The sequence below is a fragment of the Vulpes lagopus genome, chromosome 3 (genome assembly GCF_018345385.1).
Source record: "Vulpes lagopus strain Blue_001 chromosome 3, ASM1834538v1, whole genome shotgun sequence".
In the NCBI taxonomy this organism is placed as follows: Eukaryota; Metazoa; Chordata; class Mammalia; order Carnivora; family Canidae; genus Vulpes; species Vulpes lagopus.
In genome coordinates, this window is record NC_054826.1 from 17,799,809 (window position 1) to 18,299,856 (window position 500,048).

At 42.9% G+C, this 500,048-nt stretch overlaps 2 protein-coding genes, 3 long non-coding RNA genes and 1 other non-coding gene across 11 annotated transcripts; 3 read left to right on the forward strand and 3 right to left on the reverse strand.

Moving 5' to 3' along the window:
- The first annotated feature begins 3,797 nt into the window (after positions 1 to 3,797).
- Positions 3,798 to 187,255, forward strand: EGFLAM (EGF like, fibronectin type III and laminin G domains). The gene is made up of 23 exons (XM_041750439.1): positions 3,798 to 4,538; positions 70,349 to 70,458; positions 71,506 to 71,589; positions 74,466 to 74,492; positions 83,105 to 83,222; positions 84,466 to 84,601; positions 103,276 to 103,442; positions 133,024 to 133,139; positions 133,721 to 134,039; positions 134,700 to 134,800; positions 135,909 to 136,009; positions 138,218 to 138,362; positions 141,674 to 141,863; positions 149,870 to 149,995; positions 151,375 to 151,618; positions 154,923 to 155,034; positions 160,315 to 160,431; positions 163,216 to 163,396; positions 171,481 to 171,559; positions 174,939 to 175,082; positions 181,662 to 181,745; positions 185,171 to 185,274; positions 186,083 to 187,255. Exons 1-23 carry the CDS (start codon positions 4,442 to 4,444, stop codon positions 186,235 to 186,237), a joined length of 3,057 nt encoding a protein of 1,018 aa, XP_041606373.1. The 5' UTR covers positions 3,798 to 4,441; the 3' UTR covers positions 186,238 to 187,255.
- Positions 187,256 to 196,342: 9,087 nt separating this feature from the next.
- LIFR (LIF receptor subunit alpha) lies at positions 196,343 to 434,938 on the reverse strand. Of its 4 annotated transcripts, XM_041748761.1 has the most exons (25): positions 434,753 to 434,938; positions 424,345 to 424,437; positions 369,585 to 369,650; positions 346,060 to 346,172; positions 308,889 to 309,061; positions 307,707 to 307,876; positions 250,557 to 250,717; positions 248,586 to 248,700; positions 245,677 to 245,816; positions 239,712 to 239,875; positions 233,882 to 234,056; positions 232,425 to 232,679; positions 227,821 to 227,950; positions 226,601 to 226,770; positions 224,597 to 224,742; positions 223,081 to 223,243; positions 220,493 to 220,563; positions 217,151 to 217,364; positions 214,810 to 214,989; positions 211,796 to 211,897; positions 210,940 to 211,107; positions 206,916 to 207,077; positions 205,699 to 205,792; positions 203,972 to 204,050; positions 196,343 to 203,587 (listed from the first exon to the last, which is right to left on the reverse strand). In XM_041748761.1, the coding sequence occupies exons 7-25, from the start codon at positions 250,696 to 250,698 to the stop codon at positions 202,964 to 202,966; spliced, it is 3,294 nt and encodes a 1,097-aa protein (XP_041604695.1). In that variant the 5' UTR covers positions 250,699 to 250,717; positions 307,707 to 307,876; positions 308,889 to 309,061; positions 346,060 to 346,172; positions 369,585 to 369,650; positions 424,345 to 424,437; positions 434,753 to 434,938; the 3' UTR covers positions 196,343 to 202,963. The 4 variants fall into 4 exon arrangements, with proteins under 4 accessions (XP_041604695.1, XP_041604698.1, XP_041604694.1 ...); XM_041748764.1 differs by lacking the exons at positions 307,707 to 307,876; positions 308,889 to 309,061; XM_041748760.1 differs by lacking the exons at positions 307,707 to 307,876; positions 308,889 to 309,061; positions 346,060 to 346,172; ... (1 more) ...; positions 424,345 to 424,437; positions 434,753 to 434,938 and adding an exon at positions 274,537 to 274,819.
- LOC121488572 lies at positions 219,468 to 219,659 on the reverse strand. Its single transcript, XR_005987184.1, has one exon. It is a non-coding gene; the product is annotated as a U2 spliceosomal RNA (small nuclear RNA).
- On the forward strand, positions 384,403 to 393,950 carry LOC121487248. Its single transcript, XR_005986809.1, has 3 exons — positions 384,403 to 384,591; positions 389,551 to 389,634; positions 392,890 to 393,950. It is a non-coding gene; the product is annotated as an uncharacterized LOC121487248 (long non-coding RNA).
- Positions 411,536 to 455,455, forward strand: LOC121487247. 3 transcript variants are annotated; one of them, XR_005986807.1, is made up of 7 exons: positions 411,536 to 411,707; positions 413,772 to 413,871; positions 436,839 to 436,951; positions 437,412 to 437,619; positions 440,246 to 440,314; positions 451,524 to 453,128; positions 453,534 to 455,455. It is a non-coding gene; the product is annotated as an uncharacterized LOC121487247 (long non-coding RNA). The 3 variants fall into 3 exon arrangements; XR_005986806.1 differs by having other exon boundaries at positions 436,839 to 436,947; XR_005986808.1 differs by lacking the exon at positions 436,839 to 436,951.
- A 9,368-nt stretch (positions 455,456 to 464,823) lies between these two features.
- On the reverse strand, positions 464,824 to 468,769 carry LOC121487246. Its single transcript, XR_005986805.1, has 3 exons — positions 468,635 to 468,769; positions 468,497 to 468,551; positions 464,824 to 465,037 (listed from the first exon to the last, which is right to left on the reverse strand). It is a non-coding gene; the product is annotated as an uncharacterized LOC121487246 (long non-coding RNA).
- Between the last annotated feature and the right edge of the window lie 31,279 nt (positions 468,770 to 500,048).

Sequence of the window (500,048 nt, forward strand, 5' to 3'; positions counted from 1 at the left end):
TCACATTTCTCTATGGCTTCTAGGAGTGCAAATTTGAATATTCTCCTAGGGAGGAAATTTGGCCAAATCATCAAAATGAAAAGGCAAATTTACCATTCTTCTGAGCAATGCACAGTCTAGAAGTGTACCCCACAGTCTGTTATGAGATGTGCAAACTGTTATTCAAGGTCATGTCCAGCAGTATGGTCCATAATGACACAATAAGAAACAACAAAGAAGGAACAAATAAATTGCACACCACACCACAGAATATTATTCAGCAGTCAGTAAGATGGAGGCAGATCTCTATTTGCTGATGTGGGCAGATTTTTGGGTTGAAAAGCATGTACAAGGTTCTCCTGTTTGTGTTAAGTATATATGTATGTGTTTGCTTGTGTGTTCATAGAATATCTCTGGAAGGACACACAAGAAAACGGATAACAGCGGTTGCTTCTGGGAGAGACAGGGGTGAAACATATTTGTCACTATACACTCTGCCTGATGCAAATTTCAAAGTTTATATGTACATATAACTTCCTTCAAAAAAAAATAATAAATCCAAGGCCAAGTCTTGACTGCTGGCTTTTCTGCACTCTCACATAGGGACCTCTTCAACATTCTGTCATTGGTAACTTTGCCTTTACTTTCAGCTAAACACCTTCAAAATCCATTCCACGAAACAAAGGTCAGTCTCTTCTATGATGTTGAGCAAAACAGGCAGGTCACTCTTCCCCTGGTGACCTTATTAATTGAGTTTAGACCTCCGGTGAATGTGAACAGATTTTTAAAAATGAAACATTCAAAGTCTCTGGCCTCTTTGTTTCCCCTCCTCCCGGGAAAGAAGTGAAAGGCAAGTGTCCATTTATCTTTAGTCAGATTTATAAGTGTTATAAACTGGTTATCAAATTGGTACGAGAAGGAACCTTGGGGGATGTGATTTGACTCTCAAAGGAAGGAAGGAAGTTCAGTCTAAGGTATGCCCTAGATTTGTAACAAGCAGATCTCTGGAAGTAAGTGCTTATCTCAGTGGGCTGAGGATCCAGAGCATTTGGAGGTGAACTCAAAAGTAAAATATAATAACATAATTGAAGGTAATCCCATAAGGAAGAAACAAGAGGTGCCTGTGAAGAAACTAAGCCAGCTTTCCAAATCACCTACAGCCATCTGCGGAAGATCGAAGGGAAGCCCAGGGCCAGAGATGAAGAGGTGATATGGGCACAGGTCAAGGATGTGCAAGAAGAATGAATCTTGGGCTTGCAAAATTTGCAATGGACAGTTTGTTCCAGTCTTTTAGAAGGCACGTTTAGAGCAAAAAAATGGCTTGGATTAGATGGTGCAATTCATCAGATGATAAAGACAAAGCAAAATCTGGAAGTTATTGATTTCATCCAGCCCCTTCATTTTATCAAGATATACTTGAAAAGAGCCTGAGATTGGGATCCCTGGGTGGCACAGTGGTTTGGCGCCTGCCTTTGGCCCAGGGCACGATCCTGGAGACCCGGGATCAAATCCCATGTCGGGCTCCCGGTGCATGGAGCCTGCTTCTCCCTCTGCCTGTGTCTCTGCCTCTCTCTCTCTTTGTGTTTGTGACTATCATAAATAAATAAAAATTAAAAAAAAAAAGAGCCTGAGATTAAACACCAAGATTTTGGTTTTTTGTTTTTTTAAAGATTTTATTTATTTGTTCATTAGAGACAGAGAGAGAGAGAGGCAGAGACACAGGCAGAGGGAGAAGCAGGCTCCATGCAGGGAGCCTGACGCAGGTCTCGAACCAGGGTCTCCAGGATCACACCCTGGGCTGAGGGCGGCGCTAAACCCAGGAGCCACCCGGGCTGCCCAACACCAAGATTTTGTGATCCTTGGTCCACTTCTGTGTCTGCTCTCCCTCTGTCTCCTTAAAAGCCTGGACTCTGGAACCAGACCACCTGGACTCAGTCGAAGCTCTGTCTCTTGGGAGCTGCATGATTTTCTTTGAGAATCATGCAGTTAAAATAACTTGAAAATGTAAGTTACTTAACTTTTTCATGTTTTAGTTGCCTCATCTGTTGAATGGAAGTAATACTAATAACAATACCTACCTGGTCTGGTTGTTATTGGGATTCTAAATAAAGCATTTCAGAGAGGGTCTGGTACATAGTAGGTGTTAATATAATTGCCAGCCATTATAGCAGGTATTATTACTTCCAGCTTTTACATCAGGGAGCATTATTTTTAAGTGGGGAAGAGCAGAACCAACACGGAAGGTATCTTCATGGTAACACTTGCTTGGTTCTGGCTGCTACCTTAGATCGGATACAAAATGCCACTTTCTCCTGGGGCAGCTGGGTGGCTAGTCAGTTGAGCGGTGGATTCTTGGTTTGGGCTCAAGTCACAGTCTCAGGATCCTGGGATGGAGCCCACCCTCTGGCTCTGTGCTCTGTGGAGAGTCTGCTTGAAATTCTCTCTCCCTCTGCCACCCCCCCTGCTCATGCTCTCTCTTTCAATTAAATAAATTGTTAAAAAATAACTTTTTCATAAAAGGAGCTATCCAACAACTTCTGGGCTGGTGGTAAGATAGGATCTCTTTGTTCCAGGTGGAGGTTAAACCCAGGTGAATGATCTGCCAGAGGTGCTGAAGGTAGTTTTCTGTGTGAAATGGAGGTAGGAAGGGACCAGATGCCTTCTGGGGGTCCTGAGGGTCCCAAGGGTCTATGATTCTGCTACTTTGAGACTAGCAGTCCTGGGGGCAGTCACATAGCCTGGCTTCCAAACACGGCTTTGGTATCCCCTTGGAAGTGAAGAGAACCATCTGTTCAACTTGTCTACTCTAGCTCCGTGTAAAAGGACAAGCTCTGGTGTCACAGCTAAGAGTTGCAGATACTCCAGCTGGAGTGGACTTGGATTTATCATGGGCAATTGCACACCTAAGAACCCAGATACTAAGGGACCATATTCTCAAGCTTTGCTAACAAACAAGGTTAAGGGGCTCAGTACAAACCCTCTAGCCAGGGCTTACTTCATTCCTAAAAAGAGGAGGAGAAATCTTGGGGAGGTCGGGAGCGGGAGAGATGTCAGTGAACCTCGTTCCCTCCCGCTCTCCCAGAGGTTAACAAGGAAGGGCCAGGAACCTCAGCTGGGCTGCGCGGTGGGGCGGTTGCAAGGTCCTCCCAGCCAGCCAGCGCTGGCTCCCTCTGCGGGGCACTTCCTAGGGCCTTTGATCTTTCCCCAGGAGCCGGCCAAGCCTGTGTTGCCTTCTAGGTTTTTCTCTCTTGGTTTATTTATTGTATCCGCTTTCTCTTCTCGCCGGCTTGAAAATCAGCACGAATCCCGGGTCTCCCTTCTCTAAGCGCCACCAGGACACCCGACCAAAGGCGTATTTTACGGAGTCTTAGGGCAGTAAATCCAGAGGAGAAGAGAGCTGACCCGGGAACCCAGAGCCCGGAATCAGTGGCCAGGACCTCGCACCTGCACCCCACCTGGCCCCCAATCCCAGCTCAGCGGGGGTGGGGGGGCGAGGTGCCGGGTCCGGGTCTGGTCTTCTCCACCCGCCAGGGGGCTTGATGTCCCCGACGCCGCGTAACCTGGACTTTCATCTCTTCCCCCTGGAGGGTCTCAAGTTGCCTTCCTCTGCAGGGCGGGGTCCCCGCTCCCCCGCGTCGGGGCCCTAATCTCCACCCCGCGTTTCTAGAGGAGTGGCGGGGCCTCTGCTCTCCATCTGCGCGCCTTAAATCCCATTTATCTTCTTAGCGCCCCAGACTCGGCCGGCCCCGCCCCCTCTTCCTCTTATCCTCCCCCGCTTGCCAACCGCAGACGCCCTCCCTCCGCCCAAGTGCGCTGGACAGACCCGGGCGACCTTTGGAGGTGTCAGGAAAAAGTCCCCAAGCTGGGTGGAGGTGACCTGGGCGGGGGGCGCGGCTGGAGGCGGGTGGAGCCGGGGGAGGGGGCAGCGCCGCAGGATTCCGGGCTCAGGACCACCGCAGAGGGTCCTGGACTGTCTCCCCTGACTCGCGCCCTGCGCCTCTCAGTGGCTGAGGTCGGGCCCCTCCAGCGTCCCCATCTGGGTCGCCAGCGGGGAGGGCTGAGCCGGGGGTCGCTGGAGCGCGATGAGCGGGCCGGCAGCCCCAGAGGTGGGCGAGGAGTCCGCGGTCGCCGGGCCTGCCCCCCTCACTCCCACGCGATTGTAATTCCATCCCCGGGCGGGTCAAGCCTCCCTCCCTCCCACGGCCAGCCGGGCCCTCCCCGTCGGCTTCCTTCGCCGCCCCCGCCTCCCCCCACCTCCAAGACGCCGCGGCTCCAGGACGACTTCACTCCCGGCGGCTGCCCTGCCTCGGCGCGCTCCCCGGGGGTCCTGGGCCAGCGCCCTCAGCCCTGCGCCTCCGCTCCCGGCTCGCGGGGACCCGCGGGGCCGCGCCCCCTCCCCCGGGAGACGCCCTTTCCCCGCGCGCCCGGGACTTGGTGAAACTTTGCAGGCGCCCGCGGTGCAATGGATTTGATCCGAGGCGTCCTGCTCCGGCTCTTGCTCCTGGCTTCCAGCCTCGGACCCCGCGCAGCGTCGCTCCGAGCGGCTCTCCGAAAGCCAGGTAAGGCGCCGGCGCGCGGGGGTCCCCAGGCCCCGAGCGCCCGGCCCGGTCCCCGCGGGGCGCCCAGCCGGCGGCGCACCGCCCCTCGCGCGCCCGCGGCAGGGTGACTGGGCTCCTCCTTGCCCGAGCGGAGAGCAGACGCGAACCTCGCCCTGCCCCCAGCTCAGGCGGTTCCAGGGACGTTTGTTTGTTAAAAAGAATAATCCCTTTTCCAGACACAGTAGAGGTGGAGGGCTGCGCGCTTGACCGCGGAGAGCGGAGAGTAGGGCCCGCGTCATGCGGTCTCAATCACTGAGGACTGCAACCGTGCGGAAGACCTCGAGCAGCTCCCCCGGCGTCTCCAAACATCTTTATTGAATTCATATTGTCCAGAGCCCAGCCATTTCCTGTCGAGTGAAGATTTGCCTGGAGGTCCCCGTGCCCATCCCTGGTCCTGCCTCGGCGGCTGTAGGGATGTGGCTCCGGCTCTTCAGGGTGGATGCTCTCCACTCTGGGGCCATTTTCGCCCACGGGGGTGCCCTGGAGGTGAATTTCACTCGTGTCTGTCTTTGCTGGGCCATTTAAACAAAGATGTGCCGTGTAGGCTTATTACAAAGAATTGGGGAGCCCTGGAAACACAGTCCGTTGCATTTCCTCTAGGTACACAGGTAAAAGTTGTTGATGTATTTTTGTCTACTTTGATTTGGTCTGGGCTGTGACCTTATTCAAAGCATAGTGTTCTAAACAATGAAGTTCTAAACGTCGTTGCCCCAGTAGTGCTTTTCATCCTACTTTGCTGAGACTGGTATTTTGAATTCTGGAAAAATCTGTGTTTTTCCTGTTTTCTGGTTTTGTTTTTTAATTTACTTTGTAAGCGAGGTTGTCTTATGGGATTAATTACGTCTTACGAACAATGGAAAACAATACGACTTTATTTGAACGCAGTCTGCAAAACTCTGCAGAAAGTACAGTTTATCTTCACAAATAGCGATTCTAAAAGAAAGAGACGAACCAGGGGAAATTTATCAGAGGGTGAGGAAAATAATCTTGGCAGGTTCCCATATGGATGCTTAAATATTTTCACTGCTCAAGGATACCTTCATTTGGAAATATGACTTGTTGCTTTCCAGCTCTGGGGGACACACTCACTCTTCAAGCTGTATCTGTTGCTACCTGACTTGAAATTTAGTCATTATCATAATCTGCAACACACTTAAATTATGAGCTGTTCTATAGCCACTGTTCAGTTCGTTTTGGAGATGATAGCAGCACTCCAAGGAAATATTCTATTAAATTGTTTCTCTTACATGCATGCATAGACACATCTTCAAGGATTTCAGTGAAGGGCTTCTTTCTAACTTTTCCTCCGTAAGAGAAGCACATCATGATCAATTGTATTTTGTGGGTTTATTCACATAAAATCATTTAGTCAGAATTTTTGAATGATGCCTGGTTGTATCTACAGTTCCTAAACTTAAGCAGTGTATGTAATATTCTTTTAAGGATAGATTTCAATCCATTTTAAAAAAGCATTTCACAAAAGCCTACTGTATAAAACTGCTCATATGGTTCACCATATTTCCTTTTTTATTTTTTGTAGCTTCCCTCCTAAAAATACTTTCGACCTGGTTCATTCAGGGTCTCATTCTGATACTCATGCCATGAAATGCCATCTTGGCCTCTTTGGTTTTATCTGAAGCATGGATAGGGTTTTGATAGTGGAAACTCTACCTTTTAAATATTTTGGCATATTAAGTACATCACATTTGAGGTGGAAGGGGTGTTTGGACTAGGTTCAGTCTAGAAGAGCTTTTCATTACTTTATAATTTTATCCAGACACTGGTTTTTAGGTTGGAAAGCTGCTCAGATTAAAATGACAGCTACTTCATAAACTTCAGGGGGAAAATTTCCTCCTGGGCTCATTTACATCCTTTGGAAAGACTAGTTTTTGATCCGGAAAATTGGTCCAGATTAAAAACTGAATGTGCCCTGCTTGGCTCTGATGTGAATGGCAACCAGCTAATTTATAATCTTCCCTAGACACCAGCAAATCCTGCTAGGATCCATATAGGAGTTTCTTTGTACCTCGTTTTCTCTAGAAATTGGTTTGTGAACAATATTTGAAGGTAGTTTGGCCACCATGTAGGCGTACTGGAACAGTCCTGTTTTCTTTGGATGATCCTATGTGTCTCCTAACACTCCTAAAAGATGGAGGAGTCTTGGATTCAAAATCAGCCTGAAAATTCCCCATCCCCACCTAGCTCTGGTGGGAAAAAAAAAACCAGCAGCTTCAATGGTGAGTTTAATTTGGGTCCGAAATAGGCAACCTTTCCCTCCACCCCAAGACAGTTCATCTTCTGCCATTGAGCATTAATAAAGAATCCTCTGCATTCGTTGAGACTAACAGGAAATGACAGCTCTTAAGTCAAATTAAATAATAATAACGAACTCTAATTAAGTACTTGCTACACTGCCCTAAAAACTTGGCACATACTGATATTTAATCAACCCAGCAGCTCTTTGAGATGGGTACTATTATTACCCCTGTTTAACTGAAGATGAAATTGTGACTCTGAGAGATTAAATATCTCCTCCAAGGTCACATAACTAGTAAGTGGTGGAATGGGATTCGGTCCATGATATTCAGGACCAGGAAGGGAGTCCTTAGTGGTCCTATTAGCAGACCTGTCCTGGAGGGCATCTCCCTCCTGGCTGAGCAGGGGAGCTCCCGTGGAAGAGCCAGGTGGAGGGCATTATCCCTGCTGCTGTGTGTGCAGAGCCTGTTCCATGCCGTTAAATGTTGGTACAGGAGATCGTGCCCAGGTCTTCAAAGATAACAGAGTGTGAATGATACTGAGATGGAGTTCTGGAAGCCATTGTCTACTGACCTCATCTATAAGAATTAGGGGGTGTAACCTTATAGGTTGATGAACCGCTTCCTTTCTCTTGTTGAACTCCTGGGTGCTAAGTCTAGTGAAGGCCAGAGGATCCATCCAAGTACCTGGAGGTAGAAAAAGAGGCTTCTGAAAATAGGTAGGGTAGAGGACACCATCATCACCCGGGGTCTTCATGGCATGGAAACATCGCATATCCTTCGTTCCTTTTCAGATTACAAATTAGAATCAGAGACCTGGAAGGAAGTGAAAAGGCCTCATCTGACAACGGAGCTGAGGGCGATTAAGAGACTTGTCCTACTTAACATCAGAGCTAGTACCCAGGCCCTCCTGAGTGGTTACTTCTCCCTTATTCAGATCTCCCCAGGAAGCAGGGGAAAGACTGCCATGTGTCTGATGAAGCAGGAAACTGGAAGCAGGAATCCAGACACACGTGCTGGAACCAGCACACTTCCAGCCACACACACGCTCCCCAGGCAGATTGGTAACTTCGTGGTGTTCCTTCACTCTCTGGCACAGAGAGAGGGGCTGGAGGACAGCATGAGGGCCCTGCCTTCCCTCCTGTCTTTCCAGTTTGCGTGGGGGCTGTGAGACCAGGCCAGGTCAGGGTTGGGAACTGTAGGTCTTCCCTAGAAGAGCTGGGATTCCACAACCATCTTTAGGGAGATGTAAGTTTCTAATCTTTTCCTTTCCACTCCCTCAGCACTTCCTTACCCATAAAACTGGACTAGGAGGAAGATCCAGAGAAACCCAGATAGAAAAAACAGAAGTCTGGAAGAGCAGAGTTAGCTGGCGGGCAGTGTATCTTGCTCGTTGATGGTGGTGAATCCATGAGCCTCTAGGTGGCCTCTGCTGTTGCTATAGTAAGGCTCATTGGCCCTCCTGTTCTGCTTCCTATGTGGCAACCCGAACAACGTGCTGGTCACAAGGGCCTTGGTTATGTCCTCACAGCTCTCATGTACATCCTCTTCCCAAAGCATGTATTTTGGGGGGCTCATCTCTTTTGTATGTGCCTCCTTCTCCCTTTCCAACCCGAAGTACTACAACACGATCCAGATTGTCTTGCTTCTTGGGGAACACTGGAGCTCATAAAGGCCATACATATATCCCTCCATGAGGGCCATATATATATATATATCCCCAGCACCTAACTACTGGTGTCCATGCAGTCCAAACAATGTAGCAGAAATATTTTCTCTGCTCCATTTCATCAGCTCTCCAACCTTCCTGTTTGTTTCTATAGCGTATCTAATCCCTAAAAGAAGCCTCCCTCTCCTCTCTCTCTCTCTCTCTCTGTCTCCTTGGATTCTCTGTGAGGTAGAAGGACAGAGAGGTCATGGTCGGGGGTAAATGTTGTATAACATGAGGCAGTACTTGTTTCTCAGAATTCTTTCTCATGGAAGAGTGACTTGGCCAGCAAGGAGCTGAGTGGTGGTTTTTTTTTTTTTTTTTTTTTTTGCTTTGTGTTTCTTACCCTGAGCCCAAGGACTTTAATAACCTTAGAATTCTTTTGGGAGTAGTTGTCCATCTGTCTAGCTCAAAGTGACCCAGTCCTGCAGAGCTAGATGTCTGGAAGACAGAGACTCTGGTGTCTGAGAGACTACAGTGGGACCTCAACTTTCACAGGGTGGTCCTGTGGATATCCTGCATCTTCCCACCTCACCCACTCAGCCAGCAAGATGGGTTTCTCCCAATCGATTCAATGAATGATGTGATGTTATGGTTGCAGCAGAAAAGCTCTGGAGCTGGTCAGGACTCTTGCCACTTATTTTGGTCACAGCATGTCAAACTGCAGATATTGGAAGTGTTCCTGCTATTTTCAGGGATAGAAAAGAGGAAAAGATACTAGAGAGCCTAAATGGCCATTTGTAGCTGAAATCCCCAAGCCCAGCTTTGATTCCACTCCCCTTTTGAAGAAAGACCCGAGTCTGGCTTCAGCCTCCTGAAATGAACTGAAATATGTTTGCCTCTTAGACAACCCCCCCCCCACACACACCAATCTCACATGGTTGGGGGAGGGGATGGGGGAGCTGGGGACACAGGTGAAAGTCAAGTAAAATAGCTGCCAGCAGAGGACACACTTTTCAGAGCTGGTTCAGAGCAGATCTGACTACAGGGGATCTCAGGCCTCTGACCCAGGCAAGTAATTCCTGAACTTTCAAGGGGATGAAAGTTCTTGGAGTATGTCATAGGCGTACCTGCCTTTTTAATAAGAACTCAGGGACTTGATGAGGTGATTTGCAGTCTACACTTTGACCAAAGAGAGTTTAGGCTCCTGTCAGCCTCCCTCTCCTCCCGACCTTCTCAGATACTCTGTGGGACACCTACAGTCTTCCCTTGCTTCCTTCGTCCACACCACGTGGGGTGGGCAACAGCAACTCATAGCTCTGGAACTGTATTGTAATGTTAGGCTCCCCAGGTCTTCCAAAGGTTGGAATTGGGACCTGTGATCTTCTGAAGGTGGCTGAATGACACCTCTTCTGGGCAAGCCCTTCTCCTCCTCCACTCCACCCCCCCCCCCCCCACCACCCTGCCCAACCTGTTCATTGAGAGATGGCCGCACAAAGGAGGGAAAGCCTGCAGCAGCACTAACAGGCAGCCTCGTGGAACTGTGTAAAACCAATCCTCCGCCCTCATTTCCCTCAGACCCACTCTACCCTCCCACCCCCCATCTGTTCATTCAGCCTCCAAGTCTGGTTTCTTCTTGGGTGAGAGCACAGACTTTAATATTTGACAGATTTGGGTTCAAGTTCTGACACTGTTTTTATTTAGTGCCTTGATGATGTAAGGCAAGTTATGTTAGCTCTGTGGTCTCCACGTCCTCATCTGTAAAAATGGGATGAGGAAAGAACCTGCCATGTAAGGTTGCCACAGGATTAAGTGGGGCAAGACATGTGCCAAAGTATTTAGTTAGTTAGTTTTGTTTTTTAAAAAATATTTATTTGAAGAGCGACAACAAGTGGGGAGGGGTTAGAGGGAGAGAGAGAAGCAGACTCCCCACTGAGCAGGGAGCCCAATATGGGGCTCAATTGCAGGACGCAGGAATCATGATCTGAGCCAAAGGCAGACACTAACCTGACCGAGCCACCCAGGCACCCCTGACATGTACCAAAGCCATTTCAAAGGCACAGAAGCCTGAGGCTGGAAAGCAATGTTTATGGAACTGGGATTGTTTAATCTAGACAGAAGAAAATAACAGTGAATATGCGTGACTGAAAGGATATGTTCCAGACATGACAAAAAACACAGACACTTAGGATTTTGTGTTCCTTTTCCATACATATTAATGTATAATTAATAACGTGATTTAATTTGTACAGAGTCATAAAAGTTTTCAGGTAAATTAATTGGCAAGTCAGAAGGACACTCTGGTTGACCACATGCCTTGATTTTTGGTTTGAAAAATGTGGTTTCCACTTGCTGGAATGGATTCCCTGGGGAAAGAGTACCCCCAAAGGTGGTGGACAATTTTTGCCTGGTAATAGTCTTGGGGAGGTTTTGCAGGGTGTGGTGGTGGAAGGGGAGCAGCTGTTCCTGAAAGCGAATTACCCAGACTGATGCATGACTGGGAGTCGGTGGAAATCTCCGTGAAGCTTGAGAGCTAAGAAATGATTCAGGTTTGATTGATCAGTATATTGGAGTAATTGATGAGCCACTACCAGTGACGTGGAATGTTAGAGGCCATTGGCTCTTCTTTCCTTAAGGATTCTTGCATTTCCTCAGCTGTGAAACCCCCCACTTGTCCCAGATAACCCCACCAGCTTATTTTAAGAATCAAAGGAAATAAAGCAGGCTAGTGCTTGAAAGAGCTGAAGCACTACACAAAGATAGGATATTATCATTCAACAGTAATCATGGTGACTACTATTACCATAACCAACCCGACCAACCAAGAATATGCCTCCTGAAGCTTTCATCTCATTCCCAGTCCCTTCCTCCTCACTCCCCTAAAGACACTTGAAGATTCTTTCTTCCTCTGACTCCGCAAATCCCGAGCAATTTAAATCTTAACACTTGTGTTTGCTGACAGGGCACCCAAGATCCCGAATCAGATTTAATGCAATGTTAATGCTATTTATTTTTCTTGGTGCAATAAGTTTATATTAGCCAGTTAATGGTTTACATTGTGCAAAAGGAGTTGTATCAGCAGGCACTTTTCTGTAACATCTGGGCAATTGGAAACATAATACTTAAATACAACCTGAGTTTAGAGCCTTCCTTGGACAGATGGCTAATTTTATCGATCTAATTTTACACTTAGGAATAGGTCCCATGATCCTTTGCTCGTAATTCTTAGAGTGAGCAGAGAAATAAATAAAATGGATGATGGCTGTGAATTAGATGCCTGTTATATTGCTTGTAATTTATTTTTAAAATACTTCAGTATAAACAGTCATTGTGTAAATTACTTTAGTCTCTACCCTAAGGGTACTCAATTAACACTCGAAGTAATCCAGCATAGAAGGTGCCATTCCTGTGTACGAGTTTATATCCATTTTAATCTCTCAGTAACTGTGCCATAGCAGTGGTCAAATATTATGAGCTTTATCTCTGTGCTAGCCAGAAATCCACATTCCAGAGCTAGTTAGCTACCCGTTGAATGTACACTGTAAAGTCCACTCTGAGAGGTGGCTTGGAAAATAAATGAAAATAAATGTTAGCATACATCCAGGCTAGATGGTTTTTAATTAGCAGAAGCGCTGTTAGAAATAAAGTTTTCATTGGTGAGATATGTGAGTAATATCCCTCTATTTTGGTGTAGACAAAGAATAAGAACCAGTGAATCCAACAGTCAAGCTGCTTTGGAGTTAGGCTCAAGCTCCACTCACTTCTGCATTTTGATCAATAGTGGACTCATTTGCCTGTTCCCCCTAACTGATTTGCTGTCTCTGCCATTAGAATATTGATGTATCGGCCTCAGCAAGGTCTGGCTGCTATAACAAACAACTCCAAATCTAAGGAGCTTGACATGAAATTTATTTTTCATTGATTCTAAGTCAGAGTGAATATTCCTTGTTGGGCAGCTCTCTTAGACTGCTCTCCTTCAAATGATGACTTGAAAGCTTGAGTCATTCTTTGCAACCTCTATCTTGTAATACCATCCTCTTTAAAATGGGCTTCCAAGATGTCATGGAAGATAAAGAGAAAGAAAGCTAGCATGAGAAATTTTTCTTTGCTGGGCCAGAACATGGTCACATGGGCCCAACCTAATGGTCAGGAGGCCAGGAAACGTAGTTTGCTTATGTACACAGGAAGAAAGTGACCAGATGTGGTGGGTAGTTTCTGATGGAGTGCTTTGGAATTCCTAAACCCATAGACAAGGGATGTTAAAAGAGTAAGTTTATGAGAATTTTTGTGACCTTTGCCAATGAATATTTGTGTGAGTGCAGAATTTGGTCTAGAATTTGCATTCATTATAGTGTACAACCTGGTTGAAAAGCAGATAGTTGCCACCTCTTCATGTGTTGGAAACAATCATAATTTAACAAAAGATCCTGAAAACTGAGCAGTCAAATTGACTTAGATTGGTTTGCAGCAGGATGCAAAAATATGTATATGATTATGTGAATACATGCTATCTGTTGCTACTTATTTGCTCCATTTAACAAAAAGGTAAAATTAATCCCTTTTAAAAAGTAAAATAACTATCCAGTTGGTTAGATAGAGTGAATTCCTAAGGCGCATCAGCTAGAACTCCAGTTATTTTCCCTATAGTTTTCTGGAAGCTCCTTCTATTTGTGTCCCATAACAAAAAGGACTATTCATGGTAGGATAATATATTCAGTGAGATATGCCTCTTAAAATATAAAAATCAGTTTTTAGACACCACAGCCTGCTTTGATAGGGGCTGAAGATGGTGTGGACTGATCCCAACAAAAGTAAATTGATACATTGGGTTAAACCACTGTATATCTCAAAACACCTTCATAGAAATTATCTCATTTGATCTTGTAACCCTCACCCTACTGGGAAGTCAGGAGCAGATGACTTAGCAAAGAGGAAGTAGGCAGAGCCAGGACATGAACCTAAGTTGTCCAATCCCTAGCCCTTGTTGTTTCCCATCAATCCAGAGGTGTTCCTGTGGCTAATGGCTAAGATCATGATCACTGCCACATACCTGAGTCTAGCATTGTGGGCGGGAGGAAACTTACCAACAAGATTTGCCACTCTTTACTTATGGAGGCTCCATGCCTGTCGTAGGACACTACGTAGAATGAACTGGTACTGCTTTCATTCATACGCATGGCTGGTTAGTGTGCATTTTGCAAAGTACATGTCAACTGAGGGGCTGTTTGCAATTGAGAAGCAACTGTAGTTGCTGGAGGACAGCTCCAGAATCCCCCTAGATGTCTCCTATAGAAAGAAGACCCTTTTGGAGTCCCAGGGACCACCCAGAGGACTCATCAGGGCCTTGAAACTTTCCATTCCTCTACTATTTAGCCATCTTCTTTAGTGGCAAATGAGGTTTGCTAGACCTTCAGTTTGGCAAATTTAAGGTTTATCATTCAAGTCTCAAGGCTTTCTGTTGGTTTCCTAAACATCTCTTTGATATTCTAGGAGTTCCTAATTAGTACAGTTAAACAAATACATCATTAATTTGAAAAAAAGAAGCATTCTGCTGATAGCTACTTGAAAGTAATTGATGGGCTCTGGTCACAATCTACACACATAACACACATCTCTTTAACTTGGAGGAATTGTAGCAAGAATCCAATAAACAGAACTGGGTTTGAATCTTAGTTTGAAAATTTATGGCTGTCTGACCCCAGATAGAATACTTAATCTCTTTATGCCTTAGATTTCCCTCTGAAAGTTAAGACTTGTAATACTTATCACATAGATTTTGTGTGATAAATAAATGAGATAATATGATTTCCAGAAATGCACCTAGGAAAGCACTTAAACATTTGGTAATAATTGTACTCCAAAGCTAGTCTATATTAATTAGATTCATTACGGTTTATAGAGTTTATATAGTGGTAGAGATGGTAGCTTTTTCATACTTGAAATAGTCTCAAATATAGACAACATTGACACAAATGTATAATTGAGTTTAGGTTCCCATGAAAATGGAATTGAAAATAATTTCATTTCCTTAATTTTATATTATAGATTTTTGGAGTTTATATTGTTAGATGGTGACTTTTGGTATCTAGATTGGCCATAAAGTTCATGTTATTGATGAAAGATCTGGAATCAGCCTTAGAGTTTAATAAAAATAGCCAAAATTCATTTGTGTAAAACTAAGAAGAAAGAATCAAGATCATATATCAAGATTATATATAGCCACTGTAGTAGTAACAGATTTTCCTGTATCAGCTGTATGGTTCCTTACCCAAAAGGAGGTTATTTGCAGTCAGAATATAAAGAAATTTCCTTAGCTCCCTTCTTTACTGTGGTATTAAGAGCATAAATATAAAAGGTGCTATTTCTATGATGTGTATTCTCTCCCCATTTTGAGTCAACCATACTCTCCGTTGGAATAATCTTCCTAAAATGCAGTTCTAATCCTGTCGCTCTTGTGTTTAATATTCTTTTATGGCTCCTGCTGCCTTCCCAGCTCTAAAGCTGAGCTTCCCAGGTCTGTCACAATATGGCTCCAACTTACTTTTCCTGTCTTCTCACTGAATACACAACCTGTATTCCAACCAAACTAGATTATTTGCTATTCCGTAGACTGCCTCTTCACTTTCCCAATATGAGTCTGTGGGCATGTTGACCTGCCCCCTTGGAATATCCTTCCCTCATCTCTGGCCCAGGGAAATGCAATGACCCTTCAAAGCATGGCTCAATTGCCCCCTGTTCTGTGAAGTCTTCATGTGCCCTCCCGGCCAGGAGCCCCATTTGTGATTTCTCCCATTCTCCCTTGTATTGTGTTATTGGTTTGCCTGACTCATGCCTTCGATTAGATTTGTAGCTTTGTCAAGGAAAGCACTATGACGTCTTCACCTGTGGGTCCCCTCCATTGCCTGGTGGAGTGGTTTGCATGCAGCTGACCTTCCCTAGGCAGCTATGGAATGGAAAGTGATGGCCTTGTTGTGGGCAAATATGTTTTAAGATCATATGATTAATTTGATTCTGCTCCCAGCTCCCGAATTCATTTCCTCCCTCCAGCACAATACAGGAAAGGTGTTGCTTCGATGTGCCAACACTTTTGCTCCACCTGAGCAGACATTTGAAAACCCACACTGTGGTGTGATTTAGAGAAGGAAATCTCTCAGGACTCAGGCCGCAGCAGTATTGTAATTTACGTCCTACGTACGTGCTACCAAAGGCTATTGGAATTGTAGGTTTATAAGGAGCGTCCGATCGAGTCCATACTGTGAAATGTGTCATTTTCAATATGTGAAGAACACATAGGGTTTGAAGTAACATGCAGGGTTGCCTCAGATCTGTGTTTTATCATGTCTTGGGAGGTTATGAAGCAAAGGCAGTAATACCCTTTACTCGTACATCAAAAGATAGTGGGGGAGGAGGAGTTAACAGTCTAATGTTCAATTCCCCTCCTTCCCCCATCTGTCTTTAAAACCAAAGGAAAATGAGGCTGTGTGGGCAATGGCACTGGCCATATGATTGAAAAGGTCAGGTTGCATAAGAAGGGATGAAGCCAGTCCCTCTCTCGTAATGAGATCTGACTGTGAGGTCGGGAGGAAAACAGTACTCAAGTTCTCCGACATTCCTCCTCAGTTTTATTGCGCTGACCCCTGGCTTGCTTACAAAGATCAATTCTGTAATCCCTGGAAGGTAAAGCAACCACAAGCTGGAGTGTTTGCAAAGGTTTCTCCAGTCTTTGTTTTGTACGGACTGGCATTCTTGATGAAATGAATGTCCTGGGCAACCCAACTGAAAGCAACCAGTTGACTGACTCACTCACCGATTGACTGTATATATTACATCTATAATATGTATCTGTGTATATAGAGAGAAGAGCTGAAAATAAGCTGCATTATAATAGCAATTAAAATTGAACTCAGTAAATGATTTGCTGCTGAAATATTTAGGGACAAGTGTCCTGATGTTACTTTGAAATACATAAAAAATAGATTTCCTGATGGATGGAGACAGGGCTAGGTACATATACAACACATGATAAAGCAAGTAGTAAAATGCCAGTGATAGAACCCATGTGGAGAGTAGATGTGCGTTTACTCTAAAACCCTTTTACTTTTTGTATGTTTGAATATTTTCATAATAAAGGGATGGAAATGGTGAACTGAGTATTAAGGAAGCACATGAAATGACTGCAAAGTTTTACCTGTGAAGGCCGAGATTCCAACATCTTCAGCTCTGTACCACCTGCCCATAGGGTTTTCTTACCTTTGTCCTGCACCTCACCCCATACTTACTCCCTCTCTTCTCTGCCCTGCACCTTGCCTCCTTGGCCGCCTTGCGGGATCACTCAGATTGCTGTGCCCTTGGCTTCTTGTGGGTTCAGCCAATGGGAGACTGGAAGGTCAAAGGGAGCAGAGGAGAGGAGCTGGTGTATTCCTTCCCTGATTCCTCCTGCTTTACTACTGTCTTTCTCTATGATCTCTGCTCCTGCCCTTCCAAGGCTTCCAACTCAGGCCTACTCCAGTAACATAATCTGGTTGCTCTTTCTGCCCTGGGGGTAGTGGCAACATCTTACCAGTGCTGATCTCTGGATTGCCTTCAATATCCCTCACTGTCCCTTAAAGCAGCTCATACCTCTGTAAGAAGTCTTTTAATTAAAACCTTTTTTAATTAAGTAAATTCTTCTTCCTGCTGGGACCTTGATTGATACCTTTGGTGCTACTACCTTGTAATACATGGCCTATTTCTACAATTTTCCTCCTTCCGCATAACTATAAGGTTTTGATTTATGTTTACCTTGCGTTCAGGACTCTCTGAGGATCAGGTCTGATATAGCTTAAAGATGCCGGTTGTAAATTCATGACAAGAACAACAGGAACCTTGAGCTTTTGACGATGAGCTTGTTCTCTGGGCCCAGATCTGCTGGCCGCTTAGGATAAGAGCACATTGAGACCAACCTATCCACCGCTGTGTAGAGTTGAGAAATGATCTCAGTGATATCCAGGACTCCTAATAGAAGTCCTGGAAACCCAGAACTTTCTAGAACACATATCAAATGAAGGGAAGATAGTTCTTCATTTCTTGAGAAAGTCACCGTGAACCAAAACTAAGCCCTTGTAACTCCATGAATTTGACCTCAAGGGAAGAGGCCATGGGAAGCTCGGACTTTCTCCCACTTCAGTTAGGTTTGTTGCTTTTTTTTTTTTGGGCTTTTGATATTTTTTTAGACTCCATTCTGATTCCTTGGCTATGAATATCTTAGAGATGAACTCTTAGATTAGAGTTGAAAATGCTTATTATTCAAATTTAAAGGACTTAATTAGGTTACATCCATTGTCTCGGTTTGGATTCCCCAGTAACAGACTAAAACAAATTTGAATAAAAATAGTTTATTTGAGAGATAAACTGAACAAAACATAAACAGAAAATGGGAGCTTAGGGGAGTGAGACAGGGAGTTCACTGAGAAGGCAGGCAGTGCCTGAAGGTTTTCTTGTTGAGTGGGTTACACACTGTGGATGATAGAGCTTAATCTCAGGAGAAACCCAAGGCAATGTTACAGAACACGTGGTTCAGAGCTGTCCTCCCTGAGGGAGGTGAAGGAGTGGGGATGTTCACACCAATTTTATAGTCACTGGGGAAGGGCAGCTGCCAGGAGGGCGCTCATTCCCCCAACACTTCCAGCCTGCCAGGCTGGTGGGCAGAGCAGATTTCTGTGTCTTCTGAGAAACTCTCTGGCAAAAAGTTGCAGAGATTGGGAGCTGGACGTGGGCTGGCCAGCTCTGACGTGGTGAGGCTGGAGGAATTATGGTGGATACTAACAATTCTTCTACACCCATAACTGATGAATTTTATTTGGAAACTCATGACTGACACCCCCTTCCCTGCCCCCCACAAGAGGTTCATATACATTATGAGAAAGCAGGAGATGTTTAAAAACTCAAAATCTTAGCCCTAATCTGTACTATGATTTTTGGGAGGCAGGGAGGGGGCATCTCTACACTGCTATATAAAATATAGGCTTATGATTCAATCAGTTCTTCAGTTGGAAGTATTCAGGAAGGGTGACTGCACTTCGTTTTTAGATCAGAGAACACCCCCCCCCCATAACCACCAATAAAAACAAAAACAAGAAAAACCCCAAAAAACAAAACAAAACCTATGCTAATTGAGAAGGCAAAAGGAGTTAGAGTCTTCATTGCTTCTGGGTGTGCTCTGTTGTTTAGAATTTGCTTCTAGGTTGTTGATTGTTACAATGGGGATAAATCCTCTTTTACCTTCAAAGGCATGCATTGTGCCTTCACAAAACGTAGCAATTGCTAACATTTATATAGTGCTTGCTAGATACTAAGCACTGACTGGCATCATAGAAACCCTGACTTTTAGCACAAGAAGGGACCAACGTCTAACCCTGTCTAGTGAAGATAAGTCACTTGCATAGGGTCATGCATCTCGTTAGTGGCAGAATGAGCACTAGGACCCAAATCTTTTGACCTGTGGCACAAGGCTTTGTCTGCTAGACCCACCGCCTCCATGACCACAGGGGTAGGCAGAGACTCATGTACAACTTCTGTTTCCATTGACTATCTCTTACTTCCCTTCAAAAGTGGTTTTGCTTGTATGTTTAGAGGTAATGAGCCCTCAAGTCATGCTTAAGACAGTGCCATATCCAGAAAAACAAATGACCTGTAAAAAGTTTGCTCCTGCTTGTCAAGTCATGGCCCAAGCTGCCTTCTTGGCTCCTCCTGGTTAGCTCCAAACTATAGTATCTGTGAAAGGCGCCCTTTTCTAAGCCACTGGGACCCACAGGGAGGTAGATAGGGGTATCAAGGCAGAGAAAAGAGTAACTTTGTACGGGATCAGAATGTCCATCTGGAATTGTCTTCGTAGCATGCTCTTGAGTGAATCCTTCCAGGAGGCACCCTGAGGGGGAAATTGAGGAGAAATTTGTGTCATGAAACAGTGTCAGTGGCTTAATCACTTGGCTTGTCTCTCATTATTGGGGATAACCTTGAGGAATTAATCCATGATGGCAAAATTCCAGAACATCTTTAGAAAACACAGTTACCGTCATACCTTGTAGAGCACTGCCTAGTCAAGAATTGATCCTTAAGAACCAGATTAGAAAACTTTTTCTGTAAAGGATTAAATAGTAAATATTTAGGGTTGTTGTTGTTGTTGGGTCTATATTGCAACTACCCAGCCTGGTATTATAAAGCAAATATAGCCATAGGCAATATATAGAGAAATGTATGTGACTGTGTTTTAACAAAGCTTTATTTATAAAACAAGTGAGGGCCATATCATACTGGAATTCTGGTCAGCTCTAAGCCTTCAAGTAGTAGAGGTCAGCAGCTCTGCTGCTGTCTTTTGTATACTCCCCCTATGGTGTCTTTATTCATTAACATTGTCTTTTGTTGCTGAAAGTGTATTGTTTTCTGGCAGATAACTTGATTCAATCCCAAACACCAACAAAGATGGGGCTATTATAGTGCTTAAAACATATGCTGGCTGTTAGAGCAAGCTGAGGGCAGTTAGCCTCAGATGGGTGTGGGGGTCTTACTCTGATTGTAAGTAATCCTGAGACAATTGAGTTATCAACCAATAGATTTTCCAGTCTTTTAGAGTTGCAGCAATGTTGCTTAGAATCACCTTTATTGAGTTAGCCCAAAGCGGTCAATCTAGCTTTTACAAAAACAACTTTTTCTTGTACTTATTTTTTTTTAAGATTTATTTATTTATTTGTTCATGATAGACATAGAGAGAGAGAGAGAGAGAGAGGCAGACAGAGACAGAGGCAGAGGGAGAAGCAGGCTGCATGCCAGGAACCTGACACGGGACTCGATCCTGAGACTCCAGGATCACGCCCTGGGCCAAAGGCAGGGGCTAAACCGCTGAGCCACCCAGGGATCCCCTTTCTTGTACTTGTATTTCATCCATTGACAAAAGGAAAGATCATGTGATCAAAATAACAACTGGGAACCCTTATAGCTGAGTCCTGGTAAGCACACCACTCAGCTGCGGCGGGGCGGGGGGGGGGGGGGGGGGGGGGGGGGGGGGGGGGGCGGGAACCTTTCGGGACCCAAGCCTGTCCAAGGCACAGGCAGCAGTCAGCAGCAGTATGCTTTGCAGAGGGAATGGACTCCAGAAATAACTTACGTACACTTTCTTTTGCTCACAGTTCTTTAAAAAGTTGTTGGTATTGGTTTGTTAAATCCTGCCCTCTTGTTCACACTCATATTTTGCACAGGTAATTTCTTCACAGTAGGCTGTACACAAGCTTCTGCCAAACCCTGATGAAATTATCAACTAACTTTGGCTTGGTGGTGTTCAAATCAATGAAATTGTTTTCAGTGAATAACCTTTCAATTGTTCATAAAACCTGTGTCTTCTGTAATGACACACAAACGTAAAAGAAATATAGTGATTGGTAAACTATTTCATAATTTTAATTTTTAAAAGATTTAAAAATTTTTATTTATTATTATTTTTTAAGATTTTATTTATTCATGAGAGATAGAGAGAGAGAGAGAGGCAGAGACACAGGCAGAGGGAGAAGCAGGGAGCCCAATGTGGAACTAGATCCTAGGAATTCGGGATCACGCCCTGGGCCAAAGGCAGGCACTCAACTGAGGAGCCACTCAGGCATCATTAAAATTTATTTATTTTAGAGAGAGAGATAGAGCACAAGCAGGGGAGAGGGTCAGAAGGAGAGGGAGAACCACTAGCCAGGAGCCTGATGATGGGCTCAATCCCAGGACCCCCAGGGATCATGATCTGATCCCAAAGTAGATGGTTAACCGACTGAGCCACCCAAGTACCCCTATTTCATGATTTTTAAAAAGCTTTAACATTGATATAGCTTTACTACATGCCAACTATTATTTCAAGTGCTTAGAAATAATTACACTTTTATTCCTTTTAACATCCCTTTGAGGTAGATCTTACTCCATGACCATCTTCCCAACGAGGAGACTAAGGCAAGAGGAAGTAGAGTAGCTGATCTGGAATTTGAACCAAACCAAGGCTGGGCTAGAGCTTTTCTTGCCATTTTCTTCTGTTCCTCCAGGGCAATTTGCAAAACTCTTGTCATATTGTTAGTATTGCTACCGGTGGTAGATTTTGGAGTCAAAGTAATTTTTCAATCCTGCCTCCTACATCTGTGACTTTGGTCAAGTTTCTTAATCTTTGTGAACTGTTTTTGTTTGTTCGTTTGTTTGTTTGTTTTTTTCATGTGTAAAATGGGGATAAATCATTTACATTTTGGAGTTTCATGAGTTAGGTTCTAGGATGTGTTCGATGTGCCTAGTACAGAGCCTAATTTGCCGTAGGTTTAGTGAAGATTTCCTTTATGCATGTGAACAACCAGATCCTACATTTTCTGACTCAGATTAGCAGGCTTTGCACTTTATCACACATTGCCATTTAATAACCCACAAGGCAAAGAAGCCACCTAGTCAGAGTGGACGCCCAACCAATCAGAAAGCAATGGATCAGTGCTCCGAGTTGAGACTTGGAAGTGAGTATCTTTCATGCCCTGAATGGGGACAATGACAAATGAATGTGCTTTTGCTAATCACTTATTTATGATTACATATTCATTTATTCATTCACCAATTGTTTATTTAGCAAGTACCATATGCCAGGTATTGTGCTAACTGCTGGGAATAAAGTGAATAAGAAATATAATAATTTCTCTAAAACTCATTAACGCTTTGCAAAATTCCAAAGATATAATGATTCCTGTTGGAAATAGAAATTACTTAGTTTGTAATTTAACTCTATGAGATTTAAATCATCTGATTACAGATTACAGAACTAATTATAAAGCTGAAAGGTACATTATGAACTGCTTTTTCAGTGTAACTTCTTAATATAGAGCTTTATTAATGTATTTTTACATATATAAATGAAAATTCAGTGCACAGGTCTGCAGTTTAAAAAAACCTGTTAAAGATAAAAGGGCTTAAATATATGATAAGGCTGTTTTATTGTATTACCCAATTTTCCTGACATCCTCTGGCAGTTTCAGTATAATTAGTAAAATAGCTGTAACTATTGTGAAGGAAAGATGGTCATTTTTAAAACTGGAAAATGGAAAAAACGTATTGCTGGGAAAGAAAGGATCTCCAGTTTGATATTATCTATTATGCATATTTTTATTCTCAATTTCCGGTTAAATAGAAAGCTCTTATCTCACAATTGTACTTTAACTAAAAAACCAAAACAAAACAACCCCCCAAAAAACCCTAAATAATTTTATAAAGTTTTATAATATCAAAGAATCTTGAGTAGTCTATATTTAAGGTTTGACAGTGGGCTTTTGAGTTCTTGAGACTTTGGTTCATAGATTGAGAAAATACAGGACTTCTATTCATTCTTGGGGAGAAAGTGGTGTTCTCCAGTTACATAGTGAAGCTGAGGACAACTCGAGTGCTAATTTTTGTTGTGGTAAAACGGTCTCCCACTATAAGAAGGAAAAAGATGACAAATATTTGCTTTACTTTCCTAATGAGTTACATACTTCAGTTGTCTAGACAATATTAAATTAACTTCATTGTTGAGCAACTCCTCATCTGGTTGCGTAGACCAGATGTGTGCTATTTCTTCAGTACTGGGGCAGTTTTGCTCAGTAAGAAGAGCACCAGGTCAGAAGGCAGGGGCCCCCAGGTACAAGCTATCCCACTGTTCTGTCCTATGATTGGATCCATGATCACCACGCATTCCATGACTGTAACTTTAGGGAAACCCCATGTGGTCCACCTCATTATTAACCCCCAATCCCAGGAGTCCCCTGTGGGGAGAGGGGATAGCAAGCTATCAGTGATAAGAAGTAGAACCCCTTTAAACTCATGCCTCATCCAAACCACTTTTCTTCTGGATTGCCTTTTTCTTCTATGGCACTATCTTCCTCTCAGTGTTCCAAACTTGTATCTCTGGAGCCATCTTTAATTCTTTTTCTCTCCTCCCTTACTTGCAGATTCTTCTTCTTTTTTTTTTTTTTTTTTAATTTTTATTTATTTATGATAGTCACACAGAGAGAGAGAGAGGCAGAGACACAGGCAGAGGGAGAAGCAGGCTCCATGCACCGGGAGCCTGATGTGGGATTCGATCCCGGGTCTCCAGGATCGCGCCCTGGGCCAAAGACAAGCGCCAAACCGCTGCGCCACCCAGGGATCCCTGCAGATTCTTCTTGCTTGGGAATTACTCCTTCATTTCCCTCCCTTGCATTCCAGTTTCTAGGTCTTATTTCCTTTTTCCTGGACGCCTGCTATAGACTTCAAATTACCTTGCCTCAGTCTTTCTGCCTTCTTCCCAGTTGTATCAGTCAGGGTGACTTAGGTTAGGCAGCCATAACAAATAATCAGAAAATCCCAGGAGCTTAAAATAAAATTCGTTTGGCGTTTATGTGACATGGTCATCATAGATTGCGGCGGGGTGGTGGGGGGCTGCTCTCCGCAGCATCTTCACTCTGCGACCCAAGCTCTACTATCTATTTAGAATTCCATCATTTCTGTTTAAATATTCTGATGCAGCAGGAAGAGGGTCCTGGAGGACCTCATAGTGACAACTGTTCAGTGTGCCATACTAGCTTTCACTCGCTGTCCCTGGCCACAGGTAGTCACATGGCAGAGATGTATAGCCCTTTCAAGTGCTTGCAACAAGTGGAGAAATGGACATTGAGGAGCATTTGGGGGCTTCACTATTCTATCCTACAGTGAAGGCCAGAATCCTACACTGAAGGTCAGATCCTCCAATAAAGGCCAGGGACTTGAAGGAAGGCCATGGGTGATCTCTAAAAGCACTTCTTTATTTTTTTAAAAGATTTTATTTATTTATTCATGAGAGACACACAGAGAGAGGCAGACATATAGGCAGAGGGAGAAGCAGGCTGCATGCCAGGAACCTGACACGGGACTCGATCCTGAGACTCCAGGATCACGCCCTGGGCCAAAGGCAGGGGCTAAACCGCTGAGCCACCCAGGGATCCCCCTTTCTTGTACTTGTATTTCATCCATTGACAAAAGGAAAGATCATGTGATCAAAATAACAACTGGGAACCCCTTATAGCTGAGTCCTGGTAAGCACACCACTCAGCTGCGGCGGGGGGGGGGGGGGGGGGGGGGGGGGGGGGGGGGGGGCCCCGGGCCCGGGGGGGGGGGGGGGGGGGGGGGGGGCGGGAACCTTTCGGGACCCAAGCCTGTCCAAGGCACAGGCAGCAGTCAGCAGCAGTATGCTTTGCAGAGGGAATGGACTCCAGAAATAACTTACGTACACTTTCTTTTGCTCACAGTTCTTTAAAAAGTTGTTGGTATTGGTTTGTTAAATCCTGCCCTCTTGTTCACACTCATATTTTGCACAGGTAATTTCTTCACAGTAGGCTGTACACAAGCTTCTGCCAAACCCTGATGAAATTATCAACTAACTTTGGCTTGGTGGTGTTCAAATCAATGAAATTGTTTTCAGTGAATAACCTTTCAATTGTTCATAAAACCTGTGTCTTCTGTAATGACACACAAACGTAAAAGAAATATAGTGATTGGTAAACTATTTCATAATTTTAATTTTTAAAAGATTTAAAAATTTTTATTTATTATTATTTTTTAAGATTTTATTTATTCATGAGAGATAGAGAGAGAGAGAGAGGCAGAGACACAGGCAGAGGGAGAAGCAGGGAGCCCAATGTGGAACTAGATCCTAGGAATTCGGGATCACGCCCTGGGCCAAAGGCAGGCACTCAACTGAGGAGCCACTCAGGCATCATTAAAATTTATTTATTTTAGAGAGAGAGATAGAGCACAAGCAGGGGAGAGGGTCAGAAGGAGAGGGAGAACCACTAGCCAGGAGCCTGATGATGGGCTCAATCCCAGGACCCCCAGGGATCATGATCTGATCCCAAAGTAGATGGTTAACCGACTGAGCCACCCAAGTACCCCTATTTCATGATTTTTAAAAAGCTTTAACATTGATATAGCTTTACTACATGCCAACTATTATTTCAAGTGCTTAGAAATAATTACACTTTTATTCCTTTTAACATCCCTTTGAGGTAGATCTTACTCCATGACCATCTTCCCAACGAGGAGACTAAGGCAAGAGGAAGTAGAGTAGCTGATCTGGAATTTGAACCAAACCAAGGCTGGGCTAGAGCTTTTCTTGCCATTTTCTTCTGTTCCTCCAGGGCAATTTGCAGAACTCTTGTCATATTGTTAGTATTGCTACCGGTGGTAGATTTTGGAGTCAAAGTAATTTTTCAATCCTGCCTCCTACATCTGTGACTTTGGTCAAGTTTCTTAATCTTTGTGAACTGTTTTTGTTTGTTCGTTTGTTTGTTTGTTTTTTTCATGTGTAAAATGGGGATAAATCATTTACATTTTGGAGTTTCATGAGTTAGGTTCTAGGATGTGTTCGATGTGCCTAGTACAGAGCCTAATTTGCCGTAGGTTTAGTGAAGATTTCCTTTATGCATGTGAACAACCAGATCCTACATTTTCTGACTCAGATTAGCAGGCTTTGCACTTTATCACACATTGCCATTTACTAACCCACAAGGCAAAGAAGCCACCTAGTCAGAGTGGACGCCCAACCAATCAGAAAGCAATGGATCAGTGCTCCGAGTTGAGACTTGGAAGTGAGTATCTTTCATGCCCTGAATGGGGACAATGACAAATGAATGCGCTTTTGCTAATCACTTATTTATGATTACATATTCATTTATTCATTCACCAATTGTTTATTTAGCAAGTACCATATGCCAGGTATTGTGCTAACTGCTGGGAATAAAGTGAATAAGAAATATAATAATTTCTCTAAAACTCATTAACGCTTTGCAAAATTCCAAAGATATAATGATTCCTGTTGGAAATAGAAATTACTTAGTTTGTAATTTAACTCTATGAGATTTAAATCATCTGATTACAGATTACAGAACTAATTATAAAGCTGAAAGGTACATTATGAACTGCTTTTTCAGTGTAACTTCTTAATATAGAGCTTTATTAATGTATTTTTACATATATAAATGAAAATTCAGTGCACAGGTCTGCAGTTTAAAAAAACCTGTTAAAGATAAAAGGGCTTAAATATATGATAAGGCTGTTTTATTGTATTACCCAATTTTCCTGACATCCTCTGGCAGTTTCAGTATAATTAGTAAAATAGCTGTAACTATTGTGAAGGAAAGATGGTCATTTTTAAAACTGGAAAATGGAAAAAACGTATTGCTGGGAAAGAAAGGATCTCCAGTTTGATATTATCTATTATGCATATTTTTATTCTCAATTTCCGGTTAAATAGAAAGCTCTTATCTCACAATTGTACTTTAACTAAAAAACCAAAACAAAACAACCCCCCAAAAAACCCTAAATAATTTTATAAAGTTTTATAATATCAAAGAATCTTGAGTAGTCTATATTTAAGGTTTGACAGTGGGCTTTTGAGTTCTTGAGACTTTGGTTCATAGATTGAGAAAATACAGGACTTCTATTCATTCTTGGGGAGAAAGTGGTGTTCTCCAGTTACATAGTGAAGCTGAGGACAACTCGAGTGCTAATTTTTGTTGTGGTAAAACGGTCTCCCACTATAAGAAGGAAAAAGATGACAAATATTTGCTTTACTTTCCTAATGAGTTACATACTTCAGTTGTCTAGACAATATTAAATTAACTTCATTGTTGAGCAACTCCTCATCTGGTTGCGTAGACCAGATGTGTGCTATTTCTTCAGTACTGGGGCAGTTTTGCTCAGTAAGAAGAGCACCAGGTCAGAAGGCAGGGGCCCCCAGGTACAAGCTATCCCACTGTTCTGTCCTATGATTGGATCCATGATCACCACGCATTCCATGACTGTAACTTTAGGGAAACCCCATGTGGTCCACCTCATTATTAACCCCCAATCCCAGGAGTCCCCTGTGGGGAGAGGGGATAGCAAGCTATCAGTGATAAGAAGTAGAACCCCTTTAAACTCATGCCTCATCCAAACCACTTTTCTTCTGGATTGCCTTTTTCTTCTATGGCACTATCTTCCTCTCAGTGTTCCAAACTTGTATCTCTGGAGCCATCTTTAATTCTTTTTCTCTCCTCCCTTACTTGCAGATTCTTCTTCTTTTTTTTTTTTTTTTTTAATTTTTATTTATTTATGATAGTCACACAGAGAGAGAGAGAGAGGCAGAGAGACACAGGCAGAGGGAGAAGCAGGCTCCATGCACCGGGAGCCTGATGTGGGATTCGATCCCGGGTCTCCAGGATCGCGCCCTGGGCCAAAGACAAGCGCCAAACCGCTGCGCCACCCAGGGATCCCTGCAGATTCTTCTTGCTTGGGAATTACTCCTTCATTTCCCTCCCTTGCATTCCAGTTTCTAGGTCTTATTTCCTTTTTCCTGGACGCCTGCTATAGACTTCAAATTACCTTGCCTCAGTCTTTCTGCCTTCTTCCCAGTTGTATCAGTCAGGGTGACTTAGGTTAGGCAGCCATAACAAATAATCAGAAAATCCCAGGAGCTTAAAATAAAATTCGTTTGGCGTTTATGTGACATGGTCATCATAGATTGCGGCGGGGTGGTGGGGGGCTGCTCTCCGCAGCATCTTCACTCTGTGACCCAAGCTCTACTATCTATTTAGAATTCCATCATTTCTGTTTAAATATTCTGATGCAGCAGGAAGAGGGTCCTGGAGGACCTCATAGTGACAACTGTTCAGTGTGCCATACTAGCTTTCACTCGCTGTCCCTGGCCACAGGTAGTCACATGGCAGAAATGTATAGCCCTTTCAAGTGCTTGCAACAAGTGGAGAAATGGACATTGAGGAGCATTTGGGGGCTTCACTATTCTATCCTACAGTGAAGGCCAGAATCCTACACTGAAGGTCAGATCCTCCAATAAAGGCCAGGGACTTGAAGGAAGGCCATGGGTGATCTCTAAAAGCACTTCTTTATTTTTTTAAAAGATTTTATTTATTTATTCATGAGAGACACACAGAGAGAGGCAGACATATAGGCAGAGGGAGAAGCAGGCTCCCTGCATGGGAGGCCTGATGCAGGACTTGATCCCAGGACCCCAGGATCATGCCCTGAGCCAAAGGCAATTGCTCAACCACTGAGCCACCCAGGTGCCCTCAAAGCACTCCTTTAAATAAAACCTTTCAGTGGTTCCCACTCCCTGTCTCTAGCAGATGGCCCACAATTCGGGGAGCTCTAACATTTATTGAATAACCAATCTTTATGGAGCTCCAACTAGGCATCATCTTCCCGGTATCTCCCCAGCAACTCCAAGGCAGCCATTATTATCCACATTGGACAGAAGAAACAGGATGAAAGAATGCCCTACTTTGGATTGCTCCAAATTCAGCCCACGTGGTGGGGCCGCAGAGCCGGGAAGCCCGGGGAGGGAGGGAGGGGGCTGTAGGCCCCGGAGGGAGGAGTGTGAGCAGGTGCCCCTGGGCGGGGCGGGCCCTCCACCGAGACTGGGCTGGTTTCCCACCGGCTCCCGCAGGCCTGTGTTGGGAGCTGCTCTGGAGATGGGCCCGCGTGGCCTCGAGCCGGCACAGGCTCTCGGCCCTCTGCAGAGCCGGGCGAGCGGTGGCCTTGCTAGAGCCGCGCTGACGACCCCAGGGCCGCAGGCACCGGCGGCCGCCGCCCGGAGCCGGGAAGCCACTTGCCCAAGGGATGCGGTGGGCGCACTGACACCCAGGGCCCGTTCCAGAACCCGCTGGTGGCACCGACCCCTGGCTGCTCCGCGGCGCGGGAGATGGACCCGCGCTTTGGCCACGCGGCGCCTGATCACTCCGCAAACCGTCTCCCGCCTTTTCCTCCCCGGCCCCCGGCCCCTTGCTCACGCCGTCCCTTGCACGGGGGTCTCTGCTCTGCGCCGCCCCGACGCCGCCGCTGCCCCCTTGACCCCGCGGCCTTGCCTGGCAGGGGCGGGGGGGCGCGGGCCTCTCTGCGGTGGCCGGTGGCCGTGGCCGGGGAGGGCTCCCCCATGCAGGGGTCTGGGCGCGGCGGGGTCCGGTAAGCGGGGCCGTGCGCGCAGTTGGCTGCGGGCCCCAAAGCGGGTGTCGGCGCACACACGCCCTCCCCGTCGGTGACCCCGCTGAAGGTCACGGCGAAGCCTGGATGTTGGGAGGTCTCTACTTTTTTTTTAAATTTTATTTATTCATTCATGAGACACACACACAGAGAGGCAGAGACACAGGCAGAGGGAGAAGCGGGCTCCACGCAGGGAGCCCGACGTGGGACTCGATCCCGCGTCTCCAGGGTCCCGCCCCTGGGCTGCAGGCGGGTGCTAAACCGCTGCGCCACCCGGGCTGCCCCGGAGGTCTCTATTGTGAGGCAGGCCGCGTCCGCTTCTCCAGGCCCGGGCTGCGGGGTTGCCGTGCGGCTGCCACGCGGGAGCCTGTGGCGCGCTGCCCTCCACGCGAGTGCCTGGACACGCACCTGGCGCTGTTCCCGCCAGAAATGGGAGTGGAGCGAGGATGACCTGCCTCATTCGGGTGACGTGACAGCAGAATGCAGCTCAGCTCAAGGTGACGCTCCAAACCGCACCCTGAGGATGACAGAACTGGGGAAGGGGAGAGGAGTCTGCAGGAGCTTCACCTTGGTGTTTGGAGTTGCCCCTGGACCGGCTGGGGGCAGGGGGGGGCGTGTAGCCTGCAGGAGGGAAGTCCACCAGGCTGTCCCCTCAGAGACACACTCCCTGGTACTGAACCATGGCTCTCAGACAGCCACCGCCCGCCGCAGTGACAAGGGATCAGCGCAGGGACGGCCCTGACCGCATCTGCGGTGTCCCTTTCCTCGGTTGTGCACCCATGAGGTTTTGGGACATGGCTAATCCCAACCCCTCCTTGTTAATATTGGCACTCAGTTTTGAAAGGCTTAGTTGAAAAAGGAACTGCTGGTCACAGGTGGTGAGATTTAGTCTAACAAAGAGAGATGACCCTCATCCTTCTCCCCCACAGATGCAAAAACAGATTGCAATCTTTGTCACATCCTTAAAAAAAAAAAAAAAAAGACATTAAAACGGTAGCAAATAATTTGCCTTAACGATTCATGTACAGCAACTTCTTAAACTGATTTATGTAGGGGACGAAAAAAATGCATTTTCTTTTATCCGTGTTAAATAAGTGGCCTCTCGATTTCATTAACTGCCCCTTTGTTCTTGTGCGGCTGAGTAAGAGTGTTTTAGTAAGAATGGCTTTGTTGTGTTTCATGCGTTTGTCTCAACTGCTTCAATAGGAAGTCTACAGGGCAAACATTGAAAAAAATAGCAGCAGCTCAGTCATGAGTACTTGCAAACACAAGTCAACTACAAGTTTGCTCCTACATCCCAGATTCTGACATCTGTCCCATTTTTAAATCACTCACGTCTCTCCATTTGCTCTTCTACACTATCCGCAGTCAATGAGTTGGTAAGTATCCCTTTATCAAAATCACACAGAGATCCCAGATATACTAAGGGGTCGTGCATGGGTGTACACGTGTAGGCAATTGAAGTACACTTTGCAAAGGTACCTGTTGATATTTTGAGAGTTTTTGGATATACACGTGTTAGCAGGATGGCCAGGGCTGGGAGGATGAGCAGTGATTCATCAAGGAGAACTTTCTGGAAGAATCATGTTTTACGCCCATGTTAGAAGGCAAGGACATAATACTCTAGCGAGTCATGTGAGCATTTATAATTATTGTACTTGGTGAGATGCTGGGTATTTCTATGGAGACCATTAAAAATTCGTGAAAAAATATCAATGCCTGCCCTCTGCTTCTTCCTCTCATTATGGAACATAAGACAGAGAGTTGCCCTTGTGAAAAGCAGCTCCACTGGAAATCTTTCCTGTTGTTGTTGTTTTTTTTAGGTTGCAGCTTTTATTTGTCTTTGAGCCTCTGACTCTGTATGTTTTACTCAGAAGAGTGCGAACTGCTATTGACTGAGAACTTTTTGTTCTCAGGCATTTTGTCTTTAACCTTTTAATTTGTGTAGCGTTCCAAACTCTGAAGACCCTTGGCTTTCTACTTACTCTGGGTTGTATCGCAGTTGTTGTCAGCTGTGGTGTGGTGGGACTGCAAGCTCGTTCTGCTTGCCATGTGACAGCCCAGTAAGTCGAGAGGCGAGATGTTGGGGCAAGGAAAGAGACTTTATTTGGAAAGCCAGCAAACTGAGGAGGTGATGGACTATTATCCCAAAGAACCATCTTCCCCAGGATAAAATGTGAGCTTCTCTTGTATTAGGAAGGGGGAAGAGTGGGAGGGATTGGAGTCAAAAGGTGACCAATGGTCTGTAGACATCTGAGAAAGGCTTTGGCCGGTTGATCTTTGCCTCCAAGAATCTGGTTCTGTTGTTTCTGTAAATCTTAAGCACAGCATAGTCATTTCTGTCCCTACTTCCTTATCTCCTTGAGTGAGGTTGGTGTCAGGTAAAAAAGCAGGTTTTTGGAAGTCTCAGCTGTAAGCAAAATTCCTTCTATGATTAACATGCCTACGTGCAGGGTGAAGCAGAAGTTTCTAAGCTATAGGTCACAGCAGCAAAGGAAATAAAAGCAACATGGAGTCAGATGTGCTACGCTTCTCTCTGTTACTGAAAGAACAAGAGATTTGAATCAGAAGAACTGGGCTTGAGTCCTGACCCTTTGTCAGTCTCAGTTGTGTCACTTTAGATAAGACCTTCAACCTCTCTGAACTTCCATTTCCTTGATTGTGGAATAAGTTAAATAAGGATGACAGCACTTGTTGCCCACAGAATTACAGTAAGGATTAAGTTTCATCATATGAATTAAATTTTGTCTTTTTTATTTTAATCATCAGTGCTATAATGTACTGGCTCTGTATGGAGACTTGGCTGCCAAGAATTTCTCCTTTAATGTCTCTTCCATGCCTGAAATACTTTAATTGTAAACAGTTAACCACACAGAAAACATTCTTCCTTAGCAGTTGCCCTCTACCAGTCCTGGAAAGTGTCTCTGTATGTGGTTCTTCAAGATATGAACAATGGAGCGGACATTCTGTGGGGCTACTTCCTGTAAGGTCAGTGCCTGATGTCAAAATTGCACCAGGAGTCAACATTATTTGAGTCTTTATTATTATTATTCACTAAGTACAGTGAATACGCTTTGATGTCTACACATGTGACTCTCATTTAGGGAGCTGCTTGTAGGAAAAGTATTTCTCTTTAAACTGAAATCACACTCTGTGGGTTTGATACTCACACTGGGAGATGCATGTGGAAATTGAGAAGTATTAAGGACAAATAGATCCAAGACTCTCATCTCACACTCGCTCCAGGTGAGCACTCGACGAGCGCCCTTTATATTGATGTTTCTTTTTCTTCTTTTTTCTCTATTACCCTGCCAGCTATTACTGGGTAGCAAACCACTCCAAAACTCAATGACTTCTAAGAGCCATCATTTATTCTCATGCGTGTCTCTGCAGGTTGGCTGGGGACAGACTGATCTCGGCTGGACTCGGCCGGGCAGTGCTGTTTCAAGGTACAGGTTTCTCTGGGCTTGATTCCTTGTAACAAGTTAGGCTCAGGTCTGCTCCATATGTGTCTGTTCCAAGCTGCGGGAGCTGTCATAGCAATGACAGAGGCACAAGAGGCAAACCCAAGTGCACAAAAAACACTTCAGGCCTCTCCCTGCTTCATGTCTGTTAACATCTCATTGGTCAAAGCAAACAATACAACTAGGCTTAAAGACAAGGAATGGATAAGGATATATGCCTTACGTACCATGAAGCCAAAGTGGGTCATATAGCCAAGCCCAATGCCAAAGGGGGCTGGGAAGCACAGTCTGTGTTGGACTAAGGAGGTTACATATTTTTGGTCAATAATCTAATCTACTCCTATTGTCAAGTGCATTCGTTGAGCTCCTGTAAGAAAAACATATATTTGTGTGGTACGGCTCTACAGTATAAACACAGGAGGTCCAGTGCCCCTTCACAGTGGCCATCCTGAAGTGACACATAAAGAATGATGCTCATAAGATGATACTCCCCTACAGAGTCATTTCCACTGTTTAAAAAAAAAAAAAAAGATAATAAAGACCCCAGATTTTACAAGTTTGTCTTGGTTCTAGCTGTAATTCTACTTTTCTTCTCCCTTTCAAGAAAGTGCATCTCCCTTGACTTATTTTTTAAAAGCAAATAATTCTTAAACTTTGGTATTTTAGGTACAATTAGTAATCGCTTGTGATGAAGCTCACACAGATGGCAGCATGTCACAGCTAAGAACTACAACTAGATTCCATTAGCCACTAACCAGTGTGTTTGGAGGGTTGACCACACAACAAAGTTCATGGAATGTTGTAATGACTTAGGCTTTTTTAATTCACTTTTTATCAGTTTTTACTTGGAAGGGAAAGCAGTTTTGTGGTAGTAACCAAGACACAGAGAGGCCCATGTCTGATCTTTTAGTAAATGAGTGTTTTAATGTAATATATATATGAAAAATTTCAAAAATATATGCCTGACAAATAAGGACAAGCTGCCTAAAGTGAGATGACCAACAGCTGTAAGCAAACATTCATTTTCTTCTTCTAGGTGTATTGTAGAAGAGTCCCAATATTTCATCAAGTAGAAAAAGTTAGAAAATAATCAATGACAAATAGAAACTGAACTGATTTTTTTTTTAAATGTAGACTACAACTGAGCGATGTATACTGAATTGAACTTTGCACTGAGATATGCCTTTCCCCCGGCCCCAAACAATAAATAAGATTGTGGTGATGATTATCAGACAACTGCGAAAAGCTACTTTCCACGGTTCTAGTAGGAAAAAACTGCTCATGTAAAGCAAAATGTATTCCATTGCTAAGGAAACCTCCTGCTTCTATTGATAATGGAGTGAGAGGCCATAATAATTCCGTACTATCTACATTGCAAAGGCAAGTCTCACGTAGGCAGTACAAGCAGCAATTCTGAAACAGAGAGGATTGTTTGTTATATATTTAGGGTTAGTGCTACTATTTAAACTACAAAATACAATCAGAAGCAAGCCCAAGAATAACTGTTAAGACAGTCTGGTAAGTTTACAAGTCTACTTACTGGGGATCCCTGGGTGGCTCAGTGGTTTAGTGCCTGCCTTCAGCCCAGGGCCTGATCCTGGAGACCCAGGATCGAGTTCTATGTTGGGCTCCCTGCATGGAGCCTGCTTCTCCCTCTGCCTGTGTCTCTGCCTCTCTCTCTCTCTCTCTTTCTCTCTGTCTCTCATGAATAAATAAATAAAATCTTAAAAACAAAAAACAAAAAACAAGTCTACTTACTTCTGGTTACACCACGCACTCCTGGCCCTGCAATGCTTTAGAAATGATGTGTGGACAAGAATGTAGTATCCATGGGGCTTGATAGGGTCAGGATCAAAAGCAGAGTGGTGTCCACACAGTCCCTTTATGGAAGAAGTCCAGGTCAAAAGAGAGAAGGAAAGTCTATTGACTCTTACTGTTTTAACAATTCTAAACCAAACTAAGGAATTGCTCTAGAGGAGGCACATGTTAATTTTTGATGATGATGATGATGGAATCAACTTGCTGAATGCTTGCCCTACTGAGTTGAAAAGTTTGCATTCCAAAAGAGGGCAGTTTAACTACAAATACACTCTCTTTCATCTAGACTCAGTGTACACACCTGCCTCCTACTTAAAGGGAATGGCATCTTCTTTACAGAAGACTTCCAACCAACCGATGTTGAAGGAATGAGAGAAATAGAAAATCACTTTTAGGCAAATGCTGCAATAAGAAGCAATACAGGCAAGATCCGTCAATTCGTAGGCAAAGTTTGAAGAGAAGAAGGATAACTCATAGTAACAAAGCATCTCCCCACCCAAAGATATTTATTAATTACAAAGAGAAAAATAGTAACTCCACAGTGGAAAGGGTTGGCAGAAACCACCACATCCAAGTGGCCAAAGTTCACATCAACCACCAGTAATAAGATGTATTTATTCTGTGCTCCTTGATTGCATGCACTGAGAAGGGCATCCCTTCTGTGACCTTCTTGCCCACAATGTACATCTTCAATGTCATCATGAGAAAAATTAGAAAGCCAAATGGAGGGATATTCCACAAGACAACTGACAAGTACTCTTCAAAAGTGTCAAAGTCATGAAAGAAAGGGAAGGATTTAGGAGTTGTTGCAGATTGGAGGAGATTAAGGAGACAAAATTTAATTAATTATTTTTTCAAAAGATATTATTCATTTATTCATGAGAGAGAGAGAGAGAGAGAGAGAGAGAGAGAGAGAGGCAGAGACATAGGCAGAGGGAGAAGCATGCTCCAGGCAGAGAGCCTGACGTGGGACTCAATCCCGGGTCTCCAGGATCACGCCCTGGGCCAAAGGTGGTGCTAAACCACTGAGCCACCTGGGCTGCCCAAAAGAGACAAAATTTAATGCAGTAAGGGATCCTGGATTGGATCCTGAAACAGAAAAAGGACATTAGTGGAAAACTGGCAAAATATGAATAAGCAGTATAGTTTAGTTAATAGTCTAGAGCCGATGGTAATTTCCTTGTGCTAGGGAAGCTTGGTGAAGAGTATACAGGAGCTTTACAAATTGCCTGTAATTCTAAATTTGATAAATAAATAAAGGGCTTAGAAAAATACAGAAAATAATGGTATAGGTTAAATTAATAAGGGCTGTGGACCTTATTGTTTCATTTAGGAGTCAACCTTCTACCAAATAAAGACTATTATCATCTCTTAGTTACTTATCTGAGAACACAGATATTTCTAGAATTTTTAAAATATCTAATCTTGGGGCACCTGGGTGGCTCAGTCAGCTAAGCATCTGCCTTAGGCTCAGGTCATGATCTCAGGGTCCTGGGATGGAGGACCACATCAGGCTCCCTGCTCAGTGGGGAGTCTGTTTCTCCTTCTGCCCCTCCCCTCCCTTATGCTCTCTCTCTCTCTCTCAAATAAATAAATAAACTTAAGAAGATAAAATATCCCTTGGCAATGAATTTAAAATTACAGTTTTGTTTTAGCATTTGTCAGTTTGATATGTTACTCCTTTTGATGCTGCCCTGTGGATTTTGGACTTTTTCTAAAGACTAGACTATATGAACAATAAACCACATCAGAAGTGGATGGGAATCTCTTCAGAACATGTCTGTTCTAACCTAAATTTGCTTGACTCATTGAGCCTGTCCTGACTCTGTACTACTTACCTGGTCTTTTAAAGATTTTTTTTTTTAATTTTTATTTATTTATGATAGTCATAGAGAGAGAGAGAGAGGCAGAGAGAGAAGCAGGCTCCATGCACCGGGAGCCTGATGTGGGATTCGATCCTGGGTCTCCAGGATCGCGCCCTGGGCCAAAGGCAGGCGCCAAACCGCTGCGCCACCCAGGGATCCCTAATTACCTGGTCTTTAAAGTCACACTTCTCAGGCAAAAAAAGCCAGCAAGAGCCATTCTTTAGTAAGTGTGATTGGAGCCAAAGGGTTGCACTTACTGTTCTTGGGCTCACTATCCAAATAACAGCATCAGAAGGTGTTCCAATAATTTCTGGGCCTTGAAAACCTCCCACCAAAGGTTCAAGAGTTATTTCTCAGCACCTGGTCCCGGGTTCTAGGAGGATACTGCCAGTAGCTGAGGTCCATGCTCCATCATGTCTAAAAACAATGTCCATCTGGTGCATTCTGTCTGGATCTGCTGTCATTCAGCCCAAATCCACACCAACTGTAGATGACACCATCGGGAGAGTGGCCTCTAGGAAACTGAAGTCCTCGAGGGTTTGTGAAGATTCAGGCAGAAGACATCTCCAAGCTTGACGATATAGGTAATAGAGGAGCTATGGTCTGCTTAGAGAAGGAGGGGAATGATTTTCTAATATTGTTCTAAGAACCTTTCCTGGTGGTACATCTCTCTTTGGTGTCCTCTTTTTTTTTCCTTCTGTACAGCCGTTGGCATTATTGAAGCCTTCAGTTTTAATTGACTATGACTCCAGCTGTATCTGAGCAATGTTGGAGTCATCTTTAGAGATAATTTCCCAACCACTCACTTCCAGGGCTTTTCGATTAGGGAGATGTAAAACATCCCAGCTTCTTGTACCTTCTCTGCTGCTCCCTGCCAGCATGGCGCTCTGCAAGTAGATAACTTGCTCAGTCCCGATGAGTCCATGCCATCACAATTCCCCGACTCTGGACCATCTCTGGGGTTATATAGGTCACTTAAAAAAGCTCATGTGTTATCCCCAAATACCTGAAACTAATATTGCACTGTATGTTAACTGGCTGGAATTTTAATTAAAAAGGGGGAGTTTGTGTGCTAGGGTTTTAAGATGGTATTAAGTTCTCTACTATATACTGAATACAACTATTTTCAATACTAATGAATATGAAAGCTAAAATTTCTATTAAATTACAAAAAATATAAAATATAAATATTTTACCAATATTAGTTAAAATTGTTCAACATTTATTATATCTAAGTATTGGTTTGTTTCTTGCCTTGTAGGAGCTAATTTAATCCTTATACAATACTAGATGTAGGTTCAGCTATTATCTCCATGTGACAGTTGAGAAAACTGAGGCACAGAAAGGTTAAAGGAATTCCCCCCCAGGCACCTGAGTGACTCATTCCCTCAAGCTCTGACTTGAGTTCAGCTAGGGTCATGATCTCAGGGTCCTGGGATGGAACCTGCTTTGGACCCTGTGCTCAGTGGAGAATCTCTTGGAGATTGTCTCTGTCTGCCCCTCCCTCTGCTCTCTCTCTAAAATAAATAAATGAATCTTTTAAAAAAGAAATTCCTCTCAGTAATTATAGCTAGTGAGTAGTAGCAGCAGACTGTGAACCCAGGAGAAAGATTTTCTCCTGGCCACCTGTCCCTGGGCTATGGCTTATATTTTGCAGCACAAAAGTAAAGATGTGTGTGCCTGTTCAGGTGCCCAATACTATGACAAAAATAATTCTTTTTCTACAGTGTTCCCATGCCCACTTATTATTCTTTACTTATAAAGCATCTGTGTACCATGTGGCTTACATAAAGAAGTGATAGCCCAGTGAGATGGAACATAATTCAGGACACTATGACAAATGAGCCTTAGGTATGGCATTGAATTCTGATGGCCAATCTCCTAGCAAGGTGGTACACAGAATTCACTTTGCATGCATTTATTGAACACCTGCTGCGTGCCACCCACTCTTTGAAGTACATGGGATGCCTGAATGAATAGAAGCAGACACTGAGCTCTACCACCATGGAGATTATGTTCTAGAAGGGACAGACAATAAATAATAACCTGGAAAAGTATATAAATTAGTAGTGCTAGAGGAAACAAGAAATACTGGAGAGAAAGAAGGATAAGGGGTGCCTGGCAGGGACAGAGATGGGCCACAGTTTCAAATAGAGTGTCAGGCTGGTCTCGTTGGGGAAGGTTGAAAAGTTAAAGGAGGCAAGGGAGTTAGCAATATAAAGTACAGTCAGTAAAAACATCCTAAGGTGGGGGTGTGCCTGAAATGTTCCAGAAACATTGGGATCCCAGGGTGGCTGGAGCTGAGTGTTAAGAGGCGAGGGAGCAGAGCTGGAGTGGGGGTCAGATCATGCAAGGTCTCAAGAGTCCGGTTTTTACTGAGTAAATGAGGAACCAAGGCGGCGTTTTTGAGCAGAGAAATAAACCTGGTTGGATTTTTCTTTCTCTAAAAGAAAAAACCAGATCTTTAAATTTTATTTTATTTAGATTCAATTTATATACATGCCATTTCCTCTGTGTACTGTGTTTTTTCCCTTTACCTGCATACCTATGATAAGGTTTAATTTATAACTTAGATTAATAGCAACATCTGATTAAAAATAGAACAGTGAGAACAATATACTGTAATGAAAGTTATGGGACCGTGGTCTCTCTTGTTCTCTCAAAATCTCTCATTGTCCTGTACTCACCCTTCTTCTTGTGATACTGTGAGTTGTTCAAACTCCCACATGATGAGATGAAGTGATGGGAATGGAAGGCGGGCACAGTGCACTTCGGGACAGTAAATTCAGTTAGTTTTGGGGGGCAGGTCACATCCAACCTGCCCATTACCTTAATGAATGATGGGCACCCAAGCGCTGCTGCAGCACGGAAGGCCACCGCCGGGCCTAACGCCGGACCTAACGCAGCATCAGGCGGGAGCGAGGGCTGGCTCCCAGGAGCCACAGTGGGGACTGCCAAGTGGCTGCCTCTGCTCAGAGCCCTGAGGGCTGCTTAGGCCTTGAGGAGGGCACCGAGCATGGACACTAGATGGTTTTTCAACCCCAGAATGAAAGTTGATTCTGATCTTTTAAAGTGCTTAAACAGATTTAAATGATTTTTTTTTTTTTTTAAGATTTTATTTATTTATCCATGAGGGACAGAGAGAGAGAGAGTGGGGGCAGAGACACAGGCAGAGGGAGAAGCAGGCTCCCTGCAGGGAGCCCGATGTGGGACTCAATCCTGGGTCTCCAGGATTAGGCCCTGGGCCGAAGGCAGCGCTAAACCGCTGAGCCACCTGGGCTGCCCGATTTCAATGATCTTCTGCAAAGGCTTTTAGGCTTTTCTAGCTCTTTTTTCTCCACATCCCCAAAGGGCATCATCGTTCTTCTTTGCATTTATTTAAGGCCTTGTCTTGCTTTGAGGGTGCTTTGTTCAGAACAGGAGAGTGGTTAAGAGCTACGGGATCTGGAGTCCCACAGTGGAGTTCAAATCCTGCTGCACTGATGAGCTGGGCAGCTTTGTACCATGGTTTCCTTATCTGTGAAATGGGGATGATAATGCCTGTTAAACGGATTATTGTGAAGATTACATCCATTATACTTAGTAATTTACTGAGTTAAATCACTCAGACCCTGTGTGACACACAAGGACTCAAAAAGTATCTGTTATAATTATTCTTTAGTTATTTTCATAAGAGGCTATCTCCACTCCCCCCACCCACCCAGTAAGATTTTCAGTCTTTTTTGCTGTCTTCTTCTTTGCTGTTTCTTTCTTCCCTAGGAATCTCTTTGAATGTTATACTTCAAACTACTATAAAAAAAAAAAAAAGGGAAGAGTGTGTCTTTTTATTCTAGTGCCTCAGCATACATATTTGGGCCATTATCATCTACCCTTCTAGCCTGAAATTGTAGGCAATTTTCAAACATAATGTAAAGTTGCAAATGCGGTGACATTGACCTTCCTTAAGATCTCAATCCTGCATAAGGGTCTGACATGCCACTATTTAAACCATTCTGGCTAATAAGCTCATTCCTCTCACCGAGATCTGTTCATGTGTGAAAGCTCCTGAAGAGTGATGGTCTCAGAGTGGCACTCTGTCTGTGCCAGAAAGCCTTGTGCTGGGGCCAGCCCAGGGGGGACTGCTTCCGGAGGTGGCCAGATGCAGGATCACCAGCTCCCCTTGTTTGGTCTCTGACCAGTTCCCCTTGCCTTTCTCTCTCCCACTTGGGACTTTGGATTGGTCACTACTGACATTTTGTATGCAGCAGCCACCTGTTCTGGTGTGTGTGTGTGTGTGTGTGTGTGTGTCTTGTTTGTTTTAATGCAAGCAAGAATGGAAACAAAGACATCTACAAAACATTATAACATTTGTACACTCCACTCCCCGCCGAGATCTTTATCAGATGGTGAATGTGGAGGAAAGTTGGCAAGCCTAGGATTGCAAAGGCTGAGAAAGGAAAGGAATGCAAAACAGGCTGAGAAGCAGCCGGATGACTAGTGAGGGTCTTGGGCAATCGACACACTGAGAAGCAGGAAAAAGGGGCCACAGAGGGAAAAGAAAAAAGTATGGGAACTGTATGCACTAGTTATTTGTGCTGGTGTTAGAAACAAGATTGAGGGGGGAGTGGGTTCCAGAATCAGATTGCCTGAGTTCACATTCACCATCCTTTCTTGCCAGGCCTGTAACTAGGGTCACTTAACATTCTCAGAGCCTCAGTTTTCTCATTTATCAAAAGTGGCTCATTAGGTTGTTACAATGAATAAATCCAACAATCACTGTGTAGTTACCAGCCCTGGCTCTGGAATCAGTCTGTCTTGATTCAGATCTTGGCTCCATCCATCCCAGGCTGACCAGCTGCGTGATTTTGGAAAAGTTGCTCTACCTCTCTGTGCATCATTTCTTACCTGTAAAATAGGGATAATAATAATAACACCGAATGACAGGATAACATATGGGATGAGTCAGAGCACATCCAGCTTAGATGCTGTACTGCTGCCTTCAGTCGTAGGCGCTTCTGCCTTGATTTTGTAAGGTCTTAGCATGGCACTTGACACAGCACTCAGGTATTATTATTAACTCTTAAGATGCTTATTTTACTCTCATAAAAGTAATACTTGCTCTTTAGGGAAAACTCACATATAGGGGAAATAGAAATTCATTACTTTGAGCCAACTGTAGTGAACTTTTGCTGAATTTTTCTCAGGGCTTTGCTCTGCATAATTTTGTATTATGTATGCATTCATTTTGTAGACTGCCTTGTTTACATAACGTCATACCAGAAACATTTCTCCCTGTTATTAAAAACTTCGTAAGCATCATTTTAATGATAGACCATCAATCACATATATGTTACTGTGATTTACTTAAACATTCTTGCCTGAAGGCATGCCGTCTTTAAGTTGTCAGTATTATAAATATATTGAGATAAACGTGTGTGTATAAACCCTTTCAGAGATTATTTCTTTAGGAGAGAGTATGAGAAATACTAATACCGGGGCATATTAATATATATTTAAGAGTTCTCCTACATTGCCCAATTAATTTCCAAAAAGAGTTACACCAAGTAAGACTATGATCAAAATTATAAAAACACACCTTTGAAAAACTAACTGGGTTGTATCATTTAAAAAAATTTATTTCAATTTATAGGTAAGCAGTGGCTCTCAGGGTTGCAATAAGTTGTTCTTTATTTACTCATGAGTCTTGAATATTTTTTCTGGGTATGTGTTTAAACTTTATCTTTTTTAGAAACTTGTCTGTGTATCTTCTTTATCCGTTTTTCTCTATGAACCATAAAATGCTGCTGTTGTATTTTGTACAAGTTCCTTATATATTAAATGATATTAATCTTTTTTTCTGTCTGTAAATATTTGTACTAGGCTGTATTTGAACTCTGGTTGTTGTTTTGACAGGAAGAAATGTTTGAAAGTTTTTTGTTGTATGTTCCTTTATTTTGTGGATGATTTCTTATTAACAAAAACGTAAAAGTAAATATGCTGGGAGTGAATGGTGAGAATCTTCTTGTTTTATGGCTTTACAAATATAAATATCTCTAATTCTTTAATCCATCTGGAGTTAAAGTTGTATTGGTGTGTGGCGTGAATTAAGGCTAGAAATTGATTTTCTCTTCTAATTTGCTAACCAACTGTCCTAATGACATCTGTTGAATAATTCTTCCATTCCCCATTGATCCAAGATGCCTTTCTTATCATAAATTAAGTTTTATACATTCTAAGGCTATCTGTTCTGTTTTATTGATTTGCCTGTCCATTTCTATGCCAATACTATGGTGTTTTAATTATAGTTGAAGGGTGTTTTTAAGTCCACTATTTCAAGAGTGAGCCCGGCAGAGCCAGAACAATGATGTGAATGTGAGAATATGGGCAGTAGATAGTTATAAATGCCCAATAGTTTTGCTCTCCTTGCCTACCTTTGGGCCTTGAACCAGTCAGAGAGTAATTGGTGTTTATTGAAGGGAGATACTCAAGGATGCAAATGGGATGTAGATGTCTCCCAGGTACTAGCTCCCCCGGACAGGGCCTAGATGGGTACCACGCTCATTTGCCTCTACCTCTGCTGTTTCTGTGATCCACATGAATCCCTACTTTTCCACCAAGGGACAGCATCTTTCTTCACATCTTGGTAGAATGCTGTCATTCATCCATAGAGGTAATCTGTTGACTAGTTGACCATAAGAAGGCCATGTGACTAGTTCTGATCAATGAAGGTGAGTGAGAGTGACATGTGTCACTACAAGGAAGTTTGAAGAGCCAGCACATGTTTCACTAGGCTCTGGATAGAGGCTACTCTGTGAGCCTGGGCCCCACCATGGGGATGGCAGGAACAGAGTTGCAGCCAACCCTCAGCAATTTTGTAGAAAGAATGGTAAAAAAATATGTATATCTTGTTGTAAGCTATTGTGTTTTGGAAGTCATTTATGATAGCAGCATGACCTAGTATATACTGACAGATTGCAAGAGTCAAAATGTTTAACAATTGATATGACATGCACATTGGCTATTCAAAATGGATACCAGCCAGGACACCATAGAGGTGCACCCAGCATGACTGCTATCCTTGTACTTCATTTGAGTCTTATCATCCCATCTCTTTAAGGGGACTTTGCATATCTCAAATCTCATTTCCTGGGTATTGATTTTCTGACTTGGATTTTATAGTCTTTAGTGATCCTAGCCCCTCTCCCCAATAACCTGCGGCATGATCTGCTGTGCTGCATAGCAGATGACTATTCATATTTCATTGCTTCACTTCTGTTTATCTTCTCTCCTCATTGATATCATAAGTCCTGACAGGCATGGTCAAATTGTATGCAACTTCTGTCCTTTCAAAGGTTATAGCACCATACTGGACCTTCCCTCGTTCATCCCACAAATACGTACTCAAAGCGTTTTATGTTTCCAAAGTCCATGTGTGAGATGCTCTTATTATATTTTCTTAATTGATCGTAGCAGCTTATTACTCCTAACTGAACAGACCTGCGCAGATGATCTGGAACTAAGAGCTTTAGAGGAAAGAAAGGGTATTAGCACCGTCCCCAACAAGAGGGAGTACAGTAAGTCTAATGATGGAAGGGCTTGATATTTGAAGTCCCACTGACCTGGATTGCTAGCTGCCGCTTAGGAGGTGTGTGATTAGGGGCACGTTATTTTATTTCTCTCAGCCTCAGTTTTCCCATCTGTTGACTGGGTTTCTTTGTGAAGATTAGATGAGAAAATACATGTAAAATGTTTAAACACAGAATCTGGTCCTTAAGGAAGTTCTTTTTATTTTATTTTATGATTAGCTTAGCCCAGATGTCTTCAATATGATCTTTGCCAGCAATTACTGGCAGATTACAAATCTGTTTGTTGCTATCACCATTCCCAGGATTATTCCATCATGGGATCCAGGGAGTAAATTGCAAATATCCATTTTGGAGTCAGAGAAGCCTGGAGTCAAATCCTGGCTACTCTGCCTTCTATGATCTTGAATATGTCAATAAATTGTTCTGTTTCTTCGTTTTAAAAATGGGTATAACAACACCTACCTTGCAGAGTTGTCAAAAGAATTATAAAGAGTAACTTACATAATGTCGGGCCAATCATGTGCAGCCGAGAGTTGCAGAAGTCTGGAATCCAGCTGGGGATCACTTTGTTAATCTTGAGTTTGGCAGTTGCCTGTGGGCAGAAATGTCACCCTCTTTCTAGGCCTCTTCCCCAGCCTGGGGATCTGTGTCTGCCAGGAAGGGAAATTTTTTTCCTATTTGCCTGAAGTGTCCTATGGAGTAGAGTCTGTGGTAGAAAGGACTCTGCTTGTAAAATGCTGAAGAGTGCCAGGCTTAGAGATGGTGGTCAGTAAATTACAGCCATTATCATCCTTTGCACATTCGTGTGCCAAAATTCTGAACCTACCTGTCTTTAAAGTTTCCAGTGTTTTGGGGAAAGGTATGCAGTTGGTTTCTTTCCCATTTTTAAATGACTCATAATCTCTATTCCCTGAAGGACAAGTCATTTTAACTTTAAGCCTTTTGCGATTCCGTACATGCTTCTGCAGCCCATTGATCATTAAGCTTCATGTTCTGCTAACCCAGTGGCTGCACCAGGAAGAGTCTGGTTTGGCAAAATGCCTTTGCTGCCATCCTGAAAATTGCAGAGGCCAGATTCTGGCCCAGCACAAGGGAAAGGAGAAAGCTGCTTCCTAAGGCAGGTGTAGCCTAGATACCCCTCAACAGATGTACTGACATATGGTGCAGAGCCAGTGTTGGCGGGAGGAGCCTGGAAAGAAACCCAATCCAAAGAATGTGAGAAAGAGTGGTGAATTATAGGGATGATACCAGCTTTCTGTGGTTGATTTTTCAGGGCTCAGGACAGTTGTGCTCCAGGAGAGAGCCTGGCCTGTGAAACGGGCCCTGCCAGACAGAAAGGGATCTCCTGCTGGGATTATGATGAAAAAAAGGAAGGATCTGCAGCTTTTTTCCTTCAGTAATTTTATGTTTGCATTAATTTTAGATTTATAGAAGAATTCTGGCAATACTAGCTTCTAAACGTCTCTCACTCAGCTTTCCCTGATGTTAACATCTTACATTGCCGTAGTCCATTTATCAAAACTGATATTAACATCAGCATAATGCTATTAACGGAAGTATAGTCCTTTTTTTTAAAAAAAAAAAGATTTTATTTATTTATCCATGAGAGACAGAGAGAGAGAGAGAGGCAGAGACCCAGGCAGAGGGAGAAGCAGGCTCCATGCAGGGAGCCCGATGTGGGACTCGATTCCGGGACTATAGAATCACGCCCTGGGCTGAAGGCAGGTGCTAAACTGCTGAGACACCCAGGGATCCCTGAAAGCATAGTCCTTATTCAAATTTTATCAATTTTTCGACTGTCGTTCTTTCTATTCTAGAATCTAATCAAGGGTACCACATTGCATTTTGTTGTATCTCCTTAGTCTCATTCAATCTGTGGCAGATTCTGTCTTTTTCTTTCATGACCTTGACACTGTCGAAGAGTATTGGTCAATTACTTTGTAGACTGTCATCCTGATTCGGGTTTGTCTGATATTTTTTGATGACTAGACCAGGGGCTGTGCATTTTGGGCAGGAATACCAGAAAGGTGAAGTGTCCTTCACATCCAGTCAGATCAGGGGACAGATGATACCCACATGTCTTCTCACTGGTAATGTTAACCTTGATCACTTGGCAAAAGGGGCATCTGCCATCTTTCTTTATGATAAAGCTACCATTTCTCCCTTTTGTCCTTCATTTATTAGAAGTAGGTCACTAAATGCAGCCCACACTCAAGGGAGGGAAGGTCAGCTCCACCTTCTGGACGAAGAATATCAAACAATTTGTGGACATGTGTTAAAACCACCACAGTAACTGGTAACTGTCCTTTGAAGCTATGCAAATGTTCTCTTATGTGAAAGCTTCCCCTATAAAAGCCTGCATTCACCCATGGATTTTGCTGGCAGCATCAGGTCACTGTGGTGTTCTAATAGCAATTCTTTTTCCTCATAAGGACGCTTATTGTAGTTACAGTAACCTAAAAAGGTCACACGTCTAGCTGTGAGCCAGAGGAATTATGGAGAAGGCTGCCTTCTGTGAGAACTGGTCATTTTCTTAAGGTCATCTGAGAGAACTATAGAAGAGGGTGGTTACAGACTTTATAATTCCTAGCCCTCAGGCGCCTGGGTGGCTCAGTCGGTTAAGTGTCTGCCTCTGGCTTAGGTCATGATCCTGGAGTCAAGTCCTGCATCAGGCTCCCTGCTCAGCGGGGAGTCTGCTGCTTCCTCTACCACCATCCCACCCCCCGCCGCTTGTGCGATCTCGCTCTCTCTTTCTCAAATAAATAAATAAAAGCATTTTTAAAAATCCCTAGCCCTTATAAAGATCTCCTACATGGCATGGCTTTAGGCTCATGAAATGGGCAGAATTAATATTAGGAGCAAAGAGGGGCGCCTGGGTGGCTCAGTGGTTGAGTGTCTGGCTTTGGCTCAGAGCATGATCTTGGGTCCCAAGATCGAGTCCTGCATCGGGCTCTCTGCATGGAGCTTGCTTCTCCCTCTGCCTGTGTCTCTGCCTCTCTTTGTGTGTCTCTCATGAATAAATAAATAAAATCTTAAAAAAAATAATATTAGGAGCAAATATCACCTTGGCCCTTCCCCAGTGTTCCTTCCATGCCTTCTTTGGAAAGATTACCCAATTTTCTGCAGCAGACTCCTGACCCCCAGGGGTCTCTGGAATGACACATTCCCTCTAGACCTCAGATTGGAGCCTGAGCTAAGTCTCCAGTGTGTCTCTGGCCTGGAGCAAATGGCCTCTGGTCCCAAACAAGACAGAGGTCTAATGTTGGAGAGATGATCCACTCTTGCTGCCATGATTTTTTTTTTTTTTTAAATTCTAGCGGTCCTGTAGTATTTCAGGCATCTGGAAGAGCAAATTGAGGTTTTGTGGTTATTTGGGGACAGTAGCACAGGTTTGATAGAAGGCTGAACTAAGGTCATGGCAGTAGTGCTAGAAGGAAGATAAGAATTTATTCAGGCATTTAGTCCATCAAATACCAAATATTTATGGAATGTCTACTGTATTCCAGAGACTATTGTAGGTGTCAAGAATAAAGGGTGAACACAAAGGTCCCTGCTCTCAGGGAGTCTACATTCTGTGGGCTGTTGAGGGGTAGGGTAGCATCAGGGTTGTATCTGGAAAGTCAGAGAGAAGCAGTTAAAAGTGCTGCACATTTTTGAACCACGGACAACATGAGAGAGATCTGAAGGCTGAAGATGATAGTTTTATTCTGGAATATTTGGAGTTTGGAGTGTTTGTGGGCCATCAAGGCTGAGGAGCTCACTTAGATATGAAAAGATCCATTTGGCAGAAGCCTGGGGACACTATGAGAATGGATGAGAGGCCCTGCAAGAATTGGACTCACAGTGGGCTCAGCCAAGGGCAGGTGTGCATCAGGAGTGCCCAGAGAGTTTCTTCAAACCCCATGCCACAGTGTTCTTGGCCCGGGTGTTGAGAGTTAGAAATATCTTGTAAAGGCAGCCTCCCTAAACCAGGGGTGTCCTCTTCAGGGAGTGTGATGTATGTTAAAGCAACAAGAAGGGTTGAGAGTTACTGGTACAACCTGGTAAGAGGCCTGGGCCAAACTGAGAGTCCCTACAGCTTCCTGAGATTTAGAAGTACAAGCTTTCAAGCATCTGGCAAGAGATTCAGTACATCAAAGTCTTAGTGTCAGCTCTTCTTTTAGTGTGCTGTGACCTTGCACAAGACACTGAACTCCTCCAGGTTTTAATTTCTCCATTATTAAACTCTGAGGTTCGGCCACACTGGTGGTTCTCATACTGTGGTTTAGGAACCCCCCCATCCCCACCCCTATTGATCTATTGAATCAGCAGCTCCAGGCAGGGCCATCAATCTGTTGCTATAATCTTTCAGGTGATTTTGATGATGCACAAAGTTTGAGAATCACTGAATTAGATGAATTTGAAACTCCCTTCTAGCTTAAAAGCTTCTATACTATATTCTTGTTCACATGCTTTTGTCAAGTGTAATAGCCTATGCTGCTTTGTCCTCCCTCCGTTTTTGAATGATCTTAACATTTAATCATTAATGAATCATTGTTGAATGGTTTAAAAAAGATTTCTGCTTGGGGCAGGGAGGATGTGTTTGTATGCATATGTGTATATCTGTGTGCACATGTATATGTGTGTGCATACGTGTATATGTGTGCATGTGTATATGTATGTGCCTGTGTATGCACAAGTGTGTATCTGTGTGCACATGTATATGTATGTGTATATATGTGCACACGTGCACATACACATATGTGTGTGTGCATGTATATGTGTGTGCATATGTGTGCATATGTGCATGCATGTGTGTGGCAACAGGAGGCTCGTGAATGGAGACTTAAGGGCCTCCTGCTTGCTTTCCTGGATGCCACAGTGCAAGTGAGCTGTGTCAGGGAAAGCAAAATCCACAATGGGCGAGCTCCCACACTCAGTGGCACTCAAGAGCTGTGTTTTGCCTCAGCCTTCTCTGACACATCTGGAGCTAGGGGTAGGACCTGGAAGTGGTGGAATAATCATTCCACTAAGTTGCCAGCTCTGTGGTGCTAGTGATGTGTTTTCAGAATAGTGTTGTTGGGGTCCAGAGCCAGTGGCTATGAAAGAATTCTTTAGATGTCCTTGGTGCAAAGGGGGTTTTATTAAAGCATCAGGACAGCACCCTTGGGCAGAAGGAACTGCTGCCTCTAGACTGTGAGGAGCAACTGATTATGTACTGTGGGGCTGGGGGAAGTAAAGACAAAGGGAAGTTTCCAAAAGGATTTTCATATGCCCAGGAAGACTGGCTGGGATCCTTGGAGGCCTGGCTATTGTCAAGCTAAGGTAGTTTTTCCGCCTAGCAAGGCATTAACATGCAGCCAGTTGGAAATTTCCTGGAGGAAAGTTCTACTCTGCCTGCCTCAAGTATTTGTCAATGGGCTGCAGATAATAAGGACAGTTAATTTTATCTACATTTCCTTCTGCCTTTGTTTCCTATATTATTACCCCCTAACAATTTTGACCTTTAAATCTTTAAGGTTGTTGGGGTGGAAGGTCTTCTTCTGTAGCTTCTTCCTGCTGAATAGGGGCATAGAGATGTCCCTACCTATGGGTCAACATGGGTCAGTTGGGGAATTTATATATATGATTTACCAGAGGCAGAGGCCACCAATCCAAGATAGACAACATATATGAACCTGCTTGAGTAGAAAGGATCATCTGTTAGCTGGAAGTTACGGCAGTGAAGGAGTCTTGGCACCAGGCAGGGAGACACCAGAAAAGACAACAAAATAAGATTAGTATTATAATGAAAAAGAGAAGCCCAATAAAAACAGCCTTTAACAGTTGACCAAAAATTTCTTCCAGTCCAAGAGTTTAACCAATCACTAAAGGAAAACGAGAGATTGTTTAAAGCGCCAATTTGAATATTTATATCTGTTAGCCATCCTGTTACATTTTTGTGATATCTGGAATATATATACAATATTCTGTTTTTATGCTAGTAATTCTTTCACCTTGCACAGCAGTTCAAAATCTAATGCCATTAAAATATTTAATGCCATTTTGAGAGTTATTTAAGGCCTTAACGGCGTAGCAAGTGGTATTAACCATCATATCCTCTTTTGTTTACAAAGCAATCAGGTAATTCATAAGAGGTACCTCTTATGAAAATAAAAAATAAATAAAAAAAAAGAAAAGAAAAATGATAGGTTAAGCGTTGGAGCAAATTACAAACAGTGTCTTGAGTCTCAAGTGTTTAAAATCTAATACCTACAAATATGTGTTGTTGAAACATTTTCTTTCTGTAATAACCCTCATTTTTATCAAAGATAGCCAAATCAAGACTAATTTGTTTGTAGAACAAGTCTAATTTTAACAGACCTGACCTAACGATTTACATAAGCTCAGCAAGAATAGGGAATGATCATACAGATTTTTTAGAATTGGGTCTGGAACTTTTATAAGAAATCTAGATTGAACTTTTAGTAGACTCTTTAGGCAAGAAACCAAGCCAAGTGTTTGCCATCAGACATGTCTATGATACCTGTAGATTTGGGTGAATTCCATTTCACAAGGTCCCCAAAGTATCCTGAGGTTCCTGCACCTGCCAGGAAGTGACATTCTTCACTCACTGGTAAGGCTGCTGGGAACTCTGTAAGCAAGGTATCAGGCCAAACGTTTCCAAGGCTGTATTGGCTTCAGGCTTCATAAAGTCAACCTTAGGTCTTAAAGCTGTTTGGTCACATCTGAGTCTATGCATATGTCTCTCAAATAGGACATTCCAGTTAAAGCCTTAATAAAATAACCAATATTTCCAACGGTGTCCTGTTACAAGGAGAACAGATTTTTATTGAACTTATGCAAATGACTATGATTGCCAAGGAAGAAAGAATCTTAGGGAGATCTTTTGAATTTCAGGTGGCAAGAAAAGTTAAAAGCTTCAATTTGTTCACAGAGGAATACTTTATCATTATTTCTGTATATCATTGAGGTCTTAAGAGAAAGTTTGCTTAATCTGGAAGTGCAAACATTAGAGAACCAGCAGTGTTTCAAACAAGAGTCTCAAAAACTATAATCATCCTCACTTTAGTTAGTTCTGGCAATTCTTACCCATTTTAGTTTTAGGATTTTAGTGATATTAAAAACTTGAATTTGTCAAAATCCCTTTTTATGAATCTCCTTGAAGATGAAACACGTTTTACAAGAGAATACAGCAATGGCTATAAATGACAAAAGACTAAAAAATGGACATGGTTAAAGATGTGATAAGAGGTTAGAATATAGCTGGCAAGGAAACCTGGTTATTTCTGTGACACATAACACTTCAATAATCAGAATATTAAGTAATGGCCTTATGCCAAAACATATTAAAACTTTAGGAACTGCCTATCATCTCTAGAATAGTACCTAAGCAATACAACGTAAGGCTAATTATTTAACAGTGTTTCCAGAGTAATTTAACATACCAAGTAGAAAGGCCTGAATGAGTCAAAAAGACTTAATTTACAATTTAAATCTTAAGAAGTTTGTTTAAAAAACCTCAGAAAGTTATAAAACACATGCCTGAATAGGATTACATATCATTACAAAATGTAATTATTATTTAGCCAAGGTAACAATAAGAGATTCCAAAGGCAAATATGTAGGGTTATATAGTTGTTAGCAAAATTTAGCTCCTTTAATACTGAGAAGTTGTAACTAAGTAATCAAAGACCTGATAAAGACAAAACCTAGAAACTAGTTTTCTGGGCAGACAAAAGAGAAAAAATTAAAACCTTTGTTTTAAAAAAAAAAAACAAACCTTTGTTTACATTTTCTTATCAAGTGCAAACCAAGAGTTCAAGAAAACTTCATCCCTTGAACAGAGAGAAAAGCAGAATTTCGATCATGCCACTGTACTTTTAAAATCCATTCTTTTTAACTTCAGCCCTGACTGCATATAAAATTCCTTTCCAATGATTTCCCTTCGTAAACCTTTTACACAGAGCTCTTCCCTTATTTCCATCAGTCTTAATTACATTTAGCCGAATTTTAAATCTTAGAAACCTTAGTCTCCAGTGAAAACTAAGTAGTAACCAAGCGTGAACTATTACACCAGAATTCTTTCAATAGCAAATTTATTAATCTAGTAAGCACCGAGAAGGTTTACCAACACACTGAAATATCCTTACTTTCTTTGCCATAAGAAGTCAAAAGTGCAATTCAGTACTTCAGTGAATCAATGCTTCAGTATTTTATCTCATTTGGAAAAGGCCTAGATGTCCAGTGAATTCAATCTCATTTATTATCTAAGCAAAACCTTAAAGTTTCAGGTTACTGAAGGCTTTGGAAGCTATCTTAACAATTCCCCCTGAAAACTTGAGACAGACAAAATTAACCATCATTTTAAGTCATCTTTTGGCTGACAAATTGCAACGGAGTTAACACGGGCTTATCTGACCTTTAGGAAATGTTGGTACAAAGTTTTAATTAGTTTAAATACTGAATTATGTTCCACCTGGGGCCACTTAAAAGTCAATTTGTTCCCCATTATCAGTTTTTACCTGGGGCACCGGTGTCGAATTCTGAAGTGGGTGGTGGGTCTACAGCCATACCACCCTGAACAAGACCGATCTCATCTGAAGTGGGTGGTGGTAAGACCAGGGGGTGCTCTTGACTCCTTGACAGCAAGGGGAGGAGTAGAAGCAAGGGTGTTGGAGCAAGGAGGATGGGCTCAGAAGCCAGTTATGCAGGTGGCACCCAAGGTGGTACAGAAACAGGAGGGGGAGGGGAAGGCAGAGGCGGTGAGGTGCTGCCAGAAGGCAGAGAGAAGGTTCCTGGCTCTAAAACTTGTCAGCTCAGATGAGCAGATGCCATGTTTTTTCCCCTTAAATCTTGTTATCTGAATTGTTTCCAATGGGTTAAAAGGCATCCCAAGGGGCTGAAGAGAGAAGGTCCATTACCAAGAAAAGTCCATTACCCCTCCTCTCCTACCCCCTGACACCCAGGTGGCATCCCAGGTGCAGGATATGTCAGAGGTTCCTGGTGTCAAAGCCACCAGAGGCATCCCTAGAATTAAATCACTCTCTGCCTGCTGTAAAGGCCCCTGTAGGAGGGAGACCTGCCCCCGCACCACTCCTGCCCCCTTGTCCATCGCATTCTAGAGGACAATGGGTGCTGGAGTTTTGCCTTGCTCTGAAGGCCCCGCGTGAAGGCCACACCCTGCCTTGGCTGCCCTTGCTGTGCCCTTGCCCCCTTGTCCATCGTATTCTGGAGGACGATGGGTGCTGGAGTTTTGCCTTGCTCTGAAGGCCCTACTGTGAAGGCCCACAAAGAACCCACCATTTTTAACCCATGGAAAACATTAGATAAGTTTTACAAGAGGAAATTACCCACATTTGTAACTTAGTAGAGGACATTGATGGAAAATATTAGAGATAGAAATCTATTATGGCCTAAACCACATTCCAACACATGTAGTATTTAAAGGAAACTTCTCTAGGAAACAGTCCCCAACTGGGTTTTAATGCAGTCAGGTAGTGGTTTCGGCTGGCTCCCGTTGGAGGTCTTGAGGCCAGAAGTGGCTAGACCAGGGATGTGAAGGGGATCACATTAGACCAATGAGGAGGAAATCTCACACAGGAGTCTTAACAGGATCTGCAGCCATGCTAGTCACTTAGGTGGCTGTCCTGGTGCCCAAGACAGACAACCTTGTATAAGGACAAGAATAAGAGAAGGCATCAAGTTTCTGGGTCTTATTATCATTCTGCCCAAAATGTCCTTCCAGCCACAGGCAGGCTTTCTCCCCCATAGAGTAGCCACAGGCTAGAGGCTCACAGTCTGACCAATTGACATGAAAGTGTTGCAGTGAGACCGCACTCCTTGCAGAGCCGCTGAAATGGGAGTAAAGGGAAGGGGATGTGGAGAGGGGAGGGGAGGGGAGAGGAGAGGAGAGGAGAGGACTTCCCAAGTCTGCATCATGGCTCAGAGTCCAGTTGAAAATATTCAAGCTCCACATAAGGGTGTCAAATGCTATGCTTTTGGAGTAGTGTTATTAGGGTCCAGAGCCCACAGCCAAGAAGGAGTTCTTGAGATGTCCTTGGTCCAAAAGGGGTTTTATTAAAGCATCAGGACAGCACCCTTGGGCAGAAGGAGCTGCTGCCTCCAGACTGTGAGGAGCAACTGATTATGTACTGTGGGGCTGGGGGAAGTAAAGACAAAGGGAAGTTTCCAAAAGGATTTTCATATGCCCAGGAAGACTGGCTGGGATCCTTGGAGGCCTGGCTGTTGTCAAGCTAAGGTAGTTTTTCCGCCTAGCAAGGCATTAACATGCAGACAGTTGGGAATTTCCTGGAGGAAAGTCCTACTCTGCCTGCCTCAAGTATTTGTCAATGGGCTGCAGATAATAAGGACAGTTAATTTTATCTACATTTCCTTCTGCCTCTGTTTCGCACATCACTAGCACTCTCTTTGGCATCTCTGCATTTCTGGCATCTGTGTTCCCTTAGGCTTGTTGACTGATTCTTAACAGGAGCTGCAGCTAGGGGCCCTCAGCCCACATTTCCTCGTCAGAAGTCACCAGCTGGGCCAGAAGGAGTCCTTTGCGGGATCCCCTCACAATCCAGCTGAGCCCAGATTATGAAGCTGTGTGATGCTCAGAGGCAGGCCTGTCCCTAATGCTAGTGAACCAAGCACAGAAGTCAAGTACCCTTTGTATAAAAACTTACAATTCATTGACTAAGCCAGCAAACTATTAGATACAGTATTTTCTCTCCTTTACAATGACCTGGAAGACCACATTCAGATTTAGATTTCTTAGACTCCTTAAATTTCCACTTTGAAAAGAGACAATGTGGAGAGAACTGACCTCCAGAATCTTGGTGTGGTGCGCCTCTCGCTCTGTCCTTCCATCAGGGGTGCTCCCATGCACACATGCAGACACCTAGCCAACAACCCTAGCTCTGTCCACCACCTGTCCTGGCAGACTGCAATCCAGTGGCCATACCTCTCACCTGAGGTATACACACCAGCAGCATGGTCCACCCTCAGAAGGAAAAGAAGAGGCCACTGGGGATCAGGAAAATCTGGGTGGGGAATCCAGGGTCTTGGGCACTCAAGGAGTGGTCTACACGTGGCGGGGTCCTGGCTCTCATAGGCATGTGGCACCACATTCCAGCCAAAGAGTATGGTATGGCCAAGTGAGGGCCATAATGGGACTTCTAAAAGGGGACCCATGTTTGTGTGGGTATAAGGGAACAGCCATGAACAGCTCTGAGTGATCCTCTTCCCTCTCCCCTTCACTATTCTGCAGATAACCCCATGTAGATACATAGGGGACGTATCATCTAATGTCAAGGTGTGAGAGACATTAGAAATCATCTAATTGAGCCCACTTACTCTTTGGAATTATACCCTGGAGTAAAAAGTTACACCCTGAAATTACTCCCAAATTACATTTGGGAATTACACTGTGTGGAACGGTGGAGTATATTCTGGAATTATGCGCTGCAATGGCGGGTTTCAAAGGGAAGCACGATTGTGATGTGAACAGAACTGCCCCACAGAGAGAAGCTGGCAGGGCTTTAGAAAACACTTCATGCTGCTCCTCAGTGTCTGAGAATGTCTTGAATCCCTGGGTAACTAGAACAAACACTGTTCTGTCTTAAACTCACATTTTTACTGCTGCCTTGCAGGCATCACCTTAGAAGAGGCTCTAGTGGCAGATTTTGGTTATATATTCATAGTACTGCTTTGGTAATAAGAGTTGAGCAAGCTTCAAAAAGATGGAAATAAGGATTTTTTTCCCCCTTGTTCAGAATTTCCTGATTATTTTTAGTTAGTCCGGGCACTTTCCATTGCAGCAAGTGAATATAACTTGGTTCATTCCATGAAAATCAAATAACGAAAAAGCTAGCAATGTGTTTCTGTCACAGATGATATTTTTGTTTGCGTTTTGAAGTGTTTTTATGAATTGGATTACAAAACTAACTGAATCGGAGATGAACTTGGCTCAGGAAGTTGGAGTATTTTATGAAATAAAATTACCATGAGAAATTGACCTAATTATTCAGAAGTTTCTAATGCAAAAACCTAATGCAGTTTTGAAAGCTCTCCAAAGAAGAAAGCCCAAGAATACAGCTCCCTTGTGGCAAAGCAACACTCTTTATTTATTTATCTCTTAAGAAGTATAGCTTTTAGCTCACAAGAACACAGCTTCAGGATATATTGTATAAATGCATTATACTAGTTTTCAAGGCTACGGTTCTTCAAAACTAGTTTTCTATCGTGTAATACATTTCCCCCATCATTCTAACCATTGTTGGTTAAATAGAAGTGCAATTTTCATGTGTAACTGCTTAAATCTTTTGTGCACATGTAAGTGGACCACTGTTTCGATTTTTTTTTTAATATTGAAGAAGTGGTAGTATGTTTTTAGTTCATAATAGAGAAAATCCCAGAAGACCTGTGTTGTAACCATTATCAAAACTTTCTGCTTCATTAGGAGTTTTTGGAGTGTAGCTTGGGCTTGACTTGCCCTGTTCAAAGATTGGCCTTTCTCCTGATGTAAGGAAAGTCTCCTTAGTTTTACTCACTTAGCTGGAAGAGATTTAGAGAGATACTTTGGCGCTCATCCCAGTTAGGACCACACTCCACCATCTCCTTATCTCTGAGGCTGATGCCAGGCCATGTGTCAGGACTTCCCCATGGTTTCTATGGCCCTTCCAGATCCCCCACCTCGCCTTGTCTGGAATCTATTTCCAGGGCAAAGGAAGCTCTCCTGGGTGGCTTTCTCTCGCTTTTAACTTGCTCCCTCTACATATACTCCAATCATCTACAATCTCAAACAATGTGCTAGCTCTGCAAATACAGCTTCGGACAGCCCGCAGCTGGAGACCTGCCCTACCCTCAAGGACACTTCAAACAAATACAGAGAGAATAAAGCTGTGCTCACAAAGCAAATGTGCCTCTGGTGTTTCCTTCCAGCAGATGGCCATTCATACATTCCTCCTACACATGTTTTAGAGCCACCAGTCCTATGACCCCAACACCCTTCATGTTGCATTCCACTGCTTTGCAGAAAGAAAGTTTCACTTAGTTACTAATACATATTCTTCAGAGGAGAATAAATACTGTTTAAGCTGTGAGAAGGAAAGTATACCCCTTAGGATCTGGAAAGACAAGAGAAACCACCAGGGAAGCCTTGACCAAATGGCAAATAGGTTCCACTGCACGCACAGCTCTGAGCAGTTGGTAGTGCTGCTCTGGGCACTGGGTTGAGGATTCCAAGGTCTCCATGAACAGGAGAAAATTGATACCACGGGATAAATTTGATGCTGAAAGTGACTTCCAGGTTTTTGGAAGTCATGGTAGATGGTGATGGCATTTATCAGGATGGGGATTACTGATGCAACTCAGGGTTTTTGTTTTTGTTTGTTTGTTTAAAGATTTTATACATTTATTTGAGAGAGAGGGGGGAGAGAGAGAGAGAGCTCATGCACTAGTGGGGGTGGAGGGGCAGAGGGAGAGAGAGAAGCAGACTCCTGAGCAAGGAGCCTGATGCAGGGCTTGATCCCAGGACCCCGGGATCATAACCTGAGCCAAAAGCAGACGCTTAACCTACTGAGTCACCCAGGTCCCCCACAGCTCAGGTTTAAGAGAAAAATAAGGAACTCAGGTTTGACACGTTAAATTTGAGAGGCCCACGTGACACCTGGGTCCACTTGGCGGTTATGTACATAGACTTGCCCCCTGAAAGAGAGGGCTGGGCTGGAGGAACAGATTGGGGAGCTCCCAACATCTTTGGTAGTCACCGGCAGAGATGAGGGCACCCAGGAGGAGAGCGTATTGGGCGCTGAGAAGAGGTTGGACAGAATCACCAGAAACACTTCTAGGAGGAAGAGCCATTCTACCTTGTTACTCACCATTTCTGCCTCCTGACCGCTTGATAAGATTTTACATTGGCACACTCTAGATTTCAGTTTCTTCATCTATAAAGTGGGAATAATTTCTCCTTCCTGTATCCCGTATTGTCATGGAGATCAGTTGATTTGTGGTGAAATCAGTTTAACCAGCAGGATAAAAGGAAAGAGCTAGAAGACAGCAATGATGAAATTTTGGAAACTGAAATGCCCATGGACAAATGGCAATGGATTTAGAAACCAAAGAACAGAGGGACGCCTGGCTGGCTCAGTTGATCAAGTGTCTGACTCTTGATTTTGGCTCAGGTCATGATCTTAGGGTCATGAAATTCTCTCTCCCTCTCTCCTTCTCCCTCTGGCCCTCTCCCTGGCTTGTGCTCTTGTGCTCTCTCTATCTGAAAGAAAAAAAAAAAAAAAAAAGAACTGTGATTGCCCAGTTAGCAGTGAGGGGAAGATGACCAGAAACTGGCTACTATTTGAGGGATGCTTTAAAGTTTACAAGAGTTTTCTCCTGCATCTCTGTTTCTTTCTCCTTCCTTAGATCTCTCTTTCATTTTAAAGAATAAATGTTCAAGGGGGAAAGATATGGGTACCTTGTATGAATAAACGGCAATTTCTCCATTATCTTACTGATGGACAGTTAGGTTGTTTCTGGTAAAAATAAAGAAATATGCAGATAGGGGTGCCTGGGTGGCTCTGTTGGTTGAGCGTCTGTCTTCGGCTCAGTCATGGTCCCGGGATACTGGGATCGAGCCCTGTATTGGGTTTTTTACTCAGTGGGAGGCCTGCTTCTCCCTCTGCTCCTCACCCTGCTTTGCTCTCTTTCTCTATCAAATAAGTAAATAAAATCTTTTTAAAAATGTGCAGATAAAATAAAAGTATGTAAACCTCCATGGGGATAAAGCACAGTAACACCAAATGGTTGTTATCTCTGGAAGAGAAGAAGGAAGAGGAAAGGAATGGTGAATGGAGATTTAACTATTTTATTCCCTGCCCCCAGGTTTATTTATTTATTTTGGCTTTATTGCGATATAAGTGACATATAACATCATATAAGTTTAAGTGTACAGTGTGATAATTTGATATCCTTTTGTGACATACATGTTGAGAAATGATCACCACAGTAAGGGTAGCTGACACATTGATCATCTCAGTAGGAACTTTAAACACTTACTCTCTTAGCAACTTTCAAGTATTGTAAACTGTAGTCACCAGGCTGTATGTTCGATCTTCAGACCTTATTCATCTCATAACTGGAAGTTTGTATACTTGGGCAACCTTCACACATTCTCCTTCCCATCCTACCCCATCCACTGTGACAACACCAAAACTCTGTTTCTGTGAGTTTGACTTTTTTTAGATTCCACATAAAAATGAAATAATGCAGTATTTGCTTTTTTCTGACTTATTTCACTTAGTATAATGCCCTTCGTTTATCCATGTTGTCACGAATGGCAAGATTTCCTTCTTTTTTATAGATAAATAATATTCCATTGTTCAGTGGTGTGAGTGTGTGTGTGTGTGTGTGTGTGTGTGTGTGTGTGTGACATCTGTATCCATTCATCCATCAACAGACATTAGTTGTTTCTATGTCTTGGCCATTATAAATGATGCTGAAATGAACGCAGGGGAGCAAGTATCTCTTTGAGCTCCTATTTTTATTTCCTTCAGATACCCAGTCATGGTAGCTCTATTTTTAGTTGTTTGTGGACCTCTATATTTCCATAGTGGCTGTGCCAAGTTACATGCCCACCAGCAGGGCACAGGAGAAGTCCCTTTTTTTCCATTCTCACCAACACTTGTTATCTCTTGTCTTTTTGGTCATAGCCACTCTAACAGGTGTGAGGTTGTACATCATTGTGGTTTTGATTTGCATTTCACTGTTGATAAGTGATGTTGAGCACCTTTTCATGTATCTGTTGGCTGTGCATTTGCGTATCTTCTCAGGAAAAAATGTCTTTCCTTGGAAAATTTCAAGTTCTTTGCCCCCCCCCCTTTTTTGATGTACTGTTTTTTTTTTTTTTTGCTATTGAATGGTAAGAGTTCCTTAAGTATTTTGAATAATAACCCTTTATCAAATACATAGTTTGCAAATATTTTTCCCATTAACTAAAATGTTAGTTATTTTGAAAAAGGAAAAACAAAATCTTCTCATCAATATGCAAGGACACATGCGTGTATATAAAGGGAGCATGCTCAGAGCACTGGGCCTTCCCACCAGCTCTAGTTGAGAATCTTCATGAGGATGTGAAACCCAGGACCCTGGTTATGCATCTTTCCCTCCTCTGTTAGACATTGTAAAACCTGGCTCTGGCCATCCTCCAGTCTATGTCCTGTGACGCCCCATGGCTATGCCCCTCTAACTTCCACTGCTGTGAGATCTAATTTAGAATCAGAGCTGCCTTAGAGAATTCAGGGAATAGAGAGCAAAAAAAAAAATGGAAAATCCTATTCTAGAATACAGCCAGCCACTAAGGTGGGGAGGAGCAAGAGAACAGAGTAGCCTGTTCTGTGTCCTTTATAAACCAGGTCACCTCGATAGCACTACTGTCACTACCAGTTGACAGTACTGTGCGGCATTGTTCATGGCAGCAATAGCCTCCTTCCTGGGCACTTTCATTTTACTGCGATGATTGACTTATGATACAGGAATGGTATTTTATGCAGATACATTTCCTTTGGTTGTTAAGAGCTAATGGATCTGCTTTGTTAATTGCAAACTATTTTTAGCCTTACATTAAATGGAGAGACAGAATGTGTCTATGAGGTGACAAAGCCTGCCTTAACCCAACTAATACAAGCTTCAGGAAGCAGTGCTTTGTGGATTTCCGTTAGCACACCCGCATCCATACAATGTTTGGTCTTTGACTATAAAAATACTTTTCAGAGTAGCTTTCTAAAATTGTAAAAAATGATATACTAGCATTCTGTGAAGCTTATCAAATAGAAGAAAACAGAAGGGAAAAACATCATCCTTAATCTCTGCCACCTTAATGTAACAATTGCCTTTACTCTTGCCTTCAAGTAATTTTTCAAATGAATATTTCCTTATAAATCTAGTAATAGTATCAGTGGCAATTAGGTATGCTTTTTATTTAACACTACATCATAATTGTTGCTGCACAAGCCTCACTTTTAAAATAGACCTTTTTAAAAATATATATTTTATTTATTTATTCATGAGAGGCAGAGATATAGGCAGAGGGAGAAGCAGGCTTCCTACGGGGAGTCCGATGCGGGACTTGATCCTAGACCTTAGGATCACTCCCTGCACCAAAGGCAGATGCTGAACAGCTGAGCCACCCAGGCGTCCCTTAAAATGGACTTTTATTTCTGAAATAAATTCAGATTTACAGTTAGTTGCAAAGATAATAGAATTCCTGCCCATCTTTCACCCAGTTTCTCCTCATAGTCATGTCTTCCATAACCATGGCACATTAGTCAAGTCCAAAAAATTAACTAGTGATAGTACTAATAGTACTGTGTTATCAACTGAACTACGGACTCTTCGGGTATCACTCGTTTTTCCACTAATATCCTTCTCTGTTCTAGATCCAATCCAAGATACCACAGTGTGTTTGGTCAAATCTCATTGTTAATGTCTGTATTATGGTCTACCCATGTAATATACCACTATTGGCCTATCACCTGCATCTAAGTTATCTAGAGTGTTTCTATTTTTTTCTGTATCACAAGATCACAGACGGAGCATCTTCATGTGAGCAGCCTTCTCTTCTTTTAAGGTTCTTTTCCTCACAACAGACTGTAACCACACTTCTGAGAGGCCAAGGAAAGGAACGTATTTATGGCTCCGGATATTATTGCATATTGCCAAATTGTCTTCCAAAATGCCTGTGCTCATTTACACTGTCATAAGTAATTTTTTGTGAGTAGCACATTCATGTATTCTTGTCAGCATTAGTTACTATCACTTACACATTTTGGCTAATTTAATAGGTAAAAATGACATCTCAATTTTTAAAAATTGTATTTATTTGATAACTAGCAATTTGAATATTTTACCATGCATGTTTACCAGCTATACTTTCTCTTTTCTGAGTTGTCTCTTCATATTTTATTTATTAGGGTCTAAATAAATTTTTTATCAATATGTATGAGTTTTATAATAAAGACAGCCCTTGGCCTGTCATTTTGCTGCAATGATTTATCCTCCGATCTGTTGTTTTGATTTTTCTTTTGCGATTTTTGAAGAGCATGGTGAAAGTTTTATGATGCAGAATTCATCACTTTTCTTTTGATTTATTTTCTTTACCTTTTTTAAGGTTAGAAAGGTTTCTCCACAAAAACAAAAATCGGATTTTAAAATCCAATTCTCTTCTGTATAATTTGATTTTGCATCTTTAGCCATTTGATTCATCTGGAATATTTTTGGTATTTGGCCCAAATGTCCGACCTGGCTGCCTCTTGCTCACCAGCTGCAGATGACCACACCTCTTTCATCATTGACACTAAAAGCCATCTTTGTGTTCCCAAATGAGAGAATGACATACACCCTCTCCCCTGTGTTACCCAAAGCAGAATCCTTGGAGCTTTCCTGACTCTCTCCTCTCCTTCACCCTTCCATATCCACTCAACTATAATGCCCTCATGGTTCTATTATGTGGTTCTTCCTCCCACTTTTTTGAGGAAGCGTATATACTGCTCCCTCTGCTTGGAACAATTTTCCACCCCTACTTTGCCTCATTCCTACTAGCCTGGCAGGTAGGGCCAGGTATATCCTTGCTATGTGCCACAAAAGTGCCCCATATTGCCCTTTACGTTTGTCACACCCAATTGTAGTGTCCTGCTAACTTGCTTGTAGTGGTCCTCTGTCTCTTGTATCCTTAATGTAGTCTCACTGACTAACCCAGTGCCTGATATGTTTAAGAGCTCAATACATATTTATTAGATATGTGAAAGATCTAATAAATGAATGAATGTGACAGTACAATAGAAGTCATACCTAACTGTGTCCCATCACGGCTTGATTAGAATATTTTCCTGCAGAATATGAAAGTAAAGGGGATAGCATATTGCAATTCATGCCTTTTATGGTACGAACATGTCATGGACACTGTAGCTTTGGCTTGTTCAACATCAATTTTTTCTCCTTCTAGGCACCATTACTATAATGCAAAGGCTGGAAAAATTAAAATGATCTTTTTCAGACTGCCTTGCAGCCAGTATTCTGGATATAAATTAGGTCCCACCAGTGAGATGCATTCTTGGGACAAATGGAAAGCAGGAGTGGGATGAAGGCCACTTTCCTGGGGCTATTTCTCCTCCTAAGTGAGGGTATCAAAACATGAGAACTCATCCTTCCAAGGTTCACCATCACTTCTGTGGGTGTCTGAAGGCAGTGTCAATCTCATGGCAGGATTGAATATGAAGGCAGAGACTTCTTAGTTTTGAGTCACCTCTATAGCTAGTTTCTCTCTTTCTCTTGTCTATATATCTATCTTTAAAATAGAGTGAAGGGAGAGTCATGAATTCCATTCCACTGACCTTCTCACCAATTTTGTAACCACGCTTCTGCTCAAAATACTTAGAGTGTTTTCTGTTTTCTGTACTGAACCATGGCTGTTACGTGAGGACACAAGGACTGGTGTCCCACTTACTGACCCAAGTAGCCCACCTTGGTCAGTTGTGATTTTTCCCAAAGTAAATGGAGAAAGTTCTATTCCTAGGATTTAGGGTGAAGTTGTGTTTATTGGTTATTCTACGGTTCTGTGAGGGTCTGATAAATCATTTCTACTATCTTCCCCCCACTTCCTACTCCCCAGTCTCCTTTGAGATTTTGTTAGCATAAACCTCTTAACTTGGTGATATAACTACCAGTAGTGGATAATTACACAGCTAGACCCAAAAATAAAAATACACAGAGAAAATATAAGTGAATGATTAAGATAGTAACATAGTAAGAGTTCTTTTAAATCAATAAGAAAAAAATCAACCCAGTTGAAAAATGCACAAACACATAATTAGAGGATTAAAAATAGCCGAGGAAGATATTAAGGTAGTCAACTTTTTTCTTACCAAATTAGCAAAGACTTGGTATCCCTGGGTGGTACAGTCAGTTGAGTGTTGAGTGTTAAGTGTGTGCCTCTTGGTTTCAGGTCAGGTCACCACCCTGAGATCAATCCCTATGTTGGGCTCCACACTCAGCATGGAGTCTACTTGAGTTTCTCTCTCCCTTTGCTTTTCCACTCATGCTTTCTCTCTCAAATAAATAAATAAAGCTTTAAAAACTTAGGAAAGACTTTTAAGTAATACTCGGATCTGGTAAAGATGTATTACTTCTATTGGGCTTTCTCATACACCTCCGTAAGTTTCTAAATTGGTTAATCTTCTTAGATGTTAGTTTGGATATACTTATAAAAAGTCCTTAAAATATCCATTCTCTAGGATCCATAGTTCTCAACTGGAAGCAGTTTTGCCCCCAGGAGACATTTAGCAATGTCTGGAGATTATTTTTGGTTTTCACAACTATGGTTGAGGGGTGCTACTGGCATCTAGTGAGCTGAGACCACGGATGCTGTTCAACATCCTGCAATGTATGGAAGAAGTCCTACAAAAAACCATCTAGCGCAAAAGGTCAACAATGTTGATATTGCGAAATTCTGTCTTAGATACAAGAATTTGGCTTTAAGAATTTTTCCAAATGAAAGAATCAAATATATTTAAAGATTCATGTATTTAATCCCTTTTGGAGAGCAATAAGTCAGTAACTATTAAAACTTAAAATGTACATACTCATAATTTAAAAAATTTTAATTCCAGTATAATTAGCATACAGTGTATATCAGTTTCAATTGAATAGTTTAGTGATCCCAAAATTCTATATATTACTCAGTGCTCATCCTGGTAAGTGTACTCTTAATACCCTTCATATGTCATCCCCCTAACCCACCTCCTCTCTGGTAACCACCAGTTTGTTCACTAAGATTGTTTTTTGTTTGTCTCTTTCTTTCTTTGTTCATTCATTTTGTTTCTTAAATTCCACATATGAGTGAAATCATATGGTATTTGTCTTTTTCTTTTTTTTTTTTTTTTAAAATCTTTTGGGAGCTTTGGAGAAGCTAGATTTTGAATTTTTTTATTTATTTATGATAGTCACACAGAGAGAGAGAGAGAGAGGCAGAGATACAGGCAGAGGGAGAAGCAGGCTCCATGCACCGGGAGCCTGACGTGGGATTCGATCCCGGGTCTCCAGGATCGCGCCCTGGGCCAAAGGCAGGCGCCAAACCGCTGCGCCACCCAGGGATCCCTATTTGTCTTTTTCTGACTGACTTATCTCAATTAGCAGTATATCCTCTAGATCACCCACGTTGCTACAATTGGAAAGATTTCATCATCTTTATGGCTGAGTGATATTTTTTTGTGTGTGTGTCTTTACATACCACATCTTCTTATCTATTCACCTATTGATGGATACTTGGGCTGCTTCCATAATTTGGCTATTGTAAGTAATGCTGCAACAAACATAGGGATGTATATACCTTTAGAATTAGTGTCTTCATATTCTTTGGGTAAGTACCCAATAGCCCAGTAGGGGGGCTTCTGTATCATATGTAATTGTTATTTTAGTATTTTGAGGTATGTCTATACTGTTTTCCACAGTGGCTACACCACCAGACTGCTTCCCATCAGCAGTGCATGAGAGGATTTCTTTCTCTCCAAATCCTCACCGATTCTTGTTGTCTCTTGTGTTTGTGATTTTAGCCATTCTGACAGATGTGAGATGATATTTCATTGTAGTTTTGATTTTAATTTCCCTGATGATGAGTGATGTTGAGCTTTTCATGTGTCTGTTGGCCATCTTTATGCCATCTTTGAAGATACGTCTGTTCATGTCTTCTGTCTGTTTTTATTTTATTTTTTTTTTATTTTTTATTTTTTTCTGTCTGTTTTTAAATTGGATTATTTGTGTTGTATAAGTTCTTTATGCGTTTTGGATACTAGCCCTTTGTCAGATATGTCATTTGCAATATCTTCTCCCTTTCGGTAGGTTACCTTTTAGTTTTATTGATTGTTTACTTTGCTGCATAGAAGCTTTTTTATTTTGATGTAGTCTCAATAGTTTATTTTTGCTTCTGTTTCCCTTGCTTCAGAAGACATGTCTACAAAAATGTTGCTATGGCCAATGTCAGAGAAATTACTGCCTATGCTCTTTTCTAGGATTTTTATGGTTTCACATCTCACCTTTAGGCCCTTAATCCATTTTGAGGTTTGAGGTATGTGTGTGTATGGTGTTAGACAATGGTCTAGTTTCCTTCTTTTGCATGTAGCTTTCCAGTTTTCCCAACACCATTTATTGAAGACACTGTCTTTTCACCATTGCCTATTCTTGCCTCTTTTGGTGAAGACTATTTGACCATATAATAATGGGTTTATTTCTGGGTTCTGTATTCTGTTCTATTGATCTATATGTCTAGTAATATATCTTAAAATCCGGGATTGTGTTACCTCCAGTATGTTCTTTTCTTTCAAGATTACTTTGGCTACTCAGGGTCTTTGTGGTTCCATACATATTTTAGGATTTTTTGTTCTAGTTCTGTGAAAAATGCTGTTGGTATTTTGAGTAAGATTGCATTAAATCTGCAGACTGCTTTGGGTAGTATGGATATTTTAACAATATTTATTCTTCCAATCCATGAGCATGGAATATATTTCCATTTTTTTGTGTCATTGTCAGTTTCTTTCTTCAATGTTTTATAGTTTTCAGAGTATAGATCTTTTACCTCCTTGGTTAAGTTTATTCCTAGGTATGTTGTTACTTTGGGTGCAATTGTAAATGGGGTTGTTTTTCTTAATTTCTCTTTCTACTACTTTGTTATTCATGTATAGAAATGTAATGGATTTCTGTATATTAATTTTGTATCCTGTGACCTTACTAAATTCAGTTATCAGTAGTTTTTTGATGGAGTCTTTAGGGTTTCTTATATGTAGTATCATGTCATCTGTAAATAGTGAAACTTTTACTTCTTTCTTACCAATTTGGATGCCTTTTATTTTTTTCTTGTCTATTGATTGCTAGGGCTTCTAGTATTATGTTGAATAAAAGTGGTGACAGTGAACGTTCTTGTCTTGTTCCTGATCTTAGGGGGAAAGCTCTCAGTTTTTTGCCATTGACTGTGATGTTAGCCATGAGTTTTTAATATATGACCTTTATTATGTTGAGGTATATTCCCTCTAAGCCTGCTTTCCTGAGGGTTTTTATCATGAATGGATGTAGTACTTTGTCAAATGCTTTTTCTACAATTATTGAAATGGTCATATGGTTTTTATCCTTTCCCTTGTTGATGTGATATATTATGTTGATTGATTTGTGGATATCAAACTACCCTTGTATCCCAGAAATAAATCTCTTTTGATAGTGGTGAATGATTTTTATTCTACTGTTGGATGGTTCACTAACATTTTGTTAAAGATTTTTATTTCTATGTTCATCAGAGATATTGGCCTTTAGTTCTCTTTTCTTGTAGTGCCTTTATCTGGTTTTGGTATCAGGGTAATGCTGGCTTCATAGAGTGAATTTGGAAGCTTTCTTTCCTCTTCTGTTCGTTTGGAACAGTTTGAGAAAAAAAACATTTACTCTTCTTTAATTATTTGGTAAAATACACCTGTGAAGCTGTCTGGTCCTGGACTTTTGTTTCTTGGGGATTTTTTGATTACTTATTCAATTTCATTGCTGGTAATCCATTCTTTCAAATTTTGCATTCTTCCCGATTCAATTTTGGGAAGTTATATGTTTCTGGGAATTTATGTGTTTCTTCTAGGTTGGCAATTTGTTGAGATATAATTTTTTATAAAATTCTCTTATAATCCTTAGTACTTCTGTGGTGTCAGTTGTCATTTCTCTTCTTTCATTTGTGATTTTGAGTCCTCTCTGTCCCTCTCCCCCCCCCCCCCCTTCTCTTTCTTATGGGTCTGGCTTTATCAGTTTTGTTGATCTTTTCAAAGAACCAGCTCCTCATTTCATTGATCTGTTCTATTGGTTTTGTTTTGTTTTAGTTTCTATTCATTTATTTCTGTTTTAATGTTTATTATTTCCTTCCTTCTACTTTTTTGAGTTTTGTTTGCTCTTTTTTTTTTCCTAGCTCCTTTAGGTGTGAGGTTAGGTTATTTATTTAAGATTTTTCTTGTTTCTTGGGGTAGGCCTGTATTGCTATAAACTTCCCTCTTAAAAAAGCTTTGCTGCATATGAAAGATTTGGGACCATTGTGTTTTCATTTTCATTTGTCTCCATGCATTTTTTTAATTTCCTCTTTGATTTTTTTTGGTTAACTCATTCATTGTTCGGTAGCATGTTATTTAACCTCCATATATTTGTGATCTTTCAGATTTTTTCCTTATGGTTGATGTCTATTGTCAAACTGTTGTGGTTAGAAAAGATGATGGAATGACTTCAGTCTTTCTGAATTTGTTGAGACTTGTTTTGTGGGCTAATCTGTGATCTATTCTGGAGATGTTCCGTGTGCACTTGAAAATAATGTGTATTTCATTGTTTTAGGATAGATGTATCTATAATTGTTGATAGGTATCCATCCCTGAAATCCTCAGACATGGGAACAAACAGGCACATAAACAAATGTTCTTCTCAGCATTATTTTTAACAGTGAAATTTGTATCAGTCAGCTGATACAGTTAATGTACATGTGTGTTCTGCATAGCAGAGTATTTGGGCTTCCCACCTCCCACTGCGCTTTTCTCGGATCTCATTACCCTCTAAGGAGCCTTTAGTACTATAGATAGGAGGGATAGAAGTACTATTCCTAAGACTCCCTTCATCCTGTCAGTTCCCAGTTTGGAAAGCAGAAAAAAACTGATTATTCCTTTCTGACCCCTTGGTTGAGTCAAGAAGGAGTCACATTACAGAAGTTTGGCCAGCCAGATGGGACTTTAGATCTTGAACCAAGGCAGAGACAGCAAGTAGTTGAAGATCAAATCCCTGAGTGATAACAGTGGTGGTCGTGGTATTGTCTGTGGGCAGAGAAGTGTGGCTGCTGCCTCCTAGACTGGCAGTCCTTGCCAAGTGACAGCACTGAGCCTCTATTACTTGGGCCACCAGAAAGGCTTTGGTTTCTGTTATTAAAAACACAAGTGGGAGGCCCTAGCAGCAGTCTAATAAATAGACGCATTAGACCTCTGTGAGTTACAGACAAAGTACCTGAACTGATATGCTGGAGAATTATACACAGTTGTTAAAAAGAAGGATCATCAGGACATACTAGCAGGTGGAAAATCAGGATGAAGAACACTCATCCACTCAAGCTCTTTCATTTATTAGTATCTGTGCTCTCAACTGGACATACCTGGGTTCTGCCCTCATGGAACATTATTTAAAATAGCAGAATACTGGAAATAATTTAAATGTCTAACAATAGTGGAATGAGAAATACTGTAAATTGTGGCATATGCATTACAGCGGTCCCCCACGTGTCTATGGTTTCAATGTCAGCAATTTCAGTTACCCACTGTCAAACGGTCTGTAAGCAGATGATTCCCCTTCTGACACATCATCAGAAGATCGGTAGTAGCCTAACACGATGTGTGGTCAATCATGAGGGAGTATCAGACAAACTCAAATAAACATTCTATAAATAAATGACTATTCTCTTCCAAAATGCAAGCTCATGAAAGAGGAACTGATCAGATTAAAGGAGACTAAAGAGATGACAACCTAATGCAATGCATAAACTTGGATGGGATTCTAGTGCAGGAGAAAAATAGAAACAAAGGACATTATGGAATAATTGACTGTAGACTATGGATCAGAAACTAGTATTGTCTCAATATGGCTGATATAGACAATGTCCTTGTTTTTGGAAATACATACTGAACACCGAGAAAATGTAGAGATGAAAGAGCATAATGTCTATAATAAGTGAATTATGTAAACAGACACAGCTATACAACATACCTATAAAACATATATATGTTACTAAGTAAAAAGAAAGGCAAATCATCATCTTCCTTTAATACATTCCAAGCTCCTAGAGTCAAGTCAGAAGTGTTTGGTCTGTGCTACCCCCACTCTTCCTTTGTCAGCCGCCGGGGTGTTAGAAGTTACAGAAGGGACAGAGGGAAATAGCTGGGCGGATTTCCCTACCATTGCCACATCGGGAGGGGATAGCAGAGTTCCAGTGAAGTCAGCTGATACAGGTGTGGGATGCCAGAGAGGTGTCTACATTTCTGTCCTGTGGCCTCATCTTGAAGTATGCTGTGCATCTGCAAGTATACTCATGGTGGATGCGTGCAGCCTCTAACACGGTCTTTTTTGCTTTGGGGCAGGCAAGGTGGGGCCTCCTCTCGATATCACGCTGTCCTCATTGAACTGCACAGCTTTCAGCATCCAGTGGAAAATGCCAAGGCATCCCAAGAGCCCCATCATTGGGTATACTGTGAGTACCGGGGCACAGGGATTTCCATAGTGGGTATTGTTGGGGTAACTGCACACCCTTCCCACCCTTGCTCCTCCTCTATATGGCCTCCTTCTATCAACACTCCCCTATTAACAACTGCCTCAGTGTCCTTACATAAAACCAGAGGAAGTGTTTCCCTGTTGTAAGGGTATTTGTCAGTGCCTAGAATCTATAGAGTCCTGACTCTGTTCAGGGATGGGAAAATAGAAACTAAGCGGAAGATGTGGGTCCTGCTATCTGGTTGCCCACAGTCAAGTTCGGAGGCTGAAGCAGGCACATGGGAAGTAATAGAGTCACTGTGGAATGCTGTCAACAGGTACAAAATACTGTAAAATCTGAATTAAAGTAAAGACATGGATGGCAGAGTGAGGGAGGGAACAGAGAATGTGCTCCTACCTTTCAGGAGGAGTTCCTTTCAGTTCACCAAAATGTCTCATTTGTACAGGGTTTTTCAAAATTAGTCAGCTTTTAGGAGTTAGGAGATTTCAGATAAATACTTGGAGTTCTAAGGTCTCTGGGAATAATATCCAGAGAGCGGGCCACACGGGGTCCACATTCCTATGGCCGAGCCTGCTGGAGGGGGGCTGCCCATTTTAAATGGGACAGAAGCCTCCCCCACCCCGACTCCCCATTACACCCAGATCTCTAACTACTACTCCTACTGCCTCCCTTTCACCAAAAATAGGCCCTCATCCTATTGTCTTCTGAAGGCAGAGAAATGTGTTTCTGAACTCATATTACTTATCAAAAGTGGGATGATGGAAGATTACCTGAGAAAGTCCTGGTTTGGGGAAAAATAGGAGCTTGGTCCAGCCCCCTCCTTCCCACTTCACTGATGCAGATCCTCCTCCTGGGCCTCCTCCTGAGTTTGCAAGCCCTGCCAGGTAGAGCTGATGTTTGCAGTGGAGCTGGTGTTGGCCAGCCTCGAACCCCCTGTGGCTGTGAGTGGAGCTAGAACCACAGGCCCCTGACCTAGTAGAGAAGTGCTGGCCCTGCTCTCAGCCTGGATGCTTCCCTCTTTTCCAGGTCTTCTTCTCTGAGGTCGGCATGGACAAATACCTGCAGGAGCAATCCCACAGCGTGTCGCTTAGCCAGGACAGCCTGGCCATGGTGAGTCTCTGCATCGTGGCAGCCCCTCAGATGCACACTGGGGCTTGGCATTTCAGCCAGATGCAGAAGGATTTCCAATCCTGTGTGTGTGTGCATGTGCGTGTGTGCAGCTGTGGATGGAATACTAATGTTTGCAGAATTCTCTGGAATTTACACGTGCCTTTTGTGCACATTCCCTTATCACACGCCTCTCCCTCTCCAGGAAGGCAGCCTTGTGAAGAAAGAGTTCTGGTGTAAGCACTTCCATCCCGGGCTCAACCCACCCCATTCATCAGGCCACAGAGCAGCCACCTTATAGCTGCCTGCTGTTTCACCTCCCCCCCCCTTTTTTCCTTCAAGAAGTTCAATTCCAACTTTTTAAAAAATCCCAATAAAGCTTTATAAAGAAAGATGACACATTTGTATCTTCCTAACCACCTGGAGACACAGCGCAGGAGAAAATGATGTCATTTGAAATATATATTCACACGGTCCAAGTTGTTTATTTTTCCTGCCGAGCTCGGCACCCTGTCCTTCTACTAACCAATTGTTGCCTGTCCGTCTTTTTTTTTTTCCTGTCAAGGTCTATCTGGGTGATTTTTTTCTGCCTTAGGCATGTTCTGGTTCCTTTCCTCCACTCTCCTCCTCCTTCCCCATTCTACTGCAGTTATCCTATAGCTAAAGCCTTTTGAATTGCTCTGCAAGCGGTTAGCACCAGTGCCTAGAACGCCGCTGAAACGGGGTGGCGGTGGCAGTGGCGGTGGCGGTGGCAGTGACCGTGCTTCCAAGTCCTACATAAGAGCCTGCTAGGCACAGCGCCAAGAAACCCGTTTGTCAGCCGGGAGAAGTAGCGATCACTTGCTGGGCATCTGTTACCTGTCAGGCACTATTCCTCTGCTTTACCTTTGTTTTTCCATCTCATCTTCACAACTATCCTATGACCTCATTCTATGGACAAGGATGCTGGCCTCAGACGGGTGAAATCACTGTCCCTACATTGCACATTATTGAGTAACAGAGTCAACTGTAGACCCAGTGCACACTGACTTCTGAACCCTGCCCTGGCTATTTTTACCCAAGCTCTTCACAAAGCAGAGATCGATGCACATCTGCAGCTTGCATGTATGCTTTTAATCTCAGACTTTTGCTCCAGCTGCCCTTGTTTGCCCCAGAAGTCCTCAGCCCCAACCTCTATGGCTTACTTCATCCTAAAAGGAGAGATTGACTTAGCCCACGTAGGAAGCCACTAATTGAAGTTCTGTCTCACCTCGGCAGCATGGGAACTTTCAGTGAGTTCCTGGACCCCACCAGGGAGCCAGCAGTGTCCCCAGCCGCCAGCCTCCTGTCCTGCAGGGAGTATGGCTCACTGCTCTGCCTGCAGCACAGCCCAGGCAGCGAGGGCACAGTGCAGATGGCAGGTGTCTCGGAGTCCCGACAGTGCCTCTGGAACCCAGATGCAGCCCCACCACATGGACCTGGGCTGAACACTGGCATCTCTGGGGAGGGCACTGCAGTGCAAACATGAAGCAAAGGGCCAGGAGGGAAATAGGCACCCTGGGCTTCCAGGCACCCTTTCTGCACCTACAGGTTGGGTAACTTTGACCAGTCACCTAACCTGGCCAAGTCTTACCTTTCTCCCATGAGAGGGGTATAATAATTATACTGTGGTGAGTTCCAAATAAAATGGTGTGTGTACAAGCCTTTGGTTTTAAAATGTAAAGAAGCCAGGTAGATGTTGGTGACCATTCCTCATGATCATTGCCTTTATGTTAAATATATTCTTTATGTTAACTACATCCAGGCATCAGAGTAGGCTAGCAAATTATACCTGGCTGATTTCAACAAGCTTTCTTCGTTGCTCCTTTATGCCCAGCATAGGAGAGCTTATTCTCGGGGAGCTTTCAATCTTACTGGGAAAATCACATTCTTGCTGATAAACAGCTGGAAGACCAGATGTCGTTAACATGCTGCTTAATAGGCAGACTGAAGTTTTGAAGAGGGGGAGATCAGTGTAAGAACAAATGGTGGAACCAGGGGTTGAGAATTGAAGCAGGGGCAGTTTCTGGAAAGGCAGAGGAGAGGGAGGGGCAGTGAAATCGAAAGGAATGGTGTGAGCCAAGAGGACAAGCATGCACGTGTGTGTACGAGCTTGTGTGTTCCGGTGGGGAGGTTTGGGGGGGGGCGTTCAGAGCATCCGGAATGGAGGGAGGAAATACTGTTTAAACCTAACGGGAGTGAGTCGGGAGGAAGGGAGGGGTCTGGTATAACAGGGTGGGTTCTGGGTTCAGAGACTTGCTTGCAGATGGCTGTATTACAGCAAGCTAGGCCCACTGGACTTAGTTCCCTCATGGACAAAACAGGGACCCGAATAGTATCTCTATTACAGGTAGTATCTGTGGGGTTTCCAAACGGTGTGCCAGGGTGCTCCAGGGCTCTGCAGCAAACTCACAGGGGGCACTGCGGAATGTTGCAGCTTTTCAAAGGAAAGGGTAACAAGTGTGTGAACTACTACTTCCAGGTTGTTTGGGTATAACTACTGAAAAAATGGAACGCTTAGGCGTTTCTTTGGCATTAGAAGTGCTGTAAAAATATTCCAGAGACAGCAAAGGTGCCGTGACAGAGACAGTTTGGGCACCTGTCCTGTATCATATCAGCCTAAAGCATGAGGCTGCTGCCATCATTAAATGGGGTTGTGGATGTGGAACCCTCAGCATCACCAATGGCAAGGAACAAGAACTGAGTGAGTGTCAGCAGAACTCAGGCAGGACACTGTGAGTTTGCTGCCCATGGCTGTCTGTAGAAGATTGGGGGCTGGGGTGGGGGCTATTGTCCGGGTTCATTTTTTGACCTCTAAGTTTTCCTTTCTTTCATGTTTTTTTTTCCCCCCTCCTCTGCAGGGACAATCTGATCATCCAGTGATTTTTGTAAGTATGCTTCAGATTCTGGGGGTCTCTTTTCATTGAAATGTTGATTTTCCCGCATCTTGCTCATAATGATTAAGGCCTAAGGGAGAGTGCTTCATTCTGGAGTAAGCAGTGACCATAGAGCATAGCAGATGAATTTTTAATCATTTAGAAAGAAGTTGCTTTTATTCTCTCCTGTGCTGCTTCGTCTCACATGGCAGAGTAAGGTTAAGAAGAGCATTTTTAAAGGCTGAAGTAATTTAAGCTCCGTTCCCAAACTAGGTGAAAAAGACTGAAGAGGAAAGAATTTATTTAAACGAATGAGTACCACTGCTGGGGTGGTTCCCCTCACCCTCCTCTTCCTCTCCTGTCCTCACTTCCTCTAACAATTCCAGACCTTCCCTATAAGGCAGGACCAACTCACCTTAAACTGCTTGACTTGCTGGATTCAACCCCAGTAGAAGATGGGGTTGACCACTGGTTGTATCCTTTAGTGATCTGCCTGTATGGAGGCTTCTGATTTGGTTAGCACTTGACACTTAGATTTTTTTTTTTTTCTTAGAAGAATAACCTGTAGGTTTAAACCTGTAAAAATAAGTAGTAAAGCCAACCCGGGCAATTTGGTCATATTTTAGTGTTGGAGATAGAAGCAAGTGCTTCAGCTGGTGGGCTCCATACACTTTCTGATCATTCATACTATCAGCTTCTGATGAAAAAATATTTGACTACATACCTATACATGTATATTTACGTACTTATAAGTTATACATATGCTACTCTACTGATATGTTGTGTAGTTTATGAAGTTCCACAGAATCTTAAAGGAGGAGATAAAATAGAAAATAGAAATAGAACGTTCTTTTCTTCTGGCATCTCAGAGGATTGTCTTGCTCATCTAGGGGGATGCACCATCACCCTGCTATGGAGTCTGCTGTTCTGGTTGACCCAAAACAGTGATTGCACTTGTGTCTTCCCCAAAGTTAGAGAGAGAGAAAATGTAGGCAGGAATCATGAGACTTGCATGGAGTCCCAGGTCTGCCATCACAGCCACGGTCATCTTGGACAAGGTTACAGAGCCCCTTTGAATCTCTGTTTGACTGTAAAATGAAGGGGTGACCTAGTAATGGTTCCCAACTGGGGGTTCCTTTGTTTCCTATGGGGCATATGGACATTGAATGGACATTTTCGTGGACAAGCTTCAGGGATGCTGCTTTCCCTGCAGTACATAGGACAGACCCATACAAGGAAGATTTGTGCAGCCTCACAGCCAATGCTGCCTTCCTGTGCAACTCTGAAAGATACTTTCTAGCCTTCTGTAACTACTCAGGGAATAGAATCCCCTCAACTCTTCCCTCCCCTCTGACCTGCACAGCTTTCCTCAGGGCCATTGAAAAAAGTGTGTTTGGAAGATAGTACTTCTCTGTTTCTTTGATGCCTTTCATGTAATGATGATGTTAGATGTTCCCAACCAAGGCCCAGTCTCAACTTGTAGAATCAACTGTGTAGTCAAATCCAAGGTTATTAGCTACCAACAAGGTCATTTTAGAGGACTCATAGAATTTTGGTGTTGAAACTTTGGCCCAGAGAAGTTAAGTGGCATCTCCAAAATCACAAAGCTATTTGGCAGCAAAAACTGGGTCTCCTGGCTCCTGGTCCAGTGTGCTCCCACTTTATGCTTGCTTTCAGCTCTGCTCACTGGATGCCCTTATGGTATAGTAGCTCCCTGTTTGGACTAGCAAGCAAGACAACACCTAACTTCATTTCTGGAGACAAATGACCTGGGTTTCCAGCAGTAAGAGAAAAGTATGGCATGGAAGAGGATAAAGGTGGAATCTGAAATCAGGGTCAGAGATTTAAGTTTAGAGTTATTCCACATGGTTTTATTGTTGCAAAGAGGTATTCAGTTAAGAGTAGTTTCAGCTTTTTAGGGGCTCCTTGTATGTAGCTATCCAGATTGTTTTTGTACATTGGGTCATATATTAATTAGAATAAAAGTCTAACAGTCCAAACTGCCAAGATAATAGTGATCCTAACAAAATGTTCATTCATGTTTCCTTCCTGATATAACCTGTTTGGTTATAACCATTTTTGGTGGCTTCTCTCTGTCAGAAACCCAGAATTCTTCCGTCTCATTGCTCTGCCAACCATTCTGGTTTACTTTCCCATTGTCCAAATTGGCTCACTGGCACATCCACATTCTAGCCAATAGATTTGGAAAAGAGAAAAGAGAACAAGGATGGCCCTTTCTATTAAGGGATAACTCAGAAATTGCCCTCAGCATTTTAACTCAAATTCTACTGGACAGATTTTGGCCACATGGCCACAGTTAGATCAAGGGATGCTGGAAAATGTAGTCTGTGAGTGGTGATGGCCCAACTAATATACAAGGGTTCTATTATAAGAAAGGAGAGGGGCAGCCTGGGTGGCTCAGCAGTTTAGTGCCTGCCTTCAGCTCAGGGTGTGATCCTGGAGACCAGGGATCAAGTCCCATGTTGGGCTCCCTGCATGGAGCCTGCTTCTCCCTTCTGTCTGTGTCTCTGCCTCTCTCTCTCTCTCTCTCTCTCTCTTTCTCTCTCTCTCTCGAATAAATAAATAAATAAAATCTTAAAAAAAAAAAAGAAAGGAGAGAATAGATATGGGGGACAGTCATCCCTGTCATAGACTGTGAATGGAGGAATGAGACCCGTACAGCAGATGTGGAAAAGGCAGTTGGACATCTGAAAAACAAGGTGCTAGCCTAAAAATTTGATATGCTGTGTTTGAGAGTTGGGCAACTAGAAGCATATTATGTTATCATGTGTCTGATGAGGGAAACCAGACCCATCGTTGTGTTACACATGGCGTTGAGCTTTCTTCTTGGACTTAGTGAACTAACTAGCCTTGCTTTTTCTCTGCTATAGATGTAAATTCTCTGATCACATGCCAACCAGTGAGGGTATTGAGAAGACAAAGGGGGCAGATTTGGGGGGTTTTCATTTTAGAAAGGGCTAGGCAAACACAAAGCAGCATTATTTTGCAGCAAACCATCCAGCTTTGCCTCCTCATCCCCCCAAAAAAGGTGTGAGAAGGGCCCAATGGAGACTGTTGAATTTACTCTGGACTCTTCATAAAAGCAATTTCTCTCACTATTTCTCACCATCTTGTGTAGAAACAAAAGCCAAGAGAGAAGCATTTAGACTTGTTCTCAAACTTCCACCAGGTAACAAAATGCTGAGTTTTTTAATTTCAAAAAGAACATATACACTGCCTTGTCTAGTTTGATGAAAGTAATTATAGAACATTTAAAGATGGAAATAGAAGGTTTGTGGAATTATATGGTATTTTTAAGAATAATCCAAGGGTTATCATTAGTCACAATATAGTGAGAGATTACATTTGGGAGGATTGATGTCAGAGGAAGAAGTGTTGGTTAAATTATTGAGTGCAGTTCCCCTATCCATGGCCCCAGCTCCTCCATGCCCTTGACCCTCACTTCCTTATGCCTGTTAATCAGCTGGTCAAAACAGGAAAAGACTGGAAATAATTGGCTTCTGGGAGGGTCACCTTTTACCTATCTACCTATCAGAATATACCTGGGCTAAAGGCAGTGCTGATCTTCCATATCTAATAAAGAATTAGTGTTTTTAGTTTAGTTTTGTTTTTTACTTTTTTTTTTTAAAGGTTTTATTTATTCATGAGAGACATAGAGAGAGAGAAGCAGAGACATAGGCAGAGGGATAAGCAGGCTCCATGCAAGGAGCCCAATGCGGGACTCAATCCTGGATCTGGGGATCATGCTCTGAGCCAAAGGCAGATGCCCAAGCGCTGAGCCACCTGGGGCATCCCAAGAATTAGTTCTTTAATCTACATAAGCAACTTTGGCAAGTCTAATGTCTCTTGGTTTTCAGTGATAACTTCTAAATTTTCAGTACATAAACTTCCATGTTTGTGGATAAAATAATAATCTGGTCTTTAGTGTTTATGATAAGTGTCTATTGATTTAAATATTATTTATTATTTTATTTAATATTTTCTGTAACCTGTATTATCAAATTAGAACTTGGGCTTTGGAGTCAAACAAAGCAGATTTCAAATCTCCATTTTGTTACTTAATAAGTTTATGTTCTTGAGCAAATCATTAACCTTTCAGGGATTCTGTTTTCTCCTCTGTAAGTAAAGTAGGAGTGATATCTACCGAATAGGACTGAGGGAAGAATTAAATCAGACTATGTGTTCCTGGAACAAAGAAAACACACAATCCATGGTAATAGTAGCTGTATTTGGGATTGGCTTATAGCTAATATCTATAATAATCTATAATCATAGCACTCCTCCCATAGGTCATCCAGCATAAGGACTTCACAGGGGGAAAAGATCCTAAAGCAAAGGGCTGTGAGGGCATTGGTTTGAAAGTGTATTTTTGCTCTCATGGGAAGAGCTGGGGCATGGCTGCTGGGAGAGAAGTGAGAAGCCTTATATCCACCTGCTACCTCCAGTCTCTTCATATCCGACTTGATATGGAATGAGAGGACAGATAGTGGAACTGGGATGCACAGATGGAGGGAGTTAGGGCAGGCAGGGGGCTGCCATATGTTCAGCCAAGACCCCTTGTACAGCTGCATGGAGGATAGAGTGGGGCAGAGAGGAAAGGAGGGGAGGATTGGAGACAGACCCCTTCAGGGAGGCTGTAGAAATGGCGAGGTAAGGATTCAGAGGAAGTGGAGGAAGGCAGCAGGTATGAAAGGCACATGGAGATGGCTGGAGGGAGGTGAGTAAGAGAAAGTCAGCCTGTCTTTGGAGTTGCCAACCCCAGGGCCTGGGACAAGGGTGCTGAGGCTGTTAACCAAGATGGAGGGGTCAGCAGTAGAAGCTAGTTCTTGACGAGGTCACCTGCTTCTGTTGGACACCTTGATTTGATTTCTTTCTTTCACTCATTCACTTTGGTTCCTTCATTTATTCATTCATCAAAGAGCATTGCTTGAGCATTTGCTACCTGTCTGGTAATACTTTACTAAGCTTTCAGTTGCCAGAGGAGTAAGAACTTGCTCCTGCCCTCAAGTGGGTGGGGAGAAGGTGACAAATAGACAATTAAAATCTAAGGTGAGTGGTGCTAAGATGGAGGTTCACCAAGGACACCAGGGAAGCATAGAGGAGGAGCGCCTCCCCAGACTGGAGGCTGGGGGTCAGAGAAGTGAGGTAATGTCTCAGCTGAATTGAGTCATGAAGGATGAGCAGGGGGTGAGCCAGGCAAGTGTGGGAGAAAAGGGCATTTCATGGAGACAGAGCAGCAGGTTCAAAGGCCCAGAGGCAAGGAATTGAATGGTATAGATTTGAGCCCTGCCAAGTTCTTAAGTATGACTGGAATATAGAATGCAAGGAAAGGAGGGGACATGAGATGATGCTGAAAGGATAGACAGGGGGCTGCAACTATGCTATTCTAAGGGGATTTTATTTATTTTTTAAGATTTTATTTATTTATTCATGAGAGACACACACAGAGAGAGGCAGAGACATAGGCAGAGGGAGAAGCAGGCTCCATGTAGAGAGTCTGATGTGGGACTCAATCCTGGGACCCCAGGATCACACCCTGAGCCAAAGGCAGACACTGAACCACTGAGCCATCCAGGCATCCCTCTAAGGAGATTGTAAAATGGGAAGTGACATGCTCATATTTGAGGTTTAGGAAGATAAAATCACTGTAGCAGGTGAAGTCTACACTGGTGGTGTAGGCAGCATGGGTGGCAGGGAGAATCGGAATATTGGAAATCACTGTCATAATTATGAGGACTTGGACTTGTGTTTATGAGGACAAGATGGCCTAAACAGATTCAAGTGACACAAAAGAGTCCTGGTGATGGACTTGGTAACTGGCTGAATGGTGGTTAGAGAGGAGGGATGAACACAGAGAAGAAAGTGTCAAGAATTTGTGGTTTGGGTAACGAGAGAGCAAACACAAGAGGAGAAGCAATTTCTTATTTTGTTTTTAGTAGCAGGAGGAGAAGCGATTAGTTGAGCTTTGGTTATGTGGAACAGTAGGGGCTTGGTAGAGAAGTTCTAGAGGCAGTTGCAAACCCACATCTAGATGTCAAGAGGCAGGTCAGAGCTGAGAGGCAGATTTGGGAGGTGTCAAGTGAAGGTGGTGCTCGAAGCTAAGAAAGTAGTAGATGAGCTTACTCAAGCAAGACTACAGAGTGAGAGGGTAAGATGGCAAAGGATGACTCCCTGAGAAAAACCAACACCAGTGGGGCAAGCAGAGAATGGGGAATGCATGGAGGATATTGAGAAGGAGCAATGAGAGAAGTAGGAGACCAAGGAGGAGCAGAGTCATGGCTTCTAAGGGAACCAAGAGATTTAGGAAGCAAGGGTAGGCAACGGTATTGAAAGATACACAAAGTCAAGTACGGAGAGTCATTCCCATTGGATTTACTACAAAACTGTGTGGTAATTTTGGTAAGAACAGCTCAGTAGGTTTGTAGCACAGAGAGGCCTGGTGGGGGGTGAATAAGAGGTGAGGAAGTGGAGGCAGCTCCTTTAAGAAAGTTGCCCCTGTGGAGAGGGAGTGGGCACATGGGTGCCAGGGGAATAGTGACCATTCTTAAGGTGGGAGAGACTTGAGCAGCATAAATACTCACATCACACCAGAACTGGGTAGGTGGGGGAGGGAGGGGGTTACAGGAGAAGGCGGGCAATAGATGGAATTCAGAGCACAGGGGATCAGGGGATGAACCAGGCCCTGGACCAGGCATTTGTACACCTGGATGCCCATTAGCCTCAGCTGAGAGCTTTATACTAACACCAGGGCCCTGCCTTCCATGGATCCTTTTTTTTTTTTAAATGATTTTATTTATTTATTCATGAGAGACATAGGGAGAGAGGCAGAGACACAGGCAGAGGGAGAAGCAGGTTCCCTACAGGGATCCCCGGACCCCGGGATCATACCCTGAGCCAAAGGTAGACACTCAACCACTGAACCACCTAGGCGCCCCATGGATTCTGATGGAAGTAGCCTGGAGTGGAGCCCAGGTGCTGGTATTTCCTAGTGATTCTAACGTGCACTCAGGTTAAGGACTACTGTCATGAGTATTCCACAACTCTTTGTTGAATCCTTTTAAAAAGTTTTTTCTTGGGATCCCTGGGTGGCGCAGCGGTTTGGCGCCTGCCTTTGGCCCAGGGCGCGATCCTGGAGACCCGGGATCGAATCCCACATCGGGCTCCCGGTGCATGGAGCCTGCTTCTCCCTCCGCCTGTGTCTCTGCCTCTCTCTCTCTCTCTCTGTGTGACTATCATAAATAAATAAAAAATTAAAAAAAAAAAAATAAAAAAAAATAAAAAGTTTTTTCTTGATCAGCGGGTGAATTGTCCTTAGCAACAATGAATGTCTGATCATCTGCAGAGGAGGTCATGAAGAGATATGAGACAGGATCCTTGCTCTCCAGTGGCTCACCATGCCGTAGGAGAAAGAGACATAATTTGTAGTATATAAAAGTACTAAATTAGTGGCACAACAGTTGGTGGGGTAAGATCAGGTCTGCGTGGTCAGGTGTCTTGGGGAAGGTTTGGACCTCAGAGGAGTGGGAGAACCGAGGTAAGGCAGGGACGAGGAGGGGCCTCCTACATTCAAGATGGTAATCATTACAACCCATTTCTTGACGATATCCTCGGTACCAGGTACTTTACACACGTTATCCCAGGTATGATAGCTCTGCGAGATAGTCATACATCAACTCCATTTTACAGAAGAGGAAGCTGAGGCTTGGGGGTTGATATCAAGGCCACAACTAGCACTCAGTGGCAGAATCAGGATTCAGGCCCAGGATTGGTTGATTCCAGAGCCTGTGTCTTTTCCATGGTAGTGTGCTGGAATTGATGGGACCCAGACTCCCATGTACTATTTAGCACCATAACCCCATGGGCATGTTGCTTTTGCCAAAGCCTCAAGCGGAGCAAGTCTTCTTCAGCTGGGGTCTTCTGGTCAGGGACATCTGTGCGGTGAAGTTCATATATATCCTTCGTCAATGTGGAGTCCGGGGACCAGTAGCAGCAGTTGGAAACTTCTCAGAAATGCAAATCCTCTGGCCCCTTCCCAGATGTACTGAATCAGAAACCCTGGGGGCCAGGGAGGAGGGACAGTGGGTGGGGAGCGGGGAGGGCAGGCCCTGCAATGTAAGAAGCCCTCCTGGTGATTCTGATGCAGTTTAAAATTTGAGAACCAAAGTTTGAGTCCCTACATTATTGGTACAAATCAAGACCTCAGTTTACTGTTGTGGCTAGTCTCTGAGCATCTGTGACCTGCAAATGGAGAGAACGAACCCGTGGATTCCAACCCTGGAAAAGATTGTTACTTGAATTTTAGCAGCTCAGTACTCTGATCAAAGAACTCAAACGTTAAAAGCAAGATCTGATAGGGCGACTGAGGCTTAGTTCTAGAACAGTGGATAGATTCCTATAAAGGGTAATTCTCTAGTTGGAGGGAATATGTGATGGTGTTTTCCTCTTTGCAAATTTTAAAACTTGGGCAATCCTAGAGAAGCCAGTATAATCTCTATCCAAGCAGCTTCACAGGAGCCTCGAGATGCAACCCTTATGGAAATTGTCTGGTTCTGCTCTAAAAGAACTTCTGGTCATTGACACATTTCCTGTTTGGTTATTGACAGGAGGAAGTGATTGGAGATTTGAAGCCAGGCACTGAATATCGAGTGACCATAGCAGCTTACAGCCAGACTGTCAAAGGGCGGCTTAGCTCTCCTCAGTATGTTACCACTTTGCCCCAAGGTAAAACAGGTTCAATTCACTCAGAGTAGAAAAGCAATGGGTGCTGTTCATTCATTCCTGCACTTGGTATATATCAGTGAGGACCTGCTACTATGTGGTAGGCTCTGGTGGGGAACAAAAACAGGCACAGCCTTTGCCCTCCTGGAACTTAATGGGGTGGGTCAAGATATTACCTCCTTAGTGTGTAGTCACAGACTGTGGTAAATGCTATATGTTGCTGTAAGAACATGTAAAGGGAGACACCATGTAGGGGTGAGGTAAGAATTCTCTGGAGAGATGCCGACTTGTGAAGGTCTGACCAGTAAGTGGGAATCAGGAAGGGGAAGGGGAATGGGAGAAGACCTGTCATAGGCAGAGGGAACCCAACAGAAGCTCATTGAGGTGGCACTGTGCTGGACACTAAGGCACAAAGGTGGCTCCATCATCATTACTCACAAGCTCATCGTGGAGGGAGAAGCAAATGGTAGGTGAGTAGCTCCAGGACGTCCGTGGTCTTCACAGTGGGCTCTGGGCTCGGGAGCACTTGGAAGGGAGCACCTCCTCCACCCCAAGGCTCAGGGAGGGTTTTAGAAAAGTCCATACTTTGGGCCCAAACTTTGAAAACTACATAGGATTCTGCTAGAACAAGACGGCAGGGGAAATGTTTCTGGCATAAGCAATATTATAAATAAAGAGTGGGAGATGTGAAAGTCTGAATGTGAAAATAATAACAGCAGGTTCCTTGGGGTGATAGGATTGTGGGTGACTCTTCTATCTTTACACATGAGGGCATGTCCCAAATGTCCTACCATTGGTATGCATTCTGATGTTGGGGCAACACACACACGCACACACACACACATACACAAAAATTGGACATAAGTGACAGTAATGCTACGCATTTGATTTTCCTTGCAGGTGTCAATTCTGACATGCAAACAGAGATGAAAGGTTGCTAGGAGGTGGGAGTGTAGTTGAGGGTTTTAACACACCATTGTGTGCTCCAGGGCCAATGGTGTGCTCATAATTTAGTTGGATTTTTAGTCAAGGGGTTGGGGAAAGAAGGGAAGACCAGCTCTCGTTATCTCAAACCTTACATGGTGAAACCAGTTGTGATTATTTTTTAATGTTTGTTTGGTTTGAATTTTGAGGCTGTTCTGAACACAGATGTTTAGGCTGTAGGAAGCACCCGGGCTCTTTGTATATTAAAAGTTTCCAACAGCAAAGACCATAGCCAACTCTAGGTGTCCACTCTCCCGCCTAGATTCCTGCCTGCCTCCAACAGCACCCCAGCAGCCGCACATCACTGTGGTCTCTGATTCTGAGGTGGCCCTATCTTGGAAACCTGGAAAGAGTGAAGGAAGCTCTCCCATTCAGTACTATTCTGTGGAATTCATTAGGTAAGTTTGTGTGTCACGTTCAAGAGCTATGTGTATCGACCTCAGGTACTCCAAGCACAACAGAATACTACATGGCAAGTGGTCTCCACTGCATGTGTATTTAAGAGATGACAAAAGAGGGGCACCTGCGTGGCTCAGTCGGTCAAGCATCTGCCTTTGGCTTAGGTCATGACCCCAGGGTCCTGGGATAGAGTCCTACATCAGGCACCCTGTTCAGTGGGGAATCTGCTCTCTTTCTCTCTTCTTCTGCCTCTCCTGCTGCTCATGCTCTCTCTCTCTCACAAATAAATAAATAAAATCTTAAAAAGAGATGACAAAAGCTTGAAGACCTATATTTATACTCTGTCCCTGAGCCAGCACCTGTCCCATGCCTATTCAGAGCCGAGTCATCTGGTAAACCCAGCACTCACCTTAACCACATCCTCATCACTCCTCCACCATCAGGACTATCCTAGGCTTTGAGAACTCCTGAGGCATCAATTGCCAACAAGCCTGCTTGCATTTCAAGTTTGAAGCGTGCCTCCTTGGCTTTGGAACATTATACTTGAAGTAAATATTTGATGATGATTTTTCTAGAGGGAGAGGGAACACAAGTATAAGTCATTATTTGTCCCACATCCTTATTGCTGTGGGGCAGATCTCTTGGTTTGGTTTCCACTTTTTTCTCTCATCTACCCCACCAGTTCTCATTATTCGGCTTATCAGAGGGTAGAAGAGTGATGAGGAATTCTTGCTTAAGCTTCGATACGAAAACATGGATTCTCAATGCTGCTATGTAATTGTAAGCAAAAATAAATAAACAAAACAAAAACGATGCCCACATGCCCCTGCCCACATACACACATACACACACACAGCCAAGCAAGAGGAATTCCCAATCGAAGCCCCTTCCTCTGAGCTCTAGTGGTGGTTGGAGTACGAACCGAAGAGCTGGCTCATGCATGTGATGTCTGTGGAATTAGTGTTCTCTACGTTAACGGTGGTGGGGTCTCTCTGAAGTCTGCTGCTTCGTGGATTCAGCAAGAAACTAGTCCAGCACCTCATTCCTGAGGCTCTCTGAAGCTGGGGCCCAGTGGTTTTGCCAAGGTTTTGATGAACTCTGCTCTGTGGCTTGACTTCCTTGCCTATTCCTCCGGAGTGGAAAATAGATTCTTGTTTCTTCAGAGAAGTACTGTGCAGAGTGTCTCAAATGCTTGAGTACGGGAGCTCGTTTCAGGCAGGACGTGTTTGACTTGCAAGTGGCAGAAGGCTGGAGGGTGAGGCGGTCATGTAGTGGCTCCTGTGACTCTAAAGTCCAGGGCAAATCTCGATTCAGGGAAGATCTCATCAGTGCCAAAGTAGCCATTTGTCTCCATCCATCTCTGTGTTCTGCTTCCCCTTTATTGACTTCATTTTCATGCTTTTCTGGTGTGGTATCAAGATGGCCAGTTGGCACCAAAAACTTGCCATCCACTCGTGTAACTCCCCACTGGAAAAGGGTGGCCATTTCTCCGTGAACCCATTGGAGTCTCAGTGTGTACTCTAAGGGGCCAGGCTTGGGTTCCTCCCTCTTCTCTGAACCAATCACTGTGGGCGGGGAGGGGGCTACACTTACTGACCTGGCATTTGTCATTTTCTGAGCTCTGGAACTAAGGACTGGTGCATCTTTCACACCTGAAGTACATGTATTGAGAGAGTTTGGAAGGATTGGTTCCTCAGAGGAAACCTATGGCGCTATTGATGAAAAAAGGAAAGAACAGATGCTGGGAAAATTAAGGGGAAAAAAAAAAAAAAGATGCCCACTGCAAAGCTCCAGACCGATGTTCATCATTGAGGATAATCTACAAACCTGCTGTTTAACAAACTTGGTAGGCAAAGCTGGAGTGTGCCTGGAATGGAAAAGATTCTAATTCTGGTTCTGGTAGTAGTTAAACACGAGACACTGCAAGTCCTGAAACTTCGGCTTGCTCATCCATAAAACTCAGAGTGAAGCTTAATTTGTCTAACTCACTTGTCTGGTGCCAGCAAAGCAAAATGTAATGCTTTCAAATTTGGGGAAATACAAAATTTTTCATGGTAGCCCAACAGACCGTCTGTGTAACCCCCAGCAAAGATGATGATTATCATTTATTTTTAGTCTTGTGCTAAAATGTGTATTTTTAAAATTGGTTTTAACTCTGGCCTGTTGGCAAAAGGTAGAAATTACAGTTTCTTAACCTGTGTGCACTACCGAAAGGGGAAGATGAAAGGGACTCATTGGGTTTAGAACCAGAAGAACAGGAAGAGCTGTGCATCTATGCCTGCCGACTGTGAGGCCCTGTGCTAGTCACTTCCTGTCCAGAAACCTCAGGGCTTCTCAGAGTTCGGGGTCCCCCACAGGATGGCCTGATACAGGGGCTTCAGTGCAAGTAGGTTATTTTATTTAGAAGCAGGTATGAGAAGGTGGGAGAGCGAGACAGGGAAAGAGAACGTATAACTATGTCCCTGAAGTCAGTCTATAGGCAGCAGAGGCTTCTCTGGGGGCTCAATTCCTCTGAGCTCTCCCTGAAGTGTGCAGAATTGCTTTCACATTTGCCTATCAAAAGGACAGATGCCATTTACTCACTGGCTCCTGTTCTCTTCTGCTGATTGAGGGTTTTTTTTAAATTTTATTTTAAAGATTTTATTTATTTAAGAGAGAGGCAGAGACACAGGCAGAGGGAGAAGCAGGCTCCCTGCCAGGAGCCCGATGTGGAACTCGAACTCAGGACCCCGGGATCATGACCTGAGCTAAAGGGAGATGCTCAGCCACTAAGCCATCCAGGCGCCCCTGATTTGAGGGTTTCCTTCAGGGATATACCTTCCCACTCTCCTAGGGTCTCCTGGCATGTAGATGAAGGACAAAGGTCCCAGGATAGAAGGTGGTGTGATAGGAACAACATGTGACAACATGTGCTTGAGGTTGGGTGCTGGTCCACAAGGCAAATCTGAGCTCCTGTGAAACTTTCCACACTGTAGCTGCTGCTGAAATCAGAAGTGGGGCAGAGGGTGGTGATGTGGCCCCCACGGGCATTGAGCACCAGCCCTTATCTGCAACATACGGGTGATAACCTTCCAGCCTCAACTGTGTGGCCAGGAGGATCAACATAGGAGAAAGAGCTTCACGGATGTTGAAACCTCCAAAGTGGAAGGTATATCTGGGTGTTATGTGCCTCCATTTAATAATTCTACTACTTCACCAAGAAAAATGCCTTTTAACATTCAGAACAGTCTCCTACATTTGAGGGCTCAGGTCCCAGATTTTTATGTGTCGACATTTAAAACTTCTATATCATCCGAACAAACTGTTAATTTTTAAAAATCCATTAATCTTGACAAATGTAACTTTACAAGTGTTCTAGAAAGTGAACTTTGAAATGTAGAGCTCTTGGACATCTTGGAGTTCCAAATGGAGCATGGTGGGATGGGGAGAGCTGCCCCCCTGTTTCCAGGCCCCGCACTAGGAACTCTGCCAGTTATCTCCTCCAGGACATGTAACTTTGGGCAAATGATTTTACCTCAGCACCTCCATGGCCTGGTCTGTAACAGCAAGTGCTGGAACCCTCACTGCAGAGTTGTTGGCTGTAGTCTTTACAAAGTGTTTGTGTATCTTAGGCACTTAATGTCTGTTTCCTTCCCTCCACATCAGTAATTCCCTTTTACAAAGGAAGAAATTGGAGGCTCAGGATCCCTGGGTGGCTCAGCGGTTTAGCGCCTGCCTTCGGCCCAGGGCGTAATCCTGGAGTCCCGGGATCGAGTCCCATGTCGGGCTCCCTGCATGGAGCCTGCTTCTCCCTCTGCCTGTGTCTCTGCCTCTCTCTCTCTCTCTCTCTCTCTCTCTCTCTCTCTCTCTGTCTCTAATGAATAAATAAATAAAATCTTAAAAAAAAAAAAAAAGAAATTGGAGGCTCCATTGCTTAATTTGCTTTGCCAAGGTCAGATGACTGGCTGGCGACAGAATCAAAATCAGAAGTCTCCTGACTTCCAGCCCAGTTTTTTTTTCTTGTAGAAAGACTTTTTTGATAAAATTAATCTTTTATTAATCAAATATTTTTTCAGAGGTTGAGTATTCATTTAATTTTATTTTTTAAAATTTTATTTAAATTCAGTTTACCAACATATAGTATAACACCCAGTGCTCATCCCATCAAGTGCCCTCCTTAGTGCCTGTCACGCAGTCACCCCATACCCCCCACCTGCCTTCCCTTCTGCAACCCTTTGGTCCCCAGAGTTAGGAGTCTCTCGTGGTTTGTCTTCCTTTCTAATTTTTTGCCACTCAGTATCCCCCCTTCCCTTATGATCCCTTTCACGATTTCTTACATTCTACATATGAGTGCTCTTTTTATGAAACCCTACATCCCTTTCATGTCTGTGATCCAACTCCTGAGATGGACGCAGAGACTCTGCCCTGCTGGTAAGGACAAGCGAAGCCTCCTCTTAGACTGCTATTTGCTGTTGTCCCAGAATAAAAGCTTTCACAGCTTGTTGTAGTATTTAATGTTTGGCTGCAGAAGAAATCCCTACATTCATTTGTAAACGTCTCAGAGCCTATCCCATTCCAGATGAGTGCTCGAGGATATGTTTAGAGAGAGCTTTCTTAGCTCTAAATCAGAGACTGCAATTAGTGTGAAAGGCTTTATGGGGGCTTTAGTTATTTTTCTATTTTCCCCACAAAGGTCTGCTTAATATTAAATTGCTGTTGCCCAGATGCTTCCTGTGTACACAAACACCTGTGACAGGTCTTTGTGTGAGCCTAACGTTTCTTGTTATATCCAAGAGGCAGGCCTTTGGCAAGCCAAGGCTAGGAAATGGTAGAAATCCGTTTACCGTGGGAAGTTACCCTCAGATTTCATCAGGTGAAGTTCTCCTGTAAGTCCTGTTTCTGGAAGATGAGCTTTCTTTTCCCTCTCTGGGCCTTGATAGGCGCTTATACATCAGTTATTCTTCTTATTCAATGAGGATGATGATATCAAAGGCATCATTAAGAAATTATCTAAAAATGGGATGCCTGGGTGGCTCAGGGACTGAGCATCTGCCTTCAGCTTGGGTTGTGATCCCGGGGTCCTGGGATCTAGTCCCACATTGGGTCCCTGCAGGGAACCTGCTTCTCCCTCTCCCTATGTCTCTGCCTCTCTGTGTCTTTCATGAATAAATAAATAAATAATTTTTAAAAAATAGTCTAAAAATCTTTTTAACTGACTGATAGATTGACCTGAAAAATTTTTACTAGACCAGAGTATGGGGGGGGGGTGGGGGGTGGGTACTGACTGCTTATTTGCTAGTTTTGGTGATATTTCAGCAAATTTCTGTTTCTAATCCAGCTTCTGTCCCTTCAAAATGAAGGATACCCCTTGGGTGACCACCCTAAGGGGTGCTCTCAGTGACTTGGTCTGGCTCAGGGAGAATGAAGCTTTAGATGAGCATAATCTTCTCACCTCCCCGAAAGTTGGCCTGGGGGCTATTTATTCGCTTCCTCGATAAGAGTAGATTTTTTTATTTTTAATCAGTATAGAAAAGATTTGAAGAGGCAGATTCTAAGTAAACCTAGAGGCTGTAGCATATTTTGCAGTGTTTTAAAAACTTTGACCTGCTTTTCTAAAACAGAAAAGCCATGCATTTGAAATGAAAGAGAATATTTTTTTCTATAGTGATACCGAAAATTTCTTTGGGGGCAGCAATGCTTACAGTTTATGAAAATAAGAACCCAGCATAAATATAGCTACCTATGATTTGAAATATTTTGGCTATAAATATCTGAGAAACTTTTCTCCTTCTGCCTAAGAATTTCCCCAGGGTAAGTGCCTTTCTCATAAGCAAAAAAATATATACTATGGTAGCAATGAAAACCAAAGGCCTGGAAAAATATTCCTTCCCTCTGATGTTCCAGTTTGGGTGCCTTGCTCCATATATGCTATCTCTCAGGTTGGTTAAAGGTGAAAAATAGTTTTCATTTAACTTAAGTATAGTTTTTCTGTAAGTGTGACCTGATGGGTTAAAATTGCTGGAGCTTTGCATTGACAATTACGGGAAAGGGTAGATTAAAGTTTTCAGTGGCTGGGTTTTAAGTTTCTATTCAAATTCCAGTTTGTTAACATAAAGGTAATATTCTTTTCAGGTGTATAATATACTGATTCAACACTACCATACAACACTTGGTGCTCATCACAAGAAGTGCACTCCTTAATCCCAATCACCCATTTAACCCAGCCTTCCCACCCACCTCCCCTCTGGCAACTATCAGTTCTCTATTGTTAAGAATCTGTTTTGTGGTCCACTTCTCTCCCTCTCTTTTTTCCCCTCTGTTCATTTGTTTTGTTTCTTAAATTCTACCTATGAGTGACAGTGGCTGTTTTAATAAAAAGTCCACCACTGGCTTATTTAGTGTACATGTGAAAGTTTAAAATATTTCTGTGTGTGTATTAAGGACACTGGTCAAGAATTACTGATCTCAACCTCGGCCCAAGACAGTTATACTAATAAATGAGAAAAAGCATTGCTTCTTCTCTTTTCTCTTTCATACCTTTCTGCTTAAATAATTCCCTGGTCCCTTGCAGATGCCTTCCATAATAAGACTTGCAAAATTCATCTTCACACAGCACTGCTTCTAAGCCAATTGCAATGTCTACCTATTGGTTTCGCTTGAGAATCTTAAGGTCATACACACTTGGGTGGGTTTTTAAAATTATTTCACAAATTGATATTTTTGTCAAAGTCATCTGTCTTTCCATCCCATCAGAAACTCTTCCTTAATCTGCAAGTAACGGGTGAATTTAATTAGTTTGCTCCCAGGAAGTTACCTTGTAAAGGCTGTTACTAAAATGAAGATGAAATCTGGGATTTGGAATAGAAGCTGAATGGATTATGGATTTTCCTTGAATAGTTTAAGGGATGATGTGATTTGCCTCATGGTCAAGGTCACAGCCTGTGAAGGTCAAAGCTTCTCATTTTGAATTGAGACCTCAGAGAACAAACTGATGGTTACCAGAGGGGAGGTGGGTCGGGGGGGATGGGTGAAATGAGTGATGGGGATTTAGGCATGCACCTGTTGTGATGAGCCCCGGGCGCTGTATGGAACTGGTGGATCACTCACTATGTTGTGTACCTGAAACTAATATAACACCATATGGTAACTATACTGAAATTAAAACTAAAATCAAAACATAATAAAAAAACAATTGAGACTTATAGTCCAACTCTTGGTTTCATCTTTCAAGTTAGAGTTGTTCAAATGTGGAATCAGAAGACACAGCTCAGAGCTGGCCTCTGAACCTGGGCATAAATTGCTCAATTCCAATTCTTAGCTTCCTTATGTATAAAATAAGACTGGACCATCTGCCCTCTAAGTCCCAGTGACTCTGATTGCTGTTCTCATAATAAAGGTGAGGCAGAGTGAACTGGTGGTTTAATGCACAGGCTCTGGAGCTAGCTCCCTGCTCCATCCCTTCCCCCCACCACTTCTAAGCTATGTCATCTTAGGTGGATTATATAGCTTCTCTTTGTCTCAGAAAAAATGAGGATAACGATTCATTTACCTCATGGAGTTGTGAGATTAAATGAGTTGATGCAACAAAATGCATAGAACAGCTCCTGGCACCAAAATGCTCAGTCAGTATGAACCATTGCTATTGTGGCTTTGGTGATAGATCTCTTCTGCCTTCATCTAGAGCCATGTTCTTTCCTGGCTAGAAGTCTTTATGTTTGCTCTTCTCTGCCAGGATATTTCTACCTCTTTACCTAGCTAACTTTTACTCATCCTTCTGGACCCCTGCTGAAATACCTCCTCCTCCAGGAAGCCTTCCTTGAACCTCTTCCCCCCTCCCCAGATGAGTTTAGGCACACCTACAACATTTACTTGCGACACTTAGCACACTTGTAGTTAGTGACATGTCCAAGATCTGTCTTCCTCGCCAGGACATGAGGGCAACATCTTGACTTGCTTCCTTTTGTGAATATAGTACCTAGCCTGGGACAAACACACCACACATCACATAAGTGCTGATGAACATTTGGACAGAGCAGTCATAGGATCAAATTTAGAGAATACCCAAACTAGCTGGACCCTTACACAAGCTCTTCGAGCTCTCTGAGCCCTACTTCCATCCACTATAAAGTATGGATGATGACAGTGGCTACACCAGGAGGCTTGGCAAGATGAAAAGCTGTCTGTACGGCACTTAGTGAGGTAGCTTATGGAGGACTTTTTTATGTTGGTTCCTTTCCCTACCCTGAGCTACTTAGAAATGGAAATGTGTTAGCACATGAGCCTGGGAGGTGGTGGGTTAGGGGTGGGTTGGTCAATGAATCCTTTACCACTAATCTCAGGAAGCCACAGCAGTAACCAATCTACCTTACCAACTGCAGAGGTATAAGCCAGGCAAAACCCAACATGGATCTGCACATACATCTCCCTCCTCTCCCCCCTGATCCCAAGTTATTTATTGCTTTTGTTTCTGTATCATAAAAGGAATATTGGTATATGGCAAAGCTTCAAATAATACAAAATATAAAACTAACTTGGAAGTTCTCATTGTTATTTCATATTGAGTAATAACTTGTGTTTTGGAGCTCTTCATAGTATGTAAGTGAACTGCCAACTTTTTCATAGCATTTTACTCAAATTTATAGCAATAATTAGGCAAATGGCTGCAATATTTAACAGTGATGTAGCCCTGTGTTGGTTTTCCTTCCCCTGAAAGTACAGAGCTTAAAATATTTAAAGAATTTTTCTTATACAATTAATTAATTTCGGGGGGGTGGGGAGGTGGGGGAAAAATCTTCCTTTCCTTTCAAGTAAGCATTTAGGAAGTTGTGCTGTTGAAGTATAAGCCTTCCTGGGACGCCTGGGTGGCTCAGCGTTTGAGCGTCTGCCTTTCATGATCCCAGGGTCCCAGGATTGAGTCCCACGTTGAGCTCCTTGCGTGGAGCCTGCCTCTCCCTCTGCCTGTGTCTTTGCCTCTTTCTGTGTGTCTCTCATGAATAAATAAATAAAATCTTAAAAAAAAAAGTATAAGTCTTTCCTTATCACCACCACCAGAATTATAAATAAGCAAGAACGGGCTTGCTTTGATGTCAGCTGAGATTTCATATTAATAAGTGGTGCTTCACAAAAAAAATTTCCTTTTTATCTTTAGTTTCCAAATCAAAGATCTTAGAACCACCTTCCAGACTGGTAGCTGATCCTAGACATCCTGGTAGCCAGCAGGTTCATCCACTTAGGCTCAAATGGAAGGGTGATTCTGAATGTTTTTGCAGAAGTCTGACCTACAGTTCTACAGATTGATCCCTTAAAGATTCCATCCTTCCTACCCTGACCTATCCTGATGTAATCCCTGGTCAGATTGATGGGACCTCACATAAATTGAATTCTTGTGTAACAGCATTGGAAGCCATTTGTAAACTGTAAATGAAAGTGTACTCTCCAGTTGCGCTGCCTGGGACAAATTGCCAGCTGAGTTTATCATTACCCCATTCTATCCATCTGTTTGTCATTTGGTTGGTTTGAACCAATTCATAAATAAAGAAGGAAGGCTGAAAGCTAAAGGTCAAACGCATCTTTTTTTTTTTAAACTGTAACTACTTAGTGGTTTTGGACTTTCCTCCTCAATTCATTTTAGTCTAGAGCAAATCCTGCACAAAATCAGTCTGTAAAATTAACAGAGAGTCAGAGGCTCCTCTGAGTATGAGGTTTTTACCCCACTTGTGTTCACCCTGGATAATCTGCAGAATTGTGTCTCTTCCTTTAGAGCAGGGTGTTTAACCTGCTGTCTGTAGATTCCCAAAGGGTCCATGGATAGAATTCAAGGGGTCCTTGGACTTTGGTTGGATAGAAATTACATTCTTAGTTTATCTACTGAAATTTAATGTTCCCTTTAAATATGAATGCAGTCAACAAACCATAGTAGTATTAGCAATTTCTGTGACTGTCACTAATAAAATCACAGATGTGTTCTTATCTCAGTATAACTCTTGTACATATATCAAAACACTGGTAGTGCTTATCACTACTTTGAAATAATTATAGTTTTTTAAAAAAGATTTTATGTATTTATTGATGAGAGACACATAGAGAGAGGCAGAGACACAGGCAGAGGGAGAAGCAGGCTCCCCGCAGGGAGCCTGCTCTAGGACTTGATCCCAGGACCCCAGGATCACAACCTGAGGCAAAGGCAGATGCTCAACCAGTGAGCCAGCCAGGTGCCCTGAAATAATTATAGTTATTAAATCCATTGCTCAGTGTTGTTACTTAATGTATAAACAAAGGTGTGTGTGTATATATATATATATATATATATATATAAAATCATAATCATAGTTTTTTATTGTTTACATAATTGCTTTCAATATAATCAGTGTCGTTTCAATCCTAAGTATTTTATTTGATGAATTTAAAAGTATTCTGAGAAGGGTTCATAAGTCTTCCTCAGATGGTTGAAGTTGCACGAAGTTAAAGACTATTGTCTCTGATCAGGGGTTGGCAAACTTTCCACAGGGTCAGATTAGTAAATATTTTGTGCTTTCCCCAGCTATGTGGTCTCTGTCTCAACTACTCAATTCTGCCATTAGAGCAAGAAAGCAATCATAGACAATACCTAAACAAATGGTCATGATTGTGTCCCCAAAATCTTTACTTAGAAAAATCGGCAGCAGGCTGAAGTTTTCCACTCCCTGTTTTAGGATGTCATGTTATTCTTCAGGTCAAATTTTGAAGCTATTTCAATTTCATCTTAGCCAACCTTTATCAGATACCTACTGTCTTCATGTGATCACCCAAACAGGCACATATTGAGTATCTTCTATATGCAATGCATGTACAGGAGAATTAGGGGTCAAACAGCTCTGTCCCTGTTTGCACAATGCAGTGGGGGAAAGCAGAGACAGGACTAGTTCCAAGTGATGAATGTTGCAGGCAAGAGTGGGGGACCAGGAGCCTACAGGAATACCAGCCTGACATCTCGTGCAGTTTTGAAGGGGTCTAGGAAGACTTCTTACAGGAGCCAAGAAGGACACACTGGTGATAACGGGGCAAAGGGGAGGGAAAAACAGCATGAAAAGAGTCAAGCTACAAGAAGCTACTTGAGTGATGACTTGGAGGCAAGAAGAAATGTTCCTGGAATTACTTAGAAAATCTGAAGCTTTGTGAGGCAACAGACAAGGCTAGATGGGTAAATAAGAGTCAGAGCAAGAAAGGCATAATAACAGAGTCCCTGTCCTGCCTGCAGGGAATAGGGAGCTATGGAGAGTGGTAAGCAAGAGAGAGTGGTAAGCAGGAGAGAGACAGTATTTGTATTTTTGAAAGATCATGCAGCCGTTCCCAGGAATGCAGAGATGAATAAGACCATCAGCATGCCTAATGAGCTCACAGCCTAGTAAGAGAGACAAATATAAAATAACATTAGAAGGTGCTAGAATCGGTGTGATGTTAGAATCAGATTCAAGGCATGGGAGAGTCCTGAGCAGAGTCTTCCTAGTTGTGTTTTCTGAGATGATGCTTAGAAGGAATAGCATGAAGAAAAGTATTTAGGAAAGGAGCCTCCAAATAATCTAAGGCTCTCCCCAAAACAGAAAGCTGTGGAATGATAGGTCTGATACTGAGGCCACACATATCTCTGGTGTACTATAATTAGGCTTTGGGTCCACTCCCTCTCAGACCAGTTGAGTGGCCTCTACTGTCAAGGCCATTCTGGATGTTCTGCTGAATCCCCTGGAGGACTGTTTGCTGCACCAACAAATTCCATTCTCCAAAGTATTTCCCTAGCAGGATTTAACCATTCTTAGCCCAATTTCCTAGTTAATGTCCGAAGCATGCTTGAGCTTCACTCCTCAGCCCAGCTCCAACTTTCTAGGGAAAGGGGTCTCAAACTGTGAGTAGTTACTCATTAGAAGGTCATGAGACCAGTTGAGGGATCCTGAATGAGTTTTTCGAAAGTGAAATAGAACAGAAGAGAAAATATCAGAGGGCATCACACATAGTAAAACTAGGAATTATTTTATGAGACATATGTTTCAGTTGTGTGTGTGCATAATGTGTATGCGTGGTATGTACCTGTGTCACAATGTCCAACCAAAAAACAGTGCCTGAGGAACATGATGTATCTAGAACGTATTTGGAGTTGAACAGACTTTTGCCACTTTGGGGACATTTGATGACCCTGTAAGCCATAGATTTTTCTCTCCATGGCTGACAAAATTTGCTTTCTTCATTATCTGAACTTTATAGTTGAAAGCTCCAACTTAAGTATTCTAGGAAAAGAAAACTTCTAGTCCAGTATTTTTCAAATTATGGGTCACAGTACTTCAGCGAGTGGTGAGATTGATTTAGTGAGCTCTTAACTAGGAAAAGGAAGGAAGGAAGGGAGGAAGAGAGGAAGGAAGGAAGGAGGGAGGGAGGGAGGGAAGGCGGGAGGAAGGGAGGGAGGAGAGGGAGGGAGAGGAAGAAAGAAAAAGAGAAAGAAAGAAAGAAAGAAAGAAAGAAAGAAAGAAAGAAAGAAAGAAAGAAAGAAAGAAAGAAGAAAGAAAGAAAGAAAGAAAGAAAGAAAGAAAGAAAGAAAGAAAGAGGCAAAGTGAATAGAGTAAGGATAAATATTTTTCCTTGAGAGTGTTTTTCAGTTTAGTTCGCATATATAAGCCATATACATACATACATATATTATAGGTGTATTGGGTTACTTGCATAATCGTACTTATCACTGTTAGTCTAGATCAGAGTTACTGAACAAAGTCCAACCTGCGGTCCTATTCAGAAAGTCTCTGTTCCATCCCTGATTGATGGCCCTTCAATTTCTGCTTCAGTACAGCCATTGATGCAGAGCTTGACCCTTCTGAGGCAGCTGGCTTCATTGTCGACCATTCCTAAGTGCCATTAAAGATTTTCCTTAATGTTAAGGGACTAGTGCTGCCATTGGCTTCTCTGTAAGGAACAATTGGGCCTTCTAATCCAATATGGACACGTGTCTTTGCCATCTTCATTTGGCACACATGTAAAGACACTGTCCTATGCTCAGTATCTTGAGCCAGGCAATACCAGCCCTTTGAACTCTGCCTCAAATGGAGAGGATTCCAGAGCACCTCCTGCTGAGTGATCAACCTAGAAAGCCATGTCTCTTCAGGGTGTGGGCATGGGACCATTCAACAGCAGCTTGTCCAGAGATTTCATACTGAGTGTGTGACCAATTTTCAAAGTCCAGTTTTATGCCCCCTGCCTTCCCGATAGATTTTTGCCACACCTGGTTTTCACTGTCTTTATATCTGGGCTGTTGGCTTTATTAAAAAAAAAAACCCCACTAATATAAGATTTTGCATCTATCATTGGAGTTGGAGCTTTGCCCTGGTGTTTCTGTATATGGAGATCATTTTGAATTTATTCTATCATGCATCTTATTTGTAAGGCCACTTCCCAGGCAACTATTTGCATTTCCTAAAATTCCTCTGGTTATTTTAGATTTTCTTTTCACTTTTACTGAGGTATGATTGACAAATAAAAATTGTATTTATTTAGGTTATATACGATGTGATTTTTAAAATCACATAGTTACCTTTGTGTGTGTGTGCACATGCACACACATATGTGTGGTGAGAACACTTAAGACCTACTCTCTTGGCAAATTTCAAGAATAACATATGGTATTACTAACTATAATCACCATACTACACATCAGATCCTCAGAACTATTCATCTTAAAGCTGACAGTGTGTACTCTTTGACCAACCTCTTGTATTTCCCATACCCTCCAGTCCTTGCCAATCAGCACTCAACTCTCTGGTTCTTTGAGTTCAACCTTTTTAGATTCCATATGTAAAAGTGAAGTCATACAGTATTTGTCTTTCTCTGCCTGATTTCACTTAGTATAATGTCCTCATTTTATCTGTGTTCCTGCAGAATTTTCTTCTTTCTCATGGCTGAATAATATTTCATTATATATAATTAAATACACACACACACACACACACACACACGCACTCTCACACATACCACATCAAAGGCAATTATGTTTTCGTGGTTCAGCTTTATCAAGTCTTTCAAAAACATCTAACATAGCTATCACGTCTATTTTTTACTCATATTTCACAAGTTTATCTAATATTACATTAAATAACATAATTATTATACCAAACACAAAAGTCGTAAGTAGGTTTGGGAATGAACACAACTGACTCTTGACAAGCCAGTAGCTGAATTAGTGGGAACAAATGAAGATCGTTGGTTAATTTGACAAGCGGGTTAAGTGGAGGTTGATAAGGAAAGCTTTGTGTGTGATATGCACAGAGGTGCCATATATTCATTTACCTACTTATGGCTAATGTTTTTATACATTATACCCATCTTTTATATAGATTCATTGTTATTCATTTCCAGGACCTGTATTATTTACTGTCTTTGGATATCCCATACTATATTTTACATGTAGCTAGTGCTTAATATGGGCAGATCATCCAGAGAGCTGATGCTACTCTTGTTTCTCCTCCACCCAAAGATACTCTATTCCTTTTCAGTTATCAAAACCCAAATATATTTGAAATCTAATTAGGTTTTTCCTGGTCTCATAGACCAGCATTCCAGTTCACACTGACCCATTCAAATACAGTTAACTCTTGAACAACATGGGTTTGAACTGTGTAGATACACTTATACATGGATTCTTTTTTGATAAATACAATATTGTAAATGTATTTCCTTTTTTATTTTCTTAATAAGGTTATCTATTCTCTAACCTACTGTATTATAAAAATACAGAATATGATACTATGTAACAATTAAAATACGTGGTAATTGACTTTATACTCTTTTTTTTAAGATTTTATTTATTTATGCATGAGATACATAGAGAGAGAGAGAGAAAGAGGCAGAGTCACAGGCAGAGGGAGAAGAAGGCTCCATGCAGGGAGCCCAACATGGGAATCGATCCCGGGTCTCCAGGATCCCATCCTGGGCTGAAGGCGGCACTAAACCGCTGAGCCACTGGGGCTGCCCAACTTTATACTCTTGATAAGATCAACAGTAGGCTGTTAAGTTTTGTGGGAGTCAAGAGTTATACATGGCTTTTTGGCTGCACAGGGATGTCAGCATGTTGTTCAGTAGTCAGCTGTATAATACTTGAAATATGCTATCTTTCACTGACTTCCCACTGATCCTTAGATATATTATCTCCCAGTTAGATTATAAACTCCCTAAGAATGGAAATGTGTTTACAGTTCCTTGGAGCCTCCTAGAACATAGCTTCTGTGATGGGTGCCCTGTTGACAATCAATCACATACCAGTTAACTAGCCCAAGGCAGCCTCCTGCTGGGTTTGATGGTACCAAGAAAAATGATTGTTCACATAAGATTGAAGTGGGCAATAGACAAGGTAGTGAAAATGCCACAAGAAAGGGAATAAGACAGGAAGATATACCACCCAGTGGTTCTATGGATAAATGACCTTTTTTTAGTGTTCAGATGGGTAGAGAGAGACACCGGACCAGGTCAGTGACTCTTAAAGCTTTTGGGATCATGATTATCTTTGAAAATCTGATAAAAAGCTAAGATCACTTTACTTGGGAAACTGAAATGATGCTCACACATAAAACCTTGCATGTAATTTCTGAGAGCTCTCAGACATCTGGACGAGTTGATCTGTAAAGATATCTGATAAACAGGCTGGATTCTAACATTGCCAGTGGTGCAGCTCTTTCCCACCAAAATGAACCAGGGAGTCTTCATTACTTGAGTAAGCTACTTAGGTTTTGAGTAGCTGGCACTGACGGCATCATATCTGCCCCATCAGACCTCCGCAGCTGAAACACCTTCCAAAGGCATTTCATCTCCTGGTATGCAGGGTGCCCAAGCCAACCCTATCCCGTATTTGGAAAAGCACTAACAGTGCCCACCCTGCTGGTGGCTGCCCATTTTTACCTGGGACGGCAGCACATTTCTTAGTTTACTGCTCCCACCATGCCTTCCTGTTGAGGGGGAAATTGGCAGGCCAATGTTGCTATGAGGATTTGACTGGCAACTGTAGTCAGAACAGAATGATTTTCTTCAGTGGAGAAAGATAAAGCTATTGTGTGTGACCTAAGACAACCCTTTTGCCTAGTTATCTCTCTCTCCCAACCTCACCTTTGCACTTTTGTACCTCAAGAGACTCTAAAAACATTTAAATGTGAAACCCGTGACAAAATCAGAGGCAAAATGCTAAAGGTTTTGAACTGGTATTCAATCCGCATGAGCTTGGCTCTCTCACTTGATATCATGACTTAAATGTTAATGATTTCAATCTCTTATTCCCTGAAAATATAGCTTTCTTCCCTGCATCAAACGAACAAGTAAATATAATCCCTTTTTTGTATGTGTGTGTGGGTTCGGGGTGGTGCTGTAATTTCTACATGAAGATTGTTGCAAATATATGCAGGTAGTCCTGGCTAGACAATGGCATGGTCTGAGAACAGTTTCGTGTCATTTCCTCTATAAATGCCACAGGAAAGCTTAGCAAAGGAGAACAGGAGAGTATTATCTAAAGATCACACACATCTTTTCTGTCAACTCTTAGGTATCCCCGGTGACTTTCCTCTGTGACGTGATTTGTTCTAATTTGAGTTTGGAAATGTGTTTCCGTCCAGTCACTGAGATTTTCTCTTTGATGACAAAGTTAGTTCACACAAGAAGTCCATCTTTAGGGAAAGGATATCAAGAAAGAGAAATGAGCCCTGCTTCCTCCAGTGAGCACACCCTGTGACAGCTGCTTCTCCAAACAGATGAATTCTTAGGGGACATGGGCTCCACAGACTACTTGTCTGCCTGGGGAACTTGAGGAAACATCATGGATTAGGCTTAAGGACTCCACTTGGCTTTTAATTCCCATCCATGAGAAACTAAGCAAGCATATATTCGAGAAATCCATATATCATACAGGTATCTCCTTTCGGCAAAATAGATCTCTATTTCCTTGCCTGATAAGTTGTTCATAAAGGATAAATATCACTCTTTTTTTTTTTTTGTTTTTTGTTTTTGTTTGTTTGTTTTTTTGCTCTCTGCCTTCCTCTAAATATCTGTGAGCAGGGGCATTTAGCAACTGAACAACTGAGAAGTGGTCAGGAAGCAAGCTAATGGATGGAGCATAGCCTCCCTGACCGTGGTTGCCCCAAGTTTTCATCCAGTATCAAGGATCTTCTTAATCCAACCTTTCCTCATCAACCTGAGTTGGCCTCACCATTTATCAGCAGTATGAACTCGGGCAAGTTACTTACTTGCTTAATGCCTCAGTTTCCTCTGTAAAAACAAGGGGAGAAGGATGTTTAATATTAACATCTCCTTCAGAGATACTGTGAACAAGCTTGGTACTTTACAAGCACTTGATGAAATGGTAATTATTATTAGCTGTTAATACAGAATATCCATTTAGGCCCTTCATACCATCCCCCAGCCGTACACAACCATCTCTAAGTTTCGTCTTGCAATTCTTACTTCCCGGGATGCTTTTCTCCCCACTCCCTACCCCATGACACACTGGGACTCCTCTATTTAGAGCATCACTATCCGGTAGAAATACAATGCAAGTCGTATGTGAAATTTGAAGTTTTCTACTAGTGGCATTAAAAAGGCCCTAAGAACAAAGTGAAATTAATTTTAATAACATATTTTAACCCTCTGAATCCAAAATATTGTCGTGTCAACATATGATCAGTGAGATATTTTGCATTCTTTCTTTCCCTCGAAAATCCAATGTATGTTTTACGCTTGCGGCGCATCTCAGTTCAGATTAACCATATTTCAGGAGATGACTAGCCACAGGGGCCAGTGCGACCGACCGCCTTGGAGCACACAGGTATAGAGTAGTAAGCAGATGACCCAGAGGTGTCTACTAGCTCTGTGATGTGGGTAAGTCCCTTAAATAATGGCCAGAATCTGCTGAGTGTTTATAATATGCCAGGCACTATGCTGAGGATAGAGATTCATTTAATCTTCATGATAGTCCTCTTAGATAAGGACTTTTATTCCTTAAAGAAGTTAAATAGCAGCTAGTAAGTAGTTAAAGGTAGGATTTATGCGGCGCTGTCCAATCCTGGTTTGTATCCTTACCCTCTGCTGATTGCCTCCCAGGTGGGAGCTCTAAGTGAGGGTCTGCATTCTCTATAGGGTTCTTAGAAGAACACATGAAAAGTCAGCAAGCTGGCACAGCTGTACAATTTTGTTAAGAGCAAGAATGGCCACAAACAGAATCTTCTTGGGTTTTCCCATGGCAGTTCATGCAATTAGTCACCCTATAAAACTTACATTTGTTTACTTTGTGAACAGATTGTGAATAGATGGAATCTATGCTCTCCTGACCTCTGGGAGTGGGGACTGTTAGGGGAAGGCTTGTTTATGAAACATCTGGAAGGCAAAGTCCTGGAAAAGAAACTCCTATGTGGGGATCTTTCCACCATAGTCAAGCCCATGCCGAGGGAAAGCAGATGATCTTTAAACACCACTTAAAACTGACCCTAAAAATGATCTACTTGCTTTTATTGGCAGACACCTAAAAATTATGACCTATGATTTAAAATCAAGATGACTCTGAGATGGGAAAAGTTAACTCGTTTTTATGAGTATTGCTTCTAGAGTGTGAATGCTGTTACTTTCCATAGGCAGCAAGCTTCCCTTCCCTTTTGCTCCTCCTGAATTACTGCTTCTTGTTTTGTTTTGTGTTTTTTTGTCCATAAAGACCGGATTTTGACAAGAGTTGGACCTTAATCCAAGAGCGGATCCAGATGGACTCCATGGTTATCAAGGGTCTCGATCCAAATACCAACTATCAGTTTGCCGTGAGGGCCGTGAATCGCCACGGCTCCAGCCCCCGCAGCCAGCGCAGCCACACCATCAGGACCTCCTGTGAGTACCACAGCCCCTTTGAAGGACAGACGTAGGCTGCTTGGCTGAGGTCGCCTTGCCAGGACTCACTTGACAAGAGTTTCTTAGTGCCCTGTAGTAGGACAGCCTGGCCTGGGGTTATCCTCAGCTTTTCCTGCCGTGCTTTTCCCAGCACTTTGGAAGCTCGAGGCTTTCCATGGGGACACAGGCTGTTTCTATATACAGGAGGTCAGCAGAAGGTTTATTTCTGCACCATCCTTGGGGAGTTGGAGGTCAGCGTTTTCACAATTACAGAACAAACCATATATCAAGATGATTTGCAGCCTCCCCCTACCTCCTGCCCTTTGCATCTTTTGAGAAAATGGGTTCATCTTAGAATCATAGGAGAAAGCAGTAATGCTCCCCGACTCTTCAGGGTTAGTGTTCACCTGCGTAACCAAAGACACTCAAGTGAAATCAGGCCCACTGAATGATGGGCAGAGAGAATCAAATCTCTGGTGCACTGACATGTAGCTGGGGGTCATCCAATGGCAGAAGTTCCTCCTGGTGGGCTGCGGGAAGCCTGGGCCACTGTCTATTAAACCCCCCAGGGATTTTGTGAGAAGTCAGATTCTGATGATGGTCTAGGGTTTAAGAAGTTCCCACATGATTCAAGCAAGAACTGCACTTGCTTTGACCACCTTGCCCACCTGGCTTAGGAATCTCTGTCTTTTGGAAATGGGGGGCATATTGCCATAAACTTAGAATAGAATGCTCTAGGGGGGAGACCTCAGAGCTGGGATGTTGGCACTTTTTTGTTTGAAAATTGTGTAATATTTTCAGTTTTAACAACAAATGCTTCCAGGTTCCTGTGTCTAAAGATCCCTGCCGCCACCCTGGGTCCTCTTTACCTTAGAGAGGAACTCTCAGAAAAGAAGCCTACCTTATTTTGTTTTTCTTTCCCTTCTCCTACGTTCATCTGTTTTGTTTCTTAAATTCCACATATGAGTAAAATCACGTGGTATTTGTCTTTCTCTGCCTGACTTATTTCACTTAGCCTTATACCCTCTAGTTCCACCCATGTTGCTGCAAACGGCAAGATTTCATTCTGTTGCTGGCTGAGTAATATTCCATTCTTCTTTATCCATTCATTTGTGGATGGACAAGTGGGCTCTTCCCACATTTTGGCTATTGTAGGCATCGTAGACATTGCTGCTATAAGCATTGGGATGCATGTGTCCACATGTCCTTCACTATGTTTGTATCCTTTGGATAAATATTATTAGTGCAATTGCTGGATCATAGAGTAGCTCTATTTTTAACTTTTTGAGGAGCTTCCATACTATTTTTCACAGTGGCTGTACTAGTTTGCAATCCTACCAGCTGTGTAAGAGGGTTCCCCTTTCTCCACATCCTTGCCAATATCTGGTATTTCATAAGATGAAATCAGAAAGGGAAACAAATCATAAGAGACTTTTAGCTCTAGAAAATAAACTGAGGGTTGCTAGAGGAGAGGTAGGTGGGGGCATAGGGTAAATGGGTGGTGGGCATTAAGGAGGGCACATGATGTAATGAGCACTGGGTATTATATGCAACTAATGAATCACTAAATTCTACCTCTGAAAATAATAATATACTGTATGTTAATTAAATGGATTTTAAATAAAAAAGAAAAGAAAGCCTACCAAACACTGCCAGTTAGGTAGTGCTTCTATTGGCCAATGCAGAGCCCTATTTATATTGGTTAGGCAATCTGAATAAGCTCCTCACACATGGTGACTTCCAAGGCCATAGCTGTTTGCAGGGGTGCAGATTTACCACATTCCCCAAGTCCTAGGAATTTTGGCTTTTCTGAAAACAATCCTTACCCAAACCTTGAATTTCAGAGCTTCTTCTTTTAAATTGAATTGATGAGGGTTATGGGGCTCTGGTGAGGCCACCCCCCACACATATGTACACACACACACAAATATATACTTGTACCCACACAAACATAGGCATATACCCCACATGCATAGACCTATACACACACACACACACACACACACACACACACACACACACACATGCACATTCATAGTTAAACAGTAACTATGATCACCCAGCAATTGTTTCATTCTTCTTCTTTAGGATTTAGAAGCTAAAACTCCCCAGTCATATGACAAAGGATGAAGCTCCTTTCCAGAGAAATGTTAATGATTCTATTTCAAGTCCAGGAAGGTCTCCTTCCACTTTTGCTAGATGAGATCTGTGGTATAATCTTTGGTTAAGCTTTGGCCAAAATTGGGGCGGCAGTGGCTGGGGCAGCCCCCAGGATCTGAAACATGCTGTTTGTCTTTTTACATTATGGGCTGAGTGGTTGCTCTGTGTGGTGTGCCTCCCACCCTACTCGCTTCCCCAGAGTCTAGCTCCTCTGTGCTTATTTCCTCTGTGCCTTCCTATCACCTTCTCCACATAGACAAGGAAGTAGAAGGATGAGATGTGACAACTTGTGCTGGCCCTGGGTGTGGGTGTGGAGACTGAGTCCCAGGAGGAGGGCAGATGTTGGGACATCTCTAACTTTTTTTTTCTTTTTTAAACGGAAACACTGGTCTGAGTTTGCAGTTACCGATAATTATTTCCCCACTGGTGGGTGGCAGCTTTGTGAATTAAGTGGGATGAGGCATGTGAAATTGCTTCACCATATGTAACGTTGCATATGATCCATCTCCCCTGTGAACTAACACTGTATCATTGCAAAGTAATTATGTGTAGGGGAGGTAGCTGATTCAGTGAAAACTCTCAACTATGAAATATTCTTAAATAAATAAAATTTAACTGTGTTTTACATGTATATAGTGGCTCAAATCAGGAAAACAGAAATAGAATTGATGAGGGGGCTGGTTTCATGAATGCATAAGAATGTGCTGTAATTGGTATTTCAGTTGGGAGTTCTTTTCTCGTGATTGCTTCCAATATGTTAAGAAACCTTGTATTCCACTACATTCACGCTTCTTATTCTGCTATTACTTTAGATTATTAGTTTCCCAGCCCATTTTCCATATATAAAATAACCTAATTACCAAATAGCATTTATCTGAAATATAATAAATTCTCAATATCAAGGCTACTGTTGCAACAACCTCCTATGAGCCAGGCACTGTGCTGAGGGCATTACTTAGGAAATACCATGTCAATTCTTCTTCTTCTTTTTTTTTTTTAATATTTATTTATTTGAGAGAGAGAGAGAGAGAGAATGCACAGGGGGAGGGTCAGAGAGAGAGAGAGAGGAAAAAAAAAAACCCAAGCAGACTCTGCGCTGAGCATGGAGCCTGGTGCAGAGCTTGATTTCACAACCCCGAGATCACAACCTGAGTCAAACCAAGAGTGGGCACTTAACAGACTGAGCCACGCAGGCGCCCCTCCATGTTAATTCTCACAGAAACCCTGTGCTGGAGCAATAGTATCCTTTTTTTATATATTTTTAAAAATTGAGTCTTTGAAAGCTTTGCAGTCAGCTAAGTTTGAGTTCAAATCCTACCTTACAATTAACCATTCATTTCTCCACTTCAAAGTCCATCCCACAGGGATGTTTTCTTGGTGTAGTAACTGCTTCCTCAACAATGAGCTTCAGAACAGAATGTTCACATTGACCACCAAGGTAGAGAGGGCCCAACGGGATTCCTCGAGATCCCACCCTGGACACCACCATGGGCAGGGCCCCTCTGTTCCTTATTTTAGGTCTACACCCACCTCCTTTCATAAGGAAAGAGAACATCTCAGCTCCACTGACAGGGCATTGACTTCCCCTGACCTGTTAATGCCAGACCCTATTAGCAGCTTAACTGCTGACCAGGGCCAGTGGTGGATCTCAGTTGCTAGTGTGTATGGTTAATCAGAGCCGACCCGGTGATTTTTGGACTTGGTGCTCACCCGGAGTGAGGAAAGGTTTGATGGCTTCTCTGAAGTGGTGCCCCGTGTGCCCAATGCCCACATCTCACCTCAGCTCCACCAAATTACAAGTGGGATGGGAAGAAAATATTAAGATGTTTCAGCGGCAAGATTCTAATGAGAAATAGAATCACTTTGGTGACCTTGAATAACAATGATGCTACCCTGTATTTACTGCCAACCTCTTGCTAGTGACTTTGCACACATATCAGATCCTATTTCCCCTGAGGAAATACAAAAGTAAAGGTCATGGTTTGCCACTCCTTACCCCATCCTGCTCATTTTTTTTTCTTTGAGAAAGAAATGCCAACATTATATTTGCCTTATTGCACTGTGGCATTCTTTTTTCCCCTGTGATTGATCTCAGAAATTAGCTGGGTGGAGCAGGGGGCTCTGTGGGGCCTCAGGGCACAGGTCCACTCATGTGGTTTTGTAGGACATGTGTTCACCCCGTCTGGTGGCCGCTTATTTGCTGGGATCCAAGCTTAGTGTGATTGAGAAGGCTGGAAAGAGTAAAAGAGGGCACGCACGAGTTGGAAATAGTAGAAATGGTGGAAGTAAAAAGCCAAAATTTGTGTTTGTTTGTTTGTTTTCCGAAAGACAAATGATGTGGAATGAAAAAGAACTCACACCTTTGACCAACTATAGGGTTACACAATTTGGTCCGAACACCCCCAGCCACTTCATTTCTCCTGTTCTATCTTTGTTATTTAGGCAGAGAAAGAACCAAGAAATTCTTTTCTGAAGTGTCCTTAGTATTGTCAGGGTCTTCTAAACAGAAGGTGCTATTTTGTTCCTCACCAAAGCCACCTTGCTCTTCCCTGCCTTGGGGCTTTTGCACCCATTGTTTCCCCTGCCTGGAACTCTCTTTTCCAGATCTTTCCATGACCGCCGCTTGCACCCCTGCTAGCTCAGATGTCACTTCCTCACAGACTTCACTGAAGTCCACCCTCCTTTACCTGAACCCCATTCCTGCTTTAAATTCCCCAGAGCATGCTCACTGCCTGAAATAAAATGGTGCATGCTCACCATTTTATTATCTGCATCCCTTCTGCAGGATAGGCTTCAGAGTGGAGTTGGAATGTCCTGCTCAGGGCTGTGCTCCCAACACTCTGCACAAAGTAGATGCTCAGTAAATATTTATGGAGTTGGTGATTGACTTCTTAACTCTTGTGAGTTAAGACAAGAGCTCATGACTACTTTGGAGGCTGGAAACTTTCTCCTGCTACTGTCTGGGGAATTCAAAGAGAAGATGGAAGGAGAAAGGTAGTCTAGAAACCCACCAGTTTTCCCCACTGGCAAGGTTCACAGGAAAAGTCCAACTTCAGAATTGCAATGTGTCACAAAAAAGAAAAAGTAGAATAAAAAAGGGAAGGAAGGGGCCCCTGGGTGACTTAGTAGGTTAAACATCTGCCTTCCACTCAGGTCGTGATCCCAGGGTCCAGGATCGAGTCCCGCATCAGACTCCCTGCTCAGCGAGGACTCTGCTTCTCCCTCTCCTCCCTGTTTGTGTTCTCTCTCACCATCTATGTCTCTCTCTCTTTCTCTCAAATAAATAAATAAATAAAATATTAAAAGAGAGAGAGAGAGGGAGGGAGGGAGGGAGGGAGAGAGGAAGGAAAGAAGGGAGCAAACTGGGGGTTTAAGTTCAAGACAGTTAAGGATGGAAAAGGGGCCTTTGCAAGAGAATCTCGTGATCAAAAGAGCACAATTTGCTGATAAGGGGGTGAGAGAGGGAGAGACATTTTCTGACCAAGCCCATGTCTACTCCTGTTTTCTTTCTTGTTATTTAGAATTAGCTGCTGTTAACATTTCTATGCTCAATTCAAGTGCATTTTCCCTTTGGTTCTAGCAAGTCTAATCATGGGCCTAGACCTTCAGAGATGGCATAGGAAGGTGTGAGATGCTGGTGTGGGTTTGGTTGCCGATGTGGGTTTGGTTTCCACCAAATGCCCCCCCACCTCCCAGCCCATTTTCTACAACCGTTGCAGAAACACTCTCTTCTACTGAGCTGAGACAACCCATCCTGATCCAAATCAATCAAATTTCTACAGTAGAGTTGATTTCATGATGTTCTCTATCCCCTCCCCCCCTGCCCCGGCCACCCCCTTCTTGTCTCTATCTTCCTGCTTACTGGGACATTGCAGCTGGTGTGGGTTGTGTATCTGTTTATATACCCTTATCATGCGAATGTCTGTGAGTGAATCTAATTTTGCCCAGTTTTGCTCTGAGGTTTGGATCCTTCCTGACTGTCTCCCCAGAGACCTGCTTAGCCTGCAAGAGTTCCTCAGTGCATGTTGTTACACACCTAGCCACAAGTAGAGTTCCTTTATCCCCAGTCACTAGTAAGGGCTCCTATTTGGTGGCAATGCCTTGAATTGGCTGCAGCAGTGAGTGGAGGGGGAGCGAGTGGGGAACAGAAGGCAGTGATGTGAACCAGGGATGGGTAAGAAGCAGACAGGAAGGGACTAGAGCAGCTTCTCCCCAAATCCCCATAACTTATATGTATAGCCAACTGCCTCTTTTGGTCAGTGCCTATGAAAAATCCTCACCAACTCTTGAAAAGTTCCTCACTGCCTCCAAATACTGTAACTTTAGGTGGAGCAGAATCCGTTAGGCATGCCTGGACCTGATGACAGGAGAATGATTCTCTTATTACGTTGCTGTGGGAATTCAGGAAAGTCACTTAATCTTTCTGGGCCTCAGCGTTCTCATCTCTAAAATGGGTACAGTAATGTCTGAGATAGAGAATATTTTCTACTTCTAAAGATCATGCTGAGGAAACACGTGTGAAACAGGGATTATGACCTCTACCCACTTTTCTTTTTTTTTTTTCCTAAAGATTTTATTTATTTATTCATTCATGAGACACACACAGAAAGAGAGAGAGAGAGAGAGGCAGAGACACAGGCAGAGAGAGAAGCAGGCTCCATGCAGGGAGCCTGATGTGGGGCTGGATCCCAGGACTCCAGGATCATGCCCTGGGTCAAAGGCAGGCGCTCAACTGCTGAGCCACCCAGGTGTCCCTCTGCCCACTTTTCAAGGTGAAGGAGACATCAATAAGTATTTCCTCCATGCATAGTTATGGGAGGATGGTGGAACTGACCTCCGGTGACCGCCAGTCGGTCTATCGCTTTTCCTTTATGACTCCACACCCTGAGCTCTGCTCTTGAGCCTTGAGGATATTAGAATGTCAAATTTCAGAAACAAATGGTCAAGGACAAAAACTGCCCTGACGTAAGTGGAAGAATAGAAGAGACTACAAGAATTAGGTCAAGCAGAATCATTAGGATGGATTTGGTTGGTTGGTTGGTTGGTTGGTTTTAAAAGATTGCAGATTTAGAAGATATTAGATAATTAAAACTACAAGGGAAAATGAATTTTGCTAACAAAATTTCTTCTCTCTCTCTCTCTCTCTCACCACTCAAGCACATCTTGAATTCAGGGAAAAAAGAGAGAAAAAAAAAAGAAAAGAAAAAAAGAAGGAAAGAGAAAAGAGAGACCTCACAGTTATAAATACTGTACCTCTAATTTTTGTTTGCTTGTTTTTAACCTCCCCAAAGTTAACCATTTACTTAGACAGGGATCGGCAGATATTTCTGTAAAGGGCAGGGTAGAAAATATCTTGGAATTTCTGAGTTCACTTCTGCTATTGTAGTGTGAAAGCAGCCATAGACAATAAAATAAAATAAAATATGTGTGATTGTGTTCCAATAAAACTTCATCAACGGGCATGGGAAATTGAATTTCATATCATTTTCCCATGTCGCAAGGTATTTTTTAAACTTGTTTTCAACCATTGAAGGAAGGAGAAACCACTTGACTCATGTACTATTTAAAAGGATTAAAGAAGATAATTTAGGTGATACACAAAAACTTTAACACTTCATGAAATGTGCAGTCTCCGTTCTCAAGATTCCAGAGAACTGCAAAATGGGATGATAAGCAGGAAGCATCTGCAGGGTAAAGAATGAGCAGCAGGAGGAGAAAAATAGAAAATGAATTGGGAAAAAAAGCTCTATACTTATATTGGGATAAGTATAGAGCTCAGAGTTGGCTTGGGCATTTGGGATTGGCTGGCTCAATTTCTGGTCATGAGGAGCATTTACAGGGACACAAAGAAAACCTATGTTCTGTTTGCTGATGCGATACCCCTGGCAGAAGCAGAAGCAGCTCCATCTTGGGCCTAGAAATTTATTTCACGGGTATAAAGACAGGTAACTGGACTAGATTTGGCCTGAGGGTCATAGTTTGCTGACCTCTCTGGTATCTTACTGGGGTTCCCCCACCCCAGATTTCAGGAGATTGTCCGGTAAACTTGGGGAATCTACTTGGTAGCAATTACATCACACTTGGAAAGAATCGATTAGTGCATACAAATGAAATTGTCTCCTTGATGGAAATTGAATTTTCACCTGAAATTTAATTTTAATTTTAATTTCAATTGTCACATAAAACTTCAGAAAGAAATGAGAGCCCCAGAGAGCCTACAACCTAGGTGCATTTGGACAGGTTTGCGCTGGTCTCCAGGAACAGTGAGAAAGCTGAGGATGGTTGTTCTGCTGGGCATCATGCCTGGAACTTGAGTTAGGCCTGTAAATTGGTGAGCTTCATGGATTTGTAAATCTTTGGAATGTAAGACAGAAAAAGAGAACAGGAAGAAGAACAAATCATTTGTTTCCCTCCTAGCCTAGGTAAATCTGCATTTTAAGTGTGCAGTTTGTGCATAAACATAACCTCAAATGCGATTTTACATTCAGGTGCCCTCCACAGTAATTGCCCTATTGATTTGCTAATACCTCGATGCATGTAAATCCGAGTAGGGCTCATTTGCACAACTTTATTGGTTCTAAAGGGAATGATTCACTTTGCTGTTTAAATACCTGCTACCTATTAATTGTTCTTCAGAGGCCTCTGTACATCTCATATTACCATACATTTACTTATAATCACTACTCGGATATTTTATCCCCGCTGGCTAGCTAAGGAAGAAAGACTAAAACAAATGATAAGAAAAATATAATTTTCCAAAGAAGAGGCGCTCGTGATGCTCTAGTTTCAACCGAAGCATCTGTTGAACCGGTCAGCTGCTCTTTCATGGCCACATTGTGAGCAAGGGTATACTACTTAGTGCACTCCGGCTCAATGTCTCAGTGGATTTTGAAACATTAATATATTGAAGTAATATGCAAATGTTCTTTACTATTTTTCCTTTTATTTCTTCCTATTTCCTTATTACTCATTTTGTCCTTTCTTTTATACTCCTTATATCATGGTTCATCTTTTCCATTATCTCCTTTGGAGGGCATCTTGCTTTTACACAAAAAAGCAAGATCCCCCTCCCCCCCTCCTCACCATCATCTCTTAGCATCTAAATCTATGAATCACTGAGGTTCTTGCATGAGAGAGGAGGACCACAGTGGTGGTTTAGCACAGAGAGAGGAGGCCCATGAAATCAGATGGACTCCGGGACAGACATGGAGGAGGGACAGAGTGCACACTGGCTGAGTCTGATGGAGCTCTTCTGATTATGCAACCAGATATGAAACAAAGATGCACAAGTAAGAAGGAACCATGGGAGCAACCATGGGATTTTTGTAATGATCATAGGTGTCAGCAGGAAACAGAGGCACTTACACTTAGTTAATTTGAAGTGAGTTTAGCGAAGGAACCTTTTGCAAAAGTTTGGGTAGATGTAAGGAAAGCAAAAGCAAGCAATTGCCAGCACCTGGAGACAGACAGGGACAGCCATCCGGCAAGAGCTGTGACCTTCAGACTTGTGTCGGTGACAACCTAGTAGACTGGAAGTTGGAGGACAGAGATTGCTGACTGCTGACTCCTCTCCTTCCTGCTTGCACTCTCCTGCTGACGCTCCAGATGGTCACATCACCGCTGGAAGCCCCATGGGTCAGCCTCCCAGGGCCCAGAGGTGGGGGGGTGCCTAGTGGACAGGAGGAGGGGAAGATGCTGGGGGATAGAAGAAAGGAATCCACAAAGAGAAGTAACAGTATCATTTCATATAATAAGAGATTGGGGCCTTTTAACATGGATCCCAAAAATATGGGATTATGTTTCGGTCTTTCACTCTTACTGATCGAGAACAGGAACCTTATCGCATTCATCTTTGCCTTTTTAGCATCTGCCTTAAACAAGGGAGGTTGACAGGTCTCATAGCCAAACTTTGGTTGACTGAAAGTTTTATAAACTCAGAGTGGACGAGGACTAATTCTTCATTTGGCTGATGAGGAAATGGAGGCCCAGAATGACTCAACAGTCTTCTCAAGGTCACTTAGCTGCAGATCCTGGATAAGAGTGCAGTTTGGTGATGACCTTGTTTTCAACTTGGTTCCCAAAGTTTGTGGGATTTCTTTTTCCTAAAGAATCAGTTCCCCCAAGTTATTTTTACAACATACCCATTTGCTCTTTCAAAAAATACTTAGTGCCATGGTGGCGAGGCACTGTTTCGAATACTGGGGTTTCAGCAGTGAACAAAACTGACAAAAAGAGTCCCTGACCTTGCAGAGCTTACATTTTAGTCAGGGCAGACAGGCAATGAGCAGATCAGTTTAAAAATGTACATACTGTGTCAGATGGGAATAAGGGCTAGCAAAATGCAAAACAGACAAGGGGATGGGCAGTCAGAGAAAGCCTCCTGAGAAGGTGACATTTGAGGAAGAAAGATGGGGTGAGTTTTCTGGGTACATGTACCTAGGGGCAATAGATCAGTTGATCTGTCTACCTATTGTCTATCTAATCTATCCATCAATCCACCTGGGAGAAGAATGTTCTAAGCAAATTCAGAGGCTTATGCAGGAGCATCCTGGGATGTTCAGGGAAGAACAAAGGAGGCCTGTGTGGCTGGATTAGGAGTATTTGGGGGAGAGGTCTGAAGGAGATGAGGTAACAAGGAAAGTGAAGTCATGGTAATAGTTGATTAGGATGTTGGAGGCCCTTGGACGTTGCTTTTACTGGAGAGGAGATGAGAAGACTGGGAGGGTTGGGGGCTTGACCAGAGGAATGAAAAGATCTCACTTAGGTTTCAGTGAAAGCACAGGTACCAGTATGGGAAGAGGCCAGAAGAAGAGCAGTGAGACCAACCAGGGAAACCATTGCAATAATGTCAAGGCAGAAATTGCTTTTTTTGTTGTCTTTAAGTAGAAAAAGTAATCCACACTTAATTAGAAAAAAAACATTCAAACAACATTAAAAGTGGAAAAAATCCAACTGAAAATTATATTTAATCTCAGCATCTAGGCATGGCAGCTATTAACATAGTAGTCTATAATCTTGGAGGATTTTTTAAAATCCAATGCTGAGATCAGAGTACATATAACTTTTCTGTGTAACAAAATGCTAGGCACATCTTTAAATGTCAACAAATACAGATCTACATCATTAATAACTATAGTATATTCCATTGGAAAGCTCTACCACATTATTTAATTCTTAATTGATAGACACTTAGATTGTTTCACTATTATATACAAAGCAGGGCCTCCCACTAATGCCCTTACTTAGCTTTCAGCTTGTCTACGTTTATATTTCCCCTCTGACATCTCTGTACAACAGAGTGGGTCAGGACTGTTATCCCTTCCTTATACTTATTCATGGATAGACTCATGTGTGCAGCCAATTGGTAATATGGACGGCATATGAAACCCAACTATTAGTATTTTGATAAGTAATGTACATAGTAAAGCACATTGTTCACACACACTTTTAAGACAAAACTATGTTTCAAAAGAAAAAATCAAAAAAGAAAAAAGAAAAAATCATCTGCCTCAAAGCTCAGGTCTCATACTGGAATTTTTATTTCCAGCTTTTCGTTCCTACCTGTATGTTAAGCTACAGATCCGTCAGGGAATGTGGATTATTAGCGCAGCTATCTTACTCAAACCCCCGTGTCTACCATACTTAAAAATGTAAATGTATGTCTCTTTTGCTCCCATCAGTAGCCCTGATCATCTGGTCATAAAGGAATCGCAAAGGCCAGACGTCCGAAGGATCACAAACACTGGGGGGTGACCAACAATTGCTCCTGGGGAGGAAGTAGGAAGCCTCGCCCCCAGATGGCGGTAGTTCCCAAGCCACCCAGCAGATGGCGGTAGTTCATAGACTTTCACAGATGGAAGAGCCTTTGGGATCAGTTTGGCATCACCAGATGTGGTTGAGAAGGGGAACCCAGGGAAGTTCCCTCACTTGCCTCACGTGACTGACTTCTTCCCCAGTTAACTAGTCCCAACCTAAAGGGGAGAGGGCAGCTAATTTTAGATTGTAGTTTCAGCAATAGAAACAAAAGTTCGCAAGCACAAACTGAAATCTCTGCAGAGATCTGAGGGCTTTAGGACATCCTGCTTGTAACCCATGCTGAGTCTTCATGGTACCAAGAACCCAGAGAGTGAATTTCTAAAATAAAATGAATGAAAGGCCGTCCAGTACAGAAAGAATTAGAACAATGAAAGTTAAAAGAGCGAAGGTTTAAAAAAAAAAAAAAAAAGGCTATGTGCAACTGGAAGTTAGGCCTTTTTTGGTTTTGTTTTTTGCTCTTTGCTTCAGACATTATCACCACTGGTAATTATGTTAAGTTGGAAAATGTCTTGAGGATGCCCGAGAAAGTATTTCGTTTCTGAATCTACAGCAATTATTTCACTTGTGTAAATGTTCTTTTGCCAATTCATGTTTAAAATGTATATGTATTGCCTATAATATACTGGGGTCTAGCAGCCAACAGGATAGGTGATCCCTGCCCTCATGGAGCCTATATGTTCGAGAGTCAGTCTCCAAAAGTAAGTAGATAATAAAATTAGTCTTCATTATATTACATAAGTAATATGTCTTTAATGATGAGTCTTAAGAGGAAGAGAGACAGAGTAAGAGGGCAGAGAGAAAGGAGGGAACTGCTCTTTGGGATGGGCTGTCAAAAAGGATTTGAGCAGCATCCTTCTCTCTGTGTGGAGGGAGCTGCAAATGTGCAGATCCTTGGGTGAGGGCAGGCTTGGGATACTCTAGGAGCTGTAAGGAGGCTCTCGTGGCAGGGACATGGTAAGTGACAAAAATGATAGTAAACGAGATTAGAAAGACAGTCAGAGGCCAGTGGTCAAACACTGTAGGTCCAGTGAAGACTCTGGGTTTTATTCTAAGTTAGGTGCAAAGACCTTGAAGTATTTTGAGCGGCAGAGTGATATGATGTGATCTACATTTTAAACAGAATCATTGTGGCTATGGAATGGAAACCAACGAGACAGGAAGGGAGACCGACGGAGAGGCAATTCTGTATTGCTTTAAGGAAAAGAAAAAAGTAGAGAGCCAAACCAAGTCATGGAGTTTGGGAACTAGCAGGTAGTTTAAGGACATAGCCAAACTTGCGCAATTTTCCGATCAGGAACTGAAGCGTCACCAGATTATGTGACTAATTCTAGGTCACAGTTAGTGGCTGTAAGTATTAGATTCATGGCACTTCTGGTCAGTTCTCTTTTCATTTCCTACCCACTTCTCTGCTGCAAAGACCCCACTTGCATGCATGGTCAGGCCCTTCTACGGAAGGGTAGTGTCACTTCTTGCCACATACACTTATTTCCTGTATTTCCTATGTACTTGTAGCTTCTTTTCAGAGCAAGGGGACTGTTGCTTCCATGGTCCCAGTGGAAACCCTGCACGTGAGGTTCCTGACATCCTTCTTTCACTGCAAGGCTCTACTTCTTTCAGCTAACAGTACTGGGATTCTTTCTCAGCCCTCTTGTTGCTTCCAAAAACACCTCCTGACCCCGAACACTTTCTGTGTCCTGCTGTGCACTGCTCTGTCTAGCCACATTAGTGAAAATCTTGTGGTTAGACTGATGATGTTCCGTGCAGTAAGAGAGTGGCCTGTTGGGACCTGGTTGTAAACCTGATAGAGGTTAAGGAACTTTGCAGATTGGTATCCTCAGACCTTCCATTTCAGTAAGTGCCTCCAGGATCTCTGCTTCCGATCTGTCTTATGCATTTCGTAAAGGCTGCCTGAATGCCTGAATTATTTGGGGGCACCTTAGAGTGGTAGTTCTCAAATGGGGTAATTTTGCCTCCTAGGGGGCAGGTAGCAGTGCCTGAGGGGCATTTTTGGCTGTCACAGCTCTGGTAGGTGCTACTGGCATCTGGTGGGTAGAAGCCAGGGATGCTGCTAAGTATCCTACGATGCCCAGGATGGGCATCCACAGCAGTGATCTATCCTGAAATGTCAATAGTGCTAAGGTTGAGGAACTCAACTTGAAGATAAAAATAAAATTAGAAAATCTAACCTTTGCTCAAAATAAAATGGCAATCAGACTGGAAAATTAACCAGCATTCAAAAAATCAACTAGAGTGAAATATTTCTCAATTTTTTTTGGACTGCCTCCCACAGTAAGAATATGCAATTTGCACTGCAGCCCGACACACACCACACACAAATGTACGTATAAATACGTGTGTGTGCAACTGTCTCCCAGAACAATACCCACTCATGCTGAATGCAGAGCTTTATATTTTTATACTATTTGGTTCCATTTTAAAAAATGTGGCCATGCCCACTGAATTATTTTTACTGTTCACTGTGATTGAGATCTGTAGTTTGAATAGTACTGAACAAAACGTGTAAGAAAATTGAACACAGCTTCATATAAATAAAAATTAGCAATGAAAGGCATGAAGCAGGAGGTGTATTCTAGTATAGAAGTCACCAAAAGTATCAGCCATTCATTTCACAAGTAGTTATTTTTACCAAACTGTTTTCAAAGAGAATTAAACTGGCTCTTGCCTTCCTGGGGTTCCTGATCTAGTCTGGTGACCAGACTGTCATTCAACTAACTGCCTATACAGTGATGTGCAATATACCGAGAGCACTCCGTAGCTTGGAGAGGGGGACAGTGATTGATTTTGTGCATCAGAAAGCTGGGAAGTGGATTGACAAAGGTCTCCCAGTGAGGTGACATTAGGAATGGCTGAGTGGGATTTCTCCAAAGGGACAGGGGATGAGGAACAAGAGAATCCAGGTAGAAGGTTTTCTGGGCTGGGTGTTGAGGGAGATCTCTGAGGATGTGCTTGAGGCCAAAGGATATAGAGGTGCAACGCCAGAACACAGCAAGCCACCCTGGACCCCCGCTCTAGGCTAATATAAAACCACCCGCATTATTAGCATGTTATACTCCTGCTCTTCCTGTTCACAGGATAGATGCCACACTCCTTAACCTGACGTTCACGATCTTTCGTAACCTAGCCCCAGCCAGCCTTTCTGGCCTTACTGCTCCTGGCTTCATAGCAGGAGCCCCCCACCCCAGCAGATGGATGGTATATTGTCTGTACCCACTGTGGCCAGAAGCCTGTGTGCTCTTCCATCCTCGTCTTTTCTTGCTCAGCAAATTCCAACCAGATGGTAATTTCTCAAGGTGTAGGTTTCAAACATGGAAAAAGGAAATCCTTCCATGGAAAGCATTGCCAGGATTCCATTTGTTATCCAGACAGTGAATTCTCAGCACTACCATTTCATCATTTTCTCTCTGATGGAGGTCGGTTTTGTGATGCTTCAGTGCTTGCAAACCCTCAGCTGAACCCCTGGCCTCCCCTCACTCTCTATGTGGGTTTAATCAATATGCCAATATCTATTTGAAAGTGAGAACAAATTACTCTTGTTTCCATTTATTTTGAAAAAAAAAAAAAAAAAGTTTCTTAGGCACAGCTTAATCCATGACCCAGAGAGAGTTCGGCTTGCTCCTGTCCCAGACTCCCCACGGGGTTTTCAATCAATTGTTGGACAGGATTGTGGGTCAGAGTAAGGACGTAAGCCAGACTCTCTCCTCTGATTTAAGACTGGCTCTACTCCTATGATGATATTCATAATGTAGAAGTTGTTTTCATCATGACAGCGCACCCTCCCTAGCTTAATTACCACCAGTGGTCTTTTCTATAGCTCATCATTAAGGGCTACTGTCTGCTAGAGCCCTGCAAGCTTTTGGAATGTGAGTTCACCCAAGACATTTGAATGTAGTTTTAAATCACTTGTATTTCACCAATGCACAAAAATTATTTGAGGAACTGTGCAATATATGCACACACATTCACACACCATAATTAAAAATAAGTGTGGTAAGATGAACAGAAATCAAACCAGAAATACAAATATAATCACACGAGGCAAAACAGTCACTTAAGTCTTGGGTGTCGCCAAACTCTAAACTCCTTATTAGCAAAGACAAGAAGAAAATCAAGGCCTTAGAGAATTCTTTGTATCTCACTAAAGGATGTAAACCTGCTTTTCAGTGAAAATAAAGGGTATTTCAAAAATAGTTCAGACACTCTCTGAAGGTAGTTAACATCCTTTGCCTTCCTAACTTGCCTATACTAATACACTATCGATAAGTCTCCTTCCCCAACTTGTCTGCACAGAAATCACCGTCCTGGTTCCTATGACTTTTCCTTCTGCTTTAGGAATCTTACTGGCTTGTATCTAGGTCTGGGTCTTTTCATTTTAGCAATGATATTAGCTTTTTTTAAAAAAAAAATATTTATTTATTTATTCATGAGAGACAGAGAGAGAGAGAGAGAGAGGCAGAGACACAGGCGGAGGGAGAAGCAGGCTCCATGCAGGGAGCCCGATGTGGGACTTGATCCCGGGTCTCCAGGATCACACCCTGGGCCCAAGGTGGCACTAAACCTCTGAGCCACCTAGGTTGCCCCAATATTAGCTCTTTTGAACTGTAGTCTATTTTTTTTTCCAGATCAGATGTTTTATTTTTATGTCTTTGATTCATAAGACATTTGAAATGTTTCCATCATTCTGGTAAAGACTAAAGAAGCATCCGTGACCTTGGTTTGGATCTTGTCCTCTACATTCACGTCCTTATGTAGTATTTTCTCATCTTTCTGGGGACATTTCTCAGGTTCACCCCCATGTCACTGACCGAAGTTACTACAATGTAATTTTTGGTCCTTGCTGTCTTAGATGTGGATTTTCATCCTCCTAATAAAATTCTGGCTTGGTTACATTGCTTATTTTTTATTATGAACAATTTCAAACATAGTAAAAAATGTCAGGAATATCTCTATATCCATGACCCAACTTTGTCAAATCTTAACAGTTGCCATATTTTATTCAGTGTTAGAAAAAGAAAACATCCCTGTCCTCTGCACCCTGTACCCTCCCCACCCCATCCTCCTGCCTTTTCTTTGGAGGTGTTTGCATTTAGTGTTATGGTTTCCCTACACGTTAAGTCATTATGCTAACATGTATATGTTTATTTACGAATGATATGGTATTGTCTTGAATGTTTCTACACTTCTTATAAATGCAATGCAAGTACCCTTTGGTGATGAGTTTTTCTCCCCAACATTATGTTTTGACTCTCACGCCAGTTGAAGTATAAAGCTCTAGTTCATGCAGCTTCACTGCTGTATAGTGTTCTACCAGATAAATACACTTAGTAATATGTGTTGCATAGATCTTCCACTAGCCTGTGACTTATCTTTCACTTCCCTTACAGTATCAATTAATGAACAGAATTATTTCATTCAATGTAGTTAAATATCTCAGTTTTTTCTCTTATGATTTATGCTTTCTGTGTTTTTTTTAACTACTTCCTCTTTCCAAGATCATTAAGCAAAATTTTGTTTTACCCTAAAAATTTGAAAATTTTGCTTTTCACATTTAGGGTCTCAATCTACCTGAAATTTACTTTTAGGCATAAAGAAGGAAGAGCCTAACTTAATATATATATATATATTTTTTTTCATATAGATAATCAGTTGCCCCAGTACCAATCGTTGAATCATTAATCCTTTCTCCTATTGATTTGTAATGGCATCTTTCTGCATATCAGATCTCCACACATTTGTAAGTCTGTTTCTGAGTTCCACTATAGTCTATTTCCTTAGTCTTTAGACTATGGTCTATTTCCCTAGGTCAATACTGTCTTAATTTCTGCCGCTTTGTAGAATTTTGATACTTGGTAGGTAATTCTACTTGACCTTGTTCTTCTTCAAAATTACCCTGTCTTTTCTTGTCCTGTCACTCTTCAATATAAATTTTAGAATCAGTTTTTCAATTCTATAAAAAACTCGATTGGGAGTTTACAAATCAGAATTACATTGAATTCTGTTTTGAATGTATAAATTAATTCTGGAGGAATTGGCATCTTCGTGATATGGACAGCCAGTTCATGGCTGTGTTATATCTCATCCATTTATTTGGATCTTTCCAAAACCTTTTCGTGAGCTTTTGTTATACTTACTCTCCAGGCTCGTATACTTGAAAGGCTATTTTACATTAGTTTAATCTGTGGAATTTTTTTTCTTTCTTTTTTTATTTTTGTGGTCACAATTTCCTTTTCATGCAGTTTTCCTTTGTACTTTTGAAAAGAACGTATGTTCTCTTATTTTGGTGTCTAGGGTTCTATATATGTCCACTTGATCAACCTATTTAATATTGTTGTTCAACTTCTATATTGTCAGCTTGATCTATTAGTTACTGAGAGAGACACATTAAAATTTCCCGCTATATATCCCTACCTATACGTCTCTCAATCTTCTTCTTGATATATATGTGAGGTTGTAATATTAGGTACATATAAGCTTAGAATCATCTTATATTCCTGGTAGCTCCTTTAATCATTATTTAGCAACCATTTTTAACATTAACGATGCTGCTTCTCTTTTCTCTTAAAGTTTATGTTGTCTAATGATAATACACATACACTAGCTTCCTTTTAGCTATTGCTAGAAACACCTCTTACATTATTTTTTACTTTTGATCTGTCAGTGTCTTATGGTGTAGGTACTTTCTAGAAACAATATACAGCTTAACTTATAAAAATCCAGTCTGACAAGCACTGTCCTTTAAATGGCAAGTTGTTTGTTTTTACAGTTATTGTAATTGTTAACATATTCTATTTATTTCTACCATCTTATTTTGTGTTATTTACTCTGCTTCTTTTTTCTTTTTCTTCTGCTTTTTTTTTTTGTTTTGTTTTGTTTTGTTTTGGTGACAGGGAGGAATCTTTGGTGCTTCTTTCCTGTTTTCTATACAATTGACAATATTTTCTTAGCCCCCCTTTCTCCTCTCTTGGAGTGAATTATACATTCTTTATTTACCATCCTTAGGTTGTTAACTTTCAAACTTTTATCAGGGTGCTTGGGTAGCTCAGTTGATTAAGCATCAGACTTTTGGGTTCAGCTCAGGTCATACACTCAGGGTGGTGCAATCAAGCCCTGCACTGAGCATCCACTCAGCAGGGAGTCTGCTTGATACTCTCTCTCTCTCTCTCTCTGACCTTCTCCTCCAGCCTCCGCCCCCCTATGCTCACTCTCTCTCTAGAACAAATAAATAAGATCTTAAAAGAAAAATATTTTATAGTCTAAAGTTAATCAACATTTATTACCCTCATCACAAACAATAAAACCTTAGCAGCCTCAATTTAAGTCAATTCTTTTTTTTTTAAGATTTTATTTATTTCTTCATGAGAGATACAGAGAGAGAGGCAGAGACCTAGGTAGAGGGAGAAGCAGGCTCCATGCAGGGAGCTCAATGCAGGACTCGATCCCAGGACCCCAGGATCATGACTTGAGCCAAAGGCAGACGTTCAACCACTGAGCAGCCCAGGTGCCCTCTAAGTCAGTTCTTTCTTGTCTTACACGTTATTTCTTAGTATTTTTGTCCCACCTTGTTTAGTAGCCACAAGTTAGACATTTTTTTTTACAGTAATGCACATTTAGGTTTATCAAAATGTTTATCAGTTTCTCTGTCCAATACATTTTTCATCTTATTCTTTCCTTCTTCTTCCTGAAGCATACTTTTCAGTAAATCCCTGATGGTCTGTTAGTGATAAACTCTCTCCAACTTTGTGATCCAGTCCTGGTTTCATTCTAATTGTTGAAAAACCCTTTAATCAAATATAGAATTTTGTGATGGTAATGATTTATCCTAGCATCGTGTCTCAAACTGGAGAGGGGGGATGAGAAAGTATAATTGTATTTGGTTGAAACCATCTGGTTATCACAATACTTAAAAGAGATGGTTTAAACCATCTGGTTATCACACATCACAGTTGATACCCAAATCTGAAGCCACTTTAAAAAAGACCACAGAGGCCGGTTTGGATGGCTCAGTGGTTTAGCGCCCACTTAAGCCCAGGACATGATCATGGAGACCTGGGATCTAGTCCCATGTCAGGTTCCCTGCATGGAACCTGCTTCTCCCTCTGCCTGTGGCTCTGCCTTTCTCTCTCTGTGTGTCTCTCATGAAGAAATAAATAAAATATTAAAAAAATAAAAAAGACCACAGAGAGTCCACGGTGACGGTCCACAGCCACAGTGGTGCTCCCATGTGCAGAGCATCAGTCATCCCACCGTGTGGGTGTGGGCGTGTCTCCCTCCCCACTGGACTGTGAGCCCTCAGCAAGCTTCCTGTCTTCTTTCTCATCTTGCTCTACCTCCTGAGCCTCAAATGCAGTGTATGAACTCAGCCCTGTTTTGTACTGACCCACTGGAGATCACGCTATATATGTCAGTTTTGTGTTTGCCACCCAGTCTCTGCTATAGGATCCAACTTTCAATCCCCGCTTTTCTAGATCATTCTCATGAGCACACAAACATGTATGCTATATTCATAAAAAAGACTCCCATGACCCCAAATGCCTCCCCCTCCCATCCTGTTTCTCTGCTTTCCTTCAAGCTAGAGTTATTATGTTTTCTACACTCATTGTTAACCAGTTTTTTTTTTTACCTCTATGCACTGTTCATCTGACTCCAACCTGCTTCTACCCCCAGTGCTTATGTGGGGAGGGCCAATGACCTCCATTTTTCCAAACATAATGTCATCCCATGAACATATCACATGCCATCATATTTAAAATACTTTAAAAAGTAATGAACATTTATAATACATCTGACTAATTTTTAAATTTCTAATACAACTACAAAATTGAATAACTCAAATGCTTGATATAGATTGCCAAATTATCCCACGGAAAGAGAGAGAGAGAGAGAGAGATCTCACTTTTTAAGCCATATCCTCCTGACACAATGGACAATAGTTTTCTCTGCTGCTGAACTCCCAGTGAAAATAACTGGCTGCACAGTTAGAACATTGGCATTGACCAGATTAGAACTGGAGTCCTTCAAAAAACATTTAGCTTGTGTTTACCATGTGCAGAGTATACTTAAGCTTTGGCCCTTAAAGAGAACATTCAGTCATTCAGTCATCCTCTTATCTAATAAATCAGCATTGAGTGCCTGTTGTAAACATAATACTGAAATCTTAATGCCAGTCACCATTTCAGCTGTTCAGAAATGTCCTCATTGCCTACCTAAATAATACACTGCCCACTCCACCTCAAGTCCTGAGGTATCACCATAGAATGGTGTCAGTGAATTGTTATTCATTATTCTTTGAAGTTACAAAGATTCCAAGTCTGAAATCTCTAGCACAGCATGATGAAAATATGGCCTTGGGTTTTCCTGCTGTGTTTACAGCCACCTCTTGCATTATGCTTTGGCTATGTATCTCCTCCATCAGCAGGTAACAAAAAAGTAGGTGCCTAACACCTTGGTTTCTGGCCATTTGCTTAACTTTCCATAGCCCCATTATCTTAAGAAAGGGAGGCTCTGAGGGAGAAAGATATAGTGGCTTGTACTTGGTTGACTGGTTTATATTCTTCAAAAGGCAATACCCCACAGAGTTATGCACAGTTGGCATGTCCTATGCATGTGTATGCCGAAGATAAAGGAGTAGGAGAAGCATTGAGGTGAGGGCTCTAGAAATCACTTGGCACCTGGGGTATCATCCTGAGCTAGAGTCAGATGAGAGTTTCAGGAAGCAGGAGCAGAAAAGAGCAAACACATCTGCCTCTGGCTGGTACTTAGAGCAGCTCTCTCCCAACACCCCACTCCTACCACTATAGAAACACACCCTGGATTAGTTAGATCTATTCAGATTGGAGGAAAACATTCAGGCAGACAATTTGGGGGAAAGGAAGGAAAAAGGGAATGCATTCAGCATCCTTGTAGACGCTCTGAGTCCCTGTGCTGCCGAGGCTGAAGTTAAGCAGGCTAATTTTCTGCAGAACCAGGAGTCTCTCCCAGTAACCTTCAGGATCACAAGGGAGCTCTGTGCCCCCACCCTTCAGCATGCACACGGTTGGTAGATACACTTCTTGGGGAGAGGGTCTAATTGTGTCATTTGACTCCCATTCATTTCAGTTAGGAATGCACTGAACTTCTAGCCATCACAACCACCCTCACTGCCAAAGACAATATAGTAGAAAGGAAAGTTCCAAAAGCCTTCTACTTACATCTTACCAACCCAGACTACCTCACGGCCACCTCTAGATGCAAAAGAGGTTCAGAAGTCCAACGTTTAGCTCGTGTAGCACCTACAGAGAAGAGGTAAGGGAGGAAGGATTAAGGTTGAAATATCCGCCTTGCCTTCTGATGTGAAGCCCGTCTTTTGGTAGATATTCACACAGGCCTCTCAGAGGTGCTTGGTCTGGATATGATTGTCTTAGGCTCAGGCATAGATCCTGGTTCCATCATTTTTGGCCAGGGTGGCAGGACTGACTTCATTTAAAGCAGATAGCCCAAGCCAAAGCAACTTAATGCCAAAGAGCTGCTTGGAAGACTCACCCCAGAAGGGGCACAGGGTATGGATTATTTTCCAGGCAAGGTCTCTGGAATGCTTTCTTTAAGATCTTGGAAAGAATTGTTGATAGCTTTTAAACCCTTTCTATGGGTCCTTTTGTGCCTAAAGTTTTGCTATTTAAGAATCCAGATGAATGCTGCCTATATTTTTTTATGCCTAAATTATTTTTATTATGCCTAAATATTTCATATATTTTTATTATGCCTAAATTATTTCAAAAGTTTACTCTTTTTATTTCTTATACATTTTATAAATTTCTACAATGTTCCTGGGAGTGAGTAAGGTTTTGGTGTTATAGTAGAAACCAATAGAGACGATATTACCTTCTTTAAGGTATTTTCAATCTATTGAAAGAGTCACTGTTATGAAATCATTCCACAAATAAATATATAATTACAAGTTTAAAATGCTATAAAAGGAAAAAGAGAAAAAAAAATGCTATAAAAGAGGAGAGAACCATAAGAATATATAGGAAGGGAACCTGACCTTATCTGGGATGAGAAAACATCCCCAAGAGGGTGATTTTGAGCAGAGATATAAGAATTAAAAAGGCAAAAGATGGGCAATGAGGGATAAGATTTCCAAGCCTAGGGAATGTGCATGTGCAAGGACCCTGAGGCAAGAGAAAGCATGATGTACCTCCCAAATGGAAAGAAGAACCAATGTTTTTTCTGGCTGGAGCAGGATAAGAAGGAATAAATTGGTATGAGATGGGGCTTGAACTGGCAGTAACACAGAGTCTCTAAAGGGACAAAGGCAACAGGTCTGACCTGCCATTTTTCTGTCCAGCCAACCAAATCTTGAATATTTGCACTGGAGGAGATGACCCAGTTTCAATGACACATTGCCTCATGGGGGATGCTTTCCTTTCAACCATTCTTGTTCTGGTGAATTGAGGTTCTGAGGATGCCCACTTAAAAACACTTATCCTCTTTTTCCATTTTCTGAACCAACTGAGAAATAAGACAACAGAGTCAGCAGATAAAGAATCAAATTGCTATCGTTATTTCTGAAATTTTCTAGCACAAGGCTGGGCAGAGAAGACTGGGCGGAGAAGGTAGCTTACTCTAAGGTACAAAGTGGGTTTGAGAACTCCCCTCTGCCTAGGGAAGAGCCCACTTGAAGCAGAGTTTGCATTTGCAGAGAAGTCCCACCTGCCCAGGTCACTGCTTTCCATTTTTCTAGGTTGAGAAGGGAGGTAGGAGGGACCAAATTTGCCCCCAACTCCTCCTCCCTCCCCCAGGTCCTTTGATGGATTGGCTTCAGAACCATGGACCAAATACTGCCACCTGGAGCTAGGTTACTGTCTCTACCCCTGTAGGGAGGCAGAGGGGTTAGACAAGAATTCAACATTATTTTGGGAAACTCTCTGCATGATTACAACTTCAGGAGTGGAGAATATCTTTTCCTCTCTCATCCATTGCCAAGAGCTGTTAAGAGAAGGGACTCACATACCCTGGTCCTTATGAGTGAAGATGAATTCTGATAAATGATATCCTATCTTCTAGGAAGCTAATAATATTGAACACAAAGCCACAGTCCCCAAAGCATGTAACTTCCTTGCTGAACTAACTCCTTTTTTTTTCCTTTTTATCCACATAAATAAAATTCCCCAGCTGTATCTTTTTCAAACCTTGCTTGAAGTAACAGATGCCAACAATATGTCTAAATCAAAAGTGTAAACTTTAGGGTCACAGAATGTTAGTGCTGGAAAGGATCCTGTAGGTCATCAAATCTAATCCCATTCCTTGTTTTATTAGAAAACATGAGACCCAGAGAGATAAGTGTCTTGTCCAGGGTCACATAGTCGTCTGTGTGCCTCTTGTAATTATTTGGATTCCGTGACCAGGGGTATTTCCAACTACACCATGTTGATACATCAGAGAAACTCACTATTTGTAAAATGCTTGTGATGCTTTTATAAAAATAAATATACAGGGGCTCCTGGGTGGCTCAGTCGGTTAAGCAGCTGACTCTTGATTTTGGCTCAGGTCATGATCTCAGGGTCCTGGGATTGAGCCTTGAGTCAGGCTCTGCGCTCAACAGGGAGTCTGCTTCAGGATTTTCTCTCTCCCTGTGCTCTCTCCCCACCCTCAAATAAACGAATCTTTAAAAAATAAACATACAGGTTTTTGCAAAATAAGTCACCTGTAATTTGTTAGTAGTCATTTGTATTTTGTGTATTACTTTTTTCTTGTAGTGGAATAACCCTTGAACTTCTTTTGCATTCAGTGGTTTGACTTTTCTGGTTCTAAGTAAATGCCTTCTTTTTAATGTGTTCTTTTCCTAATTAACAACATGCCAAGTAGAAAGAGATAAGTCATGCACTTTAATTATAATACCCCAGGCTACTGAGAGAATTCTTATCACTCTCTCAGACTGCGCATTCTGTGTTCACTGAGAAATGGCATTGGTAGAAACTATATGTAAGCCATGGTTTTGAACTCTGAGGTGGAGAATTTTATTCCATGTTTCTTCCAGGCATGCTGTACTCCTTCCCTTCCTATTAAAAATGACAAGTAATGGGCAGCCTGGGTGGCTCAGAGGTTGAGCACCGCCTTCAGCCCAGGGCCTGATCCTGGAGATCCGGAATCGAGTCCCATGTCAGGCTCCCTGCATGGAGCCTGCTTCTCCCTCTGCCTGTGTCTCTGCCTCTCTCTCTCTCTCTCTCTCTCTCATGAATAAATAAATAAAATCTTAAAAAAAAAAAAAAGACAAGTAACTACTACCCAGGTTATTATAAGGGATAGGGAATTTAAGTAGCTGTAACCAGTAGTGGAAGCACCATTGGGAGCCCAGAATTCTGAATCAGCTATGCCACCAATGAACTGTTTTTGGGCAAGTCACATCGACTCTCTGAGCCTCAATTTTTCTCTGAGTCTCAGTTCACCTGTCTATAAAATGGACTTGTTGCGCCAGCTGCTCTCTCAAGTTTCCCTATAGAAGTAAAATTTATTTGACTCTGAGTCCTTGTGATTCTGTATTCCTTTCTTCATTCTTATCTCACACCATTCATTTTCCCAAACCAAGCAGTAGCCTCTGGCTTCAAAGAGATATATGATTTCCTGTCAAAACAGAGCAGTTGTTATAAATACCAAAGGACTTTATCCAGTGAATAATATATGCCTTATTCTACTCATTAGGAAGAACAGAGAATCTGGCATCATTTCCATTTTCATCATGATAACCATTTCATAGCTGCCACAACACATCCGTGGTCCTTTTCTCTAAGGACTTTTCTTCAAGACAGACTTCCTAGGTGGACTAAAGGGCAGGAGGAGACCTGGCTGCCTACACCCAACCACAGTGTCTTTATGTCCTTCCAGCTGAAGTATCTTAGATAGTTGGCACCAAAAAGTTCATGATAGGGTGTTATGGATACTGAACTAGGGGTCATATGATCCAATTCTGGACCTAGATCTTCTAATGAGATGCAAGACCTTGATCTCAAGTCACTTGTCTTCTGTGACCTCAGTTTGCACGTGTATGAAATGGGAAGTTTGGGCTTGATGGTGTCTAAGGTCTCCTTCAACTTTAAAGTATGTGTGTTACTTAGATGGACTTAAAGGGATGATAGAAAGGGATCTCAAGAAATTTAGAATTATCGCTCCTGCCTTCAAGGGACTCACAACTGTGTTGGGAAACACAAGGAGAGCATTCCAGGGCCAGGAGTCCAGAGGAAATAATATTTTAACATCTGTTGATTTTATCAAGCTATGACAGTTTATTCTAAGCTCATATTCAGGGGCATGTATCCACTAGGATATGGAGTAGTATCCAACAGGTCTTGGCAGTTCCATCTTTTGTGGAGTCACCATCTTTTTTCTAGAAGTGTCTGATCTCTTTTTAAAATATCACTTGATTTTGACCTTTTGATGATACACATTCAGCTCTGTCTCCACAGGATGCATGCAATTGGAAGGATGTGTAAGCTGTGTGAGTAGAATAAAGGAGAGGAAGAAAAGATGACAATGTGGAAAGAAGCGATAATCAGTCTTGGGATCAGAAAATACAAGATGTATAAGAAGACAACTGGTTGACCAGTTTGGTCATTAGGACTTTTGAAGCAGGGAAAAAAAAATGCTAAAAATACAATTTGAAGTCAGATTGTAAGTAGTATGATGTAGTCAAAAGAGAGACCAAAGAGAAGTTCTAGCTCTGCCATTTGCCATCTGCATGCCTTTAAGCAAGTTATTTAATCTTTCTGAGTTTATTTCTCCACATGGTAGAATGGAGATAATAATACCGATGACACAGGAATTTTTGAGGACTAATAGAAACAATGTATGAAAAGTTCCTGGCACAGGAAAAATGGTCAATAAGTGTTAATTTTCTAAATCCCAGGCTCTTTCCACCTCCACAGTGGCTTCTTCTCTGACAGGCAATTGGGAAAGTAGCAACCAGACAGACCCTGGCTTGGAGTTAGTCTTGGCCTGTTACAGAATCTTTGATCTTAGTCAAATCATTTAACCTTTCTGAGCTTCAATTTATTTACCTGCAGAGTGAAATTAACCATACTTACTTTGCAGGATTATTGTAAAGTCTAGAAATGTATTATGTTATGCACAGCCATATCTGTTAATTGTGAAGAGATAGTAGGATTCCATAAATGATGGTGATGGGGGAAAGGAGGAGGAGAAAGAGGAGTTACCAATGAGATCCTTGAACTCTTGACCAAGAGCCTAGGATTTATCTTGTAGGTAGTGGTAGTCTTTGAAAGTTTTTATTTTTCAAATAGGGTATCATAAGATGAAATGAAGAGAATCTTGACTTTGACGAGTCAATACAAGAATGGCGAGAGTGGGCCCAGGGCTGAGAGAACACCTTGGAGGTGGGAAGACCTGGAGATAAAACCCAGCTCTTTTCATGTATGTGCTGTAAAGTTCTTTTATTGCGAAATGGAGTCTTTCCTCCTTAATCTGACGATTGTGAATATACGAGAGAGCCAGACCTAGAAACAGCGAGTGAGAAATGGACCCAGAGAAAGAGGGAGAGTTGAGGAGAGAGGTAGAAAGATACAGATATGGAGAGACAAGAGAGAGGAAAGCTGCGTTCAAGGGCTTCCTGGCTTTTTGTGGGAAGACATCTGGCACCCAGCTGTGCTGGCTGGATGCAGGTGGCTTAAGAGAACTTGCATCCAGGTATAAAACTGGAATCAACAGGCTTGAATTTTCAGCTGACAGGTGGGCTATCTTAAATAAAACTGTGAAGAGTTGAAATGAGGGTGGTGAGAACAGCTCCTTCCCTGGTGGCTCCAGATTACCTGCTCACCAGTTTCTCTCTTCCTGGTCCAGAGGAGATTTCTGGTCAACTGTGCGCCCACCGAGAAGGCTTCCCACGCCCTCTTTCTGTCATGTCTTTCAACTCTGTTTTCAATCTGCTCACTTTTTTTTTTTTTATTTTTGCTTAAAGGAGAGTGAGTTTGCTTTTGTGAGAAAGGTGCTTATTTGGCTTAGCTTATTCTGAAAGCAGAACATCTTTAAATTCAGTTTATTTTTTTCTTATCTTTCTCCCCCTCCTGCCTTCTCCTCACTTCTCCTCCAACCAGTCATCCAAACACTGAGTGTGTGATGGGCATTGGCAACCTACAAAAGTCCATTTCTATTGCCAGAGTTGTTTCTGCTACAAGGGCTGGTGCCCGGTGTGTCCTGTTTAGAGAATGCAGTTGGTACCTATGCCCAAACCAACTGGGAGGAAATGGGGGGTTATAGAGCAGCACTTTGAAAGCCTCACATACCCTGGTGAGTGTTTTTTGTGCCCATCTCCTAATGGACAACATCATGTATTATCTCCTAAGAGTTTTCCTCAGCCCACCTTCCAGTTCTCAAAGATCCCATTGTCCTGCTAACGTAGATGGAAATGGTGGCACCCAAGATAACCATGTAGGGGCCCATTGTTCTGGGTGTAGGAGTGTTTACTGTAGTGCAGTGTCTCTTTCTTGCTTCAAAGAATTTGTAATGAAATATTTCATACATGAAGGGTTCATATAAAAATCACATGAACACTCACAGGTATCCAGCACCTGTCTTAAGAAATAGACTGTGATAGCCCCTCAAAGAGCTCTGGGTCCCACAGCTCATTCATATCTGTCTTCTAACTTCCCCCAGATATTTTGTCATGGTCTTAGTTTTCTTATGAGTTAAAAAATATATATATATATTGTATATATATTTATATTACTATATAATATATAGTAATATATATTTGTATTAATTAACATATTTATCCTACATATACATATTTAGAACTATATGTATATTTACATATATACATATTTAGTTCTATATAGTTATACACATGTAACTATACATATTTCTCTCTAGATAATATGTTAAATTTTGCTTGCTGTTGAATTTTATATAAATGGTATCAAACTGGATACGTTCTCTTGCCACTTGCATTTTTTACATGGAATAATGTGAGATTAAGCCATGTTAATGCATTAAATGCTCATTCATTTATTTCCCCTGCAATATAGCATTCCATTCCATAGATATAGTGTAATTCACTTATCTATTCTCTGTTGACAGATATTTAGGGTGTTGCTTGTTATAATAGCCAATTTGAAATGTTTTTTACCATTGTAAATTCTGAGGCTATGAATGTGTTTTGCACATGTACTGGTTCACATGTGGGAGAATTTCTCCAGATTTTGTAAGTTGGGGTGACATTGCTGGGTCAAAAGGTGTGAACATTATCTACTTATTTCCAAGTATTCTTGCAAAGTGATTGTACACATCTAACACCAGTGTATAAAGAGTCGCCACGGATCCCATCCTTGGTCATATTCTTTTATTGCCCACATTTTACATTTTTGACAGTTTTGTCAGTATAAAATGGCAGCTCTTTCTGGCATTGATTGGCATTTCCTTGGTACTTATGAGATGAAACATTTTTAAATTTTTTGGTCATTGAGACTTCCTCTCTTGTGTTGAATTCTTTGTGTTTCCAGTACATCCCGATCTGTTTGACAGAACTCTGTATATGGCTCAGTTAGGATAGAAAGGGCAAGGCAGGCATATGGTGACTGTGTGTGCTCTTTTCTCTGTGAAGGCCCTGAGGAAGGAGGAAGTGGCCGCTATGGACCTTGTTATATCCCCAACATGGGCGTTGGTGTGGATGATGAGGGATTTGAAGATGACTTAGATTCGGATATTTCCTTTGAGGAGGTAACAACAATCTCTGCTTGTAAAACCTGGGTGTTTTTGTTTTCATGCTGAACAAGGCAGTTTAACCAATGGACCATGAACATTTTACTTAAACTTATTTAAATTGGCCCATTAGCTCTTAACACAAATTTTCTCTATTAGGCTCCAGGTGCTCATAAATTAGTAGTAACTAGGTACCAACCATGCTAATGTTCTATAGCCAGCCCCTGCCTGCTGACTTCACAATCTGGCAGAAACATATTTAGTAAAATGTATGAAGTCAAGTATTAGAAGGAAATGAACAATTCCTTGACAAAGTAACACATCTTTGTGATATTATAATAGTAAAGATCATGCAATATCAGCTTTACCACTGATTTCCTAAATAGCACAGGGCAAAGCACTTAAAATCCTTGAGCTTAAGGTTCTTATCCACAAACTGGGATCAGTACTATCCGCTCCATTTACATCCATCCTAGGGTTTTGAGAAATAACAAAAGCGACCATATTTTTAAGTATTAGACATCAATCAACCATAAATAAGGCTGTCTGAACACTGTCCTCTGTGTTAATTCTGAACCATTTCTCTTCTATGGCTGTAGGTGGAACCACTTTATGCTACTCAAAGAGGAAATAGGAAATTTTTTGTGGAATCCAAGATGGCACCCAAGTCAAACCCAAAGACTGCTTCTAGGCTTGTCGGCCCTACGCTAGCATCTCTCCCAACAGCTACAGTGGTTCCCCAGCCCACTCCATTGGAGAGGAAAGGAAAGAATGATGTGGCTATAACGCCAAGGCTCTTTGACATGTCTTGTGATGAAACTCTCTGCTCTGCTGATAGCTTTTGTGCCAATGACTACACCTGGGGGGGCTCACGGTGCCATTGCAACCTGGGCAAAGGTGGTGCAACCTGCTCAGAAGGTAGGCCTTCGATGAGGGGAACATGATGAGGGGTTGGCCCCAGTGGGAGCCAAAGGGCAGTTTTGTGCTCCACACATTGTTCCTTCTAGCCCTTTTCCAAGATAAGCAACTTTTCCATGTATTCATAATTGAATTAGCTATCCAGGAAAAATGTAAGACCACTTCCATTGCTTCTAGTTGAATAGCAACCCAGTTTCTATGTGTGCCACACATGTAGTACTTTTGGAGAAATTAATAAGTCACCCTAGTGGCACCTTGGAGAGGTGGACTTTACTTGGATCACATCTCTCCTGTAAAAGTGCAGCTGAAAACATGTACATGAAGGTTAAGAAAGATAATAATTGAACCAACTCACATTATACAAATGTACAGCTGGAAGCTAGGTGTCAGTGGTCTTGAAAACATTGATTTCTTTTTAGAGTAGCAAGTTAACAATCTCTAGTTTCTCCCTAAGAATTTCAGAAGCTCAAAGTTCCCAAGAATGACAATCGTAGATGTAAAAAAAAAAAAAAAAAAAAAAGAGAGAGAAGGTAATAAGCCAGGTTTAACAGATATTCAGAGTTTTCACTTAAGGACATCCAGGCAATGGCATATATTGCTTTTTGCATTTGAAGAAGTAAGGAAATAGTGTTCTTTCATGTTGTCTTTTTCTTTTTTCAGATATTGCTATACAGTATCCTCAGTTCTTTGGCCACTCCTATGTAATCTTTGAACCTCTGAAGAACTCCTATCAGGCATTTCAAATTACTCTTGAATTTAGGGTAAGAAGGATTAGTTGTTTGAATGCCTAGCTGAAGGACACCTTAGCACAGCTTTGTGCCATATCAAACGGGGTGGGCTGGGAGCGCAGGAAGCACGGAGGTAAATTTAGCAAAGGTAAGTATGACACAGAGTCTGTCCTTAAACTGGCTCACAGGATAATAAGAACAGTGGGCGCATTCACACATTCGAGGGTGCCAGTGAGTGGAGGGTGGGTTCTGTTCACTACTGAATGATGGAAATGGCTGGCTGGCCAGTGAGAGCATGTAGGCCCAGCCCTGCACCTCACCATTGTGATTCCTCACGGACCAGAATCTCAGAGGCAAAATGCCTTCCCCATTCCAAAATCCCTCTTAAAGGGAACTCAAATGGCTGTCCTCCTTGCTATGACTGTAACTGAACAAATAGACTGCTATAAACCACGCTGGCACGTAGTGAGGGCCCAGTGGATGCTCTCTGATCTGAGTCAACTGCAGATCAGAATTCAGTCAGTGACTTCAGCTTTACTTTGGGCATCTCAGACAATACCACGAGGTTTGAAGATCTGGAAGCGAGTCCCCTTGAGGTCATGGTCACAGTGTTGAGTGTCCAAAAGCTGATCTGTCCCAGTCTAGGGCAGCCAACATATGGGTGAAGACCAGACTAGTCAGTCTATCAGCAGGGTTGGGTATTTTATTGTCCTAACTGAAGGAAAGGAGCAAATTTGCATGCTTCTCCAGAGGGAGGGGAATAAAAAGAGTTAAAAAAAAAAAAAAAAAGAATGCTCTTTGGTGAAAATAGAATTTGATGGACACACAAACAGCCTCTCTGTGACTGTGGTCTCTGTGCACATGATTTTCCTGAGGCTCTGCTGGTAGACCCATGAAGCCAAGGGAAGAGCAGGCCAAAGGCAGAGCCAGCTTTCTCTAACCTGCCTGCCATTCCTCACACTGTGTTTATCACTGCCATTTGTTTAGGGGAAAGGAAATGAGAATTGGTACCTGGGAATTAATTGGAATCCATGTGCTTGCCCCTTTGTAAATAGGACCACAGAGAGAATGCTCGTGTTGCATAGTCATGAGTGTTTCCAGGTGATGCTCACTGTCCATGTGGCTTTTGTTTATACAATAGGCAGAGGCAGAGGATGGCTTATTGCTCTACTGTGGAGAGAATGAATACGGGAGGGGCGACTTCATGTCTCTGGCCATTATCCGACGCTCACTCCAATTCAGGTAACTCCCACCAAAACCTTATGGAATTTTAATACCATCCTACATTGTGTTTACATTTTTACAGTGTGAGTAAGACATAAATGGGATGGATTCTTGTAGATAAAGGAACGGTGTATTTAAGGTGACCATGGAGCTGTTTATTAAATAGTGTTATATCAGGATTGCGAGTTGCCCTTGAAACTTGAGTTTTGGAATCTTGTAATTAACCATCCGTTTAATCAACAGGAAATGTTTCTTGAGCACCTGCAGTATATCAGGCACTATTGTAGGTTCTGTGAATGTACCAGTGAGCCAAAGCCATCCAGTCCCTTTGCTCCTGGGGCTTGAGTAGATGTGATGGGAAGGAGGCTGTGATCTTCTTGTCTCTTATGGCAAATAGGACTGACAGCCATGGAGAGCAAAAAGGAGCCGACAACCTCCTGAGGGTTCCCAGAGGCTTAAAGCCCATCCTTGTCTTCCCCCTGGGCCATGGCAGGCTGGCACTCCTCCTCAGCCCTGGTCTTTTCTCTCCCAAGATACCTTACAAGCTGCCTTTAGTTTGTGTGCAGTTTTTTGGGGACAGAATTTTGTGGAGGCGTGAGTGTTTTAAAGATCCTTGTGGAGGTGTCCATAGCCCCTCTTGGAGAATGACCAATGAGGATCAACCTTGTCTTTGTCCCTAGTGCACTGGTTAAGGTCCTGATGGCACCATTCCTCTGCAGCCTGACCTGCAAGTGATGTAACCTCTCTGAGCCAGCATTTCCTCCCAGGAGCCTTGTGAGGATGCAATGAATTAATACATAAATGTGCTTAGAGTGGTGCCCAGCCCATAGCAAGCACTCAGTAAGCATTAACCTGATCGTCTTCGGATGATTCCAGCACAAAAATTACTTTAGGTTAAGCTGGAGAAGACTGTTGGACATCCCACTTGGGGCAGACAGTGGTCTGCCATCCTTTGCTAAATGCCTTGATTCATGGGCCTTTGATGCTGGGCCAGGGTCTTGGGCAGTGGTTCTCACACTCGGAGGATCTGAGAGACTCACAGTAGCTTGGGCACTCTTTTGCTGGGAGCCGCTCTCCAGCTCCACAACTCCTATGGGGTGATTCTGTATCCCCCTCTATATAAGCTACTCTGCAACACCTCCCTACTCCATCCCTCTCCACCTGCGATCCTGGAGACACAGAATCCACGAGAAGGAGCTGTAGTTAGCACAAGTCCTGGGTGTGTGTCTTTCCCCGCTGGCCATCTCAGGACCTATGCGGAAGTGACAGGGTGTCTGTCTGGAAGTTGACCAGAAAAGGTCAGAGTTCTAGATGTAAGGCATGACTAGTGACTAGTGGGTACCCTGCGCCATAGGGAAATTGGAGGAAAAACAAAACAAAACAAAACAAAACCAAAACCAAGAATAAAGCAATCGTCTGCGAATGTTCCCCCTCCGCTCACACCTGCCCCCCAAGTTGGGGCCTCCTGTGGAAACCACACCTGCCTTTGGGCTCAGCTGAACACAGATGGCAGTGCCAGCCAGCTTGCCAGAATGAGTGTGAAGACTTGTGTTTTTTACGTGTTATTAATATCGCTGAGCCTGTCATTTGTGAGTTGGGGGAAGTCCCCAGAGAAATACGTGGAAGCAGAATGACTCAAGTTCTCAATTCACTGTACCTTGGATCCACTTGAAGCACCTGGCAGTCACAGAGAAGGCCGAGGTTGGGGGAGATATTAGTTGCCCATCATTTTTGAAGCTTCAGAGAAAATCAGGTTGAGGGGCGTCTATGTGGCTCAGTAGCTGAGCATCTACCTTCGGCTCAGGTTGTGATCCCAGGTGTCCTGGAATCAAGTCCCACATCAGGTTCCCTGCAAGGAGCCTGCTTCTCCTTCTACCTGTGTCTCCCCCCTCTCTCTAGGTGATAGATAGATAGATAGATAGATAGATAGATAGATAGATGAAAATCAGGTTGAAGAAGACCCCACATCTCCACATTTGAAGGGTCTATGGGCAAAATTAAAGAAAACTAGACTGAGATTGGCCCAGAGAGCAGGTGTCCAGCTCTTTCACGTAGAGATTTAAACAGTTCTCGATATTCATAAACGCAGCTCTTGATATTCATAAACATAACTGAACAGATTGGCTCTCAAAGAAGCCATCACCCCAGAAGTGGTGTCCACAGGGTCTGAAAACACGATGAGCTGGTTGAGCCTTTTCCTCCTTTTCCTTCCTTTCCTCCCCACAGGTTTAACTGTGGAACCGGGGTTGCCATCCTCATAAGTGAAACCAAAATCCGACTAGGGAGCTGGCACACCGTGATGCTCTACAGAGATGGGCTGAACGGGCTGCTGCAGCTGAACAACGGCACCCCAGTGACTGGCAAGTCCCAGGTGAGTGCCAGCTCCTCGCCCGGCCCACCGCCCCCCCCATGCACCATCAGCAGCCCCCCGCACAGGACAGACCTGTAGGGCTTGAGCTCCACTGGGCTGGGCTGGTTTTCATGGTGAACCCAGGCAACCAAGCTCTGAGGTGCCCCTGCTGGATTTTAGCATTCCAGGTGGGCTTTCAGGGCACACATCCATCCACAGCTACATGAGAAGAATCAAATTTGCAAGCATCATCATTGGGAGAGGAGGGGAAGGGGTGTGCACAGAAACATGCACTTGGCCTTGTGCTCAGGGGCATGTTCTTTTTTCCACAAGGACATCGAAGCCGGGGCTAGAAGGAGGCCTGTATTGTAAGAATAGAAGCCATTATTAGTGCCAAACACAAAGCTTGCTTTTACGGCAGGGGTGTTGCAATTATGGCTTTAGAAAATAGTCCCAAAAAGTTCATTTGGTTGAATATGCAGGAATGATCCTTTCATCTACCATTTTGGGGAGCCATGATTATAGGAAGCGGCAAGACAATTTAACTGGTGGGCTACTCAGTAAACCATCTAGGTATTCACATATTGGTCATACTCTAGGCAATTTTAGGTCCACGTTTAGAACAACAGTTTGGATTAGCAACCTGCCAAGGAACTGAGTCTGTAATTATAATCAGGCAGGTGTCTGTATTCTCTGAGGAAAAAATGTAGGAAGAAAGCCTTTGTGTGTATGTGTGCGGCTTCCTCCCTACCTGGACTTTTCACTATGTTTTATTGACAAGACATGTCTCACAAAGGGCCATGGCTTGTTGATTCCCAGTTGGGCCCCAGTGGCTTCAAAGGAACAAGAATCCAAATATAGTGAATATGAATCCAGGGAGGTCACTTATGCATATGTGCATGTATTTCTAAGGAAAAAAAGACAGGATAAATGAACTATAGAATCACATAAATGCCAGAACAATAGCCCTAATATAATTAAATTTGATAGGAATAAAGAAGCTTTGAACTTGGATCCCAAATACTGATGGTGAATATAGGATGGAGAAGCTGTAATAGAAGCAATACATATGAAAATGTCTTATGGTTTAAAGCAAGGAAATCCAATAGAGGTTAATAAGCAGAGCCATGTGGTAACAACAAACTAAAGAAATTGTAAGCTGCATTAATAGAGGCATAGCATCTAGAAAAATGGAGGTGATAATCCTATTATATTGTGGTAGCTCTGGATATAGCTTCCAGTGTTCTAATGGTGACTCAGATCCTCTAAGAGGCTTGCATTCAGATCTGTGAATGCACCCTAAGAGGACCACAGACAAATTGCAGCATGTTTAGACAGCAGCCATTGAAACAGGAAACTGACTTGAAATCCTTAGAATGGTTGATAGAAGGAGCATTGTTTAGTTTGGAGGAAAGAAAAGAAGATGAAGGTGTAGATGATGCCTTTTTATCATGGACTCAGAAAGAGAGTTTTATGGAAGAAGGACTTACTCTGTGGACCATCAAGGTGAAGTTGAATGGGGGGAGCCTAAGAAAGTACTTTTAACTCCACTTAATCATACAAAGGTGTACAAACGTGCAATAAACTACCTCTATCTCAGGAGTTGGTTCCCTGTCCTTGGGGGTGTTCAAAGCATGTTACCAAAACCTTTTGGTAGGGAAGTCAATGAGAGCTTGGACTCCATGAGTTTTTTTTTTTTTTTTCTCCATGAGTTTTTGTATCTTTTCCAAACCTAAGGATCAATACTTTTAATGAATATAAGAATTGATTGCAAGAGGCATATAATTTTATGGATTCTCAGGACAACATTTGCCTCTCTACGACCAGGACTTGCTAGTGAGCCATATACGCAGTACAGCAGCTGTGGAATGTTTAGTAAACTGTCTTGGGAGATAGTGATTCTGATTCTTAAATAATGGTTTACAAAGTTTTTCAGGGTCTGGCTTCAGCCTGATTCTGTAGGGAAACTGCAGTATAAGTTACACCTCAGAGTGATCCCAACCCAAAGCAAGGGAACTGGACTTTCACACTTCGGCACCCATCAAAAACTGTTAAGTGCAGTCCTGGGGGAAGGCAAACTCCAAGGCACTTCTCATTCTTTGCATAGCAGGTAAAGTAGGTTCCAGAACCCAGAGCAACCCTCGTCAGAGGACAGTAAAGGCCAGGCTTTACCAGACTATTGCCTGGGATGTTGTAAAGGATGCTCAGAGGAACCACCTACCCTTATGATGCACATAATGGTCCAGGAAAGGAAAAAAGGATTGGGTTTTCAGGCCCTTGCTGTGGTCCTGGATCAGGGAACAGAGGGGAGATGATCCAGCAGTGAATTCTGAGGACAGGGCGCTCAATTCATGTAACGAAAGCAGTATGCCCAGTGACTGGCAAACAATCCTTAAAATCCACTGTAAGCACTTTAAAGCTGCCCAGCTCATATTCAATCTATTATTTATAAATGATTCTTACCTATTCATTAGAAAAGATAAAGTAATCATTAGACGTTCTATTTGTTGGCAACAAAAGTATAAAAGATAAAGATTACATTTTAGTGGCTTACATTCCGGACTTTTTATAAATTCTGGTGCCATGCTTTTCCCCCAGTCCCCTTTAATCCAAATGAATGCAGTATTTCTGTAATAAAAAGCAACAACAACAACAACAACACATGACCAGTCACCTTAATTTTGTTCCACCTAATGTTCAAGTCTGTATTTTGTAACCTTAAAACCTGCAATCCAGATTGTGGTTTTCTCTAAGATTAGAAATGTCCCTACCTACCTGTAGGTACACACACATACACACAAGTTGTATCCATGAGCAAATTTCAAAATATTTTGCAACACTGTGTGACCATCCTGCCCCCCACCCCCAAACACAGTATTTCTCGCAGGACCTAGTATGAGGGCGACTAGGAGAGTGAAAGGTAAGTGTTAGCGCACATATATACAAAATTAGCATTATCACCTTTTGAGACACACAAGAGCCCTATGATTCATCCAAGGTACACAGTAAGTTGGTGTCAGGACTGGAAAGAGAAAGTTTTTTTTGGATGCCCAGCACCGTGCCCTGCCTGTTGGGTTGCTCTTGGCTCTGACCTACCTTCCTTTCCCTTCTAGGCGTTTCAAAACCATTCCTTCTCCAAACACAGCCCTCACTGGGTTTCCTACGGTAACTGTGGGTTTACTTTTCCAGTAGGGCAATGTTGTAAACATAAACACAGATGGAGGAAGGCAGTGGGGCTGTAAAGTGCATCTTAACCATGTCCCTCATTAAAATCTGCCGTGTTTTGGCTTTTGATTTTGGTTAGTGAGTTACGGTTTTCATCTTTCTTAAAGGGCCAGTACAGTAAAGTTACCTTCCGCACGCCCCTCTATCTTGGTGGGGCTCCCAATGCATACTGGCTGGTCAGATCAACAGGAACAAACAGAGGCTTTCAAGGCTGTGTGCAGTCGCTCACCATTAATGGGAAGAGAATCGACATGAGGCCCTGGCCCCTGGGAGGAGCATTCAGTGGGGCCGACGTGGGTAAGTGGTTGCCCAGTGGGCCAGGGTACTCTTGTGGGATGGCCTTTCTGGTGGGGGCCAGGGAGGTGAGCAGTGTCATGGATTGTAACCCTAGGCCACTGGGTTAATGCAGAACTTCAGGAGGGAGGTGGGCCCAAGCGGTGAGGTTGGTGCTTTGCAGACATGATGACCTGAGCCTGAAGAGCAAGGCATGGTAAACAATATGGCGCACCAAACCCTTGGTTGTGTCCTGCTGCCCTTGGCCTTCTTCATGAAGCATGGCATGGTCTTATCCGACAAAGCAACAAGCAATTCACCCTTCCTCACGTGGTCCAGCAGAAAAGCTAACACAGTAATGTAAGAAGAGCCTTCACAGGCTCTCTGCTTCCAAGAGGAATGGCCAAATTCTAATTTTTAACCACTGTGTCCAACACTTTCTCCTGTGCCCTCCCTTAATTCCTTGCACTAGCTCTCGGAAGTAGCGATTATTATTATTTCTTCATGTATAAAATATGAAGAAACTGGAGCTTGTAAAAATAAAATAGAACTATCCAAAAGAGCAGACAGAGCTAGGACTTTTTTTTCTATTTTGTTTCTTATTAAGACTTTATTTTTTCAGCAGTTTAAGGTTCACAAAAAAAATTGAGGGAAAGGTACGGAGTTTTCCCATATCCCCTCTGCTCCCACATGCACAGCCTCCCCTGTTACCAGCATGCCACTTGGGTGGTATTTTGTTACAACTGATGAACCTGCACTGACTCATCACTATCACCCAAAGTCCACAGTTCCTATTATAGTTCACTCATGGCGTTGTGCATTCTACGGGTTTGGACAAACCAGTAAAATATACCCATCATTACGGTGTTGTACAGAATGGTTTTGCTCTTCTAAAAACCCTCTGTGCTCTGCTCATTTTTCCTTCTCCTCTCTCCCCACCCCCAACCTCTGGCAACCACTACTTTTTAAATATTCTCTATGATTTTCCCTTTTCCAGAATGTCATGTAGTTGGAGTCATATAGTAAGTAGCGTTCTCAGATTGGATTCTTTCAGTTGGTGACCTACATCCAAGTTTCATTCACGCCTTTTCATGGCTTGATGGCTCATTTCTTCTTGGTGCTGGGTGATATTCCATCATCTATATATACTGCTGGCATGTCTATCATGCCTACTGAAGGGCATCTTGGTTGCCTCCAAGTTTTGGCAATTAGGACTAGAACTGCTATAAACATCAGTGTGTGTGCAGGTTTTTTGGGTGGACGTGAATTTTCAACTTCTTTGGGTAAATACCAACAAGGAGAGCGACTGTTGGGTCACATAGTAAGAGTATGTTTAGCTTTGTGACGAACTGCCAAACTGTCTTCCAGAGTAGCTGTACCATTTTGCATTCCCACCTGGAATGCTTGAGGGTTCCTGTTGCTCCACACTTTGGTTGGCATTTGGTGCTGTCAGAGTTCTGGATTCTAACAGATGTGTAGTGGTATCTCATTGTTGCGATTTACATTCCCTTAATGACATACTATGTGGGGCCTCTTTTCATGTATTTATTTACCATCGGTATATCTTTTTTGCTGAAGTATGTCAAGGTCTTTAGCCGATTTTTAAAATCAGATTGTTTTCTTTTGGTTCAACTTTAAGAAAAAAAAATATATATATTGTCCTATATATATATATATAACAATAGTCCTTTATCAGATGTGTCTTTTACAAATATTTTCTCCCAATCTGTGGCTTATCCTTTCATTCCCTTGAGAATTGCCTTTCATAGATTAGAAATGTTTAATTTTAATGAAATTGAGCTTATTTAATTTCTCTCAAGGGTTGTGCCTTGGGTGTTGTCTCTGAAAAGTCATTGCCTTACCTAAGGTCATCTAGGTTTTTATCCACACTACCTTCTAGAAGTTTCATAGTTTTGTGTTTCACATTTAGATCTGTGATCTACTTATTTGAGTTAACTTTTGCAAAGGGTATAAGGTCTGCGTCTAGATTTTTTTCTTTTTTGCATGTGGATGTCCAGTTGTTCCAGCATATTTTTTTTTGGAAAGACTAGGATTGTTTTTAAAGCAATAAAGACATTTATTCCATCACTGAAAGCAGATAGATAATTCTAAGATTGATTCAGTGATCATTTTAATCTATTAGGGCTGCCACAACAAAATACCACAGATTGGGTGGTTTTAAGAATATTATTTTTCACAGTTCTGGAAGCTGGAACTCCAGGTTTGGTTTCTTCCAAGGCCTTCCTCCTTGGCTTGTAGATGGCCATCCTTTGGCTGTGTCCTCAGGTGGCCTTTTGTCTGTGCCTATATCCCTGATGTCTTCCTCTTCTTATAAGGTCACTGGTCAGATTGGATTATGTCCCACCCTTAAGACTTCATTTAACCTTAATTACCTTCTCAAAGGCCCTGTCTCCAAATACAGTCATATTGGGGGTTAAGGCTTCAACCTATGAATTTGTTTAGTAACTTCCTCATCAGATTACTTTGTTCAGAGGAGTTGTGGTGGATATAAAGTACTAAGAATAAAACCTTACACATAGCAAACATGTTGCAAATATTTCTTGTTATTAATATTATTATTCTCATTCTGACTCTACCCATCAAGCAGAGTATAAGTTCTTTTTTTTTTTTTCTCTTCCTTGACCTAACAGGGAAACAGCCCCAAAGGACAGATCTATAGTCTCGAGGCTGCATGGTAACCTCTGACAGGTAGTTAAGACATAGTGAAGTTGAGCGAGGACCAATTTCTGGCAGCGTTTTAAAATCCTCACATGGTATAAAACCAGCCTCTCCATCCATTGCACAGATGGCACGAGGCAGGCCTACCTTGCTGGCTCTGGGCTCCCCTGAAGCAATTCTTGGATTATTTGATGACTAGGAGCCCTCTAAGGAACCTTAATGGCAGGCATCAGTCACTTTGCCTTATTTTCATTTTTTTTTTTCCCCATTTTTCACCCTGGCAGACTAGAAAGGGCTGCTGTTCTCCCTCAGCCTCCATACTAGCCTTCCTCTGAGTCAGTCCTTCAGAAATTCAAGTGCTTTTAAATTAAATGCAATGCCACCTTGGGGAAGACGGGCTCCTACAAAGAGCAGTGACTTCCTGGTAGAGATGCAGGCTTCCAGAAGAAGGTAATGATAGTAGCAGAGTCATGGTTCCTCTGTCTGGGCCCTCTGACTTGGCACTGCTGTAGGCAACCACAGCGTTTTCTCTGTCCTCCTCCCTACCTCCCCTAAGCCTGCCACCACTCCTTGGAAGGGCCTTTCATTCCTCAAGCCTTCCACGTCTTCTCCTTCATTAGATTATTCCTAGTGATTGGCCTCTCTCTAAACTCATATTCTAGACTAGTCAGCAATCTCAGCAAAACTTTGCATGCTCTGGCCTAGACTTTTCTGTTATCATTCCCACCCACATTCTCAAACCTAAGCCACCAGCACACCTTTTTTTCCAATCCTGTCTTGGATCTTCACATCCCGCTGGGTTAATATGACAAAGCCAGGTTCCTAAGTTATGTGAGAGTTGGGAGGTCTGAGGTGTCCATGGATCTCACCATGGGCTTATCACTCTTTTAGTCATTCTTTCCCTCAAGATACTTCTTAAAAAAAAAAAAAAGATTTTATTTTTATTTATTCATGAGAAACATGGAGAGAGAGGCAGAGACATAGGCAGAGGGAGAAGCAGGCTCCCTGCGGGGAGCCCGATGCGGGACTCGATCTTGGGACCCCGGGATCACACCCTGAGCCAAAGGCAGAAGCTCAACCACTGAGCCACCCAGGTGCCCCAAGGTACTTCTTTAAGCATCTGCTTAATGACAATCATGATGCTGGGTGCTGGGGATAAAGTAATGAATAAGAAAGACAAGATCCCTGGCTCAGCCCTCCTGTAGCTGCCCCAAGGAGAGACCAAATTGATCAAACAATCACACAAGTAAATGTAAAATCACAATTTGGTGTAAGTGTTACAAAGGAGAAGTGACAGCACAATAACAGTGTGTTAAAGGGAATTTTCTGAGCTGGAGGTCCGGGAAGGCATTCCAAGGATATAATGTGAAGTTGCTATCTGAAGCATTTTTCTTTTAAGGCAGATAAGAGAGGGAAGAACATTCCGGGCAGAGGAAATGGCTTTCCCAGTGGGAGTCTAAGGGGGAGGTGGGTACTATGATGTAGTCTGTGTTTTGAAAAGATCCCTCTGGCCGCGGACAGCTTATTGGAAGCAACATTCAGGATGCACATGTCAATTGGCTGGGAGGCCGGGACGATAGTCGAGATCAGAGAATGGTGGTTTGCTCCATGCTGGTGGTGGTAGCAGCGGTGTGGACTGAGTTGACAGATCCTCAGAAGGGGAAACAGAAAGGCCTCAGTTATGGATTGGGAGACAAGGTTCCTCACTGTCCACATGTCCTGGATGTATTTCACCCCATGATATTCCAGCTTCACTTCTCTCCTGCCCTCACTTCATTGTCTTGTGTAAACACAAGTTGGCATCTGGTAGGTTCAATATCAACAAAAGTTATTTTATATATTGATGAGGTCGGGCCAGTGCGCTAGGCACATGACCTTGCAAACCAGCTTCTTTTCTCCCATTTTCAGAGTTGAAAGTTTTCCTGCTTTCTAAAACTAACCTTTTAATCTCCACTCTGCACCCATCCTTCCCTATATCCCTGGACCTTGCTACCAGGATTATCAATTCAGTAACCCAAGGGTTCTTAACCTTTTGTGTGCCATGAGTTTCTCTGGCAGTCTGGTGAAGCCGACGAACTCTTCTAAGAATGATGTTTTTATTATTTTTTTGAGGTTTTTGTTTTGTTTTGTTTTGTTTTGAGAGAGACCACAGCCGGGGGGTTGGACAGAGGGAGAGAGAGAATCCTAAGCAGGCTCTATGCCCCCATTGCAGAACCCGACTCAGGGCTCCATCTCATGACCCTGAGATCATGACGTGAGCCAAAATCAAGAGTTGGATGCTTGACCCACTGAGCCACTCAGACACCCTAAGATTTTATTTTTAAATAATCTCTCCACCTAACATGGGGCTCAAACTTGATCCTGAGATCAAGAGTCACATGTCCTACCAACTGAGCCAGCCAGGCACCCCTCAAAATGAATATTTTTAAATGCAGAGAGTAAGATCCATGATAGGAAACACTGAATTTGAAATAAAGCTGCACAATGTTTTTTAAGTTTTGTTATTGTAGTCATGTCTGGGTTTCTTTATAAAGCATTAAAGAACAGGATTATTTAATGGTGAGTGCAATAGCTACCGTGGTTTCAAGGTAGTAATTAGCATAAACAGACATTTTGAGATATCTGCCACAAATGGAACGTGATGTGACAGTTACTTGGGTCTATTGCTCACAGGCCACAAGAACTGCTAGTCCTTAGAGGTTTGCTGCTGAAGGAAACAGTTCTAATTGGGAGTGAGGGAAAATAAAGATGAATGTGTTTCCCACCTAACTTCATGGACACCCCCCCACACTCTGGCCTATTCACACTTGCCTCAGATACCCCCTAACCCACCCCTACTAACCCCCCCCCCCAACCAGTGCTGCCCTTCACACAGTCCTGCTACCCTCCTAGCTTAGAAAGCTTGCTCTGTTCTCTCTAGACCCAACTCTAGCAGGCCCCCGTGTGAATTCCTGTAGTGGGGCTTCTGCCTTCCACTGACAGCAAAATAGCTCTCCTAAAACCATGCATGGCCATCTCTTTACAAAACCCGCAGCTTGGGACACCTGGGTGGCTCAGCGGTTGAGCGCCTGCCTTTCACCCAGGGTGGGATCCTGGAGTCCCGAGATCGAGTCCTGTGTTGGGCTCCTGCATGGAACCTGCTTCTCCCATGGAACCTGATTCTCCCTCTGCCTGTGTCTTTGCCTCTCTCTGTGTGTCTCTTATGAATAATAATAATAAATAAGTAAAATCTTAAAAAAAAAAATAAAACAAAAAACACAGCTTGTCTCCCTGGGCTTCTCAGCAGCATTAACCCAGACCCCTCCCTGAGCTCCCGACAACCAGCCCTGGTCCTCCGAGCCCTCGGGCCTCTTGTCCCTTTGTCTTCTCTGCTGGCTCCTCACCCTCCGCTGCTTCCCTGGGAGTTCCAGGGGGCCCTATCCCCGGGCCCTATCTCCGCCCTCTCTCAGGAAGCCCCATTGGTAGCATCAGGGTCACCCTGTGTCAGGGTCGCCCCGTGTCGCCACTGCCCCACCTGTGTGCAGGGGGCTGGGCCAGGGGCTGAGCGGGGCAGGTTTCCTCGTCCCCATAGGCTTAGGCCTGGAGCCAGCGAGGCCCGCCTGTGCCGCCGAGCAGCCACTTCCCGCCGCTGTCACCCAGCCGAGCTAGGACCCCCGAGGCTGAGCTAGCGTCTGCCTCGCTTCCACCTTCCAGAAGGAACCGGCTACTTCTGCCTTCCCCGTGTCCCCACTTTCTGTCCTGTTCCTCTGCTACCACCCTGCCGGCCGGGAGCCCTCCCCCTGGGATTTCGTCCCCTTTTCCCTGCCTCCGCCTGTGGGCACCGCAGCTGCAGAATCGGCCCAGACATGCTTCCACGAGGAAACACCCCCCCGCCCTACTCCCACCTCTTCAAATATAGTCACAACACAAATATATAAAGTAATATTTTCCCATGTACATCTAAAATAACCTGAGGACCCCACGTCCTCCTATGGGAGGAGTCCCAGCCCCCGAGATCCGTGGGGCGCAGGGGCTGTGGGTTCAGCTCCCGTGGGTCTAGGTGAGCCTCCCCCCGGAGCTGGGACGCTGGCCGTGTGCTCAGGCCATGGCTGCAGACCCCTCACTCCACCTGAACTTCCGAGAGCCCCGCTGGAATTCGCCAAGGCCAGCCCACACCCCGGCTGCAGCCACGAGCCTTCTGGAAGGGCTTGAGTGGAACCCCGGGGTGGGGGCCCTGAGGTCAGCCTCCTGGCCTGGGTGCACACCTCTTCCCAGTGAGGCTGAGCATGGAAGCAGACTGCATCAGCTCCACACACGCAGAGGGCAGAGGAGGAAAGGTGAAGAGGCTTGCCCTGCCCAGATGACAGCACCAGACCAAGGGGGGGGCTTCATGTCCCAGGGGTGGAGGGTGGGCTTCCAGCTCAGGCGGGCACAGCATCACCGCCTGCAGGGCACAGAGCCGAATCCTCAATCAGAGATGTGCCCTTTGCCTCCATCCAGGGAAGAAGTGTTTTGTACTGACCTACGTTATTCTGGGCCAGGTAGTGGCCCTCCTATTTCTTATATACAAAGAGAAAAAGAAGACCGAAGAAACAAAAGAAAAGCCACATAGGAGAAGTCCATGTTTCCTCTTCATCTGATGAACTTGACAATGTTAAAATACACTCTGTATGGGCCCCTCTGATACGTGTTTGGTAAAGAGAATGGACCCATTTGGTGTTGAATCTCTCACTACTTTCTGCTCCAGGCCACCTTCCTGTCTCCCGTAAGATGGTAACTTTGGAGGTAGAACTAGGGATTCTGGAAGGCACATGCTGAGATATTATGGAGCCCCCTCTCCCCTCCCTGCCCCAGAAAAGAGTGGACAGTTCAGGCCAGATGATACGTTAGACATGGCACCAGTGCCTACCTTATTGCCTCAGCTCTGAATCCACAGGGTGGCAGAACTTATGGTAATTGGGGCCATACAAACTAGAACGCTTTTAACAGAAATACCATATTGACGTTGGAAGAATTGAAACACATTCTTGTGGGAATGAGAGAGAGATGAATTAAAGCAAAAACAACTCATTCATCCTCATCAGTGGTCATAAAACTCTCCAACAGTTTAGTATTTGATTTATTGTGTCCACCCTGTTTTAAAGATTCTGTGGCTCTTCATAAAGAACAGGCCAAAATCAAATTAAAATGAAAGGTATGTTCCACTTATCCTGAAAGCTCTTTTGCAGTTGTGCAGGGGTACAAATTAACAGGAGTGGGAACTGAACTGCATTTATTCGGAGCTCTGAGCTGTTGACATGATCAGCATCATCGCCTGATGATCGCCTGGCTCACATGATGGATCGGTTTTGTAATTCCTGTTCCGTATTTAGGGGAATGCAGCAGTGGACTCTGTGACGAAGCCTCGTGTATCAATGGTGGCACCTGCATGGCAGTCGACGCCGACTCCTACATTTGCCTCTGTCCCCTTGGATTTAAAGGGCGACACTGTGAAAATGGTGAGAAAGAAGCAAGTTGATTGCGATTTCTGTCTGCACTGTTAATTCATGTTGATGTAATTTTTTTTTTTATGTTGATGTAATTTTTTATGAATGTGCTTTTAGCAAAATCCCATACATTTTTATGGGACTAAAATTCATGCATTGCTGGGAGGCATGAGAGACTTTTAAAAAATATTTTATTTATTTATTTGAGAGAGAGAGAGCGTGTGTGCTCATGAGTGGGAGGGGCAGAGGCAGAAGGAGAAGCAGACCCCCTGCTGAGCAGGGAGCCCCAACGCAGAACTGGATTCCAGGACTCTGAGATCATGACCTGAGCTGAGGTCAGATGCTTAACCAACTGAGCCACCCAGGTGCCCCTCCTCTTTTAAATCAGGTTGGAATGTCTATGAGTGTCAAAGTGTCAAACCAACCAAAGATATATTCATTTTAGGATGCTCTTGGGCCAGGCTTTGGGGGCAGCTCTTCTTGGCCCTCAAAGAACCTTGGAAAGCTTCTATGTGTATGGTCTGTACCAGACTGAATTTGGAGCATTTGCAGCTCTTGCACCTTAGAATATCTGACAGTTTCAGAGAATAGGTTGGGAGGATATACACAGAATCATTAACAAAGGGATGGGACATAAGTCGTCTTGTTTCTTTGTCTTTATACTGTTCTAGTGAATTATTCCACTTCTCGATACTGTCTGCATTTGTCGCAATACATCTATATACCAACATGTGTATATATACCTGTAAACACACGTACATACACAAACACATAGAATAATGGAAAGTTTTAAAGATTTAAAAGACTTTGGAAAACCATGCCGAGTTGCACATGTTTTAACTTTTCTACCAGTGATTCAAATTTGGACCTAAGACACCATCCTGGGAGAAATTTTTTTTTTTTAATACTCTACATAATCCCAAACAAATCTTATTTTACCTAAAAGAGGGCATATGATTTCCACTAAGCCAAAGCTGTAACATACCATGTCATATTTTGTAGCCTAACATAATAAAGGTTGAACCTTGCTCGCATCACGCATCACTGCAGGTCAGTAGGGGGGCGGGGAGGTGGCCTCGGAATGTAGTCATTCAGGCTCCCGCCTTCTAGTGGCTCTGCCAGGACCTTAGAATCGGCACCCCTTGCTTCCTGCATGCCACTAGCAGTTGAGGGACAAGAGGGCTCATGGAAGATGGAAGGGAGTTTTAGGGGTCAGACCTGGAGTGCTGTATAATACTCCCAACCCACATTTCACTGACCGGAATTCGGTTACACCAGCCAACCAACAGAGGGCCGCTGGGAGACGTAGTTTAGCTCGGTGCCCAGGAGGAAGAGAGCGTGGCTATTTCTGCCATAATTAGGGATTTCTAATAACATGCTTCTTTCCTCAGCTTTCACCCTGACCATTCCTCAATTCAGAGAGTCCCTGAGATCCTTTGCTGCAATGCCCTGGCCCCTGGAACCCCAGCATTACCTTTCCTTTACGGAGTTTGAGATCACATTTCGGCCTGACTCGGGTGACGGCGTCCTCCTGTACAGCTATGACACAGGCAGCAAAGACTTCCTGTCCATCAACATGGCAGGGGGCCACGTGGAGTTCCGCTTCGACTGTGGCTCTGGGACCGGTATTCTCAGGTAAGCACTAAGACCTTTAGGGGACCCCCTCACCCCAAAAGCTAAACAGCAGTCACTTTGGAAAAAACATAACTTTGTCCTAGTAGCTTGCACCCTTCCTATCTCCCTTCCCCAATGGTCTTTCCTGAAATTTGTCCTGGTGTTTACAGATGACGTGCTTCCTTATGGATCATGCTTTCCTCCTGGCAAGATTTCCTTTTCTCAAATAACTACTATAGCACGTAGTGATTCTCTGCTTCAGCCTATGGCCAACGGGCTGGCTTCAGACGTGAGGCCACACAGTGCCGTCGGGAGAAACTCAATGAATTGTAATTAATCAGCACCTGCTCAGAGCAACACTTGGTGGGCACTCAACAAATACATGATGACGAATAAAGAAGTATTAACAGAAACTGAATGAACAGAAATGTCCTTGGACATTTCCAGAGGTCCTTGGTGACCTCACTTTCCATTTTCACTGTCCCCTTGCAGTGTTCGTTTGATGGTAACAGTTATTTAGCAAGTCTCCTACCATTCTCCATTTAAGAGAATGACAAGGAATCACCCATCGCAGAGACTCATCCCTGACCCCTATGCTCAGGAAGGCTGTGTGATGAGTAGTTTCAATAGGGTGGCAGTGAATAGGTGCTTCTGAAAGTACTTGCTCATAGCTGCAGAACTGACTGCGAGTCATCAAACCTTTCCTCCTGTTATCTAGCTTGTTCTATTAATTTACTTAGCGGATCGACGGTTCCCATACAGTGTGTCACTGTTTTTATGGTTCCCTCAGAGCCTGTGGATGGTTGGTACAGATGTTCTTATTTGTTTATGCCTCTCTCTCCTTACTCTCCTCCTCCCATGGTGGATTTCACCTTCAAGCCAGAGGCCCTGCCAATTGATCTAATGCAGACACGGTCCTCGTTCCCACATTTGGAGAATTCTCTTTTGAAACTCACTACCATGTTTCGCTCCATGGTGCCCCTCAGCAGGAAATGAGTTGGTGCTGGTTGTTTTAAAGGAAATTGTGTGCTGCATTCAATCATAATTCATACTGCTAGACTGTCATTTTTAGGAAGAGCGTGCGGGAGAGATGTTAGGACCATACATCACCCCTTCACTGCTGGTCATTTTTCATGGCTGATGGGAAATGCCTACTGCTTTAGTTTTCAACAGTTCTTTTTTTTTTTTTTTAATGTTTCATTTAATTTATTCATGGGAGACACATAGAGACAGAGACATAGACAGAGGGAGAAGCAGGCTCCCTGTTGGGAGCCGGATGTGGAACTTGATCCCAGGACCCTGGGCAGAGCCGAAGGCAGATGCTCAACCACTGAGCCACCCAGGCACCCTAGGTTTCAACAGTTCTTAAAAAGGACAGTTTATTTTTGTCCTGTAGCTGAATTCCTGCACATCAGTGATGTGCTTCCTACCTTGGGGCATGGACAAACATTTTTGTACCTCTGGTTATGCAAAAACATTCTAGGTCTCAAGACAACTTTGGTTGGTCTTTAATTGACTCAATTTACATATGATTATGCAAAACAGTCTAAGGAATTCCTGTAGAACTGTTAGTCAAATGGAGAAGGGAAGACACCTTGAATATCACCTTGTGTTTTCAGATGGCCTCCTCCTGGGTAAGGAGTGATCAGAGAGCATGAGGGGAGGGTCAGGGCTCATCATCCCTCCTCCTGGACAGATTGCCCCCTCCCCATCCCCCCAGCCTCTCATCCTGTACCTCCACAATGGCAGCTCCAACTGCAGGGTGGGGCACAGCCACAGAGGACCTTGGTGTCCAGCATTTCTCTCCTTTATAATTCTGTGCCTATTTGAGACAAAGGGTGGTTTTAATTTTATTTATTTTTTTAACATGAGTTACTGTTCCCTGCCTGGCAGGAAAGCACCTGGAGAAAGGATTCTCTGTATGGGTTGTGATGAAAAGGAAGCCAATGCTCAGTGTCTAAGGGACAAAGAAAGCACCCCTGTCCCATTCCCTCTCCAGTGTAACCTGAGGACAGTGATTACTGCTGGTGTTTCAGGCGCCCCTTTGCAAGATGTTTATTTTGAAAACCATTTCAAAGACCTCGCGCTTGATGAAGAACATTCAGTGAAAGCCCAAGCCAAAGGAAGTTGTGGAATTGGCCAAATCATTTTAACTTTAGGAAGAGGATAAGGTGGTCAAATTCATTACGAGCTTGATTCAAAAATCGAGGCAATTGAAATGAGCTCGTGATGGCTGAGATCAATCTGAGCGTGCTGAGGACGGCAGGTATTGACAGAGAATGACCTCTGCAGGACAAGAACGCCACCAAGGCGCTGTTACTTATCATGAAGATGGGGATGCTGTAAGAGCGCCTCTGGTTTCTTTATTGCATATCGATTTAGCCAAGGTGATTAAATTCTAATTGCTAAGGACAAATCACAAAAGCATTTGCCAGAGCAAAAAAATCAAGTGAGGGGGTGGAGACCTTTCAATAATTGTGCCCATTGGTATTCCTGACAGTTTTCTAAAGATGATCCAGGATCAAAAAATAATTAGGAGGTTCAGTGGAGGCCAGGAACTAGACACTGTTAGAAATACAAATGCAATAATTATACTCTTCTTGCATACCTCACTATCCAAAGTAATGTGTAGAACTCCTACGGGTAACATTTTAAACATCAAGCCCTTCCACCTTGAATTAATAATCGAATTTTTAAAGTGCCTTTAATCCTTTTCACAATATCTTACAATATGGAATCCTCCCGCCCAATATTTTATTATGAGAAATTTCAAACCTATAGAGAAGTTGGAAGAACTATCCAGTAAACATCCTTATACCCTCTCATCTGTCATTTACAATTAATATTTTGCTATTTTTGCTTTATCACATGCCAAGTTATCCTTATATCCATCCATCTGTCCAACTATTCATCCTTCCATCCATCCTATTTTTAATGCATTTCAAAAGATGCTGCAAACATCAATACACCAAAGAAACTGTGTTTTACACCATAACCCAGGTAATTTCCTCTTTTTCAAAGCTTACATGCCACTATGATCACATCTCACCCTCCTGTCATCTCTCATCTAGAAAACCAGGCTCATCTTAGCCACATTTCAGCCTTGTTATAAGGAATAAATAAAATAATAATTGCAATGTTCCTACCATAAGGGAGTCCAATAAATGGAGCTAGAACTGTGTTTACTAAGCAGGAATGATTGTTTTCTTTTGACCAGATGAAACCAGGTTTCTAAGGTTGGCGTCAGTTGCATCAGAGCAGATTCATGAATGTTATCCATAACACCAATGATGCTAACCTATGTTCAGTTTCCTTCCTTCAACAGGAGTGAAGATCCCCTCACCCTAGGCCACTGGCATGAGCTGCATGTGTCTCGCACAGCAAAGAATGGTATCTTACAAGTGGATAAGCAGAAGGTCGTGGAAGCAATGGCAGAGGTAAGAAGGACACACGTTAGTGTGAACTGAGTTACTGTTTTCTTCCTGTCCTGCTGAGAAAAGCAGCAGTATAGTGGTTGAGTACATGGTCTGTAGTGCCAGACTGGCTCCCTTTAAAACCCAAGCTCCCCACTGGGCAAGTTACTTAACTTTTCCTATTTCTCAGCTGTGAATGGGGTAATAAGTAGAGGACTCATAGAGTTGTTGAAAGTATTAAGTGAGCTCATACAAGTAATGCATTTAAAAAATTCCTTGCCACCCCTACCATCAATCCCTGCCTTTGTTTAAGTCAGTGTATAATGTAGTAGGTCAGGACACAGACTTGGAGGTCAGGCCAGTGGTGTGCGGATCACACATCTGACAACACAGCTCTGGGACACTTGAGTGACTCAGTTGGTTAAGTGTCTACCTTTAGCTCAGGTCATGATCTCAGAGTCCTGGAATTGAGTCCCGTGTCAGTGCTCCGTGCTCTGCTTCTCCCTCTCATTCTGCCCCCTCTTATGCTCTCTCTCTCTCAAATAAATAAATACAATCTTTAAATTAAAAAAAGAAAGAAAGAAAAGAACACAGGTCTGATACCAGGATCCTGGGTTCCATCTAGCACCATTATTTAGCAGTAGTGTGAACTCAAATGGGTCACCTGACCTCCAAGTGTGTGTTTTCTCATCTATAAAATGGGGATAATGGTGATGATAATAGTGCCTACTTCATAGTGACTGCATAGAGCTGTGCAAATTAGAAGAACTATATATGTAAAACACAATAGTACCTGGCATATGGTCAACACTATGTAGCTTTACTTGTTACTTGTTAAGAAAGTACTCTCATGACCTCAAGAGCACAGAATTTCTACTCAAGTTTATAACTTTCATCCATGATTTTGTGTCTGAGGTCATGTTCAAAGCAGATAACATTTTTAAGAAGACATGAGAGAGATTTGTTTTAAATTATAACCTATTAGGATTCTTTACACACAAAAAGTTTAGTCTCCCCAAAACAGAGGGAACTTTAGATTTTCTGCTATTTTAATTCCCAACAGTCTTTGTTCTGTACATCACCAGATTTAAAGAGTACATTAATGAATGTGGGCATTCTGATAAGAAAATAGATTGGTAGGAGGCAGCCCGGGTGGCTCAGTGGTTTAGCGCCGCCTTCAGCCTAGGGTGTGATCCTGGGGATCTGGGATCGAGTCCCACATCAGGCTCCCTGCATGGAGCCTGCTTCTCCCTCTGCCCATGTCTCTGCCCCTCTCTCTCTCTCTCTCTCTCTTTGTCTCTCATGAATAAATAAATAAAATCTAAAAAAAAAAAAAAGAAAAGACAAAGGAAAATAGATTGATAGAAAAAAGAAAAGGAAGAAAAAGAAATTTTGTGTGAGGAAAGAGGTATTTGGTTGAAGAAATGAAAAGGAAGAACACACACACAAAAAAAAAAAAAAAAAAAAAAGGAAGAACACGTATGTCCAGAGGCCAGCATCAGGGATGGCAGTGGTGGGAGGTCTTGTCAGAACCAAGGACCTCCTCAGGATTAGAAGAATTCAAAACTGGGTTCTGCTTCAAGAGGTGAGCACCCTTCAAACCTACAAAATAATCTGTATGTATTTGTGGAAAGAAAGAGGGAAGGAGGGAGGGAAGGAAGAAAAACAGGGAGGAAGGAAGGAAAGAAGGAACGAATGAATGAACGAAGGAAGGAACGAAGGAAGGAAGATGGATGAAGGAAAATGGATTTTAAAGGGAGAACAGGAGTCACTTCTGGTATGATCCAGAAAATTCTAGGAGCCGACTTTAGTCCAAGATAGAATTAAAAGCTCACAAACATTGTCTAACAGGAATAAAAGTACAGAATGGGAATATTTGTGGATAGTGGGGTTAAGGCCTTTGATTATAAGTAAGGAACTCTTCAGGGCATGGTATTTACCATGGGGATTTACCGTGGGATTTACCATTGGGATTCTACAGTGAAGAGACAACACTAAGGTAGAGACCACACCTCAGGATTTCTATTGCTACCATATCAGAGAATGAGAATTAAACCAATACGGTAGAACCAGTGTCTCCCTGTTGGCTTTTGGAACAGACTGGAGTGCAACTCCCACGTGGAAAGCAATGGAAACATGTGGGTAAAGGTGTAGCTATTTTGGGTATGTGTGATGTGGTTTTATGTTGTTTGGAGGCAACTCTGAGACAGGAATGGAAGGCCCCAGGCTTGACCTCAGTGACTGAGCCTTACTCACATCTTCCCCCAGGGGTTTCTGCTCCCCAGCTGCCCATACCATGGCCAGAAGCCTGGCCGACCCTCTTGGGTATAGAGCAGTGCTATTAGCAATAGCGGTCTTAGGACTTAGAGGCAGGTGGAGTGAGACAGCACTTCGGGGGGTTAACCCAGAACATAGCCCCTTAGGTGTCCCCACTAAAGCCGAACCCAACCCTGGGTCGCTAGGCTGAGAAATACCAACAGTGCAGGGTTGAGACTATGCCAGCCTTGAAGGGATGTGTTTCTAAAGGCTCCAGAAACCCCCGACCAGTGGCTTTGCTCAGGTTTTCCAACCACTTCCAGCTAAAAAGAAGTGGCAGATCTGGACACAAAGCCTCATTTTGGTGGAGTCTGTTTGCTTTTCTCTTGCGGTTCCCCGTGGGTGGGGCAGCTGCAGCCCTGCCTCTTGTCAACAGGGGGAAGGTGGAGGAGGATCTTGATGAGCAACCAAAAGGAAGCAGCTCTCACCCCATGAGGCCAGGTCCTGTTCGCCAGATACCAAACTGTAACTCAAAGGGTTTTCAAAACAGCCTGTTTCTCTGAAATCCCTTTTGACCCTGCAACCTTCCTCCTTTCCTCTTATTATCTTATCTTAACTTTTGGATAAGAACTAAGAGGAGCCCGTGATGGGTGCCTGTGGGTGTGCGGTGACAGCTCTGGCCTGGGGCAGTATTCCATGCAGCCACTAGAATTCCTCAAAGCCCTTCTTTGATGAGTGCCGCCTCCCCGCAACCCCTGTCCAGTTAAATAAGAACTCTAGAAGCTGCTTAAAAGGTTCCTGACAGAAGGCAATGCTGTCTGTATTGCAGTCAAGACCTCCTGGCCATTACCTAGCCAGACCTGGCCCCTGCGAGCGCTCCCTGAGATGTTGCACCTCCCTCTCTGCCCTCTCTGCCTCCCCTTCTCTACTCTGACCTGACCCCAAATCCGTTCCTGTCCCTCTCACCAATGATCTGCCTAAAAAACAGATAGGGCTATCTTCTCTCTGCTTAAAACTCAATGCCTTTTGGATATGGGGCAAGTTTCTATGCCTGCAGGACCTGGTCCCTCCTTGCCTCTACCCTATACCTATTATTTCCCCTCAAGCCCTGACTTTGGCCAGTTTCTTCAATTCTGACTCTTCCTTGACCACCTCCTCAACTCTCTGTGTCTAGAGTAGGATATGGGACATCCCCACCCCTGCCCCCACCTGCCCCAAGTGCATCCAGAGTCACCTGAACAGTCCTTGCTGAGTGAATCCCATCTGCCCATGTAAGCCTCTGTAGGGCAGAGACTGGTCTTCCTTATTTCCTGTTGTTTGTCCAGCATTTAGAGCCTGGGAAACAGTGATGTCCAGTAATATTTGCTAAATTAATGACTAAATGCTGCTACTATTTATTTTCTTTTTACCCTTAAGTCAGAGGAAACATGACTTAGGCTACCTCAAGAGTGGTCATCACAGAGCTCCCAAATGTCAATTTATCTCTATTTGTTATCTTAGGGCATTTTAACCTTTTGCTTACGGCTCATGTCTGAAGGAGTTTTGACATGAAATATTACACATAGCTTGTGTCTAGCCCACGCACGAAAGTTTAAGCTGTTGAAATAACCAGTAACAGGGAAAGCCTTTGGGGATCTTCTCAGAATTTGGAAAATAGAAGAATTTCTCTACCCATTCCTTAGTTGATAACAAGGAAGGCCTCCCACTCACCATGCCTTCCTTCTCTCTTGGCCTAAAGAGATTCCATCTTTACCACTGCTGAACAAAACAATAGCTGGTCAGACAGGAATGCCGATTATACAACTGTGGGCAAAGTGCTCGGTAAGCAGGATCTCAGCCTCTAAGAGAGGCTAGACTGTGCTAAAGTCAATCACAAACAGCTCCAAAACATCAGCAGCAACAATAAGGGCTTATTTCTCACCTACATTACGTGTCCATCAGTGGTCAGGTGCAGCTTCTTTTTTTAAAGATTTTATTTATTCATTTGAGAGAGAGAGAGAGTGGGGGGGGGGCACAGGCAGAGAGGGTGAGACTCTTAAGCAGACTCCCCCGAGCAATGCAGGGCTCACCCCCAAGATCATGACCTGAGACAAAACTGAGAGAGTCGGATGCTTAACTGACTGAGCCACCCAGGTGCCCCTGGTCAGGTGCAGCTTTAATCTGACACCGAGGCTGAAGGAACAGGGAGAGAGGAAGAGGGCACCCTGAGCCACTTTCTGGCCCTGAAAACTTCTGCACACAAGTGATTCATTTCTCTTCTGCTCATGTTTTATTGACTGAAGCAAGTCACCTGGTCCCACTCAAGGTCAACAGGTTGGGGGCACCTGGGTGGCTCAGTCTCCTTTGGCTCAAGTCATGATCTCCAGGTCCTGGTATCCAGCCCGTATCAGGCTTCCTGCTCAGTGGGGATTAGGCTCCTCTTTCTCTCTCTCTCCCCCTATAGGCCTCCCCCACTGCTCGCTTTCTCTTTCTTAAATAAATAAATAAAATCTTTAAAATTAAAAAAAAAAAAAAAAGATCCACAGACTGGAGGTGATCTTCCTGCAGAGAGAGGGGTACTTCTGGGGAAGCACTGAATGATGGCGGATAGTAATGCAGTCTACCACATTCACCAGGACACATCTATGTGGTACATATTATGGTTCCCATTTTATAGATGATGAAACGGAGTCTCAGAGAGGTTAATATGTTTACAAACATGCAAACCAGGTGGTAAGTGGCAATGCCAAACAATGTGAAAATCCAGCCAGCCTGTTGTGGTGGGAGTCTCTACCATTTGGTAGTCTTAACTATCTTTAAAAAAAAAAAAAAAAGAAAAAGAAAAAGGTTTTATTTATTTATTCACAAGAGACACACAGAGAGAGAGCCAGAGGCATAGGCAGAGGGAGAAGGAGGCTCCCCTTGGGGAGCCTGATGTAACACTTGATCCCAGGACCCCTGGGATCACAACCAGAGCCTAAGGCAGACGCTCAACCACTGAACCACCCAGATGCTCCTTAAGTATCTTTTCCGAAGCTATACCATGTTTTGTTTTTAATCTGTTGCCAGGGAGGCTTCACACAGATTAGGTGCAACACAGACATCTTTATTGGCGGAGTCCCCAATTATGATGATGTGAAGAAGAACTCAGGCATCCTGAAGCCATTCACCGGGAGCATCCAGAAGGTACAGGCTTCACATTTGCATGTTTATGTGACCTTGACTACAGATGATGGAATTGCGAACTGTGTTCCGTGTAATCTGATGCGTCCAAAAAAGAAGCCCTGGAGAAAGTTTTAACATTTTTTTAAGATTTTCTTTTTTAATGCTAACAACATAGCTTTCCAACCCCACTTTCTTATAATGTCTGCTCCTGGGCCTCTGTCCAGCAGACATTCCATGAATGCAACTCAATGGAGATGAATCTTTAGAGCATATCCACCAAAGGATCCAGGCATCGCTGAGGGAGGGACCAGGCATCAGGTAGTTGCAGATGTTTCTACCCCAGGGAAGGAGGCGAATGGAGTCTCCTAGCAACTCTTGGCTCTGTGCTTCTCTTTGGGGTTACTTTGAAGTCTGCTCAAGTCAAGAGCCAACCCTCATTCCTATCTGCACCCCCATCCCCACCCCCATGATTTAGCAGTTGTCATTCATCAATCACATAACCAAGCTCTTAAGAGCAGACATGAAGGAATCCTTCTATAGAAGGTTCAGAAAAAATCCTTCAGCTAGTAAAAGATACAGGGCATTGACCTCACCCATATTTGTCTGTTATTCCTTCTGGTGGGGCTGCCTGTGGCCTCTCCAGTTATGATAATATATTTTGTCTGTAACAGACATGCAGGCTGACTCATCAAACCAGATTTCCAGGACCTCCAAGCACAGGGAGAAAAGGGATTTGAAGAAAAGCATATTCGATTCCTGGATATTAGCATCCTCTCGTTTTCCTTTAGCAACCGATGGTGGGCAGTGGGCCACCGATCCTTTCTAGTCTTGGGACGAAGCAGGAGGGAGGCTAACATGAAGGCAGGCCAGTGAAAGGAGGTCCTATTATGATTTGCACATCCGGGCACTCTGAAGGGCCCCGTGGGGGCTCTGTCCTTCTCTCATATCCCAGTGTGGGTCCCAGGAAAGGGGCCTAGTCAATACTTGCTGACTCTAATGTGTTCCCCTGTGTTGCTGAACCGCGATGTCAGTGAGCCCTCAGCTCTGCCCATTGTCCCCCGTCAGTGGGGTTGGCCATGTTTAGTCATGTGCTTGAAATTCTGACTAGAAAGCCAGCCAAGATACGGAAGGGCCTCACGCCCTCCCCCCCACCCTTGTCAGGCTTTGCCCCTCCCCACTTCACAGAGCACACATAACCCTTTCCTCCACACCTCCTGGGAGGGCCACCCTCCCCTCTCAGAGGCTGCGTCACTGGCTGTGTCATGTCCTGCCGTGGACGGTAGCATCTTGGCTTGTCTCAGACACATATGACTCAGTTTCACAGGCTTTCCCTCGGAGTGTGGAAGGGGATGAGGGTAGAAGGACTTTGGCTACGGCTCTCGCAGCTTGCAAGATTCAGGACTAGAAAAAAGTGTCCTCCCAACACTCCCGACACCCTCCAAGGACTTAGGCAAGCCTGTAGAACCAAGCATTAGTGGCAGGAAGGACCCTGGCTAACCTCTTAGGGACCCCCTGCAGGGCAGCAGTCTTTCTGAGAGGTGTTCTGTCCCCACGTTCTTTTTTTTTTTAACATCTGTTTTTATTTAAATTCAGTTTGCCAACCTATAGCATAACACCCAGTGCTCATCCCATCAAATGCCCTCCTCAGTGCCCGTCACCCAGTTACCCCAACCCCCCGCCCACCTCCCCTTCCTCAACCCTTTGTTTCCCAGAGTCAGGAGTCTCTCGTGGTTTGTCTCCCTCTGTAATTTTTCCCCACTTTCCCTTATAATCCCTTTCACTTTTTCTTATATTCCACATCTGAGTGAAACCATATGATGATTGTCCTCCTCCGATTGACTTATTTCAAACAACATAATACCCTCCAGTTCCATTCATGTCAAAGCAAATGGTGGGTATTCATCTCTTCTGTTGGCTGAGCAATAGTCCATTGTGTCCCCAGGTTCTGCAAAGCCTGCGTGACACGGAAACACCAACAGCTCACAATAAACACACTCTCCAAGTCAAGGGCTGAACATGTTGGATCCATTTATTTGGGGCTGGAAGGCCCAGTAACTTCTCCCTATAATTCATCATTTTTGCTAGAGCCCCCCTGCAGGGAAAAGGAAGTGAAGGCAAAGGAGCTTGCTGGTCCCAGTGAATATGCATGGCAGGGCTAAGAATGTGATCTGAGTCCCCCCCCCCCTTTTTTTTAAATGGTGGGGTGGGGAATGTGGAGAGGAAGGGAATCCAAGAGTGTCAGGGAGGGAGGGTAGAGGAGTGGGTGGGACAAGTGGGGAGACCCAGTGGATGGAGCTGTAGACTACCCCAGGCCATTGGCCAGGAGAACACAGCAGTACCTTATAGAAGCTGCTCCCAGCCCCATTGCCACCAGGAGCCCGCAGCCCCCTTTGGTGCCTGCCTGTATGAGACTTTGTTTTGTATTCTTCCCTAGTTGGCTTTATAGCAGCACCTCTCAACCTTAGCTGCACCTTAGAATCACTTGGAAAGCTTTTAAAAGTTGCTGCTGACTGGATACCACCCTCTGAGAATCTGATTGAACAGACCTGGGTAGGACCTGGGCATGAGCACCTTCTTGAAGTTGCTGAGGCCATGCTAATGGGCAGCCAGGGTGGGAATCCTAACTTTGTATTTCTCAAGACTTCTTTAAAACCTCCTGGAATCTTCCAGAGCCAGAGGATGCTTTCTCCTCTGCAGCTTCTCCCAAGGGCCACAGGTAACTACCTAGTGCAGGTCAGGGTACCCAGGGAAGCTGCAGCAGAGGGCAAAGCTGTTCTGAACGTCTTGACCTTCTCTGCCCTGAAGATCATCCTGAACGACCGCACCATCCATCTGAGGCACGACTTCACGTGGGGCGTGAATGTGGAAAATGCGGCCCACCCCTGCGCGGAGGGCCCCTGCGCACACGGGGGCAGCTGCCGGCCCAGGAAGGAGGGCTACGAGTGCGACTGCCCCTTGGGCTTCGAGGGGCTGCACTGCCAGAAAGGTATGCAGGGTGGGGTGGGGGTGCGGGTGGGAGTGGGGAGCACCAGGGCAGACTCTTCCGAAGGGGCTGGGAACCCCGGCCAATGATTCTGAGCAATGCTTTCAGGAACGTGTTAGGTGGTATGTGCCATGGTTAATGAAAGAAGAATTAAAATGAATTAAAATACTGAAATACCCCTGTAGCAGTAGAGAAATGGCTTCTTCCCTGAGAATCCTCTGATGGTCTAGCAATCAGAAGGTTTCTCTTCTTTGCTTTTTGTTTTTTAAGATTTTATTTATTTATTCATGAGAGACATGCAGAGAGAGGCAGAGACATAGGCAGAAGGAGAAGCAGACTCCCTTTGAGGAGCCTGATACAGGACTCGATCCCAGGACCCAGGGATCACACCCTGAGCCAAAGGCAGATGCTCAACTGCCCAGGTGCCCCCCAGAAGGTTAAATAATAGTGGGGGGGCGGTTCTGGGACCCTCTGTCTCTGATCCATGCCCAGAGCCTATCCTGATAGTTGGGTGCCTGGGCTTTGTGGGCTGATAACTATTTTGACCCTTACCTGTGAACAATCTAAGGAGAAATCTGAGAAATCTTGCCCAATACAGAAAAATATAAATTCTACTAAAGTACAAGTAACCGCCTGTAAAGTGCTGTTTTTCATGCTATTTCCTCTGTACCTGGGTTTCCTCATCTGTAAAATGAGAATAATCATGCAATAGCGTCTATCACAGGGGGTTGTAGCATAGATTAAATGAGGTGACACATATTCCCGAGAAAGATGCCCGGTAAGTACTCAACCAGTATTCATACTCACCATTATTGTTATTGGTGAGAAAAAGAAAATCCACTACAGGTCCTGTGAGCTACTCAGCTTCCAACCTGCCCATGTCTGAAAGATAGAGCAGGTCACAGGCCACAAGTCCCTGCTGGAGGGAACTTTCCACACCTGCCCTAGGGAGGCATTGGCCACAGACCTGGTGTCTAGAAGTGGCCTACCAGCATATGGTCATCATGTTGGGCCATTGGATCTTCATGTTCAAACATCAGTATGGCCTACCCTATCTGGGAACTAATAAAAAAAAAAAAAAAAAGCATCGGGCCAAAGGAAATAAGGCAGTGAGCCTAAGTGAAGCAATGTGCTCTCTCTCTTTCCTATTTGTTTCCAGGTTCCTGATCTCTATCAGAGTTAGCTTAGGGGAAGATCACAGGTTACACATGGATACTGTGGTATATGGAATTGTAGGACAGGTTGTTGTGCAACAGTCTTGGGAAATATGAATGCTAATTTGCTAGTTGGAAGCCTGAGTAGTATATTTAAATGGATTTTGAAAACTGCATGGCAAATTATGTGAAATCTATTTATTAACATAGCTCACCATAGTGATGAACCTCCAAAGAAGACTAATTGATCCATTTCTGAAAGATCCTGATTACAATTCTAACAAGCAAATTGTTGTTTAGCTAATAGCATGTACTTGCAGAGATTTAGTTCAAGAGTAGCCCATTTATTCAGAAAATTGAGTTTGGATTTATCCCTTAGTGTTTGAATTTCCTGCGTCTCCATTTTTACCACAGGCAATACCAGTTGGCTCCTGCCTTAAATGCTTACATTAATGGTCAGTATATAAAGCCCAGGCTTAAATGAACATTAGCTTTGAGAATTAAAAGAGGAAGGACAGGATAATTTATGAGCTTGTTAACCCTCGATTTCTGCTCCTGAACATTGGCCATAACAGGTATAAAGTGCTCACATTTATAGCTTTGTAACTGTAGGTGCAGATTCAGTGAGAAGCAAGCATCACCGGCATGAGGAGTCAGATCTCCGGGAAGGGCCTGGGCCTTCTGGCAAGATCCAAGGGGATGGACAGTGACCAGGGGAGCTGGGGGGCATTTAGGCCTTTTTTTCTGCAACATGTGAGGCTCCAACCCAGAGTAAAACTCAGGCCGACTATCAGCTCCCCTCGTGTTGTATCAGTATTTCCTTATGCTTTCAAATGAAGATAGTACTTCTGCCAAAATGGCAGCTGTTGCCAGTCCTAGGAAGGCTTATGTATGGGGGGCATGGCCCATATCACGTCATTTCTTCTCCTGTTATATGGCTTGAGAGGATTAATGGGAGTCTGGGTGCAGGTTAGGGGCATCCAGGACAATTTTTTCCAGGCCCTAGTGGGCACACGGTGGTGTGCAGTTGCCATATAGACTGCTGTGATATCGGGGTGAGCACCTAGCCCTGAGTAAGGATTGGAAAGAGAAGGGAGAGAGATGGGCAGCTCTACTATTCCACAGAGATGCAAAACATTCTAAAAGTTTGGTTAGATTCTTCCAGAGAGAGACCAGGAATGCTCAGAGGCCATCCTTGGTTGTCAGAATGAATCCTGACAGGTAGACGGGAGTCTTGTCTGATCCGGCAAGGTGACCCATAGCTTCATATATTTCAAAGTTTGGATTTTTTCCTTCTCCCTGATAACCAGATCATGTTTCAAAAGCAAGAACCGATTCTTAGTATCCCCTCCAGAAGTTAAACTGGTCCTTTTACATTGCGTAACACATTGCAGAAGTCACCAGCGCCAGGCTTCATTCAATCCATACCACCTTCTCCTTCAGGAATTTAGCTTCAGGGATCCTCAGTGAGTCTGGTTTTCTCTAACCTGGTCAGGGAGTTTGTGGCATGCAGGAGATTTCCACTAGAGCCCTCGTTGGGAGATTGGCACCTGTTCTCACCTCTTGGTGGCACGGGAGGGTTAGAACCAGAAACTCGTGCAAATCCTGGAGCGGTCTAGACACCCAGGCCATCACAGTGGTTTGGGGACCCCACCACCACCACTGTCCCTGCAAGGCTGAGCCCACACAGAAGCAGGCATGGAGCTCCCACTGAGCCCCTCACTGCTCCCCGGACACTGCGGGCTCCCTGTAGCACTAGCAGCTACAGAAAACTGAGCCTTTCCATCCCAACCTGGGGAACCCACCAGGACAGGAGAAACCAGAAGTTCTTCTGACTCCCAGCCTTCTTCTAACTTCAGGTGCCTACAGAAATCATAAGGCCTGACTTTGCACCCCATGCAGCACCCCAATACCGAGAACTCCCCTTCTCATCTCACCAAGGCCTCCCTCCTCTGAAATGGCATGCCCTATCTTTAGAGATTTCTCTTCTTTCTCTTTATTCTCATCCACATTTACTCATCTGTGTCCAGTCCCTCACAGGTTCTTGTATCTAAGTAAGTTACTAGTAAGTTAAAGCAGAATTTCACGAAGCTCATGTACAAAATTAGGTTCTGAGGAATATTAATGAGTGTTTGGGGCCCACATACAAAGACAGACGACATACACTCACATACACAAAATGGGTGGAGCTCTGTGGTGGGATAAGCTTGGGTAATCCTGAGTATCCCCAGTTAAACAGCTCTGTCTCCTGGGGAACTTCTTAGCACCTTGGTTATGACCTGAGTGTCCAAGACAAGGGTACAAGGTGCAGCTGGTTCCCCCTGGGCTTCTCCTAGCCAATAGCATGCAGGCCTTTTGGGAAAGAACTCTAGGTCCTGGTCCTCCCTTCCCTTCCCTGCATTACTAAAAAGTTTGGACTCCGGGCGCACAGCACCCTTCAGGCCGCTAGATGGGGCTGTGTCTCTGCCGCAGGTCGAGTCGCTCCGCACTCCCAGCGGACCATGAACCAGGCTTGGGCACACACTTAGCAATCCTGCAGGATCGGATCTCGGCTCATCATTATGCATCCACCACAAACACAATTATTTCGAGCATTTTATAATGTATTTAGTAAATTCACAGCACATTGTTAGGTCTGATTTAGGTGGTTTTACTTTTTCTGGTCCCAGTGTATGAAACAATAGCTTCAGGAAACATAGGCCATAATTTAACAGAGATTAATATATACAAACAAATTATTTTTTAAATTTTTTTAAAAAGGTTTTATTTATTTATTCAGGAGAGATACAGAGTGAGAGAGAGAGAGAGAGAGAGGCAGAGACACACGCAAGGGGAGAAGCAGGCTCCATGCAGGGAGCCTGATGCGGGACTCGATCCCGGGACCCAGGGTCACGCCCTGAGCTAAAGAGACGCTCAACCACTGAGCCACCCAGGCGTCTCTAAAAACACAAATGAATAAAACATATCCATTATGCATACCACAGGGCATGTTTATTTCTTAGGACATTGTATCATCAAACAATGGAAAAATGTGGGGGTATCCAGCCTGGATGTTGATCTTGAGAGGGTTGAAGGCTGGTCCTGGAGAGAAAGATCCTGTGTTGTTGTTACTCTGGCTAGAGAGTCAGCGTCATGTAACCAAGAATTCTGGACCACGTAGAACTGTCCAGCAAAGGAGGGTGCTACCCTGTGGATGCAGGCACTGCCTTGGGCGGGGCGGCCATCCATCAGCACATTGGAAAAGTCAGATTCCAGCCCCCGGGTCCTTCCTTCACTGTGGTCCTGTGACTGTGTGAAAGAGCCAGCGCTCTCGTCAACTCTTTATAGTCTGTTGGGAATTTCAAGTCCCTCAAGTGGAAAATTTGCTTTGCCTGGCTTGGAAGCTGCTATTCATTGGGGTATTTGTATGTGTGTGTCGGCAGATGGCACAGGCTTTTAGAGATAAATGTGAAGATGTGACAAAAACACTTTTCGACCAGTGCCTTTGCCGCAGAAGAAAAGATAATGTAGAAAAAAAAATGAGATTCGGATAAAATATCATCATGTTTACAATATCTTAACAAACTACAAAGGGCCAGGAGGGGCCAGATGGTCACTTCCAGCTCTAGTGTTTTAGGACAGGATTAATATTTCTCCATCCAGACGGCCTACAGTGAGTGTATTTTCACCACCTTGTCTTCAGTCGTGCCATTCCTGGAGCAGTTGACTGCCCTTTGTTAACCACAAAAGAAGCAGGGCTCTGGAATCTTGCGAAGAGTGGGTGGGGTGGGAACTGGGGGGATATTTTTCCACTACAGAGAGAAAAGAGGCAGCTGGCTGGCTTATCATTCCTCTTTCCCATGTAGCCTAGAGGCAAGAAAAGTAATAATCCTTGACGAGGTAAGTAACTCTTTAGCAAAGGACTGTTAAGAGCCCATGGGGATTATTAGTTCAAGGTCAGGGGCGCCAAGGAGTGTCAGATGACTTCCAAATCTTCGTCCCTACCCCAGCCCCCAGTATTAGGTGGAGACTTAGGGAAGGGAGCTGGGTGACTTGGTGCTGAGAAAGATTCCCCTGGGAGGGGGGGGCAGTGGACTCAAATTCATGTTCCCCTGAGAGGACCAGCTGGGCCCTCGACAGGGCTCTTGGAGCAAAACAAGGCTGGTTTCCAGTGATCCCCAACCAAGGTACCTGGGATTTTACGATGACTGTGGAATTCTGACTTTCCCTGTTCTGTTCCATGCTGGCACGTGGCAGAGTGTGGGAACTATTGCCTCAATAGTAAGTACAGAACATCCCAGAGACCCTGGGAAAGCGCTCTGGGCTCATGCCTGGGCGGGCTCCGGCTGGGCCATGGGCACCGACAGGCAGCTCCATGCAGAGGGTAGGGGGGTTAAGTGGTGGGGACCTTGGCCACTCCACTGGGGAGGCGGGCATCATCCCTCTGAGCCCAGCAGCCCCACCACCCTGCTCGTCTAGAAACAGGGTGACCTCGGGCGAGGGATGTGCCTGAACCTCAGAGCTAGGGCCTCAGCTGGGACGAGGCTCCCACAGACCCCTCTGAGGCTCTCTGTGTGCACAGCTGACCACATGTGACAAGCACATCTGATTTCAGGGAGTCCGGGGGAACGAAGGCTGTTGGCCACAGGCCCACGGCCATGGCCAATAACAGCAGGGGGACAGGCCCTGCTTGTGCATCTCGGCCTGGGGGTGAGCCAAAGCCAGTGGGGGAGCCTTGGCTATGTTTAGCTCTGGGAATGTCTCCTCTGACGGCTTGGATATCCTCTGCTTTTCCCCCCCTGGGTGCTCGTGTCCTGAATTAGGGGCCTGCATCCCCCCCAACCCCCAAGCTCCCTTCCACCTCTTCCTCTCTCACTGTCCTCTGGGTCCTCCCTTCCCTGCCTCGCTTCCCCACCCCCTCTCCTTCCCCCACCTGAAGGCTCCCCTGCCCTGAGCCTGGCTCTCCTTTTTTTTCTTGCCTCCTCCTTCCCCCTCTTCCTGTTCGTTTTCCTCCTCAGCTCCTGCTGTTGTATATCCCACTCTTTCTTTTTCCTCTCTCTGCCTCCTTGCCTTTTCTATCCCTCTTCCTCTTACCCACTTTAAGCAGAAGGGTTACCCCCCTTATCTGCAGGGTAAGCACCCCCAGCCCCCGGTGGATGCCTGAAACCACAGCCAGTCAGGGATCCATATGTTCTATGTCCCCCCCCGCCCCCCTGTACGTACTTACGTACAATAAAGCCTAGTGTCTAAGTTAGGCCCAGTAAGAGATGAACAACAAGAACGGATAATAGAACACTTCGAACAACATATGGAATCAAAGCTATGTGACTGTGGTCTCTCGCTCTCAAAATCTCTTATTGGACTGTGCTCCCCCTTCTTGTGATGCTGTGAGATAAAATAAATGCCCATTCGATGCGCTGAAGTGAGGTGAATGACGCAGGCTCGGTGACCTAGCGTTAGGCTCCTGTTGACTTTCTGAAGATAGGATCATCTGCCTCTGGACCACCCAGCCGCTCAAAGAGTGGATAAGCAAACTGGCGAATAAGTGGGGGCTGCTGTACCAGAGCCCTTCTGGGTTCCAGTAGGCCGTCTGGGCTGGCAGCGCCCTGTCCAGAGCTGTGCCACGTCAGAGAGCACGTAAACAATGTCTCCAGAGTTACCTCAGAAATTAATAAAGGTTCATTTCTCTTCCTTCCTTCCTTCCTTCCTTCCTTCCTTCCTTCCTTCCTTCCTTCCTTCCTTTTTTTTTTTTTTAATTTTAATTTTTATTTTTTACGTAAAGATTTTGGGAACCTGCCATGGGTGACCTGCTAACAGAGGAAGTTATACTTGTGGTCACTGGGTTTCGGGTTTGCTGTTGCCTCGCTCCTTCCTCTCTGTCTCTCTCTTTCTCTTTTCATGTTAGAAGTTAAGTTTAAACTCTCCAACTGTTCATATATTAAGTAGTTATAAATTTTCTGTCTTGGGTGTAGAGTCAGCTCCATGTCTCCTTTGCATCAACCACATATTTTTGTGAAACTCCTAACTGGTTTTATAAGGTGGCTTACTCTCTCTCGTTTTGCACATTTCTTTGAAAAGGAGATTCTTTTTACCTTAATTTCCTTAAACCGTCACTTCTATGTCTTTTCAAAGAAGAGAAAGATATTGCTTTGGGGAAAAGGGTGATTCCTTGGGAAGACAGAGGGGTGAGAAATTAGGAAGAAGGAAATATGGTTCTAAGATATTGGAAAATAAAAGGTGGGCTGAGGGCCAGAATTAAGAGCCTGTCTGGTTTAGGGTCTTTTACCCTCTTCTTAGCTGTATGATCTTAGTCAAATCCTTGATGATTCCTGTGCATTGTCTTCCTCTTATGTGAAATGGAAATAACCAGCCCTCTTCCATATTCCCTGCTGCTTCACGAGAAGGTGGTGAAGACCCTGTAAAACATGACATTGGAAGGGCATTTGTAAAAAATTGGTCAAAGCCTTATCCCGCCTACTTCACCAGTCCGTTGAGGTCATGGCTGAAGCAGTTGGAGTCCTGGGGCAGATTGGCTTCAGTTAAGGAAATCCTGGTGGGCTTTGTTTGGGGATTGTTTTCCCTGCCTCCCTAGGAGAACATCTAGGGCTATCCCCAGCTGTTCCCCATATGGCTCAAGACCTGCTCTTTGGCTTCCAAGAATAATTGGGCACTGTTCAAGTTTCAACATACTGCAAGGACTTCTCAGGAGTGCCGAGGCCAATAACAGTGACAGCCAGCCCCAGGGAGGCGACCACAGGGAGACACCAACCCCAGGCCATGACAGGCAGCTCCGAACCTGGCCAAATGCATGTGTAGCCAAGAGGAAGAGGCTGACAAGTTGTTAAATGTCCCATTTCCAGGAGCTGGCTTCCTTTGTATTTTCCTGCCCTGTGGTTGACGGCTGGGTCAAGAAAGCCATATACCATGTAACCTCCATTGTCTGTTCTATCACAGCCATCACAGAAGCCATCGAGATCCCGCAGTTTATCGGCCGCAGCTACCTGACATATGACAACCCAGATATCCTCAAGAGGTAATACGTTACAGCATGCACCTTCCTTATCTCTGTGGGGGTAGGTTTCTCAAAGTCTTTGCCAGGACTTTTCCTTATCTTACTTGCCAGAAGATAGTTCTCAAAGAAGGCCTTTTAGCCATGGCCTCGGGGAGGGAGGAAACACAAACTAGACATAGAAACTAGAATAAAACAAACAAAAAACAAACTAAACTTGAAAAATGCTGCCTTTCAAACAGCCCCATTACAAACAACCCAAACCCTTTCTGGTCAAAGGGCCTGGAGAGAGGAGCATGCTCAGCCCCAGGATTTCTAATATTGGGGTTTTGAGAAGCAGTGAGAACCTGACACTCCTGGAGCCAGGGTTATGAGTGTGATTCCCCAGGCAGGGCAGTTAGCTACGTGCTGTTCTATGACCACAGTGTGCAGCTCTGCCTGGAGCTGGCAGCAGAAGTGCCCCGGTGTCCCTGCAAGCACTCGGTCCTCAAGTCCCTGTGCTACACCTTCGGTCTTCTCGCCGAAGATCTGCTCTTCTCCTCAGGCTCTGGCCAGTTCAGTGAGGGCTTCTCAGCTCTCCTCACATGATGAACGTGATACAAGGAGATGCCCACGTCCCCGCCCTGGCTCTTCACGCCTGGTGGCAGCAGCTCCGGCCCAGCTCTGGAGTCCAAGCTCCTGATTTGGAATAGCATGTTTACATGACGAGGAAAGGCTGGCCCTAGGCACTAGTGAAGCTCATCTTTGGTGCTTTCAGTTTGCCTGTCTCTTTCTTTTTCCTCCTCTAATTCTTTGTAGTTTATAGGGTGCCGTCCTCCACCCTGTCACCAGCACCATCATTCTAGAATTATCCTTCCTCTTCAAGCTGACTGCATCTTAACAGACTAATGCAAAGCTTGAAGCTAAAGGCACCCAGTTCTTAGGGTAGAGTTTGGGAGCTTTTCAAGGGTCAAAATAGTCAAGAGACTTTTCTGGGGTCTTGGATGTAGCTGGTAACTCTGAACACACACCAGATAAACATGCTTTGTTTTGTTTGTTTGTTTGTTTGTTTGTTTAATTTCATGTTGTATTTATCTAGGTTGTTGTGACAGAGGGCCTTAGGCAAAATAGTTTCCCAGCCCAGAGAGAGTTTCTCCCTTCTTAAGCCCTTTCTCCCGAAAGATGCAAGGGCATTCAATCCCCAGAAAACAAGGCATTGTGAAAGGGGCCCAAGTCTTTAGCCCTCTGGGGCTTAGTAAGAGGCACCAAGTGGCTGTGGGGAGTAGAGGGGTTTGGGGAGAATAGGGGGTGCAGGGTCCCAAACCAAAGCAATTGTGTTGTGTATGTGTGTGTATGCATGTAAGTCCACATCAGGATCTGTTTCCATTGGATGCCTTTGGCTGCATGTAACAGAAAATTCAACTCAAAATGTCTTAAACGTGAAAGGTACTTATTATATCATGTAATAAGCAGTCCAGACGTAGACTGGTTCCTGGGTTGATTAATTCAGAGATTTAACTGTATCCTCAAACACCTAAGTCTCTTGCATCTTTCTGCCTTGTTAACCTCAGGTTATTCTCCAGGGGGCACTCCTCTTTGTGGTTGTCTATAAGATGCTCATAAAATTGCTATATATCAGGGCAATATCCAGGGGAAGTAAGAATTTCTTTCTCATGCAACTCTTTCTTAAAGGAAAAGAATCGTTCCTAGAATCCTTCTGATAAATTTCCTCTATCTCATTGGACAGTATTGGTCACATGCTCACCCCTAAACCAATCACTGCAAGAGGAATGGAACCGTGATGGTTGGCTTATTCTAATCCATGTATCCAGAGCAAGTGAGGGAAAATAGGAACTCAGAGTAAAAGATGGAAAACAGCAGGTCTCTAGGGAGTAGGCCAGGGCTGGATTCTCTGCACCTGGCCTGGTGGCAAAGTCACCATTATGGACGCTGCTCCTCCCTGCCTCACTCCGAGGCCCTGCATCGGGAAGGTCAACGTGATCTCTTCCTGTCTAGGTCAGGCCCTGGGGAGCCTGGACAAAAGTCCCCTCCACTGTTTGCTATAGATCATCCCCGAGCTATGATGGTTCAAGTTAACAATTTTCAGCATGACAATGGTGCAAAAGTGATGTGCATTCCATAGAAACCATACTTTGAATTTTTATCTTCTCCCAGGCTGATGATTATGATATGATCCTCTCTCACGGGGTTGGGCAGTAGCAATGGCTACAGCCACACCATCACGAGGGTGCCCTTACCACCATTCTGTTCCCGTAAACTTATTCTGTTTTTCACTTTCGGTATGGTACTCAATAAGTGACATGAGATAGTCAACACTTTACTATAAAATAGGCTTAGTTTTAGATGATTCTTCTCTAGTGTAGGCTAATGGAAATGTTCTGAGCACATTTAAGGTAGCCTGGGCTAAGGTACGATGTTCAGTAGGGTAGGTATACTAAATGCATTCTTGACTTAGGATATTTTCAACTTATGATGGGTTTGTTGAGGTGTAACCCCACAATAAGTCGAAGAGGGTCTGTAGTGAATATACAATACAGCTCCTGAGCAGGTATATGAGACAGAGAGGGATGGTACAAGGGATAGGAAAATAGAAAAGGAGACTTTCCCAGTAGTGTCATATTAGGAACAATACTATATTAGGTTTAGCCTTATGTCACCTTTTATTTAAAGACTTCATGCTTGGTCTTCTCCTTATATTAGATGAAACCCTGGTAACCTCAGAGAGACTAGATTTCTCAACTATTCTGTACCTAAGAACTGATAAGAACATGTAAGCATGTGGTCCTATCACCAGCCATGGCTGTGAGGGCAGGAGCTGACCTGTCTGAGCACAGCTTCCTGTTCCTCTCCACCCTGCCTCCACTCCAACAGCTCTCAGGATCATTGTCCCAACAAGCCACCTTCCTTGTCTGACACTCTTCCCCCTGTCCAGTCACTCCTCCTCTTCCCTCAAGGACAGTCACTGCCAGAGTGGGTCATCCACAGCCATGATTATAGCCCAGAGAGCTGCCAACTTGAACCTCTTGGCAATTAAGAAACTCACTTTCTGTTGGGGAATGAGAAACACTATTCCAAGGCCCCTTGAGGATGGGACAGGGAAGAGGGAAGACGGAGGTGTGTATTGGTGGTATAGCCTTGATGCTGGCTGGCATTGGCCAGAGTCTGGCAAAGCTGTGGCTCATCAAAATGCCCTCTCGTGGAGTTTACCACATGTGGGGAGGAGGACGTTGCTGTAAAATGAGCAACCCAGAATTTTAGGCCCATAGTGCAGCTTGTGGTGGTGATGCCATTTTTAATTTCCTGATAGTACGTTTCAGAAATGCCAGGTTACCCTTACACCTGGCTCCTCGGTGTATTCAGAATGGACGTTGATTTGTTGCAATTATTTGTATATTTTCCCCAGGGTATCTGGATCAAGATCAAATGCATTCATGAGGTTTAAGACAACTGCCAAAGATGGTCTGTTGATGTGGAGAGGAGACAGCCCCATGAGACCCAACAGTGACTTCATTTCCTTGGGCCTTCGAGATGGAGTCCTGGTGTTCAGGTAACCCCTCGCCGGTTGTCTTCAGCACCACCTTGTGATTTTTCTCAGGCAGTGCCAAACAGAGTGATGCCAAAGTAACAGCATACACTGCTGGAACTGACTGTTGGTCCAGGCTTATTTGAGGCTCCTGGTATTTCTTTCCAGCATCCATCTTCTAAAACACCGGTGGGCAGATTTTAGCCTTAGGGCCATATCTAGCCCATCACCCACTTTTGCAAATGAAGTTTTATTGAAATTCTCCTGTTCTCACTTATTTATATATTATCCCATTACTTTCATGCTACAGTGACACATTTGGATAGTTTCAATAGGGACTATATGGCAAGACCTAAAATATTTCTCATCTGGCCCTTTACAGAAAATTTTTTGGCCCTTGTTCTAGTATGTTGCTGTCATATCTCCCCACTTGCAAATTAGGCTGTGGTAGAAAGAGGACTCTGATAATGCTGAGCATGGATGTGAGCTGAGCCCTCAGCTCAAACTGGCTCAGCAGATGTGACCATCTGAGGTCAGAGACCTGGCCATAAAATTCTGACCCTGCTCAGCTGTGCAGCCCTGGGAAGGAGAATGCCCATCTTCTAATCTCCCCGTGCGAAGCACAGATTCGCACGTCAGTGGATCAACCCAGGATTCAGATTTTTTAAGTGTTTCTTGGGTGATGCTGATAAGGCAGTCCCGGAAGTTCCTACCTCTTTTGAGTGCCATGAGACTATTCTCAAATTTGTCAAATGGAAGCTATGAAGTAGCTAGAGGATTACCTAGACCACTTCTGCCCACCACAAAGGGTGGGAGCTGGCTTTCCCCAGGGCAGGCACTGGCTTGTGTGATATGAGAAAGCCTCTGTAGAGTTTGTGATGATACATCCTCATTTGAGGTTAGAAATAACTTGCCCAGACCCATGTTTCTCGAAGCACAGTCCCTGGACCACTAGCATCAGTGTCACCTGGGAACTTGTTAGAAATGCAAATTCTCAGGCTCCATCCTTGACCTACTTACTGAACCAGAGTAACTATAGGGGTGGGGCCCAACCATCTGTCTTCACTGTTTCTCCAGGTGATTCGGTGTCCCCTAAGGTTTGAACCCCTGCCTGGTCCCGAGATCCTCTCTCTGCTATGGGGTGGGTAGGAGTTTCTCTGGTTTTTCCTTCTTTCATTCTCCCTCTGGTGACTGGCACAAATGCACTAAGTGATATGGAATCAGTTGGAATTAAAAGAAAGATGATTGGCCTGTGGAGAAGATGAAGATTTAATTCTGGGGCTTCTGTGGATCATGCACAGGGATTACTGACAGCCCGAGTAGAATAATGTCAGTCTTAGCAGTTTGAATAAAAGGCATTTTGGGAGGCACTGCGCCTCGCCCCACGTCATGCTTGCCCCTGTACAGCAGAGCGTGCGGGGGAGGCCCTCCCGGGATTGTCGGGGACTCGGGAGACAGCGTGCGGCTGAAGGCTCGAGGCTGGGAGCTGGCCGGTGGGAGCCGCTCCCCCGTCTCGGCCCCCTCCCCCTTGGCCCTGAGGTCACACACAGAGCTCTTCACACCCCAGTTTCAGGCTGGCTGCCGCCGAGCCATTTTCTTGTGGTTTTCCTGTGGTTAACCTCACCAAGGCCTCAAGTACTTGATTGTGCCCAGAAAGGGAACTGAAACAGTAGCTCAGCCGTGGGTGGGAGGCCCAGCTTCCCCCTAAGCCGCCAGCTCAAACCTTGTCACCAGCCCCCCCCCACCGGCCCGACAGGGACAGGGGAGCTCTGCTCGGGCGCCCAGCTCCGGCTGCCTCGCAGCTGGCCACCCCCTGCTTCCCTCACCCCGGACACCCTCTGATGGCCCCCCTGCATCCCAGACGTTCTGCTTGTGTTAGCGGTTCTCCCTCCGGATTCTGAAGATGGGCCCCGCGTGTTTCTTGTAGCCTGGAGCCGGGGCTGTGTTCCCTGAGAAGGGCGCCAGCTCTGCCCCGCCGAGGCACACGGCTGCTGCTGGCGAGGCCCTGCCCCGGGTCCCCGGGCCTGGAGCTGCCGAGCTGCCACCCCACGTCCACTTCCTTCCTCCGGGCAGTGACTTCCCACACCCATTCACCCAGCACAGATGGAGGAAGTGCTGCGGGAGGCGGGCGTGGAAGGGGATGAGAGCGCGGGCCAGTGGTTTGAAAATGTCAGTGGACTGAGTCAGCCCGGGAGCTGGGCTCCGAGGTAGGTCCCTGGGACCGCCCTCAGAGGCTCTGAGGGACCAGGTCCTGCTGGGGGCCAGGATCCGACTGGAAACAAGCAGGAACCATGCCCTAAGAAACAGGGTCTGCAGTGGTCAAGGGCCTGGGCTTCAGAGTCAGACGTGTGCCATTCCGTGTGCCACGGCCAGGCGACCTCCCCAAGCTACCCCATCTCTCTGTCAAAGCCAGAAGCAAACAGGTGTGAGGATCACATGAGTTAATTCACATAAAGGACTTAGTGCAGGGTCTAGCTGTTAGTGGTAATGATTATTTAAATTCTTATCTTTGAGCAAATGTTTTCTGGGTTTCTTTGTGCGAGATTAAATAGAAGACAGGGAATCTAAGGGTTCAGCTAAAAGTGTACTTTTTGGTTGTTTTGTTTCATTACATTTTATGATTGTGTATGGGACACAAAGTGAACAGGTGAACAGGTTTGTGAAAACCACCTGATTGATAGTCTTTCCCACTATTTCCATGTGACCCTGATAACATTTTCATGCAACAGAGAAAAGGAAGAGATCTGACATTAGCAAAATGCTCTGTGCTACAGTTCAAAGGGGGTAAGACTAAGTTGGTGTGTCACCATGTGGAGGCAGCCACTGGTTTCCAGAAGGCCTTACATGGTGGCTTTTCCCAGAAGCCCACCTTGGTACTCAGCCCCATAGCTTCCCGTGCACAGCAAGTTGAGCAGGTAAATTTGGATCAGAGTAACCAAGTCATGCTAACCAGATTTACAAGGCATTGATAGAGCAGCCAGACATGCACTCATTTGTTCATTCATTCATTCATTCATTATGTTTCTACCTTTTTTTCTTTTTTTTTTAAGATTTCATTTATTTATCAGACACACACACACACACACACACACACACACACACACACACAGGGGCAGAGAGACATAGGCAGAGGGAGAAGCAGGCTCCATGCAGGGAGCCTGATGTGGGACTCGATCCCAGGACTCCAGGATCACACCCCAGGCTAAAGGCAGCGCTAAACTGCTGAGCCACCGGGGCTGCCCTCTACCTATTTTTAAAAAGATTTTATTTATTTATTCATGAGAGACACACACACAGAGAGAGGCAGAGACATGGGCAGAGGGAAAAGCAGGCTCCCTGCAGGGAATCTGATATGGGACTTGATCCCAGGACCCCAGGATCACAACCTGAGCCAAAGGCAGACACTCAACCACTGAGCCATCCACGTGCCCCATGTTTCCACCTTTTTTAAAACTGAGGTTATAACTTACATGAAGTGCATAAATATGAGGTGTACAGCTTGATAAATTTGAAAAATTTTTAAACGTGTAGATACCTGTGTAACCACCACCCAGAATAAGATAGAAAACATTTCCCACACCTAAGAGAACTCCCTCATGCCCTCTCCCAAAGCAAATAACCACTATTCTTGGTCTTTTATTATTGTAAAAAAAATCCAAAGAGATAGTCCAGGGTAACAGGGCGTCTGGGGAAACAGGAGGTTACTTGGAAGGTCCGAGAGAGTGGTGGGGGGTGTTGGAAAGTCAGGCCATGGAAATGGGAGTTCCCGCCCCAGCCTCCACCTCACAATGAGGGCTGGATTCCTGTCTGCTAGGTTCAGTGTTGACTCCCTTGAGCACATTCTGGCTCTTTGCATAAACAGGAGCGTTATCAGGTTGGAGAGCAGAAGAAAGCCTGTCTTTTATCCAAACACAGGTGAAAGGTTTCCATTCACCGAATTACAGTCACATTCCAGCCTAGTGTCCCTGAGATTATAACCAAGTCCCTTTGATTCTGAGATCTGGGTGTTCCTGACCTTTTTAGTTACAGATTTACAGCCTGTTGGTTCACTCTCACACATGACTACTCTTCCAAGAGAGGCTTGATGAATTTAACTCTTGGTGGCAACTTTCTGCTTACTGCAGGTTCCTCCAGGTGTATTGTCAGTGTGGACTCTAAGCCACTTCAAGGACTGCATATATGTAGGGTGGTGGGGTTATTTGTTTGGATCTTATGTGCTGTGCTCTTTTATGTAATATTCCCTACAGTCCTTTAGGGAAGGAATCATTACCCCATTTCACAGATGAGGAAACAGTCTCAGAGAAATGGGGCAAATGGCCAAGGTCAAAGAGCTAGAAATTGGCAAGACTGGGAATCCAGGCAGGCCAGTCCAATCCAAGTGCCCATGCTTGGCGACCCTGAGTCGCCTTTCATAAAAGCCACACCTGGTAAGTCAGCTCAGTTTCTGCCAACCAGCTCTCAGCCTTACTTCATACTCATTCATTTCTTCAAGAGGTCATTTGGCCACTAAATAATGAGATCTGAAAGTCCCACCTCCAGTCTGCTGCATACAAGGAGACTCCGAATGTGGAAAATTCATTAGGAAGCAGTAAACTTTTCAGGATCAGCGTGACAGCTGATCTCCCAGCTTGTCAGGTCACCCAAGTTGTGTGCTTGGCTCAGTGTCGATGGTCTGGGTGACTCCTTGGAGCCTCCATGATTACAGGAGGGACCCATAGGGCATTCCCTGGGGAAAGCCAAGGGCTTTCTATTTTTGCTCTTTTTCTCAGAGCGAGTGCATGGAAGAGCTCAGTAACTAAGCCAGGTTTCCTTTCAATGTTCCTGTTTCTTGGCCAGTGAAGTAATGGACAGACATGTCCTCTTACAAGATGAGGAGAGAGGTGCCCTGGTGGAACACATTTTCTTTGAAAAGCATGATCACATAGGCTTTATTACATTATCAAGGGGAGGGCTAGGCAGTTGGCCCAGTGCCCAGCCCGGAGTAGTCACTCACGAAATATTTGTTGAATTGAATTAAATTATAATTATTAAATGAGCACTGGACTAAGAGGAATAGTTCTCTCTGGTAAACAACATGTGCACATCTTCTGGTACCCTTAGGGTAGGCCAGGGCATCTGGAAACTGAAATAGGAAATACGAAGCTACCGAGTGGACCTGATATCAGAGTCAAGCGAGGAGGGAGGAACAGATAAGGCACCAAGTTACGTCCTACACATTCGCTTCGGGGTTTTAGGCAGATTGTCCTGATCTCTCTGGGGCTCAGCCCACTCTGCCTTGTTCTGTTTTGTTCTGTTTTTCAGAAAGTGAAAACACATGTATTAGTTTCTGAGAGCTGCCATAACAAATTACCACAAGTTGGATGACTTAAAACAATAGAATTGTCTTCCCTCACGGTTCTGGAGGAGAGAAGTCCAGCACACAGGTGTTGGCAGGATTGGTTCCTTTGGGGGCCTCTCAGGGAGAATGTTCTTTTTTTCTTTTTTTTTTTGTTTTGTTTTGTTTAAGATTTTATTTATTCATGAGAGACACAGAGAAAGGGGCAGAGACACAGGCAGAGGGAGAAGCAGGCTCTCTGCGGGGAGCCTGGTGTGGGACTGGATCCCAGGACCCCGGGATCACAACCTGAGCCAATGGCAGATGCTCAACCACTGAGCCACCCAGGCGCCCGTGAGGGAGAATGTTCTATCCCTTTCTCCCAGGTAGAGTGGTTGCTGGCAATTCTTGGTGTGTCTTGGCTTCTAGATGCATCATTCCAATCTCTGCCTGCATCTTCCTGAGGCATTCTTCCTTACACGTCTCTGTGTCCAAAAATGTTCTCTTGTTCTAAGGAATATTGGATTTAGGGCTGCCCTAACCCAGGATGACTTTGTCTTAACTAATTACATCTGCAAAGATCCTCTTTCCAAATAAGGTCCTGTTCTGAGGTTCTGACCATTAATTTGGGGGGGGGGCAGTATCTGAGGTTCTGAGTGAGCATTAAGTGGGGGGGGGGCAGTATTTAAGCTAGTACAACATGATACAAGTGATGAAGCCCTTCCTGTCCTGATACTACAGTGTTGATGCTTCTGTATGTGGGGCCAACACAAACAAACGAACCCTTGAGGACGTTGTGCTAAATGAAGTAAGCCGTTCACAAAGGGACAAACACTGTATGAGTCTACCTAGATGGGGTATCTAGAATAGTCAAGGCCACAGAGAGAGAAGATAGAACAGTGGCTGCCAAGGTTGGGGAAAGGGTGAGTGCGGAGCTTTAGTTTCAGGGGTGCAGAGTTCCAGGTTTGCAAGATAAAACCAGTTGTGAACATTGCTTGCACAACAATGTGAACGTACTCAACACTAACCAAACTTATCCTTGAAAAGGGTTGAAAAGGTAAATGTTTACTACGTTTAGAATTAAAAGAAAACATTTTTTTTTTTTTTTGGATCATCCATGGCCTAGCCTGGAAACTCTAATGCTTATTATAACATTGTTTTGTTTTGTATTAAGGAAACTCTAGTCTGAGTTCCAAGGAATTTTTGCAGTGAGAATCGTTTGTGGTTGCCCGGCTGTCTGTACTTCAGCACCTTATTCTGTCTGTCTGTTTCTTCTCTCCTGCCATTAGCTATAACCTGGGCAGCGGCATGGCATCCATCATGGTTAATGGCTCCTTCAATGATGGTCGGTGGCACCGAGTCAAGGCTGTTAGGTGAGTCCCCACCACAGGGGGAGACAGAGCCAGAGCTCAGCAAGGGGTGGATGTGCCTTCCAAGTCCCTGTGGCCCCCATGTCCGGTTCCCCAACCTCGCCTGGCATCCTACTACTTCCGACCCCAGTCATTCAGGGCATTCTGTTCCTAACTTACCCCTTGCCTTTCCCTAACACTGACAGGCCAGACAGGCTGGACTCCCAAGTCTTCACTCATTAGAGGACTTTCAGAAAAATAACTTCTTGATAACCGAACTGGATCTAGATCTAGTGAGATCTAGATATCTCTAGTGGGATAAGACTTCAGGGCTTCTGGACTTTGAGGAATGTTTTCTTTTTTTTTTTTTTTTTTTAATTTTTTTTTTTTTTTTATTTATGATAGTCACAGAGAGAGAGAGAGAGAGAGAGAGAGAGAGGCAGAGGCAGAGACACAGGCAGAGGGAGAAGCAGGCTCCATGCACCGGGAGCCCGATGTGGGATTCGATCCCGGGTCTCCAGGATCGCGCCCTGGGCCAAAGGCAGGCGCCAAACCGCTGCGCCACCCAGGGATCCCTGAGGAATGTTTTAAATCTCATTGTGGAAGCAATTGCCCACTTTTTTCTTTTTTTTGACATTATATTACCTGAGCTTTAGAAGCTGTGTGTGCCCTGCCTCAGTTACATATCTCCCCGCTCACAGAGGTCACTACCTTGACTTCTGATTAACTTTGGGTGAATCATTCCTTTATTTTTTTTTTAAGATTTTATTTTATTCATTCATGAGACACACACACACACACACACACACACACACACACACAGAGAGAGAGAGAGAGAGAGAGAGAGAGAGAGGCAGAGACACAGGCAGAGTGAGAAGCAGGCTCCATGCAGGGAGCCTGATACAGGGTTCAATCCTGGGACCCCAGAGTCACGCCCTGGGCCAAAGTCAGACGCTCAACCACTGAGCCAACCAGGTGTCCCTCATTCCTTTAAAATTAGTTTTACTACCTGTGTCCATAGTCTTAACAGTATATTCTGAGAAACCAAATAGCAGGCCCAAGCTTAGCTCTATAAAAAAAAGGTTAGTCTTGCCACATTAGATGAAGGTTCCAGAAGATGAGCTGAATAGAGTCTGTGTTTCTTCCCTGAACATTTACCATAGCCCTTCCCGGGAATGTCAGTAGGTGAGGTCATGAGTGTGGCTGAGGAAACATGGGGCTACCATGGTCACTGTCCTCCTCAGCTCACACATAGGCTGTGGAGGGAGTAGCCTGGCTGGACTCCACTCTCCTGCCCATTACTTATTACATTAGAAGCTGATACAATGTTTTCTTAAGCCTAAGATGCCGTTAATTATATGACATATCCTCATTTCAGACATAGAAAAAAATGAAAAATTCTTAGATGAATTAAAGTGGGAAAAAATGGAATTTTTTAGAGTAATGGTTGGGAGGGGGGGTAGCATGGGAAAGGCAGGTCAGGCGAGGCAAGCTGGGGGGCCGGAACTGCCCATCCCAGCATTCAGGCATGAGATTCTGAAAAAGCGTATCCAAAGTGAGGAGGCAGTGTATGGTCTCGAGGGTGAGGACAGAACAGAATTACCTGTGAAGTTAGTTATTAGAAGAGTTGTTACCAAGACATGAGACCTGGCCAACCAGATTTATATTATCATATCCCCCAAGAAAGGGTAGAGCCATAAACCTTTGGAAGGTGAAGGAGGAGCTAAAAGTGGGAAGATTGGTTTTAAAAAACTTACTTGAATTTACTTGAGGAGTTAGAACTCAAGCCCCTCTTCTACCTCATATAGCGGGCACATTGCCCTTTCACTACCCAGGGGAAAATAATGAAAGGCAGTTTTCTGGAGAAAGTAAAATAAGGGTCTGAACTGGTGGCGCTGTATAGTGTATCAACTATACAAACTAAGGCTGGGGACTGTGAACAAGCTCATATTTTGAATGTTACAAACCCCTTGATTCTTCCCCTGGTGAGATTCCAGGATGCTGGGACCCAGGCCTATACCCCACAGTAAGGAAAGTAGAAAATTCAGGTGTCCCCCAAGAAAATGATGGAGCCAAATCCCAGCACTATGAAGCCCCAGTCAACGGAACCCATCCTGCACACAGAGCTCCCAATCTGCCATTTAGTGCTTTTTCTCTTTTTTTTTTTTTTAAGATTTTATTTATTTATTTTAGAGAGAGTATGATCAGGTGGAGGAGGGGCAGAGGGAGAGAGAGAGAGAGAGTCTCAAGCAGACTCCTTGCTGAGGGAGGAGTCTCTTGCTCAGTCTCATGACCCTGATAAGATCATGGTCTGAGCCAAAATCAAGAGTCAGACGCTTAACCAGCTGAACCACCCAGGCGCCCGATGCTTTTTCCCTTCACTTAACCATGAAGTGGCAGTCAGGAATCCCTAGGCATTTGAAAAGAGTCTCCAGTATAAAAGATGGATGTCAGAACAAATCAATGTAACAAAGCAATTCGAAGGAAACAGACTTGAATGAAAAAATGAACATATTACTATTGTCAGAGAGATAAGAGAGGCTAGAAACCCAAGAAACAAGAACAGTTTGCTATAAAAAAAAAAGACTATGAGCAGATCAGTAATGAGCTGCTAAAAATAAATAAGTAAATAAATAAATAAAAAGTGCAGCCTGAGTTGGTTCAGCCCTCCAAGAGCTATACAAACAGGTGGTTTTTTTGAAGAAGATCCCTGGTACTGGATAGTTTTGGAGACCAGCTTAGAAAATGGCAAGGCCCTTGCTGCAGATGAACACCCCCACTCCATTGTCCTCACCGTCACTTTTGGGCGACTCTGTGGGTCCTTTAGAGACTTCTCAGCCATTCTTTGTCCTCCCGTAGAGTAATCCTCTACCTACAAAACCTGCTTCATTGGCTTCCCATTTTATTTTGCACACCATTCGGACTCACCGTGTGTCACATTACCACCATTCCTTCCCTTATAGTTCTTCTCTGGTTCCCTTTGGGAGAAATGCGCTTCACCATCTGCTTCTGGCCACTCTGCTGCCACCTCCAGAATTCTCTCTGCCTGGCCTGTACCAACCCCCTGTTATTTTCTCTCTTTGGCATTTCCACTTCCTGTTCGTGTTACCCTCCTCCTTCCCCTGACCTACCCAGCCTTTGAAGCTCATCTCAGAATCTCCTTTGCAGCTTTCCCCGACCCCCTCACCTTCTCCTGTGTTCCACGGCATGCTGGCATTCCTCTGTTGCAGAGTGGTGACACGCTGTTGTTATTTACAATTTGATTTTTTTTTTTGTTCACCTCGGGAAACCGTAAACTCCTGAGGGATAAGAACTTTTTTTCTTCTTTCATTTCTTGTACTTCCATCATTTAAGATAGTGCCTGGCACAGAGGTAGGTACAGTTGAATACAGTTTTATTAAAATGAGTGAATAATTGAGTGAAGCTCCCAAAAATGATGGTTTCTACAGGGATGGCCAATCCGGAAAGATAACTGTGGATGACTATGGGGCCAGAACAGGCAAATCACCTGGCATGATGAGGCAGCTCAACATCAATGGAGCTCTCTATGTGGGTAAGTGACCTCTGACCGAATCTAAATTACACCAGTGCCTTCTCATTAATCCTCCATTTGTCTTGGTGGGGTTCCCCACCAAAGCGGTGCACTTCACTGGATCAAATACTTGGAAGTTGGGAAGCTTGCCAGATAATTCTATTCTTCCATTTTCTGAACTTGTGACTCAGGGCTGAGGGGGCAGGAAGCACTTAGATGCTTTTGTGCTTTGGACTGACCCACCAGGAAAACCATGCTTTTCTTGTTTATAGAACAAGAACCTGCTTAATATAGCTCCAAAAGTGTTCTCTGAGGAAGGAGAGGATCTTTCTTGTCCCCTCTCAAAATTAGGATGAGTAGTATTTCTGTAAATAGTGTAGAACCTGCTACTGCAGATGCATAAATGTGAAAATACATCTCTATCCAAATGATATTTCCTACAAGTGAACCTGACTGAAAGCTCTCACTCTCAGTGTATTTCTTTCAGTTTAAGATGACATCATGCTTTAACTGCATGCTACTTCTTGTTGACATTATATAAGGTTTCAAAATTTACCAGATGCTATTTGGTTTTAAGTGGTCAATAGGGTCATAAATCACATGTGAGGGGGTATTTGTAGCCTCTGGTTGTGGGTCAGATTGATACAAGTCAACCTGCTCCTTCCAGGGTAATTATGAGACACATGCCATGTACTGAGAGCAGTTGGAGAGCTTCACAGCCCTCACTCCTCCTGTCAGCCAAGGGGCACCTTGGTCAGAAGACACTCAAGTGTCCTAAAGAGACCTGCTTCCCTTTGGCTCACCCCATCTCCTTCTTGCTTCCTGGCAGGTGGAATGAAGGAAATCGCTCTGCACACTAACAGGCAATACATGCGAGGCCTTGTGGGCTGTATTTCTCATTTCACCCTGTCCACCGATTACCACATCTCCCTCGTGGAAGACGCCGTGGATGGGAAAAACATCAATACTTGTGGAGCCAAGTAACACCAGCTGGCCTTGCCCAAGGGACATAGCCTTCTATGCCGAGAATCCCAGGGGCCCCGAGACCCTGCCTGACGCCATACACAGAGGCACGGGGACCAGGTGTGTTTCTTCTCATCAAGGAGAAAGTACCTCCTGATGAGAAACTAGAACCAAGACAGGAGTCCCTGTGTGGCCTTTCCTGCTGACTCTCTGTGGGCCAAACCCAACGGAATACTCTGTGTAGGAAGCATCAAACTTTGTCCATTGAATGTGTAGGGGCTGCCAGAGATCACACATCGATGCAAATTCCAGAGCCTATCTGCTGTAGCTCAATGACTGTGTTGTGATTCATAGTGCATAAAAAAAAAAAAGAAAGGAAAAAAAAATAGAGACCCAAAGGGCGGTATTAAAATACTTCCCTCCTTCCCTGACTCATGACACTCTTACTGACAGCAGAATAACTATTTGACCTTGAACCTTGAATTTCTCACCTTGGCCCATGAATTATTAATCCCTTCCACTCCTCAGTGGCTGGTTCAATGTGCTCTGACTGTTCGAGGAAAATAAGGTTGGGGGACAGCCGTGGAGTCACAGTAATAATGCCACCCCCCCCATGTTGATCTTTAATGAAAAATCCCTACTTTTTATAATGCAAATCTAAGAAAGTGGGCACCATGATTTTGTAGCTGTCTTTTTGTATGTGTATATTTTTATAGCTGCAGATTGTCCACACCGTATACTTTTGCAAGTTTGTGCGGACAACTCTGAATTCTTTGCACATTTCCTAAAAATTTTCCCCCCAAAGAGACTTGTTCGGGCCCTTTGCGGCATCCGTTGGAGTGGGATGGTTATCTTGGGGTGCACACCTTGGGGAAGCTGACTATTCTCTTACGGAAAATGTGGATGGCTCACGGAGATGAACATGAAGCTTCCAAAATAAGCAGATTAACGGGCACGTGTTACTGAGGAGGGTCACTGTCATTTTTAAGAGAGGGGGAACGTCTGTAGTGAACTTGAATAAAGGAGATGAAGAAGGCTAGAGCTCATTCATTCAGTCTTTTATTCACGGTGGGGGGGGGGGGTAGGTGTGTACTGGTCCTCGCAGAAGCCGCGTCCACAAATGGGCACCGATACACTTGGTCATGAACGGTGGACATGATCCCTGCGAGGACAGTGTCACACTTGGTGATTCCAAGGCTGTTCCGGGGCAGAGGGTGCCCTCAGCATCTGAGCTGCTGGGCAGGAACCAGAGGAGCGAGGCTGCCTCCTCGGAGCCTGGGCTGCGATCCCGCAGACAGCTGGCTCGGTGGCCGAGCCCCAGGACGGGACTTGCTGAGGGGGAGGTGAGATGGGTGCTGTCCCCAAAGAGGAGGGAAATACGATCTGACTCCATCAGAGCCTATAATTAGTCCGTCATGACTTGCCTCTCGTGTGTGCAGCTTGTGTTCAGTGAGGACTTTGAGCTTTGGGCGAAGCACAGAGGCGGGCGACCTGAGATCTCTGGAAGATGAGTAAGTGGACTAGAGACGGTCACTGGTGCTTCCGCCTGTGCTCCTGCCTCTGGGACCCCCGGTGGGCAGGATCCCCCCTCCCGGAGGACCACATGGTAGCAAGCGGGGTGTTCTGTGTTTGCTTCTTTTGCTGTTCTCCGGTTTAGTCAGTTGCCAGACCTTCCCGCTGGCGTTCAGCTTCGAAAATAGAGTCACCGTATTGCTGCGTGTGTTCCTCTTGCCTTCAGTCTGTTCCCTGCACGGTTCCCGGAATTCCTCGTGGACTTGCACTTCTTTGCACAGTTCTCTTGTGCCAGTTCCCTGGCCCAGCATTTTACGTTTCTTAATCCAACAGATCTGTATTCTCTGTCCCCTTCAGGGAAATCGAGAAGGTTCTGCCCCACGACGTCTCAGGAAACGGGTTTTACCGCCTCCCAGGCCGCCTTTCCCTTGGCGACTGCTAGGAGCCACGCTCCCCAAGATAGAGTGGAGGCACGCTCCTAGCCCAGGTGGAATCCCTCGCCTCTAGCCCACCCCCCCAAATATAGAAATAAAAAACCACCCCAAAAAAATAAAACATTGCAATGTTAGCAAAATATGCAGCTGTGCTAAAGCCAGAGGAGTTGTGCTGTAGATGAGCCGGTGGTCCCTGCAGGTGTCATCCAGAGAAAACTGCGGTGACCCGGGGATTGGGACCTGGGGGTGTGTGTGGGAGCAGAGGAGAGAATCGTGGGCTGCACCTCCCGCCCCCGCTGGGTGGGACCAGAAGGGGTTAGGAAGGGGGATGCCACGGTGGCCTGGGGGCAGCAGAGTAGGGTGACCCCCGAGCAGCGGAGCCCTTGGGGGCTCGGGGTCAGAGAAGACGGTAGGAGACGGTGTATCCCATGCCAGGAGCCGGGCTCTTCACCCTCTCGTGGGACAAAACCCCGGGGACACGGGATGGGGTGGTCGAGGGGATCGGACATCGTTGCTCTGAAGCTGAGGGGTTAGGGCCTGGGCTCGGTGGCGGGGGCGCTGAGGTGAGCGCAGGCTGACGCTGGGACCCCTAGGTCCCCCTCCAGGTCTGTCACCTGGCGCCACAAACCCTGCCCGCCAGCCGGCGTCCGGGGCCAACCGCACGGAGGGTTCATCGCTCACGGGCCCTGAGCCTACAGCTCGCAGCTCCGCTGGGCTCGGCCGGGCTCGACCCGACGGCTCTGGCCTCAGCTGGGCCCATCCACGTGTGCGGCCTCAGCGGGCACAGTGAGGGGACTTGAGTCCGGCCAGGGGACCGGCTGGCGCCTTCTCTCCAGAGGAGCACAGCCTCGAGTGAGGGCAAGGGCTCCGACAGCCGAGGCTGGGAAGTGCCGCGCGTCCCCGCCGCCTCCGGGAGCAAGTGCACAGACGGAAGAGACAGGAGCCTGCACCTCTGCAGGGAGCCACGAGGCCGAGGTCACTCCAGGAAGGGCCTGGGGCCGCGGGGCCGAGCAAGCCGGGCCGGGCCGCACGGGTCACAGGCTGTCAAGAGAAGTGGTGGGGTCGGGGCGAGGGGCCCCCACTCCGGCTGCGGCCCCGGTGGTGCAGAGACCCATCCACCTGCCTCCTGGCACCTGGCAGCCGCGCTGTGATTCCGAGGACGGGGCCTCGCAGCCCCTGCGTGGTGGCTCCGCGGGGAACATGGAGGAAGCCGCCGGGCCTTGGGCTCAGAGGAGGGCTGAGCGCGGGGGCTGGGCACGAGCCTGTCCCGGGGCCCGAGGACCTTCTGTCCCACTGTCAGGGTCTGAGACGATCCTCCTGACTCCAAGTGTCCCCAGCAAGGATGGCGGGGTGGGGGGGGGCAGGCGAGGGCGGGGGTGTTCTTGCCTCTGCTACTCGACCTGATGTCCCCACACCCGCATGTTTCCCCTGAGCCCGGCTGCGCGGTTTGTTTCCGGAAGGCCCGCGGGGCTTGGTGGCCCCCACGCTGTCCCCGAAGTCCTCTGGAGGGCCGCCCTGCTCCCCTACCCTCTTGTTTGCTTTTCCCTTCCGGCCCCAGTGCTGTTCCAGCCTCCGGCCTGTGCCAACCCAGACAGGCCCCGGGGTGCCCTCCCCCCCCCACCCCCCCACCCCCCCCCCACCCCCCCCCACCCCCCCACCCCCCCCCCCCCCCCCCCCGCCGCCTCGGCTGCACCACCCACCTCAGCCTCTCTCCGCCTCGCGAGCCGGCCTCCTCCCTGAGTGGGAGGAAGGATCTCGGAAATGTGCCCGGAGCTGGCAGGCCCAGTGCTTTCCACTTGGAGGAAATGCTGCATTTTTCACCTTTAACCCAGAAAAATATGGTTCTCAGAAAGCTTGTTTTGAGCACTGAGAGTTCCCAAAGGAAGAGGACTAGGGAGCGGGGGCGGCCCCCGGCCCCCTCGGCCCCCGCCACCCCCTGCCCCGGCAGGCTGCGCTCCTGGGAGGGAAGCACCAGGGCCAGGGCGGCCGGCGAGGCCCAGCTGCCGGGGGCAATAGAGGCAGAGGACTCCAGCTCCACGCACAGAGACCATTCGTCATTGAGGCCAGAGGCCTGGACAAAGCATCAGCCGCTCCCCGTTCCCTTTACTGCCTCCTCCAGCTCGGCCGGTCCGGCCACACACGGTAGCTGCCCTGCGGGGCGGGGGGTCACGGGGGCGCCCAGACCCTCCGCTGAGAAGGGGGTGTGACGAGCGGACCAAAGGCACGAAAGGCTCAGAATCAGAATCCCCAACAAGGGCTTGGCAGGGCCGTCACCCCCTCCCAGGTGGCTTTTCCCTGACGGAGGATGTGGGTCACTCAGCGGCCCCCTTTCCAGGTGTTGGAAGCCTGGGTGCGCGGCGGCTGTGGGTGCCAGGCCAGCCCGGAGCCGGCGGTGGCCGTTCCAGCGCACAGGGGGCCTGGCTCCTGGGATCGCCCCGGGAGTAGCCCCACTCCAGCCTCACGTTCGCGGGTCGTCCTAGTACCAGCCCCCCCTGAGGACGGCCAGGCCAGGTGTGCGGCCGCTTGGCCGGGACGCCCCGCGGTCCCAGCACGAGGACGCAGCCCTGATGGAGCTTGCCAGCTTGTCCCCCGGCCTGCCGCCAGCCACGACCGGCGCGAGGGCCCCAGGATCGCGGGGTGGCCTGCTGGGGCTCTCTCAGGTCGCTGGGGGGCCGCCGGGCCTGGGGGCGGGGGTGTGGGCCGAGGCCAGGCCCGGCGTCCGCTCGCCAGCTCCTCGTCGCAGCTCCACGTCTGCCTTCCTCCAAAGTTCTCTTCTCCTGAGGACTCTGGGGGGGATAACGCTGGAAGGGGGGACGGGAGCCATTCGGTCGGAGTGGGGTTCGGGGAGCCGCAGCGCCGCGAGGTCTGGGTGTGAAGTGTTTTCCCTTCTCTCCCCCCCCCCCCCACAAGCCACCTCCAGCACTCGGGGGCGTCACCAACTGCTCCCAAGCAGCGGAGTGCCCTGGCCCTGGCAGCCGCCCCTCCCCTTGCGGCCCTGCGGAGCCCGAGCCGTCGCGGGTCCCAGGGAGCGCTGGTCTTTTCCTGGAAGGACGCAGGAGGACACTGGTCTCGGTGTTTGGGATGAGGTGGCTGCTTTCCACTTGCCTTTGTCTCGCAGACCTGCTCGAGCTGCAGGTGGTTTACAGGGGCCCGGAAATCTCTAAGCATGTGGTCAGGGGGTGAGGGGGGCCCGTGGGGGGGGTCCGAGTGGCCTACCTCCGAGCAAGGGCCCGGCCTGGCGACGGCCGCAGCTCTGCTTTAGCTCAAAGAGGACGGGATTGGAATGTCTCTGAGAAGGAAGGCCAGGGGAGCTCAAGAAATTTGCTCAAATAGCTTCATTTAGCAACAAAAGTTAACAGGCACCAGGCCAGGGGCTGAGGGGCCAAAAGCCCTGTTAGGACATGGGCTTCTGGAAGGCAGAGGCCGGTGAGGGGCTATCAGACGGAGAGAGTTGGGGAGAAGGGTGTGGATGCGAGGCTGCCGCTTGGTGACCTGGACCCCGGCTGCACATGTCCCGTGTTCCCGCTGAACTTCAGCTCCCAGCGGGGAGAGCGTGGGTATGACAAGGGGGCGTCGTCAAGTTGAGCAGAAAATGCACCCACTGGTTGCCCTGGCCGCATTTCTACCCCCCACGGATGAAGGAAGCGGAGTGATCGCTGGTCTGGACCCTCAAACAGGGTTGGGGAGGTGAAGCGATTGGCCAAGTGTTGGGGTCTTAGTCACTGTGACGCGATTGCCTCTGGACTGGCAGCCTGAAGCCCTCGGGGTTTGCTCAGGGGCTTTGGGGCTGTGAGGGCGGAATGAGGCCACATGACCTGGGGCCTCACAAGCATTGCTTTAGCGGCCCCCCTCACAGGCACGTGCCAACACGCATTGGCTTGGAGAACATTCACTGAGGGTTCGCTACGTGGGGGCCAAGCCCTGGATGGGACACGGGCAAGAAGACGAAGGATGGAGAAGACCCAGCTCCTCCGGTCAGCGTCGGCCGGGGCTGCGGCCTCATCCGGCAGGCTCACCGGCCACCTGCTCCCGCAAAGCCGCAGGAGACCCCTTCCCCAAGGCCCAGCGCTCCTGTGACAGCTCTGGTTAGGTGTAGGCCCACCCTAGATAATCGTGCTTTTTGTGAACACAAGTCATTGATGAGTAGCCTACTCATGGGAGGGACATCTTGTCTCATTCCTGGGTTGGGCTCCCACTCCAGGGGGTGGGATGGAAGCAGGCCTCGGAGGCTGAGAATCTCGGGGACCAGCTTAGAATTGTGCCTCCTACAACCCATCAACCCTAACTCCCCCGCTGTGCCACGTCCACACAGTACTTCACCGGAACCCGGAGCTATTTTCCTCAGACATTTTAGGTCTGTGCTCTCCCCTTCATGCCACAGTCGGCCACTGCCCTACCCTACAGGTCAAACCCAGACTCCCTGGGTAAAGGAACTTCTATTCCCAGAGCACATCAAAATCTTTCAAAATCCCTATTCCTGAAAAGTTGTGTTTCCCTTGGGTCCAGGGACCCTTACCAATGACCAAGGACTCATGATGTTGGTGGGGGTGCCCTGAGGAATGGGGGAACCCGAGCCAGGCAGCTGCCTTTTCCAAAGGCCACCCAGCAGGAGCCCCATCATCTTAGAGGAAGTGGCACGTAAGCAGAACTCTGCAATAGGTTGGCACCTTCATTAGTCAGTTGGCGGTAAAAGACCACATTTTATGGCTTAGAAAAGTCGACTGGGGAGTGCTTGACTGTAGTGTGCCCGTGGCGCCCAGTGTGAAGCTCGAGTGTTGGTTTCTAGTGCCAACCAAATCAATGCCAAGCATCTTTGCTGGCTTCCAGAGCCATCCACTATTTAATGCAAGGTATCAACAGTTTTTATAAATGAGCAAGCACAAAGGAATTCAATAAGGAAATTTAAATAATATATCCATACACTAGAGTCTAATGTGTTCATGAAAGAGCAATGCCATGTAAATCCTACTGATATGAAAAGATTTTCAAAATAAGTTAAATAAAAGAATCCGGTTTGAAAACAATATACAGTGCGACCCTCACAGACACGCACACGCGCATATGAAAATGCATCACGTTATGTACACATATTCACAGAGGAAAAGTGTCTGAAAGGATACAAGGCCAAAATGTTAGAAATAGCTACTGTCGGGCAGCCCCGGTGGCCCAGTGGTTTAGCGCCGCCTCAGCCTGGGGTGTGATCCTGGAGATCTGGGATCAAATCCCACGTCAGGCTCCCTGCATAGAGCCTGCTTCTCCCTCGGCCTGTGTCTCTGCCTCTTTGTCTCTCATGAATAAATAAATAAAATCTTTAAAAAAAAAAAAAAGGAGCTACTGTCGTACAAGATAGTATGATTTTTTTCCCCTTTTACTTATTTTCTAGATTTTCTTTAGTGAGCCTGTCGTGAATATTGTTTTGTTCGCTCGGAATCTCCCTTCCCTTCTTTCCGGGGACTGGTCCTCCTCCAACTTGGAACGTGCAGTTTTTGTAAAAGTGGCCCGTGAACAAGGCCTCTGTCCGGCCACGCGAGCACCCAGGGACGGACACGAGGCCCAGCAGGCCCCCGGCGTCCCCACCGGGGGCCTCTGCCCTACCTGATGGGGAGGCCACGGGCTGGGAGGAGCCCTCTAATCCGAGAGAAGGCAGTTTGGGGTGCAGAGAAGATCTGTGTCAGCCCCGGAGGGCAGTGGGGGGGCTGCGGCCCAGTGTGAACTTTCCAGGACTTACCTGCCCCCCAAGCCCACGTCTGAGACATGAGGCCAGGCTTGTCTTCTGGGAAAGCCGATACCATCCTAGGCTGAGGAGGGGAGGCGAAGCCTGGACGGCACAGAGGGCCTAGCTGTGCAGCTGGTCACTTAGGGGGGGGTCCCCAGAACCCAACCTGGAGAACGACATAGGTGTCGAAGCAGGAGATGCTGGGGTGGCAGCAGGGGGCTCTAGCGGGGGTCCCGGCTGCCGTTGTCAATGAGCAGTGGGGAGGAGAGCGGGTCTCCGGGGGGCACAGGGGTGACCAGGGCTGGGCGCCTGTGCCCTCGCCGCGGACCCTCCTGCCCGCCCGGGGCCTGCACCCCAACGAGGCCCCGGCCTGCCCTGGGCGCCACCAGGGCCCCCGCGGGTCACTGTCCACCAACATGGCTCGGACTCCCCGGAACCCCGGGAAGCAGGCACTCGAAGTCCAGTTATTCCCGGAGCCGCTGTGCCCATGTGCCACCCTGTGGTGGAGAGGCGCTTGGGGGGGCCCCGGCCAGGGCCACCGGCGGGAAGGGGCTCGGCTCAGGGAGGCCCGGCGCCCGGAGGGGACCCTTGGAACTGCAGGCCCGAGGCTGGGGGAGGCTCCCTGGAGGGCGGGTGGGCAGCGGCGGGTCCCCTCGGGGCCACGGGGGTGGCGGTCGCGCAGGCCCTGCCAGGGGCTGGTGCAGGGCTGCCGGCTTTCCTGGGGCTTCGGGAGGCCAGAGGTCAGCCCCTTGTGTCCTGGACTCGCTCTGGAATCCCCCCAAGAGCTGGGCAAGGGGAGGCGGCCCGGCCCCACGGTTCAGGGCAGAGGAGAGCCAGGGCTCGGCTGGCCCCCGCCGGAGGACATGAAAAGCGCCACCAAGGGGGACAGAAAATTCAACTCCAGGCCCTTGGTGAGGGGCGCTGCGGATGGGCCACCTGGGAGCGGGGGTGCAGGTGCCTGGCTGCCACGCGACCCGCCGAGACGAGGGCCCGGCTCCAGGCCTGGGTGTTGTCTGCCCAGAGGCTGCGTCTAGGCCGCGGCGGGCAGACAGAGGGACACAGAGCGACAGAGCTGGGCCCGCACACTGCTGCCCCCCTCGGGGAGGCGGAGGCCTCGGGGAGGCGGAGGGGGCCGCAGCCGCAACCCCGCACACTCCACCCGCACTCACTGAACACGACTTCCACCTCCCAGTTTTTATCAAAATCATCCTCAACGGCTTTTCTTGTCTCTTTAATCTGAGACTAATCGCTCTGGGACAAAAATCCGCTCCGATTTGATCCCAAATCAGCTCAAGACATCTCCTGTTACATCAACTCCCTGCTTCTCAGAGACTGAGGAAATACTTTTAATTCGGTTTTTCCATTAGTCACTCCAGGCGAAGGGTAATGGATCAAATTTACAGGCCATTCAGAACCAATTCTCACACAGCTCTTCTGTAAAGACCTGGAGCCTGTGGACGAGCGTCAGTGACGTTGAATACTACACGTTAAAAAAAGTGCATCCAGCTGATACATAGACCATTCCTGTCCTTTTGACCTTTTCAAAGTCCTTAGGGCTGATGTTATACATCTTGGCCCAAGAATCCACCATCTGGGAAACAAGTTATGCACGGACATCTCCCCGAAGGACAGGCCGTACGTACGTGCTCTACTAGGACTTGAACACGGACGCGTGTTTCACAACTAATTCACGACTGGCCCATAGTTTCTTCAGGCTGAGTTGTAGCCCATTCATATTCTAGTCCTTACTCTGGGTAAAAGCACAGGCTACCTAGGTAGGACTAGAGACTTCTTTCTCTCCCTTATGAAGAGAAGTCATTTAAGATCACTTTCTACTTTAAAATTACTATTTTGCTGAATCAGTGACTGTATTTCCAAACTCCGTGACTTTAAGTTAAACTAATTTTGATCTATTCTTAGAATCTTCAGAAATGTCAGGTCGTTTTCAGAGGAAAAAAATTACAAAACCATACTTTCAGGACCAGTATTCATTTTTTGTTTTATGATGTTGGATTCCCACTTCTGATTATTTTTATGCTAAGTTCTCTTATACACAGAATACAGATTTAGTGGAACATATGGAAGAGTATGTCAGTGGCATGCCAACGTATTAAAATATTAAAAATTTAGGGGCACGTGAGTGGCTCAGTGGTTGAGCATCTATCTGCCTTTGGCTCAGGTCATGACCCCAGGGTCCTGGGATCGAGTCCCACATTGAGCTCCCCACAGGGAGCCTGCTTCTCCCTCTTCCTATGTCTCTGCCTCTGTGTCTCTCTCATGAATAAATAAAAATAAAATCCTTAAAAAAAATTTAAAAATGTAGTTACAACCCTATGTGATTGTCTCATAAACCCTGTTAATTCTAATGAGAAGTAACAGAAGTATTAATAACAAAACAGAGGCTACTTTTTCCTAAGTGCTTAAAACAGAAAACAAACAACAGTAATGCCCAAATCCGTCAGTATAAGTTGTAAGAAAATATATTTATTTTTCCATGACAATACTATGATAAAATTGTTAAATACATGCATTTTAAAAACAAACATAAGTAACATCTTTAGAATTAAACAGCCAAGCACACTACTTTTACGTTTAAGGTGTCTTAGTAATAGGTTACTTATATTCTATGTTCTTGATATAACCATGTTCTCCAAAAGATATGGAAATTAAATTCTGAAATTATATGATATAAAATGTTCAAATTTTCCATTCTAACAGCAACGTAATCTCCAAATTTTCGTAAGGCAGAAAATACTTCAGTTGTCATCTCTGTTAAGTTGTTTTATTTCATATTAAACTTGGAATTCTGTGAATCAAACTGAATTACACAAATATACTGCAACCTATAGTTTGCTTCCTACTACAAGTGTATTTAAAGGTTTCCTTATACGATTAAGCAGGATTTTAGGTACAGAACATCACAAATGATAATTCGGGTTAAAAAAAAAAAGTCTGTAGTGGTAACATTTCAAGAAACAGGAAAGGGAACCGTTTGGGATGTGCAGTTTCTCCCTACCTTTCAGCTACATTTGCACACACCTGACCAAACAAAAATTAGTAAACAGTTATACTAGTATTTATATAAAAAAAAACTGAAAATATTTAACATATAACAACTCCTTTAAAAAGACACTCATTCTACAGACAACCTTATAAAAGACAAAAACTTCTATCTGTTCACAGTATGTGTAATTTGTAAACAGTAATTCACTATAATGCAATTTTGAGAGTAAAAAAATGGCAATTTCCTAAACATAAAGACAACCTCTGACTTATGGCCAACTAATGAGAAGAAAAGGCAACAGGTTCTTTTTGGGATAGTTGAGTATTTTTAAGTGATTTTCAACCTCTGGACATACTTTTAAGGTGGTACCATCTCCAATTTTGGATGTCTTTATCCAGGCCAATATTTTTCAAGCAATTCTGAATTGAAATATATTTAAGAAAAAGTCATGCTTTTTGAGAAAATAATAGGAAAGCACAAATGCTAAGGTAGTACAGAATACTTCCCCTTCCACAACAAAAGGAATAGGAGTTTCTTATTGTGTTTTGTCTTTAACTATTCATAACATATTCACATTTTTCCAAACCATTATTTTGGAAAGAAATTAAATAGAAGGGTATATCATAAATAATGGGGAAAAGTTTTGGAATCAAATTAGGGGCTGAATATTTGAGAAAAAATTTTTATGAAAATTATTTAGTATTGTTGTCTATGATCGATCACAAAAATACTAACGTTAAACCTAAGCTAACTTGTCCATGTTCCAATTTTATTGAAACGTACTGAATGTGGTACTGAAAACTGTATTACCACCTAGAAATCTTACCAATCTCTTATAATGGGATGTTTAGGAGAAACAGCAAGTTCAGAAGTTCAAAGTTACCCATTTTTAAAATGGTGTAATTCTGAAGGGAGGTACATTTTAGATGTGTAAGGAAATTCAATACATTTAAATAAGCCATCCAACCAAGCATACAAAATATTTTTGGCTTCAGGGCAGCATAAGGTCTATGTTGTTAGTTGTTTGGCTTTTTAAAGTTCTGATTGGCTATTGCAAAGGAAATCTTAGAAATTATATGTCAATACAATACATATTAATTTCCTTATCAATTAAATATTCATTTCCCCAATTCACATCTAAAAACACATAGTTTTTAGGGTGTTCGGTTATAGCAACCAAAAAGTAATGTAAGTTATTACTGTTTTGTATGTGGTTAAATATTCAATCAGTGATAGCTTACTTGAGAGATTTTTATTTTATTGTTTCTATGGTTCTTCAGCTGGGCACTTGTACATAAAAACATTCAGGTTTCTCTCTTAAAACACTACTTTTAATTTTTACAAAAATGTTGCACAGAATTCGTCTTGCATAGGTAACCTCGGCCTACAACTTGAACACTTATGATCCAAAATATTAACATTCTTCATATAGGGAGAAACAAGCACTACTCGTCATTTAAAATAACAGAAATCTGTCATAACTCAGTATCATAATTGTAAGAATTTGAATATATTCTAAATCAAATCACATTCCATGGAATTTTACCACACACAATAAAGCCTGACATATCAATAACTGAATGTTTTCCTTAATCCTCCATACAGGCATTAAAAATAGCTCATTTGTATTATAATTGGCATGAATATAATCATGTAATAGTTAAGACAAAGGCACAAGTTGAAAAGAAATAAAAATCTCACCACCCCATCAAAATAAAGAGGTTTAAATATTAATAGCCCTGGTACATAATCCATGAAGACGTAACTAGACCGAATTCAAACCAAGTGACTTGCAATGATATTCTAAGGTCATGTCAAAGGATGCATTTCCAGTAAGTTAGAAAATCATTTCCTTCTGTGAAAAATTTTCTTCTGGAGATAAAAGGTAAGATGGGCATGGTACCATAGAATTTTGTTTCAGCGGGAAATACCAGTTTAAAATAAATGCTTTGAAGAAATAGTTTTTAGCAAGAGAATGAATGAGTCCTTTTATTAAATAGTTAAGCTCACACATCAATGTATTATTGTTGGTTTGCTAGAACAATGCTGGTTGGTACAAACAGGTCCCAAGTTCTATACCCATCAAATAAAAAAGACACTATGGATACTCACAGTGAGGGAGTAATACGGTATCTTGGGATGCTTTTGCCTGAGTCTTTTTCCCAAGTTTTCACTCAAACTGGAGCTACTTCTCGAGGAGATTTGAATCTTTCAGTCTCAGATCTACATGCACTAGGCCCTGGTATATACCACCCTTATGAAAACCGTTCAATCTGCACATTCTGGAGTGGGACTCAGAAACAGTTACTCACTGAACTTCTACCATGTAGCTAGTCATCTTTGTAATGAGCTAATGATCTCACATTTGACTTTTGAGATGCCTAACTTTAGACTTTCAAAATAAGAAAAAGGCATTTTAAAAAAGGTATGCACATTTTAGATGGTTCAAAACAGAAAACAGTAAAAATTACTTTAAATAGGAAAAAAAAAAGTCTTATCAGATTATGTGCCTAAGCAGTAGAAAAACTTGAGATAACATTTTCTGCATTTTGATATGTTAGGGAGTAGTTTAATTTCAAAACCATGAAACACGGGTTTCAAATTCCTTTTGGAAGAAAATATTTCCTGGTCTCCACTAACCTACATCTAGTTATTCAAATGCAGACAGGACTGCAATGTTCTCTATACATGGGCCGTATGGAGACAGTTAAGAAATTACAGGACTAATGGTTTCCAAGGAGAATACAAGCTGCAGGAAGTTTTAACAATGTGACTCTTGCCACAGTTTCTGAGCGCAACAGTACTAGATGTTCTCTACCTGCAGTCCTTCAGATCCATGAGCCGTGAAAGTAATGCTGGTATGGAAAACGAGGCCGATCCTTTCGCCCTTAACCTTTTCCATGAATGGCTGCTTCAAAGTCTAAGCTGTAGGAACACAGCACCCGTACCACCTAAGCACGCAAACACACAACCATCCAGATACCCAGGGCCAGTCTCAAATCCAGGCTTCTGTGGATTCAACACAGTGATGATTTCAACTGTATATGGGCACTAATCCATGCAGGACATAATGTACAAGCTCTACCTAATGTCAAAATTCTAGCTAAGTCTTCTAAACATACTTTTATACTAAATATTGTTTATCTAGGAGGGCCGCTCACAAGAGCAACCACCAGAATCTCCACTCCTCACAAGGGAAGCTCGATCTGAAATTGGCTTATGAGATATATGAAAATGTGTCCTAATATGAGGGCATTATTAGAGTGGGGGCATAACTGAGTTCAGATACTTAGAATTTCTAACCAATGGCTAGGCTTTAGTTGAGGAAAGAGGGATTTCCCAATTATTTTCCTAGTCAGGAGGGGCTGAAGGGAACACATCTAGCCTTTAGCCTTCCCTCCCCCCACCACCCCAGGAAGAGGGGTTAAAATGATTGGACACAGCATGACCACTACAAGCCTGCTTTTCACACCTGAGCCTAGTCCCAGCATTGGCAGACAGTGCACATTTACGAGGGTCTCCAGTGCCACAAATGAACGGATGTGTGACCAAGGACGGTGTCTTCTCTCCTGGTGTTCAGGCGGCCCCCACATGCCCAGATAGGCCAGCAGGGGCGGAGGAGGGAAGTGAGAGGTAATGGCTTCGCAATTGCACAGTGGGTCTGGCTGTCTTCAATTTAGAGGGTAAAGACAAAGCAACTTGCTTTGGCCTCAGACCTAAGCCACATGCTTCTAGGCATACAGCAAGTTAAAAAGAGCTTGCCCAGACTAAGTGTTACTCGGCTTCCCACTCACCTAGTGATCACTGTGTGCGGAATTCCAGGGGGGAGGGGAGAGGGGAGTAAGCAGCACTCTGAACGTTTTTCATGCAAGAATAGCAGTGAAGTCTTGGAGAAAGAACTGGAGAGCCAATGATATTCACTGTGAGCCAAACAAATGAGTCATCATCTAGGTTAGAAAGGGCCCCGATCCGCATCGCCGCAGCTGCAATGCATATATACTGATGACAGAGCTCAAACAATTTCTCCTGGCCTTTTCCCATTCTCAGTTTAGTGTAGTTCAGACCAATACCCTTTGACCTTAGCCAACACCTATCCTAAAGAGATGAAGTACAGGATCCACCAGTTTCAATGGGAGACGAGGCAGGAGTTGGGAGCAGGAGGGGCATGGAAATGACAAGCTTCAGCAGGGAATGAAGGCAGCCCCAGGTCTGAGTGTCTGGGGTGCAAACGAAGGAAAGGAGCCCGAGAGGATAGATAAGAAGAGCAGACTGTCAGGGACTGCTCTCGTTGGAGACATTTTTCATTGCTGAAAATCTCCAGGAGCTAGACAGGGTTTTAATATATACTGTATGTGTATAAAATTGGTTCTGTTTCATTCCACCTGTCCATATGTCATGGAGCTCAAGAATTTAGGTGAACTCTAGCAACTGATCAGGATTGTGAGAGCGCCCAAATGGATTCTACTCCTTGTCATCCTGTGGCTTTTTATCATGACGTGGGTTTTTTTTTTTTTATTTTATAAAGAAACACTAAGACCTAGAAGAAAAGATATGCAATCCATTATCATCACAGAACCTCAGAGTTAAAAAAAAAAAAAAAAAACAAGCAGGCACATCTCGATGTATTCGGATATTTCCATTTTTTTCTAGTACTTTGCCTTACCTGTCAAAAGACAGAATACATAGATGACCTGGGGGTTGGGCAAATATAAGATACGCTTCTTAGTTTTTCATTCTGCTTTTCCAAAAACCACATTCACTCTAGGCATCACTCATGAAAAGCAAGGGTGGGCAGGGGAGGCTGCAAAGACACGCGGTCGTGGACAACTCGCACAGCAACTGCTACACCCTCACCACGGTGCGCCCGTGGAGCAAACAGACACCGAGGCGGGCCCTATGAAACAGCCCTTGAGGACTGTTCTGGTAAGGAAGCATGATCTTTTCAGTTGCATATTTAAAATTTTGAGGACTGGATCAAATAGTCTAGACTGATGATCATCTCATAGGAGAAATTGCCAAACTGCCTGATGAGGAACCTTTGCTACATGGAGTCAAAGATCATCACTGCCTGGGTGACTGGGGTTCCAGGGCATGCGGTTCTCGGGAGGTGATGAAGCCGGTCAGGACCGTGCAAAGAGCTAATGCAGCGAGTCTGCTCAGGAATCACCTCAAATTGTAAATCACTGTAATTATGTTTATCAGAAATATTAAGTTTGCTCCTACACTTATAAAACTGACACGGTGTCACACAAAAAACCAGATTTCAAACAAAAAAAACTAGGTCTACAGTCTTTAAAAATTTGCCCTTAAATCTTAGGGCAACCAACCGCACTAAGGGAAGCTAGCATGCAAGCCACAAAATAAGGGAAAGGTTTGTAAAACCTCCCAAAGCAAGACGACAGGATTCTAATTTGGGCTGGTCAGTGTCACGCTCATTTTCAAAGTTTGTACCCCTGAGAAAACTCTTTGATAACCATGATACAGTAGGCACAGAAATCAGCACACTTTATCAAACAAAACACTACAACAGCTGTCACTACATTAAAAATTATATTAATTTTGTGTAAGTGCCGCGGATAGAGGAGAATAATGTTGAAAGTTTTGAAATCTGTGCTTGGTTTTCCTCTAGCATGGAGCAAGTGTCAGGCAAATAAACATCGTCTGTTGCTTTTTGACATTTTTCTCCTGTGCCTGTAAATCGGCTTGCAATTTCATCCAGTACCCATAGGAGAAAACCATGAGCAGAACAGAACACGTTGCTGGGGGATTTGGTTTGCGTGGATGGGCTAGACGGTATCGGCCATGAAGTGCTTCCTGAAGGCAGAACACGTGCGAATTCTTTGGCTCCCATCACAGATCGCTCCAAAACTTGAGTTGCAGGGACTGAATTTCTGGGTTACTCTGCTCTGGCTGTGAGACTACGTTAAAAGCACATGAACACTTTGAGTGTGACTTGCGCGCGGTGAGGCCCCCTCGCTAACAATACTTCACAGGATCCCTCCAAGATGCCCTGTGCTGGCACGGCAGCGCCAGAACCCAGAGCTCACTGAGATGGCAGACTGAAGTGACAAGGTGACTCTGTTAGTCGTTTGGTTTGTTCTGAAAGAAGTTTGTAAAGGACCACCCTCCCCCACTGGATTTCGGAGAGTCTTCATCTTTAGGAGGAATCAGAAACTGTCGGGAGTTAATGGAGCAGGGGCTTCCAAAGGAGACAATTTCACTGTTGCTGTCCGTGGACCTGGGGGAGTCTGGAGATACTAAGTTCCAAGTGTTGACATTTGCCTGAGGTCTGTAACCCGCAGCTCTATCTAGGTCGTCCTCTGCAGCGAGGTCTTCTACAGTAGAAGTGACGGGGAGGTGCATTTGTGGCTTGTAGCCGGCCCCCCCGACAGGGTCATTCTCTTGTTCTTCCTCTGGTTTCGCTTGAGGCTGGTACATAGACTGGATGTCAATGTAAACGACTTGAGAGGCTCCCCCGGCCTCATCCGCGCCGGGGTTCGGTGTTTCCTCCTCAATGACAGGGGGGCAGTAGGACACCACCACGTGGTTCTCAGCTTCCGCATCAGAGCTCTCTTCCGGACGCTCAGCTATGGGAGAGATTATTTCTGTGTCTTCTATTTTCGGAACTGCCGATCGAGTCTCCAGAACCTCAACGTTATTTGGGGTACAAGGATTCATTTCCAATGTTTTGAGAGCACTGTTTCCCTAGAAATAAAGGATAAAACAATGATTAAGAAGAGTGCTAAAAGCCGCCGCATCAATGCCCTTCCTACAAAAGGGGCATTATCTTCAATAGTTTTCGCACAGCTACTTATAAAAATGTGTCTCTACTATTCTGCAGTGCATACTAGAACATAGTTCCTTTTTTACATATCAATATGTTCCTTGCTATTAATAGCAGTGGAAAAAAAAGAGCATGGTGAAAACAAGTTAAAATGCATAACTGTAGAAGTTCAGCAGATGTTAAAGCATTGCTCTTTGCTTCACACATTTTACACTGGATGATATTTGCATGCTAAAAACTTTTCACAAAAGACAAAAAAAATGAAGCCAGTACTAAAAGATAAATGTAAGAAAATAAAGGATTACCTCACAGACACTCTTTTGAAACTGTAAAGCTTTACAATTTTCTGGATTTGGAATATCAGGGTAGAAGGTTTCTTTAATCCTTTAAAGAAAGATGATTAAGTACATTTAATAATTAAGATTATCAATTAGACAACAAATAAATTAGAAAATCATTGGGCTTATTCTGACATTTCATATGATGCTTTAATGAACATCTGAGATAAAAATGTAAGATCTAAGTTTTTAGTGTGATCATTCACTGACCTTTCTGTACATAATGCACTGAGGGGCTCCTACTTGAAAACTATGAGCAGTATCTCTATTTCTAGAACCACAATATCTTCTGTATCTCATGAAAATGGAAAGCAAAGGATTAAAGTGGTGATTGTGCTCTCAAGTCAAAAGTAAAACAGAGGTACTGTTCATCTAAGCAAATGTCCACAGTGCAAATGGATTACTACACAGGGCCCAGTACTTCGGGAGTGTATTTGTATCATGCAGTTCTCTTCTGCTCGTAACAGGTTCCAGACTATTAGGGAAAAAGGCTACTAATGATGAGCAAAAATGAGATGCAAACAAAAAGATTTGCTCGGTCCCAAATCATATGTATAGTTGTTAAAAAGAATTTTAGTATTTGAAATTCCTGCAGGAAAAAACCCAACTTTGTTAATACAAGTCTGACACGCCCTAGCTTCTAAACTCTCATTTTATCTTCTGTATTAAAATCATTTTTAAAATGTGATTTTTGGTAATGAGAATATGGTCATCAAGACAGCATGTTCTGTAATTCTTAACTAATACTATGTTAACTTATAAGCCAGAATTACTAGAATACATTCTCTTCTTTGCCAGAAAGGATGGCCTTTTTAGTGCCAGTGAGGGCCATCTAGGCATGAACACAGCCATCTGCCCAGCCCAGCCCAACTCCTGCCAGCTGGCCATGAGGTCTTCTCTCCCACTGAGTCCCGGCTCACCTCACCTCTCCTCTCCTCATCTCACCTCATGCCTCTCTAGCTTCACTCAGACCACGGTTCTTTTCGCTTCCTCCTGATGACCAAGCTCTTTCTAATTTCTGGGTCCTCAGGAGCTATTCATCTCTTCCTCTGTGAGAAAGAGCTATTCAACACACTTTCTCCTCTCTTTACCCTTTGGGACTCTGCTCTAATGGAACTCTTGTAGGGAGGCTGTGGTCAGCCACCTCCAGTGACATAGTTCCCCTGTGATTCCCCTCGTGGTGCACAGTGACCTTCCTAGTACACATATACTTATGAGCCTGTATTTACTAGATGATTACAGGTTTAATGTCCACCTTTCCCCAAGGTGCTTTAAGTCTATAAGGATCATGCTTATTTAGTTCACCACTATATCACTCTTCACATGGGAAGAGTCATTCATATTTGTTGAACAAACGAATAAATGACAATATTTTCTCAATAGGTCACCAGGACAAGTGTAATCCTAATCAGTAACCTTGCATATAGCTATTGCCATATTTATGCCTGTAGGTAATTTTAGTATATCTGCTATTACTTTAAATTATCAGTAAACACAGTAGGAAAAAGTTTACCTCTTATTCATTTAAAAACATTTAAACGATTCTTGCTTAATATTAAATCCAATATTAATATAAATCTAATAATTCAGACTAAACCAACATTTTTTACCAACCAAGTACTTATTTCTTAACACAAAATAATCATGCTCTTAAGAACACAACAGCAAGGGTAAATGGATGTAGGTACCATTACCATTCTCGTTTCCGATAGCAAAGGATACTTGTTACCACTCCCACAATGACAGCCACGGCCACAGGAATGAGAATGGCAATAATTAATCCCACAGCTGAAAAGAGAATATTGGATATATTCATATCACTATTTTAAGCAGGACATACAGAATACATTTGTATTAGAAGATACTTAAGTTGGTAGATTATTTAAAGAAAAGAAGTCCTAACTGCTCCAAGGACACTGAAAAACTATTAAAATGTGACCTTCAAAAGCATTTTAATAATTTTTACACTAATACTTAAATTCCTTAGAACAGGACAGAGCGCTACTAACACACGAGGCCAGGTTCTTCTCCCCGGTGTGTGGGGGTATCAGATGTACTATAGGAAGTTTAGCCATATCTCTGAGCTTCTACCCACTAGATCTCAGGAACACCCACAGTTCTGAGATCCAAAACTATCACCGGACATTGCCATGTGTCCCCTAGGAGGCAAAATTGCCCCAGCTGACACCGCACCCTCACGGTGCTTCACTGAAGTGTATGTGTGAAGTCTTTCTTGGGGCTAGAGACTATGCTGCCATCCGACCCAGGCTCCTCACTGGGGACAGTCAAGCCCGTCTTCCCCGTTCTCCATCTCAAATTTGTGAATGCTGGGGTTCACAGGTTTTTAAAGGATATTTCTTTCACTCTTCCCTGGATAGGTTAAAAATCACATTTAGAACAGTCACGGCAAAAAAAAAAAAAAAAACCTAAAATGGAGGTTTTCTGGGTGGCTCAGTGGGTTGAACGTCTGACTCTTGGTTTTGGCTCAGGTCATGGTGTTGGGGTTGTGAGAGCGGACCCCACTTTGGGCTCCCAGATCAGTGAGGAGTCTGCTGGAGATTCTCTCTTCCTCTCCCCCCTTGCTTGTGCATGTACTCTCTCACATAAATAAAATGTTTTAAAAAAATGTTTAAGTGGGTCAGCTTTATATAGATTCAACATGAATTTAGAACTCCAAGACTTAGGATGTATCGTTCATGCATTAATTTAAGTAGTCTTAGGAAATAGCTTCAAATAACTGACAAGAATAAATATGAAGTCATCCTGTGGCCTTTTAACATTGCTTGACACTCACTATAAATATGCACAATACATGAAATCTTTAAAAAAGGATTCCTACATAAACAAAACTTGCTGGAAACACTATGCGTTTAAGTACAGAAAGCACCTCAACAGGCAGTGATTAACTTACAATTCTCCTTTGTCACCACAAACATGCTCTTCTCCGGGCCCATCCCGCCGTCTGTATAGGCTCGTAAGACCAGATGGTAACTTGTTTTACCCTGAAGGTCAGCAATTCTCAGGGTCTTCTGGGATAGGTCAGTAATGTTCTTCACCTTTATGTCGGACCGACCTATTTGTAAAGTGAAGACCATCATTACTGACCTCTACGCCACTTTAAACACCTAATTACTCATGCCTGTTCTACCCATATCCCTTTCATGTGAGTCGCTGCTGGCCGCCCTCAGCGTCAGGGCCAGGACCTGCGGGGTCAGCCAGACCCAGGTTCAAGTTCTACCTCTGCCACTTAGCAGCCACATGGGCTGGACCTGTTATTTAAACTACTGTGAACTTGAGTTTCTCTAACCTCTGAAACAGATGATCACGACTTACCTGCCAGAGTGGTGTGAAGTTTTCATATATTCTCTAGAATAATCCTGGCATATAGCAGATAATCAATACAAGTCTCTTCTTTACCTAAGGGCATGAAACGCACCACAACCTCCTGGGGAGGGGGTCGCTGTGCCTGCATCCAGAGAGAAGCGCACACCTCATTACAGTGCTCTCTCCAAACCACTAGGGAAGAGAGGCAGTGCACCGGAGTTCTCAAATGAACCGCTAGCGAGGAAGCCTTTGAATCATTTCCAAAGAAGTATGAGAATTGTTTAAACCGTTGTTTTATAGTTTTAATCAAAATAATGGAAGACAACAGTTTGAAAAAATGAACTAAATGGCCAAGAACAAAAAGTAGCAGTTCCGTGCCGGCACCTTCCCCTGCCACCTACAGTCACTGCAACATCACGTTATTGGTTTCTTTGGGTATTTACTTAAGTATTTTGGAATAAACTCACACTGGCAGTACTTTGATTTAAAATTTTTAGACATTATGTATGCATGTTCTACAAAGAAGGTGAAGCTTTAGTGTTTTCAGACCCCCTCGCCCTCCCATCCCACATCATTCACACAGACACACTAAAACGTTTGGGAAATTCAGCGTTTATGTTACTATGATCACATAAATATGGATTCCTGCTAGACAAATTGCTTAGTCTGCTCAGACTTCCTTATTTTTCTGTTGTTTTAATTATGCTTTTTCCTCATTCCCTTAATGTACCAATTCCTAATTCCTCCCACAAATTTCTGTGAACATTCAGTGCAATTTTCTACATGGCCCAATGCAACAAAATCCAAGTGCCCAGTGCTATGACTGGCCACCCAACCCCTGCCCACGTCTCCCAGGGGCGTCCTCCCCAGGGAGGTATCTGCTCCAGACCAAGGCCTCCCTGGCTCCCGCCCTCCTGGACCGCCCTTGCCCTGCTTGTTTCCTCAGGCTGAACCACGGTTCTGAACCACCACCTGAGAAGGGGACACGGGGAAGGAAGTATCTGTAGCTCTACGGGCCTGAAATCTGAAAATACTCTCATACTGCTCTCACACTGGCTGCCACCAATGAGTACAGACTTCTAGGGAGAAAAGAATTTTCAGTACCTTGAAGACACAGCTGTGCTACCTCTGGCCTCTGCTGTGCTGTTGAGAAGTCCGAGGCCACTTTCATGTCCGAGGCCTCGCACCTGAGTGACTTTTCTGTCTGTAGGACTTGTTCTTTATGTATCAGGTGCTGAGAAATTCATGACAATCTACCTCAGTGTAGATTTTTCTTCTATTTATCTCATTGTGTAGTTGATGGGTGTTTTCCTCTGTGTATCCTGGTCTTCTAGTTCTGGGAAATGTTCTTAAGCTCTTTCTTTGGTTATTTTCTTTTATCCTCCCACCCCCACCCCGAAACTCCTATAAAGCGTGACGGCTCAAGTCTCTGATGCTCAACTTCCTCATTTTTACCAAGTCTTCTCCTCTGCATCTAACTGGAGAAAGAATTTCTCTCTCATTCAATTTCTCCATCTTCTATTTATTTATTTTTTTAAGACTTTTAAAAAAATTTTTTATTTATTTATGATAGTCAAAGAGAGAGAGAGAGAGAGAGAGAGAGGCAGAGACATAGGCAGAGGGAGAAGCAGGCTCCATGCACCGGGAGCCCGATGTGGGATTCAATCCCGGGTCTCCAGGATCGTGCCCGGGGCCAAAGGCAGGCACCAAACTGCTGCGCCACCCAGGGATCCCCTCTCCATCTTCTATTTAATTCTTTAGACTTTTCTTTGATCACATTTCTAATTCTCCTGAGTTCTTACCTATCTTTTGACTGTTCTTTTTTATAACATCAGGTCTTTTCCATAAATACAGTGTAACTCAACTATGCGAGGATAGTTTGGTTTGAAATTTGTTTCCTTACACTGAATCTGTTTTCTCTAATTTCTTCTGGTTTCTGTCCTCCTGTTAGAATCTTCCTCAACCAGCGGTTATCCTGGCTGCTAGTCATGGCTAGAAGTGAACCACGGGAAGGTCACTGTGAATGGGTAGAGCTTTCTGGTTGGTGGGCTTTCCTGCTCACTGGGGCCCTAATACCAGCACTTTTTGTGTCTTTCCTCAGGAACCATTGCCTTTTTCTAAAGAAAGATCCTCTAATCTCATCAGGGAAACAGGGCCAGCTGAAGATGTCCTATTTGCCCCTTATAAGACAAAGGAGGCTCAGGGAAAGTCACGTTCACTCTGGTGTCCCTCTCGCTGGAGGCTGTCTGGTTCAACTTCTCCAAAGAATGATCCTCTCGTCTTCAGGCAGGGGAGAGCGCATTCACGCTGGCTGCATGAAGTTGGCATAGGACCCCCATGGGGATTCTAATCACTCCTTAAACACTTAGAGGCAGCTCTCAATGTTCAGCCCATGTCCATCCTAACATCTGCCCCCAAACCTCGCCTAAGGATGAGTCAGATTACTTCTCCCTGAAGCCTGAACATCTACCTGGATTTCACCATCCTTCATCCTCCAGGTCATCTGTCCCACTCCCATCAGCCCCAAAATGTCCAAATCTGGTAATATACTCTTGCCTGTCTGGTTCTCTTTTTGTGGCATCATGCTCCCCCCCTCTTCTTTAACTTTAGTGACTATTTTATCACATCTAAATGGAAGTCTAAGTGCTCAATTTTAACTGGTACAAGTGTAAAATTTCTGAACATTTAAAAAAAATTTCACTAGACTCTGGATATTTGTAGAATTTTACACTTAGGGTTTTTCTCACTCACAGGCAATTGTGAAGGTTCAGGAAAGCAGACCTTAGTGGTGTGGGGGAGGTGCACATTTAATGCAGCTGCTCTGAGAAGTAACTTAGCTAATGCCTGCTCGGTATCTCCATGCAGCACTGTTGTTCTGGACTTGTTGGACAGGCATTAAATAATTAAAATGTTTTTTTCTGAGGAGAGGTCATTAAGGGAAATGAAAGCTCTCAAACTGAAAAGATGGCATGCTTGTGTTATGTGGCTATGAATAGGAAACATCTGACTCCCAACAGAAATATAATTTAGGGAGAAGCCAAACTCTATAAACATTTCTGTATTTGTAAATCTGAAAATTCTCTAAGGTCTTTGGACATATACGCTTACCAACTGTCAAGGATTGACTGTACTTTTAAAGATCTAATGGATATACATGTCCCTAGTCAAGTCAATTAAGCTTGCCAGCTCATTAAGGCCCTAACTGTGTGGACGGCTCTTTTTCAGTTGTTAACAGTGGAGGCTCTGGAGCCATTCTTGGGTTCCTGAGCTTGTCTCCTCCATTATTAGAATTACAGGAAGCCTTTTTTTTTTTTAATAACCTATATAAGATGCTACGTTATACATCATTCAAAATTACTAAGAGATAGTCTCTTTCCTATGGGGCTTATAATCAAAGTCTGAAGAATAATTTAAATGAAAGACTGCACATGCCATTTATCACATAGTAAAATCCTAAAATTCTCACATTCATATATATTCATTTACCAATTTTTCAGTTTTGGAAACCAGTATTATATTATTCACTAACATGTTTTTTCCTTTTTTTTTTTTTTTTAATGGTTAATGAGAACTTCTAGGAAATGCTATTCTCACTGTAGTAAGTTACTTACCTGACTCCAAACCCCTTATCTTAGAGGTGTCTCTCTCTCCTTTTTCAAAGTAAAATAAATATCCTCTTAAAAAGCCTCTGAGCTCTTCCACAGGAATATCTTCCCATTTTACTAATATTGAATCTGCAGATGTATCCTCAACAGTAAAATTTGGTGCCACAATTGGAGCTGTAATAGGAAAAACATCCATAGCTAAAGGAGAGTTCACTGATACAGAGTAAGACATTAACATTTAATGAGATTTCTATCTTCAAAAATAATTAAATCTAAAATTAAGACTTTATTCTCTATTAAGTCACACTTTCAGAGAGCTATCACAGGCGTTGCTCCAGTGAAGCTTGCATGCAAATGACTAGAGGCACACAGGGAACTTACAACATAAACACACTGCATTAATGTTGAAATTAATGTTTTTTTAAACGTGTTTAAGTGCAAATAAGTCTTTTGACATCAAAATTAAGATTTAATTTTCTCAATCACAAGAGTAAAACTGTGAAATATTAAAGATATGAAGATTAGGCAATCACAATTTTAAATTTATCATACAAATTATTTTTCCTTCCTTGAACTAAACACCTTAATCTATTTTTAGAATTCAATCTTGATGGGACGCCTGGTGGCTCAGTGGTTAAGCATCTGCCTTCAGCTCAGGGCGTGATCCTGGAGTCCGAGGATCCAGTCCCACATCGGGCTCCCTGCATGGAGCCTGCTTCTCCCTCTGCCTATGTCTGCCTTTCTCTCTCTGTGTCTCATGAATAAATTAATAAAATCTTAAAAAAAAAAATTCAATCTTGCAATTGTTGAATTTCTAATTTCTCACGTTACCCTGGACTCTAAGACTTCCCCATTAACTTACCCAGTTCTTCTATATATCCGATTATAGAACGTAATAACTGATATCCTTCATTCCTGCACCCATACAGGAAAAAACTGTATCTTACACCTGGTCGAAACTGATCTACAGGATAAACACAATTAACTTTCATAAGTACACATTACTATGAGCATCTATTTTATAAACATCAAACTTACAATCACTTACTCTGAAATTTACAAAGCTAATTTTAAACAGATGTTTTCTTATCATAAAAAATACTGATATTCAAAACTGATAAATATTCAGAATGAAAAATGACTAAAGGAAAATTACACAAACTCACTTCTGTTGTAATGAATTGTATTATATAACATGATATGACCTTGAAGGGAGGAACAGTGATCAAGGTTTTCATCTTGTTTCTTAAAATCAAGCAACGATGACTTCCCAGATTTGGGCCAGGATCAGTTTACTAGGTAATCCCAGGTCCGCACCAAGCCTCTGTGTGGAAAGCCCTTCCTTCCCTAGCCAGTGTAATCTCCTACTTTGCTCCATAAAGCAAAAAAACTAACATTTCCACTCTACCTTGCTGCTTCAAGGTATGCTGAGTCATAGCATCTGTTTCTCTTTATAGCATTGCTATTTCGTGCCCTTGAGTTAACTTCACAAGGCACACAAGAGAAGCATCTTAACTTTACTTCAAAGAGCCCCTCTGGTACATCCTTGATACAATGCGAAGTGTGAGATGTTGGGAACACAGAGGTGGACATAGTGTGGTCCACGGCCTAGAAAGGCTGGCAGAGTGGTGGGGAGACAGATGAACCAGGGTAACCAAGACACAGTGTGCCTGACTGGAGGGACCTATCCTAGGCTGGGGCACCTTTACTGTGGGACCAAATGGGTCTAAGAATATCACAAAAAGCCATCAGGAAGCGACATTTGAAGAGGGCCTTGAGGAGCTCACCAGTGGTGGTCTAGGAAAAAGATCCCGCTTGGGGGAGCTAGGGCAGTCTGTGGGATTGTATCTAATTTGTGGAAAGCAACTATTCTGGTGTGGTCAGAGCACGAGTTCTCCAATTCTGTGCCCACAGAGCACCAGCGGTTCTACAAGCCCAAAAGTGAGATGGCCAACCTCTAAAATCATTATGAAACTTTTTTCTTTGGGGGTCAGGAGTGCCTGAGGTTATTTTAATCTGCCTGTATGTTGGTAAATCTGTACCCAGGGTTATGTTACAATGATGTAGATCAGTATTCTATAGAGTTCTGCTGCCTTAATAAAATAAAGAGCCCAAGTGGGAATTATGGCATTAGTTCCATGTTTTGAGATCATAAAATAGGACAATTGAATGAATCGATGACTAGGTTGAGAAAGGAAGGAGAGAAGTGCCTCCTGTGGCCATACACTGTCCCAGAGGCAGTAAATAAAAGAGACAATGACTGGCCTCCTGAGGCTCTGAACTGCTTTGAATCTGAATTCTAGTGCTGTCACACACTAGTTCTGTGACCTTGGGCAAATCATCTGACTTCTCTGAGCCTTTGTTTTTTCAAGTGTGGGGCCTTTGCTCATCTGTCTGGCAGGTCTTAGCTTAAAACTTATGTCCCCAAGACACTCTATCTAAGGAGACCCCTCTTCACACCAAGCCTGCCCCTGGGCCACCCTGATTATTCTCAAAGCCCAGGTGAGAAAGGTGGAAGAGAGAGGAGAATTCATATGGCACACGCTAGGACAGCCTAAGGCTCAGGCAGCTACAAGTGGAGGTGCAGGAGAGGAGGGTAGGGTGTGCGGGCACTCTGATAAGGGAGGTGGGTTCTAGGAAATGATAAAGGGAACCACCAAGTATTTCAAGTAGGACTGGCAAATAATCTAAACCCACTTGGGAGTAATCTAGTGGATGGGACTCATCTTCCCCATCTGATGGTAACAAAAGCAAGTGGGTAGCACCGGTTCCTAGGAGAGAAGTATTAGCAGTTGCTTGCTCTCCTGAGCTTCACCTCCACGTGAGGGAGAACCATGACCGTGGGATGACCTTGAGAAGCATCACCAAGGCTGCAGGTTCCAGAATTCCCAAGGGTAGAGGCACAAAACACTCATCAGCTACTCAGAAGGAACAACGATGGTTGATGGTCGAAAGAGGGCTGTAGTATCCCAGGACAAGGCTGTCTTAGCCTGCGGGTTACTACATACTCTTCAGGGCTGAACTGCAGGCTGCTCCTACCCAAAGCAGCTCGCCTTAGGGGACTCCTGGCTCCTTATAGCCAGGCACTGGGGGGTGCCCCCTGCCCCATGGATGGCCCCTGTCCTGCATCAGTGGTGATGGGGGTAAGGCGTCTGTCCTTGGCTCTGCCTAGCCCCAGTGAACCTGCGCTCCGGCCAGCAAAGGCAAAGGACCAGGGGTGAGACCACGCTGCCTAGGGCTCTGTGGTCGGCTTTCTTCAGGAGCATTCCTCCACATTGTTGTACCTGTGACCCAAATCTGCAGAGCTACTTGACATTCCACTGTACAGATACACTGTAATTTACTCATTCTCCTATTTGCTATGGGGGTTTTCAATTTTTGTGATTGTAAATCACACTATGGTAAACGTTCTTAGATGCAATCCTGTGTTGCTGATTATTTCTTAGGATAAATTCCTAGACAAGCAACTACTAGACCAAAAGATATGAACCCTTTCACACACATACTGCTACAAAGCACCTTCCAGAAAAGTCACCAATTCACACCCGCCCTAGTGATAAGGGGGAAGTGATCACTCATACCCAGTCACACCATGTATTGCTCTTTTAAAAATATTTTTTAACAGGGCTCCTGGATGGCTCAGTCAGTTGGGCGTCTGCCTTCAGCTCCAGTCATGATCCTGGCTGGGGTCCCAGATCCAGCCCTCCATCAGGCTCCCTGTCCAGCAGGAAGTCTGCTTCTCCCTCTCCCTTTACTCCTGCCCCCTCTCATGCTCGCATGCACATGTGTACACTCACTCACTCTGATTCACTCTAATAAAAAAATCTTAGAAACAAATGTTTTTAACTTTCACCAAGAGGTATGAGTTCATCTTACCAGATTCTATTACAGCTTCAGTGCTGTTTGAGGGGACTTTTTTCCAGTCCATAAGGCAGGGTTCAGATCGAGATGAGTTACACCATTTAATAACATAGTCACAGGTCATATTGGGATCGTAATTCCAAGTGAGGAGAATCCCATTTCCCATTCCGACAGCCTGCTCTACTTTGAGATCATCTACAACAAGAAAGCAGTACATTTTACTTGTATTAAAAACAATAATATAAGATAAATCTCATAAAAATGGACAGGAGTTAGAAAAATATCATTGGACAGAAATTTTAAAATCATGCTCAAACTAGATAAGCCTCTAGCAAAGTTTAGAAGTGTTGCTGTTATTTTTGTTGTAAAAAAAGTAATTACCTGTACATACAGGAAAACTCAGAAGCTCTAAACAGTAATAAAAGAGCACGTAGGTTAGGTGGTAATATGCTGCAGGCCGGGCTGTGAAGGTCAGGGCCATGAGGGATGGGGCTGAGGGCATGTGGGCACGAGAGAGGGTAGCAGTGCAGGGGCAGGCGTGCCTGCACCACAGGCAGGTGCAGAGCTCAAGTGGACAGTCCAGACCTCCTCTCCTTGTCCACTATGATGTGAGCTCTGTGAGAGCAGATGGGGGCTTATGCCTGCAACCCCAGCCCTGGGCCAGGACCTACAGAGTAGGAACATGGAACATGTGGTGAACAGGCTTCTGGAGATGAGGTGAGGAATGGGGAATCTGCTGAAATGCAGTGTGATCTGAAGCCGTGCGGCAGAATGGCCAGTGGGGGCACAGGGAGGGAAAACCCAACACAGGGCAGAGGGGTGAGGTGTAAGAGGTTGGCGCGAACGGGGCTGTGCCCAGGTCTGTTTTCCTCATCCTCGTCAGATCTCGGTCTTGGGATGAGGGGGGCCCAAGGCTGGGGGTAGGACTGTGTAGGTTAGGCCCAGAAGGAGAGGGAATTTCCCACAGTAACAGGAGAAAAGAAGTTATTTCTATAACCAATTTCTATTCAAGGGTTCAGTAAAAAGCTGCAGAACGGTTTTTGGAGAAAAAAGTTGTATTCATAAAGCAACTACTACCTAACACAAGACAACAATTTGGCTTAGAATTCAGAGGACACTGGACACGAGAGTGTTCAGGCTCAATGTGATTAAAACTCCACACCATAAACCTGCTGAGGCCCAGGGCCTCCGTCTCAGGAAATCGTCAAGGAACAATGATTCTGTGGCTTCCGCAGCTGTCTAGGAGCTGATGCTAGGCCATTGTTAGTTCCGTAAATCACTACCTTCTGAAGGACACAAGGAATACGGTTCTTGAATTAAAAGACAACATGGCTATTGCCTATCAGTATGAAGCAATGAAATACAGAATCTAAATCAGAAGGTATCTTCTTAAGGGTGTTCACACCGCTCTTCTCTCTCTTTCCTTTTCTTTCTGCTGTCACACCTCTGCCTGAAGACCCCTCCTCTCTGTGTGTGCTGCTGTCTGGGCTCTGCGCTCCGTGTCTCTAAAATGTAAGGTGCCCCCACCCCCACCCCAAGTCCCTGACAGTTGACAGAAACTAAAACAAAGAACCAGCTAAGTAAGAAGCTGCCTCCATTGGGAGTTGAAAAAATACTTGGAGGACTCTAACTGGACCAACTTTTCTTCCTTTAGGAGTGTGTGGTCATAGACAGGAGCCCCATATTGGGGTGGGACAGCAAGGTGGGGGAACAGGAAATGAGCTGGAAGAGGAATTAACTGAGAAAAGAGAGAGAAGTGGCTATGGATGAAGTATTTGGGATTACTGGTAATCCCTAATATTTAAAGGAAGGCACTAAGTTAATTTTAAAATTTCACCACAGTGACTCTTTTGAAACTTGTATTAAAGATCTAACTTAGACTTTAGGAATAACTTCTTATCAATAAAGGATTCCTATTAATAAGGAATGTCTTACCAACAAAGCTGCCATTCAAAAAAGTACTTTTTCCTCCCTGGCAGTTTGTAAAACAGCCCAGCTGTTACAGCATCAGCTCCCATGGTCTTGGAAGATATATGAAAACGGTACTTAAATAAATGGTTGAAACATTTCTTACTAAGAGTAACGTCCACCACATAGCTCTCCAACATTACACACTAACATAATTGGATACACTAATTATTTTATCCATCAGTGCAGATGTTTGGAGTCAACCCTAAGGACTAATGACTGCTGTCTCTCAATGAATTCTGGACATTAATCTGCTTGTTCCTCTGTATGTATCAGCAGCAGCAGAAGGTAGGAGAAGAAAGCTGACATTATAAGAGCAAGTGATAACCTTTAAAATGTTTCACTTTAATTTCCTGTTCTTATATCCTACATTATTTTAAGTACTCACCATTTGGAATTTCCATACTAGCTATTTTAGAAGGTGGCGATGAGCCAACAGAATTTTTTGCCACCACACTGATGATGTAGTCATTTTTATCAAGCTGAAGTTCCGCCTTGTGTTGAGGATCAGGGATCTCAGAAAGGGACTGTGTCTCCTCATCTAGTGAACATGATACATTATAGGAAAGTATTTTCCCATTAGCTTCATTAATGGGTAAAGGCTATGAAAAACAGAAAAATAAATTCTGTCAAGAAACCTGCAAAACTGGCTGTGTGATGAGCAAAGACCATGAAGTCTAAACCAGACACTACATTAATCATGACAAGGTAATGTCAGAATAGATGGGAGTTGTTTTTTTTTTTAAATTTTTTTTTTTTTTTTTTTAATTTATTTATTATAGTCAGAGAGAGAGAGAGAGAGAGAAAGAGAGAGGCAGAGACACAGGCAGAGGGAGAAGCAGGCTCCATGCGCCGGGAGCCTGACGTGGGATTCGATCCCGGGTCTCCAGGATCGCGCCCTGGGCCAAAGGCAGGCGCCAAACCGCTGCGCCACCCAGGGATCCCTAGATGGGAGTTGTTAACGGTGTAAAACACAGATTTAAAAGGCACCAAGAAAAAAAATAAAAAATAAAAAAATAAAATGCATGAAGACCAGGATAAATCAGAAGCGTGATACAAAAGAAAAACTGTACTTACCATAAGCAGTAAGATCACACAGAAATTTAAAAATTAAGTAACTATAAACTAGTATTTAGCCTCACATTTTTCAGAAGCAAACAAAAAAGTAACAAGAATCACTGCCCTACCAAACAAAGCATAAAAAATTACAGAATGGGTGGGGCGGGGGGCGGGCTGGCTCAGTCAGTGGAACATGTGACTCTTCATGTCAGAGTCATGAGTGTGAGCCCCGTGTTGGTAGTGTAGAAATTACTTAAATAAATAAAACTTAAAAAAATTACGGCGTCACAGTTTTTAAAAAATATTTATTCTTTTCTCGAAATAGTCCATGCCCATTACCAGAAAGTTTGGAAATTATACACAAGTTAAAAAAAACCCTGTAAAATGCTCCCATATTCTTGTCTCTTAAATACGCTTTCATTTTGATATTTTTTTCAAGTTGGTTTTCTAAGATGTAGATGTTTTTTGTTAACATTATTTGTTTTTATTTTTTATTTTTTATTTTTTATTTTTTTTTTATTTTTTTATGATAGTCACAGAGAGAGAGGCAGAGACACAGGCAGAGGGAGAAGCAGGCTCATGCACCGGGAGCCTGATGTGGGATTCGATCTCGGGTCTCCAGGATCGCGCCCTGGGCCAAAGGCAGGCGCCAAACCGCTGCGCCACCCAGGGATCCCTGTTAACATTATTTGAATCATACTATATACCATTTTATCTTTTTTCACTTTTCTAATTATAATATACTTGTCCCTGATACATATATTTTAATGGCTTTATATTTTAAGTAGTATTTTTACTAGTTTTTACTTGAATATTCCTTAAATAATGAAATTTAAGTTGTTTCCAATTTCTCACAATGCTAAAATAATATTTTGGTGTATCTTTTACTGCCAATTTTTTTTTCCTTTTTCATAGTTAGGATTAATCCTTTCATGTGGATTTCCAAATGGAAATTACTGGGTATTAGGAAACATTCAAACTTTTTCATTTGTGTAGCTAAACTGCCTTTTAAGACTATTGTTCCAATTTATACGACAAGGCACGGGACCCTCTGATCCTGACTGACCTTGATATTAATACTCTGCTGAAAACACTGCTCCATCACAGGTCCCCAGTGACTCTCTGATGGCCTGTTCCATTGGACCCATTATCATTTTACGGGTTTGAGGGCTTCATTTGATGTTGCTGACAGCTCACTCCTTCACGGAGCCCCCTCTCTTGGCTTCTGCTTTACCTATCTCTTCTGGTCTTCCTGTCCCTCTAACCTTCCCACTCTCATCTACTGGATCCTCCTCCTTTGCTAGTCCGTTATATGCTGCTATCACCTACGAGTCCATTCTTGGCCTCTTTCCACCCTGCATGCTCTCCCCGAGTGATCCCATTTATATGCTACTCAAAGCTATGTCTTTAACTCTGACTTCTCCCCTCAACTCCAGAGCCTTACATCAAACTACCACCTATTAGACTCTATTTGGATACCCCAGTGGCACATATTTTTAAAATACACTGAAAACAATTCAACCCTAAACAACTTCATTTTCCACCCAAATATGCTCCTCCTTGGCAAATGGCAGAACCACCAACCTCATCACTTCAGTGTTTTTAATCTTTGGTTAGGCATTCATCTAGTTTGAACAACATCCCAAACTTTCTCTACAATGAAGTAATAGTACTGCAACACCCGGTTGACAGGTGGAGTGGAGAGAATAAGCTCCTATCCTATGTCCTAATTCCAAAAATCCATGTAATATATTGTCTCTGGATAGAGGATGTATCAGGTATTAAATTGTTAAGAACAGATACTACACTTGATCTTAGCCAAAAGGCTGACAAGTGATACACTGAAGTGGCTGCAATATTGTCACTACACTATCATGAAATCTGACAGACAACTGTGAGTAGCCAGCAGATTTTCTAATCAAGATTAAGAGGGGTACACAGTCATACACAGACCATCACAAAGCAAGAGAACTTACAATGAACTTGCACATAGACTTTACTCAAAGCTGTACTGATGTCAAATTTTTGTAAAAATAATGTTTTGCTTTGTAATAACCGAATTCACTATTTTAAAAGATCCAATTATGATTGCTCTTATAAATCTGATGTAGAAAACAACTGTTTTTGATCCCTGCAAATCAGATAAAGAATACAGAAACAAAATGTTCTAGTAAGAGAAAAACTAGTGAAAACATAATGCAATTTATATTATATCTAAAGATTTTACAAAACCATGCAAACCTTTTTAAGTGGCATATAATAATGCCATTAGGGAAAACAAATTACATTATGAGATACGTAAAAAGTTTCTTATTCACTGAAGAAAAAAAATGTAACATCAACACTACTGAGATTCTAACTTGTAGCTTCTTCCTGTGTTTCTGATTAAAGTGAGAGAGATGGAATTCATGAAATCCTCAGGTCCTTTACAGGTCTCATGAAATCAAACTAAAGAACGCTCAGATCTGACAAAGAAGATTCCTAGCAAACTGACTATGGTGAATCAGGAGTTAATGAGTCTGGGGGGTTGTAGGAGCCAAATTAGATTCTCAGCAGTACTCGAAGAGCCCAGTATAGGAAACAGGGGCTCCTTGATAACCCAAGTACTATATATAAATTAGTTTAGCACAATACTGTTACTTAAATATTTAGGGAAAAAGCAGATATTTACCTTCCAATAGATGATTAAATTTTTCCCATCAGAACTCCACTCTCTCCAAGTATCTGGTCCCTTTGAAGGAACTAGGAAAGAGATTTAAAAGTTAGCATTTGAAGATGTGTATTGTATGTCAGTTGATAATATCAATAATTGACATAGTGGTGCTTAAAACTTTTTTTTCTAGGTTTTTGGAATTCTCCATAAAAATATGAGGCAGTTCAGTGGCTTCCACTTAGAAAAGAAACAATGAAAAATTGAGGTCTCAATGTCTGGAAAACATAAGGCCCCTTAGAATGGATTAAAATCACCCTTCAGGCTCTAAGGGATACTCTGGTGCTGCCCCATTTCACATCCTCCTACCTCCGCTTGCTTAAGTGGGCTCTGGCCAAATAAGGGCGCCCTGGCACTCTTCCAACATGCTGAGAACACCTGCCTCAGGCATCCTGTGCTTTCTGAGACCTCTCCCTGTCTGCAGAAACTCTCCTCCCCTGGATTACCCATGCAGGTACCTCACCTTCTCCAGATCTCAGCTCCAATGGTGCCTTACTAGCGAGGTCTTTTCTAGCTACCCTATTTAAAATTGCAATCCCTCCTCCCCTGTCACCTTCTTTCCCTAGTTCTCCTTCTAGGCTTTCTTTCTCCATGGCACTATCCAACATATTACTTTTAAACATTTATTTCTAAACCTCTATCCTATAAACTCCATGAGCAGAGACTATTTTATTCAGTGCTATATCCCAGGTGATTACTACAGTTCCTGACACACGGTGGGTACTCAAGTACTTGTTTTTAAGATTTGAGAGAGAGAGCGAGAGCGAGAGCGAGAGCCCACGCACACGAATGGTGTAGTGGGGAAAGGGAGAGATTCTTCAAGCAGACCCCTCCGCTGAGCGGGGAACCTGCTGTGGGGCTCAATCCCATGACTCATGAGATCATGACCTGAGATGAAACCAAGAGTTGGTTACTCAACTGACTGAGCCACCCAAGCACCCCTCAGTAAGTATTTGTTAAGTGAATTAATGCTATCATCTCAATGAGGTATAAATAAAATGCTTTCTCTTGGCAACAACAGCTCCTCAACTGAAGGCAAAAGCTTCTGTGGTAGCTAGTCGCCAAATGACCGACGATGATATTGGTCACACCTCCTGTGTGTGGCTCCCTCCCACTCCATATCAGCATTGGCCTGTGTGACCAATAGGGCATGACAGAGGTGATGGTATCTCTCTTCTGAAGCTAGGTCATAAAAGACATTGTGGAGGCTGCCATGTTCTCTCTCTCCTCGTAAGTGTGGGAGGAGCTAGCTGCCATGTCAGGAGGCCACCCTGCAGCACTATGGAGAGGACTGCGTGGTGAGGAACAGTTACTGTGAGCCATCTTGAAAACAGATTCTCTAGCCCTGGGCAAGCCTGTAGTCCCCATCCATGTCCACACTGTGGCCTCATGAGAGACTGTAAGCCAGAGCTACTCAGCTAAGCTGCTTCTCAATTTATGACCCATACCCACTGTGAGGTAATAAATGTTTACTGTTTTAGGCCACTGAATTTTAGGGTAATTTGTCAGGTAGCAATGGATAACTAATATACTCCCCCTTTCTGGATTTTTTTTTTTTTTTACATATTATCACAAAGCTCCTGTCATCTCTTGAAGATGGATGTGGAGAGGCAAAAATCTGGATTAACATCTATCATTTTTTGTTTTATTGTTCATAAATCTTTTGGAAGAATTTTTTTAAAGACTTCTTTATTAGAGAGAGAGGTAGAGAGTGCATACTTCAGCTGTGGGAGGGACAAAAGGAGAGGGAGAGAAGGAGGGAATCCTCAAGCATATTTCCTGCTGACCGTGGAGCCTGACATGGGGCTTGATCCCACAACCCCAAGATCACAACCTGAGCTGAAAACAAGCACAGATGCCTAACCACCTCTAGAAGAAGTTTTATATTCCCTATATTATCTAATACAAATAAAGCTTTTGCTATCTTTGGCTGAATGACTCCTAAAAATTATACCTATTTCTAAGTTTTTTGTTTTTGATTTTTAAAGCTGACATATGATTAAGGATAGAATCTCATTCCATCTTTGGAAATGATCATATTCAGAAAACCAGTTACCTAATTTTGTATCTATTTTAACCTCTGTGTACCGTAGAAAATGAAGCTCAGGACCTCTGGCCTCATCCATTTCTCAGGCCTTGGTCATAAATAAAAATTCCAACAAATTCTCTTCATTAATAATTGTCTTCAGTAAAGAGGCAATTTAAACAGAGTTTTAACACTAGGAAAGGAGGAAAGTGTCAGAAAAATTGTCCATAATCTTACCACAGTTTTGAATTTGTTTCCTCTGCATCATTTTAAGACAGCTGCAAATACACTGCTGATAGGGCCCAGTCTTTCCACACAACACAGGCTAAGCAGCTGACTGTATTACCACAAACCTTAGAGCCACCATTTAAGATATCTAGATGATACTATCAGATATTATTACATAATTACACAATTCAAGTCGCCTCTTTTACTCACTTTGCTGACATTTTCTTTAAAAATAAGCTGCCAAATTTCAGGATCCATAGCAATAATCAGCTTATAAATCATCTAGTTAACTTACTGGCTTCTGTGGTTAAATATTTTTTTTCATTGCTCCATTTGCTCCATTTCCAGAAAGTTTCAGTAGAACAGCGAATCCGGAAAGTATATATAGTATATGGATTCAACTTGTCCACGGCTACAAGGTAACTTGAATTTTCTACTCCTTTGATTGTGACATTCCGCTATTAGAAAGCAAATAAATATCTGTATGCATGTATATGTAATGTCATGTAAGAATCCACATATATATATACACATACTTTTTTTGATAAAAAAGCCACCCGAATTTATAACAAATTGACCAAATATCCACATGAGTTTGCCTTTATAAAACTGTCTTTAAAAAAAAAAAAACAAAAAAACTGTCTTTACAATTCATCCACCAAAAATATTTTAATTTTTACATAAATACCAAATCAGTGAATTTATGCTCTGTAGTAACAATAAACAAAACCTAGGTGTCATTTAAATCTAAATACTGGATCTAAGTAACAATGATTAAGTAAATTATGCAGAGAGGATGATATAATCTTGACCATTGGTCAATGGCTAATGGTAATACAACAAGGCTTAAATACACTTTAGTAATCTAAGGTGTCCTTGAGGATTAAATATGTCATCAGCTATATTTGGAAGCTTCTTTGAGATAGACTCGTCTTATGCATTTTTTTAATAGGGCACTTAGAACCTCTAGTATGGTGCTAAACACGTAGAATATTCAACAAATTCTTATTTAAATTAAATTAAAATAAAGCAATTTAAACAAATTTGAGGAACTGCATGCCTCAAGAAATCCTCTGAGCTCCCAATTACTAATTACGAAGGAGATTTTTGGTTATATTTTGGCAATTCACTGATTTTCCAGCAATCATCAGTAAGTTTCCAAATGAATGTTTTCATTACAGTATCTTTTACTTTGGATTTACTACAAATCACAAGGTGGCATGGTACAAGAGTCAAGCTAGGTATCTAAAATGTATTAAAAAGTCATGTTCTGACTTAGAATGATCACATTTTGACTTAGAACTTGCTCCTTTTGTGCACTAGGCAGTTTTAAAAACCGCATCTTCTCTGGTGCTTATCAGTCCATGAACTGATGATGCTGAAGGTTATGGCAAAAACCATTCATTCACTTACAAATTTACTGAGCACCAGCCATGTTCCAGGTACTATACTAGATCTGGAAACATTATGAGGAGTAAAAGTCAAAATCATGTTCTAAAATATCCAGTATTACAACTGTTTTCAAGTGCTAAATATAATGTTATTACATTGACACATAGTGTCTCAGTTCTTAGTAAATTTCTATAATAAATCATCTGAGAGCTTATGCATATTAATTTACTTTTTGAAAACTATTTTATCCAAAAGGAGGTTTTTTTTTTTTTTTTTTAAACAGGCTCCATGCACCAGGAGCCCTATGTGGGATTCGATCCCGGGTCTCCGGGATCGCGCCCTGGGCCAAAGGCAGGCGCCAAACCGTTGCGCCACCCAGGGATCCCCCAAAAGGAGGTTTATAGAAAAATCTTACTCACCAATTCTTGTACTGAGTTAGTTTTATTAATTTCAATTTGACATAAAAGTTTAATCTTTGCAAAGTTGCCTGGTAAATGCCAGGAAAGCATAACAGCTGTTGAATTAATGTCCTTCACTTTGATTGAAGTAGGAATACGAGGATAAACTGTAAATATAATTTGTAAAGAGTACTTTAAAAGCTACTTTCTAAAATAAATAAATAAATAAATAAATAAATAAATAAATAAATAAATACTACTTTCTAATATGACAAACGACAATTTAAAAAAACCCCAAAACTAAGAGAGGTATCATTAGTACTGACCAACAATATTTCATTCAGTACCTGTGGCATTCACAAACCTCACTTTTACTGCTAATATCATGACAACAGTTTTTATAGACCAACCACACTCAAGGTTCCTATATTGGCATCAGGAATACTAAAAGGTAGTAGGATCATAATCTCTACCCTTAAGGAACCCCTAATTTATCTAGAGAGTGACAAAAAAAACAAAAAGAGAAAACTAACAAGAGTATATATGCTGACTTTGAAATGTCTGGTACAGATATTAGTGACTAAAGGAAAGTCTTATGGTGAAGATGGGACTTAAGATGAGCTTTGAAGAAGAATCTGACTAAAACTGGCACAATGGATGCAGAAAAAAATTTGAGGTTGGGGTCTTGGCAAGAACAAAGGTACAACAGTGAAACACACTGCACATGATACTGATGATAGTGCATGACAACTGGAGTGGGAACAAAGAATCGTGAAAATAGGTTGAAAGGCAGAGGGCAGACAGACAAATACACACAAACACCACCAGTCAAGTATAACATGTAGCTGTTCTGACCTTAGGAAAACCAGGAAATAACAAAAATGATGAGAAGGAATAATTAATAGACATGTGTACTTACGTTTCCAAATAAGGCAACAAGATCATCTACTAACCACTTGCCAGTCTCTTAACACATTTGCTTTAAGCCTTTCTACAAGAAGGCTGCTATGCCAGTCCTCTGTGTGCTACAGAGCATGCTATGGAGTTGTACAGTGGGATGCCCACAGGAATGAATGCTGGGAAGATGGATCATATCTTATTTCTATTTTGAGCTATATATTAATAGGGCTGGTAAAAATCCCAGAATCATCAGCAATAAAAGGGAACAAACCACTTACTGATATATACAGCAATCTGGATGGATCTCAAGACATTACCCTTAGTAAAAAATACCAATCTCCAAAAGGTTATGTACTATAGGATTCCATTTATGCTACACTTCAAAATGACAAAACACAGAGATGAAGAACAGAGTGAATGATGCCGGGGAACAGGGATACAAGAGTGTGGGGTTGGGAGGGTGAGTGGCAGAGGTGTGGGGAGTTTTGCTAATCGGGCAGCAAGAGGAAGTTCCTTTGTGGAAACAGAACAGTTCTGTATCTTGACTGTGTTGGAGGTTCCATGAATCTATATGCGGATTCAACAGCACAGAAGCACATACATGTTCACACACCTCTAAATGCACACAGAAACTTGCAAAACCTGAGCAAAGTTAGTAGTACAGTTCACTGGTCTGGTTTACTGTATTGTATTAGCCAACTGCCTCATTTGGAAATTGTACTGTAGTTATTAATAAAATGCTGCAAGTGGGGAAAGCTGGGTGAAGATGTCACAGGGCTTTATCATATTTGAACCACTTTTGACTCTATGATTATTTTAAAATAAAAAGATTTTAAAAAAATAAAAAGCTTTTAAAAATTAAGCAAAAAATTTTTCAAAAGTCAAAATCCATTAGATAAAGCCAATTAAAGTTTCTATGTAACAACTAATTCAAATTTTTATCTAAATTCAATAAAATGGTGAAACCTGAAATCAAATATTTTAAAGATTTTTAAATAAAATTTGTAAAATTAACTATGAAGAAAATTATTTTTAAAAAAACCCTAGAAGCACTTTTCATTAATTTTAAAATATTTTACCACTTCTGAAACTGTTTTTAAGAAACTGGTTTATGCAGCAGCTTACCTTTTTCAGTTATGTTAATCAAAATAGTTGATTCTGATCGACCCAGAGGATTGCGAGCATTCAAAGTAAAATTATAGATTTCTTGATTTGGACGCATTTGAAAGAATAACTGATAGCTTTCATTTGTTGGTGCTTCAACTCTTTTAAATCTAACATATTTCCCTGAAAAACTATGAAAAGAGAGCAACAATAAATATATATATACATATATATATATTTTTTAAGATTTTATTTATTTATTCATGAGAGACACAGAGAGAGAGAGAAGCAGAGACACCAGGTAGAGAGAGAGGAGCAGGCTCCATGCAGGGAGTCCAATGTGGGACTCGATCCCGGGACTCCAGGATCACACCCTGGGCCAAAGTCAGGCACTAAACCGCTAAGACACCCAGGCATTCCAGCAACAATAAATATTAAAATAATTTCAAAGTGCAAGACATAAATACTTCATGAAAAAAATGAATGTGTAAATTTCTAATAATCTTTTTAAAAGTTTTTTATTTTTTTTAAACTTATTTAAACTTTTTTTTTAAACTTATTTATTCATGAGAAACACACAGAGAGAGGCAGAGATATAGGCAGAGGGAGAAGCAGGCTCCCTGTGGCGAAGCCAGTGCGGACTCCATCCCAGGATGCTGGGATCTCGCCCTGAGCCAAAGGCAGACGCTCAACCACTGAGCCACCCAGATGGCCCAAAGTTTCTATTTCTAAGTCTAGATGTACTACATACCTGGTGAAGAAAATGTATGTGATACAGAAAATAGAGGAAAATAATCAGCCATAAGCCTACTATCTAGAAATAGTTTGTTCATATTGGAGGGTTCTTCTAGGATTTTTAAAAAGGCATACGAGGGCAGCCTGGGTGGCTCAGCAGTTTAGCGCCTGCCTTTGGCCCATGGCCTGATCCTGGAGACCCAGGTTCGAGTGCCACGTCGGGCTCCCTGCATGGAGCTTGCTTCTCCCTCTGCCTGTGTCTCTGCCTCTCTCTCTCTCTCTGTCTCTCATGAATGAATAAAAAAATCTTAAAAAAAAAAAAAAGGCATACGAATCTAGTTTGTGTGCATATTCATTTGCAGTATTCACATTTATCCAATTTTATACAGCATATTAGGTTTTATATCTTACTCATAACATAAATTAGATAACTCCATTTCCCTCTGTCATTTAATACCCTCCATTGTACCCCTTGCTGTTTGACACATTTCCCTGGTGACTTTTACCTTTCAAATAAAGTATAACTTGTATTGCGAGGGCCCACCAATGCGGTTGGTCTTCCTGGATTCCAAGTACAGACAATCTCTTTTAAATCGTATGTCTCACAATTCACTTTTTGAGGAATATCAGGTGGATCTAATAGGAAAAAAATGTAGTTACTTATGGATTACATATATTTTCCCTGAAAACATGTTTTATAAAAGTAAATTATATTTATACAATTTCCTTTAGAAGTGAAAAAACTCATTGTTTACGTTTTACCTTTTGAACAATGCAGGAATTGCCATGCTTTCTGTAGCATGTTTTTCTGGAGTTCGTATTTTGTTAGAAATGATGGATTAAAATATACTGCAGAATGACTACTCACTCATTTGCAAGCTCCCCAACAGCAACCTGAAGACATTTCTCCCCCTTAAATCCTACGAAATCTCTCAAAGGAAGCTGTATCCAACAAATTAGAAAAACCTACTGGGTTCAGGTATTATTATCTATCATGTATATACTGTGATTTGAAAAGTGGTACCAACTCAGATTAAAGGTCAACGCAAGCCATGTTACAAGTTTCAGAGTTCTTAAAAAAGTTACAATGACTATTATTCACAAAGTATCTCTTGGTAAAATTCTGCATCTTCCTATGTTCAAAGTGACTACTGCTCTTCTGTTTTTGTTCTTTATAGAACATTCCCTCTGGCTTTGCAGGGGCATAACTAGAAAAAAGTAAATATTTGCGTGTGTCTTAGACCTTTAATAATGGAAAATTCTGCAGTTGGACACTACTAATTATAGAAATCGATATTTCTGTATTCATGTTTAATCAAGTATACACAAACTGGTGTTCTCTGTCATATTTATCCAAACTATCTTTCACTAAGTTTTTAAAAAACAATTAGATAATTATCTACTTGTTGAAAAATTCTGTAAAATAATTGTTTTTTAAAAACAGTTCTTAGACTGTCTTAAGAGACTTAAAAGGACATAGAAAATTTCACATACCTTCTCGAGATAGAAAAATGTCTGTTAATGGCATTTTAGGTATTAAGAGGAATCATGAGTATTTAAAGTCTAACAGCTCCATTATCAGACTAACACTGACATACTTGTTTTGAAAATTGTTTCATTTTTTTTTTTTAAGATTTTATTTGTTTATCTGAGAGAGAGAAATAGAAACAGAGTATATGAGCAGTGGGGTAGGAGGAAGAGGGAGAAGAGAAGCAGGCTCCTCGCTCAATGTGGGGCTGGATCCTAGGACCCTGGGATCGTGACCTGAGCTGAAGGCAGATGCCCAACTGACTGAACCACCCAGGCACCCTGAAAATTGTTTTAAATCTAAGGCTAAACTTTCAGTCATTTTATTAAAATCACATACCAAATTTTTTAGTATACTTAAAATGTTGATTATCTTAGTATTTGGCAGATATGTTAAGTTGAATAGTTAAAATCCAAGTAACAGAAGCACATTAGAAAGAAGTGGAAGCAAAGATGGAGGAGGAAGAACATGAGAAGGCAGTATTTGAAAGGTAATGTACTGTCTTCTCGAAGAAAATAACTTACAAAGGAATTAACTGAAGCTGGATAAAAATTAGGTATAAATCAATTGCATTACCATAAAATAGAAAATGCAATTTAAAAAACCAAGCCATTTTTATGAAAATATTTTCAAATGAGAAAGTATAAAATTTGACATGTGGCATATTTATATGCTCTAATTCTATGTCATGGTATAGTATATTGAAATTCTTAAGTATGATGAAAGATTAATATTTAGGTCAATTTTAAATGCTAAAGTGGTACTACCTATGAAAATAACAGTGATTATTCAATGCATGGTGTTTATAAAAGATTCTGCTTTAACTGAATTAGCTCATGCATAAACACTGACAAGTACTGGTAAATAACTATTCTGTCTGCTGGATAACAAATGCATTTGCAATTATAATAATAAACTGAAGAGGGAAAAAGGCCATTTTTACTAGTATCAAACATCAAACTCTTAGGAACAAATTCACTAAAAGATATAGAAGACCTCCTATCACTAAAATAAATCAAAGATGACATAACTAAATGAAAAGATATACCACTTCCTGGTTTGGATAACTCAATATAGTGAGAATGAAAAGTCTCCTAAACTGGTCTCCTAAATTGATAAATCTAATGTAACTCCAATCAAAATCCTAGCAGGTTTGATTGTGTCTTTTCAACATATGGCGGATTAACAGGATCTCTGTAAGGGAAAGAAAATAATGAATCTTAATCCCTAACTCACGCCATACACTGCCCCTGCTGTTAAGTTCCTAAAGAAATCCCTCTGTAGGGAAATTCTATTGCTGCTTCTGAGTTAACAAATATTGAATATTTCCACCCCCAGATGCCATATATGAAGGTTAAGTCATGAATTAAGTAGGCTCATTCTACTATTATGATAGAAGATTAGAACTCTATTGGAAATAAAACCTGATGAATAATCTCATCTTCTGAGTTTTAATTTTTTGTCTTTCGTACTTTTAAGTGGGCATCTCACTTATTGGTATCACTTATCATAATGTAGCCTCACTCCACATACACTGGTTCTCCACTTTTATTCCAGATCATTTGTGAAGAACATTGCAAGTCATTTTCCAAAATTCCATCAGGAAGGAAATTTCTAAAGTTTAAATTTGAACATAATCTCACTCTCACTTGAATTCCAAAATGTATAACTGGGAAGACAAAAAGAGTAAGGTTATAACCATCAAAACTGAGAAGTGCATCTAATCCTGGTCATTCCCTTGGGAATATATCAGCAATTCAACAAACTTCATCCTAAATTTCACTGGAAGAAAATGAGAGATGGAGAGCTGCTGGTCTAGAGCACAGCTGAGAATCAAAAAGAGGGTAAGAAAAATCACCATATGATCAAAATAAAATCACAAAATTCATCCACTATATTCCATACACTTTAATCAAGAGATCAGGCAGACCAAACTCAGCCTCTAATCCAGAATGCTGGGGAGAAGGGAACCAAGCACTACTGTGGGCAAAGCCAGGAGTGCACCACGTCACAGTTACCCTGGGAGAGGGGACAGAAAAACTCAAAACACAAAATTCTCTGTGGCTATTCAACAAAAGCTATATAAATAGGGCAGTCCCCTATCACTTTTGGAAATGTCATGGAATTTTACAACTGCAGGAGTGACCATGTTAATGAAGATGGCCCTGCACTATGGAGCATATGTTACACATGGAGCAGAGAGAGAGAGAGAGAGAGAGAGAGAGGGCCGCTTCTCATGCACGTCCTCCAGCTACTCTCTCCTCAAATATATGACTTTAAAGGTTGGAGAAGTATAAATTATGCTATTGAAAGATTTTGTGTAAAATCATGGTTTCTTTAATTGGTGTATGTTTTAAAAGTTAGGTATTAAATTTTAATTTTAAAAGGTATGTTTTAGGTGATAAATTGATTAGAGTTGGCTCTTGAGCAACACAGCAGTTAGGAGCACCGACCTTGCATGCAGTTAAAAATGTACTTACAAGGGCACCTAGTTAGCTCAGTCAGAAGAGCATTTGACTCTTGATCTTGGGGACCGCGAGTCTGAGCGTCACACTGGCTGCAGAGATTACTAAAACAAATAAACTTAAAAAAAATCTGCACTGGGCAGCCCGGGTGGCTCAGTGGTTTAGCGCCACCTTCAGCCCAGGGTGTGATCTTGGAGACCTGGGATCGAGTCTCACATCGGGCTCCCTGCATGGAGCCTGCTTCTCCCTCTGCCTGTGTCTCTGCCTCTCTCTGTCTCTCATGAATAAATAAATCTTAAAAAAAAAAAAAAAAATCTACACATGGCTTTTGACTCCTCCAAAACTCAACTACTAGTACTTTACTACTGACTGGAAGCCTTACCTATAACACAGAAAACTGATTAATACATATTTAATGATGCCGTATGTATTACATTCTTACCATAAAATCAGCTACAGAAAATGTTAAAAAATCGTAAGAGAAAATGCATTTATAGTATTGTACTGTGTAGTTAATTAAAAAAAAAAAAATCCGTATAGGGACACCTGGAGGGCTCAGTTAAGCATGTGGCTCTTGGTTTCAGCTCAGGTCATGATCTCATGGGTTGGAGGATTGAGCCCATCAAACTCCATGATCAGTGGGGAGTCTGCTTCTCTCCCTCTGCCCCTCCCCCCAACCTTGCCTTCATGCTCTCTGATAAATAAATCTTAAAACAAATCCATGTATAAGAAGACCCATGCAGTTCAAATTTGTTTTGTTCAAGGGTCAACTGTATATGAAATAATTCCTAAACAATATAGGATTAAGAAATATTATATACAAACTACTCTTGTCTCAACAAAGTTTTTAGCTAAGAATTTAAAAATAAGCATCTGGATGTTTCAAATCTTAGTACAAAAGCTACAAGTTATATGAATACAAGTATATAGAAAACAAGCCTATAACATCTTAAAATAAGCAAAAATTCTGGTGCCTTCATACATCATTAATATATATTAAAAAAATTTTTAAAAAGAAATAGAACCATCCCCTTTCCCTTGGAAACAGTATTACAACTTTTAACATGTCAATACAAACATGTCAATAGAAACTCTTCCTTTAATATTATATACTTACATCCCACAAAAATAACCGTCCCAAATATGTTATCTTCTGTTGTGAAAACCACATTTGTTCCACTATTTGCAGAAACAGAAATATTATGGATCTTGATTGCAACATTTTCCCCATCAAGATGGATAAGGGGACAATTCGTTTGGCCAATCTGTGCTGAAAGCACTTTTTCTTGAGTCACACAACAAAATGTTATATCTGAGCCTACAAGTATCACTTTGTCTTGAGGGAAAACCTTAGTCTGAGAATCAGGTGACCCTAGAAAGAACAAAAGGAATTACAAATACTTTAGAAGTCTTTAGCCATAAAATAGCCTAATAAAACATACTACAAAGTGTTTTGTAATAATGGTGGCCCAAAGGAGCTTTCAAAGGAGTAAGATATATACAAGAAATAAAATCAAACCATGTATGTTTTAGATACTTTTGATGATTATTGGGGAGCAGGATTGAGGAGCAGAGAGGATTGAAGGCCAATGCCTAAGGTCACAGGTTAATGTCTAAGAAGTCTGAAGGTTCAAATTAAATGGGTTGATATCCACATGTGAAAAATCCACACCAAGAAAATGTCACTCATGGAATAATTCTGTTCCTTTGAAAGGATTCTATGTATTTAGGACAGACTTCTTTCTTTCCATCAGCCTGAATATATGTTTAAGTATTCACATCCTAAACAGCACAGTTTTCTTTACCTCCAGCTCTCTGCAGGTTAAAGTCACACCTTTGTTTTTATTTTCCTAAACGTCCAATCTTTTAAATTATCTCTAGTTTCCTTTCTACCTGCTTATTCTTTAATCTACTGCAATCTGGCTTTCTTCCCGATCACTCACTGTCTTTTGCTGAACTGCAACAGGATCCTCCTTACTTATCTACATGCTCCCAGTCCTTTCTTCCTCTGATCTGTTTCTCCATGTGGTCACTAGAGTGGATAATCTACAATGATAAGCAGCCTTTTCAAGGGCTTCATTTCACCATCAACAATTTTCCAGGTCTTCCTCATACTGCCAACATTCTACCTGCATGAAGTTTCACTCAGTGTACAGATGATTTGGGGGATACTTACAGATCCCCATGTTCTCTGTAACAGCTCTGCAGCTGACAGGAATCTGCTCTGTGGGCAAGAAACTAGGAGCCATTTTTTTTTTTAATATAGACTTGATCTCAATAACATCTACATAAAAGTTTTAAAAGTTTTTCCATGCCTCCCACAGTGATTTTCAAACTTGGATGTTTATCTAATCACTCAGGAAGATCTTTAAAAATACAGATCCTGAATCCTATTTCAGAGTTTTTGTATCAAAATGTTCTGGAATGGAGACTTAGAAGATCTTCAGGTGACCCTCATGAAACTAAGTGGCATTTGGAGAACTCTCCTGCTCTATGAACACTGTAGCCATGTGAACCCTAGATTAGCTGAATCTAACTCATTTGAAAGGAAAGCTTTTTAAAGTACAAGCCTACAAGAAATGTTCTTCAATGGGCTCCAGTCACTCCACTCTTTGCGACCAGAGAAATGAGGATCATCAACAAAGCATCTAATTCCCACAGAGTGAATGGCACACTCCAAGGGCATGTCTGAGGTCCAAGTCCAGTGATGAACTGTATCTTTACCATTCACAGTTGTGTTGTGGGTTACCTAAAAAATGAACACAAAAGAAAAATAAGATTTCTACGTAGTGATATGCTCTGCTTCCCTTTCAGTTTAAAAAACACAATAAACTGCATACAATCACCACTAAGTTAAAGGTTTGCCCTTTTGTACAACCATATCAGTTTGCTGTAAGACATAATAGGAGAGTTATAGGAACATCAATCATGATTCATTTATGCCTACTTTTTCTTTTAATTCCAGTATAGTTAACATACAATGTCATATTAGTTTCAGGCATACAATACGGTGATTCAACACTTCCATACGTCACCTAGAGCTTATCACAAGTGCACTTGTTTATTACCTCTTTAGCTTTAGGTTCCACTGCATGATTATACATGATGTTAATATTCTAAAACATTCAATACAGTTCACAGAGAAATGTACCATTGCTTAAAATTATCTCCATTTGTCATTGAGAAAAAATAATGGGTATTTCCAAGAGTTAAAGGCAAAGAGAGGAGCAGCATTTCAACAAAATGTTTCAGATTAGGTTATTATATGTGTTACAAGATTAAATTTTTATTTTTAAATATGCAGCTTATAAAAAGATAAAATAGTAATCTCAACTGTGAAAAATGGGAAGGATTTGAATCAAATATCTAAGATCTAAAAAAAACCTTGGGACCTCCAGTTAAAGACAACAGATTAAATAATTGTATTTCCCTCTCTCTTACCTTCTGAAATCTCTGTAAAACAAAAGCACACAGATTTTTTTTTAAAGGCATAGATGCACAAGGGCAGAAAACAGAAGAAACAACAGCTGTGAAATTCTGGATACTGCAGAGCTTATGGACAATAGTAATGGACTCAGAAGATGTGAGAAAGCTGAATCTTAAGCCTCCAATGGAAAAGGCAGAAATAACCTGATTTCTACCATGGAAATGTCAAAGGGCTCAGGAGGGGGCTGTACCCGGCTTCCCTGGAAATGCATGATGAAGGTGAGGTGCAGACAACTGCTTGAAAGTTGTTTGAAGATATGTTAGATACCCAAATACCCCTCCTACATTCTGTGCTACCAAAAGACCACCCTTCTTCATCTTGGCAGAATGATGATTTATGATCTGGAAAAGTAAAACACAATATGTCTGGAATGAAGAACCTCAGAAAGAGTGGAGAATAGGGAATACTGTACCAAAAAAAGAGGCACTGCTAACCTATGCACTATGAAGGCTGGGGTTCTCCTGCCTTCTTCTCCTACTCAGCCCCCAGGATACTGATGGCAGAGTTCGTACTTACGAGATAAAAATGTAAGTCAACTTTTCTGGGGCATATGAACAGGTCACGATAAAAACCTAAAATAATAATAAGATTTTGGCAACTACATGGCCCATCCTCACCTATAATGAAGACTCAATCAACAAGTCCCTGGATGGCAAACAAAAGTTCCAATTAGATTAAAAAAAATTTTTAAGAGCCACTCACTTAAATACGAGCAGCAACCAGGATGACCATAAATTGGAGGAAAAGTTCTAATATGAGAGCCAAAGATCAAAATAAAGAAAAAAGGAACTTGAAGAACAGACTACACAGAAAGAAAAAAAAAATTAAATAACTGATGTCCTCAGAGGTAAGAGATATTGCATCCATAAAACAAACAAAAAAACAGACAAAAGGGATCTTTAGTACATAAAAAATATCTGTTAATAGAAATTCAATAGCAAGACTGCAAGATAAAGTTTAAGAAAAACTGTTCAGAAGAGAGAGCAAAATAAAAATACAAACAGAAACTAGGAACAATTAAGAAAACTAGAGGATCAGTTTAGAGGGTCCAATTTCTGAAGAACAGAGTTTCTAAGAGAAAAAAAAGGAGAAAACAGGTATGAAGAAATCAAAGACATAAGGCATAAAATAAGAAAATTTTCCAAGCTGACATATGTTTTCAGATTGAAAGGGGCCCAATGACTGTCCACACAACAGGGGAAGACAGATGCAAGAACAAACAAAAGGAACAATGTCTTCCAAATCCTGAGAAAATTCCCCAATCTACATTCTGTACCCAGCTAAAGCAGCAATCATGAATGAGTGCATGACATTTTTAGAAATGTTGTGTCTTAATGAATTCATCAAGTAGCATTTTATACTCCCATCAGAAGTGTAGCAAAGTTCTAATTGTTCTGCATCTTCTCAATATCTGTCTTAAATTTTGTTAGAAACTAAAAATTTTCTAATTGTTCTGCATCTTCTCAATATCTGTCTTAAATTTTGTTAGAAACTTTTTTTAATTAATTAAAAAAATTTTTTTAAGTATATCTGCTTAAAAAGCTACTGTTACAGGTACCAGAGTATTTATAATAAATACAGATACCTACTAGAATAATTTTTTTAAGTATATCTGCTTAAAAAGCTACTGTTACAGGTACCAGAGTATTTATAATAAATACAGATACCTACTAGAATATATGCTTCCACCCAAATGAGGAAGTAAGAGGAAGAATTCATGAAAGAGAGGATCTATCATAAAAAAAAGGTAAAAAGTATCCCCTGGATGATGATAGAGACCCCGTGGATTATAGCTTCCTAAGAAATGCACCAAAAAACCACAGAGATTTGTCCTGAATGGGTTATAGGTACACCCAGGTATTAATCTCTTCAAACCTAGGGTTGGCTGGTAGGAGTAGAGACTGCTGGAGCTCCTGAGAAACCTCTGGCCATAAGAGCCCTCAGATATTTACCAGTCTCCTGCTCCATGAAAATTGTAGCTATGTGAACCCTATGTAAGAAGGGTTGAGACGTAAGTCAGAAGGCCTCACCAGAGAGCTATTTATAAACATATACCTGATAAAATACTAATGTGTTTGAACATTTCAACAGGAGAGTCATACAACTTGGAGAGAATTCAGGATTGAATTAATGGGGCACAAAAATAAAACTAAGAATACAAGACAATACAAGAAGCTATACCCAAAAAAGGAAAATGGTTAACATATACTACTTAGTTTAGCTGTAAATAGTGTTTTTATAACCATAATACAAACAATGAATGCCAGTCTACCAAAAATTACAACAGAAAGATAGAACAATATTGGAAAAAGATGGGAAATGTAAGAGTGAGCGAGCGAGCAAGGACACAAGCATGCAAGTATGTGTGCCCAGGCCACATATTACACTGCTGTCAGAAGTGTATGAAGCCCCAGGAAGTGAGGGACTAAAATCTCATCTCCCACTGTTATAATAAATCTTTGCTAAAAACTGAAAAGAAAAATTAAGAAAGAGCAACAAAAGCATGTTATATGGACAATGGAAATACATAAAGAAAGAAATGAAATTTACTGTGTATATGGAGAGAAAAATGGGAAGGGAGCAGGGTCCTGCAGAACTTCCAGATGTCATTCCCACCCTGGCCAGTGCAGCGCACCACTTCTGTGCCTGTATGTGAGGCCATGGGCAGAAACTGTCAAATTCTAATTGAAACACCAATGTACAGTATTCTTAATTCTTAAACAATCACAAAATAGCAAAGTGACAGGTAATAAGCAATTGTCTTAAATAATGATATTAATAATATATAATTATAGGATCCCTCAGTAGCTCAGCAGTTTAGTGCCTGCCTTTGGCCCAAGGCGTAATCCTAGAGTCCCAGGATCGAGTCCCACATCAGGCTCCCTGCATGGAGCCTGCTTCTCCCTCTCCCTGTGTCTCTGCCTCTCTCTCTGTCTCTCATGAATAAATAAATAAAATCTTAAAAATATATATATATAATTATAAACAAAAATGTCACATTTTACTGTAGACCTGTAACACTTATCCTCTCACATTTTACTTTTTAAAAATTAATTTGTTCTAGGGCAGCCTGGGTGGCTCAGTGGTTTAGCACCTTGCCTTCAGCCCAGGGTGTGATCCTGGAGACCCGGGATCGAGTCCCACGTCGAAGTCCCTGCATGGAGCCTGCTTCTCCCTCTGCCTGTGTCTCTGCCTCTCTCCTTTGTCTCTCATGAATAAATAAATTAAAATCTTAAAAAAATTAATTTGTTCTATCTCTATTTTTCTTGCCTCTTGCTCTATTTCCCCATATAAAGATTTTTCTTCAAAAATCAGATCCCCAAAAATACAACTTTGTCACTGCCTTATTGTGATGCACCTTGTGGCAATAAGTTATATGACCTTAAAAATAATACTTCCATTCATTTATGCTTGACTTCACTTACACTTCAAACAGTAGCCTCTTATTTTAGCATCCCTTAGGTCGCCCCCAAAGGAAGTATTGATAACTAGTCGTTGTTTAGTAGCTTTATAGATATCATCATTATTTACTGAAGTAAATATTTGGCACCACTTCACAAATGAGAAAAAGGAGGTTTGGGGAAGTTACCCTAAGCCAGGAAGTGGTAACCAAGAACACAGAATGTCAGGCCATAATTAAAAGCTACACGAGACAATTTTTGATAAGCAACAGTGTTAAGACAACAGTGGTAGTAGAGCTGTATCAAAGCTACCTGCAACTTAGATTTACAGGAAAGAATTGCCATTAAAATTCAAAAAAGAGAGCATTTAGGCTGAGGTGATTAGAATGGGCTTTAAACTAAAGGGCAGGATTTGACTTAGGTCTTAAAGTATATATTCAATCTGCACAGGTGAAGAGGAAGAAAAAGCATCTTCTATGAAAATAAATATATCTGTTTTGTAACAGAAATTGTAGTGGTTAAGAAAGAGAATAGACTCTGTAACTCTGAGTCCTGGCTCTACTACTTATATCTTCCTGTGTCTCTGTATCTTCATCTATAAAATGGGAGTGATGTTAATAGTGCCTCCCTCACGGGTCTGTTGTGAGGATGCAAAGTGATGAACACATACAGAGCTTTTACAACGTCAGCAATGGGGGAAGTATGGACACACCCTATCTACAGTTACAGTTGCCACTATTTTAGGAATGTAATAGAGTATCAGAGAGGAAAAACAGGACAACTATGAAAAAGAGTAATTCTATTTTTTTTATCTTTTATGATCTATCTTATCCATGTACGTAGGCAAATAGTTATAAAATCATGAGGCAGTCTTCTAATTCTTAAATCTGTAATTAAGTGGATTTCAAATCTTCATCAAGGAGGAAAAGTCAAAACTTTTCACTACTATTCCTCTTATCTAAAGGATAATAAAACTAAAAACAGATCATAAGGAAACCATTCATAAGCAAATTTTTTTTAAAAACTGAGAAGAAAAACATGTGCTATTAAATGTAAGAATGTTATTTCAGATTCAGATAAATTCAAATTTATAAGCTTATACAAAATTTCCCAACAATTACTATGACTAAGTATGTTTCAAAAACATTTTTATGTTTATAGTATTAGACAAAAATAAAAATAGTAAATTATACATATACATTTATTTCACTTATGTAAAAACATTCATATAAAAAAAACAGGAAACACAAAAGTAACATTTACTGTGGTCAAGTGGTGGAATCATGGATTATTCCTCCCTTAATTTCCTAAACTTACTTTAATTAGAAATTTATACATGATTTTAATAAGTAATGATTTTTGAGTAATAGCACATCGTTTTTAATGAATCCTGAAAGGATTTTTGAACTATCTCCTTTACCATGTAAAAGTTCTCTGATATCACCTTAAAAATCTTTTAAAAATTACTTGGTTTCTTTAATGTCATAGGAAAAAATCTATTTTGGTTCAAACTTACTAATTTTACGATTTCCATATTTTCTTTACGTAGAATTTTAATTTCCCAGATGACAGTTAACTGATGTGGAAAAACAGAACCCCTGTCATTCCACTTTAGGTGTATTGTGGAAGTTGAGAAATCAGCCGATAAATTCAAGATCTCTGGCGTGTCTGGAATTAAGGCTTGAGAAAAAGAAAACAAGATACAACTTAGTAAAATAAGTAATGGTTTTTCATATTGTAATTCCATTAATTGACTACTTTTAAACACAATTCCATCTTGGTCAAAAAATAATCAAGAATTTGGGCAGCCTGGGTGGTTCAGCAGTTTAGCACCGCCTTCAGCCCAGGGCATGATCCTGGAGACTCTGGATCGAGTTCCATGTCGGGCTCCCTGCATGGAACCTGCTTCTCCCTCTGCCTGTGTCTCTGCCTCTCTCTGTGTCTCTCATGAATAAATAAAATATTAAAAAAAAAAATCAAGAATTAAAAGCAAACTTTGGGGGGTGCCTGGTGGCTCAGGTAGTTAAGTGTCTGACTCTTGATTTCAGCTCAGGTTGTGATCACATGGTTGTAAAATTGAGCCCCACATCCAGCTCTACGTTGGGCATGCAGGCTGCATAAGATTCTCTCTCCCCCCGCCCACCTCTCCTCCTGCCTTGCGCATGCACACACACACACACAAACTCTCAAAGTGATTACTGAAAAAAAGAGAATATATGTATTTATTTACATAAGCAGCTCCTAATGATTCATCAGTCAAATCTGAGAAAATTACTACCATATCCTAATATGCCTTCTAATACAAATAATCAGATTCCCACAAAACTCTAGTTCATCAGTCTGGAATCTGTAAGTGGGCAAAATCAGAGAGAAGTAAAGGAGCTTCCTCTGTATGACTGTAGGTCAGGCCCAAAAAAATGATGGAATACGGAAAGCTTGCTTTGGTAGAGCTTTCCATCTGTTTTCTCTGCACCCTTCCCAATCACCTCACAGTGTCAAAGCCCCTGATGCTACTTGGGGATGGTATGAGCTATTATTGGCTTAGGTATCTGTAATTAGCAGTAAGAATGACCAAGGCATTGAGTGAGGGAGTCAACAGGGTACTCAGATGTGGCAAGTACTCAGCAGGATAAGAAGTCCTTTGGAAAGGTTAGGTGAGCTGTGGCGTGTAGTGTAGTGCAGGGAGCTGAGAGAGAGAGAGCATGATTAAGTGGGAGACCACTGGAGAAAGGCTGACCAGAGTCACAAGATCACGTCTCGTCATGTGTGTGAGGGATATGGAAAAGGAAAAACTCTGATGGGCATTTCAAAGAAATGACCAGATCAAAGAAATGAAGGATTACTATAACGAGAAAGGGAAACACTTAAGATTTCCTCAAGTTTCTAGCTTAGAAAGCAGGCACAAGGAACCACGGACATTGTGAAGAAATGCAAGAGACAGGCTATGAGTGACCAAGTGTCAGAGGAGTGACAGAAGATCTGTGGAGAGGTCCGCAGACAGTGAGTGAGAACGGGGACCATCAGCACCATGGACACAGACTCAAGAGGAACTCGCTCAGGGCAGCTGAGGAAACAGACTTAAAAGCAGGACTTAGAGAACAGCTGAAGCTTGTTGAGAGCTACCAGTATAGACAGTCACACCTTCAAGGAACCAGAGAACCGCAGCAAGAATCCTGAGAGGCAGAAGGAAATGAGAGAAGATCCAGCACTGCTGAGACTAAAAGAAATGGGTTGTCATTTTAGGCCAAATAAAAGAGTTCATAGAGGAAAAGTGAGAAAAGACCAGTAGTAGTACTGGCGATGGTACTACCCTTGGTGAGAGAGAAGTCTGGGAAGACAGTGGGCTCAAAGCTGCAGTACAAAACGTAAAAAGGTAAGGACACCTGGGTGGCTCAGTGGTTGAGTGTCTGCCTTTGGCTCAGGGCGTGATCCCAGGGTCCTGGGATTGAGTCCTGAATCAGGTTCTCCACAGGGAACCTGCTTCTCCCTCTGCCTATGTCTCTGCCTCTCTGTGTCTCGCATGAATAAATAAAATCTTCTTAAAAAAGAAAAAAACATGTTTTAGGATACAGTATCTCACAGGGAGAAAATGGTAAATTAAACAAAAGGGGTGGGGGTAGAAAAAGTGAGGTATTCTTTAAAATCTTCAGGTCTCCCTACCTATAAGGGATGAGTAAATTACTCAAATAGTTTGGATCAAGGTGTGAGCCTGTTCCGTTCTGTGAAACGTAGGCTTTCTGGTATGAAGGGCAGACAATGTGGGGACTCTTTCTTGCATGTTCTCTCTTCAAATAACAATAAGTGAAGGTAAGTTAAAAGAATTTGAGAGAAAAATGCCCTTGGGCCTCATACCTACCCTATCACTTCCTCACGAAGCCCAAGGGCCAGTTAAGTAAGTCATGGAAGTACATATTTGCAGGACTTTACAGAGGTAGAGTAGCTGAAAGTGTTAAATAACAAAAAGGGCAGAGCAAACCAATAAAAATTAGTCTTATAATTTAAAAATAAGTTCTTAATAAATTTAAATTAAATTTGCTGGCCACAAGTGCTCTACATTGGATTTTGTAAAACATTTACAGCTCTACAGGAAACAGTACATGTGGCTCCAAAACCAAAACACTATACAGCAAAGTCAATGGTTTCACAGCTATGTAAGAACAGTGGAGGATGCTTGATAGAACAAGTTTTAAGTAGGAGCTGGTTTTATTTTTATTTATTTATTTTTTTAGGAGCTGGTTTTAAAACAGAAGGAGCCACTGTATCATATACCTGAAACTAACATAACAAACACTATTATGTTAACTAACTGGAATTAAAAACTTAAAAAAACAAAACAAAAAAACAAAAGGAGCAAATGAGCAAGAAGTTGCCTTAGTGCCAGGAGAGGGAAAGTTCAAGGTCTGGTGTGACCTGAGAACAGAGATTTCTAAGAATATGGTTCATTCAAATGTTTCAGGCTGTCACAATATAGTCTAACTTAAAAATTATGAAACATGGGAGCATTTACACTAAAGCAATATTCATCCATTAAAATGTTCCCTCCCTGAAAAGTACACATAATTTACATTTTGTCTAAATAGAAGTGGGCTATTCTTCAAAACACAAGTCATATCTGGTATTTCAAGCTAAAGACAGAAATAATCACAATTACACCAATGAAAGATTTAAATACACACAATTTCTTTGTTACTTCTTAGTACACTTCCTCACAGTAAAATGGGAAGTATCCCTAAGCTCCCATAAACTATCATCTGCATTTCTTTCCAGCTAAAATAGACACTTGAGGACAATATTAACTTGCTTTCTAGAGGACAGGAACTTTTCATCTGGGAAATAAATTTAATCACTTGTGCTTGTTTATTTTTTAAAGCTAGTCCATCTTTACCCATAACCTCCATGCTCTTTTTTGCTTAAACATCAGAAGATGGGAGCTTTCCCAGCTCATTTATAGGATCCACATTATTTATTCTGCCTCAGACAGATCCATATTTTCAGGTTATTTTAAGAAACTGAGGCACTAAAAGTCTTACAAAGCCTTATTTTTGTGTTTGCCCTTGTCAATTAGAAGCTTATTTTTATATATGCATATATATATTAAATATACCTTGTTTGCTTCATATGTATAGTGTTGAAAGCATCTGGAGAAAAGTTAACTTCTCATATTTTTATTCATAGCAAACTGCCAAAAAACCCAGATCCTCTAACATACAGGTACACTATCATTTCATAGCTCCTTCCAAACACAGGAGGTACTCAAAGATGTGCTGATGGATTCATCTCTCTTGTATTCATCTAGTTTGCTTTTCAGTTTTCTTATCTGTATTATAGTAGTAGTATTAGTAATATCTTACTATTGGGATGCTGTTAATCTAATATTCTGATCATAATCAGACCCAATATATTAAAATTCTATCAACAAATTACATGATATGTAAAAATAACCAACTATTCATCTCATAAGTCATCTAGAGTCTGTCTTAATGTGCCCTTCTAGATCTTTCTGTCAAATACTATCACCTTCAATTAGCTTCCCAGGGCAGAACTTTCTCAATATCTGCTGAAAAATCAGACAATACAAACTGGCTCTCAGACAGAGTCCTGGGGACTTTTTTAAAAATCTGGAATAAAACTAAGTTAGATTCCTTACACCTTACTACAAAATAAGTCTAGATGGATAAAAGATTTAAATCAAGTATGATAACCAAACCAAAAGCTCAAAGAAAAACAGCAAATGAGATTATTTATATAAAGATGAAAACCAATGAAGTTTTAAATTTTAAACTTGGAAAATTATTTGTAGCAAATTATGACAGAATTAATAACCATAATATAGGGAGCTCTTGTGAACTAACAAAGGGAATTCTGAATTTCAACACAAGAGAAAACTGAGAAAGAATACAGACAGTTCAGAAAAGAATAAAAATGACTGATTTTTTTTTTTTTTTAAGTAATCACAGAAACGCAGAAACAAAGTGCTATAATTAGGGGCCTTCAGACTGAAATGGTAAAAATAAGAGAAGCGGACAATATCAGCAAGGAAGTAAAGAACAGGCCCCTCTCATAGGATATCTGTGGAAATGCAGAGACTCAAAAGTTCTGAAGAACAACTGCCAATGGACATCAAAAGTCCTAACAAGAAGATTATCTCTAGGGCAGCATTCCCAATTTTAGGAATTTAGCCTAAGGAAATCATCACCGAAATTAGAAACATACAAGTGTAAAACATGCTCACTAAAGCACTGGTTATAATACTGAAAAACCAGAAATAAAAATCTCAATGTTAATAATCAATCGCTTAACATAATTACAGTACCTCTATTCAATGGAATACTATGCAGCCTATAAAAATAATACAGATTTAGATAACACATTGAAAATCTATGCCTCTATTAAGCAGGTTATAAAGTAAAATGAACCTTACTGTTTATATGAATATGCATAGAAAATATATTTACGTGTTAACAGTATTTCTCTGTGGGTATTGAGGGCTGATCTGTATAAAACATTCTCACCTGGATCTCACATTCAGCTACAGAAAGAAAACAACAAACATGGCTCTTCTTTCTTTATCTTGAAAGGCAGTGAGACAGATGCAAAGTTCCTGGAAAGCTTGCTTTGCTATTATCCTTTCAGAATCTGTTCTATCTCAGACACAGACCACTCCAAACAGGCATCTTATCCATGAAATTGGACAGGTCACCAAGTTAATTATATTTTTCCCCTTGTTTCAAAGTAAGTCATCTTTATAAAACCCATTATATCATTATGATGCCACTCCTATAATAGTTATCAAGAGCAAACAAACCTGCTTCCCCCACCATTAAGAGTCAAGACTCCTGGGGTTTCTAAGGTCTCTCTGTGTAGCACAATTTCCACTTATATCAGCCTGGGTCTATTTCATGACTCCACTCAGCCTGTAACCTAGATCTTAGACATTCAATCTGTACAAGATGCCTGCCACATGCAAGGCAGTAAGCTAGGAGAGAAACTCCCTGCTCTACTGAACCTATTTTCTTGTGGAAGTGACACATAATAAGTTCCTTATCACATAATACATTAGTAATGCAACTGTAAGAAATGCCATAAGGAAAAACACACATGCCTAAGGGAATATTAAGACAGGAATAGGGTCTCCTCTAGGAGAGTAAAACTACTTCCTAAAGCACGGGACACCTGAGAAGTTCTGAAAGGTATGCAGGAATCAATGAGGCGGAGAGGTGACAAGAAAAGCATCCAAATGTGGAAGGGATCCTGAACTCTGTGACATCTACTTTGACTAGAAGGCAGTCTGCTTCCTTCCCCATTTGGCTATGCTCCATAAGTCACAGTCAATGGTTGCTGGGAAAATCCAAGTGTTAGTCTAACAACTGAAGTTCAAAAAAAGAAGAGTAAATTTCTGACAATTATAAAATACTGCAATACTAAACAGAAAGGCACTGTACTGAGTTATTTTCAAATCAAGTTTCTTTTCAAATACTTACAAACATTCTTTTCATTCAGTGTGAATTTACTTATAGGATTTCCGAAATCATACAGACGGTTTATTGTTATTTCATGATCACCAGGTAAAAGAGCTGGAATTTTAGTATTTGTTTTCTCTGATTGATAACAAGAATGGGACCTGCAACAGAAAAAATCAAATTTTAATTAGCAGATAAAGTGACAGTGCAATTTTCATAAAAATATATTATTAACACAAAATGTGCTGGAAAATTCTTTCTTTCTTTCTTTCTTTCTTTCTTTCTTTCTTTCTCTTTCTTTCTTTCTTTCTTTCTTTCTTTCTTTCTTTCTTTCTTTCTTTCTCTTTCTTTCTTTTTCTTTCTTATTCATGAGAAACACAGAGAAGGAGGCAGAGACACAGCAGAGGGGGAGAAGCAGGCTCCCTACAAGGAGCCCGATGCAGGACTTGATCCCATGACCCCGGGACCACAACCTGAGCCAAAGGCAGAGGTTCAACCACTGAGCCACCCAGGCGCCGCCTACTTTGTTCTTTTATACAAAAACATGATATGTTATGCTGCATCTTAAGACTGAAAAAAAGTTGGGGGGGGGGTGGTGCCTTGGTGGCTCAGACAGTTAAGCATCTGCCCTCAGCTCAAGTCATGATCCCAGGGTTCTGGGGTTGAGTCCCACACAGGGTCCCTGCTCAGCTTCTCCCTCTCCCTCTGCCTCTCCCCTCTGCTTATGCTCTCTCTCTCTCATAAATAAATAGAATCTTAAAAAAAAAAAAAAAAAAACCCTGAAAAAAAGAGGTTAATTACTGGTAAGTGCATCTACGTGGAGGATGAATAACCAGACTGTACTAGAAAGTCGAGTGATAGGAGGGATGATTATTATCAAGAAACTCAGGATTTTAGCATGCCCTAAAAACTCCCACCACCACCGCCCGCCGCAGCCTTCCCATCACCCTGCACTTCTACACTTCTACATCATCATAGGTCTCATGCTGAGATGGCACTCCACACAAATACTGAGGATGGGAATGAAACTGGCTGCTTGCAGCCTCAGACACACCTTTGATCTGTCCACTGCTCCTTGTTTTGACCCAAGGTTTAGCATGAACAACACCTTCTCACCCGCTCTGCTTTCAAAACTCTTCTAGTTCCCCACCCATGAGCTCCTCCACAAAAGTCGCTTTTTTCCCCCTTGGTTCCTTTGAACCTTCACAAAGCCCATTTACATTCTCTTTATTGTATTTCACATACACTTCTAACCTCCCATGCAAATCTGAGCTCAAGCAGAGGGGCTGTGCAGTGTCTCCTGCAACCCTGCACAGGCCTCTTCACGTTCTTTACTCTGGACTCTGACTTAACAGGTCGGCTCACTGCTTCTCATCCTCACAGAGGCAGGCCTCCTTAGCTGCCAATAACACAAAACCACCTGAATTCACTAAATGGTGCTATTTCATAAGATCATGGCATTGAACCCATATTCTTTCAGGCTGGAATGTTCTCTGTCCTTTTCCTGAGAAACTGGGTATTCACACTCCATAATCACAGCCTCTGACAGCCTCTCTGGAGCCCCACACTCCTCAGTCAGTGCTCCCTCAGCCTTTCACATATAATTTCTGTCAGTACTTAACCCACAGTGATTTGTTTCTTGTGAACTCCTGGAGATTCTGAACAACCTCCTCTCTCTTTGGCCTGAGATAGTCATTTATGTTATTTACCAAATTTTTCAGGTTCTTCCCTTCTGGATTCACAGCAGGATTACAGTTCCTGCTCTTCTGAAGCAACGCATGGCGAATTGACTTTATTTGCAGAGAAACGTGAGCAAAAGTCACATCTATCTCTTCAGGAGGGAAGCTCTGGAAGCCAGCATAGGCTGTGTTGCCTCTCCTTCCTATCTTTATGCACTGGAGGGTAAGAGACCCCTAGGCTTGGGTCCCTGAGGAGAGACTTGGGGCAGAGATGCCAGCTGACCCAAGGCGGACACAGAACACAAGGAGGAAATAATTCTTTATTTTCACAGCAGAAAATAAGGAAATAAGATGTTAGGGCTATTTCTAATACACAAACAAGCTCTTCCCGGTTGACAAACCACGACAAAGCTTAGACCAACGCTCAATAAACATATACCAAATGGGAACAAAACACCTGAGTAGTACCTGAAGGCCCACTTATGTCAGTTAACATTAGGACCACCCATCAGCAAAACAGGACTTGGAGCTGCTGTGCTGAACTACTCTGGTGACGCTGAACCACTCAGAGCCCTGATGGAATTGGGGGCAAGGGGAGAAATGTTTTGGTTTGCAGACAGTCCAAAGGCCTCACCTCTAGGCTTCAGAGCCTGTGGCCCTCTCCAAGATTACCTGAGAGGGGAAGGTGGTGTGAGGGAACCTGTCACTGACCTCCTAATGTCCATTCCCCCTTTCCCTTAATAATAATAACTCAAGGTTTATCCAGGCACATTGCCCGCCTCTTATGCAAATAGGCTTCATCATTTGACTAAATTCTTCCAATGAGACGCAAGCAGAAGTGTTGTGTGGGACCTCTTAAAGGTCTCCTTAAAGAAAATCATCCTTTTCCTCACTGCTTTCTGGAATGAAGCCATGACAGCCACTCCCTCAAGCATTCTTGAACCATGACATCACATGCTAAAGATGGCACAGCAGCATGATAAAGAGGAACCTGGGTCTTTCATCAATGACCATGCCAGCCTTGAACTCCCCGCTCCAGAGCTGACATTTCCTGTTAGGCAAAATCAAAACCTGAACCCTACTGATCTAGACAGATGTTGATTTGGGATGGACCAGTAAAACTTTATAGCAGATTAGAATCCACAGTAAAAGTGTATTTCATACTTGATTGATTCAGATTTTTTAGGAAATATGCTCTAATATTAAAGGCCTTTAGTCATAGCTATTAGTTAACCAAAGTATTTCTTTTACCTGTTTTCGATACAAATTTCATAAACAGTACCATGGCCTGCTGCAGAGGGTGCTTTCCAAGAACAGTCCCATACTCGCAAATTGTTAGTTATACACTTCAAATCACGAGGAGCCCCTGGAGAAGGAGAAACACAGAATATGCTTAATAATTTCATTGCACATCAAACCATCTTTAATCATGAGTATGAGCATATGTGTCTGCACTGGATGCAGGTCCTCTGTGCAAGGATGAGCCTGTAGTCACAGAAAGGGCTGGTTTTCTTTTTTTTTTTTCCTTTTTTTTCTTTTTTTTCTTTTTTTGTAGCTGTGGATTAAAAAATGAGAGGAAATGAATGGAAGTGGGCCAAGCATGAGACCACTCAGGGACTGAGCCTCCGTCAAAGTCCTACCTTTAGCCGCTACAATAAATGGAGGGAGGGATTGCAGGTTCGAGGATGAGACCCAGAGAGAGCCTGGAAGAATTTTATCTCCAGTAGCTCCATTGGCCCCTCTTCCTCCCTGCTAAATAAAGTAACTCTAAGTAAGAATTACGTGCTTCCCATGCTCACAAACACTACTTCTAAGCACTCCCTCCCAGCCAATGCTGCCTCGCTGCCTATAACCAGACTGCCACCTCTATAGAAACCCCACAACCAATCTTTAAATTTTTACGAAGTAGGGATGACTGGGTGGCTCAGTGGGTTAAGTGTCTGCCTTCAGCTCAGGTCATGATCCCAGGGTCCTGGGATTGAGCCTGTCGGGATTCCTGGCTCAGCAGGGAGTCTGCTTCTCCCTCTATCCCTGCCCCTGCCTGCCTCCCACTGTGTCTCTCTTTTTCTCTCTCCCTCTCTCAAATACATAAAATCTTTAAAAAAATTTTTCATGAAGCATATTATATTTAAATAGTAATGAACTCACACAATCATCTGAAAAATATGTCTTTTGTGTAGGCCTAAAAAACTGAAAAGTAACAAGTAACTCAGAAGATTATAATTTCAATAGTATTTATTCATACTATAAAAGAATACTAGGTCATGGAATACATTAGCACTGTACAATGAAAAACTAAAAAGAGAATGAAAAGAAAGGAGGGGTATGAGAGGGAGGACAAAAGGAAACTGGAAGAGGGAGAGGGAAGGAGGGAGGAAATAAAGTAATTAGAGTGTATAAGAGGTTATTCCATCTCAGACTCTCTCTATAAATGTCTCTGAAAGGGTTTTTTAATTTTTACACCATTGGCATGACATTTACAATAGCAATAAATTATAAAGCTACTTACATGAGACAGAAAACAAAAATGTTAGAAGCACTCACATTAGAAATCATCAGTAACCATAACTAGAGTTATTTAAACAGTGATCTCAGAGGAAAAGAAGAACTCTGTTTAATTACAGAAATAATATAAAACTAAACTCAGGGGCAGAAGGATGATAATGTTTTTTATAGAAATAAGCTAGATAATAACATCTACATAAACATTCGTAATATATTTAAAGAACATGAACACAACATGTTATTAAAGAAAGAGATTTAGATTTCATTTACGTGACATTCAGAAAAGCAAAATTATAGACAGAAACTAGGCCAGTGTTGGCTTGAGAGAGGGAGGAGAGGAGCTGAGGATAGAGGAGCATAGGGAATTTTCTGGAATGGGGAGTGTTCTGTGTCTTCATTGTGCTGGTGGTCATGTGACTGTACACATTTGTCAAAACTCACAGAGTTTTATCCTAAAAGGGTGAATTGTATTGTATGTAAATTATACTTTATTATTATTTTTTTTAATGGGTAAAGAATATTTAGGCCTAGCTTTAGGGGCCTTTTAAAAAGAGAGCAATAGTGTATAAAAAAAGAAAGTGACAAAGAAATTGATTTTAACCACAGAAAACCTGAAGGGTTCAATAAAGATACAAGACCACCTTATAATCAAAACAGTAATTGTGAAAAATAGCAACAGCATTGCATCAGTTCATTCTAAGACTCAGATGCACTTACCCCTTTTCTCACTATTCACTTGGTTCATTAAATACAGGAGAATAAATGTTAATAAGAGCCACTGGAAATGTGAAGTCATCCTCCTTCCGTTACTATCCACCATCCAGGGTGGTCTTCTCAAACGTAAGGAAATGTTCATCATCCGTGCAAAGCAGTCAGTCCTAGATGAGAAGAATTTCAAATGGTGTTCAAAGTGCTGCAAAGACACCTCTTCCACTGTGCACAGCCACAGAAACTCTGCAGACATTAGACTCAAGCTGCCCTGGGTTTAGATGTGAATAATCGAACACAGCTGTTGCTTTAGGGATCCATTATAGGGTCAATTTTCAAATGACAGGCTTCAAGTTCAAGATTATAACCAAACACATATTTCTCAACTCTCCATTCCAATACTACTACAGTAGCACACTACTACCAAAAAGCAGTGCGTGAAACTGAAGTTTTTACAATTTTAAATTATCTGGAATGACAGTTTTAATTTTAATTAACATAGTCATTTGTGGTAATATTTTTTTCTTTTTCATTTATGCTGTGATATAGTTTCTATTTCATATAAATTTAAATAAAGGAAAAACTAGGATAAATAATAGTACAGAAGGTTTGCAGATGTGGCAAAAATAGTGACCAATACACACGAATGCCTAAAGTGTAACAAACACCACAACAACTATAACGGGAAAGGGACCGCTAGTAAATGAAAGATGTCAACACATGTAGGTGAGCAATGACTGAATCTGATGCGCCGTGGGGGAGGGGCCGCAATGCAGGCTGGTGCTTTCAGCCTAAGAGCTCCAGGGACGCTCACTTCTTAGCAAATGACTAGAGACAGCCTACCACATGCCAGGTCCCCATCCAGGCACTGGAGGTACACACTGAACCAAAGTCCCAGCCCTCAAGGAACCTGGAATCTAGTTGGGAAATACATATACATAAACCACTAAGAAATTTAAGATCTTAATATGTGCTTTAAAGTAAATGTGCGTAGAGTGTGAGTGAGTGAGTGAGTGAGTGAGTGAGTGAGTGAAGGTGTTACTTGAGCTAAGGCCTAATGAGAAGATGGCCATGGTAAGCCATGGGGAAAGAGAAGTAGCAGCAAATACAAAGACCCTAAGAAAGGACAAGCTTACTAGGTTGGAATGTCAGGAGGAGGAGCTGCGGCCAAGAGATGGGCGGGTCAGGCCACGAAGGGCTCTGGGCCATGGAAAGGATTCAGATTTTAACTAATCAGGGGGGGGGGGAAATCCGTGATCTGATCTGCACTTTGGGAAGATTTCTCTAGCTGTTACATCGATCGAGGGTGGACTCTAGGGGAAGAGTAGAGGAAGGGAAACCAGAGTCCAGGTGAGACCACGAGTGGTGAGGACTAGGGTTCTAAGAGCAGAGGTGGAAGAGATGGTCAGATTCAGGATCTGTTCCAGAGATGGAGGGTCTTCCCAATGCACTATAGGCAGAATAATGTGGTGATTTAGGAGCATGGACTGAATATCTGGGCTCTTTCCATATCTTGGCTATTGTGGACATTGCTGCTATAAACACTGGGGTGCACATGCTCCTTTGAATCATTATTTTTTATCATTTGGATAAATACCTAGTAATACAACTGTTGGGTTGTAGGATAGTTTTATTTTTAACTTTTTGAGGAACCTTCATACTGTTTTCCAGAGTGGCTGTGCCAGGTTGTGTTCCTATCAAAACACGGACAGAACTAGAGTGTACGATGCTAAGCAAAATAAGGCAGGCAGAGAAAGACATATACCATGTGATTTCACTTACATGTAGAATTTAAGAAACAAAACAGATGAACATATGGGAAGGGGTAAAAAGCAAAAAAAAAGAGAAAAGGGAAACAAACTATAGGACACTCTTAAAGATACAGAACAAACTGAGGGTTGCTGGAGGGGAGGTGAGCAGGGGGGATAAATGGGTGATGGGCATTAAGGGGGGGGCACTAGTTATAATGAGTAGTGGATGTTATATGCAACTGATGTGTCACTAAATTCTACCCCAGAAACTAATAATACAATATATGTTAACTAACTTGAATTTAAATAAAATCTAAAATAAAACGAAACAAAGATAGACCAGGGCTGATTCACAGCTTTGCTACTCATTGTGTGGCCTTAGCCTCTCTGCGCCTCAATTTCTTCATCTGTAAAGTGGAGATGGTAACAATATTTTCCATTAGTTGTAAAGATTAAAAGAGTAAATATGTGTAAAGCACTTAGCAGAGTGCCACACATGTAGTCAGTGTAGTACAGTGTGTTGGGTGAGATATAAGGAGAGGAAGCAAAGATGGCTATAGGATTTGGTGGAAGCAGAACAATGGATGGGTGGTGGTACCATTTAAATCCTCCCTGGGTTCATCAAGAGGGAGGCAGTGATTTACTATTTATAGGCTGTTTATAGGCAGTCTGTTTATAACAGAGGTCTAAGGACCTTAACCTTGACATGTTCCTACTTCTAAAACAGAGGCATTCCCTACAGAATGTAAAAGAACTGCCCAGGAAATGAGAGCAGCTAACAAAGACACAGGTGTCCAAGAGGAGAGACTTCCACATCTGACACTGAGGGCTTCCTCAGAATAATGATGTTCCCATCCACTCCAGCTGAATGAAGCCTGCCAGCTGACAAGCCCTCTCAATGCACTGAAAACTCTGTCAGACTTAACAGTTCCTCATTTTTATACTAGACCAAACAACCAAGGATCATCACACATACAAGCAAAGCCTGCTTTTAAAACAATAAAAAGAGATTCAGAGGAGAGAGGATCCCTAGGAGGGAAATAAAAATTACTCCCAGAGAAAATGGGGATAATATAGAAAAGAGGAAAACTAAAAACAGAAAAATTGCCTCTAGACAATATTCCAGAGTGAATATGGCATAGCCATAAAAACTAGAAGATGCAATGAAAAAGCAATAATCAGAAATAAAAATAGCTCTTACAAGTGAAATGTATTGGCTAATATTAAAAAATTTTAAAAGACAGATAAAAAATATTGGGCAATCTTTCAGGAAAAAAACCAAAGGTAAAAACAGCATGTGAGAAAAGATGTACAAACAGGGACCTGATGGGGAAAAAAGATCCAACATCTAAATAACTGGAGTCCAAAAAGATAGTTCAGAAAACACTTTCCTTAGCAAAAGGAGATGGCAAGATCTCTTCCTGGCTATTGCCGAGTACTGTCAAAAACTCAGGAGACAAATCTTGAGTAGCTTACGTAATCATAACCAAAACAGACACAAGGCATAGGCACACATTTCAAAAATGGTCAACTCTTTTTTAGCTGAATAACTTTCTAGTCACTTCTGGTGCCACCAAGCTTATGTATTAGAATGAAAATGTATTCACGGAATGTCTAAAATGCCAGCTGCTAAAGTTATAGAATTCCACAGCATGGGCAGGAATAGCAACTGAATAAAGGAGTCCCGAACACGACCAAACCAGGACTGAAACAATCACAAACCATATTCACTGATGGGCTAAACATCATCTTAAAATGAAACAGTCCCTTGCTACAAGTTTACAGTTGTTCCGGAAAAGAGATGTGTGTCCCATGAAGTGGCAGGAGGGGTAGGGCCGCCACCGAGGTCCTGGAGCAGGTCCGGTGGATGCAGACTCTCATCCTGGCTCCACTGCTAATTAGCATGACTGAGGCCAATCACTTAATCCCTTCCTGCCTCTGCCTTGGGAGCTGCAGCACAGGGCCAACCCTGCTCCGGGTCCACATGAGAAACTTCCCAAAGCTACGGTGTAATATTCCACCCTGTGGGCAGGCAGCGAGCGAGCAGACACATGAGCACAAGGTCAGCGCCAGCATCAAGGACACCACCGAGCAGGCCAGTGAGAGGCAGGCTGGGGTGCTGGGTGTGCTGGGACAGGAGAATCAATGACACTGTCACCACACCTGCTTAACTGAACACAGGCAGGATAAAGAAAACTTTCTTTTGTTAACATTTATGTCAAAAATGTTGAGCAAGTCACATAGGCCATATGATATGCTTGTAACAGATCTGACTTCCCTACTTAAGCAAACATTTCAAATGGACTCACCTGAGGCCAGAGCAGTACATGGAGAGCTTTCTAACGTACTGTAAGGGGAAAAGGACACATGAAACTTGTCTCTGCTCCCTTCTAAAAGAAACATTGCCAGAATTTATTTTTCCCCCATCGATGCCTTATTCCTCGAGAACACATTCTTAGAGAGTTGCAGGAGCTAATTTCCAAAATTAGGATCACTGTCACTTGCTGCAGCAGTAGACTGCAAATGCACATACCTGGAAGGCAAAACAGGTGACAAACTCCACAGGCAGGTGCAAACCGGAGCTCACCTGCCTAGCCCAGAGGTGCAGCCATAGGTCTTTTGCCAGATTTCTGATTTTTTAAACCAAGGTAGAAGCCTGGGAATTTATATGAAAAACTCAAATTCGTCAATGTAAGGAACTAATTTGTAGTTCTTAAATATTCTAAAGGCCAAACCAAGTATGTCTTCAGACTGTATCCTACCCGAGGGCCACCAGTCTGTATCCTATGCAACACAATTATGTTGGGGATCCCTGGGTGGCTCAGCGGTTTAGCGCCTGCCTTTGGCCCAGGGTGTGATCCTGGAGTCCTGGGAGCACTAGGTTCCCTGCATGGAGCCTGCTTCTCCCTCTGCCTGTGCCTCTGCCTCTTGAATGAATGAATGAATGAATGAATGAATGAATGAATGAATGAATAAATAAAATATCTTTTAAAAAAATACAATTGTGTTAAAAGATTAAAAAATGTCAACAAACCTTTTTAAGAAAACGGATCAAGCAAAATCAGCTTATACAACTGTTGGAATGGAAAGAAAAAAAATCTGTGTTTTGCTTGTTTTATTTATGTCGTATCCTCACTTCTGCCTTAGGGCGTCAGAAAGCACTGGCTCCCCATGTGCAGAGCTTGTGAAAATGAAATAGCCCACAAATGCACACTGCTTTGCTTTCTCCTTGGCTTTGAAAACTCTGGTTCCAGTCTACATGAGGTTTTGGTCCTTTCTGCCCGGGATACTCAGAAAAGAGAGGTGAAAGAGGAAAGTAAAGGCAGAGGAGGACCAGAAACTGTGGTCCAGATATGCTTTGTTTAGTCTGTTTTCTCTTTTTGGTGGGGCAGAAGGGGAAGGAGGTGGAGGGGACGGGGACAGATGACAGAGTAGGCTAGTGCATTCTGCCGACAGGACTGTCCCCAGCAGCACCAAGGTCCGAGGGAAGGGTCTGAGAAACACCTGTTCAGTCAGAAAGAGGTGAGTAAGGAGGAGCCAGAGAATCTTTGATCTCGAGAACCTATTTTTCTGTCATCACAATGAGATACTTCCCTTGTCACTGATTCACAAAAGGAACTGCCCACTGGAGGGAGAAAAGCCACTTAACTACAACATGAAATAAACATGTACGCAGGTCCCCAAACCTACAGGAGAGGAGATGCTAGAAGGTCTGCCCCAAGTGAGAGGCCGAATGGAATGTAAGCAGGATCCATACTGCTCCTTCATATTCTTACTGTCCCCTTCTTTACTCTTTTCTATTAGGGGACAAAAAAAAAATTGAAGAACTGTGACCAGCAGCTACTTACTCTAACTGCAGTCCTCATTCCATCCCCCCTACACACACGATCTTCAGTTCCTGGAGCACTGCCTTTGAAGGCGGCTTTTCAGGAACATAAACTTTGCAGTTAGGGAGATATCACTGTACCGTAAAGTGAAGTGTGGGGGTTTAAGGAGAGTGAGACATACCCATGAAAAAACACAAATCTGGCCGGTTTGGGAAAGTCGACTGAGACTACACGGTGCAGGAAGACAGTAAAGGTTTTTTCAGGAAGAGGGAAGCTCGAAGGAAGTGGGGTTTCAAAGGGAGATTAAGAGACAACTGCAGTAACAAAGACACACAAAGAATTACCAGTATATATTCAGCAGCAAAAAATCTAGTTCTCCATATAGTGAATTTACAGAGAGTTATATAACAAAGTACATCATTGAGAATAAGTGTATAAAAGGAAATCTTAAAAGCTTCCAGGTTGGGGAACGGCAGCCATACAAGGGCTCTGAAATGAGAACAGCATGGAACAGTTCTCTGAAACCAGGACTCTGGGCCTCACTGTGTGAGCCCAACAAGCCCTCCGCCCTCATGCAGGGACAGTGACAGTGACATGGCTATCTTCAAAGCAGGCTGCGGGTGTAGAGGAGACCCTGGGTGCATGCTCCATAAACATGGTGGGGGTGTAGAGGGGATATCAGACTTCTTGGCCCTGAAAGCTAAAGAGAACATCTCCAAAACTGCACATGAAAACTACTGTCACACTTGAATTCCATACTCAAACTGCTAATTGAGAGGATACGCCACAACTCAAAAGATACACCTTCTGCCAAAAAAGTGAGGTAGAAAAACAAAAAAACAAACAAAAAAACAAAAAAGGGGGGGAAATGAGAAAAACGATCTATGACACTGTAATCCTGTGCCCTCCCCTCCAATCCTTACCATTTGCACACTGCCACTTGCAAATGAATAAATAATCTTACAAAAAATACAATTATGTTAAAAGATTAAAAAAATGTCAGCAAACCCCCCCTTCATGACTCCTCACATTTGCACGTATCTTCCTCCTGCCTGGAATTCCTTTCTGTACTGCCTTCTGCCGCCTTCCTCTGTTCACCTGGGAGACCCAGAGAGGAGGAAGAAGAGCCCACCCTGGCCTCTGGGATCCCACGGGAGGGACTGCTCAGCACATCAGCAGCGCAGCTCCTCCTGCTTCCGCAGCACACCAGTTACACCTCCACGTCAGGGGCTGCACCAATGCTGACCCGGAGGGGCCATCCCTGCTTTAGAGCGAAGTTTCACTAGGACACAGCCATGCCCACTTGTCTAGGTGCTGCCTGGGCTGTTTTGACATTACGGTGCTCACATGGAGGAGCTTCACAGCCACTCGCACGGCCGCCAAAGCCCGAGGTAGTCACGTGCTCCCCGGCCCCATACGGAAAGCTTGCTGACCCCGGCTCCGCCGCATCACTTCCCAATTCTGTAATCCCTCCAGGAGACTGTCAGTTCCCTGCGCGGATGCTGCCCCTCGGTGAGGGTGCGGCCACCGTAGGCCACGGGAGGCCACCGTAAGCCCCCGCGCGCCGGCGCAGCGCCGGGCCCGAGCACACACTAAGCTGGCTGCTGGCTAACCCAACGCCGGGACCAAGTCAGGGCTCTAGTTCCCAACCCATGCACTGAAGTACCGCAAGGCACAGGAGCAAGTGAACTGGCATATGACAGTGTATTCGCAATTTTCAAAGGAAATAACTGCTCAACCTTATCACAACCTTTAGCTCCGGGCAGTTCAATTTCAACACCAGGCCACGCTCCATTCCTCTCGATGATCTCGTATCTTGCAAAGACAGGGTCACTGGTTACTGTGCCAAGACACAAGCACCATCCATTCAAAAATCAATGTAGAAATGGAAATGAGGGTGGCAGTGTCCGACCTATCCCAAGGTTTGTGAAGCTATGCAGTGTCCCACAGGTTCACACATGTGGCTTTTAAGGAAGAAAATAAAAATAGGATTTTTTTCTTCTAACTTGTTATGCATTATTTTTCCAAACTACTACTAAAGTGTCAGCTCAGAAATACTTATTAGGTTGTTTGGAAGTAAATATTTCATAAGAAGAACTGTTAGGCATTTCTTTTGACCTGGGGGCACCATAAAAACAACGAAACTCCAAGAGCACCGTGAACCAAAAATGTGGGAATCTAGGTTAGAGGCCAGCTCAACTGCCCAGGGATTCCATTATCGCATCTAAGTCTGCACGCAGGAGAACTCGACTGAAAGGTAACCTTCCCTATGCTATAAGAACAGATCTTTGTGGATTCCTCAGAATAGTGTTTCCCCAAAAGAACTGCAGTTATTTCTTGGTCTGTGACTTTTTATCTCTCAGGATTCTTACATTCCTCTTCTTTGGCTTTGGTAATCCTCACTCGGGTGAGGACTTCCCTGTCAACTGAAGAGCCTGTTCACTATCAACTGCAGCATGTCAAAACGGATTTGAGGACATTGCTCTGGTGCCTGAAATCCTTTGAAGACTCCCCAGTGCTCCAACCTCAAGTTCCTGGCCAGCCTGATAGACAAAACCCTTCAGTCCTCTCTACTCCCCACTGCAGCAGGCTGCCTACCTCTAGCTCCCCACATTCCCACAGGGACTCCCCTCAAACCACTGCCTCTGTGGAATGTGCCTCGTGACGTTCTCCACACCTCCGTTCCCCCTATGCTGCAGGATCCACCGGAAGCCCCCCGCCCACACCACTGACAACTGATGTCTGTACACTCGCCTCTTGTCTCAGCTGGGCTGTCGGGGTGCCTGGCATGCAACAGCCTTCAATAAATGCCTATGTCTATCACACAAGTGAATTTGTTTTTGCCTTCTCTCACAAGGGTGAAACACTCTATTATTATAATAAAGAAACGACCTGAAGAATACTCCTTCTTGTTCCCAAAGTACGCCATGGGATCTTTAACACGCTGGGGAAAAACACAATAGAAGCTCACTTTCAAAAACAACCAGGGACGGCTCTGTTCCCCAGTACATGCTTCCCCATGCTCTCATCAAGATCAAGATTTTCTTTTTAAATTTTAATCTCTTCCACTTGTTAGGCCATAAATGGCATTTCCTTGATTATGTGGTCAAAAATACCTTTCATATGTCTCCTGGTAATCTGCAATGTTTTATATACAAGACGCTTATTCTTTCTTTTGCTCATTTTTCTAATTCGACATTAATCTTTTCTTCACTGCTTGATAAGAAACAAATCCTAACATCATTCCATAATATGCATATGACCTGTTATCTACATCGCAAATATTTCCAGTTTGTTTCCTTACTTTTCAATGAGGTTTCTGTTTGACTTTCATGAAGTTAGCTTTCCCAATTTTGTCCTTTATGGTTTCTGACCATAAACTCTTTCTCATGCCAAAGCTGTATCAATTATCACCTATACAGTCTTCCCGTATAGTCAAGGCTTATAACATCTGAAACTTTAATCCAAATGAAATTAATTTTGGTGTGTAACAAGAGTCGGGAAGCCAGGTTCCCCCCGGTCTCCAAAGGCTACATATATCCTAACACCACGAATTAAATAATCCATTCCTTCCCCCATTGACTAGAGATGCCCTTAAGAGAGCATTCCTTCTCAGCTTCCTTGTGGACTCCTTTAGCCTACTGCTTTTCCATCTTTATTTCTTCACTGAACAGCATTATCTATTCTGCAGCTCTCATCAGGCACAACTCGAAACTTCCAAATCTGTTTCCAGGACCAGCCTCTTCCCATTTACAGATTAGCCATCTGCTTACTAGGCAACTGCTTATCTACATACATCCATGAGGACCAATGGGGTCCTTCAGGGACGACAAAACATTTTGACACCACATACCACTTAGGTATTTCATAGATCCATCTCCACAGGGATAAAAATTAAACTCACTTTCCCCTCTCGATCTGCTCTCTTCTGCCCCAGTCCTTGTTCATGGCACCAGTGTCTCCTGGGTCACCCAAACACGAGTAACCCTTAACTCCTTCTTCCCCAACCCTTCCACCTACTCGTCAGTTTTATCTCTTAAGCAGGACCTGTCTCTCTCCCTATCCCTTTCCCCTCTCTGCGCATCCACTGCCCTGGCCAACCCTCAGCAGCACTGCGGCACAAGTACTTTAATCACAGCTTAATCCACCCCGTGGCCTCTGGCTTCCACGGTGACTCCTCTGGCTTTAATTAGCTTCTCCATCTCTAACCCTCACTGTCCCTTCAAGCTTCAGGCCAAGGGCCAGGAGCTGCCTGACCAACTGTTCAGACTGTAGATCCAAACTCAAATTCAAACTTCAGCCCCACAATCCCTTCCCCCTCAACTCCCTGTCCCTGGGACATCTTTGCCTCCTGGCTCCCTCACAGGTCATCACGCCCAGATACTGGCATTCTCTTCATGCTCCCACTGCACTCTGTTCAATTTCCACTCTGGGCATTTATTATATCATACCAGGTATTATGGAGATTATTCTTCCCTTTCCTCCCACCCTCTCTTTACAAAAAATTATGAGCTCCTCAAGAGCAGGGATTTGTTTTTGTAACTCTCTTGCTTCTAAAAGGGCTTTACACACACTATATATTCAAGATCTATTTAATAAATTGAACAAATCCACCCAAATGGCGCCCTGGGTGAGGAGTGAAAAATACTTTGATGACACCTGTTTCTTTACATTCCGAAGAGAAAGCTGAATGGTATGCTTTTGAACACATCTGTGTCTACAGAAAAAAATATGAATAAGAAGATAAAATTGGGTCAAATTGTTGGAGGCTTTTAAAAAGAATACATGGAGCAAAATTATCCTATAGATCCTTCCTAAATTCTAAGAGGAAGAAAATATTATGCAATAGTATTGTGTGGTTGAACTGCTACTTTCAGCTAAGTCTGTGATAATACACAATTTATAAATATTATTTTTCAGGTATCACGCAGTGTTAATGCACTATTTATTATCGGCAGGCACCATTTTAAGTTCCTCAAATGCAGTATCAGATTAAATCTCTATACCCACCTGATGAGGCCAGTATCGTCATTCTCCCCTTCTTTATAACAAGGAAAATGAGGCACAGACAGGTTTTTGACACTTGCCTGAGGTCACACAGCTAGTCAGGGGCAGAACTTGGATTTGAGTCCAAGCCTGGTTACCAACCTCATCTCTAGCCCATTACACATAAGTGAAAAACATGGAGTGGAAAAAGAAAATATCACTGAACCAGAGTCACGTGTCCTGGGCTCCGGTCTGTATCCCACCACTGATCAGGTGGCAGGTATGTGACCTCCTCGGACAAATCTCCTAACATCACTAAAATCCCATGACAGCGCCCTAGGGCCTACCTCCCCTACTTCCCACCTCCCCTAAGAAATGCATAGCAACTCGATTCCTAGGACAGCCTGCCTGTCGCCTTGAACTAGCAGATCTAGAATGCCACGAGGGAGGCTGCTCTCCACACTGCCCAGCCGAACACCGCTCCTGGGAGAATTACCCCACCTACTTTCCCAAGCACTGCCAGTCCTCACATCATGACCGAGCTCAAACAACCTACGTTCAGGGAACAAAATCTCAAATTGCTTCCACCTTACTATTCTCCTCCCAACCTTGAGGTATACTTTTAGTTAGTTAGTTAGCTCTTTGACTCGGCAGGTACGAGCTCAAACCCACCCTGAGGACCAACCAGATGAAGTGAGTGAGGCTGGCCACAGGGACGGAGTAAGGAGTGCACAGCGGCGGTGGGTAGCCTCCTGCTGGTGCTTTACTTCTATACAACCACCATGTAGAACGTGGTCCAGTGTAGTCATAGGCCATCAAGATTTTCAAAAAGGGACAGGAATGCAGGTTTGGTTTTATAACGTGAAATCTCCTTATTTTTAAAGGTTGGCAACTAACTCTTTATGAAACACTATGTGAGCCAAAGAAAACATTTGTAGGCCAAGTACAGTTCTTAGGGCACCAGTTAACAACCTGTTTTCAAAATGTATTGGCATTAAAAAATTCTGGACTTACTGTTGAAATGATCTTAAAATATAAACTGTTTGAAGATTTATATTTCAGTGCACAGATATTGACCAAAGTGTGCCTGAATGTTTTCTTAACACTCTTTGGGGTCAGAATCTCAAAGCTCTCTCCTCTCCAAAAGAATTCAAATGGTCCTTTTCTTTTCTTTATAGCATTATTTAAACCCAGATGTCCAAGTCCTAAGCATTATTTTAGAATGTAAATGCTTCTCAAAAGGAAAACAGAAAAAAAAGAATTAAAACAAAATCTTTAGCTTCTGACCATAATCTATGACGTCTTTTAAGCATGTGGAAGCACAATACTTCACCTTACATTCACTCGAAACTTCTAACTAGAGCTGAATAGAGTGAAAAATACAACAGAAATAACTGGTTTCTGGCCAAACTGTTTTTGGAGAAGGATGTTCTGTGGGATATCCTGTCAAGAAAGCACATTCTACAGATGAGAGAAGAGACGTGAGCTTGACACTGATGCTGGGTAAGATTACAGAACATATCAGGAAAGGGACCCTGGGCCAATGAACCTCAGCCCACCCGTACCCCCTTACTCACCTTACCTTCTTACCTGATAAGGCAACTGAACTGAGAAAAGCAAGTGTCAGCAAGAGCTTTTCTAAATGCTTTAAAGATACTTATGAGCAAGATGAAAAGACACATACTGTATACAAAAGACTATAGGGGGTTGTTTTGTATTGTATGCTAGCAATGAGACTAGATCTTAAGCATGTTGACCCCCTCCACACACAAAAAGGTAACTGTGAGGCGACCGACATGTAGATTAATTTGATGGTGCTCAACCTTACTCAAAGGGCACTAATTATAGGATGAGGTCAATTTGGCCTGTTTTTCTTGTGCTTTTCATTAATGAACTCGATGATGACCCAGGAAACCCATTCCTCAATCTGTAGATGAAAAGAATGGGCAAAATACCAAATATATTACAGTGTAGTAATAAGGATTCTAATAAGTTAATCCAATAAACTAGTATGAAAGATAAATCTAGAATCAATAATTTCAGGGTCCAAAATAAAATGATGCTGATGCTGACGATGGCAACATGTGCAAAATGAACAAATACAGGTCAGAAGAGATGTGATCTAGCTGTAACATGTGGAAAAACGCAAAGGGCTGATCAGTGAAATGGGCCCACAATGTAACATAACTGCCAACAATTAGTAACAACAAGGACAACTCTTGTGTCTCCTCATTTTATCACAATGCCTAAAATCCTATCCTCCAGCAGCATTAAAATCAGAGGATTCACTTTTAGCCTGAAAACTTTACAGGTAGGTAATCCAATAGTAAGGTATTCCTAATATTACAAATAAGCTATTATTGACTTTACTAATGTTCAAATTATTTTAAGTTCTTGTTTTGGTGTAAATCTCACCCCATTTATTCTTATCCCATCTCTCCATAAGTGTGCCTACTCCCTATTTTTTTCTCAGCTTTCCTGAGGTATCACTGACAAAACTGGATACATCTCCAGGGGACAACTTAAGGATCTGATATACACTGTGAAATGACTGCCACCATCAAGTTAATCTACATGTCGATCACCTCACAGTTACCTTTTTGTGTGGAGGGGGTCAACATGCTTAAGATCTAGTCTCATAGCAATTTTCAAGCATACAATACAAAATTAACTGCAGCCACAATGCTGTCCATCAGACCCCCAGAATGTACTCATCTTAGAGCTGAAAGTTCGTAACCTGTGACCAACATCTTTAACTCAAGCAGCTACTTCGTCACTACAGACTTCACCTACTCCCTATTTTACAATGCCACCCACACTTAGGGACCTCTCATTTAGCAATGTAAGGGTAAGGCATCCACTAATCTGTGTTTGGAAGCTCTAAACACACTGAATGTTTCTGCACTGAGTTTAATCAGAAGCTTTAAAAAAAAGGCACGGCAGACTGAGCAGGAGAGGAGCTTACAGTCTCCACTACTCCATGTCACTACCTTGACATTGGAAAATACTGACCAGCTTCCGGGGCCAGGCCTGGTGGGGGCCCTTCCCCTCGGCCTACAGGACCACAGCGCTCCTCACTGGTCTCTGGATTCCCAAGCCCTTCACAGCACAACCAAGGGTCATCTTTCTGAAATGTTGGTCTCACGTGCCCCAAATTTTCCACCACTCTCCCTGGCCTACTGGAAAAGGTGCTGACATTAGCATGACAGGGGGCTCTCCACTGTTTCAGGCCTCCTAACTTCCCACTCCCACCTCTGCCCGCAGCATCGCCCCTGCACTCAAGTCCCACCAAACGTGCCAGACTCTGCTATCCTCTGTGTCCCTGCACGCACTGCAACCTCTGCCCAGAATGTCTGTCCCTCTCTCTCTTCCTTGTCCACGTAACAAACACCAACCCATCCTTCCAAAGTAAGCTCATACTGTCCCACATCCAACCTTCCCCAGTGTCTTTCCTTATACGCCCCCCAAATGAGACAAATTTCAGTTACCATTTACCATCTAGATTATCGCTGCTGTCTATGTTGTAGTAAAAAAAGATGTTTCTTATTGTCTCTATCAGAAGCATAAAGAGAGCAGGCCGATCAGACCCACTCAGCAAGGTACATGACCTCCACTGCACCTGCAAGCATCTGAGGTTTTGATCCCAGCAGTACATCCCATGGTAGGTTTGAGTACAGCAATCACAGCTTTGACTATTTGTAAGTGAGCTGAAAAGTTCCAAAACAGAGACATCTGAAATTTTATTGAAGCTGGCATTTGAGAAGGGGCAAGCAAGCTAAGTTCAATGTCTAGCCAACAGCCTAATGTCTGCATGTCAACACAGCTTGCTTGCTCTCTATTTGCCAATGCATACTCAGTACATCTCACTGAGAGACATAAAGAGGGTATTTCTTTCTGAAAAGTGATCTCCATTGAACAACAGAAAAAGCAAGCAAGCAAGCAAGCAAGCAAGCAAGCAAGCTGACTGCTGGTTCCAGTGGGAGCAGGATGGAGGGGGTAAAGTGGACCATGGAAAGCAAGAGAGTATACAGAAAAAAACCTGAGATAAATGAGGCTCTGCTGGTGCCTCTGACCTGTGACATGCATTTTACACAGGCACAAGAAAAAAGGATTTGTGAAACCATCTTTTATTAGGCTGTATGAGGGAAATGAAATGCAAGGTCACTGCTTGGCATCATGAAAGTTCTGAGGCTTCCTTTGTGACTGCTGCATCTACTTTATATTAGAATTTTTCAACTGTTACCAACTTAAAAATTGCCCTTACACTAGGAAATTACAAAATTAATGTTATTTTATATATTTTAGGCTGGATGCTTTATTGTTCTCATCCTCCGTAAGATTATGTGTTAGAATTTCTCAAATGGGAGATCTATGAATTCCATTCCTCCTAAATTTATTAGTAGGAGCCCATCTCAATAATTTTATAAAAGATAATCTCAGGGCAGCCCTGGTGGCGCAGTGGTTTAGCGCCGCCTGCAGCCCGGGGTGTGATCCCGGAGACCCTGGATCAAGTCCCATGTCAGGCTCTTTGCATGGAGCCTGCTTCTCCCTCTGCCTGTGTCTCTGCCTCTCTGTGTCTCTATGAATAAATAAATAAAATCTTAAAAAAAAAAAAAAGATAATCTCAAAAAGGCATGCCCTTCACAGAAGATATACAGTAGCAATTTTAAGACTATTAGCCTAGGATATTCTTACACATGTATAAGGTAAATCAGTAAATCCTCAGCAAAGGAAATAACCTAGTCAGATTCTCCTGGAGTTTGTAGAAGAAGCAGGAGGCAATGTTTGTGTTCACTGAAAAGTAACATCAAGACAAAGTTTCTTTTAGAATTGCAGGAGAGGAAATAAGTCCTGCTTGGCTGTCAGCAGTGGTAATACCATTTACTAAGTGTGTGCAGGCCTCCTGGCCCTGCACCATACTGGCCACTTGCCATGGCTACTTCCCATATCCTGCAAGTGAAGGGGGCACGTCTGTCTGGGACTGCTGTATATGTGATGCCTACCCACTACCCAAGGGGAGAAAAGGCCCCTAACAATTACTGAATGAGTGAATGACATCTCATTCTACCTCTACAAAAGGGAAGAAGATCAGATCCTGACCTTCAAGAACTTATCACTCATGACTATTAAAGACAAATATAAGAGCCTTCTATTTAAAATTTCTTGGCAATGGAAAACATTTCAGTTTTAAAGTAAATAAATATTCAACAAAATATTTCCCAGTGACCATAAACAACAAAATATTTTGTCAGAATGTCCTGAAATGCTTTTCACAAAGGTTTGATACAACTTGTAAAACAAGTTATTCTGCTTAGAAATTCTGTATTAATAGGAACACAATATTGACTTTAGTCATACCATGTTGGTGGGGTCAAGGTAACATTTATCAAACACTACCTGTAGGCACCTTGAGCTGGATAATACTATTACCATTTTACAGATAAGGAGACACACAGAACTTGCCCAAGTTCACACAACCAGTAAATGGGAAATAGCATCTATTCCCTTTCTCTGAGCTATAACATGCTTTATATAATGGAAATCAGGAAAATGATAATAAAAAATAATAGTCACTTGTAATTTCAACACATAAAGATAATCTCACCTAACATTCAGTGTATAATTTCCCTGGCATTTTACCAAATAGGTAGAAAATTGTACAGACACACACACACACACAAACTTACTCTCTTACATTCACCCTCCAAAACAACCAAAAAGCTTAGATCAATTTATACATGCAATTTGCAATCTTTTTCAGTTTGCAAATTTTGATTTTCTTGCACATCAATAAATTATTCCCCTACCTCACTGTTAATAAATAAAGGGCTCTCCATTACATGTACGTACTACAATTTGTGTAGCCAATATCCCTATTATTAAGCATTTAAATTGTTTCTAGTTTACAACTGTCATAAACAAAACTACAAAAACCATTTTTGTAAATCAGAAGTTGGTTTTTTTGTGTGTACTTTGTGGGGAAGTCACCAGAATCTGGAGATATGTTTTTCCCAAACTTCAGAGAGCAACCCCTTCCCAATTTTGAGATACTCCACTAAGTAGACTTCCCACCAAGTTAAGAATCACTGTTGGGGAGAAAGCTACTGACAGGAATATGGTATCTATATGTACTGTGTAGGTAAGGCCAGATGCTATAGACTGGTCTCTGTACATATGCTTATTTCTTTTTCCTTCGTTTAAATTCCTAGTGATGGAAATGCCTGACTAAGGGACATGGCACATTTTTGAGGCTTTCCATGAGTAATACAAAATTGCCCTCCTGGAAAGTTAAAACAATTCAAACACCCACCAGCAACATTTGAAGTGACAATTCCCCAAATCCTCCAGTTGGCTAGACTTGTTTTTAAACAATGAAATCACCATATAGCCTTAAGTTTTAAAAATAGTGAAACTCCTAGTAGCACATATCTAAAATTCAGATAACTTAAAATGCCGTATTTTAAAATACATATATTTTCAAATACAAAATATAAAACTTTAACGAAATCGGATCCCAGCAGACTGAGCTTATAGGATGACAACTAGAAAATTTAGTGAAACCAGGCTCGGAAGGTGCCCCATTAGTAAGTAAAACTCCACATCTTCACTCACCTGTCTGGCTAATATTAGGCTTAACATTTGAGGCTTTAATAGCAACAGGCCGTATTTTTTAACAAGAAACTCATGAAATTGTACATTCTTTCAAATTTTATAAATATCTTAGAGCCAATATGGCAATCTGAAGTTGTTAAAATCCTGTAGGTATTCATTTATCAACAAATATCTGAATGCGTATTATGGGCTGGGCAATGTTCTCAGCTGAGGACATGGCGGTGAACCCCACCAAGTCTCTGTCTTCAATGAGTTACTATTGAAGGGGGAAGGGAACTCAGGACCCTGCAGGGAGGAATCAGCAGATCATGGTTACAATGCCAGTCTGGAACCCCTGGATTCTTGGGCAAATTAAAACATCTCTGGGTCTTGGTTTCTTTATCAGTAAATTTAAGAAGCTGACCAGATGACCTGAGGTAACTTCTGGATCTCCAATTCTAGACTTTCTTTGGTTTTGTTTGAATGTTTAAGTTCTTATTACTAGTAAGAGCTCTGCATTTTAAGCTCTATATAGTTCCACATGGATCTCCACAGGAAAAAAAAAAAAGATAATTTTACATCTACAGTAAAAACTCTGGTGACCCGGGTATCTTCAAAGAATAAACACAGGATAGGTTCCAGTTCAACGAAGATTTATGCTTTCAACTTAAACGATTTCTTTGAAGAGGTTTCTAGAACACCTTGCCTCCTTCACTTCTGCACTTGACTATAAATACTGAGTCATGAAACGTGACACAGGACCTCACCGGCATGGCAGGAGGGGTCTCCAAGCTTGTGGACAGGAGTGGCAGGCTTTAAGGTGGCACAATGGTGCCTTCAGGGGCTGGGGCACTGAAGTCCTGGGGGATTCTCACCTCTCTCCAGCTGACACCCACTGACAACTCATAGGCACACACATTTCTGTCCACAGCATGTCTACAACTGACTGCCCCATTAGCATTTCTAATATTAGTAACGGGAAGCACTACTTCTGCCACCACTTGTTATTTTCCACCAGATGTTCCTGCTACCACCATCTCCACTGTCCGCAGATCCAGAGTCTCCTTGAAGCTGCTTCTGAGGGCGTCGCAGGAAGGCACTGCGAGGGATGCAGCATCCCAAGCCACTCCCTTCCAGGGAAGCACCACACACACACACACACACACACACACACACACACACACACACACACACGCTTTCAGGAAATGATATCGCCTCCTTGTGGTCCGTCCGGATACTGCCACTTAGTAATAAAGCTAGATTCTCAATTACAGGCCCTTAGGATGATTCCAAGTCTTCTGTACCTTGCCCTACAAACCAGAAGAATGGGCAAAAGCCAAGATTTTTTCTCACCTCTGTGCAAAATTCCATGAAAAATTCACCCACCAGAAGTTTTCCCTCACCTTTCCACACAAAACCATAAAACGGTATCTGAGAACCACCACCTTTGCACGCGTGAGTGACATTAGCAGCAACAACTAGTGAAAAAGTATGTGCTGTAATTTTAGACAATGTTAAGACAAAGTTGGAATTCCTGCATCTCTATAGTTCATAAAGGAAATATAAAGGAAGTAGTAAAAGTGTTTAACTCAAACATTGAAGCTGCTAAATCACCACAACCAGTTACATATAAAACAGATGCTTACATGCTCCTGCTATACGAAGAACTTTTACTGCAGGGACAGTGACAAAGGACAAAGCTGACTTCACCTAGGCCTTAGAGGAGTCACAGAATCCATCCTTTACACAGTGTTTGAGCAGAGCTCATGAGAAAAAGTTGGAAGATAAACCTAGAGACAACTTATTGGGTTCTGGCATCAACCAATTAGAATATCAAATTAAAAAATTTAAAACCCTCATTCTCCAAGATGACGAAACTCTTAATATCAAACAGAAGTCAAAAAGTCACAGTCAAGAGAAAGATAACAGATTCCTATTAGACATCTATAACAATTACTTGGCAAAAACCTCATTTCCCACGCTTTCAATTAATATAAAGGAACATGTATTTAGAATGACAAACAGATTAGAAGTTGGGAAGAGGAAATACCACAGTTCCTGATAGTCCCTAAAATAGAACATGCACACATTCTTCCTGTGAGAATAAAAGTACCTGCATAAAGTACATATGTTTTATTTGCTCATTAGTCTGTCATCGGCCCCAAGGAATTAATGTATGTAGTATCCCTCCCTACCCCCTCCCCCCCAAAAAAAGGTATCTGAAAATTTAACACCGGCCACTAACAAACCTACTGAAATCAAAGATGAAACCTCTGACTAAATTACTCAGAGATCACTATCATGTCTTGGAAAATTAGGTACGCTTTTAAGGCTTCATACTTTAATTTCATGGAAAAGCAATCAAATGCAACCAACGTAAAGCAATACTTTGAGAGGACGTGCATAACAGATTTGGTAACGTGAAGGGCCAGAGCCAAGATGGAAAGGTCCAGTAAGACTCCTGAATCTAAGTATTTTGACCAAAATCAAGCAGGATTATTTTTTTTAACTCTCAGATTACTCATTAATTCAACAAATATTCACAGCCCACCCTGACTGAGGCTGCTCTTGGTGGTGAGAAAGGATGGGGAGCAATCAGACCCTCCCGCCCTTCTGGAGCTTCCAGCAGGTGGAGGACTGCCACCAGCCAAGGCCTCTAGTCTGCAAACATTCCTTCACACGTGCAGATACACAGGGCGCCCAGTGCAGCGCCTGCTCTCTCCTGCCTGCCACTTTCTCATCTCCTCTCCATCTTAAGCCCCAGCTGCAGAGACAGCCCTCTGTTCCTCAGGCAAGAGGCTCAGTCTCCCTGGAGGGCCTCTGCACTTGCTGTTCCCCCTGCCTGAGCCACTCTTCCTCCAGACATCTGAACACAGCCTTCCCTCCATCAACTCTCTGCTCAAACCTCTCCATCTGAGAGAGAGATCCAGGACCACTCAACCCAAAACAAAGGCCCCCATCCTGGCAAAAACCTCAAGTCTTTGAGGTTTTTTTACTACAAAAACCCCTCTTTACTACAGCCAAGTCTTACTACTTTCCCAGTGCATATCACTCCCTGGTATTACCGCCTTTATCGCTTCTCTGCTTTCTGTTCCTCTCCCCCAGGGAGAGGTGAACCCACTATAGCAGGGTCCGTCCACTCTGTGCAATGCTATACTTGCAGTCCCTATAGAGTTCCCTGCAATGTAACAGATGCTCAAGATGCATTTTTCAGAAAAGCAAATATAGGCAGTATTAGCAGTTTTGTACTACAATGGCAGGTGCCACTTAATAAAGGGAAAACACCTTAAATGCTAAAAGAGTTAATCAGCATAAAATTATGCTTAAAGGACTCTTAAAATACTCTAAAAAGATAAACGTAATGAACATATAAAGGTCATCACTGGCTAATATTCGACTTTTATAATGTATCAGGCTCAATTTCCAGGATTAGCATTACTTCTACAACTTACTGTGTTTTAAAAGCACTCTGAGATGTCGATCTTTAATTTAAAAGAGCCAAATATTTTCTGAAAGCATATCCCCCTTTAGGAGTTACTCATAACCTTCTCCTAAGCTGTACAATTTGCAACCACATTATATAACGACATTACAATGTAAGATATTGGAGATAATCTATGAAAGGCAGGCATTTTAGTGACTAATGGTGAACAAAAACGGCCTTCATCTTCAATTTAATCGAAGGTACAAGCCTTTTCTCCATGTTCAAAAATATTTACTCTCAAGAATTTTTCTTACAGATTATTCTAAGAGGTTTCCATTTGCTCTTTAATTTCTCAAAACAAGGAAGGTGTTAATCAAGATATATGACTTTAGTTCCTGGCCATCAGGGCTCAGGCTTCACCACGGAGACATCAAAGATTCTTCTGGATCACTATGAAATTATACAAGAGCAGATGATACATATTGGAGAGAAGGGACATTTGTTTCCTGGAACGTGAGGCAAAGAAGTAAGTTACTACTGCCTTCGGGCCTCTGGGAATAACTGAAATCCATTTAAAAACCTTAAAAACTAATGTTTTACGATAATTTTATAACAAAATATTAGAAACAACCTACATATATCTCAATAAAAAAAAGGTTAAATAAATTATGGTTCACCCTTGCTTGGAGTACTCTCAGCAGCTCTCCCAGAATGAGACAGCTCTCTTAAGTACTGATAGAGAGACTGCCAAGATTCAGCACTCTAAGGGAAGGGCGGGGAGCTGGTGCAGAGCAGCATATACAATGTGTCCTCGTTTGTGGAAAAACAAATAAAAAGGACACATATGAAATGTTTATACTAGCATAAGCTATATCTGGAAAGATATAGACAAGGAACTAGTAACCCTGGTTCCTGGGGAGAACAAGGTGCTGTGTTTCAGAGAGGGGAGATACACTTTCCACTCCAGAGCTTTTTAGATCTATTCAATCTCCTACAAGTGTGCACAGATCGCCTGTCCCACAAATTATTACAATACATTTTAATATCAGAATAATTTATACCATTGCCAGCATATGGTTCAAGGATCATCTTCAAAAGTACAAGCTTCCAAAAATGACAAAAGTTGTTGGGTTCGGCAGCCTAGTTCCTGATCCTTAATTCCCAGAAGAGAATCCAAGTCTCCACTAATTAGAGAGGCACGCTTGTGATCTCACCTATTACAAAGCGAATAAGCCTCAATTCAATTCTTGGAAGGGAAATAGCTGCTAAGTTCACCTTGAAAGCATACTTCGCATTTAAATTGAGCTTGTTACTACCTAATGAAGCCTTCAAATTAACACAGTTTCCACCTGGCGGTAAAACAGAAAGTCAATGTAAAAAACAAGAGGAGAGTCTGGAGTTTCTGAAAACACTAAGGTTTCCCTTCTTCTGCCAGGCTTAGACAAGGAATCCTCTGATATTAGTGAAATGGGATTTCAGATCTGTAGCAAAATAATAATTTTAAGGGGAGGGGCAATCATCGTTTGCACTCTACAAACGCTTTATTTAATTCTTCGTTCCGTAGGGGATGGGAATTTGCCTCGAATTTAAGATTCCATTGTGGACCTCTGACTCAATGATACTGTCACATTAATTTTATTCCAAACAAAACTTTTAATCAAAGGCAAATCTGAAACTGAAAACAAACACGTCAGAAGACAAACCTTAAACTGGAACCCTTCTGTTGAAAAATGCATGTTAAAAAAAAACACATAAAAAGAAATGCAAAAAATTTCATTTCCCTACAAATGCTACTCGATAATCACACATACACGTTGTATCAACATTTGGCTGCATTAAACACACCCATATGAAGAGGAACACAAAGATACTCAATTGAGAATGAAGATCTCATACACACACGTATATAATTTGGGGGGGTTGCGGGGGGTAGCTGAAGGTGGGGGCCAAAACCACGTTATTCGAGCCCAGAAGTAAACGCACAGCCGCTGGATAACGCAGTTTTCTGTCGAGAGCTCAGAACCCTAAAGATTCCAGCTCCATCCTCTGAGACAACCTCAGAAGTGGCATCTCTCCTGAAACCCAACTCCGATCGCCGACACTTTTAACTTTGGGTTTTTCGACTTCAGCAAGTCTTCGGACAGACGCACGCAGAGAGTACAGGTACATGCGGAGGGGTTCGAGCGAGAGCTCCAGCACGCTCGGGGTCACCAAGCCAATCGGTCGCTCCCATCCCCAAAGGGAAATAGCAGTTAAAGCTCCTTCCCATCCCCCAGGTGGCCTCGGGTCTCAGAACCCAGCGCCCTCCGTGGGGCAGCAGTCGGCGGCCGCAGAGTCGGCGCCCTCGGGGACGCGGGGTGGCCCAGGGCGCGGAGAGCGGCGCGACCCGGGGCGCCCCCCCCGCGGGCGCCCCCAGACCCGAGCCGGCCGCCCGCAGCGCTGCCCCCGCCCCCGCCCCCGCCCGCGCCCCCGCCCCCGCCCCCGCGCCCGCACTCACCGGCCGCTCCCGCGCCGCTATCTCGCCATCCCCCGCCGTCCGCTCGGCCGCGCCCGCCGCCGCCCGGGGGCTGCCCGGAGCCCGCAGTCGCCCGGGGACCGAGGCGGGAGGAGGAGGGGGGCCGGGCACAACCCGCCGCCCCGCCGCCCCCGGCCCAGCGCCGGGCGGGCTGCTCCAGGCGGCCACGGGGGTCGGGCGGCCCGCTGCCCTCCGGAGCCCCGGGAGTCGCCGCCGCCGCCGCCAGAGCCCGCCGGAGGCAACGCTAACGGCCACGGCCACGGCCGAGACGCTCCAGCCCGGACTGCGGCGCGCGGGGGCGGTGCCTGCACGCCGCTCGGCGGGGGGCGCTGCGGCCCGGCCCCGCCCCCGGCCCCGCCCCGCCCCCGGCCCCGGCCCCCGCCCCGGCCCCGGCCCCGGCCCCGCCCCGCGCGCCCCCGCCGGAAGCCGCGCGCGCGCCCCCGCCGCCCCCGGCCCTGGCCCCGCCCCCTCCGCCGCGCGCCCCCGCCCTGGCCACGCCCCCGCCCCCGCCAGGCGCGCGCCCCTGCCGCCCTGGCCACGCCCCCCCCGCCCCCGCCCGGCGCGCGCGCCCCAGGGGCCGTCCCTGGGAGCCCGAGGAGCGCGGCGGCGCGCGGGGCCCGAGCGCCGGGGGTGGCGCCTCCGCCGAGAGCCGTGTCCGCAGGCGGATCTCGGAAGGTCACGGAGGAGGCCGGGCCGGCCCGGCGCGCGGCGGCCCCGAAAGCTCTCGGCCAGCGAGCGCTGCGCAGAGGACTGGAAAGCGCGGGGCCGTGCCTCGGCCTCCCCTTGCAAAAACACGGAAACCAGCTCCTGCGCCTCGGCGAGGGTGGCTATGGTTGCGGGGTGGGGGGGGGGGGAGATGGGGGCAGGGGGCGATTGCTTAGATGTTTTGAGTTACCTAAAAATGCGCCCCGGGCTGGGGCCCTGGCGCCCAGGCCACCTTCCTTCTCGGGGCTGCGGGGCTGCGGGGCTGCGGGGCTCCCTCCGTCCGACAGGGCCCGCGGGGCCAGCCTCGGAATATCCTGGAGCCATCTAGTCTTGCCTCCAAGGCGTGGTGGGCTTATTTGTGCAGAGAAGAAACGGATCCCTTAATGGGGTGAGATTTTTTCCCTCCGTGCATTGTTCCCATTTCCGCAGTTTCACTTGGCCTCGATTTTCTTCCAGAGTAATGCACCAAATGAAATTAGCTGGAGAGCCCTTGATGGCGCAGAATCATGGCTTGAAGATGTTTACACTCCACGCCGGACGCGTTTGATGGTGTTCTCTTCGGCGCAATTAATTTTGCAAAGTTCAGAAATGTGCCAGATAGAGCCCCTGGCACGCAGAGTCACAGGGCCCTGCAGACACACCTTCAGTAGGAAGCCAGCTTGTTTGTTTCGTTTGTGATTTATTTGATACACCAGCACCAAGGCCGATGTGTTTTCTAGAGACGTTTGGGTGAAATTCTAAAGCAGTTTCTAAATTGGCGAAATGAAGTTTATTTTCTGAAATAACATTTCCCTGTTGATAATGTGACTAAAATGGGCAACAAGACACGTGCAAGAATGTTAATTCAAAATAAGCTTCAGAGACAAAAATATGCATTTCACAGTAAGAGGTGGTCCCTATTAGTGTCCTCATGGTCAACTCCATCCACGTGCATATTTTGAACACCAAAACTGAATGCTTCCTATTTTGTCCCTAAGATCTTGTCTGGAAAACGTGCTTCTACTAAGTGTACCTGAAGCTCTGTTTAAGTTGTACAGCACTGCTTTTTGTTTACCCCCATTCTTGAGCCCATGATGGTTTGGGAAATTTATCAGTGTTCCATATTGGAGAATCCTCTGTCTTTTCCAATAGGCACAGTGCCTAGGGCCCATAATAGTTTTAGGTGCCCGCAAAAATGGTCTAATTTCAAATCAGAAGGGAAGAAATTAACATTGAGGTTTAAGAAAGTATTTCAATATATATTAAAGTATTTGTCTTTACATTAATACAATGTTAAAATATAATTTTTAATTTTGTTTTAACCGAGGAAGGGATTCAACAAAGGCAAAAGTGCCTAGGGCCCCAAAAATGATGCAGTCCCATTGCCTGGGATTGAAAAAAGTTCCTTTTCATGAAACAAATTTGCAGTTTTAAGCACATGAAATGCTAACTTCTGTGACTGCTTTCCAGTTTGGAAGTAAGAAAGAAAAAAAAAGAAAAAAAAAAAAAAGGAAAGCTAAATGGAGAAAGGAAAACATTTGGGGCAATAATGCTTAACCTAGCATCCATTGGGTATACACACCATGTACCCGGAACTGTTCATTACTCATTTAATCCTCCAGACACACCTGTAAAATCGGTACTGTTATCATACCTAGGCGTTGATGCAGGTTTTTGTGAGGCCTGAAATTTATGCAATTGGGGTAGTCCTCTCAAAGAAAAAGAAAAAACAAATGCAGCATACTCATCCTGCTGCAGCGACACCCAGCCCAAGAGAAAGTGACAGAGGAAAAAACCCATTTGGAAAAGGACCTCAGTCTCAGCTGATTGTGGTTAAAATATCTTACTTTTGCCAAGTGAACAAAAATGTACAACCATGTAAATGTATTGCCAGGGTTCCTGCCGCCGCCTTGAATGGGGGTCTGGAGAAGATGCCTTGAAACTAAGTTTTAATTAGCTTCGCTGAAAACTACCTCTGATGTATACCCAGTTCATAGGGCAAGAAACTTGTGAACTTGCTGCAACTTCTAAGGATGACCATAGTGCTCACCCCATACCCCCCATACCCGGGTCTGGTTTGAAGAGGCGGGTGTATACACTTCCCACAAGAAAGAATGGATTTTATATTTCCACACCAAGGCAATGGCTTTAAAAATACATTAGCAATATTCTGATTACGACTAGGCCATAATTCAGTTCACTTGATATGATCCTATCTGTGCTGACAGGAGTAAATTTTTAACTATTGTGTAAAAAGATGTATTAACTCCACTGTAGATTCTTAAAGGAATCTCAGCTTAATTTCAAGCTCCGTGGATTTCACTCAGCTTTAGGTGTCATAGGCTAGTCAACCTGTAGATACTGTTTTATGTAGTATTTGCTTTTTTTTTTTTTTTTTTTTACAATTTCCTGAGATGTTGCAAAATAAATATCAGAATAAGAATTTGTTTTGTTCAATGCTTATATCTTACAATATGAAGAACCTGACACATAGTTGTCACTAAACGTCAAACAAAGGATGAAATAGAAAAGATCATGTAATTAGAAGTAAAAGGGTAGGTTATATTACAAGCTAAAATTAAGTGGGAATGAAGTAGCAAGTTGCTAAACTTTAACTTCTTGATGGATAGCAGAATTTAGCTTCTTAGTTATTTTGTGCCCAAGATTTGTGCTCTTCTTTCCAGCTCTTGGCTGTTTCCCGTTTTTCTGTTTTCTTTCTTTTTTTGTAAATAAGATTTCATTTGAAATGCTTAAAATATAAAATAATCTCTATGTGAAACAGAAATCATAATCACACCTGTAATGAAAGTTCTGGAAATGAAAGGCTTTGTTCTTTGAAAGGATCGATCAGGGATCCCTGGGTGGCGCAGCGGTTTAGCGCCTGCCTTTGGCCCAGGGCGCTATCCTGGAGACCTGGGATCGAATCCCACATCAGGCTCCCGGTGCATGGAGCCTGCTTCTCCCTCTGCCTGTGTCTCTGCCCCTCTCTCTCTCTCTGTGACTATCATAATTAAAAAAAAAATTAAAAAAAAAAAAAATGAAAGGATCGATCACCCACGAAAGGAGCAACCTTGAGATGATAAGGTTTTATTATTAAACTACTTCCATCTTGGCCCTTAAACTGGCTTCTTTCTTGGGATGTGTGATCTTAACACGTAGAGTGTTTATCAACCAGTGGGATGAGACTTGGCTGTGCTCCTGAAAGAAATTTTGGAACTGAATAGAAATCTACAAATTAAGTATAGTTATTAACTAGTCAATAGTTGAAATGAGTGAAACTGTTCTTCGTCTTAAGCCTGGCTGATAAATGTAGATTTAAATTGGTTTATTTTAGAGCACAGTTTTGGACAAGATTCAAAACTTTAATTAGATCCCTGTAACAAGAAGACATATGCGAGCAATCAGCTAGTGTTCTTTTCCCAAAGTGGTCTGGAATGCTATTTGAGGGGCATGAAAAATGTTATAAACACCACGAAAGATAGTATCTGCCCAGGATTCCGTTTAGAATGTTATCTTTCGGATAAAAAGATTTCAGGGGTGTTGGGTAAACTATTTTGGTAAATTATTATATCCCTAGCATAGCCTCAGCAGGATTACATTTTGTTTGTCTTTTGTTTATTTTTATTGTGCCTTCTCCAAAGAGAATTAAGGTGGTTTACAATGAAAGGCAAATATTAAGAAAAAAAAAAAAGTCAAAAGAAACTCTGGCTGAGACAGACAATAGCATTTTAGCACAAAACTTAGTTCCAAGGTTCCTCATAGCCAAGTGAAACAGGGGAAATGAAGATTTTCATAACTCTCATTGTCAAATAGAAGGAATCATCCAATTGATTTAGGAGAAAAGTCTCTCCCGGCCCAAGCTCTGAGAGGAATTTGTTATCAGGGTCTTTATATAAGGGATATTTAAAAATCTAAGTTAAGAAGGACACTACACAACAACAGTTTTGGCCATCTTTTGGTGGCAAGCAGAGCTAATATGTATATGTATGTATATATATATATATATATATATATATATATATATATATATATTTTTTTTTTTTTCCCCCTGCTGGCGAATAGCTTTGAAATTGCTATTGTTGAAAATAAGTAGCAAGATGCCCACAGAGTTATTATTATTTTTTATACTGACCTTTGAAGACAAGTCAAGGACGTAATATCAAATCTTGGTTTTCCCAGTTTTCTTCTTTATAAAAAGGAGTCATTAAAAGTACCTGCCTCATAACAGCGGTAGAGGGAACAGATGAGTAAATTTATATAAAACCACTTACTGCCGTGTTCCTTCTGCTAGTTTTCCTCAGCCAAGGTGTGCATATACATAGTTCTTCCTGCACTTTTATAGTTTACCGGTACTGTAAACAGCCTCGAGACCCTTTTGGAAGACTATGTTGTCTATATGCCTGACACAGAGTAAGCAATGAACATTAGCTGTGAATATTCTCATTATTACGATTTCTTTTATTCCTCCTAAGTCTATCAAAGGAGATATAAGAGCCTGCTTTGGGGCTAAGTGTGGTTATAAAATCTTGTTTTCCTTAGTGGGTAAAAAGCTTAGAGGGTTAGGAGGGGTAGATAGGTATCACTCAGATGCCCATAAAATCATCTTTGTTCTCTTTTATTCCCTTTTACTGTTTGCCCATCATCTCCTGTCCTACACGACTTCACTTAACTATTTGATTTGAGGAGCACTGAGTAAGGGCCCTGTCCCTCAACAGACTTACATTTAGTTAACTCTCTGGATCTGAAGACCTGTCATATTCAAGAACCATGTTAAATTTCTTATACCTCTGAGAGGTTAAATGCCTCAAGCTGTGAAGGCTAACGCCCAGAGTCAGAACCTCAGAAGGGTGAATCCCAGGGATGGAGAGAGACCTGTGCAAGGAGAAGGGGGCACCCTTAGCAAACCCTTCTTTCTGGAATAAACCCTGCCTGTCCCCTCTGCTCTGTGCCCTCCTGCATATGTCCCAATTGACTCTAAAAATCTTCCTTTCTAATCTTTGTACTTCATCTCTGTAAACTACACCCTGCCTTCCTGCCTTTCAGATCTTCTCTTTCCATGTCTACACTTAAACTCATGTGATCTTATGATCCTCCATCCCCTCACCCTTTATCTCTTCTGTCTGCCTTAGTGAATCCTCATCTCTGGCCCTGTTTTTCTCTTTCTTCTGCTGTATTCTTTATCTGATGTCTCAAGTCATTGTGGGGCAAAGCAAGACACTGAAATTCATACTACCTTATTCCATATAGTCTGTCATAGTCCCAGAATCTTGTGCTAGTGTTCTCAGTTGAGCTAATGGATCCCACAAAAGAGGAATTTACTCCATGCTCAGTGGCAATATTAAGCCCATTATTTAATTTCTTCCTACAGCTACTGCATTCACTGTGTTGCCAGAGGCCTCTTGCACAGATGGAGAAAGAAGCCAAAAGATTAAGGAATTGAGCTGAGGTCAAAGCCAGAGGTAGTGGAGTGGTTCGAAATTGGACCCAAATTCCTTAAATCCTTGAATATATTATTCTAACTAATGCACTTAATCCACAGACTTCAATGGTCTGTGCAAAACCAAAAATGTAAAACCAAAAGAAAGTTTTTGTTTCCAGTTTCTGACTGTGAAGAATTTTCAATGGTTACACATTTGCCAACAGATTTAATTCAAGGTCTCTAACACATTGGAAAATAATGAGTCAGTTAAATAATTAATTTCGGCAACGTCCCTAGGGTTGCCTTCAGATACCTAATCTGGTACACTGCTCAGGGCCTCATATTGGAGAACAAAAGTGGCCATCCCTTGGCAGCTCTGGTCAACAGGGACATTTCTGTTGATGATTTGCCTACTGGAACCTGAGGTAACGGAGGACACTACCCTCAAAGGAAAAAGTCAGCAACTCTGAGATTCTCTTCTGTGACCTGCCCAAGAAATCTGGGGTTTCTGGCAAGTCTGTTTAATCACACAGAATCTTATGCTCACAGAGCAGACAAAAACTTTACCACCACCTAAATCCAGTTCAAAGTCAAGTGCTCATGGAATCTCATTCTACCCACCTAGGTTGTCCAATCCTGGACTACACCAATCAAATCAATCTAAGCTTCCTAGATTTTTTTTTTCTTGACTCTAGGGAAGAGAAACGGGTGTACATATGACTCTCAGATTGGGAGATTAATATTAATTTGTTATTAACCAATTAATAACTATAAACAGTCCCAGGGCCGGGCATTTTCTTGGTGTTAGTGTTATTAGTCCTACTTTACAGATGAACAAAAACCAAACTCAAAGAAATAATAAAGATTTGAACATAGCAGCCTAATTCTGAAGTTACTTTAAGGATTCTGAAGATATTGGCTACAAGGAGGGTTCAGAACATTTAGTTGGTAGATAATAGCAATGAACATTTATTGAGCATTTACAGTGTGCCAGGTACTGCACACCAACTCACCCATCCTTTGCAACCCCTTTACAAAAGAGGCCTCACAGATCTTGACAACAATGCCATTCAAACCACTGAGAATTGACTGGAACATCCACACTCCTAATTCCTGGACCCTGCTCCACCATCAGTGATTCCCAGTAAATCTTTGCCACTTCTAGTTTCAGGAGCTGCTCTGGGACCTCACCTACAACTTGTCGCCACCATAGGTGATGCTTTGACTAAGTTGGGTTTTGACAGGGCACCATGCAAAACCCTTCCCAGCCTGAAGGAATGCTCTGAACGTTCCCCAAAGCAACTTGGGAACTGGTGTTCTAGCTCATTCTCCCCATTCATTTCCTAGGGTCCTGAACACGCTGAGGAACTCCCTCTTCTCTATCTTTACCTAGAAATCTGAATTGGCAACTATTTTCTAAAATTCTCACAGCTGTTCAGATTCCACATATTCTGAATGAAACATATTTTCTGCTGAAAGTACACTTCTCCTATGTCCCCAATTTTCATTAACTTATGCACTAATTACATTCCTGACCAGGGACACACCAGTGAGGAGCATAAAGTTCTTGGCTAATTCTAGAACACAACAAATAGATAAGTAATAAAATGTCAGTATCAATTTGAAATATATACTTTGGAGAAAAATAAAGTGGGTTTAAGGGATAGAAAATGACAGGGGCTGCTTTTCTTTTTGGAGGAGGCAGGGGGAAGAAGAAAGGCAAAGGAATAGGAAGAGAAAATCTCAAGCAGACTCCATGCTGGACATGGATGCAGCGCTTGATGTGGGGCTCGATGAAGGGCCTGATCCCATGACCATGAGATTGACCTGAGCTGAAGTAAAGAGTTGGATGCTTAACCAACTAAGCCACCCAGGCAGCCCCAGAGGCTGCTTTTCTAAATGGGGGGTAACTGGGGAGGCCTCCCTGAGAAGGAGTTCTTGAAAGATGAGATAAATGAGAGATAAAGTCTTGCTAATATGTGGAGACTGACAGGCGCATGGCTAACATGTCCCAGAACTGCAAGGAGGCCAGGGTGGCTTGAGCTTAGAGCATAGAGAGACCAGAGAAGCATATAATCAGGACTTTTGATTTTCTTCTGTATGTGATCTCTCTAGCCTATAGGTGGTCAGGAAGGGAAACGGATATTCTCAAGGGGCCTATGACTGTTGTCCCAGGGAGAGACCATGCTAACTTAGACCATCATCCTTCTAGCTTCTTTGGTTGGCAATCTTCTTTGACTCATCCCTCTCTTTCACTTGCTACATTCCTGCATAGATGCCCAACTGTGGGTTTTGTTTCTACAATGCACTCTGCAGCCCCTGAAAGCTGGTTGAGTTTCCCAGGATACAGATCTTAAGAGATTAGCAAGGACAAGTTTTATTAGGAAGTGTTCTTAGGATGTTGAAGAAAAGGAAAGGAAGCCAGCAAACTGGGCAGAGAAAGAAGTTCAACTGCAGTACAGGGGTTCTGAAGCTGAGATGACTGTTCAGAGCTGTCTGAACTCTGGTGGGAGGTGGTGCCTTTACGCCCCTGCAGTCATCAGCCATTGGACACCAACCATCCCAGGAAGAGGGTATGACTGTGAGTAATGGGTCTTGACAGCTGAGGGCTCTCTGTTGGCAGCATTCTCAGTGACTTGGGTAATAAGACTTTTACTCTTTCAGAGGGTCTGAGAACCATTTCACAACACCCACCACATCATCCTTCTTTATATTTGTCACTGAAACCGCCCTGATTTAATTCCCCATTCCTCCCACTTACACTACAACCTGCCACGCTATCTCTGGAGTTATATTCCAAGTAAAGGCCAAATTGCTCCTATTGCCCATAGAATCACATTTAGACTCCTTAGCACAGCACAGAACCTTCTAAGAGCCAAACATCATCTCCCCACCGTATGTCTCACAATCTGTGCAGACAGGTCTATTTGGCACGCCCTCAAACCCATGCTATTGCTTGAATCTGAAATGCTCTTCACTTTATTGTCAAAATCCTATTCTTCAAGGCTAGCTTCTTCTTTCCCCAGGGCCTCTAGTGGTTTCTGTTGTTGTTTGTTTTGTTTTTTATTGGAGTTCGATTTGCCAACATATAGTAGAACACCCAGTGCTCATCCCGTCCAGTGCCCCGCTCAGTGCAGGGCCTCTATTGTAAAACTCCATTCATTCTGCCTGGAGCGAGTTGCTTATTTGCTGGCTGAGTAGGAGCAGCAGTGAGGCCACCATCATTTCACCTACACTCGGTCCCTAAACAGCGTTTAGCATCGTGGGCTCCCAATAATGTTGGGATAATAAACTTGGCCTACATCAGCTTTCACCAATGCCTGGACCATATCCTAAGATGGCAGTATGCAGAACAATGAAGAGCAGGGCTTCTGGATCCATACTATGGGGGTCCAAATTTGGCCCTACCACTTACTAGGTCCATGGTCCTGGGCAAATTTAATGTTTTATGCTTCAGTTTGCCCACCTCTAAAACAAGGATAATACTAATATGTACTTTATAAGGTCCTTTTCATGATTAAATGAATTAGTATAAGTACAGCATTTAGATCAGCAGCTGCCACTTCATGAGCATACATAAGTGTTGGCTCATAATCGTGCCTAGAGGTTATTGGGGTACCTGCCTATGTCACCAGTCCCCATACTGGGGTGACCCGTGCTCACTCGTGCCCAACAAGACTGCCCCGGAGGAAACCGCTTCTTCTTACAGCTCTTCTGTAGGGAAATCTGTTAATAGAGCTCTTGTTTTCCTCTTAATAGCATTCCTTTAATGAGTGAGGGTATTCTTGCAAAACATTCTGGAATTCTGTGCTTTCCTGGGGCTCTTTCAATCTGGACTTGGACCTGGTTTTATAATGAAGATTATACACTTTTCCAATGTTGCAAGAAAAAAAAAAAAAAGCACAAAGCATCGCATTTATGAGTGAAAAGATTCACAGACACTTTTAAACTGAAAAGGGACCTTAGAGATCACCTAGTCCAGAAGACAAAAACCAAGGAGATTGTGTGACTTGTTTAATTCATACAGACTTATCCAAATTATTAAAAGGACAAAGTTATTTAATAGCATTATCCAGTTTATGCCCAAAGACATTATTTTCTTTGGTATGTATAATTCAACAAAGGTAGATCTAACTTGCTAAATCTCCACAGAACAACAACAACAAAAAGAAATCTTGTTTATTTCTTAGGCTTATTGTGTTATTTAAAATTTCTCCTGGGTTTGGCACAATACCTACTGGCCTCATAATTACCTTTTCTTGTGAGGACAAGTAGTGACCATTATTATTCATTCAGTTATGTATTCATTCATCGACTCAAAAGATATTTGTGGTGTGTCTTTTATGTACCAAGTGCTGAGCTAAAAGTTGGAAACTTTTTCAAATGAATGAGCCTTAGTGTTCTGTGACCGGCCCGCTGCTGTGGCATCTGTGTTCTGCTGGATAGTCCAAACTCAAGCAACTTCAGAACGTGGGCTCTGGCTAGAAATTGATCTTCAACAGACAGAGATCAAATACTGTCAGTCACAAGGTCAGTGATTAGATTCACAGTAAACTTGCCATATATAAAACCAATAACCATTAAGTGAGAATGGTTCTCTAAAAACAAACAAATACTGCATACTGGTGTCCTTCTCCCTCTCTCCCACTGATTGAGCTCTACAAAAGCCAGGACTAAAAGAGGTGGCATTACAAATTTTATAGCACAGCATCATGCTATGATAACACAATCTTAATGAAGATATTATCGTATTTCTATGAGATGTTAATAGGTGTTGGGTAAAAAAAAAATCCACAGTCACATCGATTTGGAAAATCCTGGATGCAACAACATAAAAGAGATTTCTTTTGGTGTGCCTCCTTTTCTGAACCTTTAACATGTTGATTTGCAGCAGGGGTCTCTACAAAGGGGCACAATTATTTGACCTAAGTCTAACTAGGAAACCTTTGTTTGCTATGCGTTGCCCATGGATATTTCCAAATGCAAGGTCAACCCAGTAAATTTCTATAATCCACCATCCGAGAGGTATTGCTTTTACCTAATAAAACATCCTTTTGTAGTTTAAGCCTATCTTTTTGTATCATACTAGATTTCATATTATATTTTAATATTTTTATATTGAGAAAAAATGACTCAAAATCATCTATATAAGAATCTTATCTTTGCTTGCAAATCATCATTCAGGCAACTGTCAGTATGTGTGCTACCAGCTGCTTATCCAGAGCTCATGGCAGACACGGCTAATCCGCTGCAGCCCTCCCCCCATGTAGGTCTGAAAGACGTTCAGTATCTTTCTCAGCGCCATGCTTTAGGCAGCAGATTCTAAGCCGTGCAATTTGTCCTGCTAGGTTGAAACGAACATGGGTTTATGGTAGTTCTTAACAATAACTACCTCTTACCACGTGCCTTCTATGTGCCACGCATTTTTGCAAGTTCTTTTTACTTAGATTCTCTCATTTCACCTCCATTTTAAATGCCATGACACTGGTCCAAGTGGCCAGAATCCCTCAACCAGACTATTGTGATCACCTCCTAACCAATCATATCCCTTCCCTTTACTAAAAACAATCCGAAACACGTCCATGGTCCACAGACCTGCAGCATTTGGACCCTGCCTACCTCCCCAATCTTTCCACGCATTACTTTCCTGAGGTCCAGTCATTGATCCCAGCTGGATTTGCAGGTTTGGAAGCTCAGTCTTCTTAGTCCACTATTAAGGGATGGAGCCCTTGAGAACTGAATCACACTAATCAACTCACAAGAGATTAATGTGTAATGCACACTGCTAATGTGTTGACTTAAACTGAGAAATGGAGCAATCAAACCAACCAGATGTTGGTGTTGGCTTGTCTGTGGCCTCTTTCTGGAGGCTATGAAGAGTAGTCACTGAGAGCTTGTGGTCTGGGAGCAGACTGCCTGAGAGAGTTCTGGCTCTGTGCTTACTAACTGGGTGATCTTGGGCAAGTGGATCAGTGCACTTTTCAGTGTCTACTTCCTCATCAGTAAAACGAGAATAATAATGAAACTCCTTGAGTTGTTGTGATGAGGATTAAATGCGAGAATGCACCTGTTGGGCACTGCTTAGAATGGAAGTTGGTCCATAGTAACACCATAAACACAAGCTACTTTTCTCAGAATGGAAATCTACTTACAGAACTAATATCAGAGCAATGAGAATGAAATAATCTTAAACAAATTTCTTTATAGATTATGTTAATCTCATAAACTATTATTTATATATCCGCCCAGTCACTAGTTATTGATATCCAGATAATTTCATGCATGACCAGATTCACTTGGTAGTGCCTCAGCCCATAAATGTATTTGAACACATTAATGAACACAGGACTGCAAATTCATGAATCAACCTATATCTTCGCACTTGTGTGACTCTGCCACCACTCCTGCTCCTTCCCCCAGCCCTCTCCTTAATTTCAGTTGAAAGTGCTTAGCAAACAGTTGATGTAAAGCTCATCCCTTGAAGGCAATGCCTGCCCTTCCCATCAAATCTGCCCATGCTCTTCCATTTGCATTCTGTTTGCACACTCATTGTCTCTTTTCCTCACACATACCACACTCCTTCCCTCCTTAGATTTCCGTCATCCTGTTGCATCTGCCTGGAATATCTCACCTGCAACTCTTGGCCAGACTCATGTCTACTTGGCTCCAGAGAAGTCACCCCACCCCCAGTTTAGGTTAGATTCCTTCATCATACTTACTATAATTATAAGATATCATCATTGTTTACTGTATTTGTTCCCAGTAAAATCAACGAGGTCAAGGACTCTTTTTTGTTATTTATTTATTTATTTATTTATTTATTTATTTATTTATTTATTTTATTTATGATAGTCACAGAGAGAGAGAGAGAGGCAGAGACATAGGCAGAGGGAGAAGCAGGCTCCATGCACCGGGAGCCCAACGTGGGATTCGATCCCAGGTCTCCAGGATCACGCCCTGGGCCAAAGGCAGGCGCCAAACCGCTGCGCCACCCAGGGATCCCTATTTATTTTTTTTTTAAAAGATTTCATTTACTCATGAGAGACACACACAGGGAGGCAGAGACACAGGCAGAGGGAGAAGTAGGTTCCCCACGGGGAGCCAATATGGGACTCAGTCTCGGGATTCCAGGATCACGTCCTGAGCTGTAGGCAGACACCCAACCACTGAGTCACCAGGCGTCCCTTGTTATTGTTTACCACTGACTTGCCAGGACCCTGCACAAAGGTAGATATCCAACCAATACTTGTGGAATGAATGGATTTAATCTTTCAACAACCTCTAGTTCCTACAATGGAAAGCCAAAGCTTTGAGCTGTCAGGTGACACACAGTCATACCTGGCTGAGCAAGGTTGAAAGTCAGGCCTCCTATCCAAGCCCTTTACTACTTCATACAGCTGCCACTCGATTTCCACAAATGGCATGCCATCCTACACACATCATTTTCCTCCCCAGCTTAAACCACACTCTATCTCCCATCTTTGCCTTTTCTTTCCTGAGCTCTGGACTTCTTTTATTCTGGAACTGACTCATACCTCCCCTATCATATCTGTATCTGTATTTTTCCTGCCCTCCCTACAATATGCTACATTTAATCTTATTAACACTTCTTTTTTTTTTTCTCCTGTAACCCTGCGATTCCACTCTTACATGTACATCCAACAGAAATGTGTATATGTTTACCAAAAGCATGCACTAGAATTTTCATAGCAGTGCTACTCATAAGAATCTCAAACTGGAAACTCTCCAAATGCCCATCCAAGGAATATAGATCAACTGTTTTGTTTCACACCGTGGCATATTATATAACAATGAGAATGAATGGCCTGGTACTCAACATGACAACACGGATGAATCTCACAAACATAATGTTAAGGGAAAGAAGTGAAGTATATACTATATGATTCCATTTATTAAAAGTTCCAAAACTAACAAACAAATGTATAGTATTAAAAGTCAGAAGAGTGGCTATTCTTAGAAGAGCGGTGAATTGGAGGGGGTAGAGGGGAGGTAGAGGGATCTTTAGGGCACTGATCATGTTCTATTTCTTGATCTGGATGCTACTTATGTATTGATGTTTTGCATATGAAAATGCATTCGGATGTACATTTGTGATATGTATACTGTCCTTTATGTACATTATACATCAGTTATAGTTTTTACAGAACAACTTCCTGTTTCTTTTTTTTTTTTTAAAGATTTTATTTATTTACTCATGATAGACACACAGAGAGAGAGAGAGGCAGAGACACAGGCAGAGGGAGAAACAGGCTCCATGCAGGGAACCCCAATGGGGGACTCAATCCGGGGACTTCAGGATCACGCCCTAGGTCAAAGGCAGGTGCTGAACCGCTGAGCCACCCAGGGATCCCCTTCCTATCTGTTTCTGATGACTTCAATTTACAGTGACCAGTTTGAAATCTAATGCAACTGTCCAATGTACCGGCCACCCACTATTTGGCCAGATGGGTGCTTCATCGGCATGTAAAGATGCCACTCTGGATTGTTTAAAGTCTTAATCAGGACAAGCAGCCTCCAGTTGTGACGACCAAAAATGTCTCCAGATGTTGCCAAATGTCCCCTCAAAAACACAAACTGATCCCAGTTGAGAACCACTGGCTTAAAAGGGCTTAGAGAGTTTCCTCACCTCCATTCCCAGCTGCCTGCTCCCTCCTGTCCTTCTGCTTTACCTCTCCCTTGTACAAACCCAGCGGTCTGGCCTCTGTGCTGTGCTTTGAATCACCTCACTTCTGCACCTTCTCTTTCCTCTGCCTGTGAAGTCCTTTCTCCAGGTATGTGTGGCTCATACTTTTTCCTCCAAGGATTTGCCCAAAGGTCACCTTCTCAGCAAGGCTTTCCCTGGTGTCCTTATTCAAAAATTTAAACCTCCATACTTCCTATCTCTACCTTGCTTTATTCTACTTCAGAGCATTCATTACCCTCTAATCTAGCATAAAGTTTGTTTATTTTGCCTATTGTCTATATTCCCTGTAAAAAATGTAAGATCCAAGGAAGCAAGGATTTTCTTTTCTTCACTGCTCTACCCCCTGAGCCCAGAACAGTGTCAGGCACAGAGTTGATGCTCAATTAAAACTTGTTGAATAGATGAATGACTAAATCTATATAGCCCACTTGGGTGGCTCAGTGGTGGAGCATCTACCTTTGGTTCAGGTCATAATCCTGGGGTCCTGGGATCCAGTCCCACATCGGGCGCCCTGCAGGGAGCCTGCTTTTCCCTCTGCCTCTCTCTGTGTCTCTCATGAATAAATAAATAAAATCTTAAAAATAAATTAAAAAAGTAAAATCTATATAGCCCCATTCAAATCCTGAGATGAGATCAATGTTCCCTTTTCCTCACTCTTCTGTGACCAAGCCACTGTAAAAACAGGATTTTTCAGGATTTAATCATGGTTCTTTCTGTTTTACTGCTCTTCTTGTAACCTCTAGTCCCCCCCTCAGGATGAGGGGCTATCCTGTAATCCCAGATGGCGCCATGATTTTGGCTGCCTAGTGCTCTCCATCCTGACTACCTCTTTTCCACCACTCCTAGTTATGCTTGGCCCATCTGCCAGGATGTTCTCATACCTCACCTAGCCTTCCTAGTGCGGATTGCCACCTTTCTGTTCCCAGATCCTCCAGGTTGGGTGACCCTGTCTCTGCTAGCTCTCATTCCTCCATGCTGGGCCTGCACACTGACCTTATCCCTCTGCTCCTACCCTACCAGCAACATTCTCACACACCACCTGCTCAGAGAGGAGGCAGGTTTGATCTCCAGTTGCAACATGACCTACCCACATCTCCAAGTCTACAACTTCCTCTGTCAAAATCCTGGAAAAGTCAAGACAGATTACATCTCCCTTTCTTTATTCATTTACCAAGAAACCTGAAATTGTGGCAGGCCTGTCTTTCCATGAAAGGCTTTGTCTGAATTTTCCTGCTTCCACTTGACTGTAATGCGAGCCAGCACTCGGAGCCATAGAAACCTGACACTGTTCAATAAGCAAACAACTGTAAATGCCAAGAGTCAACAAACTGCTAGAGTCTCCAGTGAAGGAGGCATCACAATCAAGTTAGCAGGGACTTCTCTGGATACAGTAGTTAGTTGCCTGTGATAAGAAAGAGTCAAGTAACCAAACATGTAGCATTTCTACCCTAGCTGTGCTCATATGCCTGTTGTGGGGAGAAATCTGGGGCAAAATCCAGACATATCCAAAGTATAAACTTGTGAAAATTGGTAAAGCGACATTCTGAAAACTAAATTTTTACTGGAAACAGATCTATGGACATAATCCCAAAGTGTTCACCTAAGCACAATAATTGATTGAGCCATAAAGCACTTGTCTGGGATAAAATTGAAGATTGTCTACCAAACTGTCGGTTAAGTCCATGATTTGAACTGACACTGATGATATAAACAGATATTTGAGGCTATAGGAATTCCATGAATAGCTCAAGGAATTCAAGGACACCAGTTGAAAAGACTATTATGATTTGGTTTCTGGACATCTGGCCATGGTCTGCAGCCAACTCACTCTCCTCCCTCCTCTGTCTTCCCACTCTGACTTCTAACAGCTTTGCTACAAGCTACCAAAGGAAAAGGCTGACACAGATAAGCCTTCCATGCCCTTGAACTTTCTAGTTCCTGAATGCTATGTGGGATAGCAGCCATTATTACCTTCGCAATGGCCCAGGGGCTGCAGGGGCAGGACAGGAGTCTGGCTTCCTGGCTGGTTCTATGTTTTCTACGATGGCCTGAAAATGATAAATACACCTGTTACTGTATCAGCTCTAGCAGAAGAGGAAATGTGAAGTGAGAAAGGGCAGATATTGCTCATTGTGCACGAATGCATGTTATATATGAATTATATGCATCGGAGATATTTCTCTGCAGTCAGATGTTAAAATCTCGAGTGCCAAAGCTATCAACAATTAGATAGAATTTCATAGTCTTCTCAAATAAACCTCACTTTATTGGTTGCACTCCACTTTATATTTTGAGCATTAACAAATAAAATCAGCTGTTATGTTTTGATCTCTTTGAAAAAGGAGCCACACTTTAAAAAAGAAATCTCATTTTTGGAATTTTCCAAGTCTGGTAAAATATCCAAATATCTAGATCTTGGCAGAGCTCTGAGTTGTCTCAGAAATGACTCCACAGTGCTTCAGTGAATGGTGGCATAATGCAAAACATGTTGATCTTCGGCTGAGTCATTAATTAGTGACATTTATTGAAACACTCATTGTACACAAGGCATCATACTAAGTATACAAACAAAAATACAAGAATGGGAATCTACTTCTACCAGGGGGGCAAGCAGACAAAGTTTTCTTTAAGTAAAAGAATAAGTCGATGGAGAAATAACTTCACTTATAACCTTCCTTACCCTAAAATTGTTCCATAATACTAAACTAAAGTGAAAATATGAGCTATAAATAGAAAAGCACAGCAGAGTCCAAAACCTTCTATTGTAAAGACACTTGATGCAGATCATCTTGGTTAAAAATCATGAGTGAGTTAATAGAAGTCATAATGAAGACTGAACTGCTTTTCTCCATGGTACTTTGAGAATTCTATAGAAAATGGCTCTGGATTCTCGCCTGTAGTAATTGACTTACTAGGACAAGAGGTTGCCAGCATTTTCCCTTTAAACTTTATGTGTATGTAGAAAATCCAGCTTCCATGAAAACTACACAATAGTGAATTTAAAGCAAAGTTAACAAGTATGCAGTTTCAACACATTTATTGTAAAAATTTTTAACAGGCAATCTTGGAGTAGAAAACACAGGTTCTTATGACTGCAGTTAGACCAAACTGGGGTATATAACACTGAGATCTTCTCTGATATTTTCCTGGAAAGGAGTAGATATTATTTGCTTATTTTAAACACTTTGCTTGCATGCTTGCTTGCTTTGAAATTGCTTGTTTTATTCATTCATCCTCCCTTGGGGGGGAAAATAAATACAGTGTGGGAGTCCCCTTCCCTGTCAGATTGCAAATCCAGAGTAGGAAAACTATCATTAAGTCTACAGTGGACAGATTGAATTTTCCCTGAACAGTCTTCATTGCCCCCTTGCTGCTGGGAATAGTGGCCTGATATCCTTTTGGGAAACCTTTGTGATTTAGATAACTGTCACTTCATCTCTGTCTGCAGAGATGGGCACATGGCCCAGTCCTGGTCAAACAGGGCATCTCTGGCCACAATGATTAAGCCAAAGATTGGCCTTGACCCAAGCCAGACCAATGAGACCCAGCTTGAAGATTACTAAATTGATGACCACCATCTTGCTCCTCATGGGAGAGTCTGCCTGAGCGTGAAGTAACATGGAGGAAAGCAGAACTGAGAGATGGAAAAAACTAGATACTTGAAGCCATCTTTTGAGCATCTAGATCCAACTATAAGAGAAGCCTTGATTCCAACTGATTGACACTCTTTACTCTATCTACCTCCCTCCTCTCTTAACGGGCTGCCAAGACATTTGCCTGGTCACAACTTGGCAAACTTCCCTGGTGCAAAACACCTTCATAGACTGCTCCTTCACCTGTCCCCACACTCTCCAGGTAGTGCCTTGCTTGCTGGGTCTTCCTCCCACCAGAACCTGTGCACCATCCTCCTTTGGCTCTCTTATCAACAACATCCCTCACTCCCGACACCTTCCCAAAGGCAGGTCTGGTCTCCAGTTCTAACATGTCCTGCCTGCTTAACCAGCAACAAACTTCATCCTCTCAAAGTGATGCACGTTTTAGTTCTGTAACCAATAAACTTGTTCTGCTTAAGGTGGTTTGAATTAGGTTTCATTCACTTGCAACAGAAATAGCCCTTGATCATCACTGATAATAAAATTTAATCTTTTTAGAACAGATTGATTTTTTTTCTTTGAAAAAGCCAAGGGTCACCTAGAGTCACATTTTCTGAAAAAGAAGGCATTCAAACATGAGTACCATTTTGTGCATAAAGTATTTTTCTAGTAAAATACGATGAAAAATAATGAATATAAACTAAAATGTAATGTAACTAATTTCATACATGCCCCTACCCATTCAAAAAAAGAGTCTCTATGGTGCCTACTTAAACTGAAATGGCATTTATTGAAATGCATGGTACCTATAACGGGTAATCAGATGAGTGACTTTAGAGGAATACACTCCCTAAAGTATTGGTGGTAGACCACTTATACTAGTAATATCTTGGGAGGCTGGTTCAAAATCCAGATTTCTTGGATCTTGGATCTACTCCAAGCCCACTGAAACAGAGTTTCTGGGAATTGGGCCCGGGAATGTCCATTTTGGTAATTCCAGGTAATTTTCTAGGCATAGAAGAGTTTGAGCACTATATATATTTTAGTTTACCTTCAAGTGTTACTGGCTGAACCTGGAGAGGAATTCTAAGAATGTCTCATCATTTATGAAATTGAAACTGAATGAGCACACCTATAAAAAGCAGTAAGGTCCAAGTAATTTAGAAATGCTTAAAGGAAAAATGGAGTCAGCTTAGGCTAAGTTACTGTGGTAACAAATGACCTGAAATATTAATGGCTTACAACAGTCAACAGTTCGTTGCTTATATATTTATATTTTGATCACAGGACATTCCAGAACTCTGGGCTATTGGAACAGTCTTTATCTGGCATATAGTTGGTGTTGTGGCAGAGGGTAAAAAGAATAGGTGGACTACAGGCCAGTTCTTAAAGTGTCTGCTCAGAAGTGACCCTCGTTGCTTGTAGCCAGATTGCATTGGCCAACGGAGGTCCCATAACTGTTTCTGTATTAACTGGAGTAGGGCAGGACGTCCTATGGGAAAAGGATACTCTAGGAAGGAACCGCAAACATTCTGAACAGAAAGAGAATCTACCAATAGGACATTCAATAAGATGGGTCATGTGTTCTTGGAAAAACATGGGGGAATCTACGGTCAGATAAGTTTAGGGCTGTTGTATACTACATCCATCTCTAAGCTGGTTCACAGTATGAACCAACATATTCAAGGCTCCCATAGCCCTGCAATGGGAAAAAAAATTAAGATCGTTTAACCTGAGGTTTCCAAGCTTTGTTTCCATGGAACCCTTTTCAAACATCATCTCAATGGACCTTAATAATTTCGGGTGCCCTGGATGTCATTTGTGTCGTAGACGAAATGATGTTCTCCTCTTCCCCTACTACAAAGCATGCATGTGGGCTATTCCTAGTAGACTATTGCATAATAAATTATGTGGCTTCAAGCTATTCATATGTTAAAAAATTATGATATTGTACTAAGTCATCTAAAAACCTGAGGAATTCTATGCAAATATCTTTAATATGATTCTAACTAGTTATAGTCTGTTGAAACTTAATATTCCTGGGGATCCCGTAAGAAGTGAATCTAATAAGCCGGTTATTACAGGTATGAGAGTGTTCTAGAAAATGATTTTACTTTTAAATCTTTCTCATTACCATGTTTGAAGTCAAATTCCTGTAAATTGAAGCAATGTACTTTTTAAAAAAGATTTTATTTATTTATTCATGAGATACACAGAGAGAAAGAGAGAGAGAAAGAGGGAGAAGCAGGCTCCATGCAGGGAGCCTGACGTAGGATTCGATCCCGGGTCTCCAGGATCAGGGGTTGGGCTGAAGGTGGTGCTAAACCGCTGAGCCACCCAGGCTGCCCAGAAATGTACTATTTCTTTCCATTTATGGGAACTTGATGTTTCAAAAGTTCATTAGCAGGTCTGCAGTAAGTATAGTCAACTCTCTGAGAGTCATGACTGGGGAAGCCCATTTTCTACGTCTCTGCCTCCACCCAATGCACCCCCGTACCTGCACGGCGATGCTGCTGATATACAATGCTTGTGCCATGGTGTAAGCAGAGGTTCTGGTTTCTCAAAGCCGTTGTATGGCTGGAACATGCCAAACAGAAGCAGCCATAGCCATCTCCCAATTTTTCCAGTTTTCAGTCATCTTAAGCTTGTGTTCTCTGACACCCTTGTCTTCCTCATCACTGCCTCCCAATCTTTCCCTGGCTCTTCCTCCTGGATCTACTCCTTAAATAATGGGGTTCTTCCTACCTTGCCCTTGGTCCTCTGCTCGGTTCAGTCTCTGCATCTGTCTGCTGGCCTTCTGCCCTCCCTGGATCTGCCTCCACCCCACATTCTCCTGAGCTTTGGGACCATATTTCACGTCAACAGGTCATCTCTACTTGGTGCTGCATATTTGCCTCTAAATTAATGCATCCCCAACAAAACTCTTCATTTTCCTCCCCAAACTTGTACTTATATTCTGTTTCTGGTCATTGTTTCTCACCTATTTAGTCTCTTAAGTAAAAAATGGGGCATTACCTCCAGCCTCTCCATCTCTCTCTCACCCTTAAGCTCCAATTCATGCCCACGTTCTGCACAATCTCAGAAATATGACTTGATACCTTCCTCTCCATCTCCACGTACTGTGTTAGTTCAGACGTTGACTATCACTTGGCTACATTCTGAGAGAATGGTGTGGCGATGTAGAGTGTGGCTTCTGGCACCCAGATGGCTTGGGATGGAATTCCAGTTCCACTGCTTCTTATGGAGTGGCCAAGCCAAGTTATATTTACCTTCTCTGTTCCTCAGTTTGCTCATTTACATATATAAAAAAGTCTTATAATACCTACCAGTTAGGGTTACTGTGAGAATTACTTTAGTAAATAGACACAAAATGCCTAGCACAGTAAGTGCTACTTATTTATATCACAACTTTTTTAGCTGATTCTACTGGTGCTGGTCCCTTTCCACTCCCTTTAGAATCATCTTCCTAAGAAATAAATCTTACCATGTCACTCCTTAGCATTACTGGCTTCCTATTCTTTAAATAATACCATTTAGCTTTCTCAGAAGGGTACTTAAGACCCCTCAAAAATCTATTCCCAACTACCTTTCTGGGTTCTATTTTGGCCACACAGGCTCTAACCAGTGAGTCTACACTCCGGGCTGTGCTAAACTTACCGTTCCTCAGACACTCCACACCCGTTCATAGTTCTGCGCCTTTGCATATAATGCTTCTGTGTCAGTCAGCTCTCCTCAGTTATGCTATTATAACCACCATCCCCAGGTCTCAGTGGTCCTCAACAACACAACTTTCTTTCTTGCTTACATTACATATTGTTAAGAATGTTCTTTACTCTGAGACCCACACTGAATGAGCAGCCCCTTTCTGGAAATGGTTTTCTCATGTGACAGAGAGAAAGAATAACTCTGGAATGCCATGATGTCTCTTTAAGGTTTTGTTCAGCAGTGGTACAAAACACTTCTATTCACACCTTATTGGCCACACCTGCCCTTAGTTGGGGCAGAGAAATCCAAACTTCTCACAATAAGATGGTCTACATGGTTCCCTATATTTGAAAGGCCATCATGTGTCCCTCCTTTTCTCCGTTCTTCTAAATTTCTAAAGCTTTATCACCTCATTTGGGAAGTTTTTCTGTGGGTACCAGGCAGCCCGTTCACCCCCTCAGGAGCCTGGGTCCACTTGTAATAAAGTGTTTGTCACACTGTACTGAGAATATCTGTCTACCTCCCCCTTTCTCTCACGGGCAACGACCACAGCCTCCTGATTTCTCTATTCCAGGTTCCAAGCATCCTAGTGCTCAGAACGTGTCAACAGAATGGATGAATGGGGCAGTTTGTTGCTTGGCCATTTATAGGTCAGGTTGGGAAAACTTTTCTACTAATATGCAGTGGTAGGTAACCAAGTAACTCCTTCATGCAGGCAGAAAGGAGACCAGTGAGAAAGCCAGTTTGGTGTTTTCTCTGCACCCACCAAATATTATGTCATTTTCTTATTTTGCCCTCAGCCCTTTGCTACAAACCAAAAATAAATGCCTTGAAAAGACACTATTTATGCATATAGCCCTGGGCATTTATTTATATACATGTAATATTCAAATGAGAACAGATTGTGCCCATATGATGTTTGTCAAAACTTTGCTTTAAGTCGGATTATCTGGGCAGCCCCGGGGGCTCAGTGGTTTAGCGCTGCCTTCAGCCCAGGACGTGATCCTGGAGACCCGGGATCGAATCCCACATCAGGCTCCCGGTGCATGGAGCCTGCTTCTCCCTCTGCCTGTGTCTCTGCCTCTCTCTCTCTTTCTCTCTCTCTCAAATAAATAAATAAATAAATAATCTTAAAAAACATAAGTCGGGTTATATATTGAGAAGACAATACTAGCAAAATCATCTTGATGAACTATCAAAAAATCTCACGTTTGGTAACATTTTGGGAAGATACGAAATGGACAAACAGCTGAGGTGTTCAGTTTTACCTCCAAAGTATTACAGATTCATCCCCTCTCATCTCCTCATAGCACTGCCTCAGCTCAAGGTCTCATGATCACTTCTTATCTGCACTCCTACTGAACACCCACACCCCTACTCACCTTCCCTCTGCCCAGAATGCTGTCCCTGCCACTCCTCCAGCCCCCCTCCAATCAAGAAAAGCTTTTAATCAGGTGTCACTTTCCTTTTGAACTCTCTCCAATGCCTTCTCTTCGCCATCCTCCAACAGAGTTAAATCTTGTCCCTGTGTATCTTTTTATCATTGTGTTTTACCACACAGCATTGTAATTATTTGTTTACACGTCTGTTTCCTCTTAATGGAATAAGATGTCCTGTGAGAGCAAGTATTGTGTCATCCAATTTCTCTCTTAGAGTAGACAGGCTTTGCGCATACATAAGGTACTCAATCAATGTTACATGGAGCTGCTGTTGAACAGAAGGCAAAAATCGTGACTCACACACTTTGTGGTAAGCAATGTGGTATGATTGAAAATACTTTTCAAATCTAGTATTTTAATGTATCCTACTATTTTCATGATTCATGGAGAATGTAGTATTTCTAGGATTAGCCAATATATACTGAGTTAATTAATGTGAATTTTAATTTTCATATATAAACTTCATGCAAAAGCTTTTTGGAAATGAGCCAATTCTCATGAGACCCATTCAGTACACTAAGAAAAAGGCTTTAGAAGAAATAGTCTTCATACGGTGTTGTTTGGCTAAAGGAAATTTTAAAGATACTATAAGCCTTTTTGTCATCTTTGCCATGGAAAACAAAAGTGAAACTTACGCTGAGACATGAAATCTAAAGAATTAAAGAGAATTGCAGTTACGTGTGCCTTAGGAAAACAGTACAACATGCTAATTTGGCCAGATCTTCTCAAAGAAAAGAAGCCAAGTGCATATTACATCCATTTAATTAGCTCAAGAGTGAAATTCTCAGTTTTGCTAACTCGTACATGTTATGTAAGAAATAATGAGTGTAAGAGGGAGAGAAAGAGGGCAAAAAAGGTTGTAATCAAAGTAAATCTTCCCAGAACCCTGGATTGCACCAGGAACGTGGCCAGAATAAGCAAGGCTACTGACTTTTGCCAGGGTCATGTTTGGAGGTTACTTTATCATAGCCCTTGCTTGAAAAACATAATTTGAGCATAGAAGGGCTCCTAACATTCAATGATCTCCATGTGCTTCCCATTAGGGTCAGAAGAAGAAATGCTGTGGTGGCTTCTGCAAATGGAATGGAATGGGACTTTTCAGATCTTTCCGACTTGGCAAAAGGGCTGTGTGCCAGCCTGGACATCAGGAAGGCCCAGCTATTTCTAGAGCACAGGGACACACAGTCATACAAAGTCACCTCCGAACCACTGCAAATAGCTAGTCATCTTGGGTTGGATGGCCTCTAGCTCAGCTCAGAATGGCTATATCTCTTTTTTTTTTTTTTTTTTTTTTTTTTTTTAGAATGGCTATATCTCTTATTCTAATTTACATCATAGCTTTTAAAGTATAAGTTAACAGCAAAATATTACTAATGAATGCCCTTGCTAGCTAAGCTATTATGGAATTGGTCTGTTGGATCTTCCCCTATTCACCCGCTTCCTACTGAGGGAGCGTGACCGACACATACATCAGTCTACCCCCTTCCCCACTTTCCAACGGCAACCAGGATAGTATGAAGACTAAGCCAAGCGTAGCATCACTATTAGCTGCTTATCTAAGGCTCATTTCCTCTTTTTCATCACCAAACACTTGTCCAGCTCAATATTCACTTTCCCATGCAATGAGACATAAGTAGATGTTTGCCTGGGAGTTCTGGTAAAGTTTTTGATTTCCTGTTAAAAGGAGACAGACACACCATACTCTTCCTCTTTTCCAAGCAGATGTGATGTTCAAACTACGACAAATATCTTGGAACATGAGGCCTAGGAAAAGCTGATCAGGAGGATAAAATGACCTAGGTCCCTCATGGCCTCATGAGCTATAAACAAAACTAGCAACCACCTGCCTCTGGATTACTGAGATGTGTATACAATAATCTCATATTAGTTAAAACCACAGTCGTTTGGGTTTTCTGTTACTTGCAGCTAAATACATCCTTAACTGATACACCAAGTGTATTAACAGAAGCTCCTCAGGGATGTTCAGAGGAAAAACCAACCTCAGGATACTAGCAAGAGGGATCATAATTTATAAGCGGTAGAAGCTAGTCAGGTTTCCCTTCCTCTTTCCAAATGTCCCTTTGCTTCTTACCTCCCTTTCCCTCCATGAAATTTTGGACCAGTCCTAGAAAATGGAATTAAGAGTTCTCATTTCAAAACTTGGGGCACTGGGGTGGCTCAGTCAGTTAAGCATCTACCATCAGTTTGTGTCATGATCACAGGATCCTGGGATCAATCCCTGCATGGGGCTCCCTGCTCAGCAGGAAGTCTGCTTCTCCCTCTCCCTCTTCCCTTCCCCCCTGCTCATGTCCTCTCTCTCTCTCTCTCAAATAAATAAATAAATAAGTAAATAAATAAATTTTCAAAAAAGTAAAACCTCACTCCTGATAACATAACATCATGACTTCCTTCCTTAGAATCATAAAGTTTGTTACAACAATAAGAATCTTTAGTATTTATCCTGCCCATGTTAGATTTTCAGCAAAATATATAACTTACCTGGTCAGTTGAAAATGAAAGAAATCTTACACTAACTTACAATCTTTTAATAAAAGAGGATGCAACTTGATCACACAAAATTTTACATAATCTTGTCTCCATCCTAAAAATCCTACCTTAAAATTCCAGCTGTAGGTATAGTATTCACATTTGATTACTCAAGGGTAAGACTTTCATGTGGATTCCATAATTATCTTTTGCAAATTATAGTTTTATAATATTCACTGCAGTCATTTTGCAAGTGATAACATGTAGGTTTCTATAGGCAGAGATCATGTTTCAATTAAAAAAACAAAAACAAAAACAAAACCTCCCCAAACCGGTCACATCTGGTTGATGAACTGGGTTATAGATGTTTGCACTTGGAGCATAGCCAGACCCAAAGCCCATGCAAACACATAATCACACTAGATCCATCCATCACATCAAAGCTATTTCTGTCCTGGCTTTAATTTTAGGTTTGGCACATTGTTTCATCTCATTCCACCCTAAAACTTTCAAATAATAATCAGAAGAATGGGTACAAAGAATTTAGAAATGAAACAAATTCATCGCTTAAACCTTCTTTTTTGTGATGATAGCCACCACTGACTGAGACATTTGCCATGTGCCAAGAGTTGTGCTGAACTCTATGCATACATCCTCTCCTTCAGCACTCACAAGCCTATGAGTAGATATTAGTGAGTAGATATTAGTGTTCTTCATGCATCCGTCAGTGAGTATTGTGAGCAGCCACTGGGCTGGACCCTGAGACCGCAGCAGTCATGCCACTCCTACTGCGCACCAGCCCTGTCCTTTATACACACACTTACATCTCCTGGAGTCTTATGGGGGGAAGAGACATCACAGTGCAGTGAGAATAAAGAAAGAGGCAAACTAAGGAACATGTAACAGGGGTCCTGACCAAGACATAGAAAAGGGAGGGAATGTCTCACTGGGAAAATGATGTTAAGACTGGACATTCAGGGTTATTCAGGTAACAGGAGAGGCAGGGCTGGTGCTGGGGGCAAATATCATTCATGGCAGATGACACAAGAGGTTGTTGGAAAGCCCGGGCAAGAAGATGCTTATCCAGCATCTAGAGCACAGGGACAGTAGCTCTGGGCTACTATTGCTGGAGCTGAGATAACCAAGGATACAACCATGAAGAGCCTGGTGGGCCAGGACTTCATCTTGGATGCAGTGTGAAGCCATTCAGAGTGGTACTGCTGTCATTGCTCTGTGTGTGTGTGTGTGTGTGTGTGTATGTCTCTGTGTATGTGTGTGTGTCTATATGTGTGTGTGTGTGTGTTAACACCTGGGAGCATGGAATAGGAAGAAGAATGATCAGATTTAAACCCAAATTCAGAAAATTAAGCACCTTGGTCCAAAGTCATTCCTAACCTAGAATTTGAACACAAGGTGCTTGACTCCCATCCTTTGTTCCCAACCCATCATCCTCTACTATCCTCTAATTTTACGAGCTTCATTCTAGTAAAAGTACCTTATCTCTATCAAATCTGACTAAAAAATTATCAAAACACATGTGTCTAGTGCATACTATGTACCAGGGCCCACATTAGGGTTTCAAAGGCACTGCCCAGGACATTTACAATCTGTCTTCTGTTCCTTCTCAGAGGCTAGAATTTGGAATCTATTTTTGACCCTCACCATTAATACATGCCCCAAAGGCCACTTGATTTTTGATCTATTGCAATATTATGTCCAAGTGAAAGTTCATTGCAACTAGGGGCCCTAGAGAAACCACTGTCCCTGCCAGCAAAGTCTCCACTGTCTGATTTGGTTTTAACAACAAACCTGCGAAGAAGTACCCTGTTGCACATGGGTAGACTGAAGTCCAAAAGGTTAAGCCTCTAGCTGAAGATCACAGAGGTAAAAAGCTCCAGAACCCGGAAACAGGCATCTATCCTGGGAACCAAACTCTTGGGGTCACGCAGCCAAGCAGGTTCTCTCTGAGCAAGAAGATGCTCCCAGCAAGGGGGAGAGGGCGAAACAGAGAGGGGAGGAGGCTTGGGGAAATAATTTGAACACTAAGAACACAGAGTGTGACATGATATGAGACCATCCATCATTCCCCACAGGTTTAACTATTTCTAACCCGCCTTATTGTTGAAAAGCCACGCAGAAGTCATTGCTACCTAGAAAGGAAATGAATTTTCAATTCTAACTAAATCCCACAGCACGTTTTTTCTTCTCTCTCTCTCTCTCTCTCTCTCTCTCTCTCTCTCTCTTTTTTTATTTAGGTTAAAAATTGGCTGCAGTTAGAGTTATCAACAGGACATATGATTTTGCTCAGATAAGGAAAAAGAAAATATTTCTAAAATTCAGAGGCTATATTTGCTTCAGTGTTTGAGAATCTTTTGAAAAAGGCCTTAAATGCCTCTGAATGAACCAAATACCTCCATATCATGTCCTTTCAATGCTCAGGAAAAGCTTCTCACAGGTTAAAGTCTACCTTATGATTTGAACTTGAATTTGCCTGAAAATTTTTCTCCAGAAGTCAGTGAACTCTAGTAAGGTTTATGAAATACTCCAGGATTTGCATTGTATTTTCCAGATCATCTACCCAATCCTCTGCCTAAACCATAAATCTAGAGCTTGGCAAAATTTTTGTATATCCTACCCATCAGAATAAAATGGATCAAATTATGCACTATTTTTTAGTATTCATTTTACTTTCGCACTGAGGAGCTCCAGGATACCACTTTCATTTTTTACAGTTAGGTCCTTTGGGATACCTCCTTCTTTGAGTGTCATGCTAACCCCTTCCTCCATTTATTTATTTATTTATTTATTTATTTTTTTTACAAGTTAACTACTGATCTTGCTAGATCATGTTCAAACAAGAAATAGTAACGCATAGTTCAAAGAACAATGAATATTTAAGTGAGTGTTCCTTAATTGTAAAAAAAAATAATAATAAAAAGGATCAAAGTGGATTTGCTTATCAAAAATAATTTGATTTTAATAACAGTTCTCAAATAAGTGAAATTGAAATCATCATGCAAAAATCCGCTCCTGAAAATGCCATAAAATTCAAATCTAGTGTTATTTAATCCAGAAGGTTGGGAGTGGGTAAGAGCAAGATTTCATGACCTTATTCCATTAAAGAACAGTATATGGAAACTACTGAAATGAAATTATGGCATTGTTTGAGTTTTATTTACAAATTAGAAAAGGAGCCAGAAGGCAAAGAAGAAAGTGTGTGTGTGTGCGTGTTTGCCTCCTTGCATTTTGTCCTTCCACAAGAATTAGCCCCACCCTTCAAAAAGGGAGTGAGGGAGAAAGGAAAAAGCCTTTAGCTCACCCTCCCAGATGAATTTGGAAACACAGAATGGCTAGAGTTGGGAGGCTGCGGGTAATAGCAACATTTCTATGTTTCACAATTTAGCAACTCTCTTATCTTAATCACAACTAGTCCCTTTACATATTCATTGAATGTTCACAAGCCCAGGGGGTAGATCACATATTGATTATTTCCACCTGATATTATTCTGAGACACAGTTAATCTAGTAACTCACCAGAGGTGACTCAGTAAATGTAGGATCTAGAATTAGCCTCGAGCCTTTTCCCTTATTCTCCCTTCCTGTCCTGAAGATAGGAACACAGGCTTCTATTGTTTACCTTCTGGCAATAAACTATTTCTACAAGAGAACAGGCTTCTGGAAAGCATCTTTATTTTTATTTTTTTATTTTTATTTATTTTTTTTTAATTTTTATTTATTTATGATAGTCACACACACACACACACACACACACAGAGAGAGGCAGAGACACAGGCAGAGGGAGAAGCAGGCTCCATGCACCAGGAGCCCGACGTGGGATTCGATCCCGGGTCTCCAGGATCGCGCCCTGGGCCAAAGGCAGGTGCCAAACCGCTGCGCCACCCAGGGATCCCTGGAAAGCATCTTTTAACTGTGATGGGAGGAGAGATCCTATAGGGGAGGCTGACTTGTGAGACAGGGACTTTCAGGGAGGATTGGTCAAATAGAGATGAGTGGAGGGTGGAGGGGACAAGGTGGTAAGAGAGGGATGAATGTAGGGAGGTGGTAAAGCATTCTGTTACTTCCCTTGGGCCCTATATACCCATGTGGTCTTGAGAACATCATTTTGGTGTCTTCTTGGACACACCGTCTCTGACCCTGTACCTGGCATAGCATATAAAGGGAAAGCAATGGTCCTGTCATAGTATATGTAACTGAGGACCTCCGGATAACTGATATTTCAATGGGCAGATGCTCCTTCAAGAACAGTAGTAATCCTAAGAAGAAGGACTATCATTTATGAAGTGCTTGTTACACATCAACTATCATCATTTCCATCACCATTAAAAATCATTAACATTCATTGAGTCCTCACTATGTATCAGACACTGTTTTGAGCTCTTTGTATGTATTACTTCACTTAATTCTCACAGTGATTCAATCAAGTTCGCACCATTATTATCCTCCTGTGCAGAAGATGAAACTAAGGCATAGACAGGAAAGCTGCTTGTCCAGGAACACTGGATCCAAGCCCAGGGATTTGACTGCAAGGACTGCAAATGGCTTCCCTGTTTTATTCAAGAGATTTTTGTTGACTCCCTACTACATGCCAGGCTTTGAGCAAAAACGGACATAGACCCTGCCTTCCTGGAACTTGCAGTCTAAGCTAAGAGAGACAGCAAACAAGCGAGGGTATAAACCAATCTAATCGCAATGGTGGCAAGGACTCTGGAGGAAGGGTTTGCAGTGCTCTGTCCTTGTGTCACTAGTCATCACACTGTTCCTATTGTATACATGGGGCAGCAGATGTGAGGTGTAGGCACGGAAAGGGAAAATACTTGGGCATTTGACTGAGAACAATCAACTCAGACCCTCCCAAGTTATGAATCAATTATTTCACTCTGGGGCATGTCACATTTTAGTTGCCATTAGCAAATCATTTCGCTTGGAAGCCTAAGTGGTAATTATGTGCACATTAAGAGTCCAGAACACGGACTTTCACTTCAGCACAACTCACCCTATTTTTATAAGCAGAGATTTCCTGCTGCTTATGTAACAGAGACCAGGCATTTGACTGACCACTCACATGGGCATGTAGGTAAGAGATACTCAGCCGGGAGTCCATGTTTATACTTTAACATTTCATCTGTGGAATGTAGAAATTGGATTAAAGACTGTTTATTTCTGTTCAAAGCACTGGAAATAAAAGGTTTGTGCAGATGTTTTAAGGACATCATATAGACTATGCACAAACTTCTGTGGTCAGTTTCGCCGCTATAGTCAGGACCGATGACTCACTCTGACCTGGGTTTTGTTGGCTCTTGAAATATTGTTTTGGTCTTGTCCTTAGCAGAGTGGATGTGCTCATCGCAAACATTGCTAGTGGCGAAGGGCGGGTGGGGGTGGCACTGTGTGAAACAGTCTGTGTGACAAAAGTGGTTTCAACATTCCTAGTTATTCCCAGACTACTTTTGACCCAAGGAACGCTTTAGTCTGGGAGAGACATTAAATCGGAACATCTGGTCACAAGCCTGCATGTGATGCAGGAGAAAGCTGAGTCCTGAGAGATGAAGTGATATGACTAATGTCATGAGCCTGCTGGTGGCACACATGTCCTTAGAACTCCAGCCTCCTGAGAGCCACAGCCCAGAGCTCTTTAGTCACTCCGTGCTGACTCCGGAACTGAAATTTTTAGCTTCTTTTGATGTTATCTTCTCTTCTCCTTCTTTCAGGCCTTAAATATTGTGCCATAATCATCTAAAATGACATGTGTCAACACATGGACAATGGCTTATAGTTACTGCCAACTAAAACACGAGTTATGTCATTTTCTGTTTCCTACGAGTAGATAGTTTTGAACAGAGAACATTTAACAGAGGGAGATGTAGAAATGTGTGGACAAGGAATATGGAAAAGCCTTATAAATTAAATCTTGTAAGCTACCTTACTATTATGTTTTAAGAGAAGAATATGCATGTATTTGATGGTGGTAAACCTGGGAGTGATGCATTCCAGCCAGGGGTCAGGCAGGATTCTTGTTTCTTTCCTAACTGGGGCAGATTTAAGGGGGAGGGGAGCATTTCAGGTATAAGGTTGGGGAAAGTTCACAAATGCTATCACGAAGGGTGATCTTGCAGGGGCAAAAATTTACATGCCTGTGCTCTCCGATACAATAGTCACTAGCCACACAGGGCTCGTTCTGTTGAAATTATTAAAATCATTTAGAAAAGCATTTTACTTATTTATTAGCGAGACACACAGAGAGAGGCAGAGACATAGGCAGAGGGAGAAGCAGGCTCCCTGCAGGGAGCCGGATGCAGGCCTCCATCCTGAGACCAGGATCAAGCCCTGAGCCGAAGGGAGACATTCAACAGCTGAGCCACCCACGTGTCCCGAAATTATTAAAATTAAACAGAATTTTAAAATTCAATGTGCCCGGTGGCTCAGTCAGTTAAGTGTCTGCCTTCAGCTCAAGTCATGATCTCAGGGTCCTGGGATCGAGCTCCACATCAGGCTCCTTGCTCAGTGGAAAGTCTGCTTCTCCCTCTCCCTCTGCCTCTTCCCCTGCTTGTGTTCTGTCTCTCTCTCTCTCTCTCAAATAAATAAATAAATAAATAAATAAATAAATAAATAAATAAATAAAATCTTAAAAATAAAATTCAATTCCTCCAGCACACTAGCCACATTCCAAATGCTCAATAAATAGCCACATTGATCTGGTGATTACTATATTGACCCGCGCAGACGTAGAACATTTTCATCACTGCAGAAAGTTCTTTGGGACAGCACTGACATAGAAGATGCATCACAGGCAGGGAGGGATGGATGCACGAGGGGAAGGGGAGCATAAGGTTACGCTGACCAGGGAAAGGATGGACTAGAGTAGGAGATAAAAGGGAGATGGGATACACTGAAGTGACCCAGTGTAAGATCTTGAAATGGGTTTGCTCTTAGACGCAACGCATTGGCTAAGTTTTAAACATGATGCACCTCAGGGCAGAAGCGTCCCTGTGGTTTTGGCGGGTAGATATTCTTCTGTACAAAGATAAAAATGTACCTTCTGTAAAATCATGGGGGAAAAAAAAAGTTTGGTGGTTTCCCAGGACTGGGGAAGGGAGGGAAGGAGGAAGGGGTGTATGAGTGATTTTTTGGTAAAACTATTCTATAGGATACAAAAGTGGTGAATACATGTTATTTTATATTGATCAAAACCAGTAGAATATACAACACAGAGTGAACCCTGATAAAAAAACAACGGACTTCAGTTCATAATAATCTAGCAGTATAGTTCATCAGTTGTGACACATGCACTACACTCCTGTCGGATGTTATAATAGGCAAAACTGGTGGGGTGGTGGAGGGAGTGGGTAAAGGGTCTTTGGAAACTATACTCCTGCTCAGTTTTTCTGTGAACTTAAAACTGCTCTAAGAAATAAAATCTATGAGTTAACTATTTCCCATAAAATATTTTCAAGCACTCAGAAAGTCTTCATTTTTACATCAACAATGAGACGACAGCAAAACACACTAATCTAGTCTCAGCTGATAATCTTATGTAATTATGTACTTATATAAATATTTGTCATAAAAAACCCACAGTGCACTGTCCTCCTGATGTCCACAGCACAGTGACAGGCACTCATCTTGGTGAGCAGAGTGCAAGCTGGATTTTAGTCTATACTTGCCCTCTTTCCCAGGTGTCTACCTGGGAACTGTGCAAACTGCACACTGTACACAGTGGCTCTATTGGAACCCCATCCATTATGCGTGGGGCTCCAAATAGAGGCCAGTGAGGTTGTAGTGACTGGGAACAAAGGATGACCATCTCTGTAGGGTGCCAAAGATTAACTGAAAAAAGGGTGTTGAGCACAGATCACAGTGAGCCATATGAGAAATACTGTCTTTCATTAGTGGAGAGCCAAGAACAGAGCCCTGAGACACCCTGAGCAGTAGCAGAAAAGTGGAGTGGTAAGAAATCTAAAGGGACATGGGAGACAAGGCTGGGAGGGCAGGAGGCAAATCAGAGCAATACTCTACCTGGAAGCTGATATTGATACCCAGTAGCTGCCTCTCTGAGCTGGAATTCGGTTGAGAGGAGTCTCGGCCAACGCAGTTCTGTAGAGAGACACAGCTCCTGGGAGAGAGGTTGGGATTTGAGGATGTTCATCCTAGGAGCCTGTATATGCACACATGCCATAGTCCAGGGGCTGGAAGGAAAGAGGAGAAGGAAATGCATCCCAACAATGACTGGAATGCATCAGCTGTGCAAAATGAAACTCCTGGGAAAACCTAGCCATGTCTTGGATTGTGGTTCAAGAAACTAGTAATGGGATAAAAAGCTTTCGCTTCCAGGCCAGTGGTGTGAGCCCAACCCAGGTTAGGAGTTAGCAAAGTGCTTCAGATGTCAGCATGAAAAGAACTGATGGGGCCGGTCTACCTTCTAGTATTGGAGTAATCCTGAAACGAACCACCTGCTACAATAGGTAATCCTAGCAGCCAGTTTCACGGAATGACTGGGGAGGGAAGCTGAACTGTGATACCCACTCATTCTTTGCTGTGAAGGGAGTCCCTTCAGAGCAGGACTAGAGCACTATGGAAAATTTCTACTGCTCCTGAGTGTGCAGGTCAGTGCTTCCCTAAGCTCGGGCCTTGGACCCTGGTCTCCAAATCATGCTGGGATGCTCATGAATCAAGCCCACTTCCAGGGCCCACCATAGACAAAGGGAATCTGTATCTTCAGGGATGGGGTCTGGGAATCTGCATTTTAGTTTCCTGAGTCATTCTTGTGTACACTGCAGTTCGAGGATAATTAACCTAGATGTGTCCTTCTCAAACTCAGGCAAGCTTCAGAATTCCTGGGAGGACTTGTTAGCACACACATTGCTGGCCCGCACCCAGAGCTGTCAATTCGGGCCCGCACCCAGAGCTGTCAATTCGGTATCTGGGATGGGGCCTGAGAATTTATATTTCTAACAAGCGCCCTGAGGATCTTGCTGGTTTTAGGACCTGCACTTTGAGAACCACTGGTGTAGATGGAGAATCTGTCTTCACCTGGCAATTTCTTAAAAGCCAAGAAAGCTGTAAAATTCCACTTATTATTCATCCGCATAACTGACCTAGCTTCTATCACCCTGTTATTTAGATGACTAACACCCATGACCTCTTTCTCACCTTGTTAGATAACTTAAATTTTAAATTAACAGTACAAATGGATCTCACCTGGCCAACCCTAATCTTGTATGTTGTCCTAATTCCAAATATTTATATCATCATCCGGCTTGTCATTCTCTCCTGCTTAGTGGTGTCCTGCAGAAAACCGTTCAGCTCTATTTTGCCTAAGGCTCCAAAAGCTAAAATCAGCCTCTTTTTTTCACTTGCCATAAAGAGATACCCTGGAAAAAAAAAAACAAAAAACAAACAAAAAAATCCTTACAAAAAAAGAGAAACCTGGAAATATTCTGAAATTCAGAAAGTGTTATTTTGGGGCGCTTTCTGGGACAGGATGTCCCCACCATCAGCTAGAGGAAGCCCAGCTTCTGATAAACACTATTTTGCCTTGCACAGATCAAAGGGAGCCATTTATTGAAGGAAGGGATGGAAGTATTTGATGAGGCCCTTCTGCAGACTCCCCGTAAACAGGATAAGCCCTATCAATGAAAGCTTATCCACAGCCAGGCCACAGTCCCCAGTAACAATGGAGCAGCAAGAACAGTGGGTAGCAAGGAAAGGTCCTGGCGAGATTGTTCTGCCAAGAGAGTGGCCGTAAACAGGATTAGTTGTAATGAGATTATCAACTCGGGACCTGGAGGTCTGAGCTGGAGGGTTCAGTGTTGCATGAAGAAAAGACACAGAACTAGCTGGTAGGTGAGAGGATTACAAAACAAGGGGCGAGGGCTTTCCCCTCCTTGCTCCCTCTGGCCCAAGGATGTCATCTGTCTTGGGGCGAAAAATTAGCCATTGTAATTGCAAATATTGCTTTGCAGGAGCAGAAGAACCAGCAGTGGTGGTTCTCAATCAGGGGACACTGGTGATGTCTGGAGATATTTTTGGTTGTCCCATCTAAGGAGAAGGTGCTACTGGCATCTAGGGGCAAAGGCCAGGGATGCTGCTCAACATCCTACCCTGCACAGCCCCCTGACCCCCACAGTACCCTTCTTGGGTCCTAAACCTCCCCCAGGCTTATGGCTAGGAAACACAGAATGAGCTGGCTTCCCCCAGGAGCTGTGTCTCCAGCAAGAGCATAACTTAGAAACTGGTCACAGAAAAAACAAAGAGTAGAAACAGAAAGTGAATTGGGGGTATGGGTGTTGTATATATAAGGCCTCTCCGTGCGCTTTTCTGAAGCGGAGCTCGGGGTCATGTCCAGGTCTCCAGGAAACAGAGTTTGAAAACCGCTGCCTTAAAGTCCTAAAGCTAAGGGAAGCATTTGTAGTAAAGTGGTCCCAAATTTGACTTTCGGTGTTCTGGCACCAATACTAAAAGGGTCATGAGTGCAGCTCTGGAATCCACGGGGGAAAATCCTGGGAGTGGAGATGAGAGCACCCAGAGCTGGAGACTGGGGTCCAGGCCGGGACCTGAGGCACATCTTGGGAGTCATCGTTAGTACCTGGGGCTTATGTCACAGGTGGTCTCTGAAGCTGAGGGACTGGAGGAAATTAGAGACAGACGAAGTGTGGCACGAGAACAGGACTTAGGATTGCAAGTGGCAAACAATTGTGCAGCGCCTTGTATTTTCAGCTTTTTCTGTGTAGCTCACCTTCTCAATTAGACTTGGTATTGGGGCAGCTTTAGACACTTTTATTTATTTTTTTTTAATTTCGATCATTGATCATCCTTGAACAGAGTAGATGTGTAAGAATGAAAAGAATTACATTGACTAAACTTATTTCCTTCACCATTAAACCTCTGGAAAGATCTTTCTTTTTGCCTTCACTTCCTTTACCGTTACCTGGTTGTGCTCGGCCACCACCACACAACTGGAATGTCTCTTTAGCAGGTTGTCTGGCTTCTGGATTGCCAAGTCCACTGACCTGTTCTCAAGTCACCCTCTGCAATCTCTGCAGTACTCAGCACCATGAACACCCCTCCGTCATTTACCAGTCACCGACCATAGCGCTGTGTTCTTTTGGTTCTTTCTCAATCTTCTTGAATATTACTTTATAGCCTCCCTTGTTGCCCGATCTCCTTTCTAGTCCCCCTGAAAGTAGATAATGGCTCAAATTTCTTTTTGACCCTCTCCTCTCCTTTTTCAAGTTCTACCTTGCTAATCTCATCCATGGTCTCAATTCTAGTTTCTATGAAGATGCCTTCTAGATCTGATGTCTTTCCTAATCATTTTGGGCCTGGTCGTCTGGAATTGGGGGAAGGAGCGAGGGTAGGCATGCTTCAACAAATAAACCATCATCTCTGCGTTGATGCTGGAAGCAAAAGTTGGTGTGGCCGGGTAGACAAGGACAGGGGTAGAGTAAGGGACACAGCAGGAAGGTTGACCTTGGTGGGCCAGCCAACCAGCACACAAACTGGAAGGCCTGAAGCAAAGATGGGACGAGGGAGAGAGGCAAGGTGCAGCCAGGTGGTCTGGCATCAGTTCATGACTTCTCTCATGGACCCTGAGTTCTGACCATAGCATGGCTCTGACATGGTTTCCTGTCCTTGCTGTAGGATTAGGAACAACACACAGGTACTGATTTCCAGACCATATTTCCATGAGGCTTTGTCACATCACTCCACTGGCACCTCCTGGCTCCCTCCTCCATGCCCACTTGGCATTTGTTTTCCAAGAACACTCATGCTTCACCTACAAATAGTGGCTGTCTCTTGAATAGTTGTGCTGTTCCTAATTCTATGCCTTTGTGCTTGAGTGCCTTCTATCTGCGGTGCCCTTCCCTTTATCTTGGTGGATGCCAATTCACTCCTGAAAACTCAGCTCCATGTCAGCCTCTCTTCGAAGCCTTCTCTGAGCTGTATTGTCCCTATGAGCCCTTCTGCTCCCACATCCCTGCACACACCTGCCATCGAGCACTTAGCCAACTACACTGTAATTCCTCGTTTATGGTTTTGTCTTCCGCAGTAAAATCTGAGTCCTTGAGGGTAGAGCCTGTCCCAGGATTTCTTTTTCCTCTGCAGCTAGCCCAGCACTTCTAAATGGTGTTCCTCAGAGTTCTAGTTAACATGGATTCCTCAAATGAGAGTCTATAGCCAAATATGTTTGAAGAGAACTCCATACAAACAACACAGGAGCTCAAGGATGTCTTCAGCAGAAACCTGTTCCATCTGGTTTAAGTAGATCCTTAGGAAACTTGTCCAAATTGCAAAGCTGAGAATCTGCCCAGGGTGACCTGGGAGGACAGAGAAGGGGCTAACTCAGGCTCAAGCAGCACTGGAAGCATTTCTGGAGGAAGCAATCTCCATCATTCACAATAGGATAGCCACCAGTTTAACCCCTAGGAGGCAAACTCTGGGGTATCCTAATACTTCCAGTGACTGAACTTCAGGACGGATGTGGATGTCAGGTGAGTCTCATTATGCAAAGAAAGTCCAGGCTTCCAGCATGTCCTCTTCTCATATCCATTCCTGTGGGCAGACTCTACTTTGAATTGTCCTGCCACAGGCTGAATCACATCCCTAAACTCACTCAGCACCTTCCATCTGTTATCCTATTGTTGGTTATATTTTCCTGTGTATTTCCTAGTGCCCTCCAGTCGCAGTCCTTAGGCTTCCTGGGGGCAGGTGCTGGTCATTTAGAGTGCTTTCCCAGGCATATATTGGGCACCCAATCAATGCTTATTGGATGCAGTAAACAGCATAATTCAACAGTTCGTGTTTGCATGGAGCAGCAGAGGCACAGGTATGATAAGATAGAGCATGAGCTTGAGTATGGGGAGGCCCAGGAGGCATTTTCTACAACTGCTGAGGCTGAGCGGAGCAGAGGCTTTTTCTTCTGCTTCCATCTGGAAGCTAATGAATCTGTGAGTTCCTGTTTAACTCCCAGACCTGAGGATGGGAAGATCTCTGACTTGGATATCTAGCACATTCCCCTCCTGAGAAGGCCAATTGTTTTCAAACCACCAGGTGAGACTTTCTAGTTTTGTACAGAGGCACAGAGGTTTAGGGCAAGCACTCTGCTTGGCGTGTGGACTGGAATCCTGGCTTCGCCACCTGCTGCCTCTGTGACTTGGAGCAAATTCCTTGACCTCTCTGTGCCTCTGTTTTCTATAAAATGGGGATGAGAATCACAATACCTCCCTCCTGGGTTCCTCTGAGGACTAAATGAGTTACAATGTGTGTGGCATTTAGAAGCGTGCCTAGCATGTAGTGAGTGCGATGGAAGTGTTTGTAAAATCAATCCGTCGGCATTAGATTCTATGTCGGGGCAGATCCTGGATGGGACAATGAATAATGGTTGGACAGGGCAAATCAAATTACCTACTGTTTAAAAATAGTAATAAAAGCTAGCACTTCTGTTGTCTGATGCCACCCCACCATCTACAAAATGGGTGTTCCTGTCATGGTTTATAGAGAAAACAGGCCCAGAGGTTAACAGGCTCAGGGCTGTACAGTTGTTCCACGTTAGGTGATGGGGCCAGGCTCCTTGCTTGGAAGCCCAAACCTTCTCATCACGTGACATTCTCTCATGAGGGATGTTTAACTCAAGGCAACCCAGGACTTCCCATGACCTGCTGGTTGGGAAGTGGTTCACAAACCTCTTAAATTGCACATTTCATGTCATATCTCACCTATATGTCTAGAACTAACTAGTACCTAAAAAAAATAAAAGGATTTTATTTATTCATGAGAGACACAGAGAGAGGCAGACACACAGGCAGAGGGAGAAGCAGGTTCCCTTCAGGGAGCCAGATATAGTACTCGATCGCAGGACACCGGGATCATGACCTGAGCCAAAGGCAGATGCTCAACTGCTAAGCCACCTAGGCACCCTTAATTAGTACTTTTATTACAGAGGTTAAACTTGCATGATTTTTTTTTAACACACTACAATAAAAAGCAAGCCTCTTTCCACCTTTACCTTCTCTATCTATCCCTACCAGTTCCATTCCCTAAAGTCTCAGGATCACATTTCCAAAACAACCTATGACTTTGTAAATATTTTCTTGATCATATGCAGAAATGAGGTCATACCTCATACACAGGTGATTTCCTTTGGTTATTTAACATTTTAAATCCAAATACTCTTACTTGTAGAATCTTCTTGCACTCGTGGGGATGTTTTTGCTGCAAATCTACCGATGGCATTTACAGCTCAGGGTCCCAGTCAACATCACAGATCCTAAGTCTCACTGGGCCTCACATCATGTCTAAGGAGAGGCCTTCCAATGTTCTTTATGCACCTCACACCTCTGCAGATCAGAGGAGTGGCCTGTGCTGGAACTGTGTCTTGTTTTCACTCAACAGGGCTTTCTCTGGAGCATGCAAGCTTCAGCATTCAACATCTTTCCCAAGTCTTCCCACCCCTCTTCTCTATCACCTGGACACACACACACACACACACACACACACACACACACACACACCAGCTCAGAGCCTCTCCTTTCTCTTAATTGTATGGAAAATTCCTGTAACTTCTAGCAAGATAGAGACTCTTGTAGGAGTGAGTGGACCAGGGCATCAGCACACAATAGCCAACTCATCTTGACCTTGACCATTAAATGGGAGAGCTGGAGGCCCCAGAGATTAACCTACTTCTCTCTCTCTCCATTCGGCAGAGCAAGAATGGAGAGGAAAGCAATGCTCAGAGAGGGTAATTTCCCCTCAATCCACAGCAAGCCAGATGCAGAACTAGGACTAGCTGAAGATTGGTGAAGTCAGGTGCATAAGGTTATATGCAGTTGTAGAGGTAATAGGTGTGATGAACTTGGAATTAGCTTAGAGGGGATCATGATGCTACCAACAACATGTTTCAACCCATCATTCAGAATATGGGACTGTGCATTAACTCTACCTGTATCTCTTGAGAGGATGTCTTTCAGAAATGCTCCATGCATTTATATACATTTTTTCCATGATTTACCAACGAGGTCATACTTTCATAGTGATGCAGGCTTCATTGCTTATATCCCCAATGTACAGATGAGGAAGAGAGGCCCAGGGAATGACTCAGCATCTCACCACAGGAATCTCTTGGATGTCTGCCTGGACTTTTGTCAGATCTACTTGGTTGACTTTCTATTCAGTATTATTACTGAGGTCTGATTGTTAAGAACATGTTCTTTGGGTTTCCTGCTTATCTCTGAGCCGAAGAAAATGTGTGTGTGTGTGTGTGTGTGTGTGTGTGTGTGTGTGTTTTCTGTTTGCTTTTCAACCTTCAGCTTCCATGACCTTAAAAAAAAAAAAAAAAAAAAAAAAAGTAAGCACAAGCTGAGCTGGTCTAAAAGCAGCCTGTTTGCAACGTGATATGGGACCTGGATCGCGACCAGCTAAACCTTGGTGTAGTGTTCTCCAAACACATTTCAACAATTTTTCCAAGTGGCAAGTAGTTTATTTCCACTGAAACACTTGAAGATGCTGAATTAACAGTACATTTACTAAACTATTGGATAAGCAGTGGTAAAATTGCAGTTTCTAAGTCTGAAAGGGAAATGGCTAAATATATATACGTATATTTAGCCAAATGCATTTTCAAAGTTAGAATCGGCTCATACAACATTTTCATCGTTCATGGTCTTTATTAAGATTGATAGTTGATGAACCATAACCTCTAACATCACTTTCTGCTTTAAAATTTATGATTCTCTATTAAAAGAAAGTCACATGCTCCCTAAGCCCAGAAAACCTGATGCATTATGTGACCCAATTCTGGAAACTGTTTCTGAATTGCCTTTTGTTTGTTTCAAGAATTAACTGTACATATTTTATAATTATATATTATTATATATACAAACTATATATATATAATGAATTGTATATATATATATACAAGTGTGTGTGTATATACATATATATTACTGTGTGTATATATATTGTGTTATCCATCATTTTACCAAAAGCGATAACTGCCTCTGTCAGTGTAGAGGTAAGGCGGGATCTTGCTATATGAGAATATCCTAGAAATGCACTGATGAAATGATGGTCCCTTCTGAGCCTATATGGTAGAACTACATGACTTAAATTATGGAGTCAGGACTAATCTTAGGCTTTGAAAATCACTCCCATTTGTTCTTTCTAACCTACTTTCCTCTTTTATCAAAGGAGGACTGAATTTTTGAGGGTGAAAGGAAATGTGGTATAACTTTTCAGGTCCTACTTCAATACCTATGACTAATGAAACATTAATTATAGTGTCAAATAAATCTTGAGAAGATTTCAAAGCCAAGCCTTCTCTTCTTTTCATTCCATTGACTTACCATCTGGGAATCTTGCCTTATCAAGGATAGCTGCTTCTCATTGGCTGTTCTCAAGAGTCCGACCCAACTGTGACATGTCAGTCCTTCTGCAGTGGCATTCAAGTCACCTACCAACACTTCCACACACCTTTCATGTTTCTTTCCACCAGCGCCAAAGTTCAACCAACACCCTACCTCTTTTTGAAGAGTCTGCACCTGCTCCCCACCTTCTGGCTCCCTTTGTCTGGAGCCTAGCTTCACCAGCTGAAGTCTCTGTCACCACCCACCACTGGCCTACAGTCATGGGCACTATGACTGCCTTCAGGGTTTCCCTTGCTGCCTTGGCCAAAATTGTCATTTCCACTGATGTTTTCACCAACAAGCCATACTTGCCTTCCTCGGGCAACAGTTACCACCAAATTAGCCATCAGAGCCTCTGCTGCTGGGTAGGTCTGGGCTATGTCCACCAGGGGCCATTCCCTGTTCCTAGAGAGCATTTGGAGACATTTTATAGTTGTCACAACATCTAATGGGCGGAGGCCAGGGGTGCTGCCAAACATCCTATAACGCACCAGGCCGCCCTTGACAACAAAGAAATATCCAGCTTCAAATGTTAATAGAGCTGAGGTTAAAAAAAAAAATACAACAATTCTGCTCTCAGAGATAGTGGAGGCTTTTGTTTCTCTTTTTTTTCTTCACGTTTGGCAGAAAGACTAAAACAAAACAAAACAAAATCTGTCTTCCAGGCACACACCTGGAGCTGCCATTCTCTTCCCCACTCCTCAGCTCAGGATTGGAAAACATGAATAGGCTCTGGTAGTACCAGCCTTGTCATCCTTGTCATTCTGCATGTGGGACTGGGACAGAGCAGCTCCGTCTGGGCAGAGGAACCCATTCAGACCAGTGGTTTTCAACCCAGGCTACACATCAGGTTTGTGTCATTTCAAATATTTTAAATATGTAGAATACAGACGCTCAGAATTCAAATTGGATTGGTCTGGAATGAGATCTGGGTGATATATTTTTTAAAAGTCTCAGCTAAGCAGGAGCAGCAGGAGCTAATCCCCCCCCTGTACTGGCATTCCGCTCAGTGAGGAGAGAACAGATCTTCCCAAAGAACTGTAAGATACCACTTTTGGGGACCCTCTAGCCCTGTAAGACATGCAACTTTCAAGTAGGAGAGAAGTCTTTTAACTGTGTGGTCAGTCTGGGTCATCTGGGAAAATTCAAATTAATGGAGGGTCTTTGTTCAGAGTCTCTCTATATCTTGACCTGGGGCTTACACTAACTTTTAATATTTATCAAAATCAAGAAAAAAAGGGTAAACCGAAAGTTAAAATCTAGCTTTATAAATAAGCACTTTCTGCTAGCTATTTATTTGTCTTGGGGGGAAAATGCCTTTTTCCTATTGTAGAAAGATAAAATAATCATAAATTAAAGCCTTGAGATGAATTATGTCTTATGAAAAATAATGGGACAGTATCATAAATCACAAACAGTGTCTCTATGAAATATGACCAGTCTAATTCTGTACATTTCCTCCCTGTTTTGATACAATGGAGTCTTTATGAGGCAAATTAATTTAGCATTAACCTTGAAATCATTACTGTGCTTTCGCTGATGAAACTGATAAAATAAAAATATTTTTCAATGCTCAAGAATTTCATTAAATAATCTATAACTTAAATGAATCATATCTAATTTCTTTTCTTATCTTTCTGCAACCACACCCTCAGCATCCTACAGTAGAATAAATATGGGAGCCCAAGTTGGGAATACCAGAGCCTAGTTCCTGCCCTGGTACCACTTTAGCAAGACACTTATCTTCTCTGGACTGTTTCCTTGTCTGGAAAATGAAGGTGTCACCAGGTGATAGGTAAGACCCCTTTCAGATTTGGGAATTAGCAAGAAGGCAGATTACCACTTTGACACCCCTAAATAACAATGAAGTACCAGTGAAGTACCTGATTTTATGCCTTGACATACAGGGTAGAAATATGGTATGTATCAGTCAACATTTACTGAGCATTCTCTCTGCAAAAAATATGGTGCATTATTATGGAATACTCAAAGAAATGGCAATTATATCTCCAGGATTTTACTTTCAATAAGATTGTAATTTAGTCGGGGAGATAAACAGCTCCATCATATCAAAAAATTCAAAAGTGACAATTGGTATTTCATTAAATATGTAAATCTTTATTGGACAACTACTGGATGAGTTAGACCTTAATCTATCACAGAAAATCATGCTGATATGCTCAGGGAAAAGTTGGGATTTTCTTCCTGTGTACAAACTACAGTAATATACCTACATTACCACTTCAGTTAGTGGCATGGTGTTATCTACTATCTCAAGTACCTCTCAAACATACTACTGCAAAATTAACATTTGTTTATCCTATTTCTGGGTAAATTCTAAAAAAACTCTCTCCTGATGATCTGCTCCTCCAGCTGAGATGATCATCTCTCTTGTGTTTCATTGAATGTCGCTAAGTGGAGAGCTGGTGATCATCAATAATTTGGTAGCTAATTTGATTAAATATGCATTAATTGAGTACTTAGTAGGATATGTGGATCTTGAGCACTGTGTTAAGTATTGGCAATATATTCAGAAAATAAATATTATTTATAACCTTCCTATAGAGTTCATAGTCAGGTAGGGAAAAATAGATAGGAACAATTAAATTTACTATGACAAATATAATGACATCTGTTCCATGTTTGAAGGTAGCTCATCCATTCATTCATTTAACAGATACGTGTTTTGTGCCAGTTTCTCTGGTCACTATCCAAGGCATATAGTATACATGAGGGAAAAAACAGACACAGTGCTTGCCTTCTCATGAGCTTGCAGCTTAATGGAAGAATAGACATTGAACAAGTGAACAAACAAACAACAAAACAGTATGTGATTTCAAAAAATACTAGGTTCTGACTGTAAAGGAAGCAAATAGGGTAGAGTGATCATGGCAGGGGTAGCCTTACACTCCCAAAGTGGACTGGAAAGCTTTTCTTGATGTCTTAGTATAGAGATGAACAGAGGTGCCCATCATTAAAGAGCAGAGGTGAGGGCCCCCAGGTCAGGGGACACAGCATAGGGTAAGGTTGGAGACAGGAGGGAGTTGGAGGACTTGCAACAGGCTTTGTAGTTAAAAGAGGAGAGTGGTGGAGATGAGGCTGGAGGCAGATCATGTGGGGACTATATGGACCACAATCATGAATTTTATTTAAAACCCAATGAGAAGCCATTAAGGGATATTAAATTGGGGATGGCAGTGATCCAGGTTATCGGTGGATTTTCTGTTTATCTGATTTAGGTTTTAGAATATTATTTTGGGTGCTAAACAGAGACTGTATTTGTGGTTATGGGGAGACCATATAGGAGGTTGAGGTGACCTGGATTGGGATGGTGACAGTGGGGATGTAAAAGAAGGAGGGAGGGGGGCTGGATTTGAGGTTTACTTTGGAGAAAGAAGCAACAGAACTATGACAGATGGGGGAGAGTGTGGGAAAGAGAAGACCCACAGGAAGGTGTCAAGGAGGCCACTGCACATTCAAGTCTGAAGCTTAGGGAAGACCTCGGGGCTGGGAACTTAAATAAACAAGCCTCTGGCAACTGCATGGTGCCAAAGGGTAGGAACAGATGAAGGCACTTAAAGAATTAAGCAGAGATGGAACCTGGGTCTGAGGAAGTCTGACATTCATAGGAGCTAAACAATGTTAAGCTCAAGATCCCTTACGCAATATCTTATCATACTCTGCTTATGACTATGATATAAGTATAAAAAGCAACATGGTATGAAAGAATAGGCCAGGGTGTTGGAATGATCATTTTCTGTTCTCATAAGCAGAGTAGGAGAAAGCTGGAAGCTCCTTGCTATATAGGGGGAGGACGGATTCCCAGGTTTGCTGGGAAATTAAGAAAGCACGGGCTTCGGGCTCCTTTACTAGCATGTGTCCCTTGCAAGGCCCTGAGCGTAATTACGCATTTCTAATGTTGTACTTCTCTTTTCAAAACTGGGTCCCAAATTACATAAGCTCAGGCTGGGTCTGTCCCTGATGGGGAAAATTAAAGAACAGATCATTAAATCAAAACCCACCAAGGACCTGACAACTTTGGCTGCCGATGGGCCCCTTTAGATGATTTCTGTGCTGGGTCACCTAGAAGCTGTGAGTAGACACATTCTTTTAAGGAAAGCTTTATGGTTCACAATTATTTCCTGATCTATTCACATACCCCTTAACCAGAAGCATGGTGGCAACACTGCAGGAGAAGGAGAAGGCCTAGGTCAGGACTGAAAAGTAGAGTTCCATCATCGGCCTCCCTAGGGCCACCAGAATGCCTTATGGGCAACCTATGGAATGAGCCACCTGGGTAAACAAGAGGACATCTAGTTCTTCAAACCCAAAAAGTTCAAGAAAGGGGCAAAAGAATAAAAAAAAATGGGTAAGCACATTGGCTGCATAATATGTAGGGCTCAGTGGAAATTGGAAATGTGGATGGGTCCTTTGTTCAAAAAGTATTAACAACTTCAAGATGGTGCCAGCAGAGCATGAGCCCAAGGGTGGGGGCTCTTTGAAGCATGGAGCCCTGTCTGGCCCCACCAGCTGCATGCCTGTGAACCAGCCCTGGGGACAGGAAAAAACTTAGGTTTTCTTAGAGATCAGGGTTCTCAACATCATTTAGACACACTTTATTCCAGACACAGGGCAAGATATGTTCACAGTTCATTTTATCCTCAAAACAACTCTGTGAGAGAAGTAGCATTATCGGCATTTCAGAGGTGCAAAAAAAATCTCAAAAAGGTCAGTTTGTTTGCACAAAGACATACAGGTGGTATGTTCCTGTGTGCTCAGGGGAGAAAGAGAAGAGACCAGAGGTCATTGTGCAAGTATTGGTCAGAGGCAGGATTTGGGCTTCCATCATTCAGCTCATTTAACAAAGCCAAAATGTCAAAATGGCTTGATTACTGTCGCTGGGAAGGACAGCTGAGTGGTGACTAGGAAACTGAAAACACCTCTGGCTCTTACCACTTCTCTGAACTATTTAGCTTTGTGCTGCAGCAGGGCGACTGTCATTCTAACAAAAGCAGACACATCTGGAAGCTTCCAGACTTTCGGTTTTTGTATTTAGCTACTCTGGTTGGCACAGGGTTAAACGACTACTGCTTTATTTGCAATTTATTTATATTAAAAGTGAAATGTCAAGTTCACACAGGGTGAAATAAAGGACTCTTTATAAACATGCAAACAAACGCAAGTGTTCACTGCCAAAAATATCCAAACAAACCAAACCAGAGACAAGAAATATCTCCTTGGCTGAAAGGGTACAGTTCCTCCACATGGCATCTTCAATAGAGGAAAGGAAATCCTGACATTTAAGGCCAGACTCAGTCAAATACTAATTTCATGTTGTTCCTTAACATGAAGGAATCATCTAACTTGGTAGACACCAAGTGAAGGGAGATTTGCTACTCTTCTGAGTAATTCGAGCACCAAGGACACCCATATTACAAACTGAGGCCAAAAAAAAAAAAAAAAAAATCTAGCAAGGGATAGGAATTTTTTGGTGTTTTGCCAATCATCTTCAGAGTCCCTTGAAAATTGCCTTATCATCATTCATGCTGTCTATTTACACATCTTATAATGTACAATAAATAATTCTTTTATGAAAAAGCAAATTATTTGACTACAAACATACACACAACAGCTTATATAGGAGTTTCAAACGTATAGGTGTTCTTTGCCTTTATGATGTTTCAATGCAGAGAAAAACAGTAGGACCTGCATACCCCCAAGTCCCAGAGATGGCAGGTATGTGACTTCTAAAGTATACGTGGATCTGGCTTGATTATCACCCAGGAGACATGGCGCCATATCAATATTAGGAACTGGAGTTGAGCCCGTAATATGCCTGGGCCAACTCTGTGGCCCTTGAAACTGGTGAAACGGGTTTACTGCTTACTTTGATCTACACACATGAAACTCAGGGCTTCCACTGACAGGAGAGTTTATGGGATCATGGTTCTGGTACCTTTTCTGAGAAGGAAGGAGATGGACATTGACATCTTCTCTTTCAGCCATCACCCTATAGAAAAGCAGCAGGCATGCGTACAAATGGGGTCACTCAACGTAACAAAACAGTCTGCCGTCAGGAGAGGGACAGCAGGCATGACGTGTTTGGTGAACACAAAGGAATTTAGGCTGTTCTCATAGGCCGGTGATGCGTTCTGGCCTACTCCATGAATAAGACACAGCTGAGACCTTGTTCCTCATTTCAGAGGTGGGGGAAACCCTGCATTTCTTAAGCAAATAGTATCACATGTACACAAAGCTCGATACTTATTCCAGTAAATCTTAAATCAATTTCCTAGAGTATATGTCTGTCTATCTATCTATCTATCTATCTATCTATCTATCTATCTATCTATCTATCATACACATATATATATGTATATATAGTATGAAGATCAGTTTGCTGACTTCCCTGCAGGAAGGAAATCACTGGAAGAAATTCTTTATTGATCTTGCAAAAGAACAGGCCAGAATATCCTGTTCATATCTGTTTTGGGGGAATGTCACTACCTGTGATGCTATGCAGGGGCACACTCCTCAGAGCAAGGTGCCTTCTGCCGCAGGGAGAAAGTGCACAGGGACCAGAGCCAGGTAGCTGGCTCTAATCTCATCTCTCTTAGTTTCTAGTTTTGCTAACTCCTCAGCATTAGATTCCTCATCAGTTAAATAGGGTTATTAATGCTATCCTCAAAAGGAAAAATAGTTTCCTATTCAGTGCATCTGCTCCCTTTCTTCCTTTTCCCACAACCATGACTTTCTTTGGTTTCCTGATATTTCCAGTTAGAAACACTCATTTCCCAGATGTTGGTAGAGCTGGGGTGGCCACATGACCCAATTCTGGTAAACAAATGATAAGCGGGTATCATTGGGTGGGGCTGTCACAATGGAGATATGTTCCACATGCACTAGCTTTTTTCTTCTCATCCCCCTTCTTCCCACCCAGAATGTGTTACAGAACTCAGAGATGGAGCAGCCACTGCAGAATGAACAACATACCCAAGAGTGTTGGAGTAAAGTAGGATTTAAAAGCATTGCTCCTTGGGCGCCTGGCTGGCTCAGTCAGTAGAGCATGTGACTCTTGATCTCAGGGTTGGGAGTTTGAGTACCACACTGGGTGTTGAGATTACTTAAAAAATAAAATCTTTAAAAAAAATTAAAGAAGCATTTCTCCCTGAATGGACCCTATCCTGACCGTCTGTCGCTGGATTCCTTGTGATGGGAGAACAGATAAGAGGGAGAAGCAGCAGCAGCTTGCGAAGCTAAGGCACACCAAGCCAAATGCAACCTCTAACTAAGCTGCTAGCTGGCAAGGTTGGCATGAAGGGTATCTTGTAAAGTGCCTCATCCAGGGCCTGGTATAAAGAGTTCAGGAATAGTGATGTACGCATAGATACCTATAGGAAGGAAGTATTAGTAGAGGCCCAGCGTGGGGAGTCATTCCCTGCTGAGGTGGGTGCCTTCTCCCACCTGACTGCTGTGAACCAGCCGACCCAGGTTTGGGCAGCATCTCTCCTCTCATGACATGCTTCTATCTCAGGGGAGCGTGTCATTTATCTCTCCCCCTTGCTGCTACCTGCAGTGGTGCCACATTCAATGTCATTCCAAGACTGGTGGACCCAGTATGGTTTTGAATCTCATTAGAATTCTTGTCTGTTTTCTTTAAATTGCACCTCATAGGGAGTGTTGCTGAAACAAAAAGAACCAGATGCAGGTACCTAGCAAAGGTTCATGGCCCAGGAATTGGCCTAAAACTTGACTTTAATGACTAATATTCCCCTTAATAACTTCCACGCCCAAAGAGTCAAGAAAGGTAGTGAAATGGAGAGATTCCAAGAATAGAGAGATTCTTCCAACACTAGCAGTACTGGGACACTTGATAGCAAAGCCTTACGGACCCCACAAATGGAACATACGTGATGAGCACAGTATGACCTTGACCTTCCTGGTTTCCCCACAGGTTTGAGACGACAAAGAAACAACTACAACTTGAAGCAAACTTATATTGCTGTTCAGATGCAATGTCAGCTAGTCACCATAAGCATCTCACTTCTTTACAGAGAGAAACCGGTTTGTCTACATCTGGGTTTGCTCTCCTTTTCTTTTACTAACAGCTTCACTGAAGTATAATTTTATGAAATTTAACAGCTTCATTGAGGTATAAGCTTTATTGAGGTGATACACAATGACCTACATGAGTTTAAGGTGTATAGTTTGATAAGTTGAGGCATATGAATGACACCCACTGAAACATCACCACAATCAAGATAATGGACATAAAACCATCACACCCAAAAGTTTTCTTGTGCCCCTTTTAATCCTTCCCTCTTTCCCTTCTACTGTCCCTCAACTCCCACCCTACTGGTCTACTTTCTATCCTTATAGATTAGTTTGCATTTTCTATAATTTCAGAGAAATGGAATCATACACCGGGTACTCACTTTTTTTTTTGTCTGGGTTCTTTCACTCAGCAAACTATTTTGAAATTCATTCATACTTTGCCAGTACAAACAATCCATTTCTTTGTATAGCTGAATAGGTTTTCACTGTATGGATGTACCATAGTTTGTTTATCCATTCAACCGTTAATAGACATTTGAATTGTTTCTAACTTTTGCCTATTACAGATAAAGCTGCTATGAACATTTGTATACGAGGTTTTGTATGGACATATGCTTTCGTTTCTCTTGGGTAAATACCTTTGTGCACTATTGGTGGGAATGTACACTGATACAGCCATGATAGAAAATAGCAGAGAGGCGACTCAAAAAATTTTTAAAAATTGAACTACCGTAAGACCAACAATTTCTCTTCTAGGTGTATATTGAAAGGAAATGAAAAGAATTTTGAAGATATATCTGCACTCCCTTGTTTTTGGCAGCATTATTCACAGTAGCCTAGATATAGAAACAACCTAAGTGTTCACTGATGGATGCATAAAGAAGATGTAGAATATAGAATGGAATATTATTCAACTATGAGAAAGAGGGAAATCCTGCCATTTGTAACAACATGGATGGGCCTCAAAGGCCTTATGCCAGAGAAGGATAAATACTGTATGGTATTATTTATGTGTGGAATCTAAAAAAACCTGAACTCATGGATACAGAGAGTAGAATGGTAGTTACCAGAGGCTGAGAGGTGAGGAAAATAGGGAGATGTTTGTCAAAAATACAAACTTCCAGTTATAAGATGAATACGTTCTGGGAATCTAATGTATAGCATGGTGATTATAGTTAATGATACTATATTAGATACTTGAAAATTGTGAAAGAATAGATCTTAACTGTTCTTACAACCAGATGGCCTTCAGACACAAGAAAAGGTGCTCAACATCACTCATTAGGGAAATACAAATCAAAACCATGATGAGATAATACCTCACACCTATCAGAATGTTAAAATTAACAACAGAGGAAACAATAAATGTTGGTGAGAAAGGGGAACCCTCTTACACTGTTGGTGGGAATGCAGCCACCCTGGAAAACAGTATGGAGGTTCCTCAAAAAGTTAAAAATGGAACTAACAGAAGACCCAGTAATTGCACGATTAGGTATTTACCCAAAGGATGCAAAAATAGTGATTTGCAGGGGCATCTGCCCCCTGATGCTTTAAAAGCAGCATTATCAACAATAGTCAGAATCCTAAAGGTTCATTTATGGTTGAATGGATAAAGAAGATGTGGTATATGTATTTTTATATATGATGGAATATTACTCAACCACCAAAAAGAATGAAATCTTGTCATTTGCAGCAATATGGATGGAGCCAGAGGGTATTATGCTAAGTGAAATGAGTCAGTCAGAGAATGACAAACACCATAGGATTTCACTCACATGTGGAATCTAAGGAACAAAACAGATAAAGATAGGAGAAGGGAGAAAAAGAGAGAGGGAAACAAACCATAAGAGACCCCTAGCTATAGATAACAAACTGTGGGTTGATGGAGGCGAGGTGGGCAGGGGATGGGCTAAATGGATGATGGGTATCAAGGAGGGCACTTGTCATGATGAGCACTGGGTACTATATGTAAGTGATGAATCACTAAATTCTACTTCTGAAACCAATAACCAATATCACACTATATATTAACCAACTAGAATTTAAATAAATATTTGAAACAAAGAAATGTCCTTACCACCAAAAAGAAATGATAATTTTGTGTTAACTAACCCTAGGGTAGTAATCATTTTGCAATATATAAGCATACCAAGTCAACTTGTTAAGCGTATCAAGTCAGTACCTTAAGCTTATACAATGTTGTATACATCAATTATATCTCTATAAATTGAAAAAATACACATTAGAAAAAGAGAGTAACCAGCAGACCATTTACCTAAGTGGCTGTACCATTTTGCCTCCCTAAGAGCAGCGCATGAGAGTTTCAGCTTCTTCACATCCTGGTCGATGCTTGGTTTAGTTAGTCTTTTTCACCTCTTCCTTTTGAATCAGTGTGCGTGGTGAGCTCATCATGGTTTTAGGGGAATTTACATTTCCCTAATGAAGAATGAAATTGAACATCGCTTCATGTTCTTCTGTGACACACATGTATTTCCTTTGGTGAAGTGTCACCAAAATCTTTTGCTCACTTTTGTTGAGTTAATTGTGTTTTTATTATTGAATCCTAAGAGTTCTTCATCTGGTTGCAAGTCTGATGTGTGCCTTGTAAATATCTTCTTCCAAAGCCTGGGTTTATCTTTTCATCCTCTTAACAGTGTCTCTCAAAGAGCAGAAGTTCTTAATTGTGATGAAGTCCAATCTTTTCCTTTATAGATTACTGATTTTGGTGTTGTAGCTAGGAAATTTTTGCGTAAGCCAAGGCTATGAAAAATTTTTTTCTTATATTTTCTTCTAGAAGTGTTATCATTTAGGTCTCTGATTCATTTTGAGGTTATTTTGGTATGTGGTTTATGAGATATGGATCATACTAGTTCATTTTTTTTGTTCTTGCATATGAATATTTTATTGTTCCAGCACCATTTGTTCCCTTTCTGTAGCAACTTGCCATTGCACCTTTGTCAAAAATCACTTGTCCATATACATAAGAATCTATTTTGGATTTTCTAGTCTGTTCCACTGACCTGTTTTGTCTATCTTTACACAACACCCTACTGTCTTAATTGCTGTAGCTTTAAGTCTTGAAATCAGTTTATAATTCTCCAGCTTTGTTTTCAAGGTTATTTTGGTTTTGGTTTTAATTTTAATTTGCTCTCCTGTTTTTCAGCTTCTCAAGGTAGAAGTAGAGATCATTAATTTGAGATCTTCCTTCTTGCTTATTTTTTTCCCAAGAAATCTGCTCTCATCCTTAGCTTTGTTATTGTATTTTTTTAAATGATTGTTTTTACGATTTCCTTATTGTCACTGGTTTATAGTAACTTTATTATACTGTGTCTAACTGTGATTTTCATCATTGTTCTTACGCTTGGAGTTCATTGTGTTTCTTGTGAGTGTATAGTTTTCATCAAAGTTGGAAACTTTCTGGCCATTATTTCTACAAATATTTTTCTGACTTATTTATTGCTGTGTAACAAATTACTCCAAAATTTAGCAGCTGAAGATAATATACACTTATTATGTCACACTTTCTATGGGTCAGAAATCTAAGTCCAGCTTAGCTGGGCTTCTAGCTCTGAAGCTCTCATGAGGTTGCAATGTAGGTTTTGGCCCGTAGCTACTGGCAGATCTCAGATGATCCAGTTCCAAAGCCATTCACATGCTTGTTGGCAGCCTTGGGTCCTTGCCAGATAGCCCTCTCTACAGGATTGCATCATGACATGGCATCTCTTCCCCCAGAGAAAAGAGATCCAAGAGAGAGTGAGAGAGAAAGCACCCAAGATAGAAACCAGAATCTTTTTGTAATCTAATTTTGGAAGTTCTATTTCGTCACTTACGCCGTATTTTACTCATTAGAAATGAGTTAATAAATTAATCCCACACTCAAGAGGCAGGAATTAAAGAAGACCATGAATACCAACAGGAAAGAACCATTGGGGGACCATCTTAGAGGCTGTCTGCCATTCCCATCCCACTTTTGGGAATAACAGTTACACATTTATTTAGCTGCTTGAAGTTGTCACAGCTCAATCATGCTCTGATTGTTGTTGCTGTTAAATTCATTGTATTTTTCATCTGTAGCAGTTCAATTTGGATCTTTATCGTATCTTCCAAATCTCTACATAACTTTTCAAGCATATGGAATCGGTTATAACTGTTTTAATGTTCTTTGCTGCTGATTCTGACATTTGTGTCAATTCTGGGTCAGTTGCAATTGATTGTTTTTTGTCCCCACATTTCCCTGCTTTTTTGGGTACTTTTTTATTGGATGCTACATACTGTGAATTTTACCTTGTTGGATGATGGATATTTTTGTATTCCTAAAAAACAGCAGTCACATCTTTTGTTTTGGAATAGAGCTAAGTTATTTGGAAAGAGCTCAATGTTTTTGGATATGTTTTAAGATTTGTTTGGTGGAAATGGAGAATATGTCCAGTGTTCAATAATGAGAACTAATTATTCCCCAATACTGAGGCAAGAGCCATCTGTGTATCCTATCTAGTTCTCCATGAATCATGATGGTATTCAGTCTATATTGTAAAAAAATAGGCATTGTTTCTGGCCCTACAGTGGGAGCTGAACATTGTCCCTTCATATCCTTTTGGGTGCTTCTTCTTCTGGCCTTCAGAGAGATCACTATCCTTTTTTGCTATATTCACTGCCTTCAATACCACTGTTTCATATACCTTTTAGGTTCCTGGTTGTTTCAAGAGGGAGGGTAATTCTTGTCCTTGTTACTCCATCGTGGCTAGAAGCAAAAGTCTGGTCTCCAGGTAAAACATTCTGAGTGGACATTAGCAACCTTGCTGAAGTAGCATGCCAATGTTTATAGTGGAGAGGGATAAAGGAGAAACCCTACTGTGGCTGGAGACAGGTTAGGGGAGAAGGAAAGGATCCGGTCTTCTCTCCAAGTTTGGAAGCTGTTTCTTACAACCCCACCCACATATTATCTTTCTAAAACCCTTCTCTCTCACATACTGTCACTGGATTTCTGTCACAGGCTATCCACCCATGGTTTGGAGGCCCACAGATGTTCAAACCTTTTGCTTAGAACCTGGCACTAGGTTAAGGCTGCATTCTGGCTCCAAGTATCTTAGAAGATAATTTTTCTAAGTTCATGTCTATGAGCTTAGATTAAGGAGCTGAAGCATATCTAGCAGTTACACCAAACCATTTGGTGCTACTCACAGTGGCCATTAATATGTCAACGGCACCTCTGTATAAATCCTATCTTCTCCCTGTGAAAAGAATACTGATTAGTTTGACTAAACCAGAATCCAATTAGCTTTCCCTCTTCTCATCTAATTTCTTAAATGTAATTTTGTTAATGTGAATTTTAATAGTGATTTATGGTAACAGCACCCCTTTACCTTCTCCTATAACTAGGTAACTTCTTCTTGAGGTCAAAGGGTGGTAAGAGCTGCCTTGCTCATAATTCTCATTCTTTTCTATTTCCTGCTGCAATATTTTTGTAATGTTTTTAATCTTCTACTTTTAATCATATTTAACTGTACCCCATTCTCAGGCTGTCTTCGTGCACTCTTAATGTCAGACTTCACAAAGAACACATTTCCTGGAAAGGCTGTTCTTCATTAGCTGGGAAGGACAGGAAATGTTCATGTCAGTGCTCTAAGAACCATTGTCTCCTATGGCCAGGGGCAGAGAGTTCACATCAAGTTATGTAATCCAGAGGGTTCATCAAATGCTTTGGTCAGGACAAGGGGACAGTATCAGCTTAAAAGCAGCTTGGACATTTCCGAAGGGGGGACAAGAGCCTTGATAAGCACATCTGGTTAAATATTTTCTGCTTTGGACTATGTTATGAAGGCAGACATTTGTCTTAGTAGTACACTGACTGCCACAATCCACATAGATAAGTACCAGAAAAATACTGCTGCAGTGTGGGAAATGGCACCCTCCCAGTCTGAAGGAGCCTGTGTGCCTCCCTAAGCCTTGACTGCAGAATCACCAAAGCATGAGGGGAAAACAGATGTGACAGCCTTGAGGTCAGAGGAAGCTTCTTAGAGCTACTGGAATTTGAGGCAGTCAAGATTGTTGTGGTTAAGAGCAAAAGTTCTAGGGCATGACTCCCAGTTCAAACTTCAGTTCTGCTACTTTCTAGCTGTGTGAACTTGGGCAAATTACTCAACTTCTCTGTGCCTCAATTTTGTCTTCTATAAGATAGAGATATAATAGTATCTACTTCACAGGGTTATTGTCCCTAGATAATTCAATTAAAAGCAGTTAATATATGGAAACCCTTGGGGCAGTGCCTGATATATACCAGTGTTGGCTATTATTATTTTTTATTAATTGACATGTGTTTGACATACCATATTGTGTAAATTTAAGGTGCACAATATGTTGATATATCTTTTTTATGTTATAATAGGAATGTCATTGTAGTGATAGGTAACACCCCCATCATGTGGCATAATTATCATTTATTTTTTGTGGTAGGATAATTAAGATACAGTCTCCTAGCAAGTTTGAGGATTATAATCCAATATGGTGTCTGTAATCACCATAGTGCGCCTTAGATCTCCAACACCTATTTGTCTACTAGTCTTGGGGTTGTGCTCTTAACATTTCTCCTATTCCCCTACTCCCCAGCCTCTGGTAGCCTGCATTTGGCTCTTTGTTTTTACAAGTTTGACTTTTTAAAATTCCACATGGAAGTGAGATCATACAATATTTCTTTCTCTGTCTGACTTATGTCACTTAGCATAATGTCCTCCAGGTCTTAGGGAGAGACTGAACCAGGGCTTAGAGCTGTGCTGTTCAATATGGTACCCACTAGGCTATGAAGTGCTTCACGTGGCCTTAATGTGACAGAATAATTGGATTTTAAGTTTAAATTTTAAATGTGCTGGGATCCCTGGGTTGCTCAGTGGTTAAGCATCTGCCTCCGGGTCTGGCATGATCCTGGGGTCCCGGGGTCGAGTCCCACATTGGGCTCCCTGCACGGAGCCTGCTTCTCCCTCTGCCTGTGTCTCTGCCTCTCTCTGTGTCTCTCATGAATAAATAAAACCTTAAAAAAATTGTAATGTGTTTAATTTTAATTTAGACCAACACCCAATTTAGTTACTAAAAAAAATTTAAGTATGTTTAGGACAATTTGGGTAGGTGAATTTACTCTTTAAAGGGTAAATTTTATGAAATCTGAATCCCGGTAAGTATTTCTGATAAAAATCCACTGTCCCGATTTTGCATATAAAGCATAAGAGAAAAAGACAGCAAAATATCTCAATATTTTAAAAATATTGACTGCATATCAAAATGATAATACTTTGGATATGTTCAGCTAAATAAAATATATTAAAGTTGCTTTTACTTATTTCTTTTTACTTTTTAAGTATGAGTACTAGAACATTTTAAATTCTGTATGTGGCTCACGTCACATTGAATCATGCTGGACTAGGTCATGGGGGAGCTTATTTGCCCTGCTAAAATGTTTGGACTTTATCCTAAGAGCAATGAGAAGAAACAGGATCAAATTTACACATTAAATATTTCCATACCAGAAAAGTCACCCTGGCAACTGTGTGGGAAATGGATTTAAGGAAAATAGGACCAGAGTTTTGGGGATCAATTAGCTGAAGAAATGTAGGCAAGAGAAAATTGTGATCTGGATTGTGGGTGGCTATGTGGATGGAGGAGGTGGACATAGAGGAGGAGGCTTCCTCAGGAAGACTGGGTGGGGGAGGCCACGTTGACCATAGGTGTGTGCCTTGGAGAACAGCATAGAATCTCTGAGTCAGAGCCTAAAGGATGAGGAGGGAATGTAACTTAAGTGTTAATCTGAGTCCCTTTTTAAAAAAGCCATCCCTGATTCCTTCCACTTAGTTAATTAGATTACAGAAGCTCCTACAGCCAAAATACCGCTTTTAGGAGCTACTGGCTCTCATATTCTTTCCCTAATCTACTCCTAAATTAAGAAGCACAAAATTAAGTCCCAAAATTGTCCTTGTCTAGCTCTCCTTTTAAAAAATACCAACAAATAAAACAGACATATCGCAATATCATCACTACCATTTGGTGAACATGGTTAATAGTTCTCATTTTGTGCTCAAAGAGCTTCCAGAATGCAAAGGGAATATTTTAAAAATGAGGGTGAAAGAGAGGTCCCTTTGGAGACATTCCTTCCTAAGGGAAGCAACACAATTCCATGGACAGAACACAGGCTTGGAATCCAGCTATACTCACCCCTGGGTCCTGGTTCTGCCACTTTTTAGTTTCTAAGTCCTGGCACATGAAAGATACACAATCAATATTTGTTGAACAGATGAAGTTTACGTAATTAACTCCTTTGAGCCTCAATTTCCTGATCTGTATAAATTAGACGATTATTTTCACCATGAAGAATTGTTTTACTGATGAGATCATCTTGTACATGAAGGGTCTGGCACTTAATCCATACTCATTCATTGATAGCATTAATGATCACATCTTGGAATAAAATTAAAACAGAAGGCAAAACTGTAATAGCACATTCCAAATACTGCCCATGGCCCGCTTTGCCTTGAGACTACCATTTTGTACATTTCCAGGGCAATAAGGACATGGCTGGCACATATCACCTGAGTCTTGGGGTGATCCAAAACCTCAAACTTTTGTTTTGAGCCTCAGCCTTCAGCCCTCTCTCCGGCCAGTCTCCAAGCAGGGCTCCTGTGACCACTAACAACATTGCCTTTGTTAATTGTCTTCCTTGTTCTTCTTCCCTATCCTTCATGCCCTGGGGAAGAAATCTTAGAAATTCAAAATTCTAAAAAGAGGTCAGGAGGGATCTGAGCCAGAGCAAAGTCTTGGCTTACTCGCATACTGATTAACTAAGGTTGGCTATTCTGGAAATGGCAACTGACACTACAGTATTAGCTGAAAAAGATCACCACCCGACCTGCCCTCCTTTCCAAAGTGAATGTGGAGTGGCAGTCTCCAGGTTTGGCTTTTTTATCGCAGCTTAAACAAATATTTATGTATAAAGTACAAAAAGTAGGCAATTGCTCTTCCCTGTCTTTTAAGAACAATGCAACTCTTCTTCTCGAACATTTTACAGGGAACCAGTGTGCTCTCACCCCTGGGTTGGAAAAGGAAACTGAAGAGCTATTAAGAAGTCTGAGGCAGGCTGTGTGGTGGTGCCGATGACATGGCCAAGAAGTGGAAAGCTTGTCCAGATGGGGATGCTGGGCATTGTAACGTTCCCAGAGAAACAAAAGTTCTGAACCTTCCATCCATCTAACCATTGTTTGCGATGTGGACACACTGTTTCCTCCTATGTCTGATCCTACTGGAAGACATTACTCTGGTCCTGGAAGACCTTACCATTTATCAAGACCAACAAAACACACACTTGAAATAAATAGAAACTGAGTAATTCAGCGGGTGATATTAGCCAGTAAGTGGAAGATGAGTTTCTAGAAAGGGGAGCCAGTGATGGCTGGTGATGCTGAAAAAGTCTATGTAAAGAAGATAGAGGGTAAGATAGGCTGTGAAGGATGAGTAAGATTTCAGTAAAAGAAGGACCAAAGGAAGAATGTTGGAAAGGGGTGTATGTCTGTGTCTGTGTCTGTGTCTGTGTATGTGTATGTGTCTGGGGGGAGGGAGATTCAAAAGCAAGGAGGTGCTGATAAATAAGGTACATTGTCTTCACTCAAAATCTTCGACTTCACACTGTATTTCTCCCAGTCCTCTGCCTACCTTCCCTCTTCTCTCAAGCCTCACCTCACAGTTGTCTTTTGTTAACTTTAAATTCCCTCTTCTATTTTGTATCCACCAACCTCACCAATATATGGACTTAAAATCGTGTCTAATGTTTCAAACATGGAAGTTTTAGTTTCTCAACCGAAGCAGAAGGCCTTTGTGAGTTCCCAGCACCAAGGTGATTCCATGCTCAGTAAATATTCCCCAGTAGCTGAACTTGATTTCTTTCCCTCCACTGCAAGTCTCTGAGAGGACTGAAGAGATTCCTGACTGCCATTTTGGTGTTCTGAAGAAAATATGTGGGGGACCAAAATGTTGCTAAAAACTGTAAAAGAATACTCAAGGGGAGAGTAAAGCTCTGAAATTGTAGGGTACCTTTAATAGACTCATTTTGTCTGTCTGTCTTTCTCTCCTCTTCCCTCTCCTCCTCCTCCTTCTCCTCCTCCCTCCTCCCCTGCTTCTGCCTCTTTTTCAGAATTTTTCACAAATGGGTTCATTCACAAAGAGAAAGCCAAGTCTTAGATACAACACCTTCACAAAATGGAGACCTTTGAAAACATTGGCCTGGATGAAGGCACATTCCTACCCCCCTATCCCTAAATTACTCCCTATAATTTGTTCCGCTTGATTCTACCCTGTGTGTCCAGGCGGTTGGGACCCACAGTCCCTCTGGGCCCTGAAGGGAAGGCATCTTTCCTCTCCCTTCCTCTCTGAGGCGGCTGGCTCTCTGCCTGGCTATGCCAGAAAGTGGCATGACCACCAGGGCGACTGTGGTCAACACAGGAAGAAAATCTCGGGTATTCACAGCTAAACTATGGTTTGAGAAATGCTAGTGACTGAGGGTTGGCTGGGGAGAGGAGCAAGAATAGCAGCAGAAATGCACTCTTTGACTTGCTTCTCCCCAAAACAGGCTCTGAAAGAACCACAGAAAGGATCTCAATGTTCATGGCTGGGCTTAGCACAGTCCTAGCCCAACAGAGGGCCAGGGCAGGCTCAGCAGGAGCCTCCCTTGGGGCCTTTCTGAGGATAATATAAGGATTCTCAAGGACCCTCCCATTTCAGAGAAGCATTTCTTCGACCTTAAGAAAGACCCCAGAGAGCCCAGGATTTTTCCGATCCAGTTCAAAATTCCAGATGCCTCTTCCAATGGAGACAATGTGGCAACATTACTGTTATTTCAGTGGGCATGGCTTGTTCTGGTAAGACCCCAGGATCTGCACTACCAAGTCCAGTAAGGACTCTACCCACAGTGGTTGGGTTTTTTTCCTTTCAATTGCTCCTCTCACAGTGAAATAGAAGTGGAACCTGCTTCCGTCATGGTACCTGTGTCCGGCCTCTTCATAACTAAACTTCTTCCATCCTAACTTACCACCCCATGTAGGCCGTCCCCAAACTGAGGAAACAGAGAAAGGAGGTCCCCCCTTCCTGTTCCATTTTTTCTTTCCTTGAAACAAATGGGCCTGGACATGGGCAAGCATATTTGTAGCAAAAGATTGCAGACTGGAATAGGGTCAGCGATCTATGCTACTTAGTTACTTTAAAAAAAAAAAAACCATTGTATTTATTTATTCATTTGAGAGAGAAAGCTGGGGGAGGGGCAGAGGGAGAAAGAATCTGGGGTAGACTCCACACACCGAGCGCCAAGTACAATGTGGGGCTTGATCTCATGACCCTGGGGTCATGATGTGAGTTGAAATCAAGAGTTGGGTGCTTAACCGACTGAGCCACCCAGGCACCACACTACTCAGTTACTTTTATTCACTGAAAAGAATCAAGAAAAAAGCACAAGAGGCCCTCAGGACATGCAAAGGAAATATGGGAGCATATTTCAGATTCCTATTTCAAATGAAACATTAGCATCTTTGGGAGCAGCTCAAGCAGGCTGGCACCCACTAGGCAAAGCATCTAGAACGAGTTGAGACTGCTCCATCCCAACTGAAGAACACCCGGGGAGGGTACAGTGGTCCCCCCTCTATCTGTAGTTTCAGCCTCGCACAGTCAGCTGTGGTCTGGAAGCAGATGATCCTCCCTCTGACCTATGGTCAGGTCAATAGGAGCCTAAGGCTGCATCACCACGCCTACGTCAATCCCCTCACTGCGCCGCCTCACGGAGGCATTTTCTCATCTCCCATGATCAAAGAAGAAGGGAGAGTAGGGAACAAACAAGACATTTTCAGAGACACCACATTCATGTAACTTTTGTTAGAGTATATTGCTCTAATTGTCCTATTTCATTATTGGTTAATCTCTTAGTGTGCCTTGTTTATAAATTAAACTTTATCATAAATTCGTATGTATAGGAAAAAACACAGAAGGTTCGGGACTGTCTGCGATTTCAGGCATCCCCTGGGGGGTCTTGGAATGCATCCCTGCAGATGAAGGGGGGACCACTGCAGTTTAAAGGAAGCAAGTCCCCTTTGCTTCAGACCAAGCTTGCACACTGACTTCCAGCTAAACAGAAGGGGGTGTGGGGGGGGGTGCAGCTTGCTTTTTAAAGGGGCATTTAATGTGGCTGACTAATTTTTCTCCCATAAAGACTCATGTTTAAAGAAAATCCTTCGGCAGGCTGATTGCAATCTGGTTTGTACCAGAGCAATAGAACCCCTGGTTCTAAATATGCAAGGCATAATGAAAAGATTACAGCTCAGCGGCCGGGTGCAAATTGGCCTGGGTTGTTTACTGCGTGAGGAATGCCTTCCCGCTCCCCTTCTCTCCCAGTGCAATCCCACACACGGAGGACAACCCATGAGCACAAATACCTGTCTGTGTCCCATTTCCCTGCTTCCCAGAGCTTGGACCTGGACCTGTGGAAGGGAGGGCCCACACCTGGGCAGGAAGGGCAAGGTAGAAGGTGAAGGAAACAGGCTCCCTGATCAGCACCGACCTCACTGGGCCTCTTCTGGTTCTGCAGAACTTTTGGCTCCCAGTGAGTGCGTTGGCACCACACCAGCCATGAGTTTGAGTCTGCCTCCCTGATCTCCAAGAGGTCAAGGAGGCAGGGCTGAACTTCCCCAGTGTCCACTGTGGCTTGATGTGCATCTTTAAAGCCAGGTCAAATCTGTCCTAGAAGAAGGTGATTGACCAGGTGATTAAATTCTAGGGTTGGAATCCTGGCTCTGTCCTTTGGAAGCCCTGGGTGCTTGGGCCAGTCTCCGGCCTGTTGTCCCACATCAGCTTTGTCTGTCCTGTGAAGCTGAAATGAGCCCATGCACACAAAGCATCATGCCTGGGACATGGCAGGTGTTTCGTCAATGAGGCTGCCACTAGAGTGCTGGACACAGACATGGCGGGCGATGGTAGAAATGGCCGTTCATTGGCCCACCTGCCGTGGCCTCCAGGGAGCCCGAGTTGACGTGCAACTGTTTTCTTGGCGTTGCCCTGCTGAAGCCTCTGGTTTCAATCTCCTCTCAGCCTGGGCCTGCTCCTACCTGCTGCCATTCTGATGCCAAGTCTAGGTGCTCACCACCCGCTCTTCATGGCAGCTTAGTACTTTTGATCCTTCTCTGCTCCAGTCTCTTGCCTTGCCACTTTCCTCAAGAAAACAACACCATTATACTGAAACGAGGTAGGGGTTTCCTCACGCCACTTAGAGTTCTGTTTTAAATCTTTGAATGCCAGCTCCCAGGGATTTCCTAGTACATGGGTGCTTCGCTTGTGTCTGTGAGAACCAGATCTAGATTTTGACTCCTAACCAGGAGAGAAACAGAAGGAGAATCATTCTGACAGGGGCTGGGCAGTGAGCTGTGGCCCGCTCGAAACGGATGTAATGGATGTGAGGGGTTGAGGAGAGGACTGCTGGCAAAGATGTGGGCAGAGTGTGGGGAGCTCAGAAGGGATGATGCAGAGGGCTGGAGCAGGGAACGGTGGGGGATGGCTAGCACCCCTTTGCCAAGGGGGGCCGGGTGAGGGGGCTGTTTCTTGAACACAGATTCCTGGAGCCTTGCAGAGGGGCTCTCTGACAGGAGCTATGACCTTCCATGAAGGGTACATCTGGCCTGTGGTGACCTCACAAGAAGATATGCTAGCCCCACGCCCCCTCCCTCCCTCAGATCTCCTGCCCAGGCTGTGCTCCCCACCAGCTGAATCCACCCAGAAGCTGGAAGGCATGAGATCCCTGTGGAAATCCTACTGCTCAGCCTTCCCTCCTAGGGCAGAGAGCGGGTCAGACAAGGGGCAAGAGCGCATCGGGAAAACAGAAGACAAGACACTTGGGGAGAAAAATCAGTAATACACAATAGGATTGCACTGATCTTGGCCAGTGTAAACTCCAGATACCCAGGTGGGTGAGCCCTCACGCTTACCACCTACAACCTACTAGTTGTTACTAATTCCGCCCCCCCACCCCCCGCTTTCTGTCTCAAGCAAAACAGCAAATTTCCATGGAACCATTTATTCTTTTAAAGAGGCTGCCAGCTGTTTAGTAATACATTATGGAAATTACAAACAAGAAATAATTAAGCTAGGGTAATCACAGCCCACAAAACACTGTATGGCAATAATATCAACGTGGCAGGAAACAAAGAGCTTTACCATAATACTTTTCAATATTGCTCATCGCCCTCAGAAAACGGAGATATATAAAGTGCACCTACCCTCAACACCTTATTCCTATTAATGCCCCATCCACGAAGGAAGTAGTCATGATCTCCCAGCTACTTAATGCTTTCTTGACACATTCAGTTTCTCTTTGCAGCCCCTAGCGAGTCAATCAGACTCGCTGACGCCGGGATTTTTCTTCTTCTTTTTGCCTTCATCAAAACTTACTTGTCCTGTGTCCCATCACCTAGAGACCACATTCTTCTGGGAAACTCCTAAACTAATTTGTAAACAAGATTTTATAGCCAATAGTAATTTCTGTAATATCTCTTTTTACTCAGGCTTTTTTCTTAACTTCCTACCTCAAAGTTTATAATATTGTAAGTTTATAATTTTTAGCTTTTCTCTCAATGGGGTTAACAATAAAGAGCATGGACTCCTCTCTGGCCTTTTTCTTTTTCTTTTTTTTTTTTTCTTTTTTTTCTATGTTGATTAAAGAAACACAGGATGGAAAGAACTTCCATCCCTAGATGGAAGTTTTTGTTAGGTTAGCTTCTCTAGAAACAGACTTCAAGACAGAGAATTGCACGCAGAAGGTTATTGGGAGAGTGTCTTGGGAGATATACTTATAAGGACCTGAGGAAGGCAGGATTGGGGAAAAGCAGGAGCCGATCCACAAAGCAGCTGCAACAGAGGCCTCAGCCATTCCTATGGGAAGCTCTGGAGCTGAGAAGTCCCTTCAGAGATGCCCTAATTGAGGCAGAGATGCCAGCGCTGGCATCTTCACATCAGCCAGCTAGTGGCTGTCCCTGAAAGTGTAACCCTAGGTGAAGCAGTTCTCTGTAGCTAAGGGTAATTCCCAGTAAGCCATGTAGCCATGGCCTGACATTAGCTGATAGTCCCAGCAGCTGAGTACGTACATACTCATACGTACTCAACGTATGAGTACGTTGTTCCTGAAGGGGGGACCTCTACAGAGCTCCACAGTGTCCACTATGAGCTACTCACATCCACTTGCATCGAATGGTAACTTTGCTTTGTCTGTAAACAGCTTTTCCAGGGTCTTGGCTAGTCTTGTTTCTTGTAAAAACTAAGAAGTGCTAGTGAGATGAACTATAGCCCTATTGCTGCACTTGACCTTGCATTCATGATTGATGCTCAGGGTAAGGAGGTCCTCATCCTCTACTACTCAATCTAGATGTCTCTCACCCTCAACCAGCAGATATACTAATCTAGGTAGCTAGCTTGGTGGGGGGACCCAGACCCTCTTTCGTGAATTCCCACGTCCTTCTCAGGCTGTGGCTGCTCTGCGTGTGCATAAACCATTATCTCCAGGAATAGGAACACTGAAAGGTGTCCAGTCAAGGCCCTGCAGGCAGGAAAGGCAAACCCATATACCAGGAATATGTATCAACCCTAGTCAAGATAAATTGCTCCTCCTTCTAAGTTTGAAAAGATTCAAAAGAATTCATTTGCTACCAAATGACTGGCAAGGGTGCCATATTGGAGACACAGCATTACTCTTTGTTACTGGCAGGTCAGATGGACGCTCAGCAGCATCATTGTTAATTCAGCCTTTGTGAGCATGTTCTTGGCCAATGCATAAGCCTTCATATTTACCATCATGGCTACTCTGTTTATGAATCCACTGCACAAGGGCTGGGCTTGAAGGGGTCAGAGGCTGGCTGACACCTACCAGCTGAATCAGTTGGTTAGTTACTAACTCTTCTGTAATGTATGTTATCTGGTTGTGCCCACCCACATAGGTCCAGCCATGTGCCTCTTCCCCAGATTCACTTGTCCCCAGTCTTTTAATTGTTCTCTTTGTAGGCCCTGGCAAGCCAACCAGGCCACCTGCCATATACTCTGCTTCCAAGGACTATCCCAGGTGCCAACAATTTCAGGTTTGGTGCCCTGGAAACCAGATTCTAAGATACAGAGTTGCATGCTGAAGATTGATTTTTGAGTGCCCTCAGGAGATCTATCTTTAAGGAATTGAAGGACGTAAGACTAGGGAGAAAGCTTGAAGCAAGGGAGTTAGTAGACCTTTTCACCCCTATATCTGTTAGTCATTGGCCACAAGCTATCCCAGGCAGGGGATCATAATCTTGGGTGAGACATACTTTCAACTGAAGGCAGTTTCTAGTGAGGGACATCACTCTGTGTTGCCAAGATATAATATTTCTAGGAGTTGGGATATGGTTATTTCAGTCCTGAAGAAGCAATCTAGGGAGTGTACCACAGTGTCCACTATAGTGTTAGACCATCAGCTTGTTCTAATATAGATTCAAGTTTTATGTATTGCTGGGTAAGAATCTCCCGAAACTTAGTTTCTGTGGATCAGGAATTTAGGAGGAGTTTAACAGGTTGGCCTTGGTGCAAGGTCTCTTACAAAGTTGTAATGAAGATGCTGGCTGAGCCTGCAGTCATCTGGAGGCTTAACTGGGGTGGGACAATTCGCTTTCAAGATGGCTCACTCATATTGCTAACAAGTTGGTGGTGGCCGTTGCCAAGATGCCTCAGCTCCTGGCCCACATGAACATTGCCATAGGGCTGTTATAAGAATCCTCATAACAGAGCAGCTGGTTGATCCCTGAACAAGTGATCCAAGAGAAAGCGAGGCTGAAGCTGCAATGTTTTAATGACTCAACCTCAGAAGTTACACACTATTGTTTCTATACATTCTGTTGGTTATGCACGGTGGCCCTATTCATTGTGACAAGACACTACACGAGAGCATGAATAGCAGAAGGCAAGACCATTGGGGTTGTCTTAGAGACTAGCTACCATGAAGAGATTTCACAGATAGAGAAGTCTTGAACCAAAAGTTCTTCTATCAAATTTCGCATGTCATTTAAATATTTAACTGAGTGTCTGAGAGGGGGTTAAAGGGCTCTAAGTAGATGGAACTTAAAGCTGGTTGGAATCCATCCTCCTTGAGGACCATCACTTCTCTCTCTGCTACATCTTTTAATGCAGTACATTAAACCATTTTTTCAGAAAGCAATCCATCAATGCAATATTAGTCTGCTATAGCAGATTATGCTACAACTTAAATACATATAATTTATTACCCTAGAAATAGATTGAAAAGTCATGTCATGGTGCTCTGAAATTTTATGCCATGAGGTTGCATCCATTCTGATTTATGTCTTCTCATATTTTCCAGGACTCCATAGAGAAGTTTATATGTCATCATCTTGGAAATCGAAATGGTAACTGGTGGTTTTATGATTATTTTATACTTCTTTTCAAGACCAAGTATTTACCTTATGAGTGGTAGTTATACTCATAAACAATTATTAAGCCAACCCTCCAAAGGTAGACAGCTAAACTTGGTTTGAGACAATATAAAGAGAGAAAAACACACGGTTTGTGCTCTTTTGTTTGTTTGTTTGTTTGTTTGTTTTGTTTTGTTTTATGAGTAAGCTCCATGTATGGAGTCCAACATGGGGCTTGAACTCGTGACCCTGAGATCAAGACTTGAGCTGAGATCAAGAGCTGGACACTCAACTGACTGAGCTACCCAGGTGCTGCATATGGTTTCTACTCTTAAATACATTGGTATCTTGTGAGGGAAATAGCACAAACCCATCATGAGCCTATAAGAACTACACAGACACAGCAACCAAGCCAGAAACATCCACGGGAATACAATCCTAGCAAAGATCTCTGTGGTCTCCATCTCTCAGCAAATGCTTTTTTTAACCTAGAAGCAAACCTGGTTTGAAAATAGAAGAGCAAATCCCTTCCTCTGCTAGCTTCACGTCAGGGATGGACTGGAAGAGAGGAGAGCAGAGGCCAGTCCTTACTGCCCATCACCTTAGTGGCCAGGAGGAGTCAACACCAGGTATAAATAGAATGTTGCCTCTAACATGCACTCTCTACCCACCAGATCATACCATATCCCCTTGACTGAGGGATGCCCTTTTGCCCAAGGCTGTAATTCACTTCCATGACTACCAGGAAGGCCAGAACAAACACATTTCTCCCAACAGGAGATACATTTATTTTGCAGATAGAAAATCAATATCCTTTATTTTGTGGAGACATGTGCAATTGGTTTAGAAGCACTGTCCTCAGGGCTGATAGGAAAGGTCCGTGTGACCTGAACTTAATTTACATGCTGGACTTGGCATCAAGAGGAATGAGCTTTCATTTACTCATTCATTCAACAAATTTATTGCTCATGCAGGTATTTTGTTGGACAAGAAGAATACAGAGCTTAAGACAATAAATGACACAGAGTCCCTGTCCTAAGAAACTCGAACTCTAGTGGGAAAAACAGATAAACACAATGGAAATAAATACTGATAAAAATTCGTACTGAGCTTTGGGAAAAAATCTTAGACTTTGTTAGGTGAAGATGGGAGAAGACAATGTGCTCTAAAGGAAACAGCATTTCCTAAACGTGGAAATCAGAAAGAACATGAACTTGTTCAGTTAACTGCTAAGTGGAGCTGAAGTTACAGAGTTTGCTGGAAAGGAGTAAGAGACAATGCTGGCACAATTCTGGTCAGGAGAGCTTTGGTGAGCCCTGCCAAGGAGGAGGTGATTGGAACCTTCAGAAGGACCTTAAGGGGAGTGAAATGATTAGATTTGCCTTAAAAAAAAAAAATCACTCTGGGAAAAGCAAAGAAAAAGGGTAAGAACAGATCAGAATGGATCCCTGGGGAACTCCCACATTTAAGAGAGAAGCAGAGCCAAGAAGACTGCGAAGGAGTGGCCAAACAATTAAGAGGAAATCCAAGAGAGTGGTTTTGTGGACGAGAAGGAGAGTGTTCGGGGGTGGGGGGCAGACAAGAGTGCTCAATGCCACAGAGAGGTAAAGGAAGGCAAGTACTGAAACCTGTCTATTAGATTAGCAACCAGGGACTGGAGCCCTCAGTGAGAGGAATGGCTGTCGGTGGGAGAGGTAGACTGTAGGTAAGGAGGAAATGGGAGTCAGGAACAGGAGACAGCAAGTGCCACCTTCTCTAAAATCTTGGCTCTTCTTGCCATGGTCCTAACGAAGGTCCCTCATTAGAGGAATCAGGAAGTCGAGGGGTTTTATTTTATTTTCTTAAGATGAGACAGATTGGAGCACATTCCTCTTTGAGCAGGGTACAGGAAAAAGCATGGGTAATTAAAAGAGCAAATTCTTGAGGATGTGGGAAAGGATGAGATCTAAAGCATGGGTTGGAGGGCTTTGCCTGAGCCTGGAGGAAAGACACCTCTTCCGTGGTCTAATGAGAAGATGGAAAGAGGGATGGTATCGAAGTGAAGGCTTTCCCTCTGCTGCCTTCTCCACTGGCTGTGAAGTACAGGCTAGAGTCTCTGCCAGGTGCAGAGGGGAAGGTGGAGGTGGGCTGAAGACACGGAGACAGGCTAGGAAGTCTGAAATAGGCAATGAGGAGAGTGAGAGAGAGAGGCCATCCAGGTATATTTGCTAGAATTCCTGCATCACCGTGAGGGCTCCCGTCCTCTGGTATGGGAAGGAAGGAGAAAGTCAGAAGCTGCTAGATCCCATGAGGCTGGCCAACACAGGTCCCTCCCCTGGGTCACTTCTTCCTTGTGTGAATTCTCTCTGAGGTCTCGGCAGTTTTAGCTGTCACTTCTGTTTCTTTCCTTGCTCCTTTTAGAAAAAGAAGTAACTATGCATTCACTGGCGCTGTGTCATAACTGAGGAGAGATGGCACTTCCTTTCTATGTGCCTGAAAAAACAGAGTGATTCAGCTTCTGGTGTATTAATTAGAGTGCAGTCTACTTCCATGAAAATAGAGTCTATTGTATGATCTTTATATATTTAAACCTTCAGTGACAACAACTCTTGGAACGCATCCAGAGCAAAGAGCTCAATCTACTACAATATTTGTTTTCAGAACACATTAGATAGTTCCATTCAGTTCAGTAAGTATTTATGAAGAAATATCTGTGTACCTACAACCATTTTTATGAAAAAAAATCTGCATAAAATGCTACAGTTTTGTTTGGGGTACAGATAACAACTCTAGATCATTTTATAGCTCATTTGTGGAAAATTTTACAAACACAGTCATGGTATAATTCTTCAAAGTTTATTTTTGATCATTCTTCCTTTCCAAAATTCTTCCATGATCTCAAAACAAAACAAAATCAAAAACAAAACCCAAGGCCTCCTCCAGCTAACACTGCACACTCTGACTGACCCCCCAAGGACCAAAATGGGGGAAGGGAGGCTTGAAGATGAAATCAGTGCATGAGAGCAGAGACGATAATAAACTCAAATCCCCAAACCAATTATTTCTCCTTGGCCTTGCTTTTATTTTGGAAAACATAGAATCCCTGGGCAGGAACAGCCTTTCCTTCGACTTGATGCAGGGGCCACTCCTTCTGACAGCTCAGGGAACCACCACAACTAGTACTCTTGCGTTTGGGGAGCTGGGCTCCCTAACATGGTGGGATGTAGTGATAATCCTTTGGTTTGTGCAACAAGCACTTACTTGTTTTATTTATATTTAAGGGAAGAAGCATGCATCTCGTAACCCTTCAGGGCAGGCATGGTGCTGCCTTCAATCCAAGGGCAGGATTGGAGAATGGGCTCTCCTACTTTTCTCATTCTGGGGACTTTATTCAAGACCTACATTCTTTCACAACTTTTTATAATACTTTAGAAGCTACACTACACATCATTTATCTGTGCACTTGTTGGGTTTGCTGTCTGTCTCCCTATGAAACTAATTCCCAAGAAGATGGGGTTTAGTGTCTTTCCTTCACTCCTATTTCCCCAGTACCTAGGACAGTGCCTGGTACACATAGGTACTCCGTAAGTATTAGCTGAATGGATGAAATCAATATTCATGTCAGAGATCTCATGTTGATTCCCTTTCTATAATCCTACATTCCCAGAGGTGGGTGGAATATAGGGGACGAGTGAGGGCCTTGAGTCCTGAACATCTGAAAACTCTGAAGTTCCCAGCTTTGATGGTGGAATGAGGTTGTCTCTCCTCTAAGACACATAGCTGCAAGTACAAGCTTTCAGTTCCAAATGAGGTTGAAGAAACATGTGGGTGGATGTCCATGCCGCTCTCAGAGGACGTGTAATTGGTGTTTTGGATAATGTCAGGAGTGTCACACAATCATACATTTTCAGGTTAAAAGAGCATCAGCCTGGGCCTGTTTTCCCCACAGCAGAGTCTTTTGAGCTACTTTGTAAGAGTTTATGGAACTCCATATCTACTTCCCAAATCAAACCATGCTAGGACACCCATATACCTTATTCTTCAAATGGAATATTTAGACATGGAATGGGGAAGCTATTAATAATAGCAAGACAAAAAGCATAAAAGGAGACTATTGTAGAAAAAAAACAGGGTGAATATATAATCATTTAGCAAGTGGAAGTGATTCACAGGATTTTTAGAAACAGGAGTTCTGTGAAAAGAAAAACAATTTGAACTGGGGAGAAGGCGGCTTTAAGGGGTCTTTCTGCTGCTGCCATCAGGCAAAACTTTTCACTAATTACCCCAGGTCAGAAAGACCAATCCTCAGTCACATTGGAAATCTCTCCCATTTCAACAAGCTCCTTGACATTCATACGTTCTTTCCACCTAAACTGCATGTTTCATGTGAAGGCTTAGAAATGCCAGCTATCAGCAATTCAGAACGACCTTTGTTTTTCCGTGAGTTAAGTAAGTCCAAGGCCTTTATGTCAGCATTTTTCTTACCTTATTTTCCAATGTCTCAATCAGATTTGTTGGTCTCTTCCAACAAGATCTTGTTAAAACCTCTTCCAAAGTTCTCCATGGATTCCACTAACATTTGGTATCCAGAGTCAAGCCTAGTATTGCAGGAAGGAGAAGGTTGACATTATTCCTATTGTACTATAGCTGTGGAAACTATCTTGCAAAGAGAATGTAGCCCTTGATTCCAGCCTGTTATAGTCCAATATATCCATGAACCTTCCTTTAAGAATTTAAAATACATCAGGGCCACCTACTAAGCCTCTACCACGCCCCACTTTTCCAGACAGCAACAGCTCGTTCTTAATCTTTTAGAAATGTGCTACCCGCAGAGACCCTCAGCTTATCTTGTCTGAACATTAGATATAAATGACTTTTCTAATTTTGTGATTGTAGAGTGCTCCTTTCCCAGCTGTTCTGATATGGAGAAAAGTAGGTAGCAGGCAATGTTGAGAATGTGGGACGTGTGCAGGGACAAGTCAGAGCTCAGAAGGCACACTTGGCAAGAGGAACACACCAGTTGAATGCAAGTATTGTGTCATTCTTCATTTCTGTCTGGCCCACCCAGGGAACACGGACCCCAAGACTGACAGGGGCTTGAAGACCAGTGGATGCAACCTCCCAACCCATACTGGAACGCCAGTACCAGACAGCAGCTTCTTCCTGTCAAGACAGGTCTTGGAGAAGATGGAACCGTGTGTCTCCAAACATCATTTCTGGTTTTAGTAAAGTCTGTGCCTCTTTCATCTGATCTGGTTCTTTCCAAAAAGCAAGAACTCTTCCTATCTTCCAGATCTCTTTCAACACAGTAATTTGCATAAGACACTAAAGAAAACTGTGTTTTGGTTCGTGCTGAAGACTTCTCCTAGGGCAGATGAAGCAAGCAGTGCACATTTTTATTCAAGCTTCAACAAGCAGCCGAACGTTGAATCTTCCCTCTACCTCTGTTTACAAAGTAGATGGGTCCACAAAGGTTTGGGGAGAATTGAACTATCTTACAAGGCCAAGGCGCGTTTGTTAGTTAAATGACCCCCACAGATTTCTTTTTGTCAGAGAGAAGATTTCTCACTCCATTCCCTTTCCTCTCTCTCTCTCTTTGATGTTTGGGAAATTATATTTTCAGATATTAAGGATGTGCAAAGTGAAGACAATTTGTACTGTTTCAAAGTCTGGAGTTTATACTTAGAAATAATTGTTGTTATGCCAAAGGATGTGGTGACATTTCTTTCTTCCACACAGACTCCCTTGAAGAGATGTATCTGCTTCTCTGCCTGCTACCACCTCCCACACTGATTCAAATCAAAGATAGACTTCTTTGATGGCAAGATGATTATTCCAAAATCAGTAATCATCTTTTTCCTTGTGCGCCTCCCCTCCCGTTCTCAGCTTCTGGGGGCAGACTCTGAAAACCAGGGTTTGCTTAAGTGATCACACAAACTGAAAGTACACTTCAGTCCTGTCACCCATCAGTGGCTTCCTCCTTATCAGGAGGAAGGAGGAGTAACCCCAGGTCTTGTCAGGAATATAGACACATAGATGTTGAAATCATCACTTTGTACAGTTTTTTAAATGGGGGCCAAGAAGGAATAGGCTTCATACTTGAGGGGAGTGTCACCTCTAGGAACCCAATCTCTCATTCAAAAATACCTGATATTCATCTGGCTCAACTAGCAACTGTAGATAAGATGGTAAATGATGACAGCTCTTTATTTTCCATTCTTAGTACTGTATTGACTGCCCAGGTGTGGGAGTCCTCCAGCTTGAGTGAACCAGAGCCCAGGAGGGTTTCTGTGTTTGCCTATAAAATGTGTTTCTTCCCTTCCCTCCCTCCCACTTTCCCTTCCTCTCTCCCTTCTCTCTTTCTCGCTCTCTTCTTCCCTTCTTTCTTCTTTTCCCTCTTTTCCCCTTTTTGAAGAGAAAAGCGTGGTGACAAGCAGCGAATAAAAGGGAACTACAGTCCCTGGAAAATCTTGTTAGTGAAGGGGCAACCTAAGAATTTGCCAAATTCTGTGGAGGCCAGATAATAACAAAGTTATTGATTGGTTCCTTTTATTTTCTCTAGAATAAAAATACCTCAGAGGCAGAGAATAGATCCCTTTTACATGAGATGCAATATCAGCAGATTGTGGGAGGTTGATAAAGCTTGTTGATGTTTTACAGCAATTGTTAGTTGCCTCCCAAGTTCCTATGTCCCAATCTGACTTTCCCAGTTTTGGCTTGGGGATCTTTATCACCCCAGGGAAGCTAGGCCAAGCTAACCTGTATATTGATACTCATTTCTATGGGCACCACTGGGAGTGAACATATGATTTAAGCTAGATGCTCTCTTCTGGAGTGAACAAGATGCACACGTTGTTCCAGGAGTAGTGAGCAGCCATCCTTCTATCAAAAGAATCATGAGATAAAGCCAACCACAAGAATGGTAAAGCAGAGATACAGAAAATCAGGTCATTTTTACATTCTTGAGCCACTTGATTGAACCTCCCTTGAAACCTGATCTACAAGATTTTTTAGTTATATTGAGCCAATAAACTCTTTTTATTATTTAAGCTGAGTTGAGTTGGAGTTTCTGGTATACACGACCCAAATATTACTAACTTTGATAAACCACATCTTTGACTAAAGGAACCAATGGGGATGGGGTAAAATACACACACAAACACACAAAAAGAACACTCCATCTCTGCACAATGCATTATAGCTTCCTTTGGAGGATACACAATGTGTAAGACATAACTGGGTTAAAGTCTAATTGTAAAATAAAACCAATGCTTATGTAACCTAAAAAAATAACACATAGGGCAGTCCGGGTGGCTCAGCGGTTTAACGCCGCCTTCAGGCCAGGGCCTGATCCTGGAGACCTGGGATCGAGTCCCATATCCTGCTCCCTGCATAGAGCCTGCTTCTCCCTCTGCCTGCATCTCTGCCTCTCTCTCTATCTCTCTGTGTCTCTCATGAATAAATAAATAAATAATTATTAATTTAAAAAAACCACATAGATGGCATTCAGTGGTACCAAATGCAGTGCTTTCAGAGAGGAGGTGATCAGTGAAAGAGGATGGAAGCCTTTATAGAGGAGGTGAGATTTAGGCAAGAATATGTGAGGTGGATGGAAGAGACATATACAAGGGGAACAATATGAGCCAAGAGGCTCTGGGCTCTAAGGCATCTTTAAAGTACCATGACTGTCAAAGCCATAACCCCCATCAGTTTGGCTTTATATAATATTACCCATAGTTTCTAGTGATGTGATAGTAATGAGCTGAAACTGGCCCTCTTTGCTAAGACTGCCAATACGAGTTCTCTCTGGGTGTGCTCCATCACTTTCCCATATGCAGAAGTCTGGGTGAAATTCAGCTGTCTAGTCTCTTCCCTTTGTTCCCTGCATTATTTCTGCCTCTGAGTTACAGGAAATTTCTTTCTGAAAAGCCATTTGGAGACAGATTGTAATATAATGCTCTTGAACATTCCACTCTAACAATCGATAAAGGCAGCACTCAATGCAGAAATAATCAAACACAGGATGGAATCTAATATGCACAAAGCTGATATTTTAACTAGACCCAAGAAGCTCAGTGATTCCTTGCTCAAAGCTGTGGCCTGGATCGTTTTCCTGCCTTTGTCTTATATTTTTATATACTTTTAAGGTCAAGCATTTTGAAGTAGCTTATAGTTATTCTATTTTAGTTGTTCAAGGTTACATCCAAGGGCAAATCTACATAAAAATAAGCATGTTGGCAACCAGCAGAGAATATGTTATTCTAGGAAGAAATAAAATGGCAATTGTGACCCTGAATCCCCTGCCACACCCTCCTCACACTCTCCTTTGACTCTTTAAGGAAGAAGGCTGAAGGTTCACATCAGTATGTGCCAAGCAAATCAGAACTGCTTTCTCGGGAAAGATAAGCTTTTCTAGCAAAAAGACATCCTGTCCTTGCTGAATCACCATCGGGTTGGGGGATGGGAGATAGTGTGGGGACATCATTTGCATTCTATAATCTGGATTGGGAGCAAGATGGAAAACTGTTTCTTCTCATTCTTTCTCTTCTCACCATGATTAGGTTCACCTTGTCTTTCTGGAGCTGTTCTATGTGGATATGTCCCATGGTAATCAGACCAACATCCTCAACCTGTGTTTTAAAACCACTCTTGGAAGATGCTGAATACTTCTTAAGTAATAATGAGTCTAAACAATAACAACATCCTAAGACTTAAAGAAAATTATTCTCATTATGATCATTGTTTTGATCCTTAGGAAAGGTGAAGGGATTTATATATATTACAGTAGCTGAAGAAATAGGATCCTTCAATTATTCCATAACTCACAACAGTATTCATAAGATTTGTGGGTAAAGGGATTTTGGTGTTACCTTTCAGTGAAAATCCATGTCACTATGATTTATTAAATCAATGTTACTCTTACCCCAACCCCATCCATGCCAACCACTGCCACCACCTGCATACTCACGTACATATAAAACTGGGAGAGCAGAGTGACATTCCAGACCCCTACACAACCAAACTGGGATCAGAGAAGTTCAAGAATGTAATGGTAATGCAAGGATTTACTCTCTAGCTAGGTTGGAAAAGCCAGTGTGGGGGATCCCTGGGTGGCTCAGCGGTTTGGCGCCTGCCTTTGGCCCAGGGCACGATCCTGAGGTTCCGGGCCCACGTCGGGCTCCCTGCATGGAGCCTGCTTCTCCCTCTGCCTGAGTCTCTGCCTCTCTCTCTCTCTCTCTCTCTCTCTCTCTCTCTGTGTCTCTCATGAATAAATAAATAAAATCTTAAAAAAAAAAAAAAAGAAAGAAAAGACAAGCCAGTGTGTCATCAGAAGTACTGAAGCCATTAAACACTCAGAAGTGATCCAGTTAAGGAGACTCCTTCTAAATCTTTACCATGGTTAATCAGGATGAAATACAATGGATTATTACTCGGCAATAAAAAGAATGAGCTATTGATATGCTGGACAACACTTATGAATTGCAAAATAATTATGTTCAATGAAAGAAGCCAGACAAGAAAGAGTACATATGGTATGATTCCATTTATACATATTTCTGGAAAATACAAACTAATCTATAGTGACAGAAAGCAGATCAGTGGTTGTCTGGGGTAGGCAGGAGGTGTGAGTAGGGGCAGGAGGGAGGAATTATGATGGGGCACAAGGAAACTTAGAATTGAATTATATAATCATTATATTAATCATGGTGATGGTTTTCATAAGTATATTCATACTTCAAAAAGTATAAAATTGTACACTTTAAATATATGCACTTCACCATTTTTGTATGTTACCTCAATAAAGCTGATTTTAAAATTCAGTGATGGAAATAACAGGGATGAGGGATTTGCCTAGGGAAGAACAAAAGGCAACCGTGGACTGTGTCTCCTAACACAGCCCAGACACTTTTATTGGTGTTTATACCCTTCCAGTTTCAACCTAGTGCCTTAAAAAATGAGTTCTTATCCTGCTATTTTACTTTGTGTCTCTAGAAAGGAATTATACCTAAACCACAGCAACTGGTTTATATGATAACCACTCTTACTAAAGTATTTTAACATCTATGGAAATTCTTCTTTGGGGGGTATATCATCATCACCCACATACAACCTATACATTACTAATATTTTCAATCCAGAAACTTCATGCTCTTTATTGGCTGCCATAGAGTTTTGGTGGGAAAGGTTTCATAACTCTCAGTCCTCAAATAATACATGTGATCGTGGGAAAATAATAAACATCTAGACAATTAAGTTGGTGGTTCCTCCAAAAAGTTTGTGGCAGGGAAGTAAAAGATAAAGACAGATGGAAGATACATAACACAATGAGAGGCCCCTGGTAGGATCCTTGTTCAGTCAAATCAGCTGTAAATAGACTCCTCTGGGGCAACTGAGAACTGTGAGATGTAAATGCGTCGTGTACGATAGAAGGGATTTCATGAGTGGGAAAATTTCATGGCTGCTCATGAAAATATCTACAGTGCTTGGAGCTGTGTAAGAAGTATTAGAGGAAGTATTGCTGAGGGTTGGAATTCACTCTAAAATACTTCAGTAGAGGGACACCCAGGTGACCCTGTGGTTGAGTGTCTGACTTCAGCTCAGGCCATGATCCTAGGATCCTGAGATCGAGTCCCACATTGGGCTCCCCACAGGAAGCCTGCTTCTTCCTCTGCCTATGTCTCTGCCTCTCTCACTGGGTCTCTCATGAATAAATAAATAAACTCTTTTTAAAATTTTAAAAAATAGGGGATCCCTGGATGGCTCAGCGGTTTAGCACCTGCCTACCACCCAGGGCGTGATCCTGGAGATCTGGGATCGAGTCCCACATTGGGCTCCCTACGTGGAGCCTGCTTCTCTCTCTCTCTCTCATTCTCTCTCTCTCCTTCTCTGTCACTAATGAATAAATAAATAAAATTTAAAAATAAATTTAAAAATAAAATACTTCAGTAGAGAAAGATAGGGGAGACGTGGAACAACTTTTGTGGTAAAACTCTTGGTGATTGCTGAATCTGGGTGATGCCATATGGAGTTTGGTATATTATTTTTTTCCTTCATAGATATTTGAATTTTTCATAATAAAAAATGTTAAAAAGACTGTTAAGATATTTAGCATATTTTAAAAAGAGAGGGGTGTGAATCACAGTGATGACCAAAGAGGAAGACCTGATCTGCCAATGGAGTTAGGGGGTGGGTTGTGGGTAAGGAGCTGCCTCAGATCTCTTTCTAGAATTGACGCCTCACTAAGTGACCTTGGAGAAAGTCCCTTACTCAAGGAAAACTGGGGACTGTCCCCGGCCTGCCAGGTGTGTGTGAGGAAGTTGCCTTCCTGCAGCCTCAGTTGGAAGGATAAGAGTTATTCAAGGGCCTCATGTTCTCCTAGGAGTTTTTATGAGCTATGATGGTTTTATTTTCTCCAAACTGCTCCTGGATCAGATGACAGGCAGGCAGCCCCCTCATTCTGCTCCTGTCCCCAGTGAGGTTGACTTTCCAGGAGTCACTTAATCTCAGGAACACTGCAGTTTTGTCTGATGTTTTTGAAGTTGGAAATCCATCTCCTTGTGCTGAGGTTCTTTATTGCTTTGGCCCCCTCCCTATAGCACCGCAGACAAGAACCAGGCGACAAGAATAAGTGAGATGACCCCAAACAAGCTCTCCCTCTACATTTACAGGGCAAACCATGACTTTTCTCAAGGCCCACAAATTATAGGGAGGCAAAGGTGGAAAGATCCAGAAAAAAAAAAAAAAAAAAACACAACCATACCACCCATAAAAACATGCCAGATGGGACGGGAAGATGCCTATAATTCTACTGGCTTTCAAATGTATTTATTTAGTTCAATCATTTATGAAACAAAACCCAGAAATTCCAGGCATCTCTCCTAAACAAAAGAACCACTAATGTTTGCTTCTGGTCAGCATGTGAAACTTGGTTAAAACCCAAATGTTAGACATAGGTTCCTAAGGAAGGTCCCTTGCAGGGCAGAGCTCAGATATGGAGTGCCTGCCACATGCATTCTTATCTAGCGGTCAAACGAAGAGTCCAACCCAGGGTAGCCAACAACTGGAAAATGTTCAGGAGACATTCTTCCTACCTATATCAAGGGGAAAATTTCCTCCAGAACAATCACCGAAAGAGAAGTAAAGATAATTATTCAAACCATGGCACTTCTAAGATTTTCTAACTGACCTGAACTGCCCACCCCCCCAATCTTGATTGAGATGGTCTAGATTCCACAATGTTATCAGTCATCAACAGATTTCAACCTTCCTTGAAAGTGCTTCCAATTGTTTCAGTGGCTAAAGCGACTTGAATCAACACTGGATATAGCAAAGAAAACAAACCACTTATAAACTTTCCCATACCTGCCAAAACTGGAAAGCTATAAATAGGAGTAGCAAACACTGTTCAAAAATATTTCTCTGGGAGAAAACAGGCGGAAAAGAGTGAATAATTTTCAAAGAAGTAAAGATTTTTTTTTTTAAAGTTAGTTCATTTTGCAACTTGGAATTTCTATGGCCATAAGGAAGTAAGGAAAACAAAACTCAGCCATGATGATAGGTTTCCTATACCCATGAGTATGCTGAAGTGGTATCGGCTTGAGACAATTACATTGTATATCATATTGATAGAGCTATCTCATTTTCTTTGTTATTTTCCTCCTACTGCTTTTGAGAGAAGGAAGTGCTTTTTCCATATCGGTGTCCTTTTGTACTTTTAAGAAGATAGGATCTTTTCTCCCCCCCAGAGAAAGCTGTTTGTCAAGGTCATTGGACAACTGGACTAGAACTCAAGTTCAAATCCACAGTAATTTCTGGTATTGAATTACCCCAAGTATCTCTTGAATCATAAAATTTGTTGTTGTTATTTGTTTCTCAAGCATTAAATTCTATTGTTATGTGCTCATTATTATTGTTCCAAGGAACAGAAATCTTCGGAGTTTAACAATTGTGAGTTTGAACCTTGCTTTTGCCATTACTAGTTGGGTAATGCAGGGCAACTTGTTAAACTCTGCCTGCCTTGATTGTTCCAGAAGTGTCCCATGTGGTTTTGCTTCTTAGAACGCTTGATCAGTTGATCTGGTTATTGATTCAATGATTGAAAATAAATCTAGTTAGAAACCAGTCTGAGGGGATAAAGTTATGTCTTTAGTGTGCAGAATCCTACCCGCCACTAATTTCCTCTTCTGTAAATTGAAAATTAAATGACAGCAGATGTCAAATGCTTTACGTAATGCATGGCAATGTAAGGATTCAATAAATGCTGTAGTTACTTTTAATAGTAAACACTTAAAAAAAAAGATTTTATTTATTTATTCATGAGAGACACAGAGAGAGGCAGAGACACAGGAGGAGGGAGAAGCAGGCTCCATGCAGGGAGCCCAATGTGGGACTCAATCCCAGGTCTCCAGCATCAGGCCCTGGGCTGAAGACAGCACTAAACCACTGAGCCATCTAGGCTGCCCTGAGTAAACACTTTCTGATTAGAATCACAGATCAATCACTTCCCTGATTAAGGGCACTTAATTTATATGTACATGTATGAATATAAAATGACAATAAATATCATACACATGTCAATGACCCCAATCTTCCAATGGTTGGTGGAGCCATTAACTTTATCCTCCTCATCCACAGCACACAGCCTTGACAAATCCCCTTCAGAAGAGATGCTTTGTTCACTCTTTCCACTAGTTTCCTCCCCTCCATTTGGAATATGAAATATTCCCTTTCGGTGCCTGTGCTTATGAAGGAGAAGATCCACAAGATCAAGAGTATCCAGAACCTAGAATTAAATGCTGAGGTGGCCCTGGCCTCTATGTGCAAAACTTTGACCTTGCTGTGGCCACTGACAGACATATCACTATTACAATGCTTCTCGAAGTCAATGAGAAAGTCAGTTAAACCAAGGACTGCCTATGGAGCTCAGCACATTCTATTGTTTCATTCCTTTACAAGAGCATTTTTAGAACCAAGCCGTTGTCTAGTTTACTTAAAAGCTACACTGTGTGGTGTCCACCTATATCTCTATGTACTACATATAAGTTGTTTTTAATGTTTTTCTCATCCTTTCTTATCTCAAAGTCTATAAAGCCTAGAAAAATATGGTTGGAAGACTTTGCTGTAACTCAGTGGGCTGCTCTTCCAGAGGAGACGGGTGTTACTTTGGGTTCTCCAAGAAGTGGATACTAAAATGGGCATTAAGAAGAGCGTGTGAGGGTAGCCTGGGTGGCTTAGCGGTTTAGCGCCGCCTTCAGCCCAGGGCCTGATCCTGGAGACCCGAGATCGAGTCAAACGTGGGGCTCCCTGCATGGAGCCTGCTTCTCCCTCTGCCTGTGTCGCTGCCTCTCTCTCTCTCTCTCTCATGAATAAATAAATAAAATCTTTGTAAAAAAAAAAAAAAAAGAGCGTGTAATGTGATGAGCACGGGGCGTTATACGCAACTGACAAATTATTGAAAACTACATCAGAAAATAATGATGTACTATATGATAGCAAATTGAATTTAAATAACAAGAAAGAGAGAAAGGAAGGAAGAAAGAAAGAAAGAAAGAAAGAAAGAAAGAAAGAAAGAAGAAGAAAGAAAGAAAGAAAGAAAGAAAGAAAGAAAGAAAGAAAGAAAAAAGAAAGAAAAACATGCCAAGATGGAAAAAGGAAAATGCCTGTGAGAGACCACGTGTAGGGAGCTGGTGTGGCTGGGAGCAGCCATGCAAGACTGTCCCGAATAGAGCAAAGAGGGAAAGAAGGTTGGATGGACGCATCCTAGATTGTCCTGCAGTCTACTACAAAGGTTTTTCCAGGTGGGCAGGGGGTCCCTGAGTGAAAATCAGCTGTCAGAGGAGCCCTATGTCACCCAGGCACAGACCTGTCTTGGTATCCCTACTGTGCACAGTTATTGGCTGGGACTAGCCTAAAGAAAGAGTGACCTTAGTGCAAACAGGAGATGGGCCTTAGATCACAGCAGTGGAGGGTCAGTTTTGCTTCCTATAGATGGAGGTCTGCAAGATACATTCTCACGGTTGCCCCAGGGAAGATGGTCCCTAACTAGCCCAGGATCTCTTACAAAGACCTCAGACAGCTGAAGAGGTGAAAAAGGCTGCCTCTGGAAGACGGGTGCCAACCCTTCCTCAGGTCCCCTATACACACACACACACACACACACACACACACACACACACAAACACGTGCGCGTGCACACAAACACATGCTATGGATAGGCACACGCTATGGGAGACTATGTACTCTGAAAGGCTTACAAATAGGTACCTTTCTACAAAATAGTGTGCATCAGAGCAGGTCCCCTCAGTTCTATGGGCTTGGTGTGCTGCCACAGGGACCACTCTGTCATGCTGACCTTGGTTACTCACAGCCAGCTCCTAAGCAGAAGCTTTGGTCTGTGTTTCACCTGACACAAAAAAATGTCTTAGCAGTAGAGTTGGTTGAAGAGTTAGAGAGAGAGAGAGAGAGAGAGAGAGAGAGAGAGAGCAAGCCAAGCATTTCTGATTCTCATCACAGGACCCAGTCTACATTCTGCCTGAAGCAGAGAAAGAGCCAGGAAAGCCCTAGTTAGCTCCATCAAATTCCCCAAAAGGATGGTGGCCCTGGCAGCTTGGGGGCAGGAAATTTCTTAAAGTAGTTAAAGTAGTTCAGTCAATGAAATATCTGTGGGCAAGTCAGTGGGGTCTTAGTGGAGTCCTCTTAGGAGCCCACCCTAGTGGTGTCCCCCTCCATGGGCAACACAGAGCCAAGTGGAAGGATAGGACTTCCACAGAAGAAGATGGATTAGTTGAGGAGCCAGGCTGAGCTGGAGGACAGCCCAGAATGGAAATAACAACACATGGACCATGCCCTGCTCCAGGGGATGTTGGATAACCTTGCAATTCATTCAACAAACAGCTTTTGACAACTTCCTAATCTTTATGCTGGGCACTGTGAATGTAGTTCACTGTCACCATAAATAGAGGTGGTCCTTGCCCACATGAGGATACATTTTATTTTATTTTATTTATTTTTTTTAATTTATTATTTATTTATGATAGTCACAGAGAGAGAGAGAGGCAGAGACACAGGCAGAGGGAGAAGCAGGCTCCATGCACCGGGAGCCCGATGTGGGATTCGATCCCGGGTCTCCAGGATCGCGCCCTGGGCCAAAGGCAGGTGCCAAACCGCTGCGCCACCCAGGGATCCCGAGGATACATTTTAGTTGAGGAGACAGGCATTAATAAAATAATCCACAAATGAGTGTCAAAATGAGACTATGGCAACTGCTTTAAAGGGGCAACTGCTTTAAACTGCTTTATTCATGCTGAGAAACAATGTAATGGGGGAGATTCAGTTTATTCCAGAAAGTTGCAAAAAGTCCCCTGAGAAAGTTGCCTACTAGGTGAAATCTGAAGAATCAGCCTTAAACTTGCACAGATGGGATGCCTGGGTGGCTCAGCAGTTGAGCGCCTGCCTTCGGCCCGGGGCGTGATCCTGGAGTCCCAGGATCAAGTCCCACATTGGGCTCCCTGCATGGAGCCTGCTTCTCTCTCTGCCTGTGTCTCTGCTTCTCTCTCCTTCTCTCTCTCTCTCTCTCTCTCTCTCTCTCTGTGTGTGTCTCTCATGAATAAACAAATTAAAAATCTTAAAAAAAAAAAAAAACTTGCACAGAGCAGCAGAGAGAGTGTTACAAGCAGAGAAAGCACACATGCACTGGCCCTTCAATGGGAGGAGGAATTGCACCTGGGAGCCTGGACTACAGAGAGAGGCCAAGGGCACTGCAGCTGGACAGGAGGCTGGAGATGCTGCAGGAGCAAGATTAAAGTCTAGTGAGCCCTTTTAGAGTCTTTGATTCTGTCCCAGGAGCAAGAGGAGGCAATTAAAAGACTTTAAAGTAGATAACTGAAATGGGGCTCAGGACATGAATGGGGACACCAGTGACATGTGTCTGCAGTGACTCAGATGTAGGCTGAGATAGCAGGACTGACTCCTAGGTTTCTGGCCTGCATGACTGGCTGAGCAGGGGTGCCGGGGTGCCTTCACAGAGAGAGGGAAGAGGCTCGGGATGGAGGTGTGCCTTTGAGACATCTTGGAAGAAATATCAAGTAGGCAATTGCATAGGTAGCTCTGGTTTCTAACCGTCAGGTGAGAAGGTGGCCTATGTTGCATTTTGCCCCACTGTCCTAGGATGGGCGTATGGGGGAGGGAGGATACATGGGAGGAGAGAGAGTCAGTGGGGCCAGGGCAGGAAGCTCTTTGCAACTCCTTGATTCTTTCTCCATAGCCACTAGAGCAGCTGTCAACACTGGATACTTCAGTTATACTCAAGAACTTCTGTACTCAGTAAACAGGGCTTGAAAATACCTGGTTAGCAAAAGATCAGAGGGGACCTAAGAGGGGGCTCTTGAGCCCTGGCTGGAAGGAAGTCCTGGGGCCTCATATTTGTTCTTCATAACCAAAATGTGAGCTATCCACAGTCCAACAACACTGTTGGCCTTCTCTGTGATTTGGTTTCCTGGGAACCTAGCAAAGAACAGTGTGTTTCTGTGCATGGACACAATGTTATCTTTAGCTTGGCCTGAGGCTGCCCCAGGCATAGAACAGTCCAGATGGTGCTCCTGCCACCTGGAGGACAGAGCAGGGATGGAGCCTAATCCTCTTCCTCTGTCCCCCACAGTGCAGGGGTACAGAAGCTCTGGGGGCAGCAGGGAGACACAGACCTGGTGTCCCCCAAGAAGTTGGGTGAATCAATGTCAACAGCTCCAACAAGGGTTCTCAGAAGTTGGGTATGGACATCAATACATTCCTTGGGAGACAACAGTATCCCTTCTCCCATAGATCACCCATGGGTTCCTACTATCTGAAAGGGGCTAATGGGAGGATGAATCACAGCTAAGTCTGATTTGTCTGTTTTTATATGTTTTAAATGTTGTTGGAACTCATCCCAGTGGGGGATGAGGACAGACATACCCTCTGAATTGAGGAGAAGAAACTAAGGAAGGCACTTCAGCCCCCATTTCTCCTCATTTGGGGTCTGCCCATTTGCACAAAGCACGTATTTTCACCTGCTCAAGAGTTTAGCAGGAAAGACCCTGCTCCTGTGGGCAAGACCTGCAACTTTCCTGCCTTGCCTATGAGTGGGTGAGTATATTGTGCAGCTCTCTTTAGAAACCCATTTGGCCTTCCTACTAAACTTTGTCTTCTAGTGTCAGCCTTAACAATACTAAAGGTGACTTAAATAATCTTTATCTGTCCAATTCCCATATCTACACTGAGCAAGGAACACGAGTGCCATTTACTGGGCCCCTTAAAAATCCAACTTACACAGAAGACTATCGAATATATCAACCCTTAGGGATCTTGCTTTGGCTTAAAAGTGAAACATCCTCCCATTTGAGAGAATTCAGCTCTTTGAGAGAACTGAGCTTACCCTTCCAACTGCCATATTGAATAGGATCTGAGACAAGGATATGATAGTACCTTTTTCATCAATAAGGGTGAATTAATCATATAACTATTACAACGTAGAAAAAAAATGAGGAAAAAAATGGTTTTGTACTTTTCCCTGCCTCACAGCTGGCCATGAAAAGTTCTCTTCCATTGGCACCTCCAAACCATTTCTATCCTTCTTTACACTCCCCTCTACCTGCAGAGGTTGGCTTGTAAGGATTCCATCATTAAGGGCTTCTGTTGGCTTCAGTCATTGGGGAGGTGGCGGAGGGGGGGTACTGGCAGAAGGTCAGAGGGTGAGAGAGAGTGAGATCAAAGTATTTTTGACCCCCCCTCTACTGGGCTGTTGTGGTCCTGTCTATCTACTGATGGTCAGATTCTTCCTATCAGATGGTTCCTCTTCCACATTATAGCTCTTACTAGTCCCAGTAACTCCGCCTTCTCTCCTTTCCCCTTCAAGCATAGGTATGGCAATGCCACTCACTGTTTCAGCCCTATGGTGCCTCACTGTCCCTTCTGACTCCTTGTCCACACCTCTTCAAATAGTTCCCTTTTTAATTTTCTTCAAATATAGCCTTGAATGTACTCTGTTTTCTGTTGAGATCCAAGTACTACACTATACTACAAAGAGTGGATTAAAAGACATCTGAATTTCAGTCAAAATTTCTGGCCATGTCAACTCATTCCCTGCCATGTACAGAAACCAGTCACCTTCGAGGGAGATGCCTTTTTGGGATGCTTTGTCCCACACAAGCATATCTCTCTGCATAGGCACTATCTACAAGCTAAGTCAATCAATAGGCAGGGAGACCATTGCAGCATATGAATCTCTGCATTCTAAATGCCTGCCGCTCCACATGACTTAGAATTTTTACGTTCCAGAAATCTTCAACCTCCATTAAATTTAGAGAATGAAAATTTGTGATGTGATTATAAATTTCACAATGCCTCTTGCATGCCTCTCATATCAATTGAAAAGACCAAATAGCACTATTATCATTAACCTGTGTGTATTTGAAAAACAGAGATATTTATCACCCCACCTTCCCTCCTACTAGAGAAGGAATTGAGGAAAAATGACATGGTTTTAAATATTCATGGCTGAACATTTCTTTAGCAAGAACAAAAAAAATGTAATGTTCTCATATCCTCCTGAACTTAGAACTCTATGTGCTATGGAGCAAAACTCATGATTCTTTATTTAATTAGAAACTCTGATTCTTTGCTGTGTGTGATACTGAATGAATTGTTGCAATCAGATTTAGAGTTCATTAGTCTTTGTCCCTTTGCCTTCAGAGTGTTTGCTGAGTATCCTGGAGTTAGGTGGGATGGACAGTGAAAGGTGCTTCATTGGACATTTTCCATCTGGGTCCCAAAGTGGAGAAGTTTGGCTTTGCTGATTCTAGATAATAGAGAATAATGTGGGGCACTTGGGTGGTTCAGTCAGTTAAGCTTCTTACAGGAGCCTTGTGTCAGAACTCCCTGCTAAGTATGGAGCCTGCTTAGGACTCTCTCTCTCTCCCCCTCTGCTCTGACCCCCACCTGTGATATATCTCTCTCTTAAATAAATAAATAAATAAATAAATAAATAAATAAATAAATAGAATCTTTTTTAAAAATAGAGAATAATGCATTTAACCTTTTAGATATCGTACTAGGCATTTTACATGTAATACCTCCCAATACTCACCACAACGGGACAAAAGGTTATCATCATTCCTATTTTACAAACTGAGAAACTAAGGCCCAGAGCAGTGAAGTGATTTCTCTAAGGAGATACAACTGACAAGTTGTATCAGTCAGGATTCAGAAGTCACTCTAGTTATATAAGCCAAAAGAAATTGAACTCAAGGATTTAGGTATTTACACAAGTGATTGGAAGGGCTAGTGGAGCAGGTACTGGGAAGAACAATTCCCAGAACAACCCTACTACTGATTAGTAGGCTGGTATGTGGGAAGCCTGTGCTAGAAGCAGGTGTTAAAGTAAATGATTATGGGCTCAAAGTCAACAGGCAATGGTAATAACGTCAGCTTTTCTATTTCTGAGTTGGGCAATGTATACAGCCTCTCTGAGCCTTAATTTCTTCAGCTATAAAATCAAATAACAAATGTGAAAATATTCAGCACAGTTCTTAGCACATAGGAGGTAGTCAATCAAGTTTTGTCCTCTCCCCATCCTCTGGGGGTAGAAATATGCTTATTTGAGAATAGAGCAGATAGGAGTACCAAGCTGGAACAATGGGAAATAATGACAAAGAGGTAAGATAGGGCCAGAGAATAGAGATTTTCCTTAAAAACAAACAAACAAACAAACAAACAAACAAACAAACAAGCTTGGATTCTACAGGTGATAGGGCTGATAGCAGTTTTTGGACTGGAAAGTAACATGAGAATTTGGTGCTTTGGGCAAAAATATGGTGGCCATACTCAAGAAGCAAGTTGTTCTCACAATGGTTAGTAAGAGATGCATGTCTTTGCCAACTTCTTTAAAAGAATGTTCCTTTCAATGTGATGGAAAATGCCCCTTCAGAAGCCATAAAAATAGACTTGAGTCCTTATTATTGGGAAATATTTAATTGAAACAATGCCTCCCACTGTTAAGCTTAGAAGTAGATTGTATCCCCCCCCCCCCCCCGCCCCATAGGTGCAGTCTGGTGGGCCTGGGTCATTTAACACCTGAGTCATTGGAAAAAGGGCTGAGAAATAGAGTGATCATGGTAAGACAGAACTGATCTAACTCTGAGGAGACTGTGTCCTCCAGAAGGTACAACTATGTGGTAATTACACAATGAGGAAACAGTTGAGATCTTCCAATCTGCCCAGGCATGAGTTTGAGCTGAGAAATCATGTGACTTTTTAGTAATACGACATCTGTAAAATCACTCAGGATCTCAAATGATTACAACTCAAGTGAACTTGGACATAGGAAAAAGTAATTTCTTCCAGTGTCAAGAAATTTTAGAACTAAAATGTACCTTAGATTTTATCTACTAGTTGTTTGGAAGTAGATTTATCATCTCAACAGGTGCTTTAAAAATTTGAGTGCTCAATAAAATTTGATAAAAATCATAGACTATCTACTTCCAAACCCACATGTTTTAAATGAGGTAACTAAGCCCAGAGGATTAAGTAATTGGCCCAAGGTCACCAACCAGCTAGTAGCAGAGTCAGAACTAGAACTCACATCTTCTGACTTTCAATTGAATGTTTTATCCTTCCCTCCATCTTGCCTTTTTGGCTCTTGTTTCTGAGGGAACTTGGTGACCATGCATCATGGTGTTGCATATGAGAAATGCTCAACTAATCTCTGTTTCTGGGATCAAAAATAGGCCATTAGAGTCATCTTCCTGGATCTCTGTGAGGGTCTTGGGATCCAGAGTTCTCCATGATAACATTCTGAAGGGGAAGCATCACTTCTATGATGTACTCAATAGAGTCATACCAAGAAGAGTCTCATACAGTCAAGCCAAAGTTCCAGGGTAGGGGCTGCTCAGTATGCATAGATTTCTTCAGAAACCTTAACTGTTCCTGAAAGTACTAAACATTTCCTTTGTTTTCTTCTAGTGTGAAAAGATGAACACCACAGAGGCAAAGCCGGGTCTTGAAACAACTACCAGCAAATCTTACACATATGCAAGGGACCAAGAAAGTGAGAAAGAGAAAGAGAGAAAGAGGGAGAAGAAGGGAGAGAATACAAAATCTAAGGACTAGAGGAGAGAGGAAGTAAACAGACGTACGTGCCAATAAAGCCATTTTACCCCGGGCCACACCCTCCATCAGAAAGCTGGAAGCTGGGCTTCGATTCCAGAGCTCAGAAGATGTTTTGAGTTTCTTCCCATAGTTTCTAGGGGTCTGATTCTTACCAAGGATTCTCCCAGGGAATTGTTTTTCTCCCAATTTAGTAAGAATTATTGACAAAGACCAATTCTCTCTTTTCTTCCCTGTAGGTAAAGAGTGACTCACTGAGGCCGAGGGAGAAAGTCCAATATCCCTAGGCATTAAGACCCCCCCAGCCGAACAATCTGTCATAGCAGCTGCTCCTGCCAGGGGGAGCATCCCGCCACAGTTCTGTCAGTGGTAACAGATGCTTCCCATTGGGTGGCCCTCAGTGATGGTGTCCAAGAGCACTGACTCCTCACAGACAGCAGAGGCTCCTCTGTGAACCATGGAGACAGCTGTCAGCACTTACTGCAGCCAGTGTCTTTTTTAGGTCTCAGGGTCTCTCAGCTCTTCCAGTGATTTCCATGCTATTCAACCAGAGGAAGACTACATGTGACTCTCCCAGCCCCCCTTCTGAGGCTAACTCCCAGCAAACTCCTGGTACCCTTTGATCGACACTGGTGCATCTTCACATATACCCTAAAGAAAAATCTCCTACGTGTTCACAAGGAGACCTGGCAAGACTCTTCACTGAAGCAGGTGCGTAATGGAAACAAGCTGGAAGCAACTTAAACACCCTTCCACCGGAGATGAGATGAATAAAGGTTGCTGCATTTATGAGATGGAATAAACAGAGCAGATAAAATGGATGATACATACATAAATGTAGCAACCTGGATGAATTTCAAAAATATAATAAAGAAGAAGAAAAGCAATATATAGTAGGATACCATTTATATAAAGTTTGAAAGGATGCAAAACTGCTTTTGATTCTACACTGAGAAAGTGAGTAGAGACCCAAAGAAAGTGAGAAAAGAAGTCATAGACACATTTGGGGAAAGAGGCTTCAAGTAGAGCACAGAGCAAGGGCCTGGGGCCTGAGGTAAAAGCACATTTGATGAGTTTAAGTATGAATAAGCAGGTCAGTATGGCTGGAATAGAGTCTATGCAGGAACAGAAGGTGTAGGAAATAAAGCCAGAGAGGTGCCACTTGTCAGACCATGAAGGGTCATGTAGTTGCCACTGTAAAGTTTTCACAAGGAAGCGTGTGGTGTAAGGCCTAAAAATAAGGCCCAATATTATGTCTTTCGTTGACATCTGGGGGGATTGTAGGAAGGCCGCAAATGGCCTACCTAAAAGTTCTCCTCCCCATTCTGCTCCTACAGAAGAGATCCCCTAGCCAAACAACCAACTTATCAAATGGACAAGGTGAAGACTCTGTTGATCCTTAAATTATTATTATTTTTTAAGATTTTTACTTATTTGACAGAGAGAGAGAGCACAAGTTAGCAGAGTGGCAGGCAGAGAGAAAGAGGGAGAAGCAGGCTCTCTGCCAGTCAGGGCTTGATGCAGGGCTCAATGCAGGACTCAATCCCAGGATCCTGACCTGGGCTAAATGCAGATGCTTAACAGACTGAGCCACCCAGGCACTCTGATCCTTAAATTATTCAACCAATTACATCCTCCTGGGAAATCAGGGAATACCACAACCTTGATACTACAAAGCCTGCCTCCCACCACCCCTGGCTGTTCACTCTGTTTCTGAGTGCAACCCCCATGTGGTCATGCATGGCGTGCAGTGTACTCCTCCCCCAGACTGTGACTAATAAACTCTTGTCAATCTCATCTGTTCAGTGTTGGGTGTCCTGTATCTGACCATTAGCCATGGCCATAAACCCAAGGTGGGAATTCCTCCCTCACCAATGGGGTGAATAGGAGACAATTCTAACAGGGTCATATAACCTGACTTATGCTTTAAACGAATGCTAGCTACTCTTGAAATGAACTGTGAAGAGGTGAAAACAAAAACAAGAATACCAAATACAACATTGTGCATCATCCAGACATGATCATTATCTCACACAGACAAGAGTTGGAAATGGTAGAGGGGAGACATGGCTGGATTTGCAATGGACTGCGAAGGCACAGCCAGTGTGATTTGCTCAGAAATTGAATATGGGTGTGAAAGAGAGAGAGCAGTCAGGGCTTGTGTTCTGATAACTGGTTGTCATTTAATCATGTGGAGAGAACTGGGAGAAGGGCTGTATTACAGTGAATCTCCTTGTCTTAAATAAGCTGTTGCATAAAGAAGACTAAAAGGGGGGGGGGGGATAGACTAAAAGAGAAAGAAAGGGTCTAACTCATTTTGTGAGGCTTATGTAGTCTTGATATCAAATCCAATTCAAGAAGACAGATTGTGTCTAGATCAGTTTCTCTTACGAACACAAATGTGAAAATCTAAATTAAAATATCAACTATAAGGAGGAGCCTGAGTGGCTCAGGTAAGTGCCTTTGGCTCAGGTCATGATACCAGGATTCCTGGGATCAAGCCCCATGTTGGCTCCCTGCTCAGTGGGGAGCCTGCTTCTCCCTCGGCCTCGCCTCACTTGTGCTCTCTCTCTCTCTTGCTCTCTCTCTCAAATAAATAAAATCTTTTTAAAAATATATCAGCTATCAGAATTCAATAATTCATTTAAGGCATAAGGCATGGTCAAATAAGGCCCATTGAAGAAAAATGGTTTAGGAAGAGAAAATATAAAACTATTAAAATAATTGATCATGGTGACAGAGTAAAGGAGAAAAATCACACGAGCATCTCAACAAATGCAGAAAAAGCACCGAATAGGGGCACCTGGTTGGCTCAGTCTTTAGAGCATTCAACTCTTGATCTCAGGGTTTTAAGTTCAAGCCCCACATTGGGTATAGAGATTACTTAAAGGATAAAACCTTGAAAAAAAAAAAAGGAAAAGCATTGCATAAAATTCAACATCTAAGTTTTTAAAATAAACTCTTAGAAAACTAAGAATAGAGGAGAACTTATTTAACCTGATAAAGGCTTTCTACTAATGATGTACTGCAATCAACAAATTTAATTTAAAAATTTTAGATGCAATTTCCTTTCAAGTTAGGAACAAGACATGAATGCCTTGGTGTCACTGCCACACTTAAACAGAGTTCAGGAAGTCCTGGTCAATGCATTAAGACCAGGAAGGAAGAAGACTAAATTGTTACTATTTGCAGTTACAATACCATGATAGAATGCATGGAAAACCTAAGAAAAGCAGTAAACAATTATAATTAAAAGGGAGCTCAGCACATTTATTTCATCTGTGTATACACACACAAAAAAAAAAAACTTAATAGTGTTCTTATAAACAAACAATGATCAATGGAAAAAAATACCAATCATAGTCGCAACAAAAACTATAAAGGATATAGAAATCAACTGAAGAAAACACAAGAGCTTTATAGAGAATAAAATTTAAGCTATTAAAGTCGTACATGTCAGAAAATCTAAAAATGGAACATTAAATACCATATATATTAACAGATTGTTTTAACATTATATAGAGTTAATTCTTCCTTGGTCAATCTTTAAATTCAACACAATACAATAAAAATTCCAGAAATTGGGACACCTGGATGGCTCAGCAGTTGAGCCTCTGCCTTTGGCTCAGGGCATGACCCTGGGGTCCTGGGATCGAGTCCTCCTACATCGGGCTCCCTGAGAAGAGCCTGCTTCTCCCTCTGCTTCTGTCTCTCTCTGTGTATCTTTCATGAATAAATAATCTTTTTTTTTTAATTCCAGATTTTTTTTTTAAGATTTTTTTATTTATTCATGAGAGACACAGAGGGAAAGAGAGGCAGAGACACAAGCAGAGAGAGAAGCAGGCTCCATGCAGGGAGCCCAATATAGGACTCAATCCCAGGACTCCAGGATTACGCCTTGGGCCGAAGGCAGGTGCTCAACCAGAGCCACCCAGGGATCCCCTAGAATTTTTTAAATATAAAAAATGGATTATAGAATTTATGTGGAAAAATAAGAATTCTCAAAGAGTTAAGGCAAAGCTAAAAAGAAGATAAATCAGGGACTAGGAGATATTGAAGCAAATTAAGAAAACATTGATAAAGCTAACACAAGTGGCAGACTGAGAATACCACCAGCTAAAACCAACAAATAAATGTCAAGATGTGGAAAGAAACTCTTATAATTCGGTTAAGTCAATATTGAAAATGAAGCTCAAAGCAGAGAAAATGGGGAGCATGATCCACCCTATGAGAAAATAAGACAATTTAGAAAGTCATAATCATAAAAACCAGCAAAGTCAGGAAACACAATAAAGGAAAAAAATGGGCAAAGATAAAGGTACACAAATCACAAGAGGAAAACCCAAATGGCTAATAATTATATGAAGAATGTACTACCTCATTAGTTATCCAACTAATGTAAATTAAAACTAAAGTGATATACCACTTAATACATAGAGGTTGGCAAAACATTAGAAAGCCAGAGAATAACAAGTGCTGGAAAAACAGTAATTCTCATACGCCACTGGAGGAGTACATAGCAATGCAGCCTTTCTAGAAAGCAACCAGCAATGCTCAGTGAAACCAAGATGCATATACACAACAACCCATAAATCCTACTACCCCTGTGTATATAATGCAAACAAATTCTCACTTAAGTGTGTACAAAGACATATTAAGGATGCTCATGCTAGACAGTTTGTGGTAGCAAGGACTCAGCCACCCTCAATGTCCATTGAAAGGGCAATCGATAAAGAAAATGTGTGATATGATATGGCGGGATCCTATGTAAGCATCAGACATAGAGAACGAGATTTTCACAAAGCAACACAGATGAATCTCAAAGTGTTGAGTAAAAAAAGAACAACAAAAAGATGAGATTCAAATCTAGATAGCAGTGATGTGAGTCAAAAACGCTGACGCATCATCTTTCAAGGGTATACATGTCTAAATATACATAGGGAAGATGGACTGGAAAGATAGGGGCACAGGACAGTACAAGGGGCACAGGGGAAAGGAAGGAAGTGCTACTGCCCGAGGAAGGGGGAGACCTAAAAATACTAAGAGGGGTCTTTCATGGACTGATGTTGACAATGGGTCCCGAAGAGAAGAGTTTCACTAACTCAGTTCTGCCCACCAGAGGCTTACGAAAGGCAAAGCAAAGACAGGAAAAGAGCCAAGATGTGTGTTGAAAAATCCTTCTGGCTGATGTTCCTTGGTGCTCAGAATTGTCTGTCGCACTTCTTCAGAAAACAATGAACCCATTAGCTGGGGCCCAGTCGAAGAAAAGGTGTCTCCCTCAGGGCAGTCCCTAGGTCGGAGGGGTAAGGCCCCCCCCCACCTGTGGACTAAAAGAGCTGAGTCATGCACCTTCTGGGTAGGCGTCTGCTTGCAGGTAAGCTCTGTACCTGGCACCCATATTTAGGAATATGGATGGTTAGACCTTGACAAAACCTGAGAGGTGAAGGAGTCAACGCTGGTCTCATAACCTTGGGACCAGGTGACCAGAAGGATGTGACTTGCCCATAGTCCAGAGAGAAGGGGAGAACAGAAATGAGACGCCAGCTCCAGAGCTCATTCTGCGTCCAGTTTTGCCCACTGCCCCTCACCCCGTCCTCGGGCCTCCTGGGGAAGGTGTATACAAATGCGTTTTTCTGGGACTGCGGGGAATTTGTTTTCATGACATGATTAAATCCATATGGTTTGTCAATATTTCTGGCCATGGGGACATTGCGGAAGGAACAACACGTACAGAAAACGGAGAAGACTGTTTATCCACATCAGCTCTTTTACAGGATATAACACAGTTTCCAGATCATGGCAGCGATTGTCCAAAATTAGGAGCAGAAGTGCCTGTGGGGTTAGTGAGAGGAAGTCGCGACGCAGATTCTTACCGGCTAGGCCCAACTCAGCCATCAGCAAGCTGTGCGGTGCACCTGGCGGGCCATCGTTTTGAGACCCTGCAAAGGAGAAGAGGAAGAGAAATTTAAGCCCAGGCTCTCTACCCATCCTCCAGAAGAATGCCCTAATTCCTTTGTCCCCCAAATCAGATGTGAAGGCTAGCAAGCTGCTGTCATCGGTGGGAAGCCTGTCATTTTGAGGGACTGCTGCTGCCCCTGTGAAGGCCTCAACACCGTCACCTGTTCTGAGCACATGAGAACGGCCACCAAGGCTATACATAATCTGAGGGCCCAGCCAGCATCAGGGCATCAGCTTCAGCCGAGATGTCAAATACAGTAGGAGTTTATATGGGGGTTTGCATCAAAACAGGACAGTTGATAAGAACCCGAGGCACGAGAGCCCAAAGCCAGAATCTCCAGGATGCCTTGGTATGAGCAGCATTATTACTTCACTAAACAGATCCTTGTTCTTCTGGTTTACTTTCTCCTCCCTCTCTCCTTCAGCTATTTTCTGGTATTTTTTTTTTCAAATGCCCAAAATGGAGAGGTTTCTGGTATCTGCTTTGTAACCCAGGGCATGTGTTCCCAACTCTAGGGGCAAACAGCTGCACTGTCTTTCCCCCTACTATACCCCCACTGTACGCCAAAAGGAACGCAGACAGCTTCTGTTTGCTGTTACACTGCCTTTCTATCAAATTGCCTCCTGGGAGCTCTGACTTCTGCTGGTAATCCATTTCTACCCTTTCAATAGAAATGACAACTCAGGGGGCTCCTGGGGGCTCAGTGTTTGAGCCTCTGCCTTTGGCTCAGGTTGTGATCCCGGGATCCTGGGATCAAGTCCTGTATCAGGCCCCCTGCATGGAGCCTGCTTCTCCCTCTGCCTGTGTCTCTGCCTCTCTCTCTCTGTCTCTGTCTCTGATGAATGAATAAATAGAATCTTAAAAAAAGAAAAAGAAAGAAAGAAAGAAATGACAACTCAGAGAGATGGGTAATCTCTGAGAGAACGAATCATTAGGTCTGTGTACACTCAAATGCCAGGCAGGGTTGTCCCCAAAATCACTCCTTGGGAAAAGAATGAATCATTTTAGTATTTTTTTCTTAAGGTTTATTTATTTATTTGAGAGAGAGAGCGCTCACACAGGCAGGCAAGAGCATGCTGGAGGAGGGGCCGAAGGAGAAAAAAGTGACTCCTCAAGCAGACTCCCTGCTGAGCAGGGATCCCTGATGTGGGGGGCTCCATCCCAGGACCTCCGAGATCATGTCCTGATCTGAAAACAAAAGCCTGCCGCTTCACCAAGTGAGCCACCCAGACGCCCCAAAGGAATCATTCTGTATTCAGAGTCTCCTATATAGGGTGTTTTATCCTTATTTTATTTTGAATAACACAGTTCTTTTCAGGGAAGATACATTATCCCGAAACACCCTCGAACTATGCAAGATTCGGATGTTTATAAGTGAAATTGGTGAACTTTAATACATATTTAATTATTCTTTCACTTAGGTGAATGGCCTCATATTTGCAAAAGTGAGTGATAATGTGAACCAGCCTTTTAAATATCACTTTTTACAGTATTACAGTAAGTGGTTGCACAGTCGACGTTGAGAATATGCAACGGCAGGATGAACGAGAGAGAACAACTTTCCTACTGCTACACTGGAGCTGACAGTGGAAAAAACAAAACTGTAGAAATATTTCTTTATATGAAATAGAACATACATACAAAATGGTAGTAGTATATCAAATTTCGAAGTATATAAAATGATTTTTAAAGCATAGGTAACTAAATAAATTAAGTATTTATAAGTAGATGGTTGCTCTTTTTTGCTCTATCTTTAAAATTTGGGGGAAAGAGAGAGGAAAGCCTTGCTTGAAAAATGGAAGAGGGTCTCATATTTTGACTTTGCCTTCTATTAGGACACATATGGTAAACACATAGGCCGGGGCTGAATCCTAACTGAGGGGGAGGAAGAGCCAGCATCGTTCACAGCAAATTCTTTTCTTTCTTCAGTGTTATGGAGAAAGTATGTTTACCTGAGTCTTTATCTTGACTCCAGATCCTTAGTAAATGATGGCTCTTGTCTACACTTGACCATGTTAGTTTGTGAAACAAGCACTCTTCATTTTACATAAGAAAACGAGTGAAGTGCTCTTGCAAAAGTAGCCACTACCGGGAGACCCTATACATTTATTCAAAGAGTGCCAGTCACTGGCCAGAGCCGCTTTGAGGACTGCCATCAGAGTCAGTACACAGGCCAAATGACAGAGCCAGGCTCTGCACTTTATAGACAGCATTTTTTTTTTTTAACCCCAAATGGTTATTCTCAACGCCATTTACCAGATTGGCCTCTGGATGACTTTCTGCTCTTTCCAGAAATCATTAAATCCACTCCCTTGCACTGGCTCCCATCCCCCACCCCACCCCAAGGATGAGGACTTGGCACAGAGCGGGACTCTCAGAAAAATGCTTTGCAGGCTCTGAAGACAATTCCACAAGAGGAGTTCCAAATGTTTAGAAGGAAACAACACAATCAGAATGAGTATGTGACCTCCCAATGAGAATGTGCTGAAAAGAGACAACATTCCTTTGGGTTCCAAGTTCTAGGAGATTTTAAGAATCCCTTTATATTCCTACCTCGTGTTTCAAATTCAGGAGCCTGGCATTTCACACCAGGTAGCCAAACAGAAAGCCTTAAACTCCTTTTTTCTTTTCTTCTTTTAAAACTAAGCCCATAAACGCAAGCACAATTGACCTGCTCTGCCCATTAGCTTTTTTAGCAAAACGGTGAGACCCTCCTCCGAAGTAACAACACTAAACACAGAGCTGCAGAGGCAAACATGTGATACATTGCGGGAGTCATGAACCCTGTCTTCCATTATTCACTTACAGAGGGGCTGAGAGCTACAGTTATATGGACTTGTCTCCTTTGCAGGCCTGGTTAATACATCTTTCCTCTTACATTTTGGCCTGGGCATTGCTACGGTCTCTCCATATATCATACTCTGGTCTCAGTCTTTGCCGGGCAGTTTTTTTGTCATGGATTCATTACTATTCATTTTTCAACACAGTTTCTCAGAGCGCATAAACTAGTCCTTGTTGAGAAATTATGCTGCTTTAGAAGCTTACGTTAACTCTTTCAAGCTTCTAGGATATTATTTAGTAAATTCACCGAGGCAGTAATTTCCCATATAAGAGTTGCTGACCCTTTAAAGGTTGTCAAGTAGTCAGCTCATGAACTGATAGGAGGATCCAATAAATGCAGACTTAATACAACCAATCCCAGTTAAGAAATATGTTACTCTAGGGATTTAAAAAGAGAGAAATGAGTCCAGGGAAATTTGCTAATGCTTTTGGACAGAACTCTAAAATTAGGGGATGAAGGAAAACAAATTAGATTTTTACATATTTGGATTTCAGAAGAGCATTTGATTCAGAAAAGTAATTTTACGGTTAGATTAATTCAAGCTGGGTTGACTATTTGCGGACTAAAATACACGATTTTAGTATGATACTCATTAGATTCACATTTCCCATTACCTCTAGAGAGCGCATATTGCCAAATGCAGACATTGAAGATAAGTCCTTTCACTGTGCAAAAGTTTTAGGAAACTTTTTCCAGGAATTTTACCCAGAGGAAAACCCAACAGAAACAAAAACAATTTACATTTGTCCACACTAGAGCATTTTTCTGGTTCTGCCAGACATTTTTTAGATATTCTCAAATCAATTCCTCTGGCATCTCACTACAACAATACCAGACATTGATAGAGTTGCTTGCAGTGGTCAAATGCTTTCTTTGTACATCATTAGGTCAGATCTGCACAACCACATTGTGGGTTTAGACATGCTTCTCCACCTGAATGTAGGCTCCTAGAGGGAGGGATTTTGTCTACCTTGTGTACTGTCATATCCTCAGAACCCAGAAAAGTGCCTGGTACATGGAAGGCATCGGCAGCCATTCAGTGGCTTGTGTAGATGAGGAGTAATAATGACGCATTTGTTAAGCTCCCTGAAGTCTTCTCTGTTCTATTTATTCCGTTTTTGCCTACTCCGATATTTTATGAGGACACCACCTTCCTTTCTTGTCATAATTACACATAGCACGCACCCACCCACCCCACCCCCGCCTCTCCACACACGCGCACATATATACTCATTATTGTCTCTTGTTTTTCACTTCAGCCTCTTCTTGAATAATTTTATCTATGAAATCGAGTGTGGTGTGCAAGTTATACCCCTAATGTTTCTAATACACCTACAAACAAAGACAAAGCTTTAAATTAAAAAAGTAATAAAAACTTCAGCTGCGCATCGTCAGAAACCATCATGCACATGGCACAAGTTGCTATGCCTACCACATCTGAGGCAACACTACCATACTGGTTCCTTATAACAGCTCCTGCGGGAGAGACCCCGTGAGCTAAGCAAGATGGGCATCGTTAGCTTCACTGCACCAATGAATCAACTGAGGGGAATGGGCTCAGAATCATACAACCGCCAAGTGGTAGATTTCGGACTAGGACCAGGTCTCCTCACTGCCAGTTCAATGTCTTCCACTATTTTACCCCTCCCCCATTTTCCATTCTTGGAAAAATCTACAGCTCAGCCACTACTTGCTCCTTTTTAGAGAGGCTGCTTGTACTGAGGGTCTAGTTTATAGCTGTTTGGAAGCAACCATGAGAAGATGAGGCAGACACAGAGAGGTCACCTCAGGTAGGCCTTAATTTGTAGTTGTAATCCACAGGAGGAAGCACATGCTAGAAAATTGTTGGTGAGAACTCTAACTGGTAATAATGAGCACAGGATGGAAAAGGGTAGAGAGAGGTGGAAGTTCAGTGAGGGGGGAAAAATGGGAACTAGTTTAGAAAATACATAATCCTTAGAAGCTTATTTGCATGTACTATAAAACCAAGTAAAGCCTGTTTTACACAATGATCTCAACAGCAGTTACAGTAGATGAGCATACCTACTATTGTCACCTGCATTGTCGCATGTATTTTCAGGGCAGGTAGGTTTTCTGCTCAGAGTGACCTCAGGATCACACACCTAAGAGGAAGCAGAACTAGACTTTGAACAGGGTCTCTCTCTCCTTCTCTCAGAGTGCAAATTCTTTCCTTTCTCTCTCCATTGGCTGTGTTGTTAGCTCAATGGTGATGAAGGACTCACATTTGCCTTCAGCTTAGGACTATATTTTGGTCGGATGATGAGACTAAAGTTGAAGCTTGCCTGGCCTACAGGCCAGTTGAGATAGGAGCTCTGAGAATGTGGTGAATTGTGGTCCATATTCACCAGAGATCTAGCCTAAACGTTTGGATGACTGTAAAGCAACTATAGGATCTCTGTCTTGCATCACCCTACATTAAGTGGGCCGATATGCACTGAACTATGCAATAAAGTCCTGAAGTTGCCAAAAGTACTGACAAAATCTTTAGGACTAGTCTGGATTAACAGACTGATCCAAGGGCAAGTGGCTAAAGTCCAAAATAAGGCCTTCCCAGACTGCCATAATCTTGGTCCTTATTTTTTTTTATATAGTGACTTGGAATGATCTTGCCCTGGGTTCAAGAAAGGAAGACAAAGAGAAGAGCAAAAATCTGTCCTCCCAGCTGTTATTCCGTTGACTGATAACTTCTCCTATTATTTGCAGCTCTTGGCTCTCCCTTGCCATTTAGCATTGTATTCTGATGAATTGTAGATGTCAGAAAATAATCTAGGGAGTAAGGGGGATATTTTGTCCTAACACATCTCCTGTCTTTAACTTTTAAGAAGGCAGTATATGAAAGACCTCATAAATCTATATATTTTTAAACACTCAGTGTTTTGAAGCAAAGAGAACAACAAGAGCAAACAAAAAACAAAATGGAAAAAAAAAACTTCTTTGAAAAAAAAAAAGAAAAGAAAAAAAAAAAACTTCTTTGGCCATACATCCCAGTTCACATACGTTAGGATGTCAAACAAAATCCCCACTGACATCCCAGCCCATTGCTCTACCCTCTAGAGAAACTAAAGAGATAGCTCTCACATAGGGGCATAGCCCCACATTTTGAAGGACCAGGGCAGGAAGTTCCAATTGGCTACTTGTGGAGGAAGTAGAAAAAAGTTAAGATTTCTAGGACTCACAAAAGTCTGGTGCCTTCATATGACAAGGAGGAAGTATCACAGAACAGTCTGAGGTACAGGGCTGGAGATAAACGAGTTCCACATGAAGAGGGGGATGGAGATGGTGTGTAAGGAAGGAGTACAAGGTCTGCCCATGTCTCTTCAGATGACGTCCCCTTAGAAAAGCTAAACTTGTAATTAGGTGCATCGTTTCTTAAATTCTCTTGCAATTGGGCATCACTTCAGAGTGTCCCTTAACAGGTTTTTTAAACTTCCTTTCTCTAGTTTTTTCTTTTTCATTGAATTAAAAACAAAACAAAACAACAACAACAAAAAAACCCACTCCCCATGAGAAGTCTAGTGGTTCTAACTTAGAAGTGTCCAAAGCACCACTGTTCACCTGACTTTAGACAAAGTACCTAGAAGGAACTATGAACCTTCCAACTTCTGCCATAAGACCAATTTTATAATATCATAAACATTATAAAACACCATAATCCTGTATCAAATAATTAGTCACTGGATTTTACCCCCTGAGCAGCCAGCCCATGAGAGGAGATTCAAGGAGAAAAGGTACCAATCAGTATCAGTAGTCTTATCTGCTCTCCCATGAGGGAATCTCAGAACCAGCTCCCCTAAGTTTTCCCCTTCCTTTAGAATGCCAAGGCAGTTCTCGAATTCTCTTTGGAAGGATTTGACCTCCTCTGACCACCTTTGCATATCCCCCCTACTTTCTTCTGATGGCCTAACTTCATTGGTGCAGCTGCTGTCACTTCTGTGTGACAGAATGGAAAAGGAGTCCTGTACCCATTTCTGTGGGCTCCTTTTCCATTCTCTCTCATTGTGACTCAGTATGGCTCCCTCTTTGCCATAACTGCTGCTGCCTCATTGAGATGGGGGATGGAGGAGGGGAACAAGTGGAGGGAAGAGTAAGGGGGCATCGGGTTTTATGCATCAGTGTTACAACTCTCCCTGGTCTCTTCAAATGGAGGTCTACTCTCCCGATTTCTTACCGTGCCCATAATGGACCACTAGGCTGTCCATTCTTTTATAAACCATTATCTTCTTGGGGGATTTGGAATAAGTTCTGTTGGACATTTGGGACTTTCTGCATAATGTCACACTCCCAAGCCTTCCTCCCCACAATCAGCTTTGATGCCTTGGCACCTTTCCTCTCTTCTGCTGCAGGATAAGTTGCCGTTCCCGTTTGGGAGCTGTCCAAGAGAACAATACGTCCATTCCCCACATGCCCTATTGTGCCTGACTGTCAGTATGAGCATCCAGCCCTTCCTGCTTATTTTCAAGTCCCTATTACTCCATTACTGCTTCTCCCAGGGATCAATAAGATTCTCCAGCAAATGGAACACTCAGAAGCATACCCTAGGCCACAATGTTTCTAAAATGGGTGTGTGGATTAATTTCTCACTTTACCCCAGGACTCTTAAATGATAATGGAAATAATATCATAACTCAAAGTAAAAGCCACTGATTGGCATATTTTATATAGAGGGTAAAAGACATTATATACAGCATGCCCAGCCTTCTGCCATGACCATCAGCTTCCTTTGGCAGGCAAACCAGTCCTCTCTGTGGCCATCTGTTGTACCTGGGGAACCTTATAGATCAGGACATAAGACTGAGGGCAACTGGCAAGTCTCTGTTCTTGAACTATTGGTGACAAACTTATTACATCACTCATGGGCACCTGCTGTCTCATCTTGGGGTCATTCTTCTTTGTCTTAGTGTAGGTCTATCCTTTTGACCTTCCTTTCTGAAACCATATTGCTTTCACCATTTTCTGAGCCTCTAGCTGGAAACTCCAACCTGCTTGCATAGAAACTGCTTCCTGTCCTTAAGAAATTCTCCGATTCTGAGTTCATCTCAGTCCTCTGGAGCCAAGAGCAGACCCCTCTTTACAGCTACTATCGTTTTGATCAAGACCCCATTGAAATGCAGACAGCCAAAATCTACCTCTCCTGAATGAGTCAGACTGGCTTCTTTTATGTGGTCCCCCTCTGCTGCCGCCCAGGAGACTCGGGTGCTGAAAAACTGGAGAAAACCAGTCTCCAAAACAACCACATTAAAATGTGTGTGCACGCACAACTCCCACCTCACTCCCCCGCCTTGCATGTTTCATTGTGTGACAGTGGCCAGCAGCAATCTTTGACTTCTAAGAATTGGTGGAAGCTCTTTAATTAGGAACATTAAAAACCAGAAGAGATTCAACATCAAAAGGAAATAATGATAATTTTGAAATAATAACACTTTAAGTTTGAGTCCTTTCACAGTTCCGAAAGGTCATGGGTATGTTCACATTTATTCTTTGATTTTTGTTAAACCTTTCATGGTGGTAATTCTCATGCATACACAAAATAGAGTAGTATTAGTGAATCCTCAGAAACTCAACGTTCAGGGCCAATCCTATCTCATCTATACCATACACACATTTCTGTCTCTCACGGGATTGTTTTGAAGCAAATCCCAGATACCATATCATTTCATCCACAAATATTTTAGGATATATCTCTAAATGACAAGATTTCTTAGAAATTATAAAACATTTGAAATAATTGCTTAAATGTTGTAAAGAATCCAATTAGTATTTGAATTTCCCTCAAATGTTTATAACTGTTTCTATAGCTACTTTTTTTGAAATCAGGGCCTAAAAATTGTCACACATTGTATTTGATTGACATGTTTCCGGGCTCATAATCTATAGCCCCCTCTCTCTTTTCTTTTATTTTTGGAATTTATTCATTGAAGACACCAGGTTATTATCCTACAGAGTTTCCCACGGAGTTGTGCTAATTTTATTTCCATGCTGTTGTACAAGATGTTCCTCTGTTCCTCCTTCCCTGTAAACTGAAGGTTGAATCTAGAGGTGTAAGCTGATTTAGGTTCCATTTTTTTGGTTGCAAATACATAATGATGTGTCCTCTTCAGGAAGTACACCATCGTCCTCTTTTGGTCATGTTAGCAGCCATCACTTATTCTTAAAAACTAAATATACCCCCATTTGTTTTCTGGGATGATAATATATCTATTTTCAAATATTTGTTAAACATACCTCCACGTTTTACTGTGGTCTTAGCCCATTTTTGTTTCTGACGGACTATGTTCTTTAAGCATCAGCTTCCAAAATTCCCATTAATCCGGCTACTGTGCCATTTATTCTGCAATGAGATGGTTACTCTTGCTCCAATTCTTCCTTCTTCCACTTCTTGCCCAGTCCCCACTTCCTCTAGGAAGAGGATAGGAATATCTTGATGGTGCACTTGGCATTTTTAAAAAAGATTTATTTGAAAGAGAGAGAGAGAGAGAAAGAGTGTGTGTGTGTGTGTGTGTGTGTGTGCGCGCGCGCGCGCGCGCACGCTGGGGGAGGGTGCAGAGGGAAAGAATCTCAAGCTGACTCCCTGCTGAGATCACACCCTGAGCCGAAATCAAGAGTCATGCTCAATCCACTACACCACACAGGCACTCCACATTTGGTATTTTATAGTCATTCTTTGGGAGCATTGTCTTGTTTTAACAGCATTTTCCTCTGCCTGTCCCATAGTGCCTTATCTTAACCTGCCTTCCTTTTCTTTCTCATTTTTATTTGTGCCCACACATAGTATTCACAGCACATGAACATATTTCATTTCTTTGCTGCTGATAGCTAACGTTCCACAAATTGGAGGTCTTGACTCAGCCTTCTCTTTGCCTTGTTTCCAGCTTCTTATCTAATCCAGGAGACATGGAGCACTCCTTCCTTCTTGAAACACCCTTTCTCTTCCAGGTACCTCTCTTTCCTGGTTTACCCTCCACCTCTCATATTATTCTTCCTTCACCTCCTTCAAAGTCACCCTTCCTCCCCCACATTCCTGAAATGTGAGTGCTGCTCAGGTTTTTGTCTTTGGCCCTCTCCTTTCACAAACCGCTGAGTGATTTGATCCACCCCCAGGAAAGAGAGTTACCTGGAAGAGAAGGCGTGTTTCAAGAAGGAAGGAGTGCTCCTACCATTTCCTTCCTTAAAGGTCCACCATCCTACAATCCCAATATGACCCTTCCATAAGGCAGGTGCCTGTTGAAATCTGGGATTGTTGTACCATGGATATAAACGGTAGGGAGGCAAAACAACAGTTGAAAAACACTAGCCTATAAGGTAAAATCCAGACTCCTCAGAATGGTTCCAAAATGCCATGTGATTTGGTTTCTGTTCTAACCTCTAAATAGCCTTGGATCCAGCCATCCATACTTTCACACTTTGACCTGAACCCAAATGCCCCAGGCTCTCCAGCATTCAAGTCTTTGCCAAGACGGTACACAATAAAGTCTGGAATTTCTTTCTTTTGCACAATCTTCATCCTTCCAGATCCATCTGAAATGCCACCCCTTCTGCAAAACCTTTCCCGACTCTCTGTGTCCCCTAGCATATTATGAGTCCCAACATTTCTTCACTTAAGGTCTAGGCTCCAATTTTAGTGATTGCATTTTATATTTATGCCACTCTGCGTCGTGTCATAGAGCGAGGTGTTAATATCACTCTCCCACACTAGTGTATAAAACCCTTAATGGGGGAATCCCTGGGTGGCTCAGCGGTTTAGCACCTGCCTTTGACCCAGGGCACTATCCTGGAGTCCGGGGATCGAGTCCCACGTCTGGCTCCCGGCATGGAGCCTGCTTCTCCCTCCTCCTGTGTCTCTGCCTCTCTCTCTCTCTTTTTCTCTCTGTCTATCATAAATAAATAAGTAAATAAATCTTAAAAAAAAAACCCTTAATGAAGATGCAAGGTATTTGTCTTATTCATTTTTGTAGCATTATCCTTGCCCACTCCCTCCTCTAGCCCCATGCACCCAGAACAGTTCTTGACCGTCAGTATTCTGCAGACCCAATTTGCATTTTCTCAGTAAAAGTAGCTCTTCTCCTACAGCCTGAAGTTACCAGAACTCACCAGGCCCTCCATGGGTGCATGCTAATTCCCCAAATCTCTTGCTTCTCTTTTTCTATCCACGATGGACCCTTGGCCTCACCTCACTTTGAATCCCCACATTCTTCACATTTCCTTCTGCCAGAACCTTCCTTTGCTGGGAAAAGAACATTCTACCCTAGCCTTTCTTGGAAATATAATATCTTAGCATGCTCAAGATCTCTTCCATCTCATTCCCCTATATGCTTCAGATGCCACAGCTGTCTCCTTGAAGTGGCTATGACTACCCTGCATAGCCTGCTTTCATAGTTTGAGCTGCTAATGCCTCCTCATTTCTGCCTCCCTCAAGAGCACCATCATCTCTTTGTTTAGATCTCAACCTTAAAAGATTTTTATCCTCCATCTATTCTCATATTGTCTTCCCAACACAAGAATTGGAAACAAACTCCTCTTCTCGCATTAAAGAACCCTGTGCAGGGATCCCTGGGTGGCGCAACGGTTTGGCACCTGCCTTTGGCCCAGGGCGCGATCCTGGGTACCCGGGATCGAGTCCCACGTCGGGCTCCTGGTGCATGGAGCCTGCTTCTCCCTCTGCCTGTGTCTCTGCCTCTCTCTCTCTCTCTCTCTGTGACTATCATAAATAAATTAAAAAAAAAAAAAAGAACCCTGTGCAGATAAAGCCTTGGCTCCAGTAGTCCAGCCTCCTTCACCAGAACTCAAGTGTCATTGCCGCTCTTAATCACATTTATTTTATTGCATCCATAAAACAATAAAATATTTCAATCCACGCACTGTGCAAACAGTTGGCTGCAGCCAGCTATAACTTAGGAAGATTAAAAATGGGTTCCCGGGCTATCGGATGAGATGGGTTTGGGTTGCAGAGGGCATTTCTCCTGTACTTTTCCTGTCCTCTCACCTTGCTAAGGGTCCCTGGGTTGCCTGGGCTTTTTTTCATTTGCTTTTGCATGTTTTTTCCTATCCCTTTGCTTTCAAATTGGGCCCTCTTTTCCCTTTATTCTCTTAAGTTGCTTCTGCCTTGCACATCTTGGTCTGTGCTGATGAGAATAGTCTCCAGTCTCTTCTCTGCATGTCCACTGTAGATATTGTGTGGTCCATTTACTGCCATATATCTGCGGAGGGAGTCCAGCATGGGGATCAAGTGTCCTGTCTGGGGCATCAGTCTGCACTTGAATGCTTTGCTCTGCCACTTCCTAGTTGTGTAATCATGGGCAAGTTTTTTTTTTAACATCCCTGAGCCCCAATTTCCTCATCTGGAGAGCAGGGATAATAGGACTACTTAGCTTATAATGAACATTAACAGTAGCAGTCATTATCATGGGCTCTTTGGCTCCAACTAGATTCTAAAACATAGGCCTTTCCTGCAGCATTTGCATGCTCTATAGGTTCTTAACACACACACACACACACACACACACACACACACACCACCATCAGCATTTTTAAAATGTGTGTGTATGTGCATGTGTTTGTCAGGGGGTATCTCTGGCAAAGCAAAAATAGTAGGTTGTACATTAATCTCTATCTTGAACCATTTGACCTTAGGACTCGGGAGTTTGTGAGGTGTCTGGATCTATCCATAGGCTCTGGAGCCACTAAGGAAGCCTTTGGAATTTGTGCTTGGTTTATTAGCCTCCCCTGAGAATGGGAGGTGGGCACCTTAGTACACATCAGCAGCAGAATTCAAGGTGGGGTGGAAAGATCCAATACTCTTCTCCCTCTGTGAGGTGTCACCAGTTCTCCAGGAATAAACAAGAGCTTTAACTTCCAGGGGAATCCCATAATCCATTGAAACTTTTAGAACTGGGTCCAAAATAAGCACAAAACCAGGACAACAAGGACCTTCAGCCAATTTTCCAAGGACCAGGAGGCTAGATCTTCAATTTGGACAGGAGGGGAAAAAAAAAAAACAATTCAGAAGATGGGGGGCCGGGCATATTCGCTGTGTGACTCTAGGCAAATCAGTTACTCTCTGTACCTTGGTTTCCTGATCTAGGAGGAAGGCGCTGGATCTATGAGGATGCTGAGTTCATTGGTCATTAAGATCTATTCCATCGTGACCATTTTGTGATTCTACAAAACAGTTCTTCATCAGCCAGGCCAGTCAGGTGCCCATCCCCAGTCAGGTGCCTATGAGAGGCATCCATACCCACCCTGGATTTCACAGTATAGCAAAGGCTTCCAATATTTTCTTAAATCCTCAAACCACATTCAGAAAACACTGCCAAGAGTTTGAGAGTGAGTCCTGCCCATTGACAATAATGCGGGCCGATTCGCATGATGGGTTCAGTTGTGGCTCTCCAGGTCAGTGCCCAATAGAACGCTGCGAGGTTACTCAGATCTTCATCCCCAGCAGCTGGCCAAGCCCAGCTTAGCTTTTTACTTATTTAACCAGCACTTACGCGGCACTATTCTAAGACTACACAAACATCAATTCATTTAATGTTCTTAATTGTATGAATTGAGGATTTTTATTATTCCCATTATACAAATGGAAAACTGAGGCACAGAGAGGTTAAGTGGCCCCAGTCATACAGCCAGTGAGTAGCCGACCTAGTTCTTACCTCTACATTAAGCTGTTGTTGTCAGCTCCAGGCACATGGGGGGAGCGATAAGTATTGCTGGTCACTCAGCTCTGGCTCATGATCTACATTTCTTCCCAACTTTACTGTCCTTAGTTTCTAAGGGCCCATCACAGTGAATCTCTTAGCAGACCTCTAGGCTTCAACCTCTAAGGGGTTGTGGTAGAGTGGAACATGCTCGTTCTTACTGTCAAAACAGGTGGGTCACATCCCATTCCACCTTGTACTGGTTCTATGACTTCAGAGACCCACCGTTGGCCTCCACTAGTTCATTTTAAAATAAGGCTATTAGTACTGCTCAGCAACAGATGGAAAATCAACTGAGACCACAGATGGTGAAATGTCTTAAAAATGATTAAAAAGTGAAATAGAACTGAAGGGATACTTGTGACCATCTGACACCTTGTATGCTATGGTCACTTACTACACATTTGTTGAACCGATCACAGACAAGAAGCAAAAGAAAAATTAGGAGAGTATACCGATGCATGAATGTGTGCAGTAGGCAGTGATAGCCCTAGCAAGGTTTCCAACAGGAAAACAGAAACCATTATTTTCCTAAGCCCATCTACCTTTAAAATGACCTCCTCTGAACAGTCACATTTTCCTCAAAGAAGCTCAGAAGCTGGGTGCTCTGGAACCCACACATGAGTCCAGGGGAGCCAGGTGATGGGTCAGACCAAACCACAGGCCTGGTCTCTGGGAATGGGTGGCAGAGGGAGCTTCTGAGTGTGGTTAGGTCCCTGTTTCCTGAGGGCAATAGTTCCTCCACGTTGTCCCGTGAGCTTGGTGACAAGGACCCAATGGGTGGTAGCCAGAGCCATGTTTTAGCTAAATCTAAATAAGAGATTTAAAATACCTACTTTTTTAAATCTCCAAAAACGTAAGCTTGAAATCAATAGCCCCTGATTCCACCCCAGTCTGAAGGTAAGGGGGTCCCTTGCTGGTGACCATGGTAAGCCCTCCCCACCATGGCCCAGCACAGGCTGGTGGAGGGCCCCTGGCTTTGCTGCGGCTCTCAGCTCTTGCTCTGGGTTCAGGCCTGGCTTCTCTCTATTGACTTGAAAGAATTAGTGAGGCGCTGAATGTGAGCAGTGTCCCCTTTTCAGTGAAAAATAAATTTTTTTAAATAATAAAATAAACAGGTCCCGCTGGCTTAGAGGAATCCCTGTGAGCTTCCAGGAACCAACATTCCCCAACTCCAGTGCATTTGGAGGAGCGGAGCACAGCCTGTGTGCAATAGTGGTGACTTGTTTAGACACCATCTGGGCTGTGTAAAGTTAGTAGGAGTGGGACCACTGGGCAGCGAGGGCTACTGAGAAACTGCCTGTGGCTGCAGAGGGGAAAAAACACGGCCACACATACATGCGAGGAGGAGAAAGTGCACGCTTGAGGTGAGAAATGCAGCGTCAGCATCATTGAATCCCCAGATATTTTTATAGGGGGGGGGTTGAAAGGAAAAAAATTACCAAAAACTCCCCGCAGGCCCAGACAAAGCCACAGTGTGTTCCCATTTACCGCCAGCCTGATAGTCACACCCTCCGTGTCTTTTACAGTTAGGCTGGAACTCAGTGAGGGAAGGCACTTCCTATAAACAAAGGGGAGCAGAGGTCCCACTGCCTTCCTCTCCTCCCCAGCCTCCCCCTCTGGCCCCCTCTGCGGAGCCAGGAGGTCAAACAACTGCTTAGCCTCTTGTGTTAATTAACATTTTGGCTCCCTTTTGCACACTCAGAGCCAGAGATAAACGAGAAATAAATCGGTCATTGGAACTGGAGGGGAAAGCTTGAGAGCAGGCTGTGGGCTGCTCCGTCTCGTAGGCCTCCCAGCCCCACAGTGGGATCTGTGACAGACACTGAGGTGGGCGCTGCTTGGACCCTCAGCCTTTGCTCCCCCAGAGGGGGCCCTCTCACTCCTCCCTCCTTCCTGTTTATTTCCAGTAGCTTCCTCCTAACCCCCAAAGTTTAGCTCTGGGGGCCCTAGCTTCCCCCCACTGTCTCGCCTTCCCTGTGGGCCCGTAGGTTCTCAGTGGCCTCCTAGCCTGCAACTCTGAAGGACAGGACCATGGCAGGCCCCACAGACCACCTCTAGGCTCCTCTAGCTCTGCTCTTTGCTATTCCACCCCCCCCCCCCCCCCCCCCCCCCCCACCCCGGGAAACAGAAACGATTGCCTTCCTCACGTTGTCCTCCTTCCCTGCCCACCAGGAGTGCGTAAGGCCCAAGAAGGCAGCCACTGAGCAGCACGGCCTTGGTATACCTGCCGCCTCCTCTAGGGCATCAAAAAGTTTCAGTTGAATCCCTCCTCAGCCAAATGTTAGCTGACCACATGCTCTCCCTCCCTCAAGGCTGAGCATGGGCTCTGCTCCCCAAGAGCAAGCCTGCCTCGGTCTTTCACCCTGTGGTCAGCCTCACTCTTCACCTCTTTGCAACACGCGCCTTTCTCACAGGGGGCCCCCCCCCCCAGGGGGAAGCGTCCTCGCACATCTTCTCTCCCCCTCTCCAGCAACCCCCGGACTCCCCAGGAGCCGGTCACCCAGCTGCTGCTTCACGATTGGTCACCCCATGAGGTATGGGATTTTGTGGTAACAGTCCTCTGTTTTCCGTATGTGTATAAATTTGGGGTCCTTCAGAAGGCTGCGGAGCAGTGGTTGTCAATCTGCAGGGTGTGCAAGCATCACTTGGAAGCTCAGTGAATTCTGAGATCCTGGCTGCCACCTGCAGAGATTTTAGGAGATCCCTGGTAGGGAGCTGGGCCTGGGAACTTAGCTTGGACAACTGTTCTTGAGTCGGTCACTCTCAGGCTGCTCAGCGTGGACCAGGTCTTAAGCTGCTTTTGTGTCATCCACCAAGTCAGACAGAGCCGACCCCGGGGTAGGTGGCTGCTCAGAGCCACCGGCTGGTTGATTAAAATGAGGTGGGATCCCGAACTAAACTGTTCTTCTGAGCTAGCCTATCTTCCACCGTAGGGTTAAGGAGGGCATGTGATGGGCTGAGCACTGGCTGTTATACTATATGTTGGCAAACTGAATTTAAATTAAAAAAATTTTTTTTTCACTTGAGGTGACTGGGTGGCTCAGTCTGTTAAGCATCTGCCTTCGGCTCAGGTCATGATCCCGGGGTCCTGGGATCGAGCCCTCCATCAGGCTCCCTGCTCAGCAGAGGCCTGCTTCTCCCTCTCCCTCTGCCTGCAGCTCCCCTTGTTTGTGCACTTGCTCTCTGTGCCAAATAAATAAATAAATAAAAATCTTAAAAAAAAATAGAATTTTCACCTGGGCCCCTCTGGATTAAATGACCTCCACAAAACACATCAGGAAAACCCCTTAAATTCCAAGCTAATTGAGAGATTCCAGGGATAGTTAGTAAATACTTCTCCCTTCTCTATTGAGAATCAGCAAGAACAATAGTTGGCTCTCAGCCCACACAGCAAATATCATTCCACCAGGGTTGTCTGCAACTTTTCAGTCTTTTACTACAACATCTATGAAAATAGAATTTTTCTGAAATAGAATTCCAAGTCTAAAAGAGAAAGTTTTATGATACCTGGAGGCAAACCATTCAGATGTTTTGAGTTAATTTGGCATGGCTGAAAGAATTTTTACATTTGCAAAAATATCAAAGTTCATTTTCTGCCTCCAAAGAGCTTTCAAACTGTAATGAATTTGGCATGAACAATGAACATCATTTCTCAATATGTGATTTTTGTGAGGACTAAAAAACAAAAAAGAAAAAGAAAATCCCCCCAAACAAAAAACAAACAAAAAAGTAATGGAGTGTAAACTAACATGGTGACAGATTTCAGAATCACAGAATGCTGAAAGTAAAGCAATGCTAGACATTTTCCTAGTCCAGACCCAACTTTTAAAAAAGTTGAGAAAACTAAGGCTTTGTCTTAGATTCCTAAGGAGTAACAAAACAACAGAAACCACAGTTCTCAAAGACTGCTTTATCCCAAGTAGGAGGTTTAGGCAAAATATAAATGAAATGTACGTAGGACGATAGGACTTAAAATACTTTTAGTGGCATAAGATGTTCTATGAATGCAAGGTGTTTGCAGAGTGGGAGGGGCAGAGAGAATGATAGCTAGAGACAGGAGATAGAGGTTCAGTGTCGCATCTGCAAAACCTGGGCAGGTCATGACTAAGCTTCATCTGTAAAATCAAGGTAATAACTCAGTTTCTTTTAAGGATGAAGTGAAGCAGTGTATGTAAAAGCACGTTATAGACTCTCCAATCCTGTTATCTCATCTCAGTGATAGGACAACACGCATGGAGTTGCATCCAGAATGATCTGCTTAGAGGCAAGTTTTCCCTTAGCTCAGTTCCTTCTGCCTCCCCACCTAAGTATAAGCCAACTTTTGATCCTAGTTCTTTCTGGTCTTTCGGCCTTCTCTGATCCCTCCCTGCCCCCCAAAAGAACCCAGCCCTCCCCGGCCCAGGGCTGGCCATTCCCATTCTGGATCCAGAAGAACAGAAATACAAGTCAACTTCTTGCATTTCTGTCCCTCAGGACCTACCCTCAATGTTTATCAAATCATTCCAGAGGGAATGGAATAGAATTGGAAGGAATTGAATTCTGCAAGCACGAATTCTACTCCTTCCCTCTCCAATGTAACTAAGGGGTTCTTAAGTGATGAGGTACAGATAAAAAACAAAACAAAACAAAATAAAACAAAAACAGTGGGTCTTACCTATTGCCAAAAAGGGGGGAAGATTTTTTTACTTTTTCTTTCTCTTTTTTAACTGGGCTCTTCCCAGGCTCTTTTCCCAGGGAAACAAACAAACAAAACTGTCCTCTTTCTTCCAGGAGGAAGTATATAGATCTCTGTGGGAGGATGGTGTTGATTTGTCACTAGATTTTGTTTGCAAGCTTTCATTATGGGCAAAATTATCATTATTTCTCTTTGGTGGCTCTGAAGTTTGTCTAAGAGCCATTGCGAGGAGACCCCTAGAAAAGGCAGACAGTAACTCAAAGTAATCATTTTTCTGGTTTGCTTTTATTGCCTAGTCTAGAAACTGTGGCTCCTGCCACATTCCTATCTGTGGGTTGGGGTTGGCTCTCCCCAAATGGAGGTTCTCACTTGAACAGCACCTCGACACAAAACTAGCTCAGCAAAACCTCCAACAGCCGGTACAAGGCACTAAAGATGCCTGAATCAAAGATGTAAACACCACGAGGGTTCATCAGCTTTGCAGGTTAGACTGTTTACCATGGCAAGGGCCCAGAACAAGGGGCTGGCCTCTCCTTGGAGATCTTAAGTCTTTGCTTGTGGGATGGACTCTCCCCACCCCTTATTGGAATACATGGAATGTTCTGGAATGTCATGGAATGCCCTGCGCGCTGGCTGTCCTCCTGACCCCGTTGGGATGAAGTCTACCCTCTGTCCCCAAGGAGCAGCCTTAACACCTGTACCCAATCTCCCCCCTTCTCTACTTGCGAGAGAATGAGGCCCCATTAGGAAAGGAGGACTTTACCACTATCTGAAAACACATTAACACACATATTTATTTCACCCAGGAGCTACTAGAAGGGAGTGGAGTGGTATCTGAGTGGTCTGTGTCATGACCAGAACTACATTTATCTTCTTAATGGCACTGGACGTGTGTACAGAACGTTGGAGTTCATAAAATTGTTTCCACGGGCATTGCCTCCCGTGACTTAAGGGGATTGAGGCCCTCATTTTAGAGATGAGGAAACAGAAACTCAGAGAAGGTCTTTGGATCCAGCTCTTTTCCCACACCCCTTCCCCCCAGCCCTCCGGCAATGATGGAGAAGAGGCAGCAGCTGACACAAGTCAGGTCAGCTGATCACCATGCTCAGCAACACTGTGAAGGAAGGAAACAAATCCTGGGCCCCTCTGTGTCGGGCAGGGGCTGGGGCCGGATAGTCTACCTTTTCTCATGGAAATCCCCCCACTCAGGCTTCCTGGGTCCAAACCCCAGCTCCAACCCTTCTTAGCAGCGTGGCCGTGGAGACAGGGTATATGCTCAGTCTGTGCCTCAGGCCTCCCACGTGTGAAATGAAGAGCACCATGCACCGTCCTTACAGTGTCATCGTGAGGTTTAAATCAGGCAGTCCGCTAGAGCACACAGACCTGTGTGAAGGAGTCACTGCATAGGGACACCGGGGTGGCGGTGGAGCATCTGCTTTTGGCTCAGAGCATGATCCTGGGCTCCAGGATTGAGACCCACATCGGGCTCCTTGCAGGGAGCCTGCTTCTCCCTCTGCCTGTGTCTCTGCCTCTCTCATGTGTCTCTCTCGGTGTCTCTCGTGAATAAAAAAATAAAATCTTAAAAAAAAAAAAAAAGTCACTGCACATTACCAATATCACCACTGTTATTTCCTCTTGTTTTACACAGGAAGGAAGAATGCTCGTGAAGATTAACGTTGCTGAGATTAGAGCGAAGTTCGACTCCAAAGACCTTATTTTCTGCTGCCTTCAGGTATCTGTTTATTTCCTACTTTCTGCTCCTTTGCTTCCTCCTGGGCCCTTGGCAGTGAGCCCGGTGAGCCCCGTTGGCCCTTGGAAGTGTTCCTGACCCTGGGCTGCCTGCATGAGAGTAAGCTGAGACCCTCACATATGGGCAGAAGCCGAGTTCCTGGAGCCAGGGGCTCAAAAATCTGGATTCTTTCACAAGCAGAGCAGATGATTCTTTTGCACTCTGAGAAGGTCAAGAGCTGCTGACCCAGATGGACCACTTGGGCAGCTGTCATGGCCCAGCCCTCCCGCCTCTCCCTTCACCCAGGAAGTGCTCCAAATCTGTGTTGCTGTAAACACTCCCTTCCCTGCACAGTCTGCTTCTGCTCCTTCATGAGTAGCGACACAAGGCTGATGCCCTCACTCTGTGGTGACTGGTCGTTCTATCTACTTTGAATAATGGCTTATTGCAGCAATGACTTATGCTGCCCCCAAATCGGGTAGGCTCATCAAAGCAGGCAGGACACAGAGAAGGGGAGGAGAGGCAGAGGGTCAGGCAATCTCCATTTCATGCACAAGACCCACCACGGACAAAGATGCCACAACTGCCCACCTAGAAGATCTCAAACCGTGAAGAGGTCAAGCCTACAAAAATGAGATAACAACATGGCAGGCCAGCACAAAAGAGGAGAAACTAAATCAGTATTTGCATTAGAGTTTTATCTTATCTCACCAGCGCAGCAGATCCCTTCCAGAGAGAAGGCCAGGTGTCAGTAACCACGTGCTTTCACTCATTCCTGCTGTGCAGATAATGGTTAACTGCCCCCACCCCCATCCATGTGTCCACCATAAAGCTTTTACCAAATGACCCACTAAAGAGCTTTGGCCAAATGACTCTCTGAGAGTAAGACTGAGCCTCAAATCATAACCCCAAGGCAAACAATAATTCTGTTTTTTTTCTGGTAATTCCCCCACCCCCACCCCCGAACATCTTCTCAACTAGACTTTATCTCTGGTTATGTAAACAGTTGAAGCTATCCTAATTCCTGAGAGGATATCAAAGATCTGTACTTGAGTGGGGGAAGATTCTGAGGGTGCGGGGAAGAATGGAAGGAAAACAAGCATTAATTATTAAACACGTACAAGATTTTAAAAATTACATACCATTTGGCACTTTTCCTCTCCAAAGTACTCTGTCCCCATTAAAGGCAAGGAAAGGCAGGCTTCTCACCATGGCAAATTTGCCTAATTATGTCTTTTCTCTCCTGAAGTGGGAAGGGTTCACATTCACTGGTTCAAAAGACATGCTTCCTATGTGTGGGATGCTCTGGATGGGAATGCATTTGCCCTATCTGCATTGATTTGATGCAGTCTCTTATTTTACAAACCGGACTTGGAACCACTTAACAAAAGGCACTATGCAAATACATGTGGAAAATATGCAAGTCAGCTCTACAGCCCAGAATCCTGGGCATGTTCTTTGAGCAGAACAGAAACCCTGCTCTCAGCTTTATTTTGCTTGCTGGAGCTTGGGGCAGGGCAGCACTTCAGGGGCTGTGCTGGGAAGGTTAGGCTGGACATAAAGAAGTTCCTGATGTGCCTCGCCCTCCACAAATGGATAGGCTTGGATTTACCCACCGTGTTTTCCATATCATTGAGTTTCTGCTGTAGGTTTCATGTTACTGTGGTAATTACTGTCACCCAATAATTCAGATAATGGGTGTTTGGGTCTGGGGCTGGGGGGTCCAGTCACTGCAATCATAGAAGCTGTCCTCCCAGCACTCAGATCTCAGGTGGGGAGGTCCAAGTGAGTCATACCCAACAGCCCCCATAACCATGGTGAGTCACCCAATGTCGAGGCCAAATCATCCTCAGATACCATCCAACTCCCTCATTTGACAGATGGATAAACTAAGGCCCAATGGTCTGGTGTCACTATGACACAGAGAGTTGGTAGCTGCTCAATAAGAATTTGGGCCCCGTGAGTCTTAGTCTAGAAGCTGTTATGTTGCTCTTCACATTTACAAAGAAGAGAGGCAATATGAACACATCTTCAGAAATATTCATCATCTTTAAAAGGAGAGAGACAAAAAAGGTAAAGATAAAGAAGCAAGCTATGTGTCACAGTGGAGCTGGTTGGGGCAGAGTGGTCTGAGCTCAGGCTCTGAGATGGCACATAACATGGGTCAGTCATTTAGCTGATGGGTGGACTTGAGGTTTACCTAATCTTGTTGGGTTTTAGCCCTCATCTTTAAAACAGAGATAATAGTGCCTACTTCATGGGGTTGTATTAGGATTGAAGGAGATAATACTCAGGTCCTGGCACACGCAAAATACTTAATAAATGTTGGCTCTTGTTACAACCCCAGTGCAGACGTCCAAGGACTTAAATAGACTGCCAAGGCATCAGTCCTGGGGGGCCTGTCCTTAAGCCAGACTTTCTCCTGCCAGCTCCTCTTTCCGGTCCAGGACCCTGGATGCCCTACACCCTCCCCTCTATCCCTCCAAACAAGACGGTCATGATGATGTTAGTACCCAGCTCCATGGATCTTTTCAGAGAGGAGGCAATGTACTGACTAGAAATGAAGTAGCATAAGGACATAGGATAAAGGGTACTGGGAAGGAAATGGCAATGGGAAGGTTAGTTGCGCTATTTATGGCTTCCTTTCATCTGCTGTCACTTGCTAGGTTATGTAATAAAGTCTTTATAGTATAGGAAATATGAAATATAATCAGCAGCATGCCAGTCTCCATGGCAGTTACACTGGTAGCAAAATGAATGCCCATTACTTTTTTTCTTCCCTTGCCTAAGTCATCAGACACCCCAGATTCATGAATAAGGTTGGTTTTCTCCCCTCTGAGACCATTAAAACTGTCCCTGAAAAGGTGACTTAACGTGGCATTCTGATCACCAGGTCTCTGTTCTGTCACTGCACAATGATAATTAATGTTTATAAAGATGACACTGATTCAACACAGAAAAATCAAATTAATGGTCTCTCAATATAAATATTATGCTAATACACACGATACTAGTTCAATATAGTTTCATGAGAAATACATTTGATCATGTTCTGAGTCTCCAACAGTCAGCCATACATCCAGGGTGCATATTAAGCAGAACACCCTATTTTCTGGCTCTATCAGAAAAGACGATTCACTCTTTTTCGTAACTCCAGATCTTCAGTTGTCCTTTCGAGTCCCCACTTATCTTCTTGCGAAATATATGCCCAAAAGGACAACAGGATAACATTTTCTCAAGACCGTATTTGTTTTGCAGAGTGTATCCCTGATACTGGCCGCTGCCCAGCTGCTGGAGACCCTGGGGGCTGAGAGTCTGAGGCTCCAACGTCGCAATTCAAACCCCAAAGCACAGCGGATTTTCATCTGGGTTTCAGAGGAGTCATTATCTTCATTTGGTTTCTGGACACTGGCGCTGAGCCCCCCCTGCCCCCCCCAGAGATAAGAACAGACAGAATGTGTTCCATCTTCCCAAAGATGCTACATCAGCATGTATTTCCCACTTAAAGCTTTTAAGCGTTTGACTTACACATTTGTGAACACCCCCAGTGGACTGTTAGGGTTTGGTTTAATCCCCAAGAAAACTGGCATTAAAATAGACCTTTTCCCGGCAATAATAATCTCATTTACGATAAATTATTCTATTCTCAGTACCTTTGAGACACATGAGAGCTTTTATGTAATAAAGAAGCCATTTATTTCCGAATATTTTAATGCACGTTTCCATATTTTTCTCATTTTTAATGCAGTGGCCATTGACAGTACTGTAAGAGAATGTCTTTTAAAAGCAAATTTATGGCAAATGTTCCAGTGAAATGGGCAGCAACATGCATCATTGTATCGCTGTACTGTGGAGAGGAACAGGGCAGAGATGTTCTAATTCTCATTTACGTGCATAAAAATGTAACCTCTACAGAGAAAGACAATGTTATTGGGTAAATTGATAAGATATGGAAGACCTCTGTTCAATTTGGGCCGCATCGTTTGATTTGCTGTATGTACTTAGCTATTGCTGGGTCTCATACGCCACATCTGAAATACAGGAAGGACGTGAAAGGACAGACGCTGGGGAAGGCCATGATGGCGCCTGAGGAAAAAGGCAAGTTGGAGCCTTCACGTGTCAAGCAGAAAGAGAAGCTGTTTCGAAAGGACAGAGAATCTAGAAGCAGATAGAATGGCCTTTGCCAGAAGTTTGATTATTTTGATTTTCTAAACTTTCATTTTAAAGCTATTCATGTGGATGCCATCTATCTGAAAAGCCACCATGATGGTGGTTTCTTGACTGAAGGAGGTAGTAGCAGGGTCTGGAAACAGAGGCAACGTCAGAATCAAAACGTCCATACCTCTGGTTCTGCTAGACTCTTGGAGCAGAAAAACGTTTCGAGAAATCTCCTCAGATATCCCACTCTGATACACTTCCTGATTAAGAACCACTGCACTAGTATGAGATTCATTTTAACCACCATCGTATGTAAGAGACAAGAAAGTGGATCCTTGACATGAGTAGCACAGCGCTTCTGGGATAAGAAGCCGACTCGCCAACTCTCAGGAATAGCTTACCAAAAAAGAAAATAGCTTACCAATGTTCTGATAAAAAGCTCTATGCATTTTTTGGACATTAATACTGTCCATAATGTCATGAATCAGGTACATTCGGAGAGGACTAGCTTCCATCCCTATCTCCTCTGTCCAGTTCCTTCACCCTAAAGGAGACCATTTTGTTAGGTTTTGGTTTATTCTGCCTTTGTCTCTTTTTATCTTCTTTTTAAAATTTTGTTTATTTATTTAGCCATTTTTTCTTTTTAAGAACAAGCAAACACACACATATATTTATATCACTTTTTGCACAAAAGATACTATACTATAAACATGGTCTATAAGTTGGTGGTTTTTTTGGGTTTTTGTTGGTGGTGGGGTTTTTTTGTTGTTGTTGTTGTTTGTTTTGTTTTTAGTTAGAGAATGTCCCAGAGGTTACTCTATTAACAGTACAGAGATCTTCCTTTTTTCCATTCCTGGATGTGCCATGGTTTATTCAGTCTGTTGGTCTAGCTGGTCACACTCTGGAGCAACCACAAATGGGCTGGGTAGAGTCTATAGGGCAAGGATCTAGTTTTAGTTCCAATCAGATGGACCATTTCAGCCTTGGGGATGTCACCCAACACTGCTCTAAATGTTGCCTCCAGGCCTCTCCGCTCCCTTCACCTGGAAAAGGTGAACAATCTAACAAAATAAGAGGGAAAGGATAAGTCAGTGTGAGGATGATTTAGTAAAAGTGAAAACTAAAAGGAGAGAATAACACGGGCATCGCCCTCCCACACATGCCAGGCACTGTGCTATATGCTTCCTCTGTCAGAACAGAGACCTCTAACAGGAACCGTCTAAGGAGACAGGGATCATTTGGACTGATGGCTCACAGCCACACTGTCTACCGCAGTAGCAAGCGGCATGTAGAGCTGCTGAGCACTTGAAATGAGCAGTGCAAGTTAAGATGTGTTGTAGGTATAAAGTACACAGCAGATTTTAAAGATTTAGTGCAAATTTTAAAACTATAAGTTATCTCATTAATAATGAAATATGTGTTGATCTGATAATATTTTGGACATTGGGTTCAATAAAATGTATGGGTAAAATTAATTCACCTCTTTCTTTTTTCCCTGTTTAAATGGGTAACCCCTAGAAAACTCAAAAATTCCGTATGTGAGGCTTGACCGTTGGGGCTCTCATTATCCTGCCAGTGGATGCACCGGCTCAGACTGTTAGTAAGACTCAGCTCTGAAGTCTAGGAGGGGCATCCAAGACCTCTGATTTAAGGTGATAATCCGCTGTCACCCAGGACCTCACAAATGTTCTGAGCTCTCCCTATGGAATGAGCCTCTGAGTCACTGAATTCCAGGGGAGGCACTTTGCATCCACTAGGGCTACACCACTGGCACAGGCTTTGAGCCAGGGCCACCAGGAAGAGCTGGGTGTCCTCTCCAAATGGAGAGAAGAGCCAAGTCCTTATACAACCAGAAAAGTGGTGATAGGAAAGTGTGTGGTGCTCCAAAGCCATGTGAAATGGCTGTGGGGAAGAGTGGCCCTAAAACGTGGTTTAGGGGAAAAGGACCTGGAGAAACCATGAACCAAAGGGAATCTGTGTTTGCACTTTTCAACCTTCAGATTTCAAAAACCGAACAGGAATATTGTTAGTAGTAAATCGGATTTTCACTGCACCCTTCAGCATGCCTGATACTGTATGAGAGTGTTGACATGCATCAACCCCTCTAATCCTATGAAAAGCCCTATTAGGCAGGCATTAGTATGATCCCATGGTACAAGTGTAGAAACCAAGCCTTGGAGCATCTAACAACATGCTCAGTTTTCACATGTGCTAAATGGCAGAGCTGGGGTTTGAAGCTGAAAGTCTAGACTATGGTCTATACCAATGCACAGCTCAAAACACAAGGGCTCTGATCTCAGGAGGTTCAGGAGGCCTTGGGAGAAGACAAGGGGTGGGGATACATCCCAATCAAATTCCCTGGAGTCATTTTTAGGACAGTCCTAGGAGCTGCGAGCACAAAGAAAGGAAGTTAAGGTAAGTAGCTGGTTGTTGAGAGTCTCTGTTTGGGGGACTGAGCGAGAAATGTAGGTACAACATAGTCACTGAGGGGGTGGACTCTGGAGGCCACTACCTGGGTTTGAATCCCACTGTGACCACTTCCTAACTAGGTATCCAAAGACAGTCTCCCAAGCTGTAAAGATGGTTAATTCTGGCGGCTGCCTCAAAGAGCTGCAAGAATTAAACGAGATAGATGCCTGGAAATTGCTCAGTAAGCACATATGGTGAGTCCAGCAATGAACACTGGCTGTTCAGGCAGGAAGCCCTGAGTGGGTGAAGCATCTTTCTAGGCAAGAAGACCAGCCAGGTGCCCTAGGACAGCCCACAGTAGGCACAGCTCCATGGTCCTGCAGAGCAAGGTGGGCCAGCAATGTGCCCAGGAACAGCCTGTAGAGGCTGGGGGGTGGGGGGACTGGGCCAGCACACAGGGTAGAGGCAGGACTAAAGGCACTAAAGAGCCTCTGCTCTTCGTGGTCAGGGAGTAAAATGGTCACAGCAGGCCCCAGAGAAAACAGTGGACCTTGGGGAGCTTCTGGAGGCTTCTGAAGTAGAAACTCTTTCCGCTTATAATTCATGTAGCCCACTTCCCTATCTTTGGAAAGGATGTTTAGAAGCTAGAGATACTTAAGTGTGGTTTTCCAAGACTTGGGGCATTATCTAGGAGCTGCTACTCTGAAGCTCAGGCCAAGATGACCACACAGAAGGAAATGTTATTATGGTCAATGGAAGTGAAGGGAGCACTTCAGAATGAGAGCACTGGCTGTTTCGTTGCATTACAGAGGAGTCAGGTGGTGGTTCACCTTGGATGGGAACAAAGGAGAAAGGGAATCTGGGGCCAGACCTTGACTTGAAGGGTGGTCTCTCCTTCCTTCCTATTTCTCTATTAAAGACCACAAGTGGGGCACCTTGGGTGACAGTCGGTTAAGCCTCTGACTCTTGATTTCAGCTCAGGTCCTGATCTCAGGGCTATGAGCATGTTGGGCTCCATGCTCAGGGAGGAGTCTGCTTGAGTTTCTCTCTCTCACTCTCCCTCTGTCCCCTCTCCCACAATTCACTCTTGCTCACACACTCTCTCTCCCCCAAATAAATAAATAATTTAAAAAAAAGAGTACATGTTACAGACAACTTAGACTCTGAGCAGAGAAAAGCAGGTCCCTAGATACTACTGGCAAGAATTATAACATCTCATCAAGGAAGAGATTCTCTATCACAACAGGGAGTCTCAAATTAGTCAAAGACTTGGAATGGTTTCCTGATACATGAAGTGTAATCAATTATGGTGACTTCTTCTGGGGATGTTAAATGTCTTGTTCCTTTCCCTTTGTTTTCTTTGGATTGCCACTGAGGTCAAGTGCAAAGTTGTTGATCTCACCACAATAGCCCAGAATACATGAGCACATCTGCAGCCCAGGACACAGCACTCAAATGACCAGATGTAAAATGTGATGTTAAGTGAACCAAGCAGCTAAGGAGATACAATCTGGCAACGATTGTTAGTGATCAGAAAGCTGTATATATTAGGGAAAAAATCTGTATGAATCTTTTAAATGATATTTTAAAAAGAGATATGACAACACAAGATGTTGGAGCAACTTCAACTGTCATCCATTGCTGGTGGGAATGGAAATAAATATTTCCACTTTAGAAAACTCTTTGGCAATATCTCCTAAGCTTAAACACATAACTATCTCTGTTCCAACAATTCCACTCCTATGAATATACCTAACAGAAATATGTGCACGTGTGCACCAAGGCGCGTGGGTAAGACCGCTCACAAATTCAGAAAAGCCAATACATGGACATCTCTTTTACACAACTTCAGATTCCACTTGACCTTACCCTTGCTGTCACAGCTGAATTCATGCAGACTTTGGCTTCTTGCAGGTGAAGAAGGTCCATGCCTCATCGAGGACCTTCACCACATACATTTGACTTCCTGCCATGGAGCACTTCTGACATGGAAAACTCATGCATGCACGACCTTGCAGAACAGGAGAAGCTATATGGTGGGATCATCCCTGACCAACGAGAGGCAGGAGCCGATGGGCAATGGATAAAAGTTCCCACTTCTGTTCTCCCTGGTGAACAGTTCTGAAGTACATTTCACCTGGCCCGTCAGAAGACGCTGGCAGGATTGAGCACCTGTGACTATGGCTGTGGTTAGCTTAGCAACACACCCTTCTATTGGCCACCCTTCTTCCATGTCACTCTCTCTGTGGCCTGCACACCAACTCCCAGGAAACACACTCTTGAATGAAGTGTTCACAGGTAAACCTCTGTCTTAGGCTCTCATTTTGGGGGAACCCAGGCTAAAATAGCTCAATGTGGAAAACCCCCAAAAGTCGAATGAATGAATAAGCTACGGAATATTTACAGGAAAACAGTGGAATCCTTCCATTCCAAAACACGACTGGAGCTCACAAATAGAATGTCGAATCAAAGAAGCTGGATGTAAAATATATTTGCCCACAAGAGAAAGCAAACTGAAATTACAGTGTTAGAAGTTGGGAGAATGGTTACCTTTGGGAAGGAGGAAGGGGATAAGTTACCAGGGGGCCTCTGGTTCTACTGTCATTATTTCCTTTCTCAAATTGGATATTGTTAAGTGAAGCTCATTTTACCATAATTCCCTGAGCTGGGTTTTTTGGTTTTGCACATTTGTGTTTTATTTGAGTAAGAAACGTTGTAAAAGAGCCTAAAGGCAAGACTGTGATGACTAGTTTTTTTCCCCTACTCAACAATACGCAAGCTTGCTTTAGGAAGGTCACCATCTCTAGCCACAGTCTATTATAGGAGATGAGAATTCCAGTGCCTTCCCCAGCCAGGGGGTAACATAAATATGGGAAGATGGCCCAGTGGGACTATGTTTTTCTAAACAGGGTGAATTCTCTTTAGTTTCAGCCAGTGTTACAGTGATAAATTGGCACTCCAAAAAAAAAAAAAGGAGAAAAATAGTAAGTAAATAAGTGAGCAAGCAAGCAAGAGTAGAAAGAGAGGAAAAAAGGAAAGAGGGAGGGAGGAGGTAAGAAATAAGGAAGGAAAGAAAAAAAGGAAGAAGGAAGGGAGGGAGGGACAGAGGGAGGGCAAGGGAAATAGAAGCTCTAATTTGTCATTTGGCCAGTATCTGTGGTATAAATAATCCCACTGCGGCTGGCTTCAGGCTATCAAGCGTTTAACAGTTGACCGACAACATTTCTGAACACTCTACAATTGGCTCGTCCGGGCCAGTCTGAGTGGGCTCCAACATACCACCGGCCCTGGCCAATAGTGGCCATCTGTGAAAATGGTTCCAGTGTATCCTAGTCTTGGAATTTGTCAAAAGAAGCCAGAAATCTGGATTTGTAGGTAAAAATCCTTGATTTTTTAAATGATATCAGCTAGTTCAAATTTTTCAAAAATACTTTACAAACCAAGAAAAAAAAAAAACACATCTGCAAACTAGATTTGGCCCAGAAAATGCCAGTGTCTGACCTCTGGCCTACAAGCTAAACCTTTTAAGGAGAGTCTCCAGCCTCACTGATGCAGCATAGCCTTTTGGATACATAGGGTGAGGACTAACTGAGCAGCTGTACAAGACAGCAGCGTCCTGCTTGGGTTCTGGCCCCAGTTTTCACTATTGCATTTGCTTTACTGACCTAAGTCTCAGTTTCCCCATCTGTGTTAGGATGCCTTCTGAAGACATTCTTCTCATATTAGAGCTTCTGGGTTAATGTAATGAACATAAAAATCTGTGAGGCTATCCTTTGGGACCGGACAGAGTTCTTGACACAGCAGGGATAATTCAGCGGTGCCGGGTCATGGGACAGGGATCGCAGGTCACTCATCAAAGAGAAGGTGTGGCTTTCCTCAGGCCATCAGTAGAATGATAGCCATTGGCCTGCTGGGCAAGGCCAGTCTGGGCGCTCCATAGTCCTCAGACTTCTTGATTTCTGGGAGGTAACAAGACCACTTCCATGAAAGGAAACTGATTATAGCAGGAAGACTTGAGCCTTGGAGTTTGTCTGCCTTGGGTTTGTACTGCGGCTCTGCCATTTGGTAACTAGGGTCTTCAACCTCACTTTCCTCCTGAGCTCCTCCTCCCTTACAGGGACTGTGACAAGAGCCATCATCTGTTTAAAGTGTCTAACTCAGTTTCTGGAACAGTGTCAAATAAATGTTAATGGCCATCATCATCATTACGATTTATCAAGGCATCTGTGTAGAGGTGCTGGACGGCCAACAGCCCAGATATTCATTAAAATTTAATCTTATGTTTCCCTTTGTTTCATTCTGTCTCCTTTACTCTGTTGTTTTAGAGATTCAGCCAGAGTTAACATTTCTGCAAGATCCAGACAGGTCTGGACACAGATATTCTGATCTAATCCAAATTTATGGGCTCCGGAATGCTCATAGAGAGATGCTGCTATGGATCCTGCTGGAGAAAATTCACATACCGGGAGGGAAAGATTCAAACTTGGAATATCTGAGAAGACAATTAGGAGCTCAATTTGTGTGGTTAACTTATTTTAAAATAATATGTATAGGTTCCCTAAAGACAGGATCAGTTATTATATCAGAGCTTGAGACAAAGGGGAAAATCATTCATACTGATCCTGTTTCTATTTACAGTTTGGATATTTGTTCATCGTGGCTTTTTTCCCATTAATTTTTATTTTTAAAATATCACATTAAAATATCTCCATCACTGCACTTTTCGGTGCCCATTACATTTTGTACTTCTTCACCCTAGCCCCAGCCCTGCCCCCTGTCATAGGAGTATCCTAAGCCAACAGCTACTTGGAAGGATTTTTATGTTTTTGAGAATTTCTAGTTGAATTCAATCAAGGATAGGATTCAAGTCTCCTTACATAGTGAGGCAGGTTTGTGTAGAGAAAACCCTTCACAACGAGTCAGAAAGCCTGGTTCTCTAGTTTTAACCTGGGTGTACTATATCACTAGAGTATACATTGCTAGACTTTTCTGAAAAGACTGTTTCCTTGACTTTAAAATAAGGATAAGCACATGCATACTTTCTCTGCCGGGCTGGAATACCTAAAATGTTTACTAAAAGGGTACATGAAAATATTAATTTGGCTGCAGAGTTTTTTGGTATGCCCTGTATGTGCAAGGACAGGGAGTAAGATGTTTGATTGCAAACATCTCACTGTGGCTACCTCCACGGCATTCACTGGGCTCCACTGGTGATTCCACAGTGAAATCTGGGAAGGCCGGATCATTAGGCTTGGCAGCTCCTCAGCAAGGACCAACATTCTAATTAATTGTCCCTGGAGACACTGCTATTACAGTGCTATAGGGGAACTGCTATTAGGACCATCAAAACCCCTGCCTGTGTAAGCCCCACTTGTCTCTCCCTCACCCTCATCCAAAGGCTTCTTCTACTCAGCACCCCTGCCTCTGCAAACTCTCCTGCTAATCAAAGTCCTGCATCGGTGCATCTAAGGAGGCCAGACCGATGCTTCTATCCAGCTGCAAAGGAATCTGGGAAAAGAAGTTTCTGGCTCCTTCCTGAGGAAATGGAATCATAAATCTGGAAAATTTCAAACTGACAAGGGGTCCTGGGAAAGTGCTGAGCTGTGAGATGTCATGATGCATGTCCACTGCAAAGGGGTAGCTTTTGCAGGCTGGAACAGCATTCATGGGCGTCTCTGCAAACATGGAGGTGCACTTGGAAAATCACGTCCCTCTCCCCTGAAGTCACACATGCTTGAAGCCACTCCTTGTCCCTGCATGTCCTGGAAACAAAAGTGTTTATGAGAACCTAGGCTGATACTCCTGGTGTCCCATCATTCACTTCAACCTTTAGATTCCCCTATTTACTGGTAATCTGATAATAACGTGACTGTCTTGCCCCATGGGAGGCCCTCTGGACTCATTAATCAGAAAATCCTTAGGAAATGCATCTGCTAGGGCCTATAGCCAACTCTCATCATGGTCAGCTTCCAGACAGGCAGCAAAATATTTTCGAGTTCTAAAATCCTGGCCCTAGCCCATCACTTTACCTAGCCTGGCTAAATTCTCTGTACAGGACACACACAAAAAAACTCAAAATGACTGTCCTATCTCTTTTATATGGATTACCAGGCAGGGGCTCAGGACACCCACACAAGAAGGTGTGCTGTGAAATGAAAGAGTCAAGTCCCCAGGAACATTTCCTCCTCTGAAGCTTCTCCTCTTTGGTGGCTGCCTGTGTGTGTGTGTGTGTGTGTGTGTGTGTGTGTGTGTGTGTGGTTGCTTTGCTCCTTCTTTTATATTGTGAATTGATGGATGTTGGAAACCAGAACTCATCTCTGCCTCCCCACACCCAGCAATGTCCCCCCCCCAAAAAAAAGATAGTTAACAATTGTTTTTTTTTTAACAATTGTTTTTTAAAAACTTCTATTTTTATGCAAAAATATTCCTTTTGTTCCTTCTTTTCAACACAAATTAGGTGCATTTGTCCACAGAAAGAATATAGTAAGTGGTGATTATATCCTAAGGATAACATCACAAAATGCCTATTAAATCAATGGTATTGCTGAAAATTGTTTATTGCATAGGGAATAAACAAGAAAATTCTTTTTTTCTACACTACTATTTAAATGAAACATAAAATCAATAATCTCAAGTAAGACATTATTTCCCAAAGATTCTATAACTTGAAGGAGGCCAGAACTCAAGGAGCAGGTTGCTTCAGAGAAGTAGGAGGCAACCAAGCATCTGTGGGTTCCTTAAAGACTCTATAGACGGTAGCACCCGGGTGGCTCAGTGGGTTAAGCATCGGACTCTTGATTTCAGCTCAGGTCATAGATCTCAGGGTCATGTGATGGAGCCCCTGATTGGACTCCACGCTTGAGGAATCTGCTTGAGATTCTCTCTCTGTCTCCCTCTGCCCCTCCCCTGCCCATGCTGTCTCTCCCTCTCTAAATCCATGAAATCTTAAATTTTTAAAAAACAAAAAACAAAACAAAAAAACCACCTGACTCTAGAGATGTGAAGTTCTGGCAAACCAGAAGATGCCAACACTGGTTCTTTGTTTAATCTAATTTCATTCCAAACACCAGGGCAGTTAAGTCTCTAGAACTATTCTTAGGTTTATTAGACTTAATACAGCTTGTCTTTTGGCTCACAAATGGGACCAAGAAAGGAGAAGGAATGCTGTCTCCAGGAGGCCTTTCTCCCCATCTCCCGCCTCCAACTTCAGAAAATATGTCTCCCTCCTGGGCAATTCCCTGTTTCTCCCCTATATAATATTGATTACATATTCCTGTGTTTTCTGGTTAATTGGGGATATGTTGTTCTTCTTCACCAAATTCCACATTTCCTGAAACACAGAAGGGCCTGTGTCTGAGTTTGTTCACGCTGCTATCACGAAAACACCATAAACTAGGAGGCTCATGAACACCAGAAGTGTATTTCTCACAGGTCTGGAGGTTGGGAAGCCCAAGAGCATGGCCCTGGCACGTTCCGTATCTGGTGAGAGTCCGTTTCTCACTGATGGCTGTCTTCTCACTATGTCCTTACATGGCAGGAGGGACAAGGGAGCTGTCAGGGGTCTCCTTTACAGGCACTGATCCCATTTATGAGGGCCCTGCTCCAGCAACCTAATCACCTCCCCATGGCCCCACCAATGTGGGGGTTTGGTTTCAGTACATGAATTTGGGGGTACACAGACATTCAGACCTCAGCCACTTGAAATAGGGTTTAGACACAGAGAGTGTTCTATTATTGTTATTATTGTCTCGGTGCATCTAATTCCTAAATCAGGCTGTTCTGTGGGCACTCAGTCTGTGCTTGCTAAATGAATGAGTGGAGGCTCAAGGCTCTGTTTTCATAGGGATTCCTCTAGCACCCTCCCCCCTTCCCAGTGTGTACACACACACACACACACACACACACACACACCCCACTCTGGGAGCAACCTCACACCATTCCTTCTACTCTCAGGTACCTGGGGTTTTTTGAGGAAGCACTGCTTTACAAAACAGTGAAGACATCTGTTTTAATGAAGTAAGATGTTTAATTTTCCCTGGGGGACCAGAAAGTTATCAGACCACACTGACTGCAGGGAGTGACTCTAAGCCAGGAGGTTGACTCCTCCAGGAGGATTTGCTCCCACACAGAGGTTCCCTTCCTCTTTATTTTGGGGAATATTGCTGAAGATTAATGAGGGGTTTATTGAGATCAACACCCACTCCCTGGTCCCATACGAGACCTTGATTTGACTGCCAATATCTCTCAATTAGTTTATGACTGAGTCGCTAAACACACTTTTATACAGCTGAATGCTGCAAAATGAAAACGTTACACTCTGAAATCCCATGCCATTGAACGGACACCCTTTTCCTTTTACTTCACTTGTGGCCCCCTAGAAAAAGTCTTCCACATGGTGAGGAAAGCCGGAGCCAGCTCTGTGTTGGGTAATCGGGCATCGGTGCCAGGACCTTTGCACAGCCACTCTTACAAGACAAGCAGTGTGGTGTTTTATGCACTTAAAGTGCCTCAGAGGTATTTTTAATGTCACTGGATACAATAATAACACACTGACAGCTGAATTCGAAGGCAAAATCCAGACAATTTGATTATTGACTCTGAGCAAGGTGTCTGGTTTGCCCAAGTGTGAATTCAGTTCTAGCTGGAGATGGGCATCTGCCCTATGGGAGGCTCTTGACATCTACCCCTTTAATGGGAACCAGCAAATCCAGATCAAAGGTGAGTCCTCAGGGAAGGACTACTTACAAGGAGACTGTCTCCAGCTGAGCAGAGAAGGAAGCCCCGTGGCTACACATGGCATGCAGATGCAAGGTCCAGCAGGCCTGTGGCGTTCCCCAGCCAGCCAATCCACTTTCTTACTTCTCCCCTGCCCCTTGGCAGCGCCCCCGCCCCCCCCCCCCCCACTTGCCCTCTCAGTGCAAAGCAAATGCCTGCAAGGGAGGCAGCTGGCCCCCTCGCCTGCTTGTCTCTGCCTGAGTTTGCAAGTCCCTCCAGGGCCTTTCTGCAGCAGACATTCATCCCCTAGGCTGAAAAGGAGCCCGGTTCCACGGGAACTGTGGGAGATGTGTGGGATCCGAGCCAGAGATGCTAAGGAGTACATGGGATGGAGTTGGGAGCTCAGTCCCATGGCAACCTACCAGGATGTCCCTGCTGCTCCGAGCTGGCCTGTCCTACAGAGCCCACTTCCTCACCACTGCCTTGAATTATTCATCAGCTCTTGCAGAGAAACAAAAGACAAAGTCATTTTATTTCTTCCAGAACTGACTGTCCTCCTTATTGACCTCAGGGAATCTTAGAATTCAAGACGGAGCATCCAGAAGTCCAATGCACTTTGGGAAGGGGGAAGTAAATGCCTCATCATCTTCTCCCTCCAGACTAGCTGAGTCCTGCTGAGCAAGAGTCTCTGGCGACTTGGGCCTTCAGGCTGTGCTTTGTCTCTTCTCACCTATCATTAGAAGGAGGGAAGGAGGTGGGAGGTATCCTTGGCCTCCTGTTGGATGACCTTGACATCTTGATAGGTGCAAGGGGTCAGAACAAATGCCCCACCTCCAACCCTAGGGCCATGCCCAGCCTCCTAGGCTTCTCTTCAGAGAAGCTCTACACTCTTGGTCCTGGGCAGCCCTGCTTCACATGAGAGACTGTAAATGGGAGAAACAAAAGGGACTTTGTGCCATCACCGCTGAACTTAAGCTCTCTACCAACCCACCCGCATTACTTCTCCCCGAGCCCCTGACTTCTACTTCATGAAGGATGCAGTCCACGAGGCAGTCCTCCCTCTACCTCTACATTGAGAGGCACCCACTGTCTTCACAGGATCACCTCCTCCTTTCCTGGCTCAAGGAATCTTTCCTCTTAAAACACCACTGTCTCTAGTTATGCCATTTGCCTAAAAGCCCTGTCCCTTGGCTGGTACCCGGCTTGCTTATGTTGGCCTCCTCCTACAGAGGAGCAGTTAGGCAGTTGTCGGGGTTTCTGCGAGAGAGTAACCACCTCCGGTGCTCAGAGGTAGAGTCCTAGACAAGCTCACTAACAGGTGCCTACTCCCATGGTGGCCAGTCTGAGATCGAATTCTGCTAAAAATGCAAACACTTATTGGTAAGCAGGCACAAACCTGTTCCCTTACATCTTTTGGTAAGCTCCACGGGGCCCTGCTCTGCCCTCAAGCACGCCAACAAGCTCCTTGTGTGAAAGAATCACCTCCGGGGTGCCTGGGTGGCTCAGTCAGTTGAGCCCCTGACCCTTGATTTTGGCTCTGGTGGTGGTCTCAGGGTTGTGGGATGGAGCCCCAGTTTGGGGTCCACACCCAGCACAGAGTCTGCTTGTTCCTTTCCCTCTGCTCCTCCCTCTGCTTGCTCACATCCACTCTCTCAAATAAATAAATAAATAAAATCGAAAGAAAAGAAAAGAAAAGAAAAGAAAAGAAAAGAAAAAAAGAAAGAAAGAGAAAGAAAGAAAGAAAGAAAGAAAGAAAGAAAGAAAGAAAGAAAGAAAGAAAGATTCACTTCAAGGCAGTTGGAATAATACTCGGACAGCAGGACCAGCCAGCGAGACTGGGAAGGGGAACTCGGGCGGGGGGGGGGGGGCACTTCCACGTCTTCGAATGTCACACTAAAGTGTATGCTGAGGGGTCCTACGTCATCATGCACACAGTATGCCAGCGTATGACTTAAGCTGTCTGTGCCTCGGTTTCCTCACTCTGGAACATGGCAATCATGATGATTCGTGCCTTCTAGGGATGCCGGGAGAAGGCAACGGGTTAGTCAATAGCTATACAACATGTAAGATAGAGGCTGGCCACAGTAAGCTCTCATTCAATTTGTTTCTCATTATTCCATTCCTCAGAACTCCTTCACTCCCATCAACCTCCAGGATGCCTCCACAGACCGTACCTTTCTACCAGTTTATACCCTCTCTGTTGCTAAACTTCTTTGAAGGCTTAGTCTTCCTTCTGTCTCAGCTGAATCAACTCTACAAGAGCTTTCCGCTTGACTCCACATTTTTACAGCATTTCTTATTCAATTCCTCAAACATCTGTTACCCTCCTGGCGCATAATCCTGGGCCTCCTGTGGCAGGGCCAGGAGGGCTTTCAAGAAATGTAACTCTTCAAGGAGTTCCCAAGAGTTAGAGAAAGGATGCTAAATTGTATATTCCTCGAAGGCCAGGGCCTCGTCTTCAAATGCGACTTTAAAGTAGAGGGAGGACTGTTCACATGTCACAGATGGAAATGACTCACCACCCCCAGTAGAACACACATTGACACCTTAATATCCCATAGAGTTGTGAGGTTCTAAAAATAGGAGTGATCCACCAACGCAGGAGTCTCTCAGCTCAAGGTTGTTGGTGTTTGGCATAAAGTACTTTCACATATCTTAAGATCTAAAAAAAAGTAAAATCCAGGGGTGCCTGGGTGGCTCAGTTGGTTAAGCATCTGCCTTTGGCTCAGGTTATGATCCCGGGGTCCTGGGATCCAGCCCCTTGTCTGGCTTCCTGCTCAGCAGGGAGCCTACTTCTCCCTTTCCCTCTGCCTGCAGCTCCCTCTGCTTATGCTTTCTCTCTGCCAAATAAATAAAAATTAAACAACAACAACAACAAAGAAAAGTAAAATCCAAATGACTGGCTCGAGAGGAAGTTGAAATTTTCTTTGAGCAGCAGAATCAGTGACTGTCTAACATGACTGTAAAAGCCATGCCTGGGGACACGGCTCAGAGTATTCCTGACAATCAGGGCAACAGGTAAGGATCGAGTCAGTATCTATGTAACCTCCAGCAGGCTGAGAGAGCCACCCTCAAAGTTCCCTGGGAACGTAACTACCAGAATATGGCAGGATGATCTGAACTATTCCCTAATTTCTTTTATTTGAGAAAGAGGTCAAATTTGGTATGGAAATGCTTAAGGGTATCAAAACTACAGCATTAATATTTTGCCTTAAGGATCCACAAACGTTTGATATTTTAGGCATGTGAACATTTAGGATACTTTGGCCTATTTGAGTTATAAATAAATCAGTGTTGAAATTTCATTTTGAAGTATTAATTGAATAACTAACTTAGACTTTTGATTTTAAGTAGAAATCTCACTAAGTTTATACAGCATTGGAACATCTGAGAAAACTTAAGCTTCACTTACATTATAAGATTGTGACCTGTTAATTCCTTAAGAGCTTATTCAGGCACTCAGGATGTTTTGTTAAATCAGGCAATTGAGTTAATCAAAAAGGAAGTCAAATGTATTAAATTTTATGTGCAGTCTAAAATATTTAAAGTAGTTTAACTAGGGGTGCCTGGGCGGCTCAGTCTCTCTTCAGCTCAGGTCAGGATCCCAGGGTTCTGGGATGGAGCCCCACATCGAGCTCCCTGCTGGGCAGGGAGCCTGCATCTCCCTCTCCCTCTGCCGCTCCCCCTGCTTGTGGGCTCTCTTTCTCTGTCAGGTAAATAAATAAATTCTTTTTTAAAAATGAAGTAGTTTAACCGAATTTGTAAGTGATATACTTATCTAAGGACTTCAAAACCGATTTTTCAAATTTTCTAGATTTATAAATATTTATAAGCAGCATTTAAAATTAAGAACTGGGACAGCCCCAGTGGCCCAGCGGTTTATCACCACCTTCAGCCTGGGGTGTGATCCTGGAGACCCGGGATCAAGTCCCACATCAGGCTCCCTGCATGGAGCCTGCTTCTTTTCCCTCTGCCTGTGCCTCTGCCTTTCTCTCTCTCTGTCTGTCTCTCTCTGTGTGTGTGTGTGTGTGTGTCTGTCATGAATAAATAAAATCTTTTTAAAAATTCAAAAAAATAAAATTAAGAACTTGAGTTTTACATTGTAGCTTAATAAATTGAACTTAAAAAAAAAACAAGCATACAAAAATGAACCCCCTGACAAATTTTTTTCTTGCATAATAACTGCCCTTAAGTAATTAAAGCAATTAAATAATTACTTTCTACTCACTTAGCCTCTGCCCTCTAAACCCTTACAATACTAACTGGGATGTAAGTCTCACCTCTCTAACAAGCTCATTTGTGGCACAGACTGGCTTGGCTATTTCTGCTGGATTCCCCCGGGAGGTCAGGCACATGGTGAATACTCAGCAAATTCTTTTCTCATGTGGCTGTATGACGTTGGACAAGTCCCTTCACCTCTCTGAGCCTCCGGCATCTGAAAAGGAGGGAGTGGCCCATCCTGCTAAGAGGTGGTCTCCATGAGACAAGGACCTGTGTCTATGTAATCACTTGCATCCCCAGAGCCCAGACGTGTGTGGGGCCCACAGCAGGAGCTCAACAAACACCACTGAATGAATGAGTGAACACACTAGATAATTCCAAGGCCCCTCTTACATGTAACCCAATTGTTACGTTTCCCTGGAGCGGTCCATTAACAAAAAGACAGTAACTGTAGTCACAGCAGATTAGGGTCACAATTGGGATCCAAGAGATGAGACAAAATAGATCTTGACTGTTCCTACCTGGTCACCTTTCAATCAAAGCCGAGTGTGCTGCAGACCAGCGTGCCTTGCTCCGCTGCTGCAGTCTTACCTACTCTTGTCCCAGGATGACCTACCCCTGGCTCCATCTGAGAAAGCTAGCATCCTTCAGAGAGGAGCACGAACAAACCCGACTTTACAATTTTGCTTATTCGACTGGCTTTCAGTAGTGTTGTTTTGCTGTGTTCTCATCCTAGATGACCCCACACTCCCCAGAGGTGGTGGAGAGGGGGGCGGGAGGTAAAGGGGGCAGAGAGGCTCCTGCCCCATATACTTGGAGGGAAGTAAGGGGACGTATGAATTTCACTGCTGTGGCCAGTAGTGGTTAATCAGCAAAGTGACCTGGGCAGCGTGGTGTCTACAGGGTTTTCTTCCTGACTCTGCCTCAAGCTCTGTATGATGCTGAGCAATTCATCTCCTCTCTTTAGCACCAATTCCTCCGAGTCTACCAAACAGGTACTGAAATAGAAGATCTAAGGCAGCAGTTCTCAAACGTTGTGGTCTCAGGACGCGTCGGTACCCTTAACAATCACCAAAAACCCAGAAAGCTTCTGTTATAGCGATGGGATTGTAGTTACTGGTATTTACTGTAGTAGAAATTGAAACTGAGAAAACTTTAAAACATAATGATTCAGAAGCACACATTTTACTTATCACCAGAGTGAAGATGTCATTGCTCTAAAGGAATTCCGTGATACACTTGAAGGAAACCAGAAAATGCCACCCCCAATTACGCCTGTTTGACATAAGAATTTTGAGCCAAAGACAATTAGAAGCAGTAAATGCAGAAAAAGCTCTCCCTTTTCTGCCCAAAGGCAGGAAATACATGCCCCCTCACTGGAGACAGACTCCTATCAGTCCTGAGACATTCCAGAGGAATCTGCCAACAAACCTTGTTAAACTCACTCTGAGCTCTCCACTTCACCATCGCCACCCCTACTCCCAACTTCTTTATTTTGTCCATTCTTCACATATTTATTGTTTCTTTGTCTAAAACTATAAAAGGTGCCTGCTCTGGTCACTTCATGGGGTCTTCATTCTCTTGTGAAGGCTCCCGTGTACATGGAAAAATTAGTAAAATGGGTACACTTTTCTCCTGTTCATCTGTCTTTGTGGGTTTAATTTTCAGATCCAGCCAGGGACCTGATGAGGGGTGAGGGAATCTTTTTCCTCCCCTGACACAGCTTATGAGAGAATGAAAGTTTCTAAACACCTTCATGTCACTATGGGAGTAGTTTTGACCTCTCGGACCTCACACCCCACCCGAGGACCACAGTGATGTCCTCCCATCATAAAGGCGACTTGAGTTTTCATTAAGAAGAGTTATTATTTTAACTATAAGCTGAAGATGCCAGTTCACACCCTCATACCTTCTCCTTGGCCTTCAGAGCTTGGGACCCCAGGGCTGTGGTCCCATGATGACTCCCTTCGTCTCCCTGGGTCCCATCTGTGCTGCCTGTGGGGGCTTCTTGGGGGGCATCAGACCATCCCTCCCACCTGCTCCCACAGAATTTCATCCTAGTAGAATATATTTTTAAGCTTGAAAATCTTGTACTAGTCCCCATATCATAGTTCTCGGTTATAAAATATGTACATAAGTTAAAATTTTGCATGCTATATTTTTTCTAGATTGAATGTTTGTCTTATTATTAATGCAAATTGAAAAAGTTAAAGTTTCCTATCACCTTAAGAATCTCCATGTTAATATTATAGGTTGATTTATCATTGCAATTTATTTTAGTAAATAATCGGGTGAAATAAAATAAGCATAATATAACATTTTAAAATAATCAGACCATCCCTCCCACCGAGGCAACCTGCCAGGACACAGCTGTCCCTGTGAGAACCAGGACACCATCGACAACAGCTTCTGGAGCTGCTGCAGACCTGTTAAAGGGACCGGCTTTTCCTTGGACCCAGAGAACCTGGTGAACCTTCTGCCTTTGCTGGCAGACATCCTAAGCAAGTGGGGAGACTCTGGGAAACGTCGGGAGAAGAGGATGAAGCAGACGGAGGACGCAGCACCAGCAGAGGGTAGGTGAGGTCAGTGACAGGGGTGCTGGCTGTCACCACCACCAAGGCTGGCCCCTGAGCATGAGAAGCCTATTCTCCGAGTCTCCTTGGGTTCCAGAGAGGCTAAGAGAATCATCTCTGACTTCCACATCATGCATTTTTAATGCCATCTCTTTCCATGTAAATGGCAGCTTTGCAAAGATGCTAGTTAGCATTCCAGGGGTGCTGTTAGCTGCCTGCTGCTCTGTCCCCTTGCACCACCTGGTTCCCCTGCAGACTTGTGACCGGTTGTGTGCAGAAGGAGCCTCAGGGCACACCCTAGTTGGGTACACGCGTGCAGTCCCCCGCATCGGAACAAGCACTTTGGAGGAAGGAGTGTCCTGGTCCAGGGTCTGTCTGCTTCACCCTCTCTTGGAAAACCAGCCCCGAGATGCTGACACCCGGGCAGAGAAAGCCCAGGGATGAGGAGCGGCCCAACCCCACCTGCAGGCAGAATTGCCCAGGGCACTGGCATTCCTCTCTCCCCACCTTGCATTCCCCTCCCACCTCCAAGGGCATCTATAAAAATGCTTTGTTCTGGGATCTCTTAACACTTTTGGAAAAACTATGTCTCCTCCTCACATTTTTAAGTTAACATTTTTATTACAAGTTTAAGTAATTGAGAAATATGTAACTTCTGGCACATTGACGTTTAAGACGGTTAAACCACTCCATTAAATGTATTGAATAACCGCCTTCATCTATTCAAAAAACATGAATAAGTTATTTTTTTTAACAGCCAAAATTTTTCCATCATTTATTAGTCCTCCTTGCAGACATATTTCCATCTATGTTGCCCACAGAATTTTATCTTAGTAGAGTATACTTTTAAGCTTGAAACTTGTACTGGTCCCCATATCATAGTTCTCAGTTATGAAATATGTACATAAGTTAAAATTTTGCATACTAAATTTTTTCTAGATTGAATATTTATCTTATTAATTCAAAATTGAAAAAGTTAAAGTTTCCTATCACCATAAGAGTCTCCATGTTAATATTAGAGATTGATTTATCATTGCAATTTATTTTGGTAAATAATTGGGTGAAATAAAATAATCATAATTTAAATTCTAAAATAATCAGCAAGCATAAAAAAATACTCATCTAGCAATTGCTAGAATAAGACCAAATTTTGTGGAAATTACCAGCAAAAAAAGAGGAGGAGCTATTTTTTTTTAATAAAGATTTTATTTATTTATTCATGAGAGACACAGAGAGAGGAGAGGGAGAAGCAGGCTCCGTGTGGGGATCTCGGTGTGGGACTCAATCCCAGGACCCCAAGATCATGACCTGAGTCAAAGGCAGATGCTCAACCACTGAGAGCCACCCAGGTGCCCCGAAAGCCATTAATAGGACCACTTAATGTAAAGAAAAGCTGAAGCAAGCAGGAGACTTGTGCTCAAATGAAACATGCATGCGTTCATATTACATAATAATCTTTTGGTAAAAGCTAAAGAAGATTGTTTCCTCATGTGTTTGAATAAATGTTTAAGAAAATACCCCCTATAATTTACTTCAACCTGAAGCTGAATCTTAATCTTTTACCTCCTCCAACTTGAAATCAATGCCAAATGTTACTTGACATTCAGACATCAAGATTTCAAGTGGACCCTTTACTTGGTGCACTGGAAGATGTTCCTGTGGGAGGCAGTGCGCCCAAGTGAGATGCAGACGCAGGGCAGATGGGGCTTCTTTTTGAGGAATGCAGGGGGCCACTGGGAAAGAGGAGCTGAGGAAGAGAACCAGCCTGGCACCTAGGATGTGCCCCCAGGGGGATCAGTTTTAGAGAAAAGCACATATGGAAACTAGGATCTGGAAAATGATTCTTTTGAATTTACCCACGACTGCACACTCCCTAATGGGACTTTGTGTGCCCCTACCAGTGGCGCACTCCGTTCATCCTCTTCCCTTGACCGCACCCACCCCAATATCTGTTTCCTTCAAGCCAAAGATCTAAAGCCCTCAATTTGACAAGCCAGCGAGAACTGTACTCCTGCAAGTGCCAGTTGCTCATTTCTTCTTCCCTCCCCACCCTCAATCCTACAGGTACAGTTCCTGCTTCCAGGGACCTGGGATCCTGGCTCCTGATTGTTGCACAGTAAGAGTTGCCTGGTGAGGAGCTGAGAAGCTAATCTGCAACCCAAAGGTAGATGATTTCTAAAGGCCTTGCCTCTGGTGGGTGACCAAAGCGAGGATAGGCCAATGTTCTCATGTCCTGTATTCTTTCCTTCTCCTCCTGTCCCACCTCTTAGAGACTCTGCATATCTCAGTGTTTCTAGACACAATAAGCTGCAAAAGCCTAGGGCACCAACCAGAAATGCAAATACAATCTCAGTTCTCTGGGCAGAGTCAACCTTGGGCCTCTAGCTCAGAAGGTTCTCTGAAGCCCATTTTCTGGAGGAAGTGCCAGAGGAAGGGAGATGGGGTTTCTCAAACATGGTCATGATATAAGCACAGAATCAGAGGGTGCTAGATGCCTTAGTAGGTGAGAGGCTGGGCATTAGAACCTAAGAACCCCACTGGGCTCCATCACCCTTCCTCTCCCGACACCGTTCCTGCCGCTGGAGGAGTGCCATGTAGCCGAGCAGAGAACAGGACTGGGAAAGGAGGCAGGAACAAAGTGGTGACTCCTAATCTTGAGTTCTATTTTTCTGGATGGAAGGAGAAGGAAAGGAACTGGCCCTGAAGCCACATCTCTAGGCAAAGCAGGATTTCCTTGGCATCCTCTCATCTTCATTTCAAACTCCTCCCATAGCACCTCTCACATGGCTTCTGCCCTTTCCCGCCCCAGCTTCTGGGCAGGTATTTTTAGGCTGAGGGGGGCCCCCCTTGCTGGCAACCAGAGAAGAGGAACACCCAAGCACCTGCACCCCTGCGGTCTCCTTGACTCAGAAATCCAGGGGTTCCTCCTTCTTCAAGCCTCAGCCTGACATATCAAGATGTGTCAAGAACTTTCTGGAAGTGGACCACTGGGTCCAGATGAGTGATCTATTGAATAATTTTGTAGCTATAAAAGGATTCATTCATTTACAATTTCATCAAGGTGCAGTTTATAGCCTGCTTAATAAGGACATTAGCCATACATATTACAGCATAGTATGCTTAAAATGTTTAATGACTTCTGTGGAGAAACAAGACATTACAGTGTATTAGGTGTGATGTCAGTGCTATTATCCTCATTTTACACATGAGAAATAAGCAGTTTGCCCAAATCCACGTGGTCAATATCTGATAGAGAGGAAATGAACTTGGGTCTTCCTTTTACCTGATTTCAAGGCCACACTTGTTCTTGGCTCCATGCTGCCTCTCAGCTTCCAGTGTAGGCCATCAACAATTCCTCCCTCACTTTTCACACCTTTTCCTTCTACCCTTTCTTGTAGGGTAAGAGCCAAAATACATAATAATCAACATGACAGAGCCTAACAAGAGATATTATTAAAAATGCCCCAATTTCATCCCTGCACACCCATGCAGATTCCACCCCCCACCCTGAAGATGCCTGCCATCCTACCTGGGTTTATACTGTCTTCTCAGTCTTGGCATTTATCTCTACCCACTCTCTGGGCACTTTCTCTGCTCTTCCTTATGACTCCATTGTGGAAGGACAGGGTTCTCCCCAACCAAACTTTCTCTCCTTAGAGCTCTGTTTCATATCCGTGTAAGATATAAAAGCAGATGGTGTAGATGATTCTTGATAGGGGCAAGAAAAAAAGGAGAATCTCTATTAGCATCACACACTGGGATAATGCTATTAGTCCATATTGGCAAGAGGGAGTTGGAGATTTTTAAGAAAATATTTGGTCAAATGACTATTAAATGAATAGATGATGCACTACTCTGAAGCTAGACTAGAAAAGCTGCTTTTTCATGTCTATTCCTCAGCACAAGCCAGGAACCAAAGTAGAAAGGCCCAGGAGGAGGGTAGAGAAGGCAAAAGCAAAGAAGACCCTAGAAGAGGAGTCCAGAGAGAGGGCAGGACTATTCCTGAGCCCCATCTGAGGTGACTCATCACAGACGGAAAGGTATCCCCAGGGCAGAGTCAAGGGCTGATTTGAACCACTCTTATGCTGCCTGTTTGTGCTTGATCAACCCATAGCAATGCTTTCTTTCTGCTAATGGGGTTTCTTCCACCTGCCAACAGGTAAAGGGATAATGAAAGGTTAGACTAATGTGTGTGTTTTTCACCTACAAGGTGAAAATCTTCTTGAGAACAGAATTCTGGTCTGGTTCATCTGGAGTCTTCCATAGATCTGACCCCACATTACCTGACATTGTACCTTGTCGGTAGCAGACACTTGATACATATTACAGAGTTGTGAACAAATTGGCAAATATCCCCATTTTATGAAATGGATAGTTATATCTTGATTACCAAGCACCATCCACCAATTTATCATACACTTAATGTATCCCTGATACACAGTTTCAAGCCACTGATAGCAATTTTCAGGAATATATCCTCTGATGGTTCTGCGCTATCTATAAAACAGATCTGTGGAATCAAAACAAAACAACAAAACAAAACATAATGTTATTAAGTTCCAAATAGTCTTATCCTAGTGCCATATAGTTTATTTACCAACTGGAAGAACATGAAAGCCGATTCTGCAAAATAAACACTTGATACCTTCTTGAGCAAATTGTGTTCACTGAATTTATTAATCATGATTCCCCTCAAAATTGGATATTTGGGAGTAGGGGCAGGGATTCCTAAAAAAAGAGAATGTGGAAGGGGAGAGAGATAGGGGGTGCTGGCCTTTGAAAAAATGTAAGGTACTATGCCTGCTTTTCATAAATTTGTAGTCTCATTGGGCCAACGACACAAAAAGAAATGATAACCTAACAGAACCCATCGGTGTCTAGGTTCAAATGAGTCATGAATACTTGGGTTGGTAAGGGAAAGCTGCTGAAGGAGTTAAGAGGCAAGCAGGGCCCTAAAAACCAACGAGAATTTGGGAAGGAGATGGAAAGTCTATTAGAGAAAGCTAAGAGTTAAGCCTGGGAAGGGTCCAGGATGAGAGGGAAGCCAACTTCCCACGGGTAGCATTTTCCCACCACTGCACGCCCATCTCTGTGCCAGCCTGAGCCCTGGCATTCTTCCCACATTTACTCCCCTGCCAAACTGCGCCACCTTCTCCTCCCAGAGCTGCTACTTTCTCAGCCTTGATGGGAGATGGAGATTTGCTGTGTGTGGCAGAGGCTGCTGGCCAATGAGATAGCTCTTCTCTCTTTTTTTTTTCCCCCTTGGAAATGAAACTAATTGCTGACCAATGGGATATAAACACAAGTGGTTGCACCCTCTAGAAAACATCCTTCAAGGGAATTGATTTATCCCATCCCCACACCCATCTCTTTACTGTCAAAGGGAATGCAAATCATGAGGAGGAGCTCAATCTGAAGATCTGAGCAATAAAGGATCTGAGAGCTTGGAGTGCCAGGGGCAGCACTGGACTGACTGCCCCAGACTTCTTTTCTGTGAGAAAGAAAAAAAGCCACTGTTAAATTTTCTATTGTTTGAGTTTTTTTTGTTTTTGTTTTTGTCATTTGTTGCCAAGCCTAATGTTAATTTTGCACTCTACAATTGGAACAGAGGTCACACAAGAAAAATTAATTTGAGTAATTTAACAAAAGGAAAAATCCTTGTCTACTTAGAAGTTAAAGAAATGGAAATTAAAACCATGAGATGCCATTTTGTTGGCTAAATTCTGAATAGGAAAGAAAAACAACAAAACTCAATGATAATAAGTCCTCAGGGAAACAGGTCGGCTGATGACTAATAAATTGGTACAATCCTTCTAGAAAACATGGGCCTCTTAGTTCACTTGCCTCGAGTATGTGTCTTTTTTTTTTTTTTAAATATTTTATTTATTTATTCATGAGAGACACATAGAGAGAGGCAGAGACATAGGCAGAGAGAGAAGCAGGCTCCCTGCATGGACACCCCGGGACTCCAGGATCACACCCTAGGCCAAAGGCAGACACTCAACCGCTGAGTCACCCAGGCATCCCCTCGAGTATGTTTCTATACTATTACCAGTGATTCAGTTCTTCAAAGTTTGTAAAACGCATCATAATCAATGAATTTAAAAGAAAAAATGTATAAAAATGATGACAGTAGAGTTATTTTAACAGAAGAAAACCAAAATTGCCTAAATGAGGTGCTCTAAGGCAATGGTAAATGATGACCCATTCATTTGACGGAGAACCAACCAGCCACTTAAAATCATATATGGCCGGGCAGCCCGGGTGGCTCTGTGGTTTAGCGCCACCTTCAGTCCAGGGCGTGATCCTGGAGACCTGGGATCGAGCCCCACATCGGGCTCCCTGCATGGAGGCTGCTTCTCCCTCTGCCTGTGCCTCTGCCTCTCTTTCTCTGTGTCTCTCATGAATAAATAAATAAAAATCTTTTTAAAAAATCACATATGACGAATACCGTGAAATAACTTGCAAACACATACTTATAAAAGATCTTAAGTAAAAAAGTACTTCGGGAAACTGAATATACATTGGGACAGTAGCTGTCAAACTGTGGCTGTTTGCCCAGTCAGGTGCCTTTTATCAGGCTCGACTCATCTACCTCGTGTCTGGTGAGAACCTCGTGTCCTAGGTCTTTCCATCGCAAATTCCTGGTCCCTTTCTATGTGGCAACCCTTGCAGAAACAATCCCTTCCCATTCTTTTTTTTTTTTCCCCCCACTTAGTCTTGAATTTTGGGTTTTGAGTTTTACAAGGTGGTTTCCAGTAGAACATCAGGTTGACAAAAGAGCTTCTAAGAATCTTGATGACATTGCTTCGTAGCAGCCAGACATGCCCAAAGAAGAGAGACACCAGTCTCAAAAAGAATTTATGAATGTGGTTTTGGAGCATGTAGTGAACTGAAGTGACAATTATAGAACACCTATGACATTTTAAAGAGAGTTGTACTGAAAAAAAAATAAATCACAACACAGCTACACTTGGGAAAATCTAAGAAGACGATAAACATATGAGTGGTTGCCAAGGTTTGGTGGGGATGAATAAGCAGAACAGAGAGGTTTTTTAGGGAGCTGAAAATACTCTGCATGATGCTATAATGATTGTATGTACTGTTATACATTTTTCCAAAACCAGAGAATGTACAACATCAGGAGTGAGCTGTAAACTATGGATTTTGGGTGATCCTGGCATGCAAGTGCATCGATAGTAATGAATGTACTACTTGGTGGAAGAGGCTGATAATGGAGGGGATATGCATGTGTAGGAGAGAGGGCTGATGAAAAATTTCTGCACTTTCCCTTCAATTTTGCTGTGAACCCAAAACTATTCTGTAAAAAAAATAGACTCTTAATTAAAAGCAAACAAACTACAACAACAACAAAAAATAGATAGTTGGCTTAGAGTAAAAAGGGGCTGTGGTTTCACAAACTGCGAAGTGGCCTTTGGGCTCCCAACTTTTTTTTTTTTTTTTTTTTGTAAGAAGCAAAAGCAACCTCAGAAAGCTACTCAGAAGCCAACACGGGCTATTTCTCAAGCAAAAAAGGAAGGTAAAGCCAAGAGCCAGGCCACAGGCGCCAAGAGTGATAGGGAACAATGGATTGGGAAGCTACTCCCAGGGACAGAACTGGGTCCTGCTCTCAGAATAAGAAGACCTGGCAACACATGCCTGGCAGGGTTCCAAAATTCTTATGAATCAGTGCCTGCTATGTATCTTCTCTTAATTCCCTTTTTGAATGGAAATATTTACTGTGATTGTCCTGGCCCGATCTTTCAATGTTTGTTGAGTGTGTTTGCAGACCATATAATTTGTCTCGTCCAATTACAGTGTTCTGAACTCAAAGGAGCCACTGCCAAGCAACTTGTCCTCATTTGGACTTGATAGAAATCTCAGACCAGGGGCACCTGGGTGGCTCAGTGGTTGAGCATCTGCCTTTGGCTCAGGTCATGATCCCGGGGTCCTGGGGCTCCCTCTCAGTGGGGAGCCTGCTTCTCCCTCTCCCTCTGCCTCTCACTGTGTGTCTTTCATGAATACATAAATAAAATCTTAAAAAAAAAGAAAAGAAATCTCAGGACCCAGGACTTTGAGCCAATGCTACAGGTGAATGAGATCCGTAGGGATGCTCGGAGGGAAGGAATATTGCATATGACAGGAACATGAATAATTGGAATTAGGGGGAAGGCTATGGTCTATTTTTGTAGTAGAGGGCACCAGTAATTCATGCCTTCAGGTAGCCACTTCCCACACTGACTTTGGGCTTGGCCATGTGACTGACTTTGGTCAATGGGACATAAGCAAATGAAATGCAAGCAGAGGCTTAAAGAAACAGTTGTTTATTTGGGCTGGCCCTTTCTTGCTTTTTCCATGGAGCCCTTCCACCACCATATGAGGAAGTCCAGAGAACTAATGGAGAATGAGAGGTCAGGTGGAGAGAGGCCCCAAGCTGTCCCAGCCATCCCAGGTGAGGTCTCAAAGATAAGAGTTAGACCCACTCCAGTGCAGCTGGTCCAAACAGCCAGCTATCCCATACAATCATGTTTATTGTGTTAAGCCATCGAGTTTTAAGGTGGCTTTTTACCCAGTGAGTACAATGGGGTAAATCCAAATAGGGACGAGAGTATAACTAGGGGTAAATCCAACATACGGAAGTTGGGAGAGGACCTTTGAAGCAGAGAAATATCTGGGAAGAAGAGGCGCACATGTGTGGGCAGTTTCCCAAGACAAACTAATGTCAATTCACAGGGGGAGATCATACTTTGGTTAATGAGGAGCCAAGAAGAAAATGCCAGAAGTTAAGCCTAATGAGAAAGGTGATGATGAAAATTAGAGCATGAGCAACACATTTGGAAGTTTGTGGGATTAAGAAGAAGCTAAGTAGTGGGAGGAATGAATGGGTCAGGACAAGTAATTCAGAAATAACGCTTTGAACAGAGAGAGCAATAGGTCTTCTTTCTACAGAGGAGCTCATAGGTAATTAGCATGGTGTGCAGGAAACACTGAATCAGAATCCACCAGGGTGTGACCCTGGAATCTGCACACTTAACAAGCTCCCCAGGAAATTTTAACATACACTTTCTTTTCAGTGAGCTGCCCTACGTATCAAGGGGTATTGACAAATAAACTTTGTCAAGTTAACCAAAATTCTCTTACACCCTTTCCCTAAGACAATAGGTGCTCAATCACCTCAAACATAAACAAGGCAAATCAGTGGTTCTCAAAACTAGGTGCATGTTTAGAATCATCTGGGAAACCTAAAAAAAAAAAAAAAAGAAAAGGAAAGGAAAAAGAAAAGAAAAGAACGAAAGAAAGGAAAAAAGAAAGCCTAATCTAGGTCCTGCTGCATAAGATTTCAATCTGAATCTCTGGGAGTAGCATCAGTACTTTAAAAGCGTCTCAGGTGATCAGATTATGGGGTAGATGACTCTGGAAGAGATGATATAATCTCTAAACCAAGAACCCATCAGGTTTCTGAGAAATGAGTAATAAAAGCGGAATGTCTCTGCATTTTCATATGTTTGGTGATTGATCTAAACTGCCATTAATCTCAAAGAACAATGTTAGGAATTTGGTGACTAATGGCTATATCTGAGTCAAAAATGAAATAGCATTTATTTTCATGATGTAATAAAAGTCAGGCGAACATTAACTCAGATCCAATGAATCAGCAAGCATGATTATTTGAAAAGAGCCTGAAGTCAAGTCATCTATGAAAATATATTTTGCTTAATTTGTTATACAAAGTTTCAAAATTTTGGTAGTAATGTTTAAACTACTGCTACTAAACAACAACAACAACAACAACAACAACAACAACAACAAAGTCATATAAATGGTATAGCCAGCCTGATGTTTGAGACAATATAGAGTAGTTGGGAGCTGTGACAAATCAAATTTTCAAGGATAGGAAGACTTTTGTGCCAACCAAACCTAAAAGGATTGAAGCTCAATTTAGCCCACACACCGCCAGTTTATGGACCTCTGACTCATAACAGAAACCATTAGGATAAAGACATAAAGGTAAGTATGGAATTATGATAGTTAAGGGGTCAGGAAAGATTTTAAAGAAGGGGAGGCATGGAAACATTTTAACATTTTAAAGTCTGAGGATTTTTTTTTTCATATTTTAAAGTGTAGTTTAAAAAGTACTGAGCTTTTCATTTTGAAGCGATTTCACTGGCAGGCATGTTACAAATATAGTACAAAGACCTCTTGTGTAATCTTTGCCTAGGTTCTCCAGATGTTAACATCCAACACAACCTCTGTACAAAGATCAAAATCTGGAAGTTTACTCTGCTACAACACTGTTACTAATCTACAGACCTTATTCAAAGATCACCAATTGTTCCCCTAATGTCTTTTTTCTGGTTCAAGACCTAAGGGAGGATCACACTTTGCATTTGGTTGTTATGTCTCTTTAGTTTCCTTTAATCTAGAATAGTTTTCCTTTGTCTTTCACGATCTTGACATTTTTAAAGAGTGTTGGTCAGTTATTTTATAGAATGGCCCTCAATTTGGGTTTGTCTGCTATTTGCTCATAAAGAAAGGAAAAAGAAAGAAAGTCTAATCTAGGTCCTGCTGCATAAGATTTCAATCTGAATCTCTGGAAGTAGCATCTAGGCATCAGTATTTTAAGTGTCCCAGGTGATCAGATTATGGGATAGATGACTCTGGAAGAGATGATACAATCTCTAAACCAAGAGCCCATCAGGTTTCTGAGAAATGAGCAATAAATGCGGAATGTCTCTGCATTTTCATATGTTTGGTGATTGATCTAAACTGCCATTAAACTCAAAGAACAATGTTAGGAATTTGGTGACTAATGGCTATATCTGAGTCAAAAATGAAATAGCATTTATCTTCATGATGTAATAAAAGTCAGGCGAACATTAACTCAGATCCAATGAATCAGCAAGCATGATTATTTGAAAAGAGCCTGAAATCAAGTTATCTATGAAAATATATTTTGCTTAATTTGTTATACAAAGTTTCAAAGTTTTGGTAGTAATGTTTAAACTACTACTACTACTAAAAAAAAAAAAAGTCATATAAATGGTATAGCCAGCCTGATGTTTGAGACAATATAGACTACCTAACATCTATATACATCCCTCTTCCCATACATGCATTTTTAAAAATGCCCAACCATATCTACCTAAAATACAATCATTATGTCCCCCCAAATACACAACCCAAGTATCATTCAATACTGCATCTAGTTCCATGTCCAGGACTTCTAGGGGATAGGAAACCTTCTTCTTCCCATCTGGATGTAGCTCTTCATGGTTGGTTAAAGCAGGGCAAAGACAAATGTATCAGTCACCAACACATCCAATACATAATAGTAGAGAAATACTAAGGATGACTACAATGAAAGAAATCTCAAGTATAAAAGAGAATTGGGTAAACACATGTACACTCACGCACACACACACACACACGAACACAGACATATTCTGGACAATAATACATGTAAAACAGAACTCTCCATGTGACTTTGGAGGTGAACATGACTTAAATAATCTAATCAGGACTCTGGCTTGGAAATGCTGGTACCAAGGATATGCTTTTTGCTTCTCAGCCTCCTGTTTTGATAATGCTCTGACGGTGGAGGAGTTGCTTAATCAATTTGGCAGGCTCTGGTTTTCTTCTCTTGAAGGTTTTTTGTTCATTGACATATCTAGAGAAGTATCCCTTCCCAGGAGCTGCATAACCCCCTCCTGTGTGTGTGACTTCAGAGTGTGAGATTGCCATAGGAGTTGAGCAGTCATGGACTGTGGTGGTCCAGGGCTGGGGTTTCTTTGGCAAATAGCTCCTTCATAAACTTATTTACCATCAAGATATTTCACTCATCACTTCCATAGGTGAGGAACTTTAGACAGCCTGTCTCTGGTCATTGCACTTGAGTCTTGGACTTTAGATTGTCTAACAACAGGTCCCTGTCATATGACCGTCCCCTAAAGCTTCAGTGTAATGGCTGCTATTTTTGTGTGGGCTTCTGTTTCTGGACAGCTTCTGACAATAACTTGGAGAGGAATTATTTGCCTCCTGACCTCAGGCTCCAGCACAGATGCTCTTATGTGGTTTGTCAGCTGAGGACCATTTAGTAGGAAGTACTGGGGATTGGCCTAAGGGGTTCGGCTTGTCTTTTATCCCAGTCTTACTTCCTGTCTTTCATTGTGTGAACCTTCACTTGGAGTAGGGTAGTTGGTCTTTGTAACACTGCTGGATTCCAGTCATCTTGATCGCAGTCCATACTCAGAGAGGGCCTTTTGAAGCAAAATCACACTTCCTTTCTTCTCTGCCTTCAGATCGGTCACTTATCTTAATACTGTGTCTTTATTGTAGGACCTTTCTGTAATCAATGATCCTGGATAGTTCCTACCATTTCCCCTGATACGCCTATAGGTCCTGACTCCCAACAGGGCACTGCCATTTATCTCATCACTTCTACTCAGCCAAATCTATATTTTAGGGTTTGTATTTTAATGTATTCCCACTCCTGGAACCAAATTTCTATATCAGTTATGAATTCTATGGTATAAGAAACAGAAGAGTTGCTTCATATCAGCTAGGCAATAAAGGATCTATTAGCTTTATACCTTGAAGTTCAGAGAATAAGGCAAGCCCCAGAGTGGGGTCCACATACCTGCTCACTTCTCTTCATGTTGGCTTAATCCTCAAGCTCTTCCCATCCTAGCAGCAAAATGGCCCCAGAGGTTCATCTTCACATCTTCATCCTCTGGTGTTAAGAAGAAAAGCCATAAAAATGACTTTGATACCAGGATTGCATGCCAGAGTCCCAAGATGAATGCTGATTGGACTGTTTAGATTACACGACTAGCCCTAAACCAATGGGAAATGAATATATTTGGCCTAAGCCAACCAGTGCCCATCCCATGGGTGGTATGTGGCAACAGTAGACATCTGATTGAACACAGCAAGCCAATAGAAAGGGGAAAGTGAATTCTAGGTAGGCAACTAATAATAGTACGTTACCAAGCCTTTTAAAATAAACTTGTTATCAGGCCTTTAAAAAGTAACTTCATGTTATCTCTCTTTTTAATAGTGTTCATCTGTATTTGAACTTATGTCTCTCTGAAGAATCTAAGACTTTATAAGAATGGGGACCTTATCTGTCTTGTTCATTTCACTTGAAACACAATGCCTGGCATTCAATAAATATTTGCTTAATAAATGAATGAATGCATTGTTTATTCTGCATCTCTGAGACCTTCCAGCATAATGTCTCAAACCTCTAGGGCATGAATATTTCATTTGAGATGCTTGGGCTTAAAGCTTCACAGCTGGTAAGTGAATGGCCAAAACCTGAACTCAGGCTTGCTGACTCCACATATCGTGCATTTCCGACTCTTCCAAGCTGCTCTCGTGTGTTAAAATGAGCCCTCAGAGTTTTAGCACAGCTGTGTTCAGGAGACATGTAGGAAATACATAAAATATGCTGACAGCTAGTGTCCAAATAACAATTTGGAAGATTAACAGGACTCTAAAACTAGCATGAATTGATATTTGCTTTTCTGATCTGGAGCTATCAACATGCTCCAACTTAAAATCATATCCTGCCTGATAGTATATGAAAGAATAGGATTGATCTGTCGCTAGTCTACTTTCTCATTTTGTCATGGCAATAATAGAAGGCACATTATAATTTTTCTTGTTGCATATTGCCTCTGTTGAAGATAGATCCTTTTTATCTGCTAGTGTTAGCAGAGAAGACTGATGAACAGAGCGATAACACTGTCTTCAAGGAGCTAGGTACTTCATTCATTTACATATTTTAATTTTTATCCATTTATTGAGTATTTACTGAGTACCTTCCACGTGGCAGGCGTTGTGCTAGGGGCTAGGGAAACAACATTTAGCACAGGCTAGGGAGACATTACGGTGTATCAATTAAGATAACAAACGCATTAGAAAGATGAGTTCAAATTCTGACTTTGCTGTAGCCTGTGAGATCCTGGGCATACACAATTAACTTATCTTTGTCTTTTTGCTTTATTGCATGAAATTGTCTAACTAGGGGTGGTGGAAGGGGAGGAGGGCGGGTGTTGGAGGGGAATGGGTGACGGGCACTGAGGTGGACACTTGATGGGATGAGCACTGGGTGTTTTTCTGTATGTTGGTAAATTGAACACCAATAAAAATTAATTAAAAAAAAAAAAGAAATTGTTCTTTTTTTAAAATATTTTTTTAAAGTAATCTCTATGCCCAACACGGGGCTCAAAGTTACAAATCTCAGATCAAGAGTCACATGCTCTACTGACTGAGTCAACCAGGCACCCCATGAAATTGTTCTTCAACCTACATAGTCATTTTGGGAGGCTTAAGTGAAATAATTCAAATGTAGTACTTGCCAGGTCTGACACATTCTAGTAGTTCAATTAAGCATTATTTTCATTATTAGATGGTCCTTATCCTCAAGTCGCTTATTTATAATGAGTGCAGAAAACAGACAAATGTCTTCACACTTAATTTCACCCAAAATTTTTTAAGTGTTGTTTTTTCCCATTTACAAGCAAGGAAATTGAGAATTTCAATAGTTTGTTCAAGGCCTCAATTAATGAGTAAATGCAGCAGAATTCAAAATTCAAAGATGTCTGTGTCCAAAGCCATGTTATCTTCAACTATCTGCCTGAGGAAATGAGACCGTGGCTCTAGCCCTGACTTCAGATTAGTGGTTCTCAACCCTAGAGAGTGCTCACAAAGCACCAACTGCCAGGAGCCTGTTCCAATTCAATTAAATCAGTATCAGGATCCAGGCTGACTAGGCACTGAGCATTTTAAAAATCTCCTCAGGAGATTCTAACAGGCAGCCAGAGTTGAGACCCACTCAACTCTTTCAAGGCTCTTACAGCCTTAATAGTCTAGTCCTTTTATATATGGCGGCAATTGTCAGAATGAGATCAGAGCTGGTAAAAGCAGGGACATTCCAGAACTTTCCTCCACCGGTGTTCCATGTCACCACTGTGTGCTTTAGAGGAAAGAAGAATGCAGGTAGATCTCCTTACCCATGGGGGTTTAAAACACAGTGGAATACCCCCCATGGAGTCCCCAGCAGCTGCATGAGTGCTGGCTAAGGAGAGTGGTGAGAACTCGAGCTCCCTCTTCGCTGTGGGGTTGACAGACCCACAGCATCCTTCACACATGGAGGAAGGAGCAGCCTGGGAAATGTCCCAAACAAATGCAGCTGTTCTTTGTTTCTGGAGAGGATGCCAATAACATTTTGTTCCTTGGGACTCTTAAGAATGAAAAGTGTGCATAGCTATAAAAACAAACCCATAGGGGTGATTATCATACTCACCTAAATGTCAGATAGGCACTTATTTAAGTTAATTAAACCATAACAGATGTTCTGACCTATATTCTACTGGAGACTTTATGTTGAGACATTCAATAAAGGGAAGAAGAATAGTTCACCAGCCACACCAGCCATTGGATGCCCTCTGGGATATTTCAGTCATTCAGAGCCAAAGTTTCTGCAGCTCCCGAAAAGGGGGTCATTTCAGGAACTCATCCCAGAATCTGGTCCACATACATCAAACCTGCCCACTCTCTGATTTGCTCCTTATAGCAATTCTGTGAGATACACAATCAGGTATCACTATTCCTATCTTACAGACCTAGAAACTGAGGCTTCAAAAGGTTAGGTGACTTGCTCAATGACTAGGAAATGCACATCCTACATTCAAGCATACCTCCCTGGATTCTAAATTTTCTTTCCTTTTTTTTTTTTTTTTTAAAGACTTTATTTTTTTGTTCATGGGAGACACACACACACACACAGAGAGAGACAGAGACGGAGGCAGAGGGAGAAGCAGGCTCCATGCAGGGAGCCTGATGTGGGACTCGATCCTGGGTCTCCAGGATCACACCCTGAGCCAAAGGCAGACGCTCAACTGCTGAGCCACCCAGGTGCCCCTGAATTCTAAATTTTCAAGTTAACATTCAACTGAGTCAGGAGGAAATTACCCTACTTGAGTGCTTCATGGATATGAAACCTCCCAACCCAATGAAAGCAGAGACATCTACTAAGACAGAGGTACTGGATTCTGATTATTTGCTACTGACATGTTAAGGCTTTAACTACCATTCTGGGATCCAAGTAAGGCTAGCAGACCAGACCCAGACTATGGGGTCTTCCTTACTCCACATGACCCCCATCCCAGGCTCAAGGAGCAGGCAATGCAATGCTAAACCTTCATGTATCCAGGCTCTGGTACAGGCTCACTACCCCATAAACATTCCATTAGAGGATGAATAAGAAAATTACCACCTGTAAAAGACAGTTGAGAACAAGCAACCAGAGCTAGGGATGGACTGGCACTAACCAATTGAAATAGAACATAAGCCACACACATAATTTTAAATTTTCTAGTAGATACATTTAGAAGGGTTAAAAAATAGGTGAAATTAACCTTATTTTATTTTTAAAGATTTTATTTATTTATTCATGAGAGACACAGAGACAGAGAGAGGCAGAGACACAGGCAGAGGGAAAAGCAGGCTCCATGCAGGGAGCCTGACATGGGACTCGATCCTGGGTCTCCAGGATCACATCCTAGGCCGAAGGCGGCACTAAACCGTTGAGCCACCCAGGCTGCCCTGAAATTAACTTTAACAATACATTTTATTTTATTCAATATGTCCAAAATATTTCAAATTATGATATAAATCCTAATTATTTAACTTATATTTATTTGAATATTTATATTCCAAATATTCAAATTATTTCAAAAATTTTCAGATTAGATAATCTACATGAAAAATTAGTAATGAGATAGCTCACTTTTTTTTTTTTTTCATTTTGGTACTAAGTCTTCCAATTCTGGTGTGCACTTTATATGTTAGCACATCACGACTCAGACCAGCCACATTTCACACGTTCAGTAGCCACCTGTGGCTAGTGACTACTGTATTGGACAGTGTAGGTCTAAACCACCTTAACATAAATATCAGGCTACGAGACACTATTCTAAGCACTTCACACCTGTTAACTCAATCTTCACAACTCTATGAGGTAAGGAACCTATCACTATCCCCATTTCAAAAAGGAGAAAATTGAGTCATGGAGAGGCTACACAATTTTCCCAAGATCATACGGTCAGGAGGAGACAGGACCAGGCTCAGAGTTAGATGTCTTAATCACTGTGCTCCAAGTTACCAAATACTAAGAGTACTTTAAATACCAACCCAGCCTTTCAGAGAAAGCCCCCCTAGTCATGCTTCACAACTACTGTATCTCCTCTTTCAACAGGCCTGCCTTTTGAGCTCTCGATTTTACATTCTAGATCATCTAAATAGCTCTTGCCATCCAAATCTCTGCAGAGTGAGTAGAACAGAGGAGCTCTTCAAAACCTAGGTTAGAACAGGTTATCAAAGATAGAGGTCTGCTGAGGGGTATGTTATATAAATAAGGGGAAAGATTTTATATGTCAAATACCAAGACTGCACGTCTCCAAAATTGCTCATAAAACCACAGGATGCAAAGACACGTTTCTCTGGAATCCTTGCTCAGATAAGTGAAATATTGAGGGGTTGGCCCCTCCTCAGAAATCAAGGATGTCTCATTTTTCAGGTATGAAAAAGCCCAGTTCCTCTAACACAAAACTTCAGTCTCTCATGTATTTCAAAGCTCCTCTCCTACCCCATTCAGGCCTGACCCAAGCTCAAATACACTGGGGAAGGGAAGCGGATATTGATCGGTTCCATATTTACCCCCAAACACCCTCTCCTCCAGACTTACTCTGCTGCTTCTAACTCCTCCAGAACTAACTCCTCGGGGAGAGGAAGGAGAGGTAAAGGGGCAAAATGTTATACTTGATCAGCCCTGTAGCAATATGGTCATGATGCCTACTACCTGGTGAATCGTGCCTTTTTCTTTCACACTTCACTCTTATTGGTCTTTTGGAGACCTCCTTGCTGGGGACATCTTTCTGAACAGATAAGTATCTCCCGGCTGACCCTTTTGGTGGGGTCCTTTCAAGGAAACCAGAGCCTGGCTTTCATCTGAGGTGTCCCCCCTGACCCACAGCTGACAAGATGAAATGCACCCCTGCCCATGACAGATGGAAGTGTTTTTTGTGGTTCCTTCAGCCCTTCTCTTCACCCTGCCATTGGGGAAAATTCCATCAATCTTTCCCCTCCAGATTTTACTGGTTCTGTGCCCTGCCAACTCTAGAGAATACTTGTTTCAAACTTGCCCAGGAGTTCTCTCTGAATCCTTGGCCATCTTGGGTTTCTGTAGCAATGCAAGCAACTAGTTTGGGGTTGGGTGGTCAACACCCCATATCTTTAATCCTTTTCCAGCTCCTATCACACATTTGATTTGAAAAGGAGGATAGGAGGAAATACTCTGCTCAGAGGAATTCTCTCTCACTAATCTTCTTTTCAGTATTGTTATTGCCTTCGTTATGTGTAGGTGAGGATGGGTGATACGCTATGGATGGCAAAACTCATTCCAACTTCTTAGCAAGTCTTGCTAATGGTCTAGCACCCACTGTCCTCAACTTTGAAGCCTGAGCCAATGGGACCATGCTATTTCATATCGTGCTACAAAAAATAGGAGAGTTGGCTACCTCTCCAGGCTGGTTGAAATACAGCCCTGCTTAGACACACAAGGAGAAAACCTGTAATTAAATTAAGTAATCAATTAAGGAATTAAATTTGAGCAAATTACCTCAAGCTGTTTTCCAACATTCAGTTTTAATATTTATAAGCTTAAGCTTTGTCTTTTCTAATCATAGGACAATTCCTAAAATCGCTTGAAAAGTGGAGGAAATGCTTTTTTTTTTTTCTTTTAGGCCTATGGAAAAAGAAGCCAGGTATAAAATAGAAAAGTGGTTCAAGGACCCTCAGTTCCACCAAAATACCAATCATTTAACAACAAAGATGCCTTAACAAAAGGGGTATCAGAATATGAGCTTTTGAAAGCAGCCATCCCCTCGTCCACTAGTGCTTAGCTGCTTCTTAGAAGAAACTTGAATTCAGTTGAATTCACAGACTAATTTCTATTTCCATCCCTGGGGAGACCAAGGGAGAGACATATCAAGAGAATATATATTTTAAATGCTTGGTGAAACTTCACATTCAAAAAAATATAGATCTCTCTTTCTCTCTGGGCGTAGATGTAGAATCTTTTCCATCTGAACAGGTTGACCTATAAGCCATTCTTTTCATGTCATTTTTTCCTCCTTCTTATAGAGAATCTGTGTGAATCATTGTGGCCATAAAACTCTATGACTGAACACAGATAATTACGTGACTTTTAACTGGAAGAGAACGATGTTTTAGTTCTCCATCCCCTGATGGAGCCGTCTTACTCAGCCATAGATTTTCTGTCACTGTGCAGCCAAGAGCCGGGCTTCGCTGGCCAGAGGGTCTGACGGTCTGTCTGTGGAAGATGCAGGCAGGGCAACCAACAAGACTCAGAGGGGCGGCTTGCTGCAGCTTTCCTAGAATCCTTGTTCGAGCTGGGCTTCTGTCCGGCCAACAGGGGCAGCCCTGTCCCAGAGCCAGCAGCACCTGGGCCTCCTGCACCCCCAGAGCTCTTGGCCAGATCCCTCTGCCTGACCCTTACACAGTGACAGGACATCTGGGCGTACAGGGACAAACCTCCACTTCCACTCTGACGTGACATCAGCCAGCACAAGAAGTGCCAAAGTACAGCAGATTGGTTTAATAACTGTGATTTAGCCTGTTCCCTCAAAATAAAAATGATGTGCCTTCAAATTACAGCATGTTCCCTTAATAATATTGGACATAGTATTTATGGAGCGACAGTTCTCGCGGTAGCACACCTTCCTTCCGAGGGCCCTCATACGCATTAGATCACTGGAATCTGACTCTGAAGGGGGCGAGGGTTGGCGAGGGGGGTACACTGGGCTAATATTATGACCTCTCTTTAAAGCCATGGAGATGAGTCATTGCACTGGATGCAACTTGCCTCGCATCACTAGGGTAGGCACATCCGGGGTCAGAACCAATGCCCAGTCTCCTTGCCCTCACAGTCTTACTGCATTAACTGGGAAGAAGAAGGCTGCATGGCATTTTTAAAAGAATAGTTTGTATTTTTTTTCTGATTACAGAAGAGTAGTCATAAAAAACAAAACAAAAACGCAAAGCACTAGAAAAAAAAGCAAAATCACCCATATTCCCAGACACAATGACTGCTGTTAACATTTGGATATGTAATCTCATATGTACATTTGTCTTTAAAAATGGTTTCCTACTGTGCACACGGTTGTTAAATGAAGTGTCTTTCATTTTCTTCCCAATTATAAAGGTAACACATGCTTATTATGGGAAAACCAGAACATGGATGACCATAAAGAACCTCAAAACCATCCTGCAAACCCACCCACCAAGAGGCGACCATTAAGAAGCAATTTCATTGAATTTGACACTTAGAAAGGCCATAGAGTTGCAACATGTCTCTAAGGCAAGAGTAAGATGTTTTGGGGAAGATTAAGGAACCAAGACTCTGCCATTTAGAATCTAAACTGATTTGACTGGAATGAATGTCTCTTTATTCCAGCTTCCCTAGTCATAAATACAGGCAAGAATTTCCAACTAAGTTCACAAGAATATTTTGGGGATCAATGGTATAACATTGTTTCAGAGTTTTAGATGTTCTGAAAGAAATCTATAATCCCCAGGCCGTGAACCACACTCATTCAGTTTAAGTTTCTCCTTGCCAGGCCAGACCACACGGAATTGAGGACACATGAAAACAGCAGAAGGTGGTTTGGCCGGAGATACACACTTCAGCTTTATCGAGGCCAGGGAATGGAAGGAGCTGACAAAGCAGAGGAGAATGTGGAAGCCCGTCCTTCTCTACAGGCAAAACCACCCAGGCCACATCCATGCACAGGTGCTAAAGGCTCTCTGAGGGAGACAGCTCTTTGTTCTAGGACTCACATACTGATTTTTTTTGAATTTTTTGATATATATATATTTCCTTGAAAATTCAGCATGCGGAATGGTCCACCCTCTAGCTTAAGTAGCTATCTTAATCATATAGCTGCACCCACATAAATTGAGTAGACGTGATGTCTTACAGAGCCAAATGGCAGCACCAAGATGAAAGTATTTTGATGCTACAGAACATAAAGTCTCAATGGTAACCCACAAGACAGGTGGATTTTTGGTTGTGGCTGCAAAGAGGACCCTAGAATAAAGCACTCAGGTCCGTGTCACCATGCTATGATACAACAGAACAAACTAACTAAACCAATGAAAACAGTATGTGTACTCTCAATGTATACGACACCCTGTTAGCTCATATATGCTCATGCTGTGTGCTTCCCAAAGCCCGCTCCTCCTCCTCCAAAGTCCTATGTGTTTATGGCAGATGATACCACTGTCAACCCAGGTCTCCCTGAGCCAAATTTCTTAGCATCATTCTTGGCGCCTCCCTCTTTCTCATTCACCATATCCAATGAATTACCAAGGCCTGCTGATTTCATCTTCTATCTATGTCTCAAATTCTCACTTTCTTCCACCCCTGCTTCTGCCAGCACCGTCCAGGCTGCGGTCATCTCTCATGTGGTCCACTTCTTGACTTCTCGATGGTTCCCATGTCCATTCCTGCTGTCCCCCTGCCAGAGTAATCCTTCCGAAACACAGATCTGACAGTGCTACTGAAAACACTCCAGTGGTTTCCCATAGTTCTTTGAATTAAAGAGTCATTTCCATGCAGTAAAAATCACTCTCTTGAGTGCCTGATTGAGACAGACAGACACAGTCATGGAACCACCACAGGATTCCAAATAGAAAACAGATCTCTTTTGTGATTAAAAATAAAGCTTGTCATAGAAACTCAGTTTTTTGTATGTGAAAGTAAGTTTTCAATCTACTTGGGTAAATACCCGGGAGTGATATTTCTAGGTTGTGTGGCAAATGCCTATTCAACTGTATAAGGAACTGCCAAGCTGTGCTCCAAAAGGGCTGTACCATTTTGCTTCCTTATGTTGTAGGGTCGAGTCTGAACTCCCTATCAATTTTTCCAGGGTCCGTCTTCCTCTTCTGCCTCCCACATGCTGTGTCTTCTGCCCAAAACACTTGCACACTCCCTGTCCTTACCTGAGCCACGTTTTATCCCATTGCCTTAAGGGCCATCTCTGTCAGGAAGCTTTTCCCGAGTCTAAATTATCTCCCCCCATGATTTCTTTCATTTCCTCATTCAGCAAATGTTTGATGAATAATCACCAGGATCCAGGCTGTGTTCCAGACACTGGGCTGATGGCAGGGGGTGAAACAAACCAAAGTCCAGGCTTCTCTGGAGCTGACAGACAACGGACAACATCACCACCAACAAAAATATATACTAGAGTATCAGGTGGTGGGAAGGACTATAAAAAAATAAAAATAAAATAAAACAGAGTCATGGGCAAAACCAGAGTGGAATGTTGAGCTATTTTAGATAGGCCACCTGGAGGACACCTCTCAGGGGTATGAGTGATACCAGGGAGCAGCTCTGCAGTTGCTGGGGAAAGCTAATTCCAGGCAGAGTGAGCAACAAGGACAAAGATATTAAGGTAGAAGAGGCATGAAGAAGCTAGTATGTTCAGGAAGTAGCCAGGGGACCAGCGGTAGGAGCCCACAAGCCAGGAAAGAGGGCTGGAAGATGGGGCCCACCAGGGGTGCCAGAGGCATGGTTCACCCCATCACAATGGGTCCTCAACACTTTGCCACAGCCCTCAACACACTGGTGCCATGGCCCCGGCCCATTTCTCTAGCTTAGGTTACTCGTTTAAAGGCACTGGGTTTAATGCTCCATAGCCAGTGCTTCAGGCCCACGGTGTAGGGAGTTTGGAGAAGGGCCGGTCCCCTTGTGTCTTCCATTTCTCTTTCTAGCACATTCAGGTAGTTGAATCTAGAAAGGAAGGGCTATCCAGAGTAGCCTAAAACGCAGGAAGTCAGGGAACAAAGGTGATGCCCCTAAAAGCTCTGTGTATCGGAGGAGATCCCAAGAGGGAGGCAGGTAAGCAACCGTGAACACAGCATCCCCCCAGCCCACTCAGGGCACAGGCTCTTACCTGTGTATAAGCCTGTGTGGTGTGCAGTGCCAGCTGCCAGCACCCCTCCTTCTCCCTTGATGATTTAACTCAGCGACATCTAGATTGTTGTTCTCCTGAAGCATCAATGCGTAGCAGGCGGTACTGATCTGAGTTACAGTCTGGCTGCAGAGAACTCTGGAAGAGAGCTAGAGGAAATTTTCCATGCCAGCTTATGTAATCTAGGGTCTACCACAAATCCTGGCACACAGTAGCTGAATAAATCCTCGTTGGAGATGAATGAACTTTGTACAGGTTGCCTCTCCTCCTGCTTCGTCTGCAAAGGGAAGGGTTTTCACTCAGCTAACCAGGAAGACCTCACAGGGCTCTGACCCTGTACTTCGATGGATTTCTAAGTAGTTACAAGCAAAGTAGAGGTCAGCAATAAATACCATGGGTCTCCTCCATTTCCTGGTCATAGTGAAACAGATTTTAATGAGGGCAGAAAAAGAATCGGGAAGGCTCTCGTTTTCCAGGATGGAGCTGAAATAATGCCACTAGTCACAGCTGCCTTTCTCAGCATTGGTGTCAGGGCGCACAGATCAGAAGTTTATATTTTGCATATGAATGGAGTTTATTTGCCAAAAACGAATTCATCAGAATTTGCCTCCAGGATTCAAGACACATGGCTATAATGGGTGTGAGACACAGGTGAGGCCTGGGCGGGCTGGTCAGGTGGCTGGGGCTGCCCGGCTGGTGTAACTTAAAGAACTGGGATCCCTGGGTGGTGCAGCGGTTTGGCGCTTGCCTTTGGCCCAGGAGACCAGGGATCGAATCCCATATCAGGCTCCCGGTGCATGGAGCCTGCTTCTCCCTCTGCCTGTGTCTCTGCCTCTCTCTCTTTCTCTCTGTATGACTATCATAAATAAATAAAATTAAAAAAAAAAAAAAAGAACACCCACAGGCTTCCTGCCCAATAGTTTTCTTCTATTGGCCTGCCTCAGTGTCTAAAATCCCCACTGTTAGTCTCACCTTTGAGTTAAGGCCCTGAAAGATGGTGTCCAGATGCTCCAGTATGTGGAGGGATGTTAACTCAAAACATTTGCATCTGTTACCATGTTCACAGAATAAGTTTCTCAAACAACAATGATGATATTTGCAACCTACTGTTGAGCACTAACCCTGTACCAAGCGTTTTACACACTGAATGCTTTGTATTTCATGTCATACTCTCATGGATCTATCTGTCTGTCTGTCTATCTATCTATCCATACACTTTAGGATATTTATATATCCTTGTTTATAGGGGTAAACGGAGGCTTGGCAAGAGCCAGAGATCATGCAACCCCAAATGGATTCACACCCAGATCTGCCGATTCTAGATTCTCTCTTCTTCTTCTTTTTAATGATATAACATATACAATGAAGTGCCCAATCTTAAATGTATAGCTCGATGAGTGTTCACACATGCATACCCTCATACAGCTAGCACTCAGACCAAAATAGAGAACATTTCCAGCACCCCAGGAGGCCCCTTCATGCCCCCTCCCATCTGCCCGCCCGCCCCCCAGCACATCTCTCCTGAAAGGGGAACAGAACCTGAGTGCTTAACTGTTTGGATCTGTGAAGGGGGGTGGTAGCCCAGGCAAGCTTACAGGGAAAGAGAGGAAGGAAATAGCCCCCCCCCAAAAAATATGGGGGGAAGTGGTAGTAATAGGGATGCAGCACTGGGGAAAGACAAGGGCTTGTCCTCAGGCACCACCTGCTCCTGCAACACAGCCAGCCCGGCCCAGGTAGCTGGGACAACAAGAAGCACCTCCAAAGCGTGTGTGCAGAGACGCCGGGAGTGCAGGACCTGCATAGCAAGCAGCGCCCGGCTCTCCCACTGCCCGGAATCCCAGTCTCTAACTAGAAGCAGAATGCTGACAAATGAAAAGGAGATGTGTTTGCTGGCACAGTGTCCACGGAGTGGGAACACAGGCCAACCCAGGGCTCCCACAGGAAGTTTCAAACCCACTTTGTAATTCTTAGTTGAGCTATCATCAACTCTTCCCAGATCCAATATTGTGTTTTTACTTTGCTAAGTTTAAACCCAGCTTCTCTGATTGTCTTTCCGTCTGCCCTACAGTCGGGGGTGCCAGTTTGGGAACGCTACAACGTCCTCGGGCTTCTGTACGGCATCAGCTGCATTCTCTTTGAGAGAGCTCCTCTGCAAGCTGTCGAGTGTAGACTGGCTTGTAGGTGATTATTCTTACCAGTTCTGCCCCAGATAGGCCTCACTCCATCTCCAGATCTGAAGTCCTCACGAGTTGGCAGGTTTAGACGCACCTCGAGGAAACTCGGTGCCTTAGTCTGTGGGGCAGCCGCAGACAAAGATGAAAAGCTACGAACGTAGGTTTCTGCTGACGGGGAGAGAGGAGCAAGACTTGGCCAAGTGGGGCATGGCTGAAGAAAGAGGGAGGAAGAGGAGTATGAAGAGTGGAAGGAGGGAGAGAGAAGCAAGAGAAAAGCAGGAAAGGGAAGAGGAGTGGGGGAGGCAATGAGAAAGGGAGGAGGGAAGAGAGAGGAAGAGGGGAAGAAGAGTACAGAAAGTAAGTCCAGGATGGAGAGAAGTAGTTCAGACTCTGAGAGGACAAGAGAGGACTCTGTGAGACAAGCAAAATGGACTTTTGAAAGCTTGATTATCTACATTATTTGGCAGCCACATAGCTGGAGAGTGCCAAACGACCCACCTCAGTGGGCGCCCACAGGAAACTGGACACTCAACACGGCAAATTTGATTCTGCTCCATGGCATCCACGTGTGCACCTACGCTTAGCAGACACTGGGGTGACTATACCCACGGCGGTGGACATACGTTTGGCCCTCATCAGCCGTGTCCAACTTACACAGCTGAGAAACTATCACAGGTGAGAGAGAGAGGAGCGAACAGAACCGGTTCGGGGCCACCCACTCTCTTCTTTACAACTGCCCCGGAGAGATTTCTTTAGCTGTAACCAACTGTGCTAAACTAGACACACTGCATTTCAGAATATTCTATCTAAGAAGTCAGGGAAGCATGAAATGATACCTTGAAAAAAGTCCTATCTAAACTGTTTAAAAATTTTGTCTCATGTTTATAGGGGGTAGCCCCTTCACTGAAACTGAGCCCCACCCCCAAGAAGGGGACGGCCTCCACCTTTGTCCCCCAGGAGGTCTACAGAGCCCAGGTCCCCCTGCATGTGTGTGTCATCAAAGTTAGAGAAAACCTCCGAGATCTGCTAAGTGGTGCGTCTGTTTGGCCGGGTTTGAGGAGCAATAAAACATTTTACTTTTTAGCAATGACTCCTCACTTAGTAACATCCCTTGCTAGTCAAAAGATACTTGAAGTTCAAAAAATTCAATCTCTACCCATAAAGAAGCTCACTCTGACGCATATAAAAATAGTGGCTAAGTGTATTAAATGATATTTTATTGGCATTTTTCCTGAATTGACAAACATGTGCTGATGATAGTCATTGCACAAAAGTTAGAATTCTGAATCTAGCAATCTAAGTTCACATCTTAGAAAATCTGTCCACAGAAGGCATCTTAGTGAACTAGAAACACTAGAAATTAGAGGACTTTAGTTTTACTAAGTGGGTAGAGGAGAGTAGAGGAGGGGTGCAGGACCTGCCTAGCAAGCAGCGCTGGTCTCTCCCACTGCCCGGAATCCCAGTCTCTAACAAGAAGCAAAATGCTGACAAATCCACTAAATGGGTATTATTCTTTGGGTAGGTTATATTTATTTACTCATTCATTCCAGAAATATTTTCTTGAGCACTTACTGAATATGTGCCAGACTCTACTGATTTCTGAGGATATAGAGAGGAAAGGCTCCTTCCTACCACCCCGCACTTCCTCAGAGAATGTAAACAAATCATATCTAATTATTTCCAAGCCGGTGGTGTAATACTGGCTTCTCATATTAGACTATAAAACTGCACAAGAGAGGCAACTGTGCTATTTACTGTTCATCTCCTTTTCTCCATCAGCTAAAGCAATATATGGCACACGGTATTTGCTCAGCAAATATTCATTCAATGAACGAGTTTATCATAAGTTAACATTTACATAACTTACACCTGTTATTTCACTCAATCTTCTCAACTATCCTATGAGGTAGGTCGTGATCTCCCCACTTTACAGTTGGGGAAACTGGCCACAGCGCACATAACAAAACTGGAATTCAAGCCCTCACAATTTGGAGCCAGAATCTGTGCTCTTGTCCAGTATCCTATATGGCCTCTGAATGGACTGATGGATACATGAACTAATAAATGAGTGAATGAATGAAGGAATGAATTTAAGTAGTTCAGTGACTCTGGGCTTTAGGATCATTATATGAGGATCCTGAATAGTGCTCCTAAACTTTTCTACCAAAGTTTAAAACAAGTTCTTTTAACCAACCACGTGACTAGATCATCGGCAGGTATGTTCCATTTGTTATTTGAAATGTATTATCTGATGTACAGGAATGGTGGGGGCTAGGAGCCCGTGTCCTCTCTAGCACGCCCTTGTATTTCTGTCCCTGCCACTTGAGTCATATCATTCCCAAATCTGGGTGTGCCTTTTGTGCTTATTATAATCATATGATTTAATTAAGTATTTAAATGAGTAGATTAAGATTACAAAAGAAACAGCTGTGTGAAAACTATACTGATTAGATAGTAAATATGCAAGGATGGATTCTTGTCTGTGTGTTTGAAATAGTTTAAAATAGTGAATGCTGGAAAGCTAAGTAAAAACTTTGGAAATATTTAAGAAATGCAAGTCACTTGTGTTGGCAAACTGCTTTCAAATACTGTGTGGAAGAGACAACAGTAAAAGAATTATAAAACATCTTGACAGATTTTCCACTTAAATTGCTTTGCCGGTGGCTTTAGATTCTCACAAAGACCAGGCACTTAGGGATATTAGACAGTTAGAAAATCCAATCAATGAACCCACTCTCACAGAAATCCCCTTAGACTGACATCAAAAGAAAAGGAAAATACACTTACAGATTCTATATGTAGTGTTTATATTATATATATATTTATATTAATGTATATATTCACATATATTATGTTTTAAGATAAAATAAGACATTTCAGGCAAGCATGCGTCAATTTTCTAGGATTCTTGTATTTAATCGTTTCAGTAGGTGCACAAAGATTTCAAAAAACTTCCTCAAAGTCTCATGTTTTATCCTAAAGTTTATATGAGCTTTGTACCCCATTCTGTGGTAGACATGAATACTGTCCACCAAATATTCTTAATTCTTCTGGGTACACAGTAGAGTTGCGCCTCCCTGACCCTCTTTGAATATAGGTAGGTCTAGGGGCACCTGGGTGGCTCAGTGTTTGAGGGTCTGCCTTTGGCTCAGGTTATGATCTTGGGGTCCTGGGATGGAGTCCTGCATCAGGTTCCCTGTGGGGAGCCTACTTTTCCCTCTGCCTATGTCTCTGCCTCTCTGTGTGTGTGTGTGTGTGTCTCTCATGAATACATAAATAAAATCTTTTTTTTTTTTTAAAGAAGATAGATTTATATGACATTCTTTGGCCAATGAAGTATATGAATGGAAATGACAAGTGTCACTTGCAGGTGAGTATATTACGATCTAGCTCATGACTTACCCATTGCCTTTTCCTCCACTAAAACAACAGATAAAGCCCTACAGAGAGTCTGTCCCATCAATCTGGATTCTGGAAGGAAGGCAACGTGGAACATAGGCCTCAGCTGACCCCCTCATGTTACAGGAATGAGAAATAAGCTTGTTGTCTTAAATCACTGAGATTGGAAGTCTTTTGCTATCAGAGCATAATCTAATCTGTCCTAATACATACTCCATGATATATTTGTAGTTGTAAATATATACGTGTATTCCCCATCAAATTTGAAGATACACTTAGCACTCCAGAGAGACACAACACATTTACCTAGTGACTTAGTGTACTGCTTATCCTTTTTTTTCCCTTGTGAGAAGTAGAGAACCAGATGTCTCTAGAACCCCTTCAGATGCTAATATTATGTCATGCTACGTTTGAGGAAAAAACAGGCACCCGTGAAAGTTGTGCCTATGTCGCTTCACTAAACTAAATAAAATAAAATTAATTTGATTGGAGAGCTGTTATATCTGATTGTGGAGCAATTGATTAGATTTCCAAAGAGTCAATCTGATTTGGTTGTTCTTGTTTCGATTGTCTTAATGAGGGAACTGGATTGCTCAGTGACCCAATTGATTGTTTTGGCAATTGGCCTGCCAACTGTTGGCTGTTTAGCTGGTGCCACAGCTTGACCCTAGGACAAAAGGTAAAATTAATTCATTTGCATGCTGAATTTGAGCATTTTCCCCTACAAGCTGCTATGTGTCAAGTTCTGTCATATAATAAAAAATATTTATCAGCTGTAAATATTTAAAATGTATAATCTCCCCTGTTATACATGCCACCCCAAGAGATCTAAATATTTTGTGATGCTATTAACTTTGATGGGGTCAAGCTTCAATTTTAAACTCTGTGCAGACCTCTACTTCCCTGGAGAGCTTCATTTCAATATCTCTTAGGATCAAAAATTGATTATCCCTTGCCCTTAAAAATAATTGATTCTGATTCCATCAATTCAAAATGAAAATACTTGTGCAATGGTGGAAGAATGGACTCCAGCTCCAGAAGATCAGTGACTTGTTCTAGTCATTCTTGTGTGCACTCAAACAATGCTTGGGCTTATTGTGGGTGCTTAAAGATAGTGAATGCATAAGTGAATGAGCCATCAGCTACTGATGGAGAAGAACCACTAGTCCTTTATTTCAGTTATTTTCTAAAAGTGAAAGGAGTGTTTTTCTGAACACATGAAGCAATCAATATAGCTTCATGGTTACGTGCTTTGGGTCTACAGTTAGTTGAGTCTGAATTTGATTTCTGATCTTGTCAGTATGGCAGATTGCATCTCCCAGAGATGGTCACAATGATACCTCCCATCCCACAAGGCATTTTGCAATATGAACTTGCAGTCCCCCGCTATCATGAGGTAGTCAATTTTTCCACTACTGAATCTGGGCAAACTCTGACTGGTTTGACCAATAGAATTAGCAGAAGTTATGATGCACCAGTTACAGACATAGCACTTAACTAATCAGGGAGTTTCTGCTTCCTGTCTCTTCCACCACCAGGTAAAAAGTAGAACTCTCTGAAGCATGAAGGTTCTGGTTGGATTACTTCTCGGATGATGCAAGCACAGAGACAGGATACATCTTGAGATAAAATTGGGTGGATTCATTATTAGACACATTGAATTTGCTTTACCTTTTGGAACACACAATTTTAGTAAGGAGTTGGCTATAGAGGTTTGAAACTTGAAAGTGAGATACATATTGGAAATACAAATTTGGGAGTTAACAGCAAATAGATGGTACCTGGGAACATGGAGAGTTAGCAAGATAGATAAGAAGGAAGATTATTTTTAAAAATAAAAGGCATAAAGGATATGAAAAGAAAGTGGGCCTGGGGTCATAAATATAAGGAACACCATTGTTTAAGGAAAGGGCAGAGCAAGAATAACTGTGAAAGAGTTTGAGAACGAGGGTCTAGAAAGGTAGGTGGCAACCCAGGAGAATTCTGCATCACAGAAGCAAAGTGAAAGGGCTTGGAGAAAGAAGATGTGGTCAGTTGTGCCAAATGCTGCTAAGATGTTAACAGAGCTGAGGACAGACCTATCTGGCAAGACTGCAAAGCTAGTCTCTGTTTTCCACTATCTCTTGCAGCTGGGGTTTTAGATCTGAATGAGGTTTCATTAATTAGATGCATTTGTTTGAGATTTGGAAAGTGAAATTGAGCAATCTCTCTGGAGCTTTTGGCTGTTTTCATGCCCTTTGGTGATACAATTAGGAAAGCTGTATCTCAGTGCTGCTTCCAGAGAACACACTAGCCAATAATATACTGGCCATCAAGGCCATCAAAAGCCAAGTCCAATAGTCTAAAATGCTTTTTAAAGGACATGATGGATGTAATGTATCCACAAATACTATGAAATTGAGAGTTCACAGAGTGATGCTCCATCAGGCTTTCAGATCTGGACATGCCATGTAAAAAGACTCCAGAGTATCATCTGCTTTAAATTCAAAGAACAAGGCCCAGTGAAGTCACAAAACATGTCAATTTGCATTAATCCACCTGGCCAGGAGAGCTGAATATGGAGAATCAAGATGTGCAGAAGGAATGTTTGAAGAAACCTTCCATTGTCAGCAGACAGTCGTTGCCGCCCGGAGCTAAAGGATTATGTTTACTTGTATGGTGTATATGTTACTTCTGACCAAGATCAGAAGACTTTTCAGCTGCTATAATTGGTGACAATTTCAGAAAGAATTCTAGAATGCACAAAGTTTTCCCCATTTAGTATCTCCCTTCCATACCTTTCTTCTGAGAGAGATAGGAAAAGGAATTAATCTCATTATTCCTTGGGCTAAATTTTGGCAAGGCAAGGTTGAGGAACTTCCTAAGGTCATAAGCAGAAGCAATCTCAAGAAGACTTTCGTAAGTCGCTAACTAATTCCGAAGAGACATCCCAAATATGTGGTTGTTTACAGTTTTTAAAGCACTCTATTTCATTTCATTCTTGTCACATCCCTAATAAGGAAAATAAGACAAGTGTTCATTCTTGTTTCCATTTCACAGATGAAGAAACTGAGATCCTAAGGAGTTTGACCTAACTAGTTCATATCACTAAAAGCAGCAGAGCAGAAGTAGGATGTTGGTTTTATCTTTCCCTGTCTTTTGGTGAACTCTATAGGTTGACTCAAGACAGTCCAGCTTGGGGGCACCTGGGTGGCTCAGTTTTTAGGCATCCAACTCTTGGTTTCAGCTGAGGTCATGATCTCAGGGTTCTGAGATTGGGCTCTATGTTGAGCTCCACACTCTGTGCAGAGTTTTTTTGAGATTCTCTCTCTCCCTCTCCCTCTGCCCCTCCCCCTGCTCACGTGTACACATGCTCTCTCTAAAATAAATAAAATCTTGCAAATATAGTACTTTCAGCATTGATTATCAGCACCAAGTGTCTAAAGCTGCCTCAGTTTCCTTGTATCCTAAATTTTCCCAGGCTGGGGGGAGGATGCCTGGAGGTTCAAGGGGGTCACAATTATTCATAAGAAAATGGCCAATTCTCTCATGTCCTTCTGTAGGTCCACTCTCACCTCCTCCCTGGAAACTGAAATATAAAGCAGCACAGCTACAAAGTATGCAAAACCATTTTTCACAACTTTTCTTTTTGCTTCTACCAGAGATTAGAGTTTTGGCATCTTTATCATGTCATTAGTTTTAGTTAGGTTCCGAGTAAGGAGGTCTTCAAGGCTATGGGTGACTGACAGTGTTTAGACAAGTCCAATTAAATTTCTTATGTTTGGATAATCTTGGGAAGATAAATAAATCATTGAAACTTTCATTATAAAAACCGCCATTTGGCAAAATGGCAATGTTTCTCCTGGGAAAGCAATGAAGATTTATGTCAGGAGGAAGGGTACAGCCAGTTGCACATACCCCGCCAGGAGGAGCATTCCTATCATGGAATGAAGTGAAGGAAACATCTAGGTCAACTCTGTGCACATGACTGTTCTCCCCATCCTCAAACCCCTTTTCCAGCCTTTTTTCTTGGTAAAGTTGTCAACTGAAGATATTTCCTTCATCAAACTCTTCAGTCAGGTTTGTTGTGAGGAGGCAGTGCCCAAAGGCGAACGGTGATGCTCTGACCAACACACCTGCATCCTGCGATCTGATTCCCAGGGCCTCTCATGACCCCGTTCTGCCCTTAAAATGCCTGCCTGTTTTCTCCCGGGATTCCTTTCCACTTGGGTGTAGCCCTAAAACAAGTGAAAATTGAAGGAGTTTTCTAGTTCTTCTATAATTTTCTCTTGGAGCGGTAACCACCCTCTCTTGTCTCTTGTTCCTATTCCCTCCCTACATCTCCAGGGCATCTGCGAGTGATGCTTATGAAGATCTTGGGAGTCATTAAGAATATCAAGGAAATGTGCATGCAAACTAATTAGTCAATGTCCTTACAGGATTTCTGTTAAGTTTGTTATTGCCGTGGTGGTTATGTACATTTTTTTAAATGCTCATAATTTGGAGATATATCCTGAAGCACTACAGAGGAAATGGTATGATATCTGGATTGCTTTTAAAATACTTCAGGAAAAAAAGTGGTCATGATGGAGACAGAAACCACACCGTTTATTGTAACAGGGAATAAAGAATGATTAGCCAGGTGACTGACAAGCAAAGAGAACCAAAGCGATCATGGAGGGATCATGGAAGGAGCAACTGCCGGAAGTAGTTACTGCCCTAGGGTTGGGAAACAAGGAAAGGGATCAGAATTATGAAGACCTAGAGTCTTGGAGGAAGTAAGTGCCCCACTTAGCTGGACACAGACCTTTGAGAAGACAGCTAAAGTCTGGGCTCCAGGAGGGGCTCTGGAGACTACAGACCGGTCGCTAGAGAGTGTGCTCTGGCCTCCTGAGCCTGATGCCTTTGAGGAGGATGTGAGGCTGGTTGTGTGAGTGTTAGAAAACCTGCAGCTGGCTACTACCATTACCCTGCAAAGCAGCCCTGCAGGGTGGTATGATCAGGAAACAAACAGGAAGAGGTAAGTCCTTTCTTCCTCCTCCAGCCTCAGTCTCTCTAGTACCTGCCATTGGCAGAGTCCAACAGGGAGCCGGTTGACAAAACTGAAATGAGGTTTGAGGAGCACTAGTCCATAGCAAAGGTGAGTTTGGAGGTGAGATAATAGTACAAGGGGGGCACACAGCCCTGGATTACCAAATAGGGGCTAATGGTTGGAACTGGGTGATGGATACCTGAGGCTTGACCCACTCTTCTCCCTGCTTTTGTACTTGTTTGAAATTTTCCTATAAAAACATGAAGTTAAGATGAAAAGGAGCTCACTTGAAAAAGAAGTCTTTTAAACTTTTGGTATTATTATTAATATATCAAAAATAATGAAATGATTTTAATAGAAATTAAAAAAAAATTAAGATCTGTCTACAATACTGCCATTCATAAAAACCAAATTTGCTTTTCTAACAGCATTAAAGAATCCTAAACCCCAAGGGGGAAACTGACCCACACAGTTCAGTGTCACCTTTCCCACACCTTCTCTAAGATGAGTTCTCAGCCTCCACCTCCATTTAAGGGCATGTCCTAGTTCATTGTCAGACTGCCAAAATGATACATATAAGTATGTCTCCCTTACCTTTTCTCCATGCATCTTTTCTCCCATTCCTCTCATCATTACTACTCTCTTTTTAAACCCCCTCTAGTTAATCCATAGACACAGTATAATCTGTAGGCTTCAGTAGAATCTTGAAGAATGGTTGTTGCTGGAAATGACCAGTTAGCCCAAATGATGCTCTCTGTGCCTTCCAGGCCAAAGGGGTGGCATTTCATTCTTCTTTCCAGGCTACCAGTGGCCTCTTACACCCAACATGAAAATGATCATAAAATGGGTTGTGTGGCAACTGAATATATGAATGGTTTCATGCAGACTCCTACTATGCCCAATTGGAACAGCTGGATGTTTTAGAAATATTGTCCCTACTGGAATGTGGAGAATGGATTGAAGAGGAGCAAGATGAGGGCCAAGGAGGAAAGTCAGGATTCCAAAAGAAGAATCTAGGCAAAAGTGGATGATAATCTGAACTAAGATAATGGCAAAATGGATGGAAAGGCTTAAAGGGTTCCAAGAAATATTAAGGAGTTGGAATCAACAGGACATGAACACGGATCGGAAGTGAAACGATGAGGTAGAAAGAAAAGTAAAAAATGACTTCTATAGTCTTTGTTTGTGTGTAGGTGAGAGAGTGATGCTCTCACTCACTGAGGCAGAAAATACAGAGGAAAAAAACTGGAAAGAGGAGATGGTAAGTTTGCTTTGGGGACATGAATGTGAAGGTTCTAAAGGGTATCCAATAGTAGTGTATCATTAGCAGTTGAGTATATGGTCCTAGAGCTTAGGTTTGGAAGGATTTGGGATAATGACATAAATGAAGAGTTATCTTTTGGTTTTCATAATCACATTTTTAAAAAAGATTTCACCTATTCATTTCAGACAGAGAGAGGAAGAGAGAGAGCGAGCAAGCCTGAATGGGGGGAGAATGAGAAGCAGAGGGAGAAGCAGGCTCCCCACTGAGCTGGGAGCCGGATGTGGGGCTTGATCCCGGGACCTGGGATCATGACCCAAGCCAAAGGCTCAGCTGACTGAGCCACCCAGGCATCCCCACATTTGTTTTTAATTCCACAAAGATATATATAAGTTGTAACAAGTTCAACCAACATACACAAATAAAGTAGCTCTTCAATGTCCTCTCCTCACCCTAGATCCTCCCTGAAGGTAACTGCTACTGTCATTTCACCTGTACTCTTCTAGATTCTTCCCCCCTGCCTTTATATATATATATATATATATATGAACTTACAAAACTGTGTGTTGTTTGTGCTTGTTTACCTGAAAGGTATGTGCCTGAAACCTAGAGTGCCCTAGGTTCCCCAGAAAATAAACTTTGAGATAGACATTTGCAGGCTGGATTTTTAATGGGGGTGGGGGGTGGGGGATGAATCACTGGAACAACACCCGTAAGGGTGGGAGGGAACAGGGGTGAGAAGAAGGACAAGTTGATCTGTGGTATGAACACAACTGATGTCTTGGCCAATCTCATGGGGGCATTCTGGAACTGGGAGTTAACCCCCACAGAGGCAATGTGTACCCCCACGTTAACCAGTCCTTGGATGAGAGCTGTCCCTGAGGAGGGCATGTTCTTCAGAAAGCATGACTCCCTTCAGCTGAGGGAAATTCCTAGAGAGGGACTCCACTCTGATCCCTCAACAAGCAGTGCTCCTGCCAGCTGCAGACATGAGCACAGTGATCCTAAAGGGAAGACCTGGGAGGCACACCACAGCATCCTCTACACAGGCTGTACTGATAGTTCTGAAACTTGCCTTTCACCCAAGGTATTTATCCTGGAAAGCTGTCTTTTTTAGTAGTTAGATTGATCATATTCTTTTTCATCACTATATAGTATTCCAGAAGACAAGGTACCACTGTCTTTCATTGGTGGACATTCAAGTTGTTTCCAGTTCCTTATCATTAGAATCAATACTGCCCGGCAAATGGGTTTCTGGCTTCTGGTCATGGCCGATTAAGTCCTTACCAGAGGATGCTCCTTCCCCTCTGGAAACAATGATAAAACCTGGATAAAAGATGAAGGCAAGTACCCAAAGTCACCGGTGAGTGAACAGAAGCAGAAAGACTGTGTGTGGGGAGTAAACGTCTGGAGGAGAGGATCCTTGGAGATGGTTCCCCCAGTTCTGCTGCTTTTAGTCTGGGGTGGATGTGGTCCATTTGTTGTTTGGCAGCCTAGTGGTGAAGGCACTGATAGAAAAACTCATAATCTTCCCAGTGCGCAGAATCAGAAAGGTGAAGTGGGGAACTGCTATTGAAGTAAATGGAGGAATCCTGGAAGGGAAGAGAAAGGAGACAGAGAAAGGATCCCTGAATTCTATCTCCCCACATCTCATGATGACCTCTGAACCATGCATACCCAGGGCAAAAGAAAGCAGGTTGGCTGAAGTGATTTGAACCAAGAACGAGCTGCTGCCTAATGAAAAAAGTTTGCAGTTCAAGCCTCGCCAAGAAAACTGCCTGCTAAAGCAAAGCAAACAACACACATTAGAGAAAAATAACAGAAACCCAAATCTTCATAACTTCATGGTCATAATATACATGATACTTTCCAAAATAATTTGACATATGAAGGATTAAGGAAATGTAGCACATTCTCAAGAGAAAAGAAAACGAACCACATCTGACCCCAAGTGAACCAGATGTTGAAACCAACAGATAAGCAGCTATTATAACTATCCTTGATAAAGTAATCAGAATATGCTCTCAATGAATGAAAACAGAGAAACTCAGAAGAGACATTTAAACAATTAAAAAAAAAAAAAAACAAATGGAAACTCTAGACCTAAAAAATGCAATATCTGAAATTTAAAAATTACCAGATGAACTCAATAACCAATTGGAGATGTAGACTTGAAAACAGAATCAGTGAAATTATCTAAATAGATGAACAAAGAGAAAAAGATTAAAAAAAAAATGAACAAGGGACCTCTCAGATAATACCAAATGGTTCAACACACAGGTAGCCTCATAAGAAGAAAAGAGAAAGCATAGGGCAGAAAAAGTATTTGAAGGGATCATGGACAAACGTTTTCCAAATGTGTTGAAAACCAGAAATTTACAGACCCAAGATGCTTTGTCAACACCAATTGGAATAGATATGAAGACTAGCATTGAAATACATGATAGTTAAATAGTTAAGCCAAAGATAAAGAACATATCTTGAAAGCAGAAAAAAAAAAAGGACACATTACTTACATTTCAAACAAAATTAAATTAAGAAATAAATTTTCATCAAAAACTATGGAGGCCAGAAGAGAATGAAATAATACCTTTAAAGTGCTGGAGGGGGAAAAAACCCTATAAACCCAGAATATCTTATCCAGCAAAAATATCCTTCAAAGATGAAAGCAGAATAAAACAATTTTAGATAAAAGAAAACTAAGAGACTTTGTTGCCAGCAGATCTGCACTAAAAGAAATGCTAAGGGAAGCTCCCTAAGAGGCCAAAGGGAAAAGAGTCTAGATGGAAATTTGAATTTTAAATTTAAAAGTAGATTTTAAAGACTACTATTTACAAGTGAGACACTTTATTTTTTTTTAAGATTTTATTTATTTATTCATGAGAGACACACACACACAGAGAGAGAGAGAGAGAGGCAGAGACACAGGCAGAGGGAGAAGCAGGCTCCATGCATGCTTGACGTGGGACTTGATCCCAGGACTCCAGGATCATGCCCTGGGTGGAAGGCGGCCCTAAACTGCTGAGCCACCCAAGGATCCCCTAAAGACACTTTAAATCTGAAGATACAAATAAGCTCAAAGTAAATGAACGGAAAAATTTAGATGTATACTATGCAAACAGAGAGCATAAGAAGACTGCAGTGGCTATATGAATATCAGGCAAAATAGATTTCAAGATGTTGTGGGTTGAATTTTGTTTTCCAAAGAGATATTGAAGTCCTAACCCGTGGCACCTATGAATGTGATCTTATTTGGAAATAGGGTCTTTGTTGATGTAATCAAGTTGAGATGAGGTTATAGTGGATTAGGGTGCACTCTAACAACCAGGGTCCTTATAAAAAGAGAGACACTGAGACACATGGAGAGAGGAAGGCATGTGATGACAGAGGCAGACATTGGATTGATACATCCACAAGCTAAGGGACACCAAATATTGCAGACAACAATCGGAAGTTAGGAGAGGAAAACAAGCCTGGTGCCTTCAGAGGAAGAATGGCCCTACCAATACCTGGGTTTTAGACTTCTAGCCTCCAGAACTAAGAGAGAATACATTTCTATTGTTTTAAACCACCAAGTTTGTGGTACTTTTTTTTTTTAAGATGTTATTTATTTTTCCATGAGAGACACACAAAGAGACACAGGCAGAGGGAGAAGCAGGCTCCATGCAGAGAGACCAACGTGGAACTTGATCCTGGAACTCCGGATCACGCCCTGGGCCAAAGGCAGATGCTCAACCCTGAGCCACCCAGACGTCCCTTTTGTGGTACTTTTTTAATGGCAATCCTAGGAAACTGATACACGAGACCAAAAGTGTTATCAGAGATAAAGGGGAAGAATATTTCATTCTAATAAAAAGGTTCATTGAGGAAGGCATAACAATCATAAATGTGTATACAACTAATAAGTGTTTCAAAACACGAGGTAAAAACAGCATTAAAGAGAAAAATAGACAATTCCACAATCAGAGATTTCAGTAGTATTCCATTAGCAATTAATAGAATAACAAGGCAAAAATATCAGCATAAACATAAAAGATGTAAGAAGAACACTACCAACCACATAAATATATAAAGGAAGGAAGAGCTGTTAGCCTTGGAACATATTTTTCTGCTTTCTGCAGTTTTCCTGATGTCCTCAATTATAGTCTTGGCCTTTCTTCTGATCTGCAACATATTTACCCTATTTTCCTCTCAAACTTGTGGTTGCAAATGTTTTTAATTTGCTCTTAAAAAATATCTTTCATCTTACATCATTTATGCTTTTTTTTTTTTTTACTCTTTCTTTTTGGTTAATCATTTTAAAGTTCTCTTTTCTTATCAGTGTGTATCTTCCACTCTTCCACACATTTCTTCTTTCTATTTTGTCCTAAATTCATACTTCTTGTAGATTTCTCATTTCCTTAAAAAGATAATCGTAAACACTTCCAAATGCTCTATACATATTCAGTCTTATCATCGTTTACAACAACCATAAGAAGTAAGGACAATTTTATTCCTATTTTATAGATGAGGATACAAAGGCACAGAGAAGTTGAGTGACTTACCTCAGATCACAAAGCAGTAAATGGTGAAGCCAGATTCTCACCAGGTAGTTGAGTCCCAGTATCTGTGCTCTTAACTACAGGACTATGGAATCTGTCTTCCTAGACTGCCAATTAAATATTTTGGTTCCTTTTTTTTTTTTTTAAATAATAACTTCTCTTTTATTTCCTCTTTACCAATTTTCTCATTTTCAAAGATTTTGCTCATTCTACCAGTTATACTATTCTTCATTAAATTACTTCTTGCTAGCTCCTTTATCATCATGAAAACAATTTTCTTTCTAAACCTCCTATGGTAGATTTAAAAACACCCCTCTCAAAGATAGCCATTTCTTAATCTCTGCAACCTGTACATCTTGTTTTATAGGGTTGAGAATCTTCAGATGAGGAGATTATTTTGGATGATAAACCATGCTGGCCTTGGAGAGTGGAGTGGTGTCACCATAAACCAAGAAATGTGGTAGACCCCAGAACCTGGGAAAAACTAGCAATGGATTCTCTCCTCCAGCTTCCAAAAGAAGCACAGCCCTGCTGACACCTTGATTTCTACCTAGTTGGGCTGACTTCAGACTTCTGGCCTCCAGAACTGTGAGAGAATACATTTCTGTTGTTTTGAGCCTCTTAAGTTTGTGGTAATGTTACAACAGCTGCAAAAAAAAAAAAGAAAAGAAAAGAAAAGAAAAACCAAATACACTCCTTCTCTCAGTTACATTGTTAAAACATTTCACTTGTTGCCTTCTGTCATGGAGAAAGATAATTTTAGTCATTCATGTTAACACACATTGTATACATGCCTACTTCGTGCTAGGCTGTAGGAATAAAGAGGTAAAATAGACAGTGCCTTTATTCTGAAAGAGCTTGGGGCAATGGTGGTCAGTGCTGGGAGAAGTAATTTCAAATACAATACAATAAAGTATATATTTTGAAAGTGAGAAAGACTGGGAGATCACCCAAGAGGAGTGTGAACTTGACAAGACCAAGGCTGGCTTCTTCATGGAGGTGATGGGAGGAAAGAGTAAACTAGACACAGTGGTGCTCCAGGCAGAAGGAACAGCATGTGCAAAGACAATTAGTTCCTCTCTCACGTCCTCTGCATCTTAAGACACTCTTATTTCCTTCAGTTAACTGATAAGACCCATAAATGTCACTTCTTCTATACCAGGTGCTTGGTGGTGCTGATCATTGAAAAGATAAATCCTAATTTTAACATAACCAGTTTCCTTGCCTTCTTTTCTGACAACATTCTTCGTAGAAGGATCAGCCGCAGAGGGTTGGAGATGCGAGTCCTGGTTCCCATTTCCATTTCTCATGTGTACATTTTCATAAAGTAGTTCCCCCACAATCCATGTTTCTTGATAGAACACATGGGCCATAACAAACATGAACATGTGTCCAGAAATAAAATATGTGATCAAAATGGTCCTCACTCTTAAACCCATTCAACCCCTAAACATGACCTTCAGAAATTGACTTTTAACTTTCAATATTCCCAAAGACTCAGGAAAATTCACTGGATGATTCTCCTGTTTACACTTAAAAGGTCTTAGCCATTTCTGGGCACACTGGCATGACCTCGCCATCCTGTAGATCATTAACTCACCGCGGGCTGGCACTGACCCCTATTGTGCTTGAATCTGCCCCAGCTCTCCAGCCAGAAATTGTACATAGGAGGTTAAGAAAAGCACGCATAACAGCTGTGTTTTCCTTTTTTCTTGCCTTCACTGGGAGAGACCCACATTTAGGTCCATATTGTGCACAGCTCAGAGCTCATGAGGACTTATCAACACCTGCTAAGATATTTGAAGATGTTTCTTCATTATCCTTGCTCCCGTCATGGTGATGATGGGATAAAGAGGAGAAAGAAAAAAAAATGAAAGAAAGAAGAAAGAAAGAAAGAAAGAAAGAAAGAAAGAAAGAAAGAAAGAGGAAAATGGTCATGTGCAAGCTTTGAACTCTTCAAACAACTCCGAAGGTCAGAGGAGCCTTTGATCATAATGAGATAAAGAATTGGGGCATATTTTTAAACTTTCTTTTGGAACTGGAGGCTACTGGTGGGAGAGGGGTACAGCGGCCCAGGAAATGGATAACCGTGGGGAGGAGGTGGTGTCATTTCAGAGCACAGCTGAACACATAGAGCTAACCCCCTTTCCTCCTCCATTTAGCAAACATTTGGTTGGCTGTTATACAGCTCCCAGCTCTGCTTCAGAAGGTCTTTGTTTATCTTTGCAAGGACAATTAAGTGACAGGAATGTGTAATATAGTGAAGTGTTGCCAAAACAAACAGCCCTCTTAAAACATGTAGAAGTGGCTATTCTTGCCTGTGTTTCTGCAACAGTCAGAAACCACTTGCTAATAGCTTAATTCCATTTCTCTGCAGACAGGCCGATCCTATTGCAGAAGAGGGAGTATGTGGTCTGCTGGGTAGAGAGAAGTCCTGGAAGCTTGAACGGGCCCACAGTTTCTAACATAGCTGAACAACTGACTCACCCTGGAACCTAGGGTTGCATCGCTAACCCCAGAGGGCTTGTTGTCCATCCAGCTGGAAAATTTGGTAGGATGGGAGACTGGACTGAAAATTATTTGTGGCACAGCTGCTCTGCTTGACCACAGGGTCCGGTCTGGGGCTGCTGGCCCTGCCTGGCTGAGTAACAGCCCTGCGGTGGCTGTGATTAGTATAGGTGAGGCTCACAAGACACGGTGAGAGTTCAGGCCCGTGAGAAGATCCTACAGAGGAGAGGGAAACCTCTCTGCAGAATCAGTAGATGAGTATTTGTACTCTGTGATCCCCTCCGGCCTCACTCAATAGTCATATTTCCCTATAAACTGGATCATAAATGGAACTCCACAGCATCTAGATCCCCAGCTCATTGGCATGTGGCGACCGTGCTTTGCAGGGGAGGTACCCTCCATGCCCTATGTGGTCCTTGCTCCAGACAGCTGCAACGTCTGCAGACACTGAGGGTCAGGTCAGCTATGGTGAGACAGAAATGAGCTGGAAGGGAATGAAGAGTAAGCCCTTCCCTGGATCTCCAAAGGGGAGAGAGGCATATGCAACTTTAATGGAAAGATAACTGATTGAGAATTGATGAGTTAGGTTGAAAGAGAAAACAATGCCGAAGGAGAGAATATCCATCTCCTAGGAAAGGGACATTCAGTACCTTGGGTTTCTGATGGACATTAAGCATATCCCAGCAGAAGATAAGTGACTTCAGATCCGAGACCTGGAATGGTCAACATTTCAATCATGCAGGCCTGGCCTTTGAGGGTGATAAAACCTACAAAGATCTAGATGGGTAATATGCAGTTTCTTACTAATCTTATATCCTGCATTCCTCTAAATGGATTCCCCTAAATAAAACCTACAAAAATCTAGATGGGTAATATGCAGTTTACCCTCAGGCACAAGGGAGTTTCCAAGCTGCGTGGGAAACTGCTAAATTGTGCCTGAATGGTCTCTGTTACGCCCACAGTGATAATAATTGGTTTGTGCTTAAGACACCTATTGGCCAGTCTAGTCCTAAAGAGGATGAAGGAGAATGGTTTTGGATAAATAACCATGGGGAGGGAAGCAGAAGTAACAAAAACAGTAACCATATGGCTGATTGCTGTACTAACATCACAAATCCACAGGCAGCCACTGACAGTGACGGCATTTATCTCTTCATCTGGCCACAGATGAAAACTGTCACCCCAGGAAGAGGGGCTGAAAGACAGTCTGAGTAGCCTTGTGAATCAAGAGGAAAACACTGACATCATTCTGGGTTGAATGTGATTAATGAGAATGGTAAGAGTTAAGAAATGAGAATAAGATAAATTCAGAGGAATCCAAGAGAATCAATGCTTAATAGTAGGATTTTGAGCCTAATTTACCTGAGTAGAGAGGCTGGGCTGACAGAGGACATCCCAAGACCCCTGTACTCAAATGACTGACCACCACCTTTCATTCTCATTCATTCAGCAAACATTCTTGATTGCCACTCACTGGCACAGTAACTGCCATAGGTACCATGCAGGATTCAAAGATGATAGACAACATGACAATGCATAATATGGAAGCACAGATCCAAAACACATATGACGAACGATAATATATACATGCCAAATCAGTAATTCAGTTATATGGGTATTGTGATTTAAAAAAAAAAAAAAGATAGAAACGTCATTTATTTAAATAAAATTGAATTGGAAAACATAGAGCAGTATTCATCACAAAAAAAGTAACATAAATAAGTAGCCAGGGGATCCCTGGGTGGCGCAGCGGTTTAGTGCCTGCCTTTGGCCCAGGGCGCGATCCTGGAGACCCGGGATCGAATCCCACATCGGGCTCCCGGTGCATGGAGCCTGCTTCTCCCTCTGCCTGTGTCTCTGCCCCTCTCTCTCTCTCTCTCTCTGTGACTATCATAAATAAATAAATTTTAAAAAAAATAAAATAAAATAAGTAGCCAGAAGGCTGATAATGCAAGATATGTTCTATATACAGGAAGATCCATTTAGGGGAACACAGGATATAAGATTAGTAAGAAACTCTGAATGATAGACTTCATTCTAAAGGCAATGGGAATATGTGGGTGTTTGGGTCATTCATTTATTCATTCATTCAACAACCATTGCTGGAGAACCTTATGTATGCCAGGTCCTTCGGCGGCTTTGGAGATTTAAGAAAAACAAGAACTTGTCCCTCCCTTCAAAGCACATACACTGTAGTAGGAAAACATTCTGCAAAGAACTAACTGGCAGAAAGTGACACAGTAGCATAGTGAATACGGCCAGCTTTGATATCAGACAGGGCTGGGTTTAAACTACACATGTGCCACATACGAGCCACTGGACCCGGACAAATTACTTACAATTTTCATCTGTAAAATGAATCTAATGATGGCATCTGTTCCATAGGGTTGTCATGAGGCTTAAGAAAAGTAATGAATATAAAGCATTTAATAGAATTCTGAGCATACTGAAACACTCAATGAATGTTTACAATCAAAACAATCATTTTCAACGCTGTTACTAGTATCTACAGAAAAGAAGCAATCAGCGCCACTGGAGGGAGAAGAGATGTGTCCAATAGGAAAGCTCAGAAAACAATGGTATATCAGCTTTTGAGGGGACATGTTGAAATTCAGCGAATATGGGGGTCGGAGCGTTCCAGGTGACTTGCAGAAAGGCATGGAGACAGGCAACAGGACTTTGAAGGTCTTGTGAAAGAGTTCTAGGTGGCTGAGCATCAGGGCACAGAGGCGTGTAGGACAGTAGCTGGCACCGGGCTGGACAACTGTCTTGAGCCTGGAATGCCTGTGAATCAGAGAGCAACCTGTCGGCTTCAGGGCTCCTTACTCTGGCCAGAGTCTCAGAGCTTCGGCTGTTCCTTGTTGGTTTTCATCACTACCAGCTTGCCATTTGAGATCTGGTTTCCTCTATGACTAGCTGAACAGGGTAACAACATTGACCCAATTCTAGCCACTGATGAATGAGTTTGATGGGTAGTGGTCTGTGAGTGAGTCCCCAGTCTCTACACCTCTCCCTCTGCTTATAAGTACTATCCCCTGACTTCCACTCCTGACCCTTGTCATGCAGGTGCCATGCTGTTTCTTGTCTGGGTGATATTCCTTCCTTTCACTCACCTATTACCTGTCCAACTTTTAAGACTCAAACCAAAAATTACTTTCCATCCCTTGTTCTTGGATAGAACAATTCAGCACCAAAAAAAGGGGGGAGGGTCAGTTTCCCCAAGTTAATTTATAAATTTGATGCATTCTGATACAAATACCAAAAAATTTTTCCACAATGGAGCTACATAAGTTGATAGTAAAATTAGAAAAACAAAATAAAAAAAGGTAAAAGAGGACTAAGCAGATTAAAAGATGTTATAAAGCCTCTATAATTAAAACAGTAGGGTACTGCTGTGTGGACAGGCAAACAAGAATAGAATTAAAAAAAGAAAACGTAGATCCAAGTACCTATGGAAAATTAGTGTATGAAAGAGGTAGTATTTTAAATCACTAAAACAAAGATGAATGCTTTAATGAAGCTGCTGAGACAAACTGGATAGCCATTTGGAAAAGGGTAACACTAGACTCATATCTCATGTTGTAAATAAGAATAATCATCAATGAGCCAAAGACAAAAAAATGAAGAAAAAAAGGTAACCACACAGATGGGAGAAGAATATGTGGGTAAATTCTCTATAACTTTGGTGTAAGGAAAGACTTTTGACTATGACTTAAAATCCAGAGGCAATAAAAGAAAACATTTGGGACCTCTGGGTGGCTCAGTGGTTGAGTGTCTGCCTTCAGACCAGGGCATGATCTTGGAGTCCCGGATTGAGTCCCACATCGGGCTCCCTGCATGGGGTCTGCTTCTCGCTCTGCCTATGTCTCTGCCTCTCTCTGTGTGTGTCTTTCATGAATAAATAAATAAAATCTTAAAAAAAAAAGATTTAAAAATTCACACACACACAAAATGCTGCATGTCAAAAAAAAAACACTATAAACAAAGTGGACAAAGACAAACTGGAAGCTATTTGCAACATATATTATAGAAAAAGAGCAAATATCCCTAACACACAGGGATGCCTGGGTGGCTGAGCGGTTGAGCATCTGCCCTTGGCTCAGGGTGTGATCCCTGGGTCCTAGGATCAAGTCCCACATCAGGCTCTCTGCATGAAGCCTGCTCCTCCCTCTGCCTATGTCTCTGCCTCTCTTTGTGTGTGTCTCTCATGAAGAAATAAATAAAATCTTAAAAAAAAAATTCCTAGCCCATAAAAAATTCATCTAAAAATCACAAAAGAGAGGGCAGCTTGGGTGGTTCAGCGGTTTAGTGCCACCATCAGCCCAAGTCATGATCCCGGAGACCCGGGATAGAGTCTCACGTCAGGCTCCCTGAATGGAGCCTACTTCTCCCCCTGCCTGTGTCTCTGCCTCTCTGTCTCTCAGTGTCTCTCATGAATAAATAAATAAAATCTTAAAAAAAAACAAGCAAAAGACATAAACAGAATACACACATATACATATTTGAGACCACTTGAACATATGAAGACAAAACTTTAAACGACTCTGAGGTACTATTTTTCACCTATGTGATTGGCAAAAATTTTGAAGTTTGACACTACATTTTGTGGGTAAGGCTTTGGGAAAACAGGAATCCTCCATACTTTGCTGGTGAGAATGAAAATTGGTACAATGGTTAGGAGGAGAATGTCACAGTATTTAACAAAACTAAATATATGTTTACCTTTTGACTCAGTAATCTCATATCCTCACTTTGAATTTACTTTGAAGATACACCTCCCAAAACATAGAAATATACATACAAAATGTTACTCAATGCAGCACTGTTTGTGATTATAAATATTGGAAGTGTAGCAAACTCATTAAATCACCTATGTTGTATTCAGTAATGGAATACTACACAGCCACAAATATAATTAAGGGTGATATTTGTGAACCATATTTTTAAGTGAAAAAAGTAAATTACAAAAAGATATCTACATGGTGCTGCCTTTTCTATAAAACTAGAGAAAAGAAGATGCACATGTCTCTCCTTAAAAAACAAAGAGATATAAGAGATAAATGTGAAGAAGGTAGAAGAGGTGCGGGAGTGACACTTTTCTGAGCATTTTTGTATAGTTTTGACTTTTGGAATTATGTTTATATACTCAAAACAATTATGCAATAATAACATTTTTATAAATGGGGAAAACAAAACCTAAAATGGAATGCAAACAAAAATAAACTAAACTGTATTTCAAATCAATGACATAATCTTACCAAAGAAGGGGAAACAACTAACCCAGTTAATTTTTGAACACTGTATCATATACTGTCAGACTAAATATAACAAGAACTATAAATAAATATGAACTCCCGGATAGCTGAATCTGCTACAGTTTGTCGCAGTTGTATGGGTCAGTAAATATAAAACTGCTTTCAGTAGTCTTACAGGATTCAACAAGTAAATATATTGAGGTTAATGAGGCAAGATTTCTTATTTTCAGAGAAGGTTGTGTTGGATTAGAATTGGAGTTGTTAATATGGCCTAATGGTTTATTTTATAACATTACAGATATATATTTTACTTCTATATCTTTATAGGTATATAGGTATAAATGTTATGTATACATCTATGCAGATATAGAATTATGTATGGATGTGTGTATACATATATCTATTTATTATGTCCACTGAGAAGATCTAGAAGCAATGACATTCCAGTAGCAATGGACACTCCTATGGCCAGATTTAATTTCTGAATTTCAAACTATTCTCCACTAAAAGAAAACAGAGTTATTTGGAGACATGACTGATTTCACAGCTAGCATAGGAAAAGTTCAAGATGAATCTGGAATATCTTCTTGTACAACAAACTAAGGAAATTGTCCAAGAATAAGGGCATAGAAGGAAGTTTCAAGAGGTCCCTATGGCCAAATCCAGAATAATGGAAGAATTAAAATAAATGATACTTACAGATTATCTATTGAATAAAATAGGAATCCGTAGGTTCATACTGATATGAATAAATGAATGAATGAATAAGTGAGGGAGTAGAAAAAGCTATTCCCTATAATACACTGCCACAAAATAAATATAAAAGAAATGGGGGATCTCTGGGTGATGCAGCAGTTTAACACCTGCCTTCAGCCCAGGGTGTGATCCTGGAATCCCGGGATCAAGTCCCGCATCGGGCTCCCTGCATGGAGCCTGCTTCTCCCTCTGCCTGTGTCTCTGCCTCTCTCTCTCTCTCTGTGTGTCTCTCATGAATAAATAAATAAAATCTTTAAAATATATATATATATATATATAAAAGAAATGAAAGATCTTTAAAAATCATTTCACAAATATCCTTGTAATAATCTATTCAGCAAGAACCATCAATATAAGTTAAAACTAGTGGGTGAAAGTTTGATAAGAAATGGTATATCTACCTTGTGTCAAAATATCTTCTCACAAAATCCTTATTAATGACAAAAGGAAATGGTAGGTTTAAAGAAGCAAGCCAGGCAAACACCTTCTGAACCTTGTAATCCAATTGAATATTGCCAGTAATGGGACAAATTGATATCATATACCTAGTGATGTGATACACTTAGAAAGACACAGTGTGACATCTGTAGTGCTCCTGCCAAAAACGCGTAAGCTTACTGCCATTGTGAGCAAACATTATAGACACTGAAATCAGACTTTCCTCTCTGGTTCATATTTCTCTGCAAAGATTTCTATCATGCATTTATCCCATGCACTGCAAATATGGACTGATGGGTCCGCTTCCTCCTGGACTTAGGTTCTTAGAATCAGGGACAAGGTTATTCATCTCTGTATCCTTCTAACTGTATTGCCTTCTTATGCATAACTCAATAATCGCATGTATTATGCTATAGTTCAAATACTTCTTTGCCTGGTTTTCTCCCTTGGTTTAGTAAGAAAATCCAACTGATAATGGATTAAATAAGAAAGGCACTTCATTACCTTATAGAGAATTACATCTAGATGCCCACAGTTCCAAAGTTGGATTAGCAGCTTCATGATTTTATGGGATTTCATGAGGATCTCTCTGATTCTCCTGGCCTTTCCTTCAATTTCAAGATGGTGACTACTGCTTTATATATCATGGTCTTGGGGAACAGGGTACCAAGAAGCAGGGAAGTAGGTGGTTGGCTCAGGCCTTTCATCAGGAGGAGACTTCTTCCCTAAATCCTCGGTAGATTTCCCTTGAAGTCTCATTCACAGGCTAATTCCCAGACAAATCACAAATCAGCCTCTCTGGCCAAACGCATTACTGTCTGAACAAAACCGGGGTTCTGGTAAGAAGGAAGAACACAGGGGATCTACCGAGTGGGCAGCATTAGTGCCTGCCATCCTCCACTAAACTGTAAATTCTCTGATGGCAGAAACCAATCCTTACTCATTTTTATTTATTTACGTTTTACCTCCAGGGTACAGCATAGCACCTGACAACAGATGCTCAATAAACATTTGTTGAATGAATAAAAATGACCAAGCATGGATAGTATAAGAAAATAACAAAGATGGGGAAGTAACAAAGTTATGGAAATGTACAAATTCTTATAATCTTGGCCTCTGGCCTCTAACTCTCAATTCCCTTCACTGAATGTAACTCCGAGAAAGGAATGAGTCATAAAAGTGGGTTGTATCTCAGGGCGGTTGATCTAGCATGAGTAAGATGGAAAGTCGGAAGCTTATGGGCAGAGAGACTGGGATAGCTGTTGAGATGCTTTGAATTTAAAAATGGACAGCTGGGATTGTGCACGGGAAGCGTGCACAGCAAGGGCAAGCTCCACGTGCCCATGAAAGGCATGGTTGCCGGAGATTCTGCCATCACACCCAGAAGCTGCACAACCATCCCAAAGAGGCAAAGAAATGGACTCTTCGATATTTTAGGAGCAAAGAAACCTTTGCCCAAAGCATAGTGGTATCTCCTCACATTTCTTCAAAAAGAATTTGGCCACATGCCCATTCCTAAACCAGCCACTGGAAAGGGGACTGGAATTAGTGTGGCTGATTTAGGTTGACCATTCAGGGTGGGATGGATGCCGGTGAGAAAGTGGCAAGGGGGCCAGACCTGTGTAGGGGTGATTGCTGCAATGCAGATTAAGAAATTTCAAAAGCCTGAACTCTTTTTATTTATTGCGGGTAAAAATAGTTATGGAAGTAGGATGTAAGAGATATTTTAAAGAGAAAACAGTCACTCTTTGAACATGGTTGGGGGGGTGCAGTGAGAGGAAGAAATCCAAGAGGTTCTGAAGTTGCCTTTCTCCTCAAAATTGATCTATGGCAACAGGGGATAGGGAACCACTTACTATTTCCAGAAACTTGGAACCTATTCCCAGACTTCAAGTTCAGTTGTGGTTAACAATGAACAAACAAACAAAACCCAAAGCAACTAGCAGGATGCGGGACTCAGAGCACTTTATCATGTGGCTAGCCAGGGCTAAGGTCAGCTAAGAACATCATATGCAACGAATTCTTCATGTGGCTCATGACCACCTTACCTCCGGAAGGTTGAAAAGTGATAAGGAGACACGTGATTCTGCTGCAAATTTTGAAAAGCTGGGACAAATTAGGTAAGGACAACTCTGCAGAAAGTAGCAGCTTAGACTTTGGGAAGGCAAAGAGGAGGAGCTCAGCTCAGTCAGACATGGGCTGTCACCATCAGGCGGGTGGATCCTGGGAGTTCAGAGAAAAGATAAGAGGTTGTGTACTCCCAAGAAGACGTTCTGACTACAATTCCATCTGGTGTGGATGGCACAGGACGTGGAGAGTGGGGGGCACAAGATGTTTCATGGTTTCCCAAGGTGCTTTCAGATGACCCTCAATTTTAAAAGACTCTCTGTTAAAAGATGGAAGGAGTTACCATCCCATAACAGGTAAAACCATGACCGTGGGGTCAGATAGAATAGAGGATAAATCCTGGCACTGACCCTTAGTAGCTGTGTGGCCTCAGAGAAGTTGTGCAACTGCTCTGTGCCTTCATTTCCTTATCCTTAAACTGGATGTAAGAAGTCCTTCCCAACTGGGTTGTTTAGGATAAAGATGCTAATGTATGTAGAGCACGTTTTCATGACGCCTGGCACAATGTCACTGATAGCTGTGCAAATATGTTCTACAAGTATATTGGAGAATCCACGATACAGATTGTAGAGACCACAACAAGAAAAAAATATTATTTTCATCTTTTAAATACTTTTTAATAAAAAGGGAAGAATTAGGAAAAAAATCAGAATCAGTTTCCACAGTTCTATTTTCTAGAGGAGTCTCTTCAGCACGCTTAGAGAATTCAATCAGTAGAGGAAAATGCAAAAAGAAAAACGGGAAACCCCTGCCCCTGTTAACAAGCTTGCTGAGCTCCCCTCGCCAAATGTAACCACCGCTAACAGTTTATGATTACTTCCAGAAACCATTCAAAAACAAGTTTTACTTTTATTTTCTTATTTTTGTTTTAAAGATTCTGTTTATTCATTCATCAGAGACTCAAAGAGGGAGAGGCAGAGACACAGGCAGAGGGAGAAGCAGGTTCCCTGCAGGGAACCGGATGTGAGACTGGATCCCAGGGCCCTGGGATCATGACCTGAGCCTAAGGCAGACGCTCAACCGCCACCCAGGTGCCCCAACAAGTTTTACTTTTAATTAAATGCTAAATTAGATGCAAAAAAACAAAATATAGAAGTTAGTCAAATGCAGTGAGTGGTACAATATAAATCAGCAGCAGAAGCAAAAGAGCACACACACCCAGTTCTCCTCCTCTTCCTCCCCCCTCCCCCCTCCCCCACCCCCTCCCTCTACCCATCTCTTCTTTCTTCCCTTCTCCCCATCTCTTCCTGTCCTTCCTTTTCTTTTCTCCATGCCAAATTGGGAGACTGGCACTCACTGGCCTGAGAGAACTAAAGATCCAGCCAAGAGAGGAGCCTGCCCTGTGCCTGGCAGGGCTAAACAAGGTCAGCAGGTGCACCTCAGTGATTTATCTCTGGGAACCAGGAGGGCCCAGGGAAGAAATGAGGGAAATGCTGCTCCTTGTATTTAAGGTACTTTGGCGACAGGAGAACTGGATCCCGAATCTCAGAAAGTACATCAACGTGGATGCCCCCAACAGACTAGTAGCGAGCACCTTCTAGAATGGGTTAGTAAAGAAGCTATGGGAAAGGAGATTCTTAAAGGCCAAACTGGACCTGCCTCCTCTTTTCTGACAGGTTTACTAGACCTAGAATCTACAAGGAATGCTGTAGACACAGTGGGTCTGGGTGTTGTGGGGCAGTTGACAAAGTTGTTGGTGATATCCCTATGGGGAAGTAGAGAATGTGACCTGGGGACAGACGTACCTGTGGCTTCCTAGTTAGTGGGGCCACCAGAGGTAAAGGCTGCTGAGGAGGGGACTTGATAGGTGGTGTCCAGGAAACTTCATCCACATCCTCCTCCTCAGCAAGGCCGTGCTTGGCAGGAGAACTTAGCCTTATCTGATATCCTTTTTCTTTTTTAAAAGAGAACATGCTTTGGGGCACCTGGGTGGCCCAGTTGGTTAAGCATCTGCCTTTGGTTCAGGTCACAATCTCAGGGTCCTGGGATCGAGTCCCTCATCAGGCTCCCTGCTCAGCGGGGAGCCTGCTTCTCCCTCTGCCTCTCCCCTCCCCCAGCTCGTTCTCTCTCTCTCTCTCTCTCTCTAACAAATAAATACATTTAAAAATAAATAAATAAAGGAGAATGTGCTTTTTTTTTTTTTAAGGTTTTATTTATTTATTCATGAGAGACACACAGAAAGAGAAAGACAGAGACACAGGCAGAGGGAGAAGCAGGCTCCATGCAGGGAGCATGACGTGGAACTTGATCCCGGGTCTCCAGGATCACATCCTGGGCTGAAGGTGGCCACTGAGCTGAGCCACCTGGGCTGCCCGAGAATGTGCTTTAATGTTATATGTGTAAATCAAAATTGTTTTATTTTAAATATTTTAATATAATTTTCCAATAAAATTTAGTTACTAAAACCACATACATTTATTTATTTATTAAAGATTTTATTTATTTATTCATGAGAGACACAGAGAGAGAGAGAGAGAGATTGGCAGAGACACAGGCAGAGGGAGAAGCAGGCTCCATGCAGGGAGCCCGACGTGGGACTCGATCCCGGGTCCCCAGGATCACGCCCTGGGCTGAAGGTGGCCCTAAACCGCTGAGCCACCCGGGCTGCCCAAATCACATACATTTAATAAGAAAATATCCTTTTGATGCTTCTCCACCTTTGGGAAGGGAAATTTCCATCATCTAAGTTCTTTGTGCTGAACTGATTGCAAAAATTGCTAGAATTATTCCCCCGTTCCTATATATCCATAGAGATATAGGACCAAGACCTTGTGGCATCTTCCATCAAGAGATGTCCCTGTTAAAAAAAAAAAAAAGAGAGAGAGAGAGATAGATGTCCCTGTTCCTCGAACAGAGGGGTCTAGCCACTTGCTGTGGCTAATCAAACGGGGGCGTGGTGCTATAACAGATCTCAACCCAAGTCTTGAGTAGCTGAGCGTGTGTTTTCACTTTCTCTCTGCCACCTTGATACCACCAAGCCCAGGCTCGCCTGCAGTGTGAGAAGAAACACTCACGTCGACACCCAGCTGACAGCTAGCACACTGCCGGCATGTGAGCAGGGCCAGCCAGCCCCAGCCAGCCCCAAATCTGCCACCTGGCCACTGACAAGTGAACAAGCCCAGTCGAGATCGGACAGGCCTGGCCCTGATCGGCAGAACTTTCCAGCCTATCTGTTGACTCGTGAGCAATAATAAAGGCTTATTATCTTAAGTCACTGTGTTTGGGGTTGGTTTGCTACACAGCAAGAGCCAATTGTTACAGGCCGCACGCACCTCCTGCCCTATCTGTCTTGCTACGCCGGCACTCACACTCTTTGCCTCAGCTATGTTCTGAACAAACCGTCCTGTTTGTTCCTCAGCCTCACAGATGCAAAACCTCTGCCTGGCTTGCCCACCTGCTCCCTCCCCCATCTTCATCCGGCTGATTCCTCTCCTCCCTGGAGCCTCATCTCAGGCATCACCTTTGCAGCATTCCCAGGGCCCTCCTTCCTCCGGCTTCTCCCCACCTCCTGCCTCTCCTGCGTGTTGCTGGTCCTCATTGCGCCTCCGTCACAGCCCCTACCCTAGGTTACAGCATCTGTGAATTCGGCTTTCCCTTCTTGCTTCACTAGGAATTCTTTGAAGGTAGAAATCTTGTCCGCGGTCTGTTACTTCAACAACTACTTCAATTCCTTACATGCGGTCAGGACTCTCAAAGTGTTTGTGCCATGGTGTGGTTAAGTGTGCTAACGAGCTAACGAACAAGCCCAAAACAAGAGAGTGTATTTAGTCTTGAAAAGAGAAGATACAAAGGGCATTAATGATGCAAAGTTAATATATCTACCATGAGCTTGGGGATAGGTACAGGTCACCAAGTAGGTCTTCAATGGTCCAGCGCAACCAGTTGATACCTTTCAGCTCCTTTAGCCACCCACTCCTCGCAGGCAACAGGTGCTCTTCAAAGCCGAGGTCACCACTGATGAAAATGCTTGTCTCTGTGAGGAGTCCCTGAAAATATCCTATGAAATCTGTCTTTTAGCTGGGGCCCAAGATCACGCATCACAATGCCTGGGAAACCTGTGGAAGCTTCCATCCACAACTGGGCTGCTGTTTCCATCACGTTGAGGAAAGGCAATCCTACACACAATATGACGAGAGCACCCACAGCATTTATTGGTCACCTCAAGGAAAAGACTCCAAAGCAACAAGATAACTTTCTTCAAAGAATTTTTTCAGACTCGTCATATGGAAGAGAAACCCTCTGTCAAGAATCCTAAAAAAGCCAAGCGAGGACCAGTGGAGGTTGAAGTCAGATATGTGTCTGAGGGGGTCTCCTAATAATTAGATTTGTTTTAAAATGGAGTGAACAACTCATAAGAAATAGTGCCCCTTTTTTTGTCCTTGGAGATGTCCAAAGAGAAACTGGCTGACAACAAGGAAGTTTCATGCTCTGGAGTCCCCTGTGCGTGGCTATTCAGCAAAAGATAGCTCCATTTGAGAATTACCATGTGCCCGCTTCCCAGGAACTATCTGCACTGATGACAAGTATCTGTCGAAGTGCCGTAAACATGTGTGATGATGCCTGCTTAACTCTAAGACTCCTTTCATGCAAACGGCATTACAGCCTCAATCATATTTGCAGAGAACACCATCCTCCAGCTGGACTAAACAGACCAGAGGTGGACACTTGACACAAGCCTGAATGCCAAAGACGGAAATTTGGGGATCGTGTGGACACAGAGAGCTGCTCTGCTGAGACACACACAAATAAATGCTGAGCGAGCAAATACTATGTGCCAGGCACTGTTCTAGGCATCGGTGAGCCTGCAGGAAACAAACCAGATAAAAATCCCTGTTTCACGAAACTCACATTTAGTACAGGGCCAGGAAACAAAGATAAGAGGCAGAGAGACAGCAAAAGAACAAGGCCTCAGTTTCCTGGCAGGCCCCTGAGAATTGCCTGTGGGTTCTGTGAGAAACCCCAATGGTTCTCCAATAAACTCCCTGCTTGCTTATGCCCACCGGAGTTGGTTTCTGCTGTTTGCAACCCCAAGGGGCTTAATTAACTAAGATTCCACGTGAAATGCATTTGGCTTCACCCCCATCCTCTTCACAACCACTTTGGGGCAGGTGGAGCAGGGCATCTTTTTAAGATCGATAGGTCAGAAGCCAGTGGAAGAGAACGAGAGAACGAGAAACCTTTCATTGCCATCCTTCTACCGATCAGTTCTCGAATTTTGGGGCCCTGGCTTTCTACTTTCCATAATAAGGAAGACGGAGAGAAGCTGCTTCCCCAGATATTCAGGATGGCAGAGCAAAGGTTACATGATAGGCAGAGTTTCATGCTCTCTACCGCGTCCAGGTATTATTATTATTTAATATTTCTACAAAACTGTGTGATAAGCAAGGAAGTACATTCTCCACCCAGGCTTACAATAATAAATAAAATCATTCCAAAACAAGGGGAAAAAAAGTTCTTTCCCCAAGAGCTTAGAGGGGAGAGGCACGTCGAACAATACAGGACAGCGATGTGGCCTGAGATGTGTTCAGGAAGTTTTAAATAGACCGTGTCGCAGTGTGGTCAGGTTTCCAGGGGCTTTTTGAGAGAGCAAAGGGAGAGCTATTTGGATGGCCTGGGGCCAGCGTGCTTATGGGGGGAGGGGTCCAGGTCCTAGGACAGTGCACCCCTCCTCCAAGGAGCCGCTGGTCCTCAGGCTTTAAGTTTTGGAATCTTCAACTTATTAAGAAAGAGGGTAAGAGATTACAACAAAACAAAACAAAAACAAAGAAAAAAACAAAAACAAAATACCCAACCAACCAAACAAACAAAACCAAACAAAAGCGCCTTGGCCATTTCACCAAATCTGCTTTTATTTTAATGACTCTGAGATGCAGATCTTCTTTCAATATTCTGCTTGCTGATTAATTTCCTGTTGACTCTGAAGGTAACTAAAAACCTCTTGGATGAGGCAGAAATAGCCCTAATGCAAGTGATTCTTAGTAATGGGATTGAGTCACTTGGGACAGCCTTCAGGGGCTTCCTCTAAGCTCCTCGTGAGTGGGCGCTTTTTGGCACTTGATAATGTAAAATGTGTCCTCTCATAAACATGTTCAACATAAAGTCATTCTCCTCCCTCTTCCAGTGTCCTGGGAAGGTCCACCTCTGTTCACTTCTAGAGGCACAGCACTAGCCAAAGTTGTGAAATCGGCTCTGCCTGCCGTCCTCCTTCTGCCCAGATCCCTTTCTTTGACCTTTCCCAGCAGCTTTTGACACTTACCTCTCTCTCCATGTTCAGGTTCGTCAATTTGATGTATTCACTCAGTTATTACAACCTGCAGAAAGAAAACACTTTTATATTAGTCATGTACACTTGAGTATGAACTTACATCAGATTACTTCTCCTAGGGGCACTCACCTATAAACCCTTGCATTTGAAGGGCAGGGAAGTTTAAGGGAAAAAAAAACAGGGCGATGGTTGTTCAAAGACTCCAAAATCCCCTTCAGCTGAGTTTCTTGGGCCAGGCACTTCACTTCTTAGCCTTGATTTATTTTCTTAATTCTATAACATCAGAGGTTTAACTGGATCATTTCTAATAGCAGGGGGGATATTTGAGGAGAGCTGGAGCCTCCCCAGGTCTTGGAGCCAATCACATTGTGTTCAGCCTCTTTCATCTAAATGCCAAGGGATCCAAGGGCACCTTCCAGCAACTGAGATCCAATGTCTGAAGATTTTCTGTCTGGGAAAGTTCCTGCCAGGATTTTATGCAAGGAAAGCCACATTTATTATTCTGGGTATTTATTCACACCTAAAGTTCCTAATACTAACTTCCTAAGACTACTTAATACTGCATGATCACCACGAAATAAGTTTAAAACTAAGAAATGTAGGAACACACCAGCCCTAAGCTCTCCGTGGAACTGCCAGCCGCCTCTTGTCCCCACGTGTGCGCTTCCCACGTGGCTCCCCAGACAGCACAGTGGTTTCCAACCTTGGCTGCACATAAATCCCCTGAGGAGCTTTTAAAAGTGTGGTGCCCAGGTCACCTCCGGGACCAGCTACGTCAGCCTTTCTCTCTGCAGTGGGACCAGACCACAGTATCTGAAAAGCCTTTGGAATTCCAGCTTTCCTCAGCATTGGGGGGCTCCTTTCAGGATGTACGCAGGACCCAAGGATCCTCGGAGGGGAGCGCATCTCCCAACCCGTGGCTGGCTGGAGGAGTTACTCTACCTCACTTTTCTTCTTCTTCTCAAAATCTCTGTAGGTTGAGGAGTCTCCATTGCATTACTTCATTTCACTTGGAAAATCATACTTTGTATGTACCTTCTTCTATTCAGCCTCATTTAACCTTGAATACCCCACAGGTCAGCCTCTTGGGCATCCAGTCGCTCAGACTCTGGGGTCTTCTTGTCCTTTAATATGCTCAGTTAGGGCCACCTGGGTGGCTCAGGGGGGTTGAATGTCTGCCTTTGGCTCAGGGTGTGATCCCAGGGTCCTGGGATCGAGTCTCGATTGGGCTCTCAGTGGGGAGCCTGCTTCTCCGTCAGCCTGTGTCTCTGCCTCTCTCTCTCTGTCTCTCATGAATAAATAATTAAAATACTTAAAAAAAATGCCCAATTAAATTTAAGTGCTCGCCCAATGTATCTAAGGATTCCTAGGGATCTGCATTTCCATTGCCCTTCTGTCTACTCTCTGTATTATCTCCTACCTCCATCATCCATCTTTCCCATTTTTCTCCATGGTCAACACCCTTCCCATTCCTTCATTCTCTCAAAGCACCATTCACAAAGGACTGTGTGTGTAACAGGTTTTATGGATAGTTTCGTGCTAATAACAGGCATTATTGCACGGAACACCACAGGCATCAATTTAAAATTGAACATCAAACTTCACCATCCCAAGATCCAGCAGCCATGGAAAATTCCAGTCACATGGAAGTATTTTTTATTTTTTGGCCACACCTACTCAAAAGACTTTGTCATCTCTTCTTTTGCTGTTAGATTCTATTCTCCCAAATTCCTGATCATTTTTTAATGCGAGGAAATTCACCTTTCAACACCTTGGGCTAAATAAACTAGCCCCTGATGACTTTAACACATCTCCCTATGCTCATTTGCTTGGCAAAACAGAGGGCCCAAAGCATAAAGGAATGCACGGAGATCGGCCTAACATTTTTCTTTTATCCCACTCACTTTTCTGAGCAGAGACACTCTCTGAGGTCATGACTTCCATGGGTCTGCTCTCCTTGTTCTGTTGTACCCATTCTGGTCTGATATCAATTCCTTGATCTAGCAATCAGTCCATAGCTGAGGAGCTACGAGATCTCTCTGCTAGACGCTGGTGTAGGCAGCAAAACATCAGAGCTGGAGGGACTCAAGGGTAGCCCAGCTCCTCCACTTAGGGGTGAGTAAAATCAAGAGCAGCCTGGTATCATCAGCCAGGGAGAGTGGAGTGGTCTGTGGTGGGCACTCAGGCCTCCCCGGATTCACACACAGATGTACAGCAGTGCGGCCTTGGACTAACTTCTCTGTGTTATTATTAGCTTTGAGGCTAATAATAGAATCCATCTCATCATGCCAATAGGATAAATGAACGATTGCATGCAAATGCGCTGGGAATAGGGTTTGCACACAGTACATCCTCAATCTTATTATGACCTAGGGTCCCACAGTCAGTTAGGAAAAAAAAAAACAGATTGAGAATCCAAGCCTTTGATCTCCTGTCCTCTGCACCTCCTACACGTCAAGGTAATAAAAGATCACATAGGTAAGTTTTTCACGAAATCTTGCCATCTGGCTGGGTAAACAAAGCCAAAACATCTGTTTTAGTCAGGGCCAGCCATTAAGGAATGACTGAAGGAATAAAGCAGTGCTTCTCAAGCAGGGCTACACATTAGCATCATCTGGGAGATTTTTCAAAGTCCTGATGCCCAGACCATACCCCAGACCAATTAAATCAGAATCTCTAGGGGAGCGTGGGACCCTTCACAGCAACAGGTTTTAAATCTCCCAGGTAATTTCAGTATTTAGCCAAGGAAGAAAATCACTGATTGGAGCAATCATGACCCTTGCCCACCCCCCTGCCATGGGCCATCTCAGATCAAAAAGGGGACACGATTTGCTTCTAATCACAAGTACTTTGGAAAAGAATCTCAAGACTCCTCATTCAGTTATTTTTTTAAATTCTTATTTATTTTTAAATTCAGCTATAATTAACATACTCCTAAGTGGAATTTAATAAACCAAACAAATGAACAAAGAGGGTGAAAAGGTCACTATTTTTTTAAAGCTACCATTGATTAGGACTTTTGTGTGCCAGGCTGGACCCTTCTGGTGCCTTACCTCGCTGACACAGCACAACGATCCAGTGAGGCCGGTTCTATAATGAGTCCTGCTTTATAGATGTGGAAACAGGGCTTGGAGAGATGAAGTTACTTGGCCAAGTAACACAGTGACAATGTTCTTGGATCCGGGACTCAGGCATAGGCCTGCCAGCCCCGAGCCCATGGACGCAGACCGTGACTTGCTCTCACCTCTCTGCCCCCTGAAGAGTCCTTTCTCAGAAATCCTTCTCTCCCCTGCCACCCACAATCTGCAGGCAGAGCACTTCCCAATCTGTCACCACCACCTTCACCCTCCTCAGCACCACGACCCAAACCCCAATGTCTGTCATTTTTATAAAATATTGTTCTGCTTTTGCCTTTGCTCCCATCTCCCTGCCCGCAAAGAGACCAACTGTCCCCTCTCTCTGTCACAAATATTTATACAGCCTTTTTCTTGCTAATTCCCACTGTTAGTTCCCTTCCCATTTCTAGCTACTTTTACATCTGGACTGCTGACCTTCTTTATAGCCTCCCCAGCCTACTTCCACTAAAAATATTCAGCACAGTGTAAGGCAAACCTTTGTCCTCATCTGCTGTGTTCTCATCCCCAGTCTTCCAGAGTATAATTACCTCGCTCTGAAAAGCCTTCACCAAAGAGCTTACATTTTCTTTTCCTTTCGAAAGCTAAATTCCTTACTATGATGTATTAATTATCTATTTCTGTGTAACACTATTACAGCAAAATTACCAGCTTAAAACACCACACATTAATTATCTCATGGTTTCTATTTGTCAAGAGCCCAGGAACAACTTAGTTGGGTGCCCCGTCCAGTATCTCTTGAGACTCTCATTGAGGTGTGGATTGGGGCTGCAGTCTTATACGAAGCTTAACTGGGGAAGGATCCACTTCTGAGCTCATTCAGGTGGCTGCAGCATTCAATGCCTTGCAGTTGAAGGACTGAGCACTTTGATTAGGAACCCAAACTTCAGCTCCTTGTCATAACATATCCTCCACAGACAGCTCACAACAGAAGCAGTTTTCTTCTTCAGAGACAGCAAAGGAGGAGGTCTCCTTGCAAGTTAAGGATTACAATCAGGGCAGCCCGGGTGGCTCAGCGGTTTAGTGCTGCCTTCAGCCCAGGGTGTGGTCCTGGAGACCCGGGATTGAGTCCCACGTCAGGCTCCCTGCATGGAATGAAGCCTGCTTCTCGTCTCTCTCTCTCTCTGTGTGTGTGTGTGTGTGTCTCTCATGAGTAAATAAATTAAATATTAAAAAAATGAATTACAATCATCTGTACTATGATCACCTACACATAATCTTAGTCTAATTACCTTTGCCATGTCCTGTTGATTAGAAGCAAACCAAAGGGTCTGTCCACCTTCAAAGGAAGGGATAAAGACATGGATACCAAGAGGCAAAGATCATGAAGATAAGCCTCCTTAGACTTTGTCTTCTACAATGGGCTGCCAGCACTATTCCCTCCCCCAAATCCTGCTGCTCCTTCTGAGTATTCCCTCTTCTTTCTACACCTCCTCTTCCTGCCTCCTGGTCTTTGCCCAGATTGCCCCAAATTTGGAGGGCAAGGGAAGTGAAATTTCTTCCACCCACCAACCCTTGCTCTAAGGACAGGAAAGGCATTTAGGCAGAAGCCCTTCAATGTCAGTTAAGGTCATACAATTTGGCAATGTAACCCAGGGTAAAAGGGGTCAAATTCCACCCCCCCAACATAAAAGAGGCTCAGCACAAGTTTACATGAAATAGTCAAATGTATGCAGATGAGAGGAATATGAGTTTGTCACGCTAATCAAATAGCTATAGTTGGAGGGAAATTAACCCTGTTATGATGAGGTGAGTTTAATTTTGGACATTCAAAGAGAAAATAAATCATAAACCAGGGTGGAAACCCTTCCACTCTTTCCCACTGGCCCAAACTCACCCATGTAGATGATATAGATACAGATACAGATACAGAGAGAGAGATAGAGATAGATGATATAGATACAGATACACTGCCCCATTTAAGCCAGTCATCTCAGAGATCAGAACTCACTCTTTTTCCTAATGAATCAGCAGAAGTTAGGCTGAGGAGAAAGCCCATTACAAAGGATGTAAAAAACAAGAAAATACCAAACGGTGTAGGACTTGATCATTTCCCTAGGGAGTGGTAAGTTTTACCTTGGAAAAAAGGTCTATGAGAGTATGAATCAGAATTAGTTTGAGCTATAAAGACCACAAAATTCCCAAATAAGAATGACTTAAACAAAAATTAAGATTGTCTCTCTCTCATGTTCAAGAAGTCTGAAGATAGCCAGAGCAAGGTTGGTAAATAATCCATGGGGGCAGAGAAGCAGACTCCTCTATGCTGCTGTGCCAAGTACAACCTCCATTCTCAAGATAACTTCATGGTCAAAGTGATTGCCAGAGTCCACATTGCATCAGTCTTTCGGTCAGTTAAAAGGAAAAAGGAGGAAAGAAAAGCATCCTCTACTGTATCTAAGGAGACACTATGAAAGCTACACACAGACTTCTGTTAACTAATCCCACTGATCCCACTGGTATCATATAGTCACATCTGGCTGCAAGAGAGGCTGGGAACTGTAGTATTTATTCTGGTCAACTAAGTGTCTGAATAAAAATCATCCATGTCAAAGGGGCAAATGCCTATTGGTAGACAAAAAGCATCCTGCTACCCAGGTGTAATGACATGAAGATGCACCCCTGCCTGTCCCTGCAAGGGAGGACATGCTACCCTAGCTCTTGGGAGTACCATCCGTGGACAGCCTCCCACTCAAGTCAGCTGCAGGGAGTTGCCTGACTCAAGGACTTGTCCACTTTCAGTGGCTGAGATGGGGGCATGGAAGTTGGCCTGTCAGCCAAGTGGAGGACAACTCTGACAGGCCATCTTGGCTCCAGGGCCCCTATGGGGTTGGCCAAGGTTGCCATCGGGGAACTTGTAGGTTCTACTTCTCCTCATCTCAATCCTGCTCCCACTTCCTCCTTTTCACAGCTGTTGACCCCAGAGGACTATGTAATAAACACTCTGTGCCGAAGGCTCTGGTTCCCAGGGAACCCCACCCAAGAGAACAGGGGAAGAGGATTTGAAGAGAAAAGACGCAGAAAGTAAAGAGAATAGAGAGTTAGGAAATAAAGAAGTACATGAGGCACACCATTAGTCAGAGTTCCCCGTAGAAACAGAACTTCCAGGATGTGTGTACATGGGTGCAGGTATAAATATAGAGATTCACTCTAAGGAATTGGTTCACACAATTTCAGAGGCTGGTAAATCTCAAATCTACAATGTGGCCTGGTAGGCTGAAGGCCCAGGACAGCCAATTGTGCAGATGAAGACCAAAGGCAATCTTGGTTCAGGGAGGCTGGTTTTTTGGTTCTGTTTAAGCCTTCAACTGATTATTTGAGGGCCACTCACCTTATGCAGAGTAATCTGCTTCCTCCAAGTTTGCAAATTTAAATGCTAATCTCAACCAAAAACACCCTCCATGTTGACACATAAGATAACTCTCAGAGACAACCTCTTGGGACCCAGGAAGCTCCCCAATGGAACCTCCACAGATCTCCCTTCATCCCCCAATAATCCCCCAATAATCACATGCATACATGTACACAGGCCAAGGTATGCATCCCCCAATAATCACATGCATACATGTACACAGGCCAAGGTAGTAGACATTTGCACTTAGGGTAGTTCACCAGAGCAAGATTCCTGATGTCAGCATCCCCTCTGATGCCCTGAAAAGCTGTAAGACTTCACAAAAACCCTGGGTAAAGAATCAGTCCAGGTATTGCATTTTAACTTCAGAAAAAGTGACAGGGGTTGGGATCCAAAAGTACAAAATGGAGAGTGTCTCCTTTCATCCAGTACAGAGATGGCAACAGCTGGAGCTGCCATGTGACATGTATGTACCAACAATAAGTGAGGCAGGAAAGGTCATTCTGTCCTGCCTTCCATGTCCAGGTGAGAACAGAAAAGAAGAAGCCATCAGAAAGATTCAGCAGGCAAGGCCCAGCATATCCTCCCAGCTCAGGGCTGGCCTGGCGCCTTTCAGGTTTCCCTGCCCAATTCCATCCATTCTTTACCGTCCTTATACTTATGCACCCTTTTACAACTCCTTTTTGTTTTGTTAGCTGTACGTTAAGTATGTATTATAGTCATTTTTGTCTTTTCTGTTAGATTTTGGCAACCCAACTACAGTGATGATGTCCACTCTTTAATATGTACTTACAAGAGCCAAGGGAGGCTTCACTTCTCACGTGCCCTCAAAAAAAGTCAGGACCAAGAGCCTATCATTAGAAAGGCAGATTATAACAGAAGGGGTGTCGGTCATATGTTACCATAGCTTCCCTGGCCAAAAAAAAAAAAAGAGTATATACTCTATAAATGACAGTGGGAGATTTAGAAAAAAAGCAATTACTTGTCCTCCTTTTCTTTGTTAGGATATATCCAAGGTACAAGAAAAGAAATTTGGAAGACTCAGAAGAGAGTTTAGAGCAGGGCAGCTTGTGCTGATTAAAAAGCCCAATCCTCCTGGGAACCGAGACAGAGAAAGAACATGATTTGTTCATAGTCGGACAGTTCGTTAGCTGTGAAGCTGGGTTCTTAACTCAAGTCTTAACTCCCATGATATGCTATAAACGGTACTCAGGTTTCCCGGCTTCTTATTTCCATTCAATAAACCTCATCATTTTCACAAAAGCAATATCGCATGCCAATGGGACTTTCCAGTGTTTTCTGATGGGCTGGCAGATGGTCCTTAGACTCTTGCTGAACCCTGACTTGTCTTCTCATTGCATCCCCAACTCGGTCCTCAGTTTCCTTGCCAGGCACAGGGCAGGGAGAGGATCCTGCTAATGCTTCCCAGTAGCAGCCCACAGAGCCCCAGTCTCTAGGGATTTGCAACACCTGGCATTTTTTTGATTTATATAATGGTCATCTCCTCTCCACTCCGACCCTCATCAAAAGTGCAATCAGGCACAACAAAATGACTTAAAAAACAAAAAGATATTTAGCATACCTCCTTGAGACAAACACAGCTATGCTTCTGGCATCGCAAACAAAGGCCCTCACAGCCCCTCCCCCCCAGGAAAATTAATAATACATGGAGATTTTCAGGAATTGCTAGAAGTGTGACACCCACCCTCTCCAGATTTCCCGGAAGAATTCTGATTCGTTTCTGACAAATAAGCTCCTTTAAGCATGTAATGAGATTTGATTTGATTTTTAGACCTTTGTAAATGTTTTCTGTCCATCAAACCGTTCATCAGAAGAAATCACCCTGCACTGGACCTTGCGGGGGGCTATCACCCGATGTAAAGAATGAACTGGAACAGGAGAAGGCAGGCTGAGCACCTTCAGGCAGGTCTGGTCTCCAGCTCCCGCCACCCCTCTTCCAGCCTGCAGGTCAGTGACCATAGGAAGGCAAACACCTACACTCTCGCCTGGCACCTGATTGTGGGGGGCATGCTGCTTTGCCTTTTGCAGAGGATGAATATGACTCACTTTCCCTTCTGAGGGTTATGTGATGACCTGCTATGGGCCACATCTTCAACTGAGTCATGAGTGCCGAGTTGCCAGGCATGCCCACTTGATCATATTTGACACGCAGAAGTTCTATAGAAGCCCCCACCCACAGAAGCAACTTGACAGCACGGTCCAGACCAGCTCAGCTGCAAGGCAGGAGGACTGGGGGGGGGGGGGGTGGATCTCACCCAGGTCCCCTCAGACATTTGCCCTGTGCCAGGCCCAGACCCTTCCCTGTCCTTCCCTCCCTCTCCACGCCCACATCTCCAGACTGGCCAAATCCGGGTTTAAAGGCACCAGCCTGATGCACCCTTTCTTCAGGAGGCTGTGGCCAGTTTCTGGCTGTAGGAATGCGGCCCCCTCCAACAGCCATCAGCCAGAGCACACTGTGCTCCTAACTTCTCTTCCTGTCACCTTCCGATTCATTTCCTGTAAGCTGTGACCCTTTCTGGGGAACATTAATTAACCATGATGTTGTGGTTTGTTTTTTTTTTTCCATCAGAATTCTAGGAAAGTGACATCTCTCTGACTCACACTTCTGCAGCTTAAAAAGTATTTACTAAAAGAAAAAAAAGTATTTACTATATTCGATTGAGGCAGATGAGTTTTGTGCTAGATACTTACTGTATGGATTTACGACCATCTGTAACCATTCTGGGAAAGAAAAAAAAGAAATCAGCACCACTAGCTGTGAATAAAGCTCGCCGTATCACTAAAACTGAGTGAAAACATATGGGATGAAGTATCTTTAAATGATCTCATAAATGTCTTTATTTAGAAATACAACAGACTTCCTTTATAATGCTAGTTTCAAAAATAAAGTTAACACCACCCTTGGACCTTATAGTCCACCACTCGTTGCTTGATAAGAGAGTGGTTTTACAACCTATATTGTCATCTACCTAAAGGGTTTTACAATCCATACAGTCATAAGCTTGCAAAATAAACTATGCAAATTTATGTGGACCAGGGTCTAAATTAATTCGGGTCTAAATAAATCAAACCCTAGCTAGACCGTGATTTAATTAAAAATTGAAAATATGACTCATGGCACTTAAGTCTACTGATGTGTCCTGCCAAGGGAGGCGTCATCGCTATGACAGAGACAAATGCAGGAAAGGCTGGTGGATTCTTCAACGTCTAAATAGAGAGAGGTATCAAGATAAACACGGAATTCTAAGAGTTCCTATAATTGCTGAAATCAATGTTTTTACGGCAACTTCAGAAGGAGGAAGCTCTTAACATCCATCCTGCAAATAAAAAGGCATTAGTTTTTTTATTGTCACTTTTTCTCCCTCTACTTTGGGGTTTTCACGGTTCCCCTTACCATCTTGTGACTATGTATATACTTCTTACAAACTTTATTTTTGTTCCTGTTGTTACTTTGCATATTACTACTTATACAAACTATTTTTTTTTACATTTTTTTATTGGAGTTCAATTTGCCAACATATAGCATGTCACCCAGTGCTCATCCTGTCAAGTGCCCCCCTCAGTGCCCCTCACCCAGTCACCCCAATCCCCCACCCACCTCCCTTTCCACTACCCCTCATTCATTTCTCAGACTTCTATTTTCTGAAATAGGCTCACTGCTAGCAGGGCCCCTGCTGTGTCCCAGGAGTTTCTGCAAATCTGTTTGTGAGGCTTCCTTCCTGGGATATATGCAGATCATCTTTCACCTGGCTGAGGCCCCTCCTAGCCCTGTGTCCCCAACAGGGACCTGTGACCCCTGTTGGGTGACCCTGGGCATGCAGCAGATTTCAGGTCACAGCATGTGAGGCAGGGATGCCTGAACCAAAACCAGGACACAGGAGCCGACCACCATCTGTTAAAGATTTGGGGATGGTACTAGGTTTTCCTGGAAACCTTGGGGGACCCAGTCTGGGAATCACAGATCTGCATCTGACTCCCATGTTACAGGCAGTACAGGTGGAGAGGAAGCAGGGGCCCCAGCAAGACACCAAGTAGATGAGGTTTGTCTCCATTCCAGCTCTCTCCTCTCGTCTACGAGCAGCCCACCCACCCCTTCCCGCTCATGACTGGCTCCTCCCGAGTGCTCTGTGAGTAGTGCCATTTTGTAATAGATTCTTCTTCCAATTTTTCCAATTAAAGCCTTTCCATCACATTGGTGTTTTGAGAAGAGTCTTTCATGCCTTCAGGCAAATGAGTCAGCAATTTGGGAGTTTGGGGTCTCTGATAGGGTGACAAAGGGGATTCTCTTTGAAGTCAAAAGGTACTTGGATATGCTCCAGACCATCCAGGGCTTCTGGAACCTGTGCTCTATCTCACCCCTTTCCTCCTCCTCCTCCTCCACCTCCACCACTACCACCACCACTGCGGGGCCTTCCATTCCTCCACAACAGGCTGGCCCGGAGAGCTGCATGAATTGGGAATGGTCATCCTGTGGCTGGGAAATACTGCGGCTCTTGGGGGAGAAGGAAGATTGGGATTTCCCCACAGGCTGACCTTGCTCAGGAGACTAGGAGGGAGCTGATGCAAATCTCTGAATTATCAACCCTTCCTTGGGTCCTTCTTCCCCAAGCTCTTACACAAATTTTGAGAGACTCAGAGAGAAACATATTTAGGATCAAGTCTAAGTAAGATGCCCCAGAATGTTCCTCAAGAATAGCCAAAATCTAGGGCCTACACACCCCTTCACCGCCAGCTGTGACCAACCAGGAAGCGGAAGGGGGAAAATAAAAATAAACACTTCCTAAAATGACAGAGGCCAGAGGCAAATGAACCTCACCTCCTGTCAGTCGAGCTGATGGTCTTCTCCAGGATAGAAGCAGAGAAGCTGAAGCCGGTTTCCTTCTCTTCATTCCTACTATTCCACAGGTGGCCACTCGGCAAGCTAAGAAAGGCCCATCCGTGAGCCTATGGCGCCACCTAGCAAAACCAAAGGGTCCTCGGAGAAACACTGAGCAGGGAGGCTCTTGGGTTTTGTCTTGGTTTGGTTTTTTTCCACAACCAGAAACAGGGGGTTTCCATTTCATTCACGGAGTTCTGGGAAATGGAATTTGTATAAAACCTTTCTTGCACATGATGGAAAACATGTATTAGCATCTAATGAGCGAACTTGGCCCAAAGGCAATTGTAATCAAAACATGAGGATAAGAGTTTAGCTCTCTAAACTTGCATTTTTTCCCCCAGCGACAGCTGTGACTCTGCAGTTTTTGCTTCAAGAAGAATTTGGTTCTGCGTTAAGTTATACATTTTGAAAACTGACAGAGCTACCATTTCTCCTGTTTGCTTTTCCTTTTTTCCCCCCCTTTTCTCTCCCAGGTCAGATTTACTTGTGAATGATGCCCAGAAGTCCTGAAGGGAATCACCACCAAGGACAGATTCTATAGGCAAGTGTAGGTATAGTTCAATCAAGGGGACATTCTGACAATTTTACAATGTCACTGTGCCCCTCCGGGCTCAGGGGAAAGAGATGAGGTTTCCCCTGTTCCCACAAACCCAGCCCCATAAGGAAACACTTGCCATGCACAGTTGAAACCACAGATTGCCAAGGAGTCCAGGTACACCCTAACCATAAATGGCCATGGTCCTGCCCAGAAAGCTGGAGCAGCCCTGCCATCAGAGATGCACGCAGCTCCGAAGGAAAACAGAGATTCAAGGTCGCATCTCAGCTTCTGGCCAAAAGCTCTTTTGAGACCACATCGGGAAGAGGCAAGTCTTTGCCTCTGAAAGGGTCAGGAGACCATAGAGGGTCTGAACATGGTCTCTGGAGCCAAATGCCTAGGTTCCATGTTTGCTTCTTTCAATTTAAGCCTCTCCTCAGTTCTCTGGACAGGAAGAGAGAATTCTAGTACCTGATGTTTCCATAAGGTGAAGATTACATGAAATAAACCATACCAAATGCTTAGGATAAGGCCTGGCACATGGCAGGTGCTTCATAAATATTAACTAGTGTTTCATTATCCCAGAGTTTAAAGAAACACACTTGAGTTTCCTTGCACTGTAATAAATCGACTACGGTTTTCTTTCGCATCCGAAGATTCTCATGAATCAGCGTTGCAAACTGCTTGTGTAGCCACCCCTCAGTGGCAAATTCTCTGGACTGTTCCATGCTGGCAGCAGAAACAGGATGAAATAATATACCACTTTAAAAAATTCTCTTAAGGAGGAAGCATTCAAAAAAGTTGGAAGACCACTGATCTACCTCAAATAGTCCAAAGGATGTTCCATTAATGCTGTTAGCGTGGTTTCTTTTCACTTGCCTTTATGATCATTCTGCAAACCTCAGCACCATCTCTGGTTGAATCAGTGAACATTCCTGAATGGTCTAATCACGATAAGGCTCTCCTTCATGTTTTACCTATTAGACAAGAAGTTTCTTAGGTGCAAGAATCCTGCCTAGCCACTCCATGCCTTCAGGCGACTAGAAACTGTTTTGCACTTTTGGATTAAACACCTAGACAATTTGAAAAATGGTGATTTGGAGTCAGATACTACTTGTCTACTGAACTGTCATTACAGCCAAATGAAAGCAAAGCTTAACTTTTGGAGCATCTCTTCAGGGTCCGCCTCTGGGCACTGTCATCGAACCTGGTCCACGACTGTCATCCATCAGGGCCTCCCGAGAATCAGATTACAACACAGCATTACGGAGAGCCCATTTCATAGGAAGTGGCAAACTGATGTCTTTTCCCGCAAGGTGAGGGCCTGAAGAATTTACCAGAAAGCCTCTGACACAAGTGAGTAATGCCAGTGAAACAGCACTTTATCTTTAGAAGTCATGGGATACACATCAACATATAAGACTTTTAAAGCTGAAGCCAGAGTGCCTTGCCTCCTTGAGCTTCACGGACCAAGACAAATGAGGCTGTGCCCGGGCGTTGGTGGTGGGGAAAATGACGTGACAAATTTCAGATGTCTCGTATCTTGGGCTTCATGTGGCTTTTTTAATGTAGCTCTAATTGAACTGCAAAGCAAAGATTATGAATATTAATTTGATCTATCAACAGAGTGGTCTACTCTTGTCCTAATTTTTTAATGCTCATCCTGGGGCTGCATTGCATGATCACACACTCTCATCTGAATGGGGTCAGCAAGTCCTTACTGAAAAATTCTTACAAACTTTTTATGGATGGGAAGACATGGACAGATGTAAAAGGCTTTATTTGATTGCTGTATTATTTAGCATTTGATTCCAAGTCTAGCTGCAGTGTTCATGGGAGGCATCCCCAGAAATACAGTCTTTACCTGTTTATATTGACATACTTAAGTAATAGCAATTGCAAACCCTGACATCTTCTGACTTAGGGAACAGCTCTTTATAAGTGAAAACTCTGGGGCAGCCCCAGTGGCCCAGCAGTTTAGCGCTGCCTTCAGCCCAGGGTGTGATCCTGAAGACCTGAGACTGAGTCCCATGTCGGGCTCCCTGCATGGAGCCTACTTCTCCCTCTGCCTGTGTCCCTCATGAATAAATAAATGAAATCTTAAAAAAAAAAAAAACCAAAAACCTCTGTTCACTGCAGTTTGAGCACAGGATCTTTATCCTTCCTTATCATTACTTTACAGTGATGTACTGGAGCCAGGGAAGAATCACTGGCTTCATGTACCTTCATACCAAACCAACTTCCTGCCTCTGATATTCCCCTAATGAAGTATCAGGCTGTACAAATGATCTGTTTGGCTGCAAAATATGGTCAAGTATATATATACATACACTTAAAGATACAAGACTTTCTGAATTCAATATAATTCCCATCAAAATTCCCCTGGGCTTTTGAGGAAACTTGGCAAGCTGATTCCAAAATATGTATGAAAGAGCAAAAGACCAAGTATAGACAAGACACTCAAAAAGAAGAACCACATGGGAGAACTTGACTTCCAGATATTAAAATTATTCTAGGGCTAAAGCATTTAAGATAGCATGGTATCAGTGGGAAAAAGTATAGTCGGACCAGTACAGTGGAATACAGAGCCCAGAAATAGGTCTACTTTGCATTGAAATGTGACCAGTCTTTTTTTTTTTTTTTAGATTGTATTTATTTATTCCTGAGAGACACAGAAGAGAGCCAGAGACACAGGCAGAGGGAGAAGTAGGGTCCCTACTGGGAGCCTGATATAGGACTAGATCACAGGATCCTGGAATCATGACCTAACCCCAAAGCAGATGCTCAACTACTGAGCCATCCAGGTCCAGTCTTTTCTAGCGCTGACATTAGAGATCCCTGGGAGAAATATTTTTTCAATATATGGGTGAGGGGAAAACAAATTACCCATATATTTAAAAAATAATATTGAAGCCCTTACACTACAATTTCTGGTATATTAAAAACTCAGAAGTAAAAGTAGAACTATAAAATTTATCAAAGATTAATATAGAGGTATAGTTTTATGATTTTATGGTTTATAAATATTTCTTTGAAGAAAATACATACTATAAATGATTCTTAAAATGAAATCAACTGTTTTAAAATTAAGAGTTTATATTCCTTAAAAGACACAATAACGAAAGTAAAAAAGTTAAGGCAGAAACTGGAAGAAGGTATTTCAACACAAAGGATTAATCCCCAACATATATAAAGAATCCCCATAAATCAATAAGAAAAAGACAACTGATAAGTGAGCAAAAGTGTTAAGCGTGTATTTCTCAGAAGAATAAGAAATAGACAATAATGTATTATTCTGAGTGATTTCATTAGAAATGAGAAAAAAAAGATACAAATTAAAACCACAATGGTCAGATACCCTTTATACAAACAGTGAGAATCCTGATAATAACCAACGTTAACTGAGAATGCACAGCAATCGTTATGCTCTGGAAGATAATTTGATGCCATCCAGTAAGTTAGAAAAGTAGATAAATTCTCTGACTCAGTAATTCCACCCCAAGGTATAGTCCCTTGAGAAATTCGTGCACTGTGTACTAAGAGACATGTGGAAGAATGTTTCATAGCAGGACTGTTTGTTTGTAATTGGGGAAAGAACCCTGAAAACAGGCCAAATGTTAATAAACAAAAGAATGGATAAATAAATTGTGGCATATTCACAATGAATACATCAATGGACAAGTCAAAAAGCTACACTCATTACAGATGGAATTCAGAAAGAAAACTCGTTGAGTGTAAAAGCAAGTGATAGAATATATCCAGAATGACTCCATTTAGCTGACATTCCAGAACATGCAAAACCAAACAATATGTTCCGTGGGGGTGTAAATACATGAGAGGTGACTATAAAGAAAAGCAAAGGGATGATGAATACAAACATCCAGGTAGGAGTTCTCTCTGATAGGGAGTCAGAAAGGATCACACTGAAGGCCTTCCAGATAATGGTAATGGTCTTTCTTAAGCTGGGTGGTTAGTAATGGATTTCTGTTGTGCTATTATTATTCAAACTTCCCAGTTTTAAAATATTTTTATCTTGAAATAGTTATGTATTCACATAGAAATTTTATTTATTTTTAAGATTTATTTATTTATCCATGAGAGACACACAGAGAGAGCAGAGACATAGGCAGGGGGGAAGCAAGCTCCTTGCAGGGAGCCCGATGTGGGACTCGATCCTGGGACTCTGGGATCATGCCCTGAGCCAAAGGAAGACGCTCAACCGCTGAGCCAACCAGGCATCCCTCACATAGAAATTTTTAAAAGGGCAAAGTGAGTTCCCCTGTACCCTCCATCTAGCTTCCCTGAGTAGTTCCTATAGTTCAGTGATCAAAACCAGAAAGTCTGGACGCCTGAGTGGCTGAGAGGTTGAGTGTCTGCCTTCGGCTCAGGGCCTGATCCAGGGCATCCGGGGATTGAGTCCCACATTGTGCTCCCTGCATGGAGCCTGCTTCTCCCTCCGCCTCTGTCTCTGCCTTTCTCTGTGTCTCTCATGAATAAATACATAAAATCTGAAAACAAAACAAAACAAAACAAAACCCAAAACCAGAAAGTTGACCTCGGTGCCACACTATGAATAACCTGCAGCCCTTATTCAGATGTCACTGTTTTTTTTGACAGGGGCTATGTGGGAGTGAGCATGCACGTGCGTATACATCTATGAAGTTTTATTGAGGCGTAGATTTCTGTAACCACCACCACAGTCAAGATACAGACCTTCTAGGTTACCACAAATACACTGAACCATCACACCCTCCCCCGAGCTCTAACCCCTCAGCAACAGTCTGTCTGTTCTTATTACCAAAATGTTGCTACCCTGTTTTTCTATTTATTTATTTATTTATTTATTTATTTATTTATTTATTTATTTATCTATCTTTGTTTCTTTAAAAAAATATTTTATTTATTTATTCATGAGAGACACACACACACACACACACACACACAGAGAAGGAGGCAGAGACACAGGCAGAGGGAGAAGCAGGCTCCACGCAGGGAGCCCGACCTGGGACTGGATCCCAGGATTCCAGGATCATGCCCTGGGCTGAAGGCAGGCGCCAAACCGCTGAGCCACCCAGGGATTCCCCCCTGTTTGTTTTTCTAAATGTTCTTTGGTATGTATTTAATACTTTTAAAAAGCTCAGATTCCAAAGGGAAGAATGCGCAGCACATGGAAAGGAGAGGGCCACCCCCTGTCCTTAGCCAACGCGGGCAGGTCTGCTGAACAGCCGGGCACTTCCCGTTCCACACAACTCACCGTCCCCACCGCCTCGGGGACCTCGGGTACAGATAAAGGACACTTGTTTGTCCTCTTCGGAGGGTCATCTGGGGATCAGAAGAGCCCCCCGGCTCCCCCAGCCGGCTCCTCCCCCTGCACCCCGGCCAGGGCAAAGGGGTAGCGGTTGATGACAGCCCCTGTCTCCAGGGTGAAGTGAGCCCAGGGTGCGGAGAGCTCATGGAACAAATGAGACACAGATGGAGAAAGCACAGGGTTGCTTTCACTTACCTGATCGTGACTGACTGCACCAGCCATGTCTACTTGGAGCTTTCCCCCCTGTCCCCTCGGGCCGCCCGGCTCCTGCAGGGCTCAGGCTCCGGGGTCGGGGTCGGGCCGCTCCAGACGCAGCCGCCCTAGTGTGAAGCCAAGCGTCTCCTTCCATTGGAACCCCAGCCTGGCTGCCTGTCCTGCAACCTGCCCCACCTCTTGGGCAGTTGCCTCCTTCTCCCCAACCAGCCTCGTGGGGAGGGAGCCTTCCCCGGCTTAGGCCTCTTTACATAAAACCAAAACTGTATCCCTTTTGGGCTTTTCTAATTCCCACGATGCTTACCACATCTTTCAATCCTGGTTCCAAACAGCCTCCACCTCCTCCCTTTTTTTCTTCCCCCTCTTTCTCATTGAGGTGTGTTTTGTTTTGTTTCCATTTTACAGTGCTCAACCAGGCATGTATAGGCAGACCCTGCCTTTGCCACAATCAATCAGTTCTTGGAATCCTTCTTATGAAGGGAATCGTATTTCCTTCTAAGAACAGTGCCACGATCGGAGAATGCATTTCTGGAAAAAAGTCCAATCACAATTAACTAGGTTGATTAAACTGTACTCTGAGATACTAACATGTCATTTGAGAAAGGGGTTGTAGACAAATCTGGGAAACACTGGATTTAACAAAGTGAATCCCCAACCCCTGCCACTGCAAGAATGCTCAGACCCATAGACATTTTGGGGGTAGAAAGAGGAGGTTTCCATGGGCTACTTGAATGTAGAACCACCACCAAATTAAAGCACATGTATGACAATAATGTATCATTTCTTAAAAAGCAAAGTTAAAAGACCTGAAGACGCTATTTTCCAACTCCCATAAAACGAGCACAAACACGCTCCTTCTGCTAATTATGCTCCTGCTTGCTCTCCAGACCTACCCTCCACCTCGCCATCTCCCCAGGGCACCTGACGGATACGAATGGCTCTCTTGCCCTTCACTAGGCTGGTCTTGTCCACAAGCATTGATCCCAGGAACACTTCCCAATACATGCATTCCAGAGAACACAACCTCAGACAAGAGTCAAATATCTGTGTAGATCTTATGAGAAGAAACGGCCCCTCCCTTTTCATTTCCATTTTCCAGAGACAAGTAGTTCCAGCTCCTTTGGTATGCTTTTTGCATATCTCTGAAAAAAATGTTTATGTTGCTACTTTTGAATAATGCTGTTTTAGATATTACCCATTAACTTTCCTCCATGGAGACTCAGGATATTGCTCTCTTACATACACACACACACATACACACACACACACACACACACACACACACACACTCTTCTCATCCACCTATGGTCTCAGTAAAGTCTGAATCAATACTCAGTAAACATATTATTATCACTATACATAAATGATAAAGCTTAGCAGTGTAATATCACATGACTGCTTTTTTCCACTCACGTTTTCTTTCCCTAAAGTTAGCATGTCTTGCTTTTCCATTTGCTCAATTTTCTATATATTTATTAATTTATTTCCAAATGCTTCCCTTCTTGATAAATCTCTTGACATATTCAAGTAAATTAACATTCCATCAATTTCATCCTCTTGAAGATATCTCTTCTAGAGACTCTGGTCTACAGGTACCTGAATGGATTGACTTCTAGTGCCACCCCCTCTGTTTTCTTGGTCTCCTCTCCCATCGTCTCCAGGACTTCCTTCACATCTGTCTTGCACTGGATCTCTTGTTTTCCTCTTCCCTGTTTTAGTGGGTCATATCCTTCAGTAGTTTTAGCAACAGCGCATAGGAGGTCAAGTTTTTGAGATCTTGCTTATCTGAAAAAGCACTTATTTTACCTTTGTACTTGGCTAATTTGGGATGGCAGTGATCTAACGCCTCCTCCTTCTCTAAGCATTTGGCAAAAATTTGGCAAAAATCTCTTCTTCCTTATGTGGTTTCTCTATTGGCTTAGGTATCCATGCAAAAGGAGTCTTGAACAGAGACCTCAATTTATAAGTGAAACACATCCTCAGGATAAGAAGTTGACTTATATGCCAAAGCCAAATATCAGTTTAGGTCATGGGAGGAACTAATTATTTTTTAAAGTCGAGTTCACTTTTACTTAATGGTTTAAGCTTAGATGTTTAATTTCAAATATTTTCATTTCTCAAGAAAGTATATCATTATCATTGATATTAAGGAAAAGACTTAAATTCCCTACTGAAACACAGAGGTCTTGGTAATCGTACGAAAAGCATGAAAGCTAAAGAAGTGCCAAAGTAAAAGTTTCCATATTAGGATAAATACACAGAAAAATAATTGCAGCAGACATTACTGCATTTTATTGTTTGTATATATACACATTTGTATATATATGTGTATTATATATATGTGTATGTATATATAAATAAATATATAGTTTGACCCTTGAACAGAGTGAGTTTCAATTGTGAGGTCGACTTATATCAATTTTTTTTCATAAATACAGTACAGTACTGTAAATGTATTTTTTCTTCCTTACGATTTTTTTTAAGATTTTATTCATTCCTGAGAGACACAGAGAGAGAGAGAGAGACGCAGACACAGGCAGAGGGAGAAGCAGGAGCCCAATGCAGGAACTTGATCCCAGGACCCCAGGGATCACGACCTGAGCCAAAGGCAGATGCTCAACCACTTAGCCACCCAGGGGCCCCAGAAAGCAGTTCTAAGAAAACATATTTCTTCGTTGTAAAGGCACATATCAACTTCTTAGTTTCTGAGAGGCTATTGCAGAAAAGGCCAAATAATTATAAAGAAAGAAAAGAAAGAAGTAGCATATGGTAGTGAATATTGGGTGTTACTGATGATTTATTGAACTAGAGGACAAGCAAGCCACCAATGCTTAGAGCGAAAATGGAAGCTCTCCAACTATATAGCCCCCCACCCCACACACACACCACTCCCTTATTTTCAATAAGCCCTTTGGTTACAATATTAAATGTCTTGGGATTTAAACATTGGACACTAGTCAGAAAGGCAACGTTAGACTAATATGGCAACTGATGCTGCAGTCTGACAGCGGGCTGGTGAAACCACTTTGAAAATGTTTCTTTCTGTTCAAAAGAAGAACAAAGTTTAAAGGAAATTTTAATGAAGACACTAAGAAAAAAAAATTCAGTCAAGATGGATAATTCCCCAGAAGGTTATTCAAGAGCAGTAACAGGAAGCATTTAATAAACTGGCAGCAGAGCAGAATGTGAAAATCTCCCGTTTTTAATTTATTTAAAATACATAGAATCAAAGTGTTCCAATTAAAGTGAGTAGCTAACATGATAGGTTCAGTGACATGTTTTATAGATTAATGTCTCTGTGGTTTACACATTCTGACACTCGGAGAGGACTATTTATTGCAGTTATTTGAAACAGTTGTAAACTGTGTCTTACACCAAGAAATAACTGAATTTTCTCTTTAATAGAAATGTATACACCACGCTTATTTAATATATATTGACCCTCTTAATGATATTGGGTTTTTTAAAGTATATCTTTTAAAGATATGATCTTTATAAGTAAAATGATAGGATATTTCAGAGTTGCTTCAAAATTACCCTGTGGAATGAAGGAAAATAGATAATCATATATATAGATGGTGTAACATGGGACAGGAATATATTATTGTTTAAGTTGAGTGATGATTATGGGGAGCTTCTTACACTACCTTTTGTTATTTCTGTATAGGCGTAAAATTTTTCTTAATATAATCCTTGAAAAGGTAAAGAAACAAAACTAAGGGATCGTTAACCTATGTATGTTTACCCTGGGTTCATACTAGGTCCAGGGCCATGAGTCCTCCATGACTCAATTGTCCTAGGCGTGGGCTGCCTTCAGCTCTGAGGCACGTATTTTCTTGACTCAGTTTAAATGGGAAGACTGATTTGGAATAAGTCAACATATAAAAGGGAATACACCTATTTTTTTTTAACAGATTATTCAAAAAGAGCTTATTCCAAAGGTTTCGTGGTTTTGTGTGAAGCAATCATATATATTAGCAGAAGCCCTGGTAAAGGCTGGGTGGGAGGCTTCTGAGCCTCCTATGATACTCTTTGGGCGGGGGGTGGGGGTGGGAAGTGCTCAAAATCAGATGCATTTACAGATGAAAACTGCATCAAACTGTTGATGGTTTAGCATTTTATTTGGGTGATTTATCTGAACAACGTAGCAATATAATAAATGTTCTCTCAGGCCGTTTGTTGCCTTGACATCTTTTTTAATGGCAAAAAAGACTGAATTTGTCTTTCCAACAATACATTGGTATTCATGCAAGATCATTCTTTTTTTCTAATGGGGTTTTGTTTTGGTTTGTTGTAGTCTGAGAAGAGTACAAGGTTCAAGAGGGGGAGCTGTGAGAGAAATAACCTAAAAAATTAGAGGCTAGTGCAGGGAGACTTGGCGTGTTACATTTCTATCAATAGGTACAGGAGTCCTTCACCATCCACACACACGGGTGGCCAGTCTCTCTCAAGAACGTCCTTTCTCTGCAAAAGCCAAGTCAATCTCTTCACCCTGTCCTACTTTATTTTGTGAGTTGGCAGTTATTAAACAATATGCAGGCCATGCTCATCGTTGCAGGCAGCCTTAGAAGCAGCATCAGCAGAGGAGATGCACCACAGGCAGCGCCTGGAGACCATGAGAAATAGTCTCAGCTCAAGATTTATAATGGAAGTTGGAATAGATTTGATTAATTTTTTTAGAAAATATTAATCTCCCTCCTCCTCCCCCCTGGAACACAAATATACTTCTCCACCCCACTGACTTTGGACTTGACCATGTGCCTCGTTTGGGCTAAGAAAATGTAAGCAGACATGATGAGAGCAGAAGCTTTAAATGTGCCTGTGTGTTTGGCTTCTCCCTCTGGCTTCTGTGATCCAGGGAAGAACATGCTCTGGGTGACTGCTGATCAAGGAGACTGTGAAGATACACAGAGTACACCTGAACCCAAGTGAAGCCTGAAGCCCAGGTGACCAGCAGCCTGGAGCAGAGCTACCCCGAATGATACACAGACCTGTGAGCAAGAAAATATAAAAGCTAGTATTGCAAGCTACTAAATTTTTGGTAGTTTGTTAGGCACCAGTCGGTAGCTGACTAACAGAGAAATCATCTACATACAAGAAGGAAACTGAAACACAGGAGTGGATGTATTTTCTAGGCAGACTGTGTATAAATAACAGTGACTCTTGACCAAAGTTGTAGACTTCCTGAAGAAGTACTGATCACCTTTACTAAATTCTTCTCCAGGCTTCCTTCATTCCCTCTGTCTCTCCCCGTGTCTTCACGTGAGTCCATCTGATTGACAGAATCTGAAACATGTTTAGAGTCCTAGCTGCAAGGATGTTTGGGATATGTCAGTTTTTAGCTCTCCAGCCTTTACGACCCAGAAGGAGGCCTCAATGGGACTTGAGTGGGTCATTCTACTCTTTCTAATATACCACTGCGAGAAGAAGGAATTCAGGGAGGAGAATGAAAAGATGAACCTAGAGAAAACTGGAAGATAGAAATTATGGCAAGATGGTGTATGAAGAAGTGAATGAGTTAATCACTTAAATGATGCAGAAGAACACCATGTAGAAATGCAAAGGAGCTACTGAATGGGGCAATAACAATATCCCTACAAACACTGGGATGGTCAAAAGACAAAGTAGAAACAATAAGGCCTAAAATAATCCTCTTTCCAGAACTTTGGTGGAGAAGGGGAGGGAAAGGATGTGGTTAGCATCCATGTGTTCTTGTGTAATAGTGAATCATTGCTCACTAAGGGATTAGTAAATTTGGTCTGCCCTGAATGGACTAGAAGCAGTCTTAATTTATCTCTTCTTTGTAAATTTTTTTTTTTAAACTTGTCCTCTCCTTATTCCCTGAATTAAGGATCTTCTTCTTCGGTCTCCCAAGTCTTCTTATGAGTCAACAGAAGTGACTCTCAGATTCCCTGTGCATTTTCTTATTGTCAAATCATCACAGCCCATAACTGTGAGAAAGGTCCCCAAAACTGCTGTCGTTGCTCCGTCTGTGCTCTACTTGATCTTTGCTCCTCACTGTCTGCATCTCATTACCTCCTGGCAAGGTCCTTCTCTCTCGTTCACTTTCTTTATTCTATAATTCATCCTAATTCTCACATTGTGCTCCCAGATCTCAGGCCTCATAGTCTTCCAAGTTGAACCGTGGCCTCAGGGCATTGGTACACATGCTTAATGATCTCTCGATATCCATCTTCCCTTCTTCCTTTTAGTAAAAAAATCTTCCAGGTTTTTTTTTTTTTTAATCTATCTAAGCCTAAGAGAGACTAACTTCTTCGCTTCTCAAGCAGCTGGATAGGCAATTACATCTGAACCCAAGGGAGTCTCTCTCCCCCTTCCTCCTGCTGGAGAAAGGTGTTGGCCAGAATGCTCTTGGACCTTGTGTATTTTGCATGTCAGAGCTGCCCACCTACCTAGACCACTCACCTCCTGACTGTTAAATTAGGAGGAGATCAATTTAGGTGTTAAGTAAACCACAGCAGTTTGCTTTAGACTGTTCCTTAAATAATACAATGGCCATGAGACATAACCCTCTCCTTGGTGACAATGGCTGTGTGGTCCTGCTGCCACACGATGTGTAGGACTGGCTTCACAAAGACCACTGTGTCTTCTGGTCTGACCTTCATGATTTGTTCTCTGTTTCTTATCAGTCTCCTCTGACTAGAACAACATCTAAAAATGTTTCTCATCTCTTATGACATTTGGAGTTTGGGGGGAAAAGTGAACACTACTTGATAGGATTCTTCTGGAAGGGGATCCCTGGGTGGCTCAGCGGTTTGGCACCTGCCTTTGGCCCAGGGTACGATCCTGGAGTCCTGGGATCGAGTCCCACATCGGGCTCCCGGCATGGAGCCTGCTTCTCCCTCCTCCTGTGTCTCTGCCTCTCTCTCTCTCTCTCTGTGTCTATCATAAATAATAAATAAATAAATCTTTAAAAAAAAAAAAGGATTCTTCTGGAAGTTTTGTCCCCTCGGGAACAATATACACACTGTCCATGATTTTCTGGCATTGGCGTCAGTCAGTTTGCAACAATTCCAAGCTCTATCACTTAAGAGTAATGCTATCTAACCCTCCTGTATCTCAGTTATAAAACAGGGATTATTATCATTGTACCTGTCTCCAAAAGTGGCTATGATAATAGTTTTAAGTGCATATAGTGAAATTATCTTGTTTTAGGACAAAATGTGACCATTTGAAACTCTCCCTGGATCTTGGAAAAGCCTGTGCCATTAGCTTCACAGGAAACCTATCTCTGCCTACTGTACAGGGTCATTAGAGTATGATACAAGATAGACCCCGGGCCACTAGCACATAATGCATATTTGTGCTTATTACACACACACAGTGACACCCGCCCCCCCTCCCCAGGCAACAGAGCTAGCTTGACTTGGCCAGCAGAGCAAGGCTAGATTTCAGCCCTCACTCTTCCCCTTGACTGGGAGCCTCCAGCATTACAAAAACTCAACGCTGCTGACATGTTGTGAGGTTGATGCATGCCACCAAGGTGTCTGGCCAACTGGGTGGGGTAGGTGGGAACTAAACTCAAGTCCCCTTCTCTCACCAACTTGTGTGTCTCAGCACGCAGGGACACATGCCTGCCAACAGGGCATTTTGGGCTTCACACAAAGGCTCTGTCTCTCTGCCAAGTCCTGCACCCACTTTTTGCTAATGAGCATAGAAGCACCTTAGAGCCGTGGGTGGTCCAGCCCATGATACCAGTGCGGCAGCGCTGACAGCTGGCACACAAGAAGCACGCTGTGATATGAATGGTGCTCTTCTGGGCCCCCTATTCTCTCCTACCAGTGTAACCATCTCCTTTCTTGCTCGATCTTATATAACTAATGGCCATTTGAAAGGTTAACTTGCACATTTAAAAAAAGATTTATTTGTTTATTTGTTTGTTTATTTATTTATTTATGATAGACATAGAGAGGGAGAGAGACAGGAGGAGGGAGAAGCAGGCTCCATGCCAGGAGCCCGACATGGGACTCTATCCCGGAACCCCAGGATCATGCTCTGGGCCAAAGGCAGGCACCAAACCGCTGAGCCACCCAGAGATCCCCTAATTTGCACATTTTTAAGGAAGTAATTAGAAACTTAAGTTGCTCCAGGGAATTGCTTTACCGGTATGTCCCTGTGCTTTCTGGAGGGTCTACACAAGACATTGATTTTGCCAGCTTCCTTGGCTGGCTGTGTCCTTGGCACACTGGTGGGAAGGAATTCTGGGCTGCATCCATCTTGGGAACACTCTGATCTCATTTATGGCAAAGTTGAGCCAGAGGCCTGTTCCTGGCCAGTATCAGAGCCTGGGAGCGGGGAGTGGGTGGCCAAGCATCCCTCCCTGTGATGGCCACTTGTCTTTGGGCACCAATGTGGGAAGACAATGCAAATTCCTTAAGGAAGGAGTCTATTCTCTAGAAAGCTAGTGGCCACTAGAGGGCTCTATAGGGTCGGTCTCTCTCTCTCTCTCTCTCTCTCTCCCTCTCCCTCTCTCCCTTCCTCCCTCCCTCTCTGCAGCTTATCCCACTATGAGCTGAGAGGTTTACTGAGCCGCTCTGGACCCTACCAGGCCTGCTAAGGGATTGAGAAGGATAGTTCTATTTTCCAGGTTACGAAAGCAGAAGCAGGAGAGCAGAGGCCTTGCTCACCCACCCACTTTATTTCTGCTAAGGGAGTTACCCTGAGGCAAAGAGCTTCTTGGAAGCTCAATTTCTCCAAAGTAAACATGCATTTACAGTTTTGATAATATAAAGGCTAACTTATACTCCTACCAACAGCATTTGAGAATTAACTGTTGATCCACGCTCTCATTAGCATTGGACGTGATCAATGTAAATTTTCCAGTGCAATGGAATAAAAATACACATTGAGCAAATTTTCTTGTTTTTAATGAGCATCTGTATTTTGTCTTAGTTCTATTCTCTCAATGTTCTTTGCCATATATGAATAATAAAAAAAGATATATATTTTTTAAACCACAAAATCTCCCTGTGCAAAGGAAAAATGCCTTTCATGTAGCTCTTTCCTACCAGAATATCCAACCACCTTGGCCTAGCCCTCATCCTCTCCCAAACACAGTGTCTGTTCTCCTACAAGGACATTGTTCACTATGTGGATTGCTCTGTTCTCATAGTTTTGTGACTGAGCCTGTCAATATGTGGATATTGTCTGCTTTAGATTAAAACCACCTAAAGGGCAGACCTGGTTGCCTGATTTTCTCTGTTCAACAAAAATGTATACTATGCAGTAAGCATTGCAACTGGCAAAGATAAGTTTCAGACTTGTCTTCTCCTTCCCAACACAATAAATCTAATATGCGATTCTGGCCACAGTTAATGTATAAAACAGAGGATTTGGCTAGCATCTACGCTATGAGGAAAAATAAGCACTAAACCAGAGAGCTGCCCTCTGCTGATTAAAGGGAAAAAAAGGCTTACTAGCATAGCTTCAAATTCATAGTCTGTAGCAACTTACAAAGGAATTTGAAGTGTCAGCTCTGGTTTCAGATGCTCTGAGGATTTCTTCTCAACTTGAGAAAAAAAGCCCTGTTTTTTACATTATACATATTTTTTTTCAAAGAATATATGATCAAAATAAGCAAATTCTTCAAAGGCATAAAAAATGACTTATAGCCCTATCATTTAAAAATAACCACAAAGAACATATTTTATATTTCCTTTTTACAATATGAGCATGCATACACATATATAAATATTATGTTTCCCAAAGTTAGTGACACAAGATTCTGTATCCTGCTCTTTTCACTGAACACTGTCATTTTCCTGTCATTACATAGTCTTTGAAGCCTGATATTTATTTATTTATTTATTTATTTATTTATTTATTTATTTGGTTTATTTGGTTTTCTTTTTTTTGAAGCCCGATATTTAACGGCTGAATATTTCACTATAAATGTATATCGTTAATTTATTAACCAAGTTCCTTCTGCGCCCAGACATTGTCTTCATGCCTTCCTGCTCCTGCTTCCTCTTCTTGGGCACACAGGATGCTTCCATGTCCCAGACTCCCTTGCAGTTCAGTTGAGACCATGGACTAAGGTCCAGCCAGCAGAATATGGGTGAAAGTGGCCCTGGCCTTAAAGCCAATCCGTGTCATCCTCTCGCCCTCTCTTCTGCTACTGCAGCATTGGGCAGCTCTGGGTCCAGATGGCATGGCTATCACCTGGAAACAGCCTCCATCCTAGAACACCACTTGGAATAGGGAAGAGCATCTGGCATCCAATAGGAACAGAGGGAAAGACAAACCTGCCTGTGCTCTCTGCACACCACCTAGTGGTGCCCTAGGTGAAGATAATGTAAGACCTGGGAGTTGTTCCCAACTTTCCAATATTCCAAGTAAATAGCAACGTCAGGTAGGACCTATTAGGATTTTCCTCCTATTTTAAATAAACAAGTAGCTATTGTTTCCTTCTTTATATGCTTGTATAATTTTATAGCTTTCTATAGTCTTTTTTTTTTTTTTTTTACAAAGTAAAAAGTGGAAAGAAACAAGAATTGTCTTTGAAGTTGAGGTTTTCCTGGGGATGGAGGACTTCCAGCCCTGCCTGGAACAAGGGCTCTCTCTTCCCGCTGGGAGAGTCTGTGCTCCAACCCAGGCCCCTGTGGGTTAGGGGCTCTCTTTCCGCCAGCTCTATGAAGCCAACTTCTATAACAGTTGCAGGGTGCCAGGAGCAGGATCTCAGACTCCTGCTGCACAGCCTGTCTCAACACAGACCACTTGGAACCTGAGGTTGGTCTGTTTGTGACGGATAAAGTCCATAGTTGGCAAGCTTGGCCCATTTACACATAACATTCAGATCAGTGTATCCCATTTTGGGAGGTGTGGGGGGGGGTGTCATCACAGCACTTTAAATTCTAATTTTTCTTACTAAATAATACATCTATATATACAATAATTCAAAAGATATAAAAGGGTAGAAATAGTTCCTCAGCCATCTAGTTTCTCAGCCACCTAGTTCTCTTCCCCAGGGGCAATTAATGTGGTTTCTTCTATGTCTTTAGAGAGATTATAATTGATTCTAACTTGTGTGTAACAACCAAAACAAGTAAAAAATGAGGTCCTTTCTCAATCAAGTAAGGCATTCTTTGATTTTAAAAATTATTACATTTTAAAAATTAAAACATTCGTGACAAAAAGCCAGTCTACATAGACAGGTCTAAGATGAAAGGACAAGCCTCCCTCACACACCCCACTTCATTCTTAGACCTTCTCCCCAAAAACAATCACAGTTACCAATTTCTTGTAATCTCACTCAAAACATTCACAGGTATCTATCTCATAAACATGAACAAGTTAAATAGGTACCATGGACATACTAAATACACATTCCTGACTCTTACTTTTTTCTTGGGTGTATTTCCATAGCAGTACATACAGATAGTCTTCTTTCTTTTGAAAGAATAGATCATAAAATTGGAACATCTCTTTTTTTAAAGATTTTAAATTTTTTTTAAAGATTTTATTTGCTTATTCATGAGAGATACAGAGAGAGGCAGAGACACAGGCAGAGGGAGAAGCAGGTGGGACTCAATCCCCGGACCCTGGAATCACACCCTGAGCCAAAGGCAGACGCTCAACCACTGAGCCACCCAGGCGTCCCAAGTTGGAACATGTTTGGGCTGTTGCTAGTTTGCTATTATAAACCATGTCCTTTTGACCGCCTAGTATCTCCCCATTTTTCCCACAATGTTTTTGTAGTGAGTGTTGGGGTTTGTGTGTCCTTGTGTGTATTACAAATTCGCAGCCATAAACATTTGTAAGCCTAAATTTCCAGTCATGTAGAATATTCTTTCTTTCTAAGAAAGGGAGAGTCTCAAAATAAATTGTCTGTTACCATTCTTCTTCAGAACATTTACACCTTCATCCTTAGGCATCATTTTCCAAAAATTTTGAAGAAGACAAATTTTTATGATTATCTTTGCTAGAAGATTTAATAACATTGAATGATATTTCTCTTCTTCTTGGGTGTTTCATCCTATTCTAGTTTAACTCGGTTATTTTGTGTTGAATTTCAGCAAACATTTCTCCTCAAATGCCTTGGGCATGTGGAAATTACCTGAGCATTATTCCAAAGTGACTAAGCATCCTCTGATGTTTGGTAATGGACAAAATAATTGCTGTTGTGTTAGAACTGGATGAAGATGGTGACATGTGAGAAGCTGACAAGATTCCTTTGGGAAGTTTTCATTTCAGTCTGGGTAAAACTAATTTAAGTACAACGGAATCATGAAAATAAAGAGATGGCTTACTGTAACTCCCTCAAATAAATTGGTTTCTGGCATTTGAACAAAGTTCAGAGGAAATACAAAGATAAGTTTGACCACACCTCTTTGTTGCTTAAAACTCTTTCCTCTGTAGTATAGTGCTATTGAAATGTATAAATCTTCATTCTAAAGTGATGTTTAAGACAACAGATTGATTGGGATGCCTAAGTGGCACAGTGGTTTAGCGACTGCCTTTGGCTGAGGTCCTGATCTGGGGGGCCTGGGACTGAGTCCCACATTGGGCTCCCCATGGGGAGCTTGCTTCTCCCTCTACCTATGCCTCTGTCTCTCTCTGTGTCTCTCATGAATAAATAAATAAATAAAATCTTTAAAAAAAACAGATTGACTTTACATGATTTCAGCAGTTTTTCATCAATTTCCAGATTGAAGTCGGAGACAAGCATATTTCAATCTTCTGGAAAATCTAGATTGTTTCCAGAATAGTCTAGTGGAAAGAAATCTAACCTAGCAAAGGAAAAGAGTTCACGCAACTTTTCCTCAACAAGTTAGTAGTCACTTAGCATGTGAAAATACAACTATAGGAGTGCCACTTTTAGTAATAGATGGGTAACTGCTATTAAACTGAACCACCTTCACATAACAACATAAAGCACTAGAAAAAACATTTTTATTTTTTATTTTTATTATTATTATTTTTTAAGAAAAAAAATAATTTAAAAAAACCCACATCTAAATGAAGTGGAGAATAACCAATAGCAGAAAGATTAGGGGGAGAAATGTAGGTGTCAACACTTGGAGGAAGGGAAAGAGTCAGTTTCCTACACTTTATACCCTTTAGTCTGAGACTGGCCCAAGTCTGTGTGGTGAGGGGGTGTCTAAAAGTCTGTCAGAAAATACACAATATTTCTGGCTTGAAGAACCAGAGGTCACAGTTTGGGGCAACCATGCTCTTTGGAAAGAATGTGAGTGGGGAAATTGCAGGAGAGAGAGAGCTCGAGAGGAAGACTGGGTTTAAAGTCTACAGCATGCATAACTATGTCTGAAACGTGCTTCTGCATGGCAAACTGAAAGCAGCTCTTCTTGAATTTGCAAATTCAAGAAGTTTAGCTAAGCCCCCCAAAACTGAATTCTCACCAGAGCTACTATTTACTGCAAGTAACATCAAGTCTAACCATGTGAACTATTCATTCAAAAAGAAAATCAGTGCCATTGGCAGAACATAACAGAATCCAGTCTTTCTAATAACATTATATTCACAATGTCCAGGTCACAATCCAAAATTACTTAACAACCCCTAAACAAACAAATAAACAACAAAGTAGAAAAATGTGATCTTTTCTCAGAAACAATCAATGGAGACCGACTCCACAATTATCTAAATATTGGAATAATCGTGCAATGTTTTATAAAAGCAGCAATTATTTTTTTAATAATAAATTTATTTTTTATTGGTGTTCAATTTGCCAACATACAGAATAACACCCAGTGCTCATCCCGTCAAGTGCCCCCCCTCAGTGCCCATCACCCATTCACCCCCACCCCCTGCCCTCCTCCCCAAAAGCAGCAATTATAACTATACTCAGTGAGGTAAGAGAAATATGTCCATAATGAACTAAAAAAAAGGAAGTATCAGTAAAGAAATAGAAAATATATTTAAAAGAACAAATAAATAAAAATTCTAAAACTGAAATATATATCTTTTAAATATTTAAAATTTAGACTTTTTAATTTAGAAAGATTTAATAGCAGAAAGAAGATAGTGGGAGAGAAGTCAGCAAACTTAAAGATAATTCAATAGAAATTATCTAGTGTGAAAGACACAGAGGGAAAATATTTAAAACAATTAAAAGGGGCATCTG

Coding starts and splice junctions, on each gene's coding strand:
- EGFLAM (XM_041750439.1), top strand. CDS start 4,442: ATGGATTTGATCCGAGGCGTCCTGCTCCGGCTCTTGCTCCTGGCTTCC. Junction 4,539..70,348: donor AGCGGCTCTCCGAAAGCCAG/GTAAGGCGCCGG, acceptor GCTTTGGGGCAG/GCAAGGTGGGGCCTCCTCTC. Junction 103,443..133,023: donor CCACACCATCAGGACCTCCT/GTGAGTACCACA, acceptor TTCTCTGTGAAG/GCCCTGAGGAAGGAGGAAGT.
- LIFR (XM_041748760.1), bottom strand. CDS start 274,670: ATGGCTCCAGGATATTCCGAGGCTGGCCCCGCGGGCCCTGTCGGACGG. Junction 223,244..224,596: donor CTAACTCAGTACAAGAATTG/GTGAGTAAGATT, acceptor GCTTTCTAATAG/CGGAATGTCACAATCAAAGG. Junction 214,990..217,150: donor TAGTATGGAAATTCCAAATG/GTGAGTACTTAA, acceptor TTCTTGTTGTAG/ATGATCTCAAAGTAGAGCAG.